Genomic DNA, 487,587 nt, shown 5'->3' with positions numbered 1-487,587 from the left:
GCCCAAAGGACGTTTTCAGCTCTCTGAATAGAAGAGGGGATGCAAAAACATTGCCCTGCAGGATCTCACCAGGGTGTCGGGCAGGACCTACGCATCCAGGGATAGACTGCCCTTCAGGGCTAATAATAGGAGGAGGCCGCGCCCTCAAGACTCACCTGTACTGAGCCACTGTGATTATCCCTTGCCGTGTGCCAGGGACTAAGCTGGGTTAACCGTGGGAGCCTCCCTGCATCAGCCACAAGACATTGGTGGACCCCAGAACCAGAAAGGGGACTTCATCACAACTGAGAATTAGAACACACCTTCAATAGTTTTAAAAGGAATGTAACATGCTGGCTTTTCGAACAGTAATCACGAACATCTCTTTCCATTTCCTGGCTCTTACCCATCATTCTGCAGCCTTTTTCTAAGGGCTAGCATTGACGTTCCATGGCCAAACGTAGCCATTAATTGTGATGCTCAGATCAGTCTGCTTTGGTCCCGAGAAAGTTTATCCGACCTGTACCTAGGTTCATCCGTTTAGGTTTGTGGCAATGTTAGTACCTTAGAAGGCACCAGACTTATGCAACTCTAGAATCACTAATAAAAGTGTGCCCTCATTGTGACATCCACCCATCCAATGCACATCTCCGATACTATTGTAGACTACCTGGGCTTGGAACCCCATCCTATGCGATTTGGTCCTCGTTTATGTCATATCCCTGAATCATGCTGTATGCTTGCTATTTGTTCATTGACTCTTAAGCTGCACTTCCATGAATTGTTGCGTCATGTAACTTCAAAAAATCAAAAAATAATTCCATACACGGTCGGTTTATAAAGTACTGTGTAAGTCTAGACTGTAACGGTATGGTTTTAGATCTTTAAAGCCCTAACACGCACATTTGTATCAGCTAGAGTAGAGGCGCTATGCGGTCAAAGGTCTAAAGAGCAGAGTGTGCTCAAATCCCAGATTCAATGTATAACTATATCTCATTGTGCCAGGAAAAAGAACAGGGTGTACAACTGTTTCTTGTGCAAGCCTGGTTTCACATGTGTTAGTAGAGGGGTGGTGGGGAGGAGGTGCTGTTGTATTAAACAAGATATATATATATATATATATATATATGTATATTATTTATTTATTTTAAAAGCATGTGCCGCTCTGCATAGGCACACCGCAGTCACACATTTCTAAAGTGCTACTGACGCACAAAGCCTTAATAATGGTTTGAGTCATCTTTTGCCGGCTTCCGGTTGAATGCAACACCCAAGCTAGACCCTCTGACACAGCCCTTTCCCAGGAATTATCTGCCCCCCCCCACCCACCCAAATTTACTTGAAATCAAGCAGCACCTTCAGAGTCAGTCAGCAAACGGCTATAGCATAGGTGAGAAGCATGCCCCCAAAACATAATGTAGTTTTGGCAGTATGGTTGGATGAGGTGTACAGGACAGTGCTGGGTAGGTAAACAATAGCCACTACTTGCAGTGTAATCCAAGACCTAAGACATGTTTAGATTGTAAGGTATAGTCGTGCTTGACAAAGTGCAGCTTGATGATTGTGTCCAAAGCAAGGGAAGAAAGAACAAGAGCATTCATAATCTAACTACAACCCACCTATCCCAACACTGCACAGGCACACAAACATACAGACAGCTCCCCGTCTCAAAAAATTCCAATTCCAACTGGAGACTGCTCCTCTGTAGAGCTGATTAAATGTGCGGATATGGGATGGGCAGAGTGCTGGGGAAACGGGAACCAGGAAAACATTCAATTATTTTCTCTCTAGTTAGTTGTGTTTACATTATCATCAACATGAATCCATTGCATGGGCCCCACCCATTAAGGTTAATGAGCGCCAGGTCTTTGTGCTCTACCAGAGCAGTAGTTTAATTAGCAGCAGGAGCCAGGCTGCTATGTTGGGCCCTAGATGAAACTTCCATTTATAGCCATGTCTAATAATAAATACCTACAACACGGCTTTCTGCTCAGAAGCTACTTTGGCAGGTAGAGACTGAGAAACATACCAAGGCATTGCCCAACGTGGAATAGCACTATCAGGTCAAATGAAAGTAAAACAACATAGCCTAACATGGCGTAACCTAGCATCATGACATTTGAAAATACAAAAAATGCGCTTGCCACAACACGTATTCCTTGCATTTATGGGGACTTTTCCCTTCCTGTTTTGGTGGCAATTTCAACGTGTGTGTATGTGGAAGAAATATCTGGCCATGAGCAATGGAAGAAAAGGACCTTGGCACAAGTAGCTGCTGGGTGTATGGGTTGCGAAGTGCTTCCAGTTCAAATTATGCATAATGAAAATACAATTTAGGCAAAGCTTTTGAGAGCCAATCAGCTTGCAGATAACTGCTAGCTAACCGGAACAGAACTAAGGAAATAAGCTACATTATAAAGAGTTTAAAATACACGGGTTTTCTTTCAGTGCGAAAAGGGGACTCTCTTTTAGAGGCAAAAGTTGCAGCTTGCACAGACTTGCCACCCCCCTGTTTCCAAGTTTAACATTCCTCCTCTTCCATTTTCGTTTTAAGATTGAGGTCAAGTCACGAAGGAAATTGCCGTTTCAACTTGAAATGTAATGCGTTTGAAATCGCTTCTCAGCTACTTACTCTGCAAGATGAACTACCTTTAAAATTCTCTCCGCAACAAGTACAATCCAACACTACCCTCTTTTCTGGAGCCAGGTAGCGCATGAGGGAGTGCAGCCTGGTCTGACAAGACCTGCCAAGGGCGGCTAAAGAAAATCACAGCGGCATCCTCAGTGGTTAGCAAATAAGAGAAAGGCATGATCCAATTCTTACCCAGAAGAAAGGCAATGGAACACGATAGATACATGTAACCAAGAAGTGGATTTATTGTAACCCTCATCTTTTCAGAGGGATTTCAAGTTGAAGAACTTAGATTTGTAAGCCAAAACTGTCACTTCCCTGGCTGCCCTGATGACCCCAAAAGAATTGAGGGGATCCTTAACTCTGTAATCATTCTCTCTTTTCCCTTGATTGTGCAGACCCAAATTGCTCTCAAAAAGGTGTTTGATGCCATATACAAATTACACAAAATGTATACTGCCTTTGATGACTGTGTAGTGGTAGCTTTTTCCCATTGGAGTGATTGGTTAGCCAAAACAAAGTATCCAAAAAGAAGAGATTGTGCAAACTTCTAATGAACAAAAAGAAAACCGCACACATCTGCAATGTACAGCCTGTAAGCTTTCCCAATATATCTGTAAACAGAGAGAGGCCAATGCAGACTATACTCTGCTTAAGGGACTCTGTAAAGTCGTGGGAACCGGTTTGCAGTCACCAACTAGTCAAGTACGGAATACACAGAGCTCGATCTTGGATAAATAAATGGAGTACAGAATGGAGAAGGCAATCTTCCCCTGAAAACATTAACAATTTTGCTATCGGCTGGCAAGATTTGGTGGAACTGCAAACACTGCACTGCTGTCAAGCTAGTGTCCACTGCTTCACGCCATTGCCTGCTGGGTCCTCGTCATATCATACTGCTTCATTCTGTCCTCAAGCACGGGGCGGAAGTGTCGGATTAAACCCTGAAAGGGAAACAACAGTGCACATTTAATATGGGTGACAAATACACAAAACCGCAAGACCAATTTTAACAGTATTAATAGTAATTACTAAACGAACAATCACACATAAGGACAGAAAACAGACTGTACAAATAGAAGAACATTTTCACAAAAAAGTTGGAGTTTAGATGAAAAAAAGTACCTGTCGCAGTCTAGTAAAAAAACTGTCCTTACTGCAATTCAGCATTTCGTGACTTTGTGACTGCCAGTAACACATATTATTGTGAAAGGGTTGAAGCTGAGAGCATTAGGAAAGGTAGATCACTGAGCTGATCATTGTGGTTATTAGGTGTGGATCCTACTGCCAGGTGTTGGGTTCTTCAGGGACAGTGCTCTTCCGTTTTGTAGTGAGAAAAGGGTTAAGAAACACGTACACTTAGGGGCTGGACCTCCACAAAGACGTTAGGCTCAGCACCTTACACTACGTGCCTTGATAAAGACCTTTCCATGGTCGAAACAGGTGTCAGCACTTTGTATGCAACCAGGCACTTTGTATGCCAACGAACCAGGGCACACTAGATGCCAATAACCCAGCACTTGTGATTCAAAACGATAGTGACATGACTCCTCATTTACCCGCTTAATACACACAACCAAACTGGTCACGTTATCTGAGGTCCAGCGCCTAAGTTCTTAACCCTTTTCACACATTAATGTGAAACTGTACACAGCTGTTTTCAATGTAATGTCATATGTGGATGTGAGCATTCAAATATTTAGTTCTGTTTAGGAGAGTTGCTTTAAGGCCACCAGCGTGCATTTTCTATTTTTGAAACATGTCAGAAGTAGCTTTACTCTTGGTGAATTGTCTTTCTGGCAATAGTACAATGATATTTGAACAACTCTTTATAAGAACTGTCAGATAAGTTGACTGGATATATTCTGAAAGGTGCATTGATCAGTGAAAAAGCCCAAACAATTGCCTGGCTAATGCATGTAAAAACTGAGCTACAGACCATACATGTCCTACTTGGTATTAACGAGCCCTCTTACTATTCCTAAGGGCGCAAGGATAATTGTGAAAAGGGCTCAGCCTCATATCTTTATTAATCACAAAAGGAGTTTAGTGAAATATGGGAGCCATCAAGTAGAGCACATGAGAGGGGGCCTAATCTCTCCTTAAAATACTTGAGACTCGCCTTAGGTTTGGTTTCCTGCCTATTGTCACAGCTATAGCAGGTGGGCTGGCAAAAACCCTCAAGAGTGCGGGTGTACAATTTGTGTAAAATAACCTGAGACATTGATGCATTTTGTGCCTTTTTGCTAAGGACTATAAAAAAAAAACAGAAGTCAATGATTACATTACATAGGTCTTCCAAAGTAAGTATTTACCCACAGTTCTTTGCCTAAGAAGCGGACTGCAGGGTCATACAATGTTACTTATCACAAAATATTGCTATGAGATTAATAAAGTTCCATATGTTTGCTAGGTTCAGAAAACTAGCAGGCACAGCATTATGTAGTTTGGTTGGTACCCTGTCTAGCCGGAGGCACATTTTTCAACAAGAGATTTCATGTCCTGCATATTCCAGAGATTAGGCCCGATGATGCTTAGTTTTATACAGCCTCATGTACGTTTTTTGAACAGTCATGTTTTAAACTTTACCACTAAGGTATTTAACCTTTGGTTACAGCACAGAGACAAATATTTGTTTACAGTCAGAATTTTATTTAAATGACCTCTAATTAATTTAATTCAAACAAAGGTGTATCAACAGACTGTTGCCTCTCAAGAGAACACCGGAGACCAGTAAGCAATGTCATTATCTATGTCAATATACTTATGACGTTTAGCATAGTCCAGTGATTACCCCTATAGTCAAGAGGGATTTCAATTATCTAATGTAAAATAATGGCAGGTGTGGCCACAACCTAATGTTACATACAAGAAATTTGAATGAAGGCGGCCACCATCAATGACCAAACCATCAAATACGAACAGCACGTGTGTAATTCAGGTATCAAATTACATGCAACTAATATGGGGTGTGGGGGGGTAAATTGTGTACACTTAGCGTTGAACCTAGTTGCACTCCATAGGGAGGTCGGAGATGATCAGGGAAGAGGAAACAGAACACAGACTTCTAAATTGATAACCTTGACGAGAGGGTTGGAGTAGTAGAGAAAAGGCCTAAGTGAAGGCTGGAACACTAAACACAAGGGTGGGTCTTATCAGAGAGTAAAGTTAGATGGGGAAAGCGTGAGGGGTCAGGGGATAGGGATAAGGGTAAAAGAGTGCAATGAGAGACCTGAAAGATCAGTATGATAATTCGGCATGAGAGAGCAGAATGCCATCAAGTGGCGTTGAGCTGTCAGGCAGTCCTTAATTTTGGAGGAGATTTCTGGGGAGAAGAGGGATGAGTGGTCAACAGTGTCCAAGGCTGCAGATAGGTCGAGAAGGATTAGAATAGATGATAATTTGGAGTGGTGGGCAGCATTTAGAAAGTTGGAACATGGAAGAAAGCAGTTTCCGGGTGTTTTCTGCAATATCCAGAGCGGAGAGGGTCTCAGAGATCGCGTTTGTCGAGATATGTAGTGATCTGGTTGAAGACCACATGGTCGAGTATTTTGTAATGGTGGGGGAGAAAGAAGACAATAGTTGGATGGGTCATCGGCCAATGGTTTTTGGATTAGAAGGAGCACAGGAACAATTTTGTAGCAGATGGGGAAGATTCCCGAAGTGAAGGAGAGATTGAAAAAGGGAGGGAAGATGCGGAAATGTCAGTGAGAAAATTTCTTTAACAATTTGAAATAAAAGCAGATCAATGTGGCACAAGAGGGGATAGCTGGGACAGAGTTAGGAGAACATTCTAAAAGAAATGCTTTTCCGGTAAGTAATGCATGTCGTCTGATGCTTGTTAGTCTGCTTAGAATCACATGCTGTGCATAGACTAGCAAGCAGTACCCGGAGTTGGAGGTGGGTTGTGAGAAGGAATCATAGTGAAAAGATCCCTTAGTACTGCCTGTCCCACCTGAGAATCAGACCTAGAATGAGTGTCTAGGCAATAGTGTTTTGTAAAGGTGTGTACAGAACTCCAGGTTTCCGCTTTGCAAATGGACTCAAGGGGAACATTTGCAATGAATGCTATGGATGGCCCATTGCCTTGAGTAGAATGTGCTCTATGCTTGAAGCGCAACTCTCTTAGCAAGACTGTAGCAGAGTGTGATGCATTTGACAATCCATCTAGACATAGTGGATTTGGAGACTGCGTCTCCTTCTCTTCCTTAGTGGTCGAGTTCTTTCCATGTAGAACATGGCGGCTCTGCGTACATCCAGTGTGTGCAGGGTTCTTTCTCCTAGGCTTGAAGGATTTTGAAACCTTAGTAGTTGTATCGACTGGTTCACATGGAACTTGGAAATGAATTTAGGGGCAAACCTAGGGTGGGTGCGCAGAACCACCTTATCTTTGTGAACTGTTACAAAGGGATCTAGGATTGAGAACGCTTGTAGTTCACTTACTCTCCTAATGGTAATGGCTATTAAAAAAGCAGTCTTATAGGTGAGGTCTTTAAGACTTGCTTTGTGCATGGACTCGAAAGGAGCCTCCATAAACCTAGTCAACACCACGTTTAGGTCCCATCCGGGAGCCGGGTTAGAAACGGGAGGGTGAATTCTCTTCACTCCCTCCATGAAAGCTTTAACAACTGGTATCTTCCACCATGACACTTTCTGTTGTGATGTAGTGTAGGGTGAAAGCGCAGCTAAGTGCACCTTTATGGAGTTAAAGACCAGGCCTGAGTCAAGTAAATGAGTTGGGTATACTACAATGTGTGTGGGAGAGCAGTTAATCAGGTTAATGCTCTTCGAGTTGCACTAGATGACAAACTGTTTCCACTTACTGGAATAGCAGCACCTCGTGTTCGGTTTTCTTGCCTCCCTGAGAATGTCCATACATCTTTGAGGGAGTTGTAGGTGCCCAAACTCTATGACCTCAGGAGCCAGGCCGCTAAGGTCAATGTCTGCGGGCATGGGTGAAGCGTCTCCCCTCTGTCTTGCGACAACATGTTGTACGGGCAAGGCAGTTTGACTGGAGGGGATAGGGACATCTCCATCGATGAACGAACCAGGGTTGGCAGGCACACATGAGGGCCATCAGTATTATCGTGACTGGTTCCTAGTGCATCTTGTGCATGATCTTGTTGAGAAGGGGAGTCGGAGGGGCGTGGGGGAAAGCGTAGACAAATTTCCCTGGCCATGTTATCCAGAATCCGTTCCCCTTGGAGCAGATCTGGGGGTACCTGGAGGCGTAATCTTGGCATTGAGCGTTCTACAGAGTTGCGAACAAATCGATCTATGGGAATCCCCATTCTGCAAAAATGTTGAGACGATGTCTGTTTAATCGCCATTCATACTCCATGCGCAACGGAAAGTCTCTGCTGAGTACGTTTGCCAGAAGATTGAGTTCCCCTGGAACATGTTGTGATAACACGAACATGTTGCGTTTGAGAGCCCACTTCCAAATGTTCTGGGACAGTTTGGACAGCCCTGGAGAATGAGTGCCCCCCCCCCTGTTTTTTCAGATAGTACATGGCCGTGGTGCTGTCTGTGAGAATGAGGATTGTCTTCCCCTGCATTTCTGTCTGGAAAGCCTTCAGTGCTTTGGACACCGCCAACAGGTTTATGTGGTTGGATGCTATGTCTGAAGACCAAACTCTGTGCGCTGCTTGTTGAAGCAGGTGAGCTCCCCACCCTGTAAGAGACGCGTCAGGTTAGAATGGCTTCCACTGCGGGGGTGCTGAAGGATTTCCCCTTCAAGAGGTTGTCCCTTGACCACCACTGCAAGTGAGAGAACGAGGGCCGACGAGACAACCACTAGATCGTCCCACTGTCCTGACACACTGGCTGTTGAGCCACTCTTGCATTGGGCGCAAGCGCAGGCACGCATGAGGAACGAAGTAGATACATGACGCCATCATTCCTAGCAGGCGCATACCCTTGCGAAGGGTCACATCTCGACTGGCTACATACTGAGGGATCTGAAACATGTTTTGGACCCTCCCGTTGAGGGGAAGACGAGGCCGCCCTTTGTTTGAATTAGAGCCCCTAGGAACCTTTTGCCTGACTGGGGTCTAGGCTGGATTTTTTCTCGTTAATAGAGAATCCCAGAATGAATAAAAGCGCCATCGTCTTTTGGGTATTTGACAGACATGTTTCGTAAGAGTCCCCTGTTATGAGCTAGTCGTGGAGGTAAGGATAGACCGTGATGGATTGCTTGCACAGATGTGCTGCTGCCACCGCTAGTACTTTTGTAAATACCCCTGGTGCAGATGCTATGCCGAAGGGTAGTACTTTGAACCGATAATGCTGGTCTTGTATCATAAATCTAAGGTATTTTCTGTGCATTGGCAACATGAAAATATGCATCTTTCATGTCCAGTGTTGCCATGTAATCTTTCTGTGATAGCAGTGGAATTACTTCCTGCAGTGTGACCATGCAGAACTTTTGTGGCTTTACAAATTTGTTCGCTGGGTGCAGATCTAAAACAGGGCGCATGGTTAGATCCTTTTTGGGTACAAGGAAGTACACTGAATAAATACCTTCTTTTATCGGTGACAGAGGTACGATTTCTATGGCTCCTTTCTCCTGTAGTGTCTCGACTTCCTGCAGGAGAATGCGAAGATGGTCTGGTGTCAGTCGTCTTGCTCGTGGAGGTCTGAATGCTGGGGACCGGTTGAACTCTATACAGTACCCATGGGCCACAGTCTTTAGAACACACTGGTCTGTAGTTATTCCCTCCCATGCCTGAAGAAATGATGTTAGCCAGCCCCCGACCAGGGAGGCATGGGAGGGGACCTGAATCCTCAGGTCATTTTCGAAACTGAGGCCGGGGAGCCTCTAGGGGTCGGGTTCCAGCCTCTTCCTTTGCCACGGCCCTGACCCCTTTGGGGATATGGGGTGGTGTATCCGCTATTTCTCTGTGTAGAATTCCAATTGTTTCCCGATGAGTATTGTTGTTGACGGAAGCGTTGGCCATGAAAAAGCTGTTTGGACCCAGATCCTCTTCTTGTAGAGGGTCTTTGTGTAATCTGGTCCAGTGTTTTTAAGGTGTCATGCTCCTTTTTTGCGCTCTCGAGGGCCTCATCGACCGCCTACCCAAACAGATTGGATTCTTCCACTGGTTTATCAGTGATGCTTGCGTCTCTGGCTTGAATCCAGAGTTCCGTAGCCACGCATGGCTCTTCAGGAGTGTGCCCTGAGCAAGGGATCGACCAGCCATTTTTGCAGAATCCAAAGTATTCTTAAGAATACTTTGGTTCACTTGTCTGCCCTCAGTGGTGAGGAGAAGAGTACGTAGGGGTTCAGGAACCTCCTGTATGCCTTCCTGTAGTAAGGCTCACTAGGCACCGGCATAGCTGGCCAACAAGGTATTGTTGTTGGCAACGTGCGTTGAGAACGCTGCTGCGACCGTGATCCTTTCCCCAAGGGCATAAAGTAGTTTACCTTCCTTATCAGGGGGTGCCTCGCCTGTTGACAAAGGGACCCATGCCCGCTTTCGTGTAGTAGTCACCAACAGGGAGTCTGGGGTGGAAAGACCTCTGATATACGGAAGGCCTGATGGAGAAGGGCGAAAGAGTTTCTATTCGTGGGTTGACACCTCTTGTGAGAGCAGGTGTTGAGGAGGGAGCCAGACGTTTTTTGATTGAATTGAGTAGAGGACTAGCCTGGCTGGCCGGCAGTTTCTCCTTAAGGATGTCCTCCACGAAGTCAGCTTCGGGGACCGCTATCTGTAGCAATTTTAAAGTGATCAGCTGCTTTACACAACATTACGTTAAAAGTCAACTGGTCATCCACTGGCGAGGGTTGTTGCCTCTTGGAGAGTCCAGAGACAGGGCATCAGGGTCTTGATGATCCGGGGACTGCCATGGTTGAGGGTCACCCACATCTGGGTTCTCTTCCCAGCCCTCTATGGGATCATGCATGCGTGTTGATAGTGTCAGCAGGAATGTCATCCTCAGTTAGGTCGTAATTGTATATCTTCTAAAGGAGGGGCCAAAAAATCTTTGAAATTTAGCTTTGGGGTCCACAGGTGTAATGCTCACCTGACTCCCACAGGGGCGCTGGCCTGGTTCACGCTGCTGTGACCTCGTCTAAGGTGATGCGCAGGGTTCGGAAAACGGAATGGACCGGGCCCCAGATCTGGCTTGTCCGACTCGCAGAAGTATCCTTCTGTAGGTGAGAATAGGGGGTTAACTGTCTGCGGGGTAATGCAATCGGCCTCCCACTTACCCCTCTCACCCTCCTCAAAACCCTTCTGTGCTTCCCCGTAGCGTCTCACCTTAGGGTCTGGAAGGACGAGCTCTCCATCCTGCTTCTGATGCAGGGGCGCGTTGGTATCCAGTTACGTCACTGGATTTTCGGATGGGTGAGAACCAAACTTGCTTGGCTTCCAGGTAAGTTTTTCTATAAGTGGTTCCCCTAGTGTCCATGCATTAATGTTCTAATGCTAATGTCTTTTTCCCCATAGGGGCCGGGGTACGGAATGCCAGGGAACAGGCAGCAACCCGAGGTGAGCGGTGAAATCCTTGTGGAAATCAGGTAAGTCTTTAATGAGTGTTTTGGTAGTCTTTTCATTCACTCATTAACGTTGATGTCTTTTTCCCCTTAGGGGCCGGGGTCCGAAAATGCCTGGATGCGGCGCGGACCCGAAATGAAAAGGGAATGACCCAACAGGTAAGTCTTGACATGGAGTTTTAGCTTCCCTTTTCCCTTCTTTCTCTCACCTTTGTTCTTGTCTTTTTCTCCCTAGGCGCGGGGGCGCGACTGCGAATCCGGATGGTCGCTGCTGAACATGGAGGCGCCCTGTAAAGGTGAGTAGAATGCGGCTCTACAGCGATCGATGCGATGTGCTTTTAAAAATAAATGTCTTCCTTTTCAGGATTGTCGGCGAAATGTCTCTGGGATGCAGATTTAGCAGGTGAGGCCATTTCATTCTTCTGTTCTCTGGTTCCCTTCCTTTGCAGGTGATTCAGGATGCTGGCAGGTGTGGCAGAAGTCAAGATGCAGGAGCAGACACGATGAGCGTCCAGCTGCTAGATGCAGAACAACGCGAAGCACGTGTGGCTGATCGGGTGTGGTTTAAATAGCCTTGGAAGAAGTTTCTAGAATGTGTCCTTCCTCCAATCAGGTATGTATCCTTCCCCGACCACGCCCGGGTGGTAAATGAGTCCCACAGGTAAAGTAGTTCCTTTCAGGCCTCAAGGAGGCCGGGGTTCTGCAGCATGGTCTGCATCAGGTAAGTGCACCCAAACACTTTCATAATGAGCCTGGCGCTTATGGCGCCAGGACTGACGTTTTCTATGAGCCTGGCACCCTAGGCGCCAGGACGCTGTCCAAAGGGCCCCTATAAGGGGTTGCTGGGACCTTCCCCGGTGACTTGATGCCTGCTTTCGGGGACGCAGGGCCTGAGCCGGCTCCCCGGGAGCAGGCATCGTGACAACAGGTCTCTCATCCCTTGGCCTCCTTGGTGTAGGTTGTTCTGAACGGGAAACACACCTGTCCAGCCTTTCCATACAGTTCTCAAACTTTTCTCTAGTCCAAACCGAGGACGTAGAATGGTCTAGAGGTGGAAAAAGGTCCTTATCATGTTCATCCGTCGAAAAGCATCGAGATTTTCATCTCATCGTCGAGAATAGTACTTCTTCGCCCTCAGAGAACTCCTCCTGAGGTATCGACAGAGGTGAGACACCTCTGTGCTTCTCTTTCGACTTATGGGTGTGTTCCGGTACCCTCCCACCCCCTTACGCCATCCTTGGATCTCAGTGGATCCTTGGGCCTTTAATGTGGGCCTCGGCACATCCCGCTTCTGAGAATCGGTGGCAACAATCCTAGCTAAGCTGTCGGCGACGTCCTCTGGGGTCAGGAGGGGTGTAGCTTCATCCTGCGATTGCGAGGGGGTCCTCTTCACCGGTGCCTTGTCCTCAGCAGCTGCCTTTTTCGGCGGTGCCGGGGCCTTATCTTCTGCGACCGCCTTCTTTGGCAGAACCGGAAACATATTGCTGTCGGACACCTTCTTGTGATGCGTCTCGACGGAACCTGGTATATTAGGGGTAGCACCCGTTGTCTTCGATGGCCCGGTCGCTAGGCGCATTTGCGGCTGTGGGGAGGGCTGCCGATCCTGATGGTCGGCGGGTGCCGCCGGAGCTTCCGGTGTACCCGTTGGCGCTAAAGTCTTCTTCGACCTGGCCGAAGATTGACTTGGGGTTGTGTGCTTTGTGCTGTGTGCGTTTGTCTTTGTCGCTGGGGTGTGACTTCCCCATAGCAGTGCCTTAGCCATGCCTAGCGGGGCCGGGGACAGACTATGCGGAAGCAAGCATTCCGTCGAAAGGTCAACAACCTCCGTTTCGGAGGTATGATCACCACTCTCGCCGTCGTCACATTCGGTGGCTGCGGCAGTGGGAGGAAATTCGGCCTTCGACATACTGTAGGCCGCACACCGCTTGACTCTACGCTCCTTTAATGTTTTAGGACGGAGGTGCTTACAAGCCGCAAATCCTTCTTCCTTGTGATCGAGGGGCAAGCACCGGTTGCACCGTCTGTGCCTATCTTTCCAAGGGAATTTGCTCCTACAATTAGGGCAAAACCTAAATGGAGTCCTCTACATAGCTGAGGATGGGTAGAGTGACGAAGACCGAAAGGGAAAGGAAGGAAAGGGAAAATCATTCTCAATTTGTATAGAAATGTCCATCCCCGACCCCACTATCCCTACTGTATAGACCGGCGGAAGGCCCGGCCACATGGTCGGCAGCGCCGACTGGATCACCATCCGTCGAGTTCTTGAAGGTCTTCGGCAGGGGTCTGAAACAGCCGCCGAAATAAGGGACAGATAGGGTGATATGGATATTTTATATAATTATTCGACCAAAGGTCGATGGGACAATAAGCAAAGTCTTTGACGAGCTCTGAATCAAGACGTCCAGTATGCTGGGCGAAAAAAAAAAAACAATCTGAGGGACCTCACCACGTGAGGGATCTTGGGTACACTGCACGTCACGTAGGGATAGTGTTACAGACACACCCATGTCGACATCCCCTTTCGATTCTCGAAAGACAAGATGCAATGCTCCGCGGTTACCACAGGATGTCAGACCATATGCACAGCATGTGATTCTAAGCAGATTAACAAGCATCAGAACAATAGTTACAGGTAAGTAACTTAAACCTTCGCCAGCCTGGGGTCTGGCATGGATTCACATGCTCATGAATAACATGCATAGCAGTACAACATTACACAACCACGGGAGGTGGCAAGGCTCAACAGAAGCAATGAAATCTTACCTTTGGAATAGTCTCACCTCAAGCAACAGGTTGCGTAGCACTACTTGGCCGACTCTGGACTCCTCCCTGGAATCCCTGGCCACGCAGTAGAACTTCGTGAAGGTGTGCGTGGAGCTCCACGTAGCAGCCCAGCAGATGCAGCCGGAGAGCCACCTCTAAATGGAAGCCTTGGACAAGGCCTTCCCATAGTTCACAGGTCCAAAGTTCACAAAATGTTGTGAGGTCTTCCAAAAACTTTTCGTGCGCCTCATGTAGAACTTCAGGGCACAAGAGACGACCAGCGAGTTCAAGGCCCTTTCAGCTGGTGACGAAGGTTGTGGGGGGAAAAAAACAAGTAACAGCAAAGGCTTGTTGAGGTGGAATTACTGACGGGACCTTTCGGGTTGAACGAGGAGTGCGTACGGAACACCACCCTCGATTCGTGGAACGTCAGGTACGGTTGCTTGCAGGATAGGGCCTGGATCTCAACAACCTTTCTGGCAGAGGTGATCACCACAAGAAAAGCCATTTTTCACGAGAGGAACTTGAATGGGGCCTGATGCATAGGCTCAAAGGGCGCCCCCTCCCGCTGAGCCTTGTCAGAACCAGATTGAGTTCCCACACCGGGGCAGGAGCCTTCACCAGCAGGAAAGATCAAAACAGTCCTTTGAGAAATTACTTGACTAGTCAGTGGGACCAAAATGACAATCTTCCTGGAGACCTGGTGAAGCGGGAGATAGCCGCCAGCTGTACAATGATCGATGCGTGCGCCAGTCTGGCCTTGGCCAAGGATAGCAAGTATGGAAAGACCTGCAGAGCCGTAACTCTGAGCAGGATAATCTTCTGAGACCGGCACCACGTAGCGAAATGCTAGCACTTCCAAGGTCAACAATGCCCTGGCCTTGACGAGGACCTGCCTCCAGTCAACTCATATCCTCCAAACTCTACGGCTGCAGGAGTCAAGCCCTCAGGTTCAGCGATCCTGGGTAGTGTTGAAGGATTGCGCTTCCTACTCTGGTGAGAAGATCCGGAACCACTGGTAGCCTGACCGCAGGTGACACGGACAGGCTAATAAGATCCGGATACCCAATCTGCCTTGGCCTCGCCGGGGCGATGAGCATCATCTTGCACGGACACGGTCTGAGTGTGTTGATGACTCGTAGCAGGAGCGGGAACTAAGTAAACGCGCACAGAAACAGTCCTTCCCACAGGAGGAGAACACGTCCCCTAGGCTCCTTGCTGGTGGAATCCGCTGGCAAACTTCTGGCACTTCGCCGCCGCCGCAAACGGATCTATCTGGGGCCTACCCCCACCTGATCCTGACAAAGCTCCAACTCTTGGCAGGAGCACAGTTCCCTGCTAAGGGAGTCTGCAATGGTGTTCTTGACACCTGCCAGTTGGAGAGGGACGAGGAACATACAGTGTCCAACAGGCCAGCGCCACAAGTCCTGATCATCTTTGGAGAGTCCTGGGGATCGCGTGCCCCCTGCTTCCTGATGTAGAACATGGAGGTGGTTTTGTCCGTGAAGATCCTCTCCACCTTGCCTTTCAGAGATGGTAGGAACGACTTCAGAGCACAGAACACTGCCCGTAGCTCCAGGATGTTGATTTGAAGATCCTTCTCCTCCGGCAGCCACAGAGCTCTGGTGTGCAGACGTCCCGTGTGCCCTCCCCATCCTTCCAGGGAGGCTTCCTTGGTGACAGTCTCCTGGTATGGGGGATTTGGAATTCTGTGTCTTGGTCCTATCGCCTAACGGAACTGGTCATTCAGAGAGATCTTGTCCGTGAAGCTTCCAGACACTTGCATCCAGCAGGCATCCAGGAATTCCTGAAAGCATTTCAACAACCTGCAGAGTCGGATGAGGTTGATGCAGGATGTCATCATGCCCAGTAACGAGTTGATGGCCCGCACTGTGGCGGTCTTCATAGGTGACCGTCGTTGCACCTTTCCTTGCATGGCTGCTACCCCTCTCCTCGGAGGGCGGCGCCAGGCAAGACACTGTAATTTGTGTGGTCCCTAGAACAACGCGTTCTGCGATGGCGTTAAGGATTTAGGATAGTTGGAGAATTCCAGATTCGTCAGTAGCCCGACGGTCATCTCTGTGGGTCCGTCAGCCAGCTCACATGAGCGGGCTCGAATCAGCCAGTCATCCAGGTACGGGTTTAAGTGTATGCCCTGTAGACGAAGATGGGCTGCCACTGGTGCCAAATATTTTGTGAACACTCTGGGGGCAGACTTCAAGTCGAAAGGTAGAACCTTGAACTGGTAGCGCCATCCCTGCACTATGAAACGTAGAAACTTCTGATGTTACTTGCAAATCGGGACATGGAAGTAGGCATGCTCCAGGTCCAACGACATCAAGAAGTCTACCTTTTCCTGCTGACCAAGCACGTGTTGCAACGTGATCATCCTGAACCTTTGGGACTTTAGGTATTTGTTCAGACGTTGTAGGACTAGGATGGGCCTCAAGCCCCTAGTCTTCTTTCTGACCAGAAAGTATCTGGAATTGACTGAGCCGTTGCGAAATGTCTCTATAGCCCCTTTTCACAGAATTGTCCGTACCTCTTCCAGGAGCCGAGGGATGTGCTGCTCCTGACGGGCAACCGGAAGGATCCACGGACACCTGCATTGAAACTCCAGGGTGTATCCTTGGGCAAAATCATCTAGCACCCATCTGTCGGTGGTGAACTTTTTCCACTTGCTGGCAATGGCCTCTGTAGGCTTCCCGAGTTGTGGATCTGGAAGGCTGACTGTACGATGTGGAGAAACCTTTGGAAGACCTGCTTGACATTCCCCTGGAGGAGCGAAAAGAAGAGCCATTCTCTTCACCATGCTGTCTGGAGGGACTGAAGAAGAGGATGAGTTGGCTGAATGTTTCCGCGCGGCCGCTGATACCGGCGACAGCTGCGACCTCAGGCACTTGGGTGCGGAGTCCGGCACCCGATATTTCTTCTCCAGCCTATACAGTTTGGCTGGAGCCATGCAAGGGTTCTTCGTGAGTGCCAGACCCTCTTCACCAACGTTGTCCAGAAGGTGCACCACCATAATAGTCTTCCTCTTGGCCTCACGCCTCTGGTACAAGAAGCCCTCCTTCTTGGTTTCCTCGGGCACAGACTGGAATAGCTCAGAGGCTCTGGAGATCATGGGGTAGAACAAACCCACCTCATCCAGTGGGGGACACCCTATGGGGAGCACCCAAATGCAGAGATTTGCCGTTTGCTGTGATGATATCCTCGTCATCCGCCTCCGTGCCTTGGTCTGCTGGGGGAGAAAGGACCGGACGTGGTGGCGGAGGTTGAAATGGGGGCCTCGGATGATGCTTCCTTTTCTTTGCTGAAGGCTGATCGGGTACCTGGGGGACCACAGGTGCCTGGGCGGGGGCATGCTCATCTTGATCTCTGACACCAAGGTGTGCAGGGTCGACAGAATATCCAAGGAAATATCCCTCGGCTGAGATGGCATAACAGGAAAACTAGGCTGTCGCCCTCTTCAATGTCCTCGTGTGTAAAAACTCCTGGTCTTCGTCATCCATGAACGAGACCTCCATGGCTAAGGCAACGGCCCGGGAAGGCTGTTTAAGGGCCTCCTCGGTCCCCATTCATTCCCCCCTGAGGGTTTTGAACTAGGGCCTGAGCTGTTTTCCCTCCTTCTAGCCTGCCAGCAGACTTTGCCAACGTCACTGCGGCGGCGTCGCGCTTTGGGGCTAAGGACACCTTCTGAGCTGCGGGGGCTACTTTTTCAGGGTCAGCGCCCTTAGCTGTCGTCGCAGCGCCGTTGACTCGACAACGAGGTCATAGCCAGGGCCGGTTGAGCCTGCTTGGGCTGTTTTGCCGCCTTCTCCTTAATCTACAGAGTCTTGGATTTAGTCTGGGTAGAGGACTTCCTTTTCCAGGAGGAGCTCGATTGCTGGCTGGCAATGGAGCCGGAAGGTGATGTCGATCATGCCATATCCATCTTGGGACCCACGTCCGCAACGAACCCGGTGGACTTGGTCTTGTGGTTCTTGCCCTTATCTTAGGCCCCCACAGATGAGGCGGCCTGAAATGACTTCGAAGACCGCTCCTTGGACCGGCCAGTCCTGGATGAGGCATGACCCTGCTTGGAGCACTGTAGAATTCTCATTTCCGTGCTGATTCCCTTCAATCTTAGTGCCCCCAGCTCTTTTGCTGGTCTTTAGGACTTTTTAATTTTAACCCTGGAGTGAGTGGGCCTATTTTTCTCACTCCCTCATGTGTTTTGACCGGATTTGGATCATGTGTTTTTACTGTTTTTTGGAGTCTGACAAACTCCATAGGCATCCACTGACTTTACTTAACTTGTCTCTTTGTAGATCCAGCACACACCATCTTATGTGGACTACTGGGGATTTATCTAGTAGCCCCTTCTCCCACACTCATGTAAAAAAAATGTAGGTTATCCTCACTACATTAAATGGCTGGTGGCAGTGGTTTAATTGTCCTACCATTGTGCTTTTCTTCCACAGGCTGAATCCTCAGCTTCAGTACAAGAACCATGGGTTACCATTTTGTCAAAATTGTCTTTTTCACCATTTTCTGTTTGTGAGGTCTTTCTTGTGTTTTACTTTGTGAGTTGAGCCAGGTTTGAGCCCTTTGTTCGTTTTGCCTTTGGCGGGCTTCAGCCCTGAAGCCCGCCTCTGGCTCCAGTGTGACTGGAAAGGCAGGATGTGAGGAGGTTCCCGAAGCTCCCTTGTACTTTGTCTCTAGGAGTGCCTGAATGCAACCAGTCGTTATTCAGGACAGCCACCCTGCTGTGTGATTGACAGCCTAGGCTGTGCATGAATGGGAAAGACCTGCTTTAAAGGCGAGGGTTTTGGGACTGGAGAAAGAATCGACCCCTGGGAGAAACAGCTGATGAAAAAACCATGAAAGAAGCTTGCTGCATCCTCCTGGACCTTTGAATTGCCCAGTGAAACCCTACTGCTGTGCTGAAACTCAATTCGACAGAGAAGCCCCAGAAGGATGACTTCTTCCCTTGGGTTAGTGGGACCAACTAACCCAGAGACGAACTCCACTGGACCATCTTCTCTGACTGGATGTACTTCACTGCTGTTGCAAGAGGAAAGTGCCAGGGGTTGCAAATTCTGTAGTTGAGTGCAACATCTGCAATCCGGCTAGAAGCTCCAGAAGTCCAAGAACCCTCCAGAAGCAGGACAACCAGAGCTTGAGTCCCCTCCTCAGAGTGCAGGACCCAAGGAGTGAAGGAAGCCCAACCGGTATCTGAGATCCGTGACGGTGCAGTTTACTAAGCACTGAAACCGCGAAGTGCAGCTGAACCGGAAAAGAGCCCGTAGGCGCCGACAACCTCCCAACTACCGCCGTAGGAGCCCTCCTGACATCCTCCCTCTTGTCCCCACGACTGAGGCTCAGGAACATGGGGTCTGCACCGCTGTAACAGGACAGAATCCAGCTGGCCCAATCTTCTTCAAACCAGAGGTACTGTTTAGACTTGGGGTACTTACCTCATTGTCTTTTAGCTGTGCTTTTCCCAGTTGGGAATTGCAGTGGCTTTTAGAGTTGACTCCAACTCTCCTTTCACAGTTTTAACAGCTTGTGACCCTACAAGTGATTTTCTAACAAACTCTAACTCTGTGCAAGACTTTGATTCTAAGACGTGCCTAGGATACATAGACTATGCTCCAATTGACTTTGGCTGTCCTGGCTCCCTGCAGACTCTTCTAGACCATTGACTTTAATATTGTCTGTCCCTCATAAATGATAACTTGTTTTAGACTGTTATTGCTGGGAAAGACTCGCATAGATTTCATTGGATGATGTAAGTGCATATACTGAGAACCTGTTTAACCTTTTTCCTTCCTTAAACCTTTCCTTTCTGTAACCTCAGAATCTGCATGTATAACCAGTGTGATATATACATGCCATTACTGCCATGTGATTGAAGTCACTGCAGGGTGTAGGAATTGTGTAAGAAGCATATCCAAAGATTATCCGCCAACTTCTTTTGACTCTGAACAGTATTTTTAAAGCATATTTACATTGTTACATGAGTTGCCTTTTTAACAAATGCTTTTTAAAACGTGATGTTAAATAAATAAATATTTATAACTGAAACCTTGAGTCTAAGGTTTACTTGTATTTACAGATGTCATTGCCACAGCTCTACAGCTCACATTTACCCCTCTTGAGATAGGCCTGGCTGCTCAGTCGCACTACCAACTTGGGTAGCACAGACCTATACAAAAAGGTGGGTTACCTAATACCAAGCAGATAAGTGTTGTGTAGTCTCATCCATTGTAACTACACCAATTCTTAACTAACAAGCACGGGTCAGAAGCCTTGGCGTTAAGCCACACCACCAGTCTACTGTGCCTGTCCGTAGTCTTCTTGGAGAACCCGAGGCACATCTCGCACTCCACCTCCTTGTGGTCCGGTTGCAGGCAGTAGAGGCATTGGAGGCGCTTTTCCGCCACAAACACATTCCGTAACACCCGCATTTGGTACAGGACCGAGGGACTGTATCTTCTTTTTCTCCTCTGTCATGGTTGGAGGGCGCCAAGTAGGCCAAATGGCCTCCTAGAATCTTCGACGATCTTTTTCCTTGAGGGGCACAGAACTTTACCGACGATGTTGGCAGGAGAAGCAAAGAGCACACTGGCTTCTTTGAAACAAAAATAGAACTTTTTCCATCAAAAACATGAAAACATTTACAAATAGCTCGGAGAGCAAACTCGAGGACTCAACACTGAAGCATGCAGTAAAAATCTGAAGATGGCTGCCAGAGGAGGGGCTTAGTGAGAGGGTTGTCATTGGTTGGGGGCAGTATGACCCACAGGACAGTGATTGGTTTAGAGGAGAAATACAGTTTTTAAGTGAAAGTGTTTTTTCTTTTACCGAGGATTCCCAGCCTGATGACCGGGAATATTCATGAGCATGTGAATCCATGCCAGACACCATGCTGAAGAACAAATGTTACAAAAACAAAAATGAAAGTGTTACAAAGAACCCTTGCAGCACTTCAATATAAGTGATGTATTATACATCTGCACCCAGGGAAGTGCGCTCAGCCAATCAGGTGGTTGGAACAGCGGGTGAGAACAGACATGCTCTACCTGCTGTCCCAGCCACCCGAGGCCTTTTCCCAGGTGGCACAATTCTTTTGTTGTTGTAATACGGGGAGGCAACAGGAGCCTCTCCCTGTTGCCTGCCCACTTCACCCCCCATCCCCCAAAATCCCTGATCTCCTTTCCCACCCCATCTCTCCATCTGCACTTACCTTCGGGACCAGAGCTCTGTGATTCAGTCCCGGCACTCCTCCCATCTCCCGGCCGCCGCCATAGACCTTGAAAAGGGAATCTCCAGAGGAAAAATAAAGAAAGCCATTCTCATCCTGGATGAACCACGAGTTGCAAATGGCTTTCATGCCCACTCAGGAGAGTGGACATGGCCGGTAATGGCCCACAGCCCAAGCTGAGGCCCTTGCTTTGCTCAGGCTTGCTTTAGCCCAGGCTGGTGGGCCGTTACTGGCCAGGTCCACCCTCCTGAGTGGGCATGGAAGCCACATTAAAACAACTAAGTAATCCTGCCAAGGTGACAGAGTTCCCCTGCACCGGTAGTCAACGGACTGGCCAATGCCTCCAAAAGAGTGGATCAAAGGAAGTAGAGCAAAAAGGCTTTGCTTACCTCCAAAAGTCAGGACAGAGTTCAAATCATAGAAAAAAGCTTGGCGGGCAGCGGGGAGTCCATTGAGGTCAATAGAGGGAAACTGAAAAAAGAAAATATTTCCTAACACCAAGTGTTTATAAAAGAAAAGGTTACTATGTTGAGAACTAAAAGATGCATCATTACCCATGCTTCCTGAATCTCCACGTGAGGTGATGAGATGAATATGAATGCTTCGCTACGACCGTCAGAGAATGTACAAACTTTTCCCAATAAAACCTCGGGCTTGGGAACTTAGGAATGCCTACATGGTTGCACAGCATACATGGGTAAAACAGTGGCCATAGACTTTCATGTTCAAATAGAGCAGCCTTTGAAATGGGCCTCATGCATGGCTCAGAAATACAGTGACCGACATCAAGTAGCAAAATGATATAAAAAAAGAAAAGGCAGCAGCCAAATGAAAATACAAGCATTAAGCAGAATGACTTAATTGAAAACTGTTAAAATCTACTTTGCCTACGCAGAGGTGGAAGTGGGCACTCAACTCATGTGCTATTGCAACATATGTTTTATCAGTATTTGGTCTTCACTACATAATCTACACCAGCTATTTGAGCTATGCAGCTACGCCCCCAGCACACAGATGCTGTGCTCCTTCAACTCTCAGTCTCAAAGAGGAAGCATCGCAGAATGCAGTTCATCCGTACACAATGAGCCTGAATCCAACAGTCAAAACAGGCGATACAACCATTACAGGCCAGGCGGCATAGTCTCCAAGCACATAAATGTTCCTTTGCTTATTGAATTGAAGTAACATTACCTGCACAGGCCAAGCAGCACCATCTCCCAGTGCACAGATGGTGTGTCCTTCAATCTGTTTGCTGATCTCCCACAGCATGTCTATTTCGTCAGTCCGAGCATTCCCCTGAACAAAGCGCCACATGACTCTATTCATCCAGTCCACACCTGTGGGGGAAGAAAAAGGTTAAGATCATTCAGAGAAATTAAAGATCACGTGAAAGCTCGAAGGGAGAAAGTGAGGGCAAATGGCAAACACATGAAAGGACAAAGGAAGCAATTGAGCAGTCGATATGAGGAAAATATCAACTTCTAAAGGTGTAAGGGAAAAGAGGTGAAAAAGTCAAGGACTGATGTAAAAAAGAGAAAAGAAATGGGATATCAAATGGGCAGAGGTTAAAAAAAATATTTACAACAGGGGGACTTCAATGCTAACCATATACGTGGATGTGAATGGAGACATGGTAAAATCATGAAAGGCGAGTGAAAGAACAGAGACATAAGAGAGACAAACAGCAAAAGGCTGAAGGAGCAGTGAGGAGAAGTGAGGATAGAATGATGTGTCAGAAAATAGATTACATAATACAAGAAGAGGCTGCAGAGGGAAATGTTTGTCAGGTTTGATTAATGAAGTGATAAGAAAGCAGTGGAAATCAAGGATGGGGACGCAAGAGAGGAGAATCTCTGGGTGGCAAAAAAGACAAGTTATAAGAGGAAACAAATCAAACAACAAAAAACTGCACTCTTAGTCCTGTGTACCCCTCAATTCAGATCAAAAAGAAATGCTGACCCCTATAGGAAGGTAGCAGAAAAAGTACCAAAGCAATAGCAATGAGGACAAGCTTTGCAGGCCAAGCCACATATGGGACCTGCTCACAAACAACATGCCAAAAATAATGAGGTCACCCCATTGTGCTTAATATTTGGGAATAGAAAAGTTGATCATTCTAAATGCATGAGGCCAAGGATACAGATAAAAGACGACCTAGGTGATAAATGTACTGCTAATAGAAGGACCAGACTTAATGACATTGGAGAAATCTATAAATGAAATATTGAAGGGATGGCAACAGCAGTGATGGGCACCCTGTGACAAGCAAGTAGATTCTGTAGAGTAGACTGTACACAGTCTGGGGACAATTCCAAAAGTTTATTTAGGTGCCAGTGAAGCGATGTGTTAGCGTATTTCCTCACTTGATCCAACAAAGGCTGCAGCCTTCTACAAAAGGCATCTGAATTTGAGCATTTTAACTGTTGCAAAATTGTATATGTGTATAGGCGCGTTACAAATGCCATATCATATAATTTATGATACATTCAGATGCCCTCTTAGGCGCGCATTGAGAAATTAAGAGGGCGTGTCTGCACATTTTAAAGTGAATCGCAAATTCACAAACAGGTTGTCTTTAAGAAGATTTTTCCACATCACTTTGGTGAGGGGCATGGAAAAACAGGGTAATCATGAAAGGTAGTCCAAATGCTCTCTACTGTCAAATAGCAGAGCAATCTGGCTTCACCCAGGGGAGGTTAGAAGGCTAGTGGCTATGTACAGCTAGCCCCAATAGATAACTGTTAGGTAGGATTTTGATACCAACTCTATGACATATGCTGGAGGTTCTATAGAAATCAATTGAGGGAAAGTTGCAAAAAGGAAAACACTCTCTAAAATGTGTAGGTGTGGGACCCTAATCACCTTAACCCAAAGCGGGACCACCAGCTGAAGAACGAGTGTGCGTTTTGTACGTAAATCAAGTTGATTGTACAATTGTCCGGGGAGCAGATAGATGACTATTGAACCCAGCTTACCTTTGTTTTCCAGAACCACATAAGTTGACACATTATATACAATTTTGCAACAGTTAAAACACTCCCATATATTTTATTATAATCCACCCCCACACATGATTTGACATACATATTACAAAGAAATCATATCTTTCTTCAATTCTTCCATTCTCATTGGCCACTTGTTATCTTAACTACCATCTTCAGATTGGGTTCATAGCACACCCCTTCTTGGGATTCGTCCGTGGTAAGTCATGACATCATCAAACAGTTAAACTTTTGCGTGCAAATATAATTCATTACTAGTAACAACTGGCCTGAGCCCTTTAACCTTAACCCTTATTGCACATAGTTTGCATAGAAGTCCCACTTCCAGCTACACCTCTGCATAAGTAATCTACCTTTCCTCACCTTCCCCCAAAAACTCACTGTCGCCAGAGCTCTGGTACACTCCAGGCTGGACAACTGCAATAGCCTCTTTCTAAATCGTCCTAACTCTACTAGTCACCCTCTTCAACTAATCCAGAACAGGACTGCAATACTTATCCTTGGCCTCGAGCACAGGGACCACATCTGCTCAACTCTGAAATTTCTCCACTAGCCACGAGGATCAAGTTCAAGACCCTCTTCATCATCCACAATGGTTTCTGCGGCTGTGGTCCTCAATATATCCAACTCTCTCTTCCTAAATACCTTCCTTCTAGAGCCCTCCGGTCAGCTACCTCCAACTCTCTGCAGGTCAGACTCTCTAAGCCGAGAGTGGGGGGGAAGGGGGGGTGGTAGATCTTGCTCCTCTGCAGGTGCCTCCCTCTGGAATGGCCTCCCTGCCCTGGTCAGACTTGAGCTGGACCATCTGAAGTTCCGGAAGCCGCTCAAGACCTTCCTTTTCTCCACTTCCTTGCGTCTCCCTCTCCCCTGCTAATCTATTCGACTGCTCATCTTGACTGGTTGCATGGGAGGGTACCATGCCCCCCCCACACCCGACCAGTCAGCCTGCACTGCCTCTTTACCTACCCATCCCTCCTGGGCTGGGACTGCACCTGTGTAGTCCTTGCCGTCACTGCACTTACCCAGAGCTGCCTTGACTGCACTTTCCCCTTACCTGCACTCACCCCTTCCCCCCCAGCAGCCTCTACCCTGCAATTCTCATTTGCACTTCTGCTATCTTAATGTCACAAGGCCTAGTAAGATTGTTTGTCTTGTCATTCCTCGGTTTCCCCTCCCTTGTCTTGTTGGGCCTAGAATCACTGGTGTATAGGCTCGATACACATACCAAATCATATAATATTGTTCCTCCCTCAGTCTGCAAACCTGTAGAACTAGAATTTCCCAGTCACCTGAAATCACCGCACAAACTGCTGGCTGCAGAATCTGAATGAATTCATAAAGACTCATTACATGCAGATTTATAAATCCACTTTGTATGTTCCTCAGTGTGAATGCATGTTTAATAAATATCATCAATCCTTTACAGTGGGTTCTTCAGGACAGGCCCCTTCTTCGCATGCGCATTAAAAAACTCCCCGTCCCTAAGTTTATAAGTACTTCGTAGAGGTGAATTTTTTAGACATTACGATCTGGGCTGAACTAGCTGGTAACATTTTGCAAGTCAAGCCCTTTTATAAACCAACTGACCGTAACTCTCCCTTAGCATTTGATAGTTGCCAACCCAGGCATACAAGGGAGAATCTGCCCTTTGGGCAGTTTCTTCGCTTAAAAAGAAATAGTACTCAGCACGCCACTTTTTTGTCCGAAGCCCAGGATTTGAGTCAGAAATGAAGAATGAGAAAGTATCCAAAAGCTATTGTGAAAAGAGCTTTGAGAAGATCGACTAACAATCGGGAGGCTCTGAGTAAGCCGGTCAAGTGGCACAGCGAGTAGAGCGCTCGCTTTGACATCCGTGCAGAGCTTGCTAACGCAGGTTCGAATCCCGGCGGGGCCAATCTCAGCCTTTCATCCTTCCGAGGTCGATAAATGAGCACCACACACCGTGGGTAATAATAAGCAGCGCTCAGATACCTGAGGGTTTGTAGCGCTATATAAAAGCCTAATTATTATTATTATTATTATTAGAAGAAACCAGTAGATAATGAAGGAATAGTGTTTGTGAGTACTTTCTCTCCTTTTTCAAATTAAATTACCAAAATCATAAAGAGGAACTGGCATGTTGTTATGGGTGGAGAATGTCCACTAAAACCACTGTTGGGTGCTTTCAAAAGGGGTTCCAATTTAAAAGACCATATGACAAAAAATGACATTTCAAAACTAAACCAAGTCAAAAAAGTATTACTGAAATGTGGGCTATTCCACGAATGTTGGGGCATGCTCGCTGTGGACTATGTGTTAACTGTAGTTTCACTAGCAGGACCACAGTTGTTGGCTTGGGTTTAGTGAAACCATGATTCCAGCATCAGTTCACCAATTGTAAATTCTATACAATTCTATATGCGATCTGGTGTCCATGTCCTAAGATCTACATTGGAATGACTGAATGCAAAGAAAAGACAAGAATTTCTGAGCACAGAAGCTGCATTAAAAATAAGGTTCTCACTGCTCCCCTTGTGAACCATTTTTTGATGATGGGGCATAAGAGTGATATGCTGAAGTGGACAGTTTTGTTACAAATGTTAACACAGAGTGGCAAATCTATGTGCAGAAGATTGTATGCAAAAGCGCAGTGGCTCATTTATTTGTGCAACGCATCAGTCACAGGTCTCAATTAACAGGTCAAATGGCAGAACCTGTGATTATGTGCAACAATCTTATGAGTTGTAACACACTGTGGTTATCCATATTTGTTGCATGCCATTATAGAGAGTAGATGTGTATAACACCACTTATAGAAAGGAGGCCCTTTGTACATTTTGTGTCCTTCTAATAGGGACCATGGTCAGTGGTTTTAAGTGAGGTTTGGACAAATATAAAATAAATTAAATAAAAAAGTAAAACATTGTTTTGACGGCTCCCGAGCATACTAGCAACCTGAATAATAATATGATGGTACAGGTCCATCTTGAAGCGAGATCACGGCTCGTCTAATGTGATAAAATTAGATACAGTTTGATGACAGAAAGTCCACCGCGGTGCAGCTTTGTCTGTGGAGTTCTTTTAACTATAAGAATTAGGTGCACCATGTTGTCCAGTCCCCACGAGTGCGTGCAACATACCGGATCAAAATGGTATAATATGGTATCAAGGATTAACCAACTTGGTACCAGGCTAGTTGAATTTGTTGCCACGCAACGTGATTGCTTCACCCAGGACTACGTAAGAGACTAACACCCTTTAAAAATCAACAAGTAACTCTCACATAACGTGCGTCAGACGCTTGTCATCGGACGGACTACGCGAGCGACGGTCGGGTAGAGAAAGTTTAGTGATTGAAGTAAGCAGATAATGTTGCCTATCAACACTTAGTTTAAATATCTTGATGTGACTTTTACAAAACGTGCCGATTTCATTCCTTTAGTTGTAATGGTTGTGTCCGACACGCAGTCTTGTATATTTTGCAGTACATGTGTTTGACCGAGTAAAGAACTGCTGCACAAACGACAGAAGCGCGTGATACTGGGAGCTGCATTTAATAGCAGCTACGGAAGACAAATTGGAAAACAGTTTAAGGTTTGTGACGTAAAGACAACATTAGGCACATTGAGGTCTTCAACTGCAATATTAATTGGTAACTGTTAGCCCTCACAATGGTTGCAGTACTGAGAGAGTTGGAAGAATGGCGTCTTTTACGCAGCTTACTACATGAGCTTGGCGTGGGACTGTTCACCGTTGAGCGTAAAGAACAGTGTGCAATAGCATTGTTTATTGCTAATGGATATTTGCAGCAGCTATAACTGCTTATAGACCCTGAGTGATTTACTATAAAGGAAAGAGTTTTGAAAGTATGCTTGATAGCAGTTTGGCATTTATTCAGAAGAGAGAAAATTACGACTAGTCTTGCTCAGTTAGAGGAGTATTTTTTAATTGGCTAACCTAGGCTTGAAGATGGTGATGAATTTTTGATAAGCTTAAAAAGCTTGCAATGGTGTGTTCTGCTCGCTTACCCGTTGTCATATGTGTGTTGTCTTTGTAGATCCCCGTCTATTGAGACGACAGCTTTACTGAACCGTAGATCGTTATAACTGAGAAGTACTTTCACGGTGAGCCTTCCACTGGTAATTTGTGGTCCTTTGGTTAACGGCTTCATAATGATGACAGCATTAATGTGAGCTGTTCTGTGTCGTTTCCTTCTAGTTCATGAACAAAGAAAGTGAATAATGGTTTTTTAACTTGCTCAAGTTTTAGCAGGAGTGTGCAAATTTTTTCACCATAATCGTTGGATCCCCTGAAAAAGTTCTCGTAGTGAGAGATAACCAAAAGAGAACAAAGCAGTTTGGGTTGTTTGTAGAACGCTGCATCTATAGACAGCGTTATATATGGAGATATTTATATTGTTGAGAACCTTTCTGAAGCATTAAAGGATTTGCCCACTAATCTTCATTTGAGAAGAGTTGAGTAGCCACTCAATGAGATTGGCTCTCTATTTGCTTGCCAACGAAGGTTAGGAATAATTCACTTAGTAATTTATTCTGCGTTGTTTTAACATTCTTTGTAACTTTGTACTTTGTTAATTTCTGCACTAGTCACTTTGGTTAACAAATGTGTGTATGTTTACAAAAATGTTATGTGTATTATTAAAAACTGAATTTATAAATGATAAAATTGGTGTAAACAGTTCTTTGTTAGATGAACTGTTGGTTCTATGTTTTCATGACTAGAGGAAACAGCACTGAGACATGAGGGTTCTGTAGTCATAGGATTGCCCATTGTTTTTGTTTAGGGGACGAACCCTGGTGTCTTTAAATACCCCACGTCTCTATTGCTTTTTTATAGTACTTCGTAGCACACCATGTGTGAATCGTGTTTATATTTAATTTAGCATTTTATCTTTCTATGCGCGTGCAATCCACTATGTATCAACTTTAACCAAAACTAACACTAAAGTAACATATCACATTCACAATTAACTACACTGGATAAATATGAAATTGCAACATCGCGTCTCGTTCGCTGCACCCCCAGTTACAAATATGGCACACAAAACATGAACCCATCTTCAACATGAGGACCTTTCCTGACCACCTGAAAACATCAAGCCAAGAGATTACACTATACAGGTATATATAAAAAAAGACACAAAGGTAACTAAGTTCCAATAAGTACCATCAATTTAAATCAAAATGACACAGTAAAACAGTAAAGACAAAACAGTAAAAATGCCTTAGGGTAGACACACCCTACTTGTAAAGACGAAAATGCACATTACTTTGCCAGGATGAGGAGTCACAGAAGCCAATACGTAAACAGTCACAGTTTGCCCCAGAACCCACAACCATGAGCATACAGTACATAAGGTAACTCTTAAAATGTATTACCTAGAGGGGGTGAACAAATGAAACATTCAAAGGACCACCAAAAGTCAGAATGCAGTTGAACATATAATGCTAGGCCTACATGGTCACACTATACTCCTAAACATAAGTGGAAACAAAATAATCAAAGTTAATAACTAATACCAATGAATTTCTATTGACATGAGTGAAGTGTAGCAACTAGGTACCAGCCACAAATCAGTCTTTAGTGTCCAACTCCAGGGACCCACCAAACATGTCCAGGTCAGATGAGTACCTTTCTTAGTAACTTTAGGAGGAAGTTTGTACACGTGTTCTCACAGGAATTAATGGGACGAAGACCACAGGAAAGCCGTGGTTATGGGTTAAAGACAATTACTAGTTTTTCCCTACAACTCCATCCAAGAAGGGACCAACCCTAGCAACACTAGAGGGGACCCCACTGAATAGGTTCGAGTGACAGCAAGCCAGAGTAGGATGGAAGTAGAACAGGATTCAGACGCATGGAAGTCAATAGCAAACCATGGTAGAGATGGTCTTGCAGCACCCCACTGCTACTGGACCCAGAAGACCTCTTCAGGCGATACCAAAACAATGGATCAGGCTGTGTTAGGGAGAATGTTCATTTTATTGCTTCGTTCCTCCCACCTTAGAGACCCCCAGCTCTTTTCTTTAGAGTTTGGGACTTTTTAACTTTAATCTTGGAGTGAGTGAGCCCTTTTTCTCACTCGCTCATGTATTTTCATCTAATTTGTATTATTTCTTTCCTTTGTTTTTGGAGTCTGACAAACTCCATAGACATCTACTTTTTGTTTGGTGACACACAGCACCTTCAGTGCATGGTCACAGAGAAATCCTTTAGATTTCTATTAAGGTTTCAGTACCTTTTCTTGGGTGAACTACAGTTCCCAAGAATAGTAAAGTGAAATTGACTTTACTTACCTTTTCTCTTTGTAGGTCCAGCACACACCATTTTAAGTGGAGTGCTGGGGGTTACTTAGTAGCCCCTTTTCCTACTTACTCATGTGACATTTTTGCTGTTACCCTCACTACTTTAAATGGCTGGTGGCAGTGGTTACATTTTAAATGGCTGGTGGCAGTGGTTCAATTTTCCTACCATTGTGCTTTTCTACCGAAGGCTGAATCCTCAGCTGCAGTATAGCACGCATGGGTGATCATTGTCAAAATGGCTCTGGTCTTCTTTTTTCACCATTTTCTGTTTGTGAAGTCTTTCTTGGGCTTTAATATGCGTGCAAAACCAGGTTTGACCCCTTTGTTCATTTTGCCTTTGGCTGGGCTTTAGTACTGAAAACAGCCTCTGGCTCCTGTGGGTCTGGAAGGGCAGAAGTGAGGGAGGTGCCCGAAACTCGTCCTTCGTCTTTAGGAATGCTTGAATGCACCCAGTCCTAATTGGCTGGCTGGCTGTCCTTTCAGAACAGCTAAACTGCTGTTTGAATGACAGCTAGGCTGTGCATGAATGGGAGAAACCTGCTTAAAAGGCAAGGGTTTTGGGACTGAAGACAGTCGGCCACTGGGAAGAACAACCAGACGAAGAAACCATGAACGAATCTTGCTGCATCCTCCTGGATCATTGAACAGCCTGGTGAAGCCCTGCGGCTGTGCTGAAACTCCTTTTTCTGATCAGCAAGAGAAGCTCCGGAAGGGACGACTTCTTCCCTTGGGTTAGTGGGACTAACTAACCCCGAGACGAACTCTGCTGGAACACCTTCCCCCAACTGGCTGTACTTCGTTGCTGCTGCAGGAACTGAGTGCCAGGGGTCGAGAAATATGTAGTCGAGTGCAACATCTGTGAGTCGGCCAAAAGCTCCATGAGTCTCCCCAGGATCCTCCAGAAGCAGGACGACCAGAAATCGAGTCACCTCACCAGAGTGCAGGACTCAAGAAGTGAAGGAAGCCCAACCAGTGTCCAAGATCTGCGGTGGTGCTATTTTCCGAGCGATGAAACCGTGAAGTGCTTCTGATCCGAAATAAGCCCGTAGCTGCCACCGACCATCGAAATGCTGCCACAGGAGTCCCTAGACATCCTCCCTCTTGTCCCCACGACTGAGGCCCAGGAACACAGGATCTGCATCGCTGCAACCATACAGAAGCCAGCTCGACCCTAGTCTTCTAACTAAAGGTAGTATTCTGACTTGGGGTACTTAACCTCAGTATCTGTAGATTTCTCTTCTCAGTTGTGACTTGCAGTAGCTGCTTTTCTAGAGTTGATCTCAGCTCTAACTTTCACAAGTGTAACAGCTTGTGACCCTACAGTGATTTCTCTTCAACAAACTCTCTAACTTTGTGCAACACATTTACTATCTAAGAAGTACCTCAGCTCCATAGACTTTTTTCCAATTGACTTTGGCTGTCCTGGATCCCGGCAGACTCTTCTATTCCTTTTGACTTTGATTCTTACTGTCCCTCGTGGATGACACATTGGATTTTAACTAATATTGCTGGGAAAAGTTTTTATCTAGACTTCATTGGAAGATTGAAAGTGCTCACATGCTTTGAGGACCTGTTTAACATGTTTCCTTCCTTTAACCTTTTGTACAGGAGCTAGTTATACCCCCCCTCTCAAACTGAATGCATTGGAGATAGATCCCCCTCCCCCTCAAACCAAATGCTGATAACTTGTTGGGTTGATTAATTACTTTAATAGTGTACAAAACAAGAAATGTAGTGCTGTTTAGAAATGCACTTTGAAGGGCGATCTATTTTATGAGGTCAGAATGCCTTACAAAGTGGAGAATATATTTTTTTTTCTTTTTTTTTATAGAGAATATGTAAGGTAGTACATGTTTGTGATAAATCATCAAACAATCTAGATTTGAAATTGAGTAGGGACTAAGCTATAGGCAAAAATAGGTTGGTCCAGCATTTCATAAGTGATCAGCCATTTTGAGGTGGGACAAAGTCAGGCAAACTCTGAGATAATGCTGGGCATACAAATAGTGGATTTCTGTAGAACCATGCTGAAATGAAGAATTCCCTCATGGTAGTTCAGGGAGAGTCAGTAGGCAAGGACTCATTGTCTGGGCTTCCTATCTCTATTCTTGACAGTGATGAGCCGGGGGAGCGAGGTATCATTCAAGGGAAGATAGTGAGTGCTGCATGTAGCTGTTTTAATTAGCAGAGGGCACAGCTGATGCCCATATTTGGGCTTCTGAGACAGTAAGGCATGATGCTGTTGCTAAAATTATCTCAGGATTGACATCAGTAGTTTTCCCATTTTAAAGGTCAGATACATTTCACACAATCTTAATCAGTTGCATGCGTAAATGTGACATGCAAGCTTTGTGAATTGACAGTTCAGTCAGCCAACCCTAGAGGAGGAAGTAGCTTGTCTTTGGAGTGCCTTAACCCATGAGAGTGCTCTGCATCATAGATAGGGAGCTGATCCAACCAAGAAGGGTATATAAGGAGGGAAAATGTATGACTTGAGGAGGAGTTGCAGCAATGTCTTGGTGTGATGTAAGCTGTGTCCTGCCGTGCTGAAAAAGAATAAAACTGATGTCTTTGAAAATCCTGCTTCCAGTGTCCTGGTGTGCTTCAGGGTCCCTTTCCTCGTAAAGGAGTGCCATGGCCCAGAGAGATGGTGTTGAGACAGTCTTTACACTTTCCTTTCTACCAAACTCAGAATTTACAAAGTGTACTAGTGACATTACTGTCCTAGTTAGTGAAGTCACCTCAGGGTGTAGGAAATATCTCTAAAGAGTATCTACTAGCTTTGTATTAATTATGTCAAAGTATTTAAAGTAGATTTGATTGTTGCAAACATTGCCCTTGCTAAAGAATGCTTATTTAAAAATGAATGTTAAATAACTGTTTTAACTAAAAACCTTGAGTGTAAGTGTTATTTGGATACTTGTATTGGTGGATTTCACTACAGCGCTACAGCTCACATTTACCCCTCTTGAGAGATAAGTCTGGCAGCTCAGTCACACTACCAACTTGTGTAGTACAGACCAATAACAATAGGTGGGCTACCTAATACCAAGATGACAAGGGTTGTGTGGTCTCCCACAGGGTTACTACATCGATTTTTGCTTAACAGGCTGCCCGTTGCTGGGGACAAGTGCTCATGGGACAAGTCATTGATGATTCTGTTTGGAAACTGATGAAGAACCAAGCACATTCAGGGTTTCTTTTACAGGACTGGGACAAGGATCCAGTACCCAAAGATAAATCCTGGACCAGCAACGACACAGATCGATAAAAAGTAGAATCTCTGTAATCGGGAGAACCCGCATCCATAAGCAGCATTAGTGATTAAGACAACACCACAAAGAGTAAGGCACCCAATCATAGGGATTCGGGCAGCTCAACAGGCAAGATAAGTCAGTGGGTCAACAAGGAATAATCCCACGATGAGGGGAAGCAGGGCGGACCAAGGCGGTGCTGATGGAGATCTCTCCATCACTCTTCCAGGTCAGGGAGATTTCCTAGCTCAAGCCATTTGGGTAGGGCGAATTTCATAAAAAAACACAACTGATCTCAGCACGGGACAGCCAGTCCAGTAGCAGGGAGGACTAGGCAGAGGACGAGGAAAATACCTGGAAGGACCCAAAGCATCCTTAAGAAGAGACCATGGTAAAAAAGAGAAAGGAACCAGGTTCCAGCCAATACGGCTGAACTAAATCCACGGATGCAGCGGCCCATTTTCACAGCAGTCTTGCAGCCATTCGCGCAACAATCAACTGATCTCTGTGCACAGGGTATCCCCTAGACAAGCACATTCACATAGGAGCTGGCCAGCCTACGCCGGGCACCCAGTCACGCAGCAGACAGACCCAAAAGTTTGCCAATCAAACTTTCTCTTCAAAGCTGGTCTGCCAAAGGCCGATATATTTTGGTCCCTCCATGGCCTGGTGGTAAGGGCACCAGCAGAATAGCGCCAATAATAGCTTGGGCTGCAAAGGGGCTCAGGATTTTCTTTGGGAACAACCAGTATAAACATGTGTTGTGGAATGCTTCTGTTGGAGACTTGACATCTACTGGGACATTTCAGGTCTTGTCCTACTGTACAGATTGTAAAGTCCATGGCTTCTGACCCAATTTTTCTAAAATGTGTGCTTTTAAATGCACAGTTTCGATCCTAAATTTGAACGGTGAAGTATGGGCTAATTCAAGAAACCATATAACATCCTGTCATTAAGAAAAATAATTTGTGATTGCTGTGTATTCTCAGATAAACAAAAAGGGAAAAGCTGCCAAGGAGAAAGGTTGAACATACAACAAGATTGCCTCCTCGAAAGGAGAGAAGGATGAATCAAGGAAAAAAGAAAAGAGTTCTTAACCAACAAAGGATGGATATTCTGGCAAAAGAGGTTGGAGTGTTTTCCCGGTTTCAGTTTCTCTGTACCAATTCCTGGCTCCTCTTAATTCTATGGTAAGAAATCTCCTACAAAACATACGGTAGGAGTCTTCAACATTTGGCTCTGCAGAGATTCTGGACTACAACTCCATTGCAAGTTAAAACAAACTACTCCTGAAAGACTGCTCCAATACTATTGGCAAAATCCAACAATATTCACTATACAACAGCTTTTCCGTAATTGGTAAACCACTGGGATCTTTGCCAGGTTACCAGAGAAAATGTACATATTGGGGGATACAATTTTTACGATTTAGATTGAAGGTCATGCCTACAGGCGAACGTCTTTATTTGCGTTCTAAAGACAAAATCACAAATTGTTGTTCATACTGTAATCAAAGTAATTCCATTCACGCATCTTTAAATCACTTGTTGATCCAATGCCTGATCGTGCAAAGAGAGCTAATGTTTAGTAAATGTGTAGATAAGGAACCTTGGCTTTTAACTCACAACATCTAGGTGCAGACGTCTAGTGGCAATGAAGTATTACTGACAATAGCCGTACTTACATTTTTATATCGAATTAACCGATTTCAATTAGATGGTTAGATATTGGTGTTTTATATTAGAACACTGTTGGAATCAGATAAGTAATGCAAACATGTGTATAATCTCTGACAGGACACAACCAAAAAAGTAGATGCATTTATGCAATAACCACTTTATTAGTAGAGGTGATTAAGTTTACATGAAGGGTTAAAGATATGTGATTTTATATTGCTCATTCTTTATTATGCTTCTCTATTGAATGCATTTGATTTTTGTATTTTGTCATTATTTTTATCAAACTTTGTCCTTTGCATGTTTATACATTGTTCTAATATGAATGGCAATTGATTTTCCATGGTAAGGTTTACTATGATAAACTAATACACAATACAAATAAAAAAGGTTTTAAAAACCTACAACTCCAGTCAGCGCTAGCTAGAGTATTCAATGGTGATGGATCATGAAAGTTGTAGTCCAAAACAGCTGGAGGGCCGCAGGCTGCAGACCCCTGACCTAGGGGATAGTCGAGTAACAGTGTCTAGGTGGAGGGTAAAAGCAACGAGAAACAGCCATGTGCTAGGAGAACCTAATGTTCAGACCCTAGTCTAATCTACAGAGTTCTGGGGCTTTCACACTCAAAGCATCCCTCAATTCACTTGTTCTCACGGTGGTTTCGCATGCCCCATCCCATTCCTTTACTGGACCTCAGCAGGAGATCTCAATAGGCCAAGACCTTTCAGTTGTCCTCTCTTGTCTTCAAGTTCTCCTTGTGCGCTCTTATTGGGACATGACCTTGCAGTTTCTCCTTCTTGCCCTTGGGGTCTCCTGGTATGCTTATACAGGTAATACCTTGATGTTCCCCCGTCCTGCCCTATTTATCACCATGGGTAGGATTTTTCTCCCCCTCTACCTAGGTCCTTGTGAGGCTGGAGTAAATACCACCTCGCTCAAGGGTTCTGAAAGGAATATCTGCAAATCACCCCCCTCCCCACCTCCTTTTGATAATGCTCCATGCCGACGTTACTGAAAGGAATGTCTGCTAATCATCCCACCCTTTGATAATGCGCCATGCCAAAGTTATAGAGTACCCTTGTGGCATCGCGGAGGCCATCTCCCCACATCCCCAGCACTGCAGTGGAAATAGGGCAGGTTTAAAAAGGTCACGTGCATTCCTGACAGATGCTTGACACAAGGTTCAAACAGGCAGGAGGTGGCTTTTTAAGCATTTACACCTCTGATTCAAACTAATAATTGTGTGTTCTAGTCAGCCTGGTGGCACGTTCAGCTGTCAAAATAAGTAATGTCTGGTGATTTCACAGTGGTTACAAGGGTGTCACTATACAGCCACATCATTTGATATCATATTAGTGTCACTGGGTGAGCAGTCTATACCTTCACAATCAGATTGGTTCAAAATAACTCCCTTACCCAATGCAGGAGTTCATACAGAAGAGAATCTCTATGGGTAGCAATGACCAGGGAAGCAATGCCGTCAGCTGGAAAGCAGTGCACAGAGATGAGGCTGACACATAGACGAGACACAGCTTGCAGAGAAAGGAGAGAACAAACGTAGACAGAGCAGGCAACTCTGAAGCACATTTACCGAATAGTCGCTGGAGTATCTTGCCGTGTCCACAGCAATGCTGAGACAAGAGCAGACTGCGAGAAGGACGCCGCAGAAGAAAACAAAACCGAGAGCAAGGCCAAGGGACACCGAAGCCTCGAGACGGAATCCTGCTTCACAGAAGACACGAACCGAAGACAAAGGTATGTGGGCTGGTGGGGATTGGCAGGAGGTCCGGGGAAGTGGGGTGAAGCACAGAAAGGACAGAATGAAGATCAGAAAGTAATGCAGACTAATACACTAAAAGAAATATGGAGAAGCAACGGCATAGATACCCCAGTCATTAATAAATGCATAACAAGTGAATGTACAACAAGTGAAAACTTAGCTTGGCAGGAGAGTGAACCAAGCTATTAAAGACAACACTTGCGAGTCAGGGACCTGCACCCATAGGAAGTAGAAAGTATAAGGGAGTGTAGATGAGGAGCCAAATGCCTCTAAAGAAAGTCCTTCCCCCCTTCCTGCCCCCCCTGCTTCCTGTGTGCTGCAAACCAGAGGTCGTGCCAAGCTTGATACCAGTAACTGTGACAATTCCAAGAAAGGTCTTTGAGACAAGGTATCCATTAAGAAGACCTTACATGATGTACCCCTGAAGAGATGATGACCTGATGGAAGCAGTTAAAATGAGCGCGATGATCTGAAAAGGAGGACCAGAGAAGAAAATGTAGAGATAATGAAGAATCTGATGTCAAAAGGAAGAATTGAGTAAGCTTTTATGTGCAGAATAAAGATTGCACGTGTGAGGAGCACTGCAGGAAATAAGTCGTTTTACAATTGTACAGACACTGTAACGCAAGCACACTAAGAATTTGTGAGGCTGGTTATACATAGTATATAGACTGCAGGCAAAGCCGCCAACATGTATAGAGTTCTGGATATTCAATGACATAATTTAGTAAGCGAGTCTCTATGAAAGACGACGAGTCAAAGGATGTGTGTCGCAGCACGAATAGGTACAAAACTCGAAGCAAGCCCGAAGAGGTTGCCTGGCTTGGTGTCAAGGACTGGAAGCAGCCAAGAACTCGTTATCAGCTACGAAGAACAGTAGACGTGAGAAGCCGAGACATCCCAGAGAACACGATTGCCAATTTTTTCACTAAAGACTATTAAATGCTAGAATACATTTGGTAGGAGAGTAAACCAAACAAACCCATGGTTCCATTGCGAGTCTGGGAACTGCACCCAAAAGAGAGACCAAGGACAAAGGGTCTGGAACCCTTAAGATAACCAGGAATAACAGGGGATGGAGCCGTATACAAGACAGAAAGACAATAGATGAGATAACTGGGTCCTCATCAAGTATTGAGAGTCTGGGACTCGCAGCCAAATAGAAGGCTGGAAACAAAGGGGTTCAAAACCCTAGAACTGAGAACACGCTGTACTTTGTGGAGAACAATGTGTGTTTTGTGTGAGAAGAAATTGGAGAGACACTTGTTCTTTTGAAGTCTAGAGCAAAGGAGCAACACCCTAGTATGGGAACATTATTTTCTTAAATTCTTTGGACGCTCACCTGGTTGAGAACACTTGTGAGAATCTTTTGTGTTTTGTACGAGAAGAAACTGGAGACATTTGTCCTTTTGAAGGCTAGGGGAAAAGGGGCAACACCCGAGTATCGTAACAATATTTTATTAAATCCTTCGGAAGCCCACCCGACCTGGCTGATAATATTTGCCTTAATGTACACCATTTTCTTTAGATTGAGATCACCCTTGCACAATTTTGTTTCTTTCTAGTGTGGGGGACAGATTTTTTGGGGACGTGACTGGGACAGACGTTATACTTTTGGAAATCCTTACTGTTCTCACTAGTTCTTTTGAGGCAGGAAACCCCATCTTAGATTTAGGTATAGAGAGGCCTTGCCCCCCCCATTTATTCTTTTGATAAATAAAAAAGTCTATCCCCAAAACATGCTGCCCTGGTGTCCGAGCCTTACTACTGGTACCTCACATAGGGCTCTCTATAACTTCCTGACTCTTCCTAATTACTGCAGACAAAGCACTCTGGGTATGATAACAGATGGCATAGGACACTTGTTACAGCATCCTGGATTGGTCTACAGACATCTGTACCAAATCCCTGTAAACCTTTGCCTTCATAAAAGAAGGAAACCTTTCTTTTAGTATGTACATCTTTGGACTCTCAGAAGAAGGATTCATTGGCCTTGTGTTGGGAATACAGACATTTCCAAAGACCTCTTCTAAAGCGGTAACGATATAAGGCATCCAAGGCAGAGACAAGCTCTACTCCCCAGCCATCACCAAGGAACAGCAGGGGTGACAACTCTGAGGACCAAGGCGCCTCTGCTACCTGTTCACTAGACCTAGTATTCTGATCACTGGAGGAGAAGAACCCCTGGTATGTGCTAGACAAGATTCCTGTTTGGGAAGGACAGGGGAAAAGGACTCAAATTGCCACTGGAGACCCTAGAGTAGGCTTCCCAAAAACCAAGAAGTCAAGGAAAGTACTGGCCACTGGTTTTTGCCTCAATCCGCTTGTGAGCTCCACCGACCCGGACACAGACTGCCTTTTACTAGCTTCATCATGCCAAATGCTGTTGCTGTGTGGATAGAAGCACATGTTGGACTCAGTCGACCAGCCCACAAACCTGATGCAGAATCACCACCTTAGAAAGCACCTACATCACCATCTCGTCGCTATCGAGCAACTAAGAAAAGAAGCCAAAGTATTGTGTAGAGGCCCTGTCCCTATGACTTAAGACCCCCTTCGTTGCCTGGTTGAGAACATATACTTGAGCATTGACACTGCCGATTAAATCTTTTACCTGAACATCCTTGCTTATCAACTCAGGGTACCCGTTCTCAAAGTCTGCATTCTCTGTGTTTCTTATAGAGGGGTGGGTCTTTAATGGTTTTAATTAACTGTGTGCATTGATTGTTAAAGCAATAGAACCAGAGGAAGGTCTTTACCGGCCTGGTAATGCCCCCCCCTCTGAGGATTCTATAGCTATTAGTAGGAATGTTGTACCGGGGTAGTTCTAGTTTATTTTTCTCAATTTGAGAAATGGCGTGTAAAGCGTTTGTCAACTCGAGAAAAACTACAAAGAAAATGGCCACCATGGACTGGAGACTCTGGGGGATCCCCATATACCACGTCCAAGTATTACATCATACACCTGGTAGCACCCCCCATCCCATCGCCCGAAGGTATCAACAGTTCGGCTCTCGTAACCTACAAAGGTGATTCTTTCAAAGTCTCCGTCCCTTGAAAATATATCGCCACCAATGGAGAATGGCACATTTGTGGGTTTGTGCAAAAATAACAGGGCAAGAAGACAATCCTCTCACAGGATGATAAACTGAAGCGCTCATTGAGTGCAGTGATTGAATGAGAAATTAATTTACAAGGAAACAGCCTATGGGAAAAGTGTAATTTAGTCTGGAATGTTTGAGTGCATGAAAATAAAATGTGGAAGAGAGACTGCAAGAGGCCATCAGACTCAGGTGACAGAGTGCAGTGTTAGGGATTAAGTGCATTAAGTCAGATGGATCTTTGGGTACAAGTCATGGAGTTGTAGGATTAGAATGCAGTGTGTATCCTGCAACCTCCAGACGAGATGCATTGGCCTCATAGCAGCACACCACAAGAGAGTGTGAGAGTGTGTGTGTGTGTGTGTGAGAGAGAGAGAGAGAGAGAGAGAGAGAGAGAGAGAGAGAGAGAGAGAGAGAGAGAGAGAGAGAGAGAGAGAGAGAGAGAGAGAGAGAGAGAGAGAGAGAGAGAGAGAGAGAGAGAGAGAGAGAGAGAGAGAGAGAGAGAGAGAGAGAGAGAGAGAGAGAGAGAGAGAGAGAGAGAGAGAGAGAGAGAGAGAGAGAGAGAGAGAGAGAGAGAGAGAGAGAGAGAGAGAGAGAGAGAGAGAGAGAGAGAGAGAGAGAGAGAGAGAGAGAGAGAGAGAGAGAGAGAGAGAGAGAGAGAGAGTGAGTGAGAGAGAGTGTGTGTGTGAGAGAGAGTGTGGTGTGTGTGAGAGAGAGAGTATGTGTGAGAGTGAGAGTGTGTGTGTGTGTAGAGAGAAAGGGTTTGATGTGTGAAAACAAAAGAAGAGGCAGTGAGCGAGAGCACACTAGAGGTAGAGATCAGATGTCGGAAAGCATGTAAGGGAGGCAAAGCATGGTGAGAGTGCAAGTATGCGAGCAATCATGTGAGACAAAGGGGCAAGAGTGCAAACTGATGAGACAGACACAGATTACAAAGGACAGGGTGAGAAAAGGGCCGAGAGAAAGTAGGACCCAGAAACACAGAGTGAATTGGAAAAGAAAACAAAAAAGTGTGAGACATGGGACAAGGAAGATGAACTTGGGTTCCATGTGATAGTGAGAGACGCCCTTAATCTTTCAGCAAAATCTGTGTCTGTGCTAGAGTTCTACTGTGCTGCTGTACACTTGGAACTCTCGCAATATGAGCTCTGAATCTGGATGAGTGTGATGCAGTCTGACTCTCACTTGCATTCTTTGTGTTCACTGTCTCTGCCCAAATCTTTGAATAACCATTCATCTCTTTATCTCTACCACGCTCCTAGAGGGTAAATGCGACTCATACTCCAGCTTTGCATGCATGTTTCAGTGTGTGCCCTCCTGCCTCAGAGCCATTATGTAATTGCCGATTTAAAGATTGCTACTCCATAGCTGGTGAATCTCTAGCTGGGCCCTGGATCTGGTTCCTTCATGCTTGATGTGCCGTTCACTCACCTTCACGGCATGGTGTGCACTGCCCACAGCTTTCATGCTTGTAGAATTCAATCAGGCGTGCAATGGCTTTGACAATATCAGTCTGCATAAGAGGGAGAAAGAGGAACTCATAAAAATCAAGTTACAGGATAGTAAAGAGAAACTACAGAAGAGGTGCACCACAGATAAAACCGGAAATTCAGAAAAAACAAATCAGTGACAACAAGGAAACCTCAGAAAAACAGCATGCCAGAGAACAGGAAAATAAGAAATCTTCAGAGGACAACTAATATGCACATGTGATGCTGAAGACACTGGTCTGCTGGTGGAGACAGAAAAGTTATTCCACGCTACTGTAAGGGATGTTTGTCCACAGATCTCTGATGAAGGGTCTGAAGAGATCTATCTTAAGTTGAAGACCAGGGTGTCCATCAAGTTATACCAAAACCCTCTCAATCAGTAAAGTAGCAGAGCAGTAAACCTTCAGATATAGGATGTGCTGGTACCAAAGTACAATTGCACATATGCAATAGTAAACACATAATGTGCTAAACAATATATATTATACCATAGATTACTCACCGCAATTGTATTTCTGATACTTTTATCTGCTTAGATTTGCATGCTATGCATAGGAAGAGATCTAGTAGTAGTTGCAGAGTACTGCATGACTTGTATTTGAAATTCAAAAAGGGACGTTGCCTGGGTGTGTTTATTATTATAATTGTTCTTTCATAACGTGCTTAAATACCAGGGACCAGTTTCTAAGCACGAGCCCGGGATTCGAACCGGTGCTGCTACGTTGTCTTGTTTCCAAGATAAACGCGTTGCCCCCGAGCTATCCTCCCGGTGTTTGTAATACTTTCCCTTGTTTGACCTCTACTGTACCCATGCTTCATGCGTCAAGGTCCCCCAGATTGTATTTTTTCTGACATGAGTGTACATGAAGTGTATGCATAAGTACAAGAAAGATAAAGTAGAAAAGGGGGAGGCAGTGTGGGCACATGTCAATCTAAGCAGATACAACCATCAGAAATATGAATACAGCGAGTAACGTATGCCTTCTGAGGCTTGTGGATCTGCTTACATCACATGCTATGCATAGATTGTTTGTTGGTTTGTTTCTTTATTTATTTATTTGTGGTTCGCGCCAGACCCGAAGGTATCAGGGTGCGGGGACAAGTATGCTTTAGGCTTACATGTTACAAAGTTACATAGACACCAAAGTACAAATGAATGTGAATACAGCAGGTAGTACATATACATTACAAAAATTGAGTCAGTACAGCATTCATGTGATACAGGTGAGGAGTCACAATGGAAGGTGAGGGTCCAGTTAAGTTGCTGAGTCAAGTAATTAGTGCAGCTAGGCTATAGGTCATTTTCTTTAAGCCATTTAATCATATTTAATCTAAAGAGTGGGTATGATTGATCAGTCCTTCGGAGTAGGTTTGAGGGAGTTCCACAGTTGGGCAGCTTTGATGGGGAAAACTATTTCCACCGGTTGTTGTCATTTTGAAAGGGGGAACTGATAGGCAGTTTGTATAGGCCGCTCTAGTAGGTCTAGATGTGACTTCTTTTGAATCTCTCCGTTAGGTAGCTTGGTGCAGCGTTATTAAGCCATTTGAATGTTAGGGAAGCAGTTTTAAGTTTAATTTTGTCAGCTGTGGAGAGCCAGTTGGATTGTCTTCTAATCGTTGTTCTATGTTCTCTTTTGGAAATTCCTAGTGCCGCTCTAAGGGCATTATTTTGCAGTGTTTGATTTTTCTGCTTAATATATTTATTGGACCCCAGGTAGAGAGCATTACAATAATCCAGTTTGGACAACAAGAGTGCTCTTCCAGCATGGTGCAACTATTTGAAGAGAGGTATGGTCTAGCTGCTCTAATCAACTTACAAGTGTAGGCTGTGTAGGAAGCCATAGCGTTTACTTGTTTTGCCAGGGTGAGGCTAGAGTCGAGGTAAAAGCCTAGTGTTTTTACCTCCTTAGCAATTTTAATTATGTGCCCATCTATGACAAAGGTTGTGTAGTCTTGGCCAAGTTTCTTGATGTTCTGTGTAGTTCCCAGTATGATGAGTTCTTTTTTTGTCATCATTCAGGCATAGACCATGACGAGCCATCCATGTCTGGATGATGAGGTATATCTTATTCACCAAGGCCAAATCCTGTTTGCAATCCCCCGAAAGTGGGATGAGAATCTGGGTGTCACCTGCGTAATTGGTGTAGGTGACACCTAGAGAGTCCAGATCATCAAACAGGGGCTTGGTAAAAATGTTATACAGGGTAGGGGAGACGCATGATCCCTGGGGTATACCACATGTTATAGGGGCAGGGTCTGCAGCTGCTGAAGTAGAGAAGACCCTCATGGTTCTCTCACTTAGAAAAGATTTGATCCATGCTCTAGCTTGGGGCGAGAAGTGTGCTGCTGACTCTAGGTGGTTGCAAAGCACTTTGTGAGCCACCAAGTCAAACACTGCTGACAGATCCAGTAGGAGAAGCAGGGCAGTTTTTCCTTGGTCTCTCAGCTCGTCGACCTGGGTCTTAAGATCAATAAGTGCCGTTTCAGTACCATGCTGTGGTCTGAAACCCGATTGCAGCGAGCCTAGGAGTTAGTGCAGCTCCAGGAATTTCTGTATCTGTAAATGGGTAACTCCATCTAAAACCTTTAGTAAGAATGGCACTGTGGTGATGGGCCTATAATTTCTGTGTATAGTTGGGTCCAGTGATTGCTTCTTGGGGAGGGGGAGGACCCAAGATTCTTTAAGATTACTCGGTATGGTACCTGAGAATGAGGATTTGATAAGTTTAGAGACGAATGGTGATAAATCTCTAGCAGCATCTTTTATTAGATTAGCAAGCAGTACCTGGTGAAGGACGTGGGTTATGTGACGGTAGAGCGGCAAATAGATGTTTTAATACCACTTGTCCCACCTGTGAATCTGCTTTAGAGTGTGTGTCTAGGCAGTAATGCTGAGTAAAGGTATGAATGGAACTCCAAGTAGCAGCATTGCAAATTACATCTAAAGGCACATTTGCAATAAATGCTAAAGTAGCCCCTGTGCCTTGAGTAGAGTAGGCTCTTGGTGTAAAAGGTAAAAACTTCTTTGACAGGGAGTAGCAAAGCTGGATGCATTTGACTAGCCATCTTGAGATTGCGTTTTTTAGAAACAATCTCCTTCTCTGCCAACTGCTCTGGAAACAAAGAGTTGATTGTTTTCCTTAGCGGTTTACTCTTCTTTAGGTAGTACATGACCACCCTCCGTACATGCAGAGTTTGGAGGATTTGATCTGCTGAATTTGTAGGCTGTTGTAAAAAAGTAGGAAGTTCAATAGACTGAGAACTTCGATATGAACTTTGATGAAAGCCTAGGATGTGTTCTAAGAACCACCTTGTCTTTGCGAATGATAAGTAATGGATCTTGGACTGCAAGTGTGGGTAGTTCACCGACTCCTCTTATAAAAATGATAGCCATTCGAAAAGCATTCTTGTAAGTTAAATGCTTCAGACTGGCTTTGTGCATTGGTTCAAAGAGTGGACCCATGAGTTTTGCAAGTACAACATTGAGGTCCCAACCAGGTGGTGGATTTGAAACCGGAGGATACAGTCTTTTAACTCCTTCCATGAATGCTTTGATAACTGGTACTTTCCACCATGATATTATGTTTTGAGATGTAGCGTAAGAAGACAGAGCTGAATGAAGACTTCGATAGAATGAAAGACTAGATCGGAGTCTAGGAGATAAAGCATATAGTGAACTATGAGCGATGGAGAGCAGTCAATTGGATTTATGTTGCGTGACCTGCACCAAATTCCAAATCTCTTCCACTTGTTAAACTAACAGTGTATTGTGTTAGGCTTCTATGCTTCTTTAAGGCTGTACATGCACCTTTGCGGAAAGTTTAAACGTCCAATCTCAGACTTCAGGAGCCAAGCTGCCAAGTTCAGAGTTTGACAGTATGGATGGAATGTCATCCCCTTGTGTTGGGACAGAATGTTGTATGGGCACGGACGCTTGATCGGTTTGCACATTGCTAGTTTGGGTAGGATATGGAAACCATGGTTGTCGAGCCCACATCGGGGCTATTAGGATCAGAGTGACTTGTTCTTGGTGCATCTAGTGCACTATTTTGTTGAGGAAGTCGTCGGTGGAAAAGCGCATGCGAATTTCCATGACCAATTCACTGTTGGGTAAGAATTGGCATAGTCAAACTGGGCGAGACTACACAACACTTATCTGCTTGGGATTAGGTAACCCACCTTTTGGTATAGGTCTGTACTACACAAGTTGTAAGTGTGACTGTACTACACAAGTTGGAAGGTCTATCTCAAGAGGCGTAAATGTGAGCTGTAGAGCTGTACAATTGAAATCCGTAAATACAAGTAGGCAAGTTACACTTACACACAAGGTTTCAGTTCTAAAGAGTTTTTATTTAACGACAGTTTTAAATAAATAATCTTTAAAAAGGCAATGTGATGTAACAATTCAAATACACTTCAAAATTACTTTTCAGAATCAAAAAAAGCCAGTGGATAATCTTTGTATATGCTTCATACACTACTCCTACACCCTGAGGTGACTTCAAATCATAAGGATAGTATTTGCATTTATAGATCACACCAATACACTTTTGTAGACTCAGAGTTGCAGGAAGGAAAGGGTTTAGGGAAGTAAAAAGGTTAGAACAATTTCTCAGCAATTGGGTGGACAACTGAATCCTCCAATGAAGTCTAGATAAGTCTTTCCCAGCAGCACTAGAATACAACAAGATACCACCTATGGAGGGACAAACAGTAACAAAGTTAATGGATTTAAAGTGTGCCTTTAGGGAGCCAGGACAGCCAAAGTTATTTGGACACAGACTACGGATCGGATGCATTTCTTGGACGAAAGTCTTGCACAAAGTTCGAGAGTTCCGAAAAATCACTTGTAGGGTCACACGCTGTTAAACTTGTGAGAAGGGAGTTGAAATCAACTTGAAAAAGGTAAGCCAATGCAATTCCCCAGTGGGTGTTAGGGAGAATTCTCAGAAATGTGCCAATTACCTTCTACCTTAGAGACCCCCAGCACTTTTGCTAGACTTTAGGACTTTTCATTTCTAACCTGGAGAGGGTGAAACCTTTCCCCCCCCCACTCTCTCATGTATTTGTCTGTGATTTTGACTCTGGAGTCTGACAAACTCCATAGGCATCATCTTTACATTGTGACACACTGCACCTTAAGGTGCTGGAGGGGTTACTTAGTATCCCCTTTGTGTAGTTTTTCATGTAACATTTTTATGTTACCCTTTCTACAATTAATAGCTGGGGGCAGTCGTTTACTTTTTACTACCATTGAGTGTTTCTACCGCAGGGTGCAATTGCAGCTGCAGTAAAGCACCCATGGGTGACCATTTTGTCAAAGTGGCCCGGTCTTTTGTCAGAAAAGTCCTTCTTGAGATTTACTGTGCGCACCAAAGCAGGTTTGGTCCCCTTGTTAGTTTTGTCTTTGGCGGGATTCACGAGTGAAGCACACCTCTGGCTCCAGCGTGTCTGGCGGGGGCAGGAAGTGATGGAGGTGCCCGAAACTCCCTGTGCTTAATCCCCTTGGTTAGAGGAATTCACCCAAAGGTGATTGGCCGGCTGGCTGTCCTCAGATGACAGCCACCCTGCTTTGCGATCGACAGCTAGGCTGTGAATGAATGGGAGAAACCTGCATAAAAGGCAAGGCTTTTTGCTTGGAAGGCAGAGTCGACCACTGGACGAAGGAATCCAAAGAAGAACTTGGAACTCCTGGACCATTGGTTTGCCCGGGGAAGCCCTGCCGCTGTGCCGAAGCTCCGAATTTGCCTTGACTACAGAAGACCTGCAATGGACGACTTCTCCCATTGGGTTGGTGGGACCAATCGACCCCAAGAAGAGTTCGTCTGGAAATCCTCTCTGAGTAGGCTGTACTTCCACTGCTGCTGCAGGAACAGATTGCCTGGGAGAGGAAGACCTGAATCGAGTGAGTGTCTTTAAGTTGGACCCGAGCTTCAGGAAGATCCTCCGGACTCCCAGGAAGCAGGACTGACCAAGCCTGAGCCACCTCAACAGAGTACTGGACCCCAGATGCGAGTAAAGTCCATAGTGGTATCCAAGAGCTGCGGTTGTGCTAATTGCTAGAGTCGCGAGGAGCTGAAACTGCAAAGTGCTGCAGATCTGAAATTTGCCCATTGCTGCCGCCGACCTTCAATTCGTAGTGCAGGAGACCCCAGATGTCCTCCCTCTTGTCCCCACGACTGAGGCCCAGGAACAACAGGATCTGCAGACCTACACAAGAACAGAAGCCAGCTGGAACCAATTTCTTCTAACCAAAGGTACTGTAAAACTAAGGGGAATTACCTCTTGTCATGTAGGCTTGTTAGCTCTCAGTTGAGACTTGTCTTGGTTGCTTTGCAGAGTTGCTTTGCCCTCGCAAGCCTACCAGCTTGTGGCCCTACAGTGATTCTATTTTTTTCTACAAAGGCTTCTAAAACATTGTGCAAGACCTTTACTTCGCTACAAGTGTTTCAGCTCACCTAGATGTTTGCTCAATTAACATTAGCTGGCCTGGCTCCCCGAAAGACTCTTCTTACCTCCGACTTTGTGCTTTACCTTTCCTCGAGGAAAGGATTCATTTACTTTGCATTGGGGGGTTCAAAAGTAGCTACCTGCTTCAGAATATTTGTTAACCTTTGTTTTATTCCCAAAATCTTTTCTTTGACACCAATCTCAGTATTGCTCCAAATGTACAAGTGATAAATTAATGTCCACAGTGTCCTAGTTATTTAAGTCACCTCAGGGTGTAGGAAGAATCTGTGTGCCATCCCAAACGGGTACTTACTGATTTAGAGAAACTAAGAGTGTGTATTTTGGAGTGTATTTTTGTATATGGGATACATTACTTACCGTAATCGTATTTCTGATGCTCGTATCTGCTTAGATTCACATGCTGTGCATAGGCCGACATCTAGTGGAAGCTGCAGAGTATTACAGTTTGTTTTTCGAAACTCAAAAATGGGCGTCGACACAGGGCGTGCCAGTAATACTATCCCTAGTGTGACGTCCCCTGTACCCAAGATCCCTCACGTGCCTAGGATCCTCAGATTGTATTTTTTCTCACATGAGGTAGCATGAGGAGTAGCGTGAGTACAGATAATCCAAGCAGATAGATAGAAAGGTAAGACTACAAGCAACCATGCACCTTCTCTCAGAGGGGAGGAAGGGTGGGTCGCATGTGAATCTAAGCAGATACAAGCATCAGAAATACGATTACAGTGAGTAATGTATCCCTTCTGAGGCTTGTGGAATCCGCTTAGATCACATGCTGTGCATAGATTAGCGAGCAGTACCTGAAGGAGGTGGGATGTGAAAAGGGTCATGAGCAAATAAGTGTCTTAGAACTGCTTGTCCCACTTGTGTATCTGCCTTGGAATGGGTGTCAATGCAGTAATGCTGAGTAAAAGTGTGAATAGAGCTCCAAGTAGCTGCTTTGCAAATGGTGTCAAGGGGTACATTTGCAATGAAAGCCAGAGTGGCCCCAATGCCTCTAGTAGAGTGGGCTCTTGGCGTGAAAGGCAGAGTTCTTTCAGAGAGTGAATAACACAGCTGGATACAGTTAATAATCCACTTCGAGATGGCACCTTTAGAGACGCGATCCCCCTCTCTGCCTGTAGCTACGGAGACAAACAGTTGATCTGTTTTTCTTAGTGGTCTGGTCTTATTTACATAGTAGCGGACCACCCTACGCACATCTAGGGTGTGTAGTTTCACCTCAGCCGAGCTTTGAGGGTCCTGGAAGTAAGCCGGAAGCTCGATGGACTTGTTTACGTGGAATTTAGATATAAAAACTTAGGTGAGAACCTAGGGTGTGTGCGTAAAACCAGTTTGTCTTTATGGACAGTAAAGAAGGGATCTTGCACTGACAGAGCCTGAATTTCACGGACTCTTCTTATAGAAGTAATAGCTACTAAGAAGGCCGTTTTATAAGTCAGGTGTTTGAGACTGCTTTTATGCATGGGCTCGAAAGGGGGTCCCATGAGCTTGGCTAGCACCACATTAAAGTCCCACCCTGGTGGTGGGTTTAAAATAGGAGGGTGAAGTCTCTTTACTCCTTCCATGAAGGCTTTAACTACTGGTACTTTCCACCGCGAGACCTTGCTATGGGAAGTGGTGTATGCCGACAGGGCTGCCAGGTGTACTTTCAGTGAGTTAAAAACCAATCCTGCATCTAGCAGGTGGAGCATATATGTAACAATAGTGGAAGGAGTGCAATCAACAGGGTTGATTTGTCTACTCTGGCACCAGATAACAAACCTCTTCCACTTGTCAAAGTAACAGTGCCTAGTGTTTGGTTTCCTAGATTCTTTTAGGATGTCCATACACCTCTGTGGTAAATTGAGATGTCCAAACTATGACCTCAGGTGCCATGCTGCCAGGTTCATTGGGTTGGGTTGCTGGTGCACTGTTTGACCTTGGTGCTGGGACAGTAGGTTGTACCAGGCTGGAAGTTTGATGGGCTTGCACACCGCCATCCTGCGTAGGTGTGGGAACCACGGTTATTTTGCCCACATGGGAGCAACTAGGACGAGTGTCATCGACTCTCTGTTCATCTTGTTCACCACCTTCCTGATGAGGAGTTGGTGGAAAAGCGTACGCAAACATCCTTGACCAGTTCATTCACAGGGTGTTCCCCTGGGAGTCTGGTTGGGGGAACTTGGATGCAAATCCTGGGCATTGTCTGTTTTCGCTTGCGGCGAATAAGTCTATAGTGGGGAAACCCCACTGAGAGAAGATATCTTCTACAACCTCTCTGTGTAGAACCCATTCGTGTTCCTCTGGGAGGGAGTCTCTGCTCAGAGCATCTGCTAGGGAATTGACCTCCCCTGGAACATGTGATGACAAGAAGATGTTCCGTCTGAGTGCCCATATCCAGATTTTCTGGGCAAGCTTGGACAGATTTGGCGAACGAGTCCCTCCTTGCTTGTTCAGGTAGAACATGGCTGTTGTGCTGTCCGTCCGGATTTGCACTGACAGGTTTAGTAGGTGGGGCTCGAACGCTTGAAGCGCTCTGAATACTGCCAGAAGCTCTAGCAGGTTGATGTGGTTCTTGGCCACTGAGGGAGACCAGAGACCCTGAGCTGTGTGGTGGAGATGGTGAGCTCCCCACCCCGTCAGACATGCATCGGTAGTTACTACTGCCTGTACTTCGGGATCGTAAAAGGGTTTTCCCTGTGTTAGATGCTCTCTTGTCCACCAGTGAAGACTTTGTACTAGTGTTGGCGAAACGACCACTAGATCGTCCCACTGACCACTTGCCTGAGACCACTGTTTTGCCAACCATTCCTGCATAGGACGCATGCGCAGGCGCACGTGGGGGACCAGGTAAATACATGACGCCATCATGCCCAGTAAACGCATTGCTTTGCGTACCGTTATTTGGTGACCGGACTGATAACGCGGAATTTGCAGTAGTATATTCCGAATTCTTTCCTCTGAAGGAAAGGTCAACCCCTCTTGAGTATCTAGGATTGCTCCTAGGAACTGTTTGGAGGTGCTTGGCACCAGGCTTTACTTTTTCTCATTGTTTGAGAAGCCTAACTCGTGGAGGAGGTCGATAGTCCTTTGAATGTTTGTCCTGCAAATTACTGGGGCTTCCCCCGTTATGAGCCAGTCGTCCAGATAAGGGTACACCGAGATTGCCTCCCTGGGTAGGTGTGCAACCGCCACCGCCAGTACCTTGGTGAATACCCTTGGTGCCGAAGCTATCTCGAAGGGCAGTACCTTGAATTGGTAGTGCCGACTGTCCACCTTGAAGCGCAAGTACCTTCTGTGCGCTGGGAACATGGAAATATGAAAATAAGCATCTTTCATATCCAAGGTTGCCATGTAATCCCCCTTTTTTAGGAGGGGGATTACCTCTTGTAGCGTAGTCATACGAAACTTTTGGGGCTTGACATACTTGTTGGCAGGCCGTAAGTCCAATACTGGGCGCATTGTCAAATCTTTCTTTGGCACAAGGAAGTAAGTTGAATAAATACCCTTGTTTACCTGGTGTCCCGGGACGAGTTCTATCGCGTCCTTTTCTAGCAGAATGGCGATCTCCTCGAGGAGAATCTTCTGATGTTCTAAAGAGTGTACTCTTTGTCGTGGAGGATGGTTCCGGGGACGCTGCAGTAGTTCTAGAAAGTACCCTGTGGATACTGTTGACAGCACCCATATGTCTGATGTGATTGCTTCCCAAGCCTGGGTGAAGTTCGAAATGCGTCCCCCTACTGGGGTTGCGTGAGAAGGGACCCTGAACGGAGCGTCACTGCTTTGGTGGAGGCGTGCCGCCTCCTTTGCTGGGGCTGCCTCTGCCTTTACCACAACCTCTCCTATTACCCCTGCCGTAACCATGGGTAGACTGTTGGCTGTTGTTCCACTGTGTACCCTGCCCCTGGGAATAGTTAGATCCTCTCTGGGAATTTTGGCCGCGTGGGCGACGAAAATTACTATTCCCTCTCTGGTTAGGGGGTTTATTGGTTAACTGGCCAAGGGACTTGAGTGTCTCATATTCGTCCTTGGCGTTTTTCAGTGCGTCCTCGACCGCCTTACCAAACAACAGATCGGCTTCCACCAGTTTGTCCAACAATGATGCCTGGGTTTCTGCCTTAAAACCAGACTGCCGTAATCACGCATGTCTCTTGATAACAGTGCCTTCTGCTATCAATCTGCCTGCGTTGTCCGCGGCGTCAAAGGTTGCTTTCAAAATGCAACCAGACACGGCTCTACCCTCTGCGGAAATCCGAGCTAACTGGCCCTTTAAAGGTTCCGGAGCAGAGGCTAGGAGTGCCGCGACTTCTTCCCACTGATGGCAGTTGTAGCTGGCCAACAGGGTGGTGAAGTTTGCAATCCTTGCTTGATAGGCGGACGTTGAGGCTACTTTCCTGCCGAAACCATATAGTTTTTTGCTCTCCTTGTCGGGAGGAGCTTCGGACGATGACAAGGGTGTTCCAGCCCTCTTACAAGTGTTAGTGACAACTAGGGAGTCTGGCTTCAGATGTCCTCTTATATAGAGAGGGTCAGACTGGGCTGCCCTGAAAAGCTTTTCAACCCTGGGATTGACAGCTCTGGTGAGGTTCGGGTTCACCAGGGACGGGTCTATTCTACGATGAATGGACTTAAGGATAGGGATGGTCTGGGCAACAGGCCTCCTTTCTCCCACTAACTCCTCTGCGAAGTCCCTCTCCTCCTGGACACCGTGTGTGTCAATATGGAAATGTTCTGCTGCACGTGCGAGAACCTCATTTAGGAGGGGTTGGTTATCGACCGGGGAGTCGGTAACCGGGGCTTCGTTTTCTACCGGGGAATCTACTCTGTATGTTTCAGGATTTTCCTCTCCCTCTTCTTGGTCCTCATCATCCCCATAGTAGCCCGTCCTGGTTTGTTCTTCTACCATGCCAAATTCTTGGTCCTCACCAAAGGAAGCCTCTCCTTGATACAGTGAGTATGGTCATGAGTATGGTAGTACCTCGAAGGGGTCTGTAGACCTCATCGGTGCCTCAAACCGGGGCTTCTTACTCGGGGGGATAGGATCATTAGAGCCTGAGGGTGTCGCCCCTTGTGGATCATACGAAAGGAAATGGTCTGGATTTTGACCGTAAAAGTCAGCCAAAGAAGACATCCTTGACATGACCCTATCTATGTCTTCACTCGACCATTTTTTGGAACTGGGAATGACTCTCTCAGCAAGTCTTGGGGATTTATCTTGAGTAGATTTGCTAGTTTTAGACATATCAGCAGACCTGGTCTTGTCTGTCTGTTTAGGGGGAGTGGTGTGTTTCACAGGTGTGGAAGAGTGCAAAGGCTGCTTCTTCTGCTGTTTTCCCCCCTCCCCGTGAGTGGAAAAATGTTTTCCCTGTCCTTTTGTGGCTCTGGAGGTTTTCGACGCCTGGCGTTGAGGATCGGGGGTAGAGTCCCTGTCCTTCAAGCGTGGGGCCTCGCTGATCTTGTCTGCAGGCACCGACTCCTGGAGCGCGGCCTGGGGGTGGAAGTCGTCTTTGTCCTCCGCCGATCGAACTTCCGTTAGCCTAGGGAGCGAGGCACTCTTGGCAAGAGTGGATGATTGCCTGGAGTCATGCGGCGATCTCGAACGCCCAGAGGACACCGAATCGGACCGTTCTGTTTGTGCCTCTTTCAGAGAACTCGACGTCATCGAGTCTCGGTTGGACTTTGTGTGTTTAGTGTGTGTGGTGTGTGAAGCGCTTGTGTCGCCGGGGGTCTTCCCCATAGCCGCCGTGCCGGACGACCTTCCGAGGTCGGGGACCTGCGCTCGGCTGTCTTTCGACGCCGTAATGCCCTCGCCGTCCGAAAGTACGGCGTCGCTGAAGGCGCCCTCCGCTGCCATGGCCGCCTGCCTGGCGTGGTGGGCCCAACGCTTCGTCGAACGGTCCTTAAGTGTCTTAGGTTTAAACCTACTACATGCTCTGCAGTTCGCTTCGGGTGGTCCCTCGGCAAGCAGAGATTGCACGTGGCGTGCCTGTCGACCCAAGGGTATTTGTGATTGCATTTGGGGCAGAATTGAAATGGGGTACCCTCCATACGCACCTTGAGGCAGCGGGCTGTTAAGTGTAGGAAATGTAGAAGGTGTACCTATATACCAAGAGTGTAGAGTATGTACAACCCCCCACTCTCCCTACTTGCAGGGCCGAGGCCAGAGGGTTCCAAGGCCCGGGCCGAGGCCAGAGGCCTTCCAAGGCCCGGACCGAGGCCAGAGGCCTTCCGAGGCCGAAATCCATCATGCAGCAGCCGACGGTCGATTTCTTCTCCAGCCGGCGTCGAGTTTCGAAGTTCGACGTTGGGATGGGGAAGGATGTAAATAAATTAATATTTTAGCAAAAGTATGGCTAAGGCCAGGGGACACTGCAAAATGCTTCCGACCACCATGGCGGAAAAGAACAATCTGAGGATCCTAGACGCGTGGGGGATCTTGGGTACAGGGGACGTCACACTAGGGATAGTATTACTGGCACGCCCTGTGTCGACGCCCATTTTTGAGTTTCGAAAAACAAACTGTAATACTCCGCAGCTTCCACTAGATGTCGGCCTATGCACAGCATGTGATCTAAGCAGATTCCACAAGCCTCAGAAATATATATATATATATGACTGTTAAATAAATTAATACTTGTTTAATCAAGAAACCTTGAGTGTAAGAGTTCATTTGACTACTTGTCAATGTGAATCTGTATAAAAACCCTACTGCTCACATTGACCCCTCTTGAGATAAGCCTAGCTGCTCAGCCACACTACCAACCTGTGTAGTACAGACTTATACCAAAGGTTGGGTTACCTATTACCAGCAGGACAAGGTTGGTGTAGTCTGCCAAAGGGTACTGCATACAATCATGCCTAACAGTGAGAAAAGTGTGGCTACAGGCAATAAGGCAAGTACCCCAAGCCTAAACAGTACCAGTGGTTAGAAGAAGAGTGGTCCAGCTGGATTACGTCTTGCTACAGCGATGCAGACCCTGGTTCCTGAGCCTCAGTCGTGGGGACAAGAGGGAGGACTTCTGGAGGGCTTCTGCAGCAGTACTTGGGAAGGTCGTCGGCAGCTACGGCCTCTTTTCAGTTCAGCGGCACTTCACGGTTTCAGCGCTTGCAAACAGCACTGATGCGGATCACGGACACCGGTTTGACTTCCTTCAATCCCTCGGTCCTGCACTCTGGTGAGGGGACTCTGAAACTGGAGGTCCTGCTTCTGGAGGGTCCGTAGGATGCTCCTCGAGCTTCTAGCTGGATTTGTTGCATGGCAGACATTGGACTTGACTACGGACACTCGACCCCAGGCATTGGGCTCTCGCAGAAACATAGAAGCACAGCAAGTCAGGGATGGTGGTCCAGTGGAGTTCGTCTCAGGGTTAGTTGTCGACTTTGCCTCTAGTCCCAAAACCGTTGCCTTTTAAGCAGGTAACTCCCATTCATGCACAGCCTAGGCTGTCAATAACACAGCCTATAAGGACTAGTTTCATTCAGGCATTCCTAGAGACAAACAGGGGAGTTTTGGGCCCCTCCCACATATCCTGTCCTTCCAGACACACTGGAGCCAGGGGCGGGCTTTAGGGCTGAAGCCCGACAAAGGCAAAACAAACAAAGGGCTCAAACATGTCTCAACGTACAGAGTAAAACCCAAGAAAGATCACACTAACAGAAAATGGCAAAAAAAGAAGACAGGGGCCATTTTGACAAAATGGTCACCCATGGGTGCAGTACTGCAGCTGAGGATTCAGTCTGCGGTAGAAAAGTACAACGATAGGGAAAAGTAAACCACTGCCACCAGTCATTTAAAGTAGGGAGGGTAACATAACAATGTTACATGAAAAGGTGGGAAAAGGGGCTACTAAGTAACCCGCCAGCACTCCACATAAGATGGTGTGTGCTGGACCCATCAAGAGAAAAGTTAAGTAAAGTCAATTTCACTTTACTCTTCTTGGGAATTGTAGTCCACTGAAGAAAAGGTATTTAACCCTCAAGAGAAATCTAAAGGATTCCGCAGTGACACTGCACTGAGCGTGCAGTGTGTCACCATACAAAAAGCAGATGCCTCAGGAGTTTGTCAGACGCCAGAAACAGTGAAACACAAAATCCAAATCAGGTAAAAACACATGAGAGTGAGGAAAAGGTCTCACTCTGGGGTGGAAATTAAAAAGCCTTTAAGTCCAGCAAAAGAGCTGGGGGTCTCCAAGGTTGAAGGGAATTAGCATAGAAATGAACATTCTCCCTAACACTCACCATCAGGGCATTCCCTTTGGATCCTGGTTGGGAAAACCTGTATGCGAAGTCTGGGCATTGTATGTTTTGTCTTGTTGCGAATAAGTCTAGAGGTGGAAGTCCCCCATTGGGTGAAGAGATTGTTTAAAACATCCATTTGAACTTGCCACTCGTGTTCTGCAGGTAGCTGTAGACCTCTGGTTAGAGTGTCTGCTAGTGAACTGTGTTGCCCTGGAACGTGTTGTGACAATATGTAAATGTTTAGTTTCAGAGACCACTTCCAAACCTGGGCTAACCTGGATAGTCTTAGAGAGTGTGTCCCGTCCTGCTTGTTGAGATAGAACAGGGCAGTGGTGCCATCTGTGATTATTAGAACTGTTGCAGGTGTTGTTTTTGTTGCCGTTTGTGTCCAAACACCATGTTCAGTATGAAGGTAATGAGCTCTTCATCCTGAGAGTGAGGCATCTGTTGTGAGAGTGGCGTGCACTGATGGATTGCAAAAAGGTTTCCCTTTTAACATGCCATCTTGTCCACCAGTGTAGAGCTTGTACTAAGGTTTGTGAAATCATGCCAGAGACCCTTGTTTTTCTAGCCACTCTTGCATCGGGCGTATATGCAGCCGCACATGTGGAACAAGATTAATGCAAGAAGCTGTCATCCCAAGCAGGCGCATCGCCTTGAACATGGTTATCGGACAACTGGCTACGTAGTGAGGTACTTGGAATAGCATATTTTGCATCTCTCGTCTGAAGGAAAAACCTACTTTTCCTGCGTTTTAATAATTGCTCCCAGGAATTGTTTTATTTGACTAGGGACGAGACTTGACTTTTTCTCATTGATGGAGAACCCCAATACGAACAGATTGATGGTTGCCTGGGTGTTTTTGCTCATTTGTTGCTTTTTGCCTGTTATAAGACAGTCGTCGAGATAAGGGTACACTGGGATTGATTCTCTGCACAGGTGCGCCACCACTGCTAGTACCTTTGTGAACACCCTTGGCGCTGATGAAATGCCAAAGAGGAGGACTTAGAATTGGCAGTGCTTGTTGGAAATTTTTAAGCGCAGGTATTTTGTGTCCGCTGGCAAAATTGAAATAAGAAAGTATGCATCTTTCATGTACAACGTTGCCATGAAATCCCTTTGTTTTAACAGTGGAATCACCTCCTGTAGTGTTGTCATGCAAAATCTTTGTGGTTTCACAAAAGTGTTGGCTGGATGTAGGTCTAGTACAGGGCGCATAGTCAAGTCTTTCTTTGGCACAAGAAAGTATACTTAATAGATACCCATATTTACCTGGTGTACAGGGGAAAGTGTGTGCCTTTTTGAAGCAGGGACTTGATCTCTATTAGTATAATCTTGTCTTGTGGCGACATCTTCCGGTGTTTGAGGATGGTGCTGGAGATTTTCTAAAAATTGGATGGAGTATTCCCCTCCCCCCGCCACTGTGGATAATATCACTGATCGGATGCGATTCTCTCTCATGCGTGGGTGAGTTGGATGCGATCCTCTCCCATGCGTGGGTGAGTTGGCAAAGTCGACCTCCGACTGGAGTTGCATGGGAGGGAACATGTACTGGGACGTCATTGTTCAGAGGCAGGGGAGCCTCTAATAGTGGAGCCCCTACCTCAGCATCTTGCCCTTTTTAGATCTTCTTTCAAAAGTGGGTTGGTAACTGGTGGACTGACCGTGTGTATTGCCCCAGGAAGAGGATTGTCCCAGACTGTATCCCATTGAATGTGGGTAACCCTGACTGCGAAAGGAGCAGCGGGTATTGAACACCCCTGTTGTACAAATGGTCTGTTGGTGATCTGGCCCAATGATTAGAACGTCTTATGTTCCTCTTTTGCACCCTTTAGTGCATTGTCGTCCGCCTTGCCAAACAGAACATTGGGTTCGATTGGCATGTTAAAAAGGGTGGCCTGGGTCTCTAATTTGAAACCTTACTGACGCAGCCATGCATGCCTTTTTATAAGTGGTGGGGTGGGACCAAGCCTGATTTTCATATGGTCTTTCCCCTTCTGTAATGACTTGGCAGGCGAAGAACAATGGTCTGAAGGGTTGCCCAGAGGTTAAGATTCATTCTAAACCTTCCAACCATCACTCTTTGTTTTTGCTTTTATAAGTGTGTCTTCTGCTATAATGTGTCCAGCATTATCTGTGGCATTCCGTGTTCTTCTCGCAGTCTATGGGTAAGTTCTTCCTCACGCAGCTTGGCTTTTCCGCGTCATTGCTTCCCGCCGTCCCAGCTGGGCTTTACTGCTTCACACGGGTCTCCAGTAAGTGTCTCATTTCTGTCTTCTACCAGTGAACACCCAGGAACCCAACCCTGTATCGGCTTCTGGCATTCCAACTGCATGTAGTCTTTCTCGTACAGTTTTCCTCTTCTCAGCACCTGAGCCGGTTGGTTCCACAGTCTTTCTCTCAATCCATTGGTCGAACAGAGAGGAGCAGCCCGTTCCCACCAGCAGTTTACCTTGGTTTCTGGTGGTCCTGTTTGAAATGTCCCAGGCACAGGTGCATGCTCCCAGCAACTAGAGCATTGCCTTTGCTCAAGGCTTCTCCTGCTCTGCATTCCCCCACTCTTCTTCATCGTCGTCACAGTGACATGGTGTTTCTTGGAACAGTAGTCTTTTTTTTTTTTTTTTAATTCTTATATCGTTATAATATAACCTTTAACAAACTTTCTAAAAACATCATCATAATTACATATCAATTTCAATTCAAAATAAAACTTTAAATAAATTAAAAACACATATACCAAATCAATTTAAGCAAACATAATCAACCACATTTACCCAAATTATAAACAACATCTTCCAAGTAAATAAAGAGGTTCCAGATTCACGATCAATTCAGAATCGCAACTAATTACGTTAAAATTAATATCTCTTTGAAAAAGTGAATTGCTGCCGTCAGCTAGTGGTTACTACGATAGGAACTCTTAACTCGTTGCCAAACCATGCCCACTCCTCCAGTAGGGGTCTTATTCACCAGATGGTCAAAGTAGCAATGATGCCCATCATTTAGAGCCCCACAATGCAGCAACAGATGCTGTAGTGACCCAACCTGGCCCTGCTCCAAACAATACCAGCAAATCCTTGACTCCCACGGGATCCCAACTTTAGCACCCTCAATTTCTTTGGTTGGTAATAGGTTGAGTCTCAGCCTCATAGCCATTCTACGCCACGTCGGACTGGGTGATTTGCTAATGTAGGTCGGTTGCATCCCCCCAGGCCTTGCATCAATAAGAACTTTAAATCTCTCAAATGATCTTACTTTTTCAATTGTCGACATCCAGTCTCTTTCTTTTAGTTTTGTGTTAGTTTTCAAAGGGGAGTTTAGGAACATAACCATTGAGATACAACTTTCCTCCAAGATTTGATAACAATCCTGCTCCCATTTTCTGAAGCAGGGTCAGGTTTTACAGTCTAGGAGCTGCCTCAATTCCCACCAGATAGAGCCCTGCTGAGCACACATGGTTTTTTGACAGGATATAAAACTCAATGAAGGGCAAACCTAATTCATAGCCAATCACCGCCGTGGGGACACCATTTGGAAGCTCCAGGACTTTTCTCCAAATGACGCCCTCAATCACTTCCCAACACGTCACTTCTGGAAGTTGCTGGTTTTCCCCACCGTATAGCAAAGAAGGGACAACTTTCAACTTATAGGCGTTAATGAAAACAAACCAAATGTTCTTTTTATTGCAGCAGCCTGGGCCGATAGCATTTTCACCTTAGAAGTAAGGTGACTCTGCAGTTCAGCATTGTTCTGCAGGGCCTGCAATCTACTGCCCAAATAAACAAAAGTTGAAACTTTCTCCAGAGCCTCCCCAATCAGATACCAGTGGAAGGTCTTGAATTTAAGTTTCAATCCTCGGCGAAGGGTTAGAATCTTAGATTTCTTCAGATTGATGGTTAATTTATTCAGACTAACATATACTGCCAGTATGTCCAGCATTCGCTCAAGGCCGATTGGTGTGTAGTGTAATAGTGCCAAATCATCAGCATAAAATAGGTAGTCTAAATTTAGTGTTGATAAACGAGGCCAGAAATTACGAATATTTTCAAAAATTCTGCTGATGTCTGAGGTAAAAAGGTATAACAGTGGGGCCAATGTACAGCCCTATTTTAGGCCTCTTGTGGTTTCAAAAGCAGCTGTAAGTTTGCCCTGAGCATTCAGCTGGACCCCAATGGTCGTATTGGAATGAAGGGCTACGATCATATTTAAGGGTGCTTCCCGGCAGCCCCAATTCCGCAATTTAGTCCATAGTCCTTTTTAGCTAACTTGCAAGAAAACATTGGAGGGATGTTTCTCATCGGTTTTGAGGACAAGCCAGTATTTGAAAGTTGGTCGGTCGATTGGAACGAGATAGATTCAGCACTCTCCTTTGAGGGAGAAGGGGAATAATCACAATATGCCATTAGGGTGCTACAAATGAGAGGTTCATCCTGCAAGGGAAAGGGGGATACCATGTCTAATGTGTTGATACCACCACTCCTTATTTGAGGTGGTCCCCCACCCCCATGTAATCCTCCCTCATATAGCCGCCCCCAGGGTCAGGATCAGGTAGCTGCTGCCGTCCCCTGGCCACATGTGGGAGGTCAGCGCCGGAAATGCATGGATGTCATTTAGGGGCTGCCAGGGGTCGCCACTGTGACCCCTGAGGTCTCCCTTGCTAACCATAAAAAGGAAATGCTTTTCTTTTTTAAATTGAGGCTCATGGGCTGTGGCCAGCAGCATGTGGCTCTGTTTCTGGAGTGGCTGGTTTTGTGATAGCTATAGCTGGTAAGATAGCTCAGTGGGTTGCGTGCTGGCTGCTGCAATGCGTGTGTGATCTGTAGGTTGCAGGTTCGACTCTCAGCAAGGTCAACTCAGCCTTTCATCCTGCTGAGGTTGATACATGATACACGAGTACCAAAACAGGTTTTTATATTGTATGCATTTATATTTGTTATTTATAAAGTGCCTAAGCGCAAGTGCTATAAAATTACACATTATCGTTTGGCCATGGATGTCTGCTTGCATTCATTGATTTGGTAATATGAGCCTATAAGCACTGATATTAACGATACATGTGGTGACCCATTCTTGTATGAAATGTATATCACTTTACAGTGATATCGTAGCCATATATTTTGTAGTGTACTTAGAAACAGTGCTTTGTGATGCCACTTCCTGTTTTGTCGAGGGGTGAAAGGTTGTGTTCCATTGCTTCCTGTGATGTCACTTCGGGGTGGGGTCAAATGACATCACATCAGAGGTCAAGGGTTGTGTGATGTCACTTCCGCTACCCCAGGCATTTTGGTGAAATGATGTCCCTGCGGAAAGGGAGTAATGATATCATTGGATTCATTACAAGAGTTAGAACTTTGTAACAGTTTGTAACTTATTCTGTTTTAGGAATATATAGTTACAACACTAATACATGGCATGTAAGTAGTTTACAGCACTTGTAATATTTTCTAGACAGAGGCTTTATACTTTAGAAATCCTTCCCTGTTCTGGGGCATGCGTGTTCTCAGAGGCAGAAGGGGGAACACTGGTGGTCAAGTGGCCAACAGTAGACAGGTCAGGATAAAGCACAAATGCAGGAAAGTCAAGAGTGCCAAAGGATTTTTCATCCAACAAGTAAGTACAGATTTTAAAGTTAGTATAATGTGTTCAGGGACTTCGTAGAATGCTCCCTAGATACATTCCAGCATTAGGCCTAGGGGAATGGTATGGGTGAACTCCCAAACACATGAATCAGCACCCTAACCACACAGAAGTGACACAACTGCATTGCCCACTTCATGTACCTCCAATAGGTTGCCAAATGACTACACATCTAGTGCTAGTACCAAAGCATCAGTCATTCTAGGGAATTGAGATGTATGTTGCTTAATACTTGGTCTCTCAATAAGCACTCCACAGAGGTTGTCGATTTTCTGATTACTCAGAATATCGACCTCTGTGCCATCACTGAATCTTGGCAATGCCGCAAGACCCGCCCTTAATTTGGCTGTGTCTGCTGACTAAAACATTATAAGAACTGATCGACTAAATGCTAGAGGAGGTGGTGTAGCCCCACTTTACAACCAAGCACTAAACATCCATACAATTGATAACATCTGGTTTCCAGATTGTGAAGTGATTTGGGCCAGGTTTCAAGTGAACCCCAATTCCACAATTAAGGCATTTGTGATCTACAGACCTTGCACAGTACAGCAAACTTTGACCAATCTCACTTACCTCCTGGCCTCCACTCTCAAACACAACGCAAGAACTCTTATTCTGGGGGAATTTAACGTAGAGTTTCTCAACGAATCAGACGCCTCAGCCATGTTGGTGAAGACTACACTACTTGATCTCGTGTTTACCCAGCACATTATTCAGCCCACTCATGTTAAGGGAAACATTCGGGACTGGGTTCTATCACAGAATATCATCATTGAGAACATACATAATGCCCATGGTCCGACCACCATCTTCTGGGCTGGATTATGTCCATTCCCCCCGCTACTAAAACTATTGTGGAGAAATGTCGGGTCTCATATAGAAACTTACGCAAACTTACTCCCACGGCTATGGCACCTTACATTTTATCTACTATTGACAATCTGGCCAATCTGCACTGGGCCAAAGAACTGTCCACTGCTCATCATAGGTTCCTGTAAACAGCTGTTGATAGCTTGGCGCCTGTTCGCGTCTACTAAAAAAGCAACCGGATAAAAAAATAAAATGGTACTCAGAGATCCACGCATGTAAGAAAAGTAAATCCAATGCGCTTAAACATTGAGGACAAATCCTTTTACACTCAGGCAGCCAAGTTGTACAAAACAGCCATCTCCTCAGCACAAGAAAACTACTACGAGCAATGTATTTTTGGGTCAGCCTCTAGCTCCAAAGTGATTTTCAGAGTCCTCAAAGAGCTTGAGGACCCCTGTCCACCTCCCTCACAGGTTATCAAAGACACCAAGTGGTATAATGACATTCAAAAAGCACTTGGATAAAAAATTCAGGCAAACATGGTCTGTAAAAACAAGGAAAAAAATAAAGAATACAATATGGCAGTTCCTGCCACACCTAGGACCTTTTCTGAATTTGTCTTTCAGCCAATTTCTGAGCAGAACCTTGCCGACATTATTAGGAAATGAAAGCCTACCAACTGTAAAGGGGACGTTTGCCCTGCCACTTGTGCCCCTCAGCTGGTTCCCCTCATAACCAAATTTGGTAAGGCATCTTTTAGGGAGAACCTTGTCCCTAGTGACATAAAACAAGCCTGGATCTCGCCGTTGATAAAAAAAAAAAGCTTCCATTGATACCGATATACCTGGAAATTATTGACCTATTACAAATGTGCCCCATCTGTTCAAAATTCTGGATAAAGGGGCATATCTACAGATTGAGACCTATCAGAACATGACATCCTGGGGCCTAAACAATCCGGCTTCAGACAAGCCCAAAGTATGGAGTCTACTCTACTGCAACTTAAAACAAATATACTGCGGCTCATGGCAAAGGGACATACCACCATGCGTATGCTCCTAGATCTCTCAGCCACTTTCGATCTGGTGGATCACACCATCCTGGCGGATGAAAATACAGGATACAGTGCATTTCTCCACTGCAGCCATTGAATGGGTGAAATCCTTTTTGGCTGACAGTAGAGCAAGAGTATTCTTTGAGGATGCCATGGTCGATGAGTTTACTGTCACTTGCGGGGTACCACATGGCTCGTCCGAATCACCCACCCTTTTTCGCTCCCCTTGTTTGAACAACTTGATAAACTAGGTATCATAAACCAATTACGTGTATGATACGCAATGCCTTGTTCCCCTTACCGGTGATATAGTATATATATATCACTGACTCATCCACTTTGAGCTCCACCTACGAGTACTTCCAAACATGGATGCAAGCTAAGAAGCTCGCCCTTAACAGCTAAGAACTCATGATGCTGGGTACCACTACACAGCTGCAGAAGCTCAGCGCAGAGTATTGTTCCTTCAAAATTGCAGATGGCAACATTCTCACAGCCCAAGGTGAAGACACTCTGGGTTTTCTTGGATCAAAAACTATCCATGAAAGGACAGGTTAACAGCCTTGTGTTAGTACTTGCTAACACCTCAAATTACTGGGTCAGCTACAGCATTTTCTTTCCCCTGCAAACTGCGCCACGGTTGCCCGGGCAATCATAGGAGCCAAATTGGATTATTGCTTAAGCCTTTTGCTTGGCATCTCCAAACATGACCTACTCGCCTGTATGACCTTACTCACCTGTAGGTGGTACAAAACAACGTGGAGCGCATCGCTGCAGGTTTGCAAAGGAGAGAACATGTCATAGCAGTAAGGAGAGCACTACACTGGCTCCCTGTCTGTAGTAGAATGGCCTTCCACGTGATATGCAATACGCACAAATGCCTGTTTGGGCAGGTACCGAAGCACATGTCAACTCTCAAATCGCAACTATCAGTTTGCAGAGTATGAACAACACTTGCCTGCTGGTGACCCCAAGAACTAGGCTTTATGTGGAACAGAGATCCTTTTCTTATGCAGCACCTCTGATTTGGAATGCCCTTTCCCTGGACCTCAGATCATGTCCCAGTTTTTCCCTCTTCAAGCGCGGGCTGAAAACGGTTTTATTTAACTCATTTCTCTGTCCTTCCCCTCCTGACTGGCTTGCTCCTGACTGTACATTGGCTTTCTTTTTTTGTCTCTTGTCTTGGCGCACCTATGCCTCTAGGCACCCGTTCACGAACGGTACAAATAATATGAAAACAAGACTTTCGGTAAGTATTACCCTCAGCCACACAGTACCTCAGCAGTGAAGAAGAGCTTTCAGACGGACGCCTTCACGATGCAGCAGCAAAGGACCAGGTCTCTGGATTCTTGGTCGTGGGGACGAAAAAAAGGACACAGAATGAGAACTTGCAACAGCAGTCGAGAGAAAACGCTCCCATCCAAGGATTGTTCTGTGCTTCTCACGGCTCTGTGGATTTGGCACCCTTTTCAAGGTACCAGATGTGGAATGGTCTATCACCTGATCGATCCATCTCGCTATCTCAGTCTAGCACTCTGGTGAGGGGACTTCAAGGAGTGGAATCTTGCTTCAGGAGGTCCAAAGTGTCAGCGAGATTCGTTCACTGGAAGATGTTGCACAGCACTCAGCCTCGAGGTCCCAGGGTATTGGCGGGTTGAAGCCCAGGAAGGTCACAGCTCATTGTGGTATGGCTTGAAATGCAGGTCTTCTTAAGACAGATTGGTCCCACCAGCCTAAGGTCAGAGTCGTTTTTGGGACTCCTCTGTCGCATGGAAGAAGGTGTCAGCACAAGCTGCAGTTACACGGAAGGCATTCTTCTCATCGGATTCAGCTCCAGTGGTGGGCTTATCTACAGCTTCCAGATCCAGGCCATTTATCCAGGAACTTAGCCAATCAGCACACATGCTACATTCAAACTTTGGGGGGTGGCTGTCTTCAGGACAGTGAGCCTCCCAATTGACACTGGTTCCAGGTAGGCATGCCAGAAGACAAAAGGACTGCAGTGTTTCTGACTCCTCCTTCGTTTCCTATCTTCACAGACACTACAGAGCCTCGGCGAGCTACACAAAGGGTTCCTGCCGAAGACAAAAATCAAACCAGATCCTCCTAGGGTGGCAGAAGGACGAAGAAATGACTAGCACACTAAAATGGTGAGAAATGAAAGAAGCCACCATTCTAGAGGAATGGTGACCCTTCTGTGCATTACCGTGGCTAGTTTAACAGACTGCGAGTAAGAATCACACAACGTCAGTAGAACATGTCCACCAGACAATTGTAAGCTTGTCACTGTAACAGAAATGTTACAGGAGCAGTATGAAAGGGGATAAAGAGTAACCACCAGCACTCCACATAAGGTAGGGTGTGGCGGACTCACAATATGAAATGTAGAGGATAAAAATCTTCTCTCTCCTCGAGAACATGTCTTCTGCAAGGTAAGTAACTGTGACAGAAAGGTTGCAGCAACAGTGAGAAAGGGGATACTATGCATCTCCTCAGCACTCCACATAAGGTGGGGTGTGCTGATCTTACAATGGGGAGAGGATGTAGAAAAATGTAGAAAGGATAAACAAAGTATCCTTCTTCCCTGGGAACAGTAGTTCACACAAGCAACCCAAAAGAAAAAAAGGGAGCCCAAGGGGCACCACTGCACATATAGTGAGGTGTGCTGCAATAGGAAAATGCAGATGCCAAGAAACTTCTAGGAAAGTATAATTCCAAAAATAAAGTATGGAGAGTCATAAAAAGGACCCAGATAAAAAGAGTAAAAGAAAGTGTGAGTGAGGAAAAAGATTGCCACTCACCCAGGAACATGGAAAAATAATCCACAAATCCAGCAAAAAGTGCTGGGGGGTCTCACAGGTGAGGGAGATGAAGCATAAAAATAAGAATCTAACCTAACAGTACTCCAGCATCTGGTTTCCATCTCTACACTTAAAGACATTATGGAGCGTTCTTGAGACTTCTCCCATGGCCGGGGCTAACCACCTGCATATCCTGCACCATTGTTGCTGAACTGAGCCTTTGACAGCTCCTTTTGACTAAAACCGCAGGCTTTCAGCTTGTCTTTGTCACAATGTTTAAGATTAACCCATAATCAAAAATTGGGTGCCAGCTGTGCTCAAACATGACTTGTGCAGAGCGCTCCCTTTGCTTAAAACCACAGAGCTTTCTTTTTTACTTAATCCTGCTGGATTACTTTGTGTATTCCCCAGTTCTAAAAACACTGTATTTAGACTCAAAAGCTGTGACCATTCAGTAACTTCAGTTGAAGCCCCTGCACCAAAGACACTGAACAAAAAAGTCTCAGACCTATAATAGGCTACATATTTCATCTATATAAACCCTGCATAAAGAGCATACTTGAACTAATAGAGGGTGGACAATCTATTAATCTGTCATTGCTTATTGCACTATACCTTTGAACCCCTCCCCCCTACCCTCCTGTGAATGTAGCCTTTACTGCTCTGCCACGTTTACCATTGGGAGAGTCAAACATCCAAGGAGAAGCCCTGGAGCCTAGGTATGCATAGATCGTGAAGAATCCTGATCAAAGGGTCTAGGAAAGTCCTAACATCTCAAGGCAGCAATGGGACATCAGGAAAAAGACTGAGGAAACATCAATGGCTTTAATAATATATCCATACTACTGCACATAGCCTCCATGCTTTATCATTACTGCGGGTGTCTCAGAGCACGTTGGTTGCCATGGAGGTTGGAGATGCAAATACAGCTAGGAAGCTTAAAACCAGCTAGATTGCTGCAAGCAATAACAAAGTTAGAAAAATCCTTCTAGTAGACTGTGTCGGGACTTGGCAGATTGTGGAGAAGCAGCAACTGAGGGTTTGGTGAGAGGTGAAGTGTGGCAGGTGAAATGTGGCAGGTGAAGTGTGAGGGTTGGTCCGGTATCTTCTCTGCCAAGGAATTGTAGGTTGAGACTTCACTTAAGGGGAAGAAAATGATGAGACAAGGCAGCAGAATAAGGCTCTTAGAGCATGGGAGTCCAACCATAAGATCGGTGGATCATTATTATCACAGAAGAAAGGAATGGCAAAGCGGAAGTTGTGAACAAAGAATACAGTTGAGGAAACTTGAGCTCTTCTGAAACAGAGGTCTGGTTAGGAGTGTTTTATTTTCCTTTTAGTAGGCCATGTCCTCAGCTCCAAAACAATTAAGGGGTTCATTACGACTCCATTGAGGATTTTTGGCGGGGTTACAGAGTGATAATTCTGCCGATTTAAGGAGGACAAGTGGATAATGCCACCTATGCAAATTCCACCAAAAAACCTCAAGGGAGTATTATGGACTCCATTAATGGGATTAACACCGCCCTACCACCACTTGTAATCCTATGATAAATCCACAGGAACAAGTACGCATTAACGGTAAATGATGTTGGTGGGAATTTGGTGGAATTACCACAGAATTACCGCCATACTCACATTGAGGCCCCAAGTATGTACCAAAGCAAGCATGCTGATCTCCAACTGATACATGGGTGTCTCTTGTAAAGGAAAAACCTACACAAGCGAGATAAGCGACTGGCATATATGCCCATCCAATTGTTGGCCTCAGTGTGGGATCAGCCCTGGGGATTGATGTAGACTAGTAGCCAAACAAAACGATGGGTAATCTCTAAGGAGTCAAGTCTCAGTAACTGGCCCTTTAACAATTTTCAGTCCTTACCGATTTATCCATGACAATGAGGGCAGCTGTCCCAAGGCCAGTCTGAGCTTGCACAAGTGCATCGAAATCCATCATAACAGTTTCACACACAGACTTGGGAATGAGAGGTGTCGAAGAACCTCCAGGGATAACAGCAAGAAGGTTATCCCATCCTCCAATAACCCCACCTAGATAAGAAAGGAAAGGTTGGTTGGGTTACAGAGGGAAACAAAATATGCAGGTTTAAGGAGCAAGTTGTGGTTACACATGAATGAATTTAAGCAAACTCTACCTTAACGCTGTACACGCGATTGTTATGGTTCGTCCTGATACAGACTATGGTGGTTAGCAGCAAATGCTCCTGTGTGGATTTCTAACATTCTGCGAACACTAATGAAATTACACATTTGTAGAGCAAAAGGAGGGTTCCACACCATGGAGCTTTACGCCAGGGGAAGTTTTATTTGTGCATTAGAACAGCATTTTTTCTGACAAGGGTTTTATTCTTAAAACAGCATTCTTGTAAAGTACTGCATTCAAAACCTACACTGGTGAGAGACCTCAACTGACATTGCCCTGGTACTGTATAGAACACTATCACACTACAAATGAGATGAACGCTTTGAAGAAGCGCAAAATGCATTTTAGCAAAAAGGCATTAAAAGGTGCACAATTAAAACCATGCCAAGGACAAATCACTGGGGTCTGGAACCTTACTTCTTATTTACAAGCTGTGTAGAGCGATGATCACAGATCCTTCATGTCAGGCTTGAGAAGCACTGACTGAAGTCTGTGGGTCCTTATAATGGAGCAGCTGGCAGTCTGGCCAGATAAGATTCAACTGTACTAGCAGAATTACGAGTGTGTTCAAGAACTGGAATAGCAGGGGATTGAGGTTTGTTGGTACAGCTATGTGAGGATCTCATTACAGAACTAGCAGGGTGTTTTGCAGGTCGGGATTGAGGTGCATTGCTGGAGATATGTGCATCACAATACTAGAACGGTAGGCAGAAGCAGAGCATGATTGAGGTTTAAAGGCAGAGCTATGTGCAGATCACAGTACTAAAAACGCACGTGGTACTATAGGGTGATGCCGATGCTAGGAACACCTGCATACCCCCTGGATCATTATTGCAGTAAAGAAAGGGCAGAGATAATGTAGTTCAGCAATGAGGTGTACTCGCAAAGTGGTTTACAAAGGCATGTACAGGGATAGCATTGAGTGTACTAGCTGGGTGTAGTCCCCAGTAATAGAATACCACAAGCTGCTATGTTTCACAGATGGTATGCCACTGGAAGGCAATCATTTGGGAGCAACCTAAGAATATAACAGGTGCTGTGAATGACCCAAGTGTACGGGAAGTGTAATTTATTTAATACCAGCTATTCAGAATTGGACGTGGCGATTTACACACCGGCGTGTCTCTCAATCAGCTCCTTGAGCGGGATGGACATCTCCTCCTCCACAGTGCACGGGGTGTTGACATGTCCAGAGATGTTGAAGAGCTTGGTGCCAGAGTTCCTCTCCCGGCCAAACCCTGCAAACCAAGATCCGCCACGCCGGCAGATGGTGGGGGCAACAGCTACCGTCTCCACGTTAGCCACAGTAGTAGGACATCCAAAGACACCTGAGTAGAGATTAAAATAATGCAGTATGCTCTTTCATTTCAGGCTTTAAAAAGCTTAGGAAAATGATTTTCAAGATGCTCACTGAGTGCAATTTTGGATTGAGCATGAAAACATACTCCCATAAAACACAAATGAAATGGCAAGAATGGCCCATCTGCTCTAGGCCTCCAGTCTAAAACAATACAAACTATTCCCATCACTAAGGACACCACATTTACACTTTAAAAAGAAGATTTAAAATCATATGATGGGAGACCTTTTCGCACGTGCAATATCACATCAGAAACGCGTAGGGATGGTCCATGCTCTGCTTTTGTGCAACACTCAGACATGACCACAGACTAAAGGCTTGAATTATTTATAATTTCCAAAGGTTTGCTCAGAAGGTTCAGATTGGAATCTGCTTGGAAATCTGGAAAGCAATGCCAACCATTTCTGAGATTCTAACACTGAAAGATTGCAAATATCGGTTTCATTTGGGCCAGTAGCCAGACCACCTCCCACATAACCCTTCAGAAAGCAAACAATCTGGAGAACCTAATCAAAACGAACTTTTCATTTGACCCTTACACACCTAGTTCAGGACATCAAGCTACAGCTACCAAGCTTTTGAAAACACACCTCCTTGAAACGGTTCACTCTATTGAGTGACAAGGTTGTGGCAATGAGATGGATTGTAGCAAAAACAAAAGGCTGCCAGAATGTGCCTGAATTATTGGAAACCGGGCCATGAACACCATACCACTGGCTACTGGTGTAGCTAAGGATCATATTCAAGACGCTCTGCCTCAAACACAAAGCATGCAGGAGCAAAGGAACCATGCATATAAAAAGAATGACCTTTAACCCGCCACCAGAAATCATTCACGATACCTCTAGTGAACCCATCTCATTTGATTCGTCAGCAGAACATTACATATGAACAATTGGGGCAGACCACTTGAAGTCAAAAGCCTTAAAGTCGGAAATGTTCGAAACGTATGCCAGAGGATTAGACCAGGCTACCAAGGACCCACGAAGCTCATACAACAATCCATCATTCCTCACACCTGGTTAGACTCCAACAGACTTCAATAATTACTCATGATTAGGTTACTGATTTCAGGATGCTCTGAAGTGGTGTGTCTATGAACTATGTAAAAAAAACAATATTTCGGGAGCAGCATTTTCAAATAGATACTACAAATAGCAAGTGTTCCGAATGTAGGGCGTGGGTCACAGTCAACCTAATTGTAGAAAAGACATTACAGGCTATAGACTATGCTGTTTGGAGGGTGGTGGCAGCACATTCAGGTAGTTGTGGATCCTTAACAAGTTAATGATACACATACATGCTATGTGTTTGCTATAAGAAAAAAATACAGCAGGGGTATGCTCCTTATTATACCCATATGTATGTTAAGGCTACAATCCTTTACACTTGTTCATGTCATGAATGCCCTCAGAGAAGCCTCCTGTGTAAATAAACACCAACGTATACATCAACTGTAAGATTATCTCTACAGCGATCAACCAAGAATTGAGTAATTTAAAATATGAGCTTTACAAACAAAAATCAGATACAACTTTAAGGTAAATATGTCTCTATACAAAACAATATCTGAAGTCAACCCGCATATGGCATGAAACAAACGCCAAGAAATACTTACACTTTGGTTATTAAATACATCTTCTGATGCTAACATGCAATGTAGGTACCCACAGCAAAGCATCATGGACCACCATTTCTGCAGCTCTGCAGAAGTAGCAACACATTCTTACCTCCTTTCATCTCTGGAGGACGGTGCCCAAAATGAAATGCTTTGTGCCCAAGACAAGGTACACCTTCCCTGGGGAAGCCGATGCGTCCCTGGGAAAGCTGACCCACAAAGAATTCCAGTCCTTGCCCAAGGATGGGACCATAGAAGTGGAGTTAAAGGGTTCATTTTCATTGTGAAAGAGCCACATGGGCTTTCAGTGGTGATCCATGGTCTACCGAGTGCTCCTTCCCCATTTGCCAACCTTAGTTTCCTTTTTTGACCTTACCAACATCAGCTGGGAATGGTGGCTTCAGGCGTGGCTTGCCCTGCTTCCCCTCAAGAGACTCGATCAGTGCAGTCTCTTCACCACAGATGTAGGCTCCCGCCCCGCGCATGACAAAGACATCGAAGTCGTAGCCAGAGCCGCAGGCATCCTTCCCGATGAGACCGGCCTGGTAAGCCTCGCGGATCGCTACCTAATTGGGGATGGAGGGGACATGGTAGCAAACAGTGAGAAAGGAGTCATTATGTGGGAGAAAAGAGACTTTTCAGTGAGTCTTCCAACTAAGATAAAACAGACGTTGAATGGACATTAGTGAGGGACGTTCGGCAAGAAAAAGGAGCCCAGTCCATATGTGTGATGCAGTAGAAAAGAATATTTCACAGGGTCCTCATAACTGAAAACAAATGGAGTGTAGATAGGGAGATCGGAGGGAGGGGAAAGAGGAGCGAGTGGAGAGGGATGGGAGGGGCAGGAGAGAGAAAGGGGGCAGGAGGGGCATGGGAAGGGAAAAACGGTAGAGAGAAATAGAGGGGAAAGAGAAAAAAGAAAGGAGAGAAAGGAAAAAAGAAATGGAGAGGGAGGGGCAACAGATAGAAAAGAAAGGAAAGAGATCGAAGAGCAGAGCGGGGCGAGGGTGATAGAGAACGAGAGAGGGGCGCAGAAAGGGAAAGAGAAGTGGAGAGAGAACATGTAGAAGATAAGAGCTAAAAGCACTTTTATGTGAGATCCACAAAAGAGGATTGACCAGTCATGGGGGCTTTAAAGGTTATTGGCCTGTGTCGATGTCTCTTGAGCACAATTGGAGGCTTCAGTACATTTAAGGGATTTAAGTTAATTCCATAGAACATTACGTATAAAATTGGTTTGCCTCAAATAACACAAATGGGCAGTAATGATGGACCGGAAGTAGGAGAAGGGTAACACCTGACAAACGAAACCATAACTCGCTATGCATCACTTCATAGCACTCATTTGAACTAGTACTGAAGTAATCTAAATAATATGGTGGAGTGGTGTTTTAGTGTAAGTTAAGGGTTCGTTTGTAGTGCAATGGTGTATGTTTCTGTTTGGGAAATACCAATTTCCATCAAGAGTTTTTAGCAAACATTCTTGCTGCCATTTCAAAAGCTTGTATGATTTACAGCTTTGCGGTTTTGGAGTGCTGGCAGTATCCTTAATGTTGGCACTATTAACGTTTGTAAACCTCAGTTTTCTACAGGTAGCACGTGTAACTCTTATCATTTTCCACCAATTTCCTTTTTTTAACTGTTTTTGTAGGTTTGTGTGTGCGTTTGTCTCTTGGTTGTGGTTCAAGCATGTATGCATATTCAGAGCATCCCATCCATACTTTTTTTCTTTCTTTAAAGGGGCCTAGTGTAGCCCTGTGTGCCGCCCCCCAAATCATGGCAAATAAGGGTTCACATAGGGATGCAATATTCCCTCAAATAAAAAGGGCAAAACATGTTTTTTTTCTGCAGGCTTGCTTTCCAGACTTACGAGTTTGCAGGTCAGGTCTCAGACTTAGCCTGAAATGAACTCTGAACCTCGTTTGGACACACCAAGACCTTGCCACCTGGCACGTAGACCCATAATATGGGCAAAGGGCTATGCCCATTGGACCGTTGAGTGCTTCAGAGGAGCCTGTCTAAATGCAGTCAACGGGAATGGCAGTTGACCATGCCCAGTGTGTGTATCGGGTGATTTGGGGATTCCCCATGCAAGTAGCCAATTACAAATGGAAACAGACCATGTTCTATGTGTCAAAGGGGTGGTTTGGGGTTTTTCGCAGCAGCACCAAAGGCACAGCCTCGGCAACCATTGCCAGGAGGTCAATTGAGAGGTTTGTGGGTTCACAAGTGTTAGGGAAATTTTTCCAAAGCAATCTGGTGAGGGATGTTAATGTTAAAAGGTATTTGTACCACGCACCGTTACCACCCGAGTAGTCCCCAGGCGCTCTGGTGGATCTGAAAAAGGGGCATGGGTGGGTTACTAGGGTGTAGTGTGAATATGACAGTGAGAGTTAGTTGTGATGTCCTGGTGGCAGCTTCAGTTCGGTTTGCACCGTTCGCTGAGCTTAAGTGCGATTTTCGGTCGGTGCCAATTCCCCATGTGCTGATGTGTCGGGTTATTGTTGTCATGTGGTGAAGTGTATGCAGAAAGTTGAGATTTTAGAGTTGGGTTAGTTCTATCTAGATGTGGCGCATGCTAAACTATGCAGTTCTATCTAGGTGTGACGCATGCTAGACTTAACAATTCTGACTAGAAGTGAGGGTGTTAGGCAGGAATTGATGTAGTAACCCTGTGGGAGACTACACAGCCCTGGTAACCCACCTATTGGTATAGGTCTGTACTACACAAGTTGGTAGTGCGACTGAGCAGCCAGACTTATCTCAAGAGGGGTACATGTGAGCTGTAGCAATGAAATCCACCAATACAAGTATCAAAATAACACTTCCACTCAAGGGTTTTAGTTAAAATAATTATTTATTTAACAGTTATTTTTAAATAAGCATTCTTTAAAAAGGGCAATGTGCAACAATAAAAGCACACTTTAAAATACTTTTCCAGAATCAATACAAAGCAAGTAGATACTCTTTAGAGATGCTTCATACACACTTCCTACACCCTGAGGTGACTTCACTAACTAGGACAGTAATGGCATTTATATATCACTTTTACACTTTGGTAGATTCTGAGGTTGGCGGAAAGGTTAGAGGAAGGAAAAAGGTGAAAAAGGTTTCCAGAGCATGCAAGCACTTTATATCTTACAATGAAGTCTAGATAAAAACCTTTCCCAGCAATATTAATTTAAAACCAATGCATCACCTATGAGGGACAATAAGAATCAAAGTCAACGGAATAGAAGAGTCTGCAGGGAGCCAGGACAGCCACAGTCAATTGGAGCAAAGTCTATGGAGCGGAGGCACTTCTTAGATAGTAAACGTTAGAGTTTGTGGAATGAAAAATTACTGTAGGATCACAAGCTGTTACACTTGTGAATGTTAGAGCTGAGATCAATTCCAGAAAAGAGTGCAAGTCTCAACTGAGAATAGCAAGCTACAGACAACGAGTAAGTACCCCAAAGTCAGAACAGTACTTTTGGTTAGAAGAAGAGGGTCCAGCTGGCTCCTGTCCGATTGCAGTGATGCAGATCCTGTGTTCCTGGGCCTCAGTCATGTGGACAAGAGGGAGGACGTCTGGCGACTCCTGCAGCAGCAATTTGATGGTCGGCGGCAGCTACGTGCTCTTTTCGGATCAGCGGCACTTCTCGGTTTCAGCGCTCTGTAAACAGCACCACCGCAAATCTTGGACACGCGTTGGGCTTCCTTCACTCCTTGAGTCCTGCACTCTGGTGAAGCGACTCAAGCTCTGGTTGTCCTGCTTCTGAGGGTCCTGGGGAGACTCCTGGAGCTTTTGACCGGCTTACAGACATTTCACTCTACTACAGATTGCTTGACCCCTGGCGCTCAATTCCTGCAGCAGAAAAGAAGTAAGCCAGTCAGGGAAGGTCATCCATCAAAGTTCGTCTCGGGGTTAGTTGGTCCCACTAACTCAAGTGAAAAAGTTGTCCTTTCCGCAGCTTCTCTTGTCAATCAGACGTCAGCACAGCAGCAGGGCTTCACCGGGCAGTTCAACGGTCCAGGAGGATGCAGCAAGCTTCGTTGACTGTTTCTTCGTTGGGTTGTTCTTCCCAGTGGTCGACTCTGTCTTCAGTCCAAGAAGCCTGGTCTTTTAAGCAGGTTTCTCCCATTCATGCACAGCCTAGCTGTCACTCACACAGCAGGGTGGCGGTCCTACAAGCACAGCCAGCCAGGCAAATCAAGACTGGGTGCATTCAGGTTTTCATGGAGACAAAGAACAGGGGAGTTTCAGGCCCCTCCCTCAATTCCTGCCCTTGCAGACACACTGGAGTCAGAGGCGGGTTTCAGTACCTAAGCCCGCCAAAGGCAAAACAAACAAAGAGCTCAAACCTGGTTTTGCATGCAGAGTAAAAGCCAAAGACCTCACAAACAGAAAATGGTGATAAAAGAAGACCAGGGGCATTTTGACAAAATGGTCACCCATGGATGCTATACTACAGTTGAGGATTCAGTCTGCGGTAGAAAAGCACAATAGTAGGAAAATTAAACCACTGCCACCAACCATTTAAAAGCAGTGAGGGTGACATAAAAGAAATGTACATAAGTAAGTAGGAAAAGGGGCTACTAAGTAACCCCCCCCAGCATCCCATATAAGTTGGGGTGTGCTGAACTTACAAAGAGAAAAGTTAAGTAAAGTCAATTTCAGTTCACTATTATTGGGAACAGTAGTTCTCACAAGAAAAGGTATTTAGACCTTATGAGAAATCTAAAGGATTTCTCTGTGACAATGCACTGAGGGTGCTGTGTGTCACCATATAAAAAGTAGATGGTTATGGGGTTTGTCAGACTCCAAAAAAAAGGAAACAGATAATCCAAATCAGATCAAAAAACATGAGTGAGTGAGAAAAAGGGTTCACTCACTCCAGGGTTAAAATTAAAAAGTCCTAAAGTCCAGCAAAAGAGCTGGGGGTCTCTAAGGTTGAAGGGAATTAGCACAGAAATAAGAATTCTCCCTAACAGAGGGATGCTAAACATCAAAATTATGACTAGACGTCATGTAAGGCTAATCTCACAGTTCTATTACAATTCTGTCTAGGAATAACACATGGTAATCTGGTAAAGGTGGGTCAGTTAAAAGGTTACCCCAGAGAATTATTAACATAAAAGTACAAGTTTGGGATATGACCATCATACCAGCAGGGGCTATTTTTGAAATATGTAACAGAGGGGTTGGTCAGTTTAGAGGGGCGCAGCAATTGCCGTCACCCTCGGCCACACCACCCTTACCTTGGTAGTCGCTGCTGGTTGACGATGTAATTGTCTTCTGCGGACATCTGCAGACATCATCTGGAGCTGTCCTTTGTCTCTGGGTCCTTAGCCGAGGGGGCTGATGAGCAGGGGGGCTGCCCGAATGCCTGAATTTAAATTGGGATGTAGGCCCAATCACCGACATCAGGGGAACGAGGGGGGCGGTCACGTGGAGGAGGGTGGGGGAAGAGGGCAGCAGGAGAGAGCATGCACTGTAGCGCCAGGGCTCCCATGCCCATGAGACTTAAACAGGGAGAAGAGGCGGGAGACCAACGGAGGCCCTAGACTTACCTCTGCCAGGGAAGCCCAGAGCTAAAGAATGCTCTGAGGCAGGGTGTGGATGGTAGACCCAGGATTCCATTCACAAGGGGCTGTGGCGCAATCACCGACATCAGGGGAGATAGGGGGTTGGTCACACGGAAGAGGGTGGGGGAAGAGGGCAGCGGGAGAGAGCGTGGTCACACAGAAGAGGGTGGGGGAAGGGGGCAGCGGGAGAGAGTGCGCAGGACCGAACACTATCTTACCTAAAGGCAATAAAGAGTTTCAAACAAAACTTAGAGCAACTCCCTTTTAGATAGCCATGGCCAAGCAGTCGGGCTTTAATGCAGGGAGGAAGAAAGGCTATTGGATGGTTAGTTAGTCCCAAATAGACATTCAAAAAGGATACACTACCAAGATATACAGAAAACAATTTATTTACAAATATGCCACTGATCGATAAATGAAGTACTTTGGTTTAGCCATGACACAGTAAAACAGTGCTCGAATAAAACAATAAAGGGGCTTAGGCAGACCCTTCCCACTCAAACTAAATGTCACAGCTCTGCTAATTACGCGTCTAAGTCAATTGTGGAGGAGTTTTTAAGTGGTAGAAAGTTCCCCATAGTATTAACCTGGATAAATCTAATACGTAGATCCACATTTACAGGATCATGCAAGGCTTTATTCTACCACAGAGCGGACAACCAAAAGATAGCTCAGTGTTAAAGACTTTGCAGCTTCCCTCCCATTGACCTCAATGGAACCGAGAGCTATTTGCTATGACTTCAACCCTGTACTGACTTTTGCAGGTAATACTTTTACTTCCGTTAATCAACTTATCTATTTTGAGGGCACTGATCAATCCTTACCAGTACAGAGGATTCTGTCCCCTGTGCGAGATTCCTGCATTGTTTTTATGTAGCAGACAAAACCTTACCATAAGGTGCCACAGGGGTACTCTGTGTTAGGCAAGAATTCGTATTTGGCAACTTTCCCTCCATAGTTTCTATGGACCCCCAATGTTTTGCTTTGTTTTTTAACCTATTCTGACTTTTTGAGGGGGAAGTAAAGCCTTCAGCTTTACTTCCCCTGCCTTTTGCTAATTTGTTATGGGTAAACAGATCAGTCCTTCAGACAATTAATGCTGGGAAACTGTGTTTCCCCTTTTGGCTTTTACACTTTCGTAACATTTTAACATTGCACACAGCATCTTACAATGCAGTGCAGTAGCTTTTTTACACTTGGGATTTTTGGTTACTTTTATTTGTGCCAAAACAAGCTGGGAGGCAGCAATTATACGTTTACAATTTTTGTGTTGTTTCTAGTGTGCACAATTGCGTTTAACGCATATGGCTACTAAATGTGGCTAATGCCCTAAGGGTCACGCCACAAGATTTTCACGTACTCTTCGGGCAGGAAATCCCATAAAAAAAGTGTGTCTGTCTGTCTGTCTGTCTGTCTGTCCCTATTCCACATCCCTGGGGCCAAAGAGTCTAGGTGTGGGGCACGAGTGAAACCTAGTTATTGCAGATTGGACAACTACTGGCTGTTTGAATGGTGTAGATCCTTACCATTGGTGGGCTTGGACGTGCTTCCAGCCATTTCTTAGGATAGAAAAGTCGACTGAAGATCTGAAGAAGACTCCCAAAGCGGTCCAGCATCCCTTCCTGCGTCTGGCCCCATGAATTACCTGATCTGCGAAGGCCCTATGGGGTGCTTCAACCCCTGAACTGGTGGGAACAACCAGATCCAGCCATCCTGAGCCTTCGGAAGTTTCCCTGGACCACCCGCTGGACTGACTAGCTCTCCAGTGGGCTACCTCGCTAGAAACGGCACTGTTCCACGTTTGCAATCGGAACTTTGGTGATGTGGTATAAAAGTCCACTTCCTGCCGAATTCCAGACTCCCAGCTTCAAGGCATCCTGCTCTGAAACAACCGCAACTGAAGACGACCTGCTGTCATCCGTGTGCGTCATGGTTGGAACTCGCCATCTCCCATTCTGTGAATTGTCCTGACGTGGACTGCATCAGTGCATTCTTCAATTTCTCCATCGTCTCTCTGCTCCTGGCCCCGACCGGAAGAATCCTTGCACCCGCAGCTCCTGGGCACCTCTCACCAGAACCGACAGTGGGAAATCCAACTTCCAGTGATCCTCAGCCGACCCATCCAGTCCTCTGGGAAAATTGAAGGGGGTAGGTAAACGCAAAGCGTTTGCCTCCCCCTGTCCTCCATAGGATAACACTGAGAGCAAGTCTCTTTGCAACCTTCCATTCCTTTTTGGTCATAGCACCGAGCAGTAAAATCGGACAGATAAAAACATATTTTTACTTACTCAATAACTTTATTGCATCTCTTCTTTTGAACAATTGCCAGCACAAATAACTTACATGCATCAGATACATTCTGGGCAGAAGCTTTGTGACTTTTGGGCACAAGGCCGCATTCTTTTTAGGGATTGGGCTGTTGAAGCTAGGCAATATCACTTGTGAGTTGGTTCCATTTTACTGCATCACTTTACTTAACTCATTGATTTAAGACATTGAATGCATTTTAAGAACATATGGCGACTGCATATAAGTTTATTATCGAGTGTTGTGTGATATCACCTGCTGGATTCATTTTTTGTGTGTTTTAAGGCCTAGAATAAATACTGTATTATACAATCCTGTCTAATTTGAATTATGGTCTGCTTCACTGCATGGAATAGTTGTGGACCAATGGTTGTGGACCCATGACCCAACTTGCAGAGAATAGCCTTGACTGCTCTCCATTGATAGGGTTTTGGCCTACCTCTCAGAGTTCCCCTGTTCACTATAACTAGGGTGGCCTCCTAAAATCTGTCCACCATGCCAGACTCTAGAAATCCATCTTGACACCATATATCACTTTGTCTTTTTCAATAGTAACATTGTTGTTACCCTTTCCAAGTGTCCAGGACATGCTGGTGGCAGCAGTTTGGGTTCTACTGTTTTCATAAAACTTTCCTGCACTTTTTATTTTACAGCAGAATGCCATTTTTGATACTATATACTCAAAATGGCCATGCTATGTGTTTTGTACCCTGTCCTTTGGCCTTCGTCCTGCCTTCTTAGGTTGGGAATTGCCATACAAGATATTCACTTTGGCGGAATCCAGCTTGGATTCCTGGCAAAAGTGAAAGTATGTTTATCTTAGTTGAACATGGACAGTGGGGCGGTCTTCTTCGAAACCACGCTCCAGCTAGGGGATGTCTGTTCTTAGACTGATGTGAAGCCAAAGGGTATCCAGGATTGGACATCCGTTGTCAGTTTGAATGATGCAGATCCTTGCCACTGGAGGGCTGCGCAGCCCAAATTTGGGAAAAGAGATGGGGTCCTGCAGCAGTTTGTGATCCACGACTGGAGCCAAGATCCCAAGGAAAAGAAGCACTGTGCTGAAGACACGGATGACTGCTGCCAAAGAAAACTAGCGTTGCCAACGCAGGTCCCGGTGTATCCCTGCTATCTACTGATCCAAGATCACCCTTGGAAGTGCTTCAATCCTTGGACCGGTGGGACCAACAGGGCGAGAAGCATGTCAACTGAAGCATCCCAGAACCATCCTGTGGTCTGCTTAGCTTTACAAAGGTCCTATCCAGTGCATTAGTCGCTGTTCCAATTTGGAGCTTGGAATTACGCAGTTCATGGACTTGTGGTATAGGACACTCCACCCTGCTGTAGGCTGGTGTTCTACATGAAGAGAGCTCTTTTTGTAATGAATCTTCTCCACCACCACGTGTCTTGTCTGATGCCCCTGAACAAGGTGAAGTTCGTTGCTGCCCGCCTCAGCCCAGTTAAAGGGGTCTCCTCTCATCGTGGGACTCGTGGGATCTGTTGTGGCTGCTGTCCTGAGGTGCTTGGGCATTCTCGCTGGAGGATCTTCAGAACCGCCCCATCGGAGCATGGAACTATCATCTAGCTTGGACCAATCATGGAGCAGACTTCGGCTACTGCACTGTTGGACCCTACAACCCAATTAATTTAGTGGCCCAAACGATTCCGAGTACCATGGGGAGTTGAGGGTGGGTCACTACGAAAATATGATTAAGGGGTGTGAGAGTACTTCTATGTTTCCACCCAATCCCCGAAAGCCTCCCGAACCTCACACGCTATGGGGATTGTATGGAGGTAAAGTCCACTCCCTAACTCCTTTGCCTGATCCAGTTGGCGGCGTTCTGGCCAGGATCCTCCCCATGGTAATCTCTACTGTGGTAATGTGGTGGGACTGGAGAGTACCCCTAAAAACGAGCTGCTTACCTAACTTCAATGGTGCTTTATTCTGGAAATGTATCCAACTGTTAGCTTTGCCAAAACGTGTTAAGACTTCCTACACAAGTACTTACCTGGGACTTTAACTCTGCTGAGTTCCTAGGCCTACTTACTTGGCAGGAAAAGACTGCATGGCCTATAGGGACCTTTATAATTAAAAAGGCAAGGTATATGGTTGCTGTTTTAAATGTGGATCCTGCTTCATTTATTTAAACTGCTTTGACTCTCTTTTATTGTGAAGTGTGAGTGATTACTTTCGGCTCACCAACTGATGTGTAGGTAGTGTGCTTTAGTAAGAACTGCTTGAGCTTTTCTTTACCCGCTAAATATTAGGGCACAATAAATGATTTATTTTTTACTCCTGTGTTGCTGGTCTTATATATGGGGGCTCTATATTGGAGTTATCATTTTCGCCTACACCACCTCTATAGCCCCTGTAGACTGCCTTGTTGCTCAGTGTGACATTACCTTGATAGAATTTGCCTAGACCCAAGTGTCAATTACCCTGGCCTCCCTCCACAGGGCTGGTTCTGAAAATCCATCTAAAACACTCTCTAAAGTGGTAGCAATGACGGAAAATCAGGCTTAACTCAAGGGATGACGGTAGGCTGGTAGTGATGTATGGTCATTGCCCAACAGTTACCAGTAGAGTATACACCACGCTGGTAAACTGAAAAAAAGACAATTATGCTAAAATCACACATAGAATATCCATAATTTCAAATGTGTACTTTGGGTTAACAACAACTAGTATAACACAGTGCATGCATAAAACCACTAAGGGGCCATAGGACACCCTACCCACTCCATAGCTAAATGTATGCCCACTATCTGGTTTTAAGCACAAAAGGCTAAGGGGTGGGGAGAAAAAGAAAGCGTCATGATCCAGATCTAAAATGCAAGCACATCAATAGATGCAATGATTCCCTACTACCTCTAGTAAACCGCAGAATTAATGATATACATGTACACAGCACAATACATATGGCACCTAGAGTGCGGAAAAGGGCTAAAACATATCCAACAATGCCGCAGAGCACCAACAGGTAGGATAGAATTACTTTGCAGCACCAGACTCATAAGGTCTCATTACAGCAGGTGTAATGTAGGAATTTAAAAATACAAAGAAACCAGAGGTACAAGCAAACATTTCGAGAATCTTGGTATAAAGCTCAGGGAACCAAAAGGGTACAAAGGAAGATTGACAGTGTTCAGGTAAGTACCTTCCAAGTCACTTTAAAGAAGTTGTAGAGTTGGCAAAACTTTCCCATCGGAATAAGTGGAACAAATATAAAGAACTGCAGAAATGGGGAAAAGGCTAGCAAGTCTCTGTTCTACCTCGCATGTGCAGAAAAGGAGTCAACCAACTCCAGGGTATGACATATGGAACCTTCTAGAAGAGTTCCCGTTCCAGGTTCGATGCCCAGAAGCCCCCAGAAGGAAGGAGGCAAAGTAGGATTTGTGACAATGTAAGTTATCAAACCGTGTCAGAAGGGGGACTTGCACCACCCCAATACCCACCTGACCAAGGGGACCCCCACACAGGAAATCAGACGAATAACCAATCAGCCCAGGACCCATGGATAAATACTCCCACCACCAGTTTGGGAGGACTCGGCTTAGGAACAGCTAAAGAACCCAGTAAGAACAAAGCCATCTTAAACAGGTGGTGTTACAGGATCCAGTTACCCAAGGGCTTTACCACGGACCAACGGCTACCTTTCCCTTGGGTCATCTGGGTTATCAGCCTTCCCAAGAGAGTGACCCACCAGGAAGGTGCAAAAGCAACAACTGATTTGGCAGCAAGAAGACATAGGAACCTGGCCAAAAGATCCAGACAGCACAAAGGGAAAAACAAAGCAGACAGCGAGCACCCTCCACCATGGGAGAGTGGATTCGCCCAAGTCAACCCTGACAAAGAAAGGGGGTAGTGAAGTCCCACCACCCTGCTGAATGAGGTAGGTACCTTGATGCACTATGAGCAGGAGACTAAAATGGGAATGTGGCAGAAAAAAAGGACCAAGCAGTTCCAGGATGGCACATCCAGTCAATCCAGCGAGGACAACAAGAAACAGCCAAGTAATTACATAATGCAGCCAAAATATAAACCCAGGGCTTAAGTACTGGACACACTGCACAACACATGTGGCCAAAACTGGTCTGTGAAATTCATAGCTTTGTGGCAAAATCGTCTAGAAATGCAGGCAAGTAAATCTAGAAAAATCAGCAGAATTGACGAATGTCCAGCTAGATATAAACATTTGCTCATGGGCTGACCTAAGCCAGCCCTCCAATCGCACAGAAATCAGACAGACAAAGGTTTTGGTATCTGTCAAACGGGCTGGCCTCACCAACCACCAAATGCTCCGATCCACCCAAACACTGTATTGGACTGTCTAGGGGGTTCTAGGTTATATCACATCACAGGAATAATATCCTGAACTGAAAATGAAGCAGTGGCAATGAAGCAAGGCACAAAATAAGCAGTGTCACATAGCAATTTGCAATGCAATTCTGTAGGTTTGCTAATTAAATTGACACTGGTGTAGCAGAGCTAGCTATTTAAGTTATCCTGTTAATTAAAACACAGCTCACCCGACATTCCTTTCTTTCCCTCATGGCTCTCTGTTCACTGCAAGTTCGAAGGAGCTAATGGATAGAGTGCAACCGTAATCATCCCTTACACTCAAGTGCCAAAGGCCTGTGTGGGAGTGTTAGGCAAGGTTTTTGTTTTCCTCAGATGATTGCAACCAGAAGTAATCAGGGTGCTACTTTTATCAAGTTAACTGTACCCTGTCTGGCAAAGACAAGTATATTTTATTTTTTTTCTTTTAAAAAAAAAAAACGACAGTCATGTAATTCCGTTCCTAAAAATGTAAGTTATTACATAATGAATAATTAGAGTATTGCTACTGTAAAACACTATTGTCTCCATGATTTATAGTAAAGTTTCAAGTGTATCGAATTTTGTGTAATTTAGATTTTATTTTGTTGGGGATGGTGCATCATATTGACAAGAGAACACTTTTGAAAATTACAGGATCACACAGCCAAATGCTTTTGATGGTAATCCCAGTTCTATGAACTGCTGGTTGCATTTATCTGTACAACTGGTGCTCAACCCAGAAGCTGCTCCCATACCCCTTGACATTCTATCACCCTATTTCTCTATACCAGCTACCCTGAAATTGAGAGGGCCACAAACTACACTATTGTGCCTAGTTTGCCCAGTTATCTAATGAATACACAAAGCTAACTAGATGTTTATGCAAAGTAGTGATCAATAGTTCCATCCAGTCTGTACATTTACAGATCTACTGCAATACCTTACATTGTAGTCCCCCCCCTCCCCCAATAGCTCACTTTGCTCTATTATTATGATTGCATTATATATTAGCACCTGCGGGAGAGAGCTGTCCAAACTGTTTTAGTGCCTTTTTATCACATCCATTTATTTGTGTCCATTCATGCAGCTAACATTTTACAGACATTCATCCAGGGCTCGCAAACTCTAATCATCCACTTGCATAGTCGAGTAGATTTTATGAAGGGCGAGTACCATTTGCAAGGGATGTTTGAAACTTTTATTTAACATTTACTTTGTTTGCAGTAAAGGTCAAGTAAACGTTTCACTGTGCATGGCTAGCAGCTCTGCCAAACAAAGTGGGTTTGTGGTGCATTGTATCATTTTACAGAAAGCGCATTTACATTTATTGTCATTCGTTGTCATGGGTCAAGTGTATTTCTCTTAGGTCAAGTTGGTAAACCAAGATGCTCAACCTGCAGATCTACTGGAACTTAAAAGAATTTGCAAGGCCTGACTCATCTCACTAATGTCTTACTTCAGCAATACACAAACATTCTGTATTGTTACTTATTTTATGTCTTGGGTACAAATAACTTCTGGTGTCTTAAAAAAAATATTCGTACAACATTGCTAATCAAAAAAAATGTAATTAGAAAATTCTGCTCCTCAATTGTTGAAAACTAATTTATGCCTTGATGAAAACTAATTTATGCCTTGATGAAGAGGTACAAATAACCGATTTTACATCAACAGTAATATAATCAGCGAAAATAAAGACATTTGAAATGAAAAAGTAAAAATAAGATGCATTTTACATTTTCTCTTAAAAAGTAAATTCTCTGTAAACAGAGGTTTCCGTATTTAAAATGTGTTTTTGATTTCTTATTTATTTAGCAGTACCAACAAATCCACCATTTCATTCCAGATAAACCCATTACTGCCTTATTTGCACTTTCATAAAGGGAGGATATGGTGGCAGCGTACAACAAAATGCCGAAAATTAGCCCGTTGAAGTTTCTAAAGTAAGCATACTAGCGTCACTGCTATCCTACAACACCCATAACTTGTTCACCGTCATACACTGCTCATGTCGGCACATATACCAACACAAGCGATATCCACATGAGCAAACTGATTCTGCCGATCTCGGTAAACTTGAAAATGCTGGATGCTTGCACCCTACAAATGAAGGCATGGGCTCTGTGTTACTGACAAGTACCTATGGATGTTTCCCTTCCCCCCCCAGGACTGCCGCAGGGGAGTCATTGCTTTTGTTCCTGATCCTGGGATGTCCACTTCTACTAGCCGTATAATGATTGCAACCCCTGCAGCTCTGGATGCCCCAGGTCCTCAACCTCTCAGTCATGCTTCCGTTCAGTGTATTACAACAACTGTGATAGGGGAAAACATAGCTTCCAAGATGCCTGCATCTGATGTTTTCCCTTGCCCTGCAAAACTTTCTAGCGTAATCACATGGTCACAGGGGTCCGCTAAAGGGCCACCGGAGGGCGAAGAAACATCTGGATCTGCGAACAGAGGGACTGTAGGAGTGGGGACACAGGTGGCTATATCGGGGGCCCCCGGTGACTTGGCAATGTGGTGTTCCAATTTCCTGTTAGAGAGTGGTCAACAGTATACCAACTCATCCAGATGAGAGGGAACCAGCGTTCAGTGTTTGCCAGTATAGCACGGTCTTGGCTGAAAGCTTCCAAATTAAGAAATTAGTTCTCCATTTGATTGAATTGGTGGGTAGTGGTTTGTTTAAGGACGAGCTCTGGACCTGACTGGGGGCCACAGGAAGTGACCAAGTGAATCAAGTGGATGATGGCTCACCTATGTCTGAAATTACTCCTGACAACACTGGCACTAACCCGAAGCGACAGAGGGCTCAACAATAGGCCCAAAATAAAATACCCATTCTTCAACAGGTCCAGTGGGTGGGGGAAGTATTCCCTAAGTTAGATCTAAATAATTATGCCCCTAGTGGGACTGGCCATTGTTCCCTCCAGCCTTTATTGCTGTACCCACCCGGGCCCACATGTAGTTAGGGAACTCGGGTTAACCAATATATCAGGAAGGGCAACAATACGGCTGGGTCATGCTTCCGACAAAACAAAATGTTAATAACAGCAGGCCGATGCTACCAGGGACAGCGGGGTCACTATCTCCAGAGGGTCCCCAATCTTGCCCTCAAACCACCACGAGCCTAGAGATGCAAAAGTGCTTTTACTGGATGCGGGTGGCGAGTGGCGAGTGGCTGTTCATTTGTCAATCAGGAGCAAATCACAAGCTGTACCAGGATTCATTGACAGGGATCCAATGAATTTGGTCGATTAGAATTGATCTTAGAGACCATTATTTAGTTCTGGGCACATTAAATCTTAACAAGTCATGTGGACCCCTTTCAAACTCCCTAATAATACCCAGCCATCTGCCCTGTGAAAATATCCCCCATTGGTCTGTGCTCACAGGAGCAAATGCTGCTCCGTTGAGGGATCAGGCACCCAAGTGAAGCCCTTTTGTTCAGACCATCAAGGTTCACGGTCCATTGAAAACACGGTTACTTTTCTGTCTTAACATTGGCTGTTGGGAAGAACTCTGCTATTTCTGTTATTAACAATCGTCATTTCGCTTATTTTCAACCTGCCTTATCTTGTCTGTCTACTGATGGGAAATGTATGTGTGAGGTCTCATATTTGTACATTGCTGGATGTTTTTGTAAAACATTTATGGCTTTTGGCCGAAATAAGATATGAAAAAAGAAAATAATTCTTATCATATTAGATGCAGTGACTCAAAGGGAACCAAACGAAAGTGCAAGAGCAGCAACATCTGTGAAATGTGAGGCACACATCTACCTGCAATAACATACTATAGTATACTAAGTCAAATTATTAGCTTCTTGACCAAAAACATGTACTGTGAAAACGGTGAGCTTTGAAAACAGAGGTTGCAGTCTTCCACTTGTGTACTGTGCTATCTTAAAGGTCCATAGTATTCCGAGCTGTAAGGTTGCCATAGAACCTTTATCCTTTTCAAAAAGTATTTTATGGGCTGATTAGGCAAAAGGCCAATAAAAACAGATGCCATCAAACAGAAGGAAAAACCCCAACCTTTTTCTGCAGTTGTGTGAAATACCGAATTCCACGAGCTAAGAATTACTTTGAAGACCGCCTTAATGATCTTTGGAGGAGCTAGTGCAGTCCAAGGAAGTTCTAATGTTGTAGGTCCAGGTGCATTTATTCAGATGCAGGGATTCAGTGATTTTTCTATTAGCTGGGAGATTCCCTCCTATAACGTTATGTCACAGCAAGGTACATTTCAAGATCTCACAGGAGCTAGGAGAGTCCCTTGTGACAGAATTAATTCCAAGAAAGCCACTGTCCAAGTCCACCATAGATAGAAAGTTGAATTAATGCAAAAAAAGGAAAGTGAAAACCAAGAAAAAAAAAAAACGTGCCTGACTTGCCGGTAACACCAGGGAATTACAACCCCGGCGGTCCAGAAAGACAGGCGCCAGTAAATTGTAAATCCCTGTTTCCATAGAGTCCAATACAACTCAATGGGAATAGGCTACACGGAAGCACCGGTACTGTTAATAACGGTGCTTCCATGATGGTCTGATTACTGTGGCTGCTGTTTCCGACAGGGTCCGACCTGTTGGGCACAGCGGCTCCGGCATGCAGACCTGTAATATGCTGGACCGGCAACAATGGTGCCGGTAAGCTTACCGGCACAGTTGTTCCCGGACCAGCAGGCTCAGAATGAGACCCAGTGTTTTTCAATCTTCATCCAACAGTACTCACTCCTCTACCCAGCCCAAAGAAGAACACAGATCGACAGAAATACCCATCCTGAGAACTTTGATCTCTATGAAGCCATTGTAAACCACAAGATTAGCTACTGCGCCTTATCTTCACCATTGCCTCTCTCGCACTCCGTTCACACCGATCCTTCACTCAGTCACCTTCATCGCCTATATCGCCACAGTTCACCAATAAACTCTTTGCTGCTAATACCATATATTTATTTAGAAAAAAGAAAACAATGCCCTTTTTTATTCTCTTCCTGTCAGAATCCTCCCCCTTCTGAAAATTATGATGGCGTCATATTCAATGTATTTATCTCAAAAAGTAGAAAGGCTGAGACGCCCCCCCCAGCCCCCCGTGATTGAAACATGTGACTGCGCATTGCACACAGACGTCTCGGGCAATGTCTTGTGACTAGTTGAGCTATCACACCAGCATACAGCCCCACACTTACACAGTAGTACATCTTATCCCCAGCTCACCTGAAGGTTTGAGGCCTCATTATAGAATTCCCCTCGTATGTAGATGTAGGCTGCCCGTGCACCCATGGCTCTGCCAGCAACCAGGCACCCTTCAATCAGCTTGTGAGGATCATGTCGCATGATCTCTCGGTCCTTGCAGGTTCCTGGTTCACCCTCATCTGCATTCACAACCAGATACTTGGGCCTGAAGATGAAAAGTAAAGAAATCATGATAGGCAGAAAGAAAATGAGGGAGTGACATAAGAAAGGGACAAATAGGTGGGTGAAAAGAAATGACTAGGAGATGAGGGGAAAAAAACAGTAACAAGAGCAGTCCCAAAGGTGGGTCGATAAGAGTGGAAATGGGATGATAAACAAATGGTGAGACAAATAGAAAGTATAGGTATGAAAAGGAATCAAATAGGGCAAGCAACAAGTGAGCTAAATGGAGTATAACAAGAGTCAGTTATTAAAGAACTTGTCCACCACAGTGGACATTCTATGATGGCCCAAACGTGGAACAAAGCAGCTTTCATTTTCAAGGCAATTGTCAGATGGCTGCAATAGGATTGTGGGAATCCTATTGTTTTAAGGCAATGCTTCAGCCTTCATTGGCTCGGCTAGTGGCAGCTGTGGTTAAGAACTCAAAGCCAACTCTTTGTAATTGAGGTAAACAGACCAAAACATGTAGCAATTTATGTATTTATTGTGCATTTGTAAGGCGTTTACACAACAAGTAAATTGTGTTTCAAAGTGCCTACAGGGGAAGGAACATGGGAGTAAAATTAGATAGAACACTGTAAGATAGAGGCGTACCTAGTAGGCCATGCAATACAATATTACATTGTTTATGGAATGGCCACAAAGATATGGTTGAAATATACTTTACAAATTATTAAAAAGGTAATTAAGTTATTGATGCAGGTTACAAGTAATTCAGGTTCAGATGGTATCTATGATCATTCCTAGGTGGGGACTGGACTTGTTAGGGTAATCCGCAAAGTTAGCTGGGACCTTAGGGTACTAAGTTTAAAAATGCATATTTTAATCATACTGCTACCTTTCTGAAGTCAAGCCGTGTAAAGGCAATCTCAAAGTTTGGTATTTTTTAGCAACATCTGACCGCTGGCCATCAACACGCAGGTCCTCTCGAAGTTAGGTGTCAAGGGCAATAGGACCTGCGTTTCAGTGGACGAGAATGTGTTCCTGTGCACCGATCGTATATCTTCAAGCATTAATAACTGTCATGGGGCCAATGGGAGGTTGACTTGTTGAAGAGAAGAGTTATTGCCAGAGCTGGGGTAAAGTGCAGCTGACTGATTAGAAATGCAGGAACGGTACTAATGGGTACAGATGTCCTACAAAAGGCATTTCAGATAGGAAATGGACTCCAGTCGCAATGTTACATATGGGTTTCTTCTGGATTACAATTATAATTGTTTTTTTATAATGCGCTTAATACCGAAGATGTTTCTAAGCGCAGACCCAGGATTTGAACCTGTGCTGCTCTGCGTCTTGCTTCCAAGACGAGCACGTTGCCTCCGAGCTATTAGCTTGCTCTGCATATAAAGTAGCAACCACAGCCATCTCTCTTTGGCTGGCTGCTCTCTAAGTGTCTAGTGCTTTCGTGTAATGCATGCACTGGATCTGGGCTGCTAGGCTTGTCTGGGGGCAGATGGGAAGGTCTTTCGATTCAGCTGCATCTGCCTGGTCGAGAGAAGGGATCGCCTTCAAGTAGCATGCCCAACCTTACAGTGGCGTGCTGCAGGGTACTTTGCATCCCTTTTCCTTTTTTTTCTGTAACATACTTTTTGATGTGCCTAGGACAGGCTGGTGGCAGTGAAAAGCGTTTTATTATTTTTCTGGTGCACCACCTTTTTTTTTTTAACTGCATAATGCCATTTCGAGTATCATACACGAAAGCAGGCTTTGTAAATCTACATTTCATCTAGTGGGAGGTCTGTTGCTGGGCAGATGTGTGGTTTGGGGCAGTCGAAGACTGGAAAACCTTTACCTGTTTGAATGGTGCAGATCCTTGCCTTTAGCAGGCTGGGGAAACTCCCTAGCTTAAATTGTAGCGTGCATTGAATACTCCAAAGACTGCTGCCAAGGACAACCAACATTGCCAAAGCATCTCTCAGTTGAGCCCTGCTGTGCAAACAGACCATCAGTGCTCCGGCCCCCGGAATGGTGGAAACTGATCATGCACCAGACGCCTGCCATCAGTGGATGCTTGAAAAGTCCTGCAACCATTCTGTGGGCTTCCCATTTACTGCCAAGGCCTCTCTGCTGTTCCTGCCACAGGAAACTTGGGATTCATTAGGTCGTCAACTTGTGGCAGAGGATTGTTGGTACTGCTCCCCTGAACGAAGAGGGGCCTTCCTGGAGCATGATCTTTGTCACTCCCCAGAAATCTCCACTGCTGAACCCTGACCATTGCTGCACTTCTCCTGTCATGTCCTGACAGTCTCTTCATGCCATGTGCCCTGTGGGGACTGTTGTCTTGCGGTTTCTGGCCTGTCCATCTGTACATCGGTCAGAGCTGTCCCATAATTAGAGATCTAACTTGTCGCCTAACCGGATCCAAACCAGACACCCCCTTTAGCCACTGGAACTGCAGCCCCTGGACTTTCATTGAAAGGACCAACGGCAGAAGTAAGTGTCCCCAGTGCTTCAGAGTGGTCCAGGGGTGGTTACTTGGAAAATCAAAGTCAGCGACATAGATGTATTAAACCTTTTTCGTTCTTAACAGCCAAAGTCCACCCCCTCACACTCTATTGCCTGAATGTAATTGATTTGAGTGCTAGGTAAGGATCCCCACAGGTTCACCCTTCCTGTGGTGGGATTGGCAGTGTACCCCTAAACCGATTACTTACCTGTCCTCCTCAGAGTTGCTTTTAACCTACATGTTTTACAAACCTGTTGGCTTTGCCAAAGCTTTTGCAGGGTACCTTTGAGACTTCCAACCCCCCAATTGGGAACTTACCTGGAACTCTGACTCTCTTGAGGCACGAAGCATAATTACCTTATAGCAAAGGACTGCTAAAGTTAGGAGTCTGCTTTATGTTTACAAGGCATGGTATATGTTTTAATACATTGTTCTTTACACTTTACTTGCTATAGTTGTATTGCTTTGTTTTTGAGAACTGAGTCAAGAGTTAAGATGATCATCACTTTCTACACCCACCAAGTTTCCTGGGTTTTGTTGCGATTATTAAGATAATCTGAACTCTTTCTAGCCTAAACGTTTCATTGAAATTCAAGGTTTTTTTTAATGCTATACATGTTAGCCTGGGCCCATTGGCTACTGTCCATGTTGCACCAAATTACTAAAAATGTCCAAGGCCACCTGGCCCGGCCTACTCCTGTGTACCAAATCTCCGCCCAAACCCTCAACACCCCCCCCGCCAGTAACTAACTAGATCCCATCGGCCAGGGCCTTTGGCCGTTAACATTGTGGACATTACACAAATTGGGCAAAAAGCCTGAGCCACTCGCCTTGGCCATCAGCCATAGCCAGAGGCCACAGCCTTTGGCCACATCGACTCTCCCGGCACCGAATGTCTAAAAGACTGTGGCGAGGGCTAGTGGGCGGGGCCAAGAGTCATATCCCCCTCACTACTATGGGCGCTGTCCTGTTGAACCCTGGGCGACCACCGCACCCTATGATATATGTGATTTTCTATGCAGGCAATAAACCCATAGATTCCAACTGAATGCACCCGTTTTATCACCTTATAAAAGTATGCAGATTTCACAGGAATTCAATCCTTTGGCACCATTAACATTTACTTTTTTAAGTAAAAATAAAGAGTAAAGACAATGGCCTGGTTTTACTCTTTTAAACTCTTTTTTTGTAAATGTTTAGAATTGTATATATTATGCTAGACATGGCATATTTCAGGTTATAACAAATTGTGTATGGAGTTTCAGAAAATATCCTTGGAAATTCTCTAACCCTTTCATGAAAAAATCTTCAAAATATTCCACACAAAAAAAAGAAAATTCTAAATGGAAAATTTCTGAATTTTTCAGGGACGGCTTCATATTTTAAAAAAAGGTTACCTTGATCACGTTTTGAACAGCTTTTAACAAGGGGTTTTCCCCCTTGGGGCAATATAAAATTCAGCCCAAACATCTAAAAATTGCCCACATTTTTGGCATGCACACTAGATCTCATCAGGAATTTGTGCCCCGAGACAAGAATTTGAAAATCGACTTGGCCAATTTTGAGTTATCAATTATTTAAGATTCATCTATATATGGCACATGCACAGAATGAACGTGCATATTGCATACAAACTGTCCGCCTATTTGTGGAAGATGTGCGCAATGCAAATGTACCCTTCTATATGTACTATTTCACACTCTCTCCTCCTTTGGCTTCAAAGGCTCTGTCCTCAACTGGTTATCCTCTTACCTCTCCTCCCGCTCCTTTACAGTCTCCTGGGGTGTTCGGTCCTCTCCTAACTACCCTCTTGAGTATGGCATACCCCAAGGCTCTGTTCTTGGCCCTTTTCTCTTCTCTCTATACACCTCCCTCATGGCCCCTGTTATCTCCTCGTTTGGCATCTCTCACCACTTCTATGCTGACGACACTCAACTCTTCCGCTCCTTCTCCTCCTTCTCAACTGACCTCCACCTACAGCTCTCGTCCTGCCTCACTGCCATCAAGAACTGGATGTCTTCATGATTTCTCACTCTTAACACCGACAAAACAGAAGTCTTATTCTTTCCCTCTCACTCTCACCCCCCTCCTTCTCCTCCCCCTTTCATTCACTTCCCTCCCTCCCATCTCTTCTCAGGCTCGCAACCTAGGCGTTCTCTTCGACTACTCTCTTTCCTTCTCCCAGCACATCTCCATCACTTCTCGCTCCTGTCGCTTCCACCTCTTCAATATTCGCAAAATCTGCCCCTCTCACTTTCCACGCTACCAAACTCTTAATCTCCTCCCTTATCTTCTCCCGCCTCTTCTACTGCTCTTCCTTACTCTTTGGACTCCCTAATTCTCATCTTGCTCCTCTTAAATCTATCTACCACTCTGCTGTACGCACCCTTTGTCTCCTTACCTCCCGTGATTCCATCTCTTCCTCTCTCTCCTACCTTGGCTGGCTTCCTTTTAACTCACAACTTAAATTTCAATTTCTCTGTCTTGTCTTCAAATCTCTTCATGGTCTTGCCCCCCCTATCTCTCCTCCATTCTCTCCTTCTACTCTCCCTCCTGTTCCCTCCGATCAGCTGACCATTTCCTTCTCACTTCACCTCCTCCTCCTCCTCCCATTGCCTCATCCATTGCCTCATCCCGTTTTAGCTCCTTTACACTGGACCTCCCTTCCTCTTGCCATCCGTTCTTCCCCCACCTTCCCTTCATTCCACACTTCCCTGAAATCTCTTCTCCATCCTCCTCCTTGAATCCCCTACCCCCTTCTACTTACCCCCTTCTTCTCTCTTTCCCTGACTCTCTCCCTCCCCTACCCCTTTTCCTCCCTCCCCCCTCTTGCCCTCCTTCCCCTTTACTCCACTCCCAAACTGTCCCTCTCCCTTCCCCCCCTCTACTCAGTTAATTGCTCTTTCCATTGTTTTGTTGTTTGATTGGTTCATATTGTTATGCTTCCACAGTTTATCGTTCATGTTTTTATGTATCATGATGTTCTTTGTACAGCGCTTTGGTGTAAGGCGCTTTATAAATCAATAAAAATACAAATATGGATGCGAGTATTCAGGTAATGCAAATTGCGTACAGGTCCGAACAAAGATACGCCTCTTGTACGTATTGACTGACATTATTAAGATTGATTTTCAGAATCAGCCTTGTGGACAGATTCTTAGAAGCCACCCTATACTCATAAACAGGGTCAAGTACTAATGTCTAGCCAAAATATCTCAGTTGTGTGACTGAACAGTAAAGCTTAGACTTTGGCGGGCCGGAGAGAGTAGTGAAGGGTTCAGTTAAGCACACACAGAGCACACTTAATAATACAAGTTAGGCAGAATGTACAAAAATGCGGTTATTTGTTACGGCCTTAGATAAAACTCTTATTAATGAAAAGTCATAGGTAAGAGCACGAACACTTCACTTTGAAAATACAGTTGGAGTTTACAGAATACTGTAAGCGTAGTAAAGCAAGTGAATAAGAAATAGAACCAGTAACCAACACTTGGAGAACTAATAGGCTGAAAATAAAAGAGTTAGCAAACCCCATACAAGACCTTATAAATAAGGTACTATCCTTAAAAAAGACTTCCCAGGAAAGAAAGTAAGAGGCCTGGTGCCCTTAAAGTCACAGGTCCCTATAAAGGTATTTCCAGGAGGTTTGGAGTCTCTTTAGGAAGTTGAACAAGTCTTGGCTGAGCCAACAGGTTCCAAAGTTCAATAAAAAAAAGACAAAAGTATTTAACAGACCCTCTCCCAATCCAACCACTTTAGCGGAGACCATTATATTTATTAATGTATTGTACATTTGTATAGCGCACCAAGCCCTGGGGCATCTGGGCGCTTAACCTAAGAATATGGTTACAGATTAATTTGCTGTGGTAAAAGGTTATAGTCGTACCACTGAGCTTACACTTGTGTTAGATTACATACAAGTCATGGAATGCATACATTATTTATATATACGTTTTACCCTAAGCAGTTGCATTACTTGCAGGTAGTACCCTAGTTGCAGTAGTAGCAGAATTGATCTTGGGCAGGTCAGTGGTTCTTTGGCCATCTTGGACGAGGATACCTGACCAGAACACCACAGCTCAAGGCTAGGAAAGGGAAAGGTAGCGCTAGCGCTAGGATTTACGCCCATAGAACCCTATGGAGATAGGGGGTGCAAAACAGGTAGGTTTACTCACCCCCGTACTTGGATTCACTCAGGGACCAAGGTAAGAATTTCTAAAATTGCTGGGACTTCTGGATTTGTGCCTTGGTTCCAATGGCAGACGTACAGGGGACTCTGTTGCAAAGGGTACTTCATGCGTTCAGGTTTTGGATCCGGATAGTTTGCGGTTCAAGGCGCCGATGGACTGCTTCTAGACACTGGATACTCAGGACCCACCGACTACTGGACCACCGCTCTGACTACCTCAGAGGACTCCCAGGATGCCATGCAGGCGCGAACAGCGATGGCAACTTGAAGAAAATGGCAGAAGGTGACCCATATGGTGGAAACAAAGAAAATGGTCCTGCAAGTTCCCTCTTCATGTTGGAGATGTACAACTTCAGGGAAATGCTTCTTGTTCTATAAGCTGAGGATCTGTGGAGTCCCAAGGTTTAACTCGGAACAGCCCAGGAGAACGTCTAGCTAGCCCAAAGGAGGATTCCAGGACTCCAGGACTCTTACGAGCGCTTCCAATAGTGGGATCTTCTAACTGAAGTTTGGACTGGTTGTTCCCACCGGTCCAAGGTTCGAAACACTGATGAGGGCCTTCTCTTTTTATTCATTAGTGACTTGGTTTAATTCATGAAACCTTTCCACTAGGTAAAACAAAATATACAAATTTCATCAGATACATCAAATCAGTAAAACATATATTAAAAAATAATATATTTTCTTAGAAAAGGAGAAAGTACTCTAAAAATCCACAGAACATGATTGAACATATCAAATACCCATATTAAAATCCAGTAAAGATCTAGCAGTTTAGTTATGCTGCTTCCCACCATCAAATCAGACCATAGAATATGATCTCTTTCACTAGAACAGAAGTCCATGAGAAGATGTTTAATTGATTCAATACAATCTAAGCGACATGTTCTAGAACTCTGACAGGGATACTCAAGATCCCATGCATTACAAAGTCCGGAGTTGGTTAAATTTAAATCTTAAGACAGATATTTCTAACTTTACTGCAGGGACAAAGAGTAATATATCTAGATAATAATGTCCTTTTCCTAAGGAAGTGATTGTATTCCTCGTAGAGTGAGTAGGAACATAATTTGCCGACAGTCACAGACCAGTCATAGTCGAATAGCTTTCTTCAGGAGATCTGCAGAGAGACAGAGCTCCGCTGGGCAAGTAAACGAAGTGCTGCTGGCAAGCTTCCAACTAGATCCGGGTCTTCGGCGGGTTGCTATCCTTCCAGGGGTTCTTGGCTCCAAAAATGATCTGAAGAACGACTGGAGTCCCTCTATTATCCAGAATCTGAGCTGGACAATAATCCTGCCACCAATGGCAAGGATCTGCACCATTCAAACTTGACATGGGCTGTCCATTTTCAAACCGCCTCTGGCCATTGCATCTGCCTAGCAACAGACACATGCCCATGAATGTGGACTTGGTCCCAACAGACCCAGGCCCCCACTTCTAGCCATAGACAAAGACCACCACTTTGCCGGCGAAAGCTCAAACTTTGCCCCAGGAAAGTGCTTACCATACATTGAAAATCCAGCCAATCCAAGGCAGGAGGAAGGTCAAACTACAAGATGGCCAAAGTACAGGCACAAATCTTGTGGTTCGGCCACTTTAGAGTATATGGTACTCTAACTGGCATTAAGTGGTAAAATGAAAAAATGCACAAGACTATAAAAAGGAAAACACTACAAAAGTATCCGCTGCAACCTGCCTATCTTGGACACATCATACAAGTAACCACAAAGTTACCAAAAACAAAGTTCTAGAGACGCAAAGTACCTCTTCAGTACTTCACAGAGGGCGATTTGTGCAGATAAAAACAGATAATTTTACTACGGAGAACAGAGCTCTCCTTCACAGATAGCCTTCGGAACTGATCAGTACCCAAACACAGACGAGCTTAGCAAGCTAAGTGGAGCAAAAAGGCTTCACTTTCCTCCAAAAGTCAAGAAAGGTTCAAAACAAAAAGCAAAAAGGTAGTGTGTCTCATCAAGGACAATGGAGGGAAAGCAGCAACAACAACAAAAAAAAAAATCTTTCCCTACACTGCCCCCACCCAGACTAGGGACAGGGGGAACTAATCCACCCCTGGATACATTTCTTGTTCCAGTCGGTTATATATCCTGGACAGACCATCAGCATTGCTATGTTGGGGACCTGGCCTATGCTCAATACTGAAGTCAATGCCTTGAAGGCGTATGGACCACCTGAGCAGTTTAGGATTCTCGCCCTTCATGTTCATTAGCCACTGTAAGGGTTTATGTCAGTCTGAATGGTGAAGTGAGCCCCAAAGAGGTAAGGTCTCGGCTTCTTAAGAACCCTCACAATAGCAAAAGTCTTTTTCCACTGTGGCCCACCTTAACTCTTTAAACTGGCGGCTGATAAAACATACACAGGGTTCCCTGCCTTTATCATATAACAAAGAGGACTGCTCCTATTCCCAGTCAGTTGTCCTGAGAACACACAATGGCAACAAAAATCCATAGTGGCCCACCTCACTTTGCTGCCCTTAGGCTGGCAACTGATTAAAAAAAATTGCTGCCTTTATCATAGCTGTGAGATGACTGCCCATATTCCAACGTCAGAGGCATCAGTTTGTACTATGCAGGGTCTCCGATAGTCAGCTCTTTGATAGTCAGGTGCCCTGAGAACAGCCCTGAAAGGCCTTCTCACACTCCTAAGACCAAGAGACATTTTCAGGTTTCTTTGTAGTGGTGAAAGCAGTCAAAGGGGCAGCTATGTTCCATAATCTGCCATACAATTCCTATAGTACCCAGTGAGGCCGACGAAAGTCCTCAAATGGGTTTGGGTTGTGAGTCTCACAGTCTTGAATAACTTGTACTTTACTGTGTGGAGGCTGAATCTTGCCCCCCTCTCCTCCACCCCCCCCCCATCTACCTCATGCCCAAGGTAGGTCACTGATCTTCGTCCAAACAGGCATTTAATTGCAGTTATGGCCAAGTGGGCCTGAGTACAATCTCAAGGTATCTCGCATGTTCTTGTCAAGTGGGACTGAGGACTGCAATATAATATATGCCATGGAGAATTCAACTAGTCCATTCAGGACATGCTTGACCAACCTCGGGAAAGTGGCAGGGGCAGTTTTCAACCCAGAGTGAATTAGCCTGAACTGCTAAAGACCCCCAGGTGTGGAAAATGCAGTCTTCTGCCTGGCAGTTTCTGTCAGTCATTTCCCCAATGTCCTGAAACAAGGTCAAAGTGATAAGGCACTTGGTAACACCTAGCTTGTCCACCACCGCATCAGTTTGTGGTAAGGGATGAGCATCTGTCTTGGTGACGGCATTAACTACTCTGTAATCCACACAGAACCCCAAATCAGGGGTACCCGTTTCTGGTATCAAGACCCCTGTGCTGGACCAAGGACCACTAAAGAGCTCCATCACCCCAGGTTTCAACATCTTGTTGACCCCAGACTTTATGTAGGAGCCCCAGGAAAGTGCTCCCCATGAATGTACATTTCGGACCGTAGAGGACAGGAAGAAGGCCAAAGAACAACATGGCCAAAGGACAGGCACAAATCTTGTGGCACAAATCTTGTGGCACAGCCAGATTCCTAGCCACTATTAGTAGCCAATTGCTGTAAATGCAACAGTGCATGAGTGAAATGTATAAGGCAGTAGAAAAATATATTTGCTGACAAGCACATCCTGGACACATTGTAAATGTAACCAAAAACCCATGCTCGGGAGAGTTCTCAGAAATGTGCTAGTTCCCTTCTACCTTGCTCTTTTGCTGAACTTTAGGACTTCTAATTTTTATCCTTTATAGGGCAAGACCTTTTTCCCACTCTCTCATGCATTTTTATTTGATTTGAACATCGTTTCTTTTGGTCTTGGAGTCTGACAAACTCCATAGGCATCATATTTTCACATTGTGACACACAGCACCCTCAGTGCAGTGTCACAGAGAAATCCTTTTGATTTCTGCTAATGTTTAAATACCTTCTCTTGGATAACTACTGTTTCCAAGAGTAGTACAGTGAAATTGACTTTAATTACATGTTCCCCTTTATAGACCCAGCCCACACTATCTTACAATAGGGTGGTGGAGGGGTTACTTAGTATCCCCTTTGTCTAACTTCTCGTGTAACATTTTTATGTTGCTGTTAGGCAAGATTGTTTGCAACACTCTGTGGGAGACTGCACCAGCCTTGTCCTCTTGGCAATAGCTAACCCAACCTTTGGTATAAGCATGTACTACACACGTTGGTAGAGCAACTGAGCAGCCAAGCTTATCTCTATTAATTTAAACAGTCAGTTGAATAGGCCTTTTTTAGAAGGGAGCAAAAATATGTAACACTTAAATATACTTCAAAATACACACTCTGTTTCAATAAATCAGTAGGTACCCATTTGGGATGGCACACAGACACTTCCTGCACCCCGGGGTGACTTCAATAACTGGGACACCTTGGACATTGACATATCACTGGGACATTTAGAGCAATACTGAGTTTGGCGTCAAGGGAAAACTTTAGGGAATAAAACGATGGTTAAATATTCTTAAGCAGGTAAGTGCTTTTGAACCCCCCAATGCAAAGTAAATTGACACTTTCCCAGCTATACAAGTTATATAATGCACTTTAACTATCCCTCAACAAAATTCACACAAAGTCAGAGGTGAGAGGAGTCTTTCCGGGAGCCAGGACAGCCAATGAGCAAAGTCTAGGGGAGCTGAAGCACTTCTTAAAGGTAAGTACAAAGTTTTGCACAATGTTTTAGAAATCTTTGTAGAGAATGAAATCTCTGTTGGGCCACAAGCTGGGAGACTTGTGAGGGGCAAAGCTGCAAGCAACTCTGCAAAAGGCACATCTCAACTGAGAGCTAACAAGGCTACACGACAAGAGGCAAGCACCCCTTAGTTTACAGTACCTTAGGTCTGAATAAATTGGTTCCAGCTGGCTTCTGTTCTAGTTGTAGTATAGCAGATCCTGTTGTACCTGGGCCTCAGTCATGGGGACAAGAGGGAGGAAGTCTGGGGACTCCTGCGCTACAGTTTGAAGGTCAGCAGCAGCAATGGGTGCAATTCAGACCAGCAGCACTTTGCGGTTTCAGCTTCTCGCAAATAGCACCACCGCTGTTCTTGGACACCTCGTGGACTTTACTCGCATCTGGGGTCCAGCACTCTGTTGAGGTGGCTCAGGCTTGGTCAGTCCTGCTTCATGGGAGTCCGTAGGATCTTCCTGTAGCTCGGGTCCGACTTAAGGAGGAGACACTCGATTCTGGTGTTCCTCTCCCTGGCAATCGGTTCCTGCAGCCGTAATGAAGTACAGCCAGCTCGGAGAGGATTTCCAGATAAGTTTGTCTTGGGGGTCGATTGGTCCCACCAACCCAAGGGGAGAAGTCGTCCTTTGCAGGGATTCTCTAGTCGAGGCGAATTCAGAGCTTCGGCACTGCAGCAGGGCTTCACTGGGAAAACCAATGGCCCAGGACTTGCAGCAGGCGTCTCTTCCAAGTTCTTCTTTGGATTCCTTCGTCCAGTGGTTGACTCTGCCTTCCAAGCAAAAGACTTCGCCTTTTATGCAGGTTTCTCCCATTCATTCACAGCCTAGCGGTCACTCACACAGCAAGGTGGCTGTCCTCTGGGAACAGCCAGTCAGCCAATCACCTTTGGGTGCATTCCTGTAACCAATGGGATTAAGCACAGGGAGTTTCGGGCACCTTCCTCACTTCCTGCCCTGCCAGACATGCTGGAACAAGAGGAGGCCTTCAGCAGTGAAACCCGCCAAAGACAAGTTGGTTTGCCCGAAGGACAGCCACCCTGCTGTGTGAGTGACAACTAGGCTGCGAATGAATGGGAACAACTTGCATAAAAGGCGAGGTATTTTGCAAGGAAGGCAGAATCGACCACTGGACGAAGGAAACTAAGAAAGAAACTGGGCGAGAAGCGTGCTGCACCTCCTTGACCGTTGGTTTGCCAGGTGAAGCCCTGCTGCAGTGTTGAAGCTTCTATTTCGACATCGACTAGAAAAGCCCGTAAAGGACGACTTCTCTCCTTGGGTTGGTGGGACCAAATCGACCCAGACAAACTCGACTGAAAACCCTCTCTCTGATGGCTGTACTTCCATTGCTCATACAGGAACCGAGTGCCAGGGGACAGGAACCGAGTGCCAGGGGACAGGAACCGAGTGCCAGGGGACAGGAACCGAGTGCCAGGGGACAGGAACCGAGTGCCAGGGGACAGGAACCGAGTGCCAGGGGACAGGAACCGAGTGCCAGGGGACAGGAACCGAGTGCCAGGGGACAGGAACCGAGTGCCTTGTTTTTAAGTCGACATAAGCTCCAGAAAGATCCTCGGGACTCCCTCAAATATGGGCTGACCAAGCCTGAGCCACCTCAACAGAGAGCTGCACCCCAGAAGCAAGGAAAGTCCACAAGGTATCCAAGAACCACAGTGGTGCTATTTGCGAGTAGCAGAAACCACAAAGTGCTGCTGATCTGAATTGTGCCCACTGCTGCCGCCGACCTTCAAATCGTAATGCAGGAGCCCCAGATGTCCTCCCTCTTGTCCTCACGACTGAGGCCTAGGAACAACAGTATCTGGAACTACATCAGGAACAGAAGCCAGCTGGAACCATTTCTTCAGACGTAAGGTACAGTGAGCCAAGGGGTACTTAACTCTTGTTTATGTAGCTTGCTTGCTCTCAGTTGAGACTTGCAGTTGCTGCCCTTTACAGAGTTGCTTGCAGCTTTGTCCTTCACAAGCCTATCAGCTGGTGACCCAAAAGTGATTTGTGCAAGACGTTTACCTACCTTCAAGAAGGGCCTTAGCTCCCCTAAACTTTGCTCAATTGACATTGGCTGTCCTGGCTCCCTGAAGACTCTTCTAACCTCAGACTTTGTGTTTATCTATCCCTCCAATAAGTCATAAATACCTTACTTGTATAGCTGGGAAAGGGTTAATATACACTGCATTGGGGAGTTCAAAAGTACTTCCCTGTTTGAGAAACTTGTTAACAATTGTTTCCTTCCCTAACATTTTCCCTTTCCTTTTTGCCACAACTTCAGTATTACGTGTAAAAAGTGATATATTAATGTTCACAGTGTCCTAGCTATTGAAGTCACCTCAGGTTGTAGGAAATCTGTGTGCCATCCCAAAAGGTTATCTACAATCTTTATTGAACTGAAAAAGTGTATTTTGAAGTGTGTTTTATTGTTAGCAATTGCTCCCTTCTAAAGGCGGCTTATATAAAAATTGACTGTTAAATTAATAAATAAATATATAGTCAAGAAACGAGGAGTATAAGTGTTATTGGGATACTTGTCATTGTGAAACTCTATGTTGCAACCCTACAGCTCACATTGACCCCTCTTGAGATAAGCCTGGCTGCTCAGTCACACTACCAACTTGTGTAGTACAGGCCTGTACCAAAGGCTGAGTTACCTATTGCCAAGGACAAGGCTGGTGTAGTCTCCCAAAGGGTTACTACATACAATATTGCCCAACAACCCACAAAACAAAAGGTTAAGGATAGAAGGTATCCTAACACTTCACTTTAGGGTGATTTGTGCAGTTGTAAGAATCCAAGAAATGCATAAAGAGAGACATACTCTCTCAGTACTGATAAGAATGAGCAACAAGACAGGGGAATTAAAGCAGAAGGCTTTACTTACCCCCAAAAGGTCAGGTCAGGAAACCAAACAAAGCAAAAAGAAAGAGGGCCCTACAGTAATCTATAGGAGGAAAGGAGCAAGCCCGATTTTCTTTCTCAACAAACATCTCAATGGTCCGTTTCTTCTTTTCGCACCAATGATTCCAAATTAGATGTATGAGGATTACAGGGTGGGCAACTGATTAAGGACACCGCTGAGAAAAGAGTTAACCTAACCTGGGTGTTATTACAGTGTGGCTAATGTGATGAAGTAATTTGAACTGAAGACCCATTGAGTGTACTAGAGCATCTGAGTGTAGGACATCCTCAGCCCCCCCCTTTTCTCCAAATGTGTCCTTCTTACCCACTCAATCTTCATAGTCATTTCTTCAATTTGCACCTCACCCCTGCTCCTCAATCCTCCTCTTCAATCAATGCACACTGAACATTTTAGGACATTATGATTTATCCTCATTACACACAAGTCTTGGTTCCTCAATCCTCCTCCTCAGCCAACTGTTGTCGTCCCCACGCATTATACCGTTACGCTTCTCTTCACAACACATGTACCAGACATCACTATTCCCCACTCTGTTGTCATTCCACCTTCTCATTTGTACATCATCATCCTCACACCTCTTACATGAATGTTACTCCTCACAATTAATGCCACGTTTTCCTTGTTGAAAGGCATATAAACAAGTTAATCCCTGAAAGTATTGTGAACTATTAACGAATGTTAAACTGAATACCATTAGAGTAGCTGAACTATATGACTCCAATACTATACATAGTTGCAGCAATACAATACATTAGTGTCAAGGTCATTTGAATGAAGACTGATGGCTGAGGAGGATTACTGAGAAGAAGGTGCGAGGAGAAAGGATGATGTCTGAAAACGCACACTAGTTTACATTTTAGAAGATCCCAATTTTTCCTCTTCACACCTCAGGAATAAAAATGTACATTGATGAGCGAGGAAGAGGACTTAAAAAAAAAGGACTAACTCACTCCTCCTTACTAATTAGAAATGTGAATGAAACTGTTGAATAAGGTAAATGACAAAAGAGGTTGAAGAAGTAATGAGGATGCCCTCCTCAGTCATCCTCTTTCAGACTTCATTCTAATGTACATCCCGTTAATGTAGTGTATTCCTGTAACTGTCCATAGTATTTTGATTGAGATAATTCAAAATATCCATTGGTTTTTCAGTTAAATTTGTGCTTATTTTTTACAATACTTTCAGAGATGGATAAGCGTTTCTTGCCTTACAACTGGGGAAGCATTGCAAGAGCTGGGAAGAGGATCATTAAAGTGTGAAGATAACAGATGACTAGGCGTAAAAAAGATGACTGGAGAACAGACGCCGCCTGAGCAGGAGAAAGGGAGCCAGCTGAGCAGGAGGAATGAAAACTAAAAGAGGGAAAGTGACTTATGCATGAGATATGAAGTGGAGCATTAAGGTATGAGATGTGACAATGACAATGGATGACTGAGAAGGAGGAAGGAACTAGCAAGGATGACAAGTGAGGAGGAAAGATGAATGCCCTGAAATGTACACTGTTGGTTACAGAGGAGAAATAGGGTGTGAAGAGTGTGGACTGCTGATTGAGGATGAAGGATGAATAAGGAGTAGAAGAGGAAAGGGAAAAAGTGACGATGTTCTAAGAATTAATGTTGTACGAGTACTTCAGCTTTTGAAGGCGATATTGGAAGCTCTTAGTCTTCAAACTGGGGAGGACTGTCACCTAACCTTAGAAGCACAGACAGTAAGGACTCTGTTACTGCTTAGTCATTTTTGAGGGCAACAACCATGTCTACTCCCCACCCTAACAATAAGAAGAACTCCAGACTTCAGAGCAAGGGCCTGCCTGGCCATACTCTGACTAAGGACTGTCTCTTTACTTTACTTTTTAAAATTTTATAAACAAGTCAGGGCAATGTCCCTCTCCCAACTGACCGGAAGGCCGCCTTGATGTTCGTCGGTAGGGTGGGTCATCCATATTCCATGCACTCTGTTTGACCCAACAATGGAAGGGGAGATGTATTGCATTCCCAGTCAAAAACATGAAGTGCTCAACCCAGAGCGTACCCCTCCTAACTCTCAATTTCTAGGAGTCCTTTTCTGCACTGCATAGCCCTGCACTGCATAGCCCTGGACTACAGTCACAAAGCAGAATAGAAAAGGGACACAGATTTGGGTTCAAACATATTAGTTAGGGATTTTTACAAACGTGAGCCGACTTAAGAGAAATAGAACTTTACCGTGTTATCTTCCCTTGAGGATAAAAACAAAGTCTCTGGATTTTCAGTGCTCAGTCCAAGGTTCTTTTGTGGAGCAATGTATCTTTAGCCAGTTACAGTCTGGGGGTGTACACTTCTTGCTCGACAATTCCATCAGTTGTGCCATGTTTTCAACTTCTCATCCTTGGCCTTGAGGGGAGACACCTCTCCTGGCTTTCATGGCCCTATGTGCACCCCCATGCAAGACCAAGGAGACAGCCGAAGTCAGAGATAGGTGGCAAGCAGATGAGGTCGAAAACGTTTACCGGGTGGCTAGCCAACTAGATTTCTCAACAAGTATGGGAAGTTGGACCGTTCCTTTCTCTGGATAGCGGTCCTAGCTCTAATACCACACAGCCTGTCCTAGTATACCTTGAAAAGACACAACATTCTCATACCCAAGACGTTCTCTCATGAACCTCCTGTTCAACTCCTTCACTATCTCTCCTTCACTTCCTCCTGTGCCCCTCGTCACATGCTCTTGCCTCTAACCCCCTTAGTTCCATCATTCAGGGTGATAGTGTGCATGTTCCTTCCACTTCTTCCAGCCTTCTCGGTTTGTCCTCCCTTCACCCGTTTTGTCTTCAGCCTCCACCAGAGTATCTTACCACTGAATGAGCTTCACTGCCCTCCACCTGATGTTGCCTCCATCCACCTCTGTAGGGTCTACCACCCCTACAACATACTTCTCCCTGCTGTATTCTTCCTCTTGTCACTCCCTCCTTCTGCTGTTCTGGTTTACCACCTCATCTTCAACCTCTCCCTTCAACTGCACACCACTCTAGCATAGGCCCTCTTTCTCCCCCCCTTACCCTTCATCTCTGTCCATCACAAAGGCTCTCCACTGCTTGGTGTCCTTCCCACATAAACCACATTGCTCTCTCGCTCAACTCCTGCCTTTTATAGAGACTTGGCCATATCCCCAAGGACCAGCTTTAAGTAATTGTGCACTGGTGTGGATTGTAATTGTACCGAAACGCGAATTGGTTGAATTGCTCAGATTCATGGTGACTCGCTCCGCTCACTTTGTCCTGCTCATAGAGTTGCAAATACACAACCCAAGCCTTTACTAAGGCCAGCTGCTGCAATGGATCTACATTGGATGATCACTGTGCTGTTTGGAGTAGGATTGCTTTTACAGAGTTGTACTGTCATATGGCACTGCTCTGCAGTAAAATGGAATACAAGTGTCCTGGTACCCAATCATTTGCTTCTGATGCATTTGGGATATATGCTGGTTACCGAACATAAGGTGGTTCTCAAGTTCTTGCATCGTGGGGACATTTTATTCCATAATTCGAAAAAAAACCCAACACCTTCCCCACTTTAAACTCATGTGCCATCAAGTCTAATGGGAGATGGGGCCCTAACTTCAAAGGGAAGTCTGGAGGCAATGGGGCCACAGATCTTCATGTGGATGGGTAAGCCCACTTTAGTTCAACTTCCTCTTAAAAGGGGTAGTTGAGGGCATATGCTAAACCAATGTAACAAGAATCAGCCAGGATGAGGCATGGTATGGTGGGGCAGGGTATCCTTCCCACAACCCCCTAATTCCAACATTGCGAAGCAGGCAGTGTTACCCAGCACCTTGCCCACTACACTTTCTGCCCTGAGCGCACAGACGGAATTAAGGATTTGATAAGCGGGAGCTAAAAGCAGCTTCTGGGTATTAGACTTCACCCAGTATTTCCTTTAAGGTGCAATGAAGCCCCATGAACTGTATCCATCCTGTGTCCAACACAAAATGGTCTGTAATTGAGGACTATTTCCAAGCCTTCCATATAAACTCTGTTACTGAAAGACAGATCTCAATGTATATTGGGTCCTGGGAAAAAGGATTGGAGCATGCAAGCCAGTCTGCATAAAGACTTGGACACATAAAAGTTGGTGGATCTGTACTTTGGAGGAAGTTGAGCGATCTCGAGATGGAGATATATGTGAAGTTTCCAACAGCATTGCCAGTCATCATAATTTAAGACACCACCTTTGACCCATCAGCCTTGAGAAGACCTATCAAATACAAAACAAAACCAGATCGCTGTTTGGGTGGGGTTTTATTGTCTTACTTAAATTCCTGGCAATGTAACCAAGAGAACTGGGTCCTAGCCTTGGCTATCCCATAATATCTAGAATGTGTGACCCTGAGTGAATCACCTCCTTTGTCTGCTGATTTCAGAAGCCCTAAGAAGCAAACAAACCAACAACGGTCATAAATAAATGGCCAATTTTTCTTGTCCATCCATCCATCCATCCATCCATCCATCCATCCATCCATGAATACATGCATGCATCCATGCATGCATGCATGCATGCATGCATCCCCGACAGGGATTAAGCCAACACTGTTACCTGCCATCAGATGGCTTGTTCATGAAGCTCCACTTGAGGCCAGTGGGGAAGCCGGCACCGCCACGCCCGCGTAACCCTGAGGCCTTCACTTCACCCAGTATCCAGTCTATGCCCTTCAGTAGAATCTCTTTGGTCTTGTACCAGTCTCCACGACTTAAGGCTCCCTTTAACCTGAATAGAAAAAAAGAAATTTGAACGACATGGAGTCAACAACTGGATGACCCCCCCTTCCCCACCCTCCCTCCCATCTGGGTGTGTCTCGGTGAAAATATATCAATCTACATTGATGTCCCCAACACGGATACTCACCATACAAAAGGGCCAAGGCTGGTATGGCAAATGAATTTGCTCTATCCATCGACAGCGATCCCTTCACAGAGAAGGCAAGAAGTGAAAGGTCATGGCGACCAATACCTTGTCCATCGCCCCAAAAGTAACACTTGCAGGAAGAATTGAATTAGCAATTAGGGGTAAACAAATTATCTGAGCCCAATTGAGTATTTCTACAAAGAGGGAAAGGATCAATTTGGTAAGACCTCTTCTGTCTGAAGGCAAGGATAGTTATAGATACCAACTACCACCCGCACAAGAAAGGGATAACGTGATGGGCCAAATAGGACACCCTACAACTTTGTGGAGAGGCCTGGGCTAGCAGGAGCCGGAACAACAACCCAGCAAGACTGTTTCAAAGTCCAGCCATTCCTACCCCCAGTCGTGCCGTCCATAGAGGTTTGTGAAGATGCGATCCTCATCATTCAATGGTCCAAACTTGGTTTTCTTAGGAGCAGCCTGTGAGCGAAAGTAAGGCATACATTAGTTTTCAAAAAATGATTAGCAGAGTTTGCCAATTAAAATGTTCTTGATTAGCAAACTATTTGATTAGCAATTTTGCACTAACATATTTAATGGCACTGGATTACAGCATTAAGACATTAGTGAGATGAGCGTCTGAAAAACGTAAGGGTTAGCTGGATGAATGGATTAAATAAATATGATTAAAATGCTCTGTAAATAATTTTCAGTACAAAGATCTGTGCAGCTGGGTGCAGTCTGTGTTGCATGGAGCAGCTCCTGTATAGTGTAGGTTTGCCCCATCATTTGCTGTGTAAGTAGAAGTTCAGAAGTTTCATAAATCAAAACGTTCCCAATGTTAAAGGAAAGTCATAGCTGGAGAGTAAGTAGATAGTAGGATTGTGTGGCAGGCAGGCAGGCAGAGTCATTTTTAAGTTCAGGTGGACAAGATGGCCCAGGTTTGTTATTGATATGAACAGTTTTCAATGGTATACATTTGTTTTGCCGCCAAGTTTTTTCAATTCGTTTTTTTACTAAAAATATTAATTGAAATAACTCATCGAAAAAAATAAAGGGGGTGGGTAAGGGGATAGAAGGGGTCGGGGCTTGAGGGAAGCCCCCAAATATATATATTTTAAAAAAGCCCCCAAATATTTAAAAAATGTTTTTTTTAAAAATGCATATTTTAATGAATATTTTTCATTAACAAACTTATCGGAAAAAAACCTGGCGGCGAAACAACATAGAAAAGTTTTCAAAATAGCTTTAAATACTACTTTTGGGTGAGAGCAGGATCGGTAACAGCCCTCAAGCCCAAGTCAGGTAGGTCCAAGGAAAGCATTCCAGCCCTGCACTCCCATAAACGCTCTATTTATCACCATTAGCCGTCCGAGCCGCCATCTGGGGTGCCTATACTTTATTTGTTATATGTTTTAAAAGGAACCAGGCTTTGTACAATTCATGCTTCCCTTCAAAATTATACATATATCTGCCATCGGAAATAACTTTTTGTGGGCCAGAAGGTGTGCAGGTGAATGGGCACAGGGTTGGTGTGTGGCACTCCAGTGGAGACACGGCCTGGGACAGTCTCCAAGGACGGGGTGAATGCTGGGCAGAGGTGCAGTAGACGGGCATGACATGCGGGTGGTTACTTGTGAATTCCAGTCTCCAGACTGGCCAGTCTGGTGCTAATATATAATGCAATTATAACCGTAGAGCAAAGTGCGCTCTGGAAGCTAACTACAGTGCATAGTTTTGCAGTATGTCTGTAGATGTACCTTTCCATTACTACATTCGTAACCATCTAGGTAGCTTTGTGAATTCATTATGTAAGAGGAAAGAAATTAAGACTAAGCCGAGTGGAAGGCTTAGGCAGAGAACTGGGAAAACTGGTGAAATATTGCAGTTTGAAGACATTAACTTTCAGAGTAGCTGGTAGAAAGCAACAGGTTGATGAGAAAGAATGGCAAGATGTTTGGGCTCAGCTCATGGGTTAAGCACTAGTTGCACAGAGGTAAGCAACCAGCAGGTCGCACAACTAGATTTTCCATCAAAAGTATTTGGTTGTGTGATCATGTATATGTTGAAGTGTTCACTAGTGAATAGTTCTCCTACAAAATGAATATAGTTGACACTGAGATTTAGATACACTAACCTAAACTTTATTGAAAAACATGGAGACGATGCAGTGTTTGACAATAGCAATGCTGCAATTATGCATATGTAACAACTTACATTTTTAGGACTGGAATTACAGAACTGTCTTTAAATAAAGTAAAGTTAACACATACTGGCCTTTGCCAAACATAATGTAGTTAGCTTAATAAAAGTATCATCCGGATTACTTCTGGTCTGCAATATTTGAAAAAGAAAGAACTTTACTTAGCTAGCACTCTCACAGAGGCTTTTAGTACATTTAAGAGTGGAGACGATTACTGCTGTACTCTCTCTCCATTACCCCTTTTAAACTTGCAGTGAATCAAATAAAGAGCGTTGAGAGCACCCAGGGGACAATAGAGGAATGTACAGTGAGCTGTGTTCTCACTGAACAGGGTCATTTATTTCGCCAGCTGTGCTACACACGTATCAATTTAATTAGCAAAGCTACACAATTACATAGCAAATTACATAACAATGCAACACTGCTCATGATATGCCTTGGAAAGAGATCAGTTTACAACTGTATTACAGATATCAACCTCAGAACAGTTACAATATAAAAAATGTGGCTAATCTAGCTTTGCCCAGGGTGATTTATTTTCTGAATTTGTTTTCCGGCAAGACCTTTTAGAACTTAATGAACCTGGAAAAGAGAAAGAGCCAGAGTGCCAAAGATTGAGCAAGACCACAAAAGTGACAGAGAAGAGAAACATACAGAGAAAGAGAGGTTGAAGATTATATACACATATATACATACTTCAATGGCTTAAAATACCAGTGTGAAGACAAACTAACAGAAAGAACAAAAAAACTGTTCAAACTCAATGCAGCCCGGAATGTCTCTCAATTGTTCAAGTCCGATTCCTTCTATATCCCTCTTGAAAATCTTGGGCAACAAAAAGCATCTTCTACGTAGACTTGCAATAACTTGCCCACTTAGGATCCTACTTTGCGGAGGAATCATGTATTGGTTATATATTACAAGCACACAGCAGCACCAGGTTTCCTTTTTTTATTGTAATACAGCAATTCATTTTGACGGATTGAAAAATTGCCCATATGCGTATAGCTCCTCGTTCTTAAGCCAGAGTGCAGTGCATTTTCAAATTAGTGTGACTACATGTCAATACATGACAAGACCAATAAAAAGACTGGTCGAACACTTCCCAATTGCACATCACAGCTTCACAACACCAAAGTGCATGAATTCACGCCTCATCTTTAATCACCAAACAAACACCAACCAGCTCTATTGCAGGAGCTGGGGATTTGAGGATGGCACCAGGTCATCAAGCAGAGAGAACAGCCAACATGCAAAGAAAGCCTGAGGTATGAATCAGGACACTGAAAGAGAAATGTCCTGCTACTTGCAGTGCATGTTAGGCAAGATTTTATTTTTGCATCTTGTCTACCCTAGACACCTATCCTATGGGACACCATTTCTTTTTGCTTGTTTTGAATCATGTCCTGACTTTTTGGAGGCAAGGAAATCTTTCTGCTTTACTTACCTTGCCAGTTCTCATTCTTATGGGGAAACTGACTAGTCCCTATGGTGGTAAGTACTGAGAGATGTCTCTTTGCGAATTATTGTGTATTGGTACAATTGCACACATTAGCTTCAAGTATATCTTTTTATGTAATGGCTTTTTTGTTCATGTGCCTAAGACAAGCTGGTGGCAGCAGTGAAATTTATACAGTTTTTCTGAAATTTTACTTGTGCACTTTTGCATTTACCGCAAATGGCTACTAAAGGTGGCTAGCAACCTAAAATTGCTGTGCCATTTTTGTTTGTTCTTTGGCCACATTTTTCTTTGGCTTTCTCGGGTCAGGAAATGCTTCATATGGAAATACCTTTCCTAGGGAAAGCTGTGGTTTTTGCCAGCTAAGGTGGGGTTTACTGTGTGATTAGAGGAAGTGGCTGGAACTGTCTGTTCTCAATCCACACCCTGGTACCCGAATTGTCTGTTGGGCAGATGCCATGACCGGTGGCTATCCATGATTGGATAGCCACTGCTAGTTTGAATGCTGCAGATCCTTACCATTGGTGGGCTTGTGCATGCCAACAGCCCAAATATTGTATAAAAGGAGGGTTCCTGCAGTTATTCATCAGATCATCGTTGGGGACAAGGACCCCACTAAGAAGAGCAGCTTGCTGACAACCCAAGAGCTAACTCTCCAGTATAGTCCCGGTGAAGCCCTGCTCCTCCGCCTGATCTCAAGAAGGCCCTAGTCGGTGCTTCAACCCCTGGAACAGTAGGAACAACAAGTCTTGACCCCTGCTTTAGGATCCTGCCTTCTGAGCATTCAGAAGTGTCCATGGACCAAACAGCAAACTGACCAGCTCCCTCCTCAGCTATTTCACTGCTGCTGCTGCCGTTCAGGGTACATCGTTGGGGCTTGGAGGATCTTCATTTTACCGAACAAGGTGAACGCTTGTGCATTTTCAGCCTTCTTGCATGAACTTAAGTGGTCTTGGGTCTGATCCTGTGTTCATCCTCTGAAGATCACCCGTCGCTGTCAGTCCGTGGTGACACTCATTCCTGTGAGGTGTCCTGAGGTGGTCTGTCCCATAGAAGTCTTCATCTTTCCTCATTTGGGCGTTTGACTGGAAGCTCTCTGGAACCAATTTCTGTGTACTGCGACCGACCAAAACTAAATCAGACGACAAAAGTGATCTCTGCACCCGCAACCCTTCCCTCAACCGGGCGAAGCACAGAAGAGTGCGTCCCAAACAGATTCCAAAACACCAGCACTGGTCCCTGAAAGAATTTGAGTCAAAGGAGTACGTTTATATATCCGTTCCTTACTCCCCCGCCTGCTCTCCATAGGGTTACATGAGAGTACATACCTGTCCATAAAACACCCTTTCCTGACTTTGGTCGGTGGAGGCCTGGTCAAGGATCCCTCTCCTAGGACTATCCTAAGGACTGGGAATGAGTGGTCCTACTTTACTGAACTTTAACTTTTTGACTCTTATTCAGCAATATTACCTGAAAAGCGGGGGCATTACCATTCAGGCAATGACCTGGGGCATCAGTTACAAGCCCTTCTTTTAAAGTAAGCCCCTGGGCATTATCTGACCGGTAATGCCCCCCTTGTGTGGATTATATTGCTATGGATACCCCAGCATGTTCTATCGGAGTACTAATAGTGTATTTTTCTCAAGTTGCGAAACAGTGCGTTAACCGCTTCTCAACTCAACAAAACACTACAAAAAAAGATGGACAACATGGATCGGGTAGAAGGGAAATACAGGTAGTCCCTTCTCCCTTTCCATGGTGGCCATTTGGGAGTCGGAGATGCGCCAGGAACGCTACTGTTCCTGGCACCGGCGAGGGACAAGGAAGCACAAGGTAAGTTGGGAGGGGGTGGGGGGCCTAAATATGTGGAAAGGGGGGGAAACAGGGGTGCAGGGGAGTGCACTTGACAGATTTCCGGTGAGGGGAAGAAGGCGGCCTTCCGCTCCGAGGAGGCTCGGAATGGGATTTATACTGTGTGGTAAAGACCCTGTTCTGAGCCTCCTCATTGGCTGGGAGTCCGCTTCCCCCTTCTCCTCCTCCCCTCCTCGCTGGGTACTAACAAAGGGGGCACTTGAAGATGAGGTATAATCAGTGTGTGATTAGATATTCACTTTTCACAGGCTTGTCAAGAGTGACTTATTGAATGGTATTTGGCAAAAGACTGATATTTGGTGCAGGAACGGCTAATTAGGAGCAACATGTTCAGCTACTATAGTTAATATCCCAGTAGGTACAGTAAAAGTAAGCAGACATTTTCATCTGATATGTTTTTCTAGCTGGTGGAAGGATTATGAGGGTTGGCCCACGCCTGCGAGATCGATCCTGACCCATAGATTTAATGTTACAGGCTTTTGAATATTAAAAAACAAGCATTGGAAGAACTTTTGGAAGGCCAAATTGTCTGAACAATTAGTTAATTAAGATCTTAGGCAATGGACAATATACACAGGAAATCAATTATGCATGCACATTCGAAGGAGGTTGTAGGTGGTTATTAGTTTGAGAACTAGTCATTTTTGACTTATCAATGGGTGGTGGACACACCGATACACGTTGGGTGATGTATGTTAGCTACCATTTGATTGAAGATGGACACAATACATTCACGGTGTGAGATGAGTGTACCATTATGAGAAATTTCTCATACGTATGTATTTATTTTCTTTTTTGGTTATCATTGTCTACCCCAAGATGTGGAACAAACCTTTGGTTCATGATCTGGTTGGTATTTAATTGCAAATAGATTTGTTCAAACAAATATTCCTTTTTTATGGATAATTGGTAACATGATGGTTGAAACAATGTTTATACAGATGGTACATGAAATGCGATTTAATTATATGTATTCATGTGATGCAATGACAATGACCATTCTATAATAGTGACCTTTATTAAGGCGATTTACCAGCCCTGATGAAGACCGATGTATGTAAAGGTCGAAACATGTGTTGCAGGATTAAGAAAAACACTAGAAAGGAATAAATTCATTTGAAATTCCTAAATTTGTTGATTGAAAGAACATTTGTTAATCTCCGAGTGGTCATTTATCCACTACTATAAGAATGTAATAAGTTGGGGAAAGTTAACTCCCAATTGAAAATTTGAGGGACATGCACAATTAACACACTCACAATTTAAGTAATATAACCCGAGCAGGGCAGGGAATTAGTTTCTGAGGGCTTGAACGTAAGCCCTGGGGTATTACCCAACTGGTAATGCCCTCCTTCTCGAGCTATATTCCTATTAGTACCCCAGCACGTCGTTAGTGTTTTTATCTCACATTGCAAAACAATGTGTTTGCCGTTTCTCTGCTCGAGATAAAACTACAAATCAAGATGGCCACCACGGATTGTGGAGAAGGAACTACAGGTAGTCCCCCTACTCCCCTTCGATGGTGGCCATTGCCGGATTGGGGATGTGCCAGAATCACTACGAGGAACGTGTCAGCGCAAGGTGAGGAAGGAGACATGGGGGCGCATTTACCCAATTTCCGGTGAGGGAAGATCGTGTCCTCATCCTCTGCCGTGGATCAGAACGGGGTCTTTACCGTGTGGTAAGGACACATTTCTGAGCCCATTCATTGGCTGTGAGGCCACCACACCCCCCTCACTGAGTACTAATAATTAATCATAACCTTGGCAATGTCAATCTCTTTATAAACCTACTATCAGTGATTGGAGGAGGGAGAAAAATTTAGATATACCCAATTAGATGGCAGAATAAAGTACTGCTTTACCAAAGGCCATATCTTGACCATGGAAAGTTCCAGGGAGTAATGCTTGACAAAGGTGTGGCTGGAAGACCACATTGCAGCATCACAAATGTTCTTAACAGAACTCCCCCATTGCAGGGCTGTGGATGTAGCCACGCCGCTGGTGGAGTGAGCTCGCAAACCCTCAGCAGGGTCCTTGAAAGCCAATCTGTAACAGTCAGCAATGGTGAGGATAATCAACCTGGGCAAGGTCTGTTTGGTAACAACCTGGCCCAATCGGTGTCCAGTGTACCCCACAAAAAGTTGGTTGTCCACTCTGAACGCGGACATCCTAGAAATATAAAAGCTCAAAGCTCTTCTAGGGTCCAATCTATGGAGTCTCTCCTCTTCCTTACCAGGATGAGGCAGAGGATAGAAAGCCAGAAGTACCACCTCCTAGCTCAAATTAAACTCAGACACTACCTTAGGCAGGAAGGACAGTCGTACCCTCAGTACAACCCTATCCTTGTGGAACAAAGTAAAGGGTGGCTTAGATAAAAGTGCCTGCAACTGTCATGGCCACAGGCCCCAGAACACAAAAACCACACCATCTAGTGATGGGGGCATTGGGTCACTTTACTCACTTATGTCCCTTTGGGACCTATAAACACAGGGGCCCTAGTCCTGGCGCCTTCGGCATCAGGCTCATATAGAGATGTGAGCAGGAACACTTTATTTCAGTGCAGGAGTGCTTTTATTTTACAAGAACTTTCCAGGAGCTGAAAGCTTTTATCCCAGAGAACATCCTCATGTGCTGACTCATCGGGTGTGGCTCCCTAGGCCTGGTCTTCATGTGCTGACTCATCAGGTGTGGCAGGCAGGCTGAACCTGGTGGGCGTGGCTTCAGAAGCTCAGCTATATAAGCTGCTCCATACTTACGGCCGGTGCTTCGCGTTAGTGTGCATTTGCATGCAACGTGACGCTCACAGCCACTTGGACCAACTTACCTTTGAAACCAGGCATTCTCCTGCATACTCACCTCCAGGAAACCGGTGCTTCATCGCTTCATCTGCAGAATCATCTCCTAACATCCAGTGATCTTGATCTTGACGCCGCAGCACCGCATCCAGGAACTCGGACCCTGTGAAGAAGAAGAGACAAGGTTAGAACATCCATCCTAGGGCCACGCTGCATTTGAACCCCGCGCGCCCCCTAGTTAACTTACCAGCTACTGTACCGCTGCAGCTTCGTTCCTCATTCCCTCCGGCTGTCGCCTCGAGCTCTGCAGCTTCTGCCGGGCCGGCAACATCACCTGCAAGGGAAGAAAGCAAAAGAGCAAACATCAAAAGTGGAACGGACAGCAATACAAGACAACAGACTTTACAATACAACAAAAACAGACGAGGAAAGACAAAGGCAAACAGGAACACTTACCTGGAGTATAGTGGCTTAGTCGCAGCAGGACTGGACTACTACATGCAAGGGACCAGTGAAGGAACTCGGTCCAGATCATACAAGCGCCCCTGCCACAAGCAGCAGGATGGAGTGCTGCCCAAAACGAATCAACAGGTGAGCTTTCCAGGTACAGCGCATTGAACGGGTACCATGGTTTGGGAGAAGGGGTCTGGAAGGGGATCAGGCGCACAAGCTGGCATACTCATGCCCCCTATTCTCCACGCAGGAGCAGTCCTGAGCAGCATCACCTATTACCACCAGTCACCACATAAGCACAGAGGGCGAAGTCGGACCCGAGCGACCTCACCCTGCGAGCAGATGTAACTGCAATCAAGAAAACCATCTTGAAGGTCAACAGTCTCAAAGGACAAGAGTGCAAAGGTTCAAACGGAGCACCCATCAAGAGTTTCAAGACTAAATTCAGATCCCAAACCTGCACCTGGAAAGGGGACGGCGGGAACACATTTGTGAGCCCTTTTGAAACTGGGTACCGGAGGAAAAGCATACAGAAGTGGTACTGACCAATCCACGAAAAACGCGTCCCCTAAAGCTCCTCTGAGGAAATTCCATTGAGCAATATGTCTCGCACTTTTGGACTGGTCGCAAACAGATCCACTTGAGGGGTTCCGCAAAGGGCGAAGATCTCCTGAAGGACTTCCTGAGCTAACTCCCACTCGTGGAAGACTGTGCTCTGCCTGCTCAGAGCATCCGCCGCCGCATTTTCCTCTCCGGTCAGATGAAATGCCGAGAGAGAGATTCCTTGCTGTATCGCCAAGAACCAGAGCTGCATCGCCTCTATGCACAGCGGAAGTGACCCTACACCTTTCTTTTTGTTGAGGTAATGCATGGCCACTGTATTGTCCGTCATGATCAGGACACTCTTCCCTCGCACAAACGGCAGAAAAGCCTTCAGGGCTAGCCTGATGGCCCTCAGCTCCAAAGGATGTATGTGGAGTTTGTACTCCGACGGAGACCAACGATCGCTGGTGGTCAGCTCCTTGGCGTGGGCTCCCCATCCTGTGAGGGAAGCATCCGTCACTACACGGTTGCCAAAAAGGCTCTCCCTTCATCAGATTCCCTTTGCTGGCCCACCACCGAAGATCCTGTGAGACCGCAAGCGGAATCTGAAGGAGATCCGACATCTTGCCAGAGTATTGTGACCACTGCGTCTTGAGAGCCCATTGAAGGGATCTCATCCTCAATCTGGCCTCTGGCACCAGAAACATGCAGAATGCAACCTTAAGAATTTGAAAGCCGGGAGACTCTGGGCATGTTGAAATTTGTTGACCATCTGGACAATGTGATGAGCCCTCACCTTGGGTGGCAAGCACTTCCCCAAGGATGTGTCCAATACAGCCCCGATGTACTGGAGCTTTTGGGAAGGTGTCATATGCTACTTCTTGAAATTGAGGGAGGAGCCCAGCTTGTGAAGGGAGTGGCAGGTGAGGCGGAGATGATCCAAGGCTTGTTCGGGAGAACGCGCTCGGATCAGTCAGCCGTCCAGGTAGGGGGTAGACGTGAATCCCCCCACTCCTGAGAAACGCTGCCAACACCACCATGAGCTTGGTGAAGACCCTCAGGCGGAGGTCAACACAAATGGCAGGACCCGAAACTGAAAGTGCAAGTTGCCACCCTCAAATCTCAGGTATTTTCTGTGCTTTGGATGGATCGCACATGAAAATAAGCATCCTGTAGGTCCAATGACACCAACCAATCCTGAAGTCGAAGGGCTTGAAGGACCTGAGAAAGAGTGACACTCTTGAACTTGTCCTTCCTGAGGAACTTGTTCAAGCAACCCAAGTCCAGGATGGGTCTCAGTCCTCCGTCTTTCTTGGGAATCAAAAAATATGGGGAATACCAGCCCTTGTTCCTCTCCGCCACAGGCACTAGTTCTATAGCACCTTTCTTCAGCAGGGTCAAGATTTCCTGCACAAGGAGCAGATCCGGAATCTTCAAAGAGTGCTTCCCCGGTGGATTGTCGTGAAGCCGACTCAGGAAGGAAAGGCAGTAGCCGTGGGCTATTGTTTCCAGAACCCACACCATCTGAAGTGTTGGCTCGCCACTCTTGGAGATGCTGAGACAGTCTGCCCCCAAACGGCGAACAATGGGGCCTGGCCTCATAGCTGTTTTGGCGCGGCAGTGCCTGAAGGCAAAGAGGCAGCTGCTTGAGCAGCTTTGGCACCTCTTTCCCCCCGTCCACTACGACGAACTTTACAGTGGCCCCTTTGACCAGCCGCTCCACTCGCTGTACCAAAAGAGTAGTAACGAAAGGAACCACCCCTCCACTGCTGCAAGGTCAAGTGGGAACCCAAGAAACACAAGAACAGTTTTCCTAGTAACCAACAACGACTCTGAAATCGCACACGATCTGATGGACTTGTCCCAATACTCTGATGAACAATCTGAGTCGGAGCTGACAATGCTACCCTGTGATTCGCAGGACTACCAAAAGCAACCATGTGAAAAAAGTTAAAACTACAAAGTCACCGTACACTGTGTCAGGAGACCCAACTTCTCCAACTTTCCCCGACTCTGGCGGAAAAAAGATCAAGAGCAATTGAGCGATGCAACTGGGGTGAAGACCCAAACAACATGCTATCCTCCTCCGCCCCAGGTCTGAGCAGTGAACCGAAACACCATGATAAACAGAGGAATAGAAGGAGTAGTCATAGGACCTCGTGCGTACGATCCCAGACTGCGGGGTTGACTAAGCGAAAACTGGAGGTTTCTCCAAAGAAGTCCTTAACTCGACAAAATGGTAGAAAACTAAGCACAAGGACTTTAAGGAAACAGGACCAGAATTTACCAACAGGTGAAGGAATGAAGCCTGGGTCGACAAGAATAAAACAGAAACCGAGTTAGTGAGCAATCTCTCAAATTAGAGAGAATCCTAGACAAGGGAGATTACCTAATATTAAACAGAACAACAGTCACGACAGTACTTCATTGTGTCCCAAACCTGAGGCAAATTCTCTCTAACGACAAAGATTGAGGATGACAGCCGATCGGATAGCGTCCATCTCCACATTCCATCTCCAATGGTAAAAGGGATGTTGCTGGAAGCGGCAGAAACCTTGTTGATGTTGGGTTTTGACCTGACGGAAGTAAAACCCTCAAACTCATCAAGGTAAAAAGAAGAGGCAGCAAGAGGATCAACTGCACCTCTGGAGGGTGCTACCGACACACCCCTGGAAACCACTTTGCGGGGGACAACACAAGAGAGACCAAGCCCTTCAGAGATCCTTTGAACATCGGTCGTTTCCCAAAAGGCCCAAGAGCAAATTTAAAAGTTACATTCAAAGCTGATCCGTCAGCTGGAGCACACAAAGGAGACCATGATCCCAAAAGTAGACATTGCGACTAGCAAGAAAAAGGAAAGTGGTCTTGAATCCCGGAAGCACTGGCCCAACAAGTTCGCACATAGCCACCCGAGAAGAATCAACTGTGCCCATCCGAGCAAGATGGGCACACGATAGTGGCTTACATGCTGACGATGTTTAAAATGGCGTTGTGGAACACAAGGCGATTCAAACATTTGACAGCGCCAAGTGACGTTAACCTGGGGGAATATGATCTCCTGTGTTTACAAGAAACTTGGCTAAGGGATAGACCTTATTTGGATGGATACGAACTGATCCGCTCTGCTTCTACTAGAGAGGTTAAAGGACGCCCAACATATTACTGCGATAAGATCTGGCAGTGGCCCAAGCTTGGTAAAAACTATCTTCTCCAACCTTTTTGCCCACGAACTTCTGATGAGTTGGAATCACCCGATGGATTCACCAAATCAAGTGAAACTGTGTTCTTTGGTTGTGATAAACCTCTATTGGAACCCTCAGGTAGTTGCTAATGAAGTTTTTTTGAACATGGTCTCAAATCTTATCGATAACTCATATATCATAGTATGCGGAGATCTCAAGGTGAGTTCTTCAAAAAGAGACCATGGTAAAACACGTGAAAGAAATGGTAAAACACGTGAAAGAGGAACCTTATGGGTGTCCCTCATGAACTCCAGGGATCAACACACTTTAACAGCGCAAGCAGAGGAGGGGGGGAAAAAGAACCTGTACCAACTTGTGAAAGGGGTAGTCGATGCGCAGACATTGATCACATTTTCGTATCAAGAGATCTCCTCCAGCTCATCACATCATTTAATGTGATTCGGACAACTGGATAGTGGTGACAGAATAAAATAAACAACAAATTATGTCATCAGTCGAAAAGTGTAATGGGGACACACGATTAAGACTAAATAAACTTGCAGTCGAAAAGCTAACGCAAGCCTATGCTGAGAATATAGGAACCAACAGTGAGGCCTCGAACCTCTCCACAGTTGACTAGACACAACTCATCAGATGCCATTGATCACGAAAACGAGGCCCAAATAGAGAGCAGGTCCAGAGAATGCACACATTTGATGCACTCCTAGTTGAAAAAAAGAGTACTGAGAAGAGCCAAAAGACTAGCAGCTAAGACAAATACCCTAGAAGATATAGAAGATGCAAAGATCGCGGCCATTAAATATAGAAATTGGATCTCCAGCTACAGAGTGAAAATGTGCCAGAATGATTCTGAACAAATATTGCAAGTCTTTGTGGTAGAAAAGCGAAAGAATTTTGGTCCCTGGTCAAAAGTACAGTGACAAATGCGAGAGTTGTTCAACAAAACAATGTCTCAGAAAACAAATGGGTAGAAAACTGTTCAACCCTCTACCAAAAAACTACCACCCTCACATATCATTCAACAGAGTTCTTAAGTACACCATGGGACATCCCTCACAACGTAGATGATATCTGGAGGAAACTCCAGAGACTAAGTACCTCAAGAGCACTGGGCCAGGATGGGTTAGCCAATGCCATTCTGAAAGAACATACAGAGGAATGGGAGCTTTTCATCCACAAGGTAATTGAAAACATCTCCAAGTCACTCAATCCCCAGCGTTTGGAAAACAGCAACAGTTCCCATCTTTAAAAACGGTAGGAAGGACAATCCGATGAACTATCGACCGATCGCAGTCCTACATGTAATTGAGAAGATCTTTGGCTCCCTTCTCCTGCAACGGTTCCAAGAGTGGACACAGAATGTGGGCTGCAATGATCCCTTCCAAACGGGATTTGTAAAAGGAGATTGGTACAACTGCAACTATTCTTCTCCCAAGTATCCTGAAAGGGAGCGGTTTGGAAGGTAGACCAAGAATCTTTATGGCCTTTGAAATGTACACAGCAAGAGGCGTTCAAACAAGGATGTCCGCTCACAAGAGCACCGTTTAATTTTTATTTGACAGATCTTCAGGAGTTTGAGTCCATACTTAGGTCCTTTCCTCAGACTATAGGAGAAGTTTATTTGCCATGTTTTTTGTACGCTGACGACCTAATTCTAATAGACCAAATGGCATTTGGCCTTCACCATCAACTTGACGCACTCCAGAAATACATAAAAAAACACAACTTGGAAATAAACAAAGAAAAAACTTTTTTAAAAAAAATGGAAAGGAGAAGCTACAATGGTTTTTAAGATCAAGCAGGTCAAACAATTTAAATATCTAGAGTGATGCTGAACCACAGCTCAGTGAATTCTGCAATGCAGGAATTTTTGTGAGTGAAAATAAAAGGCCTTGGCCAGCCAGGCAAGTGCCATGGACAGGAAATATTGCAGTTTCTCCATGACACCGGTGTTGAATTTCTATAAAGGCAAAGGTAGTTCCTTCTGTGACCTATGGAGCCGAGGCCATGCCAGAAATACCAACATAAATATGGCCAAAACATGAGGGTGCCTTTTGGAGACGAGTGCTGGGTCTGCCGAATTCGACCCCTGTTCCGCTAATATGAAGAGAATTGGACTTGCTATCTTTACAGGCTCTGGTTGAATGGAATAGTTTAGCACTGTTCAGAAATAAACACTTAACCAAAATGACCAAAAATCTGAAATCATCAAGGAAGAGTTGACGGAGGGCACAAGTAAAATTCTAAACAGCTGGGTGGGAAAAAATAGATTGAAATTGGTTGAAATCAATTGTGGGGTTGGACCTCAGGTCTTCAAGAAATGAGGCGAGCGTGATTGGATTCGTACTCTTGATGCTGCCTCTACCTACCACCTAACGGCAAATGTACCAATGGCCTGTAGAAAACTAAATTCACCTTCGAGTTACTTGGCGAAGTTCCCAAGCAGACCTTACCGTGACAGATTTCTAAGGATGCGATTAAACCTCCTCCCTACCAACGAGATAAAAAGAGGCAAATCAGGACAAAACAATTGCCAATTTTGCAAGGAACTTAATAAGGTGGAGATCCCGAAACATCTGTTGCTGTATTGTCAAGGTTTAGTGGAGGAGAGAGAACTCTTTCTAGGACAGCACTTCTTAAAGTACCAATCATACATTGTTGTAGACTGGTGGATAGCTTTGACGAGCAGAGAGAGGATATGTTTGGTGATAGCGGTGTTCTCTTTTTTTAATAAAATCCTCCCGCATGAAGTGACACAAGATCTATGGTATACAAGGTCAACTAAGCCAAAAAGGATGAGGAACCAGTAATTGAAAATGGACTAAAATTCACAATAAAGACTAGGAATGAAAAAAAAATAAAACGCAGGTCTTAATGAGTCAAGATCTTACTCAGTATCATTTACATTGCGAGGAAAAAGGAATGCTCAATTTAAAGAAAATATTTAATGTTTTGTTTGTAAAAATTATAACACAATTAAATAAAAAAAGTTTTTTTAAAAAAGGTTACAACACGACAAGCCCCTACCACCAGTGTGTGGCATGGTGGGGTTAGTCAGGGGATCCTCCACATGCCACATGCCACCCCCTTCCAAGCATCACCAGACATGCGGCAGAACCTGCCCCACCTTGGCGTCACCACGCTCCAGCCGCAAGAGCAGGCAGTGGACTTTGTCACAGGCTACAGACACCTAACTGAGGAAAGCATTTAAATTGTACATGATGTCTGGATTCTAAATCGGGGAGAATTCCTTTAGACACGCTGAACAGTGCTGGTCCACAAAGAGGGACGGCCATATTTCAGAAGCGGTGGCTTTCCACAGACTAATTGGTCTGGAAAAGCAGGAGCAAGGAGGGCAGGGGGGAGAGAAAAGGATTCCCAGTTGTGATCATCGTGAGGATTTTTTTTTTACCATCACATCTCTCGTTCAAGCTGAATTCCACACAAGACTGCACTTACAGTTTGAAGAGACAACACTGCTATGCTTCAGAGTTCTAAACTCGGTAGCAATCATTTGAAAGCTATTTTGAAAGATATCAAAAGGGGGCTTGGCTTCTTCAATATCTCGAGCCACCTCATAGTGGTCTGGCACTGTATACACTGCGGGTTAAATCTGTGCGTGTCGCTAGTCTGCCATGGACAGAAGCACGCATGCTACAAAGAGTGAATTAAAACACACTGGGATCTTCTCTCAAGCCTTTCAGTAATTCATCCTCAACTTAATGTTATTTTGCTAATCACCATATCTGCAGGTCGAATTATATGTCCTTTCCAATGATTTCCCTTTACAGTTCAGAGACTTTTGAATATAAACATCTCAATTTATCACAGGACCACTCTGTTACTTTGTATTTCACTTCAATCGCCTTTCGCTTGTTCAACTTTACTTAATACGGCGGTGCCTCCTCCCTTGAGGAAAGCCTGCTGTTACTTTCACAGTATAAAACAATTGTGCAGACGTGCACGTGGTTACCCGGTTTCTTTCATTTCACAATGGACAATCACTTTTCCTTGAACGTGTATATCGCTCTGCAAGCAACCTAGGCTTGCAACATTGTTAACACTCGCGTCTTTACAAACCGGGATCTTCCCTCAGCCAAGAATTCACCAGTTGTGAACGCGTTCCTCTGTTCATTCGCGCCAGAGGTCAGAGTCTTTCGCTGCCCAGCAGACCTTCTGGGATACTTCTGGCATCCCGGGGAAACAAGTAGCCTTCTGGCACATCAAAGGAAGGATTCCTCCAGCTTCTCATCAGTCTTTTCGGCACCACTCTGGTTTCACTGAGACATGCCTCCCTCGCCTTGCGTTTCTCTGCATTCACTTGCAAAGCCTTGGCATCTCAATCTATCGTTCTCCCCAGTCTGGTTTTCACACACCTTCGCTCTGTGAACTTTCTAGTACCCAGCCTTGCTCACTATCTTTCTGTGCTCCACCTTTTGTACTCTGAGGTAGTAAATGTGTTTCAGGTGTGTGTAGTGGGGACTGAGCGCCTGACCCTGCCTGGCATTATTAGTGGGACACGGCCATTGTATATTATTAGTGGTAATCTTCCTAGCCTCAGTCCTCCTCTTCCTCGTCTCAGTAGTTTGGCGGGAGGATGGGGATCATGGGAGCTGTAGTATCCCATGAATTCAGAGGAAATAGTGGGTAGATAGCTGTCAGGAAATGGGGATACCATGTCTCACCTTCAGGTGCCTCGTCCCCACTCCCAGAGGACCCCTTTCCCAGGTGGTCCTCGCTTGTCCAGCCCCAGGGTCGGGATCCAATAGCGATGGCCTTTCCCTGGCCACCTGAATAAGGGATCCCCGGGGACTAAATTGTGAAACACCTTCAATGTGTGCTAGATGGTGTTTTACACCATCTAGCACACATTACCAGAACCATCCTTAGGCCCTAATGTGGAACACCTAGAATATGATATATGATATGATATGGCATTTGTAACGCACCTATACACAAGTGTTTCAATACCAGCGTCTCCCACCCCACCGACTCCTCAGACACACAGAATCACATAGCTACAAGGAGATGCACGTGTCCAATAGACACCCTTGGCCTATACCCGACCACAACATAATATCATCACAAAGATGCACACAAATCACCTCGAGAAATCAGACTGGCAATGGCATGGAGCGCCTGGATTCAGGCCACCCTGGCAGGACAAGCTTCATGCTGATCTCACACATGCCCCTTCAATGCACATCACAATTCAGTGGTCAGCAATCACACAAGATAATCATCAGCACCATAAGGTTGTGCAAATTGCAGAAGTGCACTTAAATGTCAAGAAACATGTTAGAACACTTCCCTAATCGGACTGACAAGCAATTTCAGTTCAGAACCACACAGCACACTTTAACCAACTGGATACCAAGTAACTCCCAGCAGCATGTTTCAACACTCTCTTGTTTTTAAACTGATCAACAATATAAACTCAGGTATCTCATAAGTGATATTTTATTCTTTCACTTTCTTTAGGTTATAAAACAGCCTCATTGATATATTGACGTACCGATGGTGTACACCACAGTGTCTAGTTAAAAAAAAAAATTTACTTTGAATATACTAGAAATTAGACTTATGTGCAGTCTTTACATTCCTGGTAACGTTTGCATTAAATGCCTCGAGTATTCACCTCACCGATGATGCGAGTGCCATCAACGCATCGTAGTGACATCGCAGTAAAGAACCCCTGGACCCTTCCTGCGGGTTCTCAACAATTCGGAAACTATTCAGGACAAATTCCCGATCCATACATGTATCTCAACATTACCAGGTGCATATTACCTTCCTGGTATCAAGCTGAAATAAGTATGCATGGACAAGAAAAGTGATATTATATTTAAAATCTGATCATAGCATAAACAAAAACAAAAAAAAGTTTTTCTATTGCAGGTCAGAGGAAGAGTAGCCCTGAAGAAGACAACGGGTTCATTAAAACTAGCCAGTGCTCAGCACCAAGAGTTTTCTGGCCTAGGCGCAGTAGCAACACCATAATTAGTCTTAGCTAGCACTTTCATAGAGACTTTACGTATGTTATCACCAGGTCCAGCACTTGCTCTTGCATGTTCATTATACTCCCTCCCATAAGAGGGAGAATTTGGGCAGCATTTTAGTCTAATACGCTGATGCACATGCATACTTTGCACAAGCACCACAATACTGTAAAGAAATTATATAGCAGGATTGTGGAAACTAGATTTCCAACATATTGCTAACAGTATTACTGATGTTTCCAGCATGTGCTTTTCATGCATTTTATGTATTTAATTCATATATTTGTATGCGTCTCTCGTATCTATGTAATTTAAATATCCCATCTCCCATGAGTCTATGTGGTGAATCATGTTTTTCCTAAGGTGGGAACCATCAGCTTTGTCTTTTGTATAAACATGTATGTATTCCTATAAGCACTTTATCAAAATAAATACATATATTTTTGTCTAAATAATTATGATGCATATTTATCTCAGGCTGGTTACCAAACAGGTAAATCTGCCACAATGCACACCAAGTTGTAGGGTAATCCATTATTTATACCTAATTTTAGGACATTTTCTATTAAAGAATCACCCATACAGAATTTGTGTGGTTTAACAGAACACTTCCCTTATGCATACTGAAAAGTTACAGTGCAGGAAGAAATGTAAGCATTCCTTGCATTCACAGAACATATAAAAACAGGAAGAGGCAACGCAGGCTTCCATCACACATACTGTAATTACATCACTTGAACACATCACTTGCAACAAATGAGCAAGAGATTACTATACATCAGCAGGCACAGAACATATAAGTGATAAGATCTTCTCTAAAACACATACAACTGGTGCAGTTTAGCCAAAAACAGTTCAAGCATATCACAGTAAATTCAGACACAAAACACATATTACACAGGGAACAGCTGTTCCAGATTATGCTGTGATGCTAAATAAAAGTCTATATATTGTCCTTTTCCCCTTTCCTAACAAAAATTAAGAATCATTTACTAGTACTGTAGTGCAAGTTTACAGAATTCTGAAAGGCCTGGTCACCAAACCCATGCTCTCTGAAGAGTGCACCACAGCTGGAATGCACAGTAATGTTTTAAAGAAAATGCAGGAATATGCACAAGCACTGCACTCACCTGAGCAGGGCCTGAGGTAGTGAAGCGCACCTGTGAGAGGCCAGCACTCTGTGAAGGGAGAGGGGCCCGGAGGGCCTGTCTGAGTGCAAACATCCCACAGCAGCTGATATCTACATGAAAGAGAAATCAACACACATGTTAGAGGAGAATGCAACGGGGGACCCACAGAAGAGGCTGGGTGATGGGAATGTGGTGACCGTGGGGGCGGGGGTGGGAGAGGGGGGGGGGAGAGGAGGCAGGTGCCACCTCCTGCTCGAATATATAGCATGAAGGAAAAATATGGACAATTTTTCGAGCTTCCCAGTCCATCAGCCTTAGTAAAAATAAAAAAGAATCCCCTAAAAAGGAAACAAGCCCCCCCCCCCCCTCCGGCAACTCAGTTACTTCTAGAGAGACAGGCGTAGGGTGGAGTAATAATTTCCCAGGAAGGGGGGGGGGGGGGGTTCAGTGGACAAGGCAGCGGCATGAAATGGGGGCGTGACATGAAGAAAAAAAAAAGTGGGTATTCAAAACTCAACTCGCCAGCCAATTTGGGAAAGGTAAATGACAACCTAGAACCCCCTTGACTCAGAAGGGATATGCAGCATCAAACAACCATGCCACAATACAGTTACTGCCCTGAGGACCCCTTTGCCAACCTGCAGAAACACCTGAACCCATAGTCATGTAATCCCTGTTAAACAAGTAAAAGGGTAGGTCTTTTTAAAAGTAGGAGCAACCCCATCGCTTTGCTGGAGCCAATTGTTGCTTATAATCAACACAGATGGACCAGATCGGAAACAACAAGAAATTTGTTTGATGAGCACTACAAGCTGTTTTTTGTATCCCGCTCTGGGACCGTTACCATAACCTGGACCATCAAACTGAGCAGAGTGGTTCAATCGCTGTTTCTTTAGTGTGCATAAGACCTTTTTGTGTTTGGCTCACTCATCTGCCCATCTCCTTTCATTTGGGGTGCCTGGCCAGTCGCTGTGGCTGTCTGTGCAAAGAATGTGCCACCTTCAGTGGAGTGCTGGGGGAGGGGGGAACACTGTGCTTTCATTTTTCTCGCAGTAGCATCGTAGTAACGTTTCGGATGTGTACTAAACAGACTGGGGCAGTGAACTTAACATTTTTACCAGTGAACAGCCTCTTTTACCATGCTAATACATTTTCTAGTACCATATACTCAAACTGGCTTTTCCTTGTAGTACAAAAACTGTTATTTGTGCCATGTTCTTCTATATTGCTAATTGCCAAGTAAGGACATGCACTTTTGTGGCCTTCCAGAGGTGTGCTGCCGGGGGTGGGGGAAATAAAAGAGCTAGCTGGCGGCTGAAACTCTTTTGGGTCTATCTGGTCCCAATCCACACTTAAAGCAGGCTATGACCTGTACCTGGGCAGAATTAAGTGTAAGGCTGTCCCAGATTGGACGGTCTGCACCTGTTTGAATGTTGCAGGTCCCCTCCACAGTAAGGCTGAGACAGCCCTCAATCTGTATAAAAGGGGAAAGCCTGGATTCGTTTGAGATAGTCGACCACAGAATCGAAGCATTTGAAGCTGAAAGCATGCCAAAGACCAGTCAGAGGAGTGCTGCTGCGATCGGCATTAGCCAAGTCAACCACTGGGTTTCAAACACTTGCCTTCAATCAACTGGGAAGACCTGAATCGGGTTCCTTCTTCCTATGGACTAGTAGGAACAAGTCTAAATCCCTGCTCTACATCCATTGCAGTTTGAAGGTTGGAGCCATCACCTGGTCTAAATTGGGCCTGTACACCTGGCTGGAACTGGATTGCAGCTTTGCACCAGCCATTTTTCTAAACCCCCCTCCACACACTTTAGTAAAGTAATATACACTGTAAATAGCTAAACTAAGTTGTAATGTAAAGTGGTAGCTAAGTGATTTTGGTGCTTTGAAACAATGTGTATATATGGGTTATAGTGAATTTACTTAATGACAATTGGTTGATTTTACCAAGTGCCATAAAAAGTATATTTTGTCCTTACCTATAGGACCTCTGTTCCTCAACATGCTTGTTAATTGTACTTTGCAACAAGCCTACATCCTTCCAACCCCAAATTGCTCAACCAAACCTACCATTGAGTTTGGATAAAGACTTTCGAGTGAAACTGGGTGCAACTTTAAGATGCCTTCTGAGAACTTCGCACCATACTATGTTCTGAAAAACCCACAGAACTGGAGCAGAGGTCTGCGAGTTATGACAGAGAAACCTCTCTGAATTAAGTTGTGCCGAAGACACTCGGACTCTTCTGTGAGTGTTGCATTTGCTTAACTGTCTGGTGGCAGAAAATAAATTCATTTGTGCAGCTGAATCCATGGTGGCCTAGAGGGTGCCCCCTAGTTTCACAGCTAGACTTGGTTCCATTGTGCAAAAAGAAATGGAGTAATATATGGTTGTGGCCTCTGTCTGCCTCTGAAGGCAAGGGCCAGGTCTGGCAGGACAACTGAACGATGTCCTGAATTCCTAGAGGAATTCACAGAGTGTTGGCATATAAACATATAAAAGTGGCGAACAATAGGAATTGGGTGGTAACCAAATGTTTTCACACATGAACCCTCCAGAACGGAAACATTCAGAATCTAATCTAGACGTTTTCTCCATCACTTCCAGAGAGGACTAGTTATTCCTCCTCACATGAATCAGTAAGAGGTACAAGCACTGGAAAGCCCAGAGTGTTAGTAAAGGATAGTAGCCAAGACCTATTGCTCCAAAACTTAGATCTATCAATGATATTACAAGTTAATCTCATATCCAAGATGTCCACCTTATTACACTGCCAAACTATAACCAAGCTACAAGTATTTGTCATTCCTCCGGTCCAATGCATTTTCTGGTGAGCAAGTCATCATGACGCTTGCCTGCAGTACATCCACATCACAAATTGAACTTTTGTAGAAAAACTTGAGACCAGCACAACCACTGGTGAACTCTAATTCTCCAAGTTCCAAGTTTCACAGCTAGTATTTTACTACTGCAAATCCAGGTCTAGGCTGTCCTGCCCTATTTACACTGGACCCATTTTTAACACTGGGGCTTAACGTATTATCAGTGCCAAATTTTGCTCAGTCAATCCATCAGTTCTGTGGATTTAGATTGCGGGACACCCAGAGTTCCAGACTAGTGGATTTGGTTGCAGGATAATCTGCTGGATTTTTATTAGCAGTGATGCCAACTGTGACAGGGCCAAAGATCTGTCTCTGTCAGTTGCTGGAGGGACCCCTCTCAGCCTGGGGAGGAAGGCCTAGAGGGTTAACCCCAGAGACAGAGTTTGGGAGATGGGATTGCTCCAGTTCCTACCCCTACCCCTGTGCCTGGTTGCATGCCAACCACCACTCCATCACTCCATCACTCCATGCCTGCACAGCATTATTCTAACCAGTGTATTAATCTTGGTCTCCCAGAACCTGCAAGCTCATTAGCCTTGATAGCAGCATCACCACCACCACCACACTACGGTACATGGAGCACCGAACAACAAACAACCGGAAGAAGGAAAGAACCAGCAAGAGGACCGTCAGTCGCAACGTAACCTAATTCATCTTGAGAATCGGTACACCGACTTGGCAGGCTGCCATTGTGTAGGACTGGTGGACCCACATATGAGAAAGATGCTGGGATTAAGCCCCTTTTTTAATGTTTTGGTGTCTATAACACGTCCCTGGGGAAAAGGGCATCAGTGGTTGGCCCAGCAAACCAGAGAAGGAAGGTAGCCAATGGAAAGGGAAGGGAAGTATAAAACAGATCTTGGAGAGAGACAGAGAGACATGGCCCTTAGAGTGCCCCTTGACTACAGGTGTCGCAGGGACACCAGGTAAATTGTGTTTAGGGGAGAAAAAAGACTGAAGATTATTTCGGAAAAATAATCTTCGGTCTTTACTCCCTCGAACATTTGGATTGCAGGCTTTCAACCCCGATCCGTGCTCATGAGGCAATCTATAACATGATCCAAGACCACTGAAAGACTCTTCCCGAACAGAAGCCCCTCCCACCCCCCGAACATAGGGGCGGGAGGAACAGCCTTAACAAAGCCAATAATGACAAGAGGCAGTAGAGAAACAGGCAATTTTAGGACTGGAAGTTCCCTTGCTTTGCAGAACTTGTGGAGAGGGAAGGATGTTGAATGACATTTTTGTGGTTAAAGTTAGAATCATCATAGTTTGCACATATATGGACCAGACTCTGCCACAGTGATGCGTGCACATATAATCAGCAGCACACAGGAATTTCAATGGATGAGCTTCTACATTCCTTCGCCTTCCTCGTTCAATGGAAAAGTAACTGCACAATCCTGACAAAATTACGCTTATGGATTTTCCAGCCCTGCTGGAAAGGTACAGAGAAGTAGAACGGGGCCTGTGGGTTTGGGGCTAGAAGAGCACCAAAGAAGCGTCTTCACAAGCAGAGTGAGCACATACTGATCCATCAGTCCACTTAGATTGAATGCATCCTTGTTTCAGGCATATGAATAGTTTTCTTGCATTTCTACATTTCACCAACAGAAAATATAAGCATGCAGTATCTGTGGAAGATTTAGGCCACTCAGGGATGAGTTAAGTACAAATGAATAACAATCGGTGGTTCTGCCGTTGGTTGTTGAAAGAATCTGTGTAATCATATAACAATAACACAACACCCTTTGATACACAAAAATTGACAAAAAAAAAAGGAAAGAAGAGACACCTTACAGGAGTGTAACAAGACATGGTCATGACATGAAAAAAAGATATTACCTCCAGGGTAACCAAAGAGAAACAAGTTACGTACCTGTAACTATTGTTCTCCAGCATTGGTCTGGCATGGATTCACACGCTCATGAACATTCCCCGCCGTCAGCCCGAAAATCTTCCGTAAAAGAAAAACACTTCACTTACAAACTGTATTTCTCCTCTAAACCAATCACTGTAGTCTGGGTCATACTGCCCCCAGCCAATGACTGCCTGCCCCCAGCCAACGACTGTACCCTCCCCCTCCCACCCCCCCCCCCCCCCCCCCCCAAGTCCCTCCACTGCAGCCATCTTTAAATTTGGTAGTACGTACAGTGCCAGTATGACCAAGAAGAGCCGCAGAGGGGAAGGGGGGAGGTTTTGCATGTGAATCCATTCCAGACTCCTGCTGGAGAACAGTAGTTACAGGTAAGTAACTTGTTCCTTCTCCAGCAAGGGGTCTGGCATGGATTCACATGCTCATGAATAAAGAATACACAGCAGTACCACATTACACAACCACGGGAGGTGGCAAGGCTCAACAGAAGCAAAACTCTTACCTCTGGAACAGACTCACCTCAAGCGTACAGTTTGGTAGCACTGCTTGGCCGACCCTGGACTCCTCTCTGGAATCCCTGCCGACGCAGTAGAGCCTCGTGAAGGTGTGCGTAGATCTCCACGTAGCAGCCCTGCAGATGTCCAGCAGGGGCACACCAGCCAGGAACGCCGTTGTAGCTGGAATGGGCTCTCGGACAGCCGGGCAGGGGTCGGTGGACTAACCAATGGCAGTGTGTGATACAGCCAGAGAGCCACCCGGAGATGGAAGCCTTGGACAAGGCCTTCCCATGGTTCACAGGACCAAAGTTTACAAATAGTCTTCCGAAAACTCTTTGTGCATGCCCGGTAGAACTTCAGAGCATGAGCAACACCCAGCGAGTGCAAGGCCCTTTCAGCTGGTTCAAAAAAAAACACAGGTAACACCAAAGGCTCATTGAGGTGGAATGCCGACGGAATCTTTGGCATGAAGGAGGGGTGCGTCCGCAGCACCATCCTCGACTTGTGGAAAGTGCGATATGGCCGTTTGCAGGAAAGGGCCTGTATCTCACACACCCTCCTGGCAGAGGTGATGGCCACAAGGAAAGTCATTTTCCATGAGAGGAACTTGAGAGGGGCCTTATGCATAAGCTCGAAGGGAGCTCCCATGAGTCTCGTCAGCACCACCTTGAGTTCCCACGCCGGGGCAGTCGCCTTCACCGGTTGGAAAGAACGGAACACCCTTTAAGGAACTCCTTGACGAGACGGTGGGACCAAGGAGAAGGTCTTCCAGGAGACTTGCTGTAGCGGGAGATAGCCACCAGGTGCACTTTGATAGAGGCGTGTGCCAGCCCTGTCTTGGCCAAGGACAACAAGTATAGAAGGACCTGCAGGGTCGTGACCCTCAGAGAGGCTCCATGTAGCAAAACGCTTCCACTTGTGACTGTAGCACTTCAGAGTTGATGATTCTCTGTCCTTGGCAAGGACCTCGCTGCAGTCCGCCGGCAACTCGTTTCCCTCAAACTTTAGGGCTGCAGGAGCCAAGGCCTCAGGTTCAGCGATCCTGGGTCATGATGTAGAATTGCGCCTCCTTCTTTGGTGAGCAGATCCGCGACCATCGGCAGCTTGACCGGAGGCGACGCTGACAGGCTGAGAAGGTCCGGGTACCAAATCTGCCTCGGTCACGCTAGGGCAACGAGTATCATCCTGCATCGACACAGAGTTGATTGATGACTCGCAGCAGAAGAGGTATTGGGGAGGAGGGGAAGCATACAGGAGCAGGCCTTCCCACAGGAGTAAAGCTCTCAAGGAAAGTCAAATACTGCTCAAACCCACATCCTGGCCAGGTATACCCCGAGTCTACAGAAAAGTTCAACACTATTGACAACTTTTTCCATCAACAAGATAGATGACATACAACAGATTGATACTGGATAATCAGTCGCCATCCCCCTCTGCTCTTGATCCCATGGAGCAAAACAAACCTGGACTGCCTTCACTCCCTCATTTCAAGGATCTTGCTTCACTAAAGCAACCACATACTACGAGGACCCAGGCAGTCTCACAAACTACCGACCGAATCATTGAGAAGGCAGTTGACAACCATGTCAATGATTGGATTAATCGTCACGGCCTGCTCCACGATTACCAATCTGGTTTCAGACCAAAATGTAGCACTGAAACAGCCATCAACCTGGTCATACATAATGCGCTCTTAAAATTATTAAAACCATGGATAAAGATGACTCATGCCTCCTAATTTTCCCTTGACCTCAACACAGCCAACCACCTTAGATTGACCAGCCTACTCGTGAACAAAATAGGCTACTGGGGCACAGTGGTTTCACATTTTACCTCTCGAACAGGCAACAAGCCATCCAGATGGCAAACTTCTGTACAGACTGCTGTCTGGTAACCTGCAGTTCCCCACAAGGCTCAATACTCTCACCATCTATACAGAGAGCCATTGTGCTCACTTCTCAATGACACCTCACTCCACCAATACACAAATGATACCAAAAGTCAGTTGCAACATCTCACGCTTCAGGAATTGCCTTGCCTCAATCCAAGCCTGGATGAAAAAGCACATACCTAAAGCTCAATCCCACAAAGAAAGAAATGTGTTCTACTTGGTCAACCATCAAGGGGGTTGGGGGTGGGGGTGGGACTGTCTGTTTGGGACACCTGGCTTATCACGGCCTCACTTCATCATGAACCACAAGCTTGCATCTAGACAACCTAAGAATTAACTCAACAGGGATTCTCAGAAAAATTTTGTTAACTGAACCAAGACACTATATAAATCATTTCTGGAACTGTGATAACAGGACATTTTATCTCTCCTGACGAACCACTGAAAATATAAATGGGGAATATAATTTGAAAAAGGACTTTACGTCAGCATGTCAGCATGTCAATCAGCATGTAATTTGACTCCTGACTCACCACTATTAATATTGCAATTAATGGTTGGCGCATAAGAGGATTACCCTTCTCCATTTCAGAACATCTGCACAAGAGAGCCCTTTGGCCATCACAATTAGGTACCCATACCAAAGACAGTGTACCTGTAGGTAGCTCGTCATAAATCACCCTGTGTGGACATTGCAAAAGAGGTTCCCCATCTCTGAATAGTCCTTTTTATGGATCCGCAGCAGCATTTGTAGTCTGGTGATATTACCTCTGGCCCTGCTTTTACTCAGAATATCATTTGAATGATGAAAGCTTCTTTGAAAACATCAGGCCCAATTGGAACCCCTCATCAAGCCGCCCAATACTTCTTGCACTCGATGGCCTTCTGTGCCGTGTGCCTAGTTCGACTTCTTGGTCCTACCTGGAGAGCAAGTCGAGGTATCCTGTTCAGAACTGTTCTTAACAATCAATCCTTTCAAAAGGCACTCGGAACATTAATGCACCTGGACAGAGTGGTGTGCTTCTGCTATATAGAGAAGAGCCAAAAGGCCCTGCTTTTTGATACTTCTAAAGAGACTAAGGTAGTAAACTGGTGAACTGTGTTCCCTTTTCCAGGCAGTTAGTCAGTTACTCTCATCCCTTGCCCCTTTACCTTTGGTCCTAGAGATTAGTTAGGTTTCCTGTTCCCATTTTACCCAAGACAGTTTTAAGTAATCATTTTGTTTACCTTCTTCCCTTATTTGTTTGCCTACTTTTGATGTCCCTGCTGCAGTACAATTCCAAGTTTACGTTTCTGCATATAGTATAGGTTCTGCGTGTTTTAATTTTTTTTTAGTACGGGGGCGGTGGGGGTAGTCCTGACCTCATACATTTAAGCTACAGTAGTTTGCTGTAGTGAAAAATTAGATTCTGATCCAAAAATCTCAAAGATTTCTTAACCCATGCTAGAAATAAACGCAAGGACTCTAGATCTACTCTGTAATATGCGGGAAATCCGCAGACACCATCCCTGCGGGAGCTGCTCAGTTTACAGTCAAACCAAAAAAACTACGATCCTTCCCGTTAGACGGCAAAGAATTGGAAATCTGCCACTTTTCCAATTGCAAGACACCCAATGTCATTTATCTCATTGAATGCCCCTGCCATCTGAGATACATAGGCCAAACATCAAGGCCAGTGAACAAAAGAATAGGGGAACATACGCCCAGAATAAGATGTAAAACTCACAATGCACCCCTGGTTTCACATTTTCTTGTATTCCAACATAATTGTGACTCCTTCCAATGGTGGGTAGTAGACAAAGTGACGGACTGTTCTAATACCACCAATGCTCTCAATTTCAAAGAAGCCTGGTGGATATTCAAGCTACAGACCATTTCTCAGGGTCTCAATGAACTCGCACCACTTGAATATTTGTAATCACAATAATTCCCCCCCTTTTTTGTCCACTCCTCTATCCGAGCATTTTAACATGCAGCTCTCCTGCAGGCGATTATCCCGCAGAGTGCAGACTAAGTGTTAATCCGAGTCTATGTTTCCCCGGAGACCCGCCGCCTCCGGCTGAGCGCATGCGCTAGCGTCAGAAACCAACTCCACACGCATGCGCCCTTTAAATAACTTGCACAGCTCCTTCCCAGTCGTATGCGAGCTCCACTACTGTGCGGATCCAATGCACGCTATACAACCCCTGCCTCGAGGTGAGTCGACCATAACCTGACAAAGGGCCCCGATTCTTACAGGTATACCTTCTCCTGTAGCCGGCAACCAATACTATAAGGTTTCTCGGTTTTTTGTCTCCTCCTCCCACCCTGCAGCTTCGGTCATAGAGCTCCTCTACTACACAGACAGGAACGGATCTCCTGCCTCCGAGACTCCTAGCACACCGAGGGACCTCTGCAGCACCAAGTCCTGCTTTGCCAAAGCAACCAGGTACCCCAAGAGAGCCTCCCATACCACTAAGCCACATTTGCCGTTTTTAGCTATATATGTGACTAAGCCCACTTAATGTGTTCTTTCAGATTGCACTCCAGTGAACATCCTGCATCCCTCGGCTAGCGGGCCACCACTTTGTTTATCATGAGTACTCCAACTAACCGCTCATACACCTAAACCTTCGAATGCAAGGTCAGTGCCTGGGACCGGAGGGTCCTCCTCAGAGTATAGCCTCTCACGGGCTGTTTTAATATTCACATTTATGGTCCACTTTCTGGAACATACAACAATGTCTTTTATATTGTGTTTTAATCATAGGGAGACCTGCTTGATCTGGCCCCAGAAGAAGGCTGCCACCCTCTTACAGCCGAAAGGTCCCAAGTCATCACGTCTGGCCCTTACATCATACAGACCTATGACCTGAATCTTTACTACCACCTTAATGTTGACGTCGCCTCTCAGCAGATACGATTTTTAGGTTTCTTGAAGCAAATAACACTGTACTGTGCAAATATGGGTTGTAACTGTGACAAGACATTATTAGGTTAACAAATATGAAGTAATATTTGGTAACACTGCACACAGGCAATATAACACAGTACGAGTATAGGAGTGTTGAGGTAACACCCTATACTAATACTGCAAACGTGCCGTTTTGGAAACGTAGGCACATTGTTATAAAGTCACTTTTTGAATTCTGCACTGTATGAACCATAACAGGCTTAATTTAGTGACCTCCTGTCACCAGTGGACATGTAATGCTATGCAAAGATGCACTATACATTGTTAACATATATGTCCAATACTGTTTCCACAACTCACCGAGCTGGTGACCAGGTTAATTGTTGATTGTTTATTCTTTACTATGTGTAATTTTTCCAGCCATCAATATTGAATTATCTATGCTGAAATATGCAACCTAAGTAAATAAAGGTCTCAACAACTGTTTTTTTCAGTTTCTCCAGAATTTGGATTTGTACTTTCCTCCTATGATGCATACTTATGAAGATGGATTAAACATAATATGGAGATGTGTTAGAATTTTTCACTACAGCAAACTACTGTAGCTTAAATGTATGAGGTCAGGACTACCCCCCTGTACTAAATATCATTCCAGCCTTTACGTCCTGCCCGACCACAGGCTATCCCCTAAGGTTACAAAAATCTGTGTGTTTTAATGTCTGCTTTTCCCTTGCAGGACTGGGTGATAAATGATTATAAGTTTTAATGTTATTTTTTATGAAAGCTTTGCTTAGACATTCCTTTAATGTTGGTACTTACTGCACTGTTGTTTGGAAGCTGATGATGCCGATCCACATTTATGAAGAGTACAGCCTATCACAGCCCTTGCTACCATTAGAGATAAAGGAAGAATATTATTCACTTCTTTCCATTTTACCTTTATGAATAAAATAATCTCTGGTCAGAGCTGTGGTACAATTTTTGGTATAAAAGCCTTTCCTCGCCTTTGTACTTCTGGCAAGAACAGGTTTTTGTCACAATTAGATGTTTAGTGTGCTGAAAAATAGTATTCCAATGACTTGACTGCTACTTTTTTGCGTGGAAAGTACACCATTTCTTCATACTCATCCTATTTTGTTAACAGTTTGCTGTTCTACATTACTCCGAGTCGGACAGGCGTTATTGCAGTGCTAAGACGTGAGGCCCTTAGGTCCGCTTTCAATATGCTTTTCCTAGCTTTCCTTCCTTTCTCTTTCGACCCCAGGCCTGGCTGATCTCAGTTAATCCAACAAAAAGGAAGGGCGAGAGGAGTCAGTTCCTTCTATTCGCTGAGCCAACCTTAATAGCTGACGCAGATGCCTGCAGTAGGTGAGAGTTGTACTGTGGGGAGGACTGTCACACTCCAAGGCCTTGCTTCTAACTATTAGTGACAGAGAACAGACTTTTACAATGGGAAAATAAGAGACCCAGACTGAAGGACCCATGTGTCCCCTGCACACCACTATAATGAATACCAGTCAATCATATGAATCAGTGTAAATGATTAAAAGTAAAGAGTTTTGATATTCGGGAACAAAAAGGTTTAAATCCAACAGAAAATTAAGCTCAACGCATTTCGGGTTCCACCCTTTATCAGGAGCAAATATCAAGTAACATGAATCCTAATATGTTCATCTAAAAATAAAAAGATTGTTTGCCCATTGGGTAATTGTAGTAAATGCACATTTAAGTCGAAAGCAAATGCTAGTCTCTCATAGTACAAAGTTGTCATTCACCTGGAACGTACTCAAATCAAGGCCCAGGTACATATGGGAATTCTGATAGTAACAATGACAGTTTTTGTGTCGAATCAGGAATGGCTTGAAAGTTAAAGGAGGAATAAATCCACGATTCAAGTATGTCACAACGAAACACTACAACAAAGAAGGTGAGAAGACTCACAGTTATAGGCACCAGGTCTTACCTCCTATTTCAGGAGCCAACAAACTGATAGCCTTTAACAGTATCATCAAAGGCTTCTTGTCTTCAGTGGTCTAGAGGGACACCAATAGTGTCAACTTATGTATCTAGGATATTTAAAATACAAATGATGTGATAGCGTTAGAAACTCAAGTTTTAAATCCTATCCCAGTCATTTATATAGTCCAACATGATGTGCAGGAGAGAGCTCATGTTTAGCATATAATCAAAAGCAGACAGACGGATCCCTGAAACCGGTATGTCCAAAATGGCCGCCTTATATAGCACATGCTGGAAAGCATCATTATGATGATATCATATGGAAACACAATGCGCGAGACAGCATAATTGTCTATAAAATCAGTGTGACCATAAATGCACTGATCGTGCCCGTGCTAAGCTACCTATATGCACTTTAGTGAGCGCTGACAAGCTTGGCTTGTAAGCATGGCGAGGCTGTAACAGACTTTAATCTCCAAAATAAACAAAGAAAATTCCAAAGAAAAAGAAGAGTGAACTCCAAAATATCAATAATAGAGTGTGGAAATGAAAGGCCTAAAGTGGCAGAGATAGTGGGTCATTGGCCCAGTTGGATAGTAACTATTCATTAATAGAATGAAATCAATATAGGCGATCGCCCATGTAGAAGCAATGATATGCTCAGCAGGAGCTAGCTCAAAGTCTCAAAGTGGGGATCCAACCCACCCAGTTGAATGAGGGCTTGATTACGCGGCATACACAAGACCACTTTTACAGGGCATCAGAGCCGCACAAAAACAAGGCATTAAAATAAGAGTGGATAGCAGAGATGGTGCAAGGTTTTAATGACCTCAAGGAGGTGATCTCAACAGTCCCTGTACTGGCAACTCCAAATTATGCACAGGTGTTCTACATATTCTCTCATTCCAATGGTACGTGTAGTAGGCCAGTGGTTTGTGGCCCATGCTACTCTTTTGTGTGACTACTGCAGTAGTCACACAAAAGAGTAGCATGGGCCACAAACCACTGGCCTACTACAGCGGTATGCTTAACTCTGTGATGCAGGGACAATTTGTGTGTGACCAAGCACTCATAGCGGCTGTGTTTGCCATCGAAAAGGGCTCTGCCATTGTGATTTGGTGCTCAGTCACTTTGTGCGATACTATAGAGGTCCAAATCCACACCGACAACCCAGAGGGCCTCTGCCAATGTTGTCCAGCCCAAATATTCATGTTGTGCAATACAAAACAGTGAAACCGGCCACGTTCTTGACAAAAGCATGCACTGAGGAGGACTTGGCCAACCATGACTGCGTATGAGGGGGAAGAGGATGAAGCATTGGTCATGAAAAGGCTACCCATGCACTATTCAGCGCAGGCAGCAGAGCTCATTGAGGTCCTGCAGGCGTCCCGGGATTGTCAGGTGACTTATCTACTCCGACTGGGCATACGTCACCACCACTGTTCATGCCGGTCTGTCACGATGGCAAAGGAGGGGGTTTAGGAGAGCAGACAGGTCCCCGGTAAAGCATGCTGCATTGTTGGACAAGCTAATTTTTGTGTCATCCCTGCCTTCTCTGGTAGCGGTCTTCAAATGCACCGCCCATACCAACAGAATGGATGAAATTTCAGCAAGAAACGCAGACGCAGCAGCCAAAATAGCAGCCTATCTCCTGGTACCAAACATTGCTGAGTTAACTACCCCCACCACAGAAACAAATGTTCCTTACACTGCGGTTCCCATCGCACAGATAATTGAACTACAAGGGAGGGCTCCTGGGGAGTAAAAGGCCTTGTGGGCAAGAAGGGGGTGCACACAGACCCCTACGGATTTATTGTGGCGTCAGAATGCACTGGCAAGGCAGCGATGCTGTATGAATTATTGACAACAGATTTCAACCAACTCCACCACCCCTCACACCGCTCCAAACAGCACATTGCAGGAGACATCCAGGAGGATTGGTTTGTGCCCAACCTCCAAGAACACCTCACCAACTTTGTTATACTTTGTATCACATGCCAGACTTTCAGTACAGGGATGACTTTACGAACATTGAGAGGCGCCCTGCCCCGCCCTACTGGGCCGTTCCGCGATCTACATATAGATTAAAAGGACGAGAGGTGTAATGGATCACGTTACTTGATAGTGGTAGTAGTTTGCTCCTTCTTGAGGTGTGTGGAAGCAGTGCCTTGTGCACACCCGGATGCCAAATGTGCAGTGACATTTCTGGTTCGAGAGGTATTTGCCCGATGGGGTGTGTGCAATGTTTTAAGGTCTAATAACAGCACACACTTTTTTTTTAATGAGCTCTTTAAAGACATCACAACATTACTTGGCATCAAACACTGGATGTGCACAATTTACCATCCCCAGGCCAATGGCGTTGTGGAGAGAATCAATGGCCTTCTAAAGAGCAAACTGTCAAAACTTTGCACCACTATAAAGAAAAACTGGGTGCACTGCTTGCCCTTGGCCCTCTTCTGTTTACACACGCAACCAAGCAAGGACCACGGTTTGTCACTCCATTAGGGGGGGGTCACTGGTCGCTGGACGCACACGGCCCTCTCCCCTGTCAGGAGAGCATCAGATGCTCACAAGCTAGAAGAAGAGTTCAAAGCCTATCTAGCAACACTAACACGAGCAATTCGCTGTGCCTCCTGACAGATTACACCATCCCGAGCTGAGAACACACCAACAACAACTGAGGACAAAGCAGCTCCAGCTAGAGTGCCCATCCAAACAACAACTGCTGACAGGTGAACGTGTGTACGTGCACAGCTTTGTGCGCCGCTGTAACAACCCCAGGTTCAACTGCCCCTACCGGGTAATCTACTCCACATCCCTTGCTGTTAAAGTGGAGGGTTTTAAATATTGGGTGCATCTCTCTTATGTACGGAAAGCACCCCCAGACATTGCCATTTCCCCTTAACAGATCTACCTCAACTTTCTCGGACAAAGGATAACTACCTTGTCCGTTGTGAAATTGCACAGCTGCTAGAAGACAAATATACTGTATTGCATTTTGTGTCTTAGAGAGCACCCCCTTGCACGCGCTTTGTCTCTTTTGCTCGCTCTAACCCTCTCGCTTGCTCTCCCTTCCTTCCTTTCCTCCTTGTTTGCATTTTGTTTTACTTTTAATATAAGCAGAATGTTAGGGAGAATTCTCTGTTTAGGCTGAATTTCCTAACCTAGTGAGTCCCCCAGCAGCTTTGCTGGATTTTTGGGGTTTATTTTTTTTTTCCTACCAAGAGTGAGACTCTTTCACCCTCACTCTTGGGCAAGATTTGAGTGTGTTTCTTTGAATCTAGATGTGTTTAATGGGCTATGGGGTCTTTTACTCCATAGGGCTTCATGTGTTTTTGTGATGTGTGTTACACAGCACCCTCAGTGCAATGAGACAGGGGTGTCATAGTGACCCCCAGTATAGACTCCATACCCTGGGACTGACTACTGTCTCCCAGGGCATGTAAAGTCACCATTGACCCTACTAGTCTTAAATTCTGAACAGAACCAGTACAAACCATCATATTGTGGACGTACTGGCTGGGGCAATTCAATTGCCTCGGGGTCTGTTAGTCGAGGGGGCATGTCTCCGTCCCCCCTGGTAGAGTTTTGGCTGGTGGCAGTGGATACTACTTTTTATATTCAACCGCGAATATTTTCCTATGGGATTTCCCATTGTTTTAGGCTACTACCTTTATTTAATTATTTACGGTAGCCTCGAACATACCACCGGTTTATTTAATTAATATTAATTCTCCCGTTGGTATTTTTTGCCAAAACTTGATTCTAAAATGGCGTTTGTTTTCTCTTCTGTGACTCCAACCCAAGTTGAGCCCTTTGTTCCACTTTTTGGCGGGCTTCTCCACAGAAGCCCTCCAAAGTGGTGCCACTCTGTCTGGGGTACTTAGGAGGGGTGGAGGGGAATTTAGGCACCCTGGACTGAGTTGCCTAGGCAACTCAAGTCGCACTCCGTCCTGATTGGCCCAAGTGATGAGCCAGCCGGCTCACCACTTAGCATGTTTGAGTGACAGCTAGGCTGAGTGAATGGGGTTTTCTGCATAAAAGCAGGGCTTTGGGGACTGGAACTTCAGAAGTCGCCACAGGACCTAAGAATCCGACGAGGGAGAAGCTGAGCCGACCTGCCACGACACCACCACCGGTGGAGCCCTGCTGGACGTCTCACCACTTTTCCCCCAACGACATAGGAGATCTCCCGCCAGAGAGTCTTCTTCCTTTGACTGGTGGGGATAACCAGTTTCACCGTCTTTTCTCCTTCCCGACGTACCTCGTGGCCGCCTTGCCTGTGCCAAGCACCCCGGCAACCGGGATACCATGTTTTACCACGACCGCGAACAAAGGTACCACCTTTAACCGGAAAACTCAGCGGCTGGTTTCTTCCCTGGTAGTGCAACGACCTTCATCTTTCCTCCAAGTCGAGATCTTCTCTTCCCCTGGACGACGACGCGACTTGCACCCACTGCCAGGAACAACTGCCACCGTTGGAGGATCCTTCCCACTTAAGGTACCGTGTCCCGCCAGGCTTCCCTTGCCACCGACTGTACGGGGTACATTTAGCCCCCGGCTTTCGAACCTGGGTTAGCCTGGGACACCCTGGCTAAACTTTCCTAAGCCCTCTAAACTCTTTTTTGAGCCCTCTGCAAGACTTTCAAAGCCTAGTGTAACTGTGTGATCTTGAGCGCATTTGTGCTCCGCTCTCTCTAAGAGTGGGCCCAGCCTTTGGACTTTGGCTCACCAGTGACTTTTGCTCTTCTACCTTGCTAATCGTGTTCCTGAATCTTAGAGTGGTGTACCTTTCCATATTCTGTCTTTTTCCCTCCCTTTCTCACAAACTTATTGGAGTGCCATCTAGTTAAGCGCTCACCTCTGTATGAAAATAAGTGGTGTTTTACTGTGACTTATCTGATAAAGAAAAAGGGGTGTATATATATTACAATAGTAACTGTGTTTAGAATATTTTACAATAAGAGTGCTGGAGTGTTTCAAACAGTGTGTTTTTAAATAAATAATTATATACTTTGATACCAAAGCTCTGGTCAGTGTTTGCTTGTATTATTGTGCCCGAGTGCCTATTGTGTATACTTTGCATACTGCCCAACACTTCTTGAGAGAAGTCTGACTGCTCAGCCACAGCTACCAGGGAAATCTGGGTGGTACAGACTGTTACCAAGTGGGTTTACTGCCACACCTGTAGTCTTAAATCTTTTGCAGTGTTCCCTAAGGGAACTGCACAGGTTTCTGCCTAACACAGGAATGGAGAGAACACCATCTGATTGCTCGTTAAATGTTAGGAAAGGGGTAGAGTATAGTGTGACCCCCATGCTTTCATATTCTTACTCTTGTGGGATACTTTACATAGCAGGTTGTTTGCCATGATGATGTTTTTGCTTTGAATTATAGGTTTCTTTCTTTTATAACAGTGTATAAAAGAGTGGGGCGGTTGAGGGGGATAACATAACCAACAACACACACCACAATGTTACGTGCTGGCATAATACCAGCACCAATGTATACAGCAGTAGCACCAAATAGAACGCCAGTAGCAGCATAGGGAGAAGTATTTCAACGTTTTTTCAACACTTATGGCAATGGCCAGGTATAGCGAGTGTCCTCCCTCATAACGTGACCCATGTTAAAGATTGCATGTGCACACATACTTATAGAAGAATGATAAGGTAGGCACGAAGACCGAAGTATGACGCCAATTATGATCTTGGTCTCGATGCCATTGCAGAGATAAGACACCCTGAAATGTCTAACTCCTGGTATTCTGATATGACAGTGGTTGGAAGAGGAACCGTGAATGGAAGTTGTTGTGTGTTCCCTCATCCATCATGCATCACGGGCGCACAAGGTATTAGTACCACAGGACGTACCAATTATAGAGGCCCAACGCTGTGGCAAGAGACGACCATTAGCTATCTTGCAGAAGGACTATTGGGACACACTCAGGAAACGATAACAAGAATGGGGTTCGCCTGTGCCCAATTTTGGACAGAGCACATCACAAAGTTGACATGGATCGCAGCAATGGAAAAACAGGTGAAGGTCCATAGGGAAGAGATGAATGAACTTTGCTTCCACATCAACGGCACAATACCTGATGGCTCCAATGACAAGTGCAACAGAACTCAGCTGTGATGGACTATTACTGGGTCTGTGGTTAGCAGGCGTATTTGCACCTCCCACCATCATGGAGGGGCTATTGTTCGCTGGCCACCTTATACTTAGCAATATTAGCGATCCAAGAAGAACACCTTCAAGGGGGGGGGGGGGGGGCAACACTTGATCCACCTCCCACAGCATCTCCTAAATTCATAACCCCCCTGCCACCGTTGCAGTTACAAATCCTGCCCAGCAAAGAACCTCTCGAAAAGATGTTAAGAAAGAGGAGGTTGTCCAACTATCTGTCCAAAGACTCAGCCGCCCCGCTTGGTGAAATACTAGACGAGTATCGCCTGTTCAGCTCCGCCAAAACATTTTTTGCCTCACTATTGTTCCATAGGGTGCAAGCAGCCACAAACGCAAAATGGCTGCAAATAGTGAGATGGGAGTTAGTGCAGCTGGCCAACGACACGAAGCACGGCTTCAATGTCATAAAAGTGGAGTTGAGAGCTCTTTGACGGATGACATGTAGAATAGATATGTGCTCGACATGTTGAGGGCCATGGAAGGCGGGGTCTGATGAATAATGGGCGATTCCTGCTGCACTTTGGCACCCTCTGAAGATGCGGAGAACGGCTCCCTGACACACATCGCGGCAGCGCACGGCCTAGGAGTTCGATCGCAAGAAGAAAGAAGTGGGGATCGAAAGAAGGGGGTTGGTTTAACCTGTCTTTTCGACTGGGCGCCACTGTGGCTGGGGGCGGTAGTGAAGATGCTGGTACCCATCGCCATCTTATTCCTGGTCATTTTTTTGCACCTGCCAATTGGGCCTCCGATGCTGTACGAAAGCATTGCCTAGTAGCGTGATGATCTTGTATGGTCCCCATTTACTATGATGAAGTTGACCGCTTGTATCACACCACCATTGTCTGAACCCCTCACCCCAAACACTATACAGAGGTATGGGTAGCTTTGGCTGGGGATGGGAGGGGCGGGGGGCTGAAGTATCTATATGACCTGCACCCCAGAAGAGTACGCGCAAGCATGGGAAAGTTTACGCAATTTAGGTAGTGCATGGATGCCTAGAGAAAGGACTCCACCTTATATAGCAGCAGAAGAAAGGGCAAAAGCATGGGGGGGGGCGGAGGAGAGGTAGAGGAATGCTTATTAAGGGGGGAGTTTGTGACTGTAGAAGTAACAAAAGGGGGGCATGTTGGGAAGGGAGTGAGTCCTTCCCACCCCCATAGATGCTTTTGAGTGAGGCGTGATCCATGGAAAGTGCTGTAACGGACTAGGAGGTGCTCTATTACACAACCATAACACCATTACACTATCATTAGATGCGCCCGAATAAACGCACGCAGGGGCTGGTGTAGCTCTTATCCATTGAGAAAATCTCCACAACAGACTCACTAGGAAACTATGAATGTCTCACGGCTAAACTTGTTGCAGCACCCTCAGACACCATTACCTTACATGTCATTTACCGCCAACCCACTACTGCAGCCAAATTTGAAGATGTCTTAGTCATCTCAAACCCATCTCGAGAGTCCTACTCCTAGGCGACTTCAATTTAGGCCTATACTACGCTACTGATAACACAGCCTATAGCATTGCCAAGGCCCTCACTGACCTAGGCTTTCAACATCGGGTGTCAGCCCACCCACTCTAAAAGGAAGAACCCTGGACTGGGTAGCCGAGCTCATTTATTTTTTACATTTATAAAGCGCACAAGACAGCCCAAAGGCATTGTGGCGCTGTTACAAGCATGGCTTACTTCGTTGCAGGAGACAGAAGGAAAGACAGCCTGTCTGTGGTTCGTGGTTACATTGAACCCAATACAAGACAGGTAGCCGTTAAACATGCAGAGTTTACAGTGGGTGGGGGGGGGGGCTCTACGGTTCAAGGTTACAGGGAACCGGATACAACCAATACCTTAACGGACACCGGTAGCTGGGTGTAACTACGGGTGCAGTGTGGTTTAGTTAAAGAGCTTTGTTTTGGGGGCTTTGCGGAAGGACAGGTGGGAAATCTCATTCCTAAGTATATTTGGGACGGCATTCCATTGTTTTGGCACTAAGAAAGAGAAGCGGGTGCCGCCAGCTTTGGCCCGTTTGATAGTGGGGATGTTCAGTTGGTTGGAATAGTGTGATCGTTTAGGTCTGGATGAGCTGGCTCTGACTATTTTCTCTGAAAGATACAAAGGGGCTATGAGAGAGGCATTTGTGGGTTATGGCTAGGGTTTTGAATATGATGTGTTCTTTGATGGGGAGCCAGTGTGCAGCACGTCTAGCCTGGGAGGCATGCTCCGTGGGGAATGTTCAAGGCTGCTCAGAGTGCATTATTTTGAATAATTTGCAATCTGTTGAGATTTTTGGCAGAGGTGCCAGCAAAGAGAATGTTGCAACAGTCAGGTTTTGCCCCTATGGTGGCTCTGGCTATAGAGAGAGAGTTCTGAGTAGATAGGTAGGGTTTAATGCATTGATCAGTTTCGTTGTGAATAAAGCAGAAGAGGCAATGGCGCTAAACTAGCGTGTCATGGAGAGTGTGGAATCGAGGTACGAATCGAGGTACACCCCCAGGGTCTTTACTGAGGGTGAGACAGTGATTTGTGCGTGGTCTACGGTGAAGGCGCTGTATAGTTTATTAAGCGTTTCCTTGGGGCCGGCTAGGAGAATGTCTTTGTCCCTGTTGAGGAAGAGCCCATTGGCTGCCATCCAGGCTTGGATGGTGGCACAGGTCTTGTGACGTGTCTTGGTGTCAATTTCATATGAGCCAGGGAGCGAGAGGAGGACCCGAGTGTCGTCGGCATAGTTTGTGTAAGCTATGCCGAGAGTGTCCAGCTTATGGAAGAGAGGTTTGGTAAATATATTGTACAAGGTGGGCGAGGTACAGGAACCCTGCAGGACTCTGCAGTGAATGGTGGCGGTGCCGTGCAGGCCTGATCGGAGAAGACCTTCGTGGCTCTTCCTTCAAGAAAGGATGCAATCCAGGTTGTGGGTTCAGGGGTGAATTGGGCTGAGTTCGTGAGATGTCTGCAGAGGGTCTTGTGGTCCACAAGGTCAAAAGCTGCAGATAAATAAAGGAGGAGGAGAAGAGCTGGTTTGCCTTTGTCCATGATTTCAGCGAATTGGTTTTTCAGGTCTAGTAATGCAGATTCAGTTCCATGGCCCTGGCGGAAACCCGATTGCCTCTGTCCTAGAATGCTGTTTGTTTCAAGGAAATGCTGGATTTGTGTGTATGCAGCTTTGTCGAGAATTTTTAACAAAAATGGTACTGTGGTGATGGGCCGGTAGTTGAAGGGTCTAGGGAGCTTTTCGTTTTTTGTTTTTAGGAGAGGGAGTACCCAGGCCTCTGAGGCAGGGAGGGACAATGCCAGATGCTAAGGAGGAATTTATGAAAGATGTCAGGAATGGTGCTAGGGTGTCAGTGCAGTCTCTGATGATATTTGCAGGGCAGATATCACCCTTGCAGTTGGAGGGTTTTGGGTGTTTAAGGAGGGCCAAAACTTTGGTTTCAGAGGCATTTCTGAAGGAGAAGAGTGGCTTATCCTGCCAGTGGGTGTTAGTAGTCTGTGAGCTGGGCGGGCCGTGCTGGTTAGGGAATTGTGGTGGGATTGAATTTTACTCTGCAGGTCAATTATTTTTAGCATGGCTGCATGAATGCATAAGCACCAGGATTATCTTTAACAATGTCTTGGGTGCTGGGGTCTGGGCTAGTTCGCTGAATGTGGCAATTTCTTTGGAATCTGATTTGGCATTCGTTATTCCCGTGTTGTAGGGGGTGGCTTTTGCTAGGATGATGGCTTTTTGGTATTGGGTGAACAGTTTTTGAGTTCTTCTTTGGTGGAGTCTTGGGGGATTTGTTTGCCACTTGGTGAGCGCAATACGCTTGAGGGTGCGGAGTTCCAATGTATACCAAGAGTTGGCGTGTCTAGACACTTTGGCTTTCTTTTTTTCTAGAGCTATGGTGTCCACTGCTTTTTTTGATCATGAGGTTGTATATTTCTGCTAAAACCACAGGGTCATTGGAGAAAGGAGGCTTGAGGGCTGGGTGCTCTAGATAAGGTGGTAGGTTGTCTTTGGTTAGTTTACAGACCGTACTAGCTAGTGATGGTGGAGAGGGAGTGGTAGGTTTAGTGGCTTTGGTGGAAGTGGGGACGGAGAAAAGAATGAGGTGGTGATCGGTCCAGGGATAAGGGGTGTTGGAACTGATGGCGGCGGAGCAGTTATGGTCCGCAATCCAGTCGAGGATGCGTCCTTTAGAGTGAGTGGGGTTAATGACTTGTTTCAGGAATCCCAAGTCATGTAGGGCCTTGGCAAGTGCTTTGGCTAGCTTGTCTTTGGGGTCATTAAGGCCAAAGTTTAGGTCACCGAGTAGGATGGTTTTGGTGGTTTTTAGGTTCTCACCCAGTAAAAGGAGTAGGTTTTCCTGAAAGTCTGAGGATGGGCTTGGAGGGGCGGGTGGGTCGGTAGACAATGTGTATGGCGATGTGCAATTGGGCGAGGGGGATAGTAATGGCAATGGAGTCTGCATTGGCTTCCTACTGGGGGCTTACTCGTCGGAGGGACAGAGATGCTCTACACCACCCCCTTTCATATGCAGTCGGCCCTGTATGGTGTAGCCTGGTGGAAGTACTAGGGCGAAAGCAGGTTCCGCTGCTTTATGAAGCCAGGTTTCTTTAATGGTGAGCAGGTCCAGGTTGAGGTTGGTGAGTAAGTCACAGATCTCGGTAGCGTGGGCTGGAAGCAAATGTGCGTTTATGAGGGCACATTGGAGTAGAATACTGGAATGGTGGAGCGCGAGCCGTGGGGGGTTGGGGGGGCTTGAGTCAAGCAATGTTAGTTTCTGGCGGAGTAGTGGGGACCATGTGGATGGTGGGGTGTGATTGAAATGGGTTTGGCGAGATTCCCTTCAGTGGACGGAATGTGCACAGTGGGGTGTGGATGATCGGTCATCTTGGGAGATGTAGAGGGATTGAGGGTAGGGGCTTGGGCGGGTTGAGAGGGAAATATGGTGGACATGGGAGCTGAGGTACGTGGGGAGCGCCACCCCCGTATTTGGTTTTTGTGGACTGTAGGCATTAGGGACATTTGGTACTGCAGCGGTTCAATGCGACACCTCAGCATAGTCCGCCTGCGGGCTAAATAATCAAGGAGGTTGGTTTTGGCATAGAATTTCTGAGTGAGTGGTTCATTGGGAGGGCTGGAGAAAGAGCGTAGGAAGGCAGTCCGGGGATGGCATCTGAGTAGGGAAATTTCCGGGACATGACAGGTGTGCACTCTAAAGGCTGGTGAACACTAACTGCAAAGGTCCTGGATGGTTGTAGGTGGCGGGGAGCCTAGTGGGTCGACTATCTTACCTGGGGACATGCAAAGGTTAACAGCGGCTGATGTAGTGCAGGGAGCATGTGGGGGAACAGTGGTGAGCAGTTGTGACTGGGTACTAGTCGTTAGTAGGCAGTGGCATGGGATGTTCCTTGAGTTGATCGGAAATAAGGCAGCGTAACAATGCCAGTAGATAAGAGCATGGCAGTCATGGCTGTTCCTTGCTAGAGGGGGATACAAGCCTATCGAGGTCGGACAAGCAGTAGCTGAGCTGTACCTGTTCAATAGTGTACTGTAGTGACAGGAAAATTAGTACTATGCAGTTGGGGCAGGATGAAAGGCTTTAGAACCGCAACGACTAGCTGTAATCTACTTAAGTCGTTCCCAAGGATATGTCATAAGCATTATACAGTTTGAGGAGAGTTAGCAATACCTAGTGGATACTTCAGCAAATACATAGACAGGCATGGGATAATTATTAACAGGTAACACAGAACGTGTATTTGTGCATGGACACTCACTGTGTAGAGCAATCTGGAGTCCGAAACGGAGGAGATGTTGTAGATGCTCCTCTGCGTCTCATGGGGGTGATGGCAAGGTCACTGTGTTCTGGGGCTGTTAACCAGGTGTAAGGGTCCTCGCGTATGAACTGCACGGACAAGGGCCTTACCACGCAGGCGTTACCAGGGAGGGCTTCCGCCTGCCGGTGTCAGGGGATTGGCAGCACAAACTGCTGCTGACCAATCAGAGTACCGTCTAGGATCAGCTGTTTGAAGCCGATCCAAAGCACGATGAAGGTTTGGTTGCGATGGTGATGGCGCATCGGCCATTTTAGAAGAGGCAAACACGTAAGCGAACCCGCATGGGGCACTGTAGGGAATAGGAGGCTACAGAGTGCGATTTTCGATCCTTGAGCTGCATAGATCTCTCTTCACAGGCACTTATGAAAACGGAAGCAAAACGCAGATGTTGGGCACAGTAATAACGCGGCAAGGCTCCTGAAATATTCTGCACTTCCATCATGGTCAGAACGGTGTAGGGCTGCTCTTGCTGCGGCGGTGGGGAGCTCCTGCTCCTGTTTTGGGTCAGCAATGGGTCGACCTTAACAACCAGATTAGCATTACCTCCAACAAACCTATCCCCTGGTCGGACCATCACCTCCTTACTTTCAGTCTCCCTGCACTGGAACCACCCCAACCTCTTCCCCCCATTCCCCTTACATGGGCCCGCAGCAACAAGAAGATCACTATAGAGTCACTGTCCCCCCTTCCTTGGACCACTTTCCAGGGAAAATATTGCCAAAGCAGACCAACAAAAACTAGCAGGCCTATATATATCAGCATCCTTACAAAAGCCATTGATAACATAGCACCACTCCTCCCCAGAAAGATCGACCACCACAATTCCTGGTTCACCGACGCCCTTCTAGCAACTGCGCTCCAAGAAGAGACAAGCAGAACTCTGGAGGAAAAAACCCTCAGATTCCTCAAAACTAACTTTTAATAAACTCAGCAATGAACATAAGCAAGCTATCATAAAGGCTAAAACAGACATTTACAAAGCAAATTACTGAGTGAGCTTGAATACCCCACGACACCTCCCTCGACCATCCTCAAAGACGAACCTTGGTGTACCAACATCCCGGATGCCAGGAGGAATAAAATGTGCCTCTTTGCGAAAATAATTACCTTAAAGCAAAGTCAAACTAAGCTAAGCAACCACACGGCCCCAGCTAAAGCATTTGCCTCCCCGCCATTCTACGTCAGAAAAATCTCAGAGTCAGAAACAACCAATATCATAAAAAATCTCAAACCCTCTAGATGCATAGGAGACATCTGCCTAGCCACCATCATTAAAGACTGTACTTCTGACCCTTTCATTACAAAATGTATCACTGCCTCCTTTACCACCAACCTTGTACCCACCAACCTCAAAGAATCCTGGGTCCTCCCCCTATTAAAAATGCCATCACTAGACCCTAAAATGATTAACAACTACAGCGCCACCACCGTACCATTCTTGCTCAAAATCCTAGATAGAGCAGCATACAACCAGATACAAGACTACCTAGAATCTAATCTCATCCTAGGAACGCGACAATCGGGCTTCAGACCACGTCACAGCACTGCGTCCGCTCTATTAGATCTTAAAATACAGATGGACTCAGAGACGAGGGCAAACCGGCCCTCCTACTCTTATTATACCTATCTAGAGCATTTGACCTTGTAGACCACAAAACACTCTGCCATCACCTTACGTCAGCCGCCAACTTCATAGCCAATGCTGCCAACTGGATTGCCTCCTTCCTGGAAGGGAGAACAATGAGAGTTTTCACTGATACAGCAAAATGCCGTGCCCATCCCTATCCCTTGTGGGGTAACTCAGGGATCCTGCGTTTCACCACCGTTCTACAATATCCTTACGAATACCAACGAAGCGGAGGACACTCAAGTCCTCCTCCCCCTGACAGAATCCTATGACAATGACTCCATCATACTCAAAGTTTAGGCCACCATCCAGGCCTCGATGGCTGCCAATCACCTATGTCTCAATGATGACAAGGCCGAGGTCCTGCTAGTAGGCTCACCGTCAGTGCTAAGAAACCATAGTCGACGCTTCTCAGCCTTCACGATAGACGGAATACAGATCCCAGTCTCCAATTCGATTAGAACCATAGGCATATACTAGGATCCGTCCCTCTCCCTCAACAGACAAGTGAGTGCTATTGCAACCTCGTCGGCCTACACTGCCAAATTGATCATTGCGGCAAGACAATTCCTCACCATGGATAACTGCTCAACTATTGCCAGCGCTATCACGGGCGCCAGATTAGACTATTGCAATGCCCTCTTTGCTCTAAGCTCCAAATCATACAGTACAATGCCCTCAGAGCAGCACTCAATCTCCCCAAAAGGGAACACATCTCAGCCGGAAGAAAGCAAGCTCACTGGCTACCGATCAGTCAAAGGATCATCTTCAAAACCCTGACAATCGAACACAAATGCCCGAGCAAAAATGCTGCACAGTACTTGGCACAAAAAATAAATAATCGCAAAAGCACAACCATACAGACCGGTAAGATCCCTCCACGTGTGCAAATTAAAGAGTGGAAAGGGCAAAAGGCGGAGGAGTATGCTTCCCTTCAGTCACAGCACACCATTTGAACTCCCTGCCAACTGAGCTTAGAACACAGGAATCTCAATGGGCCTTCCGTAAAGCCTTGAAAACCTGGCACTTCACCTAAAACACTGAAGAGCAGCTGACTATTCCCTATATCCCTGGGGACCACCGTCTGTCATTTGTGTCTCTTGTAATGTGTTTAAGCTATTTTCAAATGTAACTGGTATGCAACAGAGCCCTGATGCCCCATGGCTTAGGCGCTTTACAAATGCAATATATATACATTTTTTAAAAAAAATAAGAATGGTATGAGCTGTATGAGTAGCGCACATAGATGCAAGTGCTACGTTTATACATTTTAGCCATATTCCCACGCGAAGCACAGGGCCTGCAGTCCTGTGCAGTAGTCACGAGGGAGAAGGCCTCACTGGGCCAAAGCGCGATTAGAGGCTTGCTTGGCAGCCACACATAGAAGCTCACCATTGTTCCTAAAATGTTGCCAGCATGCTCACCCGTGTGTGTGTGTTGTGTGTGTAGTGCGAGTCCCCGGAGAAGAGGAGCCCAGCAGAGCACACATGGACAAAGATGGACAAGGAGGTGGAGAAGGAGGTGGAGAAGACGGCTGACACCAATGGTCTGGCATCCCTTATGGAGTGGGCCGGTTGTATATAGGTCCCCATCCAACCAGCCTCACGGGTTATTCCTGTGTAGCGATGATGCCAGGCTTAAGTTGTTGCACGCCGCAGTTAAAGCTAGAGCGCTCGGTGGTAGCAGTGTTCTTTGCTGTTGCATTTTATTTTGTGTGAAGCAAATACTTGTTATCCTTGCAAGGAGACTGTTGGTAATTTTTCCCTAGCGGATAGTTCCCCCCCCCCCCACCCTAGTGTGAGCATTCAGGGCCTTCCTTTCAGTATTATGTTCAGATTCTAATGTTGAAAACAAATGTCAAGAAGTATCAATGTGGGGTCAGAGTTAGACAATGGCTCATAAGATGGCATTCTATCAATCAATTGGAACACAGAGTCAAACAGAGTCCATTATTGTATGGTCGCAGTGAACAACAGATTTTTTTGTTTTTTTTGTCAAAACAATCAGATAGAAAATGACGTTTCCTCAATTTAACAATATTCTGCATCAAACAAGACCAAGACTAAGTAAGAAACTGTGTTTTATGCATGTATAGAACTGAGGGGAAGAGGGACTTTATGTCTGGCTAGTATCTTGCAACATGAAATTATGATCCCTGTCGCCGCCATACAGAATTGGGGTTTCACCTCATCGTCTGCAGTCCACGTCCCAGTCCTCCCAGATGAGGACATACCAACAAGTTCCAAGAAGGGCAGTAGTAAAGGTCTTCGATGAATAAAAGACAGCACATTCTGGTAACTAAACACCTTGCGTTTATTATCATAATGGACAAATTAATGAATGCTCCAATCAGGGCCTCCCTGGATACACCGAGCTGAATTAAGTAGTTGTGGTAAATGAGTGGGATGATGCTCACATTGCACGCTACAAGTATCTATGAATGACAACTAGAGCATCTGCCCAAAACGCTGCAACTGCTCTTGTGGACCTGCCTTGAACAAGGGATGGAAAAGGCACGCCAAGCATGTCGTAGGCCTTCATAAAAGGGGAGTCAACACATTTGCTCAGAGTGGCTATAGTGGGCTTTGTTTCCTCCCTTCCCATGCCAAATATCACCAAAAAATCATTGCATTTCCAGTATGAGGCATGGATGTAGAAATCACTCCCCTCTCGTGAAGCACACTGATGACTCAGGGCTGTTTTGAGGCCAAAGGGCAGGACTTCCTAATGGAATTGTTGGCTTATATGGTGAAGAGGAGAAATCTCTTGTGTCTCGTATAGACAGGGACATGATAGTATGCATCCTGCACATCCAGTAATGTCAGAGACACAAGAAGGAAACAGTGAGATTATTGCCTGAAGCATTTCAAAACTTGAAATGTATAGTGAACTCCCATTTGTTCAGCTTCTTGAGGTTGAGCACAAGGCAATGAAATCCCAAGGTCTTCTGAATGAAAGATACTGTCACACTAAAGCCTTTTTTCTCTTTTTTTGTGTAGGGACTGGTTCAGTTGCATCCTTCTCTAAGAGGTCCCTCACTAAATGTGTCACAAGAGGGTTCCTCCAGTTGTAGCGTGTATCGATTAGCCAGATACTGGGCACACCCAGAGAATTTGATCAGATAACCATCTTGAGTTATATTACACATCCACTTATCCTTTATGATCTCTTTCCACCACTTGTCAAACAGCCTGAGTCTATCGTTCACTTGGCTATTCAGCAGTGATAATCAGGAATCATGTTCTTTTGGTGCTTTGCATCTTCCGCATTGTTGACTGGGTGGTTGCTTTAGTAGGTTATCTGTAATTTTGGTGATGTTTTCTACCTTTAGCCAGCTGCAACCTGGTGTCAGTAACTGGATCGTTGCCTCAATTTTACTTAATTTGCGGCCCGTTCCCCTCCAGCTTCCGTCTCTCCCATGCCCTTCTTTCCCCCACTCCCGCATATAAGCCTCCTGCTTACCGATTGGCCCATGAACTTGTCACATCCCTCTTCAGGAACCCTCCCAAGGCAGCCTTGCCCGGGCAGCCGGCCAAGGGCATCTCCCTTGGGTGGCTCCCAACCCCCAGTTTGCCTGGTTCGCACCGGTCGCCTGACGAAGCGCTCTACTGCTACAACCAGGTAAGTTGGGAGCTCAGCCATCACTGGGCCCCTGAAACCCTGCCATTACATTACTACCACCCGTTTCGGTCATTCTTTGCTTTGAATTTTGCCTTGGTATTGGATTGCACTGTGTTCTGATCCCGCCTTTTGCTGAACCTTGCTGCGCTCAGAGCTTTTTTTTTTTTTTTTGGTACTGCATTGGTACCCGCCACTGTCTGAATCTTGTTGTGCTCAGAGGTTTTGCTACTGTTGACTTCTGCCACTGCTTAAATCTTGCTGAGGGTTTGTTACTCCCACACCCCACCCTCAAATGAATAGAAGTAACTGCCTGCAGCGACACAAGGGTAAAGCTCCCTTGCCACAGAGTTACGGTTACACTCAAGAGTCCTGGTAAAACAGCATTCCCCCCACAGCTCAATTACATCGCAGGGTACAACTCCCCACAGGGAAGCTTTGACAGGAGCCTGCATACACCTTACTACCCTGCAAACCTAGTACTGGACCAATACAAAGCAGTCTTCAAATCTGTGTACCCAAGACTAGCACAAAGCTAAACCATCACAGAGAGGCCTTTGCCACTGAAAATAAGTATTGGGCGACCAGGAGGCCTTCACCACTATGAGCCCAATACAACCAGCAACAAATCCAACTTCCGCTGAGAGGCCTTTGCCACTGTGAAGCAGTACTGGGCCACAACAGGGAGACTTCCGCCAACTGAGAACCTGATACGAGCACAAACCCAAACCACTATAGAGAGACCTTTGCCACTGGGAAGCAGAGATCTACACAGCGCTGCACATATGACCACTATGACTTATTGACTTATAAGGAAACCGGGAAAGCGTGGAAACTTACTGCAGACCAGGAAACAACCGGGCCAAGAGGGCATCTGCCCCTGGCGAAACACTAGAAGACACCTCAAACTAAACCCGAAATGGGGGCCACCACCAACAACCACAGTGAGGCTGACACCGCAGCAGAAGGCCGTTAGGCAAAGTTTGAATGCAGTACCCTCTGGGAACACTACAAATAACTAGAACTACAGGTATAGCCAACCCAACCTTTCGTATAAGCTTGTACTACACAGTTTTGGTAGCGTGTTGAGCAGCCAGGCTCATCTCAAGAGGGGAAATGTGAGCTGTAGTGGAGTTACACAAAGAGTTACAGGTATTCGAATAAATTCTTACACTCAAGGTTTCTCACATAAACAATTAATAATTTATTTATCAGTCAGTTATAAAGCCTTCTTCAGAAGGGAGCAATAGAATAGTAACACACAAATATACTTCAATACTGTACACTCTGAGTTTCTGGATCAGACAAGGCCCTTTTGGGATGGCCCACAGACACAACCTACACCCAGAGGTGACTTCAGTAACAAGGGTGCTGGGGACATTAATACCTTACTGCTGGCATAAAGAATACTCTTTAAAAAGTAAGTAAAGGCAAAAGTTATTAGAACACAAGAAATACAAATAGTCGTAAGCAGGACAAATACTTTCCTATAGCTCCGAGAAGATTCATTCAATTCAATAGGCTAAGCCAAAGTCAATAGTCCAAAGTCTTTGTATACGATGCAGCCCTTCAGGTAAGTAAATGGAAAAGTCGTTGCCCAAGTTCTTAGGAGTCTTTGAGAACAAGAAGAATCAAATGTAGGGCCACAAGCTGATGAGACTTGTGAGTTGCAGAAGTTACAAGCACTTTCCACAGTAAGAGGCAAGTTCTCTTAGGGTCGTTTTTACAGTACTTTAGTAAAGAAGAAAAGGATGCAGCTGAAGACTTCTGTTCCTGTACAGCTCTGCAGATCTCACTGTTCCTGGGCCTCAGTCATGGGGACAAGAGGGAGGACGTCGGGAGTCTCCTGCACTGCACTGGCCCGGTCAAAGCTGGCAACCAGCAAACCTTTCAGTGGCTGTGTCGCGTTTCAGCTCCTTGTGGTACAGCAAATAGCAATAAGTGCGGTTACTGGCTGTCAAGGTGGACTTTCCTCACATCTGAGCACAGGGAGTTTGGGGCACCTCCCTCACTTCCCGTCTTCACTCGTGAAGCCCACCAAAGGCGAATGAACAAAGAAACCAAACCTGGTTTGCCGCGCAGAGAAAAACTCGAGAAGGATCTTTCCACAAAGAAATGGCGAAAAAAGAAGACTGGGAACTGTTTAAACAAAGGAGGCTCAGGCTCCATCTTGAAAAACATGGTTTCCGCGACTTAACTTTACCGGAGCTGCGAACAGTTCGCGGTCGGGGTAAATCATGGTAGTTCATTGTAAAACCACTGCCGCCAGCCATTCTGAGAGGAAAGGGTAACATATAAATGTTACAGGAGTAACTAGACACAGGGGATACCAAGTAACCCCTCCAGCACTCTATTGTAAGATAGGGTGTGCTGGGGCTAAAATTTTACAGGACTAAGTGAAGTCAATTTCACTCCACTGCTCTGGGAAACAGTAGTTGATCCCAGAGAAGGTATTTAAACCTTGGGAAATCTGGAAGACTCCCCAGTGGCACTGCACTGAAGGTGCTTTGTAACACAATTGTAAAAGATGATGCCCATGGAGTTGGTTAGACTCCAGAACCTAAAGAAACAAACACAGAAAACACATTGAATTGAAAAGTTCAAAGTCCCAAAGTTTAGCAAAGGAGCTGGAGGGCTCTAAGGTGGGAGGAATTGGCACATTCTTGAGAATTCTCCCTAACAAAAAGGTCCAATTCTTATTCCCAAAAAGAATCCAGAAGGGCACACTCCCCTGCAATACATCACAACCCAACACAAAAACAATAAGCACAACCAACATGCTTCGATACAAGAAAGAAAGAAACAAGAAAGGAAAAGAGAAACCGGAAGGAAACCACACCCCAACAGAACGGAAACTACCCACCAATATTCACAACACCCAGAAACCATAGACTAAGGATACAGACCAAGAAAAGAGCAAACACAGAATACATCTCATGCTACCTCTCCACCCATGACTCCAACTCAACGGAAAACAATCGACCAATAAACAACCCACAAGCAAGAACCCAAACAAACCTGGATTCCAAGGGACACCAAACCAAACATACCAAAATGCAAAACACAGCAACTCGGAAAACACCATTGACAAGACCCTAATAAGAATAAGGGTGAAAACAATCAACACTCCCTGCATAACCAAAGACTAGAAAAAAGCGCACACGTCCAAACATACAACCAACAGCCACAAACCGGAACTAAGGAACCCTGCAGTCAACAATTAAACTCTTCAAAAAAGAGACCGAGCAACCAACCACAATCTCAATAAAACAGCCTAACCTAAGAGAATGCCAAGAAATGAAAACCTGACAAACACCACAGCGGCTGGGACTCATGAAAGGATCACAACCACACTGCACTGCAGCTTACTCAATGCAAGATCCATGGCGAAAATAAACCCAGAAATATATGAACTCCCAAGCGAGGGCGGCGCAGATGCACTCTTCTTCACAGAAACATGGCTATCAAACAACTACAAGACAATCACCCAAGAAGCCATTCCAGACAATTTCAAACTAATACATGCCAACAGAGAAAACCGAAGATGAGGCGGAATCGCAATGGCACACAAAGACCACATGTGCACCACGCCACTCCCCTCAATGGACATGGAAGACTGAATCTCTACTCTCAAGATCAACCTCAACAACCAAACCAACAGTGTTCATTTTGATCTACAGACCACCATCCTACTGCAACGAGGCTCACCGACTCCATCGCCAACCCATCAACCTTCCATGATAACCTAATCGTCCTGGGAGATTTCAACATCTGGTTCGAAAGAGAACTACAGCAAAGTCACTCTGCACCCTCCTGGATACCCTCCACTTAAAGCAAATATTGAACGGATCCACCCACAATGCACGACACACCTTATACGCAATCTTCTACAGAGAAGCACTCTTTACCACTGCCCCACCAGTACTAATGATATGGAGTGACCACCACCTGATATCATTCTCTGTCAAACTTCTGACCCGCAAACTACCCGGAAACACAAAACCACACACTACAAAGAAAAGAATCTAGACATGGAATCCTTAACAGAATTGCTGGAATCATCGCCGAGCTGATCAGAACGACCCCTGACTCAGCAGAAAAAATACAAGACCTGTATCACTAAGGCCTTAGACCAATTAGCACCTGCAAAACCTTTCAAAGATACTGCAACAAAACAAAAATGACAGCAAGGTTGTTCAAAGGAGAGCTGAGAGAACTCAAAAAAACAAACTAGAAAAACGATGGTGAAACCATTACAATCAGTCTGACAAAATAGCGTACCAAGGACAACTCAGAATATACAAATCAGCAGTCCTGAAAGCAAAAATAATATGCCACGAGAATCCAAGCGACAACACACCCACAAAAAGAACTCTTCAAAATCAAAGAAAGCAAAAACCCAACATCCTGCAACAAAGTCACCATCACATCACAAGCACCATGTGACAACATCACCAACTACTTAAACAATTCAACAGACCACTGAAGCAAGCCACACAACTAAAAACACAAATACGGACCCAGCAACACCTGTCAATCCACCAACCGCAGTAACACTCGACCAATTTGAACCCATAGAGGAAGACATTTTCTCCACACTAACAAAAGGACACCAACCTCCCTGGATCCCCTGGCATTCACAAAGAAATTCTCAACCACAGCACCCCAGTATCTTACTTCAGGCTACTGATAAACTGATCCCTAAACGCAGGAATAGTAGCAAAATCTTTCAAATCAGTGTACATCAAGCCACTCCTAAAAAACGAAACTCGAAGAGCGGAAGACCCCACCCAACTACAGACCTATATATAATCTACCCTACCCAGTGAAACTACTGGAGAACCATGCATACAAAATCCTCCTCAACCACATAGAAACTAATGGAATACACAACCACTTGTAAGTCAGCTTCAGACCCATGAGAGGAACAGAATCAGCACTACTATCTATATGGGACGACTTAAAAATAAATGCAGACAACAGAACACAATCTGCCCTCATACTGCACATATAACAGCATTCAACGCACTTCGACACTTAACACCAATTGAGAGACTGGAGGAATGCGTTGTAAAAGACGTCAATGGCTAAAATCTTTCCGATCCGACCGAACCGAAATAACCTACCTACTGCCATTTACCTCTTAACACCAAAAACATCTCCTGTGGAGTGTCACATGACTAGCCTCTAACCACTCCTCTTTAACATCTACTTGTCCCGCTTAATGAAAATAAATCAAAACCACAGACTGACAAGACTACAAATACGCAGAGGATACCAAACGGATTGTCAAGACAGCCCCAACCCAAGACCCAAACAGCACCCTCAACAACTGCCTCGCAGACATATCCACCTGGATGACACCGGCATCCAACAACCTCAAGCTAAACCCGACCAAAACAAAATAATGATCTCACCCCCAAGAGGACAACGAAACAGACACACAACTGGACTAGCCGCCTGGCATGGGAACCCAACCAGAAGCATCAGGACGTGGTAAACAAATCTGGGACTACTCATGGACAACAGACTCACTGGAACCACAAGTCAACGCTATGTAGCAAAGAAATGCTTCTACATCCAGAGACTGCTTAGAGTGATCCTCCCCTATCTCTCCTTCCCATACAGAACCCTTGCAGATATCTTGCTAGTATATCGACTACGCAAACAGCCTCTACCTTGGAATAATAGAACGACTCACTAAAAAAACTCAAATGCAACCAAACACTGTAGCAAGGATACTCCTGAGACTAAATAGATGAGATCACATCACACCAGCCCCGAGAAGTCTACACTGGCTCCCAGTTATAAACAAAAAAAATGCATTAACTTCAAAGCGCTCTGCATCACCCACAAATAATTGCACGGACAAGGAGCTGAATGCCTCCAGGCCAAGATCTAACGCTACCAACCAGGAAGAGACCGAAGATCAAGAGACGACCTACAAATCGAAACAATAAAAAAAAAAAGGAAATTGCGGTAACCGCACTCATATGTCTAATTTATGGAACAGAATCCTGAAGGACAGAACAACAGAAGACCACCTCACTTTCAGAAAAACCTAATGATTAACATAAAACGGGCATCGCCAGCGATACCAACAGGGACCTACGATAACCCAATTGCAATACAAATTACAGAACCAATAATAAAACTAATAAACGCACCAACTACTAACCCTATCCACTACTGACTCCTCTGCAGCATACCCCACACTTAACTTGCACAATCTAACGGATCAGCCCAATCTAACAAAAATACACAACTACCATGAAACTAACTGCCGCAAACAAACCTCCCAACCACTGGATGCTGCCCTTCCAGACACAATAACCCCAGTGCGCACAATCAAAACACACCTAGAGCAGACTCGCACAAGACGGTTCTACAAGCACCAACAGAAAAGCACCATTCTATCCTACTCCCTCTTCCCTCACTAATCTACCAAACCCACTTTCTTGCAGAGCCACATGAATGCCTGGAGGCCATGCCAATGGTAACTGTGCGGCATAAGACAACTTAACATAACGTGTGCATAATGGTAACCTTCAATTACTTCTTCATGTTTTTCGGGGAGTATTACAACCCCCTCCAAAAGAATACAGGTGGGGAGGAACAGGGAACCAAAGACCAGGCCAACCCCAAAGATGCAAAACAAAAGAAAGAATATTAAAGGCCTACTACTACACCAGTTTTACGGGTATCAAAAGTAATATTTTATATGGATAGCTGTATTAAAGTGCGACACTGTTCCCTGAAAAGATCACCCAAAGAACCAGGGGGTTACACAGGCGGTAGGAAGGTCCTGGGAGAATTTTCCAAACCCTGTTGGAACAAGAACGTTATGAATGTTCCTAGAATCAAAGATCTTCACAACGACGAGATGGGGAGTAACATACTTTCCGGATGACCCAACAAGGACGCAAGGCTCCCAGTTCCAATAGTCAAGGAAGAGAAGAAGAGTTCCGAGTCCAATGCGCAATCCAATAGGTGCCAGAACCAGCATTCAGAAAGGCAAGGAGAAAACTAGACACAGCAAAGGGGGGTGGTGGGGAGGTGTCGGAAACAGACCGTGCGGAAAACTAACAGAAATGTTGATCAGCAGAACAAGAAGGCGAGACAAACCGAGAAGAGAACTACTGGGAGACAAACCTGTACAGGCAGGACAGATGAGAGGAAAAGAAAATGAAGCAACACGTAACCACTCCTACGAGACAAAACAGTAATTGAGGAGCTACAAGTGTTCGTTTTGCTTCCTGATATTAACATGCCTAGCATGTTGAGCAGATGGGAAACAGTTTTGACGTTTGCATATGGAGCGGCTTGCAGCCTTTGTGTTCCTTCCATTCGGGCAGTCTAAACTGGGGATATCCATAGGCGGTTGGAGGAACACTGGTGGAACCTGGCAAGCAAAAAGGGAGCATGAGCATTACTGGCTGGCTCCGAGGACTGGCCTTTGTTTCCAGACTCCTCTTCCAGTCAACTAAATATTGTATGTGAACATGGACCAATCGAGATTACACAATTTCAGGCACCTCGTCTTCCTGGCGGGCATGAACCTGTAGAGCATGTAGCTTAACTGCAGGGGCGTTGCTAGGGGGGGGGCTAAGGGGGCTATAGCCCCTGATCTTTTGGTTGTAGCCCCGGATAGAATCTCAGGAGCTACAGCCAAAAGACTAGCTAGCCCCCAGTCCCAACAGTTCCAACATCAGCTTAGCCCCGGGTCTTTTCCAGACCTAGCAACTCCCCTGCTTAACTGGCAGACATGTAACAGGCTTGCATGTTTTAAGTACAGAATTGTGAAAATCCTCGGTGGATCTGCCATCGTTTTGGCAGCTAAAGTGTTATTCACACAGGGCACTTTGTAACAACCAACATATCGAGATAACAGTTTACTTCTTCCTACAACGTGCAAGTGCAGGGTAAACGCGCATAACTGATCCCAAACCTCAAAAGGCAAATTCAGATAATTTTTTTCTTTCATCAATTCTAACCAATACATATGGTACATAATAGCTAGCAGTCAAAATACAATACAAGAAAGTAATAACAAGGGAGGATATAAGCAACAGTGAGAAGAAAAAACAAAATAAATAAATCCAAACTTCCCAACATTGTCATAAGAAAGAATACCCCATCCCAACAATCATGTAATAACTGTAAAGGTCACAGCCCACAGAGAGAACAAGACAAACGCAACACAACCTGAAGCTTCTAAGGATGAGCATAGGATAGGAAATACAGGTGAGCCAGAAGTTCCAAACCAAACACAAATTATGGGGTAACCAGTATAAGTGAATCTAGGCATATAAATAGTGTTGAAAGTGAGCCAAATCAACTGCCATTCTTCAATCAAATCATTTTTCACATTACACTTTTTCTCTAGCTGACAACAGTAACATACTCTGGATCCAATCTTCAAGCTGAGGTTTCTCACTAGTCTTCCACTTCGTAAGAATCTGCTTCTTAGCCAGCAATAAAGCTCTATATATCAAGTTTCTGGTTCCAGCAGATAACCGTAAATCACTTGGAAATAACCCCAGTATACAGAACAACAGAGTATGTGGCAGGGCTGACGGAGCCACCATCTACATCTGGAAAAGGTCCTCATCCTAATATTGACAGACTTTTCCAAAATACCAGACCATGCAAGTATTGGAACTAACCTTTTTTTTTTACATAACCAGCAAGTATCCGATTGTAAGAGTCTACACACCTTCACTCTCCACAGCGACCAATAAAGACAGTGGCTTATTCTCTGTTGTGTATGGCGTAAATCCAGATCCAACCTAACACTTTTGATACTTTTGCAGATTAGCAAACAATCAGTCAGAAATTGCTATTTTCATCTCAGATTCCCACGATTTCCATTCCAGACATTCCAGAGGTGATTCAGAGACATCAGACAGTAGCCTGCAATTCACAGACGCAGAAAAAAAATGTTCAGTGTTTATCCGCTTGCTTTTTGTCATCTGCTTGTGCCCTAGCAAAATGTATTTTAACTTCCTGATGCACCCTAGCAAGGGTACTGTACGAATCTAGCGAGTACGTCACTACTTCCCCAGGGGAAAGCTCCCCTCAGGTGGCCAGGGAAAGGCAGAAGCTACCCGACTAATCCTGGGGCTGGGTGGCTATCTATGGGAGGATCACATGGGAGGACAACCCTCTGGGAGGCTAAGTGAGCCTGCTGAGTCAGCACAGGTTTACCTGCACTCCTTGTTAACACCCATTTTTACTTTTCCCCCATTCTTGCAGGCATATTGTGGTGTGGATAAAGAATCTCCACTGGTTACTGAACACCGTCCTGATGTACATCTGTCCCCCTTTCTGAGACGAGGAAGAGGGATGGAGTGATGAAGATCACTAGAAGCGGCAATCCAACGCTGTGTTCTAGTCGTTGGAAGATGTGAACAGGTGCCGGGACATTCAAATATGGAACACCTGAAAAGTGTCAGTCCTCCCGACGCTTGTTGGGACACGGGAGGAAAGCGAGCTGCAGACCGGAGCAAAGAAGCTGGCGAGGACGGCGTCAAAGGAAGTCAGACGGAAGAGTGTTTGCCGCGCTGTTATCACGAGCAGCAGGAGCTGCTGGGCGAAGGAGAAGGCCGGGCGGGAACCGAGAAGCCGACGAGACGTGCTCCCAGGCAGCAGACGGACAGTGGAGGAGATGGTGAGATGCAGGGACACCAAAGCTGCCAGAGAAGACCGGTAAACCCAGAGAAGGAGATTGGGATACTGGAGTGCTTCAGGGCAGATGCTGCATGTCGTATAGCAACATAGTTGTAGAAGGGTCGGTGGCCCGACATATGAAAAATATAATTATCTGGATGCAGAAACGAGTGAATGCTAATGATGAGTGTGAACCTGGGATTTGCACTCTGAGGATGGAATGGTATGACGGGAAAGAAAACACCACAAGTGACTCACGTTCCAAGGGTGTTTATTAAATGATTCAAGAGGATGGGAGAACTCCTAGCTTGCCCTAATGCTAAAATGGAAATAATCTCGACCACCAAATAAAAGAAAAAAAAAAAACAAACAGTCCTCATCAGTTGAGTCAACAGAAAGGCCTGAAATAAATAAACCCGTTTCCTGCCCTAAATCTAATACATAAGGTGACAGGGTAAATCTCAAATAATAAGAAATTAGTGTTCTCAAAGAAAACAGGGTGTTGAAAAACCAAAAAGGAACAATTGGTGTGAAAGCACAAGTTAGAATGGCTGGATTTGGCAATGACAGTTCCCTTCCGCACGGGTAGGCAGAGCTCGTTGGCAGCGGGGTACACTCTGGCATGCAAGCATTTCGACCCAGCTTCCCAGTGTTGCAGGCTTCCCCAGCTTTGGCTCTCAATGCACAAGGTTTTAGAACAGTTCAATATCACAGTTCTCGGATCATCAGAAAGCAGGGGTTCCTTTCTCCTAGCTGTCTCTCGGCGTCCCTCCGTCGGGTTCTCAGTTGCCTTCGAAACACACAATTCTCTTGGCATCCCTTTGTCAGGTTCACACTTGTCTTTATAACACAGTTCATTCAACTTTATCACAATCTTCTTGTCATCCGGGGTTCACAGTTGCCTTCAAAACACACATTTCTCTTGGCAGGCATCCCTCAGTCGGGTTCACTTAGCTTTTTCACAATTCTCATTGTCAAAGACTTTCGACTGTACGAGGGTGTAGTAAAGCCTTATGTTAGACATTCAGTGTGCACTACTGAATCACAGACCAGCTGCTGAGCCTAAGTTAGTTCCAGGCAAGGCTTTATTCACATATGTACAAATCTGTACATTACTCCAGTTACTCTTATTATAGTTACAGCACGCGTAGACATTGATAGGGACATGGGAAGGTATAAACATCACTAACAAAGGAGCTGACCCACCGGCCATCCATTCAACCCAGCTCAGGTCCCCAACTGACACTCGCAGAACATTCACACACAGATCCACCCAACATTCTCCTGAGCTGCATTCATGCACCAACATTCTACAGCAAGCATCCAGGCCAGTGGCAATACAAGACTACATTACAACATCTCCCTTCCATACCGGACTCACCACACACAACATCTCCCTTCCATAACAGACTCACCACAGACTCATCACAACATCTCCCCATCTCCAAAACATCTAACCAACAATCACCTTCCATTTGGACCTGCCACATCCAAACACAGAGTCTGCCACACTCTGGCATCAACCATACACAGCCAAGGGAACCAATCATACATTCGGGTGAGGAAAAGCAGGGGGGGATCACGCATTTGCCCCACCACGGACCCGGTGTCACCACAAACATGACACCCTGGGGATACATGGTCCAAGTCCAACCAACTAACACACAACAAGAGGTGTTGCCCCTGAATAGTTGTAGTTGTTTGTTGGTTTAGGTGGTAGTTGCTTTTCTGCGTGTTGGTGATTCTGTGGGATGTATGAGGGAGATAAGTGGGAGCGATATGTATTCGGATGTGATGTGATGGTGTTAAGAGGAAGAAATGTCTACGCGTGCTGTAACTATAATAAGAGTAACTGGAGTAATGTACAGATTTGTACATATGTGAATAAAGCCTTGCCTGGAACTAACTTAGGCTCAGCAGCTGGTCTGTGATTCAGTAGTGCACCCTGAATGTCTAACATAAGGCTTTACTACAAATGGCGACGAGGATAACCAGAAACTATGAAGAACATGAGGAAGAAGATGAAGCTGACTCTAAATGTGCTGATTGAGGAGCTGCAGCAACATAAAAGTACAGTAAGGAGTGCTGTGGGGGGGAAGCAGCGTTTAAGAGACCCACCGTTCCCCCAAAGCCCTGTATATAACCATCCTGCCCAGCAAAATGGAATTAAAAATGACTTTGGACTGGACTCTGGGAGGGAGGTCTCCAACAATTATAATGCCCCAGAGATCCCTGCAAGGTTGAAAAGGACCTGCTTGTAGTCTAACAGCATCACAGGATAGCAGAAATCCACTTCTCTGTTGGAAATACAAATAGACTTTGAGTGACTTTGAATTTAGATCCCACAAAAGTCCAGCAGATGGCGCCTGTGCTCAATTCAACTACCTAGGAAATTTAGAAACCTAATGAATATTGCCGTGAAAGAAAAGTGCCGTGTGTTCGAGTAAAATCAACTTTTATCAGTGATATCTCGAATCCATCTGTATATGGAGATCGAGTGGTGATTAATTTCCCGTGAAGCCTTATGAGTGCGATGTTTTTGGTAAACAGGTGGGCAGCATGGAACTTGCCCTTTGAACAATGCTGTGTGTGAAGTGACAGTTGATAGTGTAACTCCTGCGAGGTCCGCTCTGCTCGGTGCTGTCAGGCAGAATGATGACGTAGAATGGAATCCTTGGGGTATTGGCGAAGCTGAAGCAGAGCTGTGAACATTATTTGTGAATCCGCTCGTAATTCTTTGGCAGTTGACAGCCTGACGTTTACGTCCTTTCATTCAGGCACATTAAGGAAACAACATTAAAGGAAAGGGCGTGCGTACGTCTATCAGAGTGGGGACGCACACGGAAGGAATGGGAAGGAATGTGGATTGCCTTCTGTGTGCACATTTAAGAAGGAGTGTGCTTCCAGTACAAGGATTGGAGGAAGCATTTTATTTGATTTTAAAGCTGCACATTTGAATTAGATCTGAGCAGCTGTGTTTATATGGTACCACGATTGAAGGGAGCATTGTCATTTCGCCATCGGATTTGAAAGGAAAGAGATTTGCTCATATTTTATACTTAATGTTTTGCAGAGCGATCATTTAGGGAATGAGTATGGTACATGGTAACATGCTGTTGATTGCAGTAGGAATGAGTAATGTACTGAAGTTATTTGCATAACAATATTTATTTACAGGGTATATGGAAATGATTTCATGTGAAGCTGCATATTAGACTGGATTATATAATGCTGGAATATATAATGCAGCATGTTTTGTTTAGCTTCAACAATTGAACAGTGACTTCTAATATTTTATCAGTGGAAATCATTTTCGTACAGTATGATTGTGGGACTGTGAATCATTTTTTTAAAAATGTTTTTAATGTTGACTCAACAATGCTGGGGAATTGATCTAAGGATCGAATTTCAATTTTTGAAGTATGGTGAAACTAATTACAATTTTTGAAGTATGGTGATATTTGTAATTATGGTGACATCCTAAGCTATGTATGGGCCGTTGTCCTGTGGAATGTTGTTTTGTGTTGTGGCCCAAAAAAAAAAATTTTTATATTGGTGAATATTGGAAAAATAAGCAAAGGAAGGAAAAGTCGAATTCATATGTTTTATTGCATGACACAGTAAAAGGAAAAAATACATTTTCTGTAGGCCACACCGCTTGGTTTGCAGGTGTGGTTGAGGTCCTGTTGTTACAGGAAGGTAAAGTCACATTAAAAGGAACATTTTTAATTTTCTGTAGGCCACACCGCTTGGTTTTGCAGGTGTGGTTGAGGTCATGTTGTTGGGGACATCCTCCAAGTTTTTTTGTTGGTTGGATGGTGCGGAAATTTTTCAATAATTGCGCACTTATATCAAAAGGTGAAGTTTATGCAAAATTTAAAATGCAAAGTCTATGGGGACATCCATAAAAGTATGGATGGTGAGGAAATGTTTTTTAGATGCGCACTTATGAGTAAAAGTTACAGGAGGTTTGAAGTCTATAAAGGCTATGCAAATTCTTTTAAAGTGTAGTGTTTTGAGCTAAGAATATTGAGTAAAAGAAGAAAGGCCTTAAAATTTACGCTTAATGTGAATTTGAAATGTATATACAGTGCACTAAGGAAAATAAACAATGTATAGGTTGGTAGGGTACCCACATTTATTTTAAGTTGTTATAGTTTTAATTATTAGAGCAATGTTAAACAAAAAGTTAATGCTACCAGGAGCATTTCATTTGTTTTTCGGTGTCTTGGCATGGGTCTGGTAGTTTCTGGTTTGAATGATATTGGTGATATGTGACATGTACGGATGTTCTCCCTGAATAGTTGTAGTTGTTTGTTGGTTTAGGTAGTTGCTTTTCTGCGTGTTGGTGATTCTGTGGGATGTATGAGGGAGATAAGTGGGAGCGATTTGTATTCGGATGTGATGTGATGGTGTTAAGAGGAAGAGGAGTGATCTAAGTAGCCCTCTGCAATTGTTGACCTGTCATGGCAACACCTCTTGTTGTGTGTTAGTTGGTTGGACTTGGACCATGTATCCCCAGGGTGTCATGTTTGTGGTGACACCGGGTCCGTGGTGGGGCAAATGCGTGATCCCCCCCTGCTTTTCCTCACCCGAATGTATGATTGGTTCCCTTGGCTGTGTATGGTTGATGCCAGAGTGTGGCAGACTCTGTGTTTGGATGTGGCAGGTCCAAATGGAAGGTGATTGTTGGTTAGATGTTTTGGAGATGGGGAGATGTTGTGATGAGTCTGTGGTGAGTCTGTTATGGAAGGGAGATGTTGTGTGTGGTGAGTCCGGTATGGAAGGGAGATGTTGTAATGTAGTCTTGTATTGCCACTGGCCTGGATGCTTGCTGTAGAATGTTGGTGCATGAATGCAGCTCAGGAGAATGTTGGGTGGATCTGTGTGTGAATGTTCTGCGAGTGTCAGTTGGGGACCTGAGCTGGGTTGAATGGATGGCCGGTGGGTCAGCTCCTTTGTTAGTGATGTTTATACCTTCCCATGTCCATGTCAATGTCTACGCGTGCTGTAACTATAATAAGAGTAACTGGAGTAATGTACAGATTTGTACATATGTGAATAAAGCCTTGCCTGGAACTAACTTAGACTCAGCAGCTGGTCTGTGATTCAGTAGTGCACACTGAATGTCTAACATAAGGCTTTACTACAGAGGGGTGCTTCTACACTTGACTTTCCCTTGTATGACCACTTTGATTATGGGCCTCCTCTTCCGAGGCCTTCTGGTACTCGTAGGTCTCTTTACATCACATTCACAATATTCTCTTACAGTTCATTCTGAGTCTTTCGACAAGGTAATTCCTATTAGCAGACCACTCCACTAATATGTATCTTCCTTCTCTCAAAGTGATTGTTCAATTCAGCTCACTTGCGGTTTCCCAGCACACACGCAGCCTTCACAACACAACTGTATCAAACGATTGTATATGTAAACCGGGTCTTCACGACTTCCTTCACTCACCAGTTGCACTTTACATTTTATCACGGGTTCTTGTGAAGTCAAGGCTCTTGCTACCTCAGCGTCTGGCTCTGTCCAATTCAATCGTTCACCCGAGGGTGTTGCTGGCCATCCTTCAACAAAGCGAAGGAGTTTCCTTTGAAGTTTACTGCACAACCTTTGTCCTGATACAGCCACAGTCTTGCTGTCACTGTCTCACCAGTTCGCCTCTGCATCCAGGTTGTGCCTTCCAGGGTAAGGCTGCTCTCCTGCTGCTCTGCTCGCCTCGCTCAGATTGCACCTCTGAGCTCTGCCTTTTATCCAGGTGTGTGTGGCCAGGTTGAATGCCCTTGCCTGATCTGATTATTGTGACAAAATGGTCAATGTCCATAGGGAAATATGGTCTTGTTCTCCTTATGGGTAATCGCCATGTTCTTCTTCGTCAAAGTAAGGGCTTAAAAAAAAGTTGCAAACAGAGCATGGGAAGTGTAGTATTTTAGGGAATTAACAGAAACAGAGGGATGAGTGAATTGTGAGGAATAACTATTACTTCTGTCAAAACTGGAATAATGACGTGGAAAAAATGGGTTCTGAGAAATGTAGTTTTCTGGTCATGGACGGTAATTGGGTCTAGCAAAATGGAGGGAGGTCGAAGGATTGAATGACCTCTACCTTGTCCCCTATTATTTAATAACCGCAAGGAGGTCGAAGGATTGAGGATTGAACGATCTACCTTTTCCCCTATTATTTATTAACTAGGTTAATTTCAACATGTGGAGTACAATACAACGAATTACAGCTTCAGCTGCAGCCTCTTACTTAAACGTGCATTTCCAGAGGTTGCAAAAGGGCTCCTCTTACCAATATTCAACAAAGGGGTGAGAATGATCCTAGTTTATGGATACTTAAAGCCATGCACATAAAATTCATTACAAGAGCAGGATCGTATAAACTCACCTTATGCTGCCTTGTAACTGCAAAGGAGCTTTTGGTAAATGGAGGCCTTACGTTGCTTTCATAATCAATTGAAACACATATGTAAAGTCCCTACGAGATCCAATAGCATTATGTGTTTAAAAGTTTGCCGACAGTTTCTGAAATCCCTTTAAGCGTCCTCAACGTTTTCCACGTATTGAAATGTCTTTAAGTGGTCGTGACGTTTTCACGTCTACGTGCTTAGGAAGAGAATCACGCAGGAAGAATGACAGCTATATTTAGGTTAGTGTCTATTTCCCATCCGAGAAACTGACCATAGTAACAGCAAACCTACTCTTCTTCACGTGATTTCCGATGTGATCATTTGTGATTTTCGTGAAGGGTCGGGCTACCGGTGCACGTGCAACCGGAATCTGCCTGACCTTGGCTTGTAATTGCAGTGGTTAAGGTGGGCATTTTAACACTAGATGGAACCGAGCTGGAACCCGCGGAGACTCTGGCTGCCAGGCTGCAACATCAGCAGGAATCTGTGTGCTCTTGACTGGCTGAGAATACGATTTGAATTTTCTTCGGTGTACCGTGACCGTTCCTGCAAGACACCAGATTGAAAGGGGGGGGGGGGGGTCTGTTCAGCTAATCAACGTGGAAGGTATGGAGCGGTAAGAATAGGGACAGGGACTGTGGATGGTGGCATTTAACTAATCAAATGGGGCTAATAGAGTAATTTATTGTTTGATGAGGGTGTGTTTAGGATAGGTGGTTTTACAGGGGTTAGGCTTGGGGTATCAGCGTGTGGTTTGGGAGAGGCACATGGGTTTCTTGGTGTGGGTCTGGAAGGGGCATATTGCTATGTGGAGGGAGCGTGGGGCATTATGGTATTGGTCTAGGGGGAGGGATGGGGCATCTTGGTGGGGTCTGAATGGTTGGATATGGGCACGCTGGTGTGGATCTGGCAGGATGGGGCACATTAGTGTCTGGAGGGAGGGATAGGGACACAGTGGTGTGGGTCACGAGGGAGGGATAGGGACACAGTGCTGTGGGTCTGGAGGGAGGGATGGGGGCACATGGGTGTGGGTCTGGAAGGAGAGATGGGGGCATGGGTCTGCAATGGATGGATGGGGCTTTTTGGTGTTGGCTGAAACACGTATGGGGAATCTGTTGGTCTGGTGGGTGGCATGCGGCATCTTGGTGTGGCTCTGGAGGGAGGGATGGGGGCACATTGGTGTGGGTTTGATGGGATGGATGGTTCATCTAGGTGTGTGTCTGGAGCGCGGGATGTGGCATCTTGGGGTCTGCAATGGATGGGGGCATGTTGGTGTTGGTCTAGGATAGGTATGGGGCATCGGCTAGTCTGGAGGGTGGGATGGAAACACCCTTGTGCATCTGGAGGGTGGGATGGGGCATCTTGGTGGGGTCTGAATGGTTGGACATGGGCACGCTGGTGTGGATCTGGCAGGATGGGGCACATTGGTGTCTGGAGGGAGGGATAGGGACACAGTGGTGTGGGTCTGGAGGGAGGGATAGGGACACAGTGGTGTGGGTCTGGAGGGAGGGATGGGGCACATGGGTGTGGGTCTGGAGGGAGAGATGGGGCATCTTGGAGGGGTTTGCAATGGATGGATGGGGCACTTTGGTGTTGGCCTGAAACACGTATTGGTAATCTATTGGTCTGGAGGGTGGCCTGGGGCATCTTGGTGTGGCTCTGGAGGGAGGGGATGGGGGGCACATTGGTGTGGGTTTGATGGGAGGGATGGTTCATCTAGTTGTGTGTCTGGAGGACGGGATGTGGCATCTTGGTGGGGTCTGCAATGGATGGGACCATGTATGTGTTGGTGTTGGTGTTGGACTAGGACAGGTATGGGGCATCTGCTAGTCTAGGGGTGGGAACATTTGTGTGCACCTGGAGGGTGGGATGGGAGCATCTTGGTGTGGCTCTGGAGGGAGTAGATGGAGGCACATTGTGTCGGGTTTGATGGGAGGAATGGGGCACATTGGTGTGGGCCTGCAGTGAGGGTTGGGGCATCCTGGTTTGGGTTGGATGGGAACATCGGTGTGGGTCTGGAAGGAGCGGATGGGAGCACATTGGTGTGGTTTTGATGGGATGGACGGGCACATTGGTCTGGGGATGGGACACATTGGTGTGGGTCTGGAGCGGGATGGTGCATATTGGTGTGTGTCTGAACTGGTATGGGGCATCTGTTGGTCTGGAGGGTGTGATGGGGCATCCTGGTGTGGGTGGGATGGAAAATCTATGTGCATCTGGAGTGTGGGAATGGGGGTATTTGGTGTTGGTCTGGATAGAGGAGATGGGTGCACATTGGTGTGGGTTTGATGGGAGGGACAGGGCATATTGGTGTGGGTCTGGGGGTAGGTATGGGGGCACTGTGTGGGTCTGGAGAGATGGATCGTCTAGGTCTAAGTGTGGGTTTGGAGGGCAGGATGAGGGCATCCTGCTGTGAGGAGGGTGACTGGTGGCATTTTGGGGGTCTGCAATGGATGAGGGCACGTTGGTGTCGGTCTGGAGCACATATGGCACATCTGTTCTGGAGGGTGGCATGGTAATCTAGGAGTTGGTTGGGAGGGTGGGATGGGGCATCTTGGTGTGGGTCTAGAGTGCAGGATGGGGGTATCTTCCTGTGTGGAGGGAGGATGGGGCATCATGGTATGGGTCTTGAGGGGGTATTGGTGGCATATTGGTGGGGTCTGGAATGGAGTGATGGGGCATATTGGTGTGGGTCTGAGAGGGAGAGATGGGGCATATATGTGTGGGTCTGGAGAGAGGGATGGGGACATTGTTGTGGGTGTGAAGGGAGGCATGGGAAAAATTGGTGTGGGTCTGGAGGGAGGGATGGAGGCTCATTGTTCGGTGGAGGGATGGGGCATCTTGCTGTCTGAAGGGAGGATGGGGCATCATGGTATGGGTGTTGAGGAAGGGGTGGGGCATCTTGGTGCAGTCCAGATCGGAGGGGGGCATCGTTGATCTGGAATGGAGGGACAGGGCATATAATATGGGCATGTCAGGAAATGGTGGAGCATGTGGGTCTGAATGAGGGCTGGAGTACTCTGGTGGGAAGGAAGGGGGCATCTGGGTGTGAATGGAGGGATGGGGTATGTGTGTCTGGAGAGAAGGATGTTGGTCTATGGGAGGAGTGGGAGCATGTGTGTGTGTGTCGAAGGGATGGGGTAATCTGGGTGTGGGTATAGAGAGAGGGCGGATGGCGCCCTCTGAGTGTGAGTCTGGAGGTAGCAGTGAAGCATATGCGTGTGGCTCTGGAGAGAGGGATGGAGCATCCTGGTGTAGTTATGGAGGGACGGATGTTGGTGTCCTCGTGAGGGTTCGGAGGGAGGGATGGTGGCATGTGGGTCCGGAGGAAGGTGGCATTTGAATCTGGAACGTGTGTTTGGAAGGCGAAATGGGGCATTTGAGTGTGAATTGGGACATGTTGGGCTGGGCTGGGGTATCTGCTTGTGTGTGGGGGCATGAAGGTTCATTTAACAGCGGAGCAGCCAGAGGGAGAGCCGAGGGCCCAACCTCAGTTGTGTCCCAGACGCGCTCACCCACAGCCCAAGGCACCCCTTGCAATACGTTCTGCCCAGCAGAGTGGTCCAGGGCAATTGGGCAACTGGGCACTGGGTAGAGGGATTCCTTTCCACCGGAAGGGGGTCCGCGACCCAGCAGATGGATGGGGAGGCCTGGCGCGTTGGGTTAGCTTGCTGGGGATTTTCCCAACCATGCACCAGAGAGGGAGCCCCGCACGGCCCATCCTCTCTGTACCGAGCCGGCCAGGGGCCCGCGCTCCTCTCACCCGCTGGCGGCATTGGTGGGCGCATCCCGGTTGTCAGGTAAGCCCCGAGTGGGGGGAGCTGAGGGAAACGTGGCTGTTCTTGAGGGACGCCTCCCCAGGCAGACAGGGGCCCAGCACACCAGGCGCGAGCGCAGACTTACTTGACGGGCCGGCATCGAGGATCCAGCTGCCCACATCTGTGGGCGCTTGATGGCCAGGCCTGCTGGCGCAGCAGGCGACCTTCCCTCTTGCTCAGGTACCTGGAGCTCGGCCCTGTGCGGCCAGGCTGGGGTGTGATGACTCTAGCGGTGCCACTGACCCCCTGCTGTCTCTGGCCTGCCTCCTCGCCCCCCCCTACTCCCCAAAAGGGGAGCAGAGGGGGTCAGGGAAAGATGAGCGGATCGGGCCGGGTGGGCTGGCCGTGGAGCGGACTGCCTCTATCCCCATGGGAAGCACTGTGCTGCTGCAGGCGGCGGGCAGGCTTCCCGGGCAGCGCCTTGATTTTTTTTTCTTTTTAAAAACCACAATGGTCTCGGCCGACTCCCAAGTGGGGAAGCTAGACGGGGCGCTGGGCTGTCTCGCCACAGGCAGCGCTGCCTCTCCGGCACCTGCAGGGTCAGGCCCACGTCTGTAACTCTTTTGGCGGTGGATCATTCGGCAAACGCGTCGATGAGGAACGCAGCTAGCTGCGAGAATTAGTGTGAATTGCAGGACACATTAATCATCAACACTTCGAACGCAACTCGCACCCCGGGTTCCTCCCGTGGCTACGCCTGTCTAGAGGGTCGCTTGAACTTCATTCGCCCTGGGGTTCACTCCCAGGGGCACGGCTGGGTCTGTCGCAGGTACCCTGTTCCCTTCGTCCCCCTAAGGTCAGACCCCGATCAGCAACGTCGCAGGCGCCCTGGACCTGGTGCGCAGGCTCATTGTTGGTGCATCCTGGCCTCCCCAGTTTCCGATACTTTTGTTTGAAGTGAACAACTGTTAGAATTACAGTGTAATTAAAATGGATTTTTATTGTAAAATAATGAAGTGTTTTACGAATAATATTAGTCTGAATGAATGCATGATGTTAGGATGTCTTTTTTAAGAAAGAATTCATTAAAAATGTTCAATGATTTTGATATTTTTATACTTAAATCAGAGTAAAATAAAAAATAATGATTTAATATATACCACCTCCTGTCTTGTAATCATCAGTTTTTTCCTTCATTACCCTGGCACCACCTTTTGTTTCATTATTACTCCCCAGTTTCCCCGCCTCGTGCGGTTTTCAGGAGGGCCACGCGCCTGGTGGCGGTGGCAGCGGGTCTTAAAAAAAAAGCCTGGCGCACCTTCACCCTACCCCCCGGCAACTACCTGTGCCGCGTGTGGCAGTCTGTGGTGTCCCATCGCTGGATGGCCCTGGAGCGCGGGCCTCATGACCATGTGGGCTTCGGCCGCAGAAAGCACACTGTGCCAGAGGCACGGGGCTGGAGTAACCCCCACCTCCCTGTACGGGCCCGAGGCTGGCCACCCAGAGCTTTGTGCTCCCGGACTATGGCTCTGATCAGGCGTGGCGACCCGCGAATTTAAGCATATTACTAAGCGCAGGAAAATAAACTAACCAGGATTCCCTCAGTAACGGCGAGGGAAGAGCCCAGTGCTGAATCCCCGTTCAGTGGCAGGCGTGGGAAATGTTGCGTACAGAAGACCGACTCCCCAGCGTCGTTCAGGGGGCTCAAGTCCTTCTGATCGAGTCTCACCCCGTGGATGGTGTTAGGCCAATAGCGACCTCTGGCACGCTGGGATCGGGTCTTCTTGGAGTTGGGTTGCTTGGGAAAGCAGCCCAAAGCGGGTGATAAACTCCATCTAAGGCTAAATACGGGCGCGAGACCAATGGCCAACAAGTATTGTAAGGGAAAGTTGAAAAGAACTTTGAAGAGAGTTCAAGAGGGCGTGAAACCTTCGAGAGGTAAACTGGTGGGGTCTGTGCAGTCTGCCCGCAGGATTCAACACAGCGGGCAGTTTGGTCGCCTGGAACGGTGGATGCCGCCCGCTTCGGCAGAGACTGTTACAGCCCCCTGACAGCAGTGTTGCTGTGTCTGCAGGGCCGAGGGAGATTAACTGCTGCCACGCCCTTCCCCGGCAACCGTCCCGGCCCCTCTTGGGGGTCGCCAGTGCAGCAACAGTCTACTGTGGAAGACTGCCCTCCGTGCGCCCTGACCACTTCACGCTTCTGGGTGGGGAGGCCCACGAAGTGCCCCAGGTGTCTAATGTGATTCGGTTACCCACCCGACCCGTCCTGAAACGCAGACCAAGGAGTCTTAACACGTGCGCGAGTCAGAGGGCCGACCAAAACCCTGTGACGCATCGAAGGTGAGGGCCAGTGCGCGCCGGCTGGGGTGGGATCCCGTTGCAGTGGGCGCCCCACTGTCTTGCCCGCTTTGTCAGGGAGGTGGAGCATGAGCGTGTGTGATAGGACCCGAAAGATGGTAAAGTAGGCATGCGCAGGGCAAAGCCAGAGGAAACTCTGGTGGAGGTCTGTAGCGGTCCTGATCAGTCATTCCGACCTTGTTATATGGGCGAAAGACTAATCTAACCATCTAGTAGCTGGTTCCCTCCGATATTTCCCTGTAGCTGGTTCCCTCCGAAGTTTCCCTCAGGATCCCTGGTTCACGAAAACCCCAGTTTTATCTGGTAAAGCGAATGATTAGAGGTCTTGGGGCCGAAATTATCTCAACCTATTCTCAAACTTTAAATGGGTAAGAAGCCCGGCTCGCTGGCGTGGTGCTGGGCATCGAATGCAAGTGCCCAGTGGGCCAATTTTATGGTAAGCAGAACTGACTATGCGGAATGAACTGAACGCTGGGTTAAGGCACTCTTTGCCGACGCTCATCAGACCCCAGAAAAGGTGTTGGTTGATATAGACAGCAGGAGTGTGTAACAACTCACCTGCCGAATCTGGATAGCTTGAGTTCGTCTGCCCCATACCCGGCCGGCGCTGAGAGCCGCGGGGGCTAAGCCGTGACGAGTAGGAGGGCCGCTGAGGTGTGGACGGATGCCCGGGGCGTGGGCTCGGGTGAAGCCACTGCAGGGGCAGATCTTGGTGGTAGTAGCAAATATTCAAACGAGAACTTTGAAGGCCGAAGTGGAGAAGGGTTCCATGTGAACAGCAGTTAAACATGGGTCAGTCGGTCCTAACAAATGGTCGAGTGCCGTTCGGAAGGGACGGGCGATGGCCTCTGTTGCCCTCTGCCGATCGAAAGCGAGTCTGATTCAGATACCCGGAGTGGCGGGGATGGGCGGCGTCCAGTGCGATAACGCAAACGATCCCAGAGAAGCTGGAGGGACCCCCGGGGAGAGTTCTGTTTGTTCATGGCACCCTGGAATGGGTTTGTACCCATATCTGCAGCAGTTCTCAAAGGTGAACAGCCTCTGGCATGTTGGAACAATGTGGGTAAGTGAAGTTGGCAAGTCGGATCCGTAACTTCAAGAAGGGGTGGGTCGATCGGGCTGGGGTGCGAAGCGGGGGCTGGCCGCCGACTCTGGTTGTGAGCCGGGCCCTTTCTGTAGATCGCCCCAGCTGCGGTGGTCGCCTCTCTCCATTCCCCTCCCGGGGTTCGGAGCCAGTGTTGTCCCTCGGCAGGCGCCTAGCAGTTGACTTAGAACTGGTGCGGACAGGGTAATCCGACCGTTAAATTAAAAGAAAGCATCGCGTAAGGCCACGGTGGGTGTTGACGCAATGTGATTTCTGCCCAGTGCTCTGAATGTCAAAGTGAAGAAATTAAATGAAGCGTGGGTAAATGGCGAGAGGAACCATGACTCTCTTAAGGTAGTCAAATGCCTAGTCATCAAATTAGTGATCCGCATGAAAGAATGAACGAGATTCCAACCGTCCCTACCCACTATCTAGCGAAACCACAGCCAAGGGAACAGAATACCCCATTGGGATTCACTATAGTCTGGCACTGTGAAGAGACATGAGAGGTGTAGGATAAGTGGGAGGCCCCAAGGCTGCCGGTGAAATACCACTACTCTTATTGTTTTTTTTTCACTTTCGCGGTGAGGGGGGGCGAGCCGTGCTTCTGGCACCAAGCGCCCGCCGCTCGCCGGTGCGCAACCTGCCCCGGGGACAGTGGCAGTTGTGGAGTTTGACTGGGACGGTACACCTGGCAAACCATAACACAGGTTTCCTAAGGCGAGCTCAGGGAGGGCAGAAACCTTCCGCAGAGCTGAAGGGTAAAAGCTTGCTGGATCTCGATTTTCAGTATGAATACAGACCCTTAATGCAGGGCCTCAGGATCCTTCTGATTTTGGGTTTCAAGCAGGAAGTGTCAGAAAAGTTACCATAGGGATAACTTGCTTGTGGCAGTCAAGCGTTCATAGCAACGTTGCTTTTTGATCCTTCGATGTCAGCTCTTCCTATCACTGTGAAGAAGAATGCACCAAGCGTTGGATTGTTACCCACTAATAGGGAATAGGAGCTGGGTTTAGACCATCGTGAGGCAGGTTAGTTACCCTACTGATGATGTGTTATTGCAATAGTAATCCTGCTCAGTATGAGAGGAACCGCAGGATCAGACAATTGGTGTATCTGCTTGGCTGAAGAACTAATGGGGCGAAGTTACCATCTGTGGGGTTATGACTGAACGTCTCCAGGTCAGAATCCACCCTAACCATAATGGTACCGCAGTTCTGTGGAGACTCGGTTGGCCTAGGATTGCCGGCCTCTGGGCCGGTGCGTAGAGCTGCTTGCCTCTTAACTCGAGTGTGAACAGAAGGGCCGCCTCTTTTGCCCGTAGTACACCGCATGTTTGTGTGGAACCTGGTGCTAAATTATTCGTAGACAACCGGATTCTGGGTCAGGGTTTCGTAAGTAGCAGAGCAGCTACCTCGCTGCGATCTATTGGAAGCCATCCTCTGAGCCAAGCTTTTGTCAAAAGGCTCTGTGGTGGTGCCGCATGGGCCTCCATCCATCCTTCCTCCTGCTGTGCCGCGGGGCGCACAGGAAACTCCCACCCATCCTGGGTGCACACCCGTGGAGTTGTGCGGGCTGGGTAAGGGACGCTCTCCTCCCTTCCTGGTCAGCCTGGCAGACCAGATAGCCCAGCCAGCAGCAGGCAGAATGGCTCGACCCAGCCGGGAAGAGGCGTGGCAGCTTAAGCCCTAACACGCGGAGGTGGTAGTGCCTTAAACCCCGGCCCCTGGACGATGGCGTCAGGGCAGGCACGGCCTGACGGCCACCGGGCCCTCTGGTTGGGGGCCCGACCAGCCATCTGCTCGAGGGGGGCGGGGCGGGGTGCTCTTTGACGCAGGCGGTAGACACCTGCTCCGCACCTCGACCGATGCAGGGTAGAGAATCTGGGCCTTGGTTTGCTGGTGGCGGCTTAGTGCAAGCAGGCTGAGTCCCAGCCTTAAGTCCCAGGCCCAGCATTGCTGTTTCGGAGTGCAGAACTTCCACCGAACGCACAGATGTACATCGGAAACGGAAATTCCGGCCCCTGTTTCTGACTAAAGTTTCAGCTGAGCTAAGGCAAGACCAAGTAACGGAATTAGGGACCCTGTGGGGTCCCCGTACCTCTGCACGGGTGGAGGCTGGTAACGCAGCCCGGCCGGAGCTCCAGGGCGCCTTCTCTTTCCTCGGGGTAATGTCACCTGTGTGTCACCAAGTCCCCAAGCCCAGCGGACGGGTTTGCGGGAAGCCCCGGCACAGTCCCCGTGCCTCCCTGGAGGGAAAAGGTCCCCGCCTTGTGGGTAAGTGTCCTGTAAAATGATTTCAGAAAGGTGGCCACCCTACTCGCAGAGAGCATCTGGTTGTGCAATGCGTTCCAATTGGCCCGGACGGGAAGGGCCTTTGGCCCCACACCGGCAGGTGCCCACGGGCAGGGGGTGGCAGCACCCACCCTGGCCATCCTGGAGTTCTAGAGGGGCGGCCCTTTAGACCTTTTCCCCCCCAGACAGGGACCCTTCCGGGGCTCCCCGGGACTGCCGCTGGGCTTAGGGATGGACGACCCACATGCCAGGTAGATGGCCAGGGGCAGCACCCCTGGCCGCCCTGGAGTTCTGCCCGGGCCGACTTGGAGCTTTCCCCTTCGCCTTAGAACGGGAGACAGGCGCCAAAGGCCGGGCCACCCCGCAGCTCTGGAGGGGGGCCTCTTTAGAGCATTTCTCTCCAGGGAGAGACGGGGACCCCAGCGAGGCATGGGGAGGGTGGACACACGTGGGAGACAGGCTACCACAGCCCCACAAACAAAGCATTTACCTAACTGAAAGGAGGTGGGAATTTTATTCTTCCAACATGGGACACAGTCCTCCAAAACGGGACCGTCCCGCAGAATGCGGGACAGTTGGCCACCCTATCTGCGAGCCCTGCCATCTGGTAGTTGGCCATAGGAATGAATTCAAGGACCAGATGGCCGCGCTGCTCTGGAAGTCTGGATGGGCGTCAATTAGACATTTTTCTCCAGTTGGGTCTATTAGGAGCCTGGACGCTTTTGCCAACAGATTTCCCCCCCTACCCCCTCTGTCACTCTTGGTACACAGATTACAATAAAGCTTAGTCGCCATTCTCCAGATTACTATAGATCTGGTGTGAGGGACCGGTCTCCACTCCACTTGGTTCTCGCTGCGCCATGCAAGGCCCCAGCAGAGACTGGCATTCTGGGGGCACTCTATCTTGAAGGACTGTGTCCCCTGATTGGTCCTCTAGTCACACATGCTGTTAATACTTTCTCACAGGTCAGATCCCAGCTTCTCTAAAAACACGCATTGGTTGTTCCACTTTTGAAAAAGCCTTCTTTAGACCGTCTTGACCTGGCTAATTTTCGTCCCATTTTGCTTCTTCAATTTCTTATGAAGTTTTTTGAAGCCTTTCCTCAGTTCCTTTCTTGAGTAATCTTTCTTCTTCCACGCTTCGTAATCCAGTTTCCGCCCATAACGTGGCACAGAGGGGGTCCTGGTCTCCAAAATTGATGTGGTTCGGCTGCACGATTCGGGCAGCGTCAGTGCTTTATTGTTACTTGACTTATCTGCCGCCTTTTGATACCATTGACAATGCTATCTTGCTCGTCCGGACCGGCCTTTCTAGTGCTGTTCTTTCCTGGTTTTCTTCGTTTCTCTCTGACCTAACAGTCAATTTCCCTCCTCCTTTTCACTCTGTGCCCACTACATTGACATGAGTCCCTCAGGGTTCCTCAATCTTCCAGGTTTTGTTTAACATGTACATGCGACCATTTACCAAGCTTATCTGCTCTCACGACTTCCAATGTTACTCATAACAGATGACACAGATTCTGGTCCGTTTAGATGTCGAGACAGCAACCAGATTAATGGCCTGCCTCAAAGCTCTGGGTGCATGGATGTGTAATAGCTGGCTCAAGTTGAGTAGGGAAAAAATTGAGGTGTTGGTGGGCCCTACTTCCTCTACTGCCTTTTGGACCCTCTCCTTTTGGCCATCTTCCTTGAGGCTTTTTCCTTCTCCTGTTCCGCTAGTGAAGGATTTAGGGGTAAAGATATTAGCCTTTCTGTCTGCCGAATCTCAGATAAGTGCAGTATGTCAAAGGGGCTATCTTCAGTTAAAAACACTAAGTAACATTCTTTGTATTCTCCTTTCTCAGTTACCTGCCTCTGTGGGGTCCTCACTTGTTATGTTCTCCAGGGACCACTGCAACACCCTATTTCTGGCACAACCTGTCTGCCTCTTATGGCACCTTCACGTCCTGTAGAACTCTGCAGTCAGAGAAGCCACTTCCACATCTAGTTGTGCTCACATTACTCCAGTTGTGCACCATCTTCATTGGCTATCCATGGCCAAGCGCATTTAGGTCAAGGGCTAATGTCTAGTTCATCATGATTTTTTGGAACTGGGGCAGAATATCTACAGGCCAGATTCTGTCTGTATATTCCTGCTCGGAACCTCCGCTTGGTGAATGCCTGTCTTGTTTCTGTCCCCCGATTCAAGGCCACTCGTATTGGGGACCGGTCCTTTCCGGTTGCCTTGGCCCACCTTTGGAATTCTACTCCCCCATGCTTTGTGCCACTGAGAACTTTTGGAATTCTACTCCCCCATGCTTTGTGCCACTGAGAACTATCGCTGATACTAAAAACATATATTTTCTAGCTCTTTCCATCCTCATTTGGCTAGCTAGCGCTAAGATGCCGTTGGGTGTACGCTGCAGTTTACAAGTATTGGAACATAACCTAACACATGAAAGATAAACAATTAAACCTTGTGAGCCTCTGTTCACAGGCTCAGACAGACAGAATAGGTTGTCAGGAATTGCAGGGTTGAATGGAGGGAAGTAACCAGACTTTGCGAATACCTTTTACCCATACCCGAGCAAGACCCTTGTGACGGACTCCAGTCTTTCAGGTTGAGGAACCTAATGGGAGGTCCATGACCTTTATAGCACGGTGGAACAGGCACACCATATAAATTGACTAGCACTCCCAGCAATCTGACATTGAAGGCGTTCTGCACCATCTGGCAGGTCACCACCGCATGTTGATCTACACTGACAACACAACAACACAGTTTTATGTCATCATGAGGTCTGCAACTCTCTGCATGTTCACACTCCACTTGTGGGGCTGGTGCCTGCAATGATTTCCCGATAGCATCCCACGTGACAAAAGAGGAGAATGTATGGGCATATGTTCTGAGTTGAAGTCCTACGTCCCCCACGAATGGGAACATCATGTGAACATTACATCCAATCTTCTGAGCTTGGGGTATGCTGACTCGGAAAAAAACTGTACTCTGTATGCATCTTGCCAGGGGGAGGGGGAGAAATCTCATGGGGATGCCTTTGTCCTCGCTTGAGATGGCCGGATTCTTTCCACTAGTGCCCTGCACAAATTGAGGCACACAAGCAATTACCATCTAATCCTGATTTCACGAACTTGCGCAAGAGTAGAGTTTGGAAGCCCTGTACAGGTCACTATTGAGGTTGGATCTTCTCAAACAGTAAAAGTGGCGGAGGGGGAGAGGGGAGGACATTGTGTACCCAGGCACACATCTTTCCGTTATGGCCTGGCCCCGAAGGACTGTGGTGACCTGGAATTTGCAGTCTGACCTGAAGCAGGCATGGTTTAGGTTATAAACATTATGTATGGATAAAGGTATGCAAAACCTATCTTGCCCCTAACAAGAGGTGGTTCCCTACCTCAACAAAACTAAAGCTTGTGCCTGAAAATCTGTTGTGTCAAAAAGAAAGTATTCCACTCCTAAAACAATCCCTGTCTCTACAAAACAAACAACTAAGCTAACCAAAGAGTTCTTATGACAACCCAGGAGAGTACAAGTCTCATAATGTTCTGTGTTCACAAAGTTCCGAACTTGTAACAAAACCTGGAGAATGGCTCCCTTCTATCTAATTTTCAGCTTACGCAGATTTTTATTAATTATATTTCAGCATGAAATCCTTCATCTACATGTTTAATTCCTTCCAATGCTTTGGTGTTCTCTTTACTTGAACACTGTCTTTCAACTTGGCCCCACTTGGACGAGGGAGAGGCTCCTCAAGTCTTTCTCAACTACTCAATACCACACTTTTATGGAACTGACCAGGGAAGTGCTTCACAAAATGGTTTACTTCTTTTGTCTCTGTTTCAAGTCCATAAATTGCCCCGGCCCCCTCCTGGACTTATCACTGTTCCGTTTACATTCTCTCACCTTCTCTCAGGGAATTCTTCACCCATTTTGCCAGGGGTCGTGGGTTTGATTGTATACTTTCTTCTTCCACTCTCCTTCGGCTGGCTACATTTTGCAGCTCTGTCTGCTTGACTTTGTGGTATGTCACTTACTTGTGTTGCTCTACTTCGACCTGCTTAACTTTGTGGTCCGTTATGACTAGTGATCTGGGCGCATGTTTTCGGACAAACAGTCCACCCATTAAAGGTCTCGCAACCACCACAGTTTCTCCTAATGGTCACAGTGTCGTTCTTGGATCGTATGATCCACCTGCCACAGGTAATGCCACCACCGCACTGACTTTTGACTTCAGATTTGCTCGCTCTCCACTGATGGATGAGATGGTTCCCTTGCGTCCCTTGGTTCAACTCCAGCACGTCAGGCTGTCTCGCTATAGCCTCAGAACGTGGGCTTTTTGTCATTGTCCTTGCTTGTCGGACTCACCTCCCAGAGGTAGCTCTCTCTTCGGAAGTGGTTTTGCTAGTCCTTCTTTACTGCTTGTCTTAAGTAGAAGGGACTGCCCTAGCGTAACATCAGTCTTATTGAGAGCAGCTAGTTGTGTTCATGCTTGACTGTAGTGTTCTTGGTTTCTTCTTCATCCCAGTCCTTATCACAGGGAGACTGTCTGACACATTACAGTAATACATTCTCTGATTTTATCATGTGTAAGGAAGAGTTCGGTGTTATTACCCCTTGTGATTGGTGTTAAATGCACCGTATCCCAAACTCTCATCCTTGGCCCCAGGCATGTTACCACCTCTAGGGGGGAGAACTATCGGTTAGCGGCCTAACCTCCCTAAAGTCCAATCATGAGTCTCCCCCTGGCGAGAAGTGATCCCATCTGAAGGATCGTTCAAAACACCTAGTCACCTGTAACCCTCTTAAAAGAACATGGGAACATTAGGGCCACTAGGATGGATTCCACCAGGTCACAATATGTAAGTAAATGGAGGTGTTATTATTATTTAAAAATGTAATATAGCACGAACTAAGGCTGAAGGGCGTCTAGGTGTTGTTGCCACTGGTGTTAAGGGAGTGACAAAAACCCACTGCAGGCAAGACTGGATGATATCTCCTTCATCACATAATGAGTGTAAAGTGGTGTGTCTGCGGTCTCTTATATAACCTATTTATCTGTGACAGGGGCATATTAGAACAGCTGACTGTGGATGCTGTCATTTGCAGATCAAATAATTTGAAGCCATGTTAACGGTCTACATAGATTATCTGCCAAGGAGAATACTGCACAACCAGTGGGACCTCGATGTGGTTCTGTCGGCGCTCCTGTGAAAACTGTTTGAACCACCAATTGTCAATGGTTGTCAATGGTTGTTGTTAAAGGTGGACATTTTGGTTGCTGTCACCGAGGCCTGCCAGATAAGTGAGCTTCAAGTGCTCTGTGCAGAACAGCCTTCTATTATCTTCTACAAGGAAAAGGTGGTTCTCCTCAATACGTCAGACACAGCATGAAGCATAAATAAGTGAATTGTTTGTGAACTAAAATAATAGCGTAATGCATATAATACACGTAATGGCAGCAAAATATGTGCAGTTGCACGTTAATGTAGAAATACGTACCACTCATTTTGCCCTGCTCAAAATGACTTATTGCAAAGCACTAACCGCGTATCTAACAGAAAGAGCTCATCAAAAAAACAAGAATACATATCAAAACACATAAATGCATGTTAAATACTGACAAAATTGCCTTGTACATGCAAATCCATTATACATCTATATAAAAGTGCTGAGTGCAAAATGTGTCATAAAGTCAATGCGGAACCATATTACTTCACCAGGGCAAATCGTAAATATTCGAAATGCCTGACTAAATTATAACAGAGTCAAAAAGTGCCAGGTGCGCTTCAGGAAAAGTGTCAAGTGTTTCTGAGTTCCTTCCACTCTAATCACATTTTTAATTTTAAGCTTTAGGCAGTGTTAGTTGCTTTTTATGTTAACATTTTTAACTTGGAAATGGTCTTTCTGAGATCTTTAGTTGTCTATAGTTTACCTGTACTTGTTCACACTACAGCACCATTATTCAAAGCAAATAATTTATAGATCAATAATTGTGTCACAAATCTCTGGCAAGGTGCATCAGCGTACCCCTGCTGAAGGTGTGAAGTCGTGATATCTGTTGATCCCTTACAGGAAATATTGTGACAAAGGATTGTGAACATTTGCAATAATAAAGTTGACTTTTTATGTTATCAAATTCTTGCAGCTTTTCATGTGTACTTATGAGAACAGTTGTTTTTTTTGTCTTTTTCTTCCAATCCCCCCAGGTAAAGCAGGTTCACTCCATATGGCTCCACCAATTCGATCTTTGGTTTTAAAAAGGCAATAGCCAAATATACTGTGTTATGTATACAGTCTAAACAGGTATATGTACTATTTGTTGCTTTACAGTGTTAAGCACTTGTCATAATAAAAACACTTCCATTACCCAATTGTCTATTTATTTCTTTAAGCTAATGTTTGTTATTCTTTTTTAAAGTTGAAGTTGTGTATATTTTTATTAAGAATATTAGTGAACATTATACCAGTTAACATTATAATAATAGGTTTATTTATTTTGGTTGAACCCCCATGAACCCCACCTTTCACCCTCCCAAATAGTTGAAACCCCCCCTGCCCCCCCATGGTGGGTTGGGGTAAGGCCATATTGGATTGTGTAAGGGGTGGGTGGTGGAGGGGCGACCTACCCCACATTCAGACATTTCAAAAAATTAGGTACAAAATATTCGGAAAAAATGCAACTAGTTTAGGACATATAGATCCATAATTATGCCAATGGATAAGCTATCTTACACTTTGGTCAAATTAAATGGTTATAATAAATCTTCAATATGATAAATATGTAAGACCCATAAACTGATAACTCGAGTAATATAATAAATGAAAATAAGGACTACTTTAACAATTTAAATACTTTCATGGAATATAAATGACTGAAAATATTAAACCGTTAATGAAAAGAATTACATATTGAGTACAACAATGAACCAAGTGAAAGCATAAAAAAGGAGAGAACTGTGACAATGTTTCTAGGTGGACTCATGGGAATAGAGCTATGAGACCTGGGGAGGGGGGAGCCTACCTTCAGAAAGATAATAGCCAGTATATAAGGTATTCCCAAGGCGTCTACCCTATCCACTTTCTCCTTTTTCCAGGTACCAGTCTGTAATTCAAGACCTGATAGAGTTTTGAAGAATGAACAACTCTGCATTAGAAGGTCAAAAGGTCTGTGGGTATTGTCTTTGATCCAACTAAAAGTACATTTGAATACACAGTCTGCAGGATGGACTGTGAAAAAGACATACTTGAGCTTTAGGGTATGCATTAAAGTTGGCAGATGAGGAGGTTCAAGGTTGGCAGAGTTATTGTGCAGCTGCCTGCAGGAGGCACCATGGTGGTGTCAGATAGCTACCATGACAGCGCTGCTTGACTTCAAGTTGGCCGCTGACTATTAAACGACTGGATCTGGAGATGAGTTACTCAAAAGAGCCAATCCCTTTGTCACGTACACACAAGGAATTGGGTACATTCATTAACACCCATCCTTTTTCAGTTTCAAAAGGGACAGGACGATACAGGGAGGCTTGGGTTGAAGGCCTGGTATCGGAGTTTGGAAACAAGTGTTGCAGTAAAGAGAGGAGTAAAAGAGGAAGAAGGGAGTGGAAGGAGAGTAAGACTTGGAGAGGTGGATGGTAGAAAGGTGATGGGAGAGAAAGGAGAATGTGGGTGAAAAGAAGGGAAAGGGGGAGCGCAGAGAGAAGAGGGGAAATCTGCAAGGGGGAAAGGGGAGAGTTGGAAGGAGAGATGCAAGAGAAAGGAGGAAATTACTTGGAGAACAGTTTGAAAGGTACAGACAAAATCGGCGTAGGAAGATGAGGGACACCGATGGTGGAACATTTTGGGAGAGGTACTGAGGAAGAAAGGGGAGGTGGAGGAAGGAAGAAGTGCAGAAAGTGCACCCTGAATATAAGGTAAATACTGTGGAAGAAGGCCTGCGTCCATTAAGAAGTATGCTAGCTGGTGCCTGGTTGTACATCGTAACCTAACAACTAGCCCTTCAAAAGAAGAGCAGGGTAGTGGATGGGCGAGGAGGAGTGCAGGACCCTGGGTAAACTGTGGTTTAACTCTCAACACCAAACTGAGTGGTGCGTCTCTTCGGTTTCTGGCCCTGTCGATGCATCACATCATCAGTTTGCATAATCTTTGTATTCAAGCCCAGCAGTGTCAGCTCGTCTTCAAGCCCAGAACAGACAAATGGTCTTTCTGACCAGTAGAGCAAACAAATCTTCATGCTTAGTAGGGCCAATGCGTAGTCAATCCTAGGAGGGGCAACCAATGCACATATAGAGCATTAGAGGGGGACTAACTGAACCATTCACACTCTGCAATACAGCTCTGTTTGAGTAATAATAGAATGCGGAAAGTGGACACAGGAATAAAGTCCCCTAGAAGAAAGGGGGCCTTCTCACTGTGTTAGGAATGTCAGCAAAGGGAATGTTATGGGTCTGGAATGCAAGGCAAGTAGTACAGTGGTTAGTGTGAGGACAGAGAGAGTTGTTACTGCATACAGATGAACGAAAAAGAAAGGAAGTCACACATACTGGCTGTGTCCTTGTTAACTTCCTTAACTGGTGATGAGTTGTGGCAATGACCAAGAGCCTGCATTTGCCATTGATTGTGGTTTCCCTGGCTGAGCAAGTAAGTGTTAGTTGTGCAGTGAAATGGTGGCTCATTGGGACTCTACAGGCCTGTATTGGGCAGTATTGTGCTGTGCTTGAGCCTATGAGGACACATGAAGCCCCCTAGCAGCATAGCTGTGCATGCACACGACAACACGTGAGCCAAGTACTCATCGTCAGGTGTTGCCAGTTGTTACCTGGCAATTTGAGACATGATAAGAAGTTGACATGTCTGTTAATTAGCTATGTAACAAGCTGAAGGCCTTCACTGTGGGCACTGCGCTTCATGCTGTGCCCTTCCCACAGGCAGGGAAGCGACCAAAAGAAACACTTGCACACATAAAGACGGGAGCATGCCGTACCACTGCTGGCTGTTCCTCTGAGAGGATTTTTTTCATTGGACCTTAAAAGGGAGATTAGACATTTGTCCTGTGAACAAGGTGACAAATACCAAGGGCACGAAAATAGGTAAGCAACAGAAACTAATTCAAAGATTATGGGAAACATACCAGGCACTGGGTCATTCCTAGGTTATTAAATGGAAAGGAATATTCCAGAAGTATATGTTGGCAGTATATGGTCCTAGTTTGAGTAAAAAGAAAGTGGCACTGTTTCATTGTCGAGGTGGGGCTGGACAACAATTTCTTAAAACTACCTGAATGACTCGAGATGGGCAACCGACTTGGTTTGGTATATGCATAGCCATTACGAGGTGAAGGGGAATAACATTTTGGCTTGTTATCAATTTGCCATCATACAACAGAAATATTGTGAGACCAATGAGGAGTTTGTTACAGCACTGAGAGGGTTGACTATAAAGTGTTGTTTTGAACATTGTCAGAAAGAGTACAAGTTGATGATCAACAGGATAGCAAGAGGTCCCCTGATCGAATGGGAACTAGCCTATTCACAATGAAGCATCTAAAACGGCCCTCCAACCTGGAGAAGCAGAAAGGTACTCTTGTCTAATGGGAACTTGCCCACTCACACTGAAGCATCTATTTCCCATTAGAGAAATGGCCCTCCAACCTGGAGAGGCAGAAAGGTCCCCTTGTCTAATGGGAACTAGCCTACTCACACTGAAGCATCTATTTCCCATTAGAGAAACGGCCCTCCAGCCTGGAGAGGCAGAAAGGTCCTCTCGTCTAATGGGAACTAGCCTACTCACACTGAAGCACCTATTTCCCATTAGAGAAACGGCCCACCAACCTGGAGAGGCAGAAAAGTCCCCTTGTCTAATGGGAACTAGCCTACTCACACGGAAGCATCTATTTCCCATTAGAGAAACGGCCCTCCAGTCTGGGGAGGCAGAAAGGTCCTCTTGTCTAATGGGAACTAGCCTACTCGCACTGAAGCACCTATTTCCCATTAGAGAAACAGCCGTCAAACCTGGAGAAGCAGAAAGGTCCTCTCGTTGAATAGGAACTAGCCTACTCACAATGAAGCATCTATTTTCCATTAAAGACAGGGCCCTCCAACCTGGAGAAGCAGAAAGGTTCTCTTGACTAAAGGGTACTAGCCTACTCACACTGACCATCTATTTTCCATTAGAGAAACGGCCCTCCAACCTGGAAAAGCAGACGGGTCCTCTTGTCTTATGGGAACTAGCCTACTCGCACTGAAGCATCTCTTTCCCATTAGAGAAATGGCTCTCCAACCTGGAGAGGCAGAAAGGTCCCCTTGTCTAATGGGAACTAGACTACTCAAACTGAAGCATCTACTTCCTCCAACTTGGAGAAGCAGAAAGGTCCTCTCATCTAATGGGAACTAGCCTACCCACACTGAAGCATCTATTTCCCACTAGAGAAACAGCCCTCCAACCTGGAGAAGCAGAAAGGTCCTCTTGTCTAATGGGAACTAGCCTACTCGCACTGAAGCATCTATTTCCCATTAGAGAAACGGCCCTACAACCTGGAAAAGAAGAAAGGTCCTCTCGTCTAATGGGAAGTAGCCTAGTATCAATGAAGCATCTATTACCCCTTAGAGAAATGGGCCACCAACCTGGAGAGGCAGAAATGTCCCCTTGTATAATGGGAACTAGCCTACTCACTGAAGCATCTATTTCCCATTAGAGACACAGCCCTCCAACCTGAAGAGACAGAAATGTCCTCTCATCTAATTGGAACTAGCCTACTCGCATTGAAGCATCTATTTCCCATTAGGGAGAGAGCCCTCCAATCTGCAGAAGCAGAAAGGTCCTCTCGTCTAATGGGAAGTAGCCTAGTATCAATGAAGCATCTATTACCCCTTAGAGAAATGGGCCACCAACCTGGAGAGGCAGAAATGTCCCCTTGTATAATGGGAACTAGCCTACTCACTGAAGCATCTATTTCCCATTAGAGACACAGCCCTCCAACCTGAAGAGACAGAAATGTCCTCTCATCTAATTGGAACTAGCCTACTCGCATTGAAGCATCTATTTCCCATTAGGGAGAGAGCCCTCCAATCTGCAGAAGCAGAAAGGTCCTCTTGTCTAATGGGAACTAGCCTACTCACAATGAAGCGTACCATCTATTTCCCATTAGAGAAACGGCCCTCCAACCTGGAGAGGCAGAAATGTCCTCTCGTCTAATGGGAACTAACCTAGTCACAATAAAACATCTATTTCCCATTAGATAAACTGCACTCCAACCTGAAGAAGCTGAACGGTCCTCTCGTCTAATTGGAATTAGCCTACTCACATTGAAGCTTCTATTTCCCATTAGAGTCACAGCCCTCCAATCTGCAGGAGCAGAAAGGTCCTCTCGTCTAATGGGAACTAACCTAGTCACAATGAAGCATCTATTTCCCATTAGAGAAATGGCCCTCCAACCTGGAGAGGCAGGAAGGTCCTCTCGTCTAATGGGAACTAGCCTACTCACAATGAAGCATACCATCTATATCCCATTGGAGAAACGGCCCTCCAACCTGGAGAGGCAGAAAGGTTCCCTTGTCTAATGGGAACTAGCCTACTCACACTGAAGCATCTATTTCCCATTAGAGAAACAGCCCTCCAACCCGGAGAAGCAGAAAGGTACTTTCGTCTAATGGGAACTAGCCTAGTCCCATTGAAGCATCTATTGCCCATTAGAGACACGGCCCTCCAACCTGGAGAGGCAGAAAGGTCCTCTCGTCTAATGGGAACTAACCTACTCACACTGAAGCATCTATTTCCCATTAGAGAAACGGCCCTCCAACCTGGAGAGGCAGAAACGTCCTCTTGCCTAATGGCAACTAGCCTACTCACACTGAAGCATCTATTTCCCATTAGAGAAACGGCCCTCCAACCTGGAAAAGAAGAAAGGTCCTCTCGTCTAATGGGAACTAGCCTAGTCACAATGAAGCATCTATTGCTCATTAGAGAAACGGGCCCTCCAACCTGGAAAAGCAGAAAGGTCCTCTTGTATAATGGGAAGTAGCCTAGTATCAATGAAGCATCTTATACCCCTTAGAGACACGGCCCTCCAACCTGGAGAGACTGAAAGGTCCTCTTGTCTAATGGGAACTAGCATACTCACACGGAAGCATCTATTTCCCGTAAGAGACACGGCCCTCCAACCTCCAGCAAGGTGTGCTTTCGAACTAGGACGTTTCGCAAGTCTACCTCAGTCAATGCGGTCCTACACGCTACGAGTTGTCATAAAAAAAGTGGTCATTTTCAACATACCCAAGGGTGAATTTATAAGGGCTAGAAGAAATTGCTCAAACAATGATGACTTTAAACAAGAATGCCAGGTGATACAGCAAAGATTTTTGGCACAAGGTTATGACCATCGGACTCTAAACAACGCTCAACAGGCCGTTAAAATCATCAAGAGGGGGAGATCTGCTCACTCTGAAAACACGTACTAACACAACCCACAGTAACAAACTTAAATTCATCACACGCTTCAATACAGATAGCTCAAACATATATAGTATTGTCAAAAGACATTGGCATTTACATCCTTTAGACAGAGACATCACGACATGGCTGGACCCTACTCCTAACTTTATTTACAGCAAAGCAGGAACCCTTAAGAATATCCTTTGCCCTTCATTTATGTCCAACCTACAACCTCAACATACTTGGCTTCAACATTCTGCTAACAACAGCTTCCATAAATGCGGGGGCTGCTCAATGTGTGTGTCTATGCGTTTGAAACCAGTAAAGTTGAATTTGGTAAATTAGGTACATACAATGTTAATTCTTTTATTAACTGTAACACCAAAGTTTTTGCGTGTACTGTATCATGTGCATATGTGGACAGCGTTATATTGGCAGCACAATCCGGCCCTTAAAAATCAGAATACGTGAACATCTGTCAACGATCTCTAACCACAAGTCCAAATATCCCCTGGCCACACATTGGCAAAAATCTCATCGAATGGACAACAAAGCATTAATTAGATTTTTGGGTATGGCGAAAGTCTCCTTACCAAAGCGAGGTGGCATCCTTGTTCTCAAGCTCAGGCAATTGGAAGCCCGCCTTATTTGCCAATTTCGCACTGTGGTACATGGACTCAACACAGACCATGAACTATCTGTATTTCTGTGAAGCTATGCCAAGTAGATGTATTACATAGGCTGTGATCTTTAACTTATGAATTAGAACCTAACCGCTTGGATAATAGATGAACCTCAGCCATGACTGGTCATTCATGTTGTCCTGTACGGATGCACGGAAGTTTGTCTTTATAAATTATATATTAACGGTGCCAGCCATAGAATTTCCTGGTTCACCACGTCTAACGAGAAGGTGCGATTAATTACGCTAATTCGAGTAATCAACCACTGCAACCATTGGTCTTGCCAGCTACCTCTCCCTCTAATGAACGGTCCCGGAGTCGGGCTCTTAATTTTATTCACTCAAGAATCCTCTTGAGTGTCTTGCTCGCGCCAGTTTGTCTTATACAATTACAACAATCTCTGGCCACTGTGACGTGTCACATGTGTAACACAATTTTAGCTGTTATACTTAGCCAACTTATACATCAAACATGGCCGCCCACATGAGCCGCACACCATGCTAAGATGGACATTTCAGCTTCGCGGCAATGCTTAAACACAAGCAAATCCTTGCACGCGTCCATCCACAGCATTCATGCGGAAACGCTGTTAAGAGAGGTCTTTCGCGCACGTCCCTGACATAGACTGTCAGGGGCTGCGATAGCGCACGTGACCGTCTATTCAAATTGACCCAATTAATGATATTAACTAATGATACTAATTAGAGTACCTTCTCCCCTTCTCTTCACCACCTTGATGTGCTTTCCAATCACTCAACGGTCCCAAGATTTTTCAACACTCAACAGAGTGCACCGAGCTCGCAACAGCGCTAATATAGGTATGTGCAACCTAATATTACTTTTGTAAATTTGTGGCTAAAATGATTAATCAGTAGCAATTCCTTACATTGCTGTGTCAGTGATAGAATTATCCTTCGCTTACAGTGGAGCCCATATAATTGAATACTCACAACGTCATAACCTACATTAACTATTGTCAAGTGGCAGTCTGCCTTCCAACATTCCTCGCACGATACTTTCGGCATAATGCCTTATGCACTTGACTTATTTGTCTTTCATTGATAATTATCCTCACTATTCTTCCTTTTAGCGTCATGTATGAATGTCAAGAAAATTGAAGGTACAAGTACAATTTTAATTTTAACACACTTCCGTGTGTTCAGTATAGGTGTACATGCCTAACCAGGTTGGATATTATACTAATATGGTATTTTTTCTGGCTCTTCCTGCTTTTCGCACATGGCATCCACTTCAAAATTGTAATTTGGTTATTTCTAATTGTCAATCACTATCCTTTGTATATGGGTTTGATGCAATGTGTAACAAATTGTTTTAGGCGCAACTACCTCATATTTGAATTGTTTGACTATGTTTTGAGTAAATCACGCACCGTGCCTCCTTTGTGTTTTGGTTTTGGTCATACTGCACCAACCTCCTTACATCGTGCATCTTTGTATTGTTAATGTGCATTTCACTTGCAGCCTCAGATGAAGCGCCTTACAGCTCGAAACACGTGTCAGGCTGCCTTGTACTTAATTAAATTATGCATAACCTGCATTGACTTTGTTGTTTATGTGCGCAGCGTGAAAGCAAACAACCCCTTCTTGCACATAGTTCCCATTAGACAAGAGGACCTTTCTGCTTCTCCAGGTTGGAGGACCGTTTCTCAAATGGGTAATAGATGCCTCATTGGGAGTAGGCTAGTTCCCATTAGACGAGAGGACCCTTCTGCTTTTCCAGGTTTCAGGGCCATGTCTCTCATGGGAAATAGATGCTTCAGTGTGAGTATGCTAGTTCCAATTAGACGAGAGGACCTTTCAGTCTCTCCAAGTTGGAGGGCCGTGTCTCTAGTGGTAAAAAGATGCTTCAGTGTGAGTATGCTAGTTCCAATTAGACAAAAGTACCTTTCTGCTTCTCCGGGTTGGAGGGCCGTTTCTCTAATGGGAAATAGATGCTTCAGTGTGAGTAGGCTAGTTCCCATTAAACGAGAGGACCTTTCTGCCTCTCCAGGTTGGAGGGTCGTTTCTCTAATGGGAAATAGATGCTTCAGTGTGAGTAGGCTAGTTCCCATTAGACGAGAGGAACTTTCTGCCTCTCCAGGTTGGAGGGTTGTGTCTCTAATGGGAAAAAGATGCTTCAGTGTGAGTAGGTTAGTTCCCATTAGACGAGAGGACCTTTCTGCCTCTCCAGGTTGGAGGGTCGTTTCTCTAATGGGAAATAGATGCTTCAGTGTGAGTAGGCTAGTTCCCATTTGACAAGAGGACCTTTCTGCCTCTCCAGGTTGGAGGGTCATGTCTCTAATGGGAAATAGATGCTTCAGTGTGAGTAGGTTAGTTCCCATTAGACGAGAGGACCTTTCTGCCTTCTCCAACCTGGAGAAGAAGAACTGTCCTCTTAGCTAATGGGAACTAGCCTGCTCACACTGAACCATCTATTTCCCATTAGAGAAATGGCCCTCCAACCTGGAGAGGAAGAAAGGTCCTCTCGTCTAACGGGAACTAGCCTAGTATCAATGAAGTATCTATTACCCATTAGAGAAACGGACCTCCAACCTGGAGAGGCAGAAATGTCCCCTTGTCTAATGGGAACTAGCCTACTAACTAAAGTATCTTTATGTCCATGTGCTCCAATCTCCTTACACCATATGTACATGCCCTCCCTCCTTGCACTTTGTGTCTATGTCCCCCATGTCCATGTGCCCCATTCTCCTTACACCATATGTGCATGCCCTCCAACCTTGCACTTTCTGTCTACGTCCCCCAAAGTCCATGTGCCCCAATCTCCTTACACCATATGCGCCTGCCCTCCCTCCTTGCACTTTGTGTATGTCCCCCAATGTTCATGTGCCCCACTCTCCTTACACCATATGTGCATGCTCTGCCTCCTTGCACTTTCTGGCTATGTCCCCCAATCGCCTTACACCATATGTGCATGCCCTCCCTCCCTGCACTTTTTGTCTATGTCCCTCAATGTCAATGTGCCCCATTCTCCTTACACCATATGTGCATGCCCTCCCTCCTTGCACTTTTTGTCTATGTCCCCCAATGCCCATGTGCCCCACTCTCCTTACACCATATGTACATGCTATGGTTTGAATAAGTCAGAGCAGCATTTGTTTGTGCCGATGCTGACTGGCCCTAAAATGTATTTCATATGTCATAAGGTACCAGTTATGCATCGTGCCTGGCCGCCCCATACACTTTTCAATTGAAGGGGTGCCCCTTCTTATTTTACCCCACTATTTACTGCGTCACAGGCATTAATTACGCCAGGCCCTACATGTTCCTGTCTCTGTGCCAGTCGCAGGGCTCTGGGTGCAACAAGCCTGCAACGGCTACAACTACAAACCCTCCTGGTTCACAGGACGTTTTTTCCTATGGCATTGCGCCGTTAGAAAACACTTCCATGAATCAATATTAAGTCGGATGTTATGACTTCCAAGGCACGTTCTTTGCACAAACTGCATATCCGATTGACAGAGATATATATTTTTTCAAATAAAACAGGTTTTTAAAAATCCATTTCACAAATGTTCTTGAATTATTTTTGTTTGGCATCACAGGGCTGCACGTGACTTGCACAAGTCAGGAAAATGGTCTTGTGGCGGATGTGACTGAATGAGGGTCCATTATGGGTGTGTTTGTTTAGTGATCTACAGGGACATCTTCAAGGCTTTTCAACTTTGTCATATGAAAGGGGCCTCAAGCAAGCCTGGGGTCAGAAGGTGGCAGCACCTGAGGACATCATCCTTGTACTTTAAAATCAAGATGGATGAAAGGCGGAGTAGTGTTAATCAGCAGTGTGGCGTGGCGCGTGATCAGTGCCTCTTGGTAATTATTGCGGTAAAATAAAGAGGGATTGATGGCTAATGAGGTAGCAAGGGGGAGCAAGGTTACCACTGCTAAATTTTGATTTAGCTGATTTACATCAACCTTTCAATTTTTATGCATGACTTTAACAATTGCTTTATCACTTTGTTACCATTTCATTTGTTTTTAAAAACAATTGCTTTATCACTTTGTTACCATTTCATTTGTTTTTAAAATCGCTTTCAGATATTAATCATGCATGAACCATTGTACATATTATCTTCCATTACTCACTTAAAGGATAGTTCCGGGACTTTTTTTTTATTGTCCCTACGGTTCGGCCATGTGTTTTTAAGCATAACTCGGTAGATCGTAGAAAACTTTCCTATGGACCTTACCCAACTTTTTGTCCATTAACGCACTCGAAATTAGCCGCCATTTTCTGATAATCCTATCATTTCCCCCCATCGCCCTGGCTCACCTGCTTTTGCGGCACTAAATCAAATCCCCCGCCCCTGAGCCTGACATCAGCAGACGCGTACCGCCCATTTCCCAACGCCAAAGCACGTTTCGTGTCAACAATCGCTGCGCCTCAGCTAATGACGTGTCGCCATGGAAATGGCAGGACGCCTCTTTCCTCAATAAGTATAAACACACCGTTTCACAACACATAGCAGCAGATTTTCGATTCCATTCTTCTCTCTGTGCTACTTTGAGTATTCTGTGACTCGTTTCTGTGCTCTGGTCAGCTACCTTCGCCGCTTCTCGGCCTTGTGAACACCTGTACCATCTCTGTAAATTATTTTACTTTCTTTGCCACACAATGGCTACAATAATGCCGTATATGTACGAGCCCGAGTACACCGAGGAAGAACTACTGGAAAGGCAAGCATGCGAAAACGATGGGGATTCGGACGGCAGTTGGGAGGACCAGTCAACGGATGAAGAGCCTGGACCATGTCGCATGGACGGCGTCTCCACGTGGTGCACGTGCAATCGGTGCGAGCTAATGCCAACTGAGGAGGAGAACTGCTGCTGCCGAGAAAACTCGGGATGCCTGGCCTACATTTCGGAAGGCGAGCCAAGTCCGCAATGCATCACCGAGCTGCCAGAGTTCAGGGAAGCCTGCCTCTCACGGACCGTGTTGAGGATGATGATGGTGCTTATGCACGAACTTTGCGGCACTGTTCGTCCGCGTAATCCGAGTAACGAGTAAGTATACTCTGGTTGTGATGTCAGTGATGCCACTACTATTTCATGGTCGTCTCATCATTCGAATGCATGTAAATTGGTTCCATGTTGTGCATTTTCTAGATAGAATTTTTTTCAAAGCAGAATGACATTTTTTACCTGAATCGACAGTGATAAGAAAGTTGTCATTTTAATACAGTTTGCATCTTTCATTTTCACAGGTGGTACAGGCTGGTGGCCTATCGTTGCTTCACTTGGTGGCTTCACGGGAGGCTCGGACACCGCGTTCGGAGAGTAATACCTGCCTGTGCGGTACTTGCCATTAGACAACATTTCCCCAGCGACAGTGGACAATACCGCGGATTTTCCCTGGATGTGCTGCAACCGCAACTTTACAATGTGTAATGTTTATTATTTATGTTCAATTGAAATTAAGATCTAAAATAAAACCCAACATATATTTTAACAATGGTTGTTTTGATTTTTTAAATGAATCTAGTGTGTCTCCATTGAATAGTCTTCCTGTGCCTTGTCTTGTCACACCACATGTCTCCGGCCAGCATCCTCCCTCACGCTGGCCGCCCACCTTCAATCCACATAACCGTTGAACCCATATGCAGCAGACATACATGTGTTATTTTGCGGGTTGGCATCAAGCCTCCCGGCCTTGCCTCCGACCCCAAAAATACTTACCACACCACTTTGTTCAAGCGTTGGCAATAAAAGGAAGGCCGTTGGATTTTATTGATACAAAACATGGTTATAGGTAAATAATCAATATGGTTGATCATAATAAATAATCCTTTTGGGCACCGGGTACAGAGATGACCCCCTCTGGCACGTGCCGCCTTGCCACCACAGGCCAGCCTGCTGCTGACTAACTGCCTAGGCATCCAGGGTCTCCAGGGTGAACTGCACCCATATATTCTCCTGGGAGGGTGAGGTATTTATAAACTCACCCCCCTGCCTTCCATGTACTAGATCCTGCAGCCTGCCTCTTACATGCAGTTAGATGGCCTCTCCTTGGTGAGGCCCTGCGGCAAACGAGTCTTGTCTGCACGACCACCGCCCCAATCCACCCCCCGCCCTATCAAAGGCAGTTCGCACCGGGGTACTTGTGCTGCCAAGTGGAGCTGTCAGGGAGCGATAAAGGCCAAGAGGTGCCAAAGACCATGTACACTTCAAAGTGGTCTATAGAGCATGGGTTGTTGTTCCCATGTCTACCGCCAGACCCCGTGTCTCCTGCCAAGCATCCCCCCTCACGCTGGACGGCCCCCTGCAATCCACATAAGTGTGTCTCCATTCACGAGTCTTCCTGTGTCTTGTCTGCACGACCACCGCCCCAATCCACCCCCCGCCCTATCAAAGGCAGTTCGCACCGGGGTACTTGTGCTGCCAAGTGGAGCTGTCAGGGAGCGATAAAGGCCAAGAGGTGCCAAAGACCATGTACACTTCAAAGTGGTCTATAGAGCATGGGTTGTTGTTCCCATGTCTACCGCCAGACCCCGTGTCTCCTGCCAAGCATCCCCCCTCACGCTGGACGGCCCCCTGCAAACCGCATAATGCCACGGCATATACACGTCATTCATTCACAAACACACCCCTGTTTCGAATTCTTTATAACCCACTTCATATTTCTAATGAGAACTTCTTTGCGCTTTGCTAGTCAACCCGTGAAGGTGCTGGTTATCTGCTCTTCGTCTCTGTGAACTTCCGTGACCACTTCGAGGAAACTCGTCAGTTTGCAACCTGTGAACTGCTCCCTGTTCTACGACAAGAAACTACTCTGATCCCTGCATCTAACTGTTTGCTCGTCAAGGTAAGGCCATGTACCATACTCATTTTGCGTCCAATTTCTTTTCGTTCAAGACAGTACATGCAAGGAACTAGTCACATGTTCTGAGTTTAGTCAAATAATTTTTCTATTTTTTTAAAGTTATTCAAATACTTATCCGCATGTGAATAACGTGTATAGTTCCAAGAACCAAAACATACCTTGCATTGAACCTTTTATGTGTCATTTAATTTTTTAACACATTGATATTCATAGAGAATTGTTGATCTTTACTTTTCAGAACTTTCCACAATGCCTGCCTGTTCCATTGGCGGTTGCCCTTCGAAGACCCATAATAAATCTGAAGGTACTATAATGCATGTTTTCCCTAAGACAATAGATCAGATAAGAGAATGGGTCCGATATTGCGGATATCCACCCTCTGAGCTTGAAAGTAGAGTCCTAGAAGTCTTTGCGGACAAGAGGGGTGATCGATACCGCATCTGCAGCAGGCACTTTACCTCTGACATGTACTCCACATCATTGCTAATAAAGAAGAACACACCGCGAGCGAGGCGAAAATTGCTCTCAACCGCTATTCCCACTCTATTCGTCCACATCCCTCCACTGGTGAGTCAAGTTTACGTATTTATCTCTCGGCCTTGCGGTAGTGTGTAGCATTAGCTAACAATAATTTCCCCATTTATGTATCCACTCAATATGAAGGCGGAAGATTCTCCATCCGTGTCGTTATTGCAGTCATCAGCCACTTCAAGCGCCTATCGGGTAATCTTACTTGGCTATTCTGCCACTGACTTGTTTTAGGCATGTAAATCAATAGTTTTAATTTATCGTGTAATTATTTTACCTAATGGTACACCCTTGTACTCGTCCTCTAGTCTTTGTTTTCAGTTATAATTATTGTTATCCAAAATAATGCAAGTACTGTCTTTCAGGGAGATGCTGAGGAGTCCAACGTATTGACGACTACCGTTGATGTCACTCAGATGCTCGAGGTACGTTTCCGGACAGTTCCATCGATGGAGATCATCAGATCTTGCATTCTTGTAGCGTGATTGTTACACACAATGTTTCTTTCGTTTTTAGCCATTGATATGTCCTTCTGTCGTCGCCCTCCTATGTGTCTTCTTTTTTCAATATTGTGTTCATTACTAATGAAAGTTCTATGTTTCAGGGAGTCGATGGAGCATTAGTCCAAGAAGAAGGGGGAGCGTGCAGTTACGGGTCGGCGCAACAGCTTGCAGAAGTGTGCACCGCAGTTACATCGTCCCTTGATGTTCTTATGCATTTCGAGGTATGGATACTGACAGTTCAATCAAGCGAAATCATATGACGTGATTACATCCACTATACTTCCTTCTTTATTAACGCAAGTACTATGTTTCAGGGAGATGACAGAGCTTCTTCTACAAGAACATCACCCCTAGTAGTTGATGCAGATCTCTGGGTGGTGACACTTCCAACGATCGAGCAAATCGAATCATATTTACATATCCATTATTTATTTTAGACAACTGATCATTTGTGCAGGTCTATTTAGATGAGCCGTTCACGCCTGCACAAAGTTTCTGTTCTTTTTATCAAAATAGAAAACCATACTAATGCAATTACTGTGTTTCAGGGAGTCACTGAAGCATCATCTTCAATAATATCATCAATGGAAGTCTATGAGGAGCCCGAGGTATGGATCTTGACAGTTCCATCTAACTAGATCAACAATGCGTGAATAATTGTCGTTTGAATGTTCTACACAAAGGGTTCCTTTTTTTGTTTTGCTATTGAGATGTACGTGGGTATTGGTCCCCAAGTACATTTTGTGTTTTCGATATTATTATACATACTAATGAAAGTTCTATGTTTCAGGGAGTCGATGGAGCGTCAGTGCGTGATGGATGTGCTTATCATGAAAATATAGTCGTTGCAGCGCAAGAGGAAGTGGAGACATGCACACACGAGTCGGAGCAACAGCGTCCTGATGTTGAAGTTCGAGGCAAGAAAGTTTCAAAGAAAAGAAAGCAAAAGAAGGTTAGTGTCCTGGTCACTATATTATGTTGTTTTTCACTGTTAATAGTTCAATACTGTAAGTTGTGTTTAAACTGAACATCCCTTTTCCAATCTGTCCTCTAGTTGCGAGTGGGTGTACGAACTAGATCTACACAGACAGTGAAGCGAACGAGAGATGTTGCTTGTCAAACCTTTTGGCAGGGACTTGAGACTGGAGATGCATCGTGCCAATGGGAAGAATATGAAGTGATTGACAACGGAGCTATACCACCACCAGTCATCGATAGTGAATGTCCTCCTGGTAGTTCGGATGCAGTCGGAGATAAATTCACAGAATCCACACCCGCAAAAACTAAGACCGCGAGAAAGTTGAAGAAATTGTTTTTTTCTCCCATCGCCGGTGAAGGAACAGATGTTTCAATGGAAGAGAATGTAATGGACGACAATGAAACACCATCGATATCACTGAACATAGCGGAAGATGATATCAGAGATTCTACCTTTCATGTGAGTGACATGTCCTCAACGTTACAGGCCGAACCAGCTGGGATGCAGAGTGACAGTATAAGGAAAGAGGCCAAATTCATTGTATTCGATAGTTGTTTGATTGATATTATTATTCGGATGAAATGTGGGCATTCGGTTGGTGGGGAAGTATGTGGGGAGCCATTCATTAATGTGACTCGTGCAATTCGAGGCACTAACCTTAAAATACATGCCACCTGTACAAAATATCATCCTTTCTCATGGTCTGCACAACCTATGCTGGGACAACTGCCAGCAGGCAATCTACTTTGTGCAGCGGCTGCACTTTTTAGTGGTTCAAGTTTTAAAAAATTAGAGTCTTTCTTTCAGTTTGTGGGAATCCATTTCATTGCGAAAACTCAGTTCTACAAATACCAAACCGATTATCTATTTCCAGCCATTAGCGAAGCTTGGAGAATGGAAAAAATGTCTATTGATAGTACATTCGCGGGCAAACGGTTCAGGCTAGCCGGTGATGGACAGTGCGACAGCCCAGGATTTTCAGCCAAGTACTGCACCTACCATTTTCAGGACATGGAAAGTAAGAAAATTGTGAGTTCGGTGGTCGTGCAGGTGTCACAAAGTACATCCTCAGTGGCCATGGAGAAAGTTGGCTTTGTAGCATCATTGCAAGAACTACAATCGCGGGGAATGGTGATCGACCTGATAGCCACGGACAGACACGTTTCAATTGCCAAGACAATGAGAGAACAGTACAAAAATATAAATCACCAATTTGACGTTTGGCATCTTGCAAAATCAATCAATAAAAAATTGTCGGCTGCAGGTAAAAAAAAAGAATTGCAAGGTATTTCACAGTGGTCCAAGTCAATCAGCAACCATCTTTGGTGGAGCTCAAAAACATGTGGAGGGTCGTTGGAAATTCTACTGGAAAAATGGCGGTCAGTAATGCCACACTGTACGAACGTTCACCGATGGAACACGAACCAACATTTCCACAATTGTGAACATGGCCATTTGTCCACAGAGGAGGCACGGAAGAAGAAGTGGTTGATTCCTTCATCACCCACTCACAAAGCCATTGAAAAGATTGTATTTGATAAAACTATAACAAAAGCTTTGAGGGGACTCACGGAATTCTGCCACACAGGAGATTTGGAGGTGTTCCACAATATGTGCCTAAAGTACAGGCCAAAACGATTGCATTTTGGCATGGAGGGCATGATAAATCGGACTCTTTTAGCGGTCTTGGCACATAACCATAATGTTGGCCGTCAACAAAGTAGGACGACCGGAACTTTAGGGACGCTTCGCTACAATAAGGCCTTCACTAAAAGAAGTAAACAATGGGTGATCAAACCAGTGTTTGAGGATATGCAATATGAGTTTATTGAGAAACTTATTGTTGACGTCCTAGATAGGCACATAAATGGAGTTGTGAACGAACCTGTGCAGGGGACAACTGCATTGCCACCCAACATTGCCTCTGTTCCATGTCCACCTAAAGAAGAACTCATTGAGAAATACACATCACGGTTTAAATGATTGTAATTTGATTGTCTGTTCTCTCGAGTCTCCTCATGTCGCAGGCCCATTGAATATGTGTAGCTATGTATTGTGTAAATAAAAGTGATTGCTCAGTGTACATGTAATGTGTCTCTACACCCTTGTTCATTTGCGCATTAAATTAAACCAAACAGTAATATAAATCATTTTTCAAAAAATATAGAATGTCTACGTATTTATGGTTCTGTGGGGCTGCAAAGCACGCAGACAAAATGCAAAGATGGAGTGTAAATTTCAAGTCCTGTGAGACGGCCTTACACTGAATGTAGCTAACTAGGAATGTGTGCTCGTTCAAAGTGAAGGTCAGCTGCTTTGATTTTTTCTAGGGTGCCAGAATGGCCCACGACTCAGTATAAGGTTCTATTGTTATTTGACCTTGACAGGCCGGGACCACGTAAGAAACGATAATGAATATAATTTCAGAAACGAAAGCCATTTCATGTTCGTTCATTAGAAGAAATAACGTCTGCATAGAAGGAGTGGTATTTCGGGACTGCCCTACGCACAGACACAATGGAAAATGCAAATATAATGTAAGTAACTCTTTAGATGAGTTTATACCGCAATTTAATTACTATACAGTAGCTTTAAAGACGGGTTAAGTTGGACTTGTTCGTTCTATGTGGCATATTGTTTTGTACCGCGCACTATCTTGGGGAGAACCGTCTCCTTTTACGGAAGCACCTCAAAACCTTCCTCTTTGCTTCTGCTTTCTCTCTCCCTCTCCCCTGCTACAACTGGTCCACTGTCTGCGATCTCGGTCCTGGGCCCTTCCACTCTCCACCTGCACTCCCTGTCAACCCCTGCACTGGGGGACTGTCTCAGTATACTACAGCCCCCCCTTGACGTTTAAAACCCAGTTGCACTGTCCTAGCTATGAAATAATTTACAGACCGAATATATAAAATGAATAATTTTAATAAAGATCTGATGGTGAGACTAATTTCATTTTTTATGTTTTTCAAACAGGTACTTCACCCATTATTGTCTGTGTCACGAGTACCAGACACCGGCGGATGGCTTTTATAACCGCCAGTTGCTTCTCCGCGTGAACAACGTTACCACCCTGACCATTTTATGGGACGATCGCCAAGTACAAGTATGCCCTTACGCGGTACTAACGGCTAGATGCAACATACAGACCGTTGTGGTGGCCTAGTGCCTCGTTGTTGGAACAGCCATGCGATTATCAGTGCGACCGAAGAGCTTATGTTATCGTAAACCAACACCCTGTGTACTGCACACGAACATCGCTTGCCTCAAGACGAACTATTTTGGATCGAGAGCAAAGAAAAATAAAAATCGCTGAATATTCTCTAAACATTTGATGTCCAATAAATGTACTTTACCAAATTTACAATCTTGCGGTTTGATTTAAAAGTACAGTTTCATATTGCGAATTGTGGCGCGCTGTGTTGTGAGCTGATCTGTGTTGGTTTCCGGGTTCTGTGTGGAGTCGCGTAGAAGACGCCTGGGCGCGTTTGCCTACGCAGCACAGTCACGTCACGGATAGAGGCGGGGAATATATATGTTTTGATAAAGTCTGTTTCAGGGGCGGGGGATTTGATTTAGTGCCGCAAAAGCAGGTGAGCCAGGGCGATGGGGGGAAATGATAGGATTATCAGAAAATGGCGGCTGATTTCGAGTGCGTTAATGGACGAAAAGTCGGGTAAGGTCCATAGGAAAGTTTTCTACGATCTACCGAGTTATGCTTAAAAACACATGGCCGAACCGTAGGGACAATAAAAAAATAAGTCCCGGAACTATCCTTTAAGTTCTTATTAAGATTTACAGTTTGAGTTGACAAAGTTAACATGAGTCATTCCGCCTTACTGTTTTTACATCTCTACTACTTGATGTTTCCTTACAAGTAATTTTTTTTTCTCTTGGTCCGCACTTTTGCCCCTTTTGCCATTGATTGCGTAGTGCAATGGTTCATGCCCCTACTGCTTTTTCAGTCTTTGCCTGGACCCTTACGCTTGATCAGTCATCAAGCTTTAAAGATTTAATGAAAGAATGCGCTGCCATTCGAATGCTCATTAATGGTGTGGACAATACTATAGGCCATCCCTGTTCTGGTGACATGTTTCCAAAGTATGTCAAATGTTTCTGAAAATGAGTGACTCTTAAATCAGTAAGCGCTGGGCATTTGACTATTAAATGTTCCATTGTTTCTTTTTCTGTTGTGATCATACAAAATCGGCAGATGTTTTGCGTCGCATTGATTAATTTGCGTTCTGCCAGGATGTCACGTGTGGACCAGATGTTCAGGCGTAATCGTAGAATAGTCTGTCTCAGCGCTGGGCAAGGAGCCCTCATCAAGTATGCTTCCATGGTTCTATATTTTATTTTCTCCATAGTGATTAGAGTGAAAATGTTTGTACCTGAGGGATGTGTTTCTTGTTTCGATCCAGTCTCGTTGATAAATCTTACATTTTGTTCTGTCAGGATTCTTGAGGAGAGTTTCTAGTGAAATGTCTGCCCTTGCCAAGATTTGCATTACATGTCCTGTCCATTCTTGTACAAAAACATGCTGTGATGTAAAAATATATTTTGATATCATGGCTAGGATGTTGTCAAGGTTTGTTGAAATTAGACATTTTTCGAAACAGTGCACATAGTCGCCAGCTATATAGAGCTATCATTGAGATTAAGCCAAGCTCATAGCGCAGCCACGCTCCCGGTACTGATTGTGGCAGACTAAACACTTTGCGCCAAAATTTGGCTTCTAGTTTGTTTAGTGCAGTGTTTTGTATGATGTTTTTGGTTTCCAGTCCATATAGTGAAGTTGGAATTATTTTTTGGTTCCAATATGTCTGCTGAAATGGCGGAGAATTTTCCAAATCTGTACATTATCACTCTGGTCTGCGAGATGGCATTATTAGCTTATGTTGAATGGCTTCCCAATGTGGGTCCTTATGGGGTGTTCCACTGAATTGCATGCCTAAGTAGGTATATTCCATTACTATTTCCAGACTGACATTCTTGATGTGCCAAGGCATCCTTTGTCGCTTTGAGTTGTCTGGTGCATATCTTACAATTTGTGTTTTTTTCATGTTGATGATCAACTCATTGGCGTCTAGATATTCTGAAAGCGCTGTTAGTAGCTTTTGAAGTCCTGTTGGTGTTTTCGCTATGAGGACCAAATCATCCACATACCATAGTGCTTGTATAGCTATGTTTGCCAATTTTGGTGAGTCGGAGCAGATGTTCCTGAAGACATACTTTATGTCTTGAATAAAGAAGTTTAATATGGCTGATGCAGGGGTGCACCCTTGCTGAAGCCCCTTTACTGTTGGAATTGATGTTGATAGTAGACCCGCCATGTTCCGTCTTACTTGAATCGATGTTTCTGAATGCAAGCCATAAATGATGTCGCACAAGGTAGGTGGGCATTTAGCCTCTTTCAATTTGTTTATCACTTTTACTCTGGACACTGAATCGAATGCGGAATGTAGGTCGACAAAGGCAAAAAACATTGGTTGTTTTGTCATTTGAGCTTGCGCTTTTATTGCATGTAGTGTCAATAGGTTTATTGCAGTTCCCATTCCTGCTACGAACCTAGACTGATGTGGATCTCGTTGCTGGTCCTCTTGTGTCCATTTATTGAATTCTTTCAAAACTAGTTTTGTGAATAGTTTTCCCGCCGTGTCCAGAAGTGCACTGGGCCGATAGTTAAGCGGTACGGGGCGGTCCCCTTTTTTAAAAATGGGAAACATGATGGATTTACGACAGGACCTTGGTAGCGTAGTTGTCTTTAAGGTATGTTGAAAGATGTCATTTAGTATTATGGCCCACTGCTAAATGAATAGGTCAACTGCAGGCAATAGGCAAAACTGCACTCTGCATGCCGGACGGTGCCTACATACTAAGAAACATGCATTGTTGTACGTGTCGTTGAGATCAAAGGCTGGTCAGGTTCCTTTATGCCATTGTGTCTAGAGATGTAATTCTGGCCTGCAATCGTGTGGACTGGGAGGCAGTTGGCATGTGGTACATGACCATGTGAGGTGTGAAGATCAAGGAGAGAGTGGGAGTGTTGTGTTTGGTGTGAACTGCACTTGCCAGTTGCCATGCTTGGATGGTAGCATCGTGTGGGGGGGGGGCGGGTGGGATGACGGATGCTGGGGAAATGGAATATGTTCTTTGCAAGTGGAGAGTAATGTGGGTGTTGGTTAGGGTACAGGGCTGAGAGTTCGATTTTAATTTTGGGTCACTACACTGATCGTCAAGTCAAGACAGAGCTTGCCAAGGCCCATTAGAATTTCAACACTCCTCCTCTGCCTTTTTGCATCTTTTCTACTTGGCTGCTGATGCTCTGTCTGGTTGCTATTGTACCTACCGATCATTTTCCTGACCTTGGATCTCCCGGTAATGGCTCAGCAACCACCAGGCTGATCGACTTCTAAATCAATATTATTTAACGTGACGAATAGTGATAGGATTACTGTGGAAATATGACTCGGGATCACGGGTTGCTGCAGAAATTATATTTAAATTTTCACCATAAACAACAAAAGAATTGTTCTAATAAATCCTTGACAGTTCCTTCACTGCTCAAGTTGCTCTCCTTTGGCAGTAAAACGAAGCTCTCCTAAGCCTCCTTGGTATCCACATAGGCCCACCAGTCCCTTCTTCTCTCGTCCTCTCCGTAAGTCTAGAAAAAACAACACAGGGCAGGTAAGTTCCAGGGCTTTTATTCCCTTTGACTGACTCACTTCCCTACCAATCCGAGCCCCCACTGCCTAGCAGGCTCCTTACTGGTTGCTCCTTTGGTGTCCCGCCTCCTTTAATGGCTGCCGCCCATTTCCGCCTCTGAGGAATTCCCTGGTGGTCTGAAGTGCAATTGCTGCATCCCATCATGGCTACTCTTCCCCCTGCCCTCTGAGCCCTTCCTGGAGGGGAGATCCCCAGCGCCTTGTCACTCCACTCCAGCGCAGTGTCCCACTCCTCTGGAGATGGGCTCGCCTCGCCGGCAGCGCCGCCTCTCCATCCGAACTCACCTCAGTGTTGAAAGGAACTCGCCAGGCTGACCGCGGCTCCGCCCCGCTACATCAGGTCCCGATGGTGGGACGTCCCCTCCGCCGCCGGCCCTGGTGTCCGCACAATGTAAGTGCATTTTGGTTTGGCCCAGCGTCTGCTTGCCGTGGCAATGTCTTCCGCACACGGGGTCCCCCCTGTCCAACTCCGAAACTCCAGTGTTATGGGTGGCCCGGTTCCCAATCGTTGTTTCCCAGCAGTTATGTCCTGCAAACCCCGTCTTGATTCCACCCTATATGTCTCCACCTCCCAATTACACACAACTTTTAAGCTCAGCTCAGCTCAACCATGACCTGGAAATATTTTCGAGGCTAATCAAGCATTGCATTCCCCTTTCACTTTCCAAAGGAAAACGTGGGTTGTGTTTATTATTTTATTTAATTGTTTTTTATAACGCACCTAATACCACCAGAGTTCGGTTTCTAATTGTGGATCTGGGATACAAACCTCTGTTGCTCTTTGTGGTCTTGCTTCCAAGACCAGCCCTTTGCCCCTGTGCATGTTGTAATACAAAATATGAACAAACAGTAATAATTTGTTTACAGTAATTCCCTAACTTGCTCTGGTTTTCTTAATTGACAGCATTATTATGTGTAAAATGTTTAGGTATATTTAGGAAGCATTAGCATCCCCCTGCAAGGTGCTTGCTGTTCAGCATAAGTGTTGGATCCTGGGCAAATAATGTAATCTCACCTGGCTTCAACTGCAAAGGGTCACTCTACCCTCTTCTTCCCCTCTGCATTGTTGAGGCAAGTCAAACAAATGTCTGCGCGTGCTGTGATAGAGGTCAGTAAAATATTGTGCAGTGTAACGTCCTGCCATAGAAACTTTGCCCTGTTAGTAAAATGTCTCACTTGCAATACCTACAGATTTGGCCCACTGTGTCCTATGAGGCTTTCTTTTTCCTACCCTCATGTTTGGTGCATACAGTTCGGGGGCAATGGTCGTACCTTTTGTGTGAACCCAAATATCCCAATTCTGCCTCCAGCAGTTGAATTTCCTATTGAGCATACGAGGTATCACGCCAGCGGCTTGCAATTTCATTGAGTTAGTGCCTTTGCCCCCCTTTAGGTTTGCAGTGAGCGACTTCATCAAAGGTTCGTTCATCGTGGTGGCAGTCGGAGTCTGAAAGTCGCAGGCTGCTGTGTGGTACGCTGCATCATCATCCCTAAAAATAAGGTAAGACGTAGCATAAGTGAGGTGTAATTGTTTTACTGACTCAAGTAAAGTGTTTGTTTTTCAAAAATGGAGACAGGCATGGGTACTACACTACAGAGCGACATTTCAAAAGTCTTAAAATTGTATGGTTCAGTGTGGTGTATTGGGGGATAAAAGGAGGCAACTGGCACTTTGCAGCCATTTACAAACCACCCACATGGTATTTGTTGTTAAATTTCTTTTTGCAATGTTCTCTTCAGCCAGGACAAGTCAAACGTGAGCACATTTGTATTTATTAGCATGGTTCTAATGGAAACCGCATTCCATGTGTGCACTGTGCACCATTATATGTGTTTGTTCTTATACATTTGCTGTTCACCAGTCCTTGATTCCGTTTGAAGCACTTAAGAGGTGTGTTGTCCTGTCCTGACCCCCTGCCTGATCCTTCTGTGTATTGAAACTTGGAAGGAATCCCATGATATCGATTATCCCTACTTCTCATTTCCTTCCCTAGAATGTCTGGAGCCAAGAAGAAAATGTCTTTATACTTTTCAAAACCTGGTAAAAAATTCAACACAGATGAGCCTACAAGCAAGCAAAGTAAACAGGAATCTGGTACTAAGTCAGATGAGTCTTTAAGCAAGCAAAGTAAACAGGAATCTGGTACTAAGTCAGATAGTGTTTGTGAAGAACCAGAAAAAACACTAGATGAGACCACCAGCACTACTACTGTCAACATCCGTACAGAAATCCAGACTGCAAGCATTCCACTCGGAGAGGGACTGGGTGGCACTGGTATCACTGATGAAGATCATGTACTACCGAATGACAGAGACACGGAAATTCCAAGTAGTAGCATGCCGGAATCTGGTCAATTATCACTTGTGCAACGTTCAGCTCCCTTAACGAAAGGCCGACTGCCTAAAGGCTGCAAGCTGGACCAGAAACAAGATTTGCCAAGCAAGTACCCATGGTGGATTGTTAGAGGACACACTCTTGGATGCACCGTTTGCCGTCAAGTCAATAGCTTTGGTGCAGAGAAAACTCATGGGATGAAATTGTCTAAAGAATGGACTGAGTGTACTGTTAGCTCATATGGTACCAACAAAGACAAGCAACAAAGATCCTTACGAAAGAAGATTACCGAACTGGACTAACAAAGGCACACATCACAGCATCGAAAATATTACAGCAGGCATAAAAAGATAAATTGCTTAAAGTAACTTCTAGAGCCCAGTCAGGGAAAATAGCAACAACCGCCAGAATATTCCGAACGGCTTATAAAGAAGTAAAGCGGAACAGGCCAGCCTATGGTTTTGAATCTGAGATAGACTGGCAGCAATTGAATGGGCTAGATATGGGACGCATTTTACACTCCAATGGGGCTTGCTCAAGTATACAGCAACACATTTCATCGGAAATGAAACGAAAGACATTTGCCAAAATAGTTGCCTTTTCTCCTAAAGTGAGCCTTTTGCTGGATGAGGCAGCTGCCTTAAATAAAAAAAAGTGCTTTAATTGTGTACCTACATACTCAGCTATAGGATATGGAGTCTCCAGCTAATATTTTTGTTGACCTTATCAAGCTCAGTGATGTGTCTGCTGAAGGTAGTGAAGAGTTTGCTGTCTTCGCTCCAAAAGGACCCAATTAACATTGGTGAGGACTTTCTCACCAAATGTCTGGTGTCAGTCGCTTGTGATGGAGCATCAGTAATGTTTGGCCGCAATAGCGGGGTTGTGAAAAGGTTACAAGAAAGAATTTCTCCCAATATTGTAGCCTGGCACTGCACAGCACACCGCTTAGAACTTACAGTGAATCATGTCATGAAAGACATTGGAGCTACAAATCATTTCAAAGCATTGCTAGACAAACTGTATTCTCTTTTTAGCACATCTGTGAAAAATCGTTTGTAGCTAAAAGAATGTGCAGATGCTCTTAACATTCAGCTTTGTAAAATAGGAAGAGTGTTAGGTACTCGCTGGGTTGCCTCAAGCTACAGAACAGTAGAGGCTGTCTGGAATGCTTATCCTGTTCTTTACAAACACTTTACATTGGCAACTAGTGATGGCTCTCGTGATGGCACAACACGAAACATGTACACTGGACTATGTCGGCACCTTTCGTCTGTGCAGTTTGTTGCTAATCTGGGCATTATGTTTCATGCACTTCAAGAGTTATCAGAATTGTCTCTTGAGTTACAAAAGCATGATTACACGATCATTGATGCACATCGTGCTATTTGCTGAGAAATATCACCATCAACTCACCATCGTACAAAAACTCACCATCGCCAACAATCAAACTATCACCATTCATCTGATATACAGACCACCAGGCCCCCTAGGCTCCTTTGAGGAAGGCCTCATGAACTTACTATCTAACAACTTAAAAAATTCTTCACATTGCCTCATCCTAGGTGACTTCAACCTCAGATTTAGTGACCCCCTAGACCCTAATGCCTTACAGATCAATAACTCCCTGTAGGAACTAGGATTCACCCAAAAGATTACAGAACCTACACATATTAAAGGAAGGACCCTCGACTGGATTGCTGAACACAACTGCCCAACCACTATCACTTCTATATTGCCTCAGCCTTGGTCCGACCACTACCTGATATCCTTCACCCTAGAAGCCACACTACCCATGAATACTAGCAATATAGCTCCTGCCGCTCCCACCAGAAGTAAAATAAATATTACTCCTGAAAGTCTCATCCCCCTCATCCTTCCCCCACCAAACTCTATCTCAGACCAGACTGAGCCAGACACCATGGTAGACATGTACAACAAAGTGATGCTCGCATCTTTAGACATCATTGCACCACTGAAGATCAGAAAGAGCAAACACGGCCAACACTTAAACACCTGGTTTACGCCTCGCCTCATCTGAAAGCTATCAGACAAGAGAAACGTCTAAATGAAAAAATCTGGAGATCAGACCCTTCAGAACTTATCAATAATAACTTGAATAATTTAGCCACCCTCTACAAAAAAGAAATTATCTTAGCTAAACAAACATCTTACAACTCCCGAATCTCCCAAGCCAAATCAAATACCAAAGAATTGTTTGCCATCCTTAAAGAAGTAGAATCCCCCATTCAAGCTCCTGACTCCTGTCTTAATGATAAGATTTGGTGCACAAGTGTACAAAATGCCTTGGCCAATAAGATAACAACGCTCTAGGTGAAGATTAACAATAAAAAAGAGACCATCAGTGCTTCTAACACTGATATCAATGGTACTACCCCTAAGACTGCCACAAATATCTTACCACTGCCGCAATCTACATTAACTCCTCCCATATCACTAAACACCAGCTTCCACTTTCGCAAAGGTATCCACCAAAGAAGTTGAGAAAGTTATCCTCACTCTCAAACCTTCCAACTGTCAAGGCGACCCATGTCCAGCCCAAATTATAAAAGATGCAGCCCGCAAACTTTCCCCTTTCATCACAAAACGTATAAACGCTTCATTCATATCAGGCACCATAGTAACCTGAAACATTCCTGGGTCCTCCCCCCTCCGCAAAAAGCAAACCCTCGACCCCTCCATTCCAACTAATTACCGCCCCATAACCACAGTGCCATTCCTACTTAAAATCTTGGATAAAGTAGCATACCTACAAATTCAGCACCATCTGGAACAAAACCACCTCCTAGGAGTTCGTCAGTCTGGCTTCAGAGCTCAGCATGGTATTGAGACTGCACTCCTAGACCTCAAGGCACAAATAGTCACTCTAAGGGATAAAGGTAAGATGGCACTCTTACTACTCCTCGACCTTTCAGCCGCGTTCGATCTGGTGGACCATGCAATACTTTGCAACCACCTGGTCTCCGCGGCCTGCTTATCTCAGGAGGCAGTCCCTTGGATCCAGTTCTTCCTTGATCACAGGACAATGCGAGTATTCTCTCCTGTAGCAGCTGCGAACCCCATACCCATATCATGTGGTGTACCCCACAGCTCCTGTGTATCACCCACCCTGTACAACATCTTCACAAAGACCCTTTTCTATGATATAGATGGTCTAGGTATCACCTACACTAATTATGCCGATGATACACAGACCCTCATCCCGTTGATGGGAGATTATGACAAGGTGTTGGCCTTTGTGAACAGAGTCTACCTCATCATCCAGGCATGGATGGCCTCTCACGGTCTATGCCTGAATGATGACAAAACATAACTCCTCATTCTAGGTACACCATCCAACATTAAAAAACTAGGTCCTAACTACGCCTCCCTCATAATCGAGAACAATAACATTACAGTGTCTAAGGTAGTTAAAACTCTTGGCTTCTACATAGACTCCACGCTCACCTTTGGTAAACAAGTAAATGCTTTGGCCTCAGCCACATCCTACACCTGCAAGCTAATAAGAGCAGCTAAGCCATTCTTTTCACCTAATAACTGCATCACTTTAGCGAGAGCCCTAATCTTATCCAAATTGGATTATTGTAAGGCCTTATATATGGCAGGAACCAATACATTACATCCAAAATTCAGACTCTTCAAAACAATGCCCATATATCTGCCTTAAGTCTCCCCAAAAATGCCCACATATCTGATTTTAGGAGATCCGTCAATTGGCTCTCCACAAAAGATAAAATCCTCCTCAAAACCGCATCGTTGATGCATAAATGCCTTAACCATAAAGCCCCACAATACCTCACAGACAGATTCATTAGACAAACAGCCTCTCGCCCCCTAAGAAAAGCGAACTCGAACCCCCTACTAGTACTCAGATTTAAGCTCACTAAATCGGTGGGAGTAGTTTCCCTGTCAAAGCAGCACAATATTGGAACTCCCTTCCCCCTGCTTTAAGGGAAGATCTACCCTACCCACAATTTAGATCTAGTCTCATTCACTGGCTAAAGGTACATGACGTCTGACCCTACCTGACCTGCATCCTTCCTAGGATGTATTGTATATACGAGACCTCACTGTTTTTGCTATATTTATGTGCCTCACACTTATTCTTGTTACTTATTGTATTGACCTACTCGCTCTGCCTGTTGTTTCACACGTACAGCATTGTAACCTTTACATTTTTCCTCTCCACTATGTAACTTAAGCTTAAGAACCCTCTTTATGCTTTTGCGCCCGAATACCTCTGGGTCTGGTGCACAATATAAATAATAAAACAAACAAACAAACAAATATCAGTGTTGGAGGCAATGGTAGAAAGGCGAGGAAAACATTCTTCCCAGTGCGAGAAGGCCATAGAAGAAAATAGTTTCCAAGGAGTGGCCCTGCATGAAGGAAAGGCGTGCGACAAAAGAATTGAACATGGACAGTTTTTTCGCAGTCTTGCAGAAAATGTACGGAGTCGCTTGTTGTCTACAGGAGGTTCTGCTACTGCTGACAACAAAGTTGCGTACGAGAAACTAATAAGCGAACTCAAAGTTTTGTACATGCAGTACTGGCCAGATGAGTTACCACCTACGTATGGAGAAAGCGAGATAGAGTCTCTGTGTGAAAGATTTGACATTGGCGACACTCGTCAAACCATTCGTGCTTACAGGGAACATAGGGAGACTGGTGGAAAAGAAGCAAATAGACACTACAAGGAACTTTTGACAGCTCTGAACACTATTGCTATCTCCACTGCTGAGTGCGAACAAGGGTTTTCACAAATGAATCTTGTCTGCACATCAACAAGAGCATCCCTGCATACTGACACCATTTCATCCTTATTACTTATTAATCTCGTTGGCCCTCCATTGAAGAAGTTCAACCCCATCCCCTATGTCAATTCATGGATTGCAAAAGGACGAAGAGCTGCTGATGACCCTAGGAGTAAGGAACGAAAAGAGGGCATGGCCAGGTCAGATTTAGACATTTTATGGGCTTATTTAGTAACTGCTATTTGCATTTGTTTGTTTTGTTCATATATTGCAATTTGCATTTGACTATAGCAGCTTAGCCATGGTGATCCCAACCAGCTGTTGGCAAAGTTGTAATAGAATCTGGAGTTACCATGACATTTTGTGAAATGTTATACAGAATATTTTGCCATGTTAGGCTAAATACTGTGGCTGGCAGAATGTAAATTACTTCAAACAAACACAACATTTAAATAGCATCTGACAGTCTATTTAATTGATATAGATTTGATGCCTTCTCTGTCTCCATTTCTAAGTTTAAAATGAAAGCCAAACATGGCACCTTGTACTTTCTTGTTTGGTTCTGTTCTATGTTCAATGTGTTTATTTATTCTTAGTGTTTTTATTTATTATTTAATCGGTGTGAGGTTAAATAAAAAAGCGTTTTTGAGGATGTCTCAGATTTGCAATTACTGCAACGTCTGTTAACTTTCATTCAATCAAACTAATGTTTTAAATACAGTCTATTATGTTTCCTAATGTACGTCAAAACAGAAAGATACTCTCACAACAGACCCCAGCTCCACTCAGAGCCATTTGGGAAATAGGGCGGTGGAAGGGGTTGGGGGTTCATTTTACAAAATTGATAAATAAAATAACATCCATGGGTTTGCAACAGTGTTATCAAGTGCATTATCACTTCGAGGACAGCAAGTATGGTCCAGATGTCTAACAAGTGTGGTCTAGAAGGTTGTATACGAATTGTTCGAACTACAATTGTTCGAATTACAATTGACCTTTGCACAATTGACCGAATTGTGAAGGTCAATTGTTACAAATATGCGGGGGGAAACCCCCCCGCAGCCCCCGATTATTATATATATATATATATATATATATATATATATATATATATATATATATATATATATATATATATATATATATATATATATATATGTATATGTATATATATAACCAATATATATATATATATATATATATATATATATATATATATATACGGTCAATTGTGCAAAGGTCAATTCGGACCCTCAACTTTCGGTCAATTAGGTAATTCGAACAATTGTGTTCGAACAATTTGTGTAATACCATCTAGAACTTAGAAGTGTGTTCAAATGCACTCTTTTGCCTCTGGGGTTGCCGGAATGCTGGTTTCACTACACCTACCATAACAATTGTTTTCCAACTTTAAAGCATTATACTTCCTCAACCCATGTGTGCCCTTCCCCATCCATCCCACTACTAGCCTTTGCCAGCAGTTGCTGCAGTGCCAAACATGTGACATGGAGCAGCAGCAGTTTGATGGGCTGGTGGTGAGCTGATCTAGGTTTAGCACTGAACTGGCCCGGGCCGCCTGCCCGCGCTGTGGGCGGTGCTGTGCCCTGCATTATGGGGCCATTATTTTTTGGGCCCTGGCACATATTTATTTTACAAATTAAGCACTGGACACGGCCCTCCAACCTGAAGAGGCAGAAAGTTCCTCTTATCTAATGGGAACTAGCCTACTCACAATGAAGCATCTATTTCCCATTGGAGAAACGGCCCTCCAACCTGGAGAGACAGAAATGCCCTCTTGTCTAATGGGAACTAACCTAGTCACAATGAAGCATCTATTTCCCATTAGATAAATGACACTCCAACCTGGAGAAGCAGAAAGGTCCTCTTGTCTAGTGGGAACTAGCCTACTCACAATGAAGCATCTATTTCCCATTGGAGAAACGGCCCTCCAACCTGTAGAGACAGAAATGCCCTCTTGTCTAATGGGAACTAACCTAGTCACAATGAAGCATCTATTTCCCATTAGATAAATGACACTCCAACCTGGAGAAGCAGAAAGGTCCTCTTGTCTAGTGGGAACTAGCCTACTCACAATGAAGCATCTATTTCCCATTAGAGAAACGGCGCTCCAACCTGGAGAAGTGTTAAGACGGATTTCTGAACTCTGTCCTGGTGGCGCAGAAGTTCAGAAGGCCAACCTAATTACTTGGAACAGGGTAACCTCTGGACGAGCCAGACCAATCAAGGTAGCGATCGCGGCGGTCAAGACTAGGTCTCAAGAGGGGTGAGGGTGACTGAAAGCCCGCAATGAGCACACAAAGCAAGATCACTTACAAACTACTCCAAACAGTTGTTATATTAAAAATATATACACATTTATTTCAAGGCCTTTAAAACAATGACCGTAGCTGGAAAATCACGATATAACGATAGTAAACCAACACATACCATATCAACACAATATATATACAAATACAACAAGTCTCAAGCGTTATATGCACGAAATGTGTAGTCCACCTAAAAGGGAGGGAAAACAGGCAGTGCGCAATAATGCTTAGACCCAGTATTGGTGTGTATTGGCCCTGAGGACAGGATGTGTATTGGGACCAGACATCCCAGCCCACATCCTGGAGGCACACACAAGACATGTAGAAGCCCGCGATAGCATCCGTGTTTCGCGGGAAAGTACATGCCCAAATAAGGAAGGCCCCGGGTCGGCTCGACCTGGGGAAGGTGAAGGGAGCAAGACGGTCAGCGGACAGGACAAAGGAGCCTCGTGGTCTGGCCATTTTGGGAGCCAGGCCACCATTTTGGGTTAAGCGCGAGAAACGCGCTTAGAACGCCAAAAGGAGCTCAAAACACAAGAAACGATCGCTGCCACCATTCCCGTCCCTGAATCACTTGCACCGATCAGATACAATCCTAAACGAGTATCTAGGGCCTGTAGAAGGCTAGAGACCCAAGAGAGCTGTAACTTAGCTTACAGTGCCCTCTTGTGTCATGTTGCACGAAAGCCGCAACATGATAAAAGAAACTACGGGAAACAGCGTTCCCCGGTACTGACTGTCTTAAGGGCATGTCAGTTTCCCTGTAAGAATGGAGCGAAAGCCTAGAGGGGTGCGGCAGAAGGCTGCACTTCTCTGGCAAAGTCAAGAACAAGGTGAAAAACAACAGCAAAAAGTTTAGGGATTGCCACATGGAAGGAAAATTACCTACAATTACGAAATCTTTCCTAACACTTGCACTTCCCAGACTATGGACAGGGGGAACTAATCCACCCCTCGATGAGTCTCTTGTTCAGGTCGGTTAAACATTCTGGACAACCCATCAGCATTGCTATGTTGGACACCTGGCCTATGCTCAATAGTGAAGTCGAAGCCTTGTAGACTTATGGACCACCTAAGCAACTTTGGATTCTGCCCCTTCATGTTCATTAGCCACTTTAAGGGCTTATGGTCAGTTTGCACAGTGAAGTGGGTCCCATAGAGGTAGGGCCTCAGCTTCCTTAGGGCCCACACAACAGAGAAACATTCTTTCTCTACCGTGGACCATCTGAGCTCTCTGTCCTTAAGCTGGCGGCTAATAAAACCAATAGGTGTTCCTTACCCTTCTCATCTACTTGTGATAGTACAGCTCCTATCCCAGTGTCAGAGGCGTCCGTCTGCACGATAAAAGGTCTTTGATAATCAGGGGCCCTGAGGACAGGGGCCTGGCACAAGGAGTCTTTTAAGCCATTCAAGGCCTTCTTACACTCGTCGGTCCAAGTTACCTTCTTGAGTTTCGTCGGAGTTGTGAGGGCAGTCAGAGGGGCAGCTATGGTGCCATAGTCTGCCACAAAATTACGGTAATACCCCGTGAGTCCTAAGAAGGCTCTCACTTGGGTTTGCGTAGTGGGGGTAGGCCAGTCTTGTACTGCTTGTACTTTACTCGGAAGAGGCTGTATCCTCCCTCCACCTACTTCATGTCCAAGGTAAACCACTGAGCCTTGTCCAATCTGGCATTTACTAGCCTTTATGGTCAGGTGTGCTTTCTGAAGAGCCTGGAGCACAATCCCGAGGTGTTTCACATGGTCTTCCCAGGTGGCACTGAAAACTGCTATATCATCCAGATATGCAAGACAGAATTAGTCCAACCCATTCAAAACATGATTCACAAGCCTCTGGAAAGTGGCAGGTGCATTCTTCAACCCGAACGGCATTACCCGGAATTGGTAAAGGCCGTCTGGAGTAGAAAATGCTGTCTTCTCCTTGGCATGTTCTGCTAAAGCTATTTGCCAATAGCCAGCAGTGAGGTCAAACGTGCTGAGGTACTTGGAGGCACCCAAAGTATCCACCAGCTCATCTGTTCGAGGCAAGGGGTGTGCATCTGTCTTGGTGACAGCATTCAGAGCCCTGTAATCCACGCAGAACCTCAATTCAGAAGTGCCTGCCTTTGGAACCAAAGCCACAGGGCTGGACCAAGGACTACTAGAGGGTTCAATCACCCCAAGGTCTAACATCTTGTTGACCTCGGTCTTAATATAAGACCGTACTTTGTCTGACATCCTGTATCCCCTACTTTTGGTAGGTACACTGTCTCCTGTGTCTATGTTATGTTTGCACCAAGGTGTCAAACCAGGCGACTGTGAAAACAGGGGGGAAAACTGCCTAAGCAAACTTTTCACCTCAGCCTGCTGATCAGAAGTCAGGTGAGGGGCCACTCGGACACCCTCAAAGGAGCTATGTGAAGGACCGCTTTGGAACAGGTCGGGGAGAGGTTCCGACTCCTCTTCCTCAACATCTGAAGCCAGTAGCAGTGCTGCGATTTCGACTCTTGGGACGAAAGTCTTCAGCCTATTCACGTGAAACACTTTTGGAGCCTGTTCAGGCCTTCCAAGGTCCACTAAATAATTAACCTCACCCAGGGGCTCCACCACTGTGTAAGGGCCTGACCATTTGTCCTGTAAAGCTCGAGGCCTTATGGGATTCATGATCAGGACTTGCTGACCAGGTGTAAAGTTGATGAGGGAAGCTTTCTGGTCGTACCAATGTTTCACCAGCGCTTGTCCTGCCTTCAATTTATCACTAGCCAAGCCCATCAGAAGTACCATCCGTTTTCTGAGCCCTAGCACATAATCAACTACGTTGGTAGTAACAGGGGGAGTGGGCATCTCCCATCCCTCTTTGACGATGGCTAAGGGTCCCCGTACGGGATGACCGAACAGAAGTTCGAAGGGGCTGAAGCCAACACCCTCCTGTGGTACCTCTCGGTAGGCAAACAGTAAGCATGGTAAAAGAAGATCCCATTTTCTTCTCTGAGGTTCCTCCAGAGCCCCAATCATGCTCTTTAACGTTCTGTTGAAACGTTCCACCAGACCATTGGTCTGGGGGTGGTATGCAGAAGAGAACTTGTAGGTGACCCCACATTCTTTCCACATAGCCTGCATATACTTCGACATAAAGTTGCTGCCACGATCCGACACAACTTCTTTAGGGAAGCCAACCCTAGTGAATATGCCAAGTAAAGCTTTTGCAACTGACTTGGCAGTTACAGTTTTCAATGGGATGGCCTCAGGATATCTGGTTGCATGGTCGTCCAGCACCAGGATAAACCTATTGCCCGAGGATGTTTGCGGGTCAAGGGGACCAACGATGTCGATCCCTACCCTTTCAAATGGTACCCCCACAACTGGGAGCGGTACCAACGGAGCTTGGATTGTCGCGCCAACCTTAGCAGACAACTGGCAGGAGGCACAACTCCTGCAGTGACTTTCTACTTGCACCCCCATCTTGGGCCAGTAGAAGTGCATGGATAACCTTTGCTTGGTCCTCTTCATACCAAGGTGACCAGCAAGGGGAACTTCATGCGCCAACTGCAGGAGGAAGGGCCTAACAGCAAGGGGAACCACCAACCTCCTATGGTCTCCTTCTGTAGACTCTGTGGGCTCACTATACAGGAGTCCACCTTCCCAATAAATCCTATGCGTCCCAGGAGGTTCACCCTCAAGCTGGGAGCAGGCCTGTCTCCTTAGGCCTTCCAGAGATGGGCACTCACGTTGGCCTTTACTGAATTCGTCCCTATCAGGACCACCTTCGACTAACAAGTCTTTTAGTTCAGGATGATAGTTGGGGTCAAATACTTCAGGCATCGCCACCTCCTCGTCAGGCCCGGGCGATTGACCAACTTCCTCCACCGCAGTGGTAGGCGAGCTCGGGGGAATATTCTCTTTCCCTCGTCTTGACTTGTCGACTCCTTTCGCCTTGGGTTTCCCCTTCGGCTGGGGAGGCGTATTGGTCTTGGCCAATGCTGCCCGTGCTTGAGACCGTGTGTAGGGTCTTTCGGCAGTGTCTCCTACGAGCCCTAAAGCTCTGAGATCATTACCTAACAAGACCTTTCCCGGGACGTTTCTCTGAATGCTCACAGGAATCCTGACTGCGGTACCATTTAAAGTAAGATTTACAGCTATTACTGGGAACATACGGAGTGGGCCGTCAGCCAACTTAGTGGGCATCAGAGTAGCTCTGGCAACTTCCTCTGAGTCTACCAAGGTAGAATCCACTACAGTGCGACTGCACCCACTATCCCTAAGAGCTGGAGTATCTACTCCATTGATCAGCACACTGTCTTTAAAGTAGTGCTTGGTATTATCCGGAATCCTAGCATAAGCCTCTGCGACTTTAGGCTTCCAGGAACACAGGGAAACTAAAACTACCTCAGCCTCTATCCCGCTGGGAAATGAGTCGGAGGAGAAGGATGCTCCTGTAATCTCTTCTTCCTCGTAGGAGGAGAAGGCCAGATTAGCGGAGTGGACCCCCAAAGGTCTAACCTTACACCGGGGATCCCCCTTCACGTGGTCAGTTGCTCCACAAGCAAAACAAGATCCATTGGGTCTGTTTACATAGGGAGGCTTATTGTAACCAGAGTTCTGTTTCGGAGGCTGACCTCCACTACCCTGTGAGTTCTCTTGTGTCTTACCCTTACTTTTCTTTTTGTGGCCCTTATGGGAAGAAGATTTATCAGATTCTCCACCCTCCTTATCTTTGGACTTTTTCCCTTCCTCCTGCTTACCAGGATGAGTTTTGTCCTTATGGGACACTCGATGTGACACCCATAAGTCTGCTGCAATGGCCAGCTTCTTAGGATCTATCTCCTTCGAATCGGCCAAATGCTGCTTAAGCTGCAGGGAAGAAGATGCAAAAATGTGTTCCAGCATGACAAGATTTATCATGTCTTCGAAGGTAGAAACCTTATAACCTTCGACCCAGCCAGTTAAGTTTTTCAAGGATTCAGTGACATAAGATACCCAAGTACCACCTTCCTTTTTCTTATACTCTCTGAAACGTTTCAAATATTGGGCCGGAGTCTTCCCAAACTTTAAAATGAGAGTTTGCTTTAACATTGCGAAATCAGCTCGCTCAGCCTTCGACATTTCCATAATGGCACTACAGCCAGAATGGGGCAGTCTGCTGAGTAACCAGGCAATCTTATCAGCATTGTCAACTTGTTGAACTTCGCATGCATACTCAAACGCATTCAGCCAGTCCATAATGTCATTCCTTTCCTCATACACACTGAGCAGATCTTTCGGAAACCGTGGATGAGAGAAGGCCCCAGACCCATGTCCAGGACCCTTGGACCTATTTGCAACCTGAAGCTTGGCCAGTTCCAACTGGTGATCCCTGTCTTTTTGTTTTTCTGCCTGTTTGATTTTTAGTTTGGCTATGCTGAATTCAAGCTCCTGCTGCCTAAACTGCAGCTCTTGCTTCTTGAATTGAAGCATAGCCTCCCCATCAGCACTGGCAGAGGAAACATTAGACATCTCGTCCTCCCTGTCCTCGTGGTCGCGATGGATCAGTGCAGCGGCAGAACCGTCGGTTCTACCAGTGAGAGCAGCCCCACCTCCTTCCGCACTGTCCTCAGAAGTTATAGCGTCAAGCTGCGCTTCTTGCCACGCGACGATTCTTTGGATCATTTCCAATTTCGTGCCTTGAGAGGAAACACCTCTCTCCGCACACATCTTTTTCAATGTTTCTGATTTGGAAGCATTTAAAGTTAACAAGGTATTTGTTTCCATACTGTTAGATAGGACTATGGCCTTTTTAAAGTTATACTACAACAATTCACTACGTGTCCTGGTTGGAATAACCTGAAATGCCTTCGTTCGTGCGCAACACTGGATACCTTCAGTCGTATCCCACCGCTGTACACCAATTTGTTAAGACGGATTTCTGAACTCTGTCCTGGTGGCGCAGAAGTTCAGAAGGCCAACCTAATTACTTGGAACAGGGTAACCTCTGGACGAGCCAGACCAATCAAGGTAGCGATCGCGGCGGTCAAGACTAGGCCTCAAGAGGAGTGAGGGTGACTGAAAGCCCGCAATGAGCACACAAAGCAAGATCACTTACAAACTACTCCAAACAGTTGTTATATTAAAAATATATACACATTTATTTCAAGGCCTTTAAAACAATGACCGTAGCGAGAAAATCACGATATAACGATAGTAAACCAACACATACCATATCAACACAATATATATACAAATACAACAAGTCTCAAGCGTTATATGCACGAAATGTGTAGTCCACCTAAAAGGGAGGGAAAACAGGCAGTGCGCAATAATGCTTAGACCCAGTTCGCCTTCAGAGGCACCTAAATAGATGGAAGTCCGAGCCCTGCGAAGAGTGGAGCCTTGTGCTCAAAAGTACCTGCACGCGCTGGTGCCAACGGGCAAAAGGAAAAGCTCTTCGAGGGAAATCAAGCAGTTCAGTTTAGTGCACAAAAGAAGAAGAACAAGTTCTGCAACTCAAGCGCAGCCTCCACAGTGGGCAGAAGCAGAGCGCGAGTACGGAAAAGGGTGCTGTTTGACACAGCGGGGAAAAGCAACGGGCTCCTGCAGGAGGGCGACCAGATCCTAGCTATGCTACTCACCGGTCCCCGATGCAAGCAGACCCAGGCTTCTCCGCGTCAGTTTCAGCAGCTGGCAGGTTCAGAAGAGCGGGGAACGCCTCGTCGTCGTGTTGAGTAAAAAGACGTCCCAATCGAAGAAACCCGCACAGTTTGTTACCACAGCAGGGCAACGGAGCGGCCGTGTGTATCTGAGCCAAATGTACACTACTCACTTCAGACCTGGGAACGCCAAGTGTACGAAGCGTGTGAGAGTGACAAGGACTCGAAATACTACACAACCTGGCGGCGGTTACAGAGCAAGACTCCCGTGTAAGCTGGTCAGTCAGCTGGATGGCCCAGAGACGCTTCCGAAGGCTTACTGGCAGGAGATGGTGAAGATGCCGAGAATAGCTGTTCCCGCTATTCCAAGGGTCCAAGTACCAGTACAGGCCTTCTGGTTCGATCAAAGGTGAAAAGGGTTTCACAAGGCGACAGCAGTGCAGAGGAGAAGTCCTTCAGCGGGTCACCAGCGATTCCTCGGTCCAGCCTCTTGGTTGCAGGATACTTGGCTCCTGTATTCCTTCGTTCGTGAGAACTCAGGAGATCGACATGGTAGTGGTGTTTCCAGCCCCCTCTTATCCACGGTTCCCTTCGCGCCAAAACGGAGGGGACCCAATGGGAGATCCGCTCATCAACACTCACACCATTCGTGGACCAATCACGGACCACGGTGGTCCCAGGCATTCACACCACCCTAGACTCTCTGGCACCCAGGATGTGTATTGGGACCAGACATCCCAGCTCACATCCTGGAGGCACACACAAGACATGTAGAAGCCCGCGAAAGCATCCGTGTTTCGCGGGAAAGTACATGCCCAAATAAGGAAGGCCCCGGGTCGGCTCGACCTGGGGAAGGTGAAGGGAGCAAGACGGTCAGCGGACAGGACAAAGGAGCCTCGTGGTCTGGCCATTTTGGGAGCCAGGCCACCATTTTGGGTTAAGCGCGAGAAACGCGCTTAGAACGCCAAAAGGAGCTCAAAACACAAGAAACGATCGCTGCCACCATTCCCGTCCCTGAATCACTTGCACCGATCAGATACAATCCTAAACGAGTATCTAGGGCCTGTAGAAGGCTAGAGACCCAAGAGAGCTGTAACTTAGCTCACGGTGCCCTCTTGTGTCATGTTGCACGAAAGCCGCAACATGATAAAAGAAACTACGGGAAACAGCGTTCCCCGGTACTGACTGTCTTAAGGGCATGTCAGTTTCCCCGTAAGAATAGAGCGAAAGCCCAGAGGGGTGCGGCAGAAGGCTGCACTTCTCTGGCAAAGTCAAGAACAAGGTGAAAAACAACAGCAAAAAGTTTAGGGGTTGCCACATGGAAGGAAAATTACCTACAATTACGAAATCTTTCCTAACAAGAAGCATAAAGGTCCTCTCGTCTAATGGGAGCTAGCCTCCTCACACTGAAGCATCTATTTCCCATTAGAGAAACGGCGCTCCAACCTGGAGAGGCAGAAAGGTCCTCTCGTCTAATGGCAACTAGCCTACTCACACTGAAGCATCTATTTCCCATTAGAGAAACGGCGCTCCAACCTGGAGAGGCAGAAAGGTCCTCTTGTCTAATGGGAACTAGCCTACTCACACTGAAGCATCTATTTCCCATTAGAGAAACAGCCCACCAACCTGGAGAGGCAGAAAGGTCCTCTCGGCTACTGGGAACTAGCCTACTCACACTGAAGCATCTATTTCTTATTAGAGAAATGACCCTCCAACCTGGAGAGCAGAAAGGTCCTCTCATCTAATGGGGGTTCACACTGAAGCATGTATTTCCAATTAGAGAAACAGACTTCTAACCCATGGAGACGCAAAGGTTCTCTCGTCTAATGGGAACTAGCCTATTCACAATGAAGCATCCATTTCCCATTAGAGAAACAGAGCCCTAACCCAGAGAGGCGCAAAGGTCCTCTCGTCTAATGGTAACTAATCTTCTCAGTCAGAATAATCTAAAGCCCATTATTATACAGGACCTGACCACTAGGGGCAAAAAGGACACTTTCTCTAATGAGAACTAGCCTTCTTGGTGAGAGTAATCTAAAACCCATTATTATGCAGGACCTGACAACTAGGGTCAAAAAGGCCCCTTTCTCTAATGGGAACTAGCCTTCTCAGTGAGCGTAACATAAAACCCATTATTATGCAGGACATGACCGCTAGGGGCAAAAAGGACCCTTTCTCTAATGGGAACTAGCCTTCTCAGTGAGAGTAATCTAAAACCCATTATTATGCAAGACCTGGCCACTAGGGGAGCAAAAAGGGCACTTTATATTTAGATGATGGTGAGTTTAGGTGTCACCCCCAAACAGAAGTGATTTATGGCCGTGCAGCGCACGCTGAGGGAATTTCAGGGCAGATGATTTTTGCAGATTCGGTTGTCAGCAAGTTGGATTTATTGTTTGCGTAAACGTACTTGCATGTTTTCCACTAGGGCATGAAGTTCCCTTGCCATGATTTCTGTAATTTGAATGCCTTAACGAGGTGAGTAGTTCTGGTTTGGGCAGTGCATTGAGCTATACAGGCCAGAGACTGTACCACAAGTTGCCTTTCTTGATTTCTCTCGCACCCACCGCACCCATCCCAGCCCCCTCAGCATTTCTTCAGCTTTCTCGCTGTATAGGATAGAGTTTGTTTATTTCCCTGCGTTGTCTCACTGACTGGATGCCTGCAAGTTCATGTATACTATGCTAGCATATCGTGAAAATGCAGACTCCTACATAGTCTTGCCGGCAAGATAACAATAATTGAGTATTTTCACCTTAAAACTAGCCATACTTGTAGAGTTGTTCAATCTGGGGGCTGTGGCCACATGCCTGGGGGCCGGGGGTGCACGATCCAGGACGGTCCCTAACTGTGCATGGCGAGCTACTGGCCCCCATGGACATGCTTAGTGCGACGTGATGGGGCATGGCCACGAAACAGGAAATAAATGCAGCCTGGACGTGCTCTTTCCTGCATTTGGATAGCATGCCCAGGCTGCGTTGTTGCATCCTGATGCTGCCACCTGCATCTTCTTGCCCGGTAAGTGATGCTGCTTCTCTGCTCGCCCCCCTACACCACGGGAGGAGGGGGTGCAGAGAAGTGTGTGTTTCAGGCGTTTTCCGGACCCTTTGCTCCCCTCTCCCCCTGTGGACCCACGAAGGCCGGTGCATGGGGAGCGGAGGCGAGCAGAGGGGGGCGGATCACTGCAATGCTGGTCCCGCTGGCCCACACCTTGGATGCCACGGGAGAGATGGGGCGAGCAGGGACAGAAGCACGCATTGCAGGTGTTGTATGATATCCGGATCCCCCACAGCAGATTGCTGTGCTCCAGCAATCTGCCGTGGGGGATCCGAATATTATACAACACTGCCCCCCCTGCTGTGTCTGCCGGTCTGCCTCGTCACCCCTCTGGTCAATGGGCTGGCTCTGGCTGGGTCAGAGATCCGGCATCCGATGTCTGGGCGGATCTCGGGACCTGGCCTGCCTCGGCCCTGACCTGGCTTTACCAAGAAGCTGGGGACTTGGTGACCTAATCTTCGCTGTCCTCCTTTCCCCAGCCGTCACTGGTGCATTTCCTGGCTCTATTTGCTCATCCTGTTTATTTTCTTCTGTCCTGAAAGGGACACCACTGGAATAAATGGGTCATGGACATCACTGGGACGGGGAGGGCATAACTGTTCAAAGTAGGTATTCCACATGCTACGTGCTGGGCACATGACTGTTGTTCAAATGTGCATTTTACATGTTCATAGGAAAAGTCGTTTCCAAACTCGAAAATACTGCTGAAACGTGCATTCACTTGTTTTCTTTTAAATGTTTATTTCTGAGCACCACATCTATACTCTGTAATTTGTGTGCCCCTTGCTTTGTGTTTTATCACAGGTTATATTTATAAAGATGTTACTAGTTTGTCAAACTAGTTAATCACAAATAAATGCTTCTGTTGTACTGACAGCAGTTATTAGGAAATTAAACTGTGGGTTCATGGGTGCCAACCTTTGATTTTCACTAAAGGGGAAGAGGCAGAAATACCCCAACCCATCCCCTGGCCAAACACATTTTATAGCACTTCCCTTTTATAACGAATTGCAAAAAGCCATACGATTAACAGGTTTTGCATCTATAACATCGCAGCAATGGTTGCTGAGCTACCCCGGTAGCCATCTACTATAAATGAGTCTATGCATCCCTTGATCTACTAAAAATCACTGCATTACCAACAGTACTTTGGGTGCACCACTGCCATATAAGTGATTTAAAGTGGAATTCATGTATATCTTCCTGCTGTCAGTGCCAGGCTTCTCCTGCATGGGTCACCATGTTGCATAGAAGCCAGGGGCTCTCCTGTCTGGCACGGCATCTATGGTACAATCTGTTGGTACTTCAGCACTGTCACCGAACTGCAGTAAAAGCTAAATGGCTATTACTCGATGTTTCCGAAAGTTAGCTTGGTGGGTTAAGCACTATTGTATGAGATCATATGTAAGATATCTAGTTGAATGATTGGAAGGCCAGCAGGCCGGACTTCCCAACTATTCTAGGCAGGGAATAGAAAGGGTAAAATGTAACAAGCTGATGCTCTATTTCTATTGCTCTATCATTTTTACTCTCTGAGTAGGAGTCAGGTTTTTAGGTATGTTTTTTTCTTCTTTTAAACTTGAGTGTTTATTGACATTTTTTAGGAAATACAATACTCTAAATTAAGACACAGGAACATGTCAAACTTCCTTGAACAAATCCCTCCCCCCTCGGTTGAGTTAAACACAGTGACCATTCTAACAGAACGCACAGTAGACCAGTTACAGGAGGCAAGAAAGCCACACACCATGGCTACATCCAAAAGTGGGTTGGCACACTATATTCTCTTATGATATGGCATAGGTGGTAAGCAGTGCAATCACTCCATGGCGGTCAGAGTTTAGGTTTGTCACTATCCCATTTCAACATAAAGGTCCCCCATTCAATGTGAAACTATTCCAAACAGTCGTTCACCACTGCAGACAGTTTCTCATATGTCAATATGTCCTAAAGTGTGTTCAACCAATCGTTTTTGCAGGGTAGGGTGGCACCTTTCCATTTATGGGCTAGGGCTCTGTTGGTTGCCCACAAGACCAAAATCCTAAACATTTCCTCTTCCCAAACCCTTTGGGATACTAGTGGTTTAGCCTTTTCCCTTTGCGCAGGTGGTGCAACCACACATGAGGTACCATTTTCGTCGGGCCACCTGTGGGAATGTGGGAATGTAGGGAATGTGTTGTTGCCGGCATGTTTCGGTGGTTTCCTGGTGCAAATGTCTGAAAATTGTGTTTTTCCCCCTACATTTTGGACTATGCCAGGCATTGTGGGTTTACAAATTCTAGGGCGATTCACGCAAGTCAGACCTCTTTGGATTCCCACAAGTGTCTTCTTTTCAGAGTTGCATGGGGTTCCCTTTTCCTTGGTAGCTGCGACACCCTAGGCCCAAATCTGTAGGTTGTCCACAAGACCAAATTCCTAAACACTTCCTCTTCCCCAACCCTTTGGGATACTAGTGGTTTAGCCTTTTCCCTTCACGCCCATGTAGGTGCACCCACACATGTGAGATACGGTTTTCGTCGGGACACCTGTGGAAATGTGGGAAGATAGGACATGTCGTGTTGCCAGTGTGTTTCGGTGTTTTCTTGGTGGCAAATGTCTGAGAAGTGTGGTTCCCCCTAAATTCTGGACTTTGCTGGTCATTGTCGGTAGTAAATTCTAGGGCGATTCACACAAGTCAGACCTCTGTGGATTCCCACGGGTGTCTTCTTTTCAGAAATGCATGGAGTTCCTTGGTGGCTGTAACACCCCAGGCCCAAATCTGTAGGTTGTACACAAGACCAAAATCTAAAATATGTTCTCTTCCCAAAACCATTGGGATACCAGTGGTTTAGCCTTTTCCCTTTGCGCCCAGGTAGGTGCACCCACACATGTGAGGTACCGTTTGCATTGGGACACCTGTGGGAATGTTGGAAGGTAGGACATGTGTTGTTGCCAGCATGTTGCAGTGATTTCCTAGCGGCAAATGTCTGAAAATTGTGTTTTTCCCCCTACATTTTGGACGTTGCCAGGCATTGTGGGTTATACATTCTAGGGGGATTCACGCAAGTCAGACCTCTTTGGATTCCCACGGGTGTCTTCTTTTCCGAATTCCATGGGGTTGGGATACCAGTGGTTTAGCCTTTTCCCTTCATGCCCATGTAGGGGCACCCACACATGTGAGGTACCGTGTTCATTGGGATACCTGTGGGAATGTGGGATGGTAGGACATTTGTTGTTGCTGGCGTGTGTCAGTGGTTTCTTGGTGGCAAATGTCTGAAAATTGTGGTTTTCCCCCTAAATTCTGGACTTTGCCGGGGATTGTGGGCAGTAAATTCTAGTGAGATTCACGCAAGTCAGACCTCTGTGGATTCCCATGGGTGTCTTCTTTTCAGAAATACATGGGGTACCCCATTTTCCTTGGTGGCTGCGACACCCAAGGCCCAAATCTGTAGGTTGTACACAAGACCAAAATCCTACAAATGTCCTCTACCCAAAGCCTTTAGGATACCAGTGGTTTAGCCGTTTCCCTTTGCACCCAGGTAGGTGCTGTAAGGAACTCATGGTGGCAACAGTAAAGACAGACACAAGTGATCACAGTTCAAGGGTGTTTATTGAACAATACATGCAGGGTGGAAAAACGCCTAACCTAAATCTAAGATGGAAGCAAGCGTCGACCATCAAATGAAAATAAGGCAGTCCTAGTGGTGTTGTGTCAAAATGAAAGGGCCTATACTAAAGAAAAACCTATTTCCGATTCCTTACAACTAATTATAGAAAGAGCGTGGGATAGAGTTTCAATAATGAAAAGAAGTGTTCCAAATAATAAGTCAGGATGTGATTGCCAGGGGTCTCCCTTCCCCACGTTTTCAGCATGGGACAAGGTGGGACATTGGAGCACAGCACACGCTCGAGCTTTCTCAGCATGAGCTGACATTTCCATTCCAGCTAGCACAGTGCACGCTCCAGATTTCTCAGCATGAACTGACAATCCTGTTTCAGCTATCATGTTCTTCGATGGTAAAGTTTCTTTTCAGAAAAAAAGTCTGTTGCCCTTGAGAGCCTGATGTATTTCACAACAAACACAGAAACAAAAAGGTTATTTTCCACAGTTCATGTTGGGTGATGGCTTCACCCCTGGATGCCCCTCTTCCGGGCACTGACCCTTCACAAATCGTATTCCACAAATTATAACAGTTCCTTTTCTCAATGAACTTTGGGAGATAGCATTTCACCCCTGGATCTCCCTAGACCGGGCTCGGATCCCAAATGGCGAGGGCGACACTTTCCTTCCCCTTGTTTTGCAATACTTCTTGCTTTCACAAATCTCAATGTCTTTTTAAAACAAGTTTTCGGGCTTTGCCCCTCGTTACTGGTTTCCCTCTACTGGGTTCACTCTCACCGACCCTTTTGGTTGTCGGTTTCCCTCTACCGGGTTCACTCTCAATGACCTTTGGTTGTCGAGTTCGCTCTGCCAGGTTCACTCTTGCCACTTTTCAATTTCCTCTTACTTTTTATGATTTGCAGGATTCACTTCCCTTACTTTCTCAACAGTTTGTCGGTCAAAGACTTTCGATTGTACTGGGATTTTGCCCAAGCTCCTTTGTGACCACTTTGACCTATCTTGGCACCTCTCTGATGGCCTTCTGGTATCTGTAGTTTTATTCGACATGTGATCGACCAGGGTTTCTGGAGTCAGCACTCACGTGGTGCTGGTTCCCTCTGCAGCTGGTCTTCCCTTAGCACCTATACATTCCTTGAACTCTTCTTCATATGCCAATTTGCGACTTTCATTCAACACAGCCCGGTTCTTATCGGTCCTCCCTTCGACTCACCAGCTGTGAAGAACCGCTTGGCTTTCCTTGGATCTGGAGTCAAGGCCGGTACCAGGGAAGCAGGAGTTTCCATCGCTCTGGCTTATCAGCATAGGCACGCTCCGTGAGCCCTTGACATCTGCTGCAAGACACTTGTGCTATTGTCCACGGCCTTACGATTCCCTCTGCGGAGGTTTCGCGGGTCTGAGTCGAAAAGGACACAGTCTTGTCTCTCCTTGTCAGCCTCTCGATATTTGCTGCCTTTCTCCTCCTTTTGAACTGCCGGGTCTTGGGACACATCAGGAAAATGGCCCTGATGTTAGTTTGTTGTCTTTCGTATTGTGCAAAAGTGTTTGTGTGGGAAAGGGCGGGGCAGTGTTTTGGAATGTCCAATGTGGTAGGATGAGAAAAGGTGTTGAAAGAAGGAGAGGGATACCACTTCTCGCCCATCGGGCTGCCGCTCCGACTCCCCAAGAACCTCCCATCCAACTGATCCTCCCTCACTAATCCACCCCCAGGAACTGGATCCAATAGCGATGGCCGTGTCCTGGCTGCCTTGATGACATATCCCCGGGGACTAGCCAGGGAGACACCTTCAGGTTTCTCACAGTGCACCCACTCATGTGATGTACCATTTTCATCGGGGCACCTGTGGGAACGTGGGAAGGTAGGACATGTGTTGTTGCTGGCGTGTTTCAGTGGTTTCCTGGTGGCAAATGTCTGAAAATTGTTGTTTTTTTTCCTTACATTTTGAACGTTGCGGGACTTGTGGGTAAGAAATTCTAGGGCAATTTGCGCAAGGCAGACCTCTGTGGATTCCCACCGGTGTCTTCATTTCAGAAATGCATGGGGTTCCCTGTTTTCCTTGTTGGCTGCAACACCCCAGGCCCAAATCTGAAGGTTGTCCACAAGACCAAAATCCTAAAAATGTCCTCTTCCCAACCCCTTTGGGATACTAGTGGTTTAGCCTTTTCCCTTTGCACCCAGGTAAGTGCACCCACACCTGTGAGGTACTGTAGGAATGTAGGACATTTTGTTGTTTTCTCTTGGTTTTGATAACGTTTTCATACATTTGCTGCTACACTTAGTTACACAACCCTTTTATTTCCCAAATGTAACCTACATTTAGTCTCTGCTTTAGGCACTGTACGCTTTTGTAACCTGCACAAGTCACCTATCCTTCGAAAGGTCGGTCTGCCGGTGCTCTTTCAAAAAATGTGTGCTTGCCATTCCTCACCGCATTTGTTTTTCCTTATTTTGAAATGCTAAGTAAGTCTGTTTAGGCCGTCAGCATAAACATCCTGTGTACCATGGCTCCGTTTTTGGTTTGTGGTATTGCTTGTTTTGTGAAACATTTCGAAAAATGTGCGATTTCCTAACTAGAAGAATCTGGGAAATGTAGCGGTGCATTGCTTTTCTCAAAATTCACAGAAGCCATTACCTTACAGGTCCAAACATGACCAGCATATAACTTTTTTTTCCAGTACTTTTTCACATTTTTTCTCAAACTGGGGGAATTTTACCTACATAGTTGTTGCCTGGCCTGTGCAAATGACACCTTCCTAAACTTGGAATTATGTCTACTTTCCAGAAATGTATGCCTTTCTGTCTTCCCATTCAGCTTTCCTACCCTCCTCTTGCGTCTATGCATGTCCTATTGGAAAAAAAGGGAAAATCGCCTACCTCTCACAAAACTGATGGTAACCTTATAAAAATATGTATTTTTTTTGTTTCCACTCAACCTGTTCATGAAAGCCTGCAAAACAGCAAATTCAGAACAGCCAACCATTTGTTCCTCGGTCTTACAAAGAAGAAAAAAAAACAGTCTTCTTTATACATCATTTTATTGGCATTTTCTGAAAAAACACAAAATGTGCTCTCTACTTTGTTATTTTCTCTCACCCCCCTACAGCAAACTAGGACAGGTGGGAAGTAAAGGGGCAAAATTTGGCCGAGATATCTCTTGTAACAAAAAAGTTACAAGGGATTGAATGCCGACATACCGACATTTCCAAAAAAGGGCTCAGCACTGGGAGGAAAAACCCTCAGCAGTTAAGGGGTGAGAGCACAGATAATAAAAGAGCTGTGGCCTTTAATTAGAACTAGTAACATTTCTCCAAAGTACATGCTTGAGGAATTATTATTTTTTTTTATTGTAAAACTTCCATTTTGTCAGTAGTTCATTATAACCGTTGTTCCTTCACTTTTTTGCATTGTGCTATGTGTCCATTTTTTGATTCAGTTTCACTGGTTGTTCTTTCAACAACATGTCCAGATAGTCTACTACCATGCAGACTAATTTTACATTTTGACCTTCTAAAAGGTGTTTCCACCACCCTTCAATGTCATTGTTCAATGGGGCAAATTTTTCCAAATGAATTTTACGCTTATTAAAGGTTTCAGTGCACTCTATTATTAAGTGTTTGCTTGTTTCAATGACAAGGTTACAGAACCTGCAGGTGCCGTCTTGTGTTGTTTTATCTTTCCTTCGCCATAATGTTTCTTTGGTACTTAATGCGTTTAGTTTCAATCTCAGGAATTGCGTACAATGATGTTTTGAAGGACACTGTGTCAAGAATCTTGGTGGCACATTAAGTTTATATTCACTGGACTGTATAGTTTCTAATGATTTCAGTTTATCTCGTTTTTCCTTGTTGACAATCCAGCTCCACTTTTTATGGACGCTGCTGCTAAAATGTCATTTAGTTTTATGTACCATTCTTTTAGTAGGGCCATTTGATTTCCGCTTTTCAACTTAAAAATCTCGTATACTGGAATTGGGGCATTATGATCATTTTCCTCCGTGTTGTAAGTGATTTCCATGTGACTTGTGAATGTAGTGAGTTCAATGATAATTCGTGCCTCAGAGCAATCAATGGAACATGTCTAGGTAAATTCAACACTCTTTGCCAAAAAAGGCCCTCCAGTAAGTGCCAGGTTGATTCAGGGATATTCCACCCGGCCTCGGCACCAAATGTTATTGTCGGCACTACTTTTTGAACATAGAAAAGTAGGACAGGTTCTAACGGGAATTTTCCGTATTCTTTCTCTATTTTTGCTCCTTGCAGTGCCAACTTCTTCATCCGGTTTTTTAGATCATCAATCCACGGTCCTTCACAAATGGAGTTGTTGTATTGAATGCCTGGATATTTTATTGAAGCTACCTTTTCTATCATTTTGCTGTTGATTTTCCATCGAAATGCCTGATCTTTCTTGTTTCCTTTAGGGCCGATTGCCATTATCTTCATTTTAGCCGTGCTTTTTCGAGTTCATTGTTGGTCAAGTATTCAAACAGTTTACATAGCTGCCGTTGCAGCCCAATTTGAGTCTGATCTAATAGTACTATGTCGTTGGCATATGTTATGCAAGATATTGGCGTTTTATTCAATTTTGGAGGAAATTAGTTGGCCTCATTTAGTTGGATTGGTAGGTCGGCAACAAACAATTTAAATAGTTCGGAGGCCAGGGGCCACCCTTGTTTTACTCCTTTTTCTGTTGTAATAGGCTCAGACTTTTCTCCGCTGTTATTGAGCCTAACAGAAATTGTTCTGTTGGTGTGAAGAGCTATTATTGGTTCGAGTAAGGTTGCGGGGCTTCCCCATGCCGTTAGTTTAAGCCATAACTTGCTGCGACTTATGCCATCAAAGTCCTGTTTCATATCTATGAATGCTAGAAACAGCCGTTGACCTGCCTTGATGGTTTCCATTTTTAAAATGCTTAGTAGACAGAGACTGACATCGACTCCAACGCCAGAGGTAAATCCCGTTTGTCTAAGATCAACAATTTTTGATGTATTTGCCCATTTTACAAGCTTCTTCCTCAAGAAGGATCCACAGACCTTACCTATGGTGCCTAGGAGGGCAATTGGTCGATAGTTGTTTGGATCGTCCCGATCGCCCTTCTTGTAGATCGGGACCACAACGGCCTTTAACCATGATGCAGGTATTTGTTTAGTTGTCGCTATTCGATTGAATAAGGTCTCAATGAAAACGGACCACTCTAGAACGTTTTGTTTTAGCATAACATTTGTGATTAGATCTGACCCCGGGGCCCGTGAATTTTTTAGCTGCATTAAGGCTTCACCAATGTCATGTGCGTGTATTTTTATGTCCCAATCCATGTTTCCAGATTCTATCTTTATTAAAGGTTCCGATAGGGATTTTTTGTATACATTTGTGTAATGTTTAACCCAGATGTGTTACTTGCTAAATCGTTGGTAATTATAGGCAGACATTTCAAGTTTCCAGCATTTAAGATTGCCCATATGTCTCTCGAATTTTTGGTTATCATGAGTTTCATGATGAGTTCTGCACGATTTTGTTCAATAATTACATGGTGGGCTTTTGCCCAATTCCTGTATTGTTGGCAACGTTTTTTAACCTTTTGGACTTTAACCTTTGGACTGCGTCATCATCTACGTGGATTTTCTTTAGGTGTCGTACATCTCGTCTTAAATCTTTTTTTGCATCGTGAAGCAGCTCACTATAGTTGTGTTTATGAGCCTTATTTAATGCTGTAGAATGTTTTTTTTACAAGATTACTTAACAGCGGCACGTAATCGATTAATTTCTGGTTGTCCCCTGCAGAGAAGTTTAATGTAAGTTGCTTTATCTGAGTACTGTTTATTCTCAGTCTGTTTCCAGCAGCATTTACTGTTAACGAAGGAGTTTTTTAGTGGTCGCTCTCATCCCAACTCAATGACCAGTGCAGACGTGTCAGTTCATGGTCACTCAGGTCCGTTGTGATTATTTCTATTTTGACTAATTTGTCATACATCTCTCTAGACGTCGATATGTAGTCTAAAATTTTTGCATCACTATTGCCCATTCCTTTCCATGTGTTTTTTGGCGGCATGTCTCCCTTGATGTTTCCATTGGTCATATAGAGGTTTCTATTTGCCATCAATTCCTGCCACAAGTTTGCTCTCATGCTTTTTTTTTTGTTTTTGATGTTGGTTCCCATTTAAACCAAGAACAGTTTAGGTCTCCACAGCATACGATCCACAAGTTGTTGTAGGTTAACATGGCACTGTCTAAAAGGACCATCACTTCTTTTAAAAATTCATCTGTGGAGATCTTGGCCGGGTTCCAATAGCAGTTTATTATTACCATGTATTCGCAGCGTCCTTTGATCAACTGGTGGAATTTTATTAGCGTCCCTTGCACAAAAGGATTTGGATTTTGTGAATCAACTGGTACCCAACCCTCATTGATTCGTATCATGTTTATGAGGCCTGAAAAGGGGCGGCCTGTGGGATTTTTTTTCGGCTGGATTCAGGAAGACACTAAAACCATCTTTAGATGGTTTTTCACGTAACCAGGTTTCTTGCAGACAAATCACCAAAGTTGTCTCTAATGAGACAGGGAAATCTTTGAACAGATAAGAAAAACCATGCGTATTCCAAGACAGCAGATCACACCTTCCTTCTTTTCTTCTTGGTCATTGCTAGTTTTGCCACCCTTGTTCTCCTTGATCATCATTTTTTCTGTTCGCTTTTTGGTGGTTAAAACCACCTCTCCAAGGTTCGTTTTGTAGACTAGTTAGCGATTGCCACAGTGTGGAGATCTTAGACTCTATTGCTTGGGGGATGGTGTCGTCATTAGGAATACTTCCTTCTTCGCAACTTTCAGGGGGTTCTATCATCAGATCAAAGCCATATGCAAGCAGTTCATCTGTTGCGTTCAGAATTGTGTTTCGCACCGCGTTTGAGACAATGGGCCTCAATACGACCCGGGCGGTAAGTACCTGTCATTACCGGCATGGCACAATTTCCGTGTCTGTGCTGGCAGTAGACCGCTAAAAGCAGCCCATTACGAGTTCGCGGGCACAAGCTTTGCGCCATGCCGGTAATGAACTCACCGCCATGCCGCAAAAGCCTGAAAAATCTCCCTTTCCGTCTGTAGTGGAAATAGCACCTTCGACATCCTGGCCATCGGCATCAGCGGTCACCTCTAATAGCGGTCACCTCAAATAGCGGTAACTGATATTAGCGGTGACCGTAAATACGCGGAACCGGAAGTAGCGTCATCGCACAGGAACGGGAAAGAGCACGGCAGCCATCTTTAAAAACACAATCCATTGCCATCCACCACAACCAGGAGCCATCTGACCCCCAGAACTCCCACACACCTCTACCACTACCTGTTTCAATTTAGGATGCCAAAAGCTGTTAAAAAAATGGGAGATCGGCTGCGCCAGGAGCACTTCTCCAGAGAGGAGCTCACCATGTTAGCAGAGACACTGCAGGAGCATGCAGATGTGGTGTTTGCAAATGACATGTCCCGTCCAGCACTGCAGCGTAAAAAGCAGATTTGGGCATTGGTCGCCCAGAGAGTCAGTGCCGTCGGCACCACACCCCGCACACCCAAACAATGCCGTAAGCGCTGGGATGACCTACGTCTACGTGTGCGAAGTATACTCTCCGCCAACCGAAACCGTGGGATGGCGACAGGTGGAGGTGCAGAGTCGCCCATAAAACTCCAACCATGGGAGGAGATCTGTGCTACCACCATAGGCACCGAGGCAATAGAGGGAGTCGGGGACATGGAGAGAGGAGCGCCGTCATCAACCGATGCAGGTAGGTATCTCTAATCAAACAATGCCAATACCACCACGATGATGTCCACCTGCAATGATGTATAGCAGGGTCCACCAGACACATAGGCACAAGACTGCTTACAGGCAGTGCAGAGCATCACCTTGTCCACATGCATGATGCACCCCATTTGTATTTCAACCCAAATGCCTCCATGCATCACCCACCAAAAGTGAGGCATCCTGTATGTCACTCCCCCAATGTGACTCATCTACCATTCCATATCAATGCAGCCACCCCAATGCATGCCCGATGCCCTTAGACCCATCACTAACCCTCTCCCTCCTTTGGTCCCCCACAGGCACACATTCTGACAGCGGTGATGAGGACACCAGTGCCACACCACGGAAGAAGGCCAGGGCCGAGGAGGGTGAACACCGGCCCTCAACCTCAAGGGGCAGAGGCCAACCTAGACCACCTCTGAAGGACAGGAGAAACACAGAGGCCAAAGCACCAATGTGCACCACGGCCCCCACAACAACACCCACACCAGCCACCATCACCCAGGAGGTATTGGCAGAGGGCACACCATCGGCTGCCAGCAGCACAGTCGGTGAGACGGCTGCCACAGCAGCCATATCCGACGACGAGGGCGACGTACAGCTGCATGGCCCAACACCCGCCACAGGCCCCCTCCACTCACCACACCTATCCCCATGCAGCGTGGTGGACGGCAGCATGCACGGGCTGTCACCTGCAGATTCATGGCCAGCAATTTTCAGCCTCACACCAACTGTGCCTGATGACCAGATCATGGTTGAAACGCCTCACACTTCCGCCACAGTGACAACCACCCAAGAGGGGATCCTGGCTATACAGAGGCACCAGGAGGAACCCACAGGGCTGCTGACACAGCATATTACTGAATGTACCCGTGCACGGGATGACATCAGGGACAGTGCTGCATCGATAAAAAGTGCCATCGAGTCCACCTCCATGTGTGCACTGTGCACAATTATATTGTTTGTTCTTATACATTTGACGTTCACCAGTCCTTGATTCCGTTTGAAGCACTTAAGAGGTGTGTTGTCCTGTCCTGACCCCTGGCCTGATCCTTGTGTGTATTGAAACTTGGAAGGAATCCCATGATATCGATTATCCCTACTTCTCATTTCCTTCCCTAGAATGTCTGGAGCCCAGAAGAAAATGTCTTCATACTTTTCAAAACCTGGTAAAAAATTCAGCACAGATGAGCTTACAAGCAAGCAAAGTAAACGGGAATCTGGTACTAAGTCAGATGAGCCTACAAGCAAGCAAAGTTGGCGTGTCCTAATCGTGCGGAGCGGTAAGCAATGCCGGTAATCCTTTACCGGCATCGTTTTGCACTTACCGCCCGGGTCGTAATGAGGCCCAATGTGTAGTAGCAGCTGGTCTGTTGTTTTTTCAGATGCATATTCCACAATTTTGATATCGTCACTTTGAATTGTCCGTAGTGATGGTACACATTTAAATAGTCTCAACACATTTGAGCGGTTTAAGTTCATCTCGTGTTCGTCTGTGTGGATGTTTTGAAGATGTAGGTTTGTTGTCTGTTTTGACACCTCACTTTTATGATCTGCTTTGTTTTGGAGATGTAGTTTACTGCTTGTTTCCGTTGATTTGCTGTTAATTTTGGGTTTAATTTTGTGGATGGTTCAACCTGCCTCCTTTCAATCCCTGATTTTTCATGTTCCATTGTTTTCATTTTTTTAACATTTTCATTTGTCTTTCGCTGATGATCACTGATTGGCACATTTTTTGTTTTTTGGAAGTTCTCTTGTGTTATGCTCTTGAACTCCACCTCATCTTTGACAATGTCGTTGTTGTAAGAATATGTTGACAAATTGCAGAGATCTGTTGAGGATACAGAGGTGGAAAGAGTGGCGCTTGTGTCTAACGACTCTCGCCTCATTCGTTTCCTATTAGGTCTACTCATTTCAATATTTTTGCTAGGTTTTTGACTAGCTAGAGTTGCTGGTTGCTGATTTTCTTTCACCGGTCGACAGAACATTGCTGGTTGTGTTGGCGTCGGCAGATTCCTTATGAATTTTTTTGCAGTAGTTGATCGTTTCCTCTTTTTTATTACTTGGCCAGTTTTAGAGGGAGGTATTCCCTTGAAGCACTCATTTGTGGCACCTTCTTTACGTAGTCCTGTTGTTGCTTTTGATGTTTCTTTACTTCCACCAGTGAAGATTTTGAACGCTACTTGTTGAGCAACCCCTCCTAGATTGATCTGAGGATTGGCATGCTATGATGCTGCCATTGGTTCGTCAAGGCTTTGTGGTAGGCTGTCAGTTGATCGTTTGTTGATTTTTTTCAGCCTCAACTCCAACCTGCGTCGTCTGCTCACATGATTGCTTGTCAGGTAATTCTAATGCTAGGCTTGGATTTGCTCTACTGCTATTGACTTTGTTTTCATTTCGCAAAATCGTTAGTGGATCGTTATGCTCAATTTGAATGATTTGTGGAATTAAGCTTTCCTAGCTTGGTGGGCAGGGATTTGCTTGCGTCTTGTCTTTTTTTGCTTTTGTGACTTGAGTTTTGATGTAGTTTGGCTCTAGATTTGCAGAGAATGGTTTTCGCCCATCATGTCTCATCCATTTCACTGCTTCAAGTAGGCCTGTTGATAAACTGTCATTTTCACAGTAGTATCTTGCCTCTAGGTCGCCTAGACGCATTTGCCAACCAGTGGAAACATCGTCTTCTTTTTCTATTTGACTCTGGAGAAAGGACATGAACATGTCTAGTTTGTCCGTTTTTCGCATTAGGTTAATTAGCATCGCACTTTGGTCTTTAATTGTTTTGTTAAGTGTTTCGTACAGTTTGACGAAAGGGATCATTGCCAGAGAAGAAGCTGCTAATACATTGTGGTGTATTTGCATTGCTGCAGCTGCTAAAAGGCTTGATTTTGTTGTTGCTTCGCTTAGGCTCTTCCCTGCCATTGGTTGAATATTTGGAGAAGCTTTGCTCGAGTTATCAACTGGTGTGTTCAAACCAGTGAATTGTCGTTGCCTTGGTCTTTCGGGGACTGGCGTTGTCGCATGCCATCTTGGAGTGTTTAATATACAACCCCTGGTCTCGGTGTGGTCAGAGGCGACTGGGCACTGGTCTATTTTCACTGATTTTCCATATGGCGTGAAGCTCGCCTTGTTGGGTGGAGTTTTGGAGCTTCCTAAATTCAGCCTTTGTGAGTTTACTTTCCTTGGACATTCTACAAGTTTTGGAATATCTTCCAGTCTGGTTTAATCTATTATGATTGTTGTTTGCGCACCACAGTTCTTCAGACCATTTTTCAGGTTACTGCCTTGGTTTGGCAAACTTTCTTTTACAATTATTGCTGTTTCTACGTCAAGTTGGTCAGAAGGTTGAACAGACGTATTTCGATTGCTAAGATTACTTTCTGAGGTTGGTATTGGCGAATTAAGTAGGTGCGGAGTCTGCATTGTTTTCGTCGGTTGAGTACAGTCAAATGGTTCCATTAATGTTTCCGGGTGTAGAACTCCCAGTAATTCCACGTCGGTTATATCAAAAGGTGTGAAAACTTCCTCCTGACAGTCCGTGTCTTGAGATTTATCTGGTTTGCCAGGGTCGGTTGAAATCGGCACCAAGTCTGACAGTGATAGGATTACTTTGGGTATATTGACTCCTCTCTTTAGCAAGTCTGTTACTATGCCTTCTCCGAGCTGTTGCTATTTGCCCTGATTTCCTAGCAATGCTTAGTGGAATTGTCCTTCCTTTGTGTTAGTCTGTGGTGAAGCTTTGGTTGCTTCAGTGCATCCATGGTCAGCCACTTTGCCTGTTTGAACAGGCTCAGTTTGTGAAGACTGGGGGCAACCGACATTGTCATCACATGTGTTTGGGATGTCATTTCCAAGTTCTGGTGTGCCGCCTCTTAGTGCTCCATTCTTGGTGCTTAGTTTGGCTGCACTTGCCTTTGCAAGTGTCCATGGGTTGGATAAGCGACGTTGTTGTAGTGTCTTGGTCCTGGTCTGTGGACCAGTTTTATCTATCATTGTGATTGCTGTTTCTCATGGTTTAGTGTCAGGGTCTATCACTTAGTTGAGTCTGGTGAGGAAGGAGGGCAGAGCTTGTTGGGTTTACAGTGCTGTAGCAATAACACAGCCAAAAATCAGTGGCTCATACAACTAGCATCTATTTTACCCCCGAGCCTCGTAGTGATATGATTCAGCTATTATGTTTCACGCTTTCATGCTTTCGTGCTTTCGTGCATTCGTGCTTACAGCTCAGAAAGTTAGGTGACTGCCAGCCTTATCTGTTGCCCGGTCTATTGCAATATGACCTCAATATTAGGGTGGCGTTTCAGCTAGCAGGATAAAAGGGAGTTTTCCCTGCAGTCTCCTGCTCACGTCCACTGTACAAGGGTCCTCATTACAACCCTGGCGTTGGACCATGGTGCTATTAAGCACCATGGTCCATGCCGGATTACGCCATGGTGGATGACGGATTTACTGCCCCATTCCAAGGTTGGCGGGGCGGTAAATCCCCATTCACCATTGCCCCTTCCCCATTTTTGCCCCATCGGGCTCAATGGGGATGGGGAAGGCGCTAATTACGGCACCGTAAATTACGGTGCCGTAATTAGCACCAAGGTCGCTTAGCGCCTTGGACTTTAACACCTGCAAAAAGCAGGCGTTAAAGTGTGAATCTGGCGTTAAGGGTTTAACGGTGCCGCAGCCTTTTACAGCGCCGTTAACCCCTTAACGCCAGGGTTGTAATGAGGCCCAAGGTCTCTGATATGTACTAGTAACTCTTGGCCACTCTTAGACAGCAGAGTGCAACTTTAAAATTTTAAAGGGCCAAGATGTGGCCAAGCTGTGCCGGTAAGCGGTCTGTACTTCATCCCCCCAGCTACGGCCCAGATTCGCCGTCTCGCACACAGAGCGGTAAAGTAACCTATAATTACCAATTAATCTAGAATGGCTCTCCTGTGTACCAGTAGGCTAGTTAGCATGCAATAAATAAATAAATAAATAAATAAAGGGTTATCAATGAGACGGGTGAATCAGGGCAAAATGCCTCTCTGCAAGTGCCCGCGACGCCCCCCTCAGTCGCTTAGCGACGCCACTCTAGCCCCCTCTCTGGCACCTCCCTCGGACCGGCCCGCGACCAGCTCCCTGAACACAATGCGGTGGCTCAATGTCTCGGCGGTTCAGCGGGTACAGCGGGTAGAGTGGGAGCAGCGGCCCTCCCACAAGCGTGCTGCTGCGGATTTCGGATCGGGATCGGGCAAGACTCGGCAGCCTGTCCACACACGCTGCTCACAGGCGCTCGAGGAAAGCACCCTCACAAGCGTCACGAGAGTCAAGCCGCACCTCCGAACAGGAACAGAAACAGAAAACTCAACAACGAGGCCGCTTCCGACTCTCTTTTCAGGAAATATAAAAGCTGAGGAAAATCGGTGTAACAGCAGCAAAGTACACAGACAAACGAAAAAAAACAAAGGAGAAACTTAAAACACTGCAGAGTACCTGAATCGAAGGAAAAGCAGTTAACTACATCTTACACTGCCATACAGCTAGTGTCTAGCTCCGACCTTCGAACAGTACCGAACAGGCCCAAACAGGGTTTGCATCAGCGCTTTGCACTGACGCAGACCTGAGGCCTGTGATGCAATGCAGTGACGGTACAGAAATGCGCTGGATTGAATAATGGGTAATGTAGTTCAGAAAGGTGAATAGAGAACCAAGGATAAAATGTATTTAAAAAGCACCACTGTCTTAAAATATATTGCCTAAGCACAATTCGTAAAAATGAAAACCTGCAAATTCATAGAACTACTAATTCAAACAGGTGGTTAGCCTTCCATACAGTAATGTCCCTATAGCCTTGTCTAAAATCTCAAACAAGACAGTGAACAGTGAGAGCAGGAAAAAGCAAAAAAGTAGCTAGAATCAGCAAACTTTTTTGCTGATGCGGACCTTATGAGACCGGTGGCGCTATGCAGTGATGGTACAGAAATGCGCTGGATTGGATAACTAGAAATGTAGTTTAGAACGGTGAGTAAATAGAGAACAGAGGATAAAATGTATTTAAACAAGCACAACGATATTACGATATATTGCCTATGCACAGGCCGTGAAAAAACAAAATCAAGCCTAAAAGTTCATAGAAATACTAATTCAAACAGGTGGTTATCCTTTAATGCAGTATTGTCCCTACAGCCTCATCTAAAACAGGACAGTGAACAGTGCAAGCAGTAAAAAGCAACAAAGTAGCTAGAATTAGAACAATTTGCGCTGATGCGGACCTTATGAGGCTTGTGGCACAATGCAGCGACTGTACAGAAATGCGCTGGATTGAATAACGGGAAATGTAGTTCGAAACGGTGAGTAAACAGAGAAGAGAGGATAACATGTATTTAAAAAGCACAACTGTATTAAAATATATTTCCTAAGCACAATTCGTAAATACGAAAATTAAACCTAAAAGTTCATACAAATACTAATTCAAACAGGTGGTTAGTCTTCAATACAGTAATTTCCCTATACCCTGAACTGGTTTTGTGATTTTCTATCAAACTGCAATCAACAGATCAGAATAGGAATCTTTACCCCTTATGATCACCTCTCTCCCTTCCACTCTCTCCTCTACTTTTACATGAAGGCTCTTGTGGACCTTCTTCAGTACTACAATATCAAAGTCTACTCTTAAGATGATGTCATACAATTCTACCAGTAGCCCAACTCCGATCACAATCCTCTCCAGAACGTGTGCTCGGGGTCTGTCTGCTCTCCAGTCCTGGATGCATAACAGCTTGATGGACCTCATAACAAAAATTAAGTCCTTCTATTAGGCACCCAACATTGCCCAAACATATCAAAATCTCCTGCCCAACCTTACCTTCTTTTTTTCTACCTGTTTATTTCCTGCAAAGGTAATATCTTCAGAGTCTTATTATAGTGTTTGCTTTAAAGGTCTGAAATAAATAGTTACATAAAATGTTGTCAGTATGGAGAAGTGACTCAAAGTGAAGGAAAAAGGGGGCCTGAACTAGAGGATCCAAGATCCAAAGCCCGATTCCTACTGTAACCCACAGAACTCCTGGCGTCCACACCCAGGAAAGCGGGTTACAGTTTGCTTACTCTCAGGGTGGATTTAGGTGTCCCAGCACACTTCTTTTCTTGGCCTTGGAAGATGCTCCCAACATTGCACAATCTTCTGTGTCCCTGTAATTGGATTTCTTTTTTTTAAAACTCTTTTTTATTAGTGGTCAGGTATAGGCTGTTACACCACAGCACATCTGTTTAACTGTTACATCAGGAGTAAAATATCCGTTACATTTCACATATCAATATTATGACGACAAGTCAGCATCAGTAATCATATTACATAGGTAGAGTCTGAACGGGCCCCAAATGTCCTTAGGTCTGCATGTCGAGGGTCGGGTCAAAAATAACTGTTCCTCTGACTCGTTGACATGTGTCAATTCTTGTAGGAATTGGTTCAAGGTGGGCGGGAGAGAACTTTTCCATTTCTGTAAAATACATTTTTTGGCAATAACGCATGAAATGTTAAATAATCTTCTAATTTTCTCTGATTGCTTGCCAATGTCCCCAAACAAGTACTTCTGAGGAGTCAAATCGGGGGGCACCTCAGTGATTTCTTCCAGTAGCTCAGCCACCGCCCTCCAGAATCCCCTCAGTGCCGGGCATTCCCAGTACATTTGAAAGGATCCAGCCTGACGAGCATTACATTTAGGACAGGCGTCAGAGGCGTCCGGTGCAAACCTTGCGAGTTTGGCCGGTGTATAATGTAGCCTGTTCAGGATTTTGAATTGGATCACCCTTAGGCCAGCATTAAGCGAGACCTTCTTGGATAACGCACAATAGCTGGCCCATTTCTTTTCTTCAATGGTCCCCTGTAAATCCGCTTCCCACTGCTCCTTTATCTGATTTAATGTGGGGGTATGAGCTTGAACAGCTGTGTATAACCTAGAAATCCCCAGGCCATTTTTAGATGTTACTAACTGCACACATGGATGGGGTGGGGGTTCATCCGGGAAGAGAGGCCACCTCTTCTGGAATGCAGACCTCATACGGTAATATTGCAATGTTTTCAGGGGTCCACCCCCCAGTGCCCTCAGCAAGAGACCCCGGTCCACAAAAACACCATTAACAAACATGTCACCCAGCTTCATTTCCCTGTTAGGGTCCCAGGACTCCTGGATGTTAGCGTCATGCGTGGGGGGTATACCCGGGAAGTCCCAAAGCGGTACCTCTGGATTGTAGGTGATCTCCACTCCTATCGTCTTGAATATAGCCAACCATGCCCTGACTGTACAGCTAACCGGATTATATGCACATGTGTCTTTATACTTTGGGTCAAAAATGACTGATTGTATATTCGTGGGATGTGTGGTATGTTCCTCTATCCATGCATGGGGTGTACTGTTCTCGTCATTATACCAATATTTCGCAAATTGGGCTTGAGAGACATAATAATAAAGCTCGAAATCGGGGGCCGCCATCCCTCCAGAGGAATAGGGCTCTGTCATTTTCTCCCAGTTAATCCTAGCTGTCTTACCGTTCCAGAGAAATGTTACCACCATGGATCTGAGCTTGGAGAAGAAGGCCCTGCCATATAGGAATATTGACAAATAAGTATAAAAGTTTAGGGAGGACCACCATTTTAAGAATGGCAACACGGCCGGCTAAGGAGATTGGGAGCCACCCCCAAATCTGAAGCTTGGAGCCCAATGCCTGTAGGGAGCCCTCATGGTTATCTGCATAGAGTGTGGGCTTGTCCCTGGAGACCAGTATTCCCAGGTATCTAATGTGGTCTGCGGACCACTTGAGTCCCCCTGTGTCTGTAGGGCATCGGGTGGCTGGTGTTAGAGGGAATATTTCTGATTTTGACATATTTATAGTATACCCAGAATAATCTGCAAACCCCCGGATCTCTTTCATGATGGGTGCTATATTTACCTCAGGCTCCCTGATATATAGCAATGTGTCATCCGTGTAAAGCGAAATTAGTTGGGTGGAACCCTTCATTGTGATCCCTTTGTCTGAGTGTCTAAGACGTACAGCGGCCGCCATAGGTCAATGGTCAGTGCGAATAGCAGGGGCGAAAAAGGACACCCCTGTCTGGTCCCCCTCTCCAGGAGGAACATCTCGGAAATGGCTTTATTGGTCAGGACACGGGCTCCAGGATCCGTATATAGGAGTTTTACATATCGTATAAAGGTGGGACCCACCCCAAACGCCTCAAGCACCGAAAGGAGATAGACCCATGATACTGAGTCAAACGCTTTTTCAGCGTCAAGGGATATGGCCACTGCGCTCCTCGTGGGGTCGATCTGTGCCATAATACCAAAGAGTCATCTGAGGTTTAGGGCTGTAGATCGAGTAGGGACAAACCCATTCTGATCGGGATGGACTAGGGCTGGGATTGCTGGCAGGAGGCGATTCGCCAGGACCTTTGCAAAGATTTTAGCATCCGTGTTGATGAGTGACAAGGACCTATAGGACGAAACGTCCTGTGGTGGTCACCTGGGCTTGTGGAGTACCACTATTATGGCCTCTCTCATAGTTGAGGGCAATCTGCCGGATTCGAGCGCCTCCTCCCACACTTGTAATAGTATCGGCACAAGTTACTCATGGAACTCCTTGTAAAATTCAGCGCCCAGCCCGTCCGACCCCGGTGCCCTGCCTGTTGACAAATGCTTGATTGCTTCCCCAATCTCTTCTGTCGTTACCGGTTGATCCATCGCCAGGCGCACTTCGTCACGGAGCCTAGGGAGGGAGAGGGCTTCAAGATAGGTCTTGATTTCTATGGATGTTTTCTTATCTTGGTTAGAGTATAGCCTCTTATAGAATTCCATAAATTCCCCGTTAATGTCCTTATCTCCAAGGAGAACCCTCCCCTGTTGCGTGCGTATGCTTGTGATCTGTGTGAATTGTTTATCATGTTTTATTAGGTTGGAGAGCGCCCTGCCAGCCTTGTTGCCCTCCCCGTACCTGCGCGCCCGAATCGGGGCCGCCACATATCGGACCTCCCTCAGTGCAAGCTTGTCATATTCCTGGAGATGTGTGTGTATATCAGCTAGTACTGTCTTGTAGTGCATATTTGAGTATGTTTCCTCAAGTGCATCTAACTTTCCTTCAACAGACGACAGTTCGGTCCTCACAGCCTTTAACATAGTTAAAGACGCAGTTCTAGACATCAACAGACCCCTCATCCAGACCTTGAATGATTCCCACACTGTCAAGAGTCTGTCGACCGATCCGATATTATTGGACAGAAACTCCAAAATTTCAACATGGAGTGACTCCACTACCCCGGGGTCACATAGCATTCCACCAGACATCCTCCACCTCCTGAAGGGACTTGGGGTGTTCCGGAATAGTCGTTCCACCAATACTGGGGAGTGATCTGAGAGGGTGCGGGGCAGGATTTCACATCGCTCAACTGAGGGTGTCATGGGCATGGAGACCAACCAGAAATCAATCCTGGACTCGGAGTCAAGTACCGAGGAATAAAACGTGTATCTTCTACTCCCTGGGTGGACCTCCCTCCACGCATCAACCAGTGAGAGCTGTGCAATGACATGTCTAAGATTCAGTGCTGTCCTGCTTGGGGGTCTCATTACCATAGAGGATCTATCAAGAACCGGATCAATGGCCAAGTTGAAGTCCTCCCCCCACAAGACACCCGAAACATCCAGTGATATAACCATCTGATATATCTCCAAGTAGAAGGCCGGGTCATCGATGTTGGGGCCGTATGTATTGACCAGGAGAAGCTGTTGGTTAGCCACCTCCCCCCAGACCATGACAAATCTTCCCTGGGGATCGTCCTTGTGACCTCCAACCCGGAACCCAAGGCCTGGGTGAATACGGGTGAGAACCCCTCTGGACTGAGTCGAGTAGTCCGTGTGGAACCTCAGGGGATCCCACCCGGGCAGGATGTGAGAGTTACCTGTCCCCACTGCATGGGGCTCCTGCAACATCAGTATTTGGGGATTATGCCTGGAGATGTAGTTGGAGATCTTCCTAACCTTAACTGGATTGTTCAACCCCCTCACATTCCACGTCAGTAGTTTAACCCGTAGCCCACCACCGGGGACCCGCGATGGAACATTAGCCATTTTCAAATCTGACGAGTTCACAGTATTCGTGCCATACAGTCAGTGCCAGCCCAAACGTGACCAAAACTTTACTTTTCAACCAACAGGCCGTCCCATTCCACCCTCCCTTTAGAGGTAGCTCCAGAAGGTAGCCAAAATCCTCAACAAAATGCCACCATAAGTCCATCCAACAACTGAACGTAACTTCCCCTTCACCCTGTCCCACCCGCCCCCCCTCATCATCACCCCCAACTTGACGATGTAGCCCATCAAACTTATGGAACATTCCACGGGTGGCCATGTTGCTTCACATGGCCGCCGATCAGGTCCAACAACTACACCAACCAAAGTGCCTGGTGTACCTTAATCATTTACTCATATGGGCCCCGGGCCCAAGCAGGGTCGGCACACAAGTGTTTCTCACTTCACGGGTCTGGGCCTGTTGTTTTGTGTTGGTCTGCCCCCTCTGGGAGGAAGGGGTATGGAAGTTTCAAAATAATGCATGGCCTCCGCTGGGGACTCGAAGAAATGGGCCCTGCCCGCATGCTGAAGCCTCATTTTTGCCGGGAACATTAAAGCGTATGGAATCTGGCGCTCTCTTAGGAGCTTCTTAACTGGCTCATAGGACCTTCTGCTCGCTTGGACTCCAGAGGAGAAATCAGGATAAAAATGTATGCGACTTTCCTCATAGTGAAGGGTGTCCGCCTCTCTTGCTTTTCGCAGGATTGTGTCTCTGTCTCTATAGTTGAGGAGCCGAGCAATTATGGTGCGTGGTGGCACGCCTGGTTTAGGTGCAGGGGCCAGCGTACGGTGTGCTCGCTCCACCAGAAATTGTTCAGAGAAAGCCTCCGGTCCGAATAGGGTTTTAAGCAGTGTCTCGAGATGTTTCTCCATTTGGCCCTTTCCAAATGATTCCGCTACGCCCACGACTCGAATGTTATTGCGCCTGGAGCGCGATTCTAGGTCCTCGCACTTGTTCTGTAGCTTCGTCATGCTTTCCTTAATTTGGATGATATCACGGCCGTGGTGCGAGATAGTGTCTTCATTAGTGCTGATGCAGGTTTCAGTTTCCGTTATGCGTAGGCTTTCCTTCTCCACTCTAGCCTTTAAGGAGCCGATGGTAGAGACTGTGTCATCCAATTTTGTGTTTATTGAGCGAAACCCATTTTGGACTATAGCTGTTAGGTTGTCCGAATTCTCACTGGATTCAGCAGCAGGGATCTTGGTGTCGGCCTGGGCATCAGCCGACGCGGCCTGACCCTGACCCCCCGTGTAGGCTTCCATGGGGCCCTTCCTCAGCTTCCCCGGAGTCTTGGATCCCTTTGCCGGCCTCGGTGGTTCCCCCATGATGAATGGCGTTCCAGGTGGTGCAGTATACTGTACCCCAAATGTTCTACAGTTTTCAGTAGGGGTCCCCCGCAACCGCCAGAACCAGGCCTACACCTCGTCTGGTCTCCCGCCCACTCGGGCACTGGAGCCTCCCGCCTCAACAAGGGTGAATGCGGGTCCGATTCAGGCGCTACCCCGGCCGACCCGTGGAGGCTCCCTCTCCGCCCAGCCTCGTCTCCTTACTGGTCGTCCGCGTGGGTATTACTACCTTCGCCCTGCACCGACTGTAGGGTTCGTAAGGAGTTCTCTGGGGTTTAGCAACTGCGGCAACCACTACCGGGGCTGGGTCGGGCCTCGGGCAGGTACGGGCCGGAGAGTCGTCCACACCGCGGCAGCCCAGATGTCGTAACGTGTCTTCAGAAGTGTCTGGGCCGAGCCGGGACCAAGCTCCTCCCCTTTTGGGCCCAGCCGTTTCAGACCCGCCGCAGCTCTGTAGTAGACTGCTCTGGAGCTCGCCTCCAGATTCCTGTCCCTCCGTGTACCGGTCACTCTGAATAATGCCGTATCTCTGGCGTCCCTGGACCCCGAGCCTCAGGATTTCGTCTGGTCACCCACGGGCGGCCGGGCCAGTCCCCCAGATCATCCGAGCCGGAACAGGCAGCACTGGGCGGATAAACTAGCTCAGGATTTCTCGGTGGAGTGGGAGCTCTTAGATCAGGCGGCCATTTCCAACATGCGCAACAGCGCCCCCCGTAATTGGATTTCTAACAAAGTAAGATTGTATAGCTTTAACCCCTTGCCATAGCGGTCTCTTGGGTTTTGTGACTGTAGTAGCCCTATCATATTTCTCTTCTTGCTCTAGGGTTTTTTTCTGCCTCCCTCCTCCTGATTATGTTGTGGCAATGGCTCTCCTTCTCTTCAAGATTCCTTGTTAGTAGGCTATCTTTTTAAATAGTATCTTGTCACTTTCTGTATGAGTTCTTGGTACTCTTTCACAATGTCGTTCGGTCTTCCTCCCACTTAAGGGATACTTTTCCAATACACCCCTTTGGACTCTTTCTTCTTCTCACTGTATAGGTTGCTGTCCCCTTTTGAGTTTGATAACATAAAGTTCTTCCCCTTTTGAGCTTCGGAACATATAACATCTTAGCTGGGACATACCGTTTTGGGGATTAGGGTTCCCTTTTCATTGTATCAGTAACTCAAACTATCTCTTCCCTTAAGTGGTTCACTTGACTTCTCTTCACATTTACATGAGTCTCTCTTGTGTTTATATCAGTATCTCTGGGATATTCTCCACTCTTTACTTCTTGACTTAAGGAGTACTTTCCTCTCTTCCTTGGATAATTGTGCCCCTGTTGTAGTGATCTTTCTTTCAGGTTTATTGGTGAACCTCTTCCTCACATTAATACAGTTCTACTTTATGAACTTTAAATACCATGTCTCGTCAAATCCACTTGGATGAGTTTCTCTTGCTTTATAACCATTCCCGTACGGCCTCCTGGTTCTCCTGCTCTCCTCGTTACCTCGGACACTCCAGGAGAATGTCGCTGAAGCCTGCTGTTGCTCTAGTTCGCTTCATTCACTCCGGTTCTTCATCTTGTTAACTCTGTCAGTGTCCCACTCTCCGTCCTCTCCCTGCCTGGGACCTGGTATGGCAGCGGGTAAGCAGACGCCCCCTTGGCGTAGTGGCTTCAGCATCATTGGATGGGTGTACTGCCCGCCACAAAGTCTTCGTGGTCATGCCACCACTGGGATTCAGATTCCCTTCTCTCCTCACTACATGTAAACACTGGGCCTCCAGTGTTTTGCTATCGTGTTCGGGCCACTTCTGAAAGTTGCTGACTCCATGGCTCTCCTTAGCTCCACCTCTCGCAGATGTCACAGCATCAGGGGCTTCCCCTGCTTACGCTTTCTGCTCTCTCTCTAGACTTTGCTATGTCTCGGCTTGTGCTGCTCCTCCTTCTCAGACATCAGCTTACTCGTCTCAGTTATAAGGAAGTCTCTCCTTAAAGAGACAGATCTTTCTTGCGTGCAGGTGTCTCTTTTAGTTTTGGATCTTGCCAAATTTCTGGCTTCAATATGCTACCCTGGGAAATGGCTTAGGGAGTTCCTCACAGGAAGGGGAGCCCTTGTCCCCAAGGGGGGAGTCGCTCCCGGTGCCTCGACCCCTAGGGAGGGTGTTGCGGAGCAGGCTCACCTCCTTAGCCTTACGGGGGGGCTACCCCTTGAGGAGAAGGGACAAATTCCCTCGATTTCAGTAATTAAAGCCCCTCAGCCAAGGGAAAGTCTCTTATGCTTGTGTCAGTTACAGGTGCTGTTCATATTCTCCCAGTCAACGCTTCTTTTAAGCTCTAGTGGCTTTGCAGCAACCAACGGGACATGGGAGGTAGGCAGTTCTCTCACTCTTGCACCTTAGTGCTTCTGCTTCCTGCCAGTTTCTAGGTCAAGACCCAAGGAATAAGCATTGTTTTCTTCTCTCCTGAAAGAGTTAACTTTCTTACACAGTGAGCTAGTTGGCTTGGCCATTTCCTGTTTCTTATCTCTTCCACCTCTTCATCTTGTTCTACTTTCTGAAATCACAAAACTCTCTTGAAAACTGTTCTAATTTCATTAAAAGTGGCGGCTTCTGCATCTTTATAGCTTGGATTTGGCATTAATTGCTTTGATGAGTGTTTTTTACTCTTCTGTAAAAGCATGATAGGCTGACAATCGATGGTCTGGCAGGTTTCTCAGAGCAATGCCAGATGTTATGATTGATTCAAAACCTCCTATCCACCAACCTTCAGTTTTGCCGATGTATCTGTATACTCATTATTTCCTAGCTGGTTAATTGGGATATGCCTAGTGGGTCCACCTCCTGCCCATGTGTGTCTGCTGTTCTCATTTATGGTCAGGGATTTTTGTTCTGATAATCTTATTCAGCTCTTGTGGCAGCCGCTGCAGCCTGAGGTTTCAAATAACCTGTCCACCATCTTGGCATAAGGCAACAGTCTCATTTCCACAGCCAATGTTGCAAGTGAATTTGTTCACTAACAGAGACCACATGCCAGCTGTCAGAGGATGAGGGACCAAAAGAATTCTTGAGATCAAACAGGTTGTGTGCCACTACGGTTTATTGAGGTCAAACATAGATGTTGGACTAACGTTAATTACTAAATGTGTTTGGTTGGACGTTAGGCCTTATCTGTCTCTTAACAAGGAAATTGACCAGCGCTGATCTATGCATTAGAAAGGCTGTTAGTCAATAATGAGATGTTATAGGATCTGGGGGAACAGGAGATTAGGGCTATTGTCACTGAATTAGTCATTTTTACAATTGACTGGGTGCAACCCATGTTGTTCATTTCTACAACAATGTGTTGCCTGTATTTGGTGGACGGGCAACAACCCAGATGTTTAGGTAACAGCTGGTTTAGAGACGTCTAGTATATGTTGTCAAGGTCAATTATGTCATTTGCAGGGTTGAAGCTTTTCTTAGGCGTAATATGCAAAGATACAATGAAAGGAGTTTGCTAGGTTAGTGACGCATGCCAATTGATTTGTAGATGTTTCCTTGAATCCCAATCCATGAGATTTGATCAGAGGATATGATGGCTTCGGCCTCATCACTGTCTGCTTCCCTATTTTTTAGTAAGGTTTGAGTAGTCAATAGGGACAAGGTCCTTCGCGCATCTAGTAGATGAGTCTTTAAACTATGTTTCAGTGAGGGTGAAGATTTGTGGAGAGTTGTCCAAGATCAGATTATGAATAAAAGATGTATTATGATGCAGATCTTGCATTAGACGAATACAAACAAAGGTGTATTGCAGCATTCCCTACAATAGGCCCATTTTATAGAGTAGCTTGGGGGGTCTGGTGATCCCAAATGTCTAGTGGAGGTGTTGGTAGAAAGGCATCCATCACCAGAAATATATGGATGTTGTGACTAAAAGGGTGTGTTTTGAGGGTTTGTATCTAGGTATGGGTTGGTCTTGATGCAGAGTATGCCTATGAGTGGCCTTGGCACACAAGATGTTATTGGGTTGCCAATAGGAAACCTTGTATGTAGAAGTTTGGTTGCAGGTGCTTCTGACTTCTGGCATTGGCAGAGCCACTGTTAAGAGAGTAATATTGGTTGTGGGTGTGGCAGGTTAGTAGTTATTGTTTGCGGCTCTTGTGTGTTTGTTTTCATTCCGAAAGGGTGACTGTATTATGATTGCCTTGATTGGCTTAAGTCAGCAGGTTCTTGTTTTAATAAATGTTCATTGTGATGAAGTTGTATTTGCCATTAGTTAAGATTACACCAATCTTGCATCCTCCAGAAATTACGCTTCATCGCAAGATCGAATGGGCCTGCCTGAAGATTGGGTCTCATGTGTGATCAAATGGAGCAAGAAACTGTAGACCAAGAGTGCTGCATTTATTATTCCTTTATAATTTCAGAAGTACTGTTTACAGATGCGATAAAATGTATTTATATGCCCTCAATAGAGGGTACATTATTTAAAAGTTGCTGGTAGCACTCTGGTAACGATAGGTATTTGAGATCAAACAGTCCAATGGCGAGATGATATTGTTTTTTATTGGAGCATGGGCTAGCAGGACTGTGTACCACTTAGGATAGAGTTTACAATGCTGTGTGGCATATTGAGGGATGCTTTTAAAAAGGATATATCATTCTTAGTTCGAGAAACAATCAGATTGGCTATGGTGGGAGATCCAAACTGTCAGAGCTATTTAGGTGCATGGTCTGTTTTTCTTTTCTAGAGGTGATCACTTTAATTATTCTTACTAGCGTAAATGGGTACAAACCACATCTGGGCACTTTGCAGGATCCTCCATACTACTCATTACATTAGTGGTCACATGGGATAAATATAGCCTCGAAACTATGAATGGTTAAAGGGTAGCTCTGGACATATGGCCTAAAACTAGCTTTATAAAACGTGCCCCACACACAGGGCCGCATTGGATGTACCGGGCCTTCAGAGGAAGAATGGACAGTAACAAGTAAAAGAGAATTAGGATTAGAGAATTCTCAGAAGGAAGTGTTTTCCATAATCAAAATAGCACTACATGAGGGTAATAATGTTACCCTTTTAGAGACTGCCTTTAAAACAAGTCTTTGTGCATATAAAAAAAATCTTGGGTGACTCCTTCAGAGTTCTCAAAAAGCCCAACAATTCTAGGAGGTAGGTGAGTCCTTAATTTCTTAGTCAGGTGTGTGACAAGCCATGAGAAATATCTTCAGTTGCTTAAAAGGTAAACATCTACAGCGCAGAATGCATTTTGGATCGTTCTGAGGGGCTCATCCTGTGTTTGGCTATATTTCATCTGAAAATACCTCCATACTAGAATACTGTTACCACAGGCGATAAATATGCGGTAACGGGAAGGATCTGTCCCATTGGGGAAATGTCGTATTCCTGAACGTGCTTAATAACACATAAATAATACCACATTTGGTCACTCATTGCTGTAGTGGTAATTACAGCCGCACAAAATTAGGCAGCTTTTAATAATATAGGCAACAAAAACAAAATACCATGTTTTTTTTATGACTACCGACACACTCTTACAGATTTTTCCTATATGTACATAATTGTATCCATCTAAATGTGTGTATGTGCACATGTTGCTATCAATATCATTCCACACTACATTCACACGTCTCCACTGCTGCACTTTGAGTAGGCTTTGGCTTGAAACCACAAAACCTTTGTTATGCTAGAAAAGTCCAAATGCAAAGGGGCTTTACCCTTTCTGTATAAAACATTTGCAGTCCACAAAATATATTCAAACTTGTTAGCATAGAAAACCGATAAGAAAACACCTCCCTCCATGTAGGATGAAAGTACACTGCTAATTAATTCCCAATAGGTGTTTTTACTGTTTGCAAAACAATGGTTTCTGTATGACAATTGGCCAGAGTATGATGAGAGTTTAAGAATAAAACCATTGTATTATTAAAGTGTTGCTTAATGATACCAAAAAAGGGAGATTCACTTTAGGAGACCAGTACTATACTCTAAAATATGCTTATATTTTAAAACAACTGCTTTAGTACTTTTAGAACAAACGACATGCATTCTAAATGCAGATTGCTTTTCCAGGGCGTGTTGCATGTTCCTTTTGGACTGCCATTCCTGTCAGCGTTTCCCAAGGAGACATTTAGCAGCTATTGTCATTGAGATGCTCCTGGGCTCAGAGGAATTTAGCACCTCATTACCACACCCCTGACATGATAGGATATGGCATTTGTAACGCGCCTATACAAAAGTGTTTCAAGGCTCGACAAGGCAAAGAAGGGGGAACAGAGGGAGGACAGAGTCAACGATCTTACTAGGCCACGTGACATTGAGATCGTGCAAGTGCAGGGGAGGGGAGGGGGAAAGTGCCAGGGGAAAGGGGGAGAGGCAGTGCTGTACATGGGATCAAAAGAATAACAAGATGTGCGGCCAGCGCATGGGTGAGCTTTGGCTTTGGATTCTTCATTGAGGTGGGGGAAGGGAAAGCTTGCAGCAGCCTGGGCTCTAATACGATCATTTACAAACTCGCCCATGTTCTGAATCATGTCAGGAAAGAATGCACTTTTGATTGTGGTAGTGTTTTGATATAATATAAAACTGTGCTGCCTTGATGAAGCTGTCCGAGTGAATGGATGTTATGTGACTATTATACCTCCTTACTTGAATAAAATACATTAACTTGCAAGAATATTTCCTTGGGCCTAGAATATGAAACGGTATGATGCATTTCTTCTAAGGGCCTAATTTACCAAAAAAGGCACAAAAAAGCACAAAGCCTTAGCGTTCCTGCTAAGATTGTGCAGCGTAATCCTATTGAGCGCCAAACTGATTCACACAATAAAAGCAGCGCAGATTTCAATGGCGTAAAGCAAAAACCGTAGTGCTGGCCACGTCCACAACACGTGCCCAGCGCAGAACCAGATAGTGCCTCTATGGCGCAAAAAAATAAACCTGTAGTGCTGGCCACGCCCACAAACAAGTGCCCTGCTCAGAGCCATGTGCCCACATTGTACCACAATGAGAAACTCTAAACAGACGAATGCCAGGCGAATACAGGGCGCAATCATACAGAATGAGTGGTCAGATTATTTACCAGTAATCTTCATTATTCCAATTTCTTCTCTTCCTCATCACAGTATTTACATTCTGAAGGTGGTCTGTGACAATCATGCACTGGTAATCCACATCACACCTACACCTACTCTTCCTTGTCACAAAAATTACACTATGAAGATGCTATGGGAAAATCATACACCGATAATCCACATTACTGCAACACCTACTTCCTCGTCACATTACTTGCACTGGTAATCCTCATAACACCTACACCCACTCTTCCTCGTAGTATTACTTACACTATGAAGATGTTCCATGACAATCATGCAATGGTAATTCACATTACTCCTACACATACTCTTCCTCGTCACAGTTCTTACACTATGAGGGTGCTCCGTGACAAGCCAGACTGGTAAACAAAATTACTCCTACACCTACTTGTCACAGTACCCACCCCATGATGCAGACCAACCTTCAACATTTCAGACTGGCAAATACTTGCACTGCTAAGAATTTACATCGCTCCATGCGCAACGGAAGAAGAGCTCATCCCTTGGATAGTCACAAGCAACCCCTACCCCCAAAAGAGAGAGAAGGAAATGTGGTGGACGCCCCTCACAACTATAGACCAACAGGAGAGGGGTAAAAACCACACACAATCAACAAAGATGTATGCAGTCTGTTCAACAGGCCTACATCAGGCAGCCCGATGGCCCTAGCCTTGGACAATCCAAACCCAGACTCCCGTAGAGAATCAGGGGAGCCAAAGGCAAAGACTGTGAAAGACAGCAAACCTATCCAGAATCCAAACTCCCAGAGCTCTAATGAACCTCGGAGCAAGGCAGGGGCTCAGGTGTGCTGAACAAGCAGATACCGAAGCACTCAGAAACAGGTGCTAAAGTGCCCATATTCAGATCCCCAACCACAACTTCCAACATGCTGCCCAACCAGAACCTGCTTGCTACTGCTGAACAAGCAAGATCAGAGGTGGGAGTTTACTGAGGACATAGGCTGATTCAGAGACCAGGCACTGCAAAGCCACTTAAAAACGCTAGACTCAGCCCTCCAGCATACCCTCTGTGAGAACGACTTCATCCTCACAACTAATAGAATAGTGTAGGAGGAATGATAAGGAGAACCACCTGAAGCACCTTCCAAAATGCCAAACGTAACACAGTACCATACAACAAAACCTTGACACATTCCTTCAGCAGTCAGAAGGTGGGACAGTGGTATGCAAGTTGTGTGGAAGCCTCCCTTATGGGGCCTGCAGATTTCTGTGGGTGGGGGGTGGAAGTATAGTACAAATTATAGTAACTGCATGAAGAAGAAAAAAAAAATGAAGCAGCCCATATTTTTGGAGGGGTGGGAGGGCAACAGCAACAACAGGGCTCCTTCCTGAAGTCATGTCTGAAGTGCGGTCCCAAGTGAGACCCGGTGCTGCTGAATTTTGTTGCTCACTCCCATTGCCATGCCCTTCTGCAGGTCTAGGAATATCTGTATGCAGCCTCCCAAAAGCCTTCCCACTCCTGGGGCTCAGGCCAGCTGAAATTCCAGGGATGCCTGAGACTTACAAAGGCCTGTGCTGCCTCCCCCTCCTCAAGTCCAAGCCTTGCAAGGACTGAGGGGAAATCACAACCCACAGAGTTAGACCCACAGAGGCCCACAATGTCATCATCCCTTTTGTAAAACGAGACTAGCTCAGCTGGCCTTTTCAGGATTCACTGTTCTGAAGGACAGAATGCAAAACTAACTAGAAGATCATTGGACTGTTCAGATGCTGTCTAGTCCTGGTTTATAAGGGTGAGGTGAGTAATACAAATTCAAAAATAAGATCTTTGGGTAAAGGGTACTGTGTGAAACCAGAGCTCCTTCATACAACAAGTACTCTGGTGAGCCTACTCACCCCCTAACACCATCCATAGTCTGTCTTTGAGAGGGCCTATCATGCTAAAGCTTAACATCGAAATATCAGGTACACCAGAAAGAGGCACTGGCAAGTGTGAGTCACCCCAACATACAGCACCATTATTCCAAAGCCAATACCATACTAAACTACCAAACTGGCCAAAAAGAAGTACTCGTAGTACTGGTGTCTGTGCAGCATCTGCCTATGAGGCAACATTGCTCACAGTGAAAGATGAAGTCAGACCACATCTGGTGAGGCGCATATGTGCCCACTGGATCCTCAAGTATGAAAACTGCAATTGCACATCAGGGCAGTGTTCAATGAGCCAGTAGGGGTCCACTATTCGTTAATCCACAATTGCAAGCACCATCATGCTTCTTCACTCTCAAAGGCAGTCTCAGGAATATAGAGCCTTGCACGCTTCCTGACTTTGAAAGTGGGTCCCAGGGATATAGTGCCTTGCACACTTCTTCACTTTGAAACCCAGTCTCATGGATATAGAGTCTTGCATAGTTCTCCACTTTGAAAGGCAGTCTCAGGGACATGGTGTCCAGCGCCACTTCTTGATTCCCGAAACACAGTCACAGAGAACTAGCAGCCAGCTCACTATTTTAATACGTCCAGGGATATAGTTCTGAGCCTGTTTCTTTCCAGTCCCAGAGATATAGAGCCCAGTTCAGTTCCTTTGGCTTTATCTCACAGTAGTGTCCAGCAGACCTTTTCAGGATATACTTCTTTGCTGACGTTTGCAGTAATATAGTGCCTCGCATCTTTGAGGGTATAGTGCCCAACTCATTTATAAAGGGAGATAGTCTCTAAAACAATTCTGGATGGATATTCAGCCCATTTTACCTCTGTAAGGATATAAGGCCTCCTTATAAGTTGTGTGGTAGCCCAACGTTGGGGCTGAGCGGGGACTTCCATCACTACTCATAGCTATACTCCAACAGAGCAGTAGTCATTCTGTCACATGTACCCTGCCTGTACTCTGGTGAAGGGTAATGACCAGCAGTATTATGGTAACCAGCAATACTGCTGGTTCATACTGCCCAAGAGAGTAGTGATGGAAACTCCTACACAGCACAACAGCAAAAGAGATGGGTGTCCCCTTCATCGCTGACAGAGGGGAAACATTTAACACAAAATATCAAGGGGGGGTCATGTCAAGCGGAACTCCACATTGAATGAAATAATATGAAACAGACTTCAAATGAACGGCTGAATCAGGTCAACATAAGAAACACATATTTAGATATACCAAAATGTATTAATATCAAATGAGTAAAAACATATTAAATCTACAAATCCGACCCATAATGCATATTGGGTTTTCATAGTTAACAAACAGCACCACTAAATGAAGTGCTAGTGCATATCACGTATAAAACCAGTATCTAGGTAACACACAAAAGCAAAGCTGGGGAGACAGAACTTCAACCAAGTGAAGGGGATCACGTGGGAGAAGGCTGGCATTCCCAAATCTGCGAAAAGTGGAACTTACACGAATATATATGAATAATATTCAATTGATTACTTCATAATCCCAAGTGTAAAACTAAGCAACCTAATTGAATAGGGTGCAATTAGTCCGACTCCTACACATCACCACAGGACTATTAAACAAGCAATTATCTCAGTCATTAAGGTGAATTGGGCACAACATGAATGGTAAACCTCCTTCTCTAAGGGTAGCATAGGACAAGGACAGGCTATACTCTTCAAGATGGGTGTGAGCCAGCAAAGAAGCATCCAAACAGCAATAGTACTTGGGTAGCAGAATAAAAGAAATGTTCAATTGTTAAAGTCTTTAATCAAACTAAAAATACAAATACATAATTAAAAACACTAATAATGCACCCCTATAAAAAAGAATATGCAGACTTTCGGAAAAAATGAGGCACTGCGTATGAAGACGAGAGTCTTCAGCCATTTGCCTTTTCAGCAATATTAAGTTTTAAGTTTGTTGTGTCATAGATAGCCTAAAGGACACATCAACTTCCAGAGATAGTTCAAGGGTTTTTATTAAAAATGTTCAGAGCCTTAAGGACCATTTCTCACTGTCTGAAATGCCTCAACATTCCAATCAACCGTCCATCCTGCTGCTGGTCTCTTGGCCCACAACCTCCTCCTCTGACTTCACCCAGACAACCCACAAGTTCCTGTTTCCTGACACCCTTCTTATCCATCCCCTCCTTTTTCCATTCAGTTTCTTCCCCAGACCAATCGAGTTCTGCCATTCACCCTCCCAGGAGGTGTTACAGTGATCACAGTTTACAAATAGGGGGCTAGGCCCCACTACTTTCTTCTGTGAGGGGCTGCCATAATGAAACCTCACTTGAGCGTGTTGTAGTTCGCATGAGGGGGGGGTACATTATGGCAAAGACTAAAAACCAATGCAACATTCTTTTTTGGTTCCCTTTGGCAGCTACTCCATGGTAAGTTTGTGATAGGTTGTAACTGCTCCAAGGTGTCTGTCAGAGCGCAGTAGGTGCTGGAGCTGGTGAGTGGGCGCAGTGTCCCTGGTCTGCAGTTCTGGCCTTCTCATATCTGGTCTGGTCAGGGGACTCTATCGCTTCCCGGTGGGTTGCAATAATGTAACAGAAAAGTTGTTAGCTGAATGATTCTGGCGGGCTGCTGTCTTGCAGGTGGTCTGCGCAATCTCAGTAGTTTGTTGTAGTGATCTGAAAGTTACAGAAAGAAACCGCCCAGCAATAGCTTTAAGAGCTATGGGGTATTCTATAGTGTTACTGCTAAGACTCAGGCAGGCACTTGGAGGGGGAGAGGAACTGGGGTAGTCCAAATGGCCATCCTCCTCCTCTGCGGTAGGAGTGACTCTGGCTTCCACTCTGGTAGGCTTCCCACACCAGGGTCAGTGGGGATCCTATCCTCCCTTGACAATGTCAGATTACTGACCTTGTGACACACCTCCACCATTTCTCCAAAGCCCTCCTCGTCCCCCTGAGCCCTAGAAATCGGAGGATTCCGGGATATTTATTCTACGTTTCCTTGTTTGGTGCTGCGCTATGCTCAGCTCTAAGTGAGTATGGTTGGAGGGACAAGAACCATCTCATCAGCATGGGAGAGCTGGTGTCCTTATTCCTCAACATCTAGATTAATGGTCAGTGTCAAGTTTAAACTTCCACCATGTGAGGTAGTATCATAAACTAAACTAAACACAACCCACGTTATAGCTTGACACTTCAGCTTGACCACTGAGTCGTTTTTCTCACAGGGAAAAGGTTTCCTGCTAATAAACAGGATGGGTTTTTCATCTTCCTTCTGCATTTGCCATAATATGGTCCAAAGATGAATGGATGAAGCATATGTCTGCAAGAAGAATTATTTGCTGAAGTTAGGCCAAACAAGTACAGGGCTTTTACAAAGAGTGTTTATTAAGTTTTAAAAGGACCTTGGGCATGTGAGTCCCAATATATGACTTTACAGTGACTTTTGACCATCAGGTAAGGGACTAGCTTTCTCTGAATACATCTTGTATAGTAGCCTAATAGGCTGAGGAAGGCCTAGAAATCCTCCTTAGTGGTTGGTATTGGTGCTTTGTGAACTTTTTCCACCTTGACTAATTGGGGTAATACTTGACCATTGCATAACTGGAATTCCAGGTATTTGATGGATGATTGAGCAAGGCGACAAGTGGCTCGATTGGAGGTTAGATGTACTTTCCACTGTTGGTCTCAAAAAGCCATCAAGTGTTGAGTGGTTCTTGCCAGATAGTTTCTGGAAAATGTTCTGCCTGGGGTGAATACTTGATCCATTAGTCGCTGGACTGTGTCAGGAGCTCTGTACAGCCCAAATGGCAGAACTGTACATTGGAAAATGCCATTGGAAGTCGTGAAGACACGTTTTGGCTTGGCCTCTTCTTCTAGCAGTACCTGCCAGGAGCCTTTATTCAGCTCTAAGGGGGAGATGGCTTCCCTAATGTCTCAACTAGTTCATGTATCCTGGGCATTGGATAGGCATTGCATTTGGCTATTTCATTGAGATGCGTGAAGTCCATACAGAATCTCCATGCATTGTCTGACTTCGGGACAAGGATAATTGGTGATGACCACTCACTATAGGACCTCTCGATCACTCCAAGATCCAACATCTTTTAAAAGAAAGACATACTGAGAGCTAACCCTGGCCTACCTGTCGCAGACACCTATGTCAGTGCAACTTCCAGAGAGGTCTTCACCGACATCCTTTTCTCTGTCCCTTCTCCAGATCTATGGACTCCCCATCTCATCTCCACTCTCCTCCCTTTCACATCCTCTCCTATTAATGGTGGCACCAATTGGAAAGTCCTCTTGGCCAGCTTCTCATCATCATGCTGCATCATTAATGTCTACCACACAGGCACTATCTTGGTTCAGGGTCCACAGCCCAACCTCCTCCTCTTTGACCAGCACCTGCTGTCCCTCATTAACTTCCTTCTGTCACCTGCTTCTCCTCCTACCACTTTCTCTGTCCATCCCCCTCTGACTGGTGTACCACGCCCCTGTACTCCACCTCAGAAAACCTTCAAAAGGAGGAGACCTCCTTCGCCTGGCTACCCTTAACACCTGCTCAGCCAATAAACACTCCCCTGACATCTGCCTCCTTCTTGAAGACACTGACCTCGACATTCTAGCTCTTACCGAGACATGGTTCAATGCCAACTCAGTCACTGCTTTTGATTCCCTTCTCACTGATGGCTTCAAGATCTTTTCCAAGCCACAACCTCACCATGCTGGCGGTGGGGTTGCCTTAACCATCCCTGAGTGGTGTGAGAAATCTGAGGGTATTCTTCCAAGCCAGCCTTGAGAATCCCTTATTCAAGTGGCCTTGGAAGGGCCGATGCTCTGAGATCTCAACCTTAGAGGCAGAGAAGCAAGAGAGGATCACCTGGATGGGGAGGCACTGGGTTGTGCTTGGGGAAATATGCCAGGTGAGATGCGGTATTATACCGAAGAATGTGAGGAAGACAGAGTCCCTGAGACTTTTGTAGGTCATACCACATCGGCCTCCCCTCGTCACATCACATCACCCTTGTCCAAATCCAACAATCCTGTTGCATTCGGAAATTACATCTCCCAGAATCCCTGTTTTCCTGTATCCTACCTGAATTCACTGGTCATTCTTCTTCACGTCCATTTGACCGGAATCACACGCACCTGACGGCCCTTTCCCTTCCCCACAGGGATAAAAGGTCAAGCACGATAGCACAATAAGAGCAAGGTAGACCGCACGACGAGAGAGCTAACTCAGCACAGCAGTTCAAGAGGAGGAGAAAGACGACGTGAACCGAGATGGTGACAAGGAGAGAATCGAACTTTCCCTTTCCATCCAAAGCCTGTGAAACCTCCGCGGAAGGAATCGTAAGACCGCAAACAATAGCCAGCGTGTGTTGCAGCAGATGTCAACGGTACATAGGGCCCTCCTCCACTGATAGCCAAGCTGGGGAGAGACGCTTGCCTCCATGGTACCAACTTTGACTCCAGAGAGAAGAAAAGCCAACCGGTTCATCACAGCTGGTGAATCAAGGGGAACGCCGATAAGAAACCTAACTGTGTTGAACGAAAAGTAGCAAACGGCTAACTGAACTGTGAAAGTACAAAGAACTGTTGAGACCAAAAGGGGGAAAACCAGCAACAGAGAAGTACGGCACCATGTGGGCACTCACTCAGGAAACTCTGGGCGATTACCCAATTGTTGAAACTACGATTACCAGAAGGCCTTGGGAAAGGCGAGAAGGGGGTCAAAGTGGTCACACAGGGGTCTTGTAAAATCCTCTGTACAGTTGAAAGTCTTTGGCCGACAGATTATGAAGACAAGAGAAGTGAATCCTGCATCGTAAGAGTTGAATGAGAAAATGTGCTATTGACAAAGTTGGCAAGAGTAAACCCGAAAGAGGAATGCCGATAAAAGGGAGCAAAGTCTAACGTCCTGAAATACAGTGTGCTGACAAGAGTGAACCCGGCAGAGGGATACCCACAGTGAACTGTTTAAAAAGACATTAAGATTTGTGAATGTCATAGATGTGATTGTGTTGAGAAGAGAAAAACACTTGAGAAGGGTCTGAGCCCGAAAGAGGGGGATTCAAGGGGTGAACATCTGCCACCCAAAGACTTGTGAATGCCAAAGGAGAAAGTGTGTGAGTGAGAGCCGTGGTGCACTTGACACCGACCAATACGTGAAGGTGGCAGAACAAGTTATTGAAAGAAAGAAGAGCAAACCCGATGGAGGGAAGCTGACCCTCGACAGCAAGAAAACATAGCTAACGGAGGTCCTGATATCATTAAAGACTTTTGTGGATCTGAGTCTGGAAGAGGTGGGATCCAGGGGTGAAAGGTCATCACCCATTGTGCACAAGCAGAAAGGAACTTTTGTTTATTATTTTGGATACATTGGGTCCACGGAGGCAAGAGACATTTTGTAAAAAAGAGACTTAACCACAGAAGCCCTGATACTTGAGAGCGGGAACTGTTGGCTTGTGCTGGGAAAGCTTGAGCATGAGCTGTGCTCCAGGATCATCCCTTGTCCCATGCTTAAAATGTAGGAAAGGGAGATTCCAAATACTGCATCCTGACATATTCTTTATGAACACTTCCTTCTTTCTTATGAACGTTATCCCACACTTCTTTTGTATTTAGCGTAAGGATTGGCAATAGATTTTTCTTAGTCTAGGCCCTTTTATTTGACAAGACGCCACTAGGACTGCCTTATCATTGTTTGATGGTCGAAGCTTGCACCCATCTTAGATTTAGATTTAGATGAGGCGTTTTTCCAACCTACCTTTTACAGTTTAATAAACACCCTTGAACTTTGATCACTTGTGTCTGTCTTTACTGTTGCCACCATGAGTTCCTTACATTGGGGTCCTTCTATCATGCCCATCCCAGCTCTACTCTTCCTTCGAGAGCCTGGTATACAAGTTGGTCATCTCTCCCTCCTCCTCTCTGACCATTGCCACTATCTACAGGCCCTTTGGTGCTACCACCCTGTTCATTTCTGAATGGGCTGATTTCTGCTCCTCCCTACTCTCAACCACCTCCATTCTCTTCTCATGGGTGATTTCAACATCCAACTGGACTCCTTTGTCACAGCATCCACTCTCTTCCTTGACCTCTGCACTTCTTTATCTGTCTCCATTTTCCCTTCTGGTCCCACCCACTTGACTGGACACACTCTGGATGCCCTCATCCATTCCCACCTCTTTCTCCCCCCTCTGGTCACTCCACTCCCTTGGTCAGACCATTCTCTCCTCTCCTGTCACCTGGGTCTCCTTGACCCTCTGACTGCACCTCCTCCAGCCCTGCCAACCTTGTTCACAAATATTCGTCCGTTGAAGCGAGTGTCAGCTGCTGCCTTAGCATCCACCTTCATCTCCCCCGCCGGCCCCCTCGACTCTAGCACTGACTCTGCTCTCAGCATCCCCCATTTGGCCACTACAAACACTCTTAACATTCTTGCCCAAGTCATGAGGCTCCACCAGAAACTTGCCTCCAAACGGAACACCTCGTACGACTCCAAACTTGCAGTCCTGAATAGCAAGTGCAGAGCTGCAGAACGGAAGTGTCAAACCTCATTCTCACCCTCTGACAAACTGGCCTGCCGCCTGCTCCAAAGGCAATAATACAAACTCTGCATCTGTGCCAAGAAAAGGGCCCACATCCAGGCACAGTATCTGGTGCATCCAACAACATGGCTGAACTCTTCAAAATCTGCAGGGAACTAGCCAACGCTTCTGCGGTCTCCTCCTCCCCTCTTCTCTTCCAGGCCCTCTGCAGGGCACTGGCCACACAGTTCACCACCAACACGCTGGACATCCTGTGCACCCTTGCTACCCTCCTGCCCACCCTGTCCCTCACTCCCTTGCCTCTTATGGCTTCTGCACACCCGCCTTCCTCCTCTCTCTTCTCCTTCTCCCCTGTCACACCTGAAGAAGTCACCAGAGTTGTCCTATCCGTGAAGGTCTCTTCCAGACAGGTTTCCCTTTGCTCCTACAGAACCATCAAGGACATCTTGCACCTGCACTCGCTGATCTCTGCAACCAATCTTTTGCCACTGGATCTTTCCCCTCTTCCTTCAAGCACTCCCTTGTGCGCCCCCACCTGAAAAATCTTCTGCAGACCCTACCTGTCCAGCCAACTAACACCCTATTTCTATCACCCCCTTCCTTGGGAAACTACTGGAGAAGCTGGCCCTTCCACAACTTACCACACACACTGAACTTGTTGGTAGACTCCACAACCATCAATCTGGATTATGAGCATCCAGAGACACGGAAACTGCTCTCTGAACACCCATGAATAACTGTTTACATCTCTGGACTCTAACTCTCCAGCTGTCCTCATCCTACTCGATCTCTCCTCTGCCTTCGACACGGTCAATCATTCTATCCTCATAAAAAGGCTCCCTACTACCCCTAGCATCTCGGAGCAAGCACTGGATTGGCTGACCTCCGTCCTAACTGGCCGATCGTCCCAAGTCATTTTGGGCACCTTCTCCTCACCTATTTCCTTCTCTGGCTGTGGTGTCCCTCAGGGCTCAAACCTCTCCCCCTGGCTCTTCAACACTTACCTTGCTCAGCTGGCACTCCCATTTTCCTCCTTCAACAACTTCCAGTTCTACGCATATGACACACAACTCTTTTTCAAACTTATTGCCTCTTGCATCTTCCATCATCCCGACTGCCTATCTGCCAACCAGTCCTGGTGCAATTCCAACGATCTCTGCCTCAATGCTAGCAAGACCGAGATCATTCCCATTTGGACCCCTGCTCCCTCTTTTTTTCCCCTCACTCTGGCCATCCTCTATTGGTGCTCCCCCTGCTTCATCTGAAGCCAGAAACCTTGGAGTCACCTTCGACTCCTCTCTCTCCTTCCTCTTTCATACTCAGGACATTGGCAAGAAGTCCCACGTTCAACTCTTCCTTCTTAAAGGAATTCTCCCCTTTCTCACTTTCCTCCAGAAGTTCAATGTTACCCAAGCTCTGGTTCTCTCTAGGCTTGACTACTGCAATAGCCTTCTCCTGAATCTACCTTCTTCAACTCTACGACCTCTCCAGTTAATCCAGAATAGGGCAGCAAGACTTATCCTGGCCTTAAGCCCAGGGACCGCATCTCTCCTGCCCTTAAAACTCTTCACTGGCACCTGGTTGCTGCACAGATTAAATTCAAATCCCTCTGCATCATCAACAAGGCTGTCTGGGGCCTTGGATCACGCTAACTGCAACTTCCTCTTACTAAATACTCTTCTTCTAGACTTCTACGGTCCTCTGGTACCAACTCTCTGTGTGTAAGGCGTTTAGCTAAACAGAGGATCGGAGGCCGATAACTTTCTTCAGCTGGCTCCCTCTTATGGAACAGCCTCCCCATTCCTCTTTGTCTTGAGCAGGACTTCCTCAAATTCCAGAAACGGCTCAAGACTTTCCTTTTCCCCTCCTCCTTCCCTTTTCACCTCCTCTACTAATTTCAAAGTTGCTGTAATTGGTGACCAGGGCCCTTATGTATCCTTTGGGGTCCTGGCCTCCCACACCCAATTGCCCCAGCCTCTGCCTACTTCACAGCACTTGCCTCCGCACTCTCCGGCCTCTTTCCTGTAGGCTTGCACTGTCAACCAAATGCGGCTCCAGGTCGCATAGCACTTAATATACTATGCACTTCATCCGCTGCTCATCCACGAGCTCAGACATTCCACCACCTACCCCCACTCCCCCTCTTCTCGCTGCACTTGAACATTCTGTACACTCACAAGGCATAGTAGGTTCGTCCTCATCCTCCACTGTATTTATTGCTTCAATCCCATGTTCCCTCCCTGTTGGCCTGTGGGCGCTTTGAAACAGAATTGCCTCACTGTATAAGCACCTAACAAATGCACAATAAATAAATAAATAATTTCTTCTTTAATAATGTCTTTTTTTCTCGCCTCAGGCATCAGCTAGGGTTTGAGACCTATAACCGTCCCTGGTGTTGTCTGGATTTCGTGGATGACTCCCTCAATCCACTCATCCAGGTTTTGTGGAAAACACTTCTGGTTATCTCCCTATCAATTCGGTGAGTTCTTGATGGATTGTTGTAAGGTGTCCAACTGTCAAGGTGCTCTGATGAAGTTCAATGGTTAGAGGGTTTTCCTGGCTTTTGGCGTATAGTAGCGGGAATTTGGGAATACTTGTTTCCTTCCACGTCTTCAATTTGTTTACATGATATAATTGTGATGGCTTGTTGTACTTTAATGGTGAGAGGCATTAAAAACTGTGTGATGATGTATGGTCTGTGCCATTGAGACAAAAACTTGCTTTGGGTGGTTAGGAAATAATACCATCACTTTGTCTCATACATGGAAGGTATGTACCCTGTCACCTTTATTACAGGCCCTTTCTTGTCAGGCTTGGTCTTCTTGCATATATGTTCTGGCAAGATTCAGCACTTTTTCCACATATTCATGGTCAATCTTCTGTCTGGGCCTTCCCAATCCTCTCACATAGTAGCCGACACATTGCAGGGATTTCGGCTATACAACAATATGAAGGGAGAGAATCCCACAGAAGATATTGGGGTCTTTCAGATGGAGAACCGAACCCAAGGGATTAATTAATTCCAATGTCTCCTTAGGATATGTTTCAGTGTTTGGCTGAACCGTTCTATAGGGCTAAGTCTGCGGATGGTATATCAAGGTCCAGAGGGTGCAGAGGTCATGTTCATCAGGGCTTTTATGTCCCTCATTAGCTTTGACATGAAACTGCTTCCCTAATCACTGAGGAATTCAGCCGGAAAGCTTACCAAGGAGAAGTGCAGTATTATAACCCCGAGTATGGCTTTGCTGATGTTACCCGTCAAGCAGAAGTCGCCAGGATATCTGGTTGCATAGTTAATTGTTACTAGGGTATACTTGTTGCTAGATCTTGAAGGTTCCAGGGGTATGACTATGCCCATGGCGATTCTAAAGAAAGGCACTTCTTTGATGGGTAGATGCTGGAGTGAATCACAGGGTCCATAGTTGGGTGAGGTTTTCTGGCAGATTGGGCAACTGGCAAAAAGCTGTTTAACTTCTGTGCGCACTCCAGGCCAGTAGAAACTGCTTAGTAGGGTATTTTGGGTCAGCCCCAGGTGTCTCACTGTCAGGTTACAGTGCGCCAGTTCCAAAACCGCTTTTAAGAACTACTTTGGTCCAGCAACTAGTGATAGTTGGTTTCTTCCCTCTGGGATTCTTAATCTACTTCGTAGAGAAGTCCCCAATTGTCGATTAAAATGTGGTGTTCTTAGAGTCCAGCTCTCTGCTGCAGACAGACCCCAGGTTCTTCCGAGCTTGTTCTATAAGTCGATCCATTCTTTGGGCTTCTGTAAACATCACAGATGAGGGACCTGGCACTTCTGAAGACTGTACTCCCTTTGCGTGGGCCTCCATCATCTCTCCAAAGCTGGAATTATCTTTTTCAGTCTTGTTTAAGGTTTCCACCTCTTCGATCACTGGTATGAGGATCTTCTCACATAGTAACGGTGCTATTTGTGGGACGTGCAGACAATGTAGGCCAGATTCCCCAGGTTGGAAAGGATGATCTTTACTTATGCATGATAATCCCCAATGAACATACTGGCTCCAGCATCAATGGAATGTTTATGGACCAATCCAGATATCAGAGCGATTCTCTCAGAGGTCCCCTTCAATTATCTCCACTTGTAATCCGGTCCGGAACAGGACCATGCCCCTTGGTGGAATCACAACTTCTTTGTCCCCATATATGCTGCACCCCACAGCTCTGGGCATTACTCTGCAGGGGAATCGGGCTGTTTTAGGTATGGCATGTGGTGACCTTTTTATGAGTGTCTATAAAATCTCATGATGACACCATGTGACACAGATGGCCTAATGAACTGGCCAACTCTCAGAGATGGATAAAGTTTTTTTTTGTGACGATCTCTATGAGTTTACCCTTGCTCTCTCAGCTATAAGATTCAATTTCGACCCTAACCCATGTATCCTTACTCCCCAGGTTAGTTATATCCCCTAAAGCTTGTTATCCCCTACAGTCTAAAGTGTAACTTTTTCAATAGTGAGGTGCATTATCAAGTCTCCCTCATGGAATTCCTAGACTAGCTATACTTTATCTTGGTGTTAGTTCTATATGGTTTGTAGTGGCACCTGCCTTTTGACACTCAAGCCCCACTTGGTCTTCTTCCTCTTAAACCTAGATGTTCCTCTCCCTACTTCTTGATAATTTTGTACCATTCTCTTTCTACTCTCCTCCTTCCGATATCACTCCACCTCTCCTTGTACTTCCTCCTTGTGACCCTCTGATGTCTCTCACTCTCTCTATCTTCTGCTTCCGATGTTTCTCTCTCCTACTCCCTTCCGCCCCTCTCTCATCTCCATTCTCCTACCAATTACCCTTCTCCTGTCTGCTACTACTCTCCCCTCCACTATTACTCTACCTACTCTGCAATACTACTACTCTCCTCTCTACACTAGTATCCTACTACTCTCCCTCTCATCTCCACTACTTTCCACCCTTCTCCACACCTCTACTACTCTCTCCTCTTCAAATGAATACTCCACCCCACTTACTACTCATTCACATTTCTTTAACTCTCACAATAACTTTCCACACGCTATCTACACTGCCTAACTCACCCACCTAGCACGCACACTCACAATTCAGTTCCATTCCCTCTCACCAACAAATACCTCACTTTTTATCTGAAACACCTTCACACTCCAATCCACCATCCTTCCTGCTTGCCTCTGGGTCCAGCACCCCCTCTGCCTCTTTTCTCAACTGAGCATCCTGCAACTCCCTGCTTCCTGCAACCTTCCTTATCCTCACCCTACTTCTCCCATTGGATCTCTTTCCCTGACCAATCTAGTCTAGCCCGGGAGGTGTTACAGTAATCAAAGTTTACAAATGGGGGCTAAGCCTCGCCCTGCCCCTTTTGTTCATGCCGGACCGCAATACTGAAGCAAATGGTAGCTTGCACTGGAGAGTTTCCAACTTCATGCTAGGGACCGCTTTTCACCAAAGTAAGACCTCTTTTGTTCCATTTGGAATCTGCACCATGGCAGGTCTGCTACTGGTTGTAATGGCTCCATTGCATCTGTCAGAGCATGGTGCATGCTGCAACTGGTGAGTGGTGAGTGGCATTTCTGGTGACTGTGCAAGCATTTTGATATCTGGTTGTGTGGCTCGCTCGGTTCCTGCTTATTCAAATAATGCGATGGTTGAATGATTCTGGTGGGCTGCTGTCTTGCGGGCCACCTGTCCTGATCTCGATTGGTGGTTGTGGTAATCTGAAAGGTCTATAAAGAAACCGGCCAGCAATAATTTTAAGAGGTATTGGGTGATTTATAGTGGTACTGCTAAGACTCCGGAAGGAGGTTAGGGAGTTGTAGGAACTACCCCTCCCCAACAGTCACCAACCTCCTCTAGGGTAGGACTGGTTCTTGGTTCCACCCTGGTAGGCCTCACAGCCCAGGCTGAGAGGGGTTCCCATCCCCCTAGGCAACCTTGTTGATTGCTTTACAAATGTATGGTGTGAGATCTTACATTGTCACTAGGGCCCTTGAAACTGGGCCCAGGGGACAGAACCACTCTAAATACATATTATCTTCTTTTTTGGGGCTATCCAGAGTCAAGAGGGTCTTCTTTGTGTTTTTCAATTGTTTGAATTGGCATTGAGATGGTCGGGCCGAGCACTTCCAATTGATTTAGTCTGTGCTGAGAGTCGGTTGAACCTGGTCCAGTGATGCAATGTGATTCTGCAAAAGCAATCAGCTTGAATCGGCCAGAGAGCCGGAAGGCGATGGTCAAGTTGGTGGCTTGAAGAGGTTGAGTCGACTCAGCATGGTCCAGTGAGGCTGTGCAGTTCTTCCACAGTGCTTGGCTTCAGGTGGCTGGAGAAGTAGGTAGGCATTGGATGATTTGACAGCTAGATGACTCAGAGGTGTTAAAGGTGTTAGTCAAAGGCAGATCTGCAGGTCCAGCAGCAGCTCGAAAACAACTAAAAAGTGGTTGACTCAACTCAATAGCAGTTTGAGGTGGGAAACTAAGCCCAATGCTGTTAATTTGCTTCTGGGTTGATATTGGGCTCTATCCATTGTCTCAAAGGATAGGAAAGTCCTTCTTATACCATTGCCAGCCAGGAAGGTTTCTAGACCGCACTTTCAGGACTGCCACTTTCAGTAGACAGAGTACCGGTTACTGGAGTGCAGACAGTGGGCTTTATACAAACAGCAGATCACATTAAATGGTCCTCTGAACTGGGTCAGTCTTAATCGTCACTTATATGGAAGAGGGCTTTGAGCATTCTGTACCCTAATGAAGTTCTAGGTGACACATTCTTTTTCTAGCTCAAGTGACGTTAAATTAAGGGGACGTTGAACCCATTATACAATAGTTTTTCCAAATTGGATTTCTTAGCTTCAAGCCTTCTGTAAGGGTACATTCTTGGCTGCTGTGAGGAGACTTTTTCTGCTGATATCAGCCCCTGAGTGCTTTGGCTGCAGAGGTGGAGAGAGGGGCAAATGAAGTGTGCATGACTTAGTCAAATCCAGGATGTTGGAACCCCTCTATTGGTTGTAACGGCTACCCTAAACCTTACCCTTCTTCTATTTCCTCTAAATCAAACAGATTCCAGTTATTCGCCCCCTAGTTTTAGCTCCTCATTGTGCTGCAAATCTATTTTTGAAGCAGTGGTTCCGACCTGGCACCCTGGCGGAAGAAATTGTTCTTCTGGGAAGATCCCATGCCCTCCCAGAAAAGAGCAGAAGGAGCACCTAGGTCTGGACCTAATATTTCGTTAGGGGCGACCCCAGCCCTACACAATGATACCCACAACTCTGACAGTTGCAGGGGTCACTGGAAAGCCAGATGAATAAAATGCCATCAAGCGTCTTTTGGCCATTTATAGCTGTAGCTTCCGAAAGGCCACCATATCAAGCCATGGCTTTCATTACTTTGGATTCCAGGAAGCGTTGTGTCAAAAATGTACATGTTGCTCTGTTGTTGCCATTTTGCCCAACTACATCGCAGTTTCTGGTGTGTTGGTAGAAAGGGCCCAGTCAAGATTACACATGTGCACTACACATTTCTAGCATGGAACATTAAGTAGGCAGGGCCTGATTAAAATATATCACTTTCTGAGACAGAGTTAACAGTATGATTTTGTTTTACACATTTTTTTAAAACTCAGAATGTCTTACCTGACAAATGTAATTCTGTCACAGTACCACCACAAGATATATTCCAGTTTATTAAGTATTTTGTCCACCAGTCAGTCCCTTTGAAGCATTTTGAGCTACATCTGTGGCAGGGTCTCTATAATGAGAAGAATTGTGGTATCACTCACAAATCACTGCAAGTTTAAATTTTCTAAAGTTTCTTATGTGACTCCTCAGAAGTGCATCCAGTATGCTTATTCATGAAGAGCTCAGAATAAAAGATATTGGCTTTTCACTATCACTTTACCATTGCATTCTTGGCAGAAGGTATATGCACCTACAAGACAAACCATCTACAAAGTTCACTTAAGTCAAAGCACTCAATAATACGAAATGAATGCCATGGTTTAGTCACATCCAAAGGTTGCTCAGGGGGGGGAATGAAACTCTATTATGTGGCACCTCCCCAAACACAGCGTAGTAGCAGAGGGGCCAGGATTTCCCCTCAAGGGCTATACTTAAGCACCCATCATGCTTTTCAGAACCTTACTAAGGCGCTCCACTAGACCACTTTTCTGGGGCGTTAGGCTAAGGATTACTTATATGTCATTTCTAAGTCACTCTAAGTTTCGTCCATATATCCTTCATATGCAGGGTTCAAAATTGCCAGGAGCTATTTAGCTCCTGGTTAGAGCCAAAGGGAGCCTGGTTAGCTTGAAACCAATAGCTACCTGAAGCTACTTTTACCTCCCCAGGCAATAGTTGCCATACAAACATATCCATGTGATATTAGCTATGTTGGTTTGGGAATGTGTATAAAAGAGAATAAATGACACACCTGAAGGATATTTAAAACGTATTAGATGATATATAATGGACTAAAAGGGAGAGTTTGCATTTCATGCACAAGTTATATTTGAAGTGCCCTATGTACTAGTTCCTGGTTCCTCAGATGCAGCTCTTGCCAAACGTCCCACGCCTGATATCCAGCAGAGGCTTTTTACTCCTGCTCAACAAATACCTAATTCCAACCCATGATATAGATATAGGATGGCATGAATTTGGAACCTCACACTGAATCAAGCTCATCTGGGAAATCATTTATCGTGAGGTTGTTGCTACCACAAGAGTGGGTATGCTCCTTAGTGTCATGCGACCCAGGGGGCTGGTTGAATGATGAACGACAACCAAAATTAATCATTTCTAAGAGGATGTAGAGGGTTAAGTGGATCGAGATTTTAGATTCCTACTAAATGTTCCATTGCATTGGCAGGAAGTGTCCCCTTTTCTGTCCACTATAAAGTCAGAGAGCTCCTTTTGTAACATTTGCAACTGATAAACTATTCTGGTCCAGAAAGGATGTGCAGACAACTCCATTGTATTTTTTCACCAAGCTGTAATTTTAGGGGAACCCTGTGTGCTACTTGCATCAGGATGGCTCTTCTGGCTCAGGGTGTTTTGGGTTTGCTTGATTTGAGTCGGCCTGGTAAGTAAGCTATGTATCAATTGTGATGATTCATGGGATCACTTCTCTTCTGTCCAGGAGGCAGCCATTCCATGTGAGGCTAGGGAGGTGGGTTGCAACAGTCCCCCTAGGAGTGGCGGAAAGGGGGATCTTACAGGGGGGGGACTCCCCTCATGGTGAAAAGTACTCCTGTTCCATGAGGGAATTTCCTAACCCTCTTGCCCTTGAGACCATGAAACTCATAAAGTCTGCTGAGAAACAACCTGAAAGCACTACTATATGTTATTGCAATGCTCCTTCCTTTCTTCCTGTAAGAATTGATAACATCATGACAGGGAAGTTTAAAATAAACATACAGTCGGATCTCAAGTATTCTTCCAAGAGTGCTGTGAAGAAAAAGATGGATGGAGTTAAAAAACCGACTCCTTTGCCAAGTACCCAAGGTACTGGGAAGAGGTGGCCCTGAGGAGTCAAGAAGACTACACAATGGACACAAACAAAGTTATATGGTACTACACTGGAGAGGACCCAGCTGTATGATATAAAAATGGAGAAAGGACTCAATGAGATGTGAAGCTTGTGTGAACCCTGGCAGACCCAGGAAGTTCGAACTTGGAAACAAGAAGCTACATCGGGGAAGCAAACCTTGAAGTAGGAGGACGCCGACAGCGGGTTGCAGGAGTCCTTTGCAGGTTGATGCAGAGCAGGTCTGACTGGCATCTGGGAACCAACCAATGGGGGCATCACCATGAGGAGGCGGACCGAGAGGCCCATTAACTGTGCCGACACTGCCTGGCCCGAAACCCTGCAGAGCCAAAGCACAGGGGTGGGGAATGGAAAGAGAAGCAAAGAGAGCGTTTGGTGGGACCGGAGCGACCCAACAGCCTAGGAAGACCCACTGATGTGTCCCCAGCAGAGAAGAGGTAACAGGAGTCACGGGAGACTCAGTAGGGGATTGGGGAAGGTTGCTGAATGTAAAGAAGGCATCAGGAGTAATCTCCCTCGTCTCAGTCTTTGTCACAGAAGTACTGAATGCATCAGGAGTGATGACCCTTAACTCAGTCTTTGTGCCAGAAGTACCGATTGTAAAGAAGGCATCAGGAGTAATCGCTCTAATCTCAGTAGTTGTGTCAAGAGCATTGAATGAAAGAAAGCCTCTGGAGTAATCTCACTTGTCTCCAGAGTTGTGATAAAACTACCAAGTGTGAAGATTACATCACAAGTGATCTTGCCCATCTCAGTTGTTGAGTCAAAGAGAATACAAGAGAAGAACATATCAGGAGTAGTTTCCCTCAACACTCTAAAAGAAGGACAGTAAGGCTAAAGAGTGCCACAAGAACAGTCTCCTTTGTCAGCATGTTAGAAGGAACCAAGGAGAGTATGGCAACAGTTCCCCTTGTTCTTACCAACAAGAAGAAGGTACAGAAAGGCAAGGAATGACTGTGTATTGGAAACCAAAGGACTGTATGACCTTTAATCAAGAGAGAAGACTGGAAAGAATGTCAAAGGTTGATCAAAACTGTTAGAGGAAGTTATCCAAAGATACCCAGCAGCTGAACCAACTGAACCAGGAGAAGGGAGTCATTCTCATTGTAATCACACATCATTTCTGTAGTGACTTACCCATTATAAACATCACACCTCATGTAAGAGGGGATTAAAACTTCATTATAATCATGCACAATTTTTCTGGGTGCCTCCAATATCGACATTATCACACACCACCTCTATGATGGCATTAGTACCGTAGACAACACACACCATCTCTGCGGGGACCTTTATGCCATTTTATGACACAACATCACGGTGTGGACTCTCACACCATTGTTATCACACGCTATTTATGAGGGGACTTTAATATAATCACACACCATCTCTTTGAGAACCTTTCAGGACAAGAGCATCATGATACAATCTCTTTTGACTTCAACATCACACACAATTGGACCTCATTACGAGTTTGGAGGAATTCAGGTGGATAAATCCAGTGAAATACCGCCAAACTCCATTACCGTTACTGCCATTTGGTCCCATGGAGTTACTACGGGATAACAAGTGGTGGTAAATCTCAATTTCTGGAGTCCATACCACATGGTAAATCCACCGATTTTTGGAGGTAAAGTGGAGGATTTACCTCCAGCAACAAGCTGGAGGTGTATCCACTACTTTACCCCTGGAAATTGGCAGATTTGATGCACGGTAATTGCCCAAGCAATAATTCTGCCAGCAGTAAATCCATAAAAATTATAATTTGGTGGTGTGGGAAAAGCAACAGTAACAGAATTACTGAAACTTTTTTCCTGCACCACCAAACTTGTAATGAGGCTCAATGTCTATGGAGACTTTAACATCATGATAATCACGCACCATCTCTATGGGTGCTTGAACACTTGTATTATCATACAATATCTGTGTGTTCCTTAACACTAATATTCATACAAGCACCATATTTATGTGTACTTTAACATCATCATTATCACACACTGTATCCATAAGTGACTTTAAAATCACCATTATCACACTGCATCTCTGTGTGGACTTCAACATCATTATTATCATACACCATCACTATGGGGACTCTAATATTATGCATTATCATACGCCATCTCTGTGAGTACCTGGACAGCAGTATTATGACCCGCAATCTCTATTAAGACTAGAACGTCACCAACATTACACACAATGCCTATGGGGACTTAAACATCATGAGGAACACACACCATCTCTGTGGGGGCTTTACCAGCAAACATATATGTGGGGTCTTTACCATCAATATTCACACACACAGACACACACTCCATCTCTATGGGGACTTTAAAATCCTTATTATCATACATTACCTCCAAAAGAGACTATAACATTGTCATTATCACACTCCATCTCTATGAGGACATTAGTAAGATTATGATAACACACCATATGTATTGGAACTTCAATAACATTATTATCACACACTAGCTTTGTGGGGACTTTCTCTTTACCATAATCATGAACTATAAATATTGGGAAAATAATGAAAACTATTATCACACACTCAGTCTCCAGGTAGACAATAACATCCTTACCATCACATGAATCATGGAGTGGAGAAGTGTATCGGTGGACAGGATGGTGACTAATAGGAAAATATAAATCAGTTTTCAAACCCCTGCTTCCACCTTGACCATAGTGTGTGATCCTGGGGTATTCATGTCAAATTTCCTTGCCCAGTTCTTTTTGAAGACACATTGCCAGATTTAAGGACCTATAAGTAAATATCTTATGGGAAATGCAATGTCATTACCGTCTATCTGATGCCTATCCCTAGGATGTTGGCAGGTCCTCATATAAAGAAATAGAACATTTTAATATATAAAGGGTGCTTTGAAAGAAATGTTTAGTCTTCTAAATATGAATACAATCAATTCCAAACAAAAATAGAAAAGTCCTCACAAGGATAGGAACACATGTTCAAGTGATCCACAATGACAGTACCATACACGCAAATAGAAATTAGCATTTTTGCACATTTTAAGCTGGATCCTATATTATTATTTGTCTCTGAAGATATTTCTGTTATTATTGTGTGTGGGTGTGTGCTGGCAGAAAGTTAAACTCATATAAAATGGGTTGTATTAGCTATGTTGTCATCTGTGTTGGCCATTGCCAAATAATCTCAGAGCAAAATAAGGAAACTGAAGCTTTAATTATTCATTTTAGATGGGCCTTCCCAATTTTAGCCTGGATAAATCGGCACCTGAGACTGGAGAATCAGCAGGGATTTCTATCAAGAAAGAGAAGCAATTAAAGTATAGAATCAGCACAAAAGGTAGCTTTAGGGGACTACATCTTGGAGTGGTAAATTAGAGTATGTGTAAGGGAAAGTTACTGTAATCCTAAACTGCAAATTAATTATTTTGGATCAACAGTCGCTGAAAAATACCAAGTCTCGAGGGTACAGGAAGGTCCTTGCTTTTTCTCTCTGCAGCAGAGCGAGTGACCACAATCTGGAAAAAGAGACTGGTTGACAACTCAAACAAGAAGCTCAGGGAGGGCAGAACTCGTCAACAATGTGAATTGGGAGAAGTAGAAAATGAGAGACGCTTTCTCCTGCAATGTCCTGCATACAGACATTTATGACACGTATTTCCACCCATTTTGCGAGCATCGGGAAGTCTTTGCAAGTATACATGGACAAGAAAAGCTCTGTTTCATCCTAGCAACAAATTCCAGAATGAGCAGAGAGAACGGAAAATGAACTGCATGAGTGCCCCCAGTGAAGACAAAAAAGCTATGCGAACTTTAGAAAAAAGCTGAAAAACCAAAATGATCAGAATGTAACATTCATGAATCCCATGTATTTATTTTGGGCACTATTTTTCTAACTTGTTATGCTAATAAAGAAAGTAGCTTTTATTGTATATAGCTTATATACCCGGTGCTGCCTGTGATTTCATTTTCCCATAGGTACTATTAGTTAGAAATACCTTAAGGTAGCTTTACGCATTTTGGAAAGGCTCCATAAGAAAGATGAAAAGAAAAATGCACTAAATTTTTCGATTATTTGGTTTTTCAAAAATGTTTCCTTCTAAAGCCTACACATCATTTTTTGTTCTTCTTAAAAACGAATTCTGAAACGTATAACTGTATGTGAGAACAACATGGAGATTCCTGAGCAGCACGATGGGTGACATGATGCTGACGTTTCCAACTATGGACCTAAAGTTCAATATTACCAAAGTACATGTTCATTGTAAGGCTTGTTTATAAATAAAATGTTTTATGTTTCCAGGTCGAGCAAAGACATACAACTGATTCTGTGAACCCACTCTAGAACACGCAACACCAGCCTGAACTGTAGGCACTTGAAAGTGAACGGCATGTCTGTCGCAATGAGTGGAATGCAGGGGATGAATACATCTCCTACTGTTCCCTTCCCGGTCAACACTGTCGCTTCAATTACGTTGGGCACCAATCTTTTAATGCACACATGTTGTAACTCTTTATATAACAACAATTTGGAAACCTCTGGAATGCTACCTGTGTTCACCTTCGCCTCTCAGGTCCATTTGCCTCCCATACATCTCGCCTTTGCCTCCCATATGCCTTCACCTCTTATACGTCTTCGCTGCCCATACGCCAGTGCTTTGCCAAGCGACAAACCCACAAACAATGTTTGACTTTTATATATATACAGATTGTATTACCCTACCAATACCATATCCTATCACATGGTGGCGCCTCTAGCAAGTTAATTGCCGTACAGTTCATTGCATACATTCAACACTTGTTTGGAGACAAAAAAAACAATACCAACAGATAATCTTTTGTGCCTGTCATTGATTGTGCATGTTTCAAGTTTATTGTTTTGTTCTATTTCAGTGTGTTTGGGGAGTGCTCCAAAGTGGGCGGTTGTTGCAGCAAGAAAGAAAACCCAAAACCGAACGTAATGCATTTCCTGGGCATTTGCAGTAACTTTAGTGAAGTAAATTCCGTAGATGGGATGGCCAATTATGTAGTTCAAACCGCAAAGTGATGTCACTTTGTTATATACTTTTTTTATTTGAGATTTAAAATCAACATCTATTTAAAGGAATGGTCAACCCACTTGTTTTTTTTCCACCAATCAACATTACATCCACTCGGCAGCACAGATGAATGGTTTAAAATGAGTTTATTTCGCAAAGCATTACTTCCATTGTGGTAACACAATCGCAGGCATGATCTCGTAAAATGTAAAATACCCAGACTGCCTTAAACTGGAGCGTACACCCCAGAATTATTCAGGGGTGTGTCTGATTGTTCATAATGTTTCTACCTGCCATATCAATTGCTACATCTTTTTAGAACTGTTACTTATTAGAACATCCGCTGCACTGGTCCGAGTAAGTATTTTACACTATGTTCGTTACAGATGTACCGTCTAGTTTTTTTGTAGGTATGCATGTTCACATCCATAGACATCTGTTCCTCGCTTACAACAATTAAAAGATTTCCCCTTGTGCGCATTTTTCCTAATATCCTCCTGTTGATCTGTTTCTACGTATCAGTGATTGTCTGTGATTTGCTAAATTTAGTATTGTGAAGTTGTTTTTTGTGTGCCATTTTCACCAAAAATTCCTTTGCATCTGTTACTTTAACAAACTAGCCAATTGCCATTGTTACTTTATATGTAAATAGAATGGAGTACACGCTTTGAATACAATATTAATCTAATATCCCTATTATCCTTTTTTTAAACATCTGGTCTGTTCTTTGGTTTGTCTTCTCCTGCGCATCCTTTACCTCCAAGCACATTTGGAAGTGTCAATGTCAGGGCTTCCAGAATACCCAGACCAAGGAACAGAAGCAAGGAAAAGTTAAGAATAACCGGAGGAAGACAGCCATACAGAGGGCGATTCTCCAGATCCTGAAACAAGTGTAATGGAAGATGCTTCTACTTGGGGTGAAGGCCATTGTTGTGATCTGATACCCACATTACGAGGAAATACCTATTGCCATGAAAATACCAACTGTCAGGTGTATCTATCGGAAAGCGACCCTCCTCAACTCTGCATACCATATCAAGGTGACTTCAGGGCTGAGCGTCTTATTCTATTAGTGGTACTGTTTGTTTGTTTGTTTATTTATTTATATAGCGCTCCAGACCCAGGGGGAAAAGGGCGCTTAGGTAAGTGGTTACAGGATACTGTTTATACATTTGGATATACTTTACAATTTATACAATTTAGATGGTTTATACACATTTATGGTACAGAACAATACAAACGAGGCGTGGAGGTAAGAGAGAGTGAGTGCTAAGGTGTGCGTATGTGATGTCATGAATGGGACAATGTGGCTTTTGTTTTGTTCAGTATCCATGAGATGACATGGTTTCTGAATGATTGAAAAGTTGAGATGGTGTTCGTCTGGTGTTCCCCCTAATGAGTGAGTATAACATCAAGTTAGTGCAACTGTTTATCAAACTTTACCATAAAAACATTACTATCCTTTGATCAGGCCCTACAAGATCTATTTTTTCTATGTGATGGCACTTGTAGGCTGTCTTTACCCTGTCACCCATAAATACTCCTGTAAAAAAGTTTCTTTAATTTTTTTAATTATAAGTAAGGCACACATATCACCATGGTTTTATAGAACTTTATTCATTGTCATGCTATTCCAGGTGCATCCCATAGCCTGATGCCAGTTTTTCAGACTACATTTATTCTATATTTGTGGTGTCTGGCATGCTTGCATGTAATTTCTACTCTCATTGTCCCATAGCGAATAATTTTTAAATATTAGCTTCAAGCAGCAAATGATGTACTTCTCTTCCACCAATTGAAAAATGTCCATTCTATAAACAGATGATACTATTTTGTGGTATATCGAAAGTATACCTGATGGATTCACGGAAGACTTGTAGTTAAAGTGCATAGAAGGTAGAACATGGTGTGTTGTGTGTGCCACCAGGGTAGAATTTCCTAGTTCTGCTGGTCAATAGGTCTGCTTCAGGACCATCCAGGACATTCAATGAGCTTTGAATGTATAGTTTTTGCATTAATGATCTTTTTGCAAAATAATAGTTTACTGCCAAATGTTCATTTTGCGTTACTGGAGACATTGCTGTTTTTTTAACATATTTTATGGGTATTCTTTGTATTTCAGGATTTGTCTCTTATTTCTCAAAACATAACTTAAAGATAAAAATCTGAAATGCAACCAATTGAATGTGAAACGTTCTAATGCTGTTACATATGGGTGAAGTTTTGGCACCAAGAGGCAATTGGCAATATTATTTGAAACTAGCATATCTACTGTAACCATGGTAAAACAATGTACATCTAGGGTCTCCAAAAAGGATAACACTCAGATAATTGATGTCATTACGAGTTTGCTATTAGGGGCACAGACCTCCCGGTAGACCTGACCTGCCAGGAATTCAAGCCCCTAATGGCAGCGTTTTCAATCAAGCACCACCACTGATAGCAACTATAGCACTCCAAGGGAATGGGGATTTACTGTTCAGCCGCCACCGGTTATGATATCAAGATAGCACTAGGATCTCAGGCGGCAGAAATGGTGTAATGGGGTCGGCAACCTCGTAATGAGGCCCAATGTGTCGCATCTCATATATTACAGTCACAAACACTAAACCCTACAATGAACACACTGGGCCTCATTACGAGGTTGGAGATAGCCTTGGCGGTTTTACCAGCAAGGCTACCTCCAAACTCACTTCCTCTCTGTGGCAGTCTGCATTCCATAATGTGCATGATGTTCGCATACACAAGATTTGGGTGTCACCATACATCATGTCACATCATAGCAAAAAGATGATATATCCCCACACCCTTTCAGAAGCAATGTTGGCACACTCAATCTGTAATGTGCGTTGTATAATGTGTACATCTTCAATGTACAGTGTGTGTTTTTGATAGCTTTGTACCTTTGTAATCTCTGGTGCCTCCTTTCAGAAATTCAAGAATTGTCGATTCTCCACTCCAGAGAGTTGAGATCCTCTGCTTTTTCAGTATAAAAGTGTTTTGCACCTTCGACCTAGTCCGCAACCACACTTCAAAAAGGAATACGAGTTAGGACTTCACGATTTATGAATAGGGAGTCTTCAGAGACTTGTATCAATGGGCCTCATTACGAGCATGGCAGTAGCCTTGCCTGTATGGCAGGCACGGCTACTGCCATGCTGACCTCCGGCAACGCCTCCCGCGATTGGGCAATAACCGGCCCTTACGAGATGAGTGGGCTGGTAATTGCCCATTCGCGTGAGGCGGTAATGCCAGGCTCCCGATCCCCATTCTGCCCCATACAGCAGAATGGGGGTGGGGAGCATGTTTGCACCGGCACGAGTCCTGCTCGCGGGTGTCGCACAGCCCGCCGGATAAGACCTGGCGGGCTGTCAGGGACCCGGGAGCAGAACTCGGAATGTGGCAGCCTGGTATGAACGGTGCCGGTGTCTTACTGGCACCGTTCATACCGTGACCGCCACAGTTATAATGAGGCCCAATGTGGTTTTTTTTAATTATCCAACCAGTATTTCTGACTGATTTTTGCTTGGGGCTTTCCTCCCAGCCCCAAGATTTTCAGACTGTTACTTTTGAATGTTTGCTATTTTTAAAATCTCTTGGGGATTTTTTTCTTCCCACCTAGTATTTCTGACCCATTTTTGCATGGGGCGTCTCCCCCAACCTTTTCACATGGTTCATTTTAACACTTTGCATGTGGTGTTTGCCATTTTAATTCTTTTTTGGGATACATTTTTAATTTTTGAAAACAGTTTTCAATGTTTTCACAGATTCAGGCTCCTTTTTTAGATGGATTGTTTCCTAGTGCCCAAAGATGGTAAAGATCTCAAATGAAAAGCTGAAGGAGAGATGGAAACACACAAAAGAAATGCAAAAACACAGAAATATGATGACTTTTATTTGGACGTGGGATTCACATGGATCGCAGTTACTGGGGAAGTGAAGCCGCAGTGTGTGGTTTGTGGCGCTAAATTAGCAAATGAGAGCCTGAAGCCAACAAAATTAAGGCGGCATTTGGAAACAAAACATGCTGATTTACCAAAAAAGAACAGGCATTTCTTTGTACGGCAGTTGCAAGGCATAAAAAAGCTGTTAAAAATGTGGCCTAAATACTTGAAAATGCTTTAAAAGCGTCTTACAAGCTTGCATACTTTCTGGGCAAAAACAAAAAGCAAAAAGCCTTTTACAGATGCTGAGAAAGTGATTCCCCCAACAATTCTTGCTTTAGAAAAAAGAGGGGGTGAGGCGCGCACTCTAGTTCCCAGATTTGTGTACCTTCTGCAGTTCAGTTGCTCTTCTCCTCCAAGCGCTTTCTATCTTGCTGTCAACCGGGTAATGCTTGGTGACGGTGCAGCAGAGAAATGCAAACATATCCCTACGTCAGATACAATAATTTGCGCCGCATTCCCGACCTGTCCTCTGATATCAGTACAAAATTGATATCGCGCTTGAAACACAGTCAGTTTGAATGAGGCCACTGACATTTCAAAAGAAGCTCATTTGATTGCTTATATGAGTTACGGCCATGGAAAAGAAATGTTGGAGAATATCTCATTTTGTAAACCAATTCAGGGCAGAGCAACTGCACCTGAACTCTTCGAAATTGTTAACAACATCTTAAGTTCCCACTTCCTAAAGTGGGAGGCGTCTGTTTGGTGTTTGTACGGATGGTCTTTCTTCAAGGTGTGGTGCTAGAGCTGGGTTAAAAGCAAAAGTGTTGGCAGTAGCTCCACATATTGTGTGGACACACTGCATGATACACCGGGAAGCTTTGGCTGTGCAACAATATGAGGAATGAACTTGCAGAGATGCTGACCTCTATTGCAAACATTGTACATTTTATTAAGATGCACCCCACAAGAGCCCGTCTGTTTGCCACATTATGTGCAGAAATGGGAGCTAAACATGATGCTTTGTTGTTTCACACAGAAGTCAGGTGGCTATCCAGGGGAAAGGTTTTAAATCGCATTTATGAATTCAGGAGCAAAGTGAGACACTTTCTCCTGGGTTTAGACCAAATGAAAGCAAAGCCTCTGTGTGAGTCACACTGGCTTGTGCTGTTAGCTTACATTGGCGACATCTTCGAAAAGCAGCATTTCGAAACTTGTCCCTGCAAGGCACAGACACCACATAATTTGCTATTAATGCACAAATATGAGCGTTCAAGAAGAAGCTGGAGCTTTGGAGGAGGAGGGTGGATGTCGGTATTACCGATGTAATTCCATTATTAGAAGATGCTCTTGAGGAGACAGGTCAAGAGTATGATCTCTCATGTGTTGCTGAACAAATGGGAAACCGTTTAAATTCTCTCAGAACTATCCTCTCGAAAAGTACTTTCCAGAGGACAATTGAAACCTGAATGACTGGGTGGTTCAGCCTTTCCTAGCAGAGGTAGGGAACCATCTCCCAATACATCTCTAGGAGGAACTAATGGAGCTTCAAAGTGACCGCATACTGGAGAGCCAATTCAGAAAAATGTCTTTGGATGGATTTTGGCAAAATGTGTCTGCAGAGTTTCCAACTTTATCCAAATGTCCAGTCAATGTACTATTACCCTTCAGCACCTTGTATCTTTGTGAGATTGGATTCTCAGCACTTGCAAGCCTAAAGACTAATTATGGGTCAAAGCTGGAGGTGGAAGAAAACCTGCGGTTGGCTATTGCAAAAATCAAACCCAATATTGACAGGCTGGTTGCTGAAAGACAGGCCCACCCCTCACACTAGTTCTCAAATATACGCTTCACAATAGTTCTCCAATAGGCCACTGTCCAACTTGCAAGTTAAAGCATTGATAGTAAACTCAGTTGCTGTACTTAAGAAACAAATTGTTACATCACTTGCATGGCAAATGTTACTGTAGGACAGCAATATTGTCTGTTTTCGTTTGTGTGAAATAACTTAGTTGAGTCCTCTGTATGTTATCAAAAAAATCTGAATGTTGTGTTCACAAATATCTGTCCTCTAATCTAATGTGACGTATTGCAAGCAATGATTCTACGCCAGCGCGCGATAACCGTTCATGACCGATAAACATTTGGAGTCCATATTTATTGGGGTGGGGAGGGCCCAAGCTGGGGACATTTTTCTTAGGGGGGCTCCGGGTAAAAAGGTTTGAAGACCACTGGCCTACAGACAGAATTGATCATTAAGGGGAATACATGTGCGTGGGAATGAACATGAGATCGTAAAGCAGCCAAGTAGCGTTGGCTCCGGGCTTCATGATGGGGTCACCATAATTAATCCCGAATTGAAACTTAAATAGTGAATTGGGCCTGGTGTGGGGGATTGGTAATGTAGTTCGCCGGAAAAAGAGGTGCATAGTAGTGTGACCTCAATATGTGATAGGGTCAGTTCAGATCGAGATGAGGCCTGAAATGCCTCAAAACAAGATAATTAAGAAAGGACAATTGTGCATGAGTTGGAGCGAGAATGGAACAGCAGCTCAGTACTGCTGGCTCCGAACCTAATGTTAAAGTCAACGTGGTAGATCTGGGTTGGAAACTAAAACCAATGAGATGGCCCTGTGTTGGGGGAGGAGATAAGTCTAATTGTTAATTACACTGTAGGAGCATATGCAGATTGTAATCTTCTGGGAATTGAGGTGTGTGGTGGTGAAGCCTCAATATGTTGAGTGGCAATCTAAAAAGGGGCTGCTGTGATGTCTGCGTGTGGTGAGCCATATGTGTCAGACCCTTGAAGCAGATCTGGGTGAGGTAACTGCATGCTATCATACATAAAGGTGAAGCGTTGAAGTGATTTACATAAGTGAACACTAATAAAGTTAGGCTAGTGTGTAGTAGAGAGGTTGATTGGCTCACTGTGTCAGACCTATGGAGAGTGTCTAGGTAGCAAGTGTATGTGGGTTCTGAATGTAATAAGTCAGGAGCGTGCCAGAATGTGTCTGATGAGGTAGGTAATACCGGGTGAACCCAAAAGTAGGCTTATGTATGTGAATAGACAATTGTATCAGACTAGTCATGGCTTGTATCTTGTGGTATGGTGGAGCCGGAGCAAGCCCAATTTGGACTTGGAACATATGGCTGTGTGTTTGGATGTTAGGTCTGGTCTGTGCCTGGAGACGGCCAGTGTGTAGATATCCTAAAGTTGTGTGTTTATTGCATTATGTGGTACCTCGCAGAGCCTAATGGGATGTTACTGTGCTTGTAAAGGTAGTAGTGGTTCACAGGAAAACATTGAGTTCATGTTTAGAATTCAAGCCATTACTAACACATATGTATTTGCATATCAGTCTAGCTTCTCTTTGTAGCAGACGTAGCTTGTGATCTCCTCCTCTTATGTCGCATTTGACTGTTTCAAATCTGATGAATGTTCCTTTTGTTTTCCAGCTAGTGCTCGTCTTGCCAGTGTGCCAGCTTTGCAAACACTATTCTTGGACCTCACTACTTGGTTCTTTCTATATAATGCACAATATCTATACAAATGCCACAGCCTTGAAAAAGACTCAGGTGGGTCGAAACACGTGTCGGCTGAACTGTGTAATAAAATCACCATAACACTAAGAGACAAGATTCCTCTGAATTTTCTTCCTAAAAACGGTTAACAAAATCCAGCTAACTCTTTACCAAACTAGCACCTTTGGGACCCAGGTTCTTCCCCACTCTTGTCTACACAATAGCACTTGCTAAATGAATTAAGCAGGATGTCCCACCATAGTTGGCTTTTGGAGTCTAAGTTGATGTGCCATCAGTGCACATTTCAACCTAAAATGTATTGTCAAAGGGATGCAAGTTTCAATAGCATGCAGATAAATAACCCCACAGACAGAGTGCTTCTTGCAGAGGGTGTAAATACCCATACATTTATCAAGTAATCACCTGGCTTCCGGCACATCACCAGAGAGATTGCTGCAATGAATATAAAATAGCAGCAGCTAAATCAATTCTGCAATATGTTACACAGTGGTGAGCTACATGTCCAAGATGATGCTGCAACAGTCCTCTTTTCACAGTTAATGAACTACTCAAAGGGACACAAGCTATAAAGGTATGTCAGTATCTGCACCCACCATCATGGTATCTCTTGCTAGTTGAATGCAGACCTTGTAATTAAACAACCATATGTAAATAGACCATTCCGGCTACAGCCAAAGGTCAACTGACATGTAGAGAGCCCAGAAAACACCAAACAATAGCATGAGCTAACTAAATTCCACAGGATCTTACGCTGGGGTGGGCCAAAAGTCCTAGAAGATGCACAAACATTCCTTTTTTCACAGTTAAATTACTATTCACCCCACCTGCTGCTTCCACCTCCATCAAACATCTTGGATGCACCATGGATGCAGATGTATCGCTCTCCAAGCACATGAACTCTGTTTCCAGAACCTAAACTTCCACATATGCATCCAAAACAAATATTTCCTTTCTTCTCTTACCCTCAAAGAGTCTCCGCAATCCTAGCCATTATCATCTCCTGCCTGGACTACACCAACTCCCTTTATCTCGGTGTCCCTGCAGTTAGCTCAGAAAATGTCAATGTATCCAAAACACAGCAGCCAGCCTGCTCCATGCCCTCTCGTCCAGAGAACATATCAGTTTAGTGTAGTTTAGTTTCTTGATTTGTACCGCATGCCGAACCCTGATGTAGCTGGGCGCCATAGGCTTAGAGCATGTTACAGCAAAGTATATCAGACCTGCACTGAGGTATTTGTTTACCTTTACTCTTGGGGGAACGTTCATTTACTTTCACCAGGTTACCACAGGGGTACACAGAAAGGCCTACCATTTACAGTAGGGCTCACAAGGAACAACTATGCACGAGAATTACCTTCCTCCTGTACGCTAATACAATACATAGATGACTTGCTTATCGCTGTAGATTCAGAAAGTGCATGTCAGGAGGGTACTATATTGTTGTTAAAACATTTAGCTGACAACAGACATAAGGCATCTTTGAAAAAAAGTCAATTTTGTCAACAGGAGGTCACCTACTTAGGTTACCTCCTGTCAAAGGAGGGTAGGCGCCTTGCACCTGAAAGGTTACAAACTATCTCTGACATGGTGCTACCAAACACTCAGAATGAGGTTAGGGCTTTTATCGGGATGGCTTCCTATTGCAAGCAATGGATTCCAAATTTCTCCCTTTTTATTAAGCCATTGTTAGCACTAACAAAGAAAGATGTAGCTGTGCCGCAACCTTGGGATACAGGTTGTCAAGATGCTTTTGATATGATCAAGACTGCTCCGTTTTCCGCACCAGTATTGGGAACACCAAATTACACTAAGGAGTTTCTGTTATTTGTGCATGAAAGAGATGGTTGTGCTTTGGCTGTTTTAACGCAGAACATAGGGGAAAGAACATGCAGTGCAGGATTTTTCCTCCATGTTGGACCCTGTTGCATGCACTTTGCCAGAATGTCTTAAAGCTGTGGCTGCTGCCACTGCCTCAGTAAAGCAAAGTGAAGGCATGGTTTTGGGTCACTCCTTAGCCGTGATGGTGCCTCACTCGGTAGAAGTACTACTGAATGGAACGCAAACTCAGCATCTCACATCTGCTCGGCTCACTGCATATGAGATCATTCTATTTGCACCCCACATACAAATTAAGAGATGCAATTCTTTAAATCCAGCCAAACTTCTACCTCCTCTAGACGAGGACAGATCCAATGACACCAATCATGACTATATCTAAGTCACTGAGCAAGACACAAAAGGACAAACTGATTTGATTAACACACCCTTGCCATCCCCAGATGGGGAAATATTTTGTGTTGGCTCTTGTATTAAACTTCCAGATGGAACTTCTACTGCTACCTATGCAATCACCACCTTGGACACAATTGTTGAAAGTAGAAGAATTCCTCACAATTCTGCCCAGGCAGCAGAAATAATTGCTTTAACTCGAGCTTGTGAGATATCTCAGGGGCTCAAAGTGAATATTTATACTGACAGTCAGTACGCCTTCGGGGTAGCTCACAACTTTGGGAGACTATGGGCTGGGAGAGGATTTTTAACATCCCATGGCACTAAGATTCAACATGGTCCCTTGATAGTGCAACTTTTGTCAGCATTGGCTTTTCCTAAACAACTGGCCATAATGAAATGAGCAGCACACCAGAGAATTACTTAAGATATTGGGAAGGGGAATGCATTTGCAGACTAAATAGCCAAACAAATTGTCACAGATCTGCAATCAGGAATGTACATATTAGGCCCTGCTAGATGAGTCACTGAGAGTGGGATGATGGAAGAAGGCATTAGCATTGTAAAAGAGATTCAGCTCGAGGCCACAGCCGTAGAATTCAAAGAGTGTGGATTGGTACCAGCCTGCATAGATGAGAAGGTTTGTTGGGATGACCATGATAAACAAAGATGGATGTTTCCTAATGCCTATGTACAAGCTATAGTGACCATGGCCAATGGCTCAGCACACTTAAGCGCGAAAGGCATTTGTAAACACCTAGACCCGGCATGGAAGAAAGCCAACATACCAAAAACAGCGGACGACTGGTCAAAAAGTGCATGATCTGTTTACAATATAATATTGGGAAAGGAACACCAGTACCTAAGGGCAGCTTTGGTCCCACTTCCATGCCATTTGAAGCAATAAACTTTGATTTCATTGAGATGGAAAGATGTCAGAATGTTAACTACATTCTAGTGGTAGTTTGTGCATTCAGCAAATGGGTCAAGGCTTTCCCTCTGAAAGATAATACTGCAATGTCAACAGCAAAGGTAATGCTAAAAGAGTACTTTCCCCATTTTGGTTTACCAAAGGTAATATGGTCAGACAATGGTCCCCATTTTATAGCATCAGTCAGCCAGCAAGTGTGTGAGGGATTACAGATAAGAAAGACATTTCATTCCACAAATCATCCCCAATCGGCAGGATTAGTTGAGAGACACAACAGCACCCTGAAGACCAAGCTAGCCAAGATATGAGCACACAGTGAGCTAAAATGGCCGGCCGCCCGCCCTACCCATAGCTGTAATGTCAATGAGAATGACAGCCCAAGCAAAAGGTTTGTCCACAGATGAGATTGTGATGGGGATACCTGCTAATGTGTGGAATGTACCTAGGCCAAAGAAATGTTCCGAGATTGAGTATCTATTATTGGTGAACTACTGTAACCAGTTGACTCAAAATGTGCATTTGATTCACCAACAGGTGCGAGAAGCTTTGCCTGATCGATATGTGGGTCCTGGCCACACCATTCAGCAGATCTCCAGCCTTGAACCACACTGGAAAGGACTGCTCCAGGTCCCATTGGCCACCCAGACTGCTGTGCGTGTCGACGGCAAGAAACATTGGATTCATGCAGCACATCTGAAGCGAGCACCTTTGCATTTGCCCTATGACTGATGGGTAAAGGAGGGGGTAGCTGACTTGGCACATGAATACGTTCCTCAGCACGTACCTTTCAGTGATGGAGAATACACTAACCCCAATTTTAAGCAGCCAGACGTTTCACCTTTGCCAACCACCGACACATTGTTTGAGGATCACTCCATGCCCGGGGTGTCCAGATACAATCTTCGACCACGGAAATATCTAGGGAAGGGCTTCTTGCTAGTAGGAAAGTGTGGCATTTTGTGTTTATTAAAATACTGCTCCCACAAGAAACCAATGATATTCCCTCCATAGCCCCCAAAGACACCTAGAGGTAGAGGGGGGCAGGGAAAAGAAGACTCCAAGGAAGATAGGGCACATGGTCAGGTGCCACCCACGAATTAAATTATAAAGCCTATATCAGTGAGGCTTCTTAACGGACACTGAAAGACTATGCCTCTGTTTGGGGTATGCAGAAGTGATGATATGGAAAGTCTTGCCACTGGAGTGACCAGGTCCAACGGATTGTGGTCAACCAGAGATAAATGTGTGATGATAGCTATTGTGGCATGTATCATACTTATATTAATACCTGTTTTATGGTTTCTGGAGAGCTCACACCCCCTGATCTCACTATTGCTTATGGTCAGCTTCACTACTATGTCTCCTTTCTATGTACACACATACACACTTCATCCCCTTGATCTTGAACAGAGAGAGGCATATCTCAATAACACCCTCATAAAAATAATGAATGATACCCATGCAATACTGAGCAAAACCAATTGTTGGGAATGTTCCCACCTTCCACAACACGATGAGAAAGGGTTAGGATGGTTCATATATCCTCTCCCATTGTCAACTGCTTGCTATGCATCCTTTAGAGTCATGTTTTTTGGTAGATTGAATAAAGGTAACTATGATGGGATAAACATAAATATGTTTGAGCAGCAGGTGCTACTACCTTTGGGATGCTCTGTTTTTGCTAACAGGGGCACTACCAACACTGCCTCTTCCAAACACACAGACAGGAATTCTAGGCCATACCAATCAATTATATAATTTCAAATGTAACCAGTAGGGAATAGAGAAGCAACTCCTCCAGCATACACAATGAGCAATAATCCTGCAATGGTACCATTTTGTTTAAGTAAGGAAGTTTCTAGGTATATGGGTACATATGACACATGTATGCATACTGTAGCTTTGGTGAACAAGTCAAGGCCCTTGTACACTGCAGGATCAATTTACTTTATCTGTGGGAAGCAAGCATATCCATGGTTGCCCAAAGATTTAAAAGGAACATGTTACTTAGGGATACTGTTACCAGGGGTTTACTTGACATCAACTTTAGAAATATTGGAACACTGCCATAGGAGGGATATCGATGACAATACACCTGGCCACAATATAGGGGATGTGTCCAAAGTGATAGTTCCCTTTTGGGGCCCGGCGATAAACTCCCAAGATATTGGAAGGTTGGCCCTGGTGTTAGAAAGAACAATTAATGAGACAACTGATATACTATTCAATATGGCATTAGAACAGAGAGCTATTTGGCTGGTTGCACTTCAAAATAGATGGTACTAGACACCATGTTGGCTGAAAGAGGAGGGGTTTGTAAAATGGTTGTGTCTTCTTGCTGTGCTTACATAGCAGATTCTTCTCCTACTGTGTTTCAGGCTATTAAAAGGTTACACACTTTTGGGGTCCGAAATTCACGTCAGCAAAGGTAGTTGGGACATTGGGACCTGGGCTTGGATTTTGTTTACCGCCTGGGGTTAGAAACACTTGTAATATTTGTTGGAATTATTTTATTCTGCTGCTGTTGCATATATTGTCTACCAGTTTTGGGGTACATGCTATGTAATTGTTATTCTAGGGCTCTAGAACAGCTACAGCCTGAATGCTGCCCCCTTGTAAATGTGACCAATGCACTGATTATACTGGATATGGAGATACATAAATGTATATCTGTGGTTTCACGTAAATGCTTGGCTCAGTGTTTGTTCAGCCTTGGACCTTGAACATCCAGGTCCAGATAAAATAGGAGATAATATATGCCTTCCCCGTCTCTCGATGCTAATTGCATGGGTCTCAAGATGTATGTGCCAATGATTAACAATGCAGGAGATGTTCTGTGCATACCAAGAATGGGGTATCCTAAATAAACTACCGATGCACATTGACCTTTGGTCGAACAAACATAGATTAGATGAGTGGGAACGTGTCCTGGCGCTGGGAACAGCCTGAACTCTGGGAAGGTTAAAGTATGCAAATACAATACTGAGGAGTAATGTATGTTTATGCATGATTTCGTAGAAAATTCTATATGTTGCAGGAAACCATAAACTGTCTGGGAAATGACAACCTCAGCAAATGAATGTGTATAAAACACAAAGAGATCTTGTTGCAATTTGCTCACTTCACTACGACTGTATTTTGTTGTAGATGAACCTGGTCTGCTTGCAGCAAATAAACTGTTGTTTATATTTTACCCGTGACTGTTGGTCTTCTCTTATCTTGTTTGCAGTTACCAGATTTTGGTCTTACAAGTGGAACTCTGGCTCAGACGATTGCCACACTGCACAACCTGAGGGGGGGTCATGAAGAGGGAGGTGGGAATTGCTGATGACTCCTTTTTGGACTCTCTTTTTTCTTGGGTGCCCTTGTGTGTGAACATAACTATGAAGATTCTCGTACCTATTTTTGTCTTTTTCTTAATTTTCTTTTGATCCTGTCAACCATCTCTATGGTTTTTCTCGGCCAAAATGCCTAAAGCCACTGCTATGGTGATCATGACCCTGTCTAAGGCTAGGGACACTGCCATTTCATCTCACATGGTTGCTCAAGCTGATTCTAAAATAAATGCAGGGGTGGTTTTGTGTCCCCCACCAGGCTGGGGTGACTGTGTAGAACGGGTAGATTGCTGAACTAGTGGGAGGGCGAATTGGGATTGTCCAGTGGAGGAGCATGGCCCTGGTGGGACCATTATGAGAGATGGCTGTGAGTTTCTATTCCCCAGAGATGGCGAGCTTGGTGAATTGGAAATTGGTTTGTTAGTTAACATATTAACTAAAGGGGGGAATGTTGGGGTAGTTAATAAAGGTCCAATGGGTAAAGAGAAGTTTGTATTGTGCAGTCTGTATTGGGGCTGGGGTGACAACAATGTTGCAAGTTGGCACAAATATAGGGTAGTTAATGTGAATTGGATCAATTTTATTTTTAGGGTTATTTGTGTAAGATGATACATTTTTAGATGTGCATGCGTGCAGCAATATAATGACAACTTTGTTGAGATGATACAGATACAATATAAATGCATGAAGTGTCACTCAACCTTAATGAGAAGCAAAGAGTTAAAAATGTGCATGCAAGATAGAAGGTTGTGAATGGAGATTGTGATGAGGGGACACAGTAGTCTATAACACACACATGCATGAACATACATATATGGGAAACATTTTGGGATAGTTGGGAGAGATGGGGATATTATGAATAAATGATTCTGTGTGCTGTGTGCCCCCTCATTGTGGGGAGTGTGTGTGAATCCCCGAAGTTTGGATCTGCTGCCAGGTAAGACAGTGACTGGCCAGGAAACTGGATTTACAAGATTGAAGGCTGAGAGGGAGAGCCACGGTCAGTTTCGACTAAACCTGTTTTATGGCCTGCTGCTATTGTGAAAAAGAGATAGATGTAATCTCTGTAAGTACATGGCAGCCTGTTATTGAATGACTGAGGATTTTGACCACCTGGTAGGGCTTGGTCTAAGGGACGGACAATTAACCTGATGCAAGGATTGCTTGCGGGGAAGATGCACCAATAGATCATGGATTTTCAATTGTGTTGTCAGGGTGTGGGTTGGGAACATGTGGGCTGGAATGGTAAGTTACATAGTTTACAATGAAACGTGGACACCAACAAAGTTCAGTGATAAAACCAGCAACAATAACATCAATAGACGTTATATAGAATGGTTGTGTGTGTCACAGGTAGGTTTAAAGGTTTCCAACCAGATGGAGCCTGTAATAATTGAAACTGTTTGTAAGTTGTGTAAACTGTACAACTTGGATATGGGGCTGTGACCAAATATGGAAGAACCCCAAAGAGGAGTGTAGTGTATTGTAAATATGAAACATGCAATTATAAGTTTAAAGAGAATGGTGCTTAAATGAATGTATCTAATTAGAAGTGTGGGAACTGAAGTGAATATGGTTACATTGGTCAGGTTTAACCAATCATGCATGGGGGGTGACTTTGTAACAAAACCTGTGGGAGTGTTTTAACTTTTGCAAATTGTATACAATGCGTGTTCCTTGTGTGGTTCAGGGAGACTCTGGGTAGTTTGACTCTTTGATGTCATCTAGCCCCTCCTGGCCGTTAGTACAATAAACTTGCTTTAAGGACAAATGTGCACTTACTCTTTAAGTGGTGGGCCTACTTTGGGTTACAGTGATCAAAGGCCCACTCCTACACATACAAACCATGTTTAAGCACAGTGAATATGGCAAGCATTCAAAATATGATCGGGAAATAGGGGTTTGTGACTTTTTTCAGTTTCTGATTTCAAGCCTGATAATCTTCTTTAAAAAATAAATGATGTGGTTAATCTACATTTTCATAGTGTGCTTTGCTCAGAAAGACAAGTGTAACATTCTTATTACCACTGCAATATAAACTGGAAGGGATCATTAGAAGTAAACATTGCACAATATTAAAAAGTGCAAGTTTACAATGTTAGTATAATAAAATAACATCCTTTTTACAGGCTCCCCGACCCCAATATATGTTTTATTTCTTCTGGTTTGGCAACTGTCAGCAACAGCTGGGGTGGCTCCAGCAAAAGTGTACCTGACTATGCAACTCTTACACCTAAAGCAAATGAAACATAGAGTGGGACAGAAAGAGACAGACATTGAGAAAGAGAACAAGAGAGAGGAGAAAGAGAGCAAAAACTGTAAAAGAAAGATCAGCGGAGAGAGCGCTAGATCGACATATGATTCGCCAGATACAGCTAGTGTATTTTAAATGCCACTGTTTTCATACACAGTGGATGTTTAATTATAGCTCTTCTGTAGCAGTTTTCTGTGTGCTATGTGGAAATGCAATCTTTTTCAGACTCGCATAAATGTTCTTGCTTTCATCTACTGTGTTGGGCAGGTAAGTTATAGTGTAGCACTACATTAGATTTGTTTTTCCATTATTACAACCAAGCGGCTCGCGTGCGCGCACGCACACACACACACTCACACCTCTGCATAAGGTACATTACCCTGCATAGCTATCTTACTGGGACTGGATGCTATAAACTTGCACGCTACTCACAGGTTTTTGCAGGAGGCACATAAAGCCCCTGAGCTGTTCTAGTTCTGAGGCGTGTGGCCTTTAGAGCAAGCACAAATCTCAACAGCAGGCACATCAATCAGGCAGGCTATCGCAGTAAGATTCGTAGGGAAAATGTTGACGTAGATCATCTGTGGTATGTCTGGTTTATCGATTTCTCACAATTATGTTTGTAGTCCTATTTGGGCACAACATCACAGGAAACTTCATAAGAAAACATAACAAGTAGGGGGAACAACCAACGTGATTCTTTGTAGGAAAAACAACTGGAGCATAACTAATGCCTGTAATTTTCCATTAGAGGAAGAATTTTACATTTCACTTGTAACAAACCACACGCGGTGGGAATCGCTTTTGTGATTGTTGGACACCTTTGAGAATAGTCTGCCATCCTATCTGAGCAGCTGTCACAACATATCTCGTTTGACCATTAAAGGAAAGGATAAATAGGCCTTTGGAGGCACCCCTGACCTTTGCCACCTACCACAGCCAAGCCTTGAGTACCACCCTGGAATATATTTTTAGGTACACGACCTCGTTATCCTCGGCTCATGTGGTTTTGTGGTGGTGGGAATGGGTTGCTTGAAAAATGGGTGCAGCTGGCGGAGGAGGGCAAGGTGTTTGCGATGCATGCACACTGTCATATAGCTCCAATCATATTTCAAGCACAACTTGAAAGGGGAAATCTGCAGCAGGGTAGGGTTGAACTTCAATCCATCGGTACACATAAGGTAGTGGAATTGAAGATGATGTGGAACCACTCCAAGCTATTCATACGTCGAATTGGAATTATTGGTGTTAATAACACAAGGGCTAGTTTATGGCATTCTTCCCTGAAAAGATTGGTTCTCCTGAAAATCCATCTGGGCTGGATACCTGCGGAGCAAACAACCCTACCAAATATGCATCACTCAACATCAGGACTTCAGGGCCACCTGACTTACTTGCACTGCCCGGCAGATGCAAGAATTATGAGATCATGTTCATCCTGACAGCCCAAGAAGTAAGTAATTCATATTTTTTGATCGAAGAGTGTGCAGGTATCTATGAAGCAGGGAAAGTGTGGTGCTGTGGCCAGTGTGTGGTGCACTTGTTGGGCAGGAGGCTACTGTATAATGTATGGGGGACTGTACCTCCCTGAATGCTTCTTTCATTATGGGGGATATCCATTTTTATTAAGACCAGTCTTCTACCTTAACTTTAGTAGACAGGGACACAGCCCTGTAGTTCTCAGGCCATGCCCTGCTCCCATGTGTAAACGTGGAGACAATTGTTCCTGCATTCGGTGTGGATGGGAATGCGCCTGTGTCAGTGGGTATCTAGGGTGTAGGCAGTGCAACTCCAGATTCTCTCGGATTAGAATGCGGCTGCTGAGACGGCTTCCGGGCTTGAGGCTTTGCTGGGTTTGAGAGCTTCAGTTGAGTTGGGAAGTTCTGGGCATTGCTAGCATCCACTGCGGGCAAGAAGGTATGCCTTGGCACTTGGTGGTGATTGGGTCTTAAAAAAAAATCTACCTCTGATTTCTGATCGATGGATGAGATGGAGTTTTCTGTTGGGTGTAGGATTGCATGCTGTGACGAGCATAATGTAAATGGCCAGTGCAGTGTCAAGCCCCCCCCCTTTGATTTGATGCACTCTCTTTTTCCTTTTGACAAGTTCCTTGCAAGTCCTTTTTAAGTCTCATAGTTTTGGATCTATGATGTTTGCCCTCGGGCTGTTTTCACCAAAGCCTGGTTCCCCAAGTCCGGTTTCGGGGCTGCAGGGAAAGGGAAGTATAATTATCGTTGTGCACCCCTTGACTGCCTTCCTCCTATGCAGGGGACACCCCTCAAACTTCCAGTCTACTGACCTGCTCCCCCTCCCGTCCTGTTCCCCCCCTCCCACATCCCTTACCCCCCCCCACACACACCCCTACACCTGGACCTCCTCCCTATCGCACACTGTGTCGGCCGCGACTTCCTGGCCCCCTCTTCGCGTGTCCACCGTAAGCGCATGTGCTGTTTCCAGCTTGTTGAGGCAACGTTTGCGGTGCAACTGGCCAAAGAGAGACCCTTGATTCTCTTCAGATTGCTGTATTTAACTATCTAGTTTGATCCCCGTCTACACCCCTTTATTTGTGCTTTGGTGCGTTATGGTTTTTGGATTACGGGCTGCCAAGGGTATTTGGCAGTGTCCTGAGTTCTTTATTTGTCTGCACTTGCAATGAACTTGTGGCACCATTTACTAATTCTTCCTTCAGATCCCATGATGTGAACGAAAAAGGCAATTGTGTATGGGTATGCATGCATGGATTGAAATGTGATCGTGAGGGAATTCCAATGAAAATGAGAAAAATATATTTATTTCAGAGAAGTGGGCCTTATGTTTGGTGTACCAGCCTGCATAGTTAGAGAGTCTAAGGGGGTCATTCCGAGTTTGGAGGTAGCCATGGTGCTATAGGCGCCATGGCTGCCTCCAAACTCGGGTCCGAGTAGTCAGAATGGGGGCTTACCGGGTCATTGCAACCTTAGAGGACCCGGTAAGTCCCCATTCTGAACACCATTCCCCATTCCCATTCGAGCCCCCATAGGGCTCAATGGGAATGGGGAAGGAGCTAATTATGGGCCGCAAATTGCGGGCCCGTTATTAGCTCCCTGGTCCCTTAACGGGTCCCTCTAAGGGCGGCTGGTAAAACCAGCTGGCCCTGGTGGGACCCGCTAAGGGACCTCGGAATGCGGCGGTTAGGGGGTTAACGGCACCGGCATCCATACCGGTGCCATTAACCCCTTACCGCCAGGGTCAGAATAACCCCCTAAATGTTGAAACATATATGCTTGCTGCCTGAAAGGAGAATTTAAACTTTGCTCATTGGAGCAGCATTTTTCTCGCACACTAGCTTTCTGTAGCATGAGCAATCATTTTTGAAAACTCACCTTTCTGTAGCATGAGCAATCATTTTTGAAAACTCACCTTTCTGTAGAAAACTCACCTTTCTGTAGCATGAGCAATCATTTTTGAAAACTCACCTTTCTGTAGCATGAGCACTCATTTCTGAAAACTCACCTTGCCAGAAGGATGTATACGTATCAGCCAAAACCTCCTCAAATGACTAGTGAGAAGAGAGTGTGATACCGGACTGGTAACACCGTTTCTGCCGCCTGAGATCCCGGTGCCACCGGGACATTTCAGGTCCCAGCGGCCCGGGATATCAGGCAGCGGGCAGTGTAAGTCCCCATTCCCATGGAGTCCAGTAGGACTCCATGGGAATGGGGACACGGAAGCACCAGTGCCAGTGCTTCCATGACAACTCTGCCTACCGGAGCCGTTGCACCCAGCAGGTCAGACCTGCCAGGCGCAACATCCAGTGCCTGTTAAAACAGTGACATTTCAAGTACATATCTGTCCACGTGGAACAGAAGTGCAGTTAGCATATTGTCAAGTGGCACAGACTAGCCTTATTTACTTGGACATGTGTATGCAATTTTCCTAGAAGTATTTTCTCTCAATCAGCTTCTGTTTGTTCCTTTGATTCGGGTCTGCAGTGCCTGCACAGCTGTGGGCGTGCATTAGTGGGTTATAATCTAGTCGGCTTCGAGCCCAATCTAGTCTGCTTCGAGCCCAAGTCCCCAGTGACAAAAAGCAGGGGGGGGACACTGGGGGGGTTGGGGTGGTGTGTGTGTGTGTGTGAAACTCGTATAAAATGGGTTGTATTAGCTATGTTGTCATCTGTTTTTGCCATTGCAAAATACTCTCAGAAGAAATTAATAATTTCATTATTATTATTAATTATTCATTTTAGATGGGCCTTCATAATTTCAGCCTGGATAAATCAGCACCTGAGACTGGAGAATCAGTAGGGCTTTCCACCAAGAAAGATGAACAAAGAAAGTCTAGCATCAGCTCAATAGGGAGTTTAAGAGGAATACAACGTTAGCATGGTTAGTTGGAGTGTGTGTAAGGGAAAGTTACTGTAATCTTAAATTGCAAATTCTTTCTTTTGGCTCAACAGTCGCTGCAAAATACCAAGTCTCGAGGGTGCAGGAAGGTCCTCGCTGTTTCTCTCTGCAGCAGAGCGAGTGACCACAATCTGGAAAAAGAGACTGGTTGACAACTCAAACAAGAAGCCCAGGGAGGGCAGAACTCGTCAACAATGTGAATTAGGAAAAGTAGAAAATGAGAGACACTTTCTCCTGCACTGGCCTGCATACAGACATATATGACACGTATTTCCCCCCATTTTGCGAGAATCAGGAAGTCTTTGCAAGTATACATGGACAAGAAAAGCTCTGCTTCATCCTAGCAACAAATGCCAGAATGAGCAGAGAGAACGGAAAATTAACTGCATGAGTGCCCACAGTGAAGACAAAAAGCCATGTGAACTTTAGAAAAAAGCTGAAAAACCAAAATGATCACAATGTAACATTCATGAATCCCATGTATTATTTTGGCACTATTTTCCTAACTTGTTATGCTAATAAAAAAAGTAGCTTTTACTGTATGTTGTATTGCCCTAGCAACACCAAATCCTATCACAAGGTGGCGCCTCTGTCAAGTTCATTACAGTGCAGTTCCATACATCCCAATGTATTACACTCAGCACTTATGTAGTGAAAAAAACAATACCGCCAGATAATCTTTTGTGCCTGTATTAGAGTCTTTTCTCGTTGGATTATGCATGTTTCAAGGTCATTGTTTTCTTCTCTTTCAGTGTGTTTGTGGAATGCTCCAAAGTGGCCGGTTGCAGCACAAGCGAAAACCCAAAACCAAACGTAATGCATTTCCTAGGCATTTGCAGTAAATTTACTGTAGTTAATTCCGGAGATGGGATGCCCAATTGGTGTCCAGTCAAAGTTCTGAAACAAAAGTTTCGAGAAAAAAAAGTTTCTAATTTTTAAAAAAAAAATATTAAAGGGTTTATTTTAAGTTTGTATAGTAAAATAAGTGTTTAAAAAAACAGGGGGTTGGGTGGAGACCCCCCCAATAAAAAAAAAATAAAAAATTCTAAACTTTTTTTTCGACACTTTGTGGTAGAACTTTTGTCATTCGAAACTGTGACTGTTGAAACAGTCACATCTGTTGAAAAGAATGATCAACACATGCTTTTTTCCACTAATCAACATTACATCCACTCCACAGCACAGATAAATGGATTAAAATGAGTTTCTTTAGCAAAGCATTACTTACATTGTGGTAACATAATCGCAGGCATGATCTCGTAAAGGTCAAATGCCCAGACTGCCTTAAACTGGAGCGTACACTCCAGAATGTGACGCATGCGGCCACCGGAGCCAAGCGTACTTTGAAACACATTTACGTGATAAAGCCTTTCTCCGTGTTTGCTTCATTATTCAGGTGTGTGTCTCGTTCATCATTTTTATATATGGTGATTTTCTACACGTTCCATTGTTTGTTCATAGAGATAGGTCTCCAGTAGTTTTGCTGGATAGGGAATGTTTGATATCTGTCTGTCGTTAGAAAGGTCTTCCACATCGCCCATTGTATCCTGGAGAAGTGGTTTGATGTACGCAGATTTGAATGCTCGCTGTACTCTCCCTGTTGAGAGTGATAGGTTGAAGAGGTTTATGTGGCATTCTGAGGGCATGCCCTGTGTAAGGATAGATTTACAGATGTCAGGTGGGCAGGGGTCCCTTGGTGAGCCTGCTTTGTTTCACCAGCTTGAGGAATTTCTCTCGACATCTGGGGGAAGCTTTGTAGCTTGTTCTGTGGTCCCAGGGTAAGTAGGGGATGGTGCACGGTCTGGTTGATTGATTGATCTACTTTGTATGAGCCGATATATGTCAGTGACTTTATTTTTAAAGTGATCATCGAGATCATCGCATAGTTTTTGTGAAGGTACCGGTGTGTTATTGCATCCTGGTGGATTTCTCATCTCATTTACGATGTTGAATAATTCTTTCTGGGTGTTGGTGGCTTTTGTGATTCAGTCATCGTCATAGTATTTCTTTATGGATTTGAGGGTTTCTTTTTTGTATGCTCAAATTTGTTTTTGATAAATTATTCTTTTGGCTTGGTCATAGATTTTCCTCCATTGTGCATGCCAGCCATAGGTCTAGTAGGAGCTATCCATTGAAAACGAACCCCAGGAGTACCACCATTCAATCTGCTTATTGCATCAGCCCTTCTGCGTACTTCTACTCCTCAATTCTAACCCCTTTCTATGCTATGACCATTCTTCGCCTTCACACTCTGACAACTTCTCTTCACATTTTTCTCCCCTCCACCCACTACCACCATTACCTGCCCTCCTTGGTCTGCACCACGACTGGGCCCTGCCAGCTGCAATGCTCACTTCAGGGCTATCACCATGTTGCCTTACTTTGCTCCCACTGACTGTAGACATGGCACGACCCCTTCTTTCTCTAGCCCTTGTGGTTCTATTCCATAGAGGGTCCCACTATGCTCTCACCTTGCCTGTCTTCTCCCAGGACTCCTTGGGTCACCAGTCTCCACCATCATCTGCTACACCTAAAACCTCCTGTCATGTCCATGCCTCCAATCTGCTCCCCTTCGACTCCAAATCTCTGGTCATGTCTGCCTCAGCCCCACCAGGTGAACTATGCAAGATTTCTCATTCTCTGCCATCAACCTCCATCTCCCCTTTTCCCTGTTCCCGCTCCATGTTGCTGCCATTCCTCCCATGTTAACACCCAATGCGCATGGCCATTCCTCGCTTGCTATACTTCGGTGCTCACCAAAGCTCAGCCATCCTTTGGGTCAACATAGACACTTCTTGGCCCATGGTGGCAATGACTTGGTTAGCGCTGCCTCTGCAACGCCCATTTCACACCCTATTACCCCATCCCTGAGGCTATTCAGCACTGTGGACATGCATCTCTGTGACAAAATGGCTTCTGTACAAGGATGAGTAGTAGCTAAACCATCTACTCAGCCCTCAAACTTCTATAAAATAAGGGTGATCCCAGGCATAAAGATAAAACAGGCACAGACAAGAGCAATACCTCCTTTCTCTCTTGTAGTAACATGGGTCGATGGCAGCCTATACTCCCAAGAAGGGTGTGAGTGTGAAACATTAGCAACCCAAACAGCAAAGAACCAGGAGTCCCAGGCCCAAAAGGCTGCAGCACCAGGGCGACCATGCCTTACAATGGAGAGTCACAATCATGCCTTTCCCCCTCCCCTTATCGGGAGTAAAATATGTGCTATGGACGTAGTTGTTTCCAGTCATCTGCAAGAGAAATGAAATGCGAAAAATACAAGTACCAGAATCCTTAGAGACACTTAAGTCAATTAACTTGCTACACCTGAAAAGGAAATGAAGACACACCTGAAAAGGAAAAGAAACACAGCCTCCCTGAAGATTGATGGAGTCATGAAAACTTGCGTTTGGAGGAGAAGTCAATGCAGGAAAACTTGACTGACAACAGAGTGCGTGGCCTGTCACTATTTCTTAACAAACAGCAAAGGCAGTTCAAAATAAAGGAAGGTCAAATCAAGGTTCTATACATATGTACATACTTTAATTGAAAACACCATATGCAAAAATAACTAAATAGAACAACACTACACAAGACACACCCCTGTGGAAAGAACACAGAATATGCAAGAGATAGAAAGATGCACTCTCAGTAATGAAACTGGGGTGAAAGGCAATCAGTAACTACAATGTTAATAAAATCATATGTTCTTGTGTGAGAAAACAGATTAAGGGTAGCCTAACCAGTATCTAGGGCCCAGAGATGGACGGGGGGACATTATCAGTCAATAATACCTTCTCCCTGTTCTTGGTGGTTCGACTGTGTCGAACCAGGCTTCGTAATTCTGTGCGAGCCATGGGATGCAGTGATCCAAATCGGGAGCAGGCATCAAGTGAGGCTTCTGGTTCGAGCCGAGACGACGATGCCCTCGGCTGGCGCGGTGGAACTGGTTTGAGGATGCAGCAACAGTGGTGCAGGGAGTTTGAAGAGGTGCCAGGGCAGCCCTACTGGTTCTGTTGTTTTGAAAGGTTTTGAACGTGGTTGAAATGCAGGAGAGCTGCTGCCTGGCTTCTTCAGTTGCTGTGAGTCCTAATCCAGGGATCCAAGGACAAGAAAGGTCCTTGTTCTTAGTCTCACAAACACGGGAGGCTGGAAAATACCTGCATGGGTCCTTCTCCTTCAGTGAGGCCCTGGGTACTGTGTAGCTGGCAGAGAGGCAGGTCTTACCCAGCAGGTCACCCACAATGTGCCCTCAGGATGGGTACGGGCAGAGCTTGGCACCTACCTTCACCTCACAACTGGAGGACTTTGAAAAGGTCTGCTCTCACAGCAGGCTCCAACGAATTCTACTTGGATGGATGAAGTCCAGAGATGAATCAAAGAAAGAGTGGGGGACCCCTACTTTTATAGGCAAAGGTATACAAGAGATTGGGCAAAAGAACACATGATCAAAGAGAGGCAAAGCCATTCAGTCTCTTGTCCTGCTAGTGGCAGGGCCAGGCTGTCTGACCAGAATACACACAACCCTTAAACAAGGCTGATACATGTATGAAATCAATCAGATGTTGCTTAAATCATTACGAGGAACACTAGCCACCATACCCTAAACTCAAGTATGTTTTATATTTAAAGTCTATAACTGCAACTAGGTTAGTAACTCTCATAATGATGTTGTTTTGGGACAGATGCGCAGATTTAAAGATGCGCTGCAGTAGCTTGGCTGTCACAGCAGCTGTCAAACAGAGCACATGTGACTTCTGAGCCAGCTCTGTGCCACTGGAGAGCAGGTACTGCAGATCAGTAGACTGATGCAGCAGGGCACAGGTCTCTTCTATGCATTTGGCATAGAGCATATGAGAGGGGGGGTCTAATGAGCAGGCAACCCTTTCTTAGAGGAGATTACCTGCATCATTTTATTATTTCATAAAAATAAAAAAAGACATGGCTTCTCCACCCTTGCCAGATTGCAGTTCCTCACAGTCTCTGCCACATGGACCCTCTCTATCACCAAATCCTTCTGCTTTGTAGCAACCCCTCGTCCCCATCCTTCTCAGTGCCCCCATTTTCTCCACTACAATGTGCAAACCCCCCTTTTTTGCTGCCCCTGCCTTCTGCTTCTTTGCGCCGCCACGCACATCTTTCTCGTGGCCCCTGCTGAGTGCTACTTATCCTATGCCCGTTCCTTTACTGGGGTCCACTTGCACCGTCCCGAAACCCCAGGTCAGGCTGCCCTAGCCCTTCTGACTTGACCCTGACCCTCGTATTGGGCTTTCCAGCGACACTCAGCTATTCCACCTGTTCAGCAGGCTTACCAGCCCCCACCGTCCCATTCTTCCTCCTATGACCCCTGGTCCCTTTCCCTACCCCACTCGTCATTTTCCTTTGAAGTCAACAAGCTAAGGTTGTGGCATAAACCCCTGCTGAAGCAGCCCTCCTCTCAAGCCTTGCCTTCCCCATATTCTTCTTTAGCCCGCTCTCTCTAACTCCCTCGACCACTGTTCTCCTGCCCATGTGCAAAACTTCCTTTTTTGATGGAGTCGTCTACATCTCTGCTGGGAAGAGGGAGCCTCCCCGCTTGGCGTGACCTTTGAGTGTGACGCTAACTCAACCAATCCCTGCAGGCTGGCATCGTACATCGTCGCTCTTCCTTCCTCCTCCCCACAATGTTCCTGTGAGCTTGATCAGAGCCTCTCGGCCTATGGGCCCCCCCTTTCTTCTAGGCCTGAAATGCCAACATGTTGCAGCACCTGTGAGGCAGATTCTCTCAGAGAAATCGGGAGAATTGAATTCCCCCATTCAAATGCATTGGGGTTCGAATTAATTTAGGAGGGATACAGTAAGAAATAGCAACGATTTTGTTATCAAATTCGGGAGTCTCCCGCCTAAATCGGGAGGGTTAGCAGCATGGTAGATAGGCCTTCAAATTCTTGCACAACATTGCAATACATGACTCTTATTTGTCAATATGTCGAAGGATGTTCTCTAAGACAATAATGGAATTTTGCCATAATGCAGTATCTTGCAGCTATCTACAGCTGTAAAGGAGACAGCCGCTCTGTATGTGGAACATACACTTCTTTTCACACTCAACAACCTTTACTTTCATCAATACACAAGCAACTCTCATGTATTCAATGGTCACCTATGACGTATTCTACCTGCTCTACATTTCAGCTTCATTCAACCTCTTAGGCTATTATTATTCTAGTCCTATTCATCCAACTTCAAACTCATCTGGCCCTACTTTCAGCCCTCAGGGGTTAGTGATATGGTTGCATGGTAAGGGAATATTTGGAAAGGGACAGAAGAGGATATTACACAAGCGGGGACACATACAAGGGTTATAAAGGAGTGTGGACCAATCTATGGGAACAGACCCTTGGTGGGTACAATCATCTGACGTATAGAAGGCTGTTAAGCTATGTTATGTTACTGGAAAATATACTGTGCATGGTCACAGTGACGAAGCGAGGGTCTGAAACGGAGTGGGATGGGTTAGGTTAAATGGAGGAGATGGCTTGTGCGGGGGGGGCTCATGTGCCTATGGTTATAGGATGCATTGGCCGGGGGGAGGGAGTATGTAACCTCCTAGGTTGTTAGCTCCCCACTCCCTTGTTTCTCTGCTCCCCTACCCATGTTGTTCCCAATTTTATTGTAAAGTGCTCTGTTTCTTCTCGAAGCTAGGTCCATGCTCAATAAATACCCTAATAATTATAACAATAAAAATATTATAATAATCATAATAATAGTGCTGCTGTATTTGACACTGTTGGGAGATATATTTTAGGCACAGAGACTGATGGTTACAGGCTATTAAGGGACATAAGACAATGTCACGCACGATATGTCTCTTCCATCAAATGTTATGTTATGTTGATTTATACTGCGCAACGCTACCACCCAAGGGAAGTCTCCAGGCGCTCATGTGGCTCTGAAAGAAACAGGATGGGGTTGGGTAGTGAGGGAAGGGTGATAGGATAGGTCCAGAACCTGGAGAAACTGGCTTTTGTGTGTGTTGGCCTGCAGATGGTTGGTTGCATGCACTGCCTTATTGTATCCGTACAGGTAAGGTCAAATGATTGTGTTGTTTCTATGTGACTGTCTGTTATGCAGGAGTGTGTCTGTGTGTTTTATGTGTAGATTGGATGGAATTTCAGGTTGTGCGCACTCGCTTGTTGTATCCGTACGGCTATGCTCCGATGCCTGGGTTGTTTCTATGTGACTGTTTGTTATGCAGCAGTGTGTCTGTGTGTTTTATGTGTAGATTGGATGGTATTTCAAGTTGCGCGCACGTTTGTTGTATCTGTACGGGTAAGGTCCAGTGTACACGTTTGTTGTTGTAAACTTGTGTTGCTTGTGTTGGGTGTGTGTTAGTGTATAGGTTGCCTAGCCCAGTGGGCGTGTATAGTGTTTGGTGGTGTGTTGGAGGAAGCAAGAGCAGGGTGGTTAGTACATTGGCTACTCTCTAAATTCTTCAATGTGCCTAATCTACACAATTCTATATAGTGATACACATGGTTAATTTCACAGTCTATATAAGTTTGACGCATGGCTAATCTTCAACAAATGTATCTAAAAGTGCTGCATGGCTAGTCTTCACAAATCTATCTAAGTTTGATGAGTGGCTAATCTTCAGCGTTCTATATAAATGTGCTGCATGGCTAAACTTCACAATCTATCCAAGTGTGACGTGTGGCTAATCTTCACAATTCTAAGTGTGCTGCATGGCTAAACTTCACAATCTATCGAAGTGTGATGGGTGGCTAATCTTCTCAAATCTATCTAAAAATGCTGTATGGCTAAACTTCACAATCTATCAAAGTGTGACATGTGGCTAACCGTCACAGATCTAAATGTGCTGCATGGCTATTCTTCACAAAACTATCTAAATGTGCTGCATTGCTAAACTTCACAATCTATCTAAGTGTGCTGCATGGCTAATCTTCACAGATCTATCTAAGTGTGATGCATGGCTGATCTTCACAGATCTATCTAAGGGTGCTGCATGGCTAATCTTCACAGATCTATCTAAATGTGACGCGTGGCTAATCTTCACAATTCTATTTAAATGTGCCACATGGCTAGACTTCACAATCAATCTAAATGTAACACGTGGCTAATCTTCACAATTCTATCTAAATGTGCCACATAGTGAGACGCGTGGATGGTCCTTGCAATTGCTAAAAGCAGAATATTGCTACATGACCCAATTGGGCTAACAGCAGAGGATTGCTACCTGACACAATTAGGCTAACAGCAGAATATTGCTACATGACACAACTGGGCTAACAGCAGAGAATTGTTATCTGCCACAATTAGGCTAAAATCAGAATTTGACTAGCTGGTGCAATTGGGCTAACTGCATGTAGGCATATGATATTAGTTAATAGGAGAGGTGAGGTTTTACACAAATAGGTTAAGTGCGAGATATGGTTGACTAACACAAATGGGCTATAAGCGAGGTGAGACTGCCCTACACAATTAGGATAAATGCAAAATATGGATACCCTAGACAGACTATATTTATAATGGGTAATAAGAGTGGTGGAGTGTTAATGTAGTACACTAATGGCTGTATTCACCGCCCACACCACACTTATCAGTTGCTGCTGGTTGGCGGCAGTGGCAGGCTTCCCAGGCGAACATCGGCGAAATGATGAGCACATAACCCTGGATACTGATTGCCAGAGGGTCCCATAGAACATAGGGTGCCATACGATGAGTACTGGTGTTCTAAATCAAATGATGAGCACAAACGCTTGGATGCTAATCGCCATAGGGTGTATGTGGACACTGTGTGGTTTTCAGGTACAATGGATGGGGTACTGAGCACTGTTTTGCTACTACACATTGACCTCGGATGATCAAATTACACTTTCAAATTATACTTCCAACACGCAAACCTAAAATTTGAGTTGTCTATCCACCCATACCTACCTTGCGCTCCTGTGGCAGCCACATCCACAAGACAAGTTTTGCAAAGAAGACAGCCTTTTGGTGCTGCACTTCTATGACAGCATAACATTACATTTGTTTTGCAAATAATAATTGTGAACGCAAAAAGTAGTGCTGAACACAATACAGCGGTGCAGAATATCCGGATACAATGACAGATGCCCAGTGCACACTCAGCGCTACACAAGGAAACCAGAGCAATGAACATTACTTTGGTGGTACCATGAATTGGACATAATGTACAGCTTGTGAATAAGTTACAATTTCCCTAGTTTGGACATTACGGCTTGCTCATTACCAATTTTATAACCAAACGCTGTAATGGAGTCTCGCATTTTGGAAGGTAGCCACATTCTAGACTAGCCACCAACACCCTAGTGACCTAAAACATGTGTGAGGTTCTGGAAGACTCTATAACATTTATGCTTGTGGGCCTAATAGGCACAGAGAGAGTAGTGGATCCTGACTCTTCAAAATCAACATCCCAGACTACCCATATATCCCCAACTCAAGGAAACCTCAGCCCTTGGTTAATAGTCCCCCAGAGGATTATGTTTTCCACTTAGCTACATAAAATGAGTATAATTACATCACATATCCTTAAACAAATAGAACATATCATATTTCCCTGAAATGATTCATATCACCACAGACCTACTTCCCTGACACACAGCCATTTAGAATTGTATTCTGGGTGCACACATTCGGAAATAAATTTTTTCTTCCATGGACTTTCTTAAAGCCTTAGGGGTGATCTAATAGTGCCCATACAACCATTTATTTTAAAACGGAGCAAAACACGACTCACTCTCTGTCTCCTTCCTCCAGAAAGTGACTCAGGTTTAGTTGCACGCCAGAGACTGGCAAACAGGAAGTGCTCACTCTTCAGTGCTAGAGTCTCCCAGCATCTTCAGGGGGATTCGGAAAGTATTCGCCTCTGTCACAGATCAGTGAATGTGCACTTAATCAGACCACGCAAACAAATAGAAGCCTGCGTCCACCTTTTCCCTCAAATCTGACCCTCTTTATTGTCTGTTTGTGTATTAATTTATATTCCCTTTGAGAAGTGCTGCTCGTGGCTGCATGTCAAATCTCAACATGTGGAGACCATTTTGCCTTTTAATGAACTTGTATTATGAGAATGTTAAAAAGAATAATTCTCCACACTATGCGCAGACCAGTGGTCGAAGTGTGCCAAAAAAAAGTAGTGGAACTGTGACTCCAGTGGGGCACAGGGTAGGTAGGAGGGATCAAGGTGCAACACATGTTTCAAAGGGTTGGAGGAGCCAGTTTGACAGCCAGGTTGGTGGAACAGGCAAAAGAAGGAGGTACTCTGTTTTTCATTACTCACTCTCATTTGGTCAGTCAGTTGGAACATTCAAATATATATATATATATATATATATATATATGATACATTACTCACCGTAATCGTATTTCTGATGCTTGTATCTGCTTAGATTCACATGCTGTGCATAGGCCGACATCTAGTGGAAGCTGCTGAGTATTACAGTTTGTTTTTCGAAACTCGAAAATGGGCGTCGACACAGGGCGTGCCAGTAATACTATCCCTAGTGTGACTTCCCCTGTACCCATGATCCCTCACACGTCTAGGACCCTCAGATTGTATGTTTTCTGACATGAGGTAGAATGAGGAGTAGCGTGAGTACAGTTGATCCAAGCAGATAGAAGATAGATAAGATAAGACTACAAGCATCCATGCGCCTTCTCTCAGAGGGGAGGAAGGGTGGGTCGCATGTGAATCTAAGCAGATACAAGCATCAGAAATATGATTACGGTGAGTAATGTATCCCTTCTGAGGCTTGTGGAATCTGCTTAGATCACATGCTGTGCATAGATTAGCGAGCAGTGTTAGTAGGAGGTGGGATTTGAGAAGGGTCATGAGCAAATAAATGTGTTAGAACCGCTTGTCCCACTTGAGTATCTGTCTTGGAATGGGTGTCAATGCAGTAGTGCTGAGTAAAAGTGTGAATAGAGCTCCAAGTAGCTGCTTTGCAAATGGTGTCAAGGGGAACATTTGCAATGAAAGCCAGAGTGGCCCCAATGCCTCTTGTCGAGTGGGCTCTGGGCGTAAAAGGCAAAGTTTTGTCAGAAAGAAAGTAACACAACTGGATACAGTTGACAATCCACCTGGAGATGGCACCCTTAGAGACGCGACCTCCCTCTTTGCCTGTGGCTATGGAGACAAACAGTTGATCTGTTTTCCTAAGCGGTCTAGTCTTGTTTACGTAGTAAAGGACCACCCTACGTACATCTAGGGTGTGTAGTTTAACCTCAGCCGAGCTTTGTGGGTTTTGGAAGAAAGCCGGAAGCTTGATGGACTGGTTTACATGGAATTTGGAAATAAACTTAGGTGAGAACCTAGGGTGTGTCCGTAAAACCAGCTTCTCCTTATGAATAGTAAAGAAAGGATCCTGCACTGACAAAGCCTGAATTTCACTGACCCTTCTTATGGATGTAATGGCTACTAAGAAGGCAGTCTTATAGGTCAGGTGTTTGAGACTTGTCTTATGCATGGGCTCGAATGGGGGGCCCATGAGTTTAGATAGCACCGCGTTCAGGTCCCATCCTGGTAGTGGGTTAGAGATAGGAGGGTGAAGTCTCTTTACTCCTTCCATGAAGGCCTTAACTACTGGTACTTTCCACCACGACACCTTGTTATGGGAAGTGGTGTATGCTGACAGGGCTGCCAGGTGTACCTTCAGTGAGTTAAAAACCAGTCCCGCATCCAGCAAGTGGAGCATGTAAGTAACAATAGTGGAAGGAGTGCAATCAACTGGGTTGATTTGCTTACTCTGGCACCAGATTACAAATCTTTTTCATTTGTCAAAATAGCAGTTCCTCGTGTTGGGCTTCCTAGCCTCCTTTAGGATGTCCATACACCTTTGTGGTAATTTGAGATGTCCAAACTCTATGACCTCAGGAGCCATGCTGCCAGGTTCATTGAGTTGGGTTGAGCGTGCACTGTTTGACCTTGGTGCTGGGACAATAGGTTGTACCAGCTCGGAAGCCTGATGGGTTCGCACACCGCCAGTCTGCGTAGGTGTGGGAACCATGGTTGTCTCGCCCACATGGGAGCAACCAGGACGAGCGTCATCGATTCCCTGTTCATCTTGTTGACCACCTTCCTGATTAGAGGAGTTGGTGGAAAAGCGTACGCAAACATCCCTGACCAGTTCATCCATAGGGCGTTCCCCTGGGAGTCTGGTTGGGGGAACCTGGATGCGAATCCTGGGCATTGTTTGTTTTCGCTTGTGGCGAATAGGTCTATAGTGGGGAAACCCCACTGCGAGAAGATGTCTTCTACGACTTCTCTGTGTAGACACCACTCGTGTTCCTCTGGGAGGGGGTCTCTGCTCAGAGCATCCGCTAGGGAATTGAGATCCCCTGGAACAACATGATCCCCTGGAACATGTTGTGATGAAAGGAAGATGTTCCGTCTGAGTGCCCATATCCAGATTTTCTGGGCAAGCTTGGACAGATTTGGCGAGCGAGTCCCTCCTTGTTTGTTCAGGTAGAACATAGCTGTAGTGCTGTCCGTCCGAATCTGCACTAACAGGTTTAAAAGGTAGGGTTCGAAAGCTTGAAGCGCTCTGAATACTGCCAGAAGTTCTAGAAGGTTGATGTGATTCTTGGCCACTGCGTGAGACCAGAGACCCTGAGCTGCGTGGTGGAGATGGTGAGCTCCCCACCCTGTAAGGCATGCATCGGTTGTGACTACCGCCTGTATCTCGGGATCGTAAAAGGGTTTCCCCTTGGACAGATTCTCTCTTGTCTACCAGTGAAGGCTTTGTACCAGTGTTGGCGAAACGACCACTAGATCGTCCCACTGACCACTTGCCTGAGACCACTGTTTCGCCAACCATTCCTGCATGGGACGCATGCGCAGGCGCGCGTGGGGGACCAGGTAAATACATGACGCCATCATGCCCAGCAAACGCATTGCTTTGCGTACCGTTATCTGGCGACCGGACTGGTATTGTGGGATTTGCAGCAGTATATTCTGAATTCTTTCCTCTGAAGGAAAAGCCAACCCCTCTTGAGTGTCTAGGATAGCTCTTAAGAATTGTTTGGATGTGCTTGGCGCTAGACTTGACTTTTTCTCGTTTATTGAGAAGCCCAATTCGAAGAGGAGGTCGATAGTCCTTTGAATGTTTGTTCTGCAAATTACTGGGGTTTCCCCCATGATGAGCCAGTCGTCCAGGTAAGGTACACCGGGATTGCCTCCCTGCATAGGTGTGCTGCCGCCACCGCCAGTACCTTGGTAAATACCCTTGGGGCCAAAGCTATCCCGAAGTGCAGTACCTTGAACTGGTAGTGCCGACTGTCCACCTTGAAGCGCAAGTATTTTCTGTGCGCTGGGAACATGGAAATATGAAAATAGGCATCTTTCATGTCCAATGTTGCCATGTAATCCCCCTTTTTTAGGAGGGGGATTACCTCTTGGAGTGTTGTCATGCAAAACTTTTGGGGCTTGACATACTTGTTGGCAGGCCGTAAATCCAATACTGGGCGCATTGTCAAATCTTTTTTTGGCACAAGGAAGTAAGTTGAATAAATACCCTTGTTTACCTGGTGTCCCGGGACGAGTTCTATCGCGTCCCTTGCTAGCAGATTGACAATCTCTTCTAGGAGGATCTTCTGGTGTTCCAAAGAATGTATTTTTTGTGGTGGAAGATGGTCTCGGGGACGCTCTAGTAGTTCTATACAGTACCCCTTGGATACTGTTGACAGCACCCATCTGTCTGATGTGATCCCTTCCCAAGCTTGGGTGAAGTTGGAAATGCGTCCCCTACTGGGGTTGCGTGAGAAGGGACCCTGAACGGAGCGTCACTGTTTCGGTGGAGGCGTGCCGCCTCCTTTATTGGGGCTGCCTCTACCTCTACCACGTCCTCTCTTATTCCCCCTGCCGTAACTCTGGGTAGACTGCTGGCTATTATTATTCCACTGTGTACCCTGCCCCTGGGAATAGTTAGAACGTCTTTGGGAATTTTGGCCGCGTGGGTGACAAATTGCCATTCCCTCTCTGATTAGGGGGTTTAGTGGTTAGCTGGCCTAGGGATTTGAGTGTTTCATACTCGTCCTTAGCATTCTTTAGTGCGTCCTCGACCGCCTTACAAAACACCAGATCCGGCTCCACCGGTTTGTCCAATTGTGATGCTTGTGTTTCAGCCTTGAAACCAGACTGGCGTAGCCAAGCGTGTCTCTTAATAACAGTTCCTTCTGCTATTAATCTGCCTGCGTTATCCGCAGCATCAAAGGTTGCCTTTAAAATGCAACCGGACACGGCTCTTCCCTCCGCTGAAACTCGTGCCAATTGGCTCTTTAAGGGTTCTGGTGCACAGTCTATGAGTGCCGCGACCTCTTCCCACTGATGGCAGTTGTAGCTGGCCAACAGGGTCGTGGAGTTGGCAATCCTTGCCTGGTAGGCGGAAGTGGAGGCCACTTTCCTGCCTAACCCGTACAGTCTTTTGCTCTCCTTGTCGGGAGGAGCCTCGGAAGATGATAAGGGTGTTCCAGCCCTCTTACGGGTGTTAGTAACAACCAGAGAGTCCGGCTTCAGATGCCCTCTTCTATATAGTGGGTCTGATTGGGCCGCCTTGAAAAGTTTTTCAATCCTAGGGTTCACTGCTCTGGTGAGGTTAGGATTGAGGAGTGACGGGTCTATTCTTCTTTGAATAGATTTTAGGATAGGGATGGCCTGAGCAACAGGCCTCCTCTCCCCCACTAACTCTTCTGCGAAGTCTCTTTCCTCCTGGGCACCCTGGGTGTCGATGTGGAAATGATCAGCTGCTCTAGAAAGCACTTCATTCAGGAGTGGCTGGTTGTCGACAGGGGAGTCGGTAATGGGGGCCTCTTTTTCTACTGGGGAGTCTACCCTGTAGGGGTCTTCTTCCTCCTCATCTTGATCCTCATCATCCCCATAGTAGCCTGTCCCAGTTTGTTCCTCCACCATGCCCAAATCTGGATCCTCAACAAAGGATGTCTCTCCCTGATACTGAGAGTAGGGCTGGACGTAGAAGGGGTCTGAAGACCCTACTGGTGTCTCAAAGTGGGACCTTGCACTTGGAGGTATAGGATCCTTAGAGCCAGAGGGTGCTGACCCGTCGGGAGTATAAGCAAGAAAGTGTTCTGGGTTTTTAGTATAAAAATCTGCCAAAGATGACATTCTTGACATTACCCTATCTATGTCAACACTGGTCCATTCTCTGGAACTGGGAATGACCCTTTCTGGGAGTTTTCCAAATTTATCCTGACTAGACTTGGTAGCATGTGCAGGGGTTTTGGTGTTATTAGAAGACGTGGACTTGTCTTTCTGTTTTTGAGGAGTGGAGTGTTCTACGGGCTTGGAAGTGGGTAGAGACTGCTTCCTTTGCTGTTTCCCTCCCTCCCCATGACTGGAGGAGTGTTTCTCGTGTGTTTTAGGGCCCTCTGAGCTTTTTGACGCCTGGCGTCGAGGTTCGGGGGTCTTGACCCTATCCTTCGAGCGTGGAGGTAGGGTTTCGGGATCTTTAGTAATTCGGTCTGCGGGTGTCGACTCTTGGAGTGCGGCCTGAGGGTGGAAGTCGGCTTCGTCTCCCGACGATCGAGCTTCCGTGACCTTAGGGAGTGAGGCACTCTTGGCAATAGTGGATGCTTGCCTGGCGTCGTGTGGCGATCTAGATCGAGAGCGCCCAGAGGACGTCGATTCGGACCGTTCTCTACGTGCCTCTTTCCGAGAACTCGACGTGCGCGTCGAGTCTCGGTTGGACTTTGTGTGTTTTGTGAAAGTGTCATGGGCAGCGCTTGTGTCGCCGGGGGTGTTCCCCATAGCCGGCCTGCCGGTCCACCTTCCGAGGTCGGGGACTTGCGCTCGGCTATCTTTCGACGCCATAAAGCCCTCGCCGTCCGAAAGTACGGCGTTGCTGCCGTCGCTGAAGGCGCCCTCCGCTGCCATGGCCTCTTGACGCCTGGCGTGGGGGGCCCAACGTTTAATTGAACGGTCCTTAAGTGTTTTACGCTTAAACCTACTACAGGCTCTGCAATTTGCCTCGGGGTGGTCCCTCGGCAAGCAGAGGTTGCACGTAGCGTGCCTGTTGACCCAAGGGTATTTGCTATTGCACTTGGGGCAGAATTGGAAAGGGGTACCCTCCATACGCACCTTGTGGCAGCGGGCTGGTAAGTGTAGGAATATATAAGTGTGTCTATATATCACAAGAGTGTAGAGTATGACCACCCCCCACTCTCCCTACTTGCAGGGCCTTGGCCAGCAGCCCAGGCCCGGGCCGAGACGGAACCCTCGAGGCCCAAAGTCGTGGTGCAGTCGACGGTCGAAATTCTCTCCGATCTGGCGTCGAGTGTAGAAATTCGTTATCTCGACGTTGGGGTGGAGAAAGGGTAAAATTATAATTATTTTGCAAAATTATGGCTTAGTGCCAGGAACTCCGCGAAATGCTTCCGACCAGTATGGCGGAAAAAAACAATCTGAGGGTCCTAGATGCGTGAGGGATCATGGGTACAGGGGACGTCACACTAGGGATAGTATTACTGGCACGCCCTGTGTCAACGCCCATTTTCGAGTTTCGAAAAACAAACTGTAATACTCCGCAGCTTCCACTAGATGTCGGCCTATGCACAGCATGTGATCTAAGCAGATTCCACAAGCCTCAGAAATATATATATATAGCATTCAGGGCTGTCATTTCACCAAAATGCGAGGGGTAGCGGAAGAGACATCACACAACCCTTGACCTCTGATGACATCACAGAAAGTGTTGTCATTTGACCCCACCCCGAAGTGGCATCACAGGAAGCGATGGAACACAACCTTTCACCGTTTGACAAAACACGAAGTGGCATGGTATGATATGACATGGCATTTATAACACGCCTATACACAAGTGTTTCAAGGCGCGACGAGGCAAGGGAGGGGGAACAGAGGAAAGACAGACAACGATCCTACTAGGCCAAGTGTCATTCAGATCATGCAAGTGCATGGGATGGAGGAAGGGGGAAAGTGCGAGGGGGAGGGGGAGGTGACTGCAGTACATGGGATAATAGAGTGAGATGTCATTCTGGCTTTTTGAATGTATGGTGAAACAGATTTCAGTTTAGCTATAACTGCTGTAGAGCAGTAAAGTGAAGAGGTACGTTATGGAATCGTGAAAATGGGTGTAAAAAGTAGTGGAACTGTTAAAAGTAAAAAATAAAAGTAATTATACTCGGCTCCCGATAGCTCCTGTTCACTTCGACCACTGGCACAGAGCATCTCTGCCTCCCTCCTTTTCCCTGCGGATGTGAAACCTCTCTGCTGTCCTTCTGCCAGGGGGAGGCTATACACTGGCACAGGTGGCATTCTTCCTGGAAGATGAAGGCCTGCAATCCTCCACTCTGCTTGAGTGGGAAGCCTTACATAGCATGGGTTTTGTGTTGTGGGGAGGCAGGCTCCTTAAACTCTATCGTAAAACATTGTTGACCTTTTTGTCCACATACTCTGCGAGGTGAGCTAATCAGAGATGAAGTATTTGGCAAATAAGGTTGCCCAACTGACCTTCCAGTTTGTCACCGTTAGGAAATTTGACAACAGGATCCGCTATGGGGTCCAGTCTGAACCAGCAGGGAAGGAGGATGTCTAATGGCCTTCCAATCCTTGATCGAAAAAAAAGGCAAATCTTTGATGTGCCTAAAGGATTTTCCCTTTTTTCATATTTTCTTGCAGCCTCCACTCCTTCCTCATCCTTTGTTGGAGAACATCTCTTTCTAGCGAGACTTCCTTATCACCTTTGGAATTGTGCACTGCCAGCATCAGTGTCCCTATGGTCGACTGCTGCAGAGCAGGTGCTGGGAATTGCTTTGTTTTCAATGCTTCTGTCACTGACAAGTTCACCAGTTGGACAGTTTGGGCTTCTGACAGAAGATGGGGAAACCTGGAATGTCTCCTGTGTTGGTGTTTTCTTTGCCATTATCGCTTTGTGAGGGGAGATCGGGATGAAGAAGGGGTGTGCTTTCTCTTCTTAGTTACCTGCTTGTGCTCTAAGGCTACAGGAAAACCCACACGAGTAATGCATGGGACACTCCTTATTAAAGCAGAGCCACCAACCAGAACTCAGCAATATGGAAATAGCCAATGCTGCCCCATTTCTGAATTATGCAAATCCTCCATTTTGTTCACCCCAAGCACCCCCTGGAAGAGGGTGCACATCTTGAAGGACAACCTGTAAGGGAGATTTTCCTTAATTCCTGTGGTCAGAGTCTTTGGGTATGTCTTCCTAACTTAGGGGTACCAGTAATTCCCTCAATCTGGCCTGGCTTTCTAGGTGATAGTGCGACAGAGCAGCCCAAGTCTAACTCTCAGGTGGTGGAGTGGGGAGGTTAACATGTACAGTGCACACTTTTCACAAATAACAAAAGAGAGTCTGTCCATATACAATATTTGGACAAAAAAATTATCTTTATATAAGAAAAGGAAAAAGATAGAACACTACACTAACAGGTAAGTAAACTCTGTAAAATAAATGCAACACCGTAACGAGTTAGCAGCAATAGTTCCAGAAATGTCTTGAAAGTTCAATAAAAAGTATTTGCCAGAAGGGAAAATACAATCACATGCAAATTTAAAAAAATTGTGCCGGGTCAAGAACGTTTGGGGAGAGACTCTGGGCCTTGTTGCAAGTTTGGGAGTGCAGTAAAACAGTAAAAAAAAGAGGCAGTCATTCTGTTATGTCCACTTTTTTGGTGGTAACAGCATTACTTTAATGCACAGCCAAACTATGAGCAGCCTGATGCTGGAGGTAAATCCTCCACTTTAATGCCAACGATCGGCAGAATGATCGCTCTCTGTAAATCAGCCAAAATCCCAGTGGAGTCCCATGGACTCCAAAAATGGAGACTAACACTGCAATACCACCACTCAGAATCTCATGGTAAATTCATGGAACCAAGTGGCAGTAACCATAACCAATGTTGGTGGTAATTTGGAACATTTACCACTGAATTACTGCCAAACTCTGAATGAGGCCCTCAGGGGAAATAGTTGTGAGGATTTGGGCAGTTTCCGGCAGGAAAGATTTACCTTCTGCAAAAGTGTTCCAAGCATATGTTCCTGGAGTTTCGCTGGAGCGACGGCCACAGGAGACCGTTGTTGATGAAGAATAACCAAGAGATGAAAAGAAAAAGTGAAGATCAGCCTCTCCAGCAACGCCGAGGAGTTAGGAGAGCAATACTTTGGGTCTAAAAAAGTGATTCTGGAGTAGGCAGTATGCAGTTTCCAGAGGAGGAGTGAAGCACTGATGCAGGAGGGAAGCCAAGACACTTGGGAAGAATGACTACTTGAGATCCTGCGGTTCCCGTGTCTAGGGTTTGAGCCAGAGGAGCAGCAAGGCAAAGAAGTTGCTGTCAGCGGTAGTCAGTGATGCAGGGTTCCTCCATCATCGTCTTACACAGTATTTGGCTTCTAAGGCTGGAGCCAGCTGAAGAAGACCAGAGGGAAGAACGATTGTTGAAGAAAAGCTTGCACATTCACACAGTAGAGAGCCTAGTTGGAAGAGGCACTCAGAGACATGTTTGGGGTGTGATTGCAGGACAGAGAGCAGCACAGGCCCCTTGGGCTTCTCAGTTGGGAAGATGGGACCAGGATTCTAGCCCCATGTTCTGGGGGGAAGAAACTTAGGTTGGATTGCCAAAGAGAGTCTAAAGAATTCTGCCAGTGAAGGGGCTCCCACTTAAGGATCTGGTGATGCATGCCCAGTCAAGAGATTAAGAGAGACAAGGCATGACACCAGAACAGGAGGAAGAAGTTCCACAATCGATTTATTCTGTTTTCCTAGAGGCAGAGCTTCACCGTTAAATTAGGTGGAACGTCAAAGGAATGCTGGTGAGAGCTTCAGCCCTTCTTCAAGCAGCAGGCCTTCCTGGATTGCAAGTACAGTGTTCCAGCAGTGAATGGATAAAGGTGGAGGGTCTACTGTTATCCTTCCCGGGAGACAGTGATTGAACACAGCACCCAATCACAAACTAAGTATCATTCAAACAGAGGAGTGGCCAGTCAATGGCAGATTATCTCTCAAATCAACCCATGCACATTACACAAAGAAGATGAATCCATGCTGTCTCAGACAGGCATCTACTCATGCCAATCAGAACTGGTATCAGACTGACTACAGCCCCCAATCTTGGGATACATGCATCAAGTGACCAAACATGGCCATCTCCTCTCTCTCACACACACACACACACACACACACAAAGAGGGACAATGGTTAGTAATGTGACCTCTCAAATAAAGACAACCTCCATTTTGTGAAATGAAGGAAGGGATCAAAAAGGACCCAGACAGGCAAATGGAATCTACCCTATAGAACAATTTTACTGAAGCCATAAAAGCCACCACCAGCCTAGCAACATGGCTAACAGAGAGTGACTGTCCTCTCTGGGATTCTATGGGGTACCATTGGGGTACCGCTGCCTTAGGACCATAGGCGTCAGGCTCATAAGAGCTTTTAAGGTAGAACACATAAAAACAAAGTCACACTCTTAATCAGGCATTGAATTACACGTGGATGGGAGAGATAATTGTGTTAAAAACCAAGGAATCCAGCAAAAAGTGCAGGGCTCCTCAGAGTTAAGCAAAGAAACTCCTAAAATTGACTCTGCCCTAACAACAACATTGTAGATGAATGTCCTGTGATGAATCCGGTGGAGCCATCACTGATCCACAGCCTAATATCTCCTCCCATGTGGCCATGGGAAGGCAGCCGCTACCTGATCCTGACCCTGGGGTTGGTATGATGAGGGAGGATCACATGGGAGGAGATTGCTGTCAGGGAGATGTGGTGACCCCATCAGGAGAGACACAGTATTTTTCTCTTAATAATGAGGACTCTATGATTTCTAAATTCCTAATGGCATGTTGTCACTTTACAAGTCTCTTGCATCGTCGAACCCAAAGAACCCTTTCTGCAAAACACTCTAAGCACAATAACATTCACACCTCAGTTACACATGACTCACATTTAACATCCTTTACCTCTGATGGTTTTATCCTAAGTAAGACTCCCAAACAAAATACCATTATATATAATGCTCATTTAACATCTCCTATTTTTGACAGTTTTAATTCAAACAAATATTCAAAGTAATGCAGTTTTAAAAAGTCTAAACCTTCTATGGACTACACCTCTAGTACTGGGACGAGGAAGCGGAGGAAGGAGTTGGTGTGGAACAAAAGAAACACCAGACTAAATGTGCAAACTATTTGTTTTAATGGAAGCCAGCTGTGCTGGACATTTAAAAATGGTGTGCCTTTTCAAGTTGAAAGTGGAGAAGGAGGAGAAGAGAGCTGCAGAGCGGGCGAAGCAAGAAGTAGAACCAGAAGCAGACACACAAAAGCAGACCCTGTGGAAGGAAGCAGGCGCGAGAGACCGGGAGAAGCACAATGTGTGCTGCAGATGAACCATTGAGGAGCCGGTAGCAGGGGAGAGGCTGTCGGAGACGCGGTCTCGGTGAAGAGCAGCAGTTCCGCTGGCAGATGAGAGACAAGACGGCGGGACAAAGCAGGAGTATCTGCAGAGTGAGAAAACGCTTTCCCGAAGCACAGACTTTGCCGCAGCCATACGGCATGGGTCGGGAAAGCTAGCAAACACTGGTGAGTCTGCCCAGAAGCATTGGGAGCCCCGGAGCTTACCGACAGGCAAACAAACACTGGGAACTTATTTCGAAAATCAACCAAATGATATAGATGGACAGAATGTATATAAATCTGCATATATGAGATGTCAATATAGGGAAGGCTGGAGTAAATGTTGTCCTCAACAAATTAACATTATTGAAGCAATTGAAAGGCAAGATCTGTACAAATCTTCATATATGACATGTCAATATGGAGAAGATTGGAACAAGCATTGCCACAAACCAATGAGCACTGCTAATGAAGTTAACAAACAAAGCCTTAACAAGCCTCCATATATGAGATGACTATATGGCAAGTTGGAACAAGAGCCAATAAAGTATAAACAGTGAAGGAGTAAAAGAGTGTTATACTTAAAAAGAGAACTGAAAGATAAAGAAAAGAATGCAAGAAGACCTGGTGAAAGAAGTGCATCGGGCAGTGAGCATTTGGAGAAAAGATACCTGGCAGGGGAGTACACCAGGTAATCCATCTAAAGTTGTGTGAAAGCTAGAATTGTATGAAAGAAAAAAACATTGTGAAAAGGTTTCTGGCAGGAGAGTACACCGGGAAACCAAACCATATTTAATAAGTTGTTGTATAGAAGAAACACTTTGCCATCCTTAAAAACACCATTGCCTAGGAAACTAGACACTTTGTCATCCTTAAAACATAATTTCCTAGAAAAGACACTTGTCATTATCTTTTAAGAAAGTGTTAGATGAGAGAAACAGTTCTACTACTCTTAAAGAACCACTGTTGGAACAGAACATTGTCAATATTCTACCTGAGATAGTTCAGGGGAAGGGAATCATTCCCTGGATACAAAGATTGTTTTGTTAGATTTACATACTTTGTTTTTTGCGCACCTTTTGCTTAATTTAAAGCGGAGACATTTACCTTGCAACTTTTGCTGTTCATTTTTAGTATGAGGGTCAGAAAGGCATTGGACACAAAGACAGTTTGCCTAATTAGGACGACACACAGACTCATTCCTAGTGTTGATTTACTAGGCAGGGAATCTCTCTTTAGGATATGGACAGAAAGGCCTTTATCCAACCACTTTTATTTTAATAAAATGTCTAATTTTGAATAAATTACAACTTTGGGTCTGTCCCTCATTTCTAACCCCTCACAGTACAGCTAAGAACTTCTGGTGCTGTTATGTTTAGAAGTATATTGTATGGGCCTTAGACGTGCGTTACAGCTACCAAACCCCATGATCACATCATGAAAGGGAATAACCTAATCTAATTGGGCCCACAATGCGGCCCAGCCTGTTCCACGCCAGATTCTCTACCCTCACATTCAGGACCACAACACTGTGACCCAGGGGGACCTCTGCAAACCTGCTGTGCCTTAAACAGCACAGCCTGGTGGGAAATACCAACCCACATCAAATTCTCTATGCCAGTAACTGCATCCCCCAGTGAGGACTCTGAAATAGCATGGCTTGGCGCATAGAACTTTTACCACTCTGCCTAATTTCTAAAAACCAACTGGTCTGCAATAGTGTGAACATCCTGGGTTGGCAGGGGTATATGGAAGGACCTCTAGTTTGTTCTTAACTTACACCGTGTCCGCTGACAATGGTAACAACTCGGTATCAGTATGGTTATCTCTGCCCCAGAGAGAGAAGACTGTGTTGAGAGAGGGTGTTGTATTCATATCCCTTTTAGGGGTTGCATTAATATTCCTACACATTTTAAAATAGTTGTGTCTGTCTGTGAGGGTGACTATTTTCTTCCTATCGTAAGGAGTGTGACAAGGAAGGTGGGACTAGAGGTAAGGTGCTATTAAAAGTGAAACATTGCTGAAAGTGCATTAAAAATGGACACCACGTTGTGCTAAAACATTTTGGCCACAATTAACGCTTTGATGGTAATAAAAGAAAAACAGGTGACATTTGCAAAATACCTTTTGTTTTATCACTCACCTCGTTACATGCATTGAGGTATTTACCTTCAGTGATATTTTTAAGGAATACCACTGGAGCTAAATACCACTTTTTGTTTTTACCAGATGTTTTTAAAAGTTTTTTCCCTGTTGTCACAGATGGCCTCAAGAACACACCAGCACTCGAAGACGGTTCAAAGGTGTTTATCTCATGAATTGTAGGTTGATTGTCACTAACAATACCCTTTTCAACAGCCTCCTCCTCACCTGAGATCTCGGAGAAGTCTTCAGAAGTTTCGTCAGATAAAGTTTCTTTTCTTTCTCTCCAGGCTCGACTAACGTTCTTTTTGCCTTTCTTCTTGTAGAGATAGGGACAGGCTCCCCCGGAGGCCACTTTGCCTAATGGCAACGTCCCTGGCAGCGGGGTCTCTGGGGAGCCCACCCTAAACCAGGGTAAAGCAAAGGCTGAAAAACCCTGTATTGATGACTGAAGAGATGGTGTTGGATATGCAGTCCTTGAGGTGGGAGGCTAGATCTTCCTTATAGCCTGGTAACAAAGGTTGGGTAGCGTCCAGAAGAAGTAACACTGTGACACTACAGATCCCAGAATGCACAGGGAGTACAGCAGCCCGTACAGGAGTACGGGACGGAAAGAATCCCGACTCCAGAAACCGGAATAGACTTCTAGGAGTAATCAAAGTTAAGCCCTGTGGAGTGAAGGGCTGTGGACTTTCCTGGCTGTTAGGCTGTGGCGAGTGCCTGTTGGATAAAGACCAGTTTTCCACGATTGGAGTCTATCATTCCCACTTCTTCCATCTGAGGTGCGTGTGTCTTTAACAGCTGAGGGTCAGCTGATAACTTAAGGCCGCCTCAAGCGCCCTTGTGGCGTTAAGCCCTGTGGAGTGAAGGGCTGTGGACTTTCCTGGCTGTTAGGCTGTTTGGCGAGTGGTGAGCTGGTGGCACTCTAATTTAAAGTGGACAGCCATGCCAGATTTTAATTCAACATCCTCTGCTTTAAGGTCTCGCGCCCAAAAAAAACGAGAAGGGGCGGCTACTGACTTACCTACCCAGCGGGACTCAAGCATCAAAGTAAGTCGTTATTACTCATGTGTGTCAACTGCAGAAGATTACATGCCCCTTCCCCTACCCCTCCCCTCGGTACTCTTGAGCCCAGGAAAACTTGTAGTCTAAGCACTGTAACGGCTATGGCAGAGTCGCTCGAAGCGGTAGGTCTGCTATCTACTGACTATTTTTCCACCGAAGGAACAGAGATGGGGGCGGAGACTGCCGCCCTGATTCCGTGCGCATCGCACAACGAGACACAAACTGTTTCAAACGATCTCGATCTACAAGACAATGTTCCTGGCTATGACAAAACTGCTGCAGTCACGGCCGTGGAGGACTTAACATGCCTTGCCTCCTCCGTGGCTCTCGAGAGGGGGCTGGTCCTGGCGGCTGATGGCGGTGAGCCTTGTGGAGGCACTGTTGTTGCTGGGGCTGGACGCGTCTTGTCCGGCGCGGTCATGGGCCGGCCCGGGGAGGTTGGGTGGAGGGAGGCTTTGGAAGGGCTGGAGACGGTGCAAGTGGAGGCACGTTTCTCCGCTAGGGGTGGAGGGTTGAGGAGGGGGGAGATGCCAGAGTGTTCCCGTCGGGATCTCTGGGAGCCGGTGAGGAGGTCGGCACGTGTGTTTCTCCGCGTGAGACTCCGGCGAATGTCGGATTACTGGCCGTAACGCTCGGCAGCCCCCAGCGTGAGGCACTGTTGGATGATGTGTTTACATGCACAACCCCCCCCCCACAGTTAGTAGCGATCAAACACCTACAACAGTCTCACAAGAAACTGCATTTTCTAAGGTTGACGTCACACAAAATGAAAATAGAAGTGACTCTCTGGGTATTGCAAATAATGTATTGGTAAATTTGACTGCAATGAACAAAACTTGTAATGAGCAGGCCCACAGAGGGTGCCCGCATTCATCAACTAAAATGGTCAGACACCCAGTGAAAAGACAAAATTCACAATTAACTGGTGCAAATGAGGATATTTGGCACAAAGTGTGCTATAAACGTTCAAAAGTAGATAGTAATATTGACAGTAATTTCAACTCAGATGATGGATTTCCTCATGTGCTATCCTCTCAAAAGAGATTCTTATCATTACAACAAAAAGCCACTGATGACAACGAATTGTCGATGGTTAATCCACCGTCTGCAGGAGGGGAGGGGTCGTGTTTGGGTGATTCTCAGGACTCCTCTCTTATGGAACGTCCATTCCCAAAAATTCGGCATGGTAAGGAAGCACCAGTTCCAAATATAACATCCTATCAGGTCTATTGAGTCCTCCCCTAACAAACCCCTCCCCGTCTTACCCCACGACCTACAAGCCACTCTGTTATCATCAATAGCAATTGCTTTGGCCCCATTTATGAAGCTGTATGAAAGCATGCATGAAGCAACCAGAGACTTATCAACAACGGTGGCCTTAGTCCTTTCCAAGTGAATTCACCTGGAACAAGTGTGCGATCATTCTTACCATGAACAACATGAAGGATTCAAGAGGTTTGACACATCTTTCAACATTCTAAACGATCAAAGAAAAAATGACACTCTAGATAAAAAACTTTTGGCTGAAGTTGCAAGAGAGGCCCTTGCGTTATTTAGATCGGACAGCCGCCTCATAAACAGAGTACAGCATCCTGAAACACTTGAGTCAGACAGTACCTCTCTCAACCGAAACGCTGAACAACCAGGTAAACAGTCCTTCTGCACAGTTCCTTTAAAAAGGACAAACAGCACAGTTGTAGATATTAGCTCGTCATCGAAACCGATTGATATACCTGTGACACAGTTGGCACCGCTGCTGGCACCAATTGAGTTAATTATGCCTTCCACGACAAGGAGAAATGAGCCGACACCTCCCTTAGAAACAGTAGACTTATCTATTACTGTGAGTGGTTTTACTGTCCCCACTGCAGATATTTCTTTTAATACTGCATTTGAACAAGCTCGGAGCAGTTCAAATCAAGCGCAGGTGGATTTTCAGGTGGCTACTTCTTCGCAGTTCGAGCAGAGGGTGGACGCAGTCATCATTACTCCCTCAAAGGCTCATGACGCGATACAACCACCTGTCTACCCAATATTCAGTGGTGGTGGCCCCCAGGATCCGATGATCTCTGTCTTATCAAAAAAGTGACCACACTACCAGCTAAGCAAATGAAAAAAACAAAAAATCAGTTAAGTCGGAAAAACAAATCTTTACAAGGGGCCCAGAAGTTTTTGCGCAACATAAACGTGGTACAGAATGTGGCCAGCTGCATCAACAAATGTATAACTGTGTCATCTCAAGCAAACTCTCAACGAAAGCAGGTACCTGGCGTGCAGACCACCTCCATAACTAACACCAAAGTGAGTTTGGTTGCGGCAGCTCAAGATACACCCACCGACTTGTTAGACTTGTCAATTTATGAAGATACTGAGTATACAGATCTGGAAAATGATCTTGTAACGCCAGTGACTGTTGAGTCAAGTAGTACAAAGGGCACAATTGTTTTGAGTGCACAGTGCTGCCTAGAGAAGCCTCAGGCATCAAGTGTGGCCGTACGAACGTTTAATGACGCCAGTAAGTCAAAGGAGCCTTTGCAAATATCTCGTGAAGAACAGATCCCATATGGCAGAATGTGTGGCATCACTACCGAGGACAGCCCACCTCTACAACCATCTTGTTCAGGTAGTCCAGCCTTCCTAACCTTACATGAAAAAAGGATGCAGAACACTGTATCTCGATACCTCGATTGTACTATTGACTCAGGGTTCAACTCTCACGGGTCAGCCAACCCAGTGTCCTGGAAGAAAAAAGGTGACCAAAAAAGTCCTCCTGAGGAGTATGAAATTGGTAGCCGTACAGGCCGATTACAAGATCCAAAAGGCCCGTCTAAGCATGTGCAATTCGCTAAAGGTTTGTCTCCCAGAAGCACAAACTTGTCAACTTTGGCTCAAAAACTGATAATTGAGAGGTTGGAACCTTCTGACAAACTCATACTGAATCGAGGTAACATCATCAGATTGCTTCACTTGGTGCCAGCATTGCGAGCAATAAGCTTGAATGATGTGAAGATTGTGGAATTCCCTGACAAGAAAAGAAACGACAAAGTTGTCCTCCATGTTCTATCGCCCTTGATTGTGTCAACCATTATGGACGCCGATGCAGCGCTGTTCTCCTTAGGATTTGACGTGTATAAGTTTGACGACACGCCCCAGGCATTGGTCCCTAGAGTGGATGATTCTGAGTATTTCATGTCTCTTGTAGAAGACTCTTCCTTTAAAACACTGGCAGCTAAGAATCTGACTGACTGTAAAGAAAAATCAGACTGCAGCCTTGAAATCAACAAAGATCAAATGGTCGTCAAAAACAATCAATCATCAAAGCACTCAGTTTTTGATCTATCCACGTTACCCACGGAAACAGCTTTCCATAAAGACAAGATAAGAATAACAATTAATGGGAATTCACGTCTGGTTTCAAATGAGGGGTTGAGAGCCCATCCTGTGAAATCCGCCATGGAAACTCACGAGTGGCTCTGGCTGCCTGAAGCATTGAGCATTAATTCTGAACAATAATGCCAAATAAACACACTGCAGGACACATGTAGTTTGGCCTCTTCGAACACTCGTGGTTTCTCGCTTTTATTTACCTCAAACTGGCTTGTGCAACTACAAATTGTTTGCCTACAGGAAACATGGTTATCCGAAGCACCGATCACCACTGATTTTGGGGTTGTGTTAAACCCCGCAATTAAACCCTAAAAGGTCATCCAATGGCAGGCTTACTCACTATGGTTAGAAGATCTTCAGGCTGGAGGATTGTAAATTCAATCAACAACTCCCCTTTTATCCAGATAACCTCCATAGAATTTCTTGGCCCTTCAGGAATGTGTACTGATCTAATAACCTTGGTAAACACGTACTGGAACCACAAAAGGACCAGAAAACAAGCATTCATAGATAAAATAATGGAGATATTGGATGCTTTGTTGGAGAACTCTGGATGGCCAAACATAATCATCTGTGGTGATTTGAACATTGACCTGCTTAAACCGTTGGACGCGGGGAAAAAACGACTAGCACAACTATGGATAGATGAGATGGCGGCTCGTAATTTCCAGATGTTAAATGGGAATATCCAGAACGATATGCCACCAGCCTATTCTTGGCATCAAGCAAGTCTGGCCTCAACAATCGACTACATGTTTGTTTCAGAACCCCTACATCCGCGTATAAGCTCAATGAAGGTCATAAAGAAAAACAACCGCGATCACGATATGTTGGTAGCAGAATTGTCAAAGAAACCAAAAGACCCAACTCTTAGGTGGCAGCATAAAATCCAGGCTGCCTCAAATAGAGTTCGACTAAGACTAGACACGCAGGAGCTTGAACATCTTAAAAGCGAGTATTGCAACGCCAGTCAAACTCTGGAATACGATCAGCTGCTGATGCAATTTAAACCTAAAAAGGCCAGCTTTAAAAACAAGTCTTATGTTCGCTCTCATAGTTTTGACTTGGAGCTACTGAAACACAAGCGATTGTTACGTAGTGAATTAAGACGCGCTAAGACGCTAGACAATCATATCCGTCGACAAACAGTAAAGACCGCAAAGCAACGGTATAAGAATTGGGTAAAATCGCATAAGCATGTTATGTTGCAAAACGACGCAGAAGGAATGCTGAGGACCTTGCAAAATAAAAACACAAAAGACTTTTGGTACCTTATTAACAATCTGCATGTGCCACAAAATGCTATTCAAACATGTATGGTGTCGGAAGCTGACTGGATATCTCACTTTGGTGCCTTATATCATTCAATTCAGTCTGTGGAAACTCCAACAACGAAGCCGTCCAAATCTTGGACCTTAGTCTTTTCAAAAGAGGCTATAGTGGACACAATCAAAAAAGCTAAAAATTCTCGAGCACCAGGCCCCGATGGGCTCACAAACTTTACCATCAAACAGTTCCCAGAGATATGGGCAGAGCTTTGTGAGACACTTTTCATAAGGATAGTCCAAGCACAGCAGACTCCTAAATCTTGGAAGTGCGCGATTATTGTACCCATCTTTAAAAAGGGCGACAGATCTAACCCGAAGAATTATCGGCCTGTCGCTTTGTTGGATGTGTTGGGCAAAATGTACGCCACATTGCTACAGCAAAAACTAGTAGCCTGGTGGATTTCTTATGCCACATGGATAAACGTCAGTTAGGTTTTGTAAAGCATGTGGGCTGTTCGTTAAACCTATTATTGCTAAATATAATCAAAATGGAGGCCATTAAATCAAACTCAAAGGTGTATTTAGCATTTATAGATTTTTCGTACGCATTTGATACCATCAACAGAGGGATTTTTTTGTGGTCAAAATTGAAGAGTTGGGGGTGTCCGTGGGACTTAATAGCAGCCATCAGAGAACTCACATGAAGAGCTCTATTCGAGTTCGCCTCGATCAATCTGGCCTCTTGTCTGCCTCCATTGACACCTTTAAAGGGGTAAAACAGGGGTGTCCTTTGGCCGCAGCTATATTTAGTATTTTCATTTCTGATATAGGTAACTCAATCAACGAGGTTAAATCTTTTCCGCAGAAAGTCGCTAACACACATTTAAGCTGGCTGCTTTATGCAGATGATTTAATCGTTATGGATGTGACGCCTATCGGGTTGCAAAGAAAACTAAATGCTGTCCAACGATACGTCACATCCAACAACTTGGCGATCAATACCAAGAAATGTGAAATATTGGTACTGAGGAACGTGAACGGCGGAGGAGTATCCAACAGAAAACGCATAAAATGGTCCCTAGGACAAGAAACCCTCCAGCTCTCTCAAGACGTCCAATATCTTGGCATGACAATAAGTTCTGCTATAAATGACGGGCCGTGACTTGCGAAAACCAAAAAGAAATGTAACAAACTAGCCAGCCAGGCACTGATAATCCACAAGAAATTCAGTAAATATTCATTACGACCCGTCTTGCCTTTCTATCAGCAGAAGGTCATCCCGGTTGTGATATACGGGGCAGAAAACGTCCTTGGCTGCCCTTACGAGACATGGGCTTCTCTAGAAAACAGCTTTTGGACCAAGGTACTAACCCTTCCGAGGGGTGTGAAGACGTTGTGTATAAGATATGAGCTCGCCCTAATATCGATGCATGCAAGAATATGTTGGAGCCTGTTGAACCTGTACCGAAAGACCTGCACTTGTGCGCAGATTCCACAATTTGACATCTTTTACAACCCCTCCCGATAATTCAAAGGTGGTTCACATGTGGACAAATAGATGCGAAGCAATCCTAAATAAATATGAAATCAAAATTGATATGCTTCATGAAAACCCAGACACAGATAAACTTAAAATCTGGCGTGCAGATTGGGATGAAACTTGCGTGGAGAGATCAGCCGCCAGCCGAATGTGCGACGTGCCATTAGAATCACGTGCCTTCAACACTCTTCACAAATATGTGGCACTATTCTCCAACCCGCAGGCGCATAGACTGTTTATACTGTTTAGATTAAATATGTTTAAAACCGTTGACCGGCTTCGCCTATGGAAGGGTTACGATCATCTGTCACCTGAATGTAGGTTGTGTGCGAGGGAAAACAAATCACTTAAGCATTTAGTGCTATTTTGTACTAAATTAAGATCTGAGAGGACAATTCATTTGGGACCCTGGAGCCTAAACCATCCCTCCCTATGTGCAGACGATTGGTGGAATCTGATGTTTCAGGGTTCTGACTTAAAGTTAATAATCCCGTTAACGCGATTGTGGGAAATAATCGAAACTTGCTTGACATCAACAGAAGGATCTTCCGTAAACAGTAACACTGGGTGAAACAGTATCCATAGACATTAGAAATGGAAATGATGGAAAACGGACGGATTGATGGTGATTGTCATAGGATACATGTTAATATGTGTGTGTATGTGTATGTGGTGTACTAATTTTAAAGGTTTGTAAAAACCAATAAAATTTAAAAAAAAAAAAAAGTAAGCAAAGTCTGGAACGAATGAGAGAGATCACTTGAACAATCGTAATAGCTTACCGGAGAGAGCCGGTAACTCACTGGCACAGAAGACAGGTAAGCACAGCGTGGAGCGCCGAAAAACTCAGAAGGAGGAAGTAACTGAGTAGGACAGAGGCGGAATGAAGGAATACCAAGAGGGAAAGCTAAGACTGGAAAAACACACTAGCGTAGACCACCCGTGGTATATGTTTACAACGCACCTGCATGTCCTTCTGGCGGGCTGAAACAGATGTCAGCGGCCGCCATAGTAAACAACTAGACTGCGGCTCACGTAATGTGAACAGACGTGACAGCATTAGCTTCTCCTCCAGTGGTCCCATACTCGCCATGGTCTGCGGATCATGACAATTTATCAGAATGTTTACAAAGGGGCTTACTAAGGGCCGTTCCTCCCTCTCTCACCTTCTTTTGGCCTGAACCTCTGTAGCCCAGGGATCCCTAATCCCCAAGGTGTTCACTATAGATCGGTAATCCCTACTATCTAAAAGTACGGCTGTCTAAAGGTGAGGGCTCCAATGCAGCCACCTTATCATGCTCACTCACTCTGGGATCAGTCTAGGTGGATCCTATCCTGGTCCCCACAATACAAATGATAGCAGCAAGTCGTGCCTTCCACCCACCTGGTGTCACTTAGTCTTTTTCATTTAGGCTCTTGTGTTCCTTGCCCTGATGTTCTATCCTTCCTGTCCCTTCTTCCGACTCTCCCCTTTCTCTCCCACTCTGTCCCTCTGATGTTCCTTTGTCTACCACTGCTCTTCACTCACTTATCTTACTACTGTTCACTCCCCTCTCTACTACACTCTCTACTCCCCTCTCTACTGCACTCTCCACTACTCTCTCCTCCCACTACTCTCCACTAATCTCTCCTCTCACTAATCTCACCTACCACTACACCCCACTACTCTCTCATCCCACTATTTTCCACTACACTTCACCCTTCCTTCTCTCAGTCACCCTCGTTTAACCATCCCAGGCACCCTTCACAATGAGCTTCACTCACTTCCCTACACTCCCACTTAAACCCATTCAGTCGCCATACATGTACTATCACACCCCAGTACCGCTTTCTCTCAGCAACAATACCCCGGCTTGCAGCTCTCAGTTATTCTCAGTAATTCTCCTCTGCACTCCGCTGCGCCATCCTTCCTCTGCCTGGTCTCTCGGTCCACCTTCTCCTCTCCTCCCATGACCTCACACAACACACACTGCCTTGCTCCTTGCACCCACCTTTATAGGTCCTGGCACCCACCTGCATCGCCAGGCCAATCGTGTTGTGTCACACATGTGCCAGGCTTTAAAGCACCTCTTAAGCCCCACACCCTTATCAAGTTCTTGTTCACGTGGTGTTGAGCTTCCTGTTAGTAAGTCTACACCGTGAACCAATCCAATGCCTTGCTGTTGACCGCTGCTCTTTCACTGGTGGGTTGGCCATTCTGTGGTCTACCACAAGGACTTCTGGGCGTTGCAGTCCTGCTAGAGAAGAAAAGGGACACTGGGGAGCCTTTTGTATGTCAGGTATGGGGTGATCAAACGTGGTACTTATCACTTGTAACCAGGTACATGAAGAGGGGACAGAGAATGGGGACCTCCCAACAGCCCACTTGCTGGTATTAAGCGCGCTATAAAAGAACAATTATAATTACCCCCACCTCTGTGGCAGGACTGGCACTGGCAAGCACCATGGTAGGCGTACTTCCACGGATTGCCCTCATCCCTTTTGACAAGTTTAGGTCCCTGACCCCCTCATACTGTGCAGAAGGAATGTATAAGCGCTTCCCTTCCAAACAGGGAGCTAACATTTTGAATGGGGACAATGAAAGGTGGTGAAAAGGTTGGCCTCTCTGGTGTCCTCTCTCTCTCTCCACCTTTCCCATATAATGCACACAAGGGTTCAAACTGATACTTTGTGCATTTAATTGGTATGCAGTGTGATATTAACGGAAACAAAATAATGAAAAATAACGAAATCATATCGAAAAATAAATATGGGGGTAAGGGGTTAAAGGGTGTGAGGGTTTGTGGTGGGGTTAGAAGCTTAGGGAAATGGGGGGTTTGGGGAGGCGGGCTCCCCATCCCAGTTTTAAAAAATCCATCTTTTTTTGTATTCATTATTTTTCATTCGTTAAAATCACATGTCACCAATAATGTACAATAGTGGTATGAACCATACTTTGATTTTACACCCTCTGCAAAAGGGTGTAAGGACGAGGCCCTTTGTCCAAAACAAATCACAAATTGTTACTGAACAATGTAGGCCTTTATTTGGCTCCAGGGCCTCTGTTTCAACACAGAGCGACTACTGCCAAAGGTTAAGGGACTGCGCTAATAATGACAGATGGGAGTGCCTCCCATCAAGGCGGTGGGGGCAGGAACTGTGCTCCTTAGTTAGTCGGATGCGCACAGGCGCTCCCTTCGTCTTAAATTAGCTCTGGTTTGCGTGTGCTTCATCTCCTTCTATTGTTCACAGATAATTCTGAGTTGGCCGAGTGCGCAAGTGTTTTTGAGGCGTTTGCAGAAATGATGGCGCAGCGTTGCCGCCTCAGTCTCCTCTTCCTTCCCGCGCTTCCTGTCTCTAATCCCTTTCCGGCCTGGCCCTTAAGTCCCCAGCTCCACCCATCTTCTGCTGTCCCTGGGCAGCAAGCGTGATGACAATTAGCGAGAGCGTCCACGAGTGGGCAGGGGTCTGGCAGTCAATCAGGGACAAGCACTATTCCTGCACAAAAATTAATAGCCCAAATTAATCGCAATTTATTACGACAAACTGTGGGTTCTACCCGGGGCACAATCATGAATAAGAGGAAATGTGTAGAAAAACGTGCATTTTAAAGTACATTGTGCCAGTAACATTGGTTAAAATTAACAGCTGTGCAGCAAACAATGTCATTAATGTGGACAACAGTGGCCCAGAAAACTGTCCCACACTGGCTTTTTTGGCCAGTCTTTCGAGAATTGCCCCACGTGCCTGTCCGAGGGTGCTGGGAGATGCCAACATTGTGCCAGGGTGTGTGTGGGGGGGCAACATGCTGGGGCAGACTGTGTAATCATGGAATAGGCCTCACCTACAGAATTGTGCTCTGCTCTCGAAGCCGCGTGTCAATGAGGAAAGACGCACATTAGAGATCAGAGCCAGGCTGCTGGAGGCTCTGCAGGAAGAGCATGACAAAGGGAGTTGCAAACGTAGGCGCTGAGTACATGGGAGGAAACGATGCAACTGCCTCTAAACCCTTCAGCAATGGGGAGGACCCTCACTTTGCCTCCCCCCTCCCGCAGAGAGGTGTGCAGTTTATGGCCGTATACCATAAGTGATCGGTGCAGTGTCAATGCTGCTGGAGATGAACTACAATTGGCTTCAAGTTTCCAATATGAACTGCATGTAATTCAGAGACTGTAAACCTGCCTCATTTCATCCTCCTCACTGCTCTCGTTTGGTTTTACACCTGAAATATTTGAATCTCAGTATATCTCTGTCTGCCTTTTATGCTGCTTATTTGTGAAATGGGTGCAAAGTTCTGCCCGCTGGTATTTTTTTTTCAAAGCTATTTATTGTTTTAGTTGATATTACAACTTTATCAATATTTCATACAAATTCATTTACATAAAAAAATGTAATTTCATTAGGTCCGTCTTTAGTCTCCAAACTCAACCACTTCTTGGTTTTGCATACACCAAATAAAATGTATAAAGTAATTTCCTAAAAATATATAAAAATCAATCGAATCTCATTAGTTCACTTAATACAATATGTCCATTTCAATTATATTTTTCTAGTTATTTACAGCCAGTTTTTTTCCCCTTTTTTTGTATACATTCATGGACATCGATACTTTCACATCATGGATCTGTTAAACCAAATGAATTGTTCAAGTACCCAGTAAATACAAGGTTAATGTAACAGTAATCTTCCACTTTATGTCTTGTCTTCACCTAACAAATTCAATTTAATTAGAAACTGTATTGTAGATATATTCAAGGACACCCTGGATGCATTGAATATTTCTATCCATAAAGTATATTTTGTTAGAAGGCTATTGTTTACAAAAAACCTTTGAAAATGGTGTATTCTTTTCGATATTAAGCCTATACATTCAGTTATAATGTTTCAATGTTTCCTTACATCCTGAATTACAAAAATGACAAGTGGTATCGTGGTTGACAATAGAAGAATAAGAAGCCATTTTCACTTTAGTAGCACATCAATTGAATCTCATTCTCATGATCCTATCTGCATAACCGCGGTCAGGGAATTATTTTAGATCTTCAAGCAATTCTGTAATAGATTTCACTAGAAAAGCACCAGATTTATACACAGAATATTTCATACAATCTTCTGTAGTAGTTATCCAATCCCAAGAATACAGCTTTACTTTGGCTCTTTCAGGCTCTTCTGACAGGAGTTCAATTGAAATATCGTCTTGATTCATTATCTTTAAACAAGTTTCCTTCCAGACTCCCAAAGGCCCAGAATCTGGAGTCAATAGCATCAGTTTGAAGACTGGGAATAGATTATTGACATCATTCAGGGAAAGTCTACACTTCCTAAAAGTGGCGAGTAGATGCCATGCTGCTACAGCTCTAAGTGATGGAAGACCCAGTTCAGAGCTTATCATCTGAATTGGGGTTGATTGTGGTAGAGGCAGAATTGCTTTCCAGAATATACACTCTAACAATTCCCATTTAGGTGATTAATTTAGTGCTTTAGATTCACTACCATAAATTATTTTCAGAATCACTTTTTGATTGTAGTAAATGATGATTGGTTTAATTAAAAATTTCCCGTATTTTTTATGTAGGCATTTGCCTTGAATTGCCCGTAACTTCATTTTGTTTATTATCTCAACCTTATAAGCATAGTCAGATCGTCTATTATTAATAGTTACTCCCAGATAAGTGTATTAAGTGGTCTGTAGAACCGGTAGAGATAAAATAGACCAATTATTGTCATGATTCCTACCCCTGACCCCCACTGGCAAGTCAGCCTGATAGGTAAGGCCAGGTTTAGGGGGTTCCATTATGGCCTTAAAGGCCTTAAAATCTCACCAGAGACTCTCTTGGAGTCAGTCCTGGCGCCTTTGGCACCAGGCTCATAATCACTATGGAGAACACTTTTAGGTTGGGACTATTTTACTTGGAACTATTTTCTTGGGGGCTTCAGTCAACATGGAGGCACTCACATAGCTCAGTTCCCAAGAACTGAGCTATGCTGTATAGTGTTTAGGGTGTGGCTGGCCTGGGACTACTTTACTTGGACTACTTTACCTGAAGACTATTTAAACCACACCCAAACAGCAGAACACGCTTCGCGTTATTCTGTTGTTTGCAGCGTAACACTCACTGGCCCTCATTACGACCCTTGCGGAAAGCGACTGACCGGAGCGCCACAGCGTAAATAGCGTTTCCGCCATTGCACGAAGGAGCAAAGTGCGGCCCATTCCGACCCATCGGGCACGAGCACCACGCCACGGCGGAAGTGCAAAGTCCGCGATGGCGGAAATGACCCCAAAACGGCCCACACCGCCGCCGTACGGCGCCCTAGGTGCAATACCGCCACCCCTCTTAGCGGTCACCGCAGTGTGCGCCTACCGGAAAGTACGGTGACCGGAAATATACGGAAACGGAAGTTAAAACATGGGCCCGGAACGGGAAACATCCCGGCGTACACCTATAAAACCACTAAAACCACACAACCACCAAAATCACTACCCTGAAACACACCCCAACCCGTCACCCACCCTAGCGAAACCAAGACAAATGGGAAAAGTAGCGAAGAAAGCGTGCGACCACAAGCGGCAGGTCCACTTCTCCCGCGAGGAACTCACCGTGCTAACAGAGACCCTCCAGGAGAATGCTGCCGTCGTCTTCTCCACGCAAATGACCAGAACGGCACTTGCAAACAAGAAGACCATATGGGCTCTGGTGGCACAGCGGGTAAGTGCGGTGGGGACCGCACCCCGCACCCCACAGCAATGCCGCAAGCGATGGGACGACCTGCGGATACGCGTCCGCAGCATACTCTCTGCCAACCGCAACATTGCCACAGCCACCGGGGGAGGTCCTGAATCACCCATCAAGTTGACCCCCTGGGAAGAAATCTGTGCCTCCACCATCGGAATGGAGAGCATAGAGGGAGTCGGAGGGATGGAGAAAGGAGTGCAGACATCCGAAGATTCAGGTAGGTGTACCAGATAAAACAATGCCAAATCCACACAGTCCATCCATGTGAAGTACCATGCGTCCACATAGTGCAACAGAAACACATGTCCAGGAGAACGGCCACACACATCGGCCTGATAGCGCACGTTAAAACCCACAATAAATACATAAATAATTAAAAACCCCTAATACACGCACTACACGTGCAGCAGGCACACCCTAACTGCAGGCTGCCAAACAACTGCACCCTCACTCCACACACAAATCAAAGCACCTCCAAGGACCCGACCCAAATCACCCTCAGGTACCACCCCAGAGCATGTGATACAATGCCATTCCAATTCCCACAGACCCATCATTAACCCTCGCCCTCCTTTACTCCACCACAGGGTCCGATCCAAACGACGAGCTACAGGACACCCCTACCAGCACACCTGCAAAGAGGGCCAAGACCAACGGCCAGAGACCCTCCACCTCAGCTGCACGCATCAAGACACGGCAGCAGCACAAATCAGGTGGCAGCACAGAGGAGGGAACATCAACAGGCACCCCAGCAGCCAGCATGCCCACAACACCACCACCACAGGTCCCCCCAATGGATGCCACAGAAGGCACTGCCTCTGGTGGCAGCAGCACCATAGGTGACACCCCATTGATGGCAGCATGCTCCGACACAGAAAACGGGGATGTCGAAGTCAGATCCATCCATGACCTGTCCCAATCCCCCTGTCTGTCCCATCCCGTACAACATGAGGATACCACGCAGGGGCACCCACAAGACAACGACTGGCCATCCCCCACAAGCCCTGTGGCAAGGCAACATGAGGACAACAGCCCCTCTGTGACACCCCCGCAAATGGGCATGGCCCAGCAGAGGCAACAGTCCCTCGACAAGTTAATCGTGCAACAGCAGCAAATGGCCACGCTCCTCAAGGACCATGCCGATGAATGTGGGGGCACTAAGGCAGACATAGAAACATCAACTGAGACACTTAGGGCAGAAATGGAGAGAGGCACAGAGACGCTAAGGGCACAAATGGAGAGAAGCACCGAGAGCCTGAGGGGGGAACTGCATGCGACGTCCAAAGACGTATGTGCCGAACTTGCCGCAGTGCGCCGTGTGCTCACTGAGCTCTCGCAAACCCTTAGGGACATGCATGGACGTGAGCAGGCAGACACATCATCCGTTGCAAGTTCCGTCCAGGGCAGCCCCCAACGTAGATCTGGAAGGAACCTGCGCTCCACAGGCAGGGGTGCCCCTGATACCCGCAGAGGGGGCTTGCAATAGCGACAGCCCACTGACAATGAGCATCTTTGGACACTGGGGTTCGGGGGGGAGGTAGGAGGGTGGAGGGGGTGTGTTGGGCTCACTTGGGTGGCGGGTCGATAGGGTGTTCAACATGACATCACATATGCCATATAAAGTGCACGATCAACCAATGAGATGTGTGGACATTGATTTTTGTGTACTAGGCCATCATAGGCGTACAGTCCATATTGTGCATGTCCCAGACACGCACAGTGCCACGAGTCCCGTGTCCATGTATCAGCCACCAGGCGTGAGTGCTAGAAGCATACATCAATGAGATGCTGACGAATGTCACGGGCCTCCGGTGCCTCGCAGACTCCATGAGGTGCTGCCACATCCCCACCCTCATCATGACCATCATCAGTTGCTTGCAGTTCTGCGTCAGGGGGCATGGGCACATTTCTACGTACGCACATGTTGTGGAGCATGACACATGCCATCACCATCTTTGCAACCTTCTCATGGCGGTACAGGAGTGCCCCGCCAGACCTGCTGAGGCAGCGGAAACGAGTCTTCAGTAGGCCGAATGCCTGTTCAATGACTACACGGGTACGTGAGTGGGCATGGTTGTAGTCCTCCTCATGCTGGTCCCGTGGGTTCCGGACTGGTGTGAGGAGCCATCTCTTCAGTGGATATCCAGCATCACCTGTATGTGGACGAGAAACCTATGATGTGGAATGCCATTGATACGTACGCACACCCCCCCCCCCCTTCCTGCCAGGTCATTGCCAAATCACATTCCCCACATAATCATGCATGTAATGAGACTCACCGAGTAGCCAGGATCTGTTCCCTGCGTGTCGCTCCATGTAGCGTGGTATTGTAGAGTTCCTCAAGACCATAGAATCATGGGTAGATCCAGGGAATCGGGCACAACAATGTGTAATGATCCTGTTGGAGTCACACACCATTTGTACATTCAGGGAATGAATTTGTTTTCTGTTGCGGTACTGGGCCTCCATTGCATGTGGGACGACCAATTCCACATGGGTGCAGTCGATGGCACCAATGCAACCCGGTATGCCGGCAAGTGCATGGAATCCCACTTTTGTGTTGGTAATTTCCTGCTCCGAGCGTGGTAGAGAGATGTAGTCGTCTGCGTGCTGCAGGAGGGCATCGAGCACTTGCAATAGTGTCCGTGAGAACAGTGGCTGAGAAATGCCATGCAACTGTCCGACTGTGTGCTGGTAGGTGCCTGTGGCCAGGAAGTGGAGTACAGACACCACCTTCAGTAGGGGTGGGATGGCGGTTGGGCTATCTATCATGCTGACAAGGTCAGCCTGTGTCATGTCCACAATGGCGGCTATGGTGTCCCGGTCCAGACGGTAGAGGGTGTGGATCTGCTCATCAGTGAGGTTGAACGGATGTGCTCGGAGGCGTGGGATTGCGGGCTGCCTGCGTGGTGGTAGTGGCTGTGCTGGCGGCCCTTGCTGGCCCTGCCTTGCCCTCCTCCTCCTCCTGCGTCTCCTTCGTGCGGCCGGTTGCAGTTGGTGTTCGTCTTCTTCTTGGAGTTGGAGTAGTTGCAGTGCTATCATGTCCCCCAGGGCCAACATCGCGAGTCCTGCCGGTAGCATTTCGGTGTGGTTGTGGGAGGAGACTGGCTGTGCAATTTATGTGTTTTCAGGCTGTATGGCCTCCACCTGTGGTGATTAATTCCACCTGTGCAAGCTGCTCTCCCCTTTGGCCGAGCACGTCCCGCGCACAACGCTGCAAATCTGGGAATGGCATCTTGCTATTGCAATCATGTATTTGTACCCGATGGCCGTGTAACATTGGTTGACATGTTCATTCTGCTGTGGTCCCATTGTTGCACATACTATCTGTGCAGTCGCGAACAGACTTGTGAAGGGTCAGTGGAACGTAGTACTCGAGTAACGGTGGGCCCTCATGCATCACTTTACTGAGTTGCAATGACGGGCGGGGCGTCCCATTTGTGGGTGAAGGCAGTTGACATTTTCACACACAGCCGCACTCGATGGAATAATTAGTGATTTCAAACGGCCACAGATGCCTTTTCGGCGTGATGTTGCAAATGTGGAATTCCAAGGGCGGCGCTTTCGGTTTCCAGCTAGCGGCGAGGAGATGCCCACAGGTCTGACTGCAAATATAACGTTCTGTTGTTCAATGTCCTTGAGACAGGGCCCATGGCGAGGGAGCAATGATTGATATGAATAGTTTGGGATGCGCAATTGCTACGTGGGCGATGAGGCCGGCCGTTCCCAGATACATGTTACTTCACAACACCGGAATTACGGGCTGGGGCACTGTGGATTTTGCAGGCTGCATAACGCACAGACTCAATGGATGTTTCTAATGTTATGTGAGTAATTATTCAGGCGTTTTGATTCCGGGATGAGGGAATGATGAATGGATGCATGGGCAGGTGATTTGATACAGAGTTTGCCATGTACAGGGCTTCTTGGGATCTATCCGCCTCCCCTACGCTATGTGATGCAGGGCTGCCATGGTGGGACCATCGTCTATCTGGCCTTGTTGAGCCCTCCCTGTCTCGACACGCCCTCAGACACTTGTGTCCATGCACATTAACATTCCCATCTGATGGATTCTGTTTTGACAGACGCATGCACAGGTACACTCGTTTGTGATGGTGTTTGCACCTCGATATAGATGGTTAGGAGTCGCAAGTGGTTTTGGGGTGGTGATGATCCTTTGGAGTGGGCTAGCATGCATATGGCTGTGGATTTCGTGTGATCATTGAAGTGAGTTGTTGGAATGTAGTTCTGATGGCCATTCTGTTCTTTTTCTTTTCTTTTGGTTGACAGGTATCTCCTCCCCTTTTGCCACTGCCATCTGTATGCCACTCCTGCAGATGGGTTTTACTCCCGACACCTGCTGCTTCGTGTTAATCAGTGGAGCAGCATTACGATCTTATGGGACGATCGCCAATGGCCCACATGCCCTTACGCTGTACTGGTGGCTCGGAGCAACATTTCGGCCTTTCGGCTGGACTAGTGCCTCCCCATTGGGACGGCCCTGCGGTTCTGTGCGCTTCCATGTTGCCTTTTCGTACGTGAATGTGGCTCTGTGTACCATGAGGGAACAGGACGACACACAAGTAGTGGCTGGTCATTTCTTGCGGATGCAGCCCACAATGGTGATTGGTGTTTAGGAGTTCATGGCCTGATGGCTGTATGGGCTTGGTGACTTTGATGTGCATTAAATTTCTATTTTGATTTGGCCCGTGTAGCGTTTTTCTTTGCAAGTGATGTGGCATATGCCTATTTGGGGGGCGATGTATTGTGAGGAGATCTGCATTGGGTTCCAGCTTCGGAGTTTAGTTGCGTGGTACTGTACTGGGCGCGTTTGCCTACTAAGCCCGTGAGGTCAGGGATGGGGGCTGCCAATATGACAGTTTGAATGTTGTCATGCTCAGGGGCGGGGGATTGGGTTTTGTGTAACAGATGCCGGTCAGCCAGGTGGACTGGTGGAATGATGTGATTCTCGGAATATGACTGGTCACAGGTGCCTGTGTTTGCGTGCGTTTCTTGGTGGGGGACTGTGGTCATGTCCATTGGGATGGCTTCTGTGTTCGTGCCATCTGTGCCCTGCAGCTCCCATTGGCCCCTCTTGTGTTTCTTTTGTTCGTTGCCATGCATGGGTGACTTGTACATTTCAATGGTTGCATTGTGGCTTCATTGCACCTACGGGGAGTTGTACTTTGTGGGCAGGGAGCGGTGTACAGGCACTCAGTGGGGCCGTTTACGGTTGATTCGCGATGCCGTACTTCTCACCATGGCGGAATGGTACATTACGCCATGCCTGATGGCGTTAGGTACATGTCCGCTAGGGTCGGAATTGGCGTACCGTTGCGCCATGGTGGTGTTTGCGGTTTGGCATGGCGCGCGCGCGCGTGCTTGGTGCAGTTAGCGTTGGCGTTCACTACGGTGTCGCTAATGGCTTCGTACTTTGCGGTGACGGGTCATAGTCGCACCGAGCGCTATTCGATGGCGGTATTGCATTTCCGCCATCGTTTTCCGATTTCCGCAAGGGTCGTAATGAGGGCCACTGTGTCCAGTTGGGTCTCCAGTATTCTTTGATGCCAGCTATTCTTGGAACCGCGTGCCTGCAGAGAGAAAAAGAACATCGTTATTGGAATGTTACCTGTGAGTAGCATCCTGTCTTCAGCCCATCGTCAGCTCCTGATTCTGCTTGCCTGGATACATTCGATCCAGCGAACTCCATCATCGGGGCACCACATGCTTCCAGGAACGCAGCAACCTGAAAAGGGTAGAGAGGAGAACAGCATCAGTGAGCGCATACTCACGGTTCCACACGAACAATGAAAATCACAAGATTCTTACCGGATTAGTCGCCTCTTGTTCAGCATCATTCCGGAACATCACTGCAACCGGCGAAGAGCACCATGGCCTACAAAGGAAGGGGAAAGTCACAGGTTAGCACATACAAGGCAAAACAGCGCCGTGCATCGCGAATTACTTACCGGACAGCATCGCGCACACCGCGCCTTCATTTACCGGCTAGTGCTCAGCTCCAACCCACAAGAAAACGCCAAAATCTCTTTGCACACCTAAAGAGAAGAAATAAGACATTAATAACAATAAGAGGAAGGAAGGAAAGAACAGAATAGAATACAAAGACTGTAAAGCAGCAAGACCTACCTTAAAGACACTCAAAAGGGCTCGCACCAGTGAAGCAACTTGGTCGCTCACGCCCACACGAAACTACGGACCCCTGCCACGAAGAGCAGGATGGAGAGCACCCCTTCTAAGAAATTAAGGTGATGAAAGGGCCAAGGGAAGGTTTTGAATCCAAGGGAGGTTGGAAGACAGTTGAGTCTTGAATCCAGCCATCCAGTATTTCAGGCTCAACTTCCATCGGAGGCACTACCCAGGGATCGGGGAGAGGGTTCGAGGCGCATATCATCCAACCAGGGCTGAGTGGCGTCCCCGTGGATACCAGGTGAGCGTAACATTATACCGATAACCAATTTTCGGCAGACAATGATGAAAAATTCGGATATTAGAGTTATTAGATTTAATTCTTAAATTATTAGCATTTGCATTATTACCTAGTGCAGTCAACTTCCTCTGAAGACCAATCGGGGTTCTATCTAGTAATACTAAATCGTCTGCGTAAATTAGGTATGGTATTCGTGTTTGCTGTAGTTTTGGTGGAAAGGAGCGAGTGTTCATTAGATCTTTAAATATATCACCAATATAAAAATTAAAAAGAAATTATGCAAAAGGACAACCTTGTTTTAACCCCATATCAGTTTATATAGGGGTTGTTAAAAGTAGTACGTTTGATACTAATCGAGGTATTAGCTTAAAACTGCTGAATTAAGTGTACAATGCATGCTGGACAAGAACTAGATAAAAGTTATAGCCATAACACTTCTCTTGAGACAGAATCAAATGCTTGTTAAAATCAATTAGCGCTATAAAAACAGGTTGTTTTTTTGAAATCGCATGATTTTTTAACATAGCTAAAATCATTCAATTTAAAACCGTGCCAATCCCCGGCAAAAACCTTGGTTGATATTTATCACCAATTGATTTATCTACTGTCCATTTTCTGAAATCTCATTGAATTAGCTTTGCCATGATTTTCCTCGGGGCATCCAATAAGGCAATAGGTCTGTAATTATTTGGATCCTGTCTGTCCCCTTTTTTATATATAGGAATTACTACCGCCTTTTGCCACAAGGGCGGGATTTTTCTTGAATCAATGATCTGCCTGAACAATAATTCTAAAAGATATGCCCAACATTCTGGATGTCTTTTAATGATCGCATTTGTTAGGTTACCAGGGCCCGGGGCCCTTGAATTGCTATATTTTTTGATAATTAGCAAAATATCAAGCTTATCAAATATGAAGAGATCAAGATCAGGAGCTACACTTATAATGCTTTGTTGTTGGACTAATGTACTTTTTAATAATTTTGAAAAATGAGTAGTCCATTTTTTTTCATCAATCGAATTAAGGTGAGATAACTTATGGTCTTCAATCGGAGTCTCATTAATCAACTGCCATATGTCCCTAATAGATTTAGACATAACCGCCTTCAACATATTTTCTGCATTCGTTTCTTTTTCCTTGTCTTTTATAGTCCTTACCAAATTGCTGTAGTTTGTTTTAGCATTCAATCTTTCGGTTTTGTTAGCCCTTATACATAAACTACGCATCTTTTTGCAGTATTGCTTTTTAAGCTCTGCAATTTCACAATTGAATTTATGTTTAGAAAATATTTTAGTAGACAGAGTTTTAGTTTGTGATTTTGCCATTAATCAGATATAATCAGAATAGTGTTCCCATCAACTGAAGTGCGCAGTTGTGATTTTTTAATAATCATATTTTTCAGAGGGCGCTAGAGACCCAAACAAGATGGCTGCTCCCCTGTGAGCTCCCACATGGCCCTCCAAAATCCTGATTAATCCTGCTTCTCCCGGTGGAATACTGCTTTACAATAGCAGCCGACGTTGCCATAAATGCCCCAGGTGCCCAACCAGCATAGCCAAAATCCTGTTCGGCCCGCCCCAGCACCCAAGGATAGAGAGAGGGTCCTGCAGACCCGCCAACACCCACCCGCCTCTGCCGGATCCACCGGTGAGACGCCGGCGCTGCCACTGGTACAGCGACGGACCATCGCGCAGAGGAGAGCTGGGGCGGCCCGGATCGGCCCCTGGAGGTTCGGGAGCACCCAGGCATCGCTGCCGCCCGCCGGCAGGGCTGGCCCTTGAAGATGCGGCTTGGCCGCGTGAGGAACATCGACATCGGCCCGGCTTTGGGGGCCTGGATCCCTAATGTCCTGTGGCTCCTTTCGGTTTGCGGAGGAGATCGCGGATGGCAGAAAGACCCCACTGCCCCTCCCGCTCGAGTTTTTTGAGACGCCGCTCATGAGTGCCCCCCAGCAGTGTGGTCGATGTCGAGACGTGGCGCTGGGGCCAGGTCTCCCCACAGCCGAGCACCGCTAGCCTTGCGGCGAGCCGGCCCTGCAGCGGCCCCCAACAGCTGCGGATGCTGAACCTGAGGGAGAGAGGACGGCGGGCCCACTGCGCCCGCGCCCGGCGCCGCGTGACTCCTGCCAGCTAGAGCCTCACGCTGATGGATCTGAGGAAAGTGAAGTCCCCGAGTCATCGAGGGAGAGCAACAGCGCACTCAGGTACGGCGCCTGCAGCGGGGCTGGGGGCTAGCCAGGCACTTCAGAGGCACAGACCACCAGAACCCAGGGGGAAGACCATCTGGACACTCGGGCTGAGGGGCCAGGCACGCTCGAGTAATCCACTCTCTCATGGACTGCCACAGGGAGCACTGCCTTCACTGTGGAGGGGCTGTAGCAGGCAGGACCTGCATATACCACTCCTAGCATTACTTCTTCCAGACACCTCGCTGCTCTCCTACCACAGTCTTCTGGCTAAAAAGCAAAACAGTAAAACTGTTCTCTTACAAGTACAAACTACACCAGTAACCAGAGGTGCTGGCACCACCCTAATCCATTGGGCACTTGCTGGATATCGCCCTTAGAACCGCGAGACGTGCACCACGCAGCCACGCCAGGCAACATCGCAATCCTGTAAACTCCCCAGCGGCACACACCCCCCCTCCAAACGACACGGTATCCAGGAACCAGCAGCCTACACCAACATCCTGGCTCACCAGCAAGACGAATCAATGGAAAAACGCCTGCACTCTGCACATAAACTCACAATGGGGAAATCTGACAAGTCACAGAGCAAATTGAACTTTTTTTTTTTAATAACAAATTTTATTACATTTTGTGCAATAAAACAACAAGATACCAACAAAACCATAAGACTTTGCATACAGTTGGCAGAGTAGCATGGATGAGTATACTTGAAATATAAGCAATCGCAACGACACATATGATGTGAAGTATATGAGCAATTAAGGCAGCAAGCAGTTTATGGATGGTTATATTGTGCAGAGCGCCCCAAAGGATGATGTTAGCAGATGCAGTCTTTGCAGGACTACACGCCAATGCATACTGTCAATATTACATCAGATTTATATTGTCTGTTCCCATCTTCCCCAAATCTTATCTGCTTTGCCCAGGCAGCCTCTAGCTTGATAGACTCGGCGTTCCATTAAGATGACTGCATCCACATCCGATGTCCAATGATCATATTTCGGGGTGTTTTCTGAACCCCACAATTGCGCAATGTTCCTTTTCGCAATTCCTGTGGTAGTCGAAACAAGTAGTTTTTCGAATCGTGACAGTTCTAGAGTGTCTGCAATGCCCAAGATCAGGAGTTTAGGATCCGTCGGAACTGGGCCACATATGACCCTGGAAAGCCTTCCGCTACATTTATGCCAGAAGCGTTGTATGCGTGTACACTGCCAGAGGATGTGGTAGAAGGATCCTTCTTCTTGTTTGCAGCGTAGGCATTTGGGGTCAGTCGATTTGCCCCAATTGTACAGGGTTATTCGGGGATAGTATATCCTATGTAGTATCTTGAATTGCACCAGCCGAATTCGTGCCGAAATTGCACATTCTCTAAGATACATCAGGATTTCAATCCAATCTTCAGGTAATATAGGGCCAATATCACTTTCCCATTTCGTCTTCAAGGTCAGCAGCTCTTTCGTGCCAAATGAGGAAATAGCATTGTACATGGTAGATATGACCTTATTGTTTACCCTATCAATTACTATATTCCTTTCTATAGGTGTGCATTCCGGCATGTCCACGAGTTGGGCCCTGTGCACGATAAGTGCGTGTTGTAACTGTCCATGGTGATACTGTTCAGTCTCTGGCAGGCCATGTGTTGCAGCAAGCTCAGGGAACTGCATCAGCTGGTCCTTCACGACTATCTGTTGGATCGTCTGTATGTCAGCTGCAGCCCAGGTTGGCCATTTCGGGAGGTTGGCAAGATTCGAGAGGTGAGCATTGTTCCAGATGAGTTGGACTGGGGTAATTTTGTTATCCCAACCTAAATGTTTATGTATTTCCTTCCATACCAAGGCTGTGTGTACTGCTATCGTGCGTTCAGGCGGGCGAGTCTGTTTACAATAGAGGCTTTCGAGTGGGGACATACCATGTCTCGCCGCTAGTTCGGCTCTTATGTGAGGGATGCTCGGGTCTCCATGTAGTATATCATTGACTGTTGCCATCTGAGACGCCCAATAATAGATCTGGATATTCGGAAGTCCTATTCCCCCTTCCCAGACTGAGCGTTGGAGAGTTTGGAGGGCAATTCTCGGGCGTTTCCCACCCCATAGGAGTGTACGTGTTGTGCTATTTATACTGTGGAATTCTACAGCGGGGACATGGAGGGGGGCATTCTGGAGAATGTATAAAAAACGGGGTAAGGTCAGCATCTTGAAGAGCGCTGCCCTGCCTAACAGTGTCAGTGGTAGTGCCTGCCAGTGGGCTACGTCTTGCTCATAACTTTTAATAAGTGGGTGTAGATTTTGTTTTACGTAGCTATTTAGCTCGTTGGTGGTTAGAATGCCCAGGTATCGGAACTGATTGATTTCAACTTTATATGGGGAACCCGATGTCGGAATGCAGTCTACCCCTTTAACTGGGAACAGCACAGATTTGGACCAGTTTACTTTAAGTCCGCTAAAGGATCCATACTCTATTAGGATTTGCGTGACCACAGGGCAGGAAGATGCTGGGTCGCCCAAGTACACTAGGAGATCATCTGCATAGAGGGATACTCTATCTTCCCAACTCGGACCCCATCTAAAGCCAGTCCACGTGGTAGTGTCCCTCAGGAGGACTGCTAATGGTTCTATTATCAGTGCAAACACCATTGCCGAGAGTGGGCAACCTTGCCTGGTTCCCTTCCCTAATCGGACAGTACGCGACGGCCACCCATTTACTTTAACCTCGGCTACTGGGTTATTGTATAGGAGTTGTACCCATTTTATGAACGGTTCCCCGAAGTGCATCCTGCGCATTATGGCCCATAGCGCCTCCCAATGAACAGAGTCGAATGCTTTCTCGAAGTCTATGGCCAGCAGAGCCAGTGATTGCTGCAGGGCCGGGGCTCTCTCTAGTGCCAGATGCAATCTGCGAATGTTCATTCTGGTCGACCTCGGGGCATGAAGCCACATTGGTCCGGATGGATCAGTGACGTGATGACTAGTTGTAATCTATTGGCTAGAACTTTGGCCAGTATTTTGGCTTCGCTATTGATGAGGGATATGGGTCGATAGGAGGTGCATTCTTCTGGGGGTTTACCCTTTTTGGGAATCACTATAATGGTGGCTTTGCGGAGATCAGATGGGAGCTCGCCTTGGTTTAGGGAGTGTTCAAACACATTGAGCAAGTGTGCGGGTATGTCCAGATGGTTTAGCTTTTTCCAGATGTCAATTGGGAACCCGTTCGGGCCTGGGGTCTTGCCAGCCTGGAGTTGCACAATGGCAGTTGATATCTCGGTAGTAGTGATTTTGCTGTCTAGAGCGGTGATCTGGTCTGTGGTGAGTGTTGGGAGGTCGATATCAGTTAGTATGGTACTATCTATAGCATTGGTGGGGGTTCGTAGAGGTTCTCATAGAACTCAGCAAAGCGTTCTGCGATCTCTGCATCGACGTGGACTAAGTTTGCGTTTAGGGTTCTGATGCATTTCACCTTCGATTGTCCCTCATCTTGTTTTTCTAGCCACGCAAGCAGTTTGCCTGCTTTGTCTCCCGTTTCAAATACACGTGCCTTCATTGCAGCGTGTGCTTTCTTGGCACAGTCTAAGGATAAATTGTGCAACTTCTTCTGTGCCATTAGTAAGGCTCTGTTTGTCTCCGGGGTGTCACTGGCAATGTGGTCCAGTTCTTTGGACATGACTTCAGTTTCAGCTTCAATGATTTTTTCACGGTGCATCTTCTTCTTATGGGATGTCCATGATATAATTACTCCACGCAGGACTGGTTTGTATGCCTCCCACAGTGTATTGGGGTTATCAATCGAGTCTGTATTAAGTTCAAAGTAATCAGAGGTGGGGGTCTCCATCATCTCCTGAAATTCAGGGAATCCCAAGTAGTAGGAATTTAGACGCCATGAGGGGGGCGGTCGTGGTCTTGCCGTTTCCAGTTCTAGCAGCAGTGGAGAATGGTCAGAGATTCCTCGGGGAAGGAAGGATGCATTGCTTATTTGGTGAATACTTTGGTGTGGGAGGAAGAAGTAATCTATCTTAGACATCGAGGCGTGGGCCCCCGAGTGGAAGGAATATTGTCGAGTCTGAGCAAGAAGGACTCTCCACGCGTCACAGAGGCCCATTGCCAACACAAAGGAAGCCAATTTGGTCGTGGTGGCGGGGTTTCTGGCTCTCAGGTGCGTGCGATCAAGCGTATAGTCCATGACCTCATTAAAGTCTCCCCCTATCATCGTTGTGTCTGCAGTTCTCGTTGCCAGGATGGGGGTAATTTTGTTTAGCAGGTCGTTGAGGAGAGCTGGTGGGGAGTACACCGCCATGAGTGCCAGTGTTTGGTTCCATAGTGTTGCTTGAATGTATGCATACCGGCCTCCTCTGTCCTGTAGTACGTTTGTGATCACCAGCGGAAGCCTCTTGTGGATTAGTATGAGGACTCCTCTCGCCCCCATAGAGAAGCCTGCGTGTACCGCGGTGCGGTAGTTTGATCTTTGGAAAAATTTGCATATGTTTCCGGCTAGATGTGTTTCGGTCAGCATGACTATGTCTGGGGAATGTCTATTTAGATGTTGCAGGACTAGCCGTCTCTTGATGCTGGCACCCAATCCGTTCACATTCCATGCCAGGATTTTAAGCTTTCTTTGGGTTGAAGTATTCTCAGCTGCCATTGTCAGTGTGGGATTTGCTTACACAGATGTATTTCCTTGGTTGCATGCGCAACAGTTCTGTCATGTTTGGTCCGTATAGCGTACTCGTCTTGCCTCTGTATGGTAAACATTGAATAAATGTAACAAACCCAACTCCCCCCTCCCTATACTCCACCCACAACTGAAGCATCTGTCGACCCAGTGTTAACTTTTGAACAATTTAACTGTAATCTACATCTGCCTGCCCCATGACAATCCGAGTCTAGAGTACAGATGTGCCAGATGTTGCGTCTCAGGGGGAAACACAAGGCAGGGTGGTTGAACTCCGCTATACGGTGTTCCGAATTCGCTTAGTGTCCGGGGGCGGGATGGGGGGGCGCTGTTTGGGCGGCCGCCAGCCGGAGTTGCCGTCATCGTCACATTTACGGTGTACAATACAGCACCTTTGCGGTATATTAGTAGTGGTCTGGATATCCGAGATATTGGTAATGTCTTCTAATCCTCCGCATGTTGTGGGATTCCGTCTTGTTGTTGTTGCTGCGGCTCCTGATCAGGTGGTCGGTCAGGGCGAGGTCTATTCCGTTCTCCTCTCCTTCTTCCATCAACGCTCCAGTCTCCGTCTATGTGCCTTTCAGCCCAGCTCCACGCCTCCCTAGGATCAGTGAAGTGCACTGTTGCATTCTTGTGGAATATTTTAAGTTGGGCGGGGAATATTAGCCCATATTTAACTCCCATTGATTGCAAGCGTTTTTTGAGGGGATCAAATGATTGGCGCGCTTTCTGTACTTCTCTGGTGAAGTCAGGGAAGAAAGCAATTCTTGACCCATTGTACGTAATAGTTCCTTTAGACCTCACCAGTTGCAGTACTGTGTCTCTATCTCTATAGTTTAGGAACCTTGCGATGACTGTACGTGGCGGTGCTACTGGCGTGATCTTGCCGGTGGGAATGCGGTGGGCTCGCTCGATGGAAAAGAATTTGGAGAAGGACTGTGCGTCGTATATATCCGCGAGCCACCCCTCAAGGAATAGTTCCATGCAATCTCCTTCTGCCTTTTCTGGAAGACCCAGTATGCGGACGTTGTTACGTCTTGATCTGTCCTCACTTTCATCTGCTCTTGATTCCAGGAGCTTTATGCGTGCCAACATGCCAGACATCTGTCGGTTCACACCGCGAAGGTTGTCCTCGGTTTCGGAGATCCGCATATCCGCCTCCCCGGTGCACGAGGTCAGCTTCTGCAGATCATGTCTCAGCAAGGATACATGCGCACCAATACTGTCCATCTTTTTCTCCATGGAAGTTCTAGAACTGGCAATAGCACCCATAATGTCTCTGAGGGAGATATTATCTTCCATGCAGTCTGAGTCTTGTTGTATTGGCCTTTCCGGGGAACGAGAGAGTGGCGTGGTTGCATATTGTTCAATCCTGCTTTGTGTGGAGGTCTTCCTGGGCTTATCTTTCCCCATTGCAGGTATAGTAGTGAGGTGGTTGTAGAGGTTCACCCGGAGGGAAAGGCCCGCTGGAGGGTAGGGAAGCGAGTGTTATTATTAGGGGGGGGGGGAGATTCGGGTATGGCAGCTCCGCACTTCCAACACTTTGCAGGAGGAATATCTACAGTCCGTGAGCTCGCATCTTGGTACGTCTTGGGGGAAAACGCCACAGATGGGTCCGATCCGGCCGTGGGACCGAAATTCTGTGCACCGCGACTGTGTGGGTGCCTCACCCAGTATCGCTCGTGATGGTGTGTGGGTGCGCCTTGAGTGCGCGGAGGGAGGGTGGCGCCGGCTGGTTCCAAGGATGAGTTTGGCGGGTGATCAATAGCGGTTCTGTCCAAGCCGGGGGGCTCAAGGGTAGTGGGCATACGTGGCCCGGCAGGAGTAGCGTGGTTTGTTCAATGCCCTTTTATGTATAGCTAGGGGGGCCTAAAGTCACTCGCTGTGTCGTGCCGGCGTCACACACAGCAGGAGTATCCCTCCGGGGTTGGGAGCTGCGCTTAGAAGGTGCCACACATACGTTGGGAGCTGGGTTTATGCACTTATTCCGCCCAGAGCGTGGTGTTTACACATATATGGCCAGGAAATGTCACACAGGATGTCAGGGTCCAATCCCCCGTCTCCCCCTCTCCTTACCGCTAACCCGGGTCGCCAGCGAGCGACCGGGGAGATAATCAGGAGCCGTTGTCGGAGTTCATTGGGTGCTTAACTCAGCTCGGAGCACCCACGGCGTCGTTTCAGCTGCAGTGTCCGTATTATACTCTTCATATGGTCCGGACCGGCGGGTTGCACAGGCAGCCTTCTTTGTGGGTTGGTAGGGCCCGTTCTGAGCCGTGCGCGTATTTCGGGCCAGGAGGTGAGGATCGCTGTTCACTTCCCTTCTCCCTCACTTCTTACCCCGGCGTTTCAGCTGGGGAGGATGCCTCCGTATTGTGGGAGTCGCCGGCGATCCAGGCCGATCTCCGCACCGCGGTGGATTTCTTGAGGGGAGGGGGGAAAGGTGAGTCCTCGTTGATTCCCACCCGCCAAGTGAGGTGACGGTGTGGTTCTCCACAGGCTCTCCCCCACGATCTGGTCACCAGACCTCGTGCTCCGTGTGTCCGCCGACAGCCGTCCGGATCTGTTGGTGCCTGAGTGCGGCAGCTGGGTCTCCCCGCAAAGCCGCGCGCGCGGGAGCACCCGTCGCCGCGTCGTTCAGCCGGCGCGGCCCTGCACCCAGGAAGGCGAGTGTGCGATGGCTCCGAGCACTCACTTCATTCCTCGCAGCCAGCGGGTGGGTGACTGCGTGCACTTCGTAATTTCCCCGAGGTGGCTGCAATTTCAGGGATTCTCTGTCTCTGCCTCCCTCGTCCTCAGGCGGCCATCTTGGTTGCCGATCACGGTCCGGAGCTTGTGTGCGCTGAGGGCTATATCTCATAAAGCCCGCACCGATTCCGGTCCGCGATGTTCCGATTCGAAGCGGCAGTATTTCAGACGTCGCTATAGTATTTTAAGGCTTTGCATGTATATTTCTAATAGCAGGATGAGTGTAGGATTGGGCTGGCGGCCGGGAGCAGCGAGGGATCACGTCCTCATCCTACGCCTGCTGGCCACGCCCCCGCAAATTGAACTTTGATGGGGGAGCCCCGTCTAAAACACCTAGACACAGCAGTGAACCAGACTCCCCACCACCGTTGCCCAGCCAAGCAGAGTGCAAGCCCCACGCGCTTGACATCAGAGCGCTACTCCTCGAATTGAAAAATGGAATCAGCAATCTAGACAGTAAACTGGATGACCTCTCATCCAAGGTGGACCCAGTGCAATATAGGCTTGACAATCATAGCGAGCGCCTGGACAAGGCAGAGCAACGAATATCCAACCTCGATGATGGAATGGTGTCCCTGACCACTAGAGTGTCGTCCCTCGAAGCCGAGATGAAAAGGGCCAATGCACGCAATGAAGACCTTGAAGGACGCTCTAGGAGGGACAATATTAGGATAGTTGGGGTATGGGTGAAACAACTCCAAGGTAAAATGGAGGACCAGGTTGAGGAGATGTGTAGGTCCCTCTTCGGCCCAGAGGCACTCCCGCAACTGTTTGTCGTAGAAAAGGCTCACAGAACACCGGCAACTAAACCCATCGTTGGAGCACCACCAAGACCAATAGTAGCAAAACTTCTTAACTATAAGGATAGAGACGCAATCCTTCGAATGGCCAGGGAGAAAGGAGTGCTACAACAAGATGTCGATACGGTTCACTTCTATCCTGATTTCTCACCAGCCGTCCAAGCCCAAAGAAGGTCCTTCACCAACATTAAACTAAGACTCCGATCCAATCAAATCCCATATTCGATGTTTCCTGCTCACTTAAGAATACAACACCAGGGCAGGACTCCGTTTTTCCAGACCGCCGAAGAGGCGAACCTATACCTAGATCAAGCTGGTTGTGGCCCACCTGTGAATAATCAACCACGTGCACTGAGAGAACGAGCTCAACGGAACCCTCCATAGGCAACAACAGGCAACAGAACACCACATTTAGCGAAAAGACATTCCACCGGATAGCACTATAAGGGCCTGAACATCCCATGGCCGTGTGACTTGGGAGGATCCCAGCGCCCCTAGCACAGCAATGTTTATGTTTACTAGTTCCATGTTACAAAGTTGGGTCATAACAACGAGCGAGTTGGGGGTTGCTTGCGAGAACTGGGAGGGAGAACTACCACAGTTGGGGGTTAACAAATGTCACCAAGTTCGAGGCTACTCACATGCTCTGCCCACGAGGAGACCATGCTTCTACCCGCACCTCCTCGCCACTCTGCACCGCCCACGCATCTTACTGGTGAACCACCAAAAACAGTTGGCACAAAGAAACCAAAAGTCAGCACCTTCTCCGTAGCCACGTGGAATATCAAAGGAGGAAATCAGCCAGCCAAAGTGAGAAAAATGACTCAATACTTACGCAGACTCAAGGTCGATGTGGCTCTTATCCAGGAAACCCACTTGAGCCCAGCCACTGAACGCCCCTGGGCGAAAGACTGGGGTTGCCACCGCTACTTCACATCATTCTCCTCGTATGCCAGAGGGGTGGCTATCCTTGTCAGCAAAATAACAAACTTCAGACTAATCTTAGAAAAAAAAGACACAGAGGGCAGGTTGCTATTAATACGAGGAACGATCGATAGAGAAGACATTACTCTGGTAAACTCATATGCGCCAAACACCGACAGCCCCAACAACTTCCAATGGGTAATGACTCAACTAAGCTCAACAGGGCACTCCACAATCATATGGGGCGGAGACCTCAACACAACTCTCAACCCTGCTAAAGACAAGTCACACAACTCGACAGCTGCCCCATCCAAAGCAAGCATGCAAATTAAAGAAATATGCAGCGCCTACCACCTTGTCAATATTTGGAGACTCAAAAACCCCGACCCTAGAGACTATACCTTCCACTCCTGGGTGCATAAAACCAGCTCGAGAATAGATTACCTCCTACTGTCTGCACATAGCCGCCTACAATGGGGAGAGTGCCACATCCACCCACGAGTACTATCGGATCACTACATGGTGTCCCTAGAGTGCACCACCTTGCAGGCTGTCAAGGCTGCCCCGCATTGGAGATTCAAACCCAGAGTGCTACAGGACACCGTCTTCACAGACGAACTCTGATTTGAAATAAAATCCTTTTAAAACATCAATCAAGGGTCAGTGTCCTCAGCTGGGACACTGTGGGAGACCATGAAGTGCTTTATCAGGGGGAATCTGTATGGCAAAAGAATGTGTAATCCTAAAACTAATAAGAGGTGAACTAAACTCTAGCGAAATCCATCTCAAAGGACTCGAGAGCTCTCTTCTGTCGGACAACAACCAACAGGTCCTCGCAGAGTTCAAAAAAGAACTAGAGACCTTCAGGAACACAGCCGAAAGAGAGATGAAATTCTTGGACCGACACCACAAAGTTCGTCAATATGGTGAGGGGCAACAACCCGGAGCCCTTCTTGCGAGACTTATAGCAGCCGATAGAAAACCCATGTCAATAGAAGCAGTAACAGATCACTCCAGCAACACCATCCATTCCGCAATCGACATTATCGAAGCATTCTGCAGGTATTATCAAGATCTGTATGACTCAAATTATTCTGTAAGCCCGACCGAGCTAGCGCAGTACCTAAACACAGTGGAACTCTTCTGGGTTGACTCGGAGCCCAGAGAACCCTTGAAAGCCCCCATCACCACCGATGAGATCCTCAAGGCCATCAAAGAGCTACCCCATACGAAAGCACCCGGGCCAGACGGCTTGTCCAGCGAATTCTATAAATCTTACGGGGACCTCCTCGCCCCGCTACTCCTACAGGTGTACAATGAAGCTCTGGCCAACGGCCAACTGCCGCCAACCCTATACATGGCCAATATCATAGGCCTGCATAAACCAGGCCCAACCCAATGCGGTTCATACAGACCCATATCATTGATAAATCTTGATAATAAAATCTACGTGAAAATTTGAATGAAGAGACTACTACCCCTCATGCCTGCTATTGTTCTGGCTGATCAAGCAGGCTTCATTCCTGGAAGGAACACCTCCTATGGGCTAAGAAGAATGTTCGGAGCTATAGTAGCACTCAACCCAGAGAGCCAAGCGGTTGCAGTATTGCAGGACGCCGAAAAGGCATTCGACTCGGTCGACTGGCCCTTTCTCTTCACGGTCCTGAAAAGGATGGGATTGGGTAGACGCTTCATCCACCTGATCTCACTGCTCTACAAAAAAACCAACATCCAACATCCTATTAGGAGGCCTGTGCTCAGCCGATATTTACCTAAAAAGAGAGACCAGACAAGGTTGTCCGCTCTCCGCACTGTTATTCGCACTTGTAATGGAACCCCTGGCATCTGACCTGCACCTGCACCACCTCCACAGAGGCCTCTCATTCGTCCCCCAAAAGATGATAATTTCCTTGTATGCAGACGACGTGGCCCTGTTCCTCCAGAACGCCGACGAGAACTTAGGACCCGTGATGAGGGCGGTAATCCAATTCGGCCGCTTCACTGGCCTAAGAATTAACAATACCAAATCAGTCATTCTCCCACTCACCCCCACCACCGTTGAATTCACTGACGACTTTGGCTTTAGATGGCAACACTCAGGTGTGAAGTACCTTGGCATCTACATGTCCAGACTGAAAGAAGACATCATACGCGACAACTACGAGGCCACATTGTTCTCCATTCAAACCAAGATTGACAGGTGGAGGTCGCTGCCGCTGACCCTCTGGGGCAGAGTACCCTTGGTAAAAATGATCATCCTGCCAAAACTCCTGTACCTATTTACAAATATCCCTTTGTTGCTCCCCCAGAGGGTTCTGCAGCGCTTTAAAAGCATGGTCCTCGATCTCATCTGGGCCGGTAAGGTAGCGAGAGTCGCATATACCACACTAACTCTACCAACGCGGCAGGGAGGTCTGGCCCTCCCAGATCTGGAGCATTACTATTGGGCTGCCCAAGCACAATTCCTGAGCCACTGGTATGCATCGCAGTTTATAAGGCCCCATATCCAAATTGAAAGGGCGCTCGCGACTCCACACCTTCTCCGTGCCACAATCTTCAGCCAATTTTCAGCCAGCCAACAATCCATGAACCCCGTCGCCACCACATACTCAATCTGGTGGAAGATCGCTAAGAAAAACGATGTCAAAACCAGATACTCACCACTTCTCCCAATCAAGCACATTCCCGGAATCCCCGTCACGTCCGAGAAAGTATTCTTCCTATCGACAGCAAAACTCCAGTTAAATTCCATGCATGATCTGTTCCCAGAGGGAACCTTCCTGACTTTGCAACAAGCACGAGAAAGGGGAGGCAACAATGCCCTTGATACCTTCATCTACCTGAGACTACGACACTCTCTACAGACGGCAATCCCGACCTTTCCAGAACAACCACCCGATAGGCCGCTGTTACATAACATAATCCAAACCCAGGGAGAAGGGCACCTGGTGTCAAATATCTACAAAGCTCTCCTCCGCGAACTGAAACCACCCTGCTCGAAAGCAAAGAAAACATTGGAAAACACGCTGGGCACCAGAATTCCAGACGAGGAATGGACCTACATACTCAATCTCACGCAAAAGGTTGCGATAAGCCAGAGATTTAAACTGTCCACTTTAACTTCCTCCACCAAACATATCATACTCCCAAAGGCTCCATGCTCAAAGAGAGACTATATCGGCAGAATGTCAGAGATGCGGCGAGTCGGAAGCAGACTTCCTTCACCTAGCATGGTCCTGCCCCCCTGTAGCCACCTCTGGAATGCAATCTTTGAGAAAACATCAGCAATAATAGGAACGGACCTTGATATGGACCCAAAGATTTCAATGCTGGGCCTGACCCAATCGCTGCCGAACGCAGTCAAGGAGCTGACGGACATATTGCTAATCCTGGCTCGTAGGAGAGTCACATGAACCTGGGGCAAGGGCCTCCCACCAAGCTCCTGACTATGGTTTAAAGGCATCGTATACTGCCAGGATGTGGAGCAGACTTCATCAGGACTCTACCGCTTCATTCACGCCCTCCTGATTTCTGGGGTCCATATATTGCTTTCCTGCTGTCAACAACAGACGCCTCAGACTCGCAACCTCCATCTCCATCGTAGCTTCCTGTCGTTAGCGTGCCACACAATGCAACAGCCACTGAAGCAGCGTCACGCAGATAACTGTTTTGGTCTAAAGACTTTGCTATCCCAAATGGCAAGGAGGGGGGCTAGGGGGAGGGACCAGGTCTCAAGTTACGGTCAGCACATTGTTAAACGAGTCTTCACAAGATCGCTGGTTACCTTTTCTTCCTGGCGACCGTGGAGTTGAGGTTGCCAGTCTGTCGGAGTATCTATTGCCGATGAATGAGTAGCGCGAGAAATTAGCCCAATACCCTCCTGACGATATATGACAGGATGGCACTGAACCAACTCCCAACGCCACGGGTGGCACTTCTCCGTATTTACGTGACGTCGGGACAGTGTTTCCACTGGCAGAGAAGGCTTAATGAAGACACCGATAATAGTGGAAGCTGAACTCCGGAACATCCAAGAAGGTAGCAAGGCACAGGTACCGGCAGGGCACAAGACAGGTAAAGGAGGAAGGTCTGCAAGGTCAAACAGAACAGACAAGGGAATCCTACTATCCTAGCAGAAGGGAAGCAAACCAGGAACCCAGACAGGAACTCCCCTACCCTAAACCAGGAGACAGGCAAGGACCAAGTAGAACTGGGAAGCAAGGGGGTAGGAGGACTAAGGAGCAGGGAGAGGACAAGGAGGAAAGGCTGGACTAGGCAGGATAAGGCAGAGTAAGGAACTGGAGAGGCTGAACAAGGCAGGATAAGGCAGAGCAAGGAACTGGAGAGGCTGAGGCACGGACGCCAGGGCTCCAGCAGCGCATACACAGTAACAACCGTGTTGAGACGCGTTGTCCCTGTGTACGCGGTGCTCTTTTAAAGCCCGGCATCAAAGCGAGGCTTGGAACGCATGTTCCGACACTGCGCATGCGCGGGAAGTCGGATACTGACGATCTGCGCATGCGCAGATCCTCGCAAGATGGCGGCGCCCACGGAGCCTATCCGGACCGCGGGCCGGCGTGGGGAAAGACGCCACCACGGGTACAGCCTCCATGAAGGAGGAGACCGCTGTGGCCGTGGACCCGGGACCCCAGGACAGGTAAGTGGCGCCCGCGAGCGAGCGCGCGGTGTGACACCATACCCCCTCCCGGACAACCCCGGAGCACCGGGTTTCCAAGGGTAGCGGAGATAGAAGTCCCGAACCAGGTGCGGTGCATGCACGAAGGAGCGTGGTTCCCAAGTGCGGTCACAAGCAGGATAACCTTTCCAGCTGACCAGGAGTTGCAGAGCACCCCGCCAAATCCGTGAATCACATATCTCCTGCACCTCAAACTCAGGGACCCCCCGAACCAAAACCGGGGCAGGACGGGAACAGGTGCGACCCATAACATCGGGCACATAGGGCTTCAAAAGAGAGACATGAAAGACAGGATGGACCCTCCAAGAACGCGGCAGAGACAAACGAAAGGCAACAGAAGAAACACGCCCAGTGATGCGAAAGGGACCAAAAAAGCGGGGAGCCAGTTTCACTGGTAAATTGCGTACCGGTAGATTCTTGGAGGACAGCCATACCCTGTCCCCAACATGAAGGACAGGCTCAGGGCTCCGTCTCTTGTCAGCCTGTTCCTTCATACGTGCTTGTGCCACTGCCAAGGTACCGGCCACCAGGCGATGTTGATTGCGGATCAGGGATACCAGGGCATCTGCAGATGGTACGGCACTGGAAGATGTAGGACGAACTGGCAGCAATCTGGGGTGAAGACCAGAAGAGCAGAAAAAGGGGCTGAGTCCGGTAGCAGAATGAACAGCATTGTTGTAAGCTGCTTCCGCGGTGTCCAACCATTCCGACCAGTTGTCTTGAGTGGCATTGGCATAACAACGTAGGTATTGCTCAAGGGTTTGATTGGTGCGCTCCGTCTGCCCATTGGTCTGTGGATGATAGCCGGAACTCAGTGCTCGCTGAATGTCCAAATGCCGACACAGTTGGTCCCAAAAAGATGAGATGTATTGAGATCCCCGGTCCGATAGAATTTTCTCCGGAAGACCATGAAGACGATACACCTCGTGTAGAAAACGTCGTGCCATCTGGGAGGCAGTGGGCAGCTTGGGAAAGGGCAAGAAATGAGCAGTCTTGGTGAAGCAGTCCACCACCACCATTATACACGTGAAACCATCAGACAGGGGCAGGTCAACGATGAAATCCGTGGCGATGGTATGCCAAGGGTACGGAGGCGTAGGCGTGGGTTTCAGGAGACCAATGGGCCTTTTGCGAGGAATCTTGATCTGGGCACATACAGGGCAGGAATCCACGTAGTACTTTACCAGCGTGGCCCATCCAGGCCACCAGTACTGCCGTGCAACCAGTTCTTGTGTTGTGCGGACTCCACGGTGACCACAAACGACGGAATCATGGCAATTCTGTAGAATGATCTTCTGGAGCTCCAAGGTGGGAACGTACAGACGATCCTTAAAGAACAACAAGCCGTCACGTTCTCTGATGTCAGAGCGTTGTAGTATCTGTAATCTTGAGGGATCCGTTCGTGTGGCTTCTATCAACTGTTGGAGCTGGGGAGTCACCATCGATAGAAAATGCTTTGACGCTATCAGAGGCTCCGGTTCCTTGGCACCTTCAACGTTGTTTTCCAGAGACCGAGACAGAGCATCAGCCTTCGTATTCTGGGAACAAGGAATGTACGTGACGGTGAAATCAAACTGCGAAAAGAAAAAGGCCCAACGAGCATGACGGGAGGTTCTGCATTGCAAAGAGCGCAGGAACTGTAGATTACGGTGATCTGTGGGAACCACCACCGGGTACCTCCCACCCAGCAAGTGATGTCGCCACTCCTCGAGAGCTGCTTTCATAGCCAGTAATTCCTTTTCAATCACTGCATAGTTTCTCTCGCTCGCTGACAATTTCCGTGAGTAGTAAGCCACCGGGTGCCCTGTTCCCGTGACTGAATCTTGCTGTAGTAAGACCGCACCAATTGCGTAGTCCGAAGCGTCTGTTTCAACCACAAATGGCTTTTCATCATCTGGATGTCTAAGAACAGGAGCCGACATGAAGGATTTTTTCAATTCCAGAAATGCCTCCTCGGCCTGCGTGTCCCAGAGAAATGGCACCTTGGTACTGGTCAGGCGGGTTAGGCTGTTGGCAAGTTGAGAAAAGCGTGGAATGAAGCGTCGATAAAAGTTGGCGAAGCCCAAGAACCTTTGAAGTGACTTCACGCCATGTGGCGGTTTCCATTCTCGTATAGCTTGCAGTTTCGCAGGATCCATCCGCACTCCCGTGCTGCTGATCACATAGCCCAGAAATTCCATGCTTTCCATATGAAATTGACATTTTTCTACCTTGGCATACAGGCCGTTAGCTGTTAGTCTACGGAGAACTTCCTGAACATGCGCAACATGTGCAGTTCGAGTGTCAGAAAAAACCAGGATGTCATCAAGGTATACCCATACAGATATTCCAATAAGGTCCGAAAAGACATCGTCCATGAACCGCTGGAAGACGGCCGGGGCGTTGCAGAGTCCAAACGGCATCACCCTGTACTCGTAGTGACCGATAGGTGTTTTGAAGGCCGTCTTCCACTCATCTCCCTTCCTAATCCGCACCAGGTGATAGGCCCCTCTTAGATCCAGCTTGGTGAAGATTTGTGCGGATTTCAGGGATTCGATGATGTCCCGGATGAGTGGTAATGGGTACCTGTCCTTCCTCGTGATCTCATTTAGTTGACGATAGTCGATACAAGGGCGCAAAGTACCCTCTTTCTTCTTGACGAAGAATAACGGGAATCCTGCGGGGGACTTGGACGGCACTATGTAGCCCTTGTTGAGGCAATCCTTAATGTACTCCTGTAGGACGCCTTTCTCGAGTTGAGTCAACGAATAGATCTTGCCGTGGGGAATGACCACATCGGGCAGGATGTCAATGGAACAGTCAAAGTGCCGGTGGGGCGGTAATGGTATGTCCTCAGGCCTGGAGAACGCCTTGTGGTATCCGGCATATTCCTGAGGTACCAACTGGGTGGCACATAAACGGGCAGATACGTCAACAGGATTGAGGGACTCCAAAATTGCAGGAAAGGTTTCGTGAAGTCCACAGTCCCGAGGACAACGTGTCGAAGAGAACACCAGGGAACGAGCGGTCCAGTCGACCTGAGGATTGTGATATAACAGCCAAGGTAAGCCCAGCACCATCGGAAAAGAGGGAGACTTGATGACATCCAACGAAATCCGTTCGAGATGCCCTTCCACAGAGAGCCACAAGGGATCGGACTGTTGGCAGACTGGACCAGAAGACAAAGCAGACCATCAATCACCTCGACCACAGTTGGTCGTTCTTTGTAATGTAAACGGATCCCATTGGCAATCGCGAATGAGGCATCGATGTAGTTGCCGGATGCTCCACAATCCAGAAGGGCCCAGGTTTTCATACACTTCCCTAGCCAGGCAACACCGACTTTCAGGATCAACAAGGGCACCGGGTTCATAGGAGGAAGGTCAGATTCAGAGAGGCGGCCCGCTGCTGCCTTCGCCTCAAACAACGGGCCTGTTAGTTTTCCTGCTTCTTCAGAGGGCGTAGCGGACAGGTGCCTAGAAAATTACCCGAACCACCGCAATACAAGCACAAGTTTTGCTGTCGTCTTCTTTTCTTTTCGGCCTCGGATGGCACCCAACTGCATGGGTTCTGGGCCCACATCGGTAGAGACAGCTGGTCCGGGGTTCAGTACCGGAAGAACCGGGTGATACCTGTCAGATCTGCGACGTTCACTCCGTCGTTCAGCTAACCTGTGGTCAATGCGTAAGACTTGTTCCACCAATGCTGGCAACGTTTCTGGCTCCGGGATGTGCAGCAATTCGTCTTTGTACTCTTCTCATAGTCCCCGACGAAACAAGGTTTTCTGAATGATTTCGGGCCATTGTGAATCGGTTGCTAATTGTCGAAACCGACTTATGTAGTGGATTATGTCACCTGGTCCTTGTTTGATCTCCATTAATTGATTCTGGGCCATGGCTGCCAAATTGGGCGGTTTAAAGACATCCAAAAAGGCTTTCTCGAAAGCAGCGAAATCACCCAACAGGGGACTGTTGGTAGAGACCAAAGGTGCGGCCCAAGCAAGTGCATTGCCGGTTAGGTTTCCAAGGATATACCCGATCTTTGCCTTGTCTTGACCAAAATGACTTGACCTGAACTGGAAATGGATCCGACAGTGTGTACAGAACTCTGCCACTCGACGCGGGTCACCATCATACTTTATCGGAGTAGTGTAAGCCATGGAGTTCTCAGGTGGTGTAGCTGGTTGTGAGGGGTTAGCCATACTCCGACCCATCGCTTGTCAAAGGGTGTCGTTCTCCTGGCAGAGGGTGGTCATTTCAAGACGCATGGCACGCATTTCTTCGCGTAATTCCTGCATGTCGTCCATGTCGAGACTGAAGGAAAGGCGTCTCAATCTGTTAAACGAGTCTTCACGAGATCGCTGGTTACCTTTTCTTCCTGGCGACCGTGGAGTTGAGGTTGCCAGTCTGTCGGAGTATCTATTGCCGATGAATGAGTAGCGCGAGAAATTAGCCCAATACCCTACTGACGATATATGACAGGATGGCACTGAACCAACTCCCAACGCCACGGGTGGCACTTCTCCGTATTTACGTGACGTCGGGACAGTGTTTCCACTGGCAGAGAAGGCTTAATGAAGACACCGATAATAGTGGAAGCTGAACTCCGGAACATCCAAGAAGGTAGCAAGGCACAGGTACCGGCAGGGCACAAGACAGGTAAAGGAGGAAGGTCTGCAAGGTCAAACAGAACAGACAAGGGAATCCTACTATCCTAGCAGAAGGGAAGCAAACCAGGAACCCAGACAGGAACTCCCCTACCCTAAACCAGGAGGCAGGCAAGGACCAAGTAGAACTGGGAAGCAAGGGGGTAGGAGGACTAAGGAGCAGGGAGAGGACAAGGAGGAAAGGCTGGACTAGGCAGGATAAGGCAGAGTAAGGAACCGGAGAGGCTGAACAAGGCAGGATAAGGCAGAGCAAGGAACTGGAGAGGCTGAGGCACGGACGCCAGGGCTCCAGCAGCGCATACACAGTAACAACCGTGTTGAGACGCGTTGTCCCTTTGTACGCGGTGCTCTTTTAAAATCCCGGCATCAAAGCGAGGCTTGGAACGCATGTTCCGACACTGCGCATGCGCGGGAAGTTGGATACTGACGATCCGCGCATGCGCAGATCCTCGCAAGATGGCGGCGCCCACGGAGCCTATCTGGACCACGGGCCGGCGTGGGGAAAGACGCCACCGTGGGTACAGCCTCCATGAAGGAGGAGACCGCTGCAGCCGTGGACCCGGGACCCCAGGACAGGTAAGTGGCGCCCGCGAGCGCGTGGTGTGACACACATGGCCTCACTGCATGTTATGTTGAAAATGCTAATAAAGAAAGTTTTCAAAAATTTAAATAAAAAAAACAATAATAATCATATTTTTCAGGCTTTCTATTGTTGAAGGAAACCATTTCAGTCTGTTCATGCTCTTATTTGATTGGACTATTTGCAAATAAAAGGATTAATCCTTTAATTGATGCAGTATCCATTTGGTTACTAGTTTATTGTGGTAACTAACCACTGTTGGAAGAACCTTAAAACTGATTATCCTTTTGTTAGCATTTTCTGAGATATACACATAGTCAATGATTGAGGTTGACATACCCCTGGACCATGTAACAGCAGGGGAAGATCACCGATTGAAGAGCCGTTGAGCATCATCATACCTCTTGTTTCCATCAGGGATTGCCACATCATTGCCCTACATTTGGTAGTTTTTACTGAACCCATTAAACAATTCATATTAAAATCACCATCTATTATCGTGGTTTGAATAGATGATTCTAAAGCTATACAATCAAGGATTGATTCAATTTTGGACAAGAAAACGTTCTCATTTGATGCAAGAGGATTCCAGTATATATTAATAATCGCGGTTTCAGGGTAGAGTGGGTGGTGACAATTAGTGGTCGTGATCCTAACTACTTGGATCCCTGGGTCTGGTGATAACCAGGGCACAAGATTAAGTTGGGAATCAATCCTAACAGTTGTTAGGAGGCCAACCATCGGGCTACCTTTAGCTGATTTAATTGCAAGAACAGTTGCTATTTGATGATCCAGGATTAGTTGTTAGCGATGATTCTTGAAATAGGACTAAATCCGCTTTATGTATCACATCAGGTAAAGTATTTAGAAGATGGCTAAATCCTTTTGCATTCCAACAAATCATTGAGCAAGAATGAGTTTTATTGAAGATATATGCTATTTCTTTCCTGAATCAAGCGATTCACGGGCTTTAGATACCCATGTCCATTTCGATTTAGGTTCTACATATTTAACTGATTGATTTTTTGATGAGAAGCACTGTTCCACATTATTTGATGAGAAGCACTGTTACACTTGCAACAGTATTGTAAGTCTTTATCGTTTGTATCATTAGTTCTTCGCATTTGATTAACCATCGTTTGTTCTTGCGGCACAATTGGAAGTCTGGCTTCAAGTTTTAGCCCTATTTTATGAAGGGCAAATCTTTCATGCCATATCAACTTCTTCACCACCTTCAATGAAATTATAATCTCTACTATGTCTTGATTAGATGGAATAGGATATATTATGCAATCTATATCTCCTGACTGAATTAGATAGGGAGAGGGAATAGAGTGAAGTATAGTTACAATTGTCATCCTATTTGGATACAGGTCCTCATACAGGTCCTCATAGACTCTATCATCGTAGCAGATACAATGTCTTCATCTAGTCTAGATATAGGAGAGCATGGTAGCTCTGCATGTTCAGTTCTTATATTCTCTTTTATACATGCTTGCAAGTCAGCATCTACCGTACGCACTGGAGAGTTCATTGAGTATTCTGATTGATGAGATATCTTCGTTGGCTTGGATTCTACTTCTGGAAGATTTTTATAACCAATAGATTTGATAATCTGATTAACTGGTGTAATATCAACTCGTTTCTGCTCCATGGTTTTAAACATTGAACCATCTGTATTGAGATTAACAAAAAGTGTTTGTTTAGATCCAGAGCTATTTAACTGAGTATTATGAAGGCTTTGATGAATAACATCTAAACTAGGCAACAAATGCGTTGAGTAGACAGACATACTCATCAGATCAACTTCTTCCTCTGTTACATTTCTCACATTTATTGTGGGCTCCTGATCCTTTAATGACACATCTACTTGCTCAGGCTTATCCTTCGACAACACAAGGTTAGGTAGGGAAGGGGGAGATGAATAAGCAACTTTTTCACCACTGGCCGTAATGTCTGGTGGCACAGGAATTATCTAACAAGAAGATTCCAAAACAGATTAATCATTTCCAAGATCTAAAACAATGGGCCTCATTCCGACCCAGGCGGTAAGTTACCGCCTGGGTCGTACCTTTACCACCATGGCGTAAACTACGTTTACGCCATGGTGGTTGGCGGACTTACCGCCCCATTCCGAGGTTGGCGGGGCGGTAAGTCCCCAATCCCCATTTACCCTTCCCCATTCCCATTTTTGCCCCATAGGGCATAATGGGAGTGGGGAAGGCGTTAATTACGCCACCGTAAATTACGGTGGCGTAATTAACATCAAGGTCCCTTAGCGCCATGGATTTTAACACCTGCTAAAAGCAGGTGTTAAATCCTCCATGGCGCTAAGGGACCTCGGAATCAGGCGGTAAGGGTCGGCGCTGTTTACGCTGCCGTAAACCCCTTACCGCCTGGGTCGGAATGAGGCCCAATGCTTTTAGATTTGGAACTTGAGTTAGATTTATTTGGCTTCGACATATTTTTCGTTTTTTTCTTTTTGTTTTTCTACAAACTCACTTGTTCCAGAGGGTGCGAAGTTCTTTTTCTATTTTTTTCTTTTAGTCTTTTTACTAGCATTCCCACCCGGTCGAAATACCTCATGTAAGGGTAGGTTTGATGCAGATTCATCAACTACATTCACTTCCGGAGAAAAGTGAACTGAGGAATTAGTAATCTCCCGTTCTGTCAACAGAGAAGAGACAGGGGGGGTCAGGAGAACTAGAATTTAGCTCTATCACCACACCCGTCCCTTCAACCGACGTTGCCTCAGAATGATCATTACAGGGATTTACACAAACAGTTTCCAAAATAAGTGGCAGATTCCACACTAACCAATCAAGTTTCTTCGTGAGAGTGAATATATTACTTGTTTGGATGGCTAATTTCTGATCCAAACCCTCATATAGTTTGGTCAGAGTAAAGATGCTTGTGTTAATGGCTACTAGTGCCGCATCTAAATTAGTTGCATTCACTGATGGAAAATCAAAAGAAGGACGTAGAGTAGGTTTATTAAAAGAGGCTACAAAAGAGGATTCAAGGGCTAAATCCTGATTGTTCTCTTGTTAGGTTGAGAACAACGCTGGTGATCCTGATAGCCTTAATATAGAGTCCTCACTATTATTGGAATCAACAGTTTGTTGATTATCTGCATCTTTTGTATACAAAGGCTCAGATGTAGTTTGAATTTAAGTTGTTATAGGGAGAGCCGAAACAGTGGTTCCTTGTAAAGCAACTTGAGAATATAAGGTTGGTATAATATTCGAGTCTAGTTGATGAATTAAGGCAGCCGTTTTAGACCCTCTTTCTTTTGTTATCGAATGAGGCGGGGTGTAAAAGGTATCAGCAGCATCATTTGATCCTTTCAGTAGATCGCATTTTTGCATGGTGATATCTGAAAGAACATGGGACAACATTTTTTTTTGCTGTTCTTTACTGAAAGGCGCAGCTATGCTTTTCCTTTTTTCTAACTCGCCCCTTTCGGTTGCACAATCTACCCGCACTGCTGAAACTCCACCGGTCCAGTCAAAATAGACTGCCGATCGCTGGCGGTCTTTGTTAACAAACAATTAAGGCCGAGGGCATGACACCAAATAGCATTCGTCCTCTGGTAGACCCAATCCTACCAATATGGACGTTGGTAAATTCACAGGAAGCAGCCATACTAGCATGTCCAGAAAAGAAAAGAAAGTCAAAATCACCCAACAAAAGCAGCTTTCACACCGTGTCTCAACGTGTCGCTGGAGATAGTACCACTCTAATAGAGTTAAGGTAGAGCCAGAGCTGCAGTCTTGTACTCTACGGTACTCTCTGCAGTGTGCGCACGCTGGTGCGTGCGGCAGATTGTTTTTGAAGGAAATTGGCGGTGAGTGGGCGTGGCTTAGGTTGAACTAAGGAAAAAATAACAAATAACGTGTATTAATATAAATTATATTCACTGAAAAAACTTTGTTAAAGGGTCGTTGTGGTTAAGTTGCACTAATAAAAACCTATGAAATTCAGTAAAAAAATGTTAAAAGGACATTATGGTTACAGGTAAAATTGAAAAACCCCTGAAATTCACCACTTATGGTAAGCTAAGCAACCTTAACTCATGCCACCACTGTGCACTGCTAAGACTAACACCCAGGACATCAAAGATAACATCACAAATATCATTGAAACTGTTGCCGTTTCGGGTGCTTCTTCATTCTTGTAGGTATTACCGATGTGCTTATTCGTAAAACGTTCCACTTTTCTGGCTGTTGTGGAGCGGACGCCTCAGTGACGTTTTCCTCCGGGGCTCGTTCCTTCTGAAGTTCTCAGCGTTTTGTTTATGGGTGTGCTGTGTGTGATTCTGGAAATGCTTTTGGAGGGACAGGGCCTCCTAGTCCTTTACCTAACACTTCTCTGTGTGTGTGTTTTCTCTATGTTTGCTGTCACTGAGGTCCAGTCTGGACCTTTGGTAGTGCAGCTCTTCATGTTTTCCTTTTGGTGAATAACACCCATGGAATACCCTTATTGAACCGAGGTGTGGCATACATCCTTGTACCCCTTATGTGTGTTTTTAGGCACCTGTGTGTTGTCCACAGAGCAGGGTATCCGCTAGGGCAGTTACATGCTGACTTGGCAGCGACTCTGAGTGTCCTCCACCTTTGGGACACCCAGGTCCTACCATAGCAATCAATAGATTCCTGAAGGAAGGCAAGATGTTTCATGTGGCCTCTTGGTTTCTATTGACTTTTACCTTGATTTCCAAAGTCCTGGGAAGCCCTGACTCTGCCCCTTCCGCCTGACTGGCTGTTGGGTGGGAATACCATATATGGCTCTGTGGCAGCCTCCTGTCAGAATGACTGGAGCATTCCTAGGGGCTGTGTGTTGTGGATACACCCTTGGGGTGGAACCTGTGTGAATGGATTTTGAAGTGAACTCAATGCCTGAAGACAGCCCTGACTGAAACTGACATGAATGCAGCATAGTGTGCTGAAAGGCTGGGTGCTTACTGTGAGAAACCGGAGGGTGTCTCACCCGCTAATCCTCAGGGATCTCTCTCTCAGGTGGCCAGATCACGGCCATCGCCTTTGGATCCAGACCCTGTTGGTGGACCAGTGCGGGAGGATCACCTACGTGAGGGATCTAAGAGGAGTGGGGGAGAGGCAGCTGATGGTGAGACACGGTATTCACCCTATTTTGTTTATCCAACCCATCCTATGTTTTAGGATGCTCCGAGGTCCCAACGCCCCCACACCCCTTTTTTACACAAGCACTGGGCCAAGGAAGAGGGTGACTGAGAGTACAAATATGAACCCTGACACATCATACTGGACATGTCTCACTAATTGGGTCAGGCAAAGTCAGGCCCTTGACTCCCAGCGCATATAGCGGACACCAGTTAGCTCTCCTCCCACAAATAAAAGGCAGAAGCCAAAGACACACTCTGAGCAAGGTGGAACACAAGTACAAGCAGGGCTTCCGGGAGAAAGGCAAACCTACTGAAGCAGAGCGATGGACCAAGGGACGAGAGCAGCGGGTCAAAAACCCGAAGAGTTTCCTACTAGAGGTTGTTGCCTCCAACAGGCCATGGAAAACTCGTGGAGAAGGCCAGGTCCCACAAGTGAAGACTGTATGGTTTTTCAAGGACGCCAGTGACCCTCCCGAGTGAACGGCAGAGTTGCGGAGACGAGGCCAAGCCTGTGGTACTAACCTTGACTCGTGAATTGGAAATCGTAAAAACCAGCAAAAGACGCACAGAGCCGGTGAGTTGACCAGCGACCTGAGAGACCAGTGTGTGTTAAAGTTTGAAGTAGCAACATTATATTGCAAGTGAAGGCTCCACGCTTGTGTTGTGAAATGCAAAGAAAGGCAGACCTGTGAATGAACTTTGAAGTGAGGACAGCTGCAAAATCAGCAATACTAAGTAACGGAGTGGTCCGGCAAAAGGAAGTAGCCCACTCGAAAGTCTCAGTGAAAGGTACATTGTTTGAAGCGAATGAAGACCAAAAGTGAAGTAAAACAAAATTGACTCCTAGAAAAGGGGAGAGTGAAAGTTAAACTGTGGACCTTGAGTCGAAGTGGTCGTGCGGTGGTCTGTAATTAAAGCCACGCGCATTCAGAGGTTTTCGACATCCCTAAGTGGTCTGAGCCCGACAGATGGAGAACCGAAGTGTAATAAGCTTGGGGAAGGGAGCCCCCTTGCAAGTTTTGTTGAAGTTTATCATAAGAGGTCTAAGCCCGACAGAGGGGGACCTTCATGAACTTTTTAATGAGACATTAATTTTGAAGTTGGTAAAATAGGCTTTAACGTTTTGGAACTGTTTGTGGTGTTAGAAGCCGAGCCAGAGTGTGTCCTCCTGCCTCCTGCCTACAGGGACCGACTTAGTCCGTGAAGTCTAACGTGGGGAGGAGAGCTGGTTCAGCCATATTTATTCTTTTACACTTTATATACAAGAGATAGGGATGGCACTGGGTTTTGTTAGCATAGGCCATTTTGATTTGACAGGACTGCGCTATTTATTATTTGATGGTCGAGACTACTCCCATATTAGTTACAGGGCAAAGTAGGAGTTTCTCCAGCCCCAACAATTCCAATAAAGATTTTACCAATTGTACCCATTGTGTCAGTGTCACACTTGTAATACCATGCCTCCCCTACATTACCCCAATTCACATTGTTTGTTATGGGTCTGGGTGGAGTGAATGGCTTGAATGCCTGTGAGCCTGATTGGCAGACTGCCTGCATGAATGCCCTTATGCATGATTGGTTGACTGAGCCTGGCTCAGTCTGAGTGAATGGGGAACACATGTGTATAACTAGGGTCCCTGCAGTCACCAATTTGTTCAGAAGCTGATCTTGAAACTAAAGCTTTTCCCTGGATTCCAGCTGGAGGAAGAAGATTGCGGCTACATCAAAATCCAAAAGCTGTTGTGCAGCTCCAAGGACTAATCCAAGAGAGGATCTGCAAAGGATACCACTGCCTGAGCTACGAGGAACCATTGTGCAACCTTCTGCTCTTCCTCAGAAGTGCTCTGCAAGCCAGTCCTGTGTGCCTGCCATCTGGTGAAGGAGTCATTGTGAATTCAGAAGAGGCGTGCCCGGACATCTCAAGTCAAAGAAGTCCATTGGTGTCACCCAGGGTCCGGAGGAGCGTTCATGACTGCTGGAAGCCCGTTGCTGTCCACCACACAAAAAAAGGAGTACACTGGTATAGTGCTGCTTGACACCCAGAGCTGTGAAAGTTCCAAACTGCTGAAGAATACATCAAGGAACATCCTTGCCATCATCACTGACCACTTTTTCCCGGCTGAGAAAGTCCAGGGTCACTAAGTGCAGAGGAAGGTCCACTGATGGGTTTTCCAGCACCAGAATCCAACAAAGACATTCGCAGAGTCCAGGTTGGTGAGGGTCCATGGTCCACTCTAGGAGTCAGGTCCAGCTCACCAAAAGCCATCCAGATGTCTGTGCTGCGGCCGCAGCACCGAAGAGCCGAAAGATGGAACACCGTGATATTCCAAAACCTGACACCAAAAGTGACCTATGCACCCGTCACTGCCAGAAGTCATTGAAGGTCCCCAGCGGTCTTACTCTCATTTGCCAAGCCTTTGAGGAGCCCACAGCAAGTTTAATCTTCCCAGAACTCCTACAGTCAGAGAAATATTCGACCAATGCAGAGCATCGCAAAGAGCAAAACTACTGCACTTCAGAAAGACTTTGGTTACATTTTTTGTCTTGGACTCAGGATCCCAGTGGCTCCTTCTTTTCTTCCAAGGATGGTCCATCCTCAAAGGGAATCATCGAGTGAAACCGAGAAACTCTGCCACTTTGCTTGCCAAGACAACAAAAGTACTGTGATGAGAAAGCGCATCTTTTAGTCTCAGGCGTCGTCCAGGGGTCTCAGATTTGTCTTGGATCCTGTTCTCCTGTGGCCTCTCAGGTACTTTGGGTTGTCTCCTTTAAAACGAAAGTAGGTGGTTAGTGAACATTTTTGGAATGGGCTGTAAAAGACATGATAAGTTACTCCCTAACTTTTCCATTGCAGGTTGCCCAGGTGGGGGATCCTCATACAGAATTGTATATCGAGTCTCAAGAAAGCATTCTGCCGCTGTTCATAACTAAACTGCATTTCTTCCCTAATGTACGCTGTTACACCTCAATTAAGAATTCACATGCCTATTTAAAACTGTCTGCAGTTGGTGCATTTATTACTGAATTTAAATATTGTGTGGTACCACTTAGAGTGTATATATTTGCCATTCTTTGAATAGAACTGCCTGAGTACAAAGTGTTATGATTTATATGTATGTATATTACTGAACCTTATTTTATATAAAGAAGCTGTGTGATCACCTGCCATAGTGTGTGGATATTCCTTTGTGGGGATTTGGGGGCTCACTGTACTTAGGAAACTGCCTGCATCACCTCCTGAATGCTTAAGCCTTGGTTGCTCGCCCAAGCTAACATATAGAGAACCTTGGCTGGAGTGTTCTGTGCCTTTGTCCCAACCATATAGAGGGCAGAAGTACTGATCACCACCTCCAGTGTTTACACTGATGGTACAGCGGTGGGATCACTGTTTTAAGACTCAATGTTTAACCTAGCTGCTACAAAATATCCACACATATTTACTACTTTTTGGTTTAATGGTGCATACTAATAACTACACTACAAACAATGGAAACGTTTGCACATGGTAAATTGATTAGGATGAGCTTAGAGGCTCTCTGGAGTGCTTGTGAAGTAAGAGGAATAGACTTTGCAGATAAGTATAGGGCCGAGCTGATAGCTGCCCTTGTGGATTTCCAGGCAGATTGTGATACCCATGATGAAAATGTTGAAGTCACGGATGTTGCCAATGGGATTGCCACCTCTCCTGTCACTTCTATTCCAAAACCCAGCATTGCTTCTCAGGGGAGTGCCCTGGAACCTGAGTCATTGAGGTTGAAACTAGCCTTTGAATACAAAAGGTTAGAGGCTGAAGCTGAGATGAAGAAAGAGGAGTTGGAACACCAAGTTATACCCGAAGAAAGAAATCTTGAACTCAAAGACAGAAACACTGAATGTCAAATAATAAAGCTGGAGAAAGCTAGGGTGGAGACTTCAGCCAAACCAGTTGAGAGTGCCAGGTCTCCTGCAAACAAGTTTATGAAAGATTTGGTTGGTGTGTATGTGGAGGGTTCTGATTTCCTCCAATGGAGAGAAGCATTTGAGATGGTTTGTGGTATCCATGATGTTGACCATAGAGATTGGGCTAAGTGTTTTCTAGGTAGAGTACCTCAGACTGGTTATGACTGCATTCTGAAACTGAGTGTGGAAGAAAGAAGCCAGTATGAGTGCATGAAAGCTACTTTGGTTGCCAAGTTGCCATTTCAGGAATTATAAGAAGAGAGAGAATATGTTTTGGGATGATTGGGTGGGTGCTGCACATATGAATATGATGCGATGGGTTGATGGTTACAAAGTGAAGTCTTTTGTTGAATTTTCTCACCTCCTGTTTTTTTTTTAACACTTTTCTGAGGCTTGTTCACCAGACCTGCGTCAGTGCCTTGCTGACCAGAATATCATGGACCCCTTCAAGTTGGCCAAGCTGGCTGACAAGTGGGTCCCCCACAAGTGTCACCTAAGGATCCCAATGGTAAGGACAAGGACAATAAAAAAAGGTGTCCCCTCAGAAGGCTGAGGAGGCAGAGAACAAGCCACATTCGAATAAGCCCTAACATTCTCCCTCTAAGGTCCAAAAATCAAGTGGGGATAAGTCCCATTGGGGTGGGAGTAAGAATAGTGGTGCTCCTGCTGCAAAGCAGGCTCCCAGTGCATCAAATTCAGTTCCCCACATTCCTGGCACCTGTTGGGAGTGTCAGGCTTTGGACCACAAGAAGGGTGACCCCAAGTGTAAAGGTAAGGCACTTGGTGTACAGGCTGTCGGCCTGACCTACCCTTACCCTATGCCTGAGGTGGAGGCCACCATCCTCTCCTCCTCTCCAGGAATCACCTTTGGTGCGCCTGTAGAGATTTCCCTAGTTTCCCTTGGGGCCTGGGACCAGTACTTAGAAGCACTGACTACTAACCCACAGAATACACGTTGATCTTTTAGAAGTGTCCTCATAAATGGCCAGCCTTGCACTGGTTTGAGAGACACCGAGGCTAGCCTGACCATGGTAGACAGGACCCTGCTCAGGCCAGAGCACTATGTAGGTGCTCTTATAAGAACCACCAGGTTAGCTGGTTGGCCTCCCAAATGTTCTCCTGTAGCCCTAGTCACCATTCGGATTGATGGCAGGACAGCAGGGCTTCCTGTCCTGGATCAGGACAATGTACCTGCCAACATCTTATTGGGTAATGACTTAGTGGAGATGGGGTTAATTTCTGATTATTTACCCCTGACTGCTGCTGCAGTCACTAGGTCACAGGTCATACAGGGTCTGACTGACAGTCAGTTAGCCAAGCCAAAGGGGAATCCCAAGGCTAAGAGTAAGGGTAAGAAGACAACCTCTGTGAAGGCTGCTCCTTCTATTTCAGCTGTTTCAGCAGCACCCATTGTGGTCACAGGTCCCGAGGGGCTAGGCCCAGTAGTGACCCTAGATTGAACTCCTGAGGGAGAAGAGTCAGAGGACCCTCCTCAGGAAGAGGTACTCACCTGAGAGGATCACCCAGATCTCCAGTACTTGTTGGCTGAAGGTGGGCAGATTTCTGTAAGGGTCAAAGAGAGTTCCACTCTCTTGAGGATCTAAGGAAACAGGCACAATGTGCCTAGGTCTTTTAAGATTCATTAGGAGGGTGAGCTCCTTTACAGTGAGCCCACTCAGCCTGAACCTGGTGCAGGTTGGTTGTACCACCAGTGTACATGCCCTTCCTTTTGCAGTTTGCATATGAGGTGCCCTTAGCTCATAATCTTGGCACTAAGAGGACCAAACAAAGGCTCTGAGCTCACTATTACTGGGCCAGGATGGAAATAGAAGTGAAAGCTCACTGCAAGACTTGTCCCTCTTGTCAGTTGTGTGGCAAGACTGTAGGCAATATCATTGCCCCATTGCAGCTTTAGCCAGTGGTTGACACACAATTTGAGAGGGTGGGCATCAAAATTGTTGGTCCCTCGACCCCTCAACATCAGATGGACACAGGTTCATCCTGGTCCTGGTAGATCATGCCACCAGGTACCCCTTAGGACCATAACAACCAAAGTGGTTGCCAGGGCTCTCCTGGGCATTTTTACCAGGGTTGGTTTTCCTTAAGAGGTGATCTCTTAGAGAGAAACCAACTTCTTGTCTAGTTACATGCAAGCTATTTGCAAGGAACATGGTGTAATTTATATGTTTTCCACCTCCTACCATCCTCAGACCAATGGTCTGAATTAGAGATTTACCAAAACTCTCAAAAGGCATGTTGAGTGCTTTGGAAGAGCCATACCTGCTTTTTGCCTATAGAGAGGTGCCTCAAGTGGGTGTTGGTTTCAGCCCTTTTGATCTCCTCTTTGGATATCCAGTGAGGGGTCCCCTTGACTTAGTACGAGAAGGTTTTGAAGCCACCCTTCAAGGTACTGCCAAGGAAGTGGGGGACTATGTGTTAGGCCTCAGAAGGAGAATGGCACAGATGATAGACTAGGCAACAGCAAATCTTAAGGCAAGCCAAGAATAGAGCAAGTACTGGCATGACCTTAAGGCTTCACAAGTGGATTGGACTGCTGGTCAGGAGATAATTGTGATGGAGCCTACCAAGCCTCCAGCGTTGGCAGATAAGTAGACTGGACCCTTTAGGATAATCTCCAAGATGGGTGAAATCAACTATCTGGTTGCCATGGGTGTTCCAGGGTTAGCCCCTCAGGTTTTCCATGTCAACGGGCTCAAACCTTTGCACAGGAGAGGAGGAGTCTCATGCCTCTTGCTAGCCTCCGAGCAAGAAGAGGATGCGAGTGAGCCCCTTCTTGATTTGCTGCATAGCAACCCTCAGGAGGGCTCAGTGGAGGGAGGGCAACTCTCCAGATCTGACACCAGAGCAGCAGAGGACCTTCAGGGCATTGCTTCAGCAGTATGCCACTCTGTTCTAACTGACACCAGGCCTCGCCCCATGGTGTAGGCATGATATTGACACTGGCGACAGTGTACCTCTCTAAAGCTGATGCTACAGAATGTCAGACACTGTTACGAACCACATCCAGGCAGAGGTCACCAAGATGTTGGGCTTGGGTATCATTGAACCCTCAACCAGCCCCTGGTCCAGCCCAGTGGTCCTTGTCCCCAAGGCAAGTTCCCAGGCAGGTACCAAGGATTGGAGGTGAAGAGGAGTAGACCAAAAGCGACTATCCCTCCTCCTCCTCCTCTGGTGATGGACAGGTGACAAGGTCATTCAGGGCCCGTGCCCCACCCTCCTGTCCAACATTGTAAAAATGAGAGGCATTGTCTATTGAGGCAGTCATACCGCCCGTATTCCAGGCAGGTGCATTAGGGAATGGATGCCATCTAAATTGAAAATGGCAAGAATAATGATAGAGGTACTTGAAAGATATTCCCATTAATTTAGGAAAACACAAATATAAAGAGATGCATACATTGCGCACAAAATGAATAACACAGGATATGGCTCCCTGACATAGAAATGCAACAGTAAAAGGCAGCCACACTTCTCAAAATGGACACCACAGCATGCATTCAAATAAATACAGGCCTCAAAGCCTCATGGAAATTCAAATTGATTAAAAAAACACAGAAATACAGAGTTGTGTAGAGCTCAGACAAATAGTTAGCACGATAGCAAGGAATAAATAAGGTAGATAAATTAGCCATGGGGGATCTTACAGAAAGCCTCTTGTCCTTGGCAGGATAGCTGGAGCCTGCATCATCTCAGAACCGCTTTCATCCAGTTCTTAAGTTGCAACAATATGTTTTGTGATTCATTGAACACAGGAGAAACAGGTTTTATTCTGATCAGCAGAGTATGAGTCATTGGAATATCAAATAATTATGTATTTCAGGAAACATTTGTGTATAATAATAAAGGGCAATGCATTTTACTCATAGAAACCTGACCACTTATATTGTAAGGTTCATGTTAGAACAGAACTTATGTGTGATGCTTTTATTTCTATAAATGCATGCTGGATGTAGAAGAACTTTGACACTTTCCTTGCCACCTTGAAACATCCTGTTGTCTTGACAAGCGCTCCCAGCTGGCCGTGGGGAAATTAAAGTGTTTGTTCTTTCCATAATTGTGTGTCTCTATCCATGATCCGCTTTAATGGGTCATGTCTGAGAAATGACCCAATCTCTACAGAGGCTTTGTGAGGACTACAGAGGGGTAAATGCAGTCGCCAAGACTGATGCACACCCATTGCCCAGGGCTGATGAACATGTGGACAAGATAGGTGCTGCCAGGTTTGTGAGCACCTTTGACCTCACATCAGGTTATTGGCAAGTAGCTCAGACTTACCAGGCCAAGGGGAAAATGGCTTTCTCAACACCATAAGGACTTTACCAGTTTAGGGTTATGTATTTTGGGTTGAAGAATGCCTCTGCCACATTCCAAAGGTTAGCCAATTATGCTCTCAGTGGACTGGAGGCCTTTCGTGTGGCCTACCTGGATGACATTACTGTCTACAGTTCTACCTGGGAAGAGCATTTGACACACTTGGAAAACGTGTTGCAGGCCATGAAAAGGGCCAACTTCACTACCAAGGCACTCAGGTGCCAGATAGCACAGGGGAAGGTTACCTGCCTTGGTCAAGAGGTTGGGGGGGCTCAAATCGAGCCTCTCCCGAGTAAAGTACAGGCTGTACAGGACTGGAAGCAGTATCCCTCTACTCAAACTCAGGTGAGAGCATTTTTGGGCCTCACTGGCTACTACGGAAACTTCACAGCAGACTATGGTGCCGTAGCTGCCCCTCTGACAGCTCCAACATCACCCAAACAGCTAAGAAGTTTCATTGGAGTGAAGACCTTCAAGGGACCTTTCATAGCTTGAAGGAAAGTCTGTGCAGGGCACCTGTCTTGTGTGCCCCGACTACAGCAAACTCTTTATTGTGCAAATTGATGCTTGCGACACAGGAATCGGAGCTGTCTTGTCTTAATTAGACGGCAAAGGGAAAGAACACCTCATCATTTTCATCAGAAGGCAACTCAAGGGTAGGGAACTTAGGTGGGCTCCTGTTGAAAAGGAGTGTTTCAGTATATTTTGGGCACTTAGGCTCTTAGACCTTACCTTACAGGGTCTGCATTTAAGGTCCAAACTGACCATACAACTTTAGAGTGGCTTATGCAGATGAAGGGTTAAAAACCTAAACTGCTCAGGTTGTCCATTAGCCTGCAAGGGCTAGACTTCACCATTGAGCATAGACCAGGGAAGAGTCATGACAATGCAGAGGGCTTTTCCAGAAGGTATGTTGACCGCGTGGATGAGGGTAACAATCTTGTGGGAGATCAGTTGCCCTAACCTCAGCCTGGGGGGCAAATGTGATGCTGGACATACTTTTGGAGGGCAAAGGCCTCCTAGTCCTTATCCTACCACTTCTTTGTGTTTGTTTTCCCTATGTTTTCTGACACTGATGTTCAGCCTGAACCTCTGGCAAACCTTGCTATCAATAGATTCCTGAAGGAAGGCAAGATGGCCCCTGTGGACTCTTCATACCTATTGCCTTTTACCTTGCTTCCCTAAGTCCTGGGATGCCCTGACTCTATCTCTTCCCCATGACTGGCTGTTCGGTGGAAATACCATATATGGCTCTGGGGCTGCCTCCTGTCAGACTCACTGGAGCCTTCCTCTGGGTTGTGTGTTGTGGGTACACCCTTGGGATGGGACTTGTGTGAATGGAGTCTGAAGTAAACTCACATTCTATGTGATGAGTGTATGGTTTCAATGTGTTACGCAATGCCTGAAGATAGCCCTGACTGAACCTGACATGAATGCAGTGTAGTGTGCTGAAAGGCTGGGTGCTTTCCCCAATCCACATTCATTGTTATGTGTGTCTGGTTGGTGTGAATGGCCTGAATGCCTGTGAGCCTGATTGTCTCCCTGCCTGCATTAATACCCTTCTGTGTGATTGGTTGACTAAGCCTGGCTGAGCCTGCGTGAATGGGAAACAAATGTGTATAACTAGGGTCCTTGCACTCACCAAGTTCAGAAGCTTAAATCTAAACCAAAGCTGATCCTGGAGGAAGATGATTGTGGCTGCTACTCTTCATCGAAATCCAAAAGCTGCTGTCCCACCCCAAGGACTGATCCAAGAGAGGACCTGCAAAGGAGACCTCTCCCCGAGCTATGAGGAACCATCATACAACCTTCAGCTCTTCATTAGAAGTACCCTGGAAGCCAGTCCTGTGTGCCTGCTGTCCAGAGAAGAGGTATTTGTGAATGCAGAAGAGAAGTGCCCGGACATCTCCAGTCGATGAAGTCCATTGGTGTCACCCAGGGTCCGGAGGAGCATTTGTGACCGCTGAAAGTCTGTTGCTGTCTACCGCCCAGAAGAGGGGTACCCTGCCATAGTGTTGCTTGACACCCGGAGCTTCAAAAGTTCCAAACTGTTGAAGAATACCTCAAGGGACATCCTTGCCATCATCACTGACCACTTTTTCCCACCAGAAAAGGTGCAGGGTCGCTGAGTGCAGAGGAAGGTCCACCGGTGGGTTTTCCGCCACGAGAATCCAACAAAGATGTTCAGAGGGTCTAAACTTTGTGAGGGTCCGTGGTCCACTGCAGGGGTCGAGTCCAGGTTGCCAGAAGCCAGTCAGGGGTCCATGCGGTAGCTGCAGCACCAAAGATTCGAAAAGTGGAAAATTGCGATATTCCGAAACCCGACACCAAAACTATGCACCTGTCACCACCATATGTCATCAAAGGTCCCCAGGGGTCTTACTCTCATCTGCCAAGCTATTGAGGAGCCTACAGCAAGTTTCATCTTCCCAGGACTCTTACAGTTGGAGAAATCATCGACCAAAAGAGAGCACATCGAAGAGCAAAAACTGCTGCACTTCAGAAAGAGTTTGGTTAAATTTTTCTTCTTGGACTCAGCATCCAGGTGGCTCCGTCTTCCAAGGGGGGGTTCCATCCTGAAAGTGAATCATCCAGTGAAACCGAGAAACTCTGTTACTTCTCCTGCCAGGGCACCAAAAGTACTTTGACGAGGAGTCGTCCAGGGGTCCCAGATTCGTCTTGGATCCTTTTCTCCTGTGGCCTCTCAGGAACTTTGGGGTGGTAGAACCTTTAAAAAGAAAGTAGTGTGTTATTGAACATTTTTGGACCGGGCAGTAAAAGACAAGATAAGTTACTCCCAAACTTTTCCATGGCAGGTTGCCAGGTGGGGGGAACCCTCACACAGAATTGTGTATCTAGTCTAAAGAAAGCATTCTGCCACTGTTCATAACTAACTTGCCTTTCTTCCCTAATCTTTGCTGTTACACCTCACTTAGAAATTCGCATGCCTATTTAAAACTGTCTGCAGTTGGTGCATTTATTACTGAATTTAAGTATTGTGTGGCACCACATAGAGTGTATATATTTGACATTCTTTGAAGACAACTGCCTAAGTACAAAGGGCCTCATCACGACTTGGGCGTTAACGCCGACAGTATTACCGCTGGCGGTATTAGCTCTGCCGCCGAACTCCCCGGCGCTAATAGCGCCGGATCACCAGTTCGGGGGTAATGTTAATCCCCATTCCCCATTGAGCCCATTCGGGAATACCCCATTCCCCATTGGGCTCAATGGGGAAATTTCGCTCTAATAACGCTGGCGGATTTCCCGCTGGCGGTATGAGCGCGAATTTTCGGCAGATTTCCCCCAGCTAAGAGTTGGGGCAAAATCCGCTGAAGTCCTGATTTGGCGGACCCTTAAATCCGGCGGTAATAGCGCTACCGCCGGATTTAAGGGTTACCGCCAAAGTCGTGATGAGGCCCAAAGTGTTATTATTTATATGTATATATATTACTGAACCTTATTTTATATAAAGAAGCTGTGTTATCACCTAACATAGTGTGCAGACATTCCTTTGTGGAGGCTTGGGGACTCACTGTACTTAAAGGAATAGTGCGCTCAAAAATATTATTGTACCGAGGGTTCAGGCATGTGTTTTTAAGTATGCTTTGATCGATCGCACAAACATTTCCAATGCACCTTACTGTAGTTTTCCTCTTTTGTACACATGCAAAATCAGGTAGCAGGGAGCGGCCATCTTGTGATAATCTGATCAGTTGCCGCATCGCCAAGGTGGACTGCCCTGGCGGCACTAAATCACATCCCCCGCCCCTCAGGCTGAGATCATTAGATGCGTACTGCCCATTTCACAATGCCAATGCATGTCTATTGTCAACGTTCTCTGCGCTTAGGCTAATGACGTGTCTCCATGGAAATGGCAGGACGCCTCTTTCCTCAATAAGTATAAACAGACCACTTCTCAACAGACGACATCAGATTTGCTTTTCCATTCCTTTCACTGTCTTTTTTTGAGTATTCTGTGCCTTGTTTCTGTGCTCTGGTCAGCTACCTTCGTTGCTTGTAGCCAGTGCGAACAGATACCAGTACCATTACTATCAATATTTTTTGACACATAATAATAATAATAATGGCAACAATGCAGCCCTACCAGAACAAGCTGAACTATTCCGAGGAGGAATTACTCGAAAGGGAAAGATGCACAACGATGGGGCTTCAGACGATAGTTGGGAGGACGATTCAACAGATCAAGAGCCTGAGCCTAGTCGCATGGACGGTGTTTCCACCTGGTGTACCTGCAATCGGTACGTGCTAATTCCAACTGAGGAGGAGAACTGCTGCTGCCGAGAAAACTCTGGATGCTTGGCTTACATATCGGAAGGCGAGACAGTGCCGCAATGCGTTACCGAGCTGCCAGACTTCAGGGCAGCCTGCCTCTCACGGACCGTGTTGAGGTTTACGATGGTGCTTATGCACGTTCTTCGAGCAACAGTTCGCCCTCGCAATCCAAGTAACGAGTAAGTGTACTCTAGTTGTGATGTCACATGGGCCACTACTATTTCATGGTTGTCTCTCCTATATTGTCATAGCTTTGATCTATCAATGCCAAACTAATGTAGTCTTGCAATTCCATACATCACTCGCAATTTGGGGAAATCATAGTGGTCTCCTTATTTATTTATTTATATATTTATAACGTTGCGAAAGCCCGCAGGGCGCGACAAAGACACAGGGACAGTGGAGTGACAGGAAAGAACAGTAGGGAAGGATCAGGCTTTACATGGCCGCAGAATAGTAAGTGATAAGGGATTTCTTACTTGAATAGCGTGGTTTTCAGCTGTTTCCTAAACAATAGCAAATTGCTTTCGAGCCTGAGGTTCCGAGGTAGCTCATGTTTATGTCATGTACAGTCGTGAAGCAATATTTCTTTGTGTCCCAAATGTAATGGAATACATAGACCTTCAATATTGTACAGTGTCTAAGTAACATTTGTACTGGCAACAATGCCATTGGATACAAGAATTGTCATTGGCAACTAAGGTTTAATACACTTATCTTGTTAATTTAAAAACAGTTTCTGTCTTTCTCTTTGACAGGTGGTACAGGCTGGTTGCCTATCGTTCGTTTACATGGATGCTTCATGGGAGGCTTGGACACCGCGTTCCACGAGTAATACCCGCCTGTGTCGTTGGTGCCATTAGAGAAACTTTCCCCAGTGACAGCTGTTAGTACAGGGGATTTTCCCACACTGTGCTGCAACCAGACGTTTTTAATGTGTAGTACATTTGTGCCATCAAAATGAGCAACAAAATAAAACACAACTGAACTTTTATCAATGGTTCTTTCAGTTTTTTTTGTGAATCAAGTGTGTCTCCATTCAGCAGTGTTCTGGCCCTTGTCTGCACGCCTCAGGCCCATCCACCCCCCCTCCATTATCAAAGGCAGTTTGCACCAGTGGATGTGCGCTGCCAAAGGGGGCTGGCAGGGGTGGGAATGTCCAAGGTGCCAAACACCATGTACACTTCAAAGGTATCTTACGCACAGGGGTCAATGTTCACATGCCCTCCTCAAACCCAGTGTCTCCAGGCAGGATCCCCTGAAGGAAGCCGCGCCCCTGGAATCCACATAAGTGTGTCTCCATTCAGCAGTGTTCCGGTCCTTGTCTGCACGCCTCAGGCCCATCTCCACCCCTCCATTATCAAAGGCAGTTCGCACCAGTGGATGTGCACTGACAAAGGGGGCTGTCAGGGGTGGGAATGGCCAAGGTGCCAAACACCATGTACACTTCAAAGGTATCTTACGCCCAGGGGCCATTGTACACATGGCCGAGCCAGATCCCATGTCTCCAGGCAGGATCCCCTGAAGCAGGCTGCACCCCTGCTATCCACATAAGACCACGCCATATACACGCCATTCATTCACATACACACCCTCCTTTCTAATTCTTTATAAACCACTTGATATTTAACATGAGAACATCTTTGAGCACTGCAAGTCAACTCGTGAACGTGCTAACTGAAAACCTCTGTGACCACTGCGAGTCAGCTCATCGTCATGCTACCTGTGGACATCTCCCTGTTCTCCTGCCACTAAGTACCCTGCTTGCTGAATCTCCCTGTTTGTTGGTCAAGGTAAGGGCAGGTCACCTAATCATATCTCCTTGATCTCTAAATTTCTATCTATTTCGAAAGAACATACACAGTAGTGTTATGTTCATTCATCTCATTGCCATTGACTTCATTTTAATTTGTTATGTTATCCATATATATCAATATATCAATTGTCATCAGTGTCAATTGGGATCGAATTGCATCCTTTGCGGACTGTGTCTATAAGCATGTTTCCTTTTGATGCTCCATAGTACATTGAAGGGACGAGTAACATGTTATGATTTTCGTCACATCAATGAATTGTTTATGAAAGTTATCCTATAATACAGCTGGCTACGCTACACTGCTTTTGCTTCGGTGACCAAAGCACAGCTTGCATAGAAAAAATGTATGGTATAATTCCGTCTTTCTCACGCTTTTATGCAAAGTAATTGTTGAACACTGTTGACCTTTTTTTTTACTGAATTTCCAACAATGCCTGCATGTATGGTTTTCGGTTGCCCTTCTAAGACCCATAAGAAATCTAAAGGCACTACAATGCATGTATTCCTGAATATAGATCGAATAAGAAAAAGGGTCAGATATTGCGGATTTGCGCCGGAAGAGCTTAAAAGTAGAGCCCATAAAGTCTTGGAGGACACGATGGGTGATCGATACCGCGTCTGCAGTCTGCACTTTGCCAGAAATATGTACGACCAATTGAAGTGCACAACGAAGAATCGACTCAGAACGACTAGTACATTGCTCCCAAATGCAATTCCCACTATATTCATGCACAGGCCGCCTCAGGTGAGTAACGGTTCCAGATTTAGCTGTAGCCCTTGGGGTAGTGAAATGGTAACTGAATGGACGGATAGGTGTTCTAGGTGTAAATGTCCCTTATAATACTTATTCACAAGATTGTATTGCTTTATAACTAAACCCCATTTTGCTAACCATCTGTCCTTGGTTTTAGGAGCATCATAGAAAACGTTTTATGGGCACATATAACTATGCTATAGTGCACTTTGAAATAAGCATAATATTTTCCTAATCTGTGTCTTTACATGCCAATTTTTAAGATTAGCATTTCTAAATCAAATAAAATGTTCCCTTTACAACTCCATGACTATGCGCTGAATATGAAGGAGCAAGATTCTGCATCCATGTTTTGCCTGGAGTGAACAACAACTTCCAGCGCATATCAGGTAGTCATATTTAGCTATTCAGTTCTGGAAATGTTTTATGCATGTAATTTGAGATTATATGATCATATTTACATATCATGTTGTTCGTTTACACAATGTTTCATTCATGGTTTTTTATTGATGTGTAACATTGTCTGCGTCGCATTGTGTGTGTTCAATTTCAATGTTTTCATCCATACTAAAACAAGTACTGTGTTACAGGGATATGCTGAAGCTTCGACTACAATTACATCATCCCTCGTAGTTGATCCAGAGCCAAAGGTATGTGTAATGACAGTTCCCTAGAATGAAAGAAAGTAGGTCCTAGAACTGATACTATTAGACAGTGACATTATTATAAACTAGCAGATTTTGTAAATTGCTTGCGTGCAACATTTCAATCAGTGTGTTTCACACAGTCATCTTTGATCGAGTAAACTAGCCATCGATCAGGTCAAATTCGAAATGTATTTTTTGACTAAATGACGTACACGGTGTACAAGTGTATCTGTGTAAACCAGGTGTGCGATGGAATAATTTGATTTCTAGTACGAATGACATATTTTTAATGGATACTGTTTTCTAGGGATGTATAATAGATCGGGATATAGAAGAGGAGGCACGTGGATCTGAGTCGGTGGACCGGCTTGCTGGTGCTGTCGTTACAGTAAAGAAGAAGTTTTCACAGAAAAACAAGAAAAATAAGGTAATTTTCAAACAATTTCATTTTTAAACAGTGTTTTCTGCTGGTGCCTTCATAACATGCTTTTTTAAAATGATAATTGTCCAATACTATGGGCCTCATTACACGGTAGGCGGTAAGGGTTTAGCGGTACCAGTATTTTACCGGTACCAGTAAACCCTTACCGCCTTACTACGAGGTCCCTTTGCGGGTTGGGGAATTTAACGCCTGCTTTTTGCAGGCGGTAAAAACCAACCCGCAAAGGGATCAGGGAGCTAATTACGGTACCACAATTTGCGGTACCGTAATTAGCGCCTTCCCCATTCCCATAGAGCCCTATGGGGCAAAAATGGGAATGGGGAAGGGCAATGGTGGAAGGGGGAATTACCGCTCCGCCAACCTTGGAATAGGGCGGTAATTCCCCTTTCCACTAAGGCGGTGCCGGTATTTTACCGGCATGAACCATGGCGCTAATAGCGCCATGGTTCACCGCCATCGGTGTAATGAGGCCCTATATGTAGGATTTAGATTGAACATATTTTTCCAACCTGTCTTCTAGTTACCCGATGGTGTACGAACTATGCAGACACCGACAACTACAGAAATCAGAGATGCTGCTTGCCAAACTGATTTCACCATGGAGCAACTATTATTTGAGGCGCAGCATGTTCAAATCAATAAGCAGACTCTAGCTTTTCCCAATGGCCAGAAAATGAATTTAATGTGACTGGCGAATCCAGCAAAGTGTTGTTGGACCATTGCTACAATGCGACAGCTCCACCAGATGAAGATGAAACTGAATGCAATGAAAATGCTTTTGAATTAGTTGCAGACCACTTGACACAATCGACACCCGCCAAAAAAGGGCCACCCACAAACCAATCGACATTGATGTTTTCTCCGATTCATGTTCTAGTAACAGATGCTGAAATGTCAGAGACTGAAGCATCAATACAATTGACTAAGGGACTAGACCAATATCTTGACTACAGTATGTCCAGTTTGGCTGATATGTCAAACACAGTTCAGTTAGAAACAACATTAAAAGAGAATGATAGTCTAATAAAGGAGCCCAAATATATTGTAATCGACAGCTGCTTGATGGAGATTATAATGATGCTGAAATGTGTGAATTAAGTGAGAGGGGAAGTATGTGGGAAGCCATTGGTGAATGTGACTCGTGTATCACAAGGCAGTAACCTCAAAATATATGCCACCTGTGAAATGCTCCATGAAAAATGTTCATGGTCCGCTCAACCAATGCTGGGGAAACTGCCAGCTAGGAATCTACTGTGTGCAGCTGCTTTACTTTTCAGTGTGTCTAGTTTCAGTAAGTTGTCCAGTTTCTGTGAATGTGTGGGACTCCATTTCATTGCTAAAACACAGTACAATAAATTTCAACATCAATATCTATTCCCTGCCATTAGTGAAGCTTGGAAAATTGAACAAATGTCTATTCAAAGTACATTTTGCGAAAAACAGTTCAGGCTAGCTGGCGATGGACAGTGTGACAGCCCTGGATTTTCAGCAAAGTACTGCACATACCACTTTCAGGACATGGAAAGTAAACAAATTGTGTGAGTTTGGTGGTCGTGCAGGTGTCTGAATGTAAATCCTCAGTGGCCATGGAGAAACTTGGTTTTATAAAATCACTGGAAGATCTCCATTCGAGGGGAATGCAAATCGACCTCATAGCCACGGACAGACACATTTCAATAGCCAAGACAGTGCAAGAGCAATTCCCAAATATTCGCCATCAGTTTGATGTATGGCACGTTGCCAAATCCATAAATAACAAAATCTCAGCTGCAGGGGGAAAAAAAAGGTTCTGAAAATATTTTACAGTGGTCCCAGTCTTTCAGCAACCATCTTTGGTGGAGCTCTAAAACTTGTGATGGGTCTGTGGAAATTCTACTAGAAAAATGGCGGTCACTAATGCACCACTGTTCAAACATTCACTCTTGGACAGAAAACCAACATTTCCACCAATGTGCACATGGCCCTTTGTCGCCGGAGCAGGAACGGAAGAAGAAGTGGTTGATTCCATCTTCACCTCCAAACAAAGTCCTTGAGAAGATTGTTTTTGATAAAACTCTATCAAGAGATCTGAAGGGACTCACAGAATTCTGTCACACGGGAGATTTGGAGGTGTTCCACAATATGTGCCTAAAGTACAGCCCAAAGAGATTGCATTTCGGCATAGATGGTATGGAATATAGGACATTACTAGCGGTATTAGCACATAACGCGAATGTAGGCGTGAACAATCGAGGACTGCAGGAAACTTTGGGATGCTAAGCAACGCAATGGCCTTTACGAAAAGAAGCAAAAAATGGGTGGTCAAGCCAGTATATGACGAAATGGAATTCGATTTTGTGAAAGATCTTATTATGACTGTCTTGGAGATACATACTCACGGAATCGCGCGTGATTTTGTTCCGAGTACACATACATTGCCACAAAACATTGCCAACGTACCCTGTCCACCTAAAGCAGAGCTCATGGAACAGTTCACATCCAGGTTCAAATGATTACCATCTCTTTTTTTGATGAACAATGTTTTTATGAAGTGTCCTAATAAAGCATCCAATTTGTCTTTTGAAATCTAACCTCTTTGTCAAAAAATTATTTTACGAATGCCATACAATGTAACGCTGTGCTTTCACACTTCCCAGTTTCGTCGACCTACTGTGGGACATTCACTGATCAAAGTGGGTTGTTGGTGAGAAATAGCTGCACTCTGACCAATATATTCATAGGGGCACGTGTAGGGGGTTGTTGCTGATCTAAGGAAGGAGTGGGTCGATTGAGCCCCCTGCACCCATACATTAGATGTGAAAGTGACACCCTGCTTTTGCACTTGTGTGGGGGGCATCCTTTGCCCTTCTGCTGCCATAGGGAAGGAGGCCCTGACATAAGCAGAGGTGGGGCTATTGCTAGACACACTTGGACTCCATTTTCTGTACCCTCGACTACAACTTTGGACTAGGTCGCATTCTGTCATTGCGAAGTTTCCTCTACCCCTCAGCAGCGCAAAGAACAGCAAGCACTGACAGCCCCCCATTTTTCCTCCTGTGCCTAGGACTCACAAGTCCCTTTCTCATGGATGCGCCAAGACAAGATGTTGCAAACTAACAATGTATCTTCATTCCGAGTGAAGGTCAGCAGCTTTGATATTTTGCTTGCGCGCTCAGCAAGCCCACACATCGCGCACGGTATAAGGTTCAATTGTTTTTCGACCTTGAGAGAAAGGCATGATCCCCAAAGGAATGAATTAAGGGAGTAATAACGTCAAATATGATAAGGTTCACCATTCCAAAACTGGACAAAGGATCATGCAATTTAATTTTATGAAAAGGCGTTGATCTGAGCGGTGTCTCTGCGTTACGCTAAGAGAATGGAAATGCTGAATATAATGTAAGTTTTACTTTCGACCATTTATATAGATCAACGACTCAATTTATCATTAGCCCACCATTATTGCTAGGTTACATTCTACTGGGTTGTTCTTGTGGCATATTGCAATGACACGCAATTACAACCTGTGTGTGTACTTGTCTTTGTTCCTGGGCACATGGGCAGTCCAGCATCGAGATGCATGTAGACCACCACTCAGTTGCCCCAGGTTCAACGCTAATATTTAATTAAAATGCCATCTATGTGTTAGTTGAATTGTACCGTCAGCTTCCGCATCCCATTTCAAGCTGAACATACTCCATAGCTTTAACCTCTGAATATAATTGTGGACTCATTTTCACGTGTTGTTTTCTGTGTTGCCATTGTTTCACGTCTGTGTTCATGATTAGTTTTAATGCGGGGCAGAATTAATCAGTAAAATGATACATTTTAATAAAGATCGGCTATTGAGAGACATTTCTGTTATGTTTTCCAAACAGCTATATCGTGCCTTTCTACGATTGTCATCGATATCAGATCCCAACAGATGGGTTTTTCAACCGCCAGCTGCAGATACTTTTGAATGGCGGGTCACAGTGACCCTTTTTTGGGATGATCGACAAGGGGCCATATGCCCTTACAGCGATAAGGAGCAACCAGATATCATTTACGATGGACTACTGCCAAGCTGATACCCAAGCCTTGCGATTCACGGTGTGTCTGATGCGCTTCTTATACCTACCCAAAAGGAACACCGCGTGACTCACCACAAACATTTGTGGACCGAGAAAAAACTGAGAAAAAATAAAAAAAATTACCCATTTCATTGAATATGGCAATCGCCGGATGTTGTTGGAGCGTTCATTGTTAAATAAAAGTACTTTAAAAATTGTACTGTTTTGCTATTTCCTTTTAAAGTATAGTTTTGTATTCTGAATTGTGACGTTTTGTTGTGGATTGATGTCTGTTGATTTCCGGGTTCTGCGTCACGTCATGTAGGTGATGACAGGGCGCGTTTGTCTACGCTGCCCGGTAACGTCATGGATATAGGCGGGGAATATCACTATGGTTTGGTGATGTCAGCCTCAGGGGCGGGGATATGATTTAGTGCCACCAGGGCATTCCACCTTGGGCGATGCGGCAACTGATCAGATTATCACAAGATGGCCGTGTCCTGCTGCCTGATTTCGCATGTGTACAAAAGAGGAAAACTACGGGAAGGTGCATTGGAAATGTTTGTGCGATCGATCAATGTATACTTAAAAACACATGCCGAACCCTCGGTATAATAATATTTTTGAGCACACTATTCCTTTAAGAACCTGCCTGCATCACCTCCTGAGTGTTTAAGCCTTGGTTGCTCATCCAAGCTACCATATACAGAACCTTGGCTGGGATGCTCTGTGTCTTTGTCACAACCATATAGAGGGCAGAAGTAGATACCCCCCTCCAGTCTTTACACCGTGGTTGTGGGAGGATGGGTCCTGTGTATTCAATTTTTTGGAACCCAGCGATCAAAAACATAAAGGGCTGCCCCGGGGTGGGATTATTGATTGCTATATGAAATGAAATGGGATGTCTCGGGGTGCCTTGGAGTTGTCCTAATACATATATCCAGGCGGTTGAATCATGGGATCGGTTAGGCTATCCTGATCAGGCCTTGACTCTTCTGGTGAACGTCTATGGAATCCTGTAGGTATAACACAATCCAAATTCATAGATGATATGGCCAAAATGTTCAATAATTGAGTTAACACCCCAATTTGTGGAGCATTTTGATATGTGGTGATCTAATCGCTGATTGTTTTGAAACAATATTAGGCCATGGCACTATTTCAGCGACTAAAGCCTCTGTCCCTTCTCGAGGTAGGGCCTGGTGTAATCTTATGTACACTCAAGATTTAGAACGACATATGGATGTATTAAGGGTGATATCCTGGAAAATTGTACATGGAGGCGTGATTAAATGTATGCCTCCAAGGACATTTTTCAAAAGTGTGTACATTTGCACATTATTTCCTCTGAGGTTAGTGATCATGCAATGCTTCGGTTAGTTTGCGGTACAAGTCAGCGGATATCTGTACATTCTAAATCAGATGCCAGTTTGGAGGGAAATTAAGGGTGGCAACAGGATATGCTGGAATGGTGGCATGGTGCAAAAATTCAACTGCATGATGGAAAGTGCTGTTAATCAAAATGAACTGCTGAATTACCTTACTGTGGAACCTTACTTTTGTGTTTTGGTTCAATTTTATGACCAGTTAAGCAAGCCTGGTAAGGCATGGTCTAGAAGAAGACATGTTTTTGATGGGCTCATTCAGTCCCAGAAAAGAGCATTAAGAACAAGTTTAAGAGCTCTGGGAAAAATGGACTTGTTATTCAAAAATATATAAAGAAGCCTATAAAAACTGGCTCTGAGGGTACAAATCACTGACCCTCATTACAACCAGCGGTAACCAATGTCGCTATTAGCACCAAAGAGTCTGCCAATGGTAAATGGGGAAATACCGCCCCATTCCAAGGTTGGCAGGGCGGTAATTCCCCATTTACCATTGGCCCTTCCCCATTCCCATTTTTGCCACATAGGGCTCAATGGACTGGGGAAGGCGGTAATTACGGTACTGCAAATTGCGGTACCGTAATTACCTCGGAAGTCCCTTTGCGGGCCCCTACTTTAACGGCTGGTCCAGACCAGCCGTTAAGGTCGGGAGGCGCAAAGGGACTTCGTAATCAGGCGTTAAGGGTTTGACGGCACCGACACCTTTTACGGTGCCGTTAAACCCTTAACGCCAGGGTCGTAATGACCCCACCGTTATATATATCACCAGGATTCGGAAGCGATGCTGATTGCCTTGGGCACGCAGAATTCAGAGAGTTTTTGGAGGATTATGAAAAACACATCAAGTCATCAATCATCTGTGCAGATTAACCCCATTGCTGAAGGAAAATGCGCTAAGCCTTTCCAGTTCATCTATGCAAAGGGCTTAATGTGTGACTATACTCTGGAGACCAAAGGTCCCTCTGCTTGGACCCTAGAGTTTGATTTGGAGGTCATATGAAATATGATTTGTAGATTGAGAAAATCAAGGGCTGCGGAACCGGATGGTCTGCCAAATGATACTTTAAAGAAGGCTCTGAGGTTGTGGGCTGATGATGCGGGAGAGAAGATGGCCCATGTCGTGGCCCTCTTTATTTGTGGTCCCTATTATGAAAAGGGGGGATAGGTTCAATCTGAGAAATGATAGGCCAATAGCTCTTCTAGATTGCCTAGTAAAGGTTTCACCATAATAGTCTGAGAACAACTCGCCCAGTGGGCTATAAAAAACGGTAGATTGGATCAATTTCAGAGTAAATTTGTTGAAAGCGTGGGTACTGCAGTGAAGTGAATAGGCTCACATTCAATTATTTTAAAAGTGAAGCTGTAGCCATGGGTGTTCCATTATACTTGGTATTTGTGGATTTTGCCCTCGCCTTCGACAGCGTCAATAGTGCTCTTTTATGGTTGAAGTTAGAGAAATGGGACTGTCCACCCTGTCTAGTGGACATTATGAAGGCACTGCATATGACTACCTCCATTCAGATTAGATTAGACTCAGGTGGGAAACTCGCTGAATGCATTTGAACAGAAAGGGGACTAAAACAAGGGCGCATTTTGGGCCCTACCCTTTTTAATGTATTACTTTCAGAAATAGGCGGGACATGAAAGTGTGCAAGAGCCTACCTGCCGAAATTGGGTCAGATACATTGCGTAAGACGGTTTTATGCGGATGATCTGGTCTTAATTGACCAGACACCTATTGGGCTGCAAAGGCAACTGTCTGCACTTCCGATGTACGCATATTCAATGTGGATAAATCGAAAGTCATGGTGGCCGGCTCAACTAAAAATAATTCAGTCGAAATTCTAAGTGCCATTTAATTTCGGGCATATTGGAAGTGGTCCCAACTTTTCCGTATCTGTGTTTTAAGATGGTGCCGGGTTCTAGTAATCTAAGTATTATTCATGCCCTAAAACATAAGACAGCGTTTGGTTGCCCAGGCGACGTTTATAAACATGAAATGTGGTCAGTTCTCAGTTATGCCTATGATTAGATTGTATAACTATAAGGTTGTTCCTATTTTGGCGCATGCTGTCGAGACCCTGTTACATGAATGCTTAGGGGGATAGTTTTGGAGACGGGTTCCCTATCTACATAGGGTGTTGGGGGGGTCCCTGTGGCTGCAATTTGATATGAGTTGGGTCTTGTGTCCTTAGCAGCCATGGTGAACTGGAGAAATGTATCTTTTTTTAGGAAGCTTCTGTTACCAGAGGAGGGTTCCCTTTTGAATGAGTTCATAATGAAATTATGAGTAGTGAAGATAAGAATTTGGACTCATGGGTTACCTTCTGTACGATCCTTTTACGTGAACTTAATGTAATCACAGAGTATTTTTCGGAAACCCTGAGGGGGGCAAGAATAAGCCGTGGAGACAGGATTGGGTGAATACTATTGATGACTGGAGGGAATACAAGTTTTTTCATCATCTGGTTATTGATGCGAAACCCTTGAGTACTCTCCCAGCCTACCTCCAAAGATTCCCCATTGCAAGGATGAGGGTGCAGTGCTTACGGTTTCCCTTTAACTTAATTCATACAAATTAGGTATTGGGTGCTCGAAGTGGATTCTCCAGAAATCTAAGGGGTTGTCGTTTTTGTAAAGAATCGACTCAGGCCGAAACCCTTAAGCATGTGGCAGTGGAATGTGATTGTTTAGCTCAGACTGGAGAATTATAATTTGATTGCTTTCTTAAAAATGATAGAGTCCTACCTAGTGATGAGTGGTGGTGTCCTACCTAGTGATGAGTGGTGGTGTCCTACCTGGTGATGAGTGGTGGTGTCCTACCTGGTGATGAGTGGTGGTGTCCTACCTAGTGATGAGTGGTGGTGTCCTACCTGGTGATGAGTGGTGGTGTCCTACCTAGTGATGAGTGGTGGTGTCCTACCTGGTGATGAGTGGTGGTGTCCTACCTAGTGATGAGTGGTGGTCTCCTATCTGGGATGACTGTTGGTGTCCTACCTGGTGATGAGTGGTGGTGTCATACCTGGTGATGAGTGGTGGTGTCCTACCTAGTGATGAGTGGTGGTTTCCTATCTGGGATGACTGTTGGTGTCCTACCTGGTGATGAGCGGCGGTGTCCTATCTGGTGATGAGCGGTGGTGTCCTACCTGGTGATGAGTGTTGGTGTTTTACCTGATGATGAGTGGTGGTGTCCTAGCTGGTGATGAGCGGTGGTGTCCTACCTGGTGATGAGCTGTGGGGTCCTATCTGGTGATGACTGGTGGTATCCTACCTGGTGATGAGTGGTGGTGTCCTATCTGGTGATGAGCGGTGGTGTCCTACCTGGTGATGAGTGTTGTAGTCCTATCTGGTGATGAGTGGTGGTGTCCTACCTGGTGATGAGCTGTGGTGTCTTACCTGATGATGAGTGGTGGTGTCCTAGCTGGTGATGAGTGGTGGTGTCCGAGCTGGTGATGAGCGGTGGTGTCCTACCTGGTGATGAGCTGTGGGGTCCTATCTGGTGATGAGCGGTGGTGCCCTACATGGTGATGAGCAGTGGTGTCCTACCTGGTGATGACTGGGTGTGTAAATTACATCTGGGAGGGCAAACCTCACTATTATTATCGGTTGCAACATTTTTGTATGCTGTGTTTCCCAATTCAGAGAGGGAAAATGGTATCTTGTTTATAATCTATTAATAGGTTTTTATTGTATACATTTTATATTAGGGGATTAAGGAAGCAGACGTGCATATGAATGAATTAGACTGTGGCAGATTTCATTTATTGATGTATACCTTTGATTTAATTAACAATTTTGGAGCGTTAAGTTGTCCCTTCTTTTGTCATCTTACTTAAATGATTGCCTCTGGGTTGGGTGCGCTCTATAAATGTAAAAATAAATAAATAAATACAGTTAAATGTTGTAGGTGGTGAGTTGTATTAGCATTTTGATTATTGTGTTTTGAATGTATGTGAAGGGTTCGTTGAACCATAACACATGTGTTTTTTTTTTTTTAAAGAACGTTTCAAAACATGAATTTGCCTCAGGTTTCCAAGGAAAGTTGAACATTTACTATTCTCGAATCCCGGGAATATTGCGGGCAACGGCCCTTTTTTACCAAGTGGCCCTGAAATCAGATGTACACCTCTGGCCAGGCTGCTCGTCAATGGTCTGGCGTGACGGAGTCTATTCCAGCCTTTTGGTCCTCTCGGAGGCGGATCTGACATGGTGGTCCTGAGAGTCGTTGGGAGAAAAACGGTACGTGACTGACTCTGTCCCAGCCAGACCATCTTTTTTAGAGAGGAGTCTGACCGGATTTACTCTCCCCCCCAGCCATGCCTGTCTTTAACATGCGAGTCTGAAGTGTGACTCTCCAATAGGGTGAACAGGTTTTCAAAACAAAAAACCGGGACGGCCAACAACATAAAAGAGGGACTACCCCATTGCAGCCCACCAATTACCGCCCCTCTCCCAACACGCCCCCACAACCACCCCCCAACCATATTTCCAGCACTTCTCCTTTCTATAAACTGTATATAATCTCATTTGTGCAGTTTTGTCTGTGAATCGTAGCATGTTAATTGAAAACGAGCATTAGCTCTAATTGATATCACATGGCTTGCTGTACAGTTATTTCCAAGCCAGTCTCTGTGGCACGGTAAGTAAGTGTTCTGAGAGGTTGGGGGGTTCGAGCCAAACCTCCAAGTAAGAAATTCTGTTATTTTTGTGAAAAATAATTACGGTTTTAATTACCGTAGCCCTCCAAACATGCAAACCCCGGACGCGGTTTCAAAAATGAAAAAACTTTCGGGACCCCGGGACGGAGGGTGATTTCCCCGGACTGTCCCGGGAAAACCCGGACGTCTGGTCACCCTACTCTCCAATCCCATAAGGCTTCTTTCAGAATGTGTAAGCCCCAGCCATGCACATATTCCAGAAGCAGAACTCATTTGGGACTGACTGTGCCAATTTTAACAGATTTTTAAAGTACAGACTGACATGTGACCAACTCTCTCCCAGCAGGACTTTCCGAAGCAGTGGCCTCATAAAACTAGGTCTCTGTTCAAGTCCTGTGGAACCTATCTCTGCCCCAACACCACCCTCCTTTCAGTGACACTGGCCTCTCATGTGTCGGACTCCGTCTCATCATCCCTGTAGATCTGTCAGGGGCGGACTGCCTGGCACACGGCTGCCTCTAGTCTGCACTGGCCCTACAGGCCGCTCTGAGTGACTGGCCGTTTACGTGACTAAATGTGCCCCAGCGGCAGCCCTACACGCGTACTAGGAGCAAGCTTGCCCCAGCCACGCCAGCTTTTCAGAGCAGTCTCGATTATGTAAATAATTCAAACCCGACCGACCGTTCTCTGTCCCAACACTACCAGCCTTTGATAGGCACTGGGCTTACATGTGACTGACTCTTTCCAGCCCTGCCGGTGCCTTTCAGAGGCAACCTGACTTGTGACTGACTCTTTCCAGCCATTCCAGCTTTTTCCGGGGCGGGGGGGCAATGGCATGCATGACATGTGACTAACTCGACTACCACAGACGGACTTTCAGAGTCACCGGCCTTACATGCGTCTGACTTTGACCCAGCCCTACAGACCTCGCGATCGGCCCGTGCTTGTCCCTACATGTCTTCCAGCTTCCTCTCGATGTGTACTGGGTTAAGCTATGGCTGGGAATCTGTGTTGTTAGAGCTGGAAGTGGACCGTTAGTGCCCTGAATTGGGTGAGAAGAGAGGCCCGGTCATACAATACCCTCTCCCTGCCCCTTGGATCACTTGTCGCCCTGCACGCGGGTCCCAGGGGGTCATTTAGAAAGCTCCCGTTTGTTGCCCATCATCTCTTTGAAGATATGGATTGGGGTCTGCACACCTGGTGCTGTGGCTCAACATGCAGGCTGGTGGCCGGGCAGCCTGGCAAAGGGAGATGGACTCCTCACACCTCTGGAGGTCAATTAACTCCAGTTCCACAGTAATGACCCCCTCCCCAAGCAAAACAAATGCGACCCCCCCTGCTGGGCCTGTGATGGCAACAGTCTGTCCTAACTAACAAATTGTCAACAACAGTCCCAGGGACCAAGGTAACCAGGACGTGAGAGGGCGATTACTGAGAGCACATGGCAATTCAAGAGTTAACCGCACAGCAGGCCAGAGTGCCTGGGGACCATGGAAATGTCCGCGCGCGGGTATAAAGCCCAGTAAAGTTACGCAATATAGAGACGTAGCAGCACCGTGTCTTGGGTTGCTGGGCAGACCTTACAGACACAAGCCGAATAGAGCAGTGCTTCATGTTTCAGGCCTATAGGCTTAGGCTTCACACAACAGAGGTATCCCTCAGGATACAGTGACCCTACAAGCTTGGCACCTTACTGCAGAGCTATCCCTCTGGTTACCCAGACATTAAAGCTCGCACTTCGCACAGCCGAGTTATCCCTCAGATACTTGAGCTCAGGATTCACAAGGCGAACTGAAAGCACAAACAGCTTATGAACGCGGTATTCCTCACGTTATACCGACCTTACTGGCTCAGGCTTTCAGACAGCTCAACCGTCCCTCAATTTACATAAACATTGTATAGTCAGGCTTCAAACAGCAAAGCTAGCCCCATGGTTACATTACATCCTCAGAGCGCTCCAATAGCTGCCCAGAGAGTATAGCTCCAGGCTTTACACAGCAGAGCCATCCATCTGATTTCAGATATTTTAGAGCCAAGCTAAGATGTCACCCATTGTACTCAAATCTTGCAGGAACACAGAGGTTTCGCTTGGGTCACACAGATGTCAGAGAGACAAGCTTCAGGCAGCAGGGCTATCGTTCAGGGCCCTTCCAAAGGACGGGATCACTCCCCAGTTAAGGGATTCGCAGAACCTCAGCTGCATTCTGAACGCTACTCCATCTTTAGCTTCATGTTAGTTCTATGTTCTGTGCTCTGACATCCTGTGAAATGAAACATCACATGGGACAACACAGGTATGATGCGATCAGAAGGCGCAGGCAGGGCCATCTTAACCAATTGTGAGGCCCGTAGCACGACACCTTATACTGAACCAAAGAAATGAAGAGATCCAGAACATCTGGCTGCACCCCACCAGTCGCCACCATAACCTAGAGCTTGGTGTGCTGTCTCGCAGCGGTCACAATATGCATGGATACTCCCTTGCAGTCGCCTTACCCTCTTCACGCTGGCTGTACTCAGAATAATAAATAGGTAGCATTGCCAAGGTAACTTTTGATGTCCAGGGCGAGAGTATATTCAGTGGTGGAAATGGAAAAAATGTGGAGGGGGGTCCCACAAGGGCTGGGGTGGGGTTGGAGTTTGGAGGAGGGGGCAGAGTTGTGAGGAGGGAGAGTTTAGAGGGGCGGAGCTGGCAGTTTGCCTCCGATCAAAGGCAATGTTCAACATCATAGTTTAAAAATGGCGCAATTTCTTTCATGCTGCTTCTTTTCCAAAGTCCACACACCCACATGACCACAATCCGAGAAAAATAACCACACACTCCCACCAGCGTCAGACAGCTTTGTTTCCCCAATGGGTGGGTCAGCCTCCGATTCGCAGTGGGCGCACCCAGTTTGCTTGGAAAGAGGCGTGGTCCCATTGACTGGGGTGGCCTGTGCGCCTCTTCTGTGAAATGTACACCGTGTGCTAGCTTCACGCAAAAGCAAAACAAATATATATAAGAGTTCAATGAAAACCACAAAGAAATAGGTATAAATAGCCTTTTCCATCAGACTATGTAAGGTTTAAATTCCACTACCATAAACGGGTGAAATTCAGAAATTCTTTCACTTAACAAAACTTTAACTTCACATATACACCACTGGCAAAATCAAAATTGCAGGAGGGGACAGAATCAAGGGAATTCATCTGCAGGGAATAAAGTGCGCATTTTGCTGAGAAAATGGCGTGCACCGAGCAGATGATCTCTGAGCCGAGACTCCACCTTTGCAGGCTCAGTGATGTAATCTGCTACTCTGCGCAGATTAGCTACATACCATAGTGCAGCGAGCGCATTGTTTTTTTTTTTAAACAGTCGTGCGCTTTGGTTTGTTCAATGGGTTGGTTTGGCTGAGGCTGTCTGGATCCGGAGATCCGGCTACACAGCGGATCTCGGATCCGGCGAGAGCCGGCCCATTGCCCAGCGCTGAGTATCTGTGTTCTAGCATAGGTACAGGACACTATTTTATCAGTATAAGCCATGAGCAAGGTATACAGGCTGACATGTAAATGCAGGACACAGATCGTATGAAAAGGTGCACATAACCCAGAATAGACAGAGGACTCAGATTAGCTGCCTCACAGAATGCAAAAGTGCTCAAGCATGGATAGAGGAGACCAACTGGACGCATGGAGAAAGCTACACATGCCATAGCATAGATAGTGGATGCAGGGCAGAAGCTAGTGGGAAGGTGTCCGTATCCAGACGGACTGAAATAAGAATGGTTTACGAGTGGTGTTGCCATTAGGGTGCAAAGAAACAAATGGCTGTGGTGTGCAATATACAGACCCTCCATTTTACCGCGATATCGCGATGCCTCAAAATGCAGGGGAAACTGCTGTTTAAAAAAAAAAATGCCCATTTTTGGTGCAACTAAGGAAATGCGCTAGCACATTTCATCACTTGCGCCAAAAAAGGAGCAGCCCGATAAAGGCCATCTGAATGGCCGTGCCTTTTTTACCTCTTTGTGCATTTTGCACAAATCAGGGGGCTTAAAAGCACATTGTGAATACACAAGCAGGATGTGCTTTTAAATGTGCAGAAAACTAAGGGAGCCCCCTTAGACCTCCTTGAAATAGGCCCAGAGGGGTGTGCATTGCACGACAGTAGTGTGAACAGCTGCTGTCTCACTTGTATTTCTATTCCTCAAAAACAGGAGAAGAAAGTTGTTGTTTTTTGGATCACATTTCGCAGTGGCATGTGCTGGGAGTCTGTAGAACATTATGTCAGGAGGGCGCGCCTGACACTAATGTACACAGGGCAGCTGGCCAGTGCATTATTTGCACTCCAGCTCAGCCCCTTGGAAAATGCACAGCTCACCTTTGAGAATAAGGTGACCTGCTCATTTCCAAAAAATACAGCACATCCTCTGCCCTATTTTTAGATGCTCATTTTTTTTGAGGATCTGGCACAAAACTTACCTTAAACATAAAAATACATTTAAAAATAGTCACAGTATGATTGGGAAAGGAGAGAGATGGGGAGCAATGTTCCAAATGGGGAGTGAAGGGCAAGAAAGCAGAGGGAGAGTAGTGGGCCAGAGGGTGAAGTGGTGGGCAAGAGAGCAGAGAGGGAGCAGTGAACCAGAGGTGAGGTGGTGGGCCTGAAAGCAGAGAGGTAGAGGTGGGCCAGAAAGCAGAGAGAGGGCAGAGGTCCAGAAAACAGGGATAGAAGAGAGCTGCAGGGGTAGCCGTGGGCCAGAAAGCAGAGAGGGGCAGGTTGGCCAGAAAAAGGCAGCGAGCTGCAGTTTAGGAGAAAGGATGGGGGAAGAGTGTGATAGAATGGGAGAAAGGATGGAAGATGCAGAAGGAGCGAGAAGGAATAAAGGAATGTACACTGAAGAAGGAAGTGGGGAGTCAGGTGTGAGTTGGGAGCATAATTTGGAGTGGGGCAGGTACTCGGGAGTGCACGTTGTGACATGGCAGTGTGACAGAACACATGACTATGAGCATGACTGGCCGAGTGAGTGGTTTGGGAGTGTAAATTGTGATGGGGAATTGGTGAGTTTGAGGGGTGTTGGTGAGTGGGGTATATGAGTGCTTGGGGAACATAAAGGGATTTTTAAAATCATAACTAATAATGATAAATAAAGTTAATAATATCAAATAGGCATGCACATTAAACCAAAAAAGTAGAGTAAAACAAACACTGTTCTGTCAAGCCTGGGACATTTGGGACTCTTCCTATTAAATTGGTACAAATGGTACAAATAATGATAACCTGGCTCATCCAATGCCTCTTTCTTGCAACCTGCCAATCTTACACCCTGAGGTCAATACAAAATGTGCTCCAAAAATGCTGCCATAAATACAATTTTGGGCTGCAAAATTTGTTTAACTATGTCACATTTTCAAGTTTGTGCCGCTATATCCTGAATGGTCTAAATATATCTATATTCACTGCTTTTACAGATAAGAGCAAAATCACTATGAAAGGCTGACTATTTTGAAAGGTTTAGGGAATGTCAATTTTGAGAGGTTAGTCAGTACAAGATTAGATGAGATGACCAGGATCACACATTGGTTATGATGTGAAGCAGGGATTTGCACCAATCTGCTATTTCTGCACTTTATCGCTTTCTTTTCCAGTTCCTACCATAAGCAAAGTGCAATCATGTGTTAATGTTTGACTTTCATGAACTAAAATAATCCCATTTTATAGAAGTAACTTGCAAAGTACACAAAACCCATAACCAAGCATGACCATTTTTAAAAACAATATGTTATGGAAGCATTTTGTGCAAGATGGGAATTATTCTAGCTTCATTAGGCCTCATCACAAGTTGGGCGGTATCCCAGTGGTAATTGCACCGGGATACTGGCCAATGCAATTAGTGTTACCGCTACTCGGTCCGACGCAATTTGCGCCGGATCACAAGTAGTGGTAAGGCAGTAAATCTCCATTTCCCATTGGGTCCGGTTGGCGCAATAACCTCCGGCGCAAATACCACAGGAGGTAATAGTGCCAAAAATGCCCACAGCTCCGGTGCATTCACCTCCAGCTCAGAGCTGGAGGTCAATGAGTCGAGATGGGGCCATACCCGCGATTTTGCAGGGCAGTAAATGCAGCGGTTATAGCGTTACCGCCGGATTTTCCCACTCCGCCCAACTCCTGATGAGGCCCAATGTCTTCATCAAGGGAGGTATAGGTGTGTCAGCATACTAATTGATGTGATCTTAAAAGATTTCATCTAGGTTTCTCTATTATGTTTTAAAGCTTTAAATACACCCCAAACACAGGCTTGTGGATTGTTATTTATGATGTGCAGAAGAGCATTTGAATTTACAAAAAAGTAAACAGTAAACAGTTTTTTATGTCAAGTAAGCAGACTTTCAAATATGCTTGCAAGAGGCCTATAATATCTCGGCTGCTCTCTTCTATCTAGAACCACTTCCACTCAAATGTCCTACCTCCATGAAAAGAAAGATAAGCTATGTGTGGGGTCAAAAAACAGGTTAAATAAACACCTCACTATCCCTACCGTGCCTATAGTAAACTAAAAGGCAACACTCTTACCAAGGCATCTCTAACCCTCACACTTCTGCAACAATCACAACAAAACAATATAATATGGCAACTAAATTCCACAACTGTATACAACATATAACCTGGTTCACAGTGTAATCAGTGTCTCTTGTCATGGACTGGACACACTCCCCTTCCCCAGATCCAAACAAGGGGTTTCTACACAGATCACATGAAAACCAAGGAAATCCAACTTTAACACAAAATTAATTTGTTTCAATTAAGTAATCTGTCAAAGTCCACACGGTCTCACTCCTCCTGGAATAATAACTTTCCCAAAAGATCTTGAAAGGAAAAGTCACAAGCTCTCACACCTCCTGGAATGAGAACTCCTTGATATATTTGGCAACAACAAATGGTGTGATCAGAATGGACTGCTTCAAAATTGACTTCAGGAAGAATTGTAACCTTTCCTCAATCAGCTTTCACAATTCTTCCCCAAATGTCACAACTTAATATATAGTGCTTTCCAGTAGTACCACTCTTTCTACTACCTGGTGTAACTTTTTCCCAGGTTTCTTTGGGGCAATCACTTCTTGCCCTACGGGTCTACTCGCCTGCCTGTCTACCAAAACAGATACGTGTTCAATGGTAACTTTCTCAGTAGAATAACAACTTCAATGGCCTTCTTAAACATAAGCAGGTTAACAGCTATCAGGGAATAGAATATTCATATTAATCCCTTTCAGGACCACTCCACAAACGATGCTCATCTCCCTCTTGACAACCACATCCAGAACCTTAAACACAAAGAAAAAGTGAAACCACACTATACGACAGTATCATTTTCTGTCATTATTCAGCTAAAGTTTGGAAAGAAATGTGTTATGCTAAAATGGAGTCTTAGGTAAGAAAAAGCATACAGAAAGTTTGTCGATATTTAATAATCAAAAGTCCAAAAGGTAAAAGACAGTGGGCCTCATTACGACCCTTGCGGTAATCCGCCGTCATTACCGCCATGGCGTAATGAACGTTAACGCCGTGGGACGATGGCGTAAAGTGCGCCACATTAGGACCCATCGCGCACGAGCATTACGCCATGGCGGTAATGTAAACAGCGCCATGGCGGTAATGCCCCCAAAACGGCACCTACCGGCATCGTATGCGGCGCAAGGTGCACCACCGCCACCGCCGTACATAGCGGTGACCGTAGTTAGCGGTCACCGCAATTAGCGGTGACCGTAGATAAGCGGAACCGGAAGTAGCGTCACCGCGGCGGAACGGGAAAGAGCACGGCGGCCATCTTTAAAAACACAATCCATTGCCATCCTCCGAAACCACTGGACATCCGAGCCTGAGACCCCGCCAATACCGTCTTCAACCTTCTACCTGCAGGAAGATGCCTAAAGTTTTGAAAAAAGCCTGTGACCGCCAGCGGCAAGACCGCTTCTCCAGAGAGGAGCTTACCATTCTAGCGGAGACCCTCCAGGAGAACGCTGCAGTGGTATTCTCCAACCAACTGACAAGACCGGCCATATCCAAGAAGAAGGCCATATGGGCACTGGTAGCTCAGCGGGTCAGTGCCGTGGGAACAACACCCCGCAATGTCAAACAGTGCCGCAAGCGGTGGGACGATCTCCGGCTCAGAGTCAGGAGCATACTATCAGCCAACATGAACCTGGCAATGGCAACTGGGGGAGGATCGGAGTCCCCTATAAAATTGCAGCCATGGGAGGAAATCTGTGCCTCCACAATCGGAATGCAGAGCATTGAAGGAGTAGGAGGAATGGAGAGAGGAGCCCCGACATCGGGCGATGCAGGTAGGTGGCTCAAATCAAGGCATGCAAATCTCACCTAAGTCCATTCATGTGAAGTACAATGTTGGCCCATAGTGTGAATGCAACACATCAGCAGGAGACTGCCCACAGATACATCCGATCTGCACCCTGTACACATGCAGCACGCACACCCTAACTGCAGGCACCCACATACCTCCATGCTACTTCCACACAAAAGGGAGACAACTTTTTTCCCCTGCATGAAATGTGCCACATGTACTAACTGATGAGATGCCAGTCGCCACAATGCCCGGCCAATGTCCGCAGACCCATCAATAACACTCTCCCTCCTCTGTCCCACCACAGGCTCAAATTCCGACCTTGAGGAAGAGGACACCACAGCCTCCACACCCACCAAGAGGGCCAGGCCAACTGTGCCAACGCCACAACCCTCCACCTCTGTCGTCCCGAGGAAAACACCACAGCAGGCAAAATCCCTGCAAGGGAAACAGGACAGGGCACAGACAGCCACCCCAGCAGGCAGTACAGCAGCAGCAGCAGCAGCAGACATCACACCAATCATGCCCACAGAAGCCACAGCCTCTGCTGCAAGCAGCACAATTGGGGAGAATGCTGCCATTGCTGCCTCCTCCGATAGCGAAGCAGGGATCTTTGAGGAGAGTGATGTCAGAAGCCCCACAGGCCACCCTCATTCCCCCTACCTGTCCCTAAGCAGCCCGCATGCGGATGCCACTCAGGGTCAGCCAGAGGATGACGATTGGCCAGCCACTCCATCCCCGCTGCAGGGGCAGATCAGCCCAATGGGAATACCACTGCCATTAGCCATGGGCCAGAATTCCAACCATTCTCTGGAGGCGATTGCCACCCGGCAGCAGCAACTTTCCTCGCTGCTCGAAGAACATGTTGCTGAATGTGGGGGGTCAAGTGCAGCAATGGATAAATGTGCTGAGACTGTGAAGGCAGCTATAGAGTCGTCCACAAAGGACATCTGCGCGGAACTAGCTGCTGTGCGGCACGCCATCACTGACCTTGTGCAGACAATACGGGCCATGCGTCCAAATGAGCAGGCAGGATCCTCCTCGGTTGCCAGCTCGACACCGAGCAGCCCCATCCGCCGATCGGGGAGGAACCTCCGCAGCACAGGCAGGGGTGCCCCGGGGGCCAGTGGAGGGGGCTGCCAATAGTGGCCGGACAGTGTAGGAATCCTACTACTGACACTGCTGCACAGACCAACTCACACCTTTGTTGGGATTCCAGGGGGGGGGGAGGTGGGAGGTGGGAGGGGGTGTGTTGGGGTGTGCAGGGGGGTGGCGGGGTGGTGTGTTGGGGAGTTAAGGGGGGAGTTTGGGGGGGTGTGTGTGCAGGGGGGAGGTGGGAGGTGGGAGGGGGTGTGTTGGGGTGTGCAGGGGGGAGGTGGGAGGTGGGAGGGGGTGTGACACGACAGTTCATAGTTCAAATACACTTTTTCGTTTCAAAAAAGGAAATGTGTGGACATTTTCATTGCGTATGTGTGCTTTATTGGTGTCCAGTCCTCAGTGTGCATGCCCCAGAGTCACACAGTGCCCCAAGTGCAGTCTCCATGCGATGAACACCAGCCGTGTGTGCTAGAAGCAGTGGTTGATGATACTTTGGCGCATGGCACGCCCCTCCTGTGCATCGCCTCCTCCATGTGGTGGCGCCCCTTCTGCACCCTCCTCATCCTCATCCTCATCGTCAGGTGGTTGCAGTTCTGCGTCAGGGGGCAGGGGCACATTCCGTCTGACGCACATATTGTGCAGCATGACACATGCCATGACGATCTTTGCCACCTTCTCATGGCCATACAGGAGTGCCCCACCAGACCTGCTGAGGCTTCGGAATCGTGCCTTCAGGAGGCCGAATGTCTGCTCTATGACCACACGAGTACGTGTATGTGCACGGTTGTAGTCCTCCTCGTGCTGGTTCTGCGGGTTCCGGACTGGCGTGAGGAGCCACCTCTTCAGGGGGTAGGCTGCATCACCTGTATGTAGGCGAGAATGTATGTGTCAGTCATGTTGTCTGATCAGGAACATGATGTCCCACCATGGCTGGCATGGAACTGTTACCTTGGCTCACTTCTACATGCACTAATTGATTCACACTATGCAACCAGTATATGCTCATTGCTGCCATGGCCTGTTTTGCATGCCATCACCCTATGTATGCAGAGGGGTTTTGTGCATTGTGAGTGGCCTTCCTCTGTATCCGTTCTCTGTGTTACTCACAGCCAGGTGGAGTATGCATCATCCCCCCCCCCTTTCAGCCAGGTGGAGTATGCATCATCCCCCCCCCCCCTTTCAGCCAGGTGGAGTATGCATCATCCCCCCCCCCTTTCAGCCAGGTGGAGTATGCATCATCCCCCCACCCCCCTTTCAGCCAGGTGGAGTATGCACTGGTACGTCATTCCCATGCCCACTTCCATGACATCGCACTCACCGAGTAGCCAGGATCTTGGGCCTGCATGTCGCTCCATGTAGCGTGGTATTGTGGAGTTCCTCAGGACCATGGAATCATGGGTTGATCCGGGGAATCGGGCACAACAATGTGTGATGATCTTGTTGGAGTCACAGACCATTTGCACGTTGACAGAGTGGAACTGTTTCCGGTTGCGGTACGGTACCTCCATGGCACGTGGAACCACCAATTCCACATGGGTGCAGTCGATGGCACCAATGCAACCGGGTATGCTGGCTAGTGCATGGAAACCCACTTTGGTGTTTGCAATCTCCTGGGCAGTCCGTGGTAATGAGATGTGGTCGTCTGTGTGCTTGAGGAGGGCATCGAGCACTTGGATGAGTGTTCGTGAGAATAATGGTTGTGAAATGCCATGCAGGTGCCCCACTGTGTGCTGGTAGGTGCCTGTGGCCAGGAAGTGGAGTACAGCCACTACCTTCAGTAGGGGGGGGATGGCGGTTGGACTTTCTATCATGCTGACGATGTCGTTGTGTGTCATGTCTACGATGGCGGTGATGGTGTCCCTGTCCAAACGGTACAGGGTGTGGATCTGCTCAGCAGTGAGGTTGTTTGGATTGGCTCTGATGCGTGGGATTGGGGGCTGCCTGCGTGGTGGCACTGGCTGTGCTGGTGGGGCTTGCTGGGCCTGCCTTGCCCTCCTTCTCCTCCTGCGTCTCCTCTGTGCTGCCTGTTGTTGTTGTTGTTGCTGTTGCTGTTGTAGTAGCACATGCATTGCTATCAGGTCCTCCAGCCCCAACATTGCTAGTCGTATTGGCATCATTGTGGAGTGTGACTGGGTGTGGGTAGGGGTGGGGTGTGCTCTTTTTATACTCCCCTGAGTCTGTATTGCCTTCACCTGTGCTGTTTCTGTGCACCTGTGGCAGCTGCATTCACTTGAATTGGCCCTTTACGGTTGGTTCGCGATGGCGTTATTTGCACCATGGCGGTAAGGTACTTAGCGGCCTCATTGATGGCGTTAGGTGCATGTCCGCTTGGGTCGGCATTTGCGTGCCTTTCCGCCATGGCGCTAAGTACGGTGTGGGCGGTCGCGTGCGCGCACCCTTAGCGCTGTTTGCGGCAGCGTTAACTACGATGCCGCTATTGGCATCGTAGTTAACGGTCACGGGTCATGATCGTACCTGGCGGAAAACGATGGCGGTAAGCATTTACCGCCATCGTTTTTCGCTTAGCGCCAGGGTCGTAATGAGGCCCAGTGACTGTGTTTAACAAATGTTCAAAAATAGTAAGTCGGAATTTATACATCTGCTTATTCTGCCTTTCTGCCGAGTGATCCCGCTTGCTCTGAATACGCGGGCTGCACCAGAGTCATTTGCATGGCTTAGACTTCCAGGTGCTCCTCTGCACGATCGCAGGACTGCTGCAACTGTGACTCCCCCCGACCAAGCACAACTTCTCATTTCAGTTGCCGCCACCTGAGCCACAATGAATTGGAGTCGCTCTGACTCCTCGTTAATTTTTCATGAATAAAATGATGAGGGTAATTCTGGTGCTGAAAGGGAGGCATGATAATTATTATTAAAAATTATAGTGCAACCATGAACCTTTTCTGAGGTAGCCTACTGCCACCCTCCGAACCAGCTCTGCAGTGGCGCAGGGCAGGTTAAAAGCTCACATGTGCATTTCTGACACTTGCTGATAGAGTACCAACAGGTAGAGGTGGCTTTTCAGTCTTCTGCATATCTGATTCAAAACATATTATTTCTGTACCTTAGTCTGGTGGCAGATACATCTTTCAATATAAGCCATGCCTGGTTGTGGCATGGTGGCTGCTAGAATCACACAAACACACAGCCACAACAATTTAATATCACACTAGTGTCAGCTCTGTGAGGAGTACTCAGCTGTGACAGTACTGGTGAGTAATTGGGTCTGGGCTGACCCTCTCCATATTTTCTATGTGGGACTGTGAAGAATTTGAGCATCTGCAAGGGGATTGTGCACTCGCCTCTGCTTTTTTGATTTTTGGATAATGAAAATGAATGATGGGCGATCAACCTTCTAAAATGTGTGAGGCCATTCCACCACATTTTCTCTGCTCACCGCATGAAACGCATAGTCACATGTACTCTGGGAGGACACAGCCTACAGGCGATGCCCTCCCCTGTCATGTTCAGCTGGAATGTGACAGCCATGGGTACATCAAAGTATCTCAAGAAGGGGGAAGGCACACCTTCCTCCGGCCATGGGCAGTCTAATTAAAATATCAAAGGCTCCATGGATCTGCTTTCCTGTTGTTTAGTTTGGCTGGTGGCAGTGCATATTAATGAGAGATAATTGAGGCAAGCATGTTGAAGGGGCCTGGTTGCCAAACAGACAACAGGAAGGTGGGGCTAACACCCCTTTGGTATGCAACGTGCCAACTTGAAACTAGTTCTGAACCCTCTGTATGAAAAGCAGTGAATGGCATGTTTGGGTCCATTAGTTACCGTAGGTACCCCTGCCGAGAGGACCCCTTTCAGATGGGAGAAGTATGTGATTTGGGGGAGACAGGAAGTTTGTTCTCATCACAAACATCAAGGGAGACCTGCGCTTTAATCAAGAGTCACAGAGGAATCAGTTAACCAGAGAGACACGATCTACAACAAACAGGAAAATGGGTGGGACTTAGCTATATGTTGTCACCCCTTACCTTTCCTGTTGCAGAGCACTCTGGTCCTGACCTCATGCATAACAGAAGATTGTTGGTGGGGACCCAGGATTGGTTCATTAAGGTAGACTTAGTCTGCACCAATCAATGGGGCCAATTTGGCTTGAAAAGAAGGCTGAACCCTTCACTTACAGATCATCCGATGACTTCGAAAGGAGTAAGATGAAGGACTCATTTGGACCCGGGCTGAAGGTACAATCTAACTTACATCTTCCGCCAGTGAAGGAAGGCCAGGAGTTCCAAGAGGGAAGCAAGATCCCTCCCCTAAACATCTCCCAGGGAAAAGAGGGAGATACCGGACTCAGAGGACCCATCCAGAAGATCCAGAACCGGTACCCAGCCAGCACACAGCATGCCCTGCTAGGTTCTGCCAACAAGCTTCCTAGGTGGGAAGTGCCACAGAGTACCTGATCTAAGGACAAAGCTGTTGCCTGCAAACACACCCCTAAGCTTTGGGATGTCTGCCTTGAAAGGACGACACAAACCCTGTAAAGAAGCAAGGAGGAGTGCCACACAAGCATGTGTCCATCTTTTAAGGATATTTTCGAGACAGCTGAGCCCTCGAACAGCAACCGGCTGCACCGCTGACTGTTGTCACGTCACAGTCACAAGAGCCATCCGAGACACCTCGACCAGTATTCCAGATCCGCCAACCAGCCCAGAGACAACAATTCTTGACGCCGAACTGCCGTGTAGGCCAGCCTGCAGCCGTTCGTCCAACCTCTCTTGCCGAACTGCATGCCGCCTGATACCCGCAGCTGTCTCCCATCTCGAACTCTGTCTTAGGAGCTGTCAAGCGCCCTGGAACTGCCTCAATGCTGTCGAGCATCAAGAACCTCTAAAGCACCAGGTACATTGTGGTTCTGCCCCCCTGGTCCTTCTCCAAACACCCTGAAAGACAGTTACGACCCTTTGCCCCTTTGTGCTGAAACCAAATAACCTTTAACAGTAAGACTGATTACTTTACCAACCACCCTCCTGTCAGTATCCAGAGTGCATCCCTTTCCTTCATGAAACTGTCTGTCCTCTGTGTTCCTTTACAGGGTGGGTTGTATTTTGTAGTGTGCTAGAACTGTCTGTTGTAGTAATAATAAAGTAGATATTTTTATACAACCTGGACTGGACAGTCCCTTTTATCATTGGGTAATAATTGTATTTTCGCTGTGTTGCAACTAACCAACGATCCACTAACCAACGATGCACAAACCTGCCGTTCCATCCACGTTACCAAAATTGGACAAGGAGGTTTATAATTGACTTATGTTCCAATCTGTTCAGATCCCTTCTGGTGTATCAAAGGTGTGAGGCTGATTGATGGTTTAGAAACCAATATTCATCCCTGGACCACTGGTGCCCCGGACGTTGATTATTCACAGGGACAATAGTCAGACTTCTGCCTTTTGACCCTCATGCATGAAGGGCAACACCTCCCTCTCAGGGCACAGGAACCCTCACCAGGAGATGCCCCGGGAGGCACTGCTTCAAAGGCAGCACTGACATAAAAAAGTAATACTCACACCAGGGTGCTGACCACTGCAGTCCATTTGAAGTCAGCATGCATAAGAAGGGCCTGAGTTAGAGTAGCCGGAAGCGAGAGGTGGGTTGAGAGAGGCATTCTTCCTTCTTGGTTTCTGTTAGGGCTCTGTTCCACTTCCTATCCCCCCATTTTCTGCAGGCAAGGCACCCTGTGTGGATTCGGCACCTTTCAACAGGCTTGCTTTCGACCAATCCCATGTGGCATGTTGCCTTTATAAGGAAGGGAGTATTCCTCTCATTCTTTGATTAATCTTTGCAATCTCAAAACAAGAAGGATTTGCGGGACCTATGTTAGAGATAGAGTCTATCCTAAAGTCCTCTGCCAGTGAGGTGAAGACAGAAGGCATCAAAAGCAGAGGAGAGCTCGATCCCCTAACCAGTCATGGGGAACAGTTGGGGTGAATTGCTGTGGGCCAAGGCCTCGCTGCTGGCTGCGACACAGGAACCATAACCCTGCGCTGGACATGAAAGAGCCCCTGTAGGTGCAAGCCAACTTCTTGGAGTGGAAGTCAGCACTTAAGGACTCCCGTTGCCATGGATTGGGCCTCCCAGCAGAAGCCCAGAAGCGGCTGGAATCCTATTTTGTCTCCTCGAGACATCTTTGAATCAAATCGATCGTGCTCAACACCCTTCGAGCCACCACAGGACCTGTGGTACTGCTTTGGCACTCTATGCAAACTTTGAATTGCTTGCTGCACTTTGAGTCATCCAGACACCAGCTCGACCCATTCAAACTGACTGAATTATCTCGACCAGATCACGAGCAAAGGGAGCTAACATGCACTATCTACTTTTGCCAAATACAGGTAAGTTAATGGAACAGAAGGATGCTCTGATGCAGAGGGACATGGCTCCCCAAAGTGAGATGGATAGCAGGCGTAGAAAGCTGGATTTGTAAGGGCAAGAGCCAAGAACGAGTGAAGACTCCACAGTAATGGCAGCACCCTTTCCTTGGGTTATCGCATTAGGGTATTGCGGGTGGGCAGGCACACGCTAGGATGGGGCAGGAAAAGGGTTTTGATTGTGGCTTAGAGGGATGAGGGGGAGAAGGGACACATGGCTAGCGCTCTGGGCTATAGGAACTGGTATTGAGCTGACCAGGACTGGGTGCAGAAGAGCATCTAATAGTAGAATGTGCATCGGGTGGAATGCTGTACGGCCTTTGTGGAGTGGGACGGCACACTTAGCTGGCTTGAGTTGTGCAGAGAAATTGGAAAATGGTCCTAAGTGGCAATAAATCACCACCACTGCACGCGACTCCCTATAAACCCCTCAACCAGGAAATAATCACCCTTAAAAAAGCTGATAGGAAAAGGGCAAAGCCCTCCGCCATCAGTCTCTCTGTGTCCTTGACCTTCCCCTGCCAGTCATGAGTTGTGTGCGTGGAAGAAGGGTGAGACAGGACGTCAGGTAGACTACTTGCATGGTGGGCACATTAGTAAAACCTGCCTTTACTTTTCTTTTTAATGAAAACACCACTGGCGAGCATTTGCAGCAAATCTTTTTGGGGCACCAGGGCAGGTGGGCAGCTTCAGTGAGGCGCCTGGGTAGGCCTGTGCCGTTGGCAGTCCCCAGCCATAAATGAAGTTTGGACTCAAGCCCCTATTTTGGTCTAGGCTGGCCTAAGCCACGCCTGGAAATCTTACATAGGATCAGGACGCACTGGATTGTTTAGTTTGAATCAATATAATTAGTATATAGGTTTTCAGTAAAATTTCAGGTGCTACGGGTCACCCCTGGCCACACAGGGAAACAGAACTAATGACAAATTATACTCATCAAACAACAAATTGTTGATGAAAGACCAGTTCACTCCAAACGAGGTACAAACCTCTCTTCCTTTATGCTTTATTGTATAAAACAATATGTTTTGATAATTAACCCACATAAATGATAAATGTTGATTCACAAAGAATGTTCAGATTGCTCTCTTTCCAAAAAATATACATCATCTGACAACATGTTGAAAAAATCAACAGAAATGTCTCAGCATTTTATGCTTCACAAGAGGAAAAAATCAACAGGGTTGATAAATGCCCAGAATTCTATGTTGGTAACAGCTTGGTGTCACACTTCAAGTAATACCACACTGATGAGACCTGAGTTCCCTCTGTGTGGTGCTGGTGCGTGATCCCTCACTACACGTTTCGGGGCTAGCTGCCCCTTCTTCAGGTGTAGCTGTTACCACTAAGTGACCTCTAATAAGTACATACATTATGTCTCTATCAGAATGTCTTAAACCATGTCAAATATTGTCCAGTATTCATTAATGTATGGAGGAGAGTTCCACTGACCTGACTCTTAACACTGTCCTACTATATCTCTTTTGTTTAGACTGGATCCGTAGTTCTCACAAAAAAGCTGAAAGAGACCTTACGTGTCACCCTCAGTAATTATGTTACCATCTAACATTCTATTGTTTTCTAAAAAATATAATTCCAATTGCTCAAAATCCACAGTAAATTCTACCTTGAAAGCCAAAAATGTGCACTTAATGTTGCAAAAGAATTGATCTGGAAAATGTCTTCATCATACCTGGTGGCATCTCAATCTACAAAGCAATTCCAAAGAAGATGGGACGAAGTTAAACTCTGATCCCCTCCCTATGCTCTCTGTCTGATTCACAGTCTTAACACATGTAATATGTATTCTTTTTTTTTTTTTACTAACTACTTTTTAATCCCTCTATAGGGACAAATGTGCTTTATAATTTACTAGTTGGCCACATTTTTTCTTAAAAAAGGGGTTGTGCCCAGAGGTCGAAGTGGACGGGAGCAGCCGGGAGCGGTGCTCCTATACTTTTTATTTTTAAGTTTCACCGTTCCTATACTTTTATTTTTAAAAATAAACCGTTTTGGAATGGTTTTGTTTTAAAATAAAAGTGTAGGAAGAAGTCGAAGCTTGCACTTCAGTGCACTGCAATGAACATTCCCATAAAGAGCAGGTGTGTTTGTTTGAGGGTTTGGATTGTGTGTCGGAGAGGGTGTGATGATGGGGTTTGTGAGGTTTGGGGGCAGGCCAGCAGGGAACATAGTTCCACTATTTCTTTTCTTTTCATACACTTTGAATACTGGTTGTACCTGCTCGAATGCTGTAATATGAGACCACTCGAAAAAGCATTTCCAGTCCATCTCTGAACCCACTGGACAAACAAACTGGTTTATTCGTTATCACTTTGGTGGGGTCTGCATGCTTGGACGTCCTGGGCCTGCAGAGGGATTGCCATTCAATTATTCCCGGATCTCCCTTCATTCTCACTGGGTTTATCAGGATCTCAGGGCGGGGGGCAGTAAGGGAGAGCTGGCTTCGCTTAACGGACCCTGTTCTCTTGCGCTCTGGACAGGTCTGGGCCTTGGGGAGGGTTCAAGGTGTCCAGAAGTGTCCTCGCGTGATTTGGTTGTGCTTTTGCTAAGGCACGGGGGAATGGATTCGGGCGTCGGAAGTCCATTCAATCCCCCGTCTAACAACGCTGCAATAATAACTTCAGAAATGTTGTGTAACGTGTTGTGTGATAATTCCTACTGTGCGCTTAATAAATGCAGCCTCTTATCTTTCACACGACGACTAAGGGTCGCAAAGGTCCTTTGATATTATATGGGGTCCCCTCCCTCCCTTGCCTCGCTGACTCTGGGGCCCACAAGAGATATCACGAGGCTGCCTTGCATCTCGGGAGATGCCCCGACTCAGATCCGATCCGACTTTCCTTATCTGCCGCAGTAATCCAGAGGTCATCTCTCCCCGCCCACGGCACAGCGCCCCCTGTGGGGCAGACCTCCCCAGCCCGAAAAAGACTCTTTCAAGTAATCGGCACACAGATCTTGCCTGCCACAACGAAATCTTCAAACCACAGGCTCACCGCCCCCCCCCAAGCCCTTGATCAAGGATGTTCTCAGAAGATGTGAGTATGCACCTCTTGCTGAGGACCACCCGCTTCTCAGCTTCAGTTACCCCAAGCTAGAGCTCGAATGACATTATAATCTAAAGGCAGTGTCCCTTTAACCATGATTCACCAACCTACAAAAAGGCATAGCTCAAAGATATTTAACAATCATAGACACACTATGCCCTAAGACATGTCGTTGGCGTACTGCAACAGAAATGAGGCTTGGGACGGATTGAACCTAAACAGACTTGATGGTGTGAAGTTATCTTGCAATTGTATAATGCCTCCTGCCACAGTGTATGGCCTCCAAGCGCTTTGCCTGTCAGAGAAGCAAAGGAGGAGTATGATAGACAATTCAGTAGTGGTAGGTAGAAGCAACGTCAGGTAGATGGTTGTGGGATACACAAGATGCACAAGAAGGCACTTGAAGGAAAAGGTAGAGGAGCTTTGTGTACAGTTGGACCAAATTGATCGTGGGGACTAAACTGTGACATCATATGCTTAGGTCCGAGCTTAGGATTCTCAACTAAGGCCGGAGCTTGTAGGCCTATCTAAAACAATGCATGCCCAGAAACTGGCACTTGAAGCAAGCAGCAACATCAAATGCTAAGGTGCAGCACGTTCTGTCATTCTTCTAGAAAGTAAAGGGCAGAACAGTTGGGGTCTGTTGGTCAACGAGAAGGTAGTAGCTGAATGTGTGCAAAGGGTACATTTAGTGGAGATCAAACAAGTTATAGCCCGTCCTGGTAGATGAGGGCAACACTGCCTACTTTGTTCTCTTGTTTATTTCAGTAGGTATCAAGGTGCGTATGCCCACATCCATCCTCATGTGCCCACTAGTGCCCCAGAGCAAAACCCTCACATGGCCATACAATGTCATCAGATAGCAGGGAGCACCTCATATACCCAGGTGCAAAGTGTGGCCCATCCACAGCCATCATATGCCCAAGTTCTATAGTCTCTCAAAGAAGGTAGCAGGCGCTCCTCTCCAGAAAGAACATGGCATGAGAACCTGTTCTGTGTTTTTTTTTCCCACTTTGAGATGAGAGTTTGCAGCACACGCTTTTTGCTCACTGTACCTTTCAGAGATGGGAAATTACCATTTGCATATCATCAGTGAGGTGGAGCTGTGCCTCTCTGAGCACACCGAGCAGGGAATTGCCATAGCATTTCGGTGCTGGGCTGCCCATATGGGAGGGACAAAGACTGATATGAAAATGGATATTTCCCATCCACCGGGAACATGTCAGTAATTATATACTATGTACAGCCCAATATATCCTGATGCAACCATCATACGATTGGTTAAGACCTGCAATCACATGTCAGGTGCAAACTCTCATGGCCCAAAAACTCACGCACACAGGTATTGCCAGCATGTGCACAGACACATCTTTACATGTATGGGTTCATAGGCCCAGGTTCAGACTCGCATGCCAATATACAAACATGCAATCCCAGGTATAGCCGTGTGGGCCTTCTAGGCCCAGGTAACCCATAATTAATACGCCAGGAGAAAGCTATCCTATGCCAGGCACGGCCTCACAGACCAAGGTATATGTAATATAGCCTTTCTAAAATATCATTTAGCCAGGTACTGAGCGCTTATGCTAGATATAGCTTCATATACCCAAGTGAAGCCATTGTATCCATGGCGGGTGGACCCCTATATGCTTAGTTAGAGCCGCCATAAACCAAATCCAGCATCATCTGCTAAATTACCACCATTATAGGAAGATGCATCATTATGGGCTCTGCTACAGCAACCATGTCCCCTCCTACAGCCTCATATACTCCCTTTTCAGTAGGTCCTCCCATGGCCAACTACTATTTCAACATGCAATAGATGATCTCCTATGCCCAGGTCCTGCTGCACATCTTCAGGTACAGTTACCATATGCCAGGTAAAGCCATTTCATGCACATGCCCAGTCTTTCGGCCACCTCTCGGACTTTGGAAAGGCAAGCTAGCTATGCTTTACAGGGACCTCTGAAGGCATGGGCCAAATCTCTTTAGGTGGGCCTTGTCTTCCCAATATAGTGCTGCCTACTGCCTCACTACCATCCCCGGCACTAACGGTAGCCATTTTCTCTTTTCTCTGTTTACATATTGACAACCATTTTCCTTCCTTGATGGAAAGCAGCTATTTCTTGAAACATTATTTTGTTTTCCTTTATGTGGCCGCAAACGAGTGTTCTGGGTGAAGGGCCTTTCCAACTGTTTTCCCCACGTGAGAGGGGGTCTGGGTAATTTTTCCTTGAGTTCTTGCATGCTAACTCTAGCTACACACAATACACATACATGATGATTGTTTTATTAGCAGTGTGCTGGGAACTAGAGGATCAATAACTATGGGGGGCCAATAGAGACATAATTCAGGATTCATAAATGTATATACTCCATAGTGAAATGCATACATTATGTATTCAGATTTTATATTTCCCATATTATGCACACATTGTGTACTGAAATCAATTCAGTACACACTGCGAAACCTATAAGTTACACTGAGATGCATATAATTAGCTTTTAAGGAACAGGGGAAATGTACCTAAATAGACTGGCGATATAGCCCTTTACTGGGGAATTGAGCTCTCAAGATTACTGTTTAAGGCGCAGAAGTTGTACTTTCAAGAATAAGAATGAGCTTTAATGGCTTGTCAGACCCTCCAATTGATCACCCAGTTCTTTCCTTGTGAGATGTGTTAAGCATTCGTTTTTAGGTTTTGCTTCTGCATATCATGGTGTGCTGGTTCACCACGAAAGAGTGCATCCAAGCATTGCACCTGCTCAGAGACAAGACCATTCATTCTTGTTTCAGGTTCAATCATGGTGACTCCTGCAGCAGGACCAAAACAAGTGCACCTCATGCAGGATACCTACACGTACACACTGCAATGTGATCCAAAGGCACCCAACCTCAGCCAGTCCAGATCCACTGCAACACTGAAGGGGGTCCCTCGGGGCAGGATGCAGGCAAATTAACCTCACTCAGAACAACAGCACAACGCCAGCACCGGCTCAAGGTGCACTCAGGGGATGCAGAAGCACAATGGCGCACCCCTCACCCCCGGTGCAGCAAATAAAGGACACTTGCCTCCAGCTCAGTGTCATGTAAACATAAATATCGGTCTGGCCTAGCTCCTATTATAGAATCGCGCCGCCTGGCGTGAGTCTTTAATATGCGCTGGGCCAAACTGGTATTTAAGTTTACATGACACAGAGCTGGTCCTTAAACACACTTACAAGAACAAATTAATGCTATCAAGAATAATTATCAGCAGAACAACAGAACTGAGCCCCCTGCGGTTCTGCATTTGTGATGGGTTGGCTATAATGCTGTGCGAATGGTGGGGGGAGGGGAGGAGCGGGGGGGGGGGGGGTTAACACTAAAATATATTGCACAGGGTGCTGGCAGACCTTGGGCCGGCACTGCTCACCACTGAAAAATACTAAAAGATTACCCTCACATCAGGACTGAAACAACCCTGTTGTACATGCAACAAGACACCACCAGTGCAATATTAATCTCCACTGAAAGACTACAAGTGCCCCTCAAAAAGGACAGGGCACCACCCAACACTGCGTGCTGGAAAGTGACATCCAAACATCACACATTACTGGACACGGTCAATGCAAATCTGATATGCTAATCTCACTACAGGCCTAAAGGAAATGGACCTAATACAGAACAAGGCACTGTCACTGCAATACTGAAAGGCAATCACCACTGCAGGATGTAAACATGGACACCTCACAACAGACAGGGCACCACCACTGAAATACCCACACGTGACCCTCAAAGCAGGACTGAAACAACTACCCTTCACATAGGATAGGGGTCTGTCGGGTTGGTCAAGGAGGGTTCTCTTTATTAGCTTAGAATATCTTGTAGAGGCGACAGGAGTCTGTGGAATGGAGATCGCAATCTATGGTTCAAGGAAAATCCTGTTTTATGCAGACCTTCCTCTATTTGCTAAAATATGTCAGAGAGACCATGTGCAATCGGTTCCATGTCATTTCATCGTGGGATGTTTTTTTGCTGGGTTTTATACTGCGCTTTTTTTAAAAACCCATCACATTTTTTTTTAATTTTGTAAAAAATCTGATTGGCTTTTTCGAAAAAAAAAATATCGCAGTCAAAAAACCCATGTCGTACTGTGCAATCATACTTAAAGTTGAAGGTTTTAGGCCAGTTATTGCTAGCCATGCATTATGTTTTCAATACTAATGCTTAACTATTCCCTACTACGGACGGACAAATCCCAAGAAGAGTTGTGTTTTGAATATGATCTGAAGGTGATAATGAAGATAAGCCTGGGCAATGAAAATGGAAGTGTTGGGAAAAGATGGGATTTTTTGAAAAAGGTTATGTCCAATCGGGGGTTCAGGGTAATAAAAGTAGCTGGGAGTGTTTGAACTTGTTGCAAAAAGTATATAAACTACCATCTGATGTTGAATTGTTGAGACTTGGGTTAGTTTGTTCGTGCAACAGCATCTAACCGCTCCCCGCAGCTTTGTACAATAAACCTGTTTTATATTACAACTGTGTACTTGCTGCTTAAGTGGGGGGCCTGTTTTGGGTTAAGGTGATTAAAGGCCCACCCCCACAAGGCTACAACAGCAATGTTGAAAGGCAACTTTTACTACAGGGGTGAAACAATGACACCTTATCACATGCCATTCTTTACCTTTCCTGCAAATTGATACTAGCTTGCTTTGTTCCTACTCCCTAGTTCGGATCATGACATTTTTTCTAGAATTCCATATGCATACTCACCTTAGACCAATCAATAAAGAAGGCACACACACAGGCAATCTTCTTTTGCACTCTGCTTTGGCAACCTAAAGGAACACCAATAAAAGACCACCCCTTCCCTTCTGCTGCTCACTGCTTTGTGGATTGTGCTTTGTCATATGCTCCTTTGTTTGCAAAGCCCAATACTACGTTAGCAATAAGTGCCTACTCTGAATGCGTCATGAGTGGCCACCAGGAAAGGGTGGCTACAGTTAATAGAAGGAACGTGGTAAATGGGACAACAACGTTGCATGGGGGCAGCTTTCCTTGCAAAGTTGATAGAAAAGTCTGTGGCTATCCAGTTACAGGTTGAATTTGCAAAAATGTAGGAGCCCCTCTACTGAGAACGAACATGGCTCTGATAACCTGCTCTATGGAATGTAGTCCCCCCAGGAGCATATACAACTGAGGTTTAGCTAACTGACCCTTCACAGAGGAGACCTATAGATTTTCATATCAGTCTGGCAAAACCCATAAGGGCAGTCCAGCACTGAAATACTAGGCAATTCTCCTCTGAGCAAGAGTACCATTAACAACCTCAGGCACGTGTTTTAGCCTTGGGGGACCTCATCAGTGAGGTGATGATGAACCTTTCTAAGCCCAGCAAAGACCTGCTGGGGTTCATTGGAGTATATTGCATTTGATGATCTTCTTCTAACAGAGTGTTCCTGTCAAGGTGAAACATTATCAGTTATCCAAATGTGGGATTAGAGCTTAAACCGGAGCGAAGGTGCCATGATGCTGCAATTTGAGGACATTGAGTAATCCACTAGGCCCTCATTTCAGCCACAAAAGCATGACTCCCATTCCACATCCTGATCTGTGGAGCTCAATGAAAATGTGATGTTCTGTTATGTTGAAGGATCTCACACCACACACTGTTGCCACCTGCGTGGTTTCTTGGCACTCTGGTGGATCTATAAAGCAAGGGGGCAGAAGGAGAATGAGTTAGTAGGACTGAGCAGGAGAAAAGAGCAAGAGAGCTCTGATGTGCTGTTGGCAGCCACAGTTCGGTTCACACCGTTCGTTGAGCGTAGGTGTGTTTTTAGGTTGGTTGCCTACATGTGCTGTTGTGCGAGGCCATGTGTGGTTTGTTTCATTGTTGTGGTGTGGTGAAGTGTGTGCGGTTTTTGTTGTGCTGTAGAGGTATGGTTGTGTTAAGTTCAGAGTTTGAGAGGTGCATGCAGAAGGATGAGTTTTTTTAGTAGGGTTGGTTAGTGGCAGTACCCTTCCCTACCCCCTCTGTTTTGATTGACTGTGGCACATATCCCTTCCCCTGTTGTACATTCTGGTGTGCTACAATTACCATATGATAATATGGCACTCTCCAGTAGATATGTGAAGGTTAATATCAAAGAATTTCAGTAGAGGCCAGCATTTTGAAGCCAGGATCGCCAATCCAAGGTTCTCTTTCATGTACAGAAGTGATTGAACAAGATACTGGTAAAACTGGATGAATACCCAAAGGCTTGTCTAGAAAAGCTATACAATACCAGCATTTATAAAATGCACTGAAGCCAATTTAGAAAGCAAATTTCAGATAGGCGACCACTAATGTCTGCACTTACCTACAGAACCCCTCTGTGCGAATACAAAGTGCAATAAATGAATGCAAATCCTAGTGGACCTGGGTTTATGTTCATTATTTGGCATTATTATTTGGACTTTGTAGTGCAAACAAGTGTAAATGCTTCCCACCATGTACACATAATGGCAAGAGGTAGTTCCAAGGGATTCTATAGGAATGCACCACTGCATCAAAACAACATATTGGTGCAAATGCACTTTGTTTTGGCAGGTGGCGAGAAGGTTGGTGGCGGAAACATTAATTCTGTTCTATGGCCACAATCTGCCCGCCAAAACCATTAGAATCTCTTGAATAGAAAGATCCATGCTGTGCATTGCCCTCCAGTTGGTGGCAGCATATTGTGATGGATATTACGCAGAGGAAGGGCCCCAAGGGATTATAGAAGACATCGTCACCGGATCATTCATGTACCACCCCCTGGCAGAGGTGGAGACGATGGACACCTACTCTCTTCCCGTCTCAATGCCTCACAAATCTCCAATGTAATGTCCTCTCCTACCTCCTTGAATTCACCATCTCTACTATTGCTCTGCCTCACTTGGCTCATATCATCACCATCTACCGCCCTCCTGGTCCCACTGGTCCATTCTTTCATGACCTTGAGCAACTCCCTGATTATCTTTCCAATAAACCTCACCTCATTTTCTTAGGTGACTTTAACCTTCCCTGTCTAACCGCTTCTCAGAAATGAAATCTGAACTTCAGTCTTTTCTTAGTGACCATGCACTCCACACTATCCATTGCCTACCAACAGTAAAGATAGACACAAGTGATCACAGTTCAAGGTTGTTTATTAAACTGTAAATGCAAGGTGGAAAAACGTCTAACCTAAATCTAAGATGGGAGCAAGCTTCGACCATCTAATGAAAAATAAGGCAGTCCTTGTGGCGTCTTGTCAAAGTAAAAGGCCTATACTAAAAAAATGTTTTGCCAAATCCTTACAACTAATTACAGAAAAAGTGTGGGAAAGGGTTTCATTAAAGAAAGAAGTCTTCACAAATAAATCAGGATGTGATTGCCAGGGGTCTCCCTTCCCCATGTTTTGAGCACGGGACAAAGTGGGTCTGCTGAGCACAGCACATACTCTAACTTTCCCAGCACGAGCCGACAGTTCGGTTCAAGCTATCAGGTTCTTCGATGGTTAAGTCTCGATTTACTAAAAAGTCACTTGCCTTTGAGGGCCTGATATTTTCAACAAACAAACACAAAGTTCTGTTTTACGTATGGTTCTGGGAGACAGCTTCACTCCTGGGTCCCCCTCTTCGGGGCGCATGACCCCTCACCAGTCATAGGCAACAACTGTTTCACGTATGGCGTTGGGTAACGGCTTCCTCCCTGGGTCCCCCTCTTCCACGCGCAGACCCTCTCAACGAACTATGGGTGATGACTTTCCTACCCTGGATCTCCCTCCTTTGGGTTCAGACCCCTTTTCAATCGTCAGCCTCCCTCCTTCGCATTCACAACAGCTTTTCCACCAAGTTCTGTTTTCAATCGTCAGCCTCCCTCCTTTAGGTTCACAATGGCTTTTCTTGCATTCCCTTATCACAATGTCCTTTCAAATATTTCACTGCGGACATCCCTCCACTTGGTTCACTCCTGTCAACACAATGTTCATGGGACTTCAGACTTCCGCCATTCTTGTTAGCATCCCTCTGCCAGGTTCACTCTTGCCAACCTTTACAACACACTGGGCCTCATTACGAATGTGGCAGTAAGGCAACAACGGCGCCTGTAGTGCTACCGGCGGCATTGTTACCATACCCCCACATTGCTAGTTCTGATTGCGGGTGCCGCTCTGCACGCCTGGAAATGCACTGAAAAACCTTACAAAAAAGAAATCAGGGAGGCCAAGAAAAACAACTATAACGAGCTAATCACATCAGCATCTAATTCCACCAGCAAACTATTCGATATACTAAAATCCAATGAGAAGCCCAAAGCCTTGTCTCTCCCATTTTCCCCTACACAGGATGACTGTGAGAATGTGCATAAGGCATTTGCCCAAAACATTCAGAAGGCTAGAGACAACATCATAACAGCCAGGGAACCCCACAATAGAGAGATTACTACTCCTGTTGGGGTTCACCGTCAGTGGGAAACAGTCAACTTCCAAGCCCTCCCTATCTCAGAAGAAGAAATGGTTAACGTGCTTACAGCAAGGAAGCCTACATCATGCTCTGAGAACGTAACCCCCCCCCGAGGATAATACTGGACAATAAGGAGATCTTTGCCACTGTATTAACCAATATACAAATGCTTCGTTCAGAGAAGGCATTGTGCCCAAGAAGCAGTCACCATCACGCCCCTCATAAAGAAGCCAGGGTTAGACCACAAGGACCAGGAAACATGCATCCCATTACTAACTGCAATTTCCTGTTGAAAGACTTGGATACAATAGCAATGGCACAACTACAGAGGCATGTGGAAGCCAACGTTATACTGCACGACCAACAATCTGGCTTTCGTACCGCACATAGTACTGAGACAGCCATGTTGGACCTGCAGACCCACATGTTTAGTGCAATGGAAAAAGGCAAGACAGGGCCCCTAATGCTCCTGGATTTGAGCATGGATATCAATTGCTCCAACTGGTCCTGGAAAAAGTGGCTGACTGCTCAAAGGAAGCATCCGCTTGGCTAGCATCCTCCCTAGCTGAAAGAGAGGCACACATCCACTGGGGGGCGAGGGGAATACTCCAAGGCAACACCCATAATGTATGGGGTCCCGCAAGAGGCTAGTCTATCCCCCTTCCTTTTCAATCTGTACATGAGACTTCTTTGCGAGGTATTGGAAGGTTTCGGAGCATTTTCCACTAACTACGCTGACGATTCCCAGTTGGTGGTCGAGCGGGCGGCAACTATCTGGAGGATAGCGCTAAAATCTCGACACTTTATAACATCATTGAGAACTGGGTGGAGGGCAATTGGATGTGTCTTAATGGTAAAAAGACTGAGATGATGATTTTCGGTACCCATCGAGCCTGGGCCAAATTAGGGCCTGAGTATGAATCCTTCTACATCAAGGACACCCATAGCCAGGTGTTAGGGCAGGTTAAAACCCTTGGGCTTGTAATGGAAACCTCCATTGGAGCAGAGGCACAGGTACGCTACCTGCACAAGAACAACTCTTACCATCTCTGCATCCTTAGTGCCATTCGTCCCTACCTGAGTGAGAAGAACAGCGCCACGATCGCAAGGGCGACTATTCTGTCCTGCTTAAATTACGGAAACTCACTCATGCTCGGAGCTAGCAAGAACTGTCTTGAAAAATGCCATGTCATGGAGAACAATTCTGCTAGAATAATCAAAGGAAAGAGGAAAAGTGATCACATTTCCATGGACAGGAAAGCATTACACTTGCTGGAGATTGAAGATAGGATTCAATTTAAAGCCCTGACACTGGTGCATAGGTGCATGTATGGTACTGCACCTGAATAACTAAAGAAAAAGATCGCACAATACCTCCCCAATCGATCCCTGAGATCAGAGACATAAGGAAGGATCACAGTGCGTCCACAAAGACAAGCAACCGGTTCGGGTAGGGCTTTTACCGTACTGGCAGAAAAGGAATGGAACAACTTACCCCCTAGCCCTTCGACTTGAATCAAGTTATCTGGCTTTCAGAAAGAGCCTAAAAACTCACATATTCAAATAAAGTCCTGAGGAGGATGAGTTAGGTCAGACCAGGTTGTTAAATGTCGATGTATGTTCTATCCCTGTTTTTGGTTATGCGCCCCAATGCCTGCGGGATTTCAGCGCTTTATAAGCACATAAATAAATAAAAAAGCCATATCTATTCACTCAATTGTTTCCACCACCATGCCCTTCTTCACTATCTGACCTTTTCTCACCACTTGCTTCACTTATTACTAAAAGGAAATTTAAACTGTCTGCCATTCCTCCTTTTTCTCTGACCTAGTTCTCACTCTCCTCCTTCACACCTGATACCTCTTCCACCAACACTGCCTTCTTCAGCTTCCAATTCCTACTATATGAGTCATTCTCCTCTCACTTCCCACTGCTTAATATCACCCCCAAGTCTCAGCATCCTCAACCATGGGTCACCCCATTTATACCCTCTCTCCGCACAGACATGCATTTGCTGCTGCGCAAATAGAGGCGTACCCACTCGCATGAGGACCTGCAACTCTACCTCTCTGCCCTGAACTCTCTCAAATCCACTTTTGATAGATCGAAACGGGAATTCTACCTAACCCTCATTGACTCTCACTCCAACCAACCTCGCAGGCTACAGGGCAACCTAAATTCACTCCTCACTCCTCCTAAGTCTATGACTGTCCACTCTCACAGCTAATGACCTAGCTGAATACTTCACTGCAGAAAATTACCAAAATTAGAGCCTCTCTCCTGACCTTCCTCATACTCCCTCCTCCTACAGTTTACACTCCGCCTACACTGCCATCATCCTCTGCCTCCAACTCCCACTTTAGTCACACTAATACTGGCAAAGTGCTATCTCTATTGATGAAGGCTAACCCCTCTAGTGCCCCATCAGACACTCTTGGACCTCAGCAAGTCAAGCCTATTGCCCCTATAGTGGCCTCTCACCTCACTGAATTTATTTCAGAGTTATGAGACAACTTAAACTTGAAGAGAATTTTTGTGAGCATTATTAAGGACCAGTAATAGAAGGACAGTGATAGTAATATGAAAAATGTAAAGCACAAACGTTACTCCAATGGCCAGGATTGCAATAAGACTTTGGACCAGTGTGAAGAACCATCTTGTAAATATATGGAGGCCCTATCTTAAACTAGGATGAGTATAGATTTTGGTCTGTGTGAGTAGAGGAGATTGAACTATTTGTCTGAAGATATCATGGACATCCGCGAACAAAAGAAATCTGCAGTGAAACCAAGCACAGAATACCTGGAGAGACATTTGGATTATGTTAAAACATCAGAATATAATTGTTTGCCAATAGGAAACATTTTAAATGTACAACCGATCAGTTTGTATAAACAACAGTACATAATGAAGGGACAGTTGTTTACACCGACATGGGTAGTCAATCCCGAGCCTCTTGCTGGTTGGCCACTGTGATTGTTTAAAGAACCTAATGTTTTATTTCCTCTGCTTTCTTAGGTTGAGCAGCTGGCGCAGGGTTATCCCAGTGGTGGGGCTGAGCCCCTAACCTAATCACCTGCTGTGATGTAAATGTGCTTTGGTTTCCCTGCCTGCAAAATCTAGGTGGTCTTAGACAAAAGATGGCCGACGGTTCAAGTCGAAAAGATGCAAAATGGGACCTCCCTTAACTGCACCATGCTTTGCCAGAAGCCTCATGCCAGCTCCTCGGACAAAAGGAATGGGGCCGTGCTGCACACAGACAATGCCCGGAAGAGAGTACATACCCCATACTTACTCCTTAGCCATCAAATGGCCAGGTCCTGCAGATAGGTGAGCTGTGGGGACCTATGGGCACTATCAAATGAGGGTGTGCTTTGGTTTGGGCTTCTGTGACAGCAATGCTATACCCTGAGCTGATTGAAGCTTTTGAGGGCTTATAGGTGTTTAATGGGGATGACATTAGTGGCGCGGGAGGCTGGATGCCTCTTGTGTTGAAACGGAGCTCTTCCTGGGTTTATACGAAAATCCTCTCTTGTCTCTGCCACATATACGGTACCTTGCCAGGCTAAAAAGGGGGCAGAAGAGGGATTTGGGGACCCGTGGATGTAGTGCCTGCTTCCCATGTGGGGTAGGGCGAGGGGCTCCTATTGTGATGAACTGCTGAAAAGTCAAGCGATTATACCTTACATAGTCATGCTCTCCTGTCTGTAGTGTTGGTGTTTTTGGCAGTGAGGATGACATACTGGCTGGAGAAGCAATCACAACGGTGTGGGATTGAATGTAAGATCTAAACATTTCAAGTATGAGGGGTGGTTGTGTTTGTCTCAGTCACTAAAGTGTAGGTCTCCATTTCTGGTAGAAGGGTGTAAGTGTCTGGGTTGCGGGGTGTCAGACTTAGGAGTTTGGGTCTCACCCTTGAGATGCGCGTCAAACTATCGCAATCTCCCAGTTGCCAGCATGTGGGTCTCTGGCATGCGAGTCGCGCTCAGTCTCTATCATGGGGCTGTCAGTCTCTGATGTGTATATGTGTTGGTCAATCTCTGGTGTCTGGGTGTCAGTCTATGATGTGTGGGTCTCAGTCTCTGGCTGTGAGTCTCTAGTAGATAGGTCGGCGTCAATCTCTGGTACGTGGGATAATCTCTGGTATGTGAGCTTGTCTGGGTCTCAATCTCATGGGTGTGGGCTAGCCTCTGACATGTGAGACTCCGTTTTTGATATGTGGGTCACACACAGTCTCTTGCATGTGTGTCTCAGTCTGTGGTGTATAGGCTAGTCTGTGATATGTAGGACTAAGCCTGTGATGTGTGGATGTCAGTCTCTGGTGTGTGGCTGTCAATCTCTGTTGGTTAGGTGTCGGTATTTGGTCTGTGGGATAATCTCTGGTATGTGAACCTGTTTGAGTCACATTCTCGTTGGTGCTGGCTGGCCTCTGACATGTGGGCCTAAATGCCTAGAGTGTGGTTTTCGTTTGATGGTGTACTTGCTAACAGTCTTTGTGGGCCAGATTCCCATATGTTGTTCTTTGACTTTAATGTGAGTACCAGCAGCTGATGTGTAGGTCGGTATACATTATGTTGGACTAACTCTTGGTTTGTGAATCTTAGCCTCTGGTTTGTGGGTCCTAGCCTCTAGTGTGTTGATCTCAGTGTCTGGTGTGTAGACAAGTCGCCAAGGTCTGGATCTCTATGTGGATCACAACCTGTGATATGTGAGTCTTCTTCTCTGGTGAGTGGGTCTTGGTCTCTAGTGTGTGGGTCAGCATCTGGTATGTGGTTCTCCGCTTCTTCTGTGATCCCGACCCTCTATGGTGTGTTCCAATAGACTGGACTTGGTTTGTGATAAGTGGGTCTTCTCTGGTGAGAGGGTCTTGGTCTCTAGACTGTGGGTCGGTGTCTGGTATGTGGTTCTCCGATTCGTATGAGAGCCCAAGCCTCTATGGTGTGTTCTAATAGACTGGACTTTGTTTGTGATATGTGGGTCTTCCCTGTTGAGTGGGTCTTGGTCTCTAGTGTGTTGGTCGGCAGCTGGTATGTGGTTCTCCACTTCTTATGTGATCCCGATCCTCTATGGATGGTGTGTTCTAATAGACTGGAGTTAGGTTTGTGAGTGGTGGGTCTTCTCTAGTAAGTGGGTCTTGGTCTCTAGTGTGTGGGTCGGCGTCTGGTATGTGGTTCTCCGCTTCTTATGTGATCCTGATCCTCTATGGTGTGTACCAATAGACTATACTTGGTTTGTGATATGTGGGTCTTCTCTGGTGAGTGGGTTTTGGTCTCTGGTGTGTGGGTCGGCGTCTGGTATGTGGTTCTCCGATTCTTATGTGAGCCCGAGCCTCTATGGTGTGTTCTAATAGATTGGACTTTGTGATATGTGGGTCTTCTCTGGTGAGTGGGTCTTGGTCTCTAGAGTGTGGGTCGGCGTCTGGTATGTGGTTCTCTGATTCTTATGTGAGCCCAAGTCTCTATGGCGTGTTCTAATAGACTGGACTTTGTGATATGTGGGTCTTCTCTGTTGAGTGGGTCTTGGTCTCTAGTGTGTTGGTCGGCGGCTGGTATGTGGTTCTCTGCTTCTGATGTGATCCCGATCCTCTATGGAGTGTTCTAATAGACTGGAGTTAGGTTTATGATAGGTGGGTCTTCTCTGGTGTGTGGGTCTTGGTCTCTATTGCGTGGGCCGGCGTCTGGTATGTGGTTCTCCGATTCTTATGAGAGCCCGAGCCTCTATGGTGTGTTCTGATAGATTGGAATTGGCTTGTGATATGTGGGTCTTCTCTGGTCAGTGAGTCTTGGTCTCTAGTGTGTGGGTTGGCATCTGGTATGTGGTTATCCGCTTCTTATGTGAGCCCGAGCCTCTATGGTGTGTTCTGATAGACTGGAGTTAGGTTTGTGATAGGTGGATCGTCTCTCTGGTGAGTGGGTCTTGGTCTCTAGTGTGTGGGTCGGCGTCTGGTATGTGGTTCTCCGATTCTTATGTGAGCCCGATTCTCTATGGTGTGTTCTAATAGACTGGACTTGGTTTGTGATACGTGGGTCTTCTCTGGTGAGTGGGTCTTTGTCTCTAGTGTGTGGATCGGCGTCTGGTATGTGGTTCTCCGCTTCTTATGTGATTCCGATCCTCTATGGTGTGTTCTAATAGACTGGAGTTAGGTTTGTGATAGGTGGGACTTCTCTGGTGAGTAGGTCTTGGTCTCTAGTGTGAGGGTCGGCATCTGGTATGTGGTTATCCGATTCTTATGTGAGCCTGAGCCTCTATGGTGTGTTCTAATAGACTGGACTTGGTTTCTGATATGTAGGTCTTTTCTGGTGAGTGGGTCTTTGTCTCTAGTGTGTGGGTCGGCGTCTGGTATGTGGTTCTCCGCTTCTTATGTGATTCCAAGCCTCTATGGTGTGTTCTGATATATTGGACTTGGTTTGTGATATGTGGGTCTTCTCTGGTAAGTATGTCTTGGTCTCTAGTGTGAAGGTCGGCGTCTGGTATATGGATCTCCGATTCTTATATGAGCCCGAGCCTCTATGGTGTGTTCTAATAGACCGGACTTGGTTTGTGATATGTGGGTCTTCTATGGTGAGTGGGCGTTTGTCTCAAATGTGTGGGTCGGTATCTGGTATGTGGTTCTCCGCTTCTTCTGTGATCCTGATCCTCTATGGTGTGTTCCAATAGACTGTACTTTGTTTGTGATATGTGGGTCTTCTCTGGTGAGTGGGTCTTGGTCTCTAGTGTGTGGGTCGGCGTCTGGTATGTGGTTCTCCGCTTCTTATGTGATCCCGATCCTCTACGGATGGTGTGTTCTAATAGACTGGAGTTAGGTTTGTGATAGGTGGGTCTTCTCTAGTGAGTGGGTCTTGGTCTCTAGTGTGTGGGTCAGCATCTGGTATGTGGTTCTCCGCTTCTTCTGTGATCCCGATCCTCTATGGTGTGTTCTAATAGACTGGAGTTAGATTTATGATAGGTGGGTCTTCTCTGGTGAGTGGATCTTGGTCTCTAGTGTGTGGGTCGGCGTCTGGTAGGTGGTTCTCCGCTTCTTATGTGAGCCCGAGCCTCTATGGTGTGTTCTAATAGACTGAACTTGGTTTGTGATATGTGGGTCTTCTCTGGTGAGTGGTTCTTGGTCCCTAGTGTGTGGGTCAGCGGTTGGTATGTGGTTCTCCGATTCTTATGAGAGCCCGAGCCTCTATGGTGTGTTCTGATAGATTGGACTTGGTTTGTGATATGTGAGTATTCTCTGGTGAGTCGGTCTTGGTCTCTAGTGTGTGGGTGTGGCGTCTGGTATGTGGTTCTCCGATTCTTATGAGAGCCCGTTCCTCTATGGTGTGCTCCGAATGATTGGACTTGGTTTTTGATATGTTAGTCTTCTCTGGTGAGTGGGTCTTGGTCTCTAGTGTGTGGGTCAGCGTCTGGTATGTGGTTCTCCGCTTCTTATGTGATCCCGATCCTCTATGGAGTGTTCTAATAGACTGGAGTTAGGTTTATGATAGGTGGGTCTTCTCTGGTGAGTGGGTCTTGGTCTCTAGTTTGTGGGTCGGCGTCTGGTATGTGGTTCTCTGATTCGTATGAGAGCCTGAGCCTCTATGGTGTGTTCTGATAGATTGGACTTGGTTTGTGATAGGTGGATCGTCTCTCTGGTAAGTGGGTCTTGGTCTCTAGTGTGTGGGTCAGCGTCTGGTATGTGGTTCTCGATTCATATGTGAGCCCGAGCCTCTATGGTGTGTTCTAATAGACTGGACTTGGTTTGTGATACGTGGGTTTTCTTTGGTGAGTGGGTCTTTGGCCCTCATTACGACCCTGGCGGAAAGCAACTGACCTGACCGCCATAGCGTAAATAGCGTTTCCGCCATGGCACGACAGAGTAAAGTGCGGCTAATTCTGACCCATCGGGCACGAGCAGTACGCCTTGGCGGAAGTGCAAAGTCCGCGATGGCAGAAATGTCCCCAAAACGCCCCTCACCGCCGTCGTACGGCGACCTAGGTGCAATTCCGCCACCGGACATAGCGGTCACCGTAAAGAGCGGCAATCGGAAAATACGATGACCGTAAATATACGGAAACGGAAGCAAAAACATGGTCCCGGAACGGGAAACAGCACGCCGTACACCTATAAAATCAGAATATTCACACAACCATTAAAAATACTACCCTGAGAGACATCCCAACCCGTCATCCACCCTAGTGAAACCAAAACAATGGGAAAAGTAGCGAAAAAAGCATGCGACCGCAAGCGGCAGGTCCACTTCTCACGTGAGGAACTCACGGTGCTCACAGAGACCCTCCAGGAGAATGCTGCCGTCGTCTTCTCGACGCAAATGACCAGGACGGCACTTGCGAACAAGAAGGCCATATGGGCCCTGGTGGCACAGCGGGTAAGTGCGGTGGGGACCGCACCCCGCAACCCACAGCAATGCAGAAAGCGATGGGACGACTTGCGGATACGCGTACGGAGCATACTATCCGCCAACCGTAACATTGCCACAGCTACCGGGGGAGGATCGGAATCACCCATCAAGCTGACCCCCTGGGAAGAAATCTGTGCCTCCACCATTGGAATGGAGACCATAGAGGGAGTCGGAGGGATGGAGAAAGGAGTGCAGACATCCGAAGAATCAGGTAGGTGGGCCAAATAAAACTATGCTAAAACCACAATGTCCAATCATGTGAAGTACCATGTGTCCACATAGTGCAACAGAAACACATGTCCAGGAGAACGTCCACTTACATTGGCCTGATAGCGGACATTAAAAGTCAAATTAAATAAATAAATAATTAAAATTCCTAAAAACACCCTCTACACGTGCAGCAGGCACCCCCTAACTGCAGGCTGCAATACAACTGCACCCTCAATCCACACAAAAATGAAACCACCTCCAAGGCCCTGACCCAAATCACCCTCAGGTACCACCCCAATGCATGTGATACATTGCCATTCCAATTTCCACAGACCCATTAATAACGCTCGCCCTCCTTTACTCCACCACAGGGTCCGATTCAAACGACGAGCTCCAGGACACCCCTACCAGCACACCTGCAAAGAGGGCCAAGACCAACGGCCAAAGACCCTCCACCTCAGCTGCACGCATCAAGACATGGCAGCAGCACAAATCAAGTGGCAGCACACAGGAGGGGACTTCAACAGGCACCCCAGCAGCCAGCATGGCCACAACACCACCACCACCACAGGCCCCCCCAATGGATGCCACAGAAGGCACTGCTTCTGGTGGCAGCAGCACCATAGGTGACACTGCATTAATGGCAGCATGCTCCGACACAGAAAACGGTGATGTCGATGTACGATCCATCCATGACCTGTCTCAATCCCCCTGTTTGTTTCATCCCGTACAACATGAGGATACCACGCAGGGGCACTCACAAGACGACGACTGGCCATCCCCCACAAGCCCTGTGTCAAGGCAACATGAGGTGATCAGCCCCTCTGTGACACCACCGCAAATGGCCATGGCCCAGCAGAGGCAACAGTCCCTCGACCAGGTGATCGTGCAACAGCAGCAACTGGCCACGCTCCTCAAGGACCATGCTGATGAATGTGGGGGTACCAAGGCAGCCATAGAAACATGTACAGAGACACTAAGGGCAGAAATGGAGAGAAGCACCGAGAGCCTGAGAGTACAAATGGAGAGAAGCACCGAGAGCCTGAGAGTACAAATGGAGAGAAGCACCGAGAGCCTGAGGGGGGAACTGCATGCGACGTCCAAAGACGTATGTGCTGAACTTGCCGCTGTGCGCCGTGTGCTCACTGAGCTCTCACAAACCCTTAGGGACATGCATGGACGTGAGCAGGCAGAGACATCATCCGTTGCAAGTTCCGTCCAGGGCAGCCCCCAACGTAGATCTGGGAGGAACCTGCGCTCCACAGGCAGGGGTGCCCCTGATACCCGGAGAGGGGGCTTGCAATAGCGTCTGCCCACTGACAATGAGCATCTTTGGACACTGGTGTTCGGGGGGGAGGTAGGAGGGTGGAGGGGGTGTGAGGGGCTTACTTGGGTGGCGGGTCGATGGGGTGTGTAACACAATTTCACATATGCTATAAACATTTCACAATCATCCAATGAGATGTGTGGACATTGATCTTTGTGTACGAGGCCATCATAGGCGTACAGTCCATATTGTGCATGTTCCAGACACACACAGTGCCACAACTCCCGTGTCCATGTATCAACCACCAGGCGTGAGTGCTAGAAGCATGAATCTATGATAATCTGACGAATTTCACGGCCCTCCTGTGCCTCACGGACTCCTTGAGGTTCTGCCACATCCCCACCCACATCATGACCATATTCTGGTGCTTGCAGTTCTGCGTCAGGGGGCATGGGCACATTTCTACGTATGCACATGTTGTGTAGCATGACACATGCCATGACCATCTTAGCAACCTTCTCATGGCGGTACAGGAGTGCCCCGCCAGACCTGCTGAGGCAGCGGAAACGACCCTTCAGTAGACCGAATGCCTGTTCTATCACTACACGGGTACGTGAGTGGGCATGGTTGTAGTCCTCCTCATGCTGGTCCTGTGGGTTCCGGAGTGGTGTAAGGAGCCATCTCTTCAGTGGATACCCGGCATCACCTGTATGTGGACAATAAAGGATGTTTGAGGAATGACATTGCTACGTAAGCACCCCCCCCCCCTTCCTGGCAGGTTATTGCCGCATCACATACCCCACATTATCATGCATGAAATGAGACTCACCGAGTAGCCAGGATCTGTTCCCTGCATGTCGCTCCATGTAGCGTGGTATTGTAGAGTTCCGTAAGACCATGGAATCATGGGTTGATCCAGGAAATCGGGCACAACAATGTGTAATGATCCTGTTTGAGTCACACACCATTTGTACATTAAGAGAATGATATTGTTTTCGGTTGCGGTACTGGGCCTCCATGGCATGTGGGACAACCAATTCCACATGGGTGCAGTCGATGGCACCAATGCAACCCGGTATGCCGGCAAGTGCATGGAATCCCACTTTTGTGTTCGTAATTTCCTGCTCCGAGCGTGGTAGAGAGATGTAGTCGTCTGCGTGCTTCAGGAGGGCATCAAGCACTTGCAATAGTGTCCGTGACAACAGTGGCTGTGAAATGCCATGCAACTGTCCGACTGTGTGCTGGTAGGTGCCTGTGGCCAGGAAGTGGAGTACAGACACCACCTTCAGTAGGGGTGGGATGGCGGTTGGGCTATCTATCATGCTGACAAGGTCAGCGTGTGTCATGTCCACAATGGCGGTTATGGTGTCCCGGTCCAAACGGTAGAGGGTGTGGATCTGCTCATCAGTGAGGTTGAACGGATGTGCTCGGAGGCGTGGGATTGCGGGCTGCCTGCGTGGTGGTAGTGGCTGTGCTGGTGGGCCTTGCTGGCCCTGCCTTGCCCTCCTCCTCCTCCTGCGTCTCCTCTGTGCGGCCGGTTGTTGTAGTAGTTGGTGTTCGTCTTCTTCTTGAAGTTGGAGTACTTGCAGTGCTATCAGGTCCCCCAGGGCCAACATCGCAAGTCCTGCCGGTAGCATTTTGGAGTGGGTGTGGTTGTGGGAGGGGGTTGGGTGTGCAATGTATGTGTTTCCAAGCTGTATATCCTCCACCTGTGGTGATTCATTCCACCTGTGCAAGCTGCAATCCCCTTTGGGCGAGCACGTCCCGCACACAACGCTGCAAATCGACGCATGGCATCTTGCTATTACAATCATGTATTTCATCCCGATGGCAGTGAGATATTGCTTCATATGTTAATTCTGCTATGCTCCCATTGTTTCACATACTATCTTTGCAGTCGGGAACTTGTGAAGGGTCAGTGGAATGTAGTACTCGATTAACGGTGGACCCTCATGCAGCGCTGTACCGCGGTTCACCGACGGGCGGGGCGTCCCATTTGTGAGTGTAGCCAGTTGCCATTTTCACACACTGCCGCACTAAATGGATGGATTTGTGATTTCAAGCGGTCACAGATGCCTTTTCGACGTGATGTTGCAAATGAGGAATTCGAAGGACAGCGCTTTCGGTTTCCAGCTAGCGGCGAGGAGACGCCCACAGGTCTGACTGCAGATAGAAAGTTCTATTGTTTAATGTCCTTGGGACAGGGGCCATGCCGAGAATGCAATGATTGATATGAATAGTATGGGATGCGCAATAGCGTAGTGGAGGATAAGGCAGGACGTACCCAAATACATGTTACTTCACAACACTAGAATTCCGGCCTGGAGCACAGTGGATTTTGCAGACTGCATTAAGCACAGATTCAATGGAAATTTCTAATGTTATGTGAGTAAATAATCAGGCGTTTTTATACCGGGATGAGGGAATGATGTATGGATGCATGGACTGATGATTTAATAGAGAGTCTGCCATGTACATGGCTTCTTGGAATCTATCAACTTCCTCTGCGCTATGTGATGCAGGGCTGCCATAGTGGGACCATCGTCTATCTGCCCTTGTTGAACCCTCCCTGTCTCGACGCGCCTTCAAACACTTGTGTCTATGCACGTTACTAATCCCATCTAATGGATTCTGTTTTAACAGATGCATGCACACAAACACTCGTTTGTAATAGTGTTTTCACCTCGATTTATATAGTTATGATTCGCAAGTGATTATTGGGTGCGAATAATCCTTTTGAGTGGGCTAGCATGCATATGGCTGTGGATTTAGTGTGATCTTTGAAGTGAGTAATTCAAATGGAGTTCAGATGCCCATACTATTCTTTTTCGTTTCATTTGGGTGACAGGTATCTCCTCCCCTTTTGCCGCTGCCATCTGTATGCCACTCCTGCAGATGGCTTTTACTCCCGACACCTGCTGCTTCGTGTTAATCAGTGGAGCACCATTACGATCTTATGGGACGATCGCCAATGGCCCAGATGCCCTTACGCAGTACTAGTGGCTAGGAGCAACATTTTGAGCTTTCAGCTGGACTAGTGCCTACCTAATGGGACGGCCCTGCGGTTCTAGACGCTTCCATGTTGCCTTTTTGAATGTGGATGTAGCCCCTGTGTACCATGGAGGAACAGGGCGTCACACAAGAAGAAGCTGGTCATTTATTGCGGATGCAGCCCACAATTATGAGATATGATTTGGAGTTCATGACCTAATAGCTGTATGGCCCGGGTGATTTTGTTGTGCATTAATTTTTGATTATGATATTGACCGTGTAGCGTTATTCTTTGCAAGTAATGTAGCATATTCCTATTTGTGGAGCGATGTATTGTGAGGAGATCTGCTTTGGGTTCGGCCTTCTGAGCATAGTTGCGTGGTACTGTACTGGGCGCGTTTGCCTACGAAGGCCAGTAAGGTCAGGGATAGGGGCTGCCATTATGACTGTTTTAATGATGTCATGCTCATGGGAGGGGGATTGGCTTTTGTGTAACAGATGCCGGTCAGCCAGGTGGATTGGTGGAAAGATGTGATTTTCAGAATATGGCTGGTCACAGGTGCCTGTGTTTGCGTGCGTTTCTTGGAGGGAGACTGAGGTCATGTCCATTGGAATAGCTTCTGTATTCGTGCCATCTGTGCCCTGCTGCTCCCATTGGCCCCTCTTGAGATGTGCCTGGCTGCTCAGTCACTCTGCCAACTTGTGTGGTACATGCTTATGCTGCTGGTTGGTTTGTTTACTGGCAGGAGTACAGGGCTGGTGCAGTCTCACTCAGGATACTGCTTTGTATGTTGCCTTGCACTGGTGTCAAGCGATGGGGGGCCTGTTTTTGTTTGTCTCAGTTTTCAGTTCATGTTGCTGTACTTGGAGCTTCACATGCCTGTGCTGCATCAGTACGGCAATGGTGCCATGGCTAATATGGATGGCCACTCACAAGGCACTTGGAGCCCCTACATTCATTTGTTCGTTGGCATGCATGGGTGACTTGTACATTTCACTGGTTGCATTGTTTGACTTCATTGCACCTACGAGGAGTTGTGCAATGTGGCCAGGGAGTGGTGTACAGGCACTCAGTAGGGCCTTTTAAGGTTGGTTTGCGATGCCGTACTTCTCACCATGGTGGAATGGTACTTTCCGCCATGCTTGATGGCGTTAGGTACATGTCCGCTAGGGTCAGAATTCCCGTACCGTTGCGCCATGGTGGTAATTACGGTTTCGCAGTGCGCGCGTGCGCGTACTTGGTGCAGTTAGCGTTGGCGTTCACTACGGTGTCGCTAATGGCATCGTACTTTACGGTGACGGGTCATAATCGCAACGGGCGGTATTCGATGGCGGTATTGCATTTCCGCCATCGTTTTTCGATTTCCGCCAGGGTCGTAATGAGGGCCTTTGTCTTTAGTGTGTGGGTCTGCGTCTGGTATGTGGTTCTCCGCTTCTTATGTGATTCCGATCCTCTATGCTGTGTTCTAATAGACTGGAGTTAGGTTTGTGATAGGTGGGTTTTCTCTGGTGAGTAGGTCTTGGTCTCTATTGTGAGGGTCGGAGTCTGGTATGTGGTTCTCCGATTCTTATGTGACCCCGAGCCTGTATGGTGTGTTCTAATAGACTGGACTTTGTGATATGTGGGTCTTCTCTGGTGAGTGGGTCTTGGTCTCTAGTTTGTGGGTCGGCGTCTGGTATGTGGTTCTCCGATTCGTATGAGAGCCTGAGCCTCTATGGTGTGTTCTGATAGATTGGACTTGGTTTGTGATAGGTGGATCGTCTCTCTGGTAAGTGGGTCTTGGTCTCTAGTGTGTGGGTCAGCGTCTGGTATGTGGTTCTCGATTCTTATGTGAGCCCGAGCCTCTATGGTGTGTTCTAATAGGCTGGAGTTAGGTTTGTGATAGGTGGGTCTTCTCTAGTAAGTGGGTCTTGGTCTCTAGTGTGTGGGTCGGCGTCTGGTATGTGGTTCTCCGCTTCTTATGTGATCCTGATCCTCTATGGTGTGTTCCAATAGACTGGACTTGGTTTGTGATATGTGGGTCTTCTCTGGTGAGTGGGTTTTGGTCTCTGGTGTGTGGGTCAGCGTCTGGTATGTGGTTCTCCGATTCTTATGTGAGCCCGAGCCTCTATGGTGTGTTCTAATAGACTGGACTTTGTGATATGTGGGTCTTCTCTGGTGAGTGGGTCTTGGTCTCTAGAGTGTGGGTCGGCGTCTGGTATGTGGTTCTCTGATTCTTATGTGAGCCCAAGCCTCTATGGTGTGTTCTAATAGACTGGACTTTGTTTGTGATATGTGGGTCTTCTCTGTTGAGTGGGTCTTGGTCTCTAGTGTGTTGGTCGGCGTCTGGTATGTGGTTCTCCGATTCTTATGAGAGCCCGAGCCTCTATGGTGTGTTCTGATAGATTGGAATTGGCTTGTGATATGTGGGTCTTCTCTGGTCAGTGAGTCTTGGTTTCTAGTGTGTGGGTTGGCATCTGGTATGTGGTTATCCGCTTCTTATGTGAGCCCGAGCCTCTATGGTGTGTTCTGATAGACTGGAGTTAGGTTTGTGATAGGTGGGTCTTCTCTGGTGTGTGGGTCTTGGTCTCTATTGTGTGGGTCGGCGTCTGGTATGTGGTTCTCCGATTCTTATGAGAGCCCGAGCCTCTATGGTGTGTTCTGATAGATTGGAATTGGCTTGTGATATGTGGGTCTTCTCTGGTCAGTGAGTCTTGGTCTCTAGTGTGTGGGTTGGCATCTGGTATGTGGTTATCCGCTTCTTATGTGAGCCCGAGCCTCTATGGTGTGTTCTGATAGACTGGAGTTAGGTTTGTGATAGGTGGATCGTCTCTCTGGTGAGTGGGTCTTGGTCTCTAGTGTGTGGGTCGGCGTCTGGTATGTGGTTGTCCGATTCTTATGTGAGCCCGATTCTCTATGGTGTGTTCTAATAGACTGGACTTGGTTTGTGATACGTGGGTTTTCTTTGGTGAGTGGGTCTTTGTCTTTAGTGTGTGGGTCTGCGTCTGGTATGTGGTTCTCTGCTTCTTATGTGATTCCGATCCTCTATGCTGTGTTCTAATAGACTGGAGTTAGGTTTGTGATAGGTGGGTCTTCTCTGGTGAGTAGGTCTTGGTCTCTAGTGTGAGGGTCGGCATCTGGTATGTGGTTATCCGATTCTTATGTGAGCCTGAGCCTCTATGGTGTGTTCTAATAGACTGGATTTGGTTTCTGATATGTGGGTCTTTTCTGGTGAGTGGGTCTTTGTCTCTAGAGTGTGGGTCGGCGTCTGGTATGTGGTTCTCCGCTTCTTATGTGATCCCGAGCCTCTATGGTGTGTTCTGATAGATTGGACTTGGTTTGTTATATGTGGGTCTTCTCTGGTAGGTATGTCTTGGTCTCTAGTGTGAAGGTCGGCGTCTGGTATATGGATCTCCGATTCTTATATGAGCCCGAGCCTCTATGGTGTGTTCTAATAGACCGGACTTGGTTTGTGATATGTGGGTCTTCTATGGTGAGTGGGCGTTTGTCTCAAATGTGTGGGTCGGTATCTGGTATGTGGTTCTCCGCTTCTTCTGTGATCCTGATCCTCAATGGTGTGTTCCAATAGACTGTACTTTGTTTGTGATATGTGGGTCTTCTCTGGTGAGTGGGTCTTGGTCTCTAGTGTGTTGGTCGGCGTCTGGTATGTGGTTCTCCGCTTCTTATGTGATCCCGATCCTCTACGGATGGTGTGTTCTAATAGACTGGAGTTAGGTTTGTGATAGGTGGGTCTTCTCTAGTGAGTGGGTCTTGGTCTCTAGTGTGTGGGTCAGCATCTGGTATGTGGTTCTCCGCTTCTTCTGTGATCCCGATCCTCTATGGTGTGTTCTAATAGACTGGAGTTAGATTTATGATAGGTGGGTCTTCTCTGGTGAGTGGGTCTTGGTCTCTAGTGTGTGGGTCGGCGTCTGGTATGTGGTTCTCCGATTCTTATGTGAGCCCGAGCCTCTATGGTGTGTTCTAATAGACTGAACTTGGTTTGTGATATGTGGGTCTTCTCTGGTGAGTGGTTCTTGGTCCCTAGTGTGTGGGTCAGCGGTTGGTATGTGGTTCTCCGATTCTTAAGAGAGCCCGAGCCTCTATGGTGTGTTCTGATAGATTGGACTTGGTTTGTGATATGTGAGTATTCTCTGGTGAGTCGGTCTTGGTCTCTAGTGTGTGGGTCGGCGTCTGGTATGTGGTTCTCCGATTCGTATGAGAGTCCGATCCTCTATGGTGTGTTCCGAATGATTGGACTTGGTTTTTGATATGTTAGTCTTCTCTGGTGAGTGGGTCTTGGTCTCTAGTGTGTGGGTCAGCGTCTGGTATGTGGTTCTCCGCTTCTTATGTGATCCCGATCCTCTATGGAGTGTTCTAATAGACTGGAGTTAGGTTTATGATAGGTGGGTCTTCTCTGGTGAGTGGGTCTTGGTCTCTAGTTTGTGGGTCGGCGTCTGGTATGTGGTTCTCCGATTCGTATGAGAGCCTGAGCCTCTATGGTGTGTTCTGATAGATTGGACTTGATTTGTGATAGGTGGATCGTCTCTCTGGTAAGTGGGTCTTGGTCTCTAGTGTGTGGGTCAGCGTCTGGTATGTGGTTCTCGATTTTTATGTGAGCCCGAGCCTCTATGGTGTGTTCTAATAGACTGGACTTGGTTTGTGATACGTGGGTTTTCTTTGGTGAGTGGGTCTTTGTCTTTAGTGTGTGGGTCTGCGTCTGGTATGTGGTTCTCCGCTTCTTATGTGATTCCGATCCTCTATGCTGTGTTCTAATAGACTGGAGTTAGGTTTGTGATAGGTGGGTTTTCTCTGGTGAGTAGGTCTTGGTCTCTATTGTGAGGGTCGGAGTCTGGTATGTGGTTCTCCGATTCTTATGTGACCCCGAGCCTGTATGGTGTGTTCTAATAGACTGGACTTGGTTTGTGATATGTGGGTCTTTTCTGGTGAGTGGGTCTTTGTCTCTAGTGTGTGGGTCGGTGTCTGGTATGTGGTTCTCCGCATCTTATGTGATCCCGAGTCTCTATGGTATGTTCTGATAGATTGGACTTGGTTTGTGATATTTGGGTCTTCTCTGGTGAGTAAGTCTTGGTCTCTAGTGTGAGGGTCGGCGTCTGGTATATGGATCTCCGATTCTTATGTGAGCCCGAGCCTCTATGGTGTGTTCTAATAGACAGGACTTGGTTTGTGATATGTGGGTCTTCTCTGGTGAGTGGGTCTTTGTCTCTAGTTTGTGGGTCGGCATCTGGTATGTGCTTCTCCGCTTCTTCTGTGATCCTGATCCTCTATGGTGCGTTCCAATAGACTGTACTTTGCGATATGTGGGTCGTCTCTGCTGAGTGGGTCTTGGTCTCTAGTGTGTGGGTCGGCGTCTGGTATGTGGTTCTCCGCTTCGTATGTAATCCCGATCCTCTATGGTGTGTTCTAATAGACTGGAGTTAGGTTTATGGTAGGTGGGTCTTCTCTGGTGAGTGGGTCTTGGTCTCTAGTGTGTGGGTCGGCGTCTGGTATTTGGTTCTCCGATTCTTATAAGAGCCTGAGCCTCTATGGTGTGTTCTGATAGATTGGACTTGGTTTGTGATATGTGGGTCTTCTATGGTGAGTGAGTCTTGTTCTCTAGTGTGTGGGTTGGCGTCTGGTATGTGGTTATCTGCTTCTTATGTGAGCCCGAGCCTCTATGGTGTGTTCTGATTGACTGGAGTTAGGTTTGTGATAGGTGGATCTTCTCTGGTGAGTGGGTCTTGGTCTCTAGTGTGTGGGTCGGCGTCTGGTATGTGGTTTTCCGATTCTTATGTGAGCACGAGCCTCTATGGTGTGTTCTAATAGACTGGAGTTAGGTTTGTGATAGGTGGGTCTTCTCTGGTGAGTGGGTCTTGGTCTCTAGTGTGTGGGTCGGCGTCTGGTATGTGGTTCTCCGATTCTTATGTGAGCCCGAGCCTCTATGGTGTGTTCTAATAGACTGTACTTGGTTTATGATACGTGGGTCTTCTCTGGTGAGTGGGTCTTGGTCTCTAGTGTGTGGTTCTGCGTCTTGTATGTGGTTCTCCGATTCTTATGTGAGCCCAAGCCTCTATGGTGTGTTCTAATAGACTGGACTTGGTTTGTGATATGTGGGTCTTCTCTGGTGAGTGGGTCTTGGTCTCTAGTGTGTGGGTCCTCGTCTGGTATGTGGTTCTCCGTTTCTTATGTGATCCCGATACTCTATGGTGTATTCTAATAGACTGGACTTGGTTTGTGATATGTTGGTCTTCTCTGGTGAGTGGGTCTTTGTCTCTATTGTGTGGGTCGGCGTCTGGTATGTGGTTCTCCACTTCTTATGTGATCCCGATCCTCTATGGTGTGTTCTAATAGACTGGACTTGGTTAGTGATATGTGGGTCTTCTCTGGTGAGTGCGTCTTTGTCTCTAGTGTGAAGGTCGGTGTCTGGTATGTGGTTCTCCGATTCTTATGTGAGCCCAAGCCTCTATGGTGTGTTCTAATAGACTGGACTTGGTTTGTGATATGTGGGTCTTCTCTGGTGAATGGGTCTTGGTCTCTCGTGTGTGGGTCGGCGTCTGGTATGTGGTTCTCCGCTTCTTATGTGATCCCGATCCTCTACGGATGATGTGTTCTAATAGACTGGTGTTAGGTTTGTGATAGGTGGGTCTTGTCTAGTGAGTAGGTCTTGGTCTCTAGTGTGTGGGTCGGCGTCTGGTATGTGGTTCTCCGCTTCGTATGTGATCCCGATCCTCTATGGTGTGTTCTAATAGACTGGAGTTAGGTTTATGATAGGTGTGTCTTCTCTGGTGAATGGGTTTGTTCTCTAGTGTGTGGGTCGGCGTCTGGTATGTGGTTCTCCGATTCTTATGTGAGCCCGAGCCTCTATGGTGTGTTCTAATAGACTGAACTTGGTTTGTGATATGTGGGTCTTCTCTGGTGAGTGGTTCTTGGTCTCTAGTGTGTGGGTCAGCGGTTGGAATGTGGTTCTCCGATTCTTATGAGAGCCCGAGCCTCTATGGTGTGTTCTGATAGATTGGACTTGGTTTGTGAAATGTGAGTATTCTCTGGTGAGTGGGTCTTGGTCTCTAGTGTGTGGGTCGGCGTCTGGTATTTGGTTCTCCGATTCTTATGAGAGCCCGATCCTCTATGGTGTTTTGCGAATGATTGGACTTGGTTTTTGATATGTGGGTCTTCTCTGGTGAGTGGGTCTTGGTCTCTAGTGTGTGGGTCGGCGTCTGGTATGTGGTTCTCTGATTCTTATGTGAGCCCGAGCCTCTATGGTGTGTTCTGATAGATTGGACTTGGTTTGTGATATGTGGGTCTTCTCTGGTCAGTGAGTCTTGGTCTCTAGTGTGTGGGTTGGCATCTGGTATGTGGTTATCTGCTTCGTATGTGAGCCCAAGCCTCTATGGTGTGATCTAATAGACTGGAGTTAGGTTTGTGATAGGTGGGTCTTCTCTGGTGAGTAGGTCTTGGTCTCTAGTGTGAGGGTCGGCGTCTGGTATGTGGTTCTCCGATTTTTATGTGAGCCCGAGCCTCTATGGTGTGTTCTAATAGACTGGACTTGGTTTGTGATATGTGGGTCTTTTCTGGTGAGTGGGTCTTTGGCTCTAGTGTGTGGGTCGGCGTCTGATATGTGGTTCTCCGCTTCGTATGTGATCCCGATCCTCTCTGGTGTGTTCTAATAGACTGGAGTTAGGTTTATGATAGGTGAGTCTTCTCTGGTGAGTGGGTCTTGGTCTCTAGTGTGTGGGTCAGCATCTGGTATGTGGTTCTCCGATTCTTATGAGAGCCCGATCCTCTATGGTGTGTTCCAAATGATTGTACTTGGTTTTTGATATGTGGGTCTTCTCTGGTGAGTGGGTCTTGGTCTCTAGTGTGTGTTCAGCGTCTGGTATGTGGTTCTCCGCTTCTTATGTGATCCCGATCCTCTATGGAGTGTTCTAATAGACTGGAGTTAGGTTTATGATAGGTGGGTCTTCTCTGGTGAGTGGGTCTTGGTCTCTAGTGTGTGGGTCGGCGTCTGGTATGTGGTTCTCCGACGCTTATGAGAGCATGAGCCTCTATGGTGTGTTCTGATAGATTGGACTTGGTTTGTGATATGTGGGTCTTCTCTGGTCAGTGAGTCTTGGTCTCTAGTGTGATGGTTGGCATCTGGTATGTGGTTATCCACTTCTTATGTGAGCCCGAGCCTCTATGGTGTGTTCTGATAGACTGGAGTTAGGTTTGTGATAGGTAGATCGTCTCTCTGGTGAGTTGGTCTTGGTCTCTAGTGTGTGGGTCGGCGTCTGGTATGTGGTTCTCCGATTCTTATGTGAGCCCGAGCCTCTATGGTGTGTTCTAATAGACTGGACTTGGTTTGTGATACGTGGGTCTTCTTTGGTGAGTGGGTCTTTGTCTTTAGTGTGTGGGTCGGCGTCTGGTATGTGGTTCTCCGCTTCTTATGTGATTCCGATCCTCTATGGTGTGTTCTAATAGACTGGAGTTAGGTTTATGATAGGTGGGTTTTCTCTGGTGAGTAGGTCTTGGTCTCTAGTGTGAGGGTGAGAGTCTGGTATGTGGTTCTCCGATTCTTATGTGACCCAGAGCCTCTATGGTGTGTTCTAATAGACTGGACTTGGTTTGTGATATGTGGGTCTTTTCAGGTGAGTGGGTCTTTGTCTCTAGTGTGTGGGTCAGCGTCTGGTATGTGGTTCTCCGCTTCTTCTGTGATCCTGATCCTCTTTGGTGTGTTCCAATAGACTGTACTTTGTTTGTGATATGTGGGTCTTCTCTGGTGAGTGGGTCTTGGTCTCTAGTGTGTGGGTCGGCATCTGGTATGTGGTTCTCCGCTTCGTATGCGATCCCGATCCTCTATGGTGTGTTCTAATAGACTGGACTTGGTTTGTGATATGTGGGTCTTCTCTGGTGAATGGGTCTTGGTCTCTCGTGTGTGGGTCGGCGTCTGGTATGTGGTTCTCCGCTTCTTATGTGATCCCGATCCTCTACGGATGATGTGTTCTAATAGACTGGTGTTAGGTTTGTGATAGGTGGGTCTTGTCTAGTGAGTAGGTCTTGGTCTCTAGTGTGTGGGTCGGCGTCTGGTATGTGGTTCTCCGCTTCGTATGTGATCCCGATCCTCTATGGTGTGTTCTAATAGACTGGAGTTAGGTTTATGATAGGTGTGTCTTCTCTGGTGAATGGGTTTGTTCTCTAGTGTGTGGGTCGGCGTCTGGTATGTGGTTCTCCGATTCTTATGTGAGCCCGAGCCTCTATGGTGTGTTCTAATAGACTGAACTTGGTTTGTGATATGTGGGTCTTCTCTGGTGAGTGGTTCTTGGTCTCTAGTGTGTGGGTCAGCGGTTGGAATGTGGTTCTCCGATTCTTATGAGAGCCCGAGCCTCTATGGTGTGTTCTGATAGATTGGACTTGGTTTGTGAAATGTGAGTATTCTCTGGTGAGTGGGTCTTGGTCTCTAGTGTGTGGGTCGGCGTCTGGTATGTGGTTCTCCGATTCTTATGAGAGCCCGATCCTCTATGGTGTTTTGCGAATGATTGGACTTGGTTTTTGATATGTGGGTCTTCTCTGGTGAGTGGGTCTTGGTCTCTAGTGTGTGGGTCGGCGTCTGGTATGTGGTTCTCTGATTCTTATGTGAGCCCGAGCCTCTATGGTGTGTTCTGATAGATTGGACTTGGTTTGTGATATGTGGGTCTTCTCTGGTCAGTGAGTCTTGGTCTCTAGTGTGTGGGTTGGCATCTGGTATGTGGTTATCTGCTTCGTATGTGAGCCCAAGCCTCTATGGTGTGATCTAATAGACTGGAGTTAGGTTTGTGATAGGTGGGTCTTCTCTGGTGAGTAGGTCTTGGTCTCTAGTGTGAGGGTGAGAGTCTGGTATGTGGTTCTCCGATTCTTATGTGACCCCGAGCCTCTATCGTGTGTTCTAATAGACTGGACTTGGTTTGTGATATGTGGGTCTTTTCTGGTGAGTGGGTCTGTCTCTAGTGTGTGGGTCAGCGTCTGGTATGTGGTTCTCCAATTCTTCTGTGATCCTGATTCTCTATGGTGTGTTCTAATAGACTGTACTTTGTTTGTGATATGTGGGTCTTCTCTGGTGAGTGGGTCTTGGTCTCTAGTGTGAGGGTCGGCGTCTGGTATGTGGTTCTCCGATTCTTATGTGAGTCCGAGCCTCTATGGTGTGTTCTAATAGACCGGACTTGGTTTGTGATATGTGGGTCTTCTCTGGTGAGTGGGTCTTGGTCTCTAGTGTGTGGGTCGGCGTCTGGTATGTGGTTCTCCGCTTCGTATGTGATCCCGATCCTCTATGGTGTGTTCTAATAGACTGGAGTTAGGTTTATGATAGGTGGGTCTTCTCTGGTGAGTGGGTCTTGGTCTCTAGTGTGTGGGCCGGTGTCTGGTATGTGGTTCTCCGAATCTTATGAGAGCCAAATCCTCTATGGTGTGTTGCGAATGATTGGACTTGGTTTTTGATATGTGGGTCTTCTCTGGTGAGTGGGTCTTGGTTTCCAGTGTGTGGGTCAGCGACTGGTATGTGGTTCTCCGCTTCTTATGTGATCCCGATCCTCTATCGAGTGTTCTAATAGACTGGAGTTAGGTTTATGATAGGTGGGTCTTGGTCTCTAGTGTGTGGGTCGGCGCCTGGTATGTGGTTCTCCGATTCTTATGAGAGCCCGAGCCTCTATGGTGTGTTCTGATAGATTGGACTTGGTTTGTGATATGTGGGTCTTCTCTGGTCAGAGAGTCTTGGTCTCTAGTGTGAGGGTTGGCATCTGGTATGTGGTTATCCGCTTCTTGTGTGAGCCCGAGCCTCTATGGTGTGTTTTGAGAGACTGGAGTTAGGTTTGTGATAGGTGGATCGTCTCTCTGGTGAGTTGGTCTTGGTCTCTAGTGTGTGGGTCGGCGTCTGGTATCTGGTTCTCCGATTCTTATGTGAGCCCGAGCCTCTATGGTGTGTTCTAATAGACTGGACTTGGTTTGTGATACGTGGGTCTTCTTTGGTGAGTGGGTCTTTGTCTTTAGTGTATGGGTCGGCGTCTGGTATGTGGTTCTCCGCTTCTTATGTGATTCCGGTCCTCTATGGTGTGTTCTAATAGACTGGAGTTAGGTTTGTGATAGGTGGGTCTTCTCTGGTGAGTAGGTCTTGGTCTCTAGTGTGAGGGTGAGAGTCTGGTATGTGGTTCTCCGATTCTTATGTGACCCCGAGCCTCTATCGTGTGTTCTAATAGACTGGACTTGGTTTGTGATATGTGGGTCTTTTCTGGTGAGTGGGTCTTTGTCTCTAGTGTGTGGGTCGGCATCTGGTATGTGGTTTTCCGATTCTTACGTGAGCACGAGCCTCTATGGTGTGTTCTAATAGACTGGAGTTAGGTTTGTGATAGGTGGGTCTTCTCTGGTGAGTGGGTCTTGGTCTCTAGTGTGTGGGTCGGCGTCTGGTATGTGGTTCTCCGATTCTTATGTGAGCCCGAGCCTCTATGGTGTGTTCTAATAGACTGGAGTTAGGTTTATGATAGGTGTGTCTTCTCTGGTGAATGGGTTTGTTCTCTAGTGTGTGGGTCGGAGTCTGGTATGTGGTTCTCCGATTCTTATGTGAGCCCGAGCCTCTATGGTGTGTTCTAATAGACTGAACTTGGTTTGTGATATGTGGGTCTTCTCTGGTGAGTGGTTCTTGGTCTCTAGTGTGTGGGTCAGCGGTTGGAATGTGGTTCTCCGATTCTTATGAGAGCCCGAGCCTCTATGGTGTGTTCTGATAGATTGGACTTGGTTTGTGAAATGTGAGTATTCTCTGGTGAGTGGGTCTTGGTCTCTAGTGTGTGGGTCGGCTTCTGGTATGTGGTTCTCCGATTCCTATGAGAGCCCGATCCTCTATGGTGTTTTGCGAATGATTGGACTTGGTTTTTGATATGTGGGTCTTCTCTGGTGAGTGGGTCTTGGTCTCTAGTGTGTGGGTCGGCGTCTGGTATGTGGTTCTCCGATTCTTATGTGAGCCCGAGCCTCTATGGTGTGTTCTGATAGATTGGACTTGGTTTGTGATATGTGGGTCTTCTCTGGTCAGTGAGTCTTGGTCTCTAGTGTGTGGGTTGGCATCTGGTATGTGGTTATCTGCTTCGTATGTGCGCCCAAGCCTCTATGGTGTGATCTAATAGACTGGAGTTAGGTTTGTGATAGGTGGGTCTTCTCTGGTGAGTAGGTCTTGGTCTCTAGTGTGAGGGTCGGCGTCTGGTATGTGGTTCTCCGGTTTTTATGTGAGCCCGAGCCTCTATGGTGTGTTCTAATAGACTGGACTTGGTTTGTGATATGTGGGTCTTTTCTGGTGAGTGGGTCTTTGGCTCTAGTGTGTGGGTCGGCGTCTGATATGTGGTTCTCCGCTTCGTATGTGATCCCGATCCTCTCTGGTGTGTTCTAATAGACTGGAGTTAGGTTTATGATAGGTGGGTCTTCTCTGGTGAGTGGGTCTTGGTCTCTAGTGTGTGGGTCGGCATCTGGTATGTGGTTCTCCGATTCTTATGAGAGCCCGATCCTCTATGGTGTGTTCCAAATGATTGTACTTGGTTTTTGATATGTGGGTCTTCTCTGGTGAGTGGGTCTTGGTCTCTAGTGTGTGTTCAGCGTCTGGTATGTGGTTCTCCGCTTCTTATGTGATCCCGATCCTCTATGGAGTGTTCTAATAGACTGGAGTTAGGTTTATGATAGGTGGGTCTTCTCTGGTGAGTGGGTCTTGGTCTCTAGTGTGTGGGTCGGCGTCTGGTATGTGGTTCTCCGATTCTTATGAGAGCATGAGCCTCTATGGTGTGTTCTGATAGATTGGACTTGGTTTGTGATATGTGGGTCTTCTCTGGTCAGTGAGTCTTGGTCTCTAGTGTGATGGTTGGCATCTGGTATGTGGTTATCCGCTTCTTATGTGAGCCCGAGCCTCTATGGTGTGTTCTGATAGACTGGAGTTAGGTTTGTGATAGGTAGATCGTCTCTCTGGTGAGTTGGTCTTGGTCTCTAGTGTGTGGGTCGGCGTCTGGTATGTGGTTCTCCGATTCTTATGTGAGCCCGAGCCTCTATGGTGTCTTCTAATAGAGTGGAGTTAGGTTTATAATAGGTGGGTCTTCTCTGGTGAGTGGGTCTTGGTCTCTAGTGTGTGGGCCGGTGTCTGGTATGTGGTTCTCCGAATCTTATGAGAGCCAAATCCTCTATGGTGTGTTGCGAATGATTGGACTTGGTTTTTGATATGTGGGTCTTCTCTGGTGAGTGGGTCTTGGTCTCCAGTGTGTGGGTCAGCGACTGGTATGTGGTTCTCCGCTTCTTATGTGATCCCGATCCTCTATCGAGTGTTCTAATAGACTGGAGTTAGGTTTATGATAGGTGGGTCTTGGTCTCTAGTGTGTGGGTCGGCGCCTGGTATGTGGTTCTCCGATTCTTATGAGAGCCCGAGCCTCTATGGTGTGTTCTGATAGATTGGACTTGGTTTGTGATATGTGGGTCTTCTCTGGTCAGAGAGTCTTGGTCTCTAGTGTGAGGGTTGGCATCTGGTATGTGGTTATCCGCTTCTTGTGTGAGCCCGAGCCTCTATGGTGTGTTTTGAGAGACTGGAGTTAGGTTTGTGATAGGTGGATCGTCTCTCTGGTGAGTTGGTCTTGGTCTCTAGTGTGTGGGTCGGCGTCTGGTATCTGGTTCTCCGATTCTTATGTGAGCCCGAGCCTCTATGGTGTGTTCTAATAGACTGGACTTGGTTTGTGATACGTGGGTCTTCTTTGGTGAGTGGGTCTTTGTCTTTAGTGTATGGGTCGGCGTCTGGTATGTGGTTCTCCGCTTCTTATGTGATTCCGGTCCTCTATGGTGTGTTCTAATAGACTGGAGTTAGGTTTGTGATAGGTGGGTCTTCTCTGGTGAGTAGGTCTTGGTCTCTAGTGTGAGGGTGAGAGTCTGGTATGTGGTTCTCCGATTCTTATGTGACCCGAGCCTCTATCGTGTGTTCTAATAGACTGGACTTGGTTTGTGATATGTGGGTCTTTTCTGGTGAGTGGGTCTTTGTCTCTAGTGTGTGGGTCGGCGTCTGGTATGTGGTTTTCCGATTCTTACGTGAGCACGAGCCTCTATGGTGTGTTCTAATAGACTGGAGTTAGGTTTGTGATAGGTGGGTCTTCTCTGGTGAGTGGGTCTTGGTCTCTAGTGTGTGGGTCGGCGTCTGGTATGTGGTTCTCCGATTCTTATGTGAGCCCGAGCCTCTATGGTGTGTTCTAATAGACTGTACTTGGTTTATGATACGTGGGTCTTCTCTGGTGAGTGGGTCTTGGTCTCTAGTGTGTGGTTCCGTGTCTTGTATGTGGTTCTCCGATTCTTATGTGAGCCCAAGCCTCTATGGTGTGTTCTAATAGACTGGACTTGGTTTGTGATATGTGGGTCTTCTCTGGTGAGTGGGTCTTGGTCTCAAGTGTGTGGGTCCTCGTCTGGTATGTGGTTCTCCGTTTCTTATGTGATCCCGATACTCTATGGTGTATTCTAATAGACTGGACTTGGTTTGTGATATGTTGGTCTTCTCTGGTGAGTGGGTCTTTGTCTCTATTGTGTGGGTCGGCGTCTGGTATGTGGTTCTCCACTTCTTATGTGATCCCGATCCTCTATGGTGTGTTCTAATAGACTGGACTTGGTTAGTGATATGTGGGTCTTCTCTGGTGAGTGCGTCTTTGTTTCTAGTGTGAAGGTCGGTGTCTGGTATGTGGTTCTCCGATTCTTATGTGAGCCCAAGCCTCTATGGTGTGTTCTAATAGACTGGACTTGGTTTGTGATATGTGGGTCTTCTCTGGTGAGTAAGTCTTGGTCTCTAGTGTGAGGGTGGGCGTCTGGTATATGGATCTCCGATTCTTAATTGAGCACGAGCCTCTATGGTGTGTTCTAATAGACCGGACTTGGTTTGTGATATGTGGGTCTTCTCTGGTGAATGGGTCTTGGTCTCTCGTGTGTGGGTCGGCGTCTGGTATGTGGTTCTCCGCTTCTTATGTGATCCCGATCCTCTACGGATGATGTGTTCTAATAGACTGGAGTTAGGTTTGTGATAGGTGGGTCTTCTCTAGTGAGTAGGTCTTGGTCTCTAGTGTGTGGGTCGGCGTCTGGTATGTGGTTCTCCACTTCGTATGTGATCCCGATCCTCTATGGTGTGTTCTAATAGACTGGAGTTAGGTTTATGATAGGTGTGTCTTCTCTGGTGAATGGGTTTGTTCTCTAGTGTGTGGGTCGGCGTCTGGTATGTGGTTCTCCGATTCTTATGTGAGCCCGAGCCTCTATGGTGTGTTCTAATAGACTGAACTTGGTTTGTGATATGTGGGTCTTCTCTGGTGAGTGGTTCTTGGTCTCTAGTGTGTGGGTCAGCGGTTGGAATGTGGTTCTCCGATTCTTATGAGAGCCCGAGCCTCTATGGTGTGTTCTGATAGATTGGACTTGGTTTGTGAAATGTGAGTATTCTCTGGTGAGTGGGTCTTGGTCTCTAGTGTGTGGGTCGGCGTCTGGTATGTGGTTCTCCGATTCTTATGAGAGCCCGATCCTCTATGGTGTTTTGCGAATGATTGGACTTGGTTTTTGATATGTGGGTCTTCTCTGGTGAGTGGGTCTTGGTCTCTAGTGTGTGGGTCGGCGTCTGGTATGTGGTTCTCCGATTCTTATGTGAGCCCGAGCCTCTATGGTGTGTTCTGATAGATTGGACTTGGTTTGTGATATGTGGGTCTTCTCTGGTCAGTGAGTCTTGGTCTCTAGTGTGTGGGTTGGCATCTGGTATGTGGTTATCTGCTTCGTATGTGAGCCCAAGCCTCTATGGTGTGATCTAATAGACTGGAGTTAGGTTTGTGATAGGTGGGTCTTCTCTGGTGAGTAGGTCTTGGTCTCTAGTGTGAGGGTCGGCGTCTGGTATGTGGTTCTCCGGTTTTTATGTGAGCCCGAGCCTCTATGGTGTGTTCTAATAGACTGGACTTGGTTTGTGATATGTGGGTCTTTTCTGGTGAGTGGGTCTTTGGCTCTAGTGTGTGGGTCGGCGTCTGATATGTGGTTCTCCGCTTCGTATGTGATCCGATCCTCTCTGGTGTGTTCTAATAGACTGGAGTTAGGTTTATGATAGGTGGGTCTTCTCTGGTGAGTGGGTCTTGGTCTCTAGTGTGTGGGTCGGCATCTGGTATGTGGTTCTCCGATTCTTATGAGAGCCCGATCCTCTATGGTGTGTTCCAAATGATTGTACTTGGTTTTTGATATGTGGGTCTTCTCTGGTGAGTGGGTCTTGGTCTCTAGTGTGTGTTCAGCGTCTGGTATGTGGTTCTCCGCTTCTTATGTGATCCCGATCCTCTATGGAGTGTTCTAATAGACTGGAGTTAGGTTTATGATAGGTGGGTCTTCTCTGGTGAGTGGGTCTTGGTCTCTAGTGTGTGGGTCGGCGTCTGGTATGTGGTTCTCCGATTCTTATGAGAGCATGAGCCTCTATGGTGTGTTCTGATAGATTGGACTTGGTTTGTGATATGTGGGTCTTCTCTGGTCAGTGAGTCTTGGTCTCTAGTGTGATGGTTGGCATCTGGTATGTGGTTATCCGCTTCTTATGTGAGCCCGAGCCTCTATGGTGTGTTCTGATAGACTGGAGTTAGGTTTGTGATAGGTAGATCGTCTCTCTGGTGAGTTGGTCTTGGTCTCTAGTGTGTGGGTCGGCGTCTGGTATGTGGTTCTCCGATTCTTATGTGAGCCCGAGCCTCTATTGTGTGTTCTAATAGACTGGACTTGGTTTGTGATACGTGGGTCTTCTTTGGTGAGTGGGTCTTTGTCTTTAGTGTGTGGGTCGGCGTCTGGTATGTGGTTCTCCGCTTCTTATGTGATTCCGATCCTCTATGGTGTGTTCTAATAGACTGGAGTTAGGTTTATGATAGGTGGGTTTTCTCTGGTGAGTAGGTCTTGGTCTCTAGTGTGAGGGTGAGAGTCTGGTATGTGGTTCTCCGATTCTTATGTGACCCAGAGCCTCTATGGTGTGTTCTAATAGACTGGACTTGGTTTGTGATATGTGGGTCTTTTCTGGTGAGTGGGTCTTTGTCTCTAGTGTGTGGGTCAGCGTCTGGTATGTGGTTCTCCGCTTCTTCTGTGATCCTGATCCTCTATGGTGTGTTCCAATAGACTGTACTTTGTTTGTGATATGTGGGTCTTCTCTGGTGAGTGGGTCTTGGTCTCTAGTGTGTGGGTCGGCATCTGGTATGTGGTTCTCCGCTTCGTATGCGATCCCGATCCTCTATGGTGTGTTCTAATAGACTGGAGTTAGGTTTATGATAAGTGGGTCTTCTCTGGTGAGTGAGTCATGGTCTCTAGTGTGTGGGTCGGTGTCTGGTATGTGGTTCTCCGAATCTTATGAGAGCCAAATCCTCTATGGTGTGTTGCGAATGATTGGACTTGGTTTTTGATATGTGGGTCTTCTCTGGTGAGTGGGTCTTGGTCTCTAGTGTGTGGGTCAGTGACTGGTATGTGGTTCTCCGCTTCTTATGTGAGCCCGAGCCTCTATGGTGTGTTCTAATAGACTGGACTTGGTTTGTGATACGTGGGTCTTCTTTGGTGAGTGGGTCTTTGTCTTTAGTGTGTGGGTCGGCGTCTGGTATGTGGTTCTCCGCTTCTTATGTCATTCCGATCCTCTATGGTGTGTTCTAATAGACTGGAGTTAGGTTTGTGATAGGTGGGTTTTCTCTGGTGAGTAGGTCTTGGTCTCTAGTGTGAGGGTGAGAGTCTGGTATGTGGTTCTCCGATTCTTATGTGACCCCGAGCCTCTATCGTGTGTTCTAATAGACTGGACTTGGTTTGTGATATGTGGGTCTTTTCTGGTGAGTGGGTCTTTGTCTCTAGTGTGTGGGTCAGCGTCTGGTATGTGGTTCTCCGATTCTTCTGTGATCCTGATTCTCTATGGTGTGTTCCAATAGACTGTGCTTTGTTTGTGATATGTGGGTCTTCTCTGGTGAGTGGGTCTTGGTCTCTAGTGTGAGGGTCGGCGTCTGGTATGTGGTTCTCTGATTCTTATGTGAGTCCGAGCCTCTATGGTGTGTTCTAATAGACCGGACTTGGTTTGTGATATGTGGTCTTCTCTGGTGAGTGGGTCTTTGTCTCTAGTGTGTGGGTCGGCATCTTCTATGTGGTTCTCCAATTCTTCTGCGATCCCAATCCGCTATGGTGTGTTCCAATAGACTGGACTTTGTTTGTGATATGTGGGTCTTCTCTGGTGAGTGGGTCTTGGTCTCTAGTGTGTGGGTCGGCGTCTGGTATGTGGTTCTCCGCTTCGTATGTGATCCCGATCCTCTATGGTGTGTTCTAATAGACTGGAGTTAGGTTTATGATAGGTGGGTCTTCTCTGGTGAGTGGGTCTTGGTCTCTAGTGTGTGGGCCGGTGTCTGGTATGTGGTTCTCCGAATCGTATGAGAGCCAAATCCTCTATGGTGTGTTGCGAATGATTGGACTTGGTTTTTGATATGTGGGTCTTCTCTGGTGAGTGGGTCTTGGTCTCCAGTGTGTGGGTCAGCGACTGGTATGTGGTTCTCCGCTTCTTATGTGATCCCGATCCTCTATCGAGTGTTCTAATAGACTGGAGTTAGGTTTATGATAGGTGGGTCTTGGTCTCTAGTGTGTGGGTCGGCGCCTGGTATGTGGTTCTCCGATTCTTATGAGAGCCCGAGCCTCTATGGTGTGTTCTGATAGATTGGACTTGGTTTGTGATATGTGGGTCTTCTCTGGTCAGTGAGTCTTGGTCTCTAGTGTGAGGGTTGGCATCTGGTATGTGGTTATCCGCTTCTTGTGTGAGCCCGAGCCTCTATGGTGTGTTTTGGGAGACTGGAGTTAGGTTTGTGATAGGTGGATCGTCTCTCTGGTGAGTTGGTCTTGGTCTCTAGTGTGTGGGTCGGCGTCTGGTATGTGGTTCCCCGATTGTTATGTGAGCCCGAGCCTCTATGGTGTGTTCTAATAGACTGGACTTGGTTTGTGATACGTGGGTCTTCTTTGGTGAGTGGGTCTTTGTCTTTAGTGTATGGGTCGGCGTCTGGTATGTGGTTCTCCGCTTCTTATGTGATTCCGGTCCTCTATGGTGTGTTCTAATAGACTGGAGTTAGGTTTGTGATAGGTGGGTCTTCTCTGGTGAGTAGGTCTTGGTCTCTAGTGTGAGGGTGAGAGTCTGGTATGTGGTTCTCCGATTCTTATGTGACCCCGAGCCTCTATCGTGTGTTCTAATAGACTGGACTTGGTTTGTGATATGTGGGTCTTTTCTGGTGAGTGGGTCTTTGTCTCTAGTGTGTGGGTCAGCGTCTGGGATGTGGTTCTCCGCTTCTTCTGTGATCCTGATCCTCTATGGTGTGTTCCAATAGACTGTACTTTGTTTGTGATATGTGGGTCTTCTCTGGTGAGTGGGTCTTGGTCTCTAGTGTGTGGGTCGGCGTCTGTTATGTGGTTCTCCGCGTCGTATGTGATCCCGATCCTCTATGGTGTGTTCTAATAGACTGGAGTTAGGTTTATGATAGGTGGGTCTTCTCTGGTGAGTGGGTCTTGGTCTCTAGTGTGAGGGTCGGAGTCTGGTATTTGGTTCCCCGATTCTTATGAGAGCCCGAGCCTCTATGGTGTGTTCTGATAGATTGGACTTGGTGTGTGATATGTGGGTCTTCTCTGGTCAGAGAGTCTTGGTCTCTAGTGTGTGGGTTGGCGTCTGGTATGTGGTTATCCGCTTCTTATGTGAGCCCGAGCCTCTATGGTGTGTTCCAATAGACTGTACTTTGTTTGTGATAGGTGGATCTTCTCTGGTGAGTGGGTCTTGGTCTCTAGTGTGTGGCTCGGCGTCTGGTATGTGGTTCTCCGATTCTTATGTGAGGCCGAGCCTCTATGGTGTGTTCTAATAGACTGGACTTGGTTTGTGATACGTGGGTATTCACTGGTGAGTGGGTCTTTGTCTCTAGTGTGTGGGTCGGCGTCTGGTATGTGGTTCTCCGCTTCTTATGTGATCCCGATCCTCTATGGTGTGTTCTAATAGACTGGAGTTAGGTTTGTGATAGGTGGGTCTTCTCTGGTGAGTGGGTCTTGGTCTCTAGTGTGTGGGTCGGCGTCTGGTATGTGGTTCTCTGTTTCTTATGTGAGCCCGAGCCTCTATGGTGTGTTCTAATAGACTGGACTTGGTTTATGATATGTGGGTCTTCTCTGGTGAGTGGGTCTTGGTCTCTAGTGTGTGGTTCCACGTCTGGTATGTGGTTCTCCGATTCTTATGTGAGCTCGAGCCTCTATGGTGTGTTCTAATAGACTGGACTTGGTTTGTGATATGTGGGACTTCTCTGGTGAGTGGGTCTTTGTCTCTAGTGTGTGGGTCCACTTCTGGTATGTGGTTCTCCGCTTCTTATGTGAACCCGATCCTCTATGGTGTTTTCTAATAGACTGGACTTGGTTTGTGATATGTTGGTCTTCTCTGGTGAGTGGGTCTTTTTCTCTAGTGTGTGTCGGCGTCTGGTATGTGGTTCGACACTTTCTATGTGATCCCGATCCTCTATGGTGTGTTCTAATAGACTGGAGTTAGGTTTGTGATAGGTGGGTCTTGTCTGGTGAGTAGGTCTTGGTCTCTAGTGTAAGGGTCGGTGTCTGGTATGTGGTTCACCGATTCTTATGTGAGCCCGAGCCTCTATGGTGTGCTCTAATAGACTGGACTTGGTTTGTGATATGTGGGTCTTGCTCTGGTGAGTAAGTCTTGGTCTCTAGTGTGAGGGTGGGCGTCTGGTATATAGATCTCCGATTCTTAATTGAGCCAGAGCCTCTATGGTGTGTTCTAATAGACCAGACTTGGTTTGTGATATGTGGGTCTTCTCTGGTGAGTGGGTCTTTGTCTCTAATGTGTGGGTCGGCATCTGGTATGTGGTTCTCCCCTTCTTCTGTGATCCTGATCATCTGTGGTGTGTTGCAATAGACTGTACTTTGTTTGTGATATGTGGGTCTTCTCTGGTGAATGGGTATTGGTCTCTTGTGAGTGGGTCGGCATCTGGTATGTGGTTTTCCGCTTCTTATGTGATCCCGATCCTCTACGGATGGTGTGTTCTAATAGACTGGAGTTAGGTTTGTGATAGGTGTGTCTTCTCTAGTGAGTGGGTCTTGGTCTCTAGTGTGTGGGTTGGTGTCTGGTATGTGGTCCTCCGCTTCGTATGTGATCCCGATCCTCTATGGTGTGTTCTAATAGACTGGAGTTAGGTTTATGATAGGTGGGTCTTCTCTGGTGAGTGGGTTTGGTCTCTAGTGTGTGGGTCGGCGTCTGGTATGTCGTTCTCCGATTCTCATGTGAGCCCGAGCCTCTATGGTGTGTTCTAATAGACTGAACTTGGTTTGTGATATGTGGGTCTTCTCTGGTGAGTAAGTCTTTGTCTCTAGTGTGAGGGTCGGCGTCTGGTATGTGGTTCTCCCCTTCTTCTGTGATCCTGATCATCTGTGGTGTGTTGCAATAGACTGTACTTTGTTTGTGATATGTGGGTCTTCTCTGGTGAATGGGTATTGGTCTCTCGTGTGTGGGTCGGCATCTGGTATGTGGTTCTCCGCTTCTTATGTGATCCCGATCCTCTACGGATGGTGTGTTCTTATAGACTGGAGTTAGGTTTGTGATAGGTGTGTCTTCTCTAGTGAGTGGGTCTTGGTCTCTAGTGTGTGGGTTGGTGTCTGGTATGTGGTCCTCCGCTTCGTATGTGATCCCGATCCTCTATGGTGTGTTCTAATAGACTGGAGTTAGGTTTATGATAGGTGGGTCTTCTCTGGTGAGTGGCTCTTGGTCTCTAGTGTGTGGGTCAGCGATTGGTATGTGGTTCCCCGATTCTTATGAGAGCCCGAACCTCTATGGTGTGTTCTGATAGATTGGACTTCGTTTGTGATATGTGGGACTTCTCTGGTGAGTGGGTCTTTGTCTCTAGTGTGTGGGTCCACTTCTGGTATGTGGTTCTCCGCTTCTTATGTGAACCCGATCCTCTATGGTGTTTTCTAATAGACTGGACTTGGTTTGTGATATGTTGGTCTTCTCTGGTGAGTGGGTCTTTTTCTCTAGTGTGTGTCGGCGTCTGGTATGTGGTTCTCCGCTTTCTATGTGATCCCGATCCTCTATGGTGTGTTCTAATAGACTGGAGTTAGGTTTGTGATAGGTGGGTCTTGTCTGGTGAGTAGGTCTTGGTCTCTAGTGTAAGGGTCGGTGTCTGGTATGTGGTTCACCGATTCTTATGTGAGCCCGAGCCTCTATGGTGTGTTCTAATAGACTGGACTTGGTTTGTGATCTATGGGTCTTGCTCTGGTGAGTAAGTCTTGGTCTCTAGTGTGAGGGTCGGCGTCTGGTATGTGGTTCTCCGATTCTTATGCGAGTCCGAGCCTCTATGGTGTGTTCTAATAGACCGGACTTGGTTTGTGATATGTGGTCTTCTCTGGTGAGTGGGTCTTTGTCTCTAGTGTGTGGGTCGGCATCTTCTATGTGGTTCTCCAATTCTTCTGCGATCCCAATCCGCTATGGTGTGTTCCAATAGACTGGACTTTGTTTGTGATATGTGGGTCTTCTCTGGTGAGTGGGTCTTGGTCTCTAGTGTGTGGGTCGGCGTCTGGTATGTGGTTCTCCGCTTCGTATGTGATCCCGATCCTCTATGGTGTGTTCTAATAGACTGGAGTTAGGTTTATGATAGGTGGGTCTTCTCTGGTGAGTGGGTCTTGGTCTCTAGTGTGTTGGCCGGTGTCTGGTATGTGGTTCTCCGAATCTTATGAGAGCCAAATCCTCTATGGTGTGTTGCGAATGATTGGACTTGGTTTTTGATATGTGGGTCTTCTCTGGTGAGTGGGTCTTGGTCTCCAGTGTGTGGGTCAGCGACTGGTATGTGGTTCTCCACTTCTTATGTGATCCCGATCCTCTATCGAGTGTTCTAATAGACTGGAGTTAGGTTTATGATAGGTGGGTCTTGGTCTCTAGTGTGTGGGTCGGCGCTTGGTATGTGGTTCTCCGATTCTTATGAGAGCCCGAGCCTCTATGGTGTGTTCTGATAGATTGGACTTGGTTTGTGATATGTGGGTCTTCTCTGGTCAGTGAGTCTTGGTCTCTAGTGTGAGGGTTGGCAACTGGTATGTGGTTATCCGCTTCTTGTGTGAGCCCGAGCCTCTATGGTGTGTTTTGAGAGACTGGAGTTAGGTTTGTGATAGGTGGATCGTCTCTCTGGTGAGTTGGTCTTGGTCTCTAGTGTGTGGGTCGGCGTCTGGTATGTGGTTCTCCGATTCTTATGTGAGCCCGAGCCTCTATGGTGTGTTCTAATAGACTGGACTTGGTTTGTGATACGTGGGTCTTCTTTGGTGAGTGGGTCTTTGTCTTTAGTGTATGGGTCGGTGTCTGGTATGTGGTTCTCCGCTTCTTATGTGATTCCGGTCCTCTATGGTGTGTTCAAATAGACTGGAGTTAGGTTTGTGATAGGTGGGTCTTCTCTGGTGAGTAGGTCTTGGTCTCTAGTGTGAGGGTGAGAGTCTGGTATGTGGTTCTCCGATTCTTATGTGACCCCGAGCCTCTATCGTGTGTTCTAATAGACTGGACTTGGTTTGTGATATGTGGGTCTTTTCTGGTGAGTGGGTCTTTGTCTCTAGTGTGTGGGTCAGCGTCTGGTATGTGGTTCTCCGCTTCTTCTGTGATCCTGATCCTCTATGGTGTGTTCCAATAGACTGTACTTTGTTTGTGATATGTGGGTCTTCTCTGGTGAGTGGGTCTTGGTCTCTAGTGTGTGGGTCGGCGTCTGTTATGTGGTTCTCCGCGTCGTATGTGATCCCGATCCTCTATGGTGTGTTCTAATAGACTGGAGTTAGGTTTATGATAGGTGGGTCTTCTCTGGTGAGTGGGTCTTGGTCTCTAGTGTGTGGGTCGGAGTCTGGTATTTGGTTCCCCGATTCTTATGAGAGCCCGAGCCTCTATGGTGTGTTCTGATAGATTGGACTTGGTGTGTGATATGTGGGTCTTCTCTGGTCAGAGAGTCTTGGTCTCTAGTGTGTGGGTTGGCGTCTGGTATGTGGTTATCCGCTTCTTATGTGAGCCCGAGCCTCTATGGTGTGTTCCAATAGACTGTACTTTGTTTGTGATAGGTGGATCTTCTCTGGTAAGTGGGTCTTGGTCTCTAGTGTGTGGCTCGGCGTCTGGTATGTGGTTCTCCGATTCTTATGTGAGGCCGAGCCTCTATGGTGTGTTCTAATAGACTGGACTTGGTTTGTGATACGTGGGTCTTCACTGGTGAGTGGGTCTTTGTCTCTAGTGTGTGGGTCGGCGTCTGGTATGTGGTTCTCTGCTTCTTATGTGATCCCGATCATCTATGGTGTGTTCTAATAGACTGGAGTTAGGTTTGTGATAGGTGGGTCTTCTCTGGTGAGTGGGGCTTGGTCTCTAGTGTGTGGGTCGGCGTCTGGTATGTGGTTCTCTGTTTCTTATGTGAGCCCGATCCTCTATGGTGTGTTCTAATAGACTGGACTTGGTTTATTATACCTGGGTCTTCTCTGGTGAGTGGGTCTTGGTCTCTAGTGTGTGGTTCCACGTCTGGTATGTGGTTCTCCGATTCTTATGTGAGCTCGAGCCTCTATGGTGTGTTCTAATAGACTGGACTTGGTTTGTGATATGTGGGACTTCTCTGGTGAGTGGGTCTTTGTCTCTAGTGTGTGGGTCCACTTCTGGTATGTGGTTCTCCGCTTCTTATGTGAACCCGATCCTCTATGGTGTTTTCTAATAGACTGGACTTGGTTTGTTATATGTTGGTCTTCTCTGGTGAGTGGGTCTTTTTCTCTAGTGTGTGTCGGCGTCTGGTATGTGGTTCGACACTTTCTATGTGATCCCGATCCTCTATGGTGTGTTCTAATAGACTGGAGTTAGGTTTGTGATAGGTGGGTCTTGTCTGGTGAGTAGGTCTTGGTCTCTAGTGTAAGGGTCGGTGTCTGGTATGTGGTTCACCGATTCTTATGTGAGCCCGAGCCTCTATGGTGTGCTCTAATAGACTGGACTTGGTTTGTGATATGTGGGTCTTGCTCTGGTGAGTAAGTCTTGGTCTCTAGTGTGAGGGTGGGCGTCTGGTATATAGATCTCCGATTCTTAATTGAGCCAGAGCCTCTATGGTGTGTTCTAATAGACCGGACTTGGTTTGTAATATGTGGGTCTTCTCTGGTGAGTGGGTCTTTGTCTCTAATGTGTGGGTCGGCATCTGGTATGTGGTTCTCCCCTTCTTCTGTGATCCTGATCATCTGTGGTGTGTTGCAATAGACTGTACTTTGTTTGTGATATGTGGGTCTTCTCTGGTGAATGGGTATTGGTCTCTCGTGTGTGGGTCGGCATCTGGTATGTGGTTCTCCGCTTCTTATGTGATCCCGATCCTCTACGGATGGTGTGTTCTAATAGACTGGAGTTAGGTTTGTGATAGGTGTGTCTTCTCTAGTGAGTGGGTCCTGGTCTCTAGTGTGTGGGTTGGTGTCTGGTATGTGGTCCTCCACTTCGTATGTGATCCCGATCCTCTATGGTGTGTTCTAATAGACTGGAGTTAGGTTTATGATAGGTGGGTCTTCTCTGGTGAGTGGGTTTGGTCTCTAGTGTGTGGGTCGGCTTCTGGTATGTGGTTCTCCGATTCTCATGTGAGCCCGAGCCTCTATGGTGTGTTCTAATAGACTGAACTTGGTTTGTGATATGTGGGTCTTCTCTGGTGAGTAAGTCTTCGTCTCTAGTGTGAGGGTCGGCGTCTGGTATGTGGTTCTCCCCTTCTTCTGTGATCCTGATCATCTGTGGTGTGTTGCAATAGACTGTACTTTGTTTGTGATATGTGGGTCTTCTCTGGTGAATGGGTATTGGTCTCTCGTGTGTGGGTCGGCATCTGGTATGTGGTTCTCCGCTTCTTATGTGATCCCGATCCTCTACGGATGGTGTGTTCTTATAGACTGGAGTTAGGTTTGTGATAGGTGTGTCTTCTCTAGTGAGTGGGTCTTGGTCTCTAGTGTGTGGGTTGGTGTCTGGTATGTGGTTCTCCGCTTCGTATGTGATCCCGATCCTCTATGGTGTTTTCTAATAGACTGGAGTTAGGTTTATGATAGGTGGGTCTTCTCTGGTGAGTGGTTCTTGGTCTCTAGTGTGTGGGTCAGCGATTGGTATGCGGTTCCCCGATTCTTATGAGAGCCCGAGCCTCTATGGTGTGTTCTGATAGATTGGACTTGGTTTGTGATATGTGGGTCTTCTCTGGTGAGTGGGTCTTTGTCTGTAGTGTGTGGGTCGGCATCTTCTATGTGGTTCCCCGATTCTTCTGTGATCCCAATCCTCTGTGGTGTGTTCCAATAGACTGGACTTTGTTTGTGATATGTGGGTCTTCTCTGGTGAGTGGTTCTTGGTCTCTAGTGTGAGGGTCGGCGTCTGGTATGTGGTTCTCTGATTCTTTTGTGAGTCCGAGCCTCTATGGTGTGTTCTAATAGACCGGACTTGGTTTGTGATATGTGGTCTTCTCTGGTGAGTGGGTCTTTGTCTGTAGTGTGTGGGTCGGCATCTTCTATGTGGTTCTCCGATTCTTCTGTGATCCCAATCCTCTGTGGTGTGTTCCAATAGACTGGACTTTGTTTGTGATATGTGGGTCTTCTCTGGTGAGTGGGTCTTGGTTTCTAATGTGTGGGTCGGCGTCTGGTATGTGGTTCTCCGCTTCGTATGTGATCCCGATCCTCTATGGTGTGTTCTAATAGACTGGAGTTAGGTTTATAATAGGTGGATCTTCTCTGGTGAGTGCGTCTTGGTCTCTAGTGTGTGGGTCGGTGTCTGGTATGTGGTTCTCCGAATCTTATGAGAGCCCGAGCCTCTATGGTGTGTTCTAATAGACTGTAACGCTCACCTGATTCCCACAGAGGCGCCGGTCTTGACTGGGTGAATGCTGTATCTTCAAAGGTGATGTGTAACACACGGTTGGCTCTTTGGGCTGGACCTCTGTGCACTGTATGTCTGACTCGAAGAGTAAGATGTCTGCAGATAGAAAATATGGGATTAATGAACTGGGGTTATTGGGTGCCTCTCTCCTCTTCCCTTTCTCTTCTCCTGTAGAACCCCAAAGGTTAACGCCCTCACCTTAGGTAAGTGAACGCCGAGCTCTCCATCTGCCTCGGGGCAGGGTGCCGTAACCAGTTTCTTCACTGGATAAGGGTGCAGGCCTCTTGACCTCAGAGGACTGCTGTCCGTCGTTAACTGCACGAAAGGTAAGTTCTGGGCACTTCAAATGTCTTAAAAGTCTTTTGTAATGATATCTCTTGTTTTGCAGGGTTCCGGCGATGGCGGATGGCGGGCTGATGAGAGTTGAAGATCGAACCCGCGTGAGGAATAGAAGCGCCTGGAAGCACGTAAGTAAGCGCTAGTAGCCTGCTTCACGATGCGCACTAACTGTCCCTTTTATCTTGCAGGTACAAGTTCGGAGCTTTAGAGAAGCTGAAGGGTGCTGGAATACCCACTGGATTCGGCGTGGGAAGGAGTAGTGGCACGTGAGTAATAAAGTTGCCCAATGTCTTTAAACGCACCTTCTTTTGTCTTTCAGATGCGGGATGCAGCGCTGAAGGCCTCCGGAGCGTGCGAAGAGCTGGTAAGCTTTTGTCTTTCAGATGCCGGAATGCAGTGCGAAGACCTCCGGAGCATGCGAAGAGTAGGTAAGCCTTTGTCTTTCAGATGCCGGAATGCAGCACGAGGCGTTGGTGACAGCCGATGGACCAGGTAAGAGATGCGCTGCCACTGAAGACCGTAGTGCTAACCTGTTCTTTCTTTGTCTTTACAGGTGCTGCTGAAGACTGGATTCCAGGATGGTAAGCCTTTGTTCCCTTAGGCCCAGGATCAGAAGCAGAAGACACGATGAGCGTTCTGCTGCAGAGAATGCAGAATAACGCAAAGCAAGATTCATCCATCGGGTGTGGTTTAAATAGCCTCCTGTAGTGCTTAGGTGTCTCCTTCCACAGCCACGCCTAGGTAAGAAAAGAGTTCCTGCTTTCCAGAAGAGTTCCAGTGTTCTGAACCTAGGGAGTGGCTCCTGCCCCACCCAACAGGAAAAGTAGTCCCAAACAGAAGAGGATCAGGGGTTCAACTGGCAGGTAAGTAAGCAGCATGGTCTGCTGCAGGTAAGTCCCCCAAGCATTATGAGCCCGGTGCTTCCAGCGCTGGGACTGGGCATCTTTATGAGCCTGGTGCCACTGGCGCCAGGACAGGGTCCAAAAGGTCCCAATTGGGACTGGCTGGCACTCGGAACCGGGGTTATGGGTCTGCTTCCAAGGGAGTCGGGCAAGCCCTGATCTTTTGGATGCAGAGATCATGACATAGACTGGACTTGGTTTGTGATACGTGGGTCTTCTTTGGTGAGTGGGTCTTTGTCTTTAGTGTGTGGGTCGGCGTCTGGTATGTGGTTCTCCGCTTCTTATGTGATTCCGATCCTCTATGGTGTGTTCTAATAGACTGCAGTTAGGTTTGTGATAGGTGGGTTTTCTCTGGTGAGTAGGTCTTGGTCTCTAGTGTGAGGGTGAGAGTCTAGTATGTAGTTCTCCGATTCTTATGTGACCCCGAGCCTCTATCGTGTGTTCTAATAGACTGGACTTGGTTTGTGATATGTGGGTCTTTTCTGGTGAGTGGGTCTTTGTCTCTAGTGTGTGGGTCAGCATCTGGTATGTGGTTCTCCGCTTCTTCTGTGATCCTGATCCTCTATGGTGTGTTCCAATAGACTGTACTTTGTTTGTGATATGTGGGTCTTCTCTGGTGAGTGGGTCTTGGTCTCTAGTGTGAGGGTCGGCGTCTGGTATGTGGTTCTCCGATTCTTATGTGAGTCCAAACCTCTATGGTGTGTTCTAATAGACCGGACTTGGTTTGTGATATGTGGTCTTCTCTGGTGAGTGGGTCTTTGTCTCTAGTGTGTGGGTCGGCATCTTCTATGTGGTTCTCTGATTCTTCTGTGATCCCAATCCTCTATGGTGTGTTCCAATAGACTGGACTTTGTTTGTGGTATGTGGGTCTTGTAAGGATATTTGGCGTGTTACAGCACAGAGTACAGCACTACTGCACAGGTAGCAACCAGCACAGAGTACAGCACTACTGCACAGGTAGCAATTTTTTTTTGTTGATGCAGCACCAAATGCCTATGGTGCATTGCTATATGTGTTACCAGATTAACAAGGAAAGACAGGCTATTCAGTCAAAAACGATTTTAACATATAAGATGCAAATCTATTTATACAGTTAAAAGCACACGTGCACATTCAAAAATGCACACTATTTTTCACCTGAAATGCCTATGGTGCGAGAGACACATTTGGAAATTAATAACTAACATTACTCATAACTAACCTGACTAATGAAACTAAAGTTAACATAATCCACTAATAAAAATGTGTCTCCACTGCAGAATTAGGCCTATTCTGAAAGTGAACTTTTAAACGCACATCCATTTTTTTTTCTTCGTTTTCTCTGCTGCCCTGTCCACATAACTACAGGAAGCAAATGGGCTCGAAAGAACAGGAAATCAGTTGGTTACAAAGTATTACTATAAAAATGAGCCATTGTGTAGAGAGGGAGGAAATGGCATGATTGATTCTGATCGGAGCAGCGTCATAGCAAGTATCATGCTAGAGGCATTGATTAGGGTTTTGCTGGGGGGAGTTTGAGGAGGAAGGAGGACAGTCAAGATTTGGCAGAGCTGGGAGAAGGACCTTTTTCCTGGCTGGAGCATTCCTATTTGCAAAAGCTGAGAATTCCAGGCAATGACCCCGGTTTGAGAAGGAAAGGCGCTCCTTTTTACTGGGGTTAATCTTCAAGGGAGCCACATTCAGAAAGAAAACAGCTGAAGAAAACTCGGCTTAACAGATAAGGTAATTACATAAGTGTGGGAGCTGAGTGTGTACGAGAATATTCAGTCAGAGTAGGAAAGGATTTTTAAACAATGCAATTGTCATTGTCAAAATCTAAGCAAAGATAAGGGATTCTGGACATTGGGCCATGTGCAACAATAATACAGTGGACATGCATTATTTCAGCACCCAGACATGCATATTTGGTATGCGTGGTTGGTATGCGTGGTTGGTGGTATTTTGGTGAGCATAATTCCCTTGTTTTATTTTTTGGCCCCAATGTCCAGAATCCCTTATCTTTGCTTAGAATTTTCGTGTAATCACTAGAGAGACCTCGGAGCTACATTTTAGGAATACCACATTTTCAGTGTTAGTGTTAGTGTGCCACCATGGGCGATCTCACTGACTTATTTACGACAGAGATGTGGTAATTTTGTGGTAATTTCCACTACCTTATATACGGTAGGGAACTATGTTCAGAGAGTCCCTCTTCCCGTTGGCTCATGTACCTCCAACGAGCTATGCTACAAACAATCACTCTCAACTGTCCATACTGAATATGATCATGCACACATCTGTCTTAAAATGACAATTGCATTGTTTAAAAATCTCCCCTCATCATCAGCACTGTATTGGTAAATATAAAATACACCACCCGTCTGCTTTCAAATATTTTTCTGTATTATAAAAGTTGCATTTAAACACGATCTCACTCTTTACAGAAATAAATAAAATAGCACAGTAACAGCATTGTCTGTGATACACCGAAAAAAAAGTGGCGGAGAACAGAACACAGTTTGCAACATTAACATGTGATTAAGGCACCGGAATCTCCTTTCCTACTCTGACTGAATATTCTCGTACACACTCAGCTCCCACACTTATGTAATTACCTTATCTGTTAAGCCGAGTTTTCTTCAGCTGTTTTCTTTCTGAATGTGGCTCCCTTGAAGATTAACCCCAGTAAAAAGGAGCGCCTTTCCTTCTCAAACCGGGGTCATTGCCTGGAATTCTCAGCTTTTGCAGATAGGAATGCTCCAGCCAGGAAAAAGGTCCTTCTCCCAGCTCTGCCAAATCTTGACTGTCCTCCTTCCTCCTCAAACTCCCCCCAGCAAAACCCTAATCACTGCCTCTAGCATGATACTTGCTATGACGCTGCTCCAATCAGAATCAATCATGCCATTTCCTCCCTCTCTACACAATGGCTCATTTTTATAGTAATACTTTGTAACCAACTGATTTCCTGTTCTTTCGAGCCCATTTGCTTCCTGTAGTTCTGTGGACAGGGCAGCAGAGAAAACGAAGAAAAAAAAAATGGATGTGCGTTTAAATGTTCACTTTCAGAATAGGCCTAATTCTGCAGTGGAGACACATTTTTATTAGTGGATTATGTTAACTTTAGTTTCATTAGTCAGGTTAGTTATGAGTAATGTTAGTTATTAATTTCCAAATGTGTCTCTCGCACCATAGGCATTTCAGGTGAAAAATAGTGTGCATTTTTGAATGTGCACGTGTGCTTTTAACTGTAAAAATAGATTTGCATCTTATATGTTAAAATCGTTTTTGACTGAATAGCCTGTCTTTCCTTGTTAATCTGGTAAAACATATAGCAATGCACCATAGGCATTTGGTGCTGCATCAAAAAAAAAAAATTGCTACCTGTGCAGTAGTGCTGTACTCTGTGCTGGTTGCTACCTGTGCAGTAGTGCTGTACTCTGTGCTGTAACACGCCAAATATCCTTACATACCCTCCTTTTGTTTTTAGAATTTGGCTACGATCCAAGCCAATCCCTAAAAACAATTTGTTCTTTTTCTTCTTTTCACAATATAGCAATCCAACAAAATGAATATTCATGTGCATCAATGAAAAAGTTGCAATCAATACATTATTCATCTGAGTTCATTAGTTTACAAAATGTTCTACTTTTGCCTTCTCAGTGGAAGTGGCATTACTCTAAGTTTAGATTTTACAAGTCAATTAAAAACAATGAAATAAAACAACTAACCAAAACAAATAATTAATATAACAAATTAAAATAAATAATTAAAATAATAAATACGTGGAACTCCATATGTCAGGACTCTTGTCTGCCTCTGATATGTCCCGACCAGCGATGTTATTTGGTTCATTAGAGTACACTTTCTTAGATCCATAGGAGTCATATTTTTTTAGCATTCTGGTTATCTTGTCTTCACCTCCACCTGGAGGCAGGCATCTTTTGGTCTTCATCCAGGGGACTCCAGGACTCCATCGTCTCCCGTGGCCTCTGATCCCGGAACCTCCGACCAAATAATGTTAATTTTCTAAATCAAATAGAAAATAAACAAATTAAGTACATAGCACAATACTAACTTCACCCTTTTGCCAAAAATAAAACATGCTTGGTAAAAATATTTAGTTTTTTTTTTTTTCTGAAATTAAACACAAGTTAAAAGAAAACAAGCACACATAAACAGCATTCAATATTTAATACATTTTCTCTCTGCACACCAACCATGAGCTTCCATTATATGTGCATTTATTTATTTATTATATTTTATATTTTACATATACTACAGTGTTTATGTGCCATCATAACAATCAACTTTTTAACTCCTTTGTCACTGCCTCCTGATTGTACCCATTTATTTTCTCTTTTTGTGTTCAAGGGACTTTATCTGTTTCTACATGCTCAAGCTGCCTGATCTCATGTCTGGGATGGCATGGTTTGATTTGATTTACATGGACAAACTGCTCTATCGCCGTCTCACCTTCATTTTTCAAAATTTTATAAACCACAGGAGAGACCTTAACTCTCTCAAGTCTGCACACAGCCGCCATTGACCATTTGGCTTTAACACACCTAAAATAGGTGTATTGGATGTGCTATGAATGGGCCTGATGATTCCCCGCGATTCCAAATTTTTAATAATCTCTGCCAATGATTCTAAACATGCCAGCGGTAGTCTATACTGGCGTACAAACACTGGGTTTCTGCTACACCCTTCTGGTAGTGTGGCCACATGTAAATCAGTTAAACCACAATCATAAGCATCTTTTGCAAATACATCCTTAAACTCCATAAATATCTCCCTCAGATTGTCCCTCTCTTCATTGCTTTCACATGCATCCGCTAAGGAGATTTGCTCTTCTACCATTTTGGAAAATTCTGGAAAATCTTCTGGTAAGGCAATCTCGGCGCTTTCCTCTAACTGTGTGGCTGTGTCTTTTTGTAAAGCTGCCACTTTTAAATATTTTGGCATATCAGCTTCCACTTCAATGGACTGATGTTCTGTTTCATTTTCATTTAAATTAAATATTATGCAATCCTCTTGATGGCAGCACACTGTCTCATTTGAATCATAAGGATACACAGAATGAATTTTAAATATTCCTTTGGGCTGAGAGTCCAGGTGTTCTGGCAACTCGCCCTTGGCATCTACATATTTTTCAGGAATATTCCCAATCACCATGTTATTTAAATCTGCCGTATACTGTGGTTTTAGTATGGCCATTCCTAATGGGGAGTTTTCCTCTAAATGAATATCCTGACAACCTTTATTATTTACCATGATTTTTACAGATCCTTCACCAATGTCTACCAATGGAATGTATTCATAATACAGGCCTTGCTGTTTTATGGATTCATTCAGGCATACAAATGCATCAGAGCCTTTCATCTGCTGTCCATTTTTGCATTTCAGTGTTATTGCAAACTGTTTTGTAAATGCAGGAATAATAGTATCTTTCCTCATTTGTAATTCGATTGCATAAGGAACCAGTTGTGCACAATGATAAGCCCTTCTTTTGTCTTCAAATTCAGGTGCCGAACCACCTAGGCGTGACCATATTTTTTGATTAAGGAAATCTAACACCATACACATTCTGTGCATGATGTCATTTCCCATGTAAAATTCATTTTGTGCTCCACTCACTATCCAGACATTATGGTAAATTGTTTTCTGCCCAATGCTAATTTTAAGCATGCATCTGCCTGCAATTCGGTTTTCAAAGTCTGGACTGTCCAACCCAGAAACATATTGGTTTTTAATCCTAAATTTCGGGATTTCTTCCCTCTCCATTATTTTTTGCAACAATTTCTCATTAATGAAGCTCCTTTCATGTCCAAGCGCTAAGGTGGCTTTTATTGTTTTAAAATAGTCATTTATACCAACACGAACCCATAGTTGCTCATCTTCAATGTGTATTTCTGCCAGAGTGGTAATGTGTTTTTCTGAATCTGTTTTAGGAACAATATTCTGTTTGCACGTTTTCTCTTTTAAATAAAAACGTAATGTGTGCTCATCTATGGCAGTCTGCCAATCTTTCCTTGGGTCCAAGTATATTTGTACAGGTAGTTTTTCATTGTCGCTCTGCATTTTGTCTTGACACATTAATATAACAGTGACACTAGGTATGCAGCTATTCTGGAGATATACCTCCACAGCATCATTTGTTTTGGCAACGGTGTGACATTCATTTATATTGCTGTTTTGTGATTTTAATTTCTTAGGCCTCAATGGTTTTTTGGTTAAGGACCACAGCACTCCATTCACCCCATCTATGAGAGGAGACAATCTTTTCAGGCAATCTGTCCCCATCAGAAATGGAATTTCACAAATAGATGTGATCAATACCTCTTGTTTCATTCTGTGCTTTCCTATTTTTATGTCAACCTCAGTTACACCTATGATGGGCACCTCCTCCCCATTAAAGTTATGCACTGGGCCTTGATTTTCCTTCACTGTGATCTGACTCTGTGGGGTTCTCCCTTCATTGATACTCTTTACTAGCTCCTTGGACATAATTGTGGCCTGTGCGCCAGTGTCAATCATAGCAAAGGTGTGGCATTTTTCTTCTACAGTGATGGGTGCATAATATCTGTCCTCAACTTCCTCTAATACACATAAGAAATGTGAATTCTTACTGATTTCAGGGCTCACCTTTCTCAGGTCTTTTTCACTTTTGGCTAAGCACATTGGTAAATGAAAAGACATTTTTCCCTCCTTTTTACCCATTTCTGTGCGAGAGATTTTATTCATTTCTCCATGTTCAGAGGTTTTTTGGAGTGTGGCCACTGTTCGCCCATCCATCTGGGTAACATCAGAGACCACATTACAATCCTCCAACTGAACATGTGTAACAACATCATTCAGCAATTTGTCATTTTTTAATTCTGTGCATTTGTGATCATTTAGTGTGATACCAGCCCTTTCAGCCTCTTCAAAAATATGTGGCTCAAAGAATTCTTCAGGTGATTGACTTGTACCCTCCTTTTGAGTATTTCCTTTTTCTGTCGGTGTTTGGTCATTGTTTTGCTTGCCCAGGGAAGGAGCTATAGCATCCCCACTTACTCCCTGTTCACTGGTATTCCCCATGCATGAATCATTTATCTTAAATCTGTCCCTTTGTTCTTTTGGAATTCCTAATGTTTCTTTTTCATTTGTGCAAATCTTTACTGTTTTATTTAGCTCTAGGTTAAATCGTACCTCTTTTTTAGAAGTATTTGCACTTTCTGTCACAAGTTCATTTACGGGCACTTTCATTTTTAATCCATTAGGCATCTCAGAGTCGTTATGCAAAATTATATCAGAGCAATCTGTCATTTTGGCACTGCAGTTATCATGAGTACTTAGTCACTTTTCGGAAGCCCCCCGGTCATTGCTATGGCCATCAGCCCCCTCTTTGGAAGGTTGTTTTTGCGCTGTATAGAGCTTTCCTATTTACTCAGCTAACATTTTCACTTGGGCCTCAAGGCACTGGAACCTTTCCATCTCTCTAGGGTCCTCTTTCTGTGGCCTAGGTCGATATTGGTTGTTTTCCCCCTGATTGGATCTATTCTGATACCTCTCAGGTGATTGATGTCGGTTGGGATGGTTTCTGAACTCTTGATTCATTTGTGGAGGGGAGCGGGTTGCACCCATCCTTTGATTATAGTCCCCTGGTGAGGAATCATTGTACTGGCGTGGATTGTAGTTCACGTTTTGCCTCATGTCCTGTCTCTCAGATTGTGGGTACTGGCCCCTAGGTTGATTTCCATTATCAGTAAATCGATCCACATATCGGGGCCTATCCTGATTACCATATATCATGGTGCTGGGATCAAATCTGCTCTGTGTCCCCAATGACTGGTAGGGACCATCATTTCTTTGATCTTGATTTTGTCTCTGGTTATTGTTCATACCTGCCATATCAGGCCGGTATCCTACCCGGGGTCTGTCCCCTAAATACCTAGGGCTGATGTAGCTCTCTCTATTACTTGGATCATGTGATTGGAACATTGGTACAGGAAATGGCGATCTTTGTTGATTACCCCTTTGTTCAGGTGTCACATTATTTTTACCTTGGCTTTGAGCAGACTCAAGGGACATTTTGGCTGACCTGATTTCCATTACTGTGGCTGAGGGTTCTTTAGATTTAGGTCTAGTATCTTTCATTTGATCACTTTCTCTACCCTGACAATAGAGTACCTCATATAGTTTTGTGCTTTGATGTACAATCCATTCAAGGGACTTGTCACGGTCAAATTCACGGACCAATTGGGATATGATGTCTTTCTGTAGCCCATAGAAGTATGCAGTTTTAAACTCATTGGAATTTGAGTCAAAAGATACATCAAAGCGAGAAAATGCTCTTTTTAAGTCTTGTAAAAATTGGCGAGGAGATGTATTAGGTCCAGCAGTAATTGTGTACGCGACTTTCTTTGCCTCCTGCAATGACTGAAAAGGAGAAAAATGACGCCTAATTTCTTTTTCAAACTCCAGCCATGTCATATTCTGCTGTTCATTTAATCCCCTTATGATGCTGGCCGTCGGGGCATCTAAAGTTAAATGAAAATATTGTCTGTATTGTTCCTTAGGTATCTGGAGTGCTTTAAAAATGTCATGCACCGCTTCTAAGTGATCCTCAATGCAGCATTCACCTCCCTTTTTAAATGGTTTGATCAGGGCTTTAATGGATTTCATTATTTTTATGGGGCTACTTGTTGCAATGCATGGAATTGCACTATTTTGTGATTCAATCCTGTTTTCAGGTGTATGAGATTGGTGGCTGCCCCCAATGGGAGTATCAAATCCCCCAAGGGCGCTGCAACCAAGTTCAGTCACCGGCCCAGTCACTAGAATTCACCTCCACTACATTGAATGTGGTACCCTGCCGCCTCTCCTGGGACCTGGGAATGCACATTTGCTGTTCTAAGTCCTTACACTTTTTAAGGAGTCTGTTGGCTTCATCTTGCAAATAGTTGTTTTCACCATTCATTTTATTAATCACCTCCTGCATGTCGCACATTTGCATTTGTCATTCATTGAACTCTTTATTTCTCTTGTCTCTTTCTTGAATCATTTTAATCATTTCTTGTTCTGCACTCTGGAGATCACCTTCTTTTTCACAATGTTCTTTTTGTAAAATCTGCATCTCTGAAACAACCTCATCTTTATCCCGTCTAATGTGATCCACTAAGGCTTTTAAGTGTGCCAATTCTTGCTCACTATCTTCAAATTGTTTCTTGCTTTTGGATAACTGAGTATCAAAGTCTCTGCATTTTAATTGCATGTCTTTTTGGCATACATCCAATTCTGCTCTCAACATTTCCTGATTTTTACTTGCCCCATCTAATTCAGTCTTTAACCTGTTAATTAGCTGAGTATTATTCTCTTGCATTCGCAGGGACTTGTTTAAAATAAACCATATTTTGCCGCATAGCCGTATTAAACAGTCTTTCTCTGCACTTTTATCGGCTGCATTCAATAATCTTGTAAGGCAGACCTGAATTATGCTGCCTTCTGCAAAAGTATTGTCTAGTTTTTCTTTCTGCACCTCACCCTGAATGCGGTTACTCCATTCTAACGTGCTATTTGACGACCAATTCCCATGTGCAAACAACTTTGCCTCTAAATATTGCACTAGATCTGAGAATGTGGTTTCCCTTTGTGACATTCTGAAATTCGTTTTTAGTGGCACACTGCTATTATAAAATGGGTTCCCTTTAATGTGCAAATGGCAGTGTGAGACACACGTTCCACGCCCAGTAGGTACTCTATGATCACTTTCCCGGCCTGCAACGCACCATAAATATGTAGGGTATTTTGTGGAGATTTGGGGCCTGACGGTTTTTTATTACCGCCAAAAAATAACTTAGCAATAATCACTCCTTGTATTCAGATTGGGCCATGTGCAACAATAATACAGTGGACATGTATTATTTCAGCACCCAGACATGCATATTTGGTATGCGTGGTTGGTATGCGTGGTTGGTGGTATTTTGGTGAGCATAATTCCCTTGTTTTATTTGTGGCCCCAATGTCCAGAATCCCTTATCTTTGCTTAGATTTTTCGTGTAATCACTAGAGAGACCTCAGACCTACATTTTAGGAATACCACATTTTCAGTGTTAGTGTTAGTGTGCCACCATGGGCGATCTCACTGACTTATTTACGACAGAGAGCTATATGTGGTAATTTTGTGGTAATTTCCACTACCTTATATATGGTAGGGAACTATGTTCAGAGAGTCCCTCTTCCCGTTGGCTCATGTACCTCCAACGAGCTATGCTACAAACAATCACTCTCAACTGTCCATACTGAATATGATCATGCACACATCTGTCTTAAAATGACAATTGCATTGTTTAAAAATCTCCCCTCATCATCAGCACTGTATTGGTAAATATAAAATACACCACCCGTCTGCTTTCAAATATTTTTCTGTATTATAAAAGTTGCATTTAAACACAATCTCACTCTTTACAGAAATAAATAAAATAGCACAGTAACAGCATTGTCTGTGATACACCGAAAAAAAGTGGCGGAGAACAGAACACAGTTTGCAACATTAACATGTGATTAAGGCACCGGAATCGCCTTTCCTACTCTGACTGAATATTCTCGTACACACTCAGCCCCCACACTTATGTAATTACCTTGGCCCTCATTACGACCCTGGCGGTAAGGGGTTTACGCCAGCGTTAGCTGCGCCGACCCCTTACCGCCAACTACGAGTTCCCAAAGCGCCATGGTCACTTTTCCGCCCGCTTTTTGCGGGCGTAAAAATCCATGGCGCTATGGGACCTTGGTGTTAATTACGCCACCGTAATGTACGGTGGCGTAATTAACGCCTTCCCCACTCCCATTGAGCCCTATGGGGCCGAAATGGGAATGGGGAAGGGTAAATGGGTCAATGGGGACTTACCGCCCGCCAACCTCGGAATGGGGCGGTAAGTCCGCCATCCGCCATGGCGTAAACGGACTTTACGCCATGGCCGGAAAGTCCGTCGATGGCGGAAAAAATCCGCCAGGGTCGTAATGAGGGCCCTTATCTGTTAAGCCGAGTTTTCTTCAGCTGTTTTCTTTCTGAATGTGGCTCCCTTGAAGATTAACCCCAGTAAAAAGGAGCGCCTTTCCTTCTCAAACCGGGGTCATTGCCTGGAATTCTCAGCTTTTGCAGATAGGAATGCTCCAGCCAGGAAAAAGGTCCTTCTCCCAGCTCTGCCAAATCTTGACTGTCCTCCTTCCTCCTCAAACTCCCCCCAGCAAAACCCTAATCACTGCCTCTAGCATGATACTTGCTATGACGCTGCTCCAATCAGAATCAATCATGCCATTTCCTCCCTCTCTACACAATGGCTCATTTTTATAGTAATACTTTGTAACCAACTGATGTCCTGTTCTTTCGAGCCCATTTGCTTCCTGTAGTTATGTGGACAGGGCAGCAGAGAAAACGAAGAAAAAAAAAATGGATGTGCGTTTAAAAGTTCACTTTCAGAATAGGCCTAATTCTGCAGTGGAGACACATTTTTATTAGTGGATTATGTTAACTTTAGTTTCATTAGTCAGGTTAGTTATGAGTAATGTTAGTTATTAATTTCCAAATGTGTCTCTCGCACCATAGGCATTTCAGGTGAAAAATAGTGTGCATTTTTGAATGTGCACGTGTGCTTTTAACTGTAAAAATAGATTTGCATCTTATATGTTAAAATCGTTTTTGACTGAATAGCCTGTCTTTCCTTGTTAATCTGGTAACACATATAGCAATGCACCATAGGCATTTGGTGCTGCATCAAAAAAAAAATTGCTACCTGTGCAGTAGTGCTGTACTCTGGGCTGGTTGCTACCTGTGCAGTAGTGCTGTACTCTGTGCAGTAACACGCCAAATATCCTTACAGTCTTCTCTGGTGAGTGGGTCTTGGTCTCTAGTGTGTGGGTCGGCATCTGGTATGTCGTTCTCCGCTTCGTATGTGATCCCGATCCTCTATGGTGTGTTCTAATAGACTGGAGTTAGGTTTATGATAGGTGGGTCTTCTCTGGTGAGTGTGTCTTGGTCTCTAGTGTGTGGGTCGGTGTCTGGTATGTGGTTCTCCGAATCTTATGAGAGCCAAATCCTCTATGGTGTGTTGCGAATGATTGGACTTGGTTTTTGATATGTGGGTCTTCTCTGGTGAGTGGGTCTTGGTCTCCAGTGTGTGGGTCAGCGACTGGTATGTGGTTCTCCGCTTCTTATGTGATCCCGATCCTCTATCGAGTGTTCTAATAGACTGGAGTTAGGTTTACGATAGGTGGGTCTTGGTCTCTAGTGTGTGGGTCGTCGTCTGGCATGTGGTTCTCCGATTCTTATGAGAGCCCGAGCCTCTATGGTGTGTTCTGATAGATTGGACTTCGTTTGTGATATGTGGGTCTTCTCTAGTCAGTGAGTCTTGGTCTCTAGTGTGAGGGCTGGCATCTGGTATGTGGTTATCCGCTTCTTATGTGAGCCCGAGCCTCTATGGTGTGTTCTGAGAGACTGGAGTTAGGTTTGTGATAGGTGGATCGTCTCTCTGGTGAGTTGGTCTTGGTCTTTAGTGTGTGGGTCGGCGTCTGGTATGTGGTTCTCCGATTCTTATGTGAGCCCGAGCCTCTATGGTGTGTTCTAATAGACTGGACTTGGTTTGTGATACGTGGGTCTTCTTTGGTGAGTGGGTCTTTGTCTTTAGTGTGTGGGTCGGCGTCTGGTATGTGGTTCTCCGCTTCTTATGTGATTCCGATCCTCTATGGTGTGTTCTAATAGACTGGAGTTAGGTTTGTGATAGGTGGGTTTTCTCTGGTGAGTAGGTCTTGGTCTCTAGTGTGAGGGTGAGAGTCTGGTATGTGGTTCTCCGATTCTTATGTGACCCCGAGTCTCTATCGTGTGTTCTAATAGACTGGACTTGGTTTGTGATATGTGGGTCTTTTCTGGTGAGTGGGTCTTTGTCTCTAGTGTGTGGGTCAGCGTCTGGTATGTAGTTCTCCGCTTCTTCTGTGATCCTGATCCTCTATGGTGTGTTCCAATAGACTGTACTTTGTTTGTGATATGTGGGTCTTCTCTGGTGAGTGGGTCTTGGTCTCTAGTGTGTGGGTCGGCGTCTGGTATGTGGTTCTCCGCTTTGTATGTGATCCCGATCCTCTATGGTGTGTTCTAATAGACTGGAGTTAGGTTTATGATAGGTGGGTCTTCTCTGGTGAGTGGGTCTTGGTCTCTAGTGTGTGGGTCGGAGTCTGGTATTTGGTTCCCCGATTCTTATGAGAGCCCGAGCCTCTATGGTGTGTTCTGATAGATTGGACTTGGTTTGTGATATGTGGGTCTTCTCTGGTCAGTGAGTCTTGGTCTCTAGTGTGTGGGTTAGCGTCTGGTATGTGGTTATCCGCTTCTTATGTGAGCCCGAGCCTCTATGGTGTGTTCCAATAGACTGTACTTTGTTTGTGATAGGTGGATCTTCTCTGGTGAGTGGGTCTTGGTCTCTAGTGTGTGGCTCGGCGTCTGGTATGTGGTTCTCCGATTCTTATGTGAGGCCGAGCCTCTATGGTGTGTTCTAATAGACTGGACTTGGTTTGTGATACGTGGGTCTTCACTGGTGAGTGGGTCTTTGTCTCTAGTGTGTGGGTCGGCGTCTGGTATGTGGTTCTCCGCTTCTTATGTGATCCCGATCCTCTATGGTGTGTTCTAATAGACTGGAGTTAGGTTTGTGATAGGTGGGTCTTCTTTGGTGAGTGGGTCTTGGTCTCTAGTGTGTGGGTCGGCGTCTGGTATGTGGTTCTCTGTTTCTTATGTGAGCCCGAGCCTCTATGGTGTGTTCTAATAGACTGGACTTGGTTTATGATACGTGGATCTTCTCTGGTGAGTGGGTCTTGGTCTCTAGTGTGTGGTTCCACATCTGGTATGTGGTTCTCCGATTCTTATGTGAGCCCGAGCCTCTATGGTGTGATCTAATAGACTGGACTTGGTTTGTGATATGTGGGACTTCTCTGGTGAGTGGGTCTTTGTCTCTAGTGTGTGGGTCCACGTCTGGTATGTGGTTCTCCGCTTCTTATGTGAACCCGATCCTGTATGGTGTTTTCTAATAGACTGGACTTGGTTTGTGATATGTTGGTCTTCTCTGGTGAGTGGGTCTTTGTCTCTAGTGTGTGTGTCGGCGTCTGGTATGTGGTTCTCCGCTTTCTATGTGATCCCGATCCTCTATGGTGTGTTCTAATAGACTGGAGTTAGGTTTGTGATAGGTGGGTCTTCTCTGGTGAGTAGGTCTTGGACTCTAGTGTGAGGGTCGGTGTCTGGTATGTGGTTCTCCGATTCTTATGTGAGCCTGAGCCTCTATGGTGTGTTCTAATAGAATGGACTTGGTTTGTGATATGTGGGTCGTACTCTGGTGAGTAAGTCTTGGTCTCTAGTGTGAGGGTCGGCGTCTGGTATATGGATCTCCGATTCTTAATTGAGCCTGAGCCTCTATGGTGTGTTCTAATAGACCAGACTTGGTATGTGATATGTGGGTCTTCTCTGGTGAGTGGGTCTTTGTCTCTAATGTGTGGGTCGGCATCTGGTATGTGGTTCTCCCCTTCTTCTGTGATCCTGATCATCTGTGGTGTGTTGCAATAGACTGTACTTTGTTTGTGATCTGTGGGTCTTCTCTGGTGAATGGGTATTGGTCTCTCGTGTGTGGGTCGGCATCTGGTATGTGGTTCTCTGCTTCTTATGGGATCCCGATCCTCTACGGATGGTGTGTTCTAATAGACTGGAGTTAGGTTTGTGATCGGTGGGTCTTCTCTAGTGAGTGGATCTTGGTCTCTAGTGTGTGGGTTGGTGTCTGGTATGTGGTTCTCCGCTTTGTATGTGATCCCGATCCTCTATGGTGTGTTCTAATAGACTGGAGTTAGGTTTATGATAGGTGGGTCTTCTCTGGTGAGTGGGTTTGGTCTCTAGTGTGTGGGTCGGCGTCTGGTATGTGGTTCTCAGATTCTCATGTGAGCCCGAGCCTCTATGGTGTGTTCTAATAGACTGAACTTGGTTTGTGATATGTGGGTCTTCTCTGGTGAGTGGTTCTTGGTCTCTAGTGTGTGGGTCAGCGATTGGTATGTGGTTCCCCGATTCTTATGAGAGCCCGAGCCTCTATGGTGTGTTCTGATAGATTGGACTTGGTTTGTGAAATGTGAGTATTCTCTGGTGAGTGGGTCTTGGTGTCTAGTGTGTGGGTCGGCGTCTGGTATGTGGTTCTCCGAATCTTATGGGAGCCAAATCCTCTATGGTGTGTTGCGAATGATTGTACTTGGTTTTTGATATGTGGGTCTTCTCTGGTGAGTGGGTTTGGTCTCTAGTGTGTGGGTCGGCGTCTGGTATGTGGTTCTCCGATTCTCATGTGAGCCCGAGCCTCTATGGTGTGTTCTAATAGACTGAACTTGGTTTGTGATATGTGGGTCTTCTCTGGTGAGTGGTTCTTGGTCTCTAGTGTGTGGGTCAGCGATTGGTATGTGGTTCCCCGATTCTTATGAGAGCCCGAGCCTCTATGGTGTGTTCTGATAGATTGGACTTGGTTTGTGAAATGTGAGTATTCTCTGGTGAGTGGGTCTTGGTCTCTAGTGTGTGGGTCGGCGTCTGGTATGTGGTTCTCCGAATCTTATGGGAGCCAAATCCTCTATGGTGTGTTGCGAATGATTGTACTTGGTTTTTGATATGTGGGTCTTCTCTGGTGAGTTGGTCTTGGTCTCTAGTGTGTGGGTCGGCGTCTGGTATGTGGTTCTCCGATTCTTATGTGAGCCCGAGCCTCTATGGTGTTTTCTAATAGACTGGACTTGGTTTGTGATAGGTGGGTTTTCTCTGGTGAGTAGGTCTTGGTCTCTAGTATGAGGGTGAGAGTCTGGTATGTGGTTCTCCGATTCTTATGTGACCCCGAGCCTCTATCGTGTGTTCTAATAGACTGGACTTGGTTTGTGATATGTGGGTCTTTTCTGGTGAGTGGGTCTTTGTCTCTAGTGTGTGGGTCAGCGTCTGGTATGTGGTTCTCCGCTTCTTCTGTGATCCTGATCCCCTATGGTGTGTTCCAATAGACTGTACTTTGTTTGTGATATGTGGGTCTTCTCTGGTGAGTGGGTCTTGGTCTCTAGTGTGTGGGTCGGCGTCTGGTATGTGGTTCTCCGCTTCGTATGTGATCCCGATCCTCTATGGTGTGTTCTAATATACTGGAGTTAGGTTTATGATAGGTGGGTCTTCTCTGGTGAGTGGGTCTTGGTCTCTAGTGTGTGGGTCGGAGTCTGGTATTTTGTTCCCCGATTCTTATGAGAGCCCGAGCCTCTATGGTGTGTTCTGATATATTGGACTTGGTTTGTGATATGTGGGTCTTCTCTGGTCAGTGAGTCTTGGTCTCTAGTGTGTGGG

At 46.0% G+C, this 487,587-nt stretch overlaps 2 protein-coding genes, 1 long non-coding RNA gene, 1 other non-coding gene and 1 pseudogene across 5 annotated transcripts; 4 read left to right on the top strand and 1 right to left on the bottom strand.

Moving 5' to 3' along the window:
• Positions 1–2,832: 2,832 nt before the first annotated feature.
• NDUFV1 (NADH:ubiquinone oxidoreductase core subunit V1) lies at positions 2,833–173,748 on the bottom strand. 2 transcript variants are annotated; one of them, XM_069628912.1, is made up of 12 exons: positions 173,631–173,668; positions 140,314–140,416; positions 128,305–128,414; positions 109,043–109,125; positions 108,337–108,507; positions 89,272–89,455; positions 72,240–72,429; positions 70,001–70,213; positions 68,607–68,773; positions 41,670–41,751; positions 22,312–22,457; positions 2,833–3,555 (listed from the first exon to the last, which is right to left on the bottom strand). In XM_069628912.1, exons 2-12 carry the CDS (start codon positions 140,357–140,359, stop codon positions 3,472–3,474), a joined length of 1,476 nt encoding a protein of 491 aa, XP_069485013.1. In that variant the 5' UTR covers positions 140,360–140,416; positions 173,631–173,668; the 3' UTR covers positions 2,833–3,471. The 2 variants fall into 2 exon arrangements, with proteins under 2 accessions (XP_069485013.1, XP_069485014.1); XM_069628913.1 differs by lacking the exon at positions 140,314–140,416 and having other exon boundaries at positions 173,631–173,748.
• A 105-nt stretch (positions 173,749–173,853) lies between these two features.
• Positions 173,854–213,939, top strand: LOC138513814 (uncharacterized). Its single transcript, XR_011281819.1, has 3 exons — positions 173,854–173,891; positions 213,215–213,322; positions 213,816–213,939. It is a non-coding gene; the product is annotated as an uncharacterized lncRNA (long non-coding RNA).
• Positions 178,029–178,182, top strand: LOC138514882 (5.8S ribosomal RNA). The gene has a single exon (XR_011282006.1). It is a non-coding gene; the product is annotated as a 5.8S ribosomal RNA (ribosomal RNA).
• LOC138514870 (28S ribosomal RNA) lies at positions 178,934–182,313 on the top strand (annotated as a pseudogene).
• A 4,397-nt stretch (positions 213,940–218,336) lies between the features above and the next one.
• On the top strand, positions 218,337–286,797 carry LOC138513813 (E3 SUMO-protein ligase KIAA1586-like). The gene is made up of 3 exons (XM_069628914.1): positions 218,337–219,128; positions 273,586–273,708; positions 286,543–286,797. The coding sequence occupies exons 1-3, from the start codon at positions 218,479–218,481 to the stop codon at positions 286,661–286,663; spliced, it is 894 nt and encodes a 297-aa protein (XP_069485015.1). The 5' UTR covers positions 218,337–218,478; the 3' UTR covers positions 286,664–286,797.
• The last annotated feature ends 200,790 nt before the right edge of the window (positions 286,798–487,587 follow it).

Source organism: Ambystoma mexicanum, chromosome 12 (genome assembly GCF_040938575.1).
Source record: "Ambystoma mexicanum isolate Mex_15411 chromosome 12, UKY_AmexF1_1, whole genome shotgun sequence".
NCBI lineage: Eukaryota > Metazoa > Chordata > Amphibia > Caudata > Ambystomatidae > Ambystoma > Ambystoma mexicanum.
Note: the sequence above shows the minus strand (reverse complement) of the source record. Positions and strands in the feature narration are given on the sequence as shown.

Bases quoted from the DNA above. Each gene is read 5' to 3' on its own strand.
- LOC138513813 (XM_069628914.1), top strand. From the start codon at position 218,479: ATGGTAGAAAGGCGAGGAAAACATTCTTCCCAGTGCGAGAAGGCCATA. The intron at 219,129-273,585 runs GTCAGATTTAGA...TTCTCGCCTCAG, and splicing joins CGAAAAGAGGGCATGGCCAG to GCATCAGCTAGGGTTTGAGA. The intron at 273,709-286,542 runs GTGAGTTCTTGA...TTTACCTCCAAG, and splicing joins GTTATCTCCCTATCAATTCG to CACATTTGGAAGTGTCAATG.
- NDUFV1 (XM_069628912.1), bottom strand. From the start codon at position 140,359: ATGATACTGTTAAAGGCTATCAGTTTGTTGGCTCCTGAAATAGGAG. The intron at 89,456-108,336 runs GTAACAGTGTTG...TTTCATCTTCAG, and splicing joins AACAAGCCATCTGATGGCAG to GCCCAAGTATCTGGTTGTGA. The intron at 22,458-41,669 runs GTGAGTGAACGG...CTTCCCCCACAG, and splicing joins GTGCACACCATGCCGTGAAG to GTGTGGACTGGATGAATAGA.